Genomic DNA, 497,734 nt, shown 5'->3' on the forward strand with positions numbered 1-497,734 from the left:
CCAGCCCTGCCGCCTGGCGGGGGTCTGGCTCTGGGGACGGGAGCTAGCCAGGGCAAGTGGATACGTGAGTGGTCTCTGGGTGTCCCAATCAGTCTCAGGTTTAAGTCCCTGCTGGAATGACAATGCCTGGGGGTGGTGGGTGGGCAGTGATGAGATCCAGGTCTCAGTTGGCCAGACAGGCTAAGGAGCAAGCAAGCCTTTTCTGGGGTCTCAGGTGCTCCCCAGGGCCAGTGGGGCTTTTGGTAGGATTTAAGACCCACCAAGAGACTGGGCTAAGAAGTCTATGACACACTTGTGGCAATTTCATTCTCTGCTTTGGTCATTTTAGGTTAAGGGTCCAGTTCTCAAGGACTTTCATGATGTGGCTTTTTTCTGTCCATTAAAAAAAAAAAGTCTGGCCAGGTACAGTGGTTCAGGGAGGCCGAGGTGGGTCGATCACTAGGTCAGGAGTTCAAGACTGGCCTGGCCAAGATGGTGAAACCCCATCTTCACTAAAAATACAAAAATCAGTCAGGAATGATGGTGGGTACCTGCAGTCCCACGTATATGGGAGGCTGAGGCAGAGAACTGCTTGAACGCGGAAGGCGGAGGTTGTAGTGAGCCAAGATCACACCACTGCACTCCAGCCTGGGTGACAGACTCAGGCTGTCACCACCACAGTCAGGCCCTGTGAGGGTGGCTGCAGCGCGAGGCCTGAAGGAAACCCACCATTGCTCAGTGACACATCGGGACGTTTACTGTCAACAGCCCCTCTGCCTCCCAGGGCCCTGTGCTCAAGTTGGGGAGAGAGGGCATCTGCCAAACTCAATGCAGGAAATAAGCTGGGTTGCTACTAAGACTGGCCCAAGTAACGGGAAAAGCCCATTTTAGAGACTGGAATACTGAGTCACAAGGAAGCTGGGTGATCACCACCAGGGACCCAGAAGCCAGTGCCACCCAGTCAGAAATGCCTGATGGTGTGTGGGCAGGGACCCTGTGTCAGAGCTTCATGGGGCCTCCCGGCCATTGAAGCTGCCATTAGGGAGGCTCAGTCATTCATAAGGCTCTCCCTGCATGTTCCCCTCCACCTCCCAGAGACAGCACCCTGGCATGGGATGCCCACTTGTGGCAGACAAACCTGGAGGTTTCAGATGTTGTTGAACAGACATCTCTTTCTCTGCTCTTCTTAAAATCAAATAAAGACATACAAGAAATAGGCCAAGAAAAATGGGGAATGAAAAGAATAACGAAGCCAGTAAGAAACAGAGGCCATGGACGGATTACACTGCTGCTTTATCAGACAAGCCTCAGCGGGGCGACGAGTCATTTCTGGAAAGAGGTCAATGTCTTTTGTCATTGGCATGTAGTTGGGAAGAAGTCTGTGAAACTGTAGGAAGCAATCAGAGGAAAGGTAGGTCTTGGTCAAATAAGGGGCAAAAACCCACTTAGCTTCATCAGCGCTGGGTTAGAAAATCCAACTAGCTAAGACATGATCCTTAACTAGTCCCTGTTTAAGATATAGGTGTCACTGTGAACCTCAAGAAGCAGGGGATAGGATTCTAAGAGGCTAAGGTGCTCTTTCCCGACTAGGAGGAAAAATGTGGCTGTTTGGCCAGCCAGCAGTTTTCTCTGACTAGGCAGAGGGAGCCTGGCAGTATTTGAAGAGGGACCATGGGAACCTCCATCAGCATTGTAGAAGAGGAGTTTCAGGGATCTAGCTCACAGAGAAAGCCCAGTCCCAGCCAGGTGGAAGGCTGTGGGCAGCAGAGAAAGGATTTTCTCTATCAAAACTACAAATGACTGGTGGAAGCCGTGTCCAGGTGGGGGCCCTGTGGGTTTTGAAAGGAGCTGATTGTCTTGGGGCTCATGACAGCTAAGGTCTAGTTACAGTTACTAATAAAAATGAAGTTTAAATGGAACAAAAATACCAGCTGTACCCACGTATCTGGATTTCTTTATATGGTATCTGGAGTTAAAATGCTTATAATTAATAATCGGTTAAGTTAAACAGGACTTATACTGTTATTTTAATCACATTTATTTTCATTGAAAAGGCACCCTAGGTGGTGGCTGTTAAGGCTTTGCCTTGCCTCTCTTTTTTGAAGCTGAGTTTCGCTTTTGTTGTCCAGGCTGGAGTGCAGTGGCAAGATCTCGGCTCACCACAACCTCTGCCTCCTGGGTTCAAGCGATTCTCCTGCCTCAGCCTCCTGAGTAGCTGAGATTACAGGCATGTGCCACCACGCCCGGCTAATTTTTGTATTTTTAGTAGAGATAGGTCAGGCTGGTCTTGAACTCCCGACCTCAGGTGATCCACCCGCCTCAGCCTCCTGAAGTGCAGGGATTACAGGCGTGAGCTACCACGCCTGGCCTTGCCTCTCTTCTCTGTGCTGGGGGGTGAGGGCTTAAGCCTTGCCTAGCCAACTCCAAAGCATTCACTGCAGGTCACCAGGGACTGTGGTCCTGGCAGCTTTAAGGGGGGAAATGCCAAGTCTCACAAACCACGGAGGAAAATGCCACCTTTACATCAGCCATGCTCTCTAGGGTGGCTCTTGAGGCAACCGATTACTCAGAGGGACACATCCCGGCCACTTGAGTATGCTTGCCACTTCTGGCCTGGCTGGGGTGGGGGTCTCACATGACACCCACCCCATGAGGAAGACTAGGGGGAGCCAGGGTTTTCCTACCTGCCCATCCTCACCCTGTGTGTCCTGCTTAGCCCAAAAGCTGGATGGCAGGTCCTTGCATTCTGACCTCCTGGGTCAGCCCTGCTTGTGGGTCCAGAGAAGTGAAGTAACTTGCCCAGGGTCACTTAGCTAGCAGTGCTGGGGTCGGGCCTAGAGCCCATTCAGCCAAAAGAACAGAAACTGCTGTGTGCAGACATCAGCTCAGTGTTTTGCTTGAAAAGGTCTTTCAGTCTGACTGAGCCAGGACTCCATGGCTCTGGTTCAAAGATGCCCCAGCTCCGTGCTGTGCAAGTCAAGAGGAGGTGAGAAAGTCAAACAGACTGTCAATGCTGCCTCCCCTGAGCCCCAAAGTGGGGGCTCCCTCCAAGGAGACGCTATTTGTAGAGATTTGGGGTTTCGCACAAGACTGGAAGATGAGGCTCTGCAGATTCTTGATCTTCCGTTGGATGATCCATTAGCAACCACCCCACCCTGACGAGGAGGTACGTCCCAGGGACCCTTACCAGCCAAAAGCCCTGGGCCCCTGTCCAGCGTGGCCCCTCTCCTTCAGGAACACACACACCTACCACTAACCTGCTTCCCTTCCCTCTCCTTCCGGTGACAATCCGGGTCCTTGGCAGCAGGGCTCATCCTCAGTGCTTCCCCTGCTCTCCACCCTCTCAGCCCTTTGCACCTCCTGTCTGGACACCGCCCGTTTCATTCTGCTAACTGTTTCGACGGCCTCGACATCCCAAGGCTAGCCTGGGTCTGCCTGTGTTGGCAGCTCCTGGAAGCAGGAATCAGGCTCAAAAGAGACAGGAGAGCGTTTTCCAGGGCCCTGCTTCATGCTCACATCCTCACAACAGTCTGTCCTATTGCACTAGGTGGAAACAGGTGATAGGACCCTGAGCTGTGGACCTGGAGGTGTCTGGCCCACTGGGCTCAGACTTGGATTGGGGAAGAAACTTTTTAGTGGAGCCAAGCAGGGCGCTCTGTGTTTGTGTGTGCCAACTGACGCTGTCCTCACAGCAACTCTGCGAATAGGAAGGAAACCTCACCTCCATGTCCTAGACAAGGAAACAGAGGCAGAGGAAGGAGACCTGCCCATGCTCATGAGCTGGTAAGTGGTGTGGTTCTCATTAGGGCCATTCACTGCATATTTCAGGCTTTGGCCGTCTGGACACATCCTGGTCCTCTTGTGGTTGAGCAGGCCAGGTGATGAGTTCTGGCCAAGTGAGGTATGAGCAGAGGTGTGGACAGTGAGCCGTGAGCAGAAGGTGATGGGTTTGCTTCTGGGCTGCACATTTCACTGCTGGGGTGAGTGCTTCCAGAGTTCCCTTATCCTTTGCCAGAGAGACCACAGTGGCTTTCCCATCAGCCTGGGTCAGAGCTGGGCAGCAGTCTGGACTCCCAGACCCCAGGTCTTCCTCGCACCCCTGGAGCCCTCAGTCCCTAGGAAATGGGACACATGGCTCTTTCTCTGGTGTCTCTGTCCACAGGGGGTTTCAGGTAATGCCCTTTTTTTTTTTTTCTGAGATGGAGTCTTGCTGTGTAGCCCAGGATGGAGTGCAATGGTGTGATCTTGGCTCACTGCAACCTCCACCTCCCAGGTCTTGGTTCAAGCAATTCTCCTAGCTCAGCCTCCCAAGTAGCTGGAATTACAGGCACACGCCACCATGCCCAGCTTATTTTTGTATTTTTAGTAGAGATGGGGTTTTACCACGTTGGCCAGGCTGGTCTTGAACTCTTGAATTTGTGATCTGCCCACCTTGAACTCCCGAAGTGCTAAGATTACAGATGTGAGCCACCGTGTGGCTTAGGTCATGAGCTAATCTGCAAGAAACTCACCTGCCTGTGAATCCCCTACCTTCTTCTCAGTGAAATCTTGTGCTTTGGAAATCACCCATCATCAACCCTAATTCTTTCCACTTTTCTCAAGGAGGGGAGAACAAGGTCAGCTGGCCCAGCCTGCTTTTCATGTGGTTAAGAGAGAGCACATGGTGCCTGGCCCCCTGGCCCCTGCTAACATGAACTCAGCCATCCCTGGACCTGGCATCCTCCGCAGGCCTTCCCCATCTGTCTGCCCTTTCTGAGACACACAGACTGTGCACACTCTCACACAGGGCGGTCAGAGCCAGGTGAGGTGCCAAATAACAGCGTGTTCTCCTGACTTTGTAATCTCCCCCCTCTGAACCCTCTACAGTGCTCTCCAGCCAGACCACCTCCTGCCCCACTTGCTTATAAAGATATGTCAGCCTTGAAAGATGAGAGTCAACTGTCACCAAGGAAATGAAAAAGAATGTGCTTCTAGGGCTGATGGCAGTTCCCAAAGTAGAGTCCAGAAATACTTTTGTGAAGTGGCAGCTGGCTCCACGAGGAGGAGTGCTGAGCTTGGCGGGGTGGCAGTTACACACTCAGACACAGGTCTCGGTGGCTCCTCTGCACACCTGTCACCTACCTCCTTCCCCATTACCTGGACACACGGGGCCCTGAATATACACCCATTTCCTACACAGACACGTGGCTTCCACAAGCACGCCAGACATCAAGGCTTCAAACTGCCTCTTTATCTGGTGTCCCCAGGATGCCCAGAGTACTGCCAGATGGCCACAATCCACTGGCAGCCATGAAGCAGGGACCTTGAGGGACCCCTGGCTAGCACCGAAATGACCAAAGTCAAAACCCAAAGGGCCATATTGAGCCCGGTGCACTAGGCGGCTTTCCAGAGCTTTGAGTCTTTACAGAAGCAATGCACAAGAGTTCGGAGCTTTGGGGGAATTTATTGAGGGCAGGCTTTGCATACCAAAAGGGTGCTAGCTTTTCATCTGTCATTGGCAGGTGTCACGGCTGATGGTCTCTTTACCGCCATCAGTTGGTTGGCCAGACTGCGACGACCACAATAGCCACAAGCAGCAGTAAAATCACCATGATCATTCCTGAAAAAGAGGAGCAGAAAATACCTCTTTTAATGATTCCTACCAGAGGCGCTTCACACATTCTGAGTGTCTGCAGAGCATCAGAGGGATGTAGCTCCCTCTGAGCCTTGTACTCTGAGGCGGAGAGGGGTGGTCAGCAACCTGGGGCAAGGCTGCTGCCCAGCTCTGGCTTTGCAGGATGGTGAGTGCAGAAGGAGGGGCCTGGTGTGGTCAGGCCTCTCCAGGCTACACTCAGGCCAGGCGGAGGTGCCTGCTATGCCCCTGACTCTAGCATCTGTGCATACCCTGGACCACAGGGGAGGGTGGAAGCTGCTGACAGCAGCCACCCTCACTACCCAATCAGATTATGCATTGATGAAGCATTGATAAAGCAAAGGGCTTAGGAGCTGCATTCTAGAACCCAGTTCTCCATTCTCCAAAGGGCTTTACTTTGTCTTCTTGAGTCCAAGATCCTTATGTCACCCATGTGTAAAAACATTCATGAACAGAGGTGCTCGTTTTAATATATACTTTTTCTGCGAGTAGTTTCTGGTTTCATTTCCTGACATTTCTGGCTGGAGAGCACGGGCCTTCCCAGCCAGCACCACGCTGGGTCCAGCTCTGCCTGCCAACCCTGCCCTGCCTCCTCCGGGTCGTGCATCTGGACTGACCATAGCCTGTTTCTCCACCTGATGCTGACGAAGTGGGCCCCAAAGAACGCAGCCCTCCCTCAAGGCAATGAGCTGACTGTCACCCATGTTCATTTGCCCAGTAGTTACCAATGAGTGGTTGCCACACGCCAGGTACCAGTGGCAACAAGGTGTAGCATAGCATAGGTGTGGCGTGCCTAGTGCCAAGTAAGCACTCAAGAAAGGTTTGCTCACTCAAGAGTCCTTGAGCTGCCAAGGCTCCAGGAGGGAGGTGGGGAGCAGAAGAGGAGAGGTCCATGAAAATGCTTCAGAAAGTAACAGGGAGAGCCACACGTGCAGAGTCACATGGTCACATGGCCATCAGGACTGCTCAATCCTACTGTAGTCTGTGGCCTAAGTTCGTCAGCAAAGAAAATGCTAAATTTCATTCAGACATTTGTGAAAATACAAGTGCAATCTGCGGCCACGTGCAGTGGCTCACATCTGGGTGCAGTGGCTCACATCTGGGTGCAGTGGCTCAGCACTTTGGGAGGCTGAGGTGGGTGGATCACAAGGTCAGAAGATTGAGGCCATCCTGGCCAACATGGTGAAAACCTGTCTCTACTAAAATACAAACAAACAAACAAAACTAGCCAGGCGTGGTGGTGCACACTTGTAGTCCCAGCTACTTGGGAGACTGAGGCAGGGGAATCACTTGAACCCAAGAGGTGGAGGTTGCAGTGTGCCAAGATCGTTCCACTGCACTCAAGCCTGGTGACAGGCAGAGCAAGACTCCATCTCAAAAAAGAGGGAAATTTGCTTTTTCTTCCAAGTTCACAGACTTCCTGAATCCCCTCCACAGATCCTCAGGGTTCAATGTGGATCAGGTAGTGTAAATCTTAAGCTCAACCCATGTGGGCATGGCACCATGGTGTTGAATATTGAGAAGACTTAAAAATGTGTGGCAAGTGGGTGGGCGTGGTGGCTCACACCTGCAATCCCAGCACTTTGGGAGGCCAAAGTGGGTGGATCATCTGAGGTCAGGAGTTCGAGACCAGCTTGGCCAACATGGTGAAACCCCGTAAAAAATACCAAAAAAAAGTTAGCCTGGTGTGGTGGTGGGCACCTGTAATCTCAGCTACCAGGGAGGCTGAGGCAGGAGAATCACTTAACCTGGGAGTGTGCAGTAAGCCGAGATTGCACCACAGCACTTCTCCAGCCTGTACAACAACAGCAAAACTCCATCTCATACAAAAAGTATGGCAAGCTTCTCTGTCATCTACCTGTGATTGTGGGTGAATTTTTCTAATACTGGCTCTTTCTCTGATGATCCAATTTTGAGAGATGCTTCTCTTGGGGACCCAAGGTTTCTCTCCGTGTTCTTGTAGGTGAAAACCTCAAGCCTAGTCTATCCTTAAGGCTCTGCCAACTTTGGTTTATGGGCCAAATCTGGCTGTGCTCTGTTTTTGTACAACCCATGAGCTAACAATAGTTTTTTATATTTGTAGAGGGTCATCAAAAAAGTAAAAGGAGATGTGACACCGTCTATGGTCTGCACAGCCTAAACCATTTACGACCTGGCTTTTTCCAGGGACTTGCTAGCTCCTGCTCTCCATCACAGTGACTGATAATGACCCAGCTGCAGCAGTTCATCCACTTAGGTGCTGGCTTTCAATGCTCTCTTCATGTCTTTTCATCTAGGGATTTCCTTTCTTCCTTGTAAATTTAGCTATGCATTAACATTTGTGGATGGGTTTACACTATTTTACCTAACATTTCAAGATGCTTGCAGCAAGAAGGTAGGGGTAGGGATGTGTGTGTGTGTGTGTGTGTGTGTGTGTGTGTGTGTGTGTGTGACTATATTAGTCCATCTTCTTGCCAGAAGCAGAAGAACAAATCTTTTTTTCTTTTTTTTTTCCCTTGAGACAAAGTCTCACTCTAGCCCCCCAGGATGGAGTGTGATGTCGGCTCACTGCAACCTCCGTCTCCCGAATTCAAACAATTCTCTTGCCTCAGCTTCCTGAGCAGCTGGGATTACAGGCATCTGCCACATGCCTGGCTAATTTTTTGCACTTTTAGTAGAGATGGTGTTTCACCATGTTGGCCAGGCTGGTCTTGAACTCCTGACCTCAGGTGATCGGCCTCCCAAAGTTCCGGGATTACAGGCATGAGCCACCGCTCCCGGCAGAAGAACAAATCTTTTCACTGATTTCTGCCTCCAGAAACATCTCCAGGTTGGCCAAAAGCTCCCCTGGGCAGGAGCATCACAAGTTCTTGGTTATTCTCGTGCCTATATGGTGTTTGGTTGAAGATTTGTTCCTGGCTGGGTGAAGGCTTCTGCTAGGCAACATCAGGAGAAGATGATGGGAATGAGGAGGCAAGCACAGGCTGGGGTGGGGTGAGAGGGCAATCCCTGGCACTCCAGGGCCTGGGCTTACCTTAAGTTGAGAGGGAGGGGCTGACAGCTGAGGAGATACGGGAGAGGATGAGAGGTGTTTGAGGAAGAGGTAGTGCTCCTGAGGCTCCAGCAAGATCACAGCTGGGAGGACACGTGGGCCTAGAAGCTCTCTGTGCAGCAAGGCAGGCTCCACACTGAGGCTCTGATGGCCCAGAGCAGAGGCCGGTACAGTGACCATGAATTGTCAAACTGGGGTGATTATGAGAACAGCAGAACAAGTGACAAGAACAGAGAAATCAAGAACAACTGCCAACCCAAGTGCCCATCGATGACTGACTGGACAAGGAAAACAACAGCAACAACAGCAACTGATGGGGAAGAGGAAAGCACACATCTGGTTTTAGCTTCTACACCCCGAGCTTGAAGTCCCAGGGAAGAGGCCCTGAGGCACCCGCAGCCGCTACCATCCCTGATTCGGAGCCCAGTGGTGAGGGGTCTGTCCGTGCTCCGAGACGGAGCTACAGCAAGCTTTTTAGAATGTAAAGCAGGTCAGGTGACCTCCTTGCTTAAACCCTCCAATGGCTGAAATCAAGATCCAAACTTTGCGGACTTGGCCTTGCACAGCCTGGCCCTGCAACCCTGCAGGCACACTCTGCGTGCTGTGCTCCAGCTACCCTGAGTGTCTTCACTGCCTGCGACAGGCCGATGCAGAAGGCAAGGGCCCTGCCTCCCAGCTTCTACATGTGCTATCCTTTCCATCCAAGAGCTCCCCACCCTTGGTCTAGTAAATCCCCCAAACTCAGTGTCAGTGGCACTTTCCCAAGGAACTCTTTGTTGTCCTCCAGTTACCTGTGCCCTCTTTGCTCCCCTAAGTCTCCATGGTAACCCTTTTTAAATCTTTTTTTTTTTTTTTTGAGATGGAGTCTTGCTCTGTAGCCCAGGCTTGAGTGCAAAAGGTGTGATCTCGGCTCACCGCAGCCTCTGCCTCCTGAGTTCAAGTGATTCTCCTACCTCAGCATCCCGAGTAGCTGGGACTACAGGTGCCCACCATGACACCTGGCTAACTTTTGTATTTTTAGTAGAGATGGGGTTTCACTATGTTGCCCAGGCTGGTCTCGAACGCCTGACCTCAAGTGATTCACCCTCCTTGGCCTCCCAAAGTGCTGGGATTACAAGTGTGACCCACTGCACCTGCCTTAAATCATTATTTAGGTACTCAGTTACTGTCTCTCCTGGGCACATGAACGTCTACAACAGGGACTGTGGTTTCTCATTCAACCCCATATCCCCAGTACCTAGAAAAGAACCTGACACAGGAAAGAGGCACAGGAAAGAAAGAGGCACACACACACACGTGTGTGTGTGTGTGTGTGTGTGTGTGTGTGTAAAACAAATGAATACATGTACTGAATTTTTGGAAGGGATAAGAAGAGACACAAGAGGCACAGAAGGAATGATCAACGGAGACGGCGAAGCTGAGAAAATGTGGCACGAAGGCCAATGAGCAAGAAAATTCAAAAAGTGGTCAAGGCCAACCCATAGTCCTGGAGAGGGAAGAAGACAGAAGAAAGCTCCTGGGCTGCAGAGACCTTCCCTAGCAGTTTGAGCACATGGTGGGTGGGTCTATTGGAACTATTATTATTACAGTGGTGCCTTTAAAGCTGCTAATTTTTCTACCGCAGATACTGTGAATTAGACAAATTGTGTCCCAGTAAAGGCAGGATGGGGCACTCAGTATCAGCGACGGCCATCTTGGACAGTAAGTTGATAAGATGTGATAAACTGCGTTCTTGTCCAAAAATGAAAAGGGGGGTTTTAAGAGCAATGACAAATAAGGCTTTTATATTTTAAGCCCTTTCAGAGCAAACAGGAGGAGACTTTCAACAGGCTTAAGTAAACTGGTGTATATTGGGGTCAACTGAGGAGGTCGTTTTAAGATGGCAGGTGACAGCGATACGCAAAGGCCAACTGCTGCCTTTTGGATTCTTTGGGTCAAAGGGAAGGTGTTATCTACCTTATCACTGCAATCATTTTTCTTTGAGAAGTTTGGCTTTCTTGGAATGTGATCCCAGCTCTGGCACCTTTCTGAATGGAGTGTCTCTCCTCTGAAGGATGTTTCAGAATGAATAGGCAAGGATCTTTTAGAAGCCAGGGAAAGCTGAGCCACACCGTTCATGAAATAGTCATACGGGCCAAGTCTGGTGCTAAGTGCTATGGGGATATTGCTTGGCTTAATTCTCCACAATAAGTAACCTTCATCTCCATTGTATATATGAGGAAGCTGAGGTTCTGGAAGGTTAACCCTCCTACCTAAGGCCCTCTGGCTGGTAAGAGGAAGAACTCGAATTGGAATCCAGGTGGGTAGGACCCTCTGCCCACACTCTAACCCTTCTCTGCACCAATGGAGCCTGTGTGGAGGCATCTTGCCCTGAGACAAAGTGTAGGGTCCGTCAGGGAGAGAGGCCCAGACTCCCCAGAGTTGAAACACTGGGGTAAAGAGTTTCTTCTCTTTCCATCCTCTTTTCTTTCTTGCTCCCTCCCTCCTTCCATTCCTTAACTTTTTATGATGGAAAATTTTAAACATACACAAAAGCAGACCGAAGGGCATGCGGGACGGGGATGAGCCCATCCATCAGCTTTAACAAGGATCCATTCACGGCCAGTCTGGCTTCATGCAAACCCTCACCTGCTCCCTATCTCATGTATTATTTTGAAGCGAATTCCAGACATAGGTCATCTACAAATATTTCAGTAAGTATCACTAAAAGGCACCATTAAAAAAAGACACACACACTCCCTGCGACATAACCACAGAGGGTCTGATGGTTCCTAAACGTGGAGGCAGGGGAGAGCTGGGGACTCTTCTAATCTAGGAAGGTGGCTCCAGTCTCGAGGACGCAGCAGACCCTCCTGCCGGAGGGTCATGGGAACCCGCATCATACTCAGTCACGTGTGAAAGACAGAACTTAGTACTTCTGCCTCAGAATAGTTCTTAAACCTCATGGGGTCTACTCATCCATTCCCCCAGCGAAGGAAATGTTTGACATTTCAGAACAAGGAAAGATAGTCGAACTTCTGGGAGGCTGCCAACTTCTTAAACAATGAATGCTCTCTGCCCCCAACGCGAGCACAGAACACCTGGTGCAGCTCCTGACTTCAGGACTGTTTCCTCCGCGTTTCACTCAGCTCCTGCCCTGGGCCCGCTGGCACCTGGCGAGGCAGATTTTCCCTTTCAATCCTCAAGAGTCCCTTTCAGGGGCAGGCAGGGGATGCCAGGGTTACAGGAGTGGAAAAAAATGTCCATTTCCTTTGGTCAGTTTACCAGATGAGTATTACTCAACCACTTACAATATTTACAAGTCCAGCTCATGGCAATTAAAAAAAGATGTAAGAAAACAAACTCCTTTTCAAACTGGGAGAGGATATTAAACACAGTCTCTCAGGAACGGTGTTGTGTTTTCTGAAGATTGTTCATCTGGAGCCATGGACTTTTTTCCAGTGAAACACTGGAGACCAGCAAAATATGGAGCTTGTGCTGCCAGCACCCCTGCCACAGTTGGGTGTAGGTCACAGCTCTCAGTGCCCACTGACATGGAGGAGGAGAGGAGGAGAAGGAGGGGAAAGAAATCTGGAGGCTGACTTTACGAGAGGGGGAGGGAGGGGGAGAGAGAGAGAGAGAGAGAGAGAGAGAGCGCAGATCTCCATCATGGCCACTTCTGCCCTGTAGTTGCAGGGGAACGTGGCAGGTAGGCTGATGGGAAAGGAGGAGGGAGGGAGGGGTGAAGGACACTTTATCCAGGGGGAGTCTTTTTCTGGTTTTGCTGCAAGGAAAGCTGCCTTAGCTGCTCACTACTGTTGGTTGTCTTGAACCAATATGCTTATTCTGGCCAGGTGCAGTGGCTCACACCTGTGATCCCAGCACTTTGGGAGGCTGAGGCGGTTGGATCACCTGAGGTCAGGAGTTCGAGACCAGCCTGGCCAACATGGCAAAACCCCATCTCTACTGAAAAATGCAAAAAGTAGCCAGGGGTGGTGACAGGTACCTGTAATCCCAGCTACTCAGGAGGCTGAGGCAGGAGAATCGCTTGAACCCAGGAGGTGGAGGTTGCAGTGAGCTGAGATTGCGTCACTGCCCTGCAGCCTGGCCAACACGGCAAAACCTAGTCTCTACTAAACAATGCAAAAATTAGCTGGGTGTGGTGGCAGGCACTTGTAATACCAGCTTCTTGGGAGGCTGAGGCTGGAGAATCACTTGAACCCAGGAGGCGGAGGTTGCAGTGAGCTGAGATCGCGCCACTGAGATCGTGCCACTGTGCTCCAGCCTGGGTGATAGAGCAAGATTTCATCTCAAAACAAAAAAACAAAAACCAACAGCAATGAAATGCATATTCTTTTTGTTTGCCTCACCTTTCACACCAGAAGAGTTAGGCCAACTGGCAACCCCCCATGTCACTAATAACGTCTAAAGATGAATAGAAGATACTTAGGGACAACTCCTGTAGTTTGGTGGTGGTTTTTTTTTTTTTTTTTTTTTTGGCAGTTGTGCCTGTCAATAGAGGTGACATTTGCTTATGTATTAACCAGTTGATTCTCACTGATCAAACAGACTTTTCACAGCAGACTCGTGAGCTGAGGTGGGGAATAAGCAGGAGAAGAGACAAAACTGGAATATTTATCTTCAAAAGTTCATGTAAATGTTCCCTTTAATCCCATGACTGGGCAAATACACTAAGAAAAGAGTAGAAACCATGCAGAGAAGGTGAGCATATTTACATTCTGATTTCCAGAATGAGTGGCTGGAGAATGGCAGCTATGTTTGAAGTCTCTGCCCAGACCTGCCCACTCCAGGGCTGTGAGTGCTCTGCTGGGGGACCCAGGGTGTGGCACTAGCAGCCTTCCTGCAGTTGCTGCTTAGCTGTGCTTGGGGAAACCAGGCACTGAAGGTGTGGAGAGGAGGAACTACCTGCTTCTGTTCTCACCCCTCTTGAATCTATCTTACCCCACAGTTCTACATTTGAATTTCCCCCGAATAATGCTTTCATTAAAACACTGGGCAAAAGTCTTCTCTGGTTTTCTGAGTTTGTTTTGTTCTTAGCCTGGCATCCAAGTCATCCCTGCAAGTTTTCCTGTCTCTGTTGTGTGGGTTCACCTTACTCTGCAGCTCCAGGGGGTTGCCTCTGACTCATCACTGGAGTCTCTGCCCGCTCGCCTCTGAGTGCAGCCTCAAGCCATTTTCCGCCCACCCCAGGGCAGGGCTGAAGCCTTGACTGCTTGTCCTCCATATTTCCTATCTCCAAGAAGACTGCTCAGCCCATACACAGCCAGACTGCCCTGGAATCCGAGGCCATCTACAGCAAGGACATTGCTCTTAAATGACTGCCTTCTACCTTTTAGGATCTTTTAAATTTATTTTTATTATTTTATTTTATTTTTATTTTTTGAGACAGAGTCTCCCTCTGTTGTGCAAGCTTGAGTGCAGTGGCATGATCTCAGCTCATTGCAACATCTGCCTCCTCCTAGGTTCAAGGGATTCTCCTGCCTCAGCCTCCCAGCTAGCTGAGATTACAGGCACCCACCACCACGTCCAGCTAATTCTTGTATTTTTAGTAGAGTCCAGTTTTCACCATGTTGGCCAGGCTGGGCTCCAATTCCTGACCTCAGGTGATCTGCCGATCTCAGCCTCCCAAGGTGCCAGGACTACAGGCATGAGCCACCGCACCCGACCAGGTTCTTTTATTATTAATACTGCCTTCCTTAGGCCATAGAATCTCCAAAATCAGAGATCAATGCAGTCTGATGCGGTGGAAGGGGCACCGATCTTACAGTCAGGAAGACCTGACTTCTAATCTGCCACTGGTGACCTATGACACATTGGGAAAGGTAGAATTCTCTGGAGCTTGGTTCTACCATCTTTGAAACAAGACTGGAAAATCCTGACTTCACAGGCTTGTTGTGAGGATTTGGGAAGATATAGCACATGAAATTTCTAGAACATAGCTGGCCCTCAGTAAACAGCAACTCTCCCAACAATAATTATTGTTCCTTGTGGAGCCCCTGCCTGAAACGGGTGCCCAGTAGTGGCAGGTACTCCATCAATGTCCACAACAGAGCTGGTCTCTCAGAAATCAGTCACTCTCTCGAAAAGAAGGAAAAGTCACAAAAACAAGGGGAAGACCTGGGTGGCATTGAGTGTAAAAACAGAGGGAGCAAATCTTGCTGAGGTGATGCAGGCATCCGGGAAAGATTGGAAGTTCAGGGTGGAATGTCTGGCAGCCTCCGTGTCCGTTATTAGCTACAGGAAGGGCAGCTGTGCTGGGCAGGACACAGGCGGCGGTCAGCAGGCAGGCAGAGCACAGCCAAGTGGACACCAGGTGAGGGGAGCTGTGAAAGGCCCAGATGTGAAAGCCTGTGAGGAAGTGGAGGTCAGGGCAGGGGGGTCACAGGACGGGGTCACAGGCAGGAAGAGAAGGTTAAAGCAAACCACAAGATGCACCCGGCTTTATAACACGTTCAGCAATGCGGAGAAGTGGTACAGAGGAACCCAGGGGCAGGGGAGCTGGGCATCTGGGCATGCTGCATAAGTAACAATAATGACAATGAAAATAACAGCTGTAGTGGCCGGGCGCGGTGGCTCACATGTGTAATCCCAGCACTTTGGGAGGCCGAGGTGGGCAGATCACGAGGGCAAGAGATCGAGATCATCCTGGCCAACATGGTGAAACCCCGTCTCTACTAAAAATACAAAAACTAGCTGGGCATGGTGGTGCGTGCCTATAGTCCCAGCTACTCAGGAGGCTGAGGCAGGAGAATCACTTGAACCTGGAGGTGAAGGTTGCAGTGAGCTGAGATTGCACCATTGCACTCCAGCCTGGTGACAGAGTAAGATTCCATCCATCCATCAATCAATCAATATATAAGTAAATAAATAAATAAAAGTTGTAGTGGCCAGACACGGTGGTTGACGCCTGTAATCCCAGCACTTTGGGAGGCCAAGGCGGATGGATCACTTGAGCACAAGAGTTCAAGACTAGCCTGGGTGACATGGTGGAACCCTGTCTCTAATTTAAATTTAAAAAACGAAAGTAATATTAGTAGTAGTGTAACAAGAACAGAAGTCGAGAATAAAGCCTAGGCAACAATGCGAGATCCCACCTCTACAAAAAATATTTTAAAATTAGCTGGCTGTGGTGATGCATGGCTATAATCCCAGCTACTCGGAGGCTGAGGTGGGGAGGATTGCTGGAGCCCAGGAGTTCAAGGCTGCAGTGAGCTCTGATTGCACCACTGCACCTCAGCCTGAGTGACAGAGTGAGAACCTGTCTCTTAAAAGTCAAGAAGGCCGGGCATGGTGGCTCATGCCTGTAATCCTAGAACTTTGGTAGGTCAAGACAGGTGGATCATCTGAGGTCAGGAGTTTGAGATCATCCTGGCCAACATCGTGAAACCCTGTCACTACTAAAAATACAAAAATTAGCTGGGCGTGGTGGTGTGTGCCTGTAGTCCCAGCTACTCGGGAGGCTGAGGCAGGAGAATCGCTTGAACCCAGGAAGTGGAGGTTGCAGTGAGCTGAGCTCCCTCCACTGCACTCCAGCCTGGGTGAAAGAGCGAGACTCTGTCTTAAAAAAGAAACAAACAAAGAAGTCAAGATTAACGTGCTGTTATGCCATTAGGTACATGCGCTCAGAAAGTTTTCAGGACTCAAGTCCCATATTATTTTCACCATCAGACAATGAGGCTAGCAGGGCAACAATTTTCCCCAATCTGTAAGTAAGAAAATAGGGACTCTAAAGCTAAGCATGAAAAGAAGAGCTGAGACCCCTAAGGCTTGACCATCCCACACTCCCTCCAGAGAGCCCAGGAAGGCAGAGGCCGGCGACCCGACCCGACTGGCACTGGGTGAACAGCCATGTTCTCCGGGAGGGAGCATCAGGGAGCTTGGCCTGACTCGGAGAGCTGGGAGGTCAGGATGGGAGGCGGCGACCTGGGTGGGCCGTGGACGTCCTGTAAGATGAAGGTAGCGAGCCACAGACTGTGACATGTGCCTGTGACTCCTCAAAGAAACAGGCTACTGGGCAAAACAGCTCCCAGACAGAATCTTAGCTGGATCTTAGTTTTGTGTCATGCTGACTGAATGTAACAGTCTGAGCCTTTAGACAAGATTGCAGTCGAGGAACACAGGACAGTGGGCTGAGAAAGGGCCCGCAGGGTCCAGCCCGAGCTTTCTGGTTTCTGTGAGCAAGTTATCCAACACCTCTGCTTTCGGGCTTCCTCAAGTACCATGTGGGACAATGCACACATTTCCTAAAGCTGCGGGAGGATGGCATGATGTAATGGCCCAGGGCCTGGTACATGGCCAGTGATGGCTAAACGTAGGCTGGCTAAATTCTTCTGAAAAGTACCAGTTTCCTGAAGGTCAGAACTGTGGTCTTTTAGGCCGTGCGTGGTGGCTCACAACTGTAATCCCAGCACTTTGGGAGGCGGAGGTGGGTGGATCACCTGAGGTCAGGAGTTCAAGACCAGCCTGGCTAACATGGTGAAACCCCATCTCTACTAAAAATATAAAAATTAGCCAGGCATGGTTGTGTGAGTCTAATCCCAGCTACCTGGGAGGCTGAGGCAGGAGAATCACTTGAACCAGGGAGGCGGAGGGTGCAGTGAGCCGAGATCACATCACTGCACTCCAGCCTGGGCAACAGAGCAAGACTCCATCTTGAAAAAAAAAAAAAAGATCTGTGGTCTTTTGTGGGGTGGCTCTTTAGAGCAGCCAGGCCAGTGCCCTTCATGTGTCCCTCATGTGCTTGGGTGGGTTTGTGCTAAGGCGACACTGGGAAGAGAGGCACCCTCCTCACCCTGGCAACTCAGTCCTTTCCGCGGAAGGCCAAGCCCCGACCTAGAGAGAATTCACTCCCAGCCGGAGCTGGTGCCCAGCACCATGCTGATTAGGCACTGCTCTGCGGGAACACAAAAACGTGGAAAGAATCAGCTGGAAAGAAGGCAGCAACTGTCGGAAAAGAGAACGGTGTGAAGAGAGACATCTGGGGGCCAGAGGGAGCAAGAGAATCAGGGGAAGGTGACTTGGAAGGGGTGGGGGTTGAAATGAAGGGAAAAAGGACTGGCCTAGAAACAGGAAATTAAAAGAAATTAAGACTGCAGGTGATGGGGCAGACGAGCTGGATGGCAGCCGAGTCAAAGGCAGGTCCCTGGGATCTGGGGTCTGGGATCCAGGCATGAGCACCTGGCCGGGTGTCAGGTGGCCGTGCAGCAGCAGTCACAGCCACAGGGCTCTGGTGAGGCTGCCACTTGGTCAATGGAGACTTCGTGTGAGAACCCACGGCCCAGCCAGGGTGAGTCAGGTCAGACTGACTGGTGAAGCTGTCCCAGTGCTGAATAGCAGCACTGCCCCAGTAAGATTTACCCAAGAGACTTAGGCTTACCCATACTAGAACCAGACTGAACAGGTATCTGTTGAGCAACTGCTGTGTGTCAGGCCCAATTGACGCAAAGATACACACCTGGTTCTTCACAGGTCTGTGGGTCTGATGAGAGATGCAGAAAACCAACCCCATCTCTACCTACGCCCAACACAAACAGGGAACTCTGCAGATGACAGCTGCTCCTTAGAGGGAGTGTGTCAAAACTCCGCCATTATTGTCGCTTCCTGCACAGAAAGTGCTGAATAGTTTCTAGGTTCCATCTGTGTTTTTAAGGTGTTATTCGTTTCCCTTCCCTGAAATTTGCTTAGCTCTATAATCGCCAGAAGTCAAGGGCAGAATTCAATTGTAAACAGATAATCCTTCCTATCAGCCACCAAGAGCAGCAGATTAGGAGTTGTCAAGCCAATAATTTAATGCCAATTCTCTGGCACGTCAATATTTGCTAAGAAATATCCCTTCATTGTGCTGTGTGTTACCCCTGGGAATGTGAATCTGTCTGGAGTCTGGCAGAAATTCAAGTGTCTTTGAAAAGACAGTCAGAAACTCTGTTACGGATATCTTGTTTTGACAATTCCCTCTTGGCTGTCAGAAGATTCCTGCAAGGTTCCAGTCAGACTATGGATTCAGCATTACAAACCCCTCCATTTGTCTTATTTAGGTACTTTACCTGGTACCAATTAGGGAAAGCTGGCAGGGCAACACCAGGGCACTGCTACCAAAGTTCTACAAAGGCAGGGCAGAGAGACATCGCTGCTACAATTGGCTTTGTCAATACATCAAATGCTTATCTGATTTGTTAAAAGGAAATCATGCCGGGTGCAGTGGCTCACGCCTGTAATCCTAGCACTTTGGGAGGCTGAGCCAAGTGGATTGCCTGAATTCAGGAGTTCGAGACCAGCCTGGCCAACACAATGAAACCCCATCTTTACTAAAATACAAAAAATTAGTTGGGCGTGGCAGCATGTGCCTGTATTCCCAGCTACTCAGGAGTCTGAGGCAGGAGAATTGCTAGAACCTGGGAGGTAGAGGTTGCAGTGAGCCGAGATCTCGCCACTGCACTCCAGCCTGGGTAAAAGAGTGAGACTCTGTCTCTTAAAAAAAAAGGAAATCATTTGACTAAGATGCAAAGACTATGGGGTAGATCTGCATTGAGTTCCTGAGTTCCATGCCTCAAAACAACATATTCCTGGGGTGGCCCAGTAGCGTGTCTGTTCAACTTAATCCTGCCTCCATATACACAGCTGACGTGATGGACCTCAGGTGAGGCCAACAAGGTTCTCTTCTCCACCAATTTTGGGTTTTGAACTGAGCACAGTTGGGGCTCAGTCATAGGAATGGTAATGCTCGAGGGGTGGGCCACAAACTTAGCCCAGAAGGTCCCAAGCTCGGCCTTTGCTCAGACTTGTCCTTAGACTTGGTTGGCTCCATCATCCCTGGGTTCCCACAAATACCTCAACATCACTCAAATAAAGGACATGTTTTTTAACCTAAAGAGCCAAAGTCGTTTCTGCTTATTTGTAACCAAGATCTTTTAGCAGAGAAATCAGCAAAAATCACTATTTGTGTCTAGTTAATTGGAAAACTGTAAGCGTGACCTTAGCATGCTTTTGCTTTACTACTTTAGTCTTGAAAGGGCAGTCCCAAGAAGTTGCCCCTGAGGACACCCAGTCTGGGCTCCATCTCTTTACTCTGAAGAGGCTAAAGTCCTCTTAGAAATACCTGTTGACTGCACTCCAGCCTGGGCAACAGAGGGAGATCCTGTCTCTAAAAAATAAGCAAATAAGGAAAATATGGAATTCCAATATAAGAAGTGTCTCATGACTTGCTTTTTTCACTTAACTTGTCTTCAACATCTTTCATACAGACCTACCTTCAATCAGAAGATACCCTGATACTAGACTTTGAGGCTATTTCAAAATTTTTGCTATAAAAAGAAATGCTGCAGTAAACATCTTTGAGCATAAACCTTTGTGTATGTATAATGAATTTCTGTAGGACAGATTCCTATATATGGAATCCTGGGACAAAGAGTATGTGCATTTTTTATTTTGATAGTGTCGCTGATGTTATTTTCCAGCAATGATCTCTCCCAAGCCACATACTCTTCATACAATGTGACTTTGACATTCCTCTCATCAGAAGGTAGTATCTGAGTCCTCTTCCCGTGAACCTGATAAGCCCTCTGTGACTACCGCACCAATACGGTATGGCAGAAGTGACTCTGTGACTTTCAACGCGAGGTCATAAAGATGACACACCCTTCCACCTTGCTTGTTCAGCACAGTCACCATGTGAGTAGTTCAACTGCCATAAGGCTGCAACGTTGCAAGGAAGCCCAAATTAGTCCAAATGGAGAGACCACATGGAAGGACCCTGAGATCATAAGAAGATAGAGTCAAGAGATGCCCAGCCAGCCCCACTGGGTTCTAGCTTCACCATTATACTGACTATATTACAACTGCATGAAAATCCTGAGCCAGAGCCAGCCAGCAGAGCCCTTTTCAAATTCCTAACCCACAGAATTGTGAAGTGCTGCAAAACAATTGTTTTACCTTGCCAAATTTGGGGGTGATCTTTTATTTATTTATTTATTAGACAGAGTCTCACTCTGTTGCCCTGGCTGGAGTGCAATGGCACAATCTTGGCTCACTGCAACCTCTGCCTCCCAGGTTCAAGCAATTCTCCTGCCTCAGACTCCTGAGTAGCTGGAATTACAGGTGTGAGCCATCACGCTGGCTAATTTTTGGATTTTTACTAGAGATGAGGTTTCATTATGTTGGTCAGGCTGGTCTTGAACTCCTGACCTGATGATCCACATGCCTCAGGCTCCCAAAGTGCTGGGATTACAAGCCTGAGCCACTGCAACAGGCCAATCTTTTACTTTTTTTGAGACAGGGTCTTACTCTGTCGCCCAGGCTGGAGTGCAATGGCATGGTCACTGCTCACTGTAGCCTCCACCTCCAGAGCTCAAGTTATCTTCCCACCTCAGTCTCCTGAGTAGCTGAGACCACAGGTACATACCACCATACTTGGCAAAGTTTTAAATTTTTTGTAGAGGTGGGGTCTCCCTGTGTTCCACTGCACCCAGCCTGATTTTTTAAACACAGCAATAGATAACCAGAATGGACAGGTTCTGCCAAATTTCAAACAACAATTCTCAGCAGAAATATAAGAGCAAGAAGGCTAGTTCTTTTCTGAGCATGTCTAGTGAACTAGTATGCTTCACATGGTTTTAAATTTTAAATTAGAAATAGTATATAAAATGATATGCACACATGTAGTAATTTTGGAAAATAAAGAAGATTAAAAAAGAAAGGCCAGGTGCAGTGGCTTGTGCCTATAATCCCAGCACTTTGAGAGGCTAAGGTGGGAGGATCGCTTGGGCCCAGGAGTTTAAGACCAGCTTGGGCTACATAGGGAGATGTCGTCTCTACAAAAAATAAGAATAAAATTAGCTAGGTGGGGTGGCATACACCTGTGGTCCTGCGTACTCAGGAGGCTGAGGTGGGAGGATTGCTTGAGCTCAGGAGGTGGAGGCTACAGTGAGCCATGATTGTGCCACTGCATTCCAGCCTGGATGAGAGAGCAAGACCCTGTCTGAAAAGGGAAAAAAGAAAAAGTTGTCATCTCCCCAAATTCCTAACTCTTCTTTTTCATAGTCACATACCCTATTATTTTACAAGCAATCTTTGATTAATACTGTTAATACTATTGTCTTAAAGAGTCAAAGTGAATACGAGATGGGCTCCAGTTCTGGGTCGAGGTATCTGGGGTTCAGATCGGGGCAGGGGAGCTCACCCTCTTGAAACAAAGCCAATGAACTGGAGCCTGCTTGGTCGGTGAGGACACGGGGTCCTTTCTGAGGTGAGAAGCAGTGAGCCATTTCCTGGACAGCAGCTCTCCCTCAGATGGCCCTTCTGGACCATTCTATGCCCAGATGAACCGCGTGCTTCTGAAACTCTGGATGGGGCACGCTAGTTGCGTAGAGCCTTCCCACTGGGGATCCCTCCTTCCCTGAGCATACTGCGTATGGGCCCACTGGGGGCCTGGTTCAGGCAGGTCCTGGGGAAATACACTTATGTTGCCTCTGCTACCACGGTGCTTCTAACAAGAGCCATGCCCAGCACCATTACTGACATTAGGCATGTTCTATCCACTTTGTATACATTATATACATTACACACTGAGCAGCTCAATACATGTTTACTCAAATGAAACAGAAGGTCCTCACTCCTGATTTGCTGGGGAAAGAAGAATTCACACTGGTATCCTCTGTGTCTTGCATCTCTATGTGGCTTTTGATTGAACAAATGTTGACTGAGCACCTACTGGATACTGTTCTAGGCACCAGGGCCATAGCAATGAACCAAACAGACAAAAAGTTCTGCCCTCACTGAATTGAGGCTGGACACAATGGCTCATGCCTGTGATCCCAACGCTTTGGGAGGCTGAGGTAGGCAGATTATGAGGTCAAGAGTTCAAGACCAGCCTGACCAATATGGTGAAACCCTGTCTCTACTAAAATACAAAAATTAGCCAGGTATAGTGGTGAGTGCCTGTAATCTTGGCTACTCAGGAGGCTGAGGCACGAGAATCACTTGAACCCAGGAGGTAGATGTTGCAGTGAGCCGAGATCACGCCACTGCACTCCAGCCTGGGCAACTGAGCAAGACTCCATCCCCAAAAAAAAAAAAGATTTACTTGAATTGACATCCTAGTGTGTGTTTGTTGGGGGCGTTGGAGGGGGGCTCCAGTGTGTGAAGACAAACAAAAACCTAGATCAGTAACTAATATAGTAGACTAGAAGGTGGTAAGTGTTACAAAATCCAGCTCCCCTTCACTGCCCATCACGCAGGGTAGCTGAAAGGCGCACACCCCCTTTCCTTTGAGTCCTAGGGGTACAAGGGAGGGAGTGCTGATACAGTCCAGAAACCAGACATCCTAGAGTGGGATTTGGAAATACTGCGGGTAAGACTAGGGTGCCTTCCTACACAGCATCAGGAAACTGCCATACCTAAACATTAATAAGATGTAGGCTTAGAAATAACACATTACGAAAGTTTGCTGGAATGAAGGGTGATGTAATGACAACTGGAAACAGAGAGGGGTGTTATTATGGAGTGTAGAAAAAGGAGAGTTGGAGAGGAAGAAGTTGGCATTGGGTGCCAGCACTTTCCAGAAGAGGGGGTGCCCTGGCCAGCGAACTGGAGCCTGCTTGGTCTGTGAGGACACGGGGTCCTTTCTGAGGTGAGAAGCAGTGAGCCACTTCCTGGACAGCAGCTCTCCCTCAGATGGCCCTTCTGGACCATTCTATGCCCAGATGAACCGTGTGCTTCTGAAACTGACGGCGCTTGCCTTTATTAGCAGCCGTTGCACTTCGGCGCAGTGCTGGCTTATAGCTGCAAAGGGCTGGCCCCCAGCTGGTGGTTGAAATCGAGAGGAAGCCAGGTGATGGTGGTGAAATAGGGTGAAATGGTAGACACACGATGTCACCAAGAGTGTAGAAGAATTCGGGTAAATGCATTTCCAGTGAGGTAGGATCACTTGTGTCGCTTCTGGTGCTGTGCTCTGGGTAGAGAGCCACTCTGTCATCCTGGAGGCCACTTCGGCCCCCACCTCAACTCCACATTCCTTTGGCCTCCAAGGTGACATGGACTATATATAACCAAGGGCCATGATGGGGAGGGCAGAAGAAAGATGACTGTTGAGGGCTGTGGGAGAAAAGAAAAATAAGGGCTGGCGAGAGCGCGGCCAGACGTGGGCCTTTCACTTAGAGCTAAGTCTTTTCCCAAGTAACCAAAACATCTGTCATAATTATTCAGTGTGTCTCTGAAGCCTGACCCCTTTTTTGAGGCAGAAAAATGGGCTCTCCTCTGTTCACAAGGTCATCTCTGCTTTCAAGTGGCCAACATTCAGCTGTCTTAGGCTCCCTGACCCACTAACTTCCAGCCCTGTGTGTCACTTCCCATGAGTGTGGCAAAATGAGAAGGGGCACGAAAGGGTGAATGCACACATGAGTACAGGGTTTCCCTCTTCGGAAGCTGTATGGCGCAACAGTTGAACCACTGTGGGCTGAGTGGGCAGACTGCACGTGTTCAAATCACGGCACTGTCATTCGAGTAAGGGAGCCAATTCTCTAGGATGAAAATTGGGAGAATAAATAATAACCCTCCACTCTCAGAGCTGTCATGAACAAAAAGAGAGAAAATGCTGAGTGCTGAGAGTACTACCAGGCTCATGGTACCTTTTCAACTAAGATTAGCTACCAGTCTCACCTGCTGGAAATTGTTCTTGCTACCAACGTGGCATTCCCAATGTCTCATCTTTGGAGAGAAGAAGCTGTGACCCTTCCCCATTGTGTGATGGCCTTGAGTGTCCAATGCTACCCATGTCCTCCCTGTTGTGGGACATCACAGCACCAGTGGGACCTTGGAGCTGAATGCAGCAGGCGCCACCATCAGGTGTGACTACTCTCAGTGCAATCAAACATGGCTTCCAGGCTCCTCTTGAAAACCTTCTCTACCTTGATCATGAAAGTAGACTTTGAGATTTATGCACTCACAAAATTCTCCAACAGCCTGTAAACCTATATGCATAAAAATGCTTACATTGTCCAGGCACAGTGGCTCATGCCTGTATTCCCAGCACTTTGGGAGGCAGAGGCAGGTGGATCATCTGAGGTCAAGGAGTTCAAGACCAGCCTGGCCAACATGGCTAAACCCTGTTTCTACTAAAAATATTAAAAATTAGCTGGGTGTGGTGGTGGCCACCTGTAATCTCAGCTACTTGGGAGGCTGAGGCAGGAGAATCATTTGGACCCAGGAGGCAGGGGTTGCAGTGAGCTGAGATTGCACCATTGCACTCCAGTCTGGGCAACAAGAGTGAAACTCTGTCTCAAAAAAAAAAAAAAAAAAAAGCTTAAATTAAGAGCATTTCAATAAAAGGCCATTCAGATTTGTTCTCACAGAAAGGATGTGCATCTTCTACCCAGAGTCTCCTGTATGCTCTCCTCTCTAGGCCTTGGAACCTTAATGTAAGGATGCTGCTGTGAAATGCTTAATGGCAGAAGTAGGGTGCAAGTGACCCTGCACCCTGGCCAACTGCTAACCTTCCACCAGCAGCAGCATGAGAGCCTCAGTCGTGAGCCCTGTGGGCACCACGAAGATTGGTGGAGTAAGGACAACAACAATAAAAAGAGATTTTGAAGCTGCTCTACACTGGATCATGGAAAAGGGGCCTCTTATCAAAAGAGGCATCAGGGTTTAGAGTTCAATCTAGGAAATACACAGGAGCAACAGGGGCAGTCAGGCTGCAGAGCTCTGACACCGAGCACATGGTATGAATTCAGGCGTATTCACACTCTGCAGTGTAGGAGCCTGTCCTTCCTCATGGGGGATGAGGCTGCAGTGACGGCCCCCCATTCAGTACTATCCTCAAACAATTCTCTATCCTAAGGACGTCCTCCTGTGAACAACAGATTATCTGAGGATCCCTAAAACTGGTCCTTCCCATAGAGAGGCTGCCATTTTCAGAGTTGGCCATTACTGTGGCAGCAAACAGTTGGTGTTCCTAAGTGAAAACCAGAGCCAGAACTGATGTCCTCCAACCCCTACTCAGCTCTGAGACACAGACCTGCTGGCAATGTGGGCAGACTCAACAATGCCACCACTGAGCCTACTGAAAACAAGTGGACAAGATCCCAACCCATCAATGCTAGAACATGGCTGGTGGAGAAGCTGCTGTGCGATTCTGTCAGCAAGAAAGATCAATAGAAGTATTTGAGGCAGCCGGGCGTGGTGGCTCATGCCTGTAATTCCAACACTTTGGGAGGCTGAGGTGGGAGGATCACGAGGTCAGGAGTTCAAAATCAGACTGGCCAACATGGTGAAACCCTGTCTCTACTAAAAAACACAAAAATCAGCTGGGCATGGTTACTCGTGCCTGTAATCCCAGCAACTTGGATGGCTGAGGTGGGAGGATTGCTTGAACTGGGACCCAGGAAGCAGAGGTTGCAGCAAGCTGAGATCACCTCACTGCACTCCAGCCTGGGCTACAGAGCAAGACTACATTTCAAAAAAAAAAAAAAAAAAGAATTATTTGAGGCTAGGCTGGGTACGATGGCTCACACCTGTAATCCCAGCACTTTGGGAGGCGGGGGGTGGTCACGAGGTCAGGAGACTGAGACCATCCTGGCTAACATGGTGAAACCTCATCTCTACTAAACTTACAAAAAATTAGCCAGGCATGGTGGTGTGCAACTGTAGTCCCAGCAACTTGAAAGGCTGAGGCAGGAGAATTGCTTGAACCTGGGAGGTGGAGGTTGCAGTGAGCAGAGATCACACCACTGCACTCCAGCCTGGTGAAAGAGCAAGACTCCATCTCAAAAAAAAAAAAGAAAAGAGTAGTATTTGAGGCCCAAAGAGTTACTGTGGTGGAGCAGAAAGACTGAAAAATGGCTGCATCTGGAGCATCACTTCTGAGGATAAGGCAACTGAGGTACAAGTCCTTCTCCTCTCCTTTTCCTTTAAGGCGCTCTAGTGTAAGGGCTTAAACAGACCCTGAAGACACAGTCCTGGAAAGAGGCAGATTGATGGCCACAGCTGAGTGTCAGAGGTTACATATTAGCATATTCGAGCCCCTACCAGGGATGTGTCTCTCACATACATGCAAAGAACACAAAATACCTGCCCTTCCAATGTCTGCTGTTAGTGCAAATAATAAGAGGTGTTTGAGGATAATGTTGAAATGATGTCATCACCTTCTGCTTATCCACTCTTCTGGAAAAAAGTAGGATAGACAACCCAAAAGGTCAAATTTGGCTTTGCAATATTTGCTGGCTTATATTAAACACGGTCTGTTAGAGATTTCAAAAGTCATTTCAAAGCAACATTAAAAAGTTGAATTATGACACATTCCTAATGCAACGATCCAGTTTTCCCACCTTGGCCTCCCACTCCAAGCATGCCACACTCTCTCACACCTCTGTGCCTTGGCAGGGATCGCTCACACTGCCTCAGGGCCCTCTGCCAGCTTCTCTGCACCCAGTACACCGGCACTGGCTTTAGGCCTCAGCTTGAAAACACCCCCTCCTCAGGAACACTTCCTCCCTCATGCCCAGGGCATTCATAGGACTGCTTTTCTATGCTACTTCTGTATACTAAACACATGCACTACAGAAATTAACATGTTATTTGCTTAAACTAACAATTAATTGGGTTCATTATTTACCTTCCCCGATGGCCCATAAATTCTTTGGGATTAAATAACAGGGCATGTGTTTCCATGTCTGTGTCCCCTCTTGTGCCTAGCACAGAGGTCACATGATATATATGCAGCATGTATTTGTGTTTTTGTTGATTGGACAGCAGCATAGCTTAGACACAAATACTGTAACACCTGGAATATAAGCAGTCAGCAGTAGGAATTTTAAAGGACTTTCTTACTTTGATGGTAGTTAACATGGGAGCATTCCAGCAGCTAGAACAGTACTTGGTACATAGTAGCTGCTCAGTACCTAAGTGTCAAATAAGTGAATGAACGAGTAAATGAATGAATGAAAGTATATAAACTATCAATAGAATAGGTAATCAAGGAGTCGTGGTTTTAAAGAATGATAAAGAGTGCAAGTAAAGTAAGTACAGTTGGTATTGCTAAATTCACAATACATCCTCCATTAGTCATCTGAATGTACAATTCTAGGAGGATATGTTCTGTACTTACTTTGCAAATAAATGAACAGAGTTACATTGTAGTGAAATGTTGGGATTCTACCCAGATGCTCATGAGTTTCTATCAGAGGTGATTTAGACTCAGAGTTTCAGCCAAGTGGGTCCATTTTGTACCGAATCAAATAGCCTCAGTTCACATTTCATCCATTCCTTGTAACTTTTTGTCACCCTCTATTAGGAGACATTCTCAAGAAGTTACCAAAAATCACCTAACGACAGAAATGTTTATGTTTACAGCATTGCAACTCACAGCGTGACCTGCGACCAGGAGCACAGATCACTGAAGAGCTTCTTAGAAATGCAACTTCAGGTCAGGCGCAGTAGCTCATGCGTGTAATCCCAAAACTCTGGGAGGCTGAAGCAGGTGGATCACTTGAGGTCATGAGTTCGAGACTATGCTGGCCAACATGGTGAAACCTCATCTCTACTAAAAATACAAAAATTAGGCCAGGTGCAGTGGCTCACATCTGTAATCCCAGCACTTTGGGAGGCCAAGGTGGGCAGATCACCTGAGGTCAGGAGTTTGAGACCAACCTAGTCAACATGGTAAAACCCTATCTCTACTTTAAAAAAATAATAATAAATACAAAAAATAGCTGGGGGTGGTGGTACATGCCCATAATCCCAGCTACTTGGGAGGCCGAGGCAGGAGAATTATTTGAGCCTGGGAGGTGGAGGTTGCAGTGAGCCAAGATCATGCCATTGCACTCCAGTCTGGGCAACAAAAGTCAAACTCCGTCTCAAAAATAAATAAATAAAAATACAAAAATTAGCTGGGCGTGATGGCATATGCCTGTAATCCCAATTACTCAGGAGGTTGAGGGATGAGAATCACTTGAACCGGGAAAGCAGAGGTTGCAGTGAGCTGAGATGTGCCATTGCACTCCAGCCTGGGTGACACAGTGAGACCCTGTCTCAAAAAAGAAAGAAATTCAACTTCGAGGGTCCCACCCAGAAATCTGTTTTAACAAGCCCTCCATGTGACTCCTCTGGTACTGAAGAAATTCTTCACACCATACAATAAAGTATCATCTGCTACCATAATAGAAGGAACTGTGGCTTTCTCTGGCTACCATAAATAAGCATAATGGGCCAGGGCTCCCTGCCTGGTAGAAACGCCACTGTCCTGGGGGCAAAGCAGGTACCAGTGACTGTCCCTGCTGCTTACGCACCCTGAGAAGTAGAGCAGCCTGGGATGTGTTTGACACAAAACTCTATTGCTATCCTAATCCACCCCCACGCCTACATCCCTCAGCCTCATTTCCTCTTGACAAAGATAGTTCTGTTCTGAGTGGGTATGCAGGACCCGCAGCAGCAGCTGGAGTGGCCAAAAGACTGCTCTGGCTTAGAATAGAGAGGGATTCAAAGAAGGACCTCCACCAGATTGCCAGGCTTTGCTGTGTCGCGTCAGGCTGACACAGATGGCCTTGGCTGCTAAGGACACTGCCTTGTTCCTCATAGAACCCTGAGGAAAGGCCCTGAGAAGGAAAAGGACCAGAGAACCACCCAGCAGGGAGAAGGTGGTAGGATTTCAGCTTGAAACGTAATCTCTGGCTGCCCATGAGCCAGCGTGACATTTATTTCCCCACATCAGGGGTCCCAATGTTGGATAACATTTACATTTCTAGAGCACTTGAAGAATAAAGATTCCAGATTGTAAGGTGCTAAATAAGTCACGAGGAGGTGCCTTCTCACTCACACACAGCTAGCCACAGCTGTCTGCCATCCCAGAGGGTACTGTGGAGCTAGCATGCTGGCGAGCTAGTTTTAAAGCACAGGCAACCTCCCTTCTCCATTGCTGGCCTTCTTTGAGCACTGTGAGTGAGGAAATGAGAGAATGTCTAATGATTAGTTCCTTATGGTCCTTACATTCTTCAAGGATATTCTTTGCGCCCGCTGGAACACTTCTGCATTCTCGATAGCATGATTGCAATATAAGTTCTTTCCCTTCTGAGCACTGTCTTTTATTGACACACTAAAATATCCTAGGAGCAGGATTCGCCTTCCCACCTTCCTCGCGCCCCTCCTTCCCCGCTGCCACCCTCTCCGCGCCATTCCTTGTTCTCTTTCTAAGAACGCAATAAACATTTCAGCACAATCTTTTCAATCCACATTATTTATAATATTCCGAACATCCATCGGGCCTGGCTAGAATGCGAAGCAATAAATCAAACTTAACAACAACAAAGAAGGAAGGGGGAAAACCACCCTTTGGCGAGGTGAAAGCCTGAGACGTTTCATTCCCCGAAGGGTTTAGTTATGTTAGGAAAAGTGAGATGGGGATGAGACTCGAGGTTTAGAATGACATAGAGGCAGGAACTTGAATCTATAGGCATAATCATAACTTTGTATAAATCTCAAACAAACTTACCTCTCTGGGGTGTCATGAGGATAAATGAGATACGTGGGAAGCACTCTGAGTGCCTCGAATGAAGGCAACTGGAGCCCAATTTTCCTTTTTTGGGTTCAAAAGGTCATCTTTCTTGGAAGGGAGAGGGCTAAGAGCCCATCCCTGCCCCCCCACTCCCTGAGAGCTAGTCTTTGCTAATTAACATCCCCTCTGCAGGTTTAAATAAGGTGGGGGTGAGCCTGGAAGTAGGGCCTCCAGGCAGGGCTGCTAGGTCCTGGCTCCAGTCACCACCCCCAGCAGGGACCCCTCTCCCCACTGCCAGCGAGGACCACGCCAGGCCACACACAGCCAGGGGTCTCCCTGCAGAACGATTTTGTTCCTGCAGGGGGTGGGAAGCCGAGCTTGTCACATCCTTACCTCATGGCTCTATGTGGGTTTATACTGCCTGACTTTCTCCTCGCAAAGGAAGCATCTGGCTCCACGGTTTGCTGATGACTTCAAAATTTATCTAAATGAATGTGGAGGCCAGCACAGGCTATGGGCTAATTGCAGAATTGGCTTGAGGCCTTTCTGCCTTGGCGATTTCCCACCCATTCCCGTCTTGCACTGGAAATCCAGAATCCAGGCTGTTTGGTCATGCAGGGAGCAGGCGTGTGTTTATGTGGCCAACCCCAATGTGGCGTCTCTGTGGCTGTCTAGTCTAACATGCTCTGTGGTCTGCCCTCAGTGGTTCCTTCTGACAGTTTTCTGGATGTGAAGGGTTACTTCTTTTTCAGTCTCGTTGAATGGTATTGAATGTAAGATTAGAGAACTGAATCATAATTCATATTTTAATCACTATAGTCTCAAGTTGGCTCTGGGGAAATGACCATAACTGGTACTTACTCATGAAAATTTTCTACCAAAAAGTCAGACAAGAAAGTAATTTTTGGTCAGGCGTGGTGGCTCACACCTGTAATCTCAGCACTTTGGGAGGCTGAGGCGGGCAGATCACTTGAGGTCAGGAGTTCGAGACCAGCCTGACCAATATGGAGAAACCCCGTCTACTAAAAATACAAAATTAGTCGGGTGTGGTGACATGAGCCTGTAATCCCAGCTACTTGGGAGGCTGAGGCAGGAGAATCGCTTGAACCCAGGAGGCAGAGGTTGCAGTGAGCCGAGATTGTGTCATTGCACACCTGCCTGGGCAACAAGAGTGAAACTCCGTCTCGAAAAAAAAATAAAGAAAGAAAGAAATTTTCTTATGAAAAGTGTCAAATTTGCCACTACTCTAGCTTTGCCATCCCACCACTCTGCATGTTGACCTCACTGGTCTTCTTATTGTACAGCTAATACCCTCCTGCCCAGATCTGTTACCTGCTTGCTGGCTTGGGTGGAGGTTAGATCTCAATCACCGTTCTGGAAGGGATTTGGTAATCAGCTTGGCTTTGTCAATAACTTCCTCTAGTTAAAAAAAAAAGTCTTAAAAAATCCAAATTCATGAGTGATATTCTCATTTGTTTAAACAAAGACTTCAAAAATACAACAATTTCTTTATAATGTCCCTAAGTCACAGAAACCAACAAAATAATCATTACTTGACTGTAAGTTTGGTGAGAGTGTCAGGGCTATGTCCTGCAGGTCCCTGGAAGTGATGGTAAGGAGGTGGACTTTATCGTAAGTACAAGGGAAGCCGGTGAAGGGTTTAAGCAGGGAGTGGCAATATCTCCTTTAGACAGTCATTTATGTCACTGCGTGGAGACCGGACTGGAGGGTACAAGTGTCCAGGTACAAGTAAAGCCAACAAGGCCTCTTTAAGAGAACGATCCCAGCATCTGGGTAAGAGAGTGACATGAAATGGGGTGGTGGCAGTGGAGATGGAGGGATTGAAATATACTTTAGAACACCAGAGCTTCTTTTTGGATAAGCAAGTGGGGCTATGGTGAGAGGAGAGGAGGAAACACAATTTCTACCTTGAATAACTGGGTCAATAGCGTGCTATTTATTGAGACAGAAAACTAGGCACAGGGGGCGTTCTGGATATGCTGCAGGGGGATTTAAGCTGACATATCAAAAAGTTCTTGGATATGCAGCATAACGGAGCTCAGAAAAGAGACCTTGGGCAGTGGCAGTGATGGTGACAGGTTGAGAGGCCAAAGAAGAGCAGAGAGAGGAAAGCTCATGGGTGGCGCAGAGCAGGGGAGGGAGATGGGGCAGAAAACAGAATGGAGTTGATGGTTTACATCTGTAATCCCAGCTCTTTGGGAGGTAGAGGTGGTAGATCACTTGAGCCCAGGAGTTTGAGACCAGCCTGGGTAACACAGCGAAACCTCGTCTCTACAAAAAATACAAAAATTAGCCAGGTGTAGTGGCGCATGCCTCTAGTCCCAGCTACTGTAGAGGCAGGGGTAGGAGGGTTGCTTGAGCTTGGCCAGTCGAGGCTGCAGTGAGTTGAGATCATGCCATGCACTCCAGCCTAGGTGACACAGTGAGTGAGATCCTGTCTCAAAAAAAGAAAAGAAAGGAAAAGAAAATAAAAGAAAAGAATGAACAAACAATGAAAAAAGCCCATTAATAACTAATGAGCAGCTGGGCACAGTGGCTCACGCCTATAATCCCAGCACTTTGGGAGTCTGAGGCAGGTGCATCACTTAAGATCAGAAGTTCGAGACTAGCCTTATAAGGCTTATAAGTTCGAGACGAGCAACATGGTGAAACCCCATCTCTGCTGAAACTATAAAATTAGACGGGCGTGGTTGGTGGGCACCTATAATCTCAGCTACTCGGGAGGCTGAGACAGAAGAATCGCTTGAACCCGGGAGGCGGAGGTTGCAGTGAGCTGAGATTACACCATTGCACTCTAGCTGGGATAACAAGAGCAAACTCCATCTCAAAAAAGAAACAAAATTTTAAGAACTAATGAACAGAGAACAAAGGCATTAACAAAAATGGACAGAATTACTTTTTGAAAATTCCACAAGTTTCCTGAGGAACACAAAGGAAAATATGAACAAAGACAGATCCATCCATATTTCTAGATGGGAAGACTCGGTGCTGTGTGCCTGTTAATTCTCTCCACATTAATATAAACATTTAACTCAAATAGTAACAGAATCTTTCAGTAACCTGCCAAATTACTGTAAGGCAACTAGGACTATTCTCATTCTGCAGACAAGGAAACTAAGGCTTAGACAGGTTAAGAAAGCAGAATGGACTGGGCAAGGTGGCTCACGCCTGTAATCCCAGCATTTTGGGAGGCCGAGGTGGCTGAATCACAAGGTCAGGAGATCGAGACTGGCTAACATGGTGAAACCCCGTCTTTATTAAAAAGACAAAAAATTAGCCGGGCATGGTGGTACGTGCCTGTAGTTCCAGCTACTTGGAAGGCTGAGGCAGGAGAATCACTTGAACTCGGGAGGAAGAGGTTGCAGTGAGCCAAGATTGCGCCATTGTACTCCAGCCTGGCAACAGAGCGAGACGAGACTCCATCTCAAAAAAAAAAAAAAAAAGGAAGCAGGATCTGTTCTAAGAAAATTGGTGTGTAGGCACAGTAAGGCACAACTCAGTAACAATTACAAAAATGTTGGATACAGAGTTGTGTGTCTGTGTGTGGGGGACAGAGATGATGAGAGTGGGTCCTGCGGGGCCCTAGGTGTGTCACAAGGAATTTGGGCAACAGAGAGGCTGCGGGAAGACATGATGGTGGAGAGGGAGGGTTCACAGTGCAAATGTGCATTCTCCAAAGCTCCTCCCAGCTCATTGTGGATTATGGGCTGGAGGGAGCAGAACTGGAACAGGGAGGTGAGGCAGGAAATGACAGGAGTGTTCCTGAAGACGACAGAGGCTGAAGTCAGGGTGAGGCTGTGGGAAGGAAAAGCAGTGTGTGGATTCCATAGACACTCAGGAGGAGAAATTGCTGAAAACTGGCATCAGACGAGATGTGGGGGCTGAGCAGAAGCAAGGATGATTCCTGGGCATGTGGCTTGAGGAAAAGAGTAGTTGGTGGTCTTGCTCATCAAAATAGAAAACAGAAGAAAAGCAGGTCTGGGGAAGCTCACGAGTCTAGTTTTGGATATCTTCAAATTGCTGTGAGCAAGTTTTCACAGCACAATATTTGCTTTTCTTCCACTGGAATTTTCTTCCACTTGTCTTCTGGGTAGCAAGCCAGGGGAGAAAATTTCGCTATTTTGGTGGGGGACTGGGTGCAGACCCACTTCTACTGTGAGTATCCTAACTGTGAAGCAGATACAGTCCCTTGGAGTGACTATAAAAATATTTAAAGAGGGCCGGGCACAGTGGCTCACAACTGTCATCCCAGCACTTTGGGAGGCCAAGGTGGGTGGATCACCTGCCTGACCAACATGGAGAAACCCTGTCTCTACTAAAAATACAAAAAATTAGTCAGACATGGTGGTGCGTGCCTGTAATCCCAGCTACTCGGGAGGCTGAGGCAGGAGAATCGCATGAACCCAGGAGGTGGAGGTTGTGGTGAGCCAAGATCATCCCATTGTACTCTAGCCTGGGCAACAAGAGCGAAATTCCATCTAAAAAAAAAATATATATATATATATATATACACATATATGTATGTATATATTAAAAGAGGTCAAGTATGGGTCTAGCATCAATAGCTGGCGGAGCCCTCTCCAACAAGACCCTCCTCGGACCTTCTCCCCACTCTCCTGTTGGAGATGCCCCATCAGATGCCACTTCTCCATTTTCTCCCCTCTATCCGAGATTCCCAGATCAACATTCTATATTTTTGTACATTTGACAAAGTTTTGGTTGGTACTGATGAACTGATGACGTTTTCTTTTTATTTGAAATGGAGTCTTACTCTGTTGCCAGGTTGTAGTGCTGTGGTACGATCTCTGCTCACTGCAACTCTGACACCTGGTTCAAGCCATTTCCCTGCCTCAGCCTCCTGAGTAGCTGGGACTACAGGCATGTGCCACCATGCCTGTCCGCTAATTTTTTTTTTTTTTGTATTTTTAGTAGAGATGGGGTTTCACCATGTTGGCTAGGATGATCTCTATCTCCTGACCTTGTGATCCACCCGCCTCAGCCTCCCAAAGTGCCGGGATTACAGGCATGAGCCACTGTGCCCGTATTCTTACTATAATCCCTCCTCTTTTACTTGGTAAAGTACATTCCTTCATTCATCATCGATTCCTTCCAATAGTACATTGTTTGAAAGTATTTTAAGAAAGCATTCAAAAGAAAGGTATGCGATTGGTGCAATTGGAAGCTTTTTATTAATGAAATGTTAGTGTCTCCAGGTATCTCCCTCATTTACCACAGCTGGCATCATCTTATAACTCAGACTTAGCCATTCATCACAGTGGAAAGAAAAAGTCAGCCAATGGAAAATAAGCCTTCTTCCCTATGAGACACTCCTCTGGCCAACCTATATGGCCACAAAGGGCAGAATTGAGATTCTCCTGCTCAGCCGGTGGCCGCATACACAGCTTAAGAAAATTTCCAAGAGAAAATATCCAGGCAAGAGCTAACCTTGCAAATTTGAATACTTGAAATGAGACAGTCTTTATAGAAATGAATCTTTTTTTTTCTTTACCAGAACTGAAGAACCACACATATATGTCCTCTAGCAATTTTTGCATTTTTAGATACTTAAAGACACCAGCATCAGTTGGGTAGAAAGTCATAAAGCAAGCGTTTACATATTTGCTGTCGAACCTAGATAGGGATTTCAGGAAACAAGAGAGCCCGGGACACCTGACAGGTACTCTTGATAGGAAAAACAGAGCACTCACAGTTATAGACAGTGAGTGATCCCAGCCCAAATAATACCTTTACTCTGACAAAAAGCTGTGAACAATTAGAAATTACTTTTCTTAAATGAAAGGGTTTTTTCCTTTCTATAAATATTCAATCTTCTGTGTCTGAAATAGAATTTCAGGCCAGGAGCAGTGGCTCACACCTATAATCCCAGCACTTTGGGTGGCTGAGGTGGGCAGATCATGAGGTCAGGAGTTCCTGACTAGACTGGCCAACATGGTGAAATCCTGTCTCTACTAAAAAACAAAAATTAGCCAGGTGTGGTGGCACACATCTGTAATCCCAGTTACCCAGGAGGCTGAGGCAGGAGAATCGCTTGAACCCGTGAGGTGGAGGTTGCAGGAAGCCATGAGCTGGGCAATAGAGCGAGACTCCATCTCAAACAAATAAAAAAGTAGAATTCTCAGAGTTTTCATGTCACTGGGGTTAAAGTATAAACTCAAGAAAGGTACCATGAGAACTTGGAACATGGAGCTCTTGCAATAGATAGACATTCTTTGATTTAATAAGGCTAAACTGTATGCATCTTTCAAAATTAAAAGCAACGCTTTCAACAATGATGTGTTTCCAACAACCTCAGCCTCTATGGATTAAATTCTAGTTCTTTTCATTTCTGGAATTACTAATCAAACACAAAATTATTATAGTCTACTCAGAAAAGTCTGATGGAAACTGTAAGCCGAATAATATTTGAGGATTTTCTTTTGAAGCAGAAAGGCAGCAATTACAGTACTGGAAAAGGCTGTTTTACTGTGGTGCATTTCCTCAGGAGAGGAAATGATTTTTGAGAATACTGAAGCCTTTTTTATTCTAAAGTAGGCTAGAACACCTGTACACAATCTTTCTAGACAACAATAAGACTTTTCTGAGGTTTCATGTCATGACCATTTAATTTAATAGCTCTGAGAGTTTAAACAGGACACTAATACCTCAGTTAACTGGCACGGTCAGTGAACTGGGGATTCCAGTTAACTTAATTTTTCCATCAACTAATAGTAACCCATTTATGCAATGAAATTTCCTCAGCAGGATACAGGGGATCTGGACAGCTCTTTTCAGGTATGTACAACTGTATGGTTTGTCCTCTAAGTTTTACTTTTAAAAAAAAAAATCAGCATTTTGCCTTGTATAAATCTTCAAATTAATAAACCAATAATCAACCACAAGACGGCTCAACAAAACAAATAAACCAAAAAGGTTAGGTTTAACTCTGTTCGTCTTAGCTAAAGAAAATAAACCTGCAGAGAAAATAAAATATTTTCTTCTCAATTCATGCAGCATTCATTTAAGGCAATGGTCTGCACGCTGGAGATACAGTGATAAATAATACATGTGTTTTTGGACCTCAGAAGCTCACAGTTTACATATGGATAAAGTAGAAAAGCTCAGAAGACATAAGCAATGATAGTTGTTAAAATTTTTTTTTTTCTTGGCCAGGCATGATGGCTCACGCCTGTAATCCCAGCACTTTGGGAGGCCAGCGCGGGGGTATCACAAGATTAAGGGATCAAGACCATCCTGGCCAACATGGTGAAACCCCGTCTCTACTAAAAATATAAAAAATAGCCAGGCATGGTGGCGCATACCTGTCCCAGCTACTTGGGAGGCTGAGGCAGGAGAATCACCTGAACTCAAGTGGTGGAGGTTGCAGTGAGCCGAGATCATGCCATTGCACTCCAGCCTGGGTGACAGAGTGGGACTCTGTTTCAAGAAAAAAAAATTTTTTTTTTTAAAAGCATATAAAGCTACTCTTGCTTTTGAAAAGCCAAGGCAAATGAAACATATTTTCTGAAATAATTAGGGGAAAAAATAAGATTAAAGTTGCCTCTAGATCTTTTAATCAGCAGAATAATAAGGACTGACTTTATATTTAGACTTCAACTTAGCAGAATTAGAAAACTTCAAACGTCCTAGATCTATCACAGGTAAATGGGAAAAATTAACCTCGAAAAGTTTCTGAGTTGACTTTCCTGGGGTCCAAACACCCAAGGTCCTTCTCGGTCTCTCCCCTTATGTTTTAATTAACAGATGCCAAGTTTTTCAGAGTCACAGGTGGGGCTTGGTTTATTTCCTCTGTTGGTCTCCAGCAGGGAACCTTGGCCTTAGGATCTTTAGTTTTCTGGAATACTGGGTTCCATTCTCCCAGCTTCCCGGGCCCCACCCCCTGGAGATTCTGATTCAGTGGTTCCAGGATAGGGCCCAGGAATTTGCATTTTTTAAGTAAGAAAATATAAATCGCATCATATGTGATTCATATCATCGAGAAAATCTGGACGCTATGGATAATAATGATTTGCCCATGAATCACAGGTTGTGGGTGGGACTTAGAGAAAAAAACAGATTCCCAGGCCCCAAGTCTCAGGGAATCAGCTTCAAGAAGCCTGGGCTTGGACCCAGGAACCTGCATTTCTAACAAACACCTCAGGCAACATCTGGTGGACAGAAACACTGCCTTTGGTGTTGAGCCATCAAACACTTTTCTGCAGGTGTTGGATATAAAACAACCAGAATCAGCAGAAACCAGAGTAGAGGTCCAAAGTACTGACTGAAAAAAAAAAGGAAAGATATCTGGGACATCTCCATCTACCTGAGGCCCCGGGCTTCTGACTGTCTTCAATGCTGCATTTCCTGGTCTGACCTAGATGGACCTTTTCTCTAGGGCCTGCCTCCAGAAACCAGGGTTAAGTCCAGAACGTTACGGACAATGAGATGCCCATCTGTTCCTCCATGGTGCAGATCAGGGGTGCCTATGGATACAAGCCTGGTAGTCCGAACAGTGATCACCGTGGTTAAATAAATACAAAAAGGCCAAACGTCTTTTGGAACGGTTGTGTTCTGGTTATATCATGCCTGAAAATCGCAAATGAGACTAGTCCATGTACCAGCGCCTGGTCATAAATGAACACATTGTTTACTACAAATTCTGCTGAAATAAACCTGTCTTCACATACAGTTGCTAAGGCACTTGTGCTTAGGAAAACAAATACTTTAAAGACAAACAATACCTTCACATTTTCCCTTCAAAAGTGACTAACTGACTCAATACTTCTGAAAAATTGTAATGAACGTCTTCTGGAATCCCCATACTACGGCACCTCACACTTGCCAATAACTATACGGAACGCTTTGGAAATGCCAAGGGAAATATCAGACTTGGTAAGGCTTTAAAAAAAAAAATAAGGCAAGATCATAGATGGGATGCAAAACTCGACTTGAATGCTTCCCCATGAAGTCAGTCTACGTTTGATCCAAATGGTTGAACTCCAAAAGCACCTCAGCAGTCCAGTTTCAAAACCCTGCCCACATGGCTCAAATCTGCAACTTAAATATTCAGTATGAAAACAAAGTTATTTAACTGTTAGCACAGGCTTTTTCTCCACAAGAGAGTAGGAGAGGCACATGTCTTGGCCCACACACATACCCCAATCTTTGACTTCTAAATATCAGAGCACAAATGCATACAATTATTTTGGCTTTGAGAGACTACCCTGTCTCTTCTGTTGGGGTGGGCAGTTACAAAACGATATTGTTTTGAATACTGCGAGAGCTGATGACTTTATGCATGTATAGTACAAGCAGTTCTTTTTCATTTTGGAGAGAAAAATCACTTAAAAAAGGTTTGGTGGGGAGGCTTTGCAGTGGCATTTCACCTCAATACATCTTTCAAGTTTGATAGCTTGTAAGCTCATGGCTTTGGTTCTTGTCTTCAACCTTCAGACAACTCTAAGCTGTCCACAGCAGCTGCAGATGCTGAGTCTTTAAATGAAATAAAGAAATAATTGCTTCAGGGAACAAAGGAAAGCAAAAAAAAAAAAAAAAAAAAAGCCCTGTTAGCTGAACTACGTGGCCCCGTGGGACGGTGTGTGGTGTATATTCCTGATTAATATTGTTCAGTGTGGTAAAGGAATCCCTGCGAAAATCCCAGAGAATCAAAAAAAGGGTGATGTGATAGAAAGAGTGGGCTTCAGAGGGGTGAACGTGGGTTGGAGGTGAGGGTCTGCCATTGACCAGCTATGTGACCTTGAGCACTGGCCCTCACCTCTCAGGGTCCTCGCCTCTTGTCTGCAATATGGGAAATTATATTACCTATCTCATGGGGCTGTTATGAGGCCTGGAAGGATGATGCATGTCATGTGCTGATTTCATGTGGGCAAACTGAATGCCCTTGATTCTCTCTCCCTGCTCCTCAGACTCTACTAGTAGGGAATGGTATAAATATATAAACTGAAAGAACAGAAGAGAAATGACATCCAATCAGATACAGCAACAAAATGTTAGAAGATGGAAAGCAGATGCGTGAGTCATCAGTGTTTTACAGTAGATGATGATGTAACCTAAACAGCAGATTTGGGGTGGGGCTTGTTCCATCAGGTACTTTGGAAGTGAGGCTAAAAACGGGGACTAAAGCCTATATGAGGGCCAGATCCACCCCAGGTCCCTGCCACCACCACACATGACCAGGCAAACTACCTCTCCCCTACCTGTCAGGAGAGAGGTTCACAGGTGAAACTGGACTGGAGAGCTTGAAACATTGGGCAACAGGCACAGAAGAAGAAGGAAGGGATATGACGAGAGGTTGGAAATAGGGAGATGAAATCCCGGTTTTCATAGGGCATGATGAGCTGGCTGCCTCTCCTCCTATTGGGCTCCCAGACACTTAACAGTCAAGTTTCCACTCATTAGGGGAGAATACAGAGCTCCTCTCAGCAGCGATGGACTAAACAAAGAGAAAAAGCAGGCCTGGTGCAGTGGCTCATGCCTGTAATCCCAGCACTTTCAGGGGCTGAGGGGCGAAGATCACCTGAGGTCAGGAGTTTAAGACCAGCCTGGCCAGCATGGTGAAACCCCGTCTGTACTAAAAATACAAAAATCAGCTGGGTGTGGTGGGGTGCACCTGTAATCTCAGCTACTTGAGAGGCTGAGGCAGGAGAAGCACTTGAACCCAGGAGGCAGAGGTTGCAGTGAGCCAAGATCGCACCCCATTGCACACCAGCTTGGGAAACGAGTGAAAATCTGTCAAAAAAAAAAAAAAAAAAAGAAATGCAGATGATCCTATTTGGGATCCCCAATCAAATGACTAGATCCTCCCCTGTCTGATAATGCTTCTGTGAAATCTACAGCTCAATAGACCCCACCCATGCCTATAGAACTTTCCTGTCTTTTTATGTGCTTTAACATTAAAGGGTAGTCAAGCATCACTAGACATGTGACAAGAAGGGGGAAAAAAGGCCAAAAAAAAATCCCCCTACCTTCCCCCTAAAAAACAAAACAGAAAAAGGAATCCAATGACAAGATACAATGCAAAGAACAGAACAAAATGCGAAAGAAATAATAATATCTCATGTAAATAAAATATGGACTATCTATGAAATTAGAACAGAATAAATCTAAAAATCAGAAAGCCTTGGAGTGAAAAGAGAAGACAACAGCTATAAAGAAATGTGCTGGAAGAATTCTAAGACTCAGTTGAAGAGATGAACAAAACAACCAAAAAATGAAAGACAGAAGAGAAAATAATATGGAAATTCAAGGATTAAACCAGGAAACCCAATATCCAATTAAGGGGTGGAGCAGAAGGAAAGAAAAGAGAAAATAGAGGAGGTCATCATGAAAGCTCTAAGGAAATATTTTCATGAATATTCAAACTGAATTTTCAAAGTGAAGGGTTCACAAAATACCCAACACAATAACAGAAGTAAGCGGGGAAGTTACTCTAAGGCCTTCTGTGTGAAATTTAGAACACTGGGACTAAAGAATTGCTCTTAAAAGCAAAACAGGATGTACGACAAGGTTCCAGAATCAGACAGGCTCTGGACTTCTCTGTGACAATACCGGAAGCTAGCAGTCAAGACAAAATGCCTCCAAAATTTGGAGTGCAAACTGTTTCTGGCTTAAAATTTTACATGCAGTCAATCAATCAACGACAAAGGAGAGAATAAAGATAGTTTTGGACGTGTACTATCCCAAGAAAATGTATTTACCAGGTACTCTTTCTTGGAAAGCTAGGGGAAGCTTGAGGGGGTAAACCAAGGAAGGAAATGAGTTCCAGGAAAGAAGGGCTCCAAAAGAAGAAAGAGTTGATGGGAAGTCTCAAGAAGATGTTGAGAAGTCCTAGCAGAGGTGTGCTGTCCTAGAGAGCTACCAGTTTGTATTGCATTAGAAGGACGAGGACTCCAGGAGAGCTGACTCCGGAGGAAAATATAAAAAAGATAATCTGCCAGGTGAGGTGGTTCAAGCCTGTAATCCCAGCACTTTGGGAGGCTGAGGCGGGTGGATCACGAGGTCAAGAGATTGAGACCATCCTGGTCAACATGGTGAAACCCCATTTCTACTAAAAATACAAAAAATTAGCTGGGCATCGTGGCGTGTGCCTGTAATCCCAGCTACTCAGGAGGCTGAGACAGGAGAATTGCCTGAACCCAGGAGGCGGAGGTTGTGGTGAGCCAAGATCGCGCCATTGCACTTTAGCCTGGGTAACAAGAGCAAAACTCCAACTCAAAAAAAAAAAAAAAAGATAGATTATCTGATGTGCATTTGACGATACTCACTGAATTTTTTATTTTTTTATTTTTTGAGACAGAATCTTGCTCTTGTTGCCAAGGCTAGAGTGCAATGGTGTGATCTCGGCTCACCACAATCTCTGCCTCCCGGGTTCAAGCAATTCTCCTACCTCAGTCTCCCGAGTAGCTAGGATTACAGGCATGCGCCACCATACCCAGCTAATTTTTGTATTTTTATTAGAGACGGGGTCTCTCCATGTTGATCACGCTAGTCTCGAACTTCCAACCTCAGGTGATCTGCCCACCTCAGCCTCCCAAAGTGCTGGGATTACAGATGTGAGCCACTGTACGCAGTAAGAAATTTTTTTTAGTTTAGTAATTTAGGGCAGGAGTTATAATTTTAAAAAAGGGAAAAATGACAGTAAGTTCAAAAAAAAACCCAAAATATTGAATGAGAAAGGAAATCTAATTATAATAAACTACATAGCTCTGTTAATGATATTGATATGGTCAGAACGAAAACAATGAGTGATGACTTAACTAAAAATGATAGTTTAACTCTATTGGTACCACAGAGAAAGAAGTGTGAGTGCCTGATCGTGTGTGGGCGGGCAATGAGAGAACTAATCATTTCCTACAGTAGGAAGAGACAGCTTCTAGAATTGCAAGCAAATCAAGTCATGTCAGTACAAGTACCTTATTTAGAAATAAGGAAGCAAAACCCAGAAGAGAGTGTGAAATAGTTGAAAGTCCTTTCCTTTGGAGAGTGGGGTGTAGGGAAGGAAGGTGGAACAGGTAACTCTTGCTTTCTGTTTCCTCTTTTGAAATATACCCTGAAGTACTATTTATCTTTTTAGATTATGTCATTATTTTGACTCATCACCAGGCGGAAGTCTATGTCAAATGCATGCCACTGTGCCTTGGCATGTGGACTGAGGGCAGGTGGAGAGCAGAATGCGGATGAGTACCACCTGCATCTGAACACTATGGAACACACAGGTATCGGGTGCTAGAGAGAGAAGAGAACATGCATTCATTACACTCTCCTCCTGGCTGCCCAGCAAGCACATGTGTGCACATACGCACAAATACACTCACAAGTATATAAACTTTCTTTTTTTTTTTGAGACAGAGTCTCACTCTGTTGCCCTTTTTGAGACAAGATCTCACTCTGTCGCCCAGGCTGGAGTGCAGTGGTGCAATCTTGGCTCACTGCAACGTCCACCTCCCGGGTTTAAACAATTCTCCTGCCTCAGCCTCCCAAGTAGCTGGGACTACAGGCGCCTGCCACCATGCCCGGCTCATATTTTGTATGATGGTAGAGATGGGGTTTCACCATTTAGCCAAGATTGTCTCGATCTCCTGACCTCGTGATCCACCCGTCTCAGCCTCCCGAAGTGCTGGGATTACAGGCTTGAGCCACCACGCCCGGCTAGGTATACAAAATATCAAGCTAACAGTACAGTTATCAAAATACAATTCTCCCAAGCACAACAAAAACTGTATTCACTTTCTTCCCAAAGGGAAGAAATCACATCTTGCTACTGTTTGGAGATGGAAAGAGAAGTCTCTGTTGTACAAGTCTCAAATCTCTGGTTGATAGGCATCTTCTCAATCCAGTTCATATGTAGTTCTCCATATTATAACCAAATAAGTTCGTTATTTCCAATATAGCTGATATACACCTGTAGATGAAAGCCTGATGATGCTACCCAAAGCTCCTATTTGGAAAAGGGGAAGTGCAAATGTTGCCAACCAGTCCAGGATCACTAAGCCTGGGAATCTGAGGCTGCAGTGACCCATGATCACGCCACTGCACTCCAGCATGGGTGATGGGAGTGAGACCCTGCCTCCAAAAAAAAAAGTTTGTTTATTTTCTTTCCTATTAAATACTACCATTGCAGGACACATCATATTTCCTTTTCTGTGTTGGTTTTCCAAGATTCTATTCTCAGCACTAAATTTAATGCTCAAATATGGTATTAGTTTAGGAATCTGACATATTCTATTTACGTTCTCTTCTACATGTAAACATTTTCTATTCTTTAACAGCTTTGAGATTTTATATATACATACATCTTTTATTGTAAACCACCCCATGTCCTCTTTGGAATATATAGGTCACAAATTATAAATATAATCTATCTTGGGATAGGATTTAAGCCATCTTTGTTAAACTTTGTCCCAAAAGATTCCTAGAGACTGAAGTTGGGGAAGAAACTGGGCTTTGCACAGTCCACAGGCCCTGCTAGCCAGTCTTTAGTGCTTGCTGCTTTATCTTAAGTCTGGAGCCGTAGGCTAAACTGTGAACTTACTCATTTATTTAGACTTTTGTGTATATTTTGCTGTTGTTTCCAAGGAAAAGTTCTCTTTGAAATCCTCCGCCCTTGCCTTAATTGAACTAAGGAGAAGTGGGATTGTTTTTCTCCTCTGTTGATGTGTTCCGGAGCGTTGGATGTGGTGCTGCCCGATAACCAGACCAGGACTAGTGCTCGGTAAGAAGCCGCTGGAGCTGGGGCACAGGCACTGCGAATCCAGGAGGTACAGGACTGGCCCAGAGGTGGACGGACATTGTCCCTGCCCACTAGGCAATTCCTTTACACAGTCAAAGAAGAACCTCAGACAAATAAATGGGCACTAAACATATGAACCATGGAAGGGTAGAGCGAAGGCATCCTGGAAGGCAGTGACACAGTCTCCACCGTGGTGCCTGTCCGTGGGGCTTCAGCGTTGGCTGGTGTGGGAGACCTGCAACTTAGGTGTGTCACCACCGTGTGGTGGAAGGGAGAGTGACAGGCACATGGAAACAAGTGGGTTCCCGGTTCAGAGATTCAGGATGCGTTTCCAAGCCACAGCTTGAACAAAAATAGAATCTATTTACTAAACTTCTCTCTTTCATAACACAGCACAGACTTCAGAAAGATCACTTTACAGCAGACAAAATAAAGAGGAGGTGCTCATATTTCTCCATCTACCTGCTCATGGCTAACTTTGAGCATGCTTTATTCTGAGGCCTACAAGAAGAAGCTTCCGCCTTTCGCCTCCAACTAAAAAGAATTCCCTTTCTTTACTTTGGCATTGAATCCCTTCCCCAGTGCAGCTTGCAGTCCTGGCTCTGGCTTACCAGGGCTTGCAGAATCATCTCGCTTCACCAAGCTGGTTTGGAAGTGGCAGAATTTCCTCTTGAGCCAACAAGTCTTCCCCTTGCTGAATGCTGTCAGGCCATTTTTCAGAACGTGCTCCCCAGTTCTGGTGCCCCAAGTCCTCAGATGCCATTAGCTACTCAGACCTCATGTCCCCCGACCTTCTCTCCAAATGCACGGCCTTACATCCAACCAGCAGGCAACTCTGGAGATTATTTTCAAGACAGATTAAAGTAACCTGACAGTAAATGGAACAAAACATGACAAGGCTGGAGTGCAATGGCGCAATCTCAGCTCACTGCGACCTTTGCCTCCTGGGTTCAAGGGATTCTCCTCAAGTAGTTGGGATTACAGGTGCCCAACACCACACCCAGCTAATTTTTTTGATTTTTAGTTGAGATGAGGTTTCAGCATGTTGGCCAGGCTGGTCTTGAACTCCTGACCTCAGGTGATCCACCCACCTTGGCCTTCCAAAGTGCTGGATACAGGCATGAGCCACTGCGCCCGGCCTGACTTAGTTTTTTAAAAACAAGCATAACTGTTCCTATTACACTCTGAGCCCCTTGAAAGAAGAGACCACCTTAGTCAACTTTATAGTCCTGGTCCCTAGCACGCAGCAGACATTTAATAATTGTTTATGGACAAATTGAAGAAATAAACAAATCTAGAATATTATCTTAAAAATGTAGACTAGGTACGGTGGCTCATGCCCATAATCCCAGCACTTTGGGAGGCTGAGGTGGGTGGATCACCTGAGGTCAGGAGTTCGAGACCAGCCTGGCCAACATGGTAAAACCCCATTTCTACTAAAAATACAAAAAATTAGCTGGGCCTGGTGGTGGGCACCTGTAATCCCAGCTACTCAGGAGACTGAGGCAAGAGAATCACTTGAACCCAGGAGGTGGAGGTTGCAGTGAGTCAAGATCGCACCACTGCACTCCAGCCTGGGCAACAAGAGTGAAACTGTCTCAAAAAAAAAGTGTATTAGTGTAAATATAAGTATTATGAGATGATTTATTAATTCCTTTATTCAACAATAAACTAGAAAAAAAAAGAAGTAAATTGCTGAAAGGGCAAACTGAAAAAAAAAAAAAAAGAAAAACGACAAAAACCAAAGGCATTTCTAGATAGTGAAGACATGACAAAATGAAGGATTAGTTGCGTAAGTACCTATAAAGCATTATTTGTAATAACTGCTTACCATGCAGCATGACTTTAATTTATAATTAAATGTAAAGAACAGCTAGCTGTACAGAGTAGGGGCTGTGTGAGCTCCAAAGTGAGACAAAGATGGTGGCTGCCTCCTGCCTCTAATACCAGTTGGGTGATTTTAGACAAGTTACTAAACTTCTCTAAGCCTCATTTTTTTTTTTTTCAACATAAACCTTACTCGAGCATATTACATATACAGAAAATTACGTAAGCTGCCAAGAGATGAGCTCGATGAATTTACTAGTTGCCTTATCTTGTAAATGGGGAAAATAACAGCATCTGTCACATAGGGCAGGTGTGAGGGTTTCATGACATGATGCTTTTGAAGCATTTGGCACGGTGTTCAATGCACAGCGAACCTCCAAAAATGTCAGCTCTCATTCATGTTTACCTCATCAAACTGCAATCCTACCTTGACACATAGATGTCTAAACCTTGTATACATTTTGCATAGTCTGATAGTATACACCCAGAGTTTACAAAACAAAAAAAAAAGTGAATCCTGCTCCCAATGCAGTTTAGTGAGTATAGAAACTCATCTTTAGAACTGAGTACGAGAATCTCATCACTGTCACCCTTCCTGCCACGCCCACTTAATGGAATGATTCTTCATCTACTTAAAATGCCAATGAAGCTTAAAGTCATAGCAGAGCTAGAGATGGCAACAGAATGGATGTGGAAACGCTTCCATGCTTGGTACATGAAAGAGAGAAAGACATTTTGTATTTCAGCATCTGTGACTTCTCATGCAGTCTGAGTATAGGTCACCATTCCAGGGCTAGGCGACAGCAAGTACTCAATAAATGTTTGTTAGCCAGATACAGCAGCTCATGCCTACGGTTTCCACGACCTGGGAGGCTGAGGCAGGAGAACTACTTGAGGCCAAGAGTTCAAGACCAGCCTGGGCAACAGAGCAAGACCCTATCTCTAAAGAAATAAAAATAGGTTGGGCTTGGTGGCTCACACCTGGAATCCCAGCACTTTGGGAGGCCAGGCAGGTGGATCACCTGAGATTGGCAGTTTGAGACCAGCCTGACCAACATGGAGAAACCCTATCTCTACTAAAAATACAAAATTAGCTGGGTGTGGTGGCTCATGCCTATAATCCCAACTACTCAGGAGGCTGAGGAGGAGAATCACTTGAACCTAGGGGTGGTGGTTGCGGTAAGCTAAGATCGCACCATTGCACTCCAGCCTGGGCAACAAGAGTGAAACTCCATCTCAAAAAGAAAAAAAAGAGAAAACAGTAAAATTAGCCAGGCAAGGTGGCACACACCTGTAGTCGCAGCTAGCTGGGAGGCTAAGGCAGGAGGATCACTTGAGCCCAGGAGTTCAAGACCAGCCTGGGTGATATAGTGAGTGCCTATCTCTTAATAAATGAATGTTTGTTAGCTGGGAATGCAAAAGAAGCATTTTCTGAAGGAAGGACAATTTGGGACCCCACTATATCTTAAGCGGTGTTCCTATAAACAAAGCTACTCCATGTACCTAGCAAGGGTGGACCAAGTGGTTACCTAAAGAGAGATGGCCTGATGAGTAAAAAGAAGTCCTTTCTTTTCCCAAGTGTCTTCCCAAAACAGCCGCAGGATACCTGAAATTCCACTGCTGCTGGATTCCTATTTGTCCTGATCAGCCTCTTCCTCTGTTTCCATTTAAAATAGAAATGTCAGCTGGGCATGGTGGCTCACACCTGTAATTCCAGCAAATTGGGAAGCTGAGGCAGGCAAATCACAAGGTCAGGAGTTCAAGACTAGCCTGACCAATACAGTGAAACCTCATATCTACTAAAAATGCAAAAATAGCCAGGCATGGTGGCAAACACCTGCAGCCCCAGCTACTCAGGAGGCTGAGGTGTTGCTTGAACCCAGGAGGCAGAGGTTGCAGTGAGCTGAGATCGCACCACTGCACTCCAACCTGGGTGACACAGTGAGACACCATCTCAAATAAATAAATAAAATGGAAATGTCACTGTCTGGGAAAGCACATTCTGTTTCTGTCATGGGAGCATGGATGAACTGATGGGAGTCCTTTCCTCTTGAGAAGAAGATGGGGAATAGAAGTGCCAGTGACTGAGGGAAGCATGGAGGTGGGTGCATGTGGAGCGTGAGTTGGTGAAGGTGAAACTTTCTGACCTCTGTACTTTTGCCAGCCCAGCCCTGGCACCCACAGGCACAGCAGAGTTCCTGGCAATGGAAAGGCTGATGGGGAAATTGGTTCAGGTTTTCCTAAGTGCCCTTCCAGCATCTTCGTTCCACTGCTGCACTACTGCTTTGTCTTTTCCTCTTCCAAGTAACTCTCTGTGAGCAAATGTACTTCTGTTGATCCACTTCAGACCAAAAAGCCAACCAGGTGTTGTGGCTCAAGCCTGTAATCCCAGCACTTTGGGCGGCCAAGGCGGGTGGATCACCTTAAGTCAGGAGTTCGAGACCAGCCTGGCCAACATGGTGGAACCCCATCTCTCCTAAAACTACAAAAATTAGCTGGGTGTGGTGACACCACCTGTAGTCCCAGCTACTCAGGAGGCTGAGGCAGGAGACGCTTGAACCCAGGAGGCAGAGGCTGCAGTGAGCCAAGATCACACCACTGCACTCCAGCCTGGCAACAGAGCGAGACTCTGTCTTAAAAAACCCCCCAAAAACAAAAACCTGAGTAGCATTCGTCCTTGCAAGCATTCCTCTGCAACTCCTCAGAAGATCCAGGTTCTTCCAAGTAGCAGTGGCAGATGTGGCTTAAAACAAGATGCTTGGGGGGAATTTACAGTCTGTGACCAATTAGCCAGATGTGCTCACCTTCCCACCTGGTTTTTCTTTTGTCGGTGTTTCGAGAGTCCTCTCTCAGGTTCATTTACTTTCTGTTGGTTGCAGGTCATTTTCCTTTGGCCTAGGAGTTCTCAGTCTGAAGCCATTTTGGGTTCATATCCGCTCTTGGACTTCAGATGCCACTGGTGACCAACACAAGCCTTCTCCAACACACACTGGCACATTGACATTTTCTCTTGGATGCATATCTCATCATAGGTTTCCACACTTTTGTGAACTCCAACTTCCACTGGTGCAAATGTGGTCACATGATTAATTCTGAACATAGGCTATACAGAATGATGAAACTTATTTACTGTGTCTGCATGCCATTTCCCAAGCAAACCGAGAAAGTGAATTTCTGCTATAAAACCCGACAACTTGAAAGGGAAAGAGGGGATTGATTACCTGGGTCTGTCTTCATTCTTCCACTACTGAATACTGGTCATGCCATTTCCTGCTTCCACTCAGTGGAGCAGAGTTACTGCTGTGTCTATAAGCTCCCACTTCAGGCTCTTAGTTACTCTAAATGTAATGTAAACTCCTTTCCTTTCAGTTTGGGTTTGCTTCAATCAACTAACTTTGCCAACACTTGGAGATGTAGAGGACTTTAAGTGGTTATCTAGTCGAGATCTTGGAAACTAGCCATGGAATGAACATAAATTATGCAAGATAAACATTTATTTCACCAATTTTTATAAATTTCTGGGGTTGAAAATTCCCCAATTAGGCTGGGTGCGGTGGCTCACGCCTATAATCCCAGCGCTTTGGGAGGCTAAGGTGGGCAGATCACTTGAGGTCAGTAGTTCTAGACCAGCCTGACCAACAGAGTGAAACCCCATCTCTACTAAAAATACAAAAATATGCGCGTGGTGGCGCGTGCCTGTAGTCCCAGCTACTCAGGAGGCTGAGGCAGGAGAATCACTTGAACCCAGGAGGCGGAGGTTGTGGTGAGCCGAGATTGTGCCACTGCACTCCAACGTGGGCAACAAGAGTGAAACTCCATCTCAAATAAAAGAAAAAAAGAAAATTCACCAATTATTTAAAAAACCTGTGAGTCATGACCTCCTCCAATCTCAACTATGACAAACTCCCCTCCTCCTTTTATTTCGCTTTGACTAGTTTGAGTTGGGTTTTGAACCTTAGAAATGTTTTATAGTTTTTTTCCCAGATCTATTTCTCGGTGAGTTTTTGTAGCTATCGTGAATGCAATCTGTTCTCTGTGACATTTTCTAACTGGTTATGAGTGCTAATACAAGAAAACAATTTTTGTATATTCATTTTATATTTGGCAAAGGACTTGGCATTCTTAGTTTTCTGTTGATTCTCTTGAAATTTCCAGGTAGACAACTGTAAAGTAATATGTTAGTTTTGGCTTTTATTCTTTTATTTATTTATTTAGCATATTGCAGAGGCTATGCCTTCCAAATTAAAGATATATATTAGTCATGAGATGGGACATTCTTATTTTGTCCTTGATCTGATCCTCTATCGCAAACTAAATATTACTTATCATTTTGCCTACCACTTTTTCATCATTAGGCAAAATGATAAGCAACATTTAGTTTACAATAGTTATTATTTAGCGTGATAATATAGTATCCTTTAATTCCTAGTTTCTAAAGAATAGAATTTTAAAAAACACTAAGAACAGATACTGAGTTCTATTAAATGCCTTTTTAGTATATATTAAGGTGATTATAAAGCTTTTCTCCATTTATTGATGTGATGAATTGTGTTAATATAGTTCCTAATATTAACCTCTCTTTGTACTCTTGAGATTTATTTGGCTTGGGCCCAGTTCTAAATAGAAAACTAGATTTATTTTGCTATTGTTTTATTTAGGGCATTTTAGGATAACTATATTCTAAGTGAGACTGGCATACAGATTTGTATGTATGTGTTATCTTTGTTGGGTTTGTTATTAGAGTTATTCTAACTTCATACAGTGAAACAGGAAGCCGTTCTTCTTTTCTGTATTCTGAAATCGTTTATATAACATAGAAGTTATTTTTCCTGGCAAGTTTGAAATGATTTGCCCATAAAACTGCCTACTCTCAGAGTATTTTGGGGAGAATTACTCTTTGTATACTTCTCCTGCTTCGTCCTCAGTTACTGTTTCATTTAACTTCTTTAATTATTCTTTAAACTATTTTGGGAACTTGAAGTTTTCTAGAAGATCACTGAACTGTTAATTAGTATAAATTTATAAATAGTATTCTCTAATTTTTAACTCAGCATCTGTGTTTATATCCCCCTTCTCATCCTTAATATGGTGCCTTTGTTTTTTCTTTCTTTCTCTTTCTTTTATTTCCTTGAGATGGAGTTTCACTCTTTTTTGCTCAGGCTGGAGAGCGATGGTGTGATCTCGGCTCACTACACCCTCCGCCTCCTGGGTTCAAGTGATTCTCCTGCCTCAACCTGCCAAATAGCTGGGATTACAGGCATGCACCTGTAATCCCAAAATATTAAAAAAACACACCCAGCTAATTTTTATATTTTTAGTAGAGATGGTGTTTTATCATGTTGGCCAGGCTGGTCTCAAACTCCTGACCTCAGGTTCCACCTGCCCCAACCTCCCAAAGTGCTGGGATTACAGGCGTAAACCACCGCACCCGGCCTGTTTTTCCTTTTTTGCCCTAGTACTTGGCACACATTTGCCTATTTAAACTGCTTTTCAAGTAGCTTTTATATTTGTTAATAAACCGACTGTTTATATGCTTTCAAATGCACTGACCTCTTTTTTTGTCCTGTATTCCTTCAGTTGGCTTTATCTAAAGCCCTAAACTGTATCCTTAAGTTATCTACTCTTATTTTTTCCATTTATATTTTTCTATTCCCTGGATGGTTTGAATTCATAACTGTGCGTAAATGGCCATCCTGCTCTAAAAGCTCTAAAAGTGAGCAGAAGTGGTGTGGAGCACTTCCAGACATGGAAACATGAACAGTGCATACTTCATGCTCTTTTCCGCTTCTCAGGCATAGCCACGATGTGCCCATGACCTAGCTTTGACCAAGGAGATGAGGAGCCATAGAGCACTGGGTGGAGACAAGACAGAGAGAAAGTGTCCCGAGAATGACTCCATGAAATCAAGGCAAAACCATAGGGATAGAAGTCAGATCAGTGGTTTCCAGGGTCTGGGGGTCAGGGAGATGGGGAGAAGGTGCTGGCCACAAAGGAGCATGAGGGAACTCATATTTGGGGTGCTGGAAAGATTCAGTAGTTTGATTGTGATAGTGGTTGTAAAACTATGTTTCTCAAAACTCATGGAATTGGTCACCTAAAAATGGTGCATTTTATTATATGTGAATTAGACCTAATATACTTAAAAAAAAAAAAAAGAAAGAAAGAAAGAAGAAAGAGTCAGGCACGGTGGCTTACACCTGTAATCCCATCACTTTGGGAGGTCGGGGAAGGCGGATCATGAGGTCAGGAGTTTGAGACCAGCCTGGACAACATGGTGAAACACTGTTTCTACTAAAAATACAAAAATTAGCCAGGTGTAGTGGTGCATGCCTGTAGTCCCAGCTACTCAGGAGGCTGAAACAGAAGAATCGCTTGAACCCAGGAGGCGGAGGTTGAAGTGAGCCGAGATCGTGCCACTGTACTCCAGCCTGGGTGACACAGCAAGACTCTGTCTCAAAACAACAACAAAAGAAGAATAACCCCAGGAAAAAGAGACTTCTCCCTCCAACCTAGACTGCTCACTCCAGAGTGTTTACATGAAATAGTTCTACATTCTATAAGCCACTACATTGTTATGATACGGGTGGGTCTCTTTGTTGTAATACCTTTACCCTAGTGTGTGTGTTTGTGTATATCACACACAAAAGTATTAACACTCGTAAACAGTAGAACTGGAGTTATACATTTTCTAAGTTTGGTTCATTTACATTTTCTTCAGGAAATGTGATTTTGCCACATATAAAAGAAAACATATGAAATGTTGCATATTTTGGATATATTTCCAGCCAAAAAGTTAAATTACCAGGGCTTAAAATGAATCTTTAAAATGAGCACATGATTAAGGCGGCTTTCAAAATCAGTAGAAACAGGGATGAAGTTTTAAAATAAATGTTTTGGGACAACTGAGTAGCTATTTGGAAAAACATATACTTCACACCAGGATAAACCCCAAATGGATCAAAAACTTAAATGCAGCAAACAAAAAAACCATTAAAGGTCTAGAAAAAAATTCATGAAATAATTCCTTGATGTTATTGGAGTGGAGATATCCTGTCTAGCTATAACTTTAAATCTGGATGTCATAAAAGAACAGATTGATAATGACAACTATATAAAAATTAGAAACTTTTCATGACAAAAAAAATTCATACTAAGCAAAGTCAAAGAGCAAATAACAAATTAGGAAAAACATATTTGAAATTGGGCTGGGCGCAGTGGCTCACGCCTGTAATCCCAGCACTTTGGGAGGCCGAGGCAGGTGGATCACGAGGTCAAGAGATTCATCATCACACAGAATACATCTTCCAAATTTATAAAATGGTCCCTTAACTTGTTAAGAAAAAGATCAGCAATCCAGAGAAAACCAGCACTAAGAACATCAACAGAGTGTTGAGAGAAAAAAAAGGAAATAGTCATTATTTGATGACTATTATTTAATGACTATTTAATGACCATTCAGATGGTCATTAAGATAAATCCAAAGGTTTCATTCCTAAGAAAAATACAAAATAGCTGGGAGCATAGGCTCATGCCTGTAATCCTAGTTCTTTGGGAGGCTGAGGCAGGTAGTTCATGAGGTCAGGAGTTCAAGACCAGCCTGACCAACATGATGAAACCCTGTCTGTATTAAAAATACAGAAATTAGCTGGGCATGGTGGTACATTCCTGTAATCCCAGTTAGTCAGGAGGCTGAGGCAGGAGAACTGCTTGAACTGGGAGCCAGGAGCCGGAGGTTGCAGTGAGCCAAGATCACGCCACTGCACTCCAGCCTGGACTACAGAGCAAGACTCCATCTCAAAAAAAAAAAAAAGGAAAATACAAAATAAAGCTCTTAAGCTTAATCATATAAATTACCAATAATCTACGACTTCTGACCTACAGAAATGGTAATTTCATGTAGTTCAACTTAAATCAATGAAATAATATTTTTTCTTCTATCAGATTGGCAAAATTCCAAAAGCTGAGTGTCATAGTCTTTCAACAAGGCTGTGAGATGATAGTCTTATATGCAATGCTTTTGGTAGTATAAAGCCACTTTGGAGGGCAATCTGGTAAAACTGATCACCATTTCCACTCTGGGAACTCATCCTTTAGCTATATCTCTACACATATAAAATAATGTATGTGCTAGGTACAGACGAGTGTTCACAATATGCTGTCTTTCATATATGGGGGGCAATGCTGATATATATAGACAACTCCTGACTTATGGTGGTTTGACATAACAGTTTTTTGACTTTAGTATGGTGCTTTCAGCTGTATACAGTGAGTACTCATAGAACCATTCTGTTTTTCACTTTCAGGCTAGTATTCAATAAATTACCTGAGATATTAAATATTATAAAAAAGATCTGTGTTAGATGATTTTGCCCAATTGTAGGCTAATGTCAGTGTCCTGAGTATGTTTAAGGTAGGGTAGGCTAAGTTGGGGTGTTGGATAAGTGTATTCAATGCATTTTCATTTTATGGTATTTTCAACCCATGATGGATTTATTGGCATGTAATGCATTGTAAGTTGAGAAGCACCTCTATATGGATTCAGATTTGCTTGTAGGGTCACGTATGCATAGTAATGTTCTGGTCAACAATGGACTATATGATGGTGGTCTCTTAAGATTACCCTATACAGGTGCACAGGTGCACCTTTTTTTTTTTTTTTTTTTTTTTAGAGTGCAAAGGCATGATCTTGGCTCACTGCAATCTCTCCCTCCTGGATTAAAGCGATTCTCCTCCAGGAGAGTAGCTGGGATTACAGGCGCACACCATCACACCTGGCTAATTTTTGTATTTTTAGCAGAGATGGGTTTTCACCATGTTGGTCAGGTTGGTCTCAAACTCCTGACCTCGTGATCCACCCGCCTCGGCCTCCCAAAGTGCTGGGATTACAGGCATGAGCCACCACGCCCAGCCACAGGTACACCATTTTAAAATTCTTTATATGTTTAAGGTATGTTAAGTATACCTTAAACATACCTTTTTATATTGTACTTTTACCATACTATTTATATATTTAGATACACAAATATGTATCTTTGTGTTGCAACTGTCTACAATATTCAGTATAGTAATACACTGTTCAGGTTGGTAGCCAAGGAGCCACAGGCCATACCATACAGTCTAAGTGTGGATTAGGCTATGCCATCTAGCTTTGTGCCAGTACACTAGGTGATGCTCACACAACAGAAAGATCAGAATGCAATACCCCAGAGTATGGCACTTTGGCACTCTGAGTACTTTGAACTGAAGGAGACTAGCAGGCATCAGGAAAGCAAGGCCTTTCTGACCTTCTCCCCTGCTCCTGTTTCCTGCCTGTCTTTGTCCTCTGAAATAAGTCACAGAAGCCAGAATTCCTCTTCCCAGAAGCTGATCTTAGAAGCTAGAACTCTTCTCTCCCAAAGCAAGCTATAAAACCTAGAAAGGTCACCCTCTCCCTTCTCCCTTGAAGACCCTCATTCCAAAGAGGTTATGCCCCATACCTGGGAGGAAGGAAAGCTACACAGAGAGACCAAGAAGAGAGAGGTTAGTGAGAGAAAAGCATAACAGATGTATTTAATCAAAGTTGTATGTGACATGGGGCCTTCAGCAATGAAGACCCAAGGACCCAAAGAGAAAATGTCCATTTTTATGCTTAGATTCAGTGAAGAGTGGACAGCCATGTAAAAATATGATCAGACAAAAAGGGCGTGAGCTAATAGTAATGGACTGAGTGGGGAAACTCAGCAGGGCCTGTCTGCTCAGATTCTTCTTGGCCTCTCTGTGTGGCATTCCTTCTTCCCAGGCATAGGGCAGGACCCCTTTGGAATGAAGGTCCTATCATATGCTTTCAGACAAGGTACGTGAGAGAATTTCTTTATGGCCAGCTCCTACACAGAAAGGCAGGGTAAAGTTAGAGTAATATTTCTAGGTTTTATGGCTGGCTCTGGGGAAGAAAGGTTCTAGTTCCTATGACTCACCTTGGTGAAAAAGAACTCTAGTTTCTATGGCCTGCTTTGGGGAGAAAGAGAAGCACGAGAAGGTCAGAAACAGACTTTGCCTCTGAAGCCCTTCCAACGTCCTGCAGTTCAAAGTCCACAGGATGCCAAAGCACCTTATGTTGGGGTATAGTTTGCAAAGCCCCAACACAGTTGACAGGGGGTTAAAAACTCTAAGGATAAATATAAAAGGAACCTAAAAATATACAACCAGAAATTTTCAGGAAGCCTATTTTTTTTTTTCAAAAGTGATTTTTCTAGTTGTTTGCTTCCAATAAGCAGCTTATTCTTTAAATTCTGACTTGACTAATAAGGGAGTGAAGGGCGGCAAATTAGCGGGATCCTTTGAAAAAAAGAAAACAACCACCTTCCCAATTCTTCCAAGCCAATATCCAGAGCTATTTGCAAAACTGTTAGTCCTATCCCCAGAAGGACATTTTTCCCACCCATTTATATTGTAGGGGAAAATATCTTACATGAAGCAAACATTTTTGAGATTTCAGCTTTCAAACTCAGGGTACTTGTGATAAAGGGTGTTTTCAAGCCCTCTTCTTCACTTAACCTGCCAACTAACATGGGAAACCATTAGCTCAGGCTGCTACAATTAACTCAGGGCTTCTTCTTGAAAGGCTCACACAATTCCCAGCTACTTATCATGCAAACAACCTGGGAGACTCATTTTCCTTGCAATGCAGTGGGAGGGGTAAATTACTGAGATAAGTAGATTATTGGGGAAAAAGTCACACTCAGAGGCCTTATGAAATGATTAAACCCTGGGAAATTCATCCCCCTAAATCCCTGGCCCCTGATAGTACACATTCATTACTGGATCCTGGGTAATGTGCAATGAAGAACCTCCTTTAGAAGCAATAAATACTCCCACTCCGCTGAATTTTCACTTAACTTTAAACACTAAGTTCTTCAGTTTTGATGAGTGAGATTCATCACCTATGAAGCAAATTAAAGGAAAGGGAGGGGGTCATGAGACCTGTAAGATTTTTAAAAATTTGACTGTTTTGCTAAAATAGGAAAAGCACAAATGCTAAAACCAATAATGTAATTCTAGGAAAATGGGGTCTTACTGACCTCCTTGTTTTAACTTCATAAACTCCTTATCAACAGAAACCATTTCATATTTGGTTAACGGCCATGTTCAAATATATTATGACAAAATATATTTCTTTGTAAGAAGTATTTTTTCATAGCAAATATTGGTCAAAAGTCAAGGTCAAGTGACTCTTATAAGTCAAGTTGACAAACAGCCTGAAATGATGGTTCAGAAAGACAAAGTTTAGCAAAGTAACTTAAATGAATGTAACCATGAGCTGGAGACAGAAATGAGCTCTCATTTTTCTGGCAAGAGGTGGCGGAAAAGAAAATATACAAGCATGAAAAAAAAAAAAACAACAAACCAGGCACCCTGATAACCAAAATCCTCATAAGAAAACTTCGTGGGAGAGACTGTTAGTATCAACGTTGACTTTCTACCCGCGGCTACTGAATTGCAGACAGCTGGTATGAACAACAAGCATGACATTTCACTGTGAGAAGCACAGTCACAACCTCAGGCATTCCAAAATACAGCAGTACACTCACTCAAAATCGCTCTTGAAAATATGTGGGAATTGCTAACTCTCTAAGTAAAGATGAGCCTTTTTGATAGAATAAAACACATCTGCTTCTTCCTTATAAATAGACTATTCACTACCTGGAGGAATTCAGTCTCCCCCCACCACCTGTCTGATAAAGCAGAGGAACTGGAGAGAGAATAGTGTGAGTCGGGGTGGGCCAGGAGGGTAAGGACCAAAGAAAGCGGATGCTGGGGGAAGAGCAGTGGATGAAAGGCAGTGATTTCCTTCTTTCTTTTTTTTTTTTTTTAAGAGAAGATCTGCTTTGTGGGATACATTGTAACCTGCTCTTCTGTCTTAATATAAAACCTTCAGTAAAGGCTATAATTTATCAAAATTCTTAGAGTTGCTTGTGTGTGTGAGCAGAGTATGTGCCTGTTTTGGGAAGAAAGTGGGACAGGATGGGCTCAGATGAATCTTGTAGGGAGGAAGAGGAGTGGTCCATGGTAATCCATTTACATTTAATTTATAGTACAGCTATCCTCATTTTTATAAATGAAATACCTGAAGCTTAGAGAGGTTAAGTAACTTACCCAAGGTTTCAATGCCAGAGCTGGGATTCAAATCTACACTGGTTTTGGAACCCAAAGTCTAAACACTATACTAGATTTATCTTGGAAGACAGTAGAGGAAATAATCCTAGTTGATATCTCAAATTGCTATGCTTCACTTGTGGGAGTAGACATTCCTGGATGTGACAGAATTGAGATTTTTGAGAGAAGAGGAGTCAGTGGGGTAATACAGAAAACCCATCCTCCTAGCTATTCACAGCTGCCTGAAACATTTATCTGCAATGGAATGACACATATTTCACATCAGAATTGAGATTCAAATCAGAATGCACAATAAGAAAGTAATATGGGAAGAGAGAAAGAAACAATTTTCACTAAAAAAAACTTGGTGTATATATTAATGAAGAATTGCTTTTAGAAACTGCAATATATGCTGGGCACAGTGGCTCACGCCTGTAATCCCAACACTTTGGGAGGCTAAAGCGGGCAGATCGTGAAGTCAGGAGTTTGAGACCAGCCTGACCAACATGATGAAACCTCATCTCTATTAAAAAGTACAAAAATTAGCTGTGTGCCTGTAATCCTAGCTACTCAGGAGGCTGAGGCAGGAGAACCACTTGAACCCGGGAGGCAGATGTTACAGTGAGCTGAGATCAAGTCACTGCAGTCCGGCCTGGGTGACAGAGCGAGACTATATTTAAAAAAAAGAAAAGAAAAGATCTGCAATATATAATATTAACAGTGAGATAATAATCACATTTATCGTTAAATAGGAAGAAGTGTTTTTAATATCCATGAAATGAGGCACATATATCTTGGCATTCCTATTTGAATTGTGATTAAAGTGGACTGACAGAAGCTAGACATCGTGGCTTACACCTGCAATCCCGGCATTTTGGGAGGCTGAGGCAGGCGGATCACGAGGTCAGGAGTTTGAGACCAGCCTGACCAACACAGTGAAACCCTGTCTCTACTAAAAATACAAAAATTAGCCAGGCATGGTGGTGCATGCCTGTAATCCCAGCTACTCAGGAGGCTGAGACAGGAGAATCGCTTGAACCCGGAAGCAGAGCTTGCAATGGGCCAAGATCGCACCACTGCACTCCAGCCTAGGTGACAGAGCGAGATACCATCTCAAGAAAAAAAAAAACAGACGGACTATAAATAGTCTAGTTATTGAGAACACAGTTAGTTTGAAGCCCAGTTGATCCACTTACTAGCTATGTGGCCTTGGGCAAATCACTGAATCTTTCTGTGCTTCAGTTTCTTCATCTGCAAAAGTGGATATTACATGTCCCTATCTCATTGGATGGTTGTGAGGATTCAATGAGTTAATCCATTAAAGTACTTGGAACAGTGTCTGCTGCACTTTATAAGCTTTTTTTTTTTTTTGAGACGGAGTCTCACTCTGTCACCTAGGCACCTAGGCTGGAGTGCAATGGTGCAATCTCGGCTCACTGCAACCTCTGCCTCCTAGGTTCAAGGGATTCTTCTGCCTCGGCCTCCTGAGTAGCTGGGATTACAGGCACATACCACTACCCCCGGCTCATTTTTAGTAGAGATGGGGTTTCACCATGTTGGTCAGACTGGTCTCAAACTCCTGACCTCGTGATCTGCCCACTTCAGCCTCCCAAAGTGCTGGGATTACAAACATAAGCCACCGTGCCTGGCCCTAAATTCTTATTAAATACAGGAAAAGCTTATATAAGCATGAGACATTTTAAGGGATGTCATAAAAGATGGAATATGCACAGGTAGGTCAAGAGAGTGAGGATATTCACTCACTGGTGGGAATGTTGTTGAAATGAATACACAATGGGTTGAAGCTTATGCAGAAATCACATAAGCTGGACTGATTTGTTAGGAGAACAGGGAATGATTATGAGACAGAAGGTGACTCAGGTTAGAGAGCAGGTCTGAGTGGAGTTAGAAAGTGGAATGACAGGATGTCACATCACAGAGAGGAATTTTTTAGAGTTAGAAGTAGAACAGTTGCAGATATACTAACTCTATGCTACAGTCATGCAGATAGAGAAATTATGACCTAGAGTATTGGATAGATCGTCAAGGTAGAATCTTGGGTCCCCTAGCATGGCTCCGGAACGAGATTCCATCTCAAATGGGTTAAAGAGGTCACTGTGAACTGAGTGTCAAAATCCTCAAGGAACATGGGTGGGTGATTAGAATGTCAAAACATATTATATCAGCGAGGGGTTTTAGTTGAAGATGCCGACATCCACTATAGCTGGTTTAGCAAAAGAGGACTTTTTAAAAACGGAATTAGGAGCTTATAAAACCTTCAGGACAGGCTGGGTGTGGTGGCTCACGCCTGTAATCCCAGCACTTTGGGAGGCTGAGGTGGGTGGATCACCTTAAATCAGGAGTTCCAGATCAGCCTGGCCAACATGGTGGAACCGCATCTCTCCTAAAAAATACAAAAATTAGCTGGGCGTCATGGTGCATGCCTGTAATGCCAGCTACTTGGGAGGCTGCGGCAAGAGAATCACTTGGAACTGGAGGGCGGAGGTTGCAGTGAGCCAAGATCGCACCACTGCACTCCAGCCTGGGTAACAAGAGGGTAACCCCGTCTCTAAATAAATAAATAAATCCTTCAGGACAAGCAGAAAACCCAACCAAGTTTAGAAGATTCACAATCAGCACCAATATATCCAATAATCCAACAGGTCAGTTCCTACAGAAACTCCGCTGCTGTAGCTGCCTGCCAAGGATTACAGAGAACAGTAGGAACTAGGTGCTAGAATCTGCTGAACTCCCCATAAAGAACCAAACACCCCCAGCTGCCATGCCCAACACAAAATCTGATCCCCTGTACACAGCTAACACACCATAATGGTCACTTCTATCTCTAAGTCTTACAAGGTAGGAGCCAGGCTACCTGTGGGATCCTTGTGGGAAGGAGCTTGAGAAAAGTAACTTTTAACTTCCTAACCTTTGACATTCAGGAAGGAAAGCCAGGAGGGAGTTGGTGTGAGCAGGGAGGGAGCCAATCAGAGCTATCTGCCAGAGATGGCAATGAGGAGGATGGGAAGATGTTGACCCTGCATGGCATGGAATTCCTGCAGGGGACAGCAGAAGAATGGGGTGCTGGGAAAGCAGGCAGGGAGCTGGCATTTCTTTGCTTCTGAGATACTAAGGTCGTGAAAGAGAAAGTCTCAAATGAGCAGGGTGCTGTCAGAGGACGCTTCAATTAAGCCAGGGCTAGAAGTGGTGTTCTAGGAAAATGGCATTACTTCATCAGGACATATTATGAGCATCAGAAAAATTCTGGCTCCAGTCAAGTTGAATTTCTCTCTGTGGTCTGGACTCATCCGAGTAACTCTCTCCTCACCTTTGCCTCCACTTGTCCAAATCCTCTCCTTCAATGAACCATTTTTCAGTGAGCCTGTTTTAATTTCCTTTACTCTATATATACTTGCAAGAAATAATCTCTCCCTTTACTTTTTCTTTTTTTCTTTTTTGAGATGGAGTCTCACACTGTTGCCCAGGCTGGAGAACAATCAACTTCCGCCTCCCAGGTTCAAGTGATTCTCCTGCTTCAGGTTCCCGAGTAGCTGTAACTGCAAGCATGTGCCACCATGCCCAGCTTATTTTGTATTTTTAGTAGAGACAAGGTTTCTCCTTGTTGGTCAGGCAGTGATTGTCCTGTCTTAGCCTCCCAAGTAGCTGGGACTACAGGCATGTGCCACCACGCCTGGCTAATTTTGTATTTTTCTATTTTAGATGGGGTTTCTCCATGTTGGTCAGGCTGGTCACAACCTCCAGACCTCAGGTGATCCACCCTCCTTAGCCTCCGAAAGTGCTGGGATTACAGGTGTGATCCACCACGCCCAGCCCAAAACAACCCTTTTGAGAGACATGCTGCATTGATGATTTACACAACTGACAAGCATTTCTTCCTGATAAGAGACCAGGGACCATGGACTGGTTCTGGCAGGTTTACAGAGGCTGGACACAGGGGCCAGGCGTGGTGGCTCGCGCCTGTAATCCCAGCACTTTAGGAGGCCAAGGCGGGCAGATCATGAGGTCAGGAGATCGAGACCATCCTGGATAACAAGGTGAAACCCTGTCTCTACTAAAAATACAAAAGTTATCCAGGTGTGGTGACATGTAATCCCAACTACTCAGAGGCTGAGGCAGGAGAATTGCTTGAACCCAAGAGGCGGAGGTTGCAATGAGCCAAGATCGCGCCATTGCACTCAGAGCAAGACTCCATCTCAAAAAACAAAACAAAAAAAAACCAGGGCCGGGTGCAGTGGCTCACGCCTGTAATCCCAACACTTTGGGAGGTGGAGGTGGGCAGATAACGATGTCAGGAGATCCAGACAATGCTGGCAAGACAGTGAAACCCGTCTCTAAAGAAAAAAAAAAAACACGCATAGGATGTTTCTCAATTTTCCATCTCACTCTTTGATGTAAAGAGCCCAATTCTCACCCTTTGATGTAGAGAGCCCAATTCTAATGCATTTAAATGTTGTCTCTCCCACAGAGTGAACATGGGATGCATGTCACATGCATTTGTTTACTACACATGTACACCCCTTTTCATAAATGTTCATAACTCCTCCTATAACATGTGGAATATGTATATTTAGCCAACCCGTTTAGCATAAATTCCTGTCTCATGCTGCCCTCTCTCAAATATCTATTTTTGGTTTCTATGGAAGGCTATGCTTCCCAGCTTGCAGATGGCTAGCCTATAGGCTGCAACCCTTTAGAAGAAATAAACCTGCTGGGTGTTTTGGCTAATGCCTATAATCCTAGCACTTTGGGAGACTGAGGTGGACGGCTTGCTTGAGCTCAGGAGTTTGAGACCAGCCTGGGCAACATGGTGAAACCCTGTCTCTACTAAAATACAAAAAAAGTAGCCAGGTATGGCGGCATGCACCTGTATTCCCAGGTACTCGGGAGGCTGAGGAGAAGAATTGCTTGAACCTGGGAGGCAGAGAGGTTGCAGTGAGCCAAGATTGCACCACTTCACTCCATCCTGGGTGACAGAGTGAGACTCTGTCTCCAAAAAAATAAAACTAAAAATAAAAATAAAGCTCTTGTTGAATACAGTGAGTTCTCTTCAAAGAATCAGTATGGCAATATGTTCGGTTTCTGTGTTCTTTGTTCTCCATTTTAAAGTTTAACTTCCTTGTTCTCTTCCTCTCTTTGCCTCTAGTTTCAGTAAACAACCTTCCAGTCAGCCCTAATCAGTAGTTTTATCTGTTCTCCCGGTCACTTGCTCCAGCCTGAGTCACCTCTGGTCACCTGCTCTGACATGAGTCACCTTTAGTCACCTGTTCCATAACTGTCATTCCTGCTGAAACTGCTCACCCCACCACTCTGGCTCATACCCTGCTTTCTTTAAAATAGCCAATCAGAATTAGCTTAGACTGTGCGGTCCAACCCCAGCCAATAAGGGAACAATATAGCAGGCGGAGCTACCTGCAGCAGGGATAAAAATCCCTTCCCCTCCCTTGTTCAGGTGTGCTCTCTGCTCCATCTGTGAGATGTACCATTCTATACAAGTAAAAATTGTCTTGCTGAGAAAATTTATGTTTGAGTGCTATTTCTTTTGTGGCACTGAAAATTTGCTTCTAACATTCTCCTTTCTAAATATACATACCTTGTGATTCATCAGTTGACACCCCTATAATGTCTATGGTAGGAAAGGACACATGATGACTTGTCTAAGTTCAGATGTTATCTGAGATGTGTGACTTTGTCTAAGTATGATACTGTAATTTATAATAAGAAATACATATTTGGCCTTGTTTAACTTCCTGGCAGCAAATCCTAAAACCTTTGGAATCTCTAAAGTGATAAGTGTCTTTTTTGAATGCTAATGAGATGATTGCTTATTGGGGGCTCCTGGATAGCATCAGGATGAGGGAACAGAGGAAGCAACAACATGATTAGAAGGTTTGAACTTTCAGCCACATCCCATGACCCCCAGAAAGAGTAAAGCAGCTGAAGGTTGAGTTGATCACCAATGGTCAGTAATTTAATCTATCATGTTTATGTAATGAAGCCTCCACAAAAACCCAAAAGTCCAGGGTTTGGAGAGCCTCCAGGTTGCTGAACACATGGCGGTACCGTGAGGATGGCAGGCCCGGAGACTGCCTGGAGGCTCTGCACCCCTCCCTATACCTTACCTTATGCATCATTTCCATCTACCTGTTCATTACAGCCTTTTACAATAAATGAGTAAAGTAAGTAAAGTGTTTCTCTGAGTTCTGTGACCCATTTTAAGCAAATAATCAAACCCAAGGAAGGGGTCATGGGAACCCCCAATTTACAGTTGGTCAGTGAGAAATTCTGGACACTTGGACTTGTGACTGACATCTGAAGTAGGCGACAGTCTTAGGGGGCCTTGTGAGATTTAACTCTAATTACAGGTAGATAGTGTCAATTGAATTAAGCTACAGGACATCTAGTTGTTGTCCACCAGAGAACTGATGAGCAGGGAAAATCATTTACACCTGGTGTCAGAAGTGAAGCATTATGAGTGGGGAAGAGTAGAGTAGGAGACAGTCGGTTGTTTCTTTTCTCCTATCTCACACACTAAGGGTGTCTATAAAATTTCTGTATGATATATTTGAGCAGATGAAAGGAATAATGGACATTAGATGGGATTTAGTCTTGAAAAGATAGGATTTAAGAGAGGACAAGAGCCATAGCTCTGTAACAGTGAAGGGAACTGAAAAAGAACCAGTGGTGAAAAAAAAGAGCTCTACACCCTTCTGGAAGGCAGAAGGTAAATGGGATAGGGCTGACTACTCAAAGAAAGTAGCTGTGGCCTAGAAAACACCTGAGGAGGAGCCTGCACTCAAGAGGGCACCAAATCCCAAGCACGCCCTTGAGATGTAGAGATGGCAAGTAAGAGTGAGAAATGGGGCTGAAAACAAGATTTGATGAAGATCTTTATACAGACCCTCTCACTTACCAAGTGATAAAACTGCCAGGCAGCCAAGTGTCTTATCTGTCCGCAAAAAGCGGAGCTGTTTCTTCTATACAAATCAAGCAAACTATCTCTGGGAGTTTGGAACTACTAGTGTAGGTGGGTGTTGCTGTCCTAGAACACAGTTCTCTGCTTTCTGAATCATGTCAGGGTTGGGGCAGGGGGTTTCCCCAGAAACCTGTGTGTGAGGCCCATCAGTCAACCAGCTCCATCCACATTTATATAGAGCTTCCCATTAGCCTTTCCACTTCCAGATTCTTACATACGAACTTGCCCCAAAGATTCATCATGCGTTTGAGCAAAGTCTGTGGCATGGCATAGAAGGCACAGAGTAAACAAATAGAAAAACTGACTCTAGAGGACACAGAAATAATTCTGATAACAGAAGAGAACTTGAAAACAAAACACGACATGTGAAAGACTCTTGTTAGTATTCTCAAAGAAACTTGAAAAAAATATTGTACCCATAAAAACAATGACAGGATCCAGTAGAGAAGGAACAAGAAAGAGCTCTTGAAAAAGCAAATGACTCACACCTTAACCACGTTTTGACATTCTGGAACAGAAACAAAAGAAAGGCCCTAAAAGCTTCCAGAGTGAAAAACAAGTAACAAGACAGTAACGAGATAAATTATAACAGGTCACAAACTAATTGGACTGGTGTCAGAGTTGTCGTCAGTATTGGATGTGATCAGATATTAAAGCTCCAAAGAAAAACAGTTAATTTAGAATTCAATAACCAGGTAAACTCCCAATCAAGCATGAGGATGAAATAAAGCATTTTTTCACCTGTGAGAATTCATAAGGCATACCACTCTTGTCCCCTGTTTTAGAAGGTTGAGAATACAGTTCAACAAAATGTGAAAAATTGTGAAACAAGGGAAGAAATGAGATCAGAGAAACAGAATAATCACACAGGATAACAATAAATAGAAATACCAGAATGACAAGTAGTTCTCAAAATGGGGGTGGAGAGCCAGTTTGGATTGGGGCAGAAGATAGCATGTACAAGGGAGCTCACCAGGAAAATCAATAAACAGTAAATGAAAAACTAGCAAAAAACCAAAGAATGAATAAATAAATGAATTAATACATTCCCCTAGAGATTATCTAATGAATTTTCCCATGTGGAAATTAGTATTGTGACACATTTTGAGAGATACTGATATATTTAGAAAAAAATTACTCACAAGTGCATTAAAAACTAAAGAAAATAAAAAATTGCATTATCAATACCTGGAAAATTTAAGTTACACAACATAGAAAATGCAACAGCAGCACATCACTTGATTCAACAGCAAACAAGATTTACATTCATATCCCTTCCAGATTGGAACAAGAAGCCACAGGGTTTGAGGATCTTGGTCTCCAGGAGAAAAGGAATATTCGGTTCAGAAAAAATTTCAAAATAGGGCCGGGCATGGTGGCTCACACCTATAATCCCAGCACTTTGGGAGGCCAAGGTGGGTAGATCACCTGAGGCCAAGAGTTCGAGACCAGCCTAGCCAACATCGTGAACCCCCATCTCTACTACAAATACAAAACTTAGCCAGGCATGTTGGCACATGCCTGTAATTCCAGCTATGTGGGAGGCGGAGGCAGGAGAACTGCTTGAACCCGAGAGGCAGAGGTTGCAATGAGCCACTTTGCAGTCCAGCTTGGGCAACAGAGCAAGATTCCATCTCAAAAAAAAAAAAAAAAAAAAAGTTTTAAATAAAATAAAAGCAAATTGGAAAGTCCAGGAATAACTAAAGGCAGGGTTATAAAAAAAATTTAGCAAATTAAAACATGGCATGGTTTGCAACCAATGATGGGAAGAAAAGACAATAAATGTGAACATTCTCCTTTGATTACCACAAGGATTATGATTTGGAAATGACAGAGAGGGAATATCATCAACCATAGCTAATTTCTTCGTTTTACTGTGTACAATATTCATATAGACATTATAATATGAAAGGTATTTACTGGGCTTTTAACTTCTGGAGCCAAGTTAAAGTTACAGTATAGAAATCTTCATTGTAGCAGGGCATGTTGGCGCACACCTGTAATCCTGGCACTTTGGGAGGCCAAGGTGGGTGGATCACCTGAGGTCAGGAGTTCAAGACTAGCCTGACCAACATGGTGAAACCCCATCTCTAATTTAAAAGAAAAAAAATTAGCCCAGTATGATGGTGTGCACCTGTAGTCCCAGCTACTCAAGAGGCTGAGGCAGGTGAAACACTTGAACCCAGGAGGCAGAGGTTGCAGTGAGCTGAGATCCTGCCACTGTACTCCAGGTTGGGACAGACCAAGACTCTTTTCCAAAAAAAAATTAGAAGAAAGAAATCTTAATCATGATCCTAGTGAGGCCTCCAAAAATAACTTAACTGTGGTTAAATTGGAATGCAAATATTATCAACAGCTGATAGAAATGAAGGGCAGAAAGATGAGAAAACAGGTGAAGAAAGGTGAGATAGCATACTGTCTATAATCAATGCACAGGAAAAAGAGCTTTAAATGTATTACTTAAAGTTACAAGAGCAATACATAGAGGAAGAAAAATAGTGACATGGGAAAGGGGAGAGGTATGTATAGTGTATGAATGAAACCTATCTATATAAGGAAATCATTAGGTAACATCTAAAGTTGAAAAATAAAAAATAGACCAGATGCGGTAGCTCATGCCTGTAATCTCAGCACTTTGGGAGGCCAGAGTGGGCAGATCACCTGAGGTCAAGAGTTCAAGACCAGCCTGGCCAACATGGTGAAACCCCATCTCTACTAAAAATACAAAAATTAGTTGGGTGTGGTGGCAAGCACCTGCAATCCCAGCTACTCGGGAGGCTGAGGCAGGAGAATTGCTTCAACCCAGCAGGTGGAGGTTGCAGTGAGCCAAGATTGCACCACTGCACTCCAGCCTGAGTAACAAGGTGAGAGTCTGTCTCAAAAATAAAAAATAAAAAGAAAAATAAATATCAAAAATAGTATATATAAAGATACTATTTATTAATATGCAAATACTCACTAAAAATAGGAAAAGCAAAAATGGTTCAAAGTGATTCATCTGGAGATCAGGACAGAGGATAAGAAGAGATGGGGGAGGGTCCAGTTGATTTTTTTTTTTTAACTGTGTACATGTATTATTTAAGTCTGTTAAAAGATTTTTACAGGCAAATATGTACTCTGGAACCTGAACTTTTTGGCTCATGACTGCTAAGAAATTAACCTTTGACATGTACCATTGGATTCACTTATTTCTATGAGTATACATTCTGTCCCAGGGCCATCCAGACCCTGGCCAGCAATACACAAGTCCTCGACAGAACAGTACCCAGATGGCATCCCATAGGGCATGATGGAAAGGATAGAGGAAGTATAAACGGCAGGTCACCGGTCATCTCAGAGAATTTCTACTCTAAGTCATTACAAAGAGGAAGATCTCCCCTGGGCTTCATGCCGGAATAACCCTGGGTCTTACTAGACTTCCATGGTCCTGCTGGACAGAATAAGTAAAATGTCTGATATTTTCCTTTTGAAAGCACTAGGAACAGCTCAAGGATTTGCACAGCAGAATGAAAGAGGAGCTGTCACTGAGTTCCTTAGGACTCACAGCTTGAAAGGAAAGAGGAGGCCCACAGGGGGCCTGAGGACCAAGCCCAGCAGGGGAGGCTGAGCACTTCCACAGCCCAGGGGGTGGGACCAGAGCTCTTAAAGCCACAGATCTCCTCTGTAGGCACAGAGACCCTCACAGCAGGGATCCATTCACACCAGTCACCCTTGGAGACTGCTATTTATGCTAAAGAAATTTATCCCACTCCATTGTATGCTTCTTGTCCAGAGTTCTCTTGGATCCCTTGTTTACGGCCTTAGTCTTATATTGTGAGCAGTGGAATGGACAGGCCATTTAAGAGGGCAGGGATGGCTAATGATGGGTCTGTTAGCCCTGCAGTCAGTCTTTCCTTTGTGAACCAAACCCAATTTGGGTGCATTTGCTAAAGAAAAAAAAAAAGGCAAAAACCTCATTTAAGGTTGAAGAAATGTTAGTTGTATTCCATTTCTTTTATGAGGGGAAAAAAACACTAGAAGAAACCAAAAGCTTTATAATATTTATGATCCATTCTTTTGGTGGTCAAAATGTGTATCCGATTTTTCAGGTATAGGTACAAACACTGTAGCTCTTTAAGACTGGGAAGATCTTAAAAAAATAGAGGGCCTTTTCATCACTAGAGAGATGCTAATTTTTATCTTGCAAAAAGTAAAGGGAAGCCCCTTCAGAAATGTTTTCTTTTGAGGCAGAACTTAAACATATGCCAATGCTTTCATGAATTCTATGAGCTAAATCCTTATAAATCCTTTGAGTTGACAGATCAATTATTCTTTCTAACAGCTAATGAACTAATAACCCTTGGAAATTTCTCCTTCCTTGGGTTGAAAATAGAAAAAAGAAAACCTTAGGGGGGAAAAATCAATTAAAGACTACATAGCAACAAAAAACAATTAAATTCATTATAGCTTTTTAAAGAGAGCTATATTTTCTTCGAGAGCTATGATTTTTAAATTAAAAACACGTCAAATAACCCTGTATTTTATAAATACCACAAATGTTCTTAAAAATATGTCTTTAATTCATATTGTATCCTGGCAAAGGGAAGTGAGAAAGGGTAGAAAAACAGAAAAGGAGACAGAGACACACCCTGCAGAAGGCAATCAATAAGAGCGGTGAGATCGCTGAATGCCTCTCTGTATAAGGCACTGTGGTAGACTCTCAGGGTACCAGAAAGACAAAAGGACATATACACACCACTGGAGAAAAACGAAGAGAAGAGAGAAGGGAAGAGAGATTGTGAAGGCTCTAGACAAGACTATGAAGAGAGGAAGCCTGTACTGAGCGTTTTGCTGATAGAAGCGGGGATTAGCAGGAATTGGCAGAGTCCACATGCTGGGCATTCAAGGAGTTAGACCCAAGGGAACACTGAGGGCCAGAGCAGATGGCAGAAAGGGAAGCAGAAGAATGGGAATGCATGCAGTTGTGGAGGTGAGTTCTGATTTCAAGAATGAGGTGGTGCCTGCAAGAGGAACCAGGCGCAGTGGGGCAGAGAGGCATCAGTCCTATCTGTGGATCTGACATTATTATGGCCAAGGATTTTAACAGATGAGAAAACTGAAGCACTGGGAATTTCAGTAAATGACTTGCTCAAGGCGTACACACACACACACACACACACCCTCACACACATTGTACATGTATGTACAAGGAAGTCGGTGCTTTGTTTTTAATTAAGGAACTAGAGTGTGGTGTTCATCCAGGTACCAGCTCATGGGCACTGCTCTTCCTGCCTGCAGTGCAGCTCTTGGAATTGAAAAGCAAAGTCCCATTTGAAATTGAGTGAGTGGTCTTTTTTCCACATTTACAAATCTGGAGGGTGATGCTTAGAGAATGTGGTTCACATTCCAGGGAATGCTGACAGTTCTCCACTCTGTAAGCTCCTGGTGCACAGTGTGATATGGTATAAAGAAAGATAAGCACAAAAGTCAGAATAGGCCAGGTGCAATGGCTCATGCCTGTAATCTCTGCCCTTCGGGAGGTTGAGGTGGGCAGATCACCTGAGGTCAGAAGTTTGAGACCAACCTGGCCAACACGGTGAAACCCTATCTCTACTAAAACCACAAAAAATTAGTGGGGTGCAGTGGCGGCCATCTCTGGTCCCAGCTATTTGGGAGGCTGAGACAGGAGAATCACTTGAACCCGGGAGGCAGAGGTTGCAGTGAGCCGAGATTGCGCCATCGCGTTTCAGCCTGGGCAAGAAGAGCAAAATTCTGTCTCAAAAAAAAAAAGTCAGAAAAGTTGGGTTGGCATCACAGCTCCTCTTATTTAACTCCTCAGTTGCTCTAACTGTAGCATAGGGATACAAATGGTCCCTGATGATGGCTTGACTTACGAATTTTTGACTTTACGATGATGCAAAAGCAGTATGTATTCCGTAGAAAATGAATTTTGAATTTTGCCATTTTCTTGGGCTAGTGATATGTGGGACAGTACTCTCTTACGATGCCAGGCAGCAACAGCAAGTGCACTCACAGCCAGTTACGTGATCATGGGAGTAAACAACCAGTATTGAACTCTATGACGTATTGTGTTGTCAGATGATTCTGCCCTACTGTAGGCTAATGCAAGTATTCTGAGCACCTTGAAGATAGGCTTGCCTGAGCTACGATGTTCAGTAGATTAGGTATATTAAATGCATTTTCTTTTCTTTTTTTTGGAGACAGAATCTTGCTCTGTCGCCCAGGCTGGCAGTGCAGTAATCTTGGCTCACTGCAGCCTCTGCCTACCAGGTTCCAGTGATTCTCCTGTCTCAGCCTCCGGGTAGCCAGGATTACAGGCGCCTGCCACCACACCCAGCTAATGTTTGTATTTTTAATATAGATGGGGTTTCACCATGTTGGCCAGGCTAGTCTCGAACTCCTGACCTCAGGTGATCTGCCCACCTCGGACTCCCAAAGTGCTGGGATTATAGGCATGAGCCCCTGTGTCCGGCCAAATACATTTTCAACCTATGATATCTTCAACTTAAGATGGGTTTATTAGAATGTAACCCCCTCATAAGTCAAGAAGCATCTGTAATTATAGTTACATTTCAAGTTGTGAATAGGAATAAACCGACTCAGACCGGGCGCGGTGGCTCAAGCTTGTAATCCCAGCACTTTGGGAGGCCGAGGCGGGTGAATCACAAGGTCAAGGGATCGAGACCATCCTGGTCAACATGGTGAAACCCCGTCTCTACTAAAAGTACAAAAATTAGCTGGGCATGGTGGCGCATGCCTGTAGTCCCAGCTACTCAGGGGGCTGAGGCAGGAGAATTGCTTGAACCCAGGAGGCGGAGGTGGCAGTGAGCCGAGATCGCGCCATTGCGCTCCAGCCTGGGTAACAAGAGCGAAACTCCGTCTCAACAAAAAAGGAATAAACCGACTCTAGTTTATTATTCCTATAGTATTCCTATAGTGATACCAAACTATTCATAAAGGCTTATAAAGGCTCCAAGACCCATCTATGGACTTATGACCCTGTTAAGGTAAAGCTATGGCCAGTTTTATGGGTGGTGACCTTGGCAATGACACAGGGTTCTCTGTTAAAAGGGAGCCCATGCTTGATTCAATGCTCTCCTGTTGCCATCTTGACATTTTTTTTTTTTTTTTTTTTGAGACAAAGTTTTGCTCTTGTTACCCAGGCTGGAGTGCAATGGCACGATCTAGGCTCACCACAATCTCCACCTCCTGGGTTCAGGCAATTCTCCTGTCTCAGCCTCCCAAGTAGCTGGGATTACAGACACGCGCCACCATGCCCAGCTAATTTTTTGTATTTTTAGTAGAGATGGGGTTTCACTGTGTTGACCAGGATGGTCTCGATCTGTTGACCTTGTGATCCACCCGTCTCGGCCTCCCAAAGTGCTGGGATTACAGGCTTGAGCCACCGCGCCCGGCCCCATCTCTTACATTTGAGGAATGCTTCACTCTATGGGTCTTGGCAAGAAGCAGGGCCGCATGGGCCAGATGCTGGCATTCCCCAGCCTTCCTACTAGCTACAGCGTGACCAGCCAGGTGCAGTGACTCTGGAGTGTGCAATGCTTAAAGTAAGGAAAGAGAGTGCAGAATTCATTTTGATGATGGTGGCAGCAGCAGCAATTCTCCAGGGCCAACAGTGGCAGCCCTCAGCTATGGTCTCTGGTGTTCAGTGTTAGCCATGCTAGCTAGTGGGAAAAGGCTGGGGGTGGGGCGGCATCCAGCAGTGTGTCAATGACTTCCTCAACTAGATGGGTCACTGATGGGGTTGTAGTCACCTTTGGTTCCTCCCTATTTCCTTTTTCTTTTTTTGAGACGAAGTCTTGCTCTGTCACCAGGCTGGAGTACAGTGGCGTGATCTTGGCTCACTGCAACCTCCGACTTCCAGGTTCAAGCGATTCTCCTGCCTCAGCCTCTCAAATAGCTGGGACTACAGGCCCATGCCACCACACCCAGCTAATTTTTGTACTTTTAGTAGAGACAGGGTTTTACCATGTTGGCCAGGATGGTCTCTATCTCTTGACTTCGTGATCTGCCTGCCTCAGCCTCCCAAAGGGCTGGGATTACAGGTGTGAGCCACTGCGCCCAGCCTTTTTTTCTTTTCTTTTTCTTTCTTTCTTTTTTGACAGGGTCTCACTCTGATATCCAGGCTAGAGTGCAGAAACACAATCATGGCTCACTGCAGCCTTGACCTCCCAGGCTCAGGTGATCCTCCCACCTCAGCCTCTCGAGTAGCTAGGACTACAGGCGCCTGTCACCACGCCTAGATAATTTTTGTAGGGACAGGGTGTCGCCATGTTGCTCATGCTAGTCTCAAATTCCTGGGCTCAAGTGATCTGCTTACCTCGGCCTCCCGAAGTGCCAGGATTACAGGTATGAGCCCCGTGCCCAGCCTCCTTCCCTATTTTCTAGTCTAATCATCTAGTCTTCTTGGCAATTTGCTTTTCAAACTACTCAGAGTTCTTTCAATAAATTCTTTTTGCACGTATGTGGTCAGAGATGGTTTCTGTTGATTATAGCTAAGAGCTTTTCCTGATATAAAGTTGGACTCTGGAGGAGTTACTACCTTGATCACCCTTTGGCTGACAGGCAGCAAATGGGTCCTATGTCCTGAGGCAGAACTTGTCCTCCACACATCCCTGGTGATGAGACACTAGTGCTCACACATTCCAACATAGAAGGGGTGTGGGAGCCTTTCTTCTCTCTCTCTCTTTCTTTCTTTCTCATGGAGTCTTACCGTGTCGCCCAAGCTGCAGGGCAGTGGGGCAATCATGGCTCATTGCAGCCTCCACCACCTCCTGGGCTCAAGTAATCCTCCTGCCTCAGCCTCCTGAATACTCGAACTACCACACCCAGCGACTTTTCTCCCTCTCCCCTTCCTTCCTTTCCTTCCTTCCCTCTTTTCCTTCATTCCTCTTTTCTTTCTCTCTGTTTTTCTCTCTTTCCTTCTCTCTCTCTCTCATTCTTTCTCCCTTTCTCTCTCTCTGTCTCTCTCTCTCTTCCCCCTTGCCACCCCCTTTCTTTTTTGTAGAGACAGATCTCACTACGTTGCCCAGGCTGATCTTAAACTCCTGGCCTCAACTGATCCTCCACCTCCAGAGAATTCATTTATAACCAGCTCTTACAGAGAAAAGTGGGGATAGGTTAGAGTCATATATCTAGGTTTTGTGGCTGGTGTTGGGGAAGACAGGTTCTAGTTTCTATGGCCTGCCTTGAGGAAGAGTCTACTTTCTGTGGCTTGTCTTGGGGGAAAGAGGGAAGGAAGAAAAAGAAGAGCAGGAGAAGGTCAGACAAGCCTCTGAGGCCCTTCCAAAGTCCTTCAGTTCAAAGTATTCAGCATGCCAAAGTGCCAGACTTTGGGGCACCACTTTTTTTTTTTTTTGAGACAGAATCTCACTCTGTCACCCAGGCCAGAGTACAGTGGTGCGATCTCGGCTCACTGCAACCTCCCCCTCCCAGGTTCAAGTGATTCTCCTGCCTCAGCCTCCTGAGTAGCTGGGATTATGGGCACGAATCACAGTGCTTGGCCTGGGGCATCATTTTCTGAGCCCCAAGAAGGTCATCTGGTCAACAATCCTGAATGTGGCAATCCTTTAAGAATAATTCAGGATCTGGGCCCGGCTTGGTGGCTCATGCCTGTAATCTCAGCACTTTGGGAGGCCAAGGAAGGCAGATGATGAGGTCAGGAGTTGGAGATCAGCCTGGCCAATAAGATGAAACCTCGTCTCTACTAAAAATACAAAAAAAAAAGGCTGGTTGTGGTGGCTCACACCTGTAATCCCAGCACTTTGGGAGGCCAAGGCAGGCAGATCACCTGAGGTCAGGAGTTCAAGGCCAGCCTGACCAATATGGCAAAATCCCGTCTCTACTTAAAAATACAAAAAATTAGCTGGGTATGGTAGCACATGCCTGTAATCCCAGCTACTCAGGAGGCTAAGGCAGGAGAATTGCTTGAAACTGGGAGGCAGAGGTTGCAGTGAGCCAAGATCATGCCATTGCACTCCAGCCTGGGCGAAATGAACGAGACTCCACCTCAAAAAAAAAAAAAAAATTAGCCAGGCATGGTGGCGCACGCCTATAATCCCAGCTACTCATGATGCTGAGGCAGGAGAATTGCTTGAACCCTGGGGGGGCAGAGTTTGTAGTGAATTGATATAGTGCCACTGCACTCCAGTGTGGGCAACAGAGCAAGACTCTGTCTCAAAAAAAAAAAAAAAGAATAATTCAGGATCTGAATAACATTCAACAAATGATGCTACTGAAAACCAGAGTGTGTGCTAAGCAAAAAGACTTTATCACAGGTGACAAACCCTGAGGTTGGCCAGCTCCCAGTTATACTGTTCAGAGTCAATGGCCCTCTTAGGGCTGTGAAGATATCTCTAACTGTCATCAAATTGTCAAGGCTGAAGTTCAGGGAAATCCACCTCACTCGTGGCCAAATATAAAATGTCATTCCTTCAGGGCATGCCACTAAGATGGTGGCCGAGTCCCTAATGAATTTCCAGAGCATGATGGAATGAAGGCGCCCCAGGATTCTGACATCTAGAGACCACCTAGAAAAGATCCCATACAAATATGATGGCCAAGGGAAAACAAAACACGGAAAACAAAAACAACCAGAAGTGCCAAACATCTGGATCCAAGATGCTCCAGGAAATTACTTTCAGTTCCTTTTACAGGCATGTTCTATCAGTGGCAACAATATTCTACGTTTTGCTAAGGGGCTGAAGGAGGAGGAGAAAAGAGAGTTCGGAGCAGCTCATTTTCCAGCACTTGAACTCCTGGTTGAAACTAAATTGCTTGCTCTCTGGCATCACGGCTAGTTCTACAGTGCCACTTGGCTGCCTGGGTAATTTTCCAGTCCCTGGGTGAGGGACACTGGATCCAGGATAGGGCCATGAGCCGGTTAAGAGCAGACAGAACCAATGACAAAGAACCCCCTGGAAAGCCCATGATGTAGCCCACCCATCTGGGTCTGAATGGCAGGCATGTGAGCAGAGGCAGAAAAGCTTCAGTGCCAAATTGGGAGGATGTGGAGCCACTTCAAGTCCCATCAGACCACTCACATGCCCTTGCAGTTGGAGCTGCCTGCCTGTGGCAACGTAATGCCAGAGTGAGCAGTAGGGGCCCGTCACAGCCACGCAAATGGCGACTGGACAGAGTTGGCCAAGGGCTGCCAGACCTGACAGAGCAGGGGGAGAGGCAGAGATGAGGGAACAAGGCAGCTGTCATTTACTTGGGAGGGAAGAGGTTGGATCCTATAAGGGCAACAGAGGGGAAGGAGAGGGCTCAGTGGGCCCAGGGTCAGGGTGACTGGGAGCAGTGGACCCCAAAGAGTGCTGATCCTGAGGCAGAGGGTACGGTTGAGGAAGGTGAAGGTGTGTAGGCCTCTGCCCAGAGGGAAGCAGAAGGCAGAGGTGCGATACCCTGGGAGGTCCCGCGGCTTCAAAGGGAAAGGGAGAGGATGGGCTGGGAGAGAGAAACAGGAGGGAGAGCCCCTCTGTAGACTTTCCCGAGTGAGTAAAGTACTCATACCCAGGGCTTTATTTGAATTTATCACCTCTTATTAGTGTCTTTTGAAATGCGAATTAGCTGATTAACCACTGCTCACAGCCTTCCAACTGTTCTTTATTCTCCAGCATTCAGCAACTTTGTTCTAAATAGGGTAGGCCACAGTAGCCCACCAGGGGGAAATTATTCTCAAGGTTACAGGAACAGCGACCAAGGCAAAATTAGGCCCTGGCCTGGGTGGAATCAAGCCGGGAGTGAGCTTGTGCCTAGAGCCAGGCTCCAAGCAACCCCCCACCCCCTCCCCCAAAGCCTCCGAGGACGCGGGTTACCCTGGTGTGGGTCCATCCTTGAGAGGTAGGAACAGGGCTCTGGGGAACGAGAGACACTCTCTTCTGCCCCCTACCACGTTTCTGTTGACGATCGTCATGTTCTAAAAGGTTTATTCGTTCTACGTCCCTCGGGAATGGCCGCGCACTGGCTGCGGCTTTCTGTTTGGGACGTGGGTTCACGTTTACGGACAACAAGGGATGGCCCCTGGCAGAGCCGCGTTCGCACTCGCTCCTGCCTCCAGTTTGGCAACACGACACAAAGGCGGTATGGCTTGTATACACTTTCCAGGCTGAGACCCTATTCAGAGGGGGCTGCAGCTTGCGCGTAATGGGCCCCCTACAGACAAAGCCAGCAAGTTTCTTAATTAAGTCTAAGTGAAAGACAGATCCCGCTTACATCTTCAGAGAACCTTCCTTCAGAACTTCAAAAACACCCTAGACTGCCTATCAAATCCAGGCACGAAGAACTAGCTAACCATTTTTTCTCTTTTTAAATATAGAAAGCCAGGCCTCCGGCGCCAACTCTTCAACCCCCTCTCACTTTCCCTGCAATTTTAGACATGCCTCTGGTTTATAAAACAGGAAACAAAGGGACTTCTTGTGTGTCGGAGAAGCCCTCAGAGGGTCTGCATTTCATTCCGGCCTTCCCCAAAGCGCTGCGCTGTCTAAAGAGCTCTTTAACTGGTTTAGTCTCATTAACATTTCCATGAGGTATCAAAGGCGACGCTACGAAACCAGCCTATGTACATATATCACATAAGGATACATCCTGGTACGGAACGATATTAAAAAATTAATTATTAGCTAATTGCCTTTTCAGAAACGTCATTTTTCACATCCCCCCCCTCCCCTCCCCCTCCCCCCAGCCCCAGAAACCCTCTCTCAGACAGACCTTTCTGTTTTCTGGGCTTTGCTGTGATAATGTTCTTTGCAAACAGAAACCAATTATTCTGCAGCAGTAAGTCACCAGGAGTATGAATTGCTTTAATTTTTTCCCCCCTTTTAGCAGCTGCCCAGGGTGGGTTGCGAGGTGGCTGCGGTAATGAAGCTGGGATGAATACTAAAGCGGGATGGAGGCTGGGTGTCCTGCGGCGAAAATGATGTTCAAAAATAAAAGTGCGTTTTTGTTGGGAGAAGCTAATCGATGAATTGGACGTTTCCAAAAACTGTGCTTTCCGCTCTCAATTTGCATCGACAATGCTGCTTTCCCCAATGAGTCCTGTGCACCTGACTAGCTTGTAAAAATGTCACCTTACTGTTAAAGTGCTAAACACGCCCTGTTTTTCCTCCGCCTGTTCTCTCTCTCTCCCTCCCCCCTCTCTGCCTTTTTCCTTCTGCAATTCTTTGCTTTCTCATTAGAAATGCCCAGCAACCTCTGGCAGACAAAGACACTGCAAACAAAGTGTATGGAAAGGAGAAGAAAAAAAAATTAAAAAGGAAAAAAGTGCAGAGGAATTCTTCATTCACTGATCTCTAGAATACATTAATATCTGAAACTGTTGGCACAGCCTAAAATACTTGGGCGGCTAACAAACAATGCGAGCAATGATTCGAAGTCTGGGATCTTCAAATAAACCCCGGCGCTGTCATGGCCACCAGGAAGGAGAATAATGACGATATTAGCTGACCTTCATTTTGTTGTTTCTTCAGACCTGACTGCTGGACCTCTGTTTGCTTGTTACTAGGATTTCTTGGCTGAAAAATTTTAGCATTTCCCAGGCAATACAAGAGCCAGTTTATTAGGTAAATAAACCAGGCCTTAAGCAGTCTTTTCTGCTCCATAATGGGAAATGGGTGAATTGGAACAAGGGTTGAGTTGGAGTTAGGGAGAATGACTAAGAGGCAGAGATCTCATCATTTTTTCCCTCATCCAAAACACCAATGAACAAATCAGACAGAGGTAACAAATCATCAGATCGACATGCTCCCTTTGGTTAACTTAACCAACATCATCCACCAAGTAAGGAATAAAAGATTCACAGACGGAATGGACAAAATAGTGGCTTTCTTCCTCTAGAGATCTAGATCTGCAGTGACATTTCACTTCTCCCAAGTTTACAAGTAACTGGAGACTATTTTATAATGCATCCAAATGGAGCTATTGGTGCTGTGTTTCATTCATCTGTCATAAGTACTTAAACATTCTTACGTTATCCAAGCCATTCTCTAGTGACAATCTTAATGATGTTAATAAAATCAGTAATGCAGAACTGGATCCTTTTTCAGAGTCTTTACATCCAGAGGGCCTTCTGGCTGTCTAGACTGTATCACAATTGGTAATTATTACATTTATGTATGTCTGTTTCCTGTCTCAATTCCCTCCCACAACTGCAATATAAGCTCCCTGAGGGCAGGGACCACCACTGTATCCTGCCTTACCCAACACAGCACCTAGAACCCAAGATATATTTGCCTAGGGAGGTGATGACATTTTTGGCTACCTTTGGGGAAATGCATCACATCTTTCAAAGCTTTCAGCTGCCTGCTGGGCACGGTGGCTCACGCCTGTAATCCCAGCACTTTGGGAGGCCGAAGCGGGCGGATCACAAGGTCAGGAGTTCGAGACCAGCCTCACCAACATACTGAAACCCTGTCTCTACTAAAAATGCAAAAATTAGCTGGGCGTGGTAGTGTGCACTTGTAATCCCAACTACTCAGGAGGCTGAGAGAGGAGACTAACAACAACAAAAAAAGGCTTTCAGCTGCCATGCCCAAGGTCTTCAAGATGAGAATAAGCCCCAATACTTCTTAAAGCAGAGTATTTCCCTACTGACAATGAAGATAATGTGTCTGAGTTTCCTGTGGTTTCTACCTTTCAATTCTTTTTTAAACTGTGCTTTATTTTGGAATTAAAAAAATAGTTTCAATTTTTAGATTCAGGAGGTACATGTACACATTTGTTACATGGGTATACTGTGTGACATTGAGTTTTAAGGTACGAATGATGTCCTCAGCCAGGTAGAGAGCACAATACCCAACAGGTGGTTTTCCAGCCCTTGCTCCCCTCCCTCTCTCCCTTCTAATACTCCCTGATGTCTATTGTCCCTATCTGTATGTCCATGTGTACCCAACGTGTGTATCTCCTACTTATAAATGAGAACACATGGCATTTGGTTTTCTGTTCCTCCAGCTTTCAAATTAAAACAACTTATAATAAATGCTTAAAAACACTTGCTTCAAGCAAGAGTTCATGTAAATCGATATAACACACACACATGTAAAAAAAGTTATACAGTCATTTTGTTGGAAAACATGGAGACATAGAAATTTTTGAGACTGTGTAACTGCCCAATGGGTTTACCTTACTCAATTTGTTTTTTTGTTGTTGTTGGTGGTGTTTTTTTTGTTTGTTTGTTTTTGTTTTTAGACTGAGTATCACTCTGACACCCAGGCTGGAGTGCAGCGGTGCGATTTTGGCTCACTGCAGCCTCCCCTGTCAGGTTCAAGCGATTTTCCTGCCTCAGCCTCCTGAGTAGCTGGGATTTCAGGTGCATGCCACCACACCTGGCTAATTTTTGTATTTTTAGTAGAGACAGCGTTTCACCATGGCTCTCGAACTCCTGACCTCATGATTTGCCCTCCTTGGCCTCCCAAAGTGCTGGGATTACAGGCATGAGCCACTGAGCCCAGCCACCTTAACCAATTTGTAACCACCCAGTGGGATCACCGTACCCACTACCTAGACAGAGCCGATTTCTCTAGACAGGGGATTCACAATAGAGAAAGAGTAATTAACAAAGAACTGGCCGAGTGGGAAACCAGAGTTTTATTATTACTCAAACCAGTTTCCCTGAACATTTGGGGATCAAAAATTTTAAAGACAATTTGGTGGAGGGGAGAAGCAGTGAGTTGGGAGTGCTGACTGGTTGGGTCGAACACAGGGTGTCCCTGTCTTCTGGCACTGAGTCAGTTCCTGGGGCTGGGGGGTCACAAGATCAGGTGGTGCCGGTTAATCCATCAAGGGTAGATGGGATTCTGCAAACCATCTCAAGTACTGATCTTAGGTGCAGTTTGAATAGGATCAGAATCTTGTAGTCTCCAGCTATGTGACTCCTAAAGCATAATTTCTAATCTTGTGGCTAATGTTAGTAGTCTAGTTCCCAGGCAAGGAGGTTGTTTTTTTTTTTTTTTTTTTTTTTTCTGGGAAAGGGCTACCATCATCTTTGTTTTAAACTATGAACTAAGTTCCTCCCACAGTTAGTTCAGCCGACGCCCAGGAATGAACAAGGACAGTGTGGAAATTAGAGGCAAGATAGAGTCGTTTAAGTTGGACCTCTTTCACTGTCTTAGTCATAATTTTGCAAAGGTGGTTTCAACTCCAGGAAGTGAGAAAAGTAACTCTCAAAGTATGCAGGATATGATCGCAAAATGGTTGAAAGGAATAAAAAAGACAATATACGTTTGCTTAGGTTTGTTGCTGCTATAACGGAATATCACAGACTAGGCAATCTATCCAGGAAAGAATTGATTTGGCTCATGGTTCTGAAGCCTGGGAAGTCCAAGAACATGGCCCTCTGATGAGAGTGAAACCAGCACGGGTGGAAGGCATTAGTGGGCATACAAGACAGAGAGGAAAAGGGGGCTGAATTCCCTTGATAAGTAACCCACTCCTGTGATAATAACATTAAGCCATTGATGAGGGCAGGGCCCTCATGATCTAATCACCTCGTCTTACCTCTTAATACTGTCATAATGGCAATCAAATTTCAATGTGAGTTTTGGCGGAGACATTCAAACCATAGCACATGTAGATTACTATATGCATGCATAGAAAAGAGACTGGAAAGATACACCCAAACAGTTAATAGTCATTATTTGTAGGAAGTGAATTTTTATTTTATTTATTTATTTATTTATTTTTGAGATGGAGTCTCGCTTTGTTGCCAGGCTGGAGTGCAGTGGTGCGATCTCAGTTCACTGCAACCTCTGCCTTCCGGGTTCAAGTGATTCTCTTGCCTAATCCTCCCAAGTAGCTGGGACTACAGCCACCTGCCACCATACCCAGCTAACTTTTTTGTATTTCTAGTGTTTGGAAAGCTCTGCCCCTACCGCAAAAGCTCTCTCTCTTTCCCTCCCCCACAAAGAGGCTCCCTTATCTCTCACTTTACATACCGGCCCTAGCTTCCCGCCGCCCAGCTTCCCACCCAGCAGTTCAAACTGACCAACAGTTGCCCACCACCTCGGCTTTTGGCTTCCCCACCCCCCAGCCCTTCAGCCCCCTATAAAACAACCCTGCCCCTCTGAGCGGCGCAGCCATTTTTCCTTTTCGTCCCGGCTGGCCCGCCCGGAGGCTCTTTCCTCTCAATAAAGCCTGAACTTAAGGAATTTCCTCTAGCCTGTGGTCCGGTTTCTTTCCCAATGAGCCCAGTCTTCCCGCAGAGGGTAGGTCAGACAAATGGTGCCGGAAACCCGGGAGCTGGGGCCGTTGGCCCAGCCGTGGCCCCCCTCCCCGACCTACCCAACACTGGCCCTGCCACCTCCACGTTCTGATTAAGGTAAGCATAGTTTTTCTTGCTTTGCCTTCCCCCGCTTCCCGTCTCCTCTTCCTACGGCACGGTGCAGTTGCTCCCTCTCCGGCGTTCCACACAGACTCCTTGCCTAGTCTCGGCCGAGCCAAGGTAGTCTTCCATTCCGACTCCAGGAGCCTTCCGAGGGACAGCTGCCAGACGGGGGACGCCCCTCTGACCGCTTCCCTTTCCGTACTTAATTGTACTCCGGGGAATTTGCAATGAACGGGGACGCCTTTTCGTTGCATCTGCCCATCCGCGCCGGAGAGTCTGTAGCTGCACCTGCCATGGGAAATTCGGAGTCCAAAATACCTCTGAGCACCCCCCTCGGGTGCTTGCTGCGAAATTTTACCAAATTGGGATATTCCCAAACCCTCAGAAAGAAAAAGCTTATTTTCCTGTCCCAGGTGGCTTGGCCCCAATACAAACTCAGTAACCAGTCACATTGGCCCCCGACTGGCACTTTTGATTTCAACACCCTCCGAGATCTCGACGATTTTTGTCACCACGCGGGCAAGGACAATGAAATTCCTTACGTCCAGGCTTTTTGGGACCTCCGTACCCACCCCGACCTATGTTCTTCCTGCTCAACCTACTAAATCCTCTTATCTCGAACCCCTCATAAATCTTCCTCCACTACCTCTCCCCCTCCCTACTCCTCACTGGAGGATCTCCCTGAACATCTGTCCTCTCCTGCCAATCTCAGCAACCAGTCGCCATCAACGGCACGCCCTTCCCCCACTCCCTCTGCACCTCCTACCTCAGAGGCCATGCCTCGCTCTTCCTCTACTCCCTCCGAGCCCCCTACTCCCTCCGAGCCCCCTCCCTCAGAGGCTGCACTTCCTCTTGCCTCTCCGGTGGCGGCCCACACCCGCTCCCACCAGCCAGCTATCCTGGCCCCACTCCGAGAAGTAGCAGGCGCAGAAGGTTTAATCAGGGTCCGTGTTCCTTTCTCACTCCAAGACCTGTCCCAAATTGAGAAACGTTTAGGATCCTTCTCAGCCAACCCGTCCACCTATATTAAAGAATTCCAATACCTCACTCAAACATAAGAAGCCCTAGTCCGGTACACTCGACTGGATCCAGCCTCCCAAAATGGGGCCACTGTATTAGCCTCCCACTTTATCTCCCAATCAGCACCCGACATAAGAAAGAAACTAAAGAAAGCAGAAGAGGGGCCAGAGACTCCCATCCAAGACCTAGTAAAAATGGCCTTTAAAGTATTCAATGCCAGGGAAGATGCAGCTGAGGCTGCCCGCCAAACTCGCATGAAGCAGAAGGCTGCTCTCCAGACCCAAGCCCTAGTGGCGGCTCTAAGGCCGGCAGGGAACCAGAAGCCCAAGGCCGAAACCCATGCCCCTCCAGGGGCATGTTTCAAATGTGGAAAGGAAGGACACTGGTCCCGAGCCTGTCCACAACCGCGGCCACCAACTAAGCCTTGCCCTATCTGTCAGCTCCCGGGACACTGGAAGTCAGACTGCCCCAGCTTCCCCAGGGTGCCGGTTCCTCAAAACAGACACACTGGCGTTACGCAGCCGGCAGTCACCCTCAGTAGGGAGGAGCCTGCTTGCCAGGAGCCGACCTCCGAGGGAGCTCCGTTCCCCAGTCTACTAGGGCTGTTAGACGACTAGCGGGGCCCTGGCTTTCCGACTCCGGTTACCCTCGCCGAGCCTAGGGTCACAAGACATGGGGGCTACCTACTCCGCACTTCCTTCCTATTCTGGCCATCTCACTCCTTCCCAGGTCTCGGTCATGGGAATCGACAGGACCCCGAGTATCCCCTACCAAACCCCACCACTCATGTGCTCATATAACTCCACTCCATTTACCCACTCTTTTTAGTAATCCCCACCTGCCCAGTTCCCCTTCTGGGGCGAGACATCCTTTCAAAGCTGAAGGCCTTCATAACCTTCCCTACCGCCAGCCCACCCAGCCTTTTTCTCCTAGCCCTCAATACTCTGCCTCGGAACTCCAGGCCCTCCAGTCTACCCCCGGGGTATGGTTCAAGGATGACTGGGCCTTCAAGCATAACCTCCTCATCCTCCCTGAAAAGCAAAGGTACCAGATAATCCAAGACATCCATAATTCACTCCACATTGGGCCTAAAGCCTTATACCGATTCCTCAACCCACTTTTTCACCCTCACCATCTCCTCAGTACCATACAGGAAGTCCAGTCCTCATGTACTGTCTGCGCGAAAACTAATTCCCAGGGTTCCTGTCATCCTCGACGCCAGCTTCATCAGCTACGCGGGTTCCTACCTGGCCAAGACTGGCAAATTGATTTCACCCATATGCCAAAGCACAAACAGTACCGGTATCTGCTAACCATTGTTGACACTTTTTCAGGCTGGATTGAAGCTTACCCCACAGCCTCTGAGTCTGCCGGGACAGTAGCCACTTACCTCATTCAAGACATCATCCCACACTTTGGACTCCCGGCTACCATACAGTCAGACAACGGCCCAGCCTTTATCTCCAAAGTCACTAATGCCGTTTCTACCTCTCTAGGAATTCAGTAGAAGCTACATGCTGCCTACCATCCCCAGTCCTCTGGTAAGGTAGAACAGGCCAATGGCCTAATAAAGGAGCATCTGACCAAGCTCATGCTTGAGCTCCGCCAATCCTGGTTCCTACAGCGGCGCTTTCAAGAACTGACTCGAGTCACCATCCACCAGATGCTGCTCCAACCCTACCCTGAACGAGTGCAAGAAACAGACCTCTCCCCGAACATCCAGGCTCCTTAAGAAAAGAGACCTCTTCAGAACCCCCCGTCGACCCTTGTCAGCAGGAAGTAGCCAGAGAGACAACCGACGCCCCTGACCCCCTCTTTTTCTTTTCTTTAAGGAGTCGGGAATGTTTGGAAAACTCTGCCCCTACCGCAAAAGCTCTCTCTCTCTCTTTCCCTCCCCCACAAAGAGGCTCCCTTATCTCTCACTTTACATACCGGCCCTAGCTTCCTGCCGCCCAGCTTCCCGCCCAGCAGTTCAAACTGACCAACAGTTGCCCACCACCTCGGCTTTTGGCTTCCCCACCCCCCAGCCCTTCAGCCCCCTATAAAACAACCCTGCCCCTCTGAGCGGCGCAGCCATTTTTCCTTTTCGTCCCGGCTGGCCCGCCCGGAGGCTCTTTCCTCTCAATAAAGCCTGAACTTAAGGAATTTCCTCTAGCCTGTGGTCCGGTTTCTTTCCCAATGAGCCCAGTCTTCCCGCAGAGGGTAGGTCGGACATCTAGTAGAGACAGGGTTTCACCATTAGCCAGGATGGTCTCGATCTCCTGACCTCATGATCTGCCCACCTCCATCTGCAAAAGTGCTGGGATTACAGGCATGAGCCACCGTGCCCAGCCTTATTTTTAATTTTTTGAGACAGAGTCTCGCTCTGTTGCCCAGGCTAGAGCACAATGTCAAGGTCTTGGCTCATTGCAACCTCCACCTCCCAGGTTCAAGCAATTCTCCTGCCTCAGCCTTCCAAGTAGCTGGGATTACAGGTGCCCACCACCACAATCAGCTAATTTTTGTATTTTTTTAGTAGAGACAGGGTTTCACCATGTTGGCCAGGCTGGTCTCAAACTCCTGACCTCATGATCCGCCTGCCTCAGTCTCCCAAAATGCTGGAATTACAGTCATAAGCTACTGCACCCGGCCTCAATACGTTTTTTTTAAAAAGATAATAAATTAGTAGATGAGCTAGATCTTTACCTCAAGAATTTTGAAAAATAAGTTATAGTTATACTAATACAACCACAGGCACTCAAGGTGGTCTCTCTCTCTCTCTCTCTCACACACACACACACACACACACACACGTAAATATACTCGCATGAACATAAATACCTAAAGCTATACATAAAGCTCCATAGGAGCATTTCTGGAGGGTTATCTGGCTATTTGTTTATTTATTTATTTCTTGAGACAAAATTGCTCTGGGCATCTCAGGGAAGTTTTCTCTTTTTTAGCTTGCGGCAACCAGGTATCACATTTCTGGGTTTTAAAAGAGATTATATTCAAGGATGCTCCATTACTTTGAATAGGCGAAACATTCCAGACTGATGGGAATTCATACCTGTCAACAGCTATGAATTAGCATTTCAAACCCCTTCTAATGGGACTTACCAACTTCATCTGTATGAGGATTCAGCACCTTGTAGAAAAGCAAATGCTGAATGCAAACCAGGGTGAAAACCCTTTCTGCTAGGAAGTAGAGCCTAAAGGAATGATAGAGATCCAGCTGCCAAGAACAACTCACAGGTTGACAGGTGCAAAATTACCACGCCAGGAATTAGGAAAATAGAGACTACTTTAGATTGACTGATTGATAGACTGATTGATTTGGAGATGGATTCCCCCTCTGTCACCCAGGCTAGAGTGCAATGGCCCAATCTGGGCTCATTGCAACCTCCATCTCCTGGGTTCAAGCAATTCTCCTGCCTCAACCTCCCAAGTAGCTAGGATTACAGATGCACACCACCATGCCCAGCTAATTTTTGTGTTTTTAGAAGAGGTAGGGTTTCACCATGTTGGCCAGGCTGGTCTCGAACTCCTGACCTCACGTGATCTACCCACTTTGGCCTCCCAAAGTGCTGGAATTACAGGCATGAGCCACTGTGCTGGGCCTACTTTAGATTTATAATTTTGTATTTAGAGGGGTAGTAAATATACCTAGGGAAAAAAACCTTCAGGGTGAAATTGTATGTTTGATATCTACTCATCAAGGTTTTTTCTTTCTTTCTTTCTTTTTTTGGTCACCTGGACTGGAGTGTAGCAGCACGATCTCTGCAACCTCCGCCTCTCGGGTTTAAGCGATTCTCCTGCCTCAGCCTCATGGGCCCACCACTACACCCATCTAATTTTTTGTATTTTAGTAGAGACGGGGTTTCACCATGTTGGCCAGGCTGGTCTCGAACTCCTGACTTCGTGATTTGTCCACTTCAACCTCCCAAAGTGCTGGGATTACAGGCTTGAGCCACCACACCAAGCCTGGTTTATCCCTTTTATTAACACTTTTTGTTAGTTTACATGCTTGTTCCTACAAGGCCACAGCCAGAAATGGGTGTGGGAGAAATGAAGTTCTGAACATTTGAATGAATGCCTATTTCAATTAAAATCATTCCCTGGAAATTGTTAACTTTAATGTAAAATGGAATGAGGGAGTCCTAACCGCTCAGAAACAATTAAAGGGAACTGAGAGCTTTACATATCAGAAAACTCTTGGACAATGCCTAAGAGGATTGGAAAGAAATTTCTAAAACATGTCACCCCTACAAATACACATGAAAAAGTATCTTGAGAATTCCATAGGAAAATATACATCCACTTTAAAAAGAAACTTTGAAGCACAAAAATAAAAGGCTGTCTCTCAGAACACCAAACACTGCTTAAGTTGTGGAAGAAAAAAGAGCTCATTAGTATTTCAAAGGAGGTTGATAACTTATTTCAGTGTCCACACTACGACAGAGGATGAGCCAAGCTTACTCCTCAAAATCCTAGGGACCACTTACTCTCCTCTCCTCTTCTCTCTCTCTCTCTCTCTCTCTTTTCTTTTGAAACTGAGTCTAATTCTGTTGCCCAGGCTGAAGTGCAGTGGCATGATCGGCTCACTGCAACCTCCGTCTCTCAGGTTCAAGCAATTCTCCTGCCTCAGCATCCCAAGTAGCTGGGATTACAGGCATGTGCCACCACACGGGGCTCATTTTTGTATTTTTAGTAGAGACAGGGTTTCACCATGTTTGCCAGGCTGGTCTCAAATTCCTGACCTCAGGTGATCTGCCCACCTCAGCCTCCCAAAGTGCTGGGATTACAGACGTGAGCTATCGCGCCTGGCCAGAACCTGCATGTTAACAAGATCCCCAGATACTACGACTGAGCTGCTCTGGAGGATGTGCCACACCAAATCAACCCTGAAGGGCTGAAAAGTTAGGGAAGGGAAATCAGGGATAGAAAGGAGGGCAGCTATTCCAGGTAGAGGCAGGAATGTGTACAAAGCCACCAAAATAAAGGAAGGCCAGGGATGCCAACTGTTCAGGGTGGCTGGATCCTAGTCCATGGGAGAGAAAAAGAATGTGTGTATTGAGAAGCAAGGGTGCAGGGTAGCCAAGGGTGAGGGAGTGAAGGAAGGTTCGGCCTGAGACTAGATCCTACTAGGCTGTGGGAACTAGTGCTAAGGAGCTTGGACCTTATTCTGAGGGCCTGGGGCGCCTCTGAGGGGTTTCTAAGCGGGAGAGTGAGTTGATCAGATCCCCTGAAGGCACACTGCTCTCCCCTGCCTTGGTGCGCCAGTTCATTGCACTCCGAATAATTCTTTACTCATTTCAAACTACCAAATCCACTCATTTTGTCTGTGCTAACTCAAGTGACTTCCAGTCAGGGTGGCTGGAATGGAGCTGTTTCTCAACCCTCAACTCCTGCAGCACTGCAGATGGGCCACGCACACATCTCTGTCATGGCCACGCCATTTCTGCAGTAAGATGTTTGCCCACTCTCTTCTACTGCTAGAGCACAGCTTTTCAAAGAACAGTTTCCAAGGACCACCTATTTCAGAATCATCTAGGGGTACTTGATAAAATCAGATTCCAAGGCTCAAGGCCCCCTGAATTGGTATCTCTGTGTGAGGGGCCCAGATGTTTGAATTTTTAAAAGCATTGCAGGTGAGGCTCTTGAATATCAAAGCCAAGGAATCACAGTACAAGACTACAGACTCCTGAGACCCACAGCCATCCCATAAATCCTAGAATTGGACACTGCACCTCTATCTACGACCTTGGCATGAGGCTGCTCAGGTAGACGAGTAAATGAAGTGTTTTAAATTCCTCTCTCTACTCATCCTTGATTATGTAACTAATCAAGGTGCTTCCAAAAACCAACCCAACCAATCAAGAAAACTTCTAGGAACTTAATTCCAGTGTAAAAGGACTCCTCGTACCAGGTGAGGTGGCTCATGCCTGTAATCTCAGCACTTTGAGAGGCCGAGGTGGACAGATCACCTGAGGTCAGAGGTTTGAGACCAGCCTGACCAACATGGAGAAACTTCATCTCTACTAAAAACACAAAATTAGCCAGGTGTGATGTCGCTGACTAATCCCAGCTACTCAGGAGGCTGAGGCAGGAGAATCACCTGAACCGAGGAGGCAGAGGTTGCAGTAAGCCAAGATCCTGCCATTGCACTTCAGCCTGGGCAACAAGAGCGAAACTGTCTAAACAACAACAACGGACTCTTCATTCCTGCTGTGTGCTCAGTCTATTGGCCTATGCTCAGAAAGGGCTTTTTCTCTATGACCCAGGAAAGACGTTATGTGCCTTTGAAAGCACCATGGATACTGCTTACTCTTACTACTATTATGAATGCTTCAAATTGGTCATTTAGGAACTAAGAGACACTGATTAGATTCTGTCTCGTATGAGTGTGATTGTGATGTTTCTGTCTCTCTCCTGCTGGACTTTAAGCAACTTGAAGGCAGGAACTTTAAGGCTGATGCACCACAGGATTCCCCCATAGCATGGCCTCGGTGAAGGGACTCAATAAAAATGTGATGAATGGATGAAAGATGACTGTGTCACAGAAGCCCAAGTGTAATAAATAATAGTTCATTTGGAATCTGCACCTGTGTGGGAATTCTCCGAACACCTGCCGGGGCCAGTAACTCCTGTTTTCTCAGCCTATCAAAGAGGGCAGCTGCTTCTTTCCCTCCTGTGACCCACTCTCATTTATCGAAGCTGGAAAGGGCTGTGATTTTTCCCCAACCTGCAGACTCTCTGCGCGATTAGTAGCCCTCCCAAACAGGCTTGTCTGCTAATGTCAATGTGGGAAAATGCAATATAAAAATTTGTTTCATTGAACATTTTCATAAAATGAAAATAAAAAGATATTAAAGGCATCTGGCTATGTTAAGGAGGATTTATAGTACTGAAATTCATCTGCAAAAGGAAAAAATGATAAACACTAGCATAGGATTCTAAATCCTAAATTCACAGGATGGAACATTTAACTCCTGATTTTCCAGAAAATCTACTCAAAGTCATCTTGAAAGGCAGGCTTTTTACTGTTTTGTATTTGTTCAGTGAATATATTGCTGTTTCAGATCAATGCTGCACTTGAAATGGTTTTTAAATTGTAATTTTAAGGGACTCTTTTCTCTAGTAGATACGTAATCTTTAAGCATCATGTTAAAAATTGAAATTAAGCAATTTCACATGGAAATGGAGGTTCTGGCTTTCTTTGAAAAATCTGAAGAATTTTGGGCAATACTGGGCCCACTGCTACCTGGCAACAGTCACCTGGGGCTGACCTCTTAAGAGGGAAGCTTTCTGGTTTTGCTTCTCTACTGCAGTCTGACTCCTTTCTGTACCTGTCTGGCTTCCACAGTGAATAAAGAGAAGGAGGCATGGCTTCTCTTCCAAAGATACGTATATTCATGTATCTCTAATAAACGAAAGAGTAAAAATATAAGATGTGCATAGAGGAAAAATAGAGTAGTGGTCACAAGAAATGACTCTTTTTTTTTGAGACGGAGTTTCACTCTTGTCACCCAGGCTGGAGTGCAATGGTGTAATCTTGGCTCACTGCAACCTCTACCTCCCAGGTTCAAGCGATTCTCCTGCCTCAGCCTCCTGAGTAGCTGGGATTACAGGCATGAGACACCATGCTCAGCTAATTTTTTGTATTTTTAGTAGAGACGTGGTTTCTCCATGTTGGTCAGGCTGGTCTTAAACTCCCAACCTCAAGTGATCTGCCTGCCTTGTCCTCCCAAAGTGCTAGGATTACAGGCGTGAGCCACTGTGCCTGGCTGACATGACTCTTAAGTGCAGGTGAAGCAAGATTTAAAGTAGAACAGCAACTGAGGGAAGCCCACTATGTGAGCAAATGCTAAGAAGCAGAAACAGAAAAGCTAGGATTGAGGCAGGAGAAAGAACGAGTTTGGCTATAGTGGGAAGTTTCCATACGGATAGAGGAACAAAGTGGCAGACGAGACCATGTAGAGAGACCATGGCGAGCCTTAGATCCAGAGCCAAAGACTGTGGGCTGTGTACTCTAGGGCAGTGGTCCCCAGCCTTTTTGGCACGAGAGACCAGTTTCATGGAAGACAATTCTTCCACGGACTTGGGGGAGGGGGAGATGGTTTCGGGATGAAACAGTTCCATCTCAGATCATCAGGCATTAGAGTCTCATAAGGAGCACACAACCTAGATCCCTTGAATATGCAGTTCACAATAGAGTTCGAACTCCTATGAGAATCTAATGCCGCCACTGATCTGACGGGGGCGGAGCTCAGGTGGTCATGCCCTCTCAATCACCTGCTGTGCCGCCCAGTTTCTAACAGCGTTTGGGAACCCCCTGATCAGGGCAGGTTGGAGCTCTCCAAGGTTTACTACCAAAGGTCCCTTTATTACCTGGCAAGATAAGAGTAGTGTTTCAGGTTGATCAAGTGGGTAGCTGCATCGAGGATGCACTGGACTGAAGTGAGACCAGGGGAAAGGAAGCCCCCTTGGGAAGGTACAGTTGCAGCAATCCAGCTGTCCAGAGAATGCTGACAGAGAAAATGCAAAGGGAGAGTCCTAAGTGTGCAAGAAATGCTATGTCCTGAGGGGTAGAGGGCACTGGCGGAGAAGAAAGAGCTCACAAAGGAAAGGAATGGTTCAGCTAGAGCCATGGGAGAACAATGGTGCCCAAAACACAAATACTGGAGTGGGCTGGCTTCTTGTTTGGGCATGTGTGTTTATGATGGTGGGGTGAGGGGTTGCAAATGATGAATTTGGTTTAAGCCTTTTGAGTGCCAGAAAATGACAAGCGACAGATGTGCAGGTAAAAGGTGAAAATGGCTGGTCGAGGTGGCTCATGCCTGTAATCCAGCACTTTGGGAGGCCAAGGCAGGTGGATCATGAGGTCAGGAGTTCAAGACCAGCCTGAGCAATATGGTTTAACCCCATCTCTACTAAAAATACAAAAATTAGCTGAGTGTGATGGTACACGCCTGTAGTCCCAGCTACTCAGGAGAATTGCTTGAATCCAGGAGGCAGAGGTTGCAATGTCCCAAGATCGCGCCACTCTACTGCAGCCTGGGTGACAGAGCAAGACTCCATCTCAAAAAAAAAAAAAAAAGGTGCAACTGTGGGGATGCACTGAGTGGTAAGGAGAGCTGGAGCTGGGAGATGGAGAAGGTTTCTAAGAAAAGCAGAATGCCCCAAAATGATCCGGACCACAAAACCCAGGAATGCTTCTGCTCCAGTTCAAGAAACAGTGGAGACGTGATTCTTCCACAAGTAGCCTTAGAGACCAAACCACACTGTTGCCCTGGGTACTCCCAACAACTCCAAGTTTTTATGGAGCCTTTGGAATGATGGATGGGGCTCAGTTTACCCAGAGACAGTAAAATCAGATGAAAGGGGTTAATTTAGAGCTCTTCTCTCTACTGCTAGGTGCAAAACAGTCACATTGGAGCCATGATGAAGCTACATCTATTTAAACAGCCAAATTGATCATTGTAACTGTTTTCTCTCTTAAAATAAACCCCATGCTTTTAGCCATATTCCTGCTTCTTAAAGCCTCTCATGTGAAAGATGCCAAAATAATCCTGGACCTTAAAGAGGTCTTGATTTATCGTTTTACAACTGGTTCCCATGCACCTCCCTTTCCACTTTTTCAGAAGCTCACTATATAAATCCTGCCATCAGATCAGGGAGGCAGGCATGGTGGTGATGGATGTCAAACCTGTGATGGGGAAAGTGAAGAGCAGTTCCCTACTGGGAACAGATAAGCCAGCAGACTTCTCACAGACAGCTCCTGTTACCGACTCAGCCAGCCCGCCCCTTCCTCCTGCTCCCTTGGCCCTCCCCATCTGCTGAACAGGGCTTCCCTTCTGCTGCAAAGCTTCCATTCCCATAGCGTCTTGGTTTGCGTTTTTTGGTGAGAAGTGTTGATTCCAGGTTAATACTGACATTAAAAAATACAAGATTGGTCTAATTTTTAAAAAATCAAGTTGATTTTCAAACAGGTTCCCTTCACTTAAAAAAAATTTTCCTTTCGGTATAAAAAGAGTAAACAGGTTACATGGGGAGGCCCAAGTACCAGGATTGATTAGTGGCACAAAGCAACCACTTTTTTTTTTTTTTTTTTGGAGACAGAGTTTAACTGTGTTGCCCAGGCTGGAGTGCAGTGGTGTGGTCTCGGCTCACTGCAACCGCCACCTCCCAGGTTCAAGTGAATCTCCTGCCTCAGCCTCTCGAGCAGCTGGGACTACAGGTGCGAGCCACCACACCCAGCTAATTTTTGTATTTTTAGTAGAGACGGGGTTTCACCTTGTTGGCCAGGATGGTCTCAATCTCTTGACCTTGTGATCCACCCACCTCAGCCTCCCAAAGTGCTGGGATACAGGCGTGAGCCACTGTGCCCCGCCAAAAGCAACCATTTAAAGCAAAGTTAATCTAGTTTGCTCATCAGCCCAGGACTTTTACTGCTTAAGTACACGATGCTTCCTTGCATGTACCTGCAAATTTCACCTTTTAGGCTAAGGAGATGTTTTTCATTTGATTTGAGAAGGAAGAAGGGGTCAAGCCTACAGAGGCTCCAGGTAAAATGCTGCAGGTGGGCAGGCTGCCTTTGATACTAAACTTTTTTCTTTCTTTGCTCTCTTTCCACCAGCCAGCCCTCCTCTGCTCAGTGGCCAGGCACCCTGAGACCCACGCTGCTGTCTATGGCCTGCCAGGATGCACAGTGCCACCTCATGTAGGCCTGCTTGCCTGCCTCACCCACACCCCAACTCAGATCATAACATCACTTTCCCATCAAAGCTCCAGTTTCCTTACTATGGATGAATTCTTGGTGGTATTTTTTAAAATCAAGTTAAGTTACTCTGAAAGGTGAATAACCAACTCTTTGACTTCCTACTATCTCACACACAACACACCCAGCTTTGTATCTGGATTAGTGATTTTGTTGGCTTAAACCCTTGGTCATAACTTGGCGGCCAGGGAGCCAAGTTCGATTTGCAGTTATGTTTCGACCCGGTCAGTGTTTTTTGTTTGTTTGTTTTTTGAGATGGAGTCTTGCTGTGTCACCAGGCTGGAGTGCAGTGGCATGATCTCGGCTCACTGAAATCTCTGCCTCCTGGGTTCAAGTGATTACCCTTCCTCAGACTCCCCAATAGCTGGGACTACAGGTGGGCACCACTATGCCCAGCTAATTTGCTGTATTTTAGTAGAGACAGGGTTTCACCATGTTGGCCAGGATGGTCTCGCTCTCCTGACCTTGTGATCTGCCTGCCTCAGCTTCCCAAAGTGCCAGGATTATAGGAGTAAGCCACCTTGCCATGCCTGGTTAGTGTTTTAAAAATTGGCAAAGTTGGCACAGTGGCTCACACCTGTAGTCCCAGCACTTTGGGAGGCTGAGGCAGGCAGATCACCTGAGGTCGGGGGTTCAAGACCAGCCTGATCAACATTGAAAAACCCCATCTCTACTAAAAATACAAAATTAGCCGGGCATGGTGGCGCATGCCTGTAATCCCAGCTACTTGGGAGGCTGAGGCAGGATAATCACTTGAACCTGGGAGGTGGAGGTTGCAGTGAGCCGAGATTGCACCATTGCACTCTAGGCTGGGCAACAAGAGCAAAACTCCATCTCAAAAAAAAAAAAAAGAAAGAAAGAAATCTGCAAAGTTTGCATAAAATCATCTTTCTCTCTCTCGGCAGATAATCTGCCATCCTGGGGCCAAAGTTTCATGGGATAGCAGATGAGGGGCTGAAGAGCAAGCTCCCTGTGGGCGCTAGTTCACAGGGGCACCTGCCACTCCTGACTGTCATATACTTGGTCTGTATCTCTCTCTTTTTTTTTTTTTGACATTGAGTTTTGTTCTTGTCACCCAGGTTGGAGTGCAACAGCACAATCTCAGCTCACTGAAATATTTGTTCCTGGGTTCATGCCATTCTTCTGCCTCAGCCTCCCAAGTAGCTGGGATTACAAGTGTGTGCCACCATGCCCGGCTAATATTTGTACTTTTAGTAAGGATGGGGTTTTGCTATATTGGCTAGGCTGGTCTCAAACTCCTGACCTCAGGTGATCCGCCTGCCTGGCCTCCCAAAATAGTGGGATTATAGGCATGAGCCACTGCGCCAGGTCTGGGGTACAAGGTAATGTTTTGATATCTATACACATTGTGGAATGATTATACCAAGCTAATTAACATATCCCTTATCTCACATACTTATCATTTTTTTGGTCATGAGAATATTTAAAATCTTTTCTTTTAGCTATTTTGAAAATACAACTGAATATCCCTTATCTGAAATGCTTGGGACCAGAAATGTTTTGAAATTTGAATATTGGAATATTTGCATTATACCTCCTGATTATGCATTCTTTTTTTTTTCTTTTTCTTTTCTCTCTTTCTTTCTTTTTTTTTTTTTTTTTTTTTTGAGATGAAGTTTTGCTCTCGTTGCCCAGGCTGGAGTGCAGTGGCATGGTCTCAGCTCACTGCAACCTCTGCCTCCTGGGTTCAAGTGATTCTCCTGCCTCAGCCTCCAGAGTAGCTGGGGTCTACATGCCTGCCATCATGCCCAGCTAATTTTTGTATTTTTTTAAGAGACTGGGTTTCACCATGTTGGCCAGACTGGTTTTGAACTCTGGACCTCAGGTGATCCACCTGCCTGGGCCTCCCAAAGTGGTGGGATTATAGGCGTGAGCCACCGTGCCCAGCCGGTTCCTGACTATTAAGACCAGGAAGGCCGGGCGCCGTGGCTCACGCCTGTAATCCCAGCACTTTGGGAGGCCGAGGCGGATGGATCACGAGGTCAAGAGATCGAGACCATCCTGGTCAACATGGTGAAACCCTGTCTCTACTAAAAATACAAAAAATTAGCTGGGCATGGTGGCACGTGCCTGTAATCCCAGCTACTCAGGAGGCTAAGGCAGGAGAATTGCTTGAACCCAGGAGGCAGAGGTTGCAGTGAGCCGAGATTGCACCATTGCACTCCAGCCTGGGTAACAAGAGCGAAACTCCATCTCAAGATAATAATAATAATAATAATAATATCAGGAAGAGTAATCGTAGTACAGGAAAGCAGATCCCATACAGTAACACAGATGGCATTCTCGACAGGGGATATCTCTTCTTTGCCTTTCAGTATTACTCTTGGCTCCTTTTCTTCCTCTCTCATCTTTTAAATTTCCTCTCTTTCATGTCTCTGTCTATCCCTCCTCATTTCTCTCCCCTGCACTGAACCAAATATTACCACAGGAGCACACATCTTACAGCACTCTGCCTGTCCATCCCACTGAACCTCATCCTCAGCACTCTGGTGTGTCATGGAAAATTAAGAACGTTTGAGAAGTACTACGGAAAGCAAAAGTTTAGCAAGCGACGACCACAAACCACTAACCCTGGCCACATCTGGTCACTGTTCTTGACAAAACTCAAAAGCTTTATCCAACACTCAATGGGGGGCCCCCGCTAGCTTATGCAGGTCTGAGGGTTGATTTCACATGCATCCAAATAAACTATTTTAGGAAAAAGAAAACAAACTCAGAAGCCAGGAGGCCAGGAAGCAAAGAGACTCCCTAGAGCTTCTAACTTGCTGACTGGCCACAGTGACACCATAGGGATGGCCACATTGAATCAGGTCCAATGTTTTTGCCACTTTTATGGTCGTGCCAGTTTCATGACAGTGACATGAAGAGATGTACTCAAAGAAATGCCTCTCCTAGCCTGGCCTGGGGGCTCATGCCTATAATCCTAGCACTTTGGGAGGCCCAGGTGGGCAGATCACTTGAGGTTGAAAGTTCAAGACCAACCTGACCAACATGGAGAAACCCTGTCTCTACTAAAACTAAAAAAATTAGCCAGGCGTGGTGGTACGTGCCTGTAATCCCAACTACTTAAGAGGCTGAGGCATGAGAATTGCTTGAACCCAGGAGGCGGAGGTTGTGGTGAGCCAAGATCACACAATTACACTCCAGCCTGGGCAACAAGAGAGAAATTCCGTCTCAAAAAAACAAACAAAAAAGAAATGCCACTCCTTGTCAGCACCTTCAGAAGTCAAATGTACCCCCAACATCTCCTAGTTTACTTAATAACCCATTGCCATTCCACATAAAACTGTTTTGAGGCTGGGCGTGGTGGCTCACGCCTGTAATTCCCTGCACTTTGGGAGGCCGAGGTGGGTGGATCACGAGGTCAAGAGATCGAGAACATCCTGGTCAACATGGTGAAACCCCATCTCTACTAAAAATACAAAAAATTAGCTGGGCATGGTGGTGTGTGCCTGTAATCCCAGCTACTCAGGAGGCTGAGGCAGGAGAATTGCCTGAACCCAGGAGGCGGAGGTTGTGGTGAGCAGAGATCGCGCCATTGCGCTCCAGCCTGGGTAAAAAGAGCGAAACTCTGTCTCAATTAAAAAAAAAACAAAAAACAAAACTGTTTTGAATCTTTTACGCCCGGAAGCCCTTGGCCTTCCCAAATTGCCTGGGCTGCTCCATACCATAAAGCTCCTAGAGAAATGGCTCTTTATGAAAAGCAGTACTTGTTTATAACGTAGTAATTATATATGGAAACTTTTCTCCTTTGTAAAAATAAACTGCAAAATACATAACAAAAATTATCATCTTAACAATTTGAAAGTATAAATTCACTGGCAAAATACACTCACGATGTTGTGCAACTATCACTACATCGCTACTTCTTATCCCAGAACTTTTCATCACCCCAGAAGGAAACCTCATACCCGTTAAACGGTCTCTCTCCATTTCTTCCAACTCCCCAGCTCCAGGCAATCATGAATCAGCTTTCTGTCTCTACAGATTTGCCCACTCTGGACATTTCATATAAATTAAATAATGCGATATATAGCTTTTTGTATCTGGCTTCTTTCACTTGGCATAATGTTTCAAGGTTCATTTATACTTTACCTTTTTTTTTTTTTTTGTTACAGAGTCTCACTTTGTCACCCAGGCTGAAGTTCAGTGGTGTGATCTCAGCTCACTGCAACTACTGCCTCCTGGGTTCGATCGATTCTCTTGCCTCAGCCTCCTGAGTAGCTGACATTATAGGTGCGCCACGCTTGGCTAATGTTTTTTTGTATTTTTAGTAGAGATGGGGTTTCGCTGTGTTGGTCAGGCAGGTCTTGAACTCCTGACCATGTGATCTGCCTGCCTCAGCTTCCCAAAGATTGTACTTTAGCATGTATCACTACTTCATTCCTTTTTCCGGGTTGAGTAATACTCCATTGCATGGTGTGTGTGGAGGCTTTTGTGAAATAAATAATGGTGGCTGGATAGTATGTAACTGCAAAATTACTAGACTGAAGAAATGTATCCTGTGCGATAGGCAGCATTTCTTTCTTTTCTTTTCTTTTTTTTTTAGACAGAGATTTACTCTTGGTGCCCAAGCTGGAGTGTAATGGTGCCATCTCAGCTCACTGCAACCTCTGCTTCCCGGATTCAAGTGATTCTCCTCAGTCTCCAGAGTAGCTGGGATTACAGGCACACACCACCATGCCCATCTAATCTTTTGTATTTTTAGTAAAAATGTGGTTTCACCATGTTAGCCAGGCTGGTCTCGAACTCCTGATTTCAGGTCATCCACCTGCCTCAGCCTCCCAAAGTGCTGGGATTACAGGTGTGTGCCACTGCATCCGGCCGGGGTTTCTTTTTAATGGTCCTAGGCATATGAACCTTGCAGAATATGGGAACCAATCCAAGTATAGCCAATCCAAACCATTCATAATCTAACAAACTTTCTATCCCTATTGAAATTTCATCTTTGCAGACTAAGAAGCACTTTTAAAAAATCTGAAGGCTCAGAAAATCCTCACCCATATCATTTCAATTGCCTTTAAAATAAATCCAATTCACAGGCACTCATTTGCTAGTTGCTGGGAATCAGAATTACAAGATAGAGTCCCTGTACTCAAGAATCTCAAGGTCTAGCGAGAAGATAAACATCCAAACAATTTCACCACACTGTGACAACTCTCAGGATGTAAATCTAAACCATAAGCACTCAAGTTCACAAAGTTTTCCAGCTCAGGGAACTTACGCAAGCTTAATATATGGGTCAGAAATGCTTTGGTTTGGCTTCTTACCTTGAATGATGTGGCCAAGGTCTTTAGAGAAAAGCTTATATGTTAGTCCTCTCTTATCTGTGGAGGACGTGTTCCAACACCCCTAATGCATGCCTGAAATCAGGGATAGGAATGGCTCTGCAAATACTAAGTTTTCTCCTATACATACATACCTATGATAAAGTTAATTTTTTGAGACTAAGTTTTGTTCTTATTGCGATCTCAGCTCACTATAACCTCTGTACCTGGGTTCAAGTGATTCTCCTGCCTCAGCCTCCTGAGTGGCTGGGATTACAAGTGTCCACTACCATTCATAAGTTTTAAATTGCATGCTGTTCTGAGAACTGTGACGAAATCTCATGCTATCCCACTCCATCCCACCCTGGACATGAATCATCCCCTTGTCCAGCATATCCATGCTGTATACACAGCTAATTTTTGTATTTTTAGTAGGGATGGGTTTTCACCACGTTGTCCAGGCTGGTCTTGAACTCCTGACCTCGGGTGATCTGCCCGTCTTGGCCTCCCAAAGTGCTGAAATTACAGACGTAAGGTAAGACACCATGCCCAGCCAATAAATTTATTTCTTTTTTTTTTTTTGAGATGGTATTTTGTTTGCTCTTGTAGCCCAGGCTGGAGTACAGTGGGGTGATCTCAGCTCACTGCAACCTCTGCCTCCTAGGTTTAAGAGATTTTCCTGCCTCAGCCTCCTGAGTAGCTGAAATTACAAGTGACCACCACCAGGCCCAGCTAATTTTTTGTATTTTTAGTAGAGATGGGGTTTCATCATGTTGGCCAGGCTGGTCTCAAACTCCTGACCTCAGGCGATCCTCCCACCTTGGCCTCCCAAAGTGCTAGGATTACAGGTGTGAGCCACCACACCGGGCTGATAAAGTTAATTTCCAAGTTAGGCACAGAGAGATAGTAACAATCATAACATAATAAAATAGAACAGTTATCACAATATACTGTAATAAAAGTTATGTGAATGTGGTCTCTCTCTCAAAAGATCTGACTGGACTGTACTCACCCTTCTTCTTGTGATAATGTGAGAGGGTAAAATGCCTATGGGATGAGATGAAGTGAGGTGAATGATGTGGGCAGTGTGACATTGCATTAGGTGACTGTTGACCTTCTGGCGATATGTCAGAAGCAAGATCATCTGCTTGGAGTGATCCTGAATCCTGAGCCATGATGATGGCCATAGCTGGATGTGAGGGGCAGATCACGGTGATGACTAATGATCGGGCTGTGTATACCCCATGGATATGCTGGACAAGGGGATGATTCATGTCCAGGGTGGGATGGAGTGGGATAGCATGAGATTTCATCACACTTCTCAGAACAGCATGCAATTTAAAACTTATGAATTGTTTATTTCTGGAATTTTCCATTTAATATTTTTGGACTGACTGTGGTAGACCACAGGTAACTGAAACTATGGAAAGCAATACCATGGGTAAGGGGGAACTACTGTAATGAGACCAGTTGGTAATGCTTTCCTGAGTATCTGGGCTCTTATGATTGACCCTAGAAGTTAGCATATATCATATTTGCCTAAGGCAACATCTTGCTCACACTAAAGTGTTTTTTTAATTTTGTTTTGTTTTTTTGAGACAGAGTCTCACTCTGTTGCCCATACTGGAGTATGGTGGCATGATCTCGGCTCACTGCAACCTCCATCTCCCAAGTTTAAGCAATTCTCCTGGCTCAGCCTCCTGAGTAGCTGGGATTACAGATGCCTGCCACCATGTCTGGCTAATTTTGGTATTTATAGTAGAGATGGGGCTTCATCATGTTGGCCAGGCTGGTCTTGAATGCCTGACCTTGGCTGATCCACCCACCTCAGCCTCCCAAAGTGCTGGGATTACAGGCGTGAGCCACCATGCCCAGTCTAAAATGTTTTTATCTTTTAAAATCTTCCTATTGTTCTAGATGAGATATAGAAGAGTTGATTAGTGGCAGACCTAGAAAGAAATTTCATCAGTTATTCTTTCACTGCTTAGACATATTAAACACATTAAAATGTGAACTAAGGCACTAACCTATGGGCAACTTCACTGCCTATACTTTCCACCCTTTTTACTCTCCGGCTCTTTATCTTGAAAGATTTCCAACTGATAGAAAAGATAATATAATGAACACCTAAACAGACCAACGTCGAATGGTGAATGAATGTTTTTAATGCGGTTATATTTAATAATAACATAATGTATTTATTTTCTCTATATATTAATGTGTGTGTGTTTTGCTGAAACTATGAAAAGTATGCTGCAAACATATGATTAGTTGGTGCAAAGTAATTGCAGTTTTTGGCACTTAAAAGTAATGGCAAAAACCGCACCTTACTTTTGTACCAACCTAATACTTCATTTATAAAAACTTAAACATGCATTTCTTAAGAACAAGAATATTCTCCAACAAAATCATCTTTTTTTTAAGATGGAGTCTCGCTCTCTCACCCAGGCTGGAGTGCAGTGGCACAATCTTGGCTCACTGCAACCTCTGCCTCCCTGGTGCAAGCGATTCTCCTGCCTCAGCCTCCAGAGCATCTGGGACTACAGGCGTGCACCACCACACCCAGCTAATTTTTGTATTTTTAGTGGAGATGGGTTTTCACCATGTTGGCCAGGATGGTCTCAATCTTTTGACCTCATTATCCACCTGTCTTGGCCTCCCAAAGTGCTAGGATTACAGGTGTGAGCCACTGTGCCTGGCCACAAAATCATATTATTGTTAATCTGAAGAATTTTAACACTGATACAACATTATCTAACACACAGTCCATATTCAAATGTCCCTCATTTATTCAATATTGTCCTTCTAGTTGTGTGTTTTTAAGATCTGGAATCCAGTCAAAACAAAAAACTGTATTTACTTGTCATGTCTCTTTAGTTTCCTTTAGTCTACAATTTCTCCATTCTTTTTCTTTCCTTCACGACACTGACATTTTCCTTGTCTCACAGATCATCCATCAATCTGAACTACTCTTATTGTGTCTATTGATTTCATTCAAGGTAACATTTTTGGTATAAATACAGTAGGTTATGGTGTGTTAATTTCCCTGCATCAAACTTGGAGCAGTATACCTTGCCCTGTAATCTCAGCACTTTGGGAGGCCAACTTAGGAGGAATCACTTGAGACCAGGATTTCAAGACCAGCCTGGGCAACATGGTAAGACCCCATCTCTACAAAAAATATGAAGAAGCTCTCTCTTTGCCATCTTTTCTCCTCCCATGGAGCTGCTGCCATGAAGATTGAGCTGTGCAGTTTCAGCAAGTACAAGATCCACCCTGGACACGGGAGGCGCTACACCAGGACCGACATGAAGGTTTTCCAGTTTCTTAATGCAAAATGCGAGTCGGCATTCCTTTCCAAGAGGAATCCTTGGCAGATAAACTGGACTGTCTTCTACAGAAGGAAGCACAGAAACAGACAGCTGGAAGACATTCAAAAGAAAAGAACACGCCAAGCAGTCAAATTCCAGATGGCCATTACTGGTGCATCTCTTGCTGCTCTAATTGCCAAGAGGAATCAGAAACCTGAAGTTAGAAAGGCTCAGTGAGAACAAGCGATCAGGGCTGCTAAGGAAGCAAAAAAGGCTAAGAGAGCATCTACAAAGACTCCAGTGGCTGCTGCTAAGCCACCTACAGAGGCAGCACCTAAGCAAAAGATTGTGAAGCCCCTCAAAGTTTCAGTTCCCTGACTTGGTGGAAAACACTAAGCTGATAGATTAGATTTTTAAATAAAGATTGCATTATAAAATATATAATATATATAAAATTAGCTGGGCATGGTGGTGTGTGCCTGTAGTCCCAGCTACTTGGGTGGCTGAAGCAGGAGGATCTTTTGAGCCCGGGAGATGAAGGCTTCAGTGAGCCATGATTATGCCACTGCACTCCAGCCTGGGTGACAGAGTGACACCCTCTCTAAAAAATAACAAAATAATAAAATAATAAAAAAAATAAAAAAAACCTTGGAGCTTCATAATTCAGACTGTCATACTACTGGTCATGCTAAATTGAGCAGTTTTTTCAAGTATATTTCCTCCTTAATAATTAATAAATAATCTGTGTGGTGATACTTCCAGACTGTGATTATCTTGCCTCCTGTATCTTTTCACCTAGTAGTTTCGGCATTGATTGACAATCTTGCAATTGGGTTTCACCACATTGATCAGGCTGGTCTCAAACTCCGGACCTCAGGTGATTCGACCACCTTGGCCTCCCAAAGTGCTGGCATGAGCCACCCCGCCCGGTCTGTTCATTGCTTTTCTCACAGGCCAGCTCTCAGTTCTTTCTTTTACAGAGAGAAAGAAAGGAAGTAGCTGAGGGATGAAAGCCAACTTAACTAGAAGACATTAAGTTCAGTTGTTCTACATTTGTTCACATCTAAAATTACTTAATATGTAGGTGGTAGGTCCATTTGTCAAGTAGTAGAAATAGCATTGTTCCTTCCAGTAGCTCAGTGTGATAATACTGTTTCTTCTATTAAAACAATGTCTGCATTTTGGGGTTTGCAGAAATTCACACTGTTTGGCATGACTCAAAGAACGGCTCTAACAAAACAGTCCTTTAGAATACATAAAAACCTTTTTCAGTTCAACAGATCCATGAAGAACCTAATAATGCTGAAAGAGACATCAAAGGTTGGAAAAACATCTCAGATGGTTGTCAGTGAAATATCTGTAGCACATCTTGGTGGTGCCCATGTAAGCAGCCTAGATGCCAGGTGTTACCTGGTGTCTCCCAGCTCCACACCTGCCCGTCTCTGCTCAGTCATGCTGGGGCTTGGAGTCTATGAACTACTCTACCCAGGCTCCTCTGCCAACTGGCTTCCTGTTATGTTCTGCCAAAATCAGGCACAGACAGGAGTTCAGAAAGCAAAAAGAGGGGTGATAGCTGTTCTTCCTCCTCTCTCTTTCCCCATCTGCTTCTGGCAGTGTCTGTATTGTAACCTGAGTGTTCCCCATGGCAGTGGCAGCCCTTCTTTGGCAGTTCCAGAACCAGCAAGGCAGCACTGCTTCTGCTGCAGCCCAGGGGCCAGGTCCTAGGCATTTCCAGAAGCGGCCGAGCAGTCATCCCAGGAGTGCTGTGGCATGTAGCAGCACTTTTGCAGCTTTGTTCTCCTTGGCTTAAGGGTGGCAGCTGCTTCACTCAGTGGCTAATTTCTAGATTGCCACACCTTCCCCTTTTCAGTTTCTCCGTCCTTTTAACAGTATTTTTTTTTGGAGATAAAGTCCTGCTCTGTTGCCCAGACTGGCATGCAGTGGCACAGTATCGGCTCACTGCAACCTCCACCTCCTAGGTTCAAGTGATTCTCCTGCCTCAGCTTCCTGAGTAGCTGGGATTAAGGCATGTGCCACCACACCCAGCTAATTTTTGTATTTTTAGTAGAGACGAGGTTTTGCCATGTTGGCCAGGCTGGTCTCAAACTCCTGATCTCAGGCGATTCACCCACCTTGGCCTCCCCAAGTGATGGGATTACAGGCGTGAACCACTGCACCCGGCCCTTCTAACAGTATTCTTACAAGTTGTTAGCATTCATTCTCCTCTGAGTGAAATAGCTAGTATGGTTACTCTTTTTCCTGATTGGGTCCCAGCTAACAGAACCTCTCTGAGTGTTTAAAAAAGAAGAAAAAGACTGGCCAGGCATGGTGGCTCACGCCTGTAATCCCAGCACTGTGGGAAATCAAGGTGGGTGGATTGCCTGAGCTCACGAGTTACAGACCAGCCTGGCCTGCTGTTCTGTAGAAAACCCCATCTCGACAAAAAATACAAAAAGTAGCTGGGTGTGGTGGTGCACACCTGTAGTCCCAGCTACTTGGGTGGCGGGGGGCAGTTGAAGGTGGAGGATTTCCTGTGCTCGGGAGACTGAGGCTGCAGGGAGCTGTGATCATGTCATTGCACTCCAGCCTAGGCAAAAGAGTGACATTCTGTCTCAAAAAAAAAAAAAAATTTACTCCAGAAGTCTTCATCATTTTTAGAAAGAGGGAAGGGCGCAATGCCTCATGTATGGTTATGATTGCAAAAGTACAAACTGATTTCAATTGTTTTATCTATAAAGTCATACATCTCTAGAAGATGACAGTTCCTCTAATGTGAAGTTCTGAATTCAAGAGGATTTCCATCAGTTTCCAGAATAAGTAGCTAAGTGCATAACAGCCCTCTCTCTGTAAAGTTTGACTGATACAAAAATAAGAAAACTGTTTTGTAGGTTGGGTATTGTGGCTCACAGCTGTAATCCCAGCACTTTGGGAGCCCTAGGCAGGCAGATCGAGACCATCTTGGCCAACATGGTGAAACCCTGTCTCCACTAAAAACACAAAATTAGCTGGGCCTGGTGGTGAGTGCCTGTAATCTCAGCTACTCAGTAGGCTGGGGCAGGAGAATCGCTTGAACCTGGGAGGAAGAGGTTGCAGTGAGCTAAGATTGCGCCACTGCACTCCAGCCTGGTGACATAGTGAGACTGTCTCCAAAAAAAAAAAAATCGGTTTGCATGCTGCTAAGATGACCAAACATAAAAACATCTTTAGTATTTTTCATTTTTCTTTTCTTTTTTTTTTTTTGAGATGGAGTTTCGCTCTTGTTATCCAGGCTGGAGTGCAATGGCGTGATCTCAGCTCACCGCAACTCCACCTCCTGGGTTCAAGCAATTCTCCTGCCTTAGCCTCCCGAGTAGCTGGGACTACAGGCGTGCACCACCGTGCCCAGCTAATTTTTGTATTTTTAGTAGAGACAGGGTTTCACCATGTTGACCAGGGTGGTCTCTATCTCTTGACCTCATGATCCACCCGCCTCAGCCTCCCAAAGTGCTGGAATTATAGGCGTGAGCCACCACGCCCGGCCAAAAACATCTTTTAATAAGGAGGTGAAATGGACTTGGGAGAAGGTTGCTTTGGTCTTCAATTTTCAGGCGCAGTGGCTCACACCCGTAAATCCCAGCACTTTGGGAGGCTGAGGCAGGTAGATCTCTTGAAACTGGTTGTTCAAGTCAAGCCTAGGTAAGAAAGCAAGACTTCATCTCTATCCAAAATCTAAAAAATAAAAATTAGCTGGGCATCGTGGTGCGCGCCTATAGTCCCAGCTATGGGGGAGGATCTCCAAGACTCAAGCACTTCTCCTGATAGCTTAGCAGAGAAGTATCACTGTGCCACTGCACTCCAGCCGGGGCAATTGAGCGAGACCCTGTCTCTAAAAAGAAGAAAAAAAAGTCTTCAATTTTGCAAAAGGGCAGCCATGCTACACCACTCAGTTGTTAATTCACTGTCTTTTAAACACTTTAATAGGCATAATGGAAATGGCAAGAGAACAGATACAAAAGGTATTTTTTTCAAGAGACTGTGGCAGAGTAGATCATAAAGATATTATACAATAATAGTTTTAAGATGCACTTCTTGGGACTATTCCTACACTCTGTTATCTTCTATAACACACTTCCAGATGACCCCGTGTTTGGTGACACATGAGGAGAGAAAGTGGCTGGCTAGGCCACACCAAGAAAACCGCAGGATGGCAGGGTGCTATGAATGCTGGCTGAAGGGCTGGGTGCAGCTCGGGCATGAGGCCTTTAAAAGGCTTACTCTTGACCAAGATGACGAATAGAGATGATGGCAATTAAGGGAGGAAGACTAGAACTGAAAGGAAACAGGAAAGGAGACTGGGGAAAAGATAACAAAGAGAGAAGTGAGGAAGAGTACAGGGAACTCCAGAAAGCGCTCAACACCCCAGAGGGGGAGATGGGATTTAAGGATGGGAACATCATGGTTCTATTTGACTGGCTTACATGTAATAGTCCCAGCCCCCTGGGGGCCAACAACACTACATGGAAACCTGGGTGGGATTATTTCCAGCATCCTCTTGCTGGAACTAAGGCTTTTTTGTTTTGTTTTGTTTTGTTTTGAGATGGAGTCTTGTTCTGTTGCCCAGGCCAAACAGGTCATCGAGTATGCTCAGCAGCTGGAGATGATTGTCTGAGCCCACGGGGCACTGGGATGAGGCAGGGCATGCATTACTTAAAACAGTTACAGTGCAGTTTCCTCCAATAAAGGTGGACTGACATTCTCAATAAATAAATAAAACATAAACAAAAAATAAGAGAAGCAGACTCTCAATGGTAAGTAATTGTTTTTGAGAATTGAATGTGGCCTGGGAACAAAGAGTGGTTTGGAACAATCTTTGCCTGGGCTCTAGGTGTGGAGTTTAGTTTTTGGTCTCTTCCTCTGTGATAGGAGGTTTTTGTTGTTGTTGTTGTTGTTGCTGTTGTTTTGAGACAGTCTCACGCTGCCCAGGCTGGAACACAGTGGTGCAATCTCGGCTCACTGCAACCTCCGCCTCCCAGGTTCAAGCGATTCTCCTGCCTCAGTTTTCTGAGTAGCTGGGGTTACATGCATGCACCACCACACCTGGCTAATTTTTGTATTTTTAATAGAGACAGCGTTTCACCATGTTGGTCAGGCTGGTCAACTCCTGACCTTGTGATCTGCCTGCCTCTGTCTCCCAAAGCACTGGGATTACAGGTGTGAGACACCATGCCTGGCTGTGACTCTGGTTAATAAAATCTCAGGGAAAGGATCAAAAGCAATTTTATTTCTCTTTGGCAGGTACTGTTTCCAGGTTGATATGGGAGCTTCACAGAACAGGCTCATTCTGTGCTTTGGTAGGGACAGAGGATAGAGGGACAGCAGTGGGAGGAAGGTCAAAGAGCCCCTGAGGTGTCTTTTGTTCCGCATGTTAAAGGGCCATATTTTGAGGTATTGTTTCCCGAGCCTGACATATGGAACAGGATGGCATGATATTTTGAAGATACTAGGGAATTTTGGAAATTACATTATTTTAACCTTGCCATAATATAATGGAAAGGGGGAACACCAAGTACTTATTCATTTTTTTAAATTAAAAACTTTTTATTGTGGCAAAATACATACAATGTAAAATTAACCACTTTTTTTCAGACAGAGTCTAACTCTGCCACCCAGGCTGAAGTGCTGTGATGCAATCTCAGTTCAATGCAACCTCTACCTCCCAGTTCAAGTGATTCTCCTGTCTCACCCTTCCAAGTAGCTGAGATTACAGGTGCATGCCACCACGCCTGGCTAATTTTTATATTTTTAGTAGAGACAGGGTTTCACCATGTTGACCAGGATGGTCTTGAACTCCTGACCTCAGGTGATCCACCTTCCTTGGTCCCCCCAAGTGCTGGAATTACAGTGTTGAGCTAACATCTCTACTATATTTACTCACTTTTTAAAAAACCCTTTCTGGTTTTCCTTTCAGATAAGTAGTTTATACCCACCAAAATATCAACAAAACGGTAAAAAAATCAGATTCCATACCTTCAAGAAAAACGATATTTATTATTGTAAAAAAAATAAGACTGTAGAAATTTAAAAGTCATTTTGAAAGCAATGACTCTTTTAAGCGTCAAAACAAGAGGTACAGGCTGTTTTGAGCCTGAGTCAAAGTGTTGCAGAACATTTGGAGGCTGCTCGGTAATGTACCTCTCTCAAGGACAACTGAGATGCATGCCTGACTGAGTCATGTCTGCGCACCCAGCTCTCGGCCGTCAGTTCCAGAGCTGCAGAAAGTGAGATACAATGAGACCTGTAGTGCCTGCAATGGGTCCCCGACAGCTGATACCCAACTTCAATACAAAGATCAATTTGCTGCTAATCCAGAGAAACTGACCTTTGTGTTCAGACTCACAGGCAGAAAAAGCCAACAGTGATTTAAAAATGAACCCTAAATCAATTATTCTAAGAAATTTAACGCTGGTTCAATGACTGAAAATTGTCATTGCCTGGCTCTGAAATAGAAAAGAAAGGTGAGCCAAAAATAAATACTGAGTCATTGGCAAGGTTCTGTTGGAGTCAATTAATGGATCTCTAGAGATGATAAAAAAAAAAAAAAAATCTTTATTAATGCAACATCTGGAGTCAAGTTATTTAAAAGCTAATACCAGGGCTTATGCCACCAAATTTCCAAGGGACTTGGCAAAGGAGAATTTTCTATTTATTTTCTAAATACCACAGATTCCTTTAAATTATCCAGCCCCTCCTACTTCATTCACATACATGCAGCTTAAAGTGAGCGTCTACTTCATTAGATTAAATAAGTCATGAGGGCAGATTCTCTGGACCGAAGGCCTTGCTTTGCAATTGAGTTGCCTTTCACATGGGACCACCGTGAAGTATGCTCCATGGTGAAAGAGCCACAGAAGCAGGGATTTACTCATCGGCAGAACAATAAATGTGGGCAGTAGAGATGCTTGGTATAGAGTTACAAATTAATCCAGCCAGGTATTAATTATTATTATTATTTTTTTGAGATGGAGTCTCCCTCTGTCACCCAGGTTGGAGTGCAATGGCAAGATCTTGGCTCACTGCAACCTCCGCCTCTAGGGGTCAAGAGATTCTCCTGTCTCAGCCTCCCAAGTAGCTGGGACTACAGGCATGTACCACCACACCCAGCTAATATTTGTATTTTTAGTAGAGACAGGGTTTCACCATGTTGGCCAGGCTGGTCTTGAACTCCTGACCTTGTGATCCGAACGCCTCAGCCTCCCAAAGTGCTGGGATTACAGGTGTGAGCCACCGTGCCCGGCCAGTTATTATTATAATTTCTAAAATATTACAATTCCATCTTTAATTCTGTTTACTTCCATTCAACTTTTAGCAGTGATTGTTTCTTGTAAGCAATGTTAGATGTCTCAACTAACATTAAAGTAAAACTGTGTCTCATTCTCTGAGAACGCACCAGTAACTGGCAGGAGCTGGGTGCCTCTTAAACAGAGTGGCAAGCATTAGAAAGTCAGGAAGGTAATCTGACATTTGAATTTCTATTTAGACAATATGCAAAGAAGATAATCCACCTGTGATTAACTGTAACTTTAGTAAGCCCAGAAACTACTCATACCTCCATTTGATTCATTTTATAGTCACAATTTTAGGAAGGAAAAGCATAAAATTGGTACTCAAAACATAAATTTTAGGGAACTTATTCAAAAAATTGAAAGTATCTACTAGGCTGGGCGAGGTGGCTCACGCCTGTAATTCCCATCACTTTGGGAGGCCTAGTGGGTGGATCACTAGGTCAGGTGTTCCATACCAGCCTGGCCAACATAGTGAAAATCTGTCTCTAAATAAATAAATAAATAGTGTCTCTAAACACTTTCAAACATGAAACTAGGCTGGCCGCAGTGGCTCATGGTTGTAATCCCAGCACCTTAGGAGGCCGAAGCAGGCAGATCGCTTGAGGTCAGGAATTTGAGATCAGCCTGGCCAACATGGCAAAACCCAGCCTCTACTAAAAATACAAAAATTAGCTGGGTGTGGTGGCACACGCCTGTAATCCCATCTTCTTAGGAGGCTGAAGCATGAGTATTGCTTGAACCAGGGAAGTGGAGATTGTAGTGAGCTGAGATTGCATTACTGTAATCTGTGTGACAGCGTGAGACTCTGTCTCAAAAAACAAACAAACATGTAACTACAAACAGCCCTAGAGCTATAAGGCCACTTGGGAGAAAAACATAAGGAATCTCTATCTATCAATTACTTTTGAACACAGAACCCAGAAGTAGAGAGTCTCCGTAACTCTATTCCTTTATTTTCATGTCCTAATACATACTAAAACCCGTATCTTCTCCTTATTTTCCATTAAAAATTCTCTCTTTCAGCTGGGTGTGGTGGCTCACCCCTATAATCTCAGCACTTTGGGAGGCCAAGGCAGGTAGATCACGAGGTCAAGGGATCAAAACCATCCTGGCCAACATGGTGAAACCCTGTCTCTACTAAAAATACAAAAATTAGCTGGGTGTGGTGGCACCCACTTGTAATCCCAGCTACTCGGGAGGCTGAGGCTGGAGAAACACTTGAACCCTGGAGGTAGAGGCTGCAGTGAGCCAAGATTGTGCCACTGCACTCCAGGCTGGGCAACAGAGTGAGACTCCATCTCAAAAAAAAAAATTTTTTTTTCTAGTTTTGTTCCACTGAAAAAAACTATATGTTTCCAGAAAAAAAAAAAAATTCAAACACTACAATAATACAAAACACACTGAAGGTAAAGTTCCTATTCAGGTATGATTTAAATCTGCATGTATTTAACTTGGTGCCGGCTACCCTGTATGATAAGAGAGGGTAGCAAAGGTCTTGCCTATAACCCTAGTTCATAAATGATTTAGTGTGTGTGCACATGTGTGTACAGGGTGGTGTTTAATTCTCTTCAGGGAAGTATGGAAAGAGGATGGCAGAGTTGGATGGAGCCTCAAAGACCATTCAGTGATAAAATACATATAATATAAAATTAACCGTCTGAGGCCAGAGACCATTGATTTTACGCATAAAAAGGCAGAAAGTGATTCTGCCTCTTCTCTCCCCACCCAGGCTTAGCCAGCTTTGGTAAATTCAGCCCCAACTGGAATCCAATTCTTCATTTCGTTTCAATTTACAAACATAAAAATCTATATATAACTGGTGAGCACTTGACTGTAATGAAAACTGAAGAGTTAGGCTGGCTTCATAAAATGTATTGAGCAGGTACTGGGATTTTCTTTCTCCCATAAGTAGGTAGACAAATAGTGTCGGGAAAGCATAGTTTGAGTATGCAAAACTAAGTCTGTCCCAGGAGAACTGACTATACTCCTAAACCCAGCCCTCATATGCTGGTCCCAGCAGGTGGGTGAAAGCAGATGAATTAATTGGTAAGCAAACACCAACAGAAAACACACACAAATGCATACATCCGTAATATTATCAATTAAGGGCCACACAGTGTAATTATTATTCAATAAGAACACAAACCACTATTAGAAATCATACCTTATCTTTCCAAACCACACCAAGCAAAAACAATAATCAAAAAGAAAGATTCTACTCTGTGATCATTTCTGACCCCGTGATGATAGCAAAAATCACTGCCTCCTAACAGATTATAAAGAGCGTGGAGGTCTCCGAGGTGGTCACGGTGATAGCTCTGAGGCTGTCAGCCCCTATCCATCACCTTCTATTATAAATGAAGGTTATCCAATTTTGCACTTCTCTCAAAGGCTTCAGTTTGCCCGGATTAAGCTGAAGGATCGACATCTGAACTTACTGCTCCTATTCCCTCTCCCCAGATAAATGCTGTTAGCAGAAAAACAGGCTTTTCCACAGTAGGAACGCAAAATCAAAGCAGACAACAGTGATGTGCTCACATATAAAAGACATTCTAACTATGAGACCTTCTAAACTTCACGAGCCCATCGCAGGGCACAGGATGGAGTGAATATTTCAGGGAGCCAAGAGAAAGAATGGTCAGTGAGTCACACCTTTTACTCTTGAAATGAGTATCGAGCAATTCTAACATACTCATCAAAGTGCCATAGTATTCTCTTAGATTACAGAAGTAGGTCTACTAAGAGTTTTATATGATACCATTTCACTACTTAGTATATATTACCTTCATGATGGAGAAGTCATTTATCAAAAATACTCCAGATATGTCTGAGGAAGAGAAGAGTTTAAACTGATTGAAGAAGACATGTTTAAAAAATAAGAGCAACCTGGGAGCCAAAGTGGCTGAGGCCTGTTGTCCTGGCACATGAAGAGGTGAGGCCAGGCATTTGAAGCCAGCCTGGGCAACCGAGAAACCTCTTATCCATTAAAAAAAAAAAAAAAGGCCAGGTGTGGTGGCTCATGCCTGTAATCACAGCACTTTGGGAGGCCGAGGTGGGTGAATCATGAGGTCAGGAGTTCAAGACCAACCTGGCCAACATGGTGAAACCCTGTCTCTACTGAAAATACAAAAATTAGCTGGGCATAGTGGCACGGGTGTATAGTCCCACCTACTCAGGAGGCTGAGGCAGAAGAATTGCTTGAACCTGGGAGGCAGAGGTTACAGTGGGCCAAGATTGTGCCACTGCATTCCAGCCTGAGCGACAGAGCGAGACTCCATCTCAAAATAAATAAATAAGAGCAACTTAAGAGGAACCCACATTATTTATCTTTGTAATAATGATAGCTAGATAGGTATTTGCTATATTATTATTTATATATTTTTTTGAGATGGAGTTTCATACTTCTTGCCCAAGCTGTAGTGCAATGGCATGATCTCGGCTTACTGCAACCTCTGCCTCCCAGGTTCAAGCGATTTTCCTGCCTCAGACTCTGAGTAGCTGGGATTGCAAGTGCCTGCCACCGCACCCGGCTAAATTTTTTTGTATTTTTAGTAGAGATGGGGTTTCACCATGTTGGCCAGGCTGGTCTCAAACTCTTGACCTCAGGTGATTCACCCACCTTGGCTTCCTAAAGAGCTGGGATTACAGGCATGAGCTACCATGCCCAGCTGATATTTTATATATTATTATACTATAACCCTGTGGGGGCTTCAGTTTATATAAATATGGTCAAAGTTACAGTCTTACACATTTTTCTGTACTAATAAATAGACTTCATTATTATTTTAAATGACTACATAATTGTGACAAAGAACCAGAAATAGGGTGGGAAGAGAAAGTAAGGAAGAGAGAAGAGTTCAGAGTTACAACAAACAGGACTGGTGGCTGCCTAGATAGATATGAGATGCCCCAAACTAGTACACTGTGACATGTTTTATTTGGCCCACATGGTATTTTTTTTAATGTGAATTTATTGTCAACATTAAAATATTGGGACATTTCACTTAGAGATCCAGATTTCAGGCTTCTCTTAAAACAAATAAACAGATAATGTAGGAACTCTCAGCTTGCATTCCCACTTGGTAAAAATCTGCTGTTGATGGCTCCAGTTTGCCACTGGAGATGATCAATTGCCCACTGAATGCATGAAGGCTTCTCTGTCTGGCCCTGAAGGCATGTGAAGAGATGAAGGAAGTTTGGGAAAAACTAGGAAGCGTGGAAGAGGAATCTTATTTTGGGATTTAAAAAAATATGTAGAGATGGAAAGGTCATTGCAGGCAATCAAGAGAAACTATCTGGAAGCTAATGGAGACACAGACTGGAGATTCAAGTGAAGTCTGGGTCTGAGATGTAGAACTGTGAGTTACCCATGAAGCTAAACGAGAAAGCAGATGAAGTGGCTGACTGAAAAGTATTGACCAGGTGTGGTGGCTCACACCTGTAATCCCAGCACTTTGGGAGGTCAAGGCAGGAAGATCACCTGAGGTCGGGAGTTCAAGACCAGCCTGGCCAATATAGTGAAACTCTGTCTCTACTAAAAATACAAAAATTAGCCAGGTGTGGTGGCAGGCACCTTTAATCTCAGCTACTTGGGAGGCTGGGGCAGAAGAATCACTTGAACCAGGAGGTGGCAGCTGCAGTGAACTGAGACTGCGCCACTGCATTCCAGCCTGGCAACAGAGCGAGATTGTCTCAAAAAAAAAAGTATCAAGGAAAAGAGAGCAGAGGACTGAGCATTAAGTATTGTCCTCAAAAGAGAGAAGAAGAGGGGAAAAAAATGAGAGGCCATGGAAAACTAAACGAGCACCACAGGTTCCATGATCTGGTCCCAGCTGGTCTAGCTTCATCTTCCATGCCTCTCAGGCAAGCAGCCTTGATCCCAGACGCCCAGGCTACGTCTCATTAGAGAAACCCGGTGTTGTCAATGCCTTCTTCAAATCTATTTCCTGCTGCCTGAAATGCTATTTTCTCCTGCCTGTATTACTTTTTTTTTTTGTTTTTTGAGATGGAGTCTTGCTTTGTCCCCTAGACTGGAGTGCAATGGCGTTACCCCAGCTCACTGCAACCTCCACCTCCCAGGTTCATAGCGATTCTCCTGCCTCAGCCTCCTGAGTAGCTGGGATTACAGGCATGAGCCACCACGCCAGGCTAATTTGTGTATTATTAGTAGAGACGAGGTTTTACCATACTGGCCAGGCTGGCCTTGAACTCCTGACCTCAAGTGATCTGCCCACCTCGGCCTACTGAAGTGCTGGGATTACAGGTGTGAGCCACTGCTCCTGGCCTGCATTACATTTCTATTCACCTTTCTCAAATGACCTCAGGCCCAGGCTTCATCACTATGCTATATACACATGTAATAAGTGTATACTTGTACTCCGTAACTATATACAAATAAAAAATATTTTTAAAAGGCAAAAAATGAGCCCAAGAGTTGCCCCTCATAGCATCTCCTGTACCTCTAGTGAAGCCTTTATCACACTGCCCTGAGTTTGCTGCCTTCCCATTTGGTTGAGCTCTCCATGAGGTCAGGGACCAGGACTTCTTCATTTAATCCTCAGTGGTGTTCAATAAATGATAAAAGAAGGGAAGTTATGAGCAATCAAGGTGGCTGGATAAATCTTGACATAATGTTGGGTCACAGAAACCAAGGAAGAGGAGGAGCTATTTTTGCCAGAGAGAACCACCTCAAATAATAAAAGCTATTCCAGGAGAATGAAGGCTGACGAGGCACTGGATTTACTGCTAAGGTTGGGGTGAGGGATGGTTTCTGACACATCATTGCAAAATAATTTGGAAATATATATCAAAAGGCTTAACACTGTTCACACCCTGAGTCTGAATAAATCTACTCAGGATATACATCTGTAATTGACCATGTGGGGTTTTTTTGGTTGGTTTTGCCTTTTTTTCCCTGTCCAGATCCAAGCTGTGTTTCTGTTTTGAAGATGTTCCTGTCACATGACCTCTTGGTAGGGGCCAGGTCCTCACTTTCCATTGAGGATGCCAAAGCTACAAGATTCTTTTTATTTTTTTTGTGGGGGGTGGGGGTGGGGGACAGAATCTCATTCTATCACCCAGGCTGGAGTACAGTGACTGCAATCTCGGCTCTATAACCTCCACCTTCTGGGTTCAAGCAATTCTTCTGCCTCAGCCTCCCTAGTAGCTGGGATTACAGCCACCTGCCATCATGAGTGGCTAATTTTTGTATTTTTAGTAGACACGGGGTTTTGCCATGTTGGTCTCGAACTCCTGACCTCAGGTGATCCACCTGCCTTGGCCTCCCAAAGAGCTGGGATTACAGGCATGAGCCACCAGGCCCAGCCAAAAGAAGCATTTAAAACCACAGTATTATCATAAACTTGTAAAAAAAATTACTTGCATAAAAGATGACTAGGAGTAACAAAATATTAGGCAAAGAAGTATTTTTCCTTAAAAATTCTACTTAACTTTTAAATTACAAAAGTAATACAGGCTTACTGAAACACATTCTGAAGATACAGGACTTTGGATCAGATAAAACACTGATGATCCCAACACCCAGTTCCATGCCTTGCCCATGCTCACCATTCCCACATCACCAATTGTGACAGCATCCCCGCCCCTCCACACCTCTCTTCAGACTCTAACCCACACTGTTTATGCGGGTCTCTCTCTCCTTCTTTTCTTTCCTCCCTCCCTCTCTCCCTCCCTCTCTTTCCTTAAATAGGACCATAGTACATAGTATATTCATTCTGCTGGAATAGATTCTAGTATTTGAGGTGGTTCTCTCTGGCAGAAATAGCTCTTCTTCCTTAGTTTCTGTGACCCAGTATTATGTCAAGATGTATCCGGCCACATGGGTTGCTCATTCCTTCCCTTCCTTTTTTCTGTTATCATTTATTGAATACTCCCTGCTTATTTTGGTTTGGATTTTAATTTACCAAACTCAGAAGCAGCTTGTCTTACTAATTCTTCAGACCTCTGCTCCCGTGTCACAGCCTCTTGGAAACCTCTGAGCCCTTGGCTGCCTCAGACCCATCTGTACTACCTGCAATCATTAGTGATTTACAGCATGTGTCCCTCACTCTCCTACATGCTAAGTCCTATCTACTTTTTTTTTTTTTTTTTTTTTTGAGACAGAGTTTCACTCTTGTTTCCAGGCTGGAATACAATGGTGCAATCTCAGCTCATTGCAACCTCCACCTCCTGGGTTCGGGCGATTCTCCTGCCTCAGCCTCCCAAGTAGCTGGGATTACAGGTGGCCAACACACCTGGCTAATTTTAATTTTGTATTTTTAGTAGAAAGGAGGTTTCACCATGTTGGCCAGGCTAGTCTCAAACACCTGATCTCAGGTGATCCACCTGCCTTGGCCTCCCAAAGTGCTGGGATTACAGGCATGAGCCACCATGCCCAGCCTTTCGTTTGTTTGTTTTTAAAAGAAACAGGGTGTCATTGCTGCCAGGCTGAAGTGCAGTGGCACAATCATAGCTCAATGCAGCCTTCAACTCCCAGGTTCAAGGGATCCTCCCATCCCAGCCTCCCAAGTAGCAGGGACTACTGTGCCCAGTCCTACCTACATTTTAGCTCCAGTTCCTAGCCTGGTACCTGGCACACCAAAGATACTCATTAACTGTGCTGGCATGGATGAAGAAGAGAACAAATGAATGGGAAAACCTGAGGACAAGATGGCTTTGAAGTCAGATAGGCACTGGTGAGGGACAGGTATTTCTCCATTGATGCTGAATTAAGGATGGCAAAGCAGGTACAGAGACAGACACATAAGAATGTAAAGAAAAGGGGGCAGAGATATTTAACTAGCTGACCTCAATGAACCGTGATAAGGGAAAGAAGAAAAAGTAAAAACAACAGCCAAATAGAAATATTCTTTTTTTGTGTGGAGGGATGGACTTTCCCTTGTCTTGCCCAAGCTAGAGCGCAATGGTCCGATCTCGGGTCACTGCAACCTCTGCCTCCCGGGTTCAAGCGATTCTCCTGCCTCATCCTCTGGAGTGGCTGGGATTACAGACATGTGCCACCACACCCAACTAATTTTTGTATTTTTAGTAGAGACAGGGTTTCACCACGTTAACAAGACTGGTCTCAAACTACTGACCTCAGGTGATCTGCCCGCCTCGGCCTCCTAATGTGCTGGGATTACAGGCGTGAGCCACTGTGCCCAGTCAGAAATATTCCTGATAAACAGTATGACAAATAAAGGAACTGGCATAGTTATTTATTTGCTCCCAGATTAATTGCTTATGCTTGTTGTAAAATGTTAAAAAAAAATAATTCTGAGAGACAAAAGTAGCTCTAAGTTCTGTTAAATAAACTAGACTACTTAGAACTCAGTTTCTCACCTATGTTTTATAAGGTTCAAAAGTGCTAATATGAGAAAAAGCATGCTGGTCAGGCTCAGTGTCATATATCTGTAATCCCAGCACTTTGGGAGGCTGAGGCAGTCAGATCACTTGAGTCCAAGAGTTTGAGACAAGCCTGGGCAACATGGTGAAATCCTGTCTATAAAAAATAAAATAAAAAGTAGCCAGGCATGGTGGCGAGCGCCTGTAGTCCCAGGTACTCGGGAGGCTCAGGTGGGAGGCTCATTTAATCCTGAGAGGTGGAGTTTGCAGTGAGCTGAGATCATGCCACTGCACTCCAGCCTGGGTGACAGACCAGAGAGATCCAAAAAAAGAAGAAGAAAGGAAAAGGAAAGAAAAGGGGGTAAAAAAAGCAAGCAAGGTGCAGTGGCTTATACCTGTAATCCCAGCACTTTGGGAGGCTGAGGCAGGTGATCACTTGAGACTAGGGGTTTGAGACCAGCCTAAGCAACATGGTGAAATCCCATCTCTACAAAAATTAGCCAGGCGTGGTGATGCACACTTGTATTCCTGGCTACTTGGGAGGCTGAGGAAGGAGACTCAGCGGAGGTTGCAGTGAGCCGAGATCACGCCATTGCACTCCAGCCAGGGCAAAAGATCAAGACTCCCATCTCAAAAAACAAAAAAAGAATTAAACCCCATATCTTAACATAGCTGGCGTTCATAGAGGTAGTAGTAGTCACTGTGCCACCTACCTGTTCTCACTTAGTCTACAGAACAACCACATGTACTAGTAATTGCTATTCTCCTTTCATAGTGAAGGAAACTGAGACTTAGAGAGGGCAAGCCGGTCTCTAAGTCACCCAGGCCTTAAGTGGCAGATCCCAAACTGTGCCCCAGGACTGTCGGATGCCACACCCATGCTGCAAGGTACTACTCTTAACCAGGGTCCTGCCCTACCTCCCTAAGAAGATCACAGTCTGATGAGCTGAAGGTAGATCCAATGGTCATCGATTGAGATAATATTAATACAATGTTAGCTGGGTTGATTTCGAACCACATCACTGAAAACGCTACTAAAATCACAATACATGTGCTTAGACAACATTACGTAATAGTCAATATGCTGAGAAGCAAGACTGTCCATCCACCCGAGTCATTCAGAATTCTTAGTCTGGTCTTTCACAATTGGCACCCTCTGTCAGACTCAGACAAGGCTCTATTTTGAATTCTAATGAGGACCAGGCACACTGAATATTTAAACTGCAATTACAAAGATCCTACTTTTATGTAAATGTCCTTAATGGAAGTAACAGATCTGAAAATACATAGAGGTACCAGCAGAAAATATCAGTTTAATTTGCATTTAGAAGCTAGAAAAAAAAAAACAGTATTGTTTTCTGTTTGATGCTATCATTGGGGTGGGGCTGGGGAGAAGAAAAGGGAGGAAAATCCACATAAAGATCTCTGTAAAAATTTTAAAGCCTGTGCTCCTGAGTGAAAGGTTCACAAAGAGGTACTTGAATCCCTTGTTAAGAACTGAACAAACAAATTCATCATTGGGCTTTTCTCCCGTGTGGCCCCTTGCAGCTCAGCCTGTATTCATAACTAGAAATTCTCTCACTGCTCAAGCATCTATGACTGATATATCGAACCATCAAGGAAGATATGCCAAGGGTAGCAGAACAAAAGGCCATTTCATTATTTGCAACCTATTTTTGCACTCCTTTGTGTAAAACGATGATGTGCTGGCTGCTATCCTCACCGCACGCAAGTCCTCTGAAACAGTAATAGAATGCCCTGTGAACGGTGATTGAGTTACACTCGACTGGGCTGCTTAATTCCCACCCCCCATAGTTAAAGTACACCTTGCTTGCAGTTTCGTTATGCATGTGTATATGTTCATACATAAAATGACCAATGTGGGCTTGCCCTTGAGAAGAGCAGGTGGTTAACCCTTTGCTGTATCTCGAAGCTCTTGCACCAGCCTTCTGCCCCTCAAATGCCTTTCTTTTTAAGATCATCATTTAACTGCCCAGCATTTGGATATTCTCTTCAAGATGCTAACATTTGTTAAATGGAATATACTTTTTTTTTTTTTGTCTTCTGGTTGATTCTCTCTTCTGCTGGTACCAAATATGGTTCACTGGGTCGGGTTTTTTGTTTTCTTTCCAGTTACCTGTTATTTCTAGAAGTGCTATCTGGTCCCTTTTCAAAATTTCAGTGTTGCTTATTATAGTTTTCTTTTTCTTTTCTTTCTTTCTTTCTTTTTTTTGACACGGAGTCTCGCTCTGCCACCAGGCTGGAGTGCAGTGGTGTGATCTCGGCTCACTGCAACCTCCACCTCCTGGGTTCAAGGGATTCCCCTGCCTCAGCCTCCCGAGTAGCTGGAACTATAGGCGAACGCCATCATGCCTGGCTAATTTTTTGTATTTTAGTAGAGGCAGGGTTTCACCTTGTTGGCCAGGCTGGTCTTGATCTCCTGACCTCGTAATCTGCTCACCTTGGCCTCCCAAAGTGTTGGGATTACAGGTGTGAGCGTGAGCCACCTCGCCCAGCCTGTTTTCTTAAAATGCTTTCAAGCTTGCCATTTATTTTATTATATTTAAAAAAGCAGAATTGAGTTTATAATCAACATCTGATAATTCATTGCCTTTAGAAATTTACTTTTAGTTGACTCCTAGCATCCTAGAATAAATACGATTTCCTCTGGAGAGGCAGTTCATTTGTTTTTGCCAGGCACCTGAAGCTATAACAAGTGAGTCTGCCTCAAAACAAATTCATGGTATGATGTTTCTGGTTCACTCTGAGTTTGTATGTTGAGGGGGTAGATTCACATGAGGGCCTTTCTGTGACCACAAGTTGTCAATAACTGTATTTTTTCCCCTTTCTTTTTCTTCTCCTATTCTGCTCAGTGCCATGCTGTCTTTTCCACAACCTCCCAGAGCAAGTTTAGTTCTGGTTCACTTTTACTCTGAGGGTATAGCTCTTTGGGGTCCCAGTTTAGTGTGGGAAGGGTCTCCCATTACATTTTCTAACTGGAGTGGGTGCCCAGGGACTTAATTTCCAGCTGGGCGTGGTGGTGGCTCACACCTGTAATCCCAGCACTTTGGGAGGCCAAGGCAGGCGTATCACAAGGTCAGGAGTTTGAGACCAGCCTGACCAACATGGTGAAACCCTGTCTCTACTGAAAATACAAAAATTAGCCAGGTGTGGTGGCAGGCACCTGTGATTTTCCAACTACTCAGTAGGCTGAGGCAAGAGAATTGCTTGAACCCAGGAAGTGAAGGTTACAGCGGTAAGTGGAGGTGCCAGTGAGCCAAGATCAAGCCACTGCGCTCCTGCCTGAGGAGTGAGACTCCAGGGACAGAGTGAGATTCCATCTTTAAAAAAAAATTTTTTTAAGAAAATACTGGAAAGTACCTAAGAGTTTAGAGGCTGAAAGCAAAACAAAACCAGGCCAGTACGAAGGTTCCTAAAACATTTAAACACTGATTTACCATTTTACCCAGCAATTCCCCTTCTGGCTATATACACAGAAAAGGTAGGACTTGAATAGATATTTGTACAGCAACATTTATGGTGGCATTATTCACAATAGCCAAACGGTGAAATAACCTGTGTCTACTGACAAATGGGTTAACAAAATGTGATATCTACATAAATGGAATAGCCTTAAAAAGGAATGAAATTCTGATACATGCTACAACATGGATGAATCTTGAAGACATTACCCTAAATAAGTGAGATACCAAAGTACACACATGATCTCACTTATAGTAGGTACCTAGAATAATCATGTTCACAGAGACAGAAGGTAGAAAAGTAGTTACCATGGGCTGAAGGAGGGAGGAATAGAAAGTTATTGTCTAGGATAAATTTCAGTCTGGGATGTTAAAAAAAAGTTCTGAACAGCCTCAGTAATGAAGTAAGGCTCTACCTCTAGATTTTTTTTTTTTTTAATTAGCCAGGTGTGGTGGTATGCACCTATAGTTACAGCTTCTTGGGGGACTGAGGAAGGAATATCCCTTGAGTCCAGAAATTCAAGGTTGCAATGAGCTATGATTATGCCACGGCATGCCAACCTGGGAGACAAAGTAAAACCCTGTCTCAAAAACAAAAAGCTGGGCACATTGGCTCCCACCTGTAATCCCAGCACTTTGGGAGGCCGAGGCGGGTGGATTACGAGGACAGGAGTTCAAGACCAGCCTGTCCAAGTTAGTGAAACTCCGTCTCTACTAAAAATACAAAAATTAGCCGGCGTGGTGGTGGGCGCCTATAATCCCAGCTACTCAGGAGGCTGAGGCAGGAGAATTGCTTGAACCCAGGAGGCAGAGGTTGCAGTGACCTGAGATCCTGCCACTGCACTCTAGTCTGGGAGACACAGCAAGACTTTGTCTCAAAAAAAAAAAAAGAGTTCTGAAGATGGATGGTAGTGATATTTACACAACAATGGAAATGTACTTAATGCCACTGAACTGTACATTTAAATATAGTTAAAATGGTAAATTTTATGCTATATATATTTTACCACAATTAAAACATTTTTTTAAACAAGTCAGGTTAATTTTGCCAAGAGTTACTAGATCTACTCAGTAAATTCCACAACATGATTTGTCTTCATAGGCATAATATTGGTTAAAGGCTTAAAAGGAAATTGCTGAGAGGCTTAAATGTTAGTCTGACCCTTGCACTGCTTTAGAGACCACATGCTGAACCTTCATCAATATGCAAAACTAGCATTGCATGTCAACAAATGCGTATATAAACAAACATGCAAAAACTTGTCCTGGAAAGGTATCAAGCATCGAAATAAGTATGCTATTTGGTTGTTGATCCATAATACTGATAAAATTATTAAGTAAATATTACAAAAAGAATTAAAAAATAAGAGAAATAATGATCTCTAAATTATTTCCATTCAAAGAATAAAGAGGTTGGGTGCAGTGGCTCATGCCTATAATCCCAGAACTTTGGGAGGCTAAGGCAGGAGGAACACCTGACGTCAGGAGATCGAGACTAGCCTGACCAACATGGTGAAACTCCATCTCTACTAAAAATACAAAAATTAGCTGAGTGTGGTAGCATACGCCTTAATCCCAGCTACTCAGGAGGCTGAGGCAGGGGAATCACTTGAACCTGGAAGGCACTCCAGCCTAGGTGACAGAGTGAGATTCTGTCTCAAAAAAAAAAAAAAGAAGAATGAAGAATTTCTTTCTTCAGTATCTACTTAACACTGCTTGCTATACTGATGAAATTCTCCCTTCTGAATCATTACATATAATTCTGTGACAGATAATACGTACACATATAATTAAACAAAATGAGGCATGAGATAAATGTATAGTTAACTTATTTTAAAATATAGACACAAGTTTTCAAAACGTATTTTAGTACTTCTGGGAGTCCCTAAATTTTTTTCTTTTTTCTTTTTTTGAGACAGAGTCTTACTCTATTACCAGCATGGAGTGCAGTGGCACAATCTTGGCTCACTGCAACCTCTGCCTCCCCCAGTTCAAGCAATTATTGTGCCTCAGTCTTTCAAGTAGCTGGAATTACAGGCATGTGCCACCACGCCCATCTAACTTTTGTATTTTAGTACAGATGGGGTTTTGCCATGTTGGCCAGGACTGTCTCAATCTCCTGACCTTGTGATCCACCTGCCTTGGCCTCCCAAAGTGCTGGGATTTCAGGCATGAGCCACCACACCTGGCAATTGTTTTTTCTATTTTCAAAAAAACACTTAAGAGTCCAGCTCAGAAGGCATTATGATACTTCTGGGTAAAAATACTACATACCAGATAATAACATAAAATGAAAAATTGGCAACAGTATAAGAAACGTTTTGCATTCATTATGACGTCATGAGTGACACGTGTGGAGTTACCATGTTGCAAACACAAAACATACCAACATGTCTATGAATATATTCATTCCAAACTAGCAACATGATTGCTGAGGACAACAAAAACATATATAACATTATTTGTCTTCCTGCTTTAGACATATAATAACAAGAGCTAATACCATTAATTGCTCACCTTATGCAATGTACCCAACATGGTTCTAAGTGATATATGTATTAGGTTGGTACAAAAGTCATTGCAGTAATGACAAAAACCACAATAACTTTTGCACCAACCTAATATATACACATATAACCACATATACATACATATATATATTATATATGCACATACACACACATATATATATTATATACACACACTCATTTATTTCTCATAACAATCCTTTGAGGTCTATATCTTTATTATCCCCAATTCAAAGATGGGAAAATGAGGCAAAGGGGAGTCTGGACGTTTTCCCGAGGTCATGCAGCTAGTGAGAGGGGAAGCCTGGGTGTGAGGCCAGGCTCCAGAGCCCACTCTCATGACATATGCTCTGGCACCTCTCAAATACATATGGAAAGCTGGGGAAGATGACCAGCACTACACACTTTATATCGTCCATACAACTGAATTTTGACAACCAAGTTATCCACTTTCTTATCATGAGGAAACTGAGGTGGGAGCGAACTCATATCTCTCATCTTTAACATTTCAGGATCTAGCATAGATAACAAAGTCCCTGTGGCCAGCAGTTATTCGAGAAGACTGTTAAAGCAAAATCGAGGAGCAGAAGCACAGGGTGGGATGGTCTGGCACTCCGGCTGGACAGTGGTGATAAAGGGTCTCAAGTGGGTCCCCTAGGGTTCCACTTCCTTCGAGTTTCCAGAGTCTCTGTGTGCCTGACCCTTTATTATCCCATTGTTCCAGCCTTCTTTCTTTTTTTCTTTTCTTTTTTTTTTTTAGAGACAGGTCTCACTATGTTGCCCAGGCTAGAGTGTAGTGGATATTCACAGGCTCTGATCAGCACAGGAGTTTTGACCTGCTCCGTTTCTGACCTGGGCCGGTTCACCCCTCCTTAGGCAACCTGGCGGTCCCCTGCTCCTGGGAGGTCACCATTTGATGCCAAACCTAGTATGGACACCTGAGCACAGTAGCACAATCATGGCTCACTGCAACCTCAACCTCCTGGTCTCAAGTGATCCTCCTGTCTCAGCCTCCTGAGTAGCAAGGAGTACAGGCACATACCACCATGCCTGGCTAATTTTTTGAATTAATTAATTTTGAGACAGGGTCTCGCTTTGTCACCCAGACTGGAGTACAGTGGCATGATCTCAGCTCATTGCAACCTCCACCCCCAGGGCTCAAGAGATCTTCTTTCCTTAGTGTCCTAAGTAGCTGGGACTACAGGTGATGCCATAACATCTGGCTATTTCTTTGTATCTTTAGTAGAGACAGGGTCTTGCCATGTTGCCCAGGCTGCTGATTTTTAAATTTTTTATAGAGACAGAGGTCTTGCTACATTGCCCAGGCTGGTCTCAAACTTCTGAGCCCCTGCATGTGGCCTGGAATTCTATTTGTCATAGGTATGTCAGCTTTATAAACTTGGTGCACCTTTGTGAGACGAAGACCAAAACACCATCACTGTGATTACTACCGCTGTTACCATCACTTATCACCACTTACCTTTGGGCAAGGCACTGTGCACAGGCAATACACCATTTAAACCTCACAAAAGTCTGCATCAGAATTTCTGCAGAACAAGTACCTGTAGCAGAACTGCTTAGTATACTTGTTAAATAACGAACATTCTTGAACTCCACCCTAGACCTACTCAATCAGAATCCCTAGGGGAGGGCCTCAGAATCAGTATTTTAAGCAAGTTCTTCATGACATTCTCATCTTGGCATATGAATCCCCATTTTACATAGAAGGTATCATGAGGTAAAGTGAGCTGACAACGATGCCATCGCAAAACATAGGATTTGAACTCAGTGAAGCTTGTGGTTATTTTAAGATGGCACAAAAGCAAGTGAGATCCCCTTTGAAACCCACCAACCAGTATAATGTCATACAATTTCCCAAACCATTAATCTCTGTAAATACATAGAAAGTGCTCTTTCTTTTAAATAAAAAAAAAAAATTTACAATGAATGATACGCCCTCTGAGCTCCACACCATTCATTTCATTTTGACAAGATTGAACCATCTTTTAGCACTTTCAGTGCTTCATCAAATGGCACTGCCTATATCAGAAGAGCAACGAAATCCCTGCAGTAATTAGACAAACACGGGAAACTCAGAGCAGAGTAAATCCACAAGCTGTGGCAGAAACAGAGCCATAACATAGCTATCAAGAGGTTGTCTTTTGATAACCTGTTGACTAACGTACCACAAGAGGCTGACTTCCGGTCCACCATGTTTACACGCCTGGTTTCAGTGTGAAGTTTCTCATCTGTGTTCTCCACTAGGTTGGCAAGGTCGTCAATTATCTCTAGAAAGGAAAGATACATAATTAATATTCCTAAAATACCCTGGCTCACATCACAGTATCACAGCTGCGGTTGTTCTTCCTAGCAATAATTATCTCACGTCCAGTAATGGAAAAGGTACAGAACTCATGTCGATTCTTTGAAAACTGCAATTCCGATTCTAAAAGGAAAAAAAAAAGCAGTAAAGACGAAAACTGATTGAACACAATTCCAGGAGACAGGAGAAATGCCATGTTCAGAGGAAAGAAAGCATGACCCACCAAATGTATGCCTAGCCAAGCTGTCATTCAGGTATCAAGGAACAGACAGGCCAAGTGAGGTGGCTCATGCCTGTAATCCCAGCACTTTGGGAGGCCAAGGTGGGTGGATTGCCTGAGGTCAGGAGTTTAAGACCAGCCTGGCCAACATAGCAAAACCCTGTCTCTACTAAAAATACAAGCATTCACTGGGTGTCGGGGTGGGCACTTGTAATCCCAGCTACTCAGAAGGCTGAGGCAGGAGAATCGATTGACCCTGGGAGGCAGAGTTTACAGTGAGCCGAGATTGCGCCACTACATTCCAGTCTGGGTGACACAGTGAGACTCTGTCTCAAAAACAAAACAAAAACACCAGACAATACAGTAGACATTAGGGACTACGTGCGTCCTTTTTGAGAAAGCTACATGATGAATAAATCAGCCAATCAAGACATAAATGAAGAGATAATGGAGAGAACTGAATCCATTTAAATACTGAACTAAGACTAAAAAAAATACATGGATTAGATAACACAAAAGTATAGAAATGTCACGACAGTAATACTGTAATCCCAACTGAAAAATTAGTCAGTGGTTGGGAGTAGGGAAGGAAGGTGAAAAGAATTTGAAAGTACTAATTTCTTCATCTCTCATAGCAAAGCATATCGAGCAGTTGAAAAGTTAATCATCTAGACATCTGCAGCTTTTTAAAATCACCAAAACTTCAGTGTTTTTTGTTAAGCTTGAGGGATCTATTAGTAATTACTATCTTTTGTAAAGAATCCTTGATGTGAAATTCATCTCTCTCTCCCCCACTTTTTTTTTTTTTTTTGAGACGGAGTTTCACTCTTGTTGCCCAGGCTGTAGTGCAATGGTGCTATCTCAGCTCACAGCAACCTCTGCCTCCCAGGTTCAAGAGATTCTCCTGCCTCAGCCTCCTGAGTAACTGGGATTACAGGCAGGAGACACCATGCCTGACTAATTTTGTATTTTTAGTAGAGACAGGGTTTCTCCATGTTGGTCAGGCTGGTCTCAAACTCCTGACCTCAGGTGATCCACCCGTCTCATCCTCCCAAAGTGTTGGGATTACAGATGTAATCTGTAGGTGGCCACCTACAGTCCCAGCTATTCGGGAGGGTGAGGCAGGAGAATCACTTGAACCCTTGTCCAACATGGTGAAACTCCATCTCCACTGCTCCCAGTCCTCTTTTTTAACTCTAATTTTTTAAAAGTGAAATTGAGCCCTTTACAACACTTAAAATTGCATATATAGTATGACCTTAACTATGTGAAATTATTTGTATCCATCTTTTAATATCTACAAACCTATAGGGATATATGTGGATAATGTTAATCTAATGCTAATCATTATTGCTAGATGATGAGATCCTGTGTGACTGCTGCCTTCTTCCTTGCATTTTTCTATATTGTTTGAATTTCTTTCTTTCTGCTTTTTTTCAGAGACAGGGTCTTGCTCTGTCACCCAGGCTGGATACAGGGGACTGTGATAGCTCACTGCAGTTTTCAATCACTAGGCTATAGCAATCCTCCCATCTCAACCTCCTGAGTACCTGACACTACAGGCATGTGCCACCACTCCCAGGGAATTGTTTGATTTTTTTGTAGAGATAAGTCCCTGCTCTGTCACCCAGGCTGGTCTCAAATTTCTTACCTCAAGAGATCCTCCTGCCTCAGCCTCTCAAACTGTTAGGATTATAGCCATGAGCCACTGCGCCCGGCCCGAATTTCTTAGTGAGCATATATAATCATATGCCACAATATGACATTCTAGTCAATGACTGACTACATATGCAACAGTGGTACCATAAGTATACAGTATTATAAGTTACAATACTATATTTTTACTGTACCTTTTCTATGTTTGGATACAGAAATATTTACCATATATATTTTTTTGAGATGGAGTCTCACTCTTGTTGCCCAGGCTGGAGTGCAGTGGTGTGTGATAGCGGCTCACCACAACCTCCTCCTCTTGACTTTAAGGGATTCTCTTGCTTCAGCCTCCCAAGTAGCTGGGATTACAGGCACCTGCCACCCACCCGGCTAATTTTGACATGGGGTTTCTCCATGTTGGTCAGGCTGGTCTTGAACTCCTAACCTCAGGTGATCTGCCCGCCTTGGCCTTTCAAAGTGCTGGGATTACAGGCGTGAGCCACTGCACTTGGCCTTTTTTCTCTTTTCTTTTTTTTTTTAGCTGGAGTCTCCCTCTTGTTGCCCAGGCTGGAGTGCAGTGGTGTAATAGTGACTCACCACAATCTCCTCCTCTCGAGTTTAAGGGATTCTCCTGCCTCAGCCTCCCAAGTAGCTGGGATTACAGGTGCATGCTACTACCGCCTGGCTAATTTTTGTATTTTTAGTAGAGACGGGGTTTCACCACATTGACTGGACTGGTCTCGAACTCCTGACCTCAAATGATCCACCTGCTTTGGTCTTCCAAAGGGCTGGAATTACAGGCGTGCCACTATACCCAGCCATATTTATCATCTTGTTACAACTGCTTATATGCAATAACATGCTGTACAGGTTTTCAGCCTAGGAGGAATAGGCTATACCATATATGCAGCCTAGGTGCGTAGCAGGCTTTACCATCTAGGCTTGTGTAAGTATACTCCATGATGATCACACAATGATAAAATTACCTAATGACACATTTCTCAGAATGTATCCCTGTCAAGGGATGCATAATTATGATATTTTTCATTTTGGTTTTTTTCCCTCCCTTCTCTCTCCTTCCCTATTTTATAGTGACGGATTTGGAGATGTGTTGTTCAATACGAGTAACCATTTTTCTTAAAGCATTAAGTAAAGCAAACAAGGAAATCAAATAAAGTTTCCAGAATGATGTGTGAGCTGAGTTCCAAAGCCTGTGTGGGTTAAAAAGCAGGAAAAAGGCAACCCATGTAAAAAGAATCATATCTGAAAGGCACAGAAGAGTTGGGCATTCCTGCTTCTTGCCTTCTGCAGCACTTCCTACAAACCTCTTACTTATAGACCCTATAGTTATATTTTATTGATTTGTTTACATGCCTTTAACAGGAAGATTATGATATAAACTAATTTTTATTCTTCCTTCTTTCTCCCACTCCTAGGAGAATGCCTTGTATACAGCAAGATAAAATCAATATGAAAAGATAAAGACAATGCATGGGCTGGGCGCAGTGGCTCACACCTGCAATCCCAGCATTTTGGGAGGCTGAGGGGGGTGGATCAGCTGAGGTCAGGAGTTTGAGACTAGCCTGGCCAACATGGTGAAACTCCATCTCTACTAAAAATACAAAAATGAGCCAGTCATGGTGGTGGGCGCCTATAGTCCCAGCTATTCAGGATGGTAAGGCAGGAGAATAACTTGAACCCAGGAGGCAGAAATTACAGTGAGCTGGGATCGTGTTACTGCACTCCAGCCTAGGGGACAAAGCGAGACTCCATCCCAAAAAAAAGGGCAATGAATGAATGGAGCCTACAACATAAAAGCACTGTATAATTTTCACAGTATCATGCTGCTTCTTAGAAAAGTGGATCTAAGCCAAATTTGTCAAATATTATCTATGTAACACCTGCCTACAAAATTTTTTGCAATAAATTGTCATTTAATGATTCATTCAGTACTTTCTAGTCCCTTGTATTCAATAACATAGTGTCTCCCAATTTTCCTCTAATTTATCCAGAAGCTCCATCTAGAGTTTTCTCTTAAATGCAGGCGATACTCAAGTTTTGCATTGTTACTCGATAATATTACCATGGTGATTTTATGTACCTTCTACCTTTTGCTTCATCAATATTTAAATTAAAAATATGAAACATGTCTGCTCTAGATAGCTTTCCAAAATTCTTGACCCAGCTGCCTATTACCAATTGCTACCTTAAAATACCAACATATGACCTCAAGATTTCTAAAATTAAATTCTTTATTTTTCTCCTAATTTGACTTCCCACCTATATTCCCTGTCAATTAATGGTATCATCATTCATTTGCTTGCCCAAGCTAGAGATCTTAAGAGTCACTTGGACTTCTCCCTCACTGTTCTTTATCTGATGTTCCATTTGTTAGCCACCTCTTATTGATTCTGCCTCCGCAATATCTCTCAATTCTATAATTTCTCTTAAACTCTGTTACTAATTTGTCAGTGTTTTAAAAATCATGTCTGAGCCAGATGTGGTGGCTCACACCTGTAATCCCAGCACTTTGGGAGGCCAAGAGGGGCAGATCACGAGGTCAGAAGTTCAAGACCAGCCTGGGCAACCTGGTGAAACCCCATTCCTACTAAAAATACAAAAATTAGCTAGGCATGGTGGTGGGTACCTGTAATCCCAGCTACTCGGGAGGCTGAGGAAGGAGAATTGCTTACATCAGGTAGGTGGAGGTTGCAGTGAGCTAACATTGTGCCACTGTACTCCAGCCTGGGTGACAGACCAAGACTCCATCTTGGAAACAAACAAACAAAAAAACAACAACAATATCCTAACTTATCTTTGTTTCTAGTCCTGATTCATTTTAATTCATTTTCCACACAATAATCAAAACATATTTGAATTCTCTCATATTTCAATGAATTAAAATTTAAATAGCCACACGTATCTAACAACTCAGCTCTAAAGCAATATATTAAAAAAGAAACCAAGAAGAGAGAGACACACACACACACACACACACACACACACACCCTACCAAGAGGTATAGTTTTAAAATAAAAATTAACAGAAGAAATAAAATTAAATACTAAAAATGTAAGATTCAAGAAAAGAGGTAAAGAGGAACTAAAGACAGACAAAAAGAATAGAAATACAATAACTATCTGGCATGCTTAAATTCAACTATGTCAACAGTCACGTTAATGTAAACAGACTGAACTTTTCAATTAAAAGACAAAGGATATCAAGCAAGACTTTAAAAAAAGATGACACAACTATATATTTCGATATGAAACTCACTATAAAGTACTGTGTTTGCATAAGAAAGTTGACAAAGCCATATTAGTATCAGACCAGAAAGACTTCTAGCAAAGGAGGATTATTAGATATAAAAAGAAACTTTTCATCATGATGAAAGGACACATGTCAAAAAGGGGAAATTCTGTAATATTTGAAAATTAAGGAAAACACCTCCAATTTCCCCAAGGGGCAAAGATGAAATCACAAGAGAAAGCAGAAAATATACTGAGATGAGTTAAGAATGACAGCTGTGATAGACAGGATGTTTGTGTGCCTTCGATATTATGTTGAAGTCTAATCACCAGATGATATTTGGATGTGGAGCCTTGCAGTGGTGAATGGTGATGAGAGTAAAGCCCATAGGAATGAATGAATTCCGTTCCATGAATGAGGTTTATGACCTTATAAAAAATTTCCTAGAGTGCTGTCTCATTTCTTCTACCATGTGAAGTTACAGCGAAGACACCTGTCTATGAACTAGGAAACAGACCCTCACCAGACACCAGACCTGGAGTCCTTGATCTTGATGTCTCAGCCTCCGTAACTGTGAGAATTTCTGTTATTTATAAGCCACCCAGTTGATGGCATTTTATTATAGCAGCTTGAATAGAACAAGACAACAATGTAGCATAAAAGTTTTGGGGATGCTACTAAAGCAGTACTTAGGAAGAATTTGATTGTTCTAAATGCAGTTATTAGTAAAGAAGAAAAATGCAAAATCAAAGAGCAGACTCAAGGAGATAATAGTATGATCATCTCAAATGCAGAAAAAGGATATGACAAAATTCTGTGTCCATTCATAATACAAATTCTCAGCAAAATAGAAATGAAAGAGAATTTCTTCAGCCTGAGAAAGGACATCTATTTAAAAAACACTCAGAGCTCGGCCAGGTGTGATGGCTCATGCCTGTAATCACAGCACTCTGGGAGGCCGAGGTGGGTGGATCGTGAGGTCAAGAGATCAAGACCATCCTGGCCAACATGGTGAAATCCTGTCTCTACTAAAAATACAAAAATTAGCCGGGCGCTACTCAGGAGGCTGAGACAGAAGAATCACTTGAAACCGGGAGGCAGAGGTTGCAGTGAGCTGAGATCACACCACTGCATTCCACCCTCACAACAGAGAGAGACTCTGTCTCAAAAACAAACAAAAACACACACTCAGAGCTAACATCATACTTAAAGGTGAAACACGGAATGCTTTTTCTCTAAGATCAGGAACGAGGCAAGGATATCTGCTCTGACAACATCTGTTGAACATTTTATTAGAAGTCCCACATTTTTCAATAAGATGGGGAGGTGGGGGGAGTAAAAAGGTAAGAAAGGAAGCTGTAAAGCTCTACTTGCAGATGACATGATTGTACACACATAAAACTATAAAGTCTATTTAATAACTACAAGAACTAGGAAATAAATCTAATAAATTTACATATATAAAGTCAATAGTAAAATGTAATCTATTTCTATATAGCAGGGATAAACATGGAGAAAAATAAAAGTAAAAAAATCCATTATAATGGCATCAAAAGCCATATTACATACTTAGACATAAATCTAACTGGAGATATGTAAGAGCTCTACAGTAAAAACTATAAAACATTTTTGGGAGAAATGAAAGAAGGCCTAAATAGATGGAGAGCTATATTATATTCATGGATTGAAAAGTTCAATATTTTTACATTTTTAATTGACAAATAATAATTGTAGCTATTCAATAATTTTTCTTTTTCTTTTCTTTTCTTTCTTTCTTTTTTTTTTTACAAACCCAGTGTTTTAGGAATAGTGATGTTTCCAATCATATACTGTAGAGTGATAAGAGCAGAGTAATTAGCATATCCATCATCTCAAACATTTCTCATTTCTTTGTACTGGGAACATTCAATATCCTCCTTCTAGCTATTGAAACTATAGAACACATTATTGTTAACTATAGTCAACCTGTGGTGGTACAGAACTCCAGAACTTATTCCTCCTATCTAGCTGTGATTCTGTATCCTTTAACAAATCTGTCCCCATCCCTCCCTTCTCCCCTATCCAACCCAGTCTCTTGTATCCTCTGCTTTACTTTTTACTTCTATGACATCAACTTTTTTAGCTTCCAAACTGCAAAAGAACACATGGTGTTTAACTTTCTGTTCCTGGCTTATTTCACTTAATGCCCTCCAGTTCCATCCATGTTGCCATGAATGACAGGATTTCATTCTCTTTATGGCTGAGAGTATTTCATGGTGTATGTACACCATCTTTTTTTTATCCATTCAACTGTTCTTGAACACCTACGTTGATTCCATATTTTGACTACTGTAAATAGTGCTGCAATAAACATGGGGGTGCAGGTGTCTCTTTGTTATACTCATTTTCTTTCCTTTTGATCAATGCCCAGTGGGGCAGGATTCATTGGATCATATGGTAGTTCTTTTTTTTTTCTGAGACGGAGGCTTGCTCTGTCTTCCAGGCTGGAGTGCAGTGGCACGATGTCAGCTCACTGCAACATCCATCTTCCAGGTTCAAGAAATTCTCTTGCCTCAGCCTCCCAAGTAGCCGAGATTATAAGCACCCACCACCATGCCTGGCTAATTTTTGTATTTGTAGTAGAGACAGAGTTTCATCATGTTGACCAGGCTGGTCTCAAACTCCTGACCTCAGGTGATTCATCTGTCTTGGACTCCCAAAGTGATAGGATTACAGGCGTGAGCCACCACACCTGGCCTAATATGGTAGTTCTATCTGTAGTTTTCTGAGGAACTTCCACGTTGTTCTCCACAGTAGCTGTACGAGTTCACATTCCCACTAACAGTATGTAAGAGTTCCTTTTTTTCTCCACATATCCTCATCCTCATTTTTTTTTGTTTGTTTGTTTTCTGTTTGTTTGTTTTGGTATTAGCCATCCTAACTGGGGTGAAATAATATCTCATTATGGTTTTTATTTGATGATTACTGATGTTGAGCATTTTTTCATAAATTGGTTGGCCATTTATATGAGAGAACACAATATTTTAAATTGGTTCATTTATTTCAATTGACAGATATTGTATAGAATTTTATAGATTGACTGCAATCCTAATCAAAATTCTAGCAGTCTTTTAAAATGAAACCTGCAAGCCAATCCTAAAATTCACAGAGAAAATTATTTAGAATAGTCAGAATAATCCTGACAAAGAAAAACAAAGTTGGAGGTACTATGTTACAAAAATTCACAATTTACAATAAATATATAGTAATCAAGACAGTCTGATATTGAAATAAGGAAAAACAGATCGATGGAACAAAACAGTCCAGATAGAGGTGTGTGTGTGTGTGCGTGCGTGTGCACACACACACACGCATGTGCACGTGCTCAACTCTCACCAAAGGTATCAACAACACAGTCAACCAAATAGTGAAAGAAAAGTCTTTTCAACAAATGTCGCTGGAAAAACTGGATATATGAGGAAATAAACCCTCAAGCTTTTTTTCTCTCCATACCAAAAAAAATTGCTTTTGATTCATAGACCTAACTGTAAAACCTAGAACTCTTAAAGCTTCTAAAAGAAAAAAAAATTAGAGAAAAATGTCATAGCCTGGAGTAGTTAGGCAAAAATTTCTTGGACAGATGATCTACAAAAGAAAAGAAATTGGCCAATTTGATGTCATTAAAATAGAAATTTTCTGCACATCCAAAGACACTATTACGACAATTAATAAATAAGCCACAGACTGGTAAAATTACATATATATATATATATAACATATATCTGACATAGTATTTGTATCTAGAATAAATAAAGATCTCCTACATATTAACAATTCAAAAAACCTAATTTAAAAATAGGCAAAAGATCTGAACAGATGTTTTATAGAAGAAGATATACAAATGGCCAATAAACACTTGAAAAACAGTTCAAATATTGTTAGCCATTAGGGGAATGCAAATTTCAACCACAATAAGGTACTGCTTCAGATCCACTACAAGGTGAAAGCTAAAGACTGACAATACTAATTGTCAGGGGAAAATATGGCACAAAGGGCTCTGTACAAGTGTTCATCAATTATAATCAAGTTAACCATATTGCTACCATTTTACCCAGAAACTTCACTCATAGGTTTTTGGGTTTTCTTTTTGAGGTGGAGTCTTGCTCTATCACCCCAGAGCTGGAGTGCAGTGGCACGATCTTGGCTCACCACAACCTCCACCTGTGAGTTCAAGTGATTCTCTTGCCTCAGCCTCCTGAGTAGCTGGGATTACAGGTACATACCACTGTGCTTGGCTAATTTTTGTATTTTTAGTAGAGATAGAGTTTCACCACATTGGCCAGGCTGGTCCTGAACTCTTAACTTTAGGTGATCCCCTGCCTTGGCCTCCCAGAGTGGTGGGATTACAGGTGTGAGCCACCATGCCCAGCCCACTCCTGGGTATTTACCAAACAGAAATAAAAGCCTATTTCTCAAAAAAAAAAAAAACCTGTAAAAATATACATAACAACCTTATTCATGAGGGCCCCAAACTAGGAACAACCCAAGTATCTAACAGTAAGAGAATGGAAAAGCAAATTGGGGCATATCTGTTCAATGGACTACTATTCAGCAATAGAAAGAATGAGCTACTCATGCATGTCACAACTGTCTAAATCTCAAAAGAATTTTGGCTGGCTAAAATAAGAAAACAACAATCATTATACGCTTTATGATTCCATTTATAGGAAATATAAGGATAAACCTAGCCTACAGGATAGACCTCAGAGAGCAGTTGCCTCTGGGGTGCTTGACTAGAAAAGGACATGAGGAAACTTTCTGGGATGATGGAAATGTTCTAAAGGTCATACAAATTCACGCAAATGGGTACAGCTGTCAAAACACACAGAAGGGAGGAAGGGAAGTAAGGAGGGAGGGAAACGGAGGGAGGGAAGGAGGCAGGCAGACAGGCAAGACAAAACAAATGCCTTAGAATAACAAAATTTTAGACCTGCAAGAATCATGCAATCACCTTGTAGTTCCTTCTCCTCTTATAACATCCCTGGCAACAGGACTGTTAATCTTTCACTAAACACTCCCAGAGACTGGTAACATGGAAACTCGTGAGAAAATCAGTTCCATGGCTGAGTTAGAGGGTGACTCTAATAAAGTCCTTTAAACTGAGCTAAAATTCTGCCTGCTCTCTACTTCTTCTCAAATACCTACCTACCTTAGGTATTTCTTTTTCTTTTCTTTCTCTCTTTTTTTTTTCTTTCTTTTTTTCCAGACAGAGCTTCACTCCTGTCACCCAGGCTGGAGTGCAATGGCGTGATCTGGGCTCACTGCAACCTCCACTTCCTGGGTTCAAGTGATTCTCCTGCCTCAGCCTCCCGAGTAGCTGGGAGTAGCTCAGTTAAGTTTCTGTATTTTTAATAGAGACAGGGTTTTACCATGTTGGCCAGGCTGGTCATGAACTCATGACCTCAAGTGATCTACTCACCTTGGCCTCCCAAAGTGCTGGGATTACATGTGTGAGCCACCGTGCCTGGCCTAAATAACTCTATTTTTTAAGTTATACAAATTATTTAATAGTAATTTATAATGAGAAGGGAAAAAGTAAACATTATCCAAATACCCCAATATAACAACAGCTGTAATTCCTCCTATGTGTTCACTAAAATTTGACATAAATATATACATTTTCATATGATCATAATATATAAACTTCCCCCCACAAATTATATCATTTGTATTTTTTCATGTAGCTACACAATATGCAGTTATAATTTCTTATTTTTTTCTTTCTTTTCTTGAGTCGGAGTCTTACTCTATCACCCAGGCTGGAGTACAATGGCACGATCTCAGCTCACTGCAACCTCTACCTCCTGGGTTCAAGCGATTCTCCTGCCTCAACCTCCCAAGTAGCTGGGATTACAGGCACGTTCTACCATGCCCAGCAAATTTTTTATTTTTAGTAGAGATGGAGTTTCACCATGTTGGTCAGGCTGGTCTCGAACTGTTGACCTGGTGATCTGCCCACCTCTGTCTCCCAAAGTGCTGAGATCATAGGCATGAGCCACCGCACCTGGCCCAGTTATAATTTCTAATGGTTACAAAATAGTCATTCCATAAAATAGACATTTATTAAGTAATAGCCCATTGTTGGATACTTACAATGTTGCTATATTTCTACATAATGAGTCTATAAATTCTTTCCTCCATTATCATTGTATTCTTTTGTATCATTTCCTTAACAAAGTGTGATTATAACTGCCTCATAAACTTTGAAACAGATTGCCAAATTATTTTTTAATAGACTTATACTGCCACTGTTTGTCTGATGGAATTCATTCCAGTTGTCAGTTACTATGACCTCAGAAGATTTCCTAGGCCAGAGAGCCTCGGGGAATTCCTGCTCTGCACTACCAAGGTGGGAATTCCCCTAACCACAGTTTATTAAGAGCAAATTAAATACAGGTTTCAGAGTACAGGTTGTGAAACCACCAGCTGACTAGCTCAGATTCCTGACAATAGAGCATCCAAAGAGAAACTGATATCTTGCTTCCTGGTAAGTACTTGCATTTGGTTTCATGAAGGAGCTTATATTTCAATCACATGTTAATTTGAGATATCGAGTGCCATTCCAACACAGAATGGACAAAATGGAACAAGGTAAAGTATAACACAAAACTGACAGAACCACAAGGATTAAGAAAAATTATATGATGTCAAAATATCCGACTCCAATAATACTTCATAATTTTTCTACTCTCAATGACAGCCTCAATACATTCTATATAAAGGGAGAGAGTTTGCTATATATTTTCAGATGCATTTGGTGCCTTTTTATATTCATAATGGACTCATAATGGCAGTAGTAAAGTCATTATGTTATTATACCTTTTGCTTAGATTGTTAATATTTGAAGACAAATGTTTAAAAAAAGAAAAAACTATAGTGAAGACTTTTTCTTTTCTTTCCTTTTTTTTTTTTTGAGATGGAGTCTTGCTCTTTCACCCAGGCTGGAATGCAGTGGCATAATCTCAGCTCACTGCAACCCCCACCTCCCTGGTTCAAGCAATTCTTCTACCTCAGCCTTTCCAGTAGCTGGGATTGCAAGATGCATGCCACCACACCTGGCTATTTTTTGTTTGTTTTGTTTTGTATTTTTAGTAGAGACAGGGTTTCACCATGTTGGCCAGACTGGTCTCAAACTCCTGACATCAGGCAATCCACCCGCCTCGACCTCCCAAAGTGCTGGAATTACAGGTGTAAGTCACCATGCCCGGCCAAAAAGGTTTTTCTTGAGGGTATTAATTTAACTCCTTCTGTTTCCTATAATTGATATCATTCTCAAATTTATCAATGGAAACCAAAAATGTGGGGGAGACCTCTGATAATACTGTACACTAGGAAAAGATGTCAAATACATTCCAGAAAACAGGAACACAAGGGAAAAACCATTCTGTGACTTGGCAAAGGAAAAGTAATGCCTTGCCTATGGTGCCCTATGGCAGGGAGCTGCGAGGAACTCCAGCAGACCAAAGTGGAGCCTCTGGGAATCCCCCAGGCTTTGAGGTCACAGGGAAAGCTTTCTTGCCTGGGAGAAATTCCCCTTGGCCACTCTTGCTCACACCTGATACACAGCCAGGTGGGCCAGGTTATGCAAAAAACATGCTCCTTTCCTACCACCTCCTGACCATAAACCAAGGTCTTTCATCTAGGCTTAAAAACGTGTAACAGAGGCCTGGACAAAGACAGAATCCTTCCTGACTTCTAATAACAGACAGACACAGATCACTGTGTGTGAAAATGAACAAACAGGTCACAGGTATAAAGAAAGAGCTCGAAATGAAGGAACATTTGAGGAGTGTTGAAAAGAATGCTCTCTTTTCCTTTCACCTTCTGCCTTAGAAAATAAAATTCCTTCAAGAAAAGAAGAAACCAGCCAGCTGGGGTGGCTCACACCTGTAATTCTAGCACTTTGGGAGGCCAAGGCAGGTGGATCACCTGAGGTCAGGAATTCGAGACCAGCCTGGCCAACATGGCAAAACCCTATTTCTACTAAAAACATAAAAATTAACTTGGCATGCTGATGGGAGCCTGTAATCCCAGCTACTCAGGAGGCTGAGGCAGGAGAATCACTTGAACCTGGGAGGCAGAGGTTGCAGTGAACAGAGATAGAACCATTGCATTCTAGACTGGCCAAGAGACTCTGTCTCAAAAAAAAAAAAAAAAAAAAAAAAAAAAAGGAAAGAAAAGTGGGGGAGGTATTTTAAATTAAAAGACATAAAGAGGTATTACAATTAAATGCAATCTGTAATCTCTGATTGCTGGAGCACCCTCTCAAAAAAGAGTGACAAAGGAATTTATTGGGGCAATGGGAGCAATTTAAACAGAAACTCCATATTAGTCCATATCACCATATCGAAGTTAAGTTTCTTGGATATGCTAATGACATAGTAGTTGTATATAGGAAAACATCCAACACAGAAGAATATTAGGAGATAGATTAGGAGACAGATACCAAAGTATATAGAGGCATTTAGGAGACACCCTTACCTTACTTTAAACAATTCGCAGGCCAGTGTGGTAGCTCCCGCCTATAATCTCAGCACTTTTGGAGGCCAAGGTGGGTGGATCACTTGAGGACAGGAGTTGGAGACCAGCCTGACCAAAACAGTGAAACCTCATCTCTACTAAAAATACAAAAATTAGTTGGGTGTGGTGGCGCATGCCTGTAGTCCCAGTTACCTGGGAGGCTAAAGCTGGAGAATTGCTTGAACCCAGGAAGCAGAGTTTGCAGTGAGCTGAAATACTGCCACTGCACTTCAGCCTGGATGTTGCAGTGAGACTCCATCTCAAAAAAAATATGTGTGTGTGTGTGTATAAAATAATAATTTGTTCCTGGAGGAAAAGTTATATAAATACACAGAGAGAGAGAGAGAGAGAAACAAAAAAGCAAAACAAACATGGTATGTGGTTACATGTTAACAATTGGTAAATCTAGTAAATAAAGGGTGACCAACTTTTATATACTGGGGAATATACTGTCAACTTTTCTATAGCTTTAGAAAAACCTTTAAAATAAAAGGATGAGAAAAAATAAAGCCACAAACTTAGATTGGGTTACAGAAAAAAAAGAAAGAAAGAAAGAAAGAAAAGAAACCATATTGCTATATAGATGGGAAGTATATGGCAGAGTAGGGTAACTAATGTCCTAGATTCAGGCTGGAGAAATAAAAAGGGAGACTCACAGTCCATAATTCACCAGAAAGACCACAGACTGGGAGGAGCTTAGAAAAGCAACCCCTTAGGTGGGAGGATCACACGGTCAAGAGATTGAGACCATCCTGGCCAACATAGTGAAACCCCGTCTCTACTAAAAATACAAAAATTAGCTGAGTGTGGTGGTGCACTCCTGTAGTCCCAGCTACTCAGGAGGCTGAGCCAGGAGAATTGCTGGAACCCAGGAGGCAGAGAAGCAGTGAGCCAAGATTACACTACTACACTCTTGGCTGAGCTAGTAGTGTCTTGCTCTGTCTCAAAAAAAAAAAAAAAAAAGAAAGAAAGAAAAGAAAAGCAACCCCTTAAAGTTGTTCATGAAGTCCTGAATTCTCCTTTGAGAAGTGCATGTATGGATCTGACCCCAAATAGTATACACAGACATTGAGAACTGAACTACAGGACAGAAAACCACCCAACATCCCAGCCTGGCCACTGGCTACTGCACATGTGGGACAGACCCAGACAGTACTGCAAAGGCTCTGAAAACTTCTTCAAAAGCAGTTGGAACCTGTGCCCTGAACTCAACCAGGGAAACTGCCTACTAAATAAAAAAATCAACATCCCTGTAGGATTTTAACCAACAGCCAGAGTCTCATAACAAAATAATCAAAATGTCCAGGATCCAACCCAAAATTGTGCAGCATATGAACATCCAGAAAATTTCAAGTTGCATAAGAAACTTGGGAAAAGACAAGATGCCATTGCTAAGAAGCAGAGTTGTTGGAATTATCTGACAGACTTTAAAGCAGCTATAATAAAAATGCTGGGCCAGGCACTTTTGGAAGCTCAAGCGGGAAGACGGTTTGAGCCCAGGAGTTCAAGACCAGTCTGGGAGAAACTGCCTCTACAAAAAATAAAAAATTAGCTAGGCATGGAGGCAAGAATCTGTAGTTTCAGCTTCTCAGGAGGCTAAAGAAGGAGAATCACTTGAGCCCAGAAGGCTGAGGCTGCAGTGCACCATCGCACTTCAGCCTAAGTGATAGAGTGAGACCCTCTTTCAAAAATAAAAAATAAATAAAAATAAAAACACTCCAACAAGAAAAGGTGAGCACTCTTGAAATACAGTCTCAGCAAGAAACAGAAAATACAGAGAAGAACCAAATGCAAATTTTGAAACTGAAAAATACAATAACCAAATTTGACTGGATGAATGGATATGACATGGGAAAGAGGTAGTGAACTAGAAGATAGTTCAAATAAAAATGAATAGAGCCTCGGGGACCTATGGGACAATGGGAAAAGGTCAAACATTCATGCCACAGGAGTCTCAGAAGAAAGGAAGAAGAGTGTGGGCCCACTCTTCATGTATCCAAAAAATACATGAAAAAATAATGGCTGAAAATTTCTACATTTGGCAAAAACCAGACACCTACATATCTGAAGCTCAGCAAACCCCAAACAAGATAAACACAAAGAAGTCCAGACCGCAACACTGCACATCCAAACTGCTGAACACTAAAGACAAAGAAAAAAATACTGAACACAACCAAAGAAAAACAACACATTGCTTTATAGGGGAGCAAAGCTTTCAAAGACTGGATTCCTCATCAAAAATCACAGAGGCCAGAAGGAAGTATAACAACACTTTGAAGTGCTGAAAGAAAAGAGCTATCAACACAGAATTCTATAACCAGCAAAAATATCCTTCAGCACCGAGGTGAAATAAAGATACTCTCGAGAAAGAAGTACTAAGAATATCTGTTGTCGACAGATATACTCTAAAAGAACAGCTAAAGAAAGTTTTTCAGACAGAAGAAAAACGATACCAGTAGGAAACCTGAGATATCAGAAATGAAGGAAGAACAACAGAAATGGTAAATATTTTGATAAATATTCTCTACCTGACTTCTTTAATATGTTTGATGGATGAAGACAAAACTCATACAGTCTGATCTACAATGCACATAAGTATAATACATAAGAAAACTATATATCTTTAAGCAGGGCAGGCAAATGGCCTATACAGTGATAAGGTTGATACAGTCAATGTGAAGAGGTTAAATATTGATTTTAAATAGACTGCAAAATTTTATAATATGTATATTGTCATCCTAGTTAACACGAAAACAAACTATACAAAAAGCTACAGTAAGTAACAAAATAGAAAAATAGAAATGGAATACTAAAGAAGTTCATATGTATAATGCAATTTACATAACATTATCCCAAAGACAAAAGTTTAATGACAGAGAATAGGTCAGTCAGTGGTTGTCAGGAGTTAGGAATAGGTGCGAGTACAATTTACAAAAGATACACAAGAAAGATTCTGAAGCAATGGAATGGTTCTGTATCCCACTTGGGTAGCGGTTAAACAAACCTATACATGTGTCAAAATTCACAGAACAACAAATATACACAGTCGATTTTGTGGTGTGTTAATTTAAGAATTAAAATTTAAAATATGTATAACCAAGAGAGATATGGGTAAAGGCAGAATCTCAGAGAACATAGTATGTAAAGAACAAGGGGAGCAGAAACAATAGAAGCAAAGCAAGTAGCAACAACAACAAATCCACACTGTTGTTACCGAAGGCAGTACCACAAGGAAGAAAGTGTGGAATCTGCCATGTCTGCAGGATAGGCAACTGGGCGGTCAGTGTCAACCATGCTAAGTGCTGCTGTGGATGTGGGAGGGACGGGGAAAGAGAGAAAAGTGTGTGAAATGCAGGAATGTATGCATGCCAGTGTGGGAATGGGAAGACAACCAAGTCTGGACTAGTATATTACCAAAAGCACATTTTATTTATTTATTTATTTATTTATTTTATTTATTTTTTGAAACTGAGTCTCACTCTATTGCCCAAGCTGGAGTGCAGTGACACGATCTTGGCTCAGCACAACCTCTGCTTCCTGAGGCAAGTGATTCTCCTGGTTCAGCCTCCCAAATTAGCTGGATTACAGGTGCCCGGCACCATGCCCAGCTAATTTTTCATTTTTAGTAGAGATGGGGTTTCACCATGTTTGCCAGGCTGGTCTTGAACTCCTGTCCTCAAGTGATTATTAGCCCATCTTGGCCTCCCAAAGTATTAGGATTACAGGTGTAAGCCACCATGCCAGGCCCAAAAGCTCATATTATTTAAAACCATAACAACAACTGCCAATATTTAGTAAAAACTTGCCATGTGCTAAGCCATTGTTTCTCAATCTGGAGACACAAACAGTTATAGTTAAAGTTTAAAAAAAATTCTTCCACACCTCTCAGTATTGATGTTACTATATTTATTTGATTAAACATAAGTGTAAGTATATATTCATTATGTTTATGGCTCTTTATAGTGCTAAAACAAATATTCATATAAAAATGAAAACTACAAAACCCAAATTCTATTTAACCACAATAATTTAATGTTGACAGACAACATGTGTTTTGTGAATCTTAAATTGTACTTAAAACATGAATATGGCAGCTGGGCACAATGGCTCATGCCTGTAATCCCAGCACTTTGGGATACCGAGGAGGGCAGGTCACCCACTTGAAGTAAGGAGTTCGAGAGCAGCCTGGCCAACAGAGTAAAAATAACAAAATGAGCTGGGTACCTGTAATCCCAGTTACTCGGAAGCCTGCAGCATGAGAATTGCTTGAACCTGAGAGCCAGAGGTTGCAGTGAGCTGAGATCACACCACTGCACTCCAGCCTGGGCAACAGAACGAAACAAAAAACTCCATAAATACGGTACAAACTAAGGTCCTTTAGGTTTGTTCTGCTGTTTTTTTGCTTTTGTTTTTGTTTTTGTTTTAAGATGGAGTTTCACTTTCGTTTCCCAGGCTGGAGTGTAATGGCATTATCTCTGCTCACTGCAACCTCCGCCTCTGGGGTTCAAGGATTCTCCTGCCTCGGCCTCCAAAGCAGCTAGGATTACAGGCATGCACCATCATGCCTGGCTAATTACATATTTTTAGTAGAGACGGGGTTTCTCCATGTTGGTCAGGCTGGTCTCCAACTCCCAACCTCAGGTGATCCATCTTCCTCAGCCTCCCAAAGTGCTAGGATTATAGGCATGAGCCACCGTGCCTGGCCCTGTCCTGCTGTTCTTTATTTCAGCTGTGATGACATCCTTTATACAGTGCATAGTGACAGGCTTCGGCCTTCTCTTGGAAGCAAATACTTCATTACATGTTAAGTATATCTTCTTTTCTCACAGCCAAGAATGACTAGGATCCAAGACAATTATACACACAAGTTCAAATGCGGGCTGGAAAGGTAAAACTATAGCAACACACAATGCAGTAGTCCTCCAGATGACCCAGAATTTTCTTTTAATTTTAAAATGTTATAATCAGCATAAAAACAAAAAATTTAGAGCAGCTCTAATTTGAGGATGTGATTCAAAAAGCCTTGTATATATTATTTAGGAATTAACTCTACAATAGCTACAATAAATAAAGACCTCATCAGTTTTCCTAGCTCCTCAATGAAAAGTTTAATTAAAAAAAATATAAGCCACATCAAAACCTTTGCTAAGTAAGGTAACAACAATAAGAGCCGAGAGAAAAAAAATTAACACTTTCCATTGTTTTAGAAGACTGGAATCCTGATGATAATGTGCTCAGCTCTGAATGAAATAATTTACAGATTATCAACATGTGTTTCTTAGCAACCTGTGTGCATAAAAAGGTACAATATATTCATATGATTCCAATTATATGACACTCTGGAAAGGCAAAACTACAGAGAAAGTAAAATAATCAGTGGTTGCCAGGAATTTGGGAGGAAGCAGGGAGTGATGACTAGGAGGAAACATTAGGAATTGAGGGGAGGGGAGACAGTAAACATACTCTATATGATACTGTAAAGGTAGACAGGTGACATTATGCATGTATCAAAACCTGCAGAACTGCACAATACAGTGAACCTTAATGCATACACATTAAAAAAATCATTTAGGAGACCGGAGATTCCAGAAATAAGTGCAGACTATGATAAGGGCATCAGACTGCATTACAAATGTATGCAACAACATCACTGAAAGAGGCAGGACGACAAGGTACTGATCTAAGTAGCTTTGGAAACTAGTGTTATTTATAAGACTAAAAGCAAAAGCACTTGTACATAAGCACTGAATTCTAGTTGGTAAAGTTGATTCCCACAGGGGTACCGGTTAACAATTCTGACGCTGCTGTACATATACACTGGCACTAAACAATTAAGGACATGGGCTAGGTGTGGTGGCTCATGCCTGTAATTCCAGCGCTTTGGGAGGCTGGGGCGGGCAGATCACAAGGTCAGGAGTTCAAGACCAGCCTGGCCAACATGGTATAACCTCTTTTCTACTAAAAGTGCAAAAAAATTAGCTGGGCTTCGTGGCACACACCTGTAATCCCAGCTACTTGAGAGGCTAAGGCAAGAGAATCGCTTGGACCCAGGAGGCAGAGGTTGCAGTGAGCTGAGATCATGTCATTGCACTCCAGCCTAGGTGATAGAGCGAGACTCTGTCTCCAAAACAAAACAAACAAACAAACAAAACAAGACATGATTGAATAATACATGAGGGCGAGTGAAGAGACAATCTCCAGCTAATTTATGTAAATACTCCACTGTCAAGGAAGGAGGATAACTCTCTACTTCTTAGGTGTAGGCTGCATGTAGTGACTCCTTTCAAAGAAATGGGGAAGGAGTAACTTCACAGTGGAGAAGCCTAATGAACACTACGTTAGCCAGGTGATCGATGTCAACATTAGTTACAAATCACATTGACAGTATGTACTCTTGATACAATATGATGAAAATGGCACTTTATCTGTGGTCTTCCACCCGACAACTCATAACCCCAGTGTTATCGTAAGAAAAACATCAGGCAAATTCTAGCTGTGTAGTATCCTACAAAATGCCTGAGCAGTATCCCCCAAAACCGTCCACATCAAAAACAAGGGAAGTCTGAGACACCGCCACAGCTCAGAGGAACTTAAGGAGACACAGCCACTAAATATAATGCCATATCCTAGAAAAGGAAAAGAACATTGGGTCAAAATTAAGAAAATATTAATCAATTTACTTTAGCTAATTATATATCAATAATGGTTCATTAATTGCACAAATATATCATGCTAACGTAAGACATTAACTGCCGGGGAAAATGGGTGTGGGGTATACAGGAACCCTCCATACTATCTATTTAATTTCTCTGTAAATCTAAAACCATTCTAAAGAATAAAGTCAGACCCTCTGATTTCAGACTTTCTATAAAGCTACAGTAATCTGGCTGGGTGTAGTGGCTCACTTAAGGAACCCCGCAGTACTTTGGGAGGCTGAGGTGGGTGGATCACTTAAGATCAGGAGTTTGAGGCTGGGCGCAGTGGCTCAAGCCTGTAATCCCAGCACTTTGGGAGGCTGAGGCAGATGGATCACGAGGTCAAGACATCGAGACCATCCTGGTCAACATGGTGAAACACTGTCTCTACTAAAAGTACAAAAAATTAGCTGGGCATGGTGGCACGTGCCTGTATTCCCAGCTACTCAGGAGGCTGAGGCAGGAGAATTGCCTGAACCCAGGAGGCGGAGGTTGCGGTGAGCCAGGATCGAGCCATTGCACTCCAGCCTAGGTAACAAGAGTGAAACTCTGTCTCAAAAAAAAAAAAAGATCAGGGGTTCCAGACCAGCCTGGCCTACATGGTGAAACTCTTTCTCCACTAAAAGTACAAATATTAGGCATGGTGGCATGCACCTGTAATCCCAGCTACTTGGGAGACCGAAACACAAGAATCTCTTGAACCTAGGAGGTGGAGGTTGCAGTGAGCCAAGATGGCACCACTGTACTATAGCCTGGGTGACAGAGCAAGACTCCAGCTCAAAAAAAGCTATAGTAATCAAGACAGTATAGTATTAACATAAGGATAGAGAAGATAACGGAAACAGAAAAGAGTGCAGCAATATATATATGCGTATCACTGATTTTCCACTAAATATATCCAGAGGAACCTCGGGTTCCAGAAAAAAATCTCAGCAGGCCCATTTCTTCCATTCTCATAGCATGCCTATTTACATGCAAGAGTGAGAACATACTAAGGGATCATAAAAATTCCCGAGAGGCTCCTATGAGCAAGGTACTATTTCCATTCATTCTTAGGCTGGCACGTGAGGCAAGTGTTACTAAAGGTGAAGTGCAACAAGATTAAGTGGTTTGCCCAAAGGGACACAGCTGAGGAGTGGCAAAGCTGGGTCTGAAGTGCAACCTGTCAGATTCCAGCAGCTTTCTTGTAACGTTCAGAAAGAAATCTTGAAGAAAGAAAAAGAGGACATCAGCTCACACATCCCAAGCCTGCCTTGTTTGTTCTGTTTTGTTTTGCTTTGTTTGAAAGATGAGATCACTCAAGTTCCCCCCATTAAGTGTCTTCCAAAATATTAAGTAAATATTTAATTAATAGTTACTAAAATGAACATGTTAGCTTATTAGGCCAAATGTATGATCCAGCTGAGTGTGTCTGTATGCTGTGTATACATTTTATAACAATTTGGGGACTTGGCCGGGCACAGTGGCTCAAGCCCATATCTCAACACTTTGGGAGGCTGAGTGGGCCGATCATGAGGTCAAGAGATCGAGACCATCCTGGCCAACATGATAAAACCCTGTCTCTACTAAAAATACAAAAAATGAGCTGGGCGTGGTAGCATGCACCTGTAGTCCAAGCTACTCCGGAGGCTGAGGCAGGAGAATCACTTGAACCCAGGTGGAGGTTGCAGTGAGCCGAGATCATGCCACTGCACTCCAGCCTGGTAACAGAGCAAGGCTCCGCCTCAAACAAACCAACCAACCAACCTTGGGGACTTTTGCATAGTCAGTGGAATTATTTAAATGCTATTAAGGTAAAAATATCTTATTTCAATTGTTATAAAAATGTACAGTGGTTACTTTTGCTCTTTTGTATCTTATTGGTTATAATCATGATTATTTAACTTCATGTATTGGATCAGAATACTACCCTCCAACTGTGAGCCAAGGTCATTTGCTAACATTTCCCCCCTCACAATTATAGAAAACCCTGTACAATTTTTATGTCTGTATTTTATCATTCAATCTTCTAGAGTCTCTCATGAAATATCTAGACCCAAACTAACAGAACTCTGCTCTCTTTAAAAAATAGCCTACGTTTCAAGTCCAATAGGACCTGTCAGCCTGAGAAATGTCCTTTCCTTCCGGACTCAGAAATCCTAACAGGATCACAGCCTTACATTGCCCTATCTGCCCCTGATACTGAATATTTAGAGCAAATTGTAATTTCAAATTCTTATAGTTAGAACAAAATATTTAAAACTAAAAACAATTAGAGATTTCTGGGTTCTTCCTCTTATATCTCAACAAAACAGACTAGCTTTTTATGAAATTCATGAAACTGTTATTTCTAAGTTAGGTCTTATACTCTGTTTTCATTCAATTTCATATAAATGAACAGTTTTAAAAATACTTATGATGATGGTAAAACAATTTTAAAGCACTCTAACCATTTCACAAACCATTTATTGTCTCATCTGATCCTCCTGTCAATCCTGAAAAAATACACAGGGAGCCGTTAGAGTATTTTCTAGATGTCAAAACAGGCCCACACAGATTATGTAACTTGTCCAAGTTACCCCACTAATAAGTGCTAGGGCAGGAGAAGACGGGTCTCTGGATTTCAAGCCGAATGCTTTACTCAGAAGCTCATGCCTTTCATGTCTCAAATTTCAGGTCTAACTCCAGACTAAACATAGTCTGCATTTTTCCCATTCCATAGGAACATCACCTTGGTTTCTCCCTATTTCCCTTTCTTACAGAAGATCTCTGATGAAGCCAAGTTGAGTAAGACCGAGATGCTGAGAGATTCAGTACCATGACATCTGTCAGTTAGAAAGCTGAACTTAACCACGTAGTCCTGTTTTAAAAAAAACAACGTGAAGAAGAAACATTTCTCTACTTTAGAGGGGAACATTCCTCCTTTGTAGAAAGGTTATCTACCATTTTCCACCTAGTCGTCACACCTCCGATGTATTTTTAGGTGTGTTTCTCCCTTCTAAAAGGGGGATATGAAGGGAAGCGCTCTGAATCAGCTCTTTCCAGAGCAGGCAGATACAGGAAGGTTTCTTACAGCCACAGTTGGCCCCTGTATCTTTGATTTTCTGATTATACATATGTTTTCAAAGCCCTTGTGTTTTGTTTTTTATGTATTCTCAAATATTTTATTAATATATCTCATTTTATTCCAACAGTGCTTCTTGCATTTCTCTCCAAGCACAGAAAAGAAATCCAAATGCAAAGCTCTACATGAAATACAGTGCAACTAAAATGAGGTAGAGGCGTCCCACTAATTAAATAACTACTGGCTTGAAAAGTCGAAGTTTTATAAAATGTATCAAGAGACCGACACTTTGTATTGTATTGTGTTCCTCTATGTCAGTTAACAATTAATTGCCTCTCAGCTCCAAATTCACCCTTCAGTACCAGTCTGTACTAACTTGCTGAACGCTAAGCATTCCTTCTTTGCAGGGAGACTGATGCTAAATGTTAGCAGCAGAGGGCAATAGAGGGAAAATGCAAGAGCAAAGGGTTGCTCCAGAATCCGGGGTGCTTGTGTTTTTTTTTCTTCCTGCTAATGTGAGGCTATATCTGTGACTGTGGACATGGAGAATACCCAAGGGTGCTCCCTTCCAACTGTGAGCTCAGAGCAGACAATGAGCAGAGCCTCATGAACTCACAGCCCCAGTCTGGTGACCACCTCGCCACGGCCCTCCTGACATGAACATCACACACCCATCATCTAGGGAATAGACATCTAAAAGAGACAAAGGGCATTGCAGGGACAAGGGGATTTGGTGGTACAGGGACACTCCAGATGAGTCTCTCCAGACTGGACCAGGGAGATAAAGGACTTAAAGAAGGGAGGAGTCTCCAATCAAAAGACTACGTACAAACACTGTATCAATAAGGAATTTCAAAATTCTATCAGAGGGACGGGGGACTGGTGGTGAAAGAATCAATAAAGTCAACTAAGCAAATTTTTAAAAAGCAGCAATTACTGACTTTAGAGAAAAGGGCATAAAGAAATAAAATCTAATCACAGAACACACTGTGGCTCAGTTGCGAATGGTATTTACATAGTCACAGAACAATAAACACTAATTCAACACTGAAAACACTGACGTGTGTGTGATGGGGTAAGTGGGAAGTGTGTATGTGCAGGCCTATTTCAAGTTAGATTAACATCTTCCTTAGGAGGAAGTCAACAGATGTTGAAGACTGAAAACATTAAGACATAGCAGCATATTATTTAGAAATAGAGACATTCAACTAAGCTGACCCTTAAACAACTTGGAGGTTAGGAGTACCAACACCCTGAACAGTTGAAAATCCACATACAATACTTTTGACTTCCCCAAAATTTAAATAACAGTTTACTGTTAACTGAAAGCCTTACTGATAACATACAGTCAATTAATACATATTTTGTATGTCATATGTATTATACATTATATTCTTACAATAAAGTAAGCTAGAGAAAAGAAAATATTCAGAAAATCATAAGAGAAAATATATTTCCAATTTATTAAGCAGAAGTGGATTATAATAAGTCTTCATCCTTGTTATCTTCACATTGAGTAAGCTAAGAAGGAGGAAGAAAAGGGGTTGCTCTTGCTGTCTCAGGGTGGTAGAGATGGAAGATGTGAAGGAAGTAGAAGGGGAGGCAGGAGAGGCACACTTGGTGTGATTTTATGGAAATACATTGTAATTTGCCTGCCTTTTTTGCTTTTTCATTTCTCTAAAAATGTTTCTATATAATCCCAGTCCTCCTTCCACTGTTCGCTTTGGTTTCGGCAGTCTTGAATCCCCGGAAGCCTTCTGCCAGATTGTCTAGTCAGTTTGTTTTCTGGCACTGCTACTTGTATGTCTGCTTCTTCATCGTTTGGCACTGGTCTTGAAGCAGACATCTTCATCAAGTCAACTTATGTTAATTCCTCTGGACGGTGTCTATTAGCTCTTGATTTTCTCCAAGATCCTTCTTGAAACCCTTCAATCCCCATCCCTCCCAATCTTTTTTTTTTTTTCTTTGCCACTTCCACAATCTCTCTCATGAGTTCTTTGTTTGGCTCTGTTGTAAATCTTGTGAAGTCATGTACAACATCTGGACATAGTTTTCTCCAGCAGGAAATTATTGTTTCAAGCTTGATGGCTTCCATAGGTTTTTCTATAATAACAATAGTATCTTCAATGGTGTAATCCTTCTAGATGTTCTATCAGGGTTCTCTTCCATAGCATGAGTGGTTCTCTCTGTAGAGTACCATGTGTAATGAGACTTAAAGGTCCTTATGACCCTCAGATCTAGAGTCTGAAACAGAGACCTTGGGTTTGGAAGCAAGTAGACCACGTTGATGCCTTCAGTGTTGAACTTTCAGGTTTCTGAGTGGCCATGGGCATTGTCCAATATCAAAAGAACTTTAAAAGGCAGTCCCTTACTGGCAAGGTACTTCCTGACTTAAGTGACAAAGCATCAATGAAACTGATCTGGAAAAGGGGCTCTTGTTGTCTAGCCCTTCTTGTACAACCAAAAGATGAGCAACTTTTTTGCTTCGAGGCTTGGGGGTTAGCAGCTTTAGAGATAAGGGCAGTCCTGATCATAAATCCAAATACATTTGCATAAAACAGTAGCGTTAGCTTAACCTTTCCTCCCTTAAATTCTGCTGCTTGATTCTCTTCCTTACTAATAAATGTCATGTACGGCTTTTCCACCCCCTCCCCCACCTAGATAGGTCACTTTCACCGGCAATGAAAATCTGTTCAGGAGGATATCTTTTCTCCTCAATAATTTTCTTAATGACATCTGGGAACTTGTCTGCTGCCTCTTGGTTGACGCAAGTTGCTTCATCTACTATCTTGACATGTTTCAAAACAAACCTAACCTCTTTCTGAAATTATCAAACCATCCTTTGCTGACATTAAATTCCCCAGCTTTAAATCTTTCACTTTCCTTTTGCTTTGTCATATAATGACTTTTCTTCTTCTCAAATCATATTAAAGTATATATGCATGTCTTTCTTATAACAATCCTGCATCACAGAATAGCTGCATTTTCAATATGAGATAAAAAGTTAGAAGTGCAAGGTTTCTGCACCTGCTGGCATAGCTGCAGTGATGGCTTCATGTATTTCCTTTTTTTTTTTTTTCCTTAGGATGATCCTTATGCTGGATTTATTTATCTTGGAATTTCAAGCAATTGTAGCTGCAGACCTTAGTCTACAGTACCTATCAAGCAAGTCAACTTTTTTCTTGTAGTTTTATAACTTTACTTCTTGGGAGCATTTCCAGTGTGAATCACTAGCATCACATTGCATGCATCCCATGGTGTTGTTCAGTGTTTGTATTATTATGCTAAACACAAAAAATAACAGAGAACTTCAAGAGGTCACCTTTTACTGTGGCATGCAATTTACTGGAGAGAGAACTTCTCAGGCAGAGATGATTAACATCACACAGCAGCATTTTAAGTGGATGCTCACAACATCTGAGCTCGCCTTAATAGCAACAGAAGGTGACTATGGAATCATTACACTATCACAGTATGTACTACAGTTAATTTTGTGCAGCATGATTTAATACTGCATCTTTCCACTTGTTTATATTTGTCTCCACTGTGAGCAGTGCCATACATGATCCAAAAGTGTTTGTGTGCATCTGTTTTGATAAATTTTAACTTTGTAAGTAGATTTCTGTATATTTTATGGTAGTGAATGATAAAATAGACTAGCATCTGCATATATTTTAAGCATTTATTACCCATCTAACTTTGTCTTACTTTTTTTCAACATTTCTAGACTATACAATTCATCTGAGAGTTTTTTCAAATTATCAAAACTCTCCAGAAAATTTTCCAATATGTTTATTGAAAAAGATTCATGTATAAATGGAGCTACATAGTTCCCAGGTCGAGTGTCTATTGGACTCTAGACACTGAACTATAAAACACTAAAAGATTTGGGGGTAAGACTCTGTGGCAAGGAGGGATGATGAGGAGAACTGCTTCTCCTAACCTGCCTAATTCTGACTTTTTCATACTATATAGAAGTATTATTTTGATAAAGGTAAAAATTAAATTTTAAAATATTCAGTCCAAAGAAAAATGTTAAATGAGTGATAAACAGGTCAATATGACAAAAACCATGAAGGCCTTAAAAGCACTGCTTAGGCAATGAAGAAGCACTGAAAGATTTTAGCAAGCAAATCCCATGATCAGAACTACATTTTTTAATATATATAATTTTTAAAGTAGAGACAGGGTCGGCTGGGTGTAGTGGCTCACTCCTGTAATCCCAGCACTTCAGGAGGCCAAGGCAGGAGGATAACCTGAGGTCAGGAGTTCGAGACCAGCATGGCCAACATGGCCAACTCTGTTTCTACTGAAAACACAAAAAATTAGCCAGTGTGTGGCATATGCCTGTAATCCTAGCTACTTGGGAGGCTGAGGCAGAAGAATCACTTGAACCTGGGAGGTGGAGGTTGCAGTGAGCCAAGATCACGCCACTGCACTCCAGCTTCGGCAACAAGAGCGAAACTCTGTCTCAAAAAACAAAACAAAACAAAACAAAACATGGTCTTGCTATGTTGCCCAAGCTGGTGTTGAACTCCTAACCTCAAGTGATCCTCCCACCTTAGCTTCCCAAAGTGCTGGGATTAAAGGGATTAGCCAACCTACCTGGCCCCAGAACTTTATTTTTTATAAAGAATACGAAGGAGATAGAAAAAGCATAGACAGAAAGGAGAGCTTGAAGTAAAAGCAACAGAAACCACAACCAAACAACAGAAATGTGTCGACGAAAAGAATTGAACTCTGTAAAATATTTGAAGAAGTTATTATGAGGCAAATATGAGTGACCATGGCCAATGATACAGACCTGAGAAGGTCCTGAGAACACGTGTCCAAGATGGTCGGGGCATAGCTTGGTTTTACACATTTCAGAGAGGCATGAGACATCAATCAAATACATTTAAGAAATACATTGGTTTGGTCCAGAAAGGTGGGACAACTCAAAGCAGTGGATAGAGTGCCGGGGAAGCAGCTTTCAGTCTACAGGTAAATTTTCTAGTTGACAACTGGTTGAGTTGGTCTAAAGACCTGGGATTGATAGACAGGGAATGTTCAGGTTAAGATAAATTGTGGGCTGGGAGCAGTGGCTCATGCCTGTAATCCCAGCACTTCAGGAGGCCAAGGTGGGCAGATCACGAGGTCAGGAGATCCAGACAATCCTGGCCAACAAGATGAAATCCTGTCTCTACTAAAAATACAAAAATTAGTTGGGCGTGGTAGCTCATCGCATGCCTGTAATCCCAGTTACTCAGGAGGCTGAGGCAAGAGAGTCACTTGAACCAGGGAGTTGGAGGTTGCAGTGAGCCGAGATCACACCACTGTACTCCAGCCTGGTAACAGAGTGAGACTGTCTCAAAAAAAAAAAGATAAAGATTGTGGAGACCAAAGTTCTTTTGAAGTCTTACAGTAGCTGCCCTTAGAAACAAGAGATGATGACAGATATGTCCTATTCAGATCTTAGTTAATCCCTTTGGGATTGGGAGGGTGTGGAAGAAAAACATCTAGCTATGTTAATAGACATTCTTTACAGATGCAAATGTTCCCCCCACAAAGAACAGTTTTGCACAGCCGTTTCAAAATATGGCAAAGAAACATGTTTTGGAGTAAAATATTTTGATTTTCTTCCTTGTCGTGTAATGTTATGCCAGAGTCAGGTTGGAAAGAAAGTCACAATATATAAGGTTAAATAAAGTCCATCTGATGAGAATTTATGATTTATGGGGCATGACTCCCCAGATCCCTTATATAGGAATTTGGGCAAGATAAAAAAATCAGAGTTTAGTCCTCAAATGTCTGGCGAACACCATGCTGAACTAAGGAAACAGCACTCTGGACTTCATTTGTGGTGGGAAGATCAGAAAGGTGAAAGTGATGATCACTAGAAGGATGTCTCAATCTTTATTCATCTAGTAATTCTCTGACTATGAATTAGTTATCCCCAGGAAAGGGATAGCCAGTGAAGTAGTTATAAATATCATAGTCTTTCTTGTAGAACACTATCTCATATACAGATAAAAACCACCCTGGATTATTAATCAGTCTTTCAAGAGCTTTCGCCTAGTGTGGATTTTAGCCATGTCTCAATCCGACCACCCTTGAATACAATGACCATCAAAGTTCTGGACCTAAGAGTTGAGAAGCCAAACCTTGGAAGTAATGATGCTTGGACAAAAACCGCAAAGCCACACTTACTCACACATCCTTTCACTCACCAGGGCTCTGGCCTACGTGTTTAGAAATAGACTAAGGAATGTTAGGTTAACTTTTTTCTTTATAACACAGCTAGGAAATGATGGAACAGAGAAAATGAGGTAGACAATGTATCTGGATTTCAGGAAGACATGTGACAAAAGAATGGAAGCCATTACTCCTGTGATTAATGAATCAGAAACATCCTCTTCCAGAAAAGTCTACTTGAGGGTCCCATGCAGGTCCAGGAGAACTGGCGATTCTGAGAAATAAGGAAAGACATGCACTAGGAACAGAAGAAAGAATCGTAACTGCTGGAATGCACTTGGGCCAAGCCACAAACTGGAAATCAAAGTTAAACCCAGGCTCCTCTTATCCCCACTATTGCTCAGAACCTTGCTATTCCAAGTGTGGTACTCAGCCAGCAGCAGCTGCCACTGCCCACCATCCCCACCCCCAGAGCTGGGTAGACACACAGAATCTAAAGCTCCACACCTCAGGTCTAACAAATCAAAATCTTCATTTTAACAAGATATCACCTGTGGGTGATATCTATGCCCATTATGTTTGGGAAGCACCAATTTAGGAGAAAGGAGTCTTTCTGGTTTCTGCCTTCTCCCATGGTGCCTGGAGGCTTAGAAACTAGGCAAACACCTGGTGTTTAAAGCTGTCTAGATAGTAACAATCATTTGCATACTATGAAAGTGCTAAGGAGAATCTGGCAACTATGTATCTTCGAGAAAAGGTACTGATTCCAGGACACTGAAGTTATGTCTCAGGAGCTTGATTTTTGGAGTTAAATAAGAACATAGCATGAATTAAGGATTTCCCTTTACAGCTGCCTATTTTATTTAAACAAAAAATGCTAAACATTAATTTTAGTTGCACTTAATTGAATAATTTCTCCGGGGAATAGTTCAGGGAGAGTTTAAAACTGCCTGTTTCCAAAAGCCATTACAAATTGGCATATACTATTATGTCACTGTGCCAACCAAAACAGCACACTTTAATGTCCCTGGGGCCGCCTTCACTCCAGATGTGTTCAGAACTCCTAGTAATATAATGCAGGCAAAAACCATATTTACACGAAGTCGTATTTTGAATATCCTTTTCCAATTATCTGGAATGAGATAATAGATCCCTAATTGGAAGCACTGGGGGAAAAAAAGCCAGGTCAGTGGTTCCTCCCTCGTGAATGCTTTTATTAGTAAAAACTCAAACAGTCTGCACAAGAGTAAAAGAAATCTCCTTTGCCACAGTTAATCATCGCAACATCTATAAACTTAGAAACTGCCCCACGGTCACCTCTAATTAGCCAGCTGATTTTTAAAAGATTGATCTTGTCTTTTCCTATGAATCATAAGTATGAAAGGTTTCGGGGTAGGGGAGGGAGAACTGGAATGCACGTGAAAGAAATCCAAAAACCACTTTGGCAAGAGAACAGACAAAATCGATGGGTGTGCAGGTGTTGGCCCCTTCACCTTCATCCCACCCAAATATCTTCCATTCTGTCTCATGCTTGCATGAATGGCACAGATTCTGAATTTCTCTTGTATTTCTAATAATGGTCATAACATCACTGCCAGATAAGTCATCATTGCTTATGATGGATTTGTTAATTTGCATTTCAAATTAAATCTGTTGCTACAGAATCATGCTTATTCTCTAAGCATGTATAAGTAAAAGTTAAATGGCGAATTTTATACTTTTTGCTAAAATTTAAGTTTCCTTGCTTACCATTCACGATCAAATAGAGTTTAAATTTAAGTCAAATAAGTGTTTTTGGACAAATCAGCGGTTCTGTTCCATTACAGTGGAGACTGGCTGCCATACGTCATAAAATGCTGTAACGTGCCATGCAATCAGGCATGCTCAGTTGCTGGAGTTGTCTATTTTCACAGATGTCACGGAGAAGCCATCTGAAAAACTATGCATTATGCAGCTGTTCTTGGCTGTTAGCAAGATAAACTTGGAAACCTTGTTCTCTAAAATATTCAAAACTGGAATGGGTTTCCCAAATGTAAATTAATTACCAAATTCCATGTGTTGACAAGCAAACAGTCTGATGTTTATGCTTCAACTTGACAAAAGAAATTTAAGCATATTATCCATAAACCTCTAAAGGAAACAAACTCTATGTGTTAACTTTATTATATTTTTCCCTAAAATGTTTAAAAATATTATCATGAAATGTAACATGCAAAGAGAAGAGCAGAACTTACCTGTACAGCTTAACAAATGATTACAAAGCAAAACCAATCAGTCACTCAAAATCTAAACTCATTTACTCAATGGGCAATCAGAAAACATTTACAATATGCCATGCACTGTGTTAGGTGCTAATTTGAACACTTAGCAAGTATTACTTGTTAGCATTATTTGCTCAAATAACAACCGCCACAAAGTCCATAATTCTTACCTACCTGAGTTTCAAGGCAAACAAATATATACTTTATCATGTGGACAAGGAGCATTTTCCTCCAATAAATCTACCCTAGAGGTTTATACTCTTGGGATGCTTAACAATATATCACTTCTGAAAGGACCACAAGAAAGGGCTTGGTGGTCAGTAACACCCAGATGTGAACTTTTCTCTCTGACCTATACTAGCAGTGAATGATGTTCCCAATGTCTCTCTGATTAACCCTTGAAGTCAGGTCTCTTCCTCCAGAACAAAGGCTTCCCCACTTGGGAGCTACTTAGAACTTTCCCAAGCACCTTGCAAAGCGTCTTATTTTTCATACTGTGTGCCCAGATCTGAAAAAAGCCTTTGTTGTAGCATGAAGACACTAAATCCCTGGCTATAAAACGAATGTTCTCAACACTGGAAAAAACACAATCCATAGCTCTGCTTTAAGAGAAACTGTTTTACCTTATTAATCACAAAGTTTTCAAGTAAACTTGGTTTGTAAAATTCTCAAAAGCAGTTCAGCTGCTTCCAAATTGCACATCAGAAAATCCCTGTTATACAGGCCAGGATAATCAATGTTAAAACAATATACAAAATGGCATCATTTCCTCACTAGGTTCTATTTCTGTCAGAAAAGGAGAGAGAATTTTAAGCCAAGATAGTAATTCAAGCCAATGATCTGCAAACTTGGGTGTACAAGATGATTCATTGGAATGTGGAAAGAAAATACTAAAATTTCTATTAATATGCTGCATTTACTTCTTAAGCTCTCAGCTTTCTTAGAAGCAACATAATATATAGAACTGTAGTATATTTAATTTTCCAAATACAACTATAAAAATATTTGAGAGGGTTGCTTATAATTTCTACTAATGGGATGCATGATCTAAAAATGTTGGAAGTGATTGTTTTAAAAGTGGTATAGGCAATCTATAAAAGAATCCAAGTATATGGAACGCGCAAGTCTAAAAAGTTAAATATCTTTGTCATTATTCAAGAAAATGTTAAAGTCTTAATGGTAAAAAGTGAGCATTCAGGCAACTTGAATGAGGAAGGATTAAAAAACACACATAGTACAAGGCAGACAGCGATAAGATGCTAATATTAAGGAAACTGGGGTGAGGGTGATAAGAAAGCTCTTCTTTGCATTATTTTTGTGACTGTTCTATGAATCTAACATTGGTTCCAAATAAACACTTAACGTGACTTATAACTCATCACAGCAGCGAATTTTGTTTGTTTGTTGAGATGAAGTTTTACTATTGTTGCCCAAGCTGGAGTGCAATGGCACGATCTCGGCTCACTGCAACCTCCACCTCCCAGGTTCAAGCGATTCTCCTGCCTCAGTCTCTGGGAGTAGCTGGTATTACAGGCATGCACCACCACATGCGGCTAATTTTGCATTTTTTGTAGAGACAGGTTTCTCCATGTTGGTCAAGCTGGTCTCAAACACCGACCTCAGGTGATCTGCCCTCCTCGGCCTCCCAAAATGCTGGGATTACAGGCATGAGCCACCTCGCCTGGCCTCACAGCAGCAAATTTTGATAATTTTTTTTTGTAATCATTTAAAATCAAATGATTACAAAGAAAAACCAATTTTATTACTTTAAATAAAGCAGAGTGGAAGTTATCCGAAAAGGGAACAGTTACTCACATGCATTCCTCCACACCTAGGCTCTCTGTTCTATATCACAGATCACAACAACTGATATGTCCTCAACAGGGGCCATCCGACGTTATCTCAGAGCCCCCACTCCCTTCAGCATTTGAGAGCTCCTGTCAAAATACATATTTGTTCATAGAGTGTTCTTTGCATGTAAATATAATTTGTCTCTGGAGTTCTGACAGAAGATGATAAAAATAGTTTGAGAACTGCTGAATGTAGATTGAAGGGTGTAGAGGAAGTAGAGAAAGGGCATAATGAAAGAAAAAAAAAACCATGAGGATTTCAGAACATGATTAGAGGTTTGCTTTAGGAAAAAAAGTTGCAATAGGACAAAGGGTGCCTATTTAATAGTAACTGGACACGATGCGTCAGACATTGGGCTAAGTCCTAGATGTGTAAGAGTGACTGATGGAGATACAACCCCAACTTTCAAGAAGTTTACTAGAGAAAAATATATGAGAGGAGCCTGTGCAATAGTGAAGAGGAAAAATTAATAATGCAGGAAAGATAAGCAAAAATTAAAATTTTCTTTTATAAGCAAACTTCCCTGAGTCCTTCCCCCTCCTGTGGAATTGTATCCTGCTTTGCAAGTTTTATAAGTTTATAAATTCTTGTATTTTGTTCTCTATAGCTGATAACTGTAAGTTTCTGTAACACAGTGAAGGTCATAAGAAATGCCCAAGCAGGCAGGACTTCAGCCTTCTGGGCACTGTAGCAGAAGGCAATAGATAAGGCCCGTGCTAGAATCCTTGAGCTCTGCAGATAGCGAACATCTGGTTTGCATAGCGACAGTTATATGTAAGCCCAAGTCGGGTACTTGTCATTCCTAATGAGTTGCCTTTGTTCTACACCTGCAAACTTGTTTTAGTGCCACTATATACTTCATGTATAAAAAGTCAAGGCTGGGCGTGGTGGCTCACACCTGTAATCCCAGCACTTTGGGAGGCTGAGGGGGACAGATCATCTGAGGTTGGGAGTTAACATGGAGAAACCCCATCTCTACTAAAAATACAAAATTAGCCGGGCTTAGTGGTACATGCCTGTAATCCCAGCTACTCGAGAGGATGAGGCAGGAGAATCACTTGAACCCAGGAGGTTGGGGTGAGCCGAGATTGCGCCATTGCACTCCAGCCTGGGCAACAAGAGCAAAACCTCATGTCAAAAAAAAAAAAAAAAAAAAGAGTCAAGCCCTGTCTTTGTTAAAGGCTCAGCTACTTTGTTTCAGAGTTGGGCCAGCGTACTCCTAAAATAAACTCCTTTTGCAACCTCAATGGTCTCTCCAGTCTCTGAAATTCTGCAACAATAGCACTAAGATGTAACAGGGAGCTGAACCAGGCCAGTGGTGGAAGATCAGATAGGAGCAACACCAGGGAGCAGAGCTCACACAAGCTGTTATGAGTAGGAGATTCTTTGTTCACAGGCAGACTGACCAGGGCTAAGTGGGTCTTTTCACTGGAGACAGACAGAATGGCAGATCAACCCCCCTACTCTGTTACTGCACATCAACTAGCAAGCACTGCCCAAAGGTAAAATGAGGACAGAGAGGCTAACGCCCTAGGCTGATAGCTGGGGGACATGGAGTCGTGATTCTCGGGAATTCTTAGGAACACAGCTGTGAACATAAAGGAGACCTGTTTCTCAAGACTTGTAGGTTACTTATATCTGTGCACCCAGAAAAGGGCTTCCTGAATATCAGATTGTAATTCCATAGGCAGGAGCTAAGGAATTTTCAAAGGTAGCCTTTATTCTCCATTGTTTTATCCCCCCTCTACTCGTATCTACCTCAGATCTAAAGAAACAAGCCTCAGTCTTTGAAAAACTACTGCCAAGTTTCCAGTGTTTCAACTACCCCAACACCACGTATACCCACGATCTGTGGGGATCGCTCCCGTGTGAGGCCCCTAGGAAATGGGCCTCGCCATACGGTGAGCTTGAGCCTGGTCACAGATCCCCGGTTGGGGGAGTCGAGCTGAGGGAAAGCAGGATCCGAGAGGGACTATGTTATTCAAAATAATTAACAGACATTACTTTACAGATATGAGGACTTGGGAGGCATTGTGTCCACTTTCAGCTCCTTATGGTTTATTGCTTCATTGTGTTCATTTTGGATCCTTGATACATTCATTGTAAAATATTAACTTAAGTATTTACTGGGCGTAACTTACTTACTGGGCGTAACTTACTTACCTTGTGACTTAAGTATTTACACTTGTTAACCTACATACTGGGCGTAACTTAGTGGGCTTAACTTGCTTACCTTGTGACTTAAGTATTTTGATCTGACGTAAACAACATTAAGCAGAAAACTATATAATGGAACCTACTGCAAAAACAAAATTGCTGCATGGGCATAGCTCATGTAGCCCTCCAGACCTCGCTCTTTTCCTTTTTTCTGGCACACGCTCTCTTCCAGGTTTGGGACCCTCTCGCTGGACGAGATTCCCAGGCTCACGTTCAGTTCACAACACCCACAGAATAAATAGATGAGTACAAACATGCCAGAGAGCAAGGGTGTCTGAGTGAAGGTGGGGCCAAGTGTAACTGTGAGAAGCAGACTACCAACACACATGGAGGGCTACGATCAGAAAGAATGTGCAGGGACAGCCATAAATAGATGTATGTATGCATGTGTGTATGTATGTATGTATCCATCCATCCATCCATCCACACATTCATCTATCAATCCACTTATCTGCCCATCTACCCACCTGCCCACCCACCTATCCACTCAACCATCCACCCATGTATCCAGCCAATCATCCATCCACCTGCCTACCCATCTGTCCATCCATCCATCCATCCATCCATCCATCCATAGATGAAAGCAAATGCCAGCATCCAAGAAGTGGTGAGAATCCAGCACAGACTCCCAAGTGAAGATAAGTGGTAGCTACAGAATTTGCATAAGAAAGGCACACAGTATCAGTCAAACTGGAGGGAAGGGGCTGGAACACTGCTTCTCAAACTCTCTGTGGTGCAGAACATTTTCTTTTTATCATTTTCAATCTGTCACAGACCAAAGCTTTTGCAAAATACAACAAAAATGATTTACTAGGAAAATTAAATTTGTTTAGAAAATTAAATTTTTTAATGCAAGCCCACACACAGTATAATTAGATGTCATGACAATGCCAAGTGTTATAAAAGTCTGAATTCTTACTCTCAGTATTGTACTTACCTCATTGCAAACTGGTAACAAACAGCTCAAGGACAGGCACTTGTCTCATAATCACGTTTTGGGCTAGGGGACTTGTGTGAAGCCGAGGTGACAGAGTAAACTGTCTGAGGTCCTCAATTAGAACTAGAGCTGACACTAGAGGTGTCACAGGGTGAGACTGCTCTAATCAGAGTCAACCACGAGAACCAGTCAGGCACAAATCTGTTTGTGTCTGTATTTGGTCATCTTTCTTACCCAGTCACAAAACACAGCTTTTGATACTTGCTTTGTTTGGAAACTGATGCCTGAGTCTGCATTCTACCCCCACAGCCTGAAGAAGGACAACAGCCCTCAATACACAGTTGTGACAAGGTTGGATGATAGCCTCTTTTTCTAGCATCTTCAATCCTCTTTCCCTTTCTCCAAGCACCTTTCCTTCTGCCTTTAAAAACACCAGCCTGGTTTCCTCTCCTTGTGTCATAACCTAATTATAAAATGAGGTCGGGCACGGTGGTTCATGCCTATAATCCCAGCACTTTGGGAGGCCGAGGTGGGCAGATCATGAGGTCAGGAGATTAAGACCACCCTGGCTAAGGTGAAACCTCGTCTGTACTAAAACACAAAAAATTAGCCAGGTGTGGTGGTGCATGCCTGTAGTCCCAGCTACTCAGGAGGCTGAGGCAGGGGAGTCACTTGAACCCAGAAGGCGGAGTTTGCAGTGAGCCAAGATCGCGCCACTGCTCCCCAGCCTGGTGACAGAGAGAGACTCTGTCTGAAAAAAACAAAAACAAAAACAAAACAACAAAACCTCAAGATCCTTCACTTGAGGTTGACACACTCCCTCCTTTTCTCCTGTGTTAGTTTGCACCTTTCTTTTTCATTAACAAGTTCCTGGTATCCGTAGCCTCAAATAAGGTCCTAGAGCCTGGCTTCTACTACTCTCCATACTCCTGTGAAACCCATCCATGACCCTGGGACGTGATATTACAAAAGCAATGGCATTTCTTCTGGATCATCTTATCTAGCTTCTTCATGGCTTTTGAAATGGGCTGTTTGCCCAGCCTTTGAAACTCTCATTTACGAATCCCAAGATATCATATAACCCATTTCTAGCTTCTATGCTGGCACTCTTTCTTCTTTTGGAGTTTTCTCAAGTCTTTGTCCTGGCCCCTCTTGCTTGTAACAGTAATGAGTTCTCCTGGATTTATTTACAACTTTATAATGAACCCCACTTGGGCAACTCCAGGCAGTCGTTTCCCTTGAGCTCTCGTTCCCCATCTGTGTGTCTCCGGAGCTGTGCTGATAGGAACGTTTCATGATGTCTTACACCTGCTTCTCAGCCCTGTTTGCACATTAAAAGCATGTGGGCTCTTTTAAGTCAGACCTTACCTAGGCTTCATTTACAGAGATCCTGATTTAATTGGACTGGGGCGAAACTGCCTTGCAAAGATGATGACATTGAGAGAAGTCTGGCTGACTCCATCTTGCTTCTAGCCTCACAGGCTGCCTGTCCTTGCTCAGTCCTGGACATAGGCCAAACTAACTATGGGAGGAATTTAGTTTGTAGTTTAATTTTTAAGCCAGGATGATAATAATTGTTCCCTAAAACAAACTCCCTCCTTGCTCAGGGACTGAAACCACCTTTGAAAACACTAATGAAAGTCCATGAGATTAGGATTATGGGAGGTGCTTGAATTCTGCTAAAATGTAGGCAAAGTTAGAGGATAACCAGCCATTGGTTTGGAGGACACAAGATTTGACTACCCTAATTGCTCCTGTAGATACCATCACTATTGTGGAACTCAAGATTGATATTTTGAGATGTTTTTCAGACTTTCGCATTCTGGCAACCAACTGTCTCAACCCACACCTGTGACTCATGATTCAACTGGTCCTGTGGCCCCCTACCCAGAGGTTGACTCAGAGCACAAGAACTGTTTTCCACACCCCTACGTGTTCCTCTCCAGCCAATAAGTAGCACCCATTAACAAGCCCCCCCCCCAGCCCAGCAAACTATCCTCGAAAACTCAAGCTTTCTTTGGGAAGTTGATTTGAGTAATACACTTTGGTCCCTCTGCTTGGTTAGCTCTGCATTAATTAAACTCTTTCTCTACTGCAATAACACTGTCTCAGTGAATTGGTTTTGTCTGTGTAGTGGGCAAAAAGAGTGCATTGGGTGATTACAGAGGTAGGGCCAAAACTTTAGTATTTTTTTTTCCCTTTAATGCTATGCCTATAAAACCATAGCCAAGGACAATGCTTCTAAAATTAGATGCATACTGGAATCAGGTAAAGGAGCTTTAAAATTACAGATGCTTGTTTCCTATTCCCAGAAATTCTAATCTAGTTAGCTGGTGTATAATAAAAAATCTATTTGTCTATGTCCCCAGTTGCTGGCACAAAGATCCTAAAACTCTTGGAATTGTCTTACTGATAGGAGTGTCTTCTGTTATTCATAACAAACCCCTTGTTAAGCCCCTAACATAAACATACCTGAGTTTATGCTAATGAGGTGACCCTCAGTGGGGCCTTGGTAGCTTCTTCAGGATAGGGACTGCTCTCCAGAAGGAACCACCCATGTGATTAGAGGGTTGTAACTTTCAGCCCCAAAACCCAACCTCTAGGGAGGTGAGACAAACGGGAGACTGATATCAATCACAAATGGTCCACAATTTAATCAATCATGCCTATACAATGGAACCTCCATAAACAGCCCTAAATGTTGGGACTCAGAGAGCTTCTGGGTAGGCAAATGCATACCTGTGCCAGAAGGAGGTCGCATGCTGACTCCATGGGGACAGGAGCTTCTGTGCTCGGGACCCTTCTGGACCTTGCCCTAAGTGCCTCTTCATCAGGCTGTTCCTTGTATCCCCGATAACAAAATAGTATAGCATTTTCCTGAGTTCAGTGAGTTGCTCTAACAAATTATCAAACTTGGTAGAAAGTTGTGGGAACCTCCAATGTGTAGCCAATTTGGACAGAGGTATGGGTAAAGTGGAGACTCAATGCTTGCAACTGGTATCTTTTCTTTTTTTTTAAACATAAACTCAATATTGTATTGTCTTCATAACAAAAGAAAAGATGACACTTAGAACTGGACCCCTTCTTTCTCTTCTTATCTCCTCTCAGTTCAAAATGCTTGCATCTTTTAATAGCCGGTATTCTCTTAGATCTGCAGTTGGGCTCAACGCACTCAAGCCTTAGCACAGTCTTCTTTGTAGTTTTAGCCTTTTCCCAGAAAATCAGCTTAGTTTGCCCACCATAGCCACTCTGCCTCCTGTCTTAATGCCACTTTCCCTGGGCATACAGAGAATCCCTGCCCTTCTTGTACTGTGTCACTTTGTGGGGTTGGTGCTTGACACACTTCCTACAGAAAGTCCGGTGGGTTTTAGGAATGTTCACCATGTTTGTGTGAGTGCTTTTGGCATGAAAAGCTGCAACTGGTATCTGAAGTGAGGGCAGCCCTCTATGGTCATGGTCTGGCTCCAGGACCATAGAGCCAGAAGTGAACTGAATTGTAGCACACCCAAGTGATGGCAAGGAATCAGAGAACTGGTCTTGAAAAGGTCACCCTATATTTGGTTTCAGGAGGAAAAAACCTCTCGTTGGTATATGATGTAGCCCAGACATCAGAATTTTAAAAATTGTCAAGGTGAAATAAAAAGACAAAAAAAAACCCAAAAACCTCTCAAGGTGATTCTAACATGCAGTGAAAGCTGAGAACTAACAGTAAGTATGGGATACATCCCCATTAGGAGATGGTTCTAACAGTGTGCCAGCAGAGATCATCTAAGGATTTATTCAAGAAACTGATGGCAATGGACTACTTTCTCTTCAGAGAATGGGCTTTTACCATGTTCTTTCCATTTTTCTAAAAGAAAAAGTTGGTGTGTGGGGGGTACATTTTGAGAATGAATGCTTTCATCTTTTTAAAATTTTTTTATTTAAAGAGATGGGCTCTCTCCCTGTCACCCAGGCTGGGGTACAATGTCACCATCATAGTCCACTGCAGCCTCAACCTCCTGGGCTCAAACAATCCTCCCACTTCAGCCTCCTTAGTAGCTGGGCCTGCAGACCTGTGCCATCATACCTAATTTTTTTTTTTCCTTCTTTGTTTTTTTATTGCATTTTAGGTTTTGGGGTACATGTGCAGAGCATGCAATACAGTTGCATCGGTACACACAGGGCAGTGTGTTTTGTTTGCTTTCTCCCCTTCACCCACATTTGGTATTTCTCCCCTGGCAATCCCTCCCCACCTCCCCCCATACCTAATTTTTTTTTAAATTGTTTTGTAGAAATAGGGGTCTCACTATGTTGTTCGTGCTGGTCTGGAACTCTTGGCCCCAAGCGATCCTCCTGCCTCAGTCTTCCTCCTGGGAGTACAGGTGTGTACCACCATGCCCAGTTCATTATTTTATTATTATTATTATTTTTTAGAGACAGGGTCTCACCATAATGCCCAAGCTGATCTCAAACTCCAGGCCTCAGGTGATCCTCCCACCTCAGCCTCCTAAGTAAGCTGGGATTCTATAGGCATGTACCACCGTTAATTACTTTAATTTAGAATTAATGGTTCCTAATTTACCTAATAAGAACCTCATAAAAATCAATCACTTTTTTTTTTTCTGAGTTGGAGTCTTGTTCTTCCACTGAGGCTGGAGTGCAGTGGCACCATCTCAGCTCACTGCAACCTCCGCCTCCCAGGTTCAAGCAATTCCTCTGCCTCAGCCTCCCGAATAGCTGGGATTACAGGCACCCACCACCAATCACAGCTAATGTTTGTATTTTTAGTAGAGACGGGGTTTCACCATGTTGGCCAGGCTGGTCTTGAACTCTTGGCCTTGTGATCTGCCTGCCTCAGCCTCCCAAAGTGCTGGAATTACAGGCGGGAGCCACCGCGCCTGGCCCAATCACTTTTTTAACAAGGTGTATGTTGAGGAGTTAACTACACATCCCAGAAAATACATGGAACCAGCTAGAATCATTCACAGGAGAAGGGTGGAAGTTGAATTTCAACAGCAAAAAGGACAACAAATGGGAGACAGAGATTAAGTATCAAGAATGCTCTCTCTAAGAATTCCAACAGCTTTTTACATTGCACAGTGAAAACCTTTCTGTTAGTTTTTTACATGGTCACTGGGTCCATAAACAGTCACGACCTCAGGATGAGGCCTCAAACTTACACCTCCACTGAGAAGACTGTGTTTTCTGAGCTCATGGAGCTCTATTTTGCTCTTATGGACCTGATTTTTACTTAAACAAAACAGGTGGTGAGGAGGGTGAGCAGAAACACATACTACAAAATCCCATAAGATTCACTAAACTTCAAAGGAAATGGGAAATCATCTGTGCAGAAACCTTTTCGCTTGACATAGGCTCACTTTCCAGGAATCATATAAAGGCTACCCTCATTGTCCATTGGACTAAACTACTGTGGTATTGCGCAGTGGCATTAAACTATCAAGAATCAATCTGCTAAACCCACTTAAACCCATTCTGTAATAATAGTGTTGGGCTGTTGGGATGAATTACTCACACTTCTCACAGTCTCTCTTACAACATTCTTGGTGAAAAATTAGAAAGGCATGAGCTCAACATGTATTCTTAGATGGGTAAGCCCACGGCACAGTGACCACCATACTCAGGAAATATTCACTGACTGAAGGAGTCCTAGAAACTCATCAATTATATTCAACATCAGCCACCAGGGACTCAGAAATCCTTGCCCACAGCAGCTGCCCTGAACCTCTGCAGTTCTCTTAAGCCCGTGACCCCACAGCCACTTCCCTTCTTCTTAGCAGGTGTTCTCATCAATTATTTCCTAAAGGGCAAGACTCTGCCAAGTTAGTTCTCTTCTTTCCACCGGTAACCTTACCTATAGGTACCTATCAATTCCATTTTTAAAGTCTCCTCTTCTCCTCCAGGGAGGACCCTCCACCTATCTGCTGCCACTGTGGCCCACCTGCAGCCCTTTCCTGCATCTTCACTTTCTCAGTTCTGGCCCGTTTCTCAGACTACAGACATGCTCAAATCACTCCCTTCTATTAAAACCAGCCCTCAAGATCATGCTTACAAAACTTCCGTCTTCCTTTCAATGCCAACACTCTTGAGAGGTTAGTCTACAATTCTGTCCCCACAACTTGAACCCTCATACACTCACGAGTCACTACAACTGAGCTGAGGAGTGATTATTCTGGGGACAGTGTTCCTGCCGAGGTAATCAATGACCTAATTGAACATTCCAGTGGCTTATTTTCAGTCTTCATTCTATTGGTGAGAATGTGCACTCTCATTTCATCCAACCAGAATAGACTCTCTCAACTTATAATTGTGAACAGCCATTATTCATAAGCAACATTTACGTGCATGTGCACAAGTACATTGGGGGTGGAAATGGAGACAAGTCCCATTGTTCCGCAGTTTCTCAGAGGGCTCTATGACCTCCCCCAAAATGAAGAAACACAACTGGACTCCTATAATAGCCTCCTAATTCGTTTTTCTGACTCGAGTCTTACATCTCAATCCTATACCTATCCCTAATCCAACCTTCATATTACTATAAATTTTTATTTTGCAGATTATACGGGCCAGAGCTGGCATGCCTTCTCTTGCTGTAAATAAGGTTTATAATACAATGTACCAGAATACAGCCATGCTTATGCATTTACCATGGCTGCTTTATCCCTTCCCCTGCTCCTGGGTGTCAACTATGTGTTTTTTTATTGAGGTGAAACTCACATAACATGAAATCAGCCATTTTAAACTGAACAAGTCAGTGGCATTTGGTACATCCACAACATTGAACAATCACCTCCCGCCCCCCATCTAGTTTCAAACTCTTCTTTCCTCACTTCAAAATGAAACCCATACCCATGAAGCAGCTGCTCCCCATGGCCCCCTGATATGGTTTGGCCCTGTGTCCTCACCCAAATCTCATGTAGAATGGTAATCCTCACATATTGAAGGAGGGGCCTGTTGAGAGGTGACTGAGTCATGGGGGTGGACTTCCCCCATCTCTTCTGATAAGAGTTCTCACAAGATCTGGTTGTTTGAAAGTATAGCACCTCCCCCTTTGTTCTATCTTCCTCCTGCTACAGCCATGTAGGACGTGCCAGCTTCCTCTTTGCCTTCTGCCATGATTGTAAGTTTCCCTCAGCCATGGTTCCTGTACAGCCTGTGGAACCATGAGCCAATCAAACCCCTTTTCTTTATAATTTACCCAGTCTCAGGTAGTTCTTTACAGCAATGGGAGAATGGACTAATACACTGCCTTTCCCTAGCTCTTGGCATCACCAGTCTGAGTTATGTCTCCATGGATCCGCCTACTCTAGATATTTCATATAAATGGAATCGTATAATATGTGGCCTTTTGTGTTCAGCTTCTTTCACTTAGATAATGTTTTCAAGCTTCATCCATGTTGTTGCATGTGTCAGTATTCATTCCTATTTATGGCTGAATAATATTCCATTGCATGAATATGCCACATTCTGTTTCTGCAGCGATGGCCACTTTTGCACTATAACTGCAATGGTGAACAGCTGCAACAGAGATCCCATGGCCTTGCTCACAAAGCTTACTATCTGGCCCTTTGCTGACCCCTAGTTTACACCATCTACCTTCAGAAGTGGTGATTTTCCAAATCAGCTTGTAATACTGGTCACTGAAGTACTGTTTACAGAAGAAAAATACTGCAAATAAAATGTCTTATCATTAAAGGACTGGTGAAATGATGGCAAACGCATACTATATAATACCATGCAACTCATCAGAAGAATCAGGTAAATCTGTATGTGTTGATAAGGAAGCATGTCTGGACCCAACCTAGCAAAGAAGGACAATATTCAACCCCAGGTAATACAGAGAACACCACAAAGATATTCCTCAAGAAGAGCAACCCCAAGGCACATAATCGGTAGATTCACCAGGGTTGAAACAAAGGAGCAAATACTAACGGCAGCCAGAGAGAAAGGTCAGGTTACCCACAAAGGGAAGCCTGTCAGACTTACAGCAGATCTCTCAGCAGAAACCCTACAAGCCAGAAGAGAGTGGGGGCCAATATTCAACATCCTTAAAGAACAGAACTTTCAGCCCAGAATTTCATATCCAGCCAAACTAAGCTTCACAACTGAAGGAAAAATAAAATCTTTTATGAACAAGCAAGTACTTAGAGATTTTATTACCACCAGGCCTGCTTTACAAGAGCTTCTGAAAGAAGCATTACACATAGAAAGGAACAACCAGTATTAGGCTTTCTAAAAATATACCAAAAAGTAAAGAGCATCAACATAAAGAAGAAATTACATCAATGAATGGATACAACAGCCAGTTAACATCAAATGGCAGTAATCCTAAATTTAAATTGACTAAATCCCCCAATCAAAAGATACAGCCAAAACCCACTGGTATGCTACATCCAGACCCATTTCACATCCCATCCAAAGATACACAAAGACTCAAAACAAAGGGATGGAGAAAGATTAACCAACTAAATGGAGAGCATAAATCAATCAATCAATCAATCAATCAATCAAAAAGCAGGAGTTGCAATTCTCGTATCTGATAAAATAGATTTTAAAGCAACAAAGATATAGTGGTAAGAGGATCAATGCAACAACAAGAGCTAATGACCCTAACACCCGGATACATAGAGACTTAGACTCAATGAGACAGAAAATTAATAAGGATATCCAGGACTCAAACTCAGATCCAGAACAAGTAAACTTAATAAATATTTATAGAGCTCTCCACTTTAAATACACAAAATATACATTCTTGTCAATACCACATCACACCTACTCATAGGTTTAAATGAAATATTGATCGGCCATTATTAATACCCATTTTTAGAATAAAGCAACATTCCTGTTCTCTCTCCCTCTTTTTCTTCCTCTTTCTTCCTCTCCTTCACCCCTTTTTCTTTCCTTCTCTCTTTTCAAAAAAATAAAATAAAAAATAAAAGATAAATGCTGACAGATTATCTCAATAATAAGGAAAAAGTCTAGTCACAGCAAAAAAAAAAAAAAAAAAGAAGCATCTCTGGAATTAATTAGGCTAAAAAAGCAAAACCATACAATGCATATAGTATATATTCCTTCCTCCTTAAAAAATAACCCATAAATAAGTGCATATATAAATATCTAGGTAAAACTTTCCCCAGAATCACAAGAAACTTTCACTTTTCTTTTTGTACCTTTCTGCACGATCTGTAATTCCTAACCTTATATATGCACTTCCTTATCAGCACTGTCAATAGGTGTTAACTAAATGAGGAAACTATGGTCTGTTCAGTTTTCTTCTTTATAAGTCTGTTTTTAGAAGTAATAATAAAGAAGCAATCTAATAGATGTTATGTTTTTAAGGAAGGAAATTCAAAGCAAAATGCTGTGTTAAAACCTGACATGAGTTATGTATTTTTATGAGCTTTCACTTCTTTTTTTACCCTTGCAGGTCAGTGATCCTCCAAAGATAAAAGAAAAACACTGTGCCACAGGTTAGATTGTTTTTCTGCCAGGAAGCTAGACACTGCACCAGACCATCTTTTAAGATGCCATCCATGTCAGTCATGGGCTGAGTTGTGATCCTTGTTTTCCACTGATTATTACCGAGAAGCATACCACATCTGTCAGCCACAGGACACTGCAAATCTTCTGCCACAGAGCTTGCTATGGCAGTGACTTAGGCTTCAGCACACAAATCAGCCATGATAGGTTGGTTTGTAGGGTTTATCTACGCATCCTGATGGTCCCTAAATGTTTTCCAGATGTGTTGACCTCATAAAACTGCCACCTACCACAGGCCGTGAAAGAATTGCTCCAAGACCATATTTTCCCCATCCCTCAACTCTAGCAATACCTTGGACTCCCTGGCTGGGAGACCCCCTAAGTTATGAAGCTGGGTTGGCCATCGGTCCTGAGACTTGACAAGAGAATACTAGCAGGGCAGCCCCGCAGCAGGGAACTTTTGCATTTGCCCATTGCAAAACATACACATTCCTCTTTCCCTAGGGTCTAAGCTTTTGCTTTTTTTGGGTCCCTGCAAGATTTGGGCCTTGCCTACTTCTCAACCAGTTTATCCTTCAACCTTCTTCCTCAGTCCCCAGAACTTGCTGCGGAAGCTCCCGGTCAACAGGCAGAGGATCAACCCACTACAGACACCCACTCACACTTCCTCTAGGCCTGGGGCCTCGTGTCAGACCTGCCTGACATGCAGTGCCTGGCCTTCCTCCTTCTGCCTCCATTCTCCTTGACCCCTTCTTCTTCTACTGTGACACTCTGGTTTCCAGATCCTTATTCCTCTTCCCTCTAGGTCATGCCTGGTCCATTCTTGATCAAGCTCTAGTTACAGTATCAGCTTTCTCATAGAAGCATTCTGGACAGGTCACTGGGGCATTGTAGATACTTGTAGTGCCTTTTCTTGAAAAAGTTACAAACAGATTGGGCACAGTGGCTGATGCCTATAATCCCAGCACTTTGGGAGGCTAAGGAGGGCAAATCACCAGAGGTCAGGAGTTCAAGACCAGCCTGGCCAACGTGGTGAATCCCCATCTCTACTAAAAAAAACTACAAAAATTAGCCGGGTGTGGTGGTGGGTACTTGTAATCCCAGCTACTCAGGAGGCTGAGGCAGGAGAATCGTTTGGACCCAGGAGATGGAGGTTGCAGTGAGCTGAGCTCGCATCATTGCACTCCAGCCTGGGCAACAAGAGCGAAACTCTGTCTCCAAAAAACAGAGAAAGTTACAAACAAATTTAACTGAGGAATAAATCAATAATGGAGAATATCATCTTTCTTGGTGCTGCCTAGGTACAAAGCACTTTGTCTATCTTCCGAGGATGCAAAGATTCGACAGTCCCCTTCCCTTAAGGACTTTGGAATTTAGTAGAATTCAGAAAAAAAATACTATAAATCATCCAAAGCAAAGAATACCACATAACGCAAGAGAGGTTAAAAGTGCCAGAGTATACAGGATGAAGAGATCATCTCCAATTGGGGAAGCACAGGAAAAGATTCATGAATGAGGCAGCACCTGTGGCTGATACTGATGAATGACCAGGATTTTTATGGGGTGGGATGCAGGCCATAGTTTCTGACTATGAGAAAGCATCTTTTTCAAATCTTATGTATTATAAGCAAATCTGGCCTCTTGTCAATATGTTCTTTCTAATCAGCTGACTTTTTGTCTGAAACACTACTTATATTATCCAACACTGTACAGAGAAAGAATATGTCTTTTAGGTAGTCATAATTCAACAAAATCTCAGTAATGTCACAAAAATCTCAATACTTTAGATTTACAAAAATCTCAATAACTTCATTTATAACATATGCTCCTGTCCAGGTTCATTCATTTTAATCATCTAATACATGAAAATTTATTTATATTTATAAATTATGTAAACTGGCTAGGTGCAGTGGCTCACGCTTGTAATCCCAGCACTTTGGGAGGCCGAGGTGGGTAGATAACAAGATCAGGAGATCGAGACCATCCTGGCCAACATGGTAAAAACCCATCTCTACTAAAAATACAAAAAAATTAGGTGAGTGTGGTGGCATGTGCCTGTAATCCTAGCTACTCGGGAAGCTGAGGCAGAAGAATAGCTTGAACCAGGGAGTTGGAGGTTGCAGTGAGGCGAGATCAGGCCACTGCACTCCAGCCTGGCGACAGAGTGAGACTGTCTCAAAAAAAAAACCCAACATATATATATATATATATATATATATATATATATATATATATATTTAATATCTGAATGGTAAATAACATGATTCCTCTGTCATTAAAATAAAGATGTGCACTTGAAGCAAGGTGGGGGCACTCCACTTGATAATTGCACTTAATGGCCAGGCATGGTGGCTCATGCCTATAATCCTAGCACTTTGGAAAGCTGAGGCAGGTGGATCACCTGAGGTCAGTAGTTCGAGACCAGCCTGACCAACATGGAGGAACCCCATCTCTACTAAAAATATAAAATTAGCTGGGTGTGGTGGTGTGTGCCTGTAATCTCAGCTACTTCGGAGGCTGAGGCAAATCGCTTGAACCCAGGAGGCGGAGGTTGGTTGCAGTGAGCTGAGATGTGCAATTGCATTCCAGCCTGGGCAACAACAGAACTCCATCTCAATAATAATAATAAAAATAATAATAATAATTGTACTTAATGATAATGGCTACCAGCCATTGAGCTACTAAGCATGATATGGACTTTAAACATTATCACTCAAAAGGTTTTCACAGTGAAAAGCAAACCATGTAAAAAATATTCATTACACTCCATCAATGTGCTAAGATGTTACCTTCAGTAATAGTTGCAAAATAATTGTGGTACAGCATTTAGTTCTTTCTTCCAGTTAAGTGACAGTCAAACTGTACAGCTTCTACTAAGCATGGAAGACAATCTAAAATAGTCCACTAATGTCCCTCCAAGCTCAGATCCCTACCATATATTGGAGTTAGGACCTTCAGCGAAGGCCAGAAAAAAGCTCAGTACACACATCTAGAGGCTTGAACGTCTACAGATGAACCAGTCTCAATCTATTCTCTCTCTTGCACGCATGTATTTGAGCATGTGCATGCGTGCGCGTGCTCTCTCTCCTCTCTCTCTCTCTCTCTCTCTCTCTCTCAGCTGAAATATGGCTCCAAAGTCTCATCCTTTATCTTATAATAACTGTATCTCTCTTCTCAAGCAGGATCAGCCAACCACCAAAAAGCACCCTGTTAGAACCTAAATGATCTTTTATCTGATACAATGCCCAAGTAGCCCCAAAATGCTAAATTAACATTTTGAAGGATTCCTTCTATGCTATTAAAGAACTGGGGGCCAAGCATGGTGGCTCACACCTGTAATCTCAGCACTTTGGGAAACTGAAGCAGGAGGACTGCTTAAGTTCAAGAGCTCAAGACCTGACAGAGGCCAGGTGAGATGGTTCATGCCTATAATTCCAGCACTTTGACCAAGGTGGGTGGATCACCTGAGGTCAAGAGTTTGAGACCAGCCTAACCAATATGCCAAAACCCTGTCTCTACTAAAAATATAAAAATTAGCTGGGCTCGGTGGCAGGTGCCTGTAGTCCCAGCTACTTAGGAGGCTGTAACAGGAGAACTGCTTGAAGCCAAGAGGCAGAGGTTGCAGTGAGCCAAGATCATGCCACTGCACTCCAGCCTGGGTATCAGAGACTCCATCTCAAAATAAATTAAAATTAAAAATAAAGACCTGCCTGGGCAACATAGTGAGACCTTGTCTCTAGTAAAAATTTAAAACATTACCCAGGCATGGTGACACGTGTCTGTGGTCTTAGCTACTCAGGAGGCTGAGGCTGGAGGATCACTTGAGCCTGGGAGATAGAGGCTAAAATGAATTTATGATCGTGCCACTGCACTCCAGCCTGGGTTACTGTGCTAGGCTGTCTCAAAAAATAAAGTAAAATAAAGAATAGGGGTAGTAAAATTTATTCTTTGAAGATTTTCAGAGGTTTTTACACTGAGCAAACAAACTATTTCAATATAAGTTATATCTAGTAAGAGATACATCTAGTATTACCAGTATATCTCTTACTAGTTAGGAGACAGAAAGGTAGTCTGAAATTTTCATCTTACTACTAATTACCTTTGAATTTCTATGATTTTTAGAACTACTCTCAGCTTCCCAAAGTTCAGATTTCCTATTTGCTCAGGTGGAAGTAAGAGCATTGTCATCTAGAGGCTTCTGGGTATTCGCCAATTTGCAGAGAGAATAAATTCCAAAAGTATATTCCTGGCTTAGTTGTTTAGAACTCAAGAACGCCCAAATACATGTTCCCATAGAAATGATGTTGTATATATGGCAGGCCCATTCCCAGGCAGCCCGCAAATCTATCATACCATATCACAGGAGTAGCAGTCCTGATCCAACCACACCTGATCACCATGCACAACAGTCTGAACCCAAGTATACTGTGTGACACCAGGAACACACATCCCCAGTGTGGCGGGCAGTCACCTGGGCATCTTGAGACTTACCTGCTGAAGGAGCAGGACGAAATCCGTGTTGGTATTTCTGCCATAATGTGATATGTACATTCCTGAAAAATCTCACATCCTACAAAATTGCACTTGAAAAATAACGGGGTGGAAAACACTGTTAGGGGAGAACACTCAATCCCTAGGTAACTCTGTAACCAGAGCACTAACCAAAAGAATAATTAATACCTAGGGGGATGACTTGGACAGCCTAGGCAAGCAGCTTGGCTGTGGCTGCAGCTGCCTTAAGGGATATTAAACACACAAATAATGACAGAGTGGCAACTCCTGGCTCACAGGCACAGTGAAGTTCTGAGCCAGGAGCTATGTTAAAGTGGACACAGAGGGAAGACCCCTGCCGGGAGCCCAGAGTCCTAGGAGGCTGGAGGGTGCCTGCCCTGGAGAGAAAGCCCTGGGTGCAGGCGCTCATTTTTAATTTTCTTAAAACAGAGTTGAAAAGCGTTTCTGCTGCCTGTGAGGCTCTTTCCTTTCTCACTGAAGGCTGTATTCCTGCTATTCCCACTCCTCTGGCCAAAGACAAACTGCCTCTGGATCAATCTAACCTCCAGGATATACTGACATCATTCCTCTGCTTTTCAGTTGAGCTAACTCAGGCTACAGAATCAAGTGTTGTAGCACATAAAACTGTCCTCCTAGGACCAGTGACTGTTGACTCCTCAGAGTTCTTACCTGGTTAGAGAAGGCCCTTTCCCAAGTCTCCTCCCATTTCTAAAACCTCTGAATCAGTAAGTAGGGGGCAATTCTTTTGTACTCTACTTAGTCACCAGAAATGATTCTTAATACCTCTTGAGGTATGCTAACCCTGAGTGGATCAGTCTGATTTCTAGACAAGTCCTGTCTGATAAAAATGTAATGTGAACCATGTCTGTAACTTTGAAAAAGTAAAAAGGAACAATAGCATATTTTAACCCAATATATCCAAATATCACCTCAATATGCAATCAATATAGAAATTATTGGCAAGATATTTTGAATCAATCCAATATACCCACGTATTTTCATTTCGATACATAATCAACACATAAATTATTGGCAAGATATTTTGAATCAACCCAATATATCTATATATTATCATTAAATACGTAATCAAAATAGAAATTATTGGCAAGCTATTTTGAATCCTTTTTTCTGGTACCATATCTTCCAAGTTCAGTGTTACTTTGTATTTATAGTACATCTTAATTCAGACTTGTCACATTATAAGTGCCTAATAGCCACAAGCAGCCTGTGGCTACTATAGTAGCTGAATAGACAGCACGGGTCTATTCAGAGGCTCTGTTGATAGCAAAGTGTCATTATTTCTAAAGACACATAATTCAAAGGATATGCAACCAACGAGGCACAATACATGTTTTTGAAGTTCATAGCCTCATATTTGATGAAAGGGTACCATTTATCTGGTCAGTTTCAGTGCAAACATATTAATCCTTAATTACCCAGAACATTCAGTTAATCAGAACATCCCACTCCCTTACTATACTCAGTGGGGTTTTTAAAACAGCTTTATTGAGACATAATTCACAAACCACAAATTTACCCATTTAAATTGTATAATTACATGGCTTTTGGAATGTTATACTATTAATTTTAATTGTTTTAAGATTCTATATGTATAAAACAAAATTTGCCATTTTACCATTTTTAAGTGTATAATTCAGTGGCATTAATTACACTAACAGTGTGGTATAACCATCAACACTATTTATTTCCAAAACTCTAAAATCTCAAACAGCAACGTAATAATTCCCCATTTCCCCCTGCCCCTGGCCTCTGGTAACCTCTAATCTACTTTCTTTCTCTATGAATTTGCCTATTCTAGATATTCCATATAAGTGAAATCATATAATATTTTTCTTTTTTTGTCTGGCTTATTTCACTTAGCATTATGTCTTCAAGGTTCATATATGTGATAGTATGTATCAAAACTTCATTCTTTTTATTGCTGAATAATAAACCACTTTAAGTACATACTACATCTTGTTTACACATTCATCTGTTGATGGACACTTGGGCTCAGTGGTTTTTGCTGGTTTTTTAATAAATCATGAGTTGCTAAGCATTTCATTGGGTAGCAGGTTTTAAGAAAGAGAGAACACAGTCATGAGACCAATGCTGTGGCTGAGTTATAGAAGGTAGTCCTCTTCCCAATTTTACTAACTGAGAAAAGTAATAAGGTAAGGCTGGTTTGTTTAAGAATAGTAGGTTGGGCCGGGTGTCGTGGCTAAGGCCTATAAGCCCAGCACTTTGGGAGGCCGAGGTGGGGAGATCACCTGAGATCAGGAGTTCAAGACCAGCCTGACCAATATGGTGAAACCCCATCTCTTCTAAGAATACAAAAATTAGCCGGGCGTGGTGGCACGTGTCTGTAATCCCAGCTACTCAGGAGGCTGAGGCAGGAGAATAGCTTGAACAACCAGGAGGTGGAAGTTGCAGTGAGCTAAGATCACGCCACTGTACTCCAGCCTGGGCAACAGAACGAGATTCCATCTTGGGAAAAAAAAAAAAAAAAAAAAGAATAGTAGGTTAGCAACAACAATAGTGCCAAACTTTCTGGCATTAATGGCGTGGTGTTAAGGCCATGAGTGCTGTACTGTCCCCAAATACGGGTCAAGGCTATGTTTGCAGAACTTTCCCAGAAACCTCCCTTCCTTTTCCTTTCTGAAGTCAGTGTTCCTAGGACAACATTTTGGTTCACAAAACATTTTGTAATGCTGTGATATCACAGCATACAGGATACTCCTCTCAATTCAATCTCCTTATTTTCTAATAAAACCCAACATTTCAAAAATGGCATTAATGTAATAGAGGAAAGAAAACGTCACCAAAATTTTAAGTTAAAAAGAAATATTTGAAGAAATAAATTCTAAATCTAATGCTTGAACTTGAAAGTTTGCTTCAAGCAGGAAAACAACTGCTTTTCAGATTCTCTTTTTCATCTGGCTTTTTTTTTTTTAAGTTCTTAAGGAAAAATTTAAAAAGTTTCAATTGATTTAGTCAAGTTTTGTTATGGTAAAACAAGATGTGAAGCAAACATTTCAGAATACAAAACAGAGTTAATTAATTCCAGTATAACCTCCTCACAGAAGGCCAGGGCTTGCAAGCAGATGTGCTGGCTAAATATCACAGGTCAATCTTAGCACATTATTGAAAGTAACCTCCCATTCCTCAGAAAAGTCTGGCATACAGCTTACAAACTACAGCAAACAACTTAGACACATGGAAAAGAGGAATTTAACATCTCCCGATTTCCATTCTCCATTTATTTCCAAACCTTGCATCTAAATTGGAAGAAAAAAATGCCCTCATAGTCACACATATGCACACTAAATATGAGCCACTAAAATAAAAGACAAGGAAGCAATTTTAAATGCAGTTACCACAAATGTGTTTTGGGAACTTTCACCTTGTCTTTCATAAACTAGAAAGTGTACTTCATGTTCCTTTTGATTTCGAATGACCAATGCATTTCAACTATTAACGTTTCATTTCCAACACGTGTCTGTTTCAGAGCTAGCAGCTGGACTATTTATTTTGCTAGCTGGTGATAGAATTAAATACAGAGTCTTTGAAACATTTACAAGCTTTCCCTCTAACCTTCTGTGTACTTTCCAAATTAGGCTACTTTGATTTTTATTAGCTAACAGTTTACGTACTGGAATACTAACACTGTTACCTTCAGAATAAATTGTTTATAGCTCAGGTGCAGTTTAAAACGTTTTCCTCTATGCAATACTCTTGAGATTAAGGAGAAGAAAGTTTGAACTGGTTCACTCTGGATCAACAGGTTTCCTTTGTGAGTCAAACAATATTAAGGCCACACAGATATGGACACAGTCAGGGAAACCAGTTGTGAAAATAGTTCTCGTCCTCTACAAAACCACAGGCTTCCTTTGTGAGCTCCCCAGTGCTTTATAATCTCGAAATTACTATCCTCATAATACACGCCTAAGATTTATTCTTTGACACTAGTGTTTTGATGTGGAAGACGAGGCATAAGGCTGGACCCCAGGCCAGTGTGAGTTCAAATCACAACTCCTTTGCTTATTAGCTATACAGTCTTAACCGAATAACCCAAGTCTTTAGTTTCAAAATCAGCAAAACGGAAATAATAATTTCCACTTCATAGCTGTGTCGTGAGCACTTGCATTGCACAGATGCCCAATTAGTGGTTTGGGATGAAATCAAAGATCCTTCATCACTAAGCCTTTCTCAAGCTCTTCAGCCCACAGTGTCACTCATGAAGCATTCATTCATTATTTCACTCAGTCAAAAACTGCCTATCAGTTCCTTCTCCATATACTGTGCTGATGGTTTCAAGTGTGTATACCTATCTCCAAACTCATCACATTGTATGCATTAAATATGTACAGCTTTTTTGTATATGGGGGAAAAAAGAATGAAAAAAAATTACCCTCTTCTCTTAAGGAATACACCAAGTACTTTAGGGGGTCACAGATACTAAAACGGGGGAAGGGAGTGTGCGACTCCAAAATAGTGAAAACTTTAGCTGCTCCACAGAATATTGTGAGGACCCATGAACGGAGCCAACTCTTCCTAGGAAAGTAAGGAAGGGTTTAATGGGGAAGAGGACACTGGAACTATGGCTGTGTGTGTCTTTTAGGTAAGAAAGACGCTCTTGTTGAGCATCATAAGCAGGGGGAGCAACATGGAAGAAGGTAAGGAGTGGTGAGATGGATTTTTGTAGTCACTGTGGCTACAGAGCAGATGATGCTGCCTGTGGGGGAAATGGGCTTTCATATATCAGCATCTTAAAGTTGCTATTTTATCCTCAATGTGACAAAAAGCCACCAGAGGATTTTTGCATGAAAACAACATAATCAGATTTTTTTTTTTTTTTTTTTTTGACAGCGTTCTCACTCTGTCACCAGGCTGGAGTATGGTGGCACAACCTCGGCTCACTGCAACCTCTGCCTCCTGGGGTCAAGTTCAGCCTCCTGAGTAGCTGGGACTACAGGTGCATGCCACCATGCCTGGCTAACTTTTTGTATTTTTAGTAAAGACAGGGTTTCACTATGTTAGCCAGGATGGTCTCAATCTCCTGACCTTGGGATCCGCCCACCTCAGCCTCCCAAAGTGCTGGGATTACAGGCGTGAGCCACCGTGCCTGGCCCTAAAGTTATTATTTTATCCTCAATGTGATAAGCAGCCACTAGAGGATTTTAGCATGAAAACAACACAATCCAGTTTGTTTTTAAGACACTAATTGTGTTAGCAGAGGGGAAGACTCCTAGAGTGGAGCACTAAAGGACTTGTAGCAAGAAACCCAGCTAGGCACAGCCATAATTCCCAGAGGGAGAAGACAGGGTCTCGGATTAAAGTAGAAAGAAAAATGGGAAGAAAAATGTGAGAGACAGTTTCAGAGGTGAAATCAACTGAATTCAGTGACTGGCTACAGATTTCTAACTGATGCAGGGCAGGTGGGCTTAGCTTGGGAAGGTTCTTGGCTTCACCCAGGGAAGAATTCAAGGGTGAGCCAGTGGTGAGTGGTAGTGTGCAGTAGAAGTAGGTTCCTTGCAGAGCTGGGCTAACCCATAGGCAGTGTGTCCAGAGTAGCAGCGTATGGGCTGTTGGCTAGCTATATTGATATCTACTTTTAATTGCATGCAAATTAAGAGGGGGGTTATTTAGACCTTCTGGAAAAGGGATGGGGCATTTCCAGAAGCATATAAAGATAACTTTCAGGTCATTGCTATGGCATGTTGTCCCGGCATTTATAAACTGCCATGGCACTGGTGGGGGTGTCTTTATGTTAATGAACAGTGAGGGAAACTGGGGGTCACTTTCATCACCATTTGCTGGTTTCAGCCAGCTTCTTTACTGCACCCCTCCCCCATCCCAGCTTTGACTACATCTTTCTCAAATCAGTGGGTTGTGACTGGTGCTCAGAAAACAAGTCCTGCTGATCTCCTACCTCTGTGACCTTGAACATAAGTTGGGGGGTGACACTAATAATCAAGATGAAGAACATAAGGAATGGAACAAGTTTGTGGGGAGAGATATTGAGCTGTGTTTTAGATATATTGCATTTGAAGGACCGTTCCAAGTGAAGATGCTGAGTAAAGTTGGAAATATGAATCTAAGAATGTAGAAGAGCACAGAATGAAATGTTATCAACACCTAAACAAGGTTGGAGCATAGGAGTGCATTAGGATATGCATTAGCTAGTAGGAACAAGAGAGGACCCCAATAAGAGCATGCAGAATAAGAGAAACCCAATGACAGAGTCCCGAAGAGACCAGGATTTAAGTGATGTTCACCATCACTTTAAGTGATGCTTAAAGATATGCATACTGCCTTACATCATTACTTACCTGGATTGTGAAAACATGCCCTGTTTCCCCAAACAAATTAAAAACCTAAGGCTTTATATGCACTGCTTAAGGAGCACCTAGAATCATAATAGGTAAGTAGAAGACATATGTGGAATTGAAACAGAGGAAGCTTACATAGAGTAGAAGAAAACTAGGGGTGGATTTAAAGAGTGCTTTAAGTAATAGCCTAAGAAATTTTAACTTCAACCTTTAGATAATAAGAAAACAGCCAGGCACAGTGGCTCATGCCTGTAATCCCACACTTTGGGAGGCTGAGATGGGTTGATCACCTGAGGTCAGGAGTTCAAGACCAGCCTGACCAACATGGAGAAACCCCATCTCTACTAAAAATACAAAATTAGCTGGGTGTGGTGGTGCATGCCTGTAATCCCAGCTACTTGGGAATCACTTGAACCCGGGAGGCAGAAGTTATGGTGAGTCGAGATGGTGCCACTGCACTCTAGCCTGGGCAACAAGAGTGAAACTCCTCTCAAAAAAAAAAAAAAAAAAAGAAAGAAAGAAAGAAAACAACCAGTTTTTTGAGCATCAAATCATGCAACAAGAACAGTTTTTTATTTTTAATTTTTTGAGACAGAGTCTCACGGCAACCTGTTCCTCCCGGGTTCAAGCCGTTCTCCTGCCTCAGCCTCCTGAATAGCTGGGACTACAGGCACACACCACCACGCCTGGCTAATTTTTGTAGTTTTAGTAGAGACTGGGTTTCATCATGTTGGCCAGGATGGTCTCGATCTCCTGACCTCGTGATCCACCCGCCTCAGCCTCCCAAAGTGCTGGGATTACAAGTGCGAGCCACCGTGGGGGCCAAGAACAGTATTTTCAAAGGTTTAGGTAAATGAGGTAATATATATGTTAACTATCTCCATGTATTCATTCTATAATGTATACATATTTCAAAACAACATATTGTACCTAATAATATACAATTTTTATTGTCAACTTAAAAAAATTTTTAAAAACAATTTAAAAAGAGAGAGTGGTATGGGGGGATGGAGGAAAAATAGACTCTGCAGGGAAGGCACCCATTAGGAGCTGACTGTGGGAATCAAGCCACTGGTCCTCAGGCAAGCTAGAGATGAAAGGCATATAATCCATCCAGTTAAGTGAATGAAACAACATATGTGGGTCCTAAATTGTTTTTCTTAAAATGCAGCCCACCTTTGACTTGTCAAAAGAGAGCTAACCATAATAAAGCCTGCATGAAAGTCAAGTCAGAAGTGGGCACGGTGAATGTGGAAAGCACACAAGGGTCTCCAGGCATCTAAAATAATTTTGATTTTTGAAAAATATCAATACACGAAAATACTGTTGAGGGTAAGATTGCCACCATGCTTAGGATAGACATGGACTCTTTGACCTACTCAGGTTTTCAATGATGACTGTGATCAACATAACATGGCGGATGATGAAGAGGCGCCTGAAAACATCTGAAAGAGCTGAAAGATGTTTGGCCGATATCAATGTGGCCCAGCTCTGGGATGTGGGGATCTAGGTGGATTTACAAAAGAAAAAGCAGCATTGTTTGTATGCTGCCTCCCACCATCTGTTCTTGCCCCAGGTTAGTGGAATGAGACAAACTCTCTGGGCAAGATACTGACTCACATTTTTCAAACGCTGACTCCTGGTTTGGATATAGAGCTGAGGTCAGAATTCTTAGGTCCTTTTCCAGCCAAACTGCTTTTAGGACAGGCAAGCAATCACAGAATACTCTTCTGTGCAATAAATACGAAAATACTTAACCTCCTTGGGGTATTAGGAAGCATAAATCATGTCTTTAAAGGCCCGTGACAAGCTGAAATGAAAAGCGTTCAAAGTAGAGAAATACAAGGAAACCAAGACTAAAGGCACTCACTGAATTCCGAGCAGGCAGTTGTACTATTAATTTAATGAGTTTTATGGTCTTGGAAGTATTCATCGATAGCAAATATCAGGTTGCTTCAATATTCCATTACTCACTCATCTGTCTAAATGCGCTATGGCCTCCAACATTTATCGGCTTGCTCAAAAATGGCTGGTTAATTTCTCTCTTTTCTTTCCCCAGCAAAAGTACTTCTTAAAGGAGCCATTAATAAGGGGATTCACTCGTCAGGGCTAAAATGACTTGCAGCTGGAAGATCCAACGACAAATATACATCCATTCATAAGGTGGATACAACAGCTTTCAGGGAGGGGATGTACATGAAATGAACAGAGTGAAGAGCAACGAGGGAAGGGATTATCTTTTAACCGGCTCATAAGTGAAAAAATGACACTGTAGAAGTCGGACAACTGCAGCTTTTTCAGTAAGTACAAATTAAATTATAAACCCCAGCTAAAAGTTTATTCTTTATGAGTTTATTTAATGTTGGTCTCAATAGTTCCTTATTCCTCTTACAAAGGTAAACCAGCAGTTGTGCCATTTAAGAGAGATTAAACTCAATTAAATGCTGTCCCTGCTAGGCAAGGCCTTGTATCTATAAGCAATTCAGGGTCTGGCTTGCTAACTCATACTCTCACTTTGCCTTTTCATAGTCAGTCAAAGAAACTAAGCTGGAGATCTCACCAGGCCGGCCACTTTCCCAGTCTCGTAGACTCGCCTGTTTGCAGCCACTGCAAAGATTCTATGATGAATTTAAATCATTAGAAAGTTTTTCCTAAGGTAAAAATCAGAGCTGGCACCAACTGGTCCTTATTCTGGCCTTTGAAAGAAGGTATAAAAAGCCCACTTCTACTTAAAAAAAAAAAAATTTTTTTTTTGTAGAAAGGGAGGAAGGCAGGAAGGGAGGAAGGGAGGAAGGGAGGAAGGGAGGAAGGGAGGAAGGGAGGAAGGGAGGAAGGGAGGGAGGGAGGAAGGAAGGGAGGGAGGGAGAGAAGGCAAGGAAGGAAATCAGGCAGTGAGAGAGAGAGACATTGCCGACCTGGATCTAGAGGTTAACAAGTTGATTTCTTTTCTTTTCTTTTCTTTTTTTTTGAGAGAAGGAAAGAAAAAAAAAAGGAGTGAAGGAGAGGAAGCAAGAGGAAGAAAAAGAGGGAGAGAGAACAGAAATGTTGCTTTATTCTAAAAAAAATGGGTATTAATAATGGCCAATCAATATTTCATTTAAACCTATGAGTAGGTGTGATGTGGTATTGACAAGAATGTATATTTTGTGTATTTAAAGTGGAGAGCTCTATAAATATTTATTAAGTTTACTTGTTCCAGATCTGAGTTCAAGTCCTGGATATCCTTATTAATTTTCTGTCGCATGGAGTCTAAGTCACTATGTATCTGGGTGTTAGGATCGTTAGCTCTTATTGTTGCATTGATCCTTTTACCACTATATCTTTGTTGCTTTAAAATCTATTTTATCAGATACGAGAATTGCAACTCCTGCTTTTTATTTATTTATTTATTTATTTATTTTTGCTCTCCATTTGGTTGGTAAATCTTTCTCCATCCTTTTGTTTTGAGTCTTTGTCTATCCTTGCATGTGAAGCAGGTCTGGATGTAGCATATATCTTTTGATTGGGGGATTTAGTCAATTTAAATTTAGGATTACTGCCATTTGATGTTAACTGGCTGTTTTATCCATTCATTGATGTAATTTCTTCTTTATGTTGATCCTCTTTACTTTTTGGTATATTTTTAGAAAGGCTAATACTGGTTGTTTCCTTTTGTGTGTAATGCTTCTTTCAGAAGCTCTTGTAAAGCAGGCCTGGTGGTAATAAAATCTCTAAGTACTTGCTTGTTCATAAAAGATTTTATTTTTCCTTCAGTTGTGAAGCTTAGTTTGGCTGGTTATGAAATTCTGGGCTGAAAGTTCTGTTCTTTAAGGATGTTGAATATTGGCCCCCACTCTCTTCTGGCTTGTAGGGTTTCTGCTGAGAGATCTGCTGTAAGTCTGATAGGCTTGCCTTTGTGGGTAACCTGACCTTTCTCTCTGGTTGCCCTTAGTATTTTCTCCTTTGTTTCAACCCTGGTGAATCTAACAATTATGTGCCTTGGGGTTGCTCTTCTTGAGGAATATCTTTGTGGTGTTCTCTGTATTACCTGGGGTTGAATATTGTCCTGCTTTGCTAGTTTAGGAAAATTTTCCTGAATAATATCCTGAAGAATATTTTCCAGCTTGGATTCATTCTCTCTGTCGCATTCAGGTGCACCTATCAAATGTAAATTTGGTCTTTTCACATAATCCCACATTTCTTGGAGACTTTGCTCATTCCTTTTTATGCTTTTTTCTCTAATCTTGTCTTCTCATTTTATTTCATTAAGTTGGACTTCGACCTCTGATATCCTTTCTTCTGCTTGATCAATTCAAGTGTTTAAACCTGTGCATACTTCTCGGAGTTCCCGTATTGTATTCTTCAGTTCCATTAATTCACTTATATTCCTCTCTAAGTTGTCTATTCTCATTAGGATTTCGTCAAACCTTTTTTCAAAGTTCTTAGTTTCTTTACATTGGGCTGCAGCATGTTCTTTTAACTCACAGAAGTTTCTTATTATCCATCATTGGAAGCCTGATTCTGTTCATGGGATGTGCTCGTTCTCCATCAAGTCTTGTTCCCTTGTTGATGAGGAACTGTGATCCTCTTTAGAGGGAGAGGCATTCTGATTTTGAGTAGTCTCAGCCTTTTTACGCTGGTTTCTTCCCATCATTGTAAATGTATCCACCTGTCATCTTTGTAATTACTAACTTTCAAATTAGGTCTCTGAGTGGACATCCAAGTTGTTAATTCCCAGGGCCGAAATATGAGCAACCCACTGCGCCAGCCAAAACAGCGGCGTTAAGACTGATGGTGCTTTTCTGCCTGGGAATCTCAAGTCTGGCTTCCTTCTTGAGTCCGTAATAGGTGACTCTGCCTTTCCAGAGCTCCAAACGTTGGTCAGAAGGGGAACCGGTCTCGTTTACTCTGCACCAAAAGCTGCCGCACCTAGGTGCCAGCAAAACTGCTGTGCCGGCCACAAGAGTCACGCTGGCGACCCATGCGGCTCCTTCATTGGGAATCTTCTGCTCCGTGAGCGACAAAAATTCGTCTGAAAGTGTGGCGTCCTCTCGTTCTCTGTGCTTTCACTGGGAGCTGCAATCCCGAGATGTTAGCGATCAGCCATCTTGGATCGTTCGTCTACTTTTAAAATTTTTATCATCTCTCCTCTACAGCACACTAACTCCCTCCTACTCACCCATCTCTCAAATACCTTATAAACACAAGTGTGTGCCAAGGACCAGCAACTTGGACATCATCCGAGAGCTGGTCAGAAATGCTGACTCTCAGGTCCTACCTTGGCCCTCCTGAACCAGTATCTGTCTTTTAACAAGATCCCCAGGTAATTCATTGGCACATCAAGATTTGGAAAACACCGCTTTAGTCCAGTGGTTGGTAAACATTTTCTGCAACGGGCCAGGTGGTAAATATTTTAGGTTTTATAGGCCATAAGTCTCTGTTGCAGCTACTCAAAACTGCTGTTGTGATGAAAATACAGTCACACAAACATGACTGGGTTTTTTTTTTTTTTTACAAAAACTTTTATGAACACTAAGGTTTGGATTTCATATAATTTTCATGTGCCATGAAATAGCATTCTTTTGATTTTTTTTAACCATTTAAAAATATAAATGCCATTCTTAGCTCGTGAGCTGTACCAAAACAGGGGATAAGCCATAGTTTGCTAATCCTAGCTCTATACTCTGGTACTTCACATGGTATCATTTGCTGATTTCACCTGGGCCTGGTCCCAAGTCTAGATAAGGTATTCTAGTTCATTAATGTGGGACATGCATAACAATCAAATAAAACAGATGACTTTTCAACAGTACCAAGCAGAGCAAGACCATTATTTCTCATGATATGAACACAGCATTTGTTCTGGCGAAGACCAATGTGTAAAAAAACACTTAATTTAATGTAGCAGCATATAATGCAGCTGGACATTGCAAACAATTAAAAAATTGGTATCAGTTTGCAAAATGAACTTATACCTCTAATAGTCATTTCTTCTCTGCACTATAATAACTAATTGTTATGATCACTACTGTACTTTCTGCCATAGAAATTTTGAAATTTTTTTTTTTGACGAAGTCTCACCCTATCACCAGGCTGAAGTGCAGTGGTGCAATCTTGGCTCACTACAACTTCCACCTCCTGGGTACAAGTGATTCTCCTGCCTCAGCCTCCCAACTAGCTGGGACTAGGCACATTCCACCATATCCAGCTATTTTTTTATTTTTATTTTTTATTTTAGAGATAGGGTTTCACCATGTTGGCAAGGATGGTCCAGATCCTCTGACCTCGTGATCTGCCCATCTCAGCCTCCCAAAGTGCTGAGATTACAGGCATGAACTACCACGCCCGACCAAATTTTACAATGTTTCATCAGGAAAGCACCATCAATAAATATTGCTTCCTGGTGGTGTGAGGAAGAAGTGGGCTGAATCCACTCCCACACATTACCGTTTTTCTTTTTTCAATTCTCACCCAAAAGTACCCCCAGCACACAGGGAAAATAAAAAGACACATGGCAAAGGGTATTTTGTAATTAAGTTCCTCTCCACATGGGATTTTTCAAATCTTGGTCAGGATGGATAGAGGAAAGCTGCAGCCTAAATATAGTGGTGGCATAAAATAGGTCATTTCCAGAACCATGGAAAATATCACTGGGAAAAGGGCAGGAAGAAGAGAAATCAGAAGAGTTGAGAATCATTTCTACAATCTAATGGTTTCCAATCTGGGTACTCCCTTACAGCCTATTTGGGAAACATGGAATTGGATGATTTGAAAGATATTTCCTAACTCTACAATTTGGAGATTTGTCATTGGTACCATTACTTATCTAGTTATATTTGCTCAAAGGCTGGGAGTCATCTCTGATTCATTCCTTCCCCTTGCATTTCCCTTCAGATCCATCCCCCAAACCTGCTGATTCCTCCTTTATAATCCCTCTCAAATGTGTCCCCTGCTTATCATTCTCATTGTTACCATCTTAGTTAATGCTTCACCCCCAATTTACTGCAGTCATCTCCATTGGTCAGTGACATCTATGATATTTCACATCATTGCCCAATTCAATCATAATGAACCACTGATTTTTTTTTTTTTTTTTTTTTTTTTCCCCTGAGACAGAGTTTCACTCTTGTTGCCCAGGCTGGATTGCAATGGCGCAATCTCGGCTCACCATAACCTCCGCCTCCCGAGTTCAAGTGATTCTCCTGCTTCAGCCTTCTTAGTAGCTGGCATTACAGGACTGTGCCACCACACCCGGCTAACCGTATATTTTTAGTAGAGGTGGGGTTTCTCCATGTTGGTCAAGGTGGTCTCAAACTTCCAACCTCAGGTGATCTGCCCTCCTTGGCCTCCCAAAGAGCTGGGATTACAGGTGTGAACCACCGCACCAGGCCAATTTTTGTTTAACCACACTTATTGTTATTCTAAACAGTCCTCAGTAATCTCCAATCTTCAAATGGTGATTCCATATCCTATATGTGTTTAAGTTTTCCCAAAGCTATCACCCACTCCCCCTTCCCTTAACAATGGCTGGCCTCTTCTCTTTCTCTAGCTCCCAGGAGCTAATTCAACTCCTGTGCCTCAACCTTTCTCACACCCTTCCCTTATCACCACCAAATTGGACTTAACATTTCAAACTCAGGCCAAATAAGAGGCATGAAGATGTACTCAAATAATTACTAATCCTGGCTGGGCATGGTGGATCACGTCTGTAATCCCAGCACTTGGGAGGCCAAGGCTGGCAGATCATGAGGTCAGTAGTTCAAGACCAGCCTGGACAATATGGTGACATCCCATCTCTACTAAACATACAAAAATTGGCTGGGTGTGGTGGTACGCACTTATAGTCCCAGCTACTCAGGAGGCTGAGGCAGGAGAATCACTTGAACCCAGGAGGCGGAGGTTGCAGTGAGCCAAGATCACGCCACTGCATTCCAGCCTGGCAACAGAGCAAAACTCTGTCTAAAAAAAAAAAAAAAAAAGACTAATCCTGAATATGAGTGGTCTAATGCTAAGATGAACACAACAGAATAAAAAAAGATTAAAATGGGACAGGATCTTTAGAAATTTAGTCAAATATCATTTGACCTCGTTCATCACACTCTCCTGATTTTCCTCATTCCTTTCTGACTGCTACTTCACAACACCCTTCCTGTAAATAACAGTGCTCCCCAGAGCACTGCCCTAAGGCCCTTGGCTCTTCTCCATCTAAGTGCTGAACATAGATGGCTTTGATTATCATCCACATGCTGACTCTCAGATCTAAATTTCCAGTGTATAGCTCTCCCCTGAGCTCCAGATTCAAGAGCAGCATACTATTTCTGACACACCTAAACTGAGAGCATCCTAGGCATCTTTGAAGTCAGTGTCTTCTCACTTTCCTGCTATGTACAAGTTCTTCTTCCTGTGTGCCCTCTGTCAGTCAAGGGCATTGTCATCTATGCAGCGGCACCAGGCAGAACCCAATCAATCACTGGTCCTACGACTTGTACCCCACCTCAGTCCACCCACTTCTCTCCCTATCTTCTCACCCTAACCACTCCAGTCTAGGCCAACACCATGCTATGACTGAACTATCTCAAACCACCTCCTGCTTGGTTTCCCTGCCTGTCATCCCGACCTCTTCTATCCATCATCCATATTACTCCAAAGTCATATTTTCTTTTCTTTGCTTTTTTTTTTTTTTGATGAAGTCTCACTCTGTGGCCCAGGCTGGAGTGCAGTGGCATGATCTTGGCTCACTGCAACTTCCACCTCTTGAGTTCAAGTGATTCTCTAGCCTCAGCCTTTCAAGTAGCTGGGATTATGGGTATGAGCCACCACACCTGGCTAATTTTTTGTATTTTTTTTTTTTAACTAGAGACAGGGTTTCACCATGTTAGCCAGGATGGTCTCGATCTCCTGACCTCATGATCCGCCCACCTCAGCCTCCCAAAGTGCTGGGATTATAGGCCTGAGCTACTGTGTCCGGCCTCTTTTTTTTTAGACAGAGTCTTGTTCTGTCACCCAGGCTGTAGTGCAGTGGTGCACTCTTGGCTCACTGCAACCTCTGCCTTCCAGGTTCAAGTGATTCTCCTGCCTCAGCCTCTCAAGTAGCTGGGATTACAGGTGTGCGCCACCATGCCCAGCTAATTTTTTGTATTTTTAGTTAAGACAGGGTTTTACCATATTGGCCAGACTGGTCTCAAACTCCTGACCTTAGGTGATCTGCCCAGCTTGGCCTCCCAAAGTGCTGGGATTACAGGTGTGAGCCACTGCACCTGGCCCATATTTTCTTTATTGAAACCGAAGTGGTCATCTTGAAGCAAAAGAGGTGAATAGTGGAGGTGCCAAGTTACAGCAGATGGGGGCAAGCATTGTCTTCAGGTGGTATAGATGAGCAGCAATGGTGCAGCCAAACTCCTAAGAACATATGAGATATCCTCTTGGGATTCACTAAAACATTTAGAGAGGGGAGTCAGTGAGGTATGGATGATAATGATAATATAGCCTCAGTGGGCATTAATGTCAATGTAATGCATTTATAGTGAAAAGCTGATGAAATGAGACATTCTAGTTATAAATTGAACTAAGATAATGTCATAGATAAAAGGGCTATAGGGTGCTATGAAAAGTTGCTCAGATGTTTGGAAGATACCAGTAATCATGGCAGTTAACATCAGAGCAGACGATCATGGCTTTCTGGAATGTGTCAGCCTTGCAACTACCTTCAGAAACAGGCTTGGGAATGGGGAGGATCATATATCCAAAAGGGCAACCACCACTATTCATTTGTTTTTTTGAGATGGAGTCTTGCTTGGTCGCTGAAGCTGGAGTGCAGTGGCTCCATCTCAGCTCACTGCAACCTCTGACTCCCGGGTTCAAGTAGTTCTCCTGCCTCAGCCTCCCCAGTAGCTGGGACTACAGGTGCATGCTACCACACCTGGCTAATTTTTTTGTATTGTAGTAGAGACGGGGTTTTACCGTGTTGCCCAGGCTGGCTGTGAACTCCTGAGCTCAGGCAACCTGCCTGCCTTAACTTCCCAAAATGCTGGGAATACAGGCATGAGCCGTGTGTGCCAGATCACCACCACCATTCTTATGAGTTGGTAATATTCACGTTTGGAGCCAAATGATTAAATCAATTACTGAAAGCAGCTATAGGGCCTTCAACTCTTCTCTTTCCCAGAACAGAACTAGAGATAGAGTCACTCATTCATCAAGCATCTACCATGTACCTACTATATGCAATGGAGAGCAGAAGGATAGATCACACAGTCCCCATCCTAAAGGAAACTTAAATTCAGCAATCATGTGGTATGATATTGGAGGGTACCACCAAGCTCATCTAATAACTGCTTCTTAACAAAGAAATCCCTTATAGGACTCCCCGTTGAGCCACAGAGACAAACAGAGCCATTCCCTTCAGCCATAGAACCACAGTGTTGTCTGACTGTGCAATAATCTGAGGCTAAGGTAATTTCCAACCCTCTTTTTCCAGAGTTCTCTTCTTCCTAATTCATTTATATTATTTCTTGTTTTGTTTTGTTTTTGAGATGAAGTGTCACTCCCATTGTGCAAGCTAGAGTACAGTGGCGCGATCTCTGCTCACTGCAACCTCCACCTCCTGGGTTCAGGCGATTCTCCTTTCTCAGCCTCCCAAGTAGCTGGGATTACAGGCATGCACCACCACACCTGGCTAATTTTTGTATTTTTAGTAGAGATGGGGTTTTGCCATGTTAGTGAGATTGGTCTTGAACTCCTAACCTTAGTAATTTGCCTGCCTCAGCCTCCTGAAGTGCTAGGATTACAGGCATGAGCCACTGCACCCGGCCATTTGTATTATTTCTATTGACTCCTCTATGGGTCTGCAATCCCTACACTCTCAGGAGAAATGAGGAACCCCACCTATCATAGGTGCAAAAAATTCTAGTGTGCCTTTGTATTTCTCTACTAAATGACAACTAAACAGAATCTGTTTGTCTGGTGGGCTGACATGATCACAGGGCAGACCAACAGCTCTTATTACCAAATACCAAATATACACGCTGCCTTTTTGACTCTTCTTTAAAGTTTTCCACTTTGCCTTGCTATTCATGAATAACTTCCTGTGCCATCATGGAACATGATGAATCACTTCCGTCATCATGTGTTCATTCATACCTATACAGAACACACCATAGCACTCTATCCTACCTAGTTTGACACAAAGACTTCCCTTACACTTCTATTTCCTGTCCACCAGTCGTCATCCCATTCTTCATTCACACAACCTTTCGCACATTCTTCTGCCTCTTTTGTAGACAGAATCTTGCTATGTTGTCCAGGCTGGTCTCAAACTCCTGCCACAAGGTCTCCTCCCACTTTGGTCTCCCAAAGCATTGAGATTATGGGCATGAGGCACCCCTTCCTGCCTGTTCTCTTAATTACTTCCTCAGCTTTATCAATGGAAAGCCCAGCTTCTAGGCCATGGTTTCTGGATTATCCTGCCCCTCTCTGCCTTAGTGAATCTCAAGAAAGGTCTCCCTTAAAAGTTCACAATTAGTAAGACAAATCATGTGTGTTCTAACTATCACTGATTTGGTGGAATTATTTCCAGTTTAGATCTGGTCATTCCTTAATTAATAATGACCCTCAATTAAAGTTGTGTAGCATTTTCTACAGCAGTAACACAATGTTAACCTCACCTTGAGCTTGGAGAAGTCAGCTAAAATCCTAAACCTCAAGATCTCTTTACATATGTGAGAAGTCTCCAGAGATAGTGCAACCATGAGCAGCACACCACTTTTACTAAAGAAAAGCAAAATATATTTACCTTCTACCTATGCACACATATTTTTTTCTTCCTTTTTTTTGTGCAACTTCCTGACCTCTGAAAACAATTTCCTTAGGATACTGGCTGTAAATATTTGCATGGATTCTTCAATAGCTGTTGTGCAAAGGGAGACAGACGTTTTTGTCTTTACCCCTGAAAAGAATTGAAACAGACACTTTCTTTCAAAAGTTGGCAGAGATATGTTACAGAGGGGTCCAGCTCATTTGTAGAGGCAAACATGTTGCCGTCTAACACAGATTGATCACCAGCTGGGAAGCAAGTCATTCCACCGTAGGTTCACAATAACACTGGCTCTCTGCTGCACTGCTGACCACCGGTGACAGATTGATGTGTAGTTGTTTGAGTGAAGAAGCTGGCTAGGAAGAACTTAGGGAAGCTAAGCAGGTTGCAAGTGTATTATTCATGCACTCTCTGCCTAGAAAAATAAAGTTCCCCACCTTTCTGACCTGACTATGGAGAATCGTTAAAGACTGAGTTTGCTTTGTGTCTTAGAAGGCTGCTTACAGTTTTCCAGAGCAACATAAAAAATGAATATCTATTGGCACTTTCCAATGAAATGCCGAAATCCACAAAGAGAATGACCAAGGAGCATTTTTTTTTCCTTTTCCCACTGCGATTGAGAAAGAAGAGACATGATATTTCATGTCACTGCTAAAGAGTCTGTTTTGTAAAAACAAATGAAAAGGTACAGCTTGTTATGCCACTCAGAGGTAGACAGCCCAGGGCCTCAGAAAAAAAAATGGCATGCCACTGGGTTTCTTTTAGAATTTGAAGGGTGGAGGGTGAGGGCTCACAGAATGAAGAGCTTTAAAACTCCAACAAGCAGGGAAGGCATATTTACTTGTTTAAGAAAATTGGTACCTAAGTTGTAAATTTGAATAATAGATCAATCAGCTACCATGTTTTGTAAGTTTGAGTCATTACATTTTCCAAGATTTGCGTGCTTTTTAAACCATAAAAGAGTCACTTCAAAACTACGACCCACTTTTTAAACCACGAAGATACTTTAAGCACACTACTATTTCAGTGGTAGTTTTTTGTACATCTTTTCTATCACTTTTCATTAAAGAATATTTTAAACAAAGACAGTTAAAACAAGAAAACAGAATAATTACATGGGGGTCAGGGACTGTTTTATTCACCATGGTGTCACTAAAGCCCAGAAAAATGCCTGGCACATAGTAGATCCTCACTAAATATTTGCTGACTGACTATTCATTGGAAGCCAACTTAGCAACACGGTGCTTTATTATTCCAGTGCAGTAGAATTAATAATAAAATTTCATGAACATTTTCCCACCACTTTCAAAAATCATTTTAATGAAGAAACACAAACATAATTGCACCATTTCTGCTATTACCACCGGGTCCACAGTTGAAACTATTAGTGTTAAGTGAAAGCTGAATATAAAGAAGAAATTTAGCCCAGGGGATTAATTTCTTCGAGGCTGGTGAGGAGGAGGAAGCAAACTACTGTTTTCCTTTTTACGGGAGTGCTATACAGGTTACCATCCACAAAGAGAGAGAGGAATAATACATAGTAGTTAATGACGAGGAGAAGCAACAGTTTTTTTGGCAGTAGTACAAAGCCAGGAAATTTAGCAGTTTCCAGAGAGTTGCATGTGCTTTTCAGTGAAAAGGTTTGAGATAGCACTTCCTAATAAAATGCCAAAATCCACACCAAGAATGACTGAGTAGCAGTTTTTTTCCGTTTTCCCACTGAGAGTGAGAGAGAAGATACATGATGTTTCATGTCACCGCCCAAACAGTTTGTTTTGTAACAATATATGAAGAAAGACAGCTTGTTATACCACCTGTACTATACTATTTGTTAGTATTTTAATAGGTAATTAATCTTGATTTGATAGGATTTAAGATTTCTATTTTTTGGCACATATGCTCAAGCTATTATGTTATAAATCTCAAACATTTCAGCAAATGTCATCCTGATTGTTCCCTACTGCACAGAACACTACTAGTGAAATATGCAAGGTCAAGAACTTGGATTCTTTACCCACCGTATTCAGGAAAACCAATTTATTGTTCTGTCTCAGTAAAGGGGGTGATTTCTTTGGGGCCTATATTGTATTGGCAGTCAATCTAGAAAACTTATAATTGCTTTTAGGCAATGGAGGTTTGGTAAGTGTGTTAGTCTGTTTCTGAATTTAAATACCCTTTAGCTATTACTATGACAAAATTTCACCTTTTAAATTACCTTTATAAGAATGAAGCGTGTGCACGATATGTTTAAATGATGCATAAGAGCTTCTAACATAAAATCAAGAGCATGTCTTTGCACTTGCCTGGGGATAAAATCTTGGGAAGATTTTGAGGAGTTTTTTGTTTTTTTGAGATAGAATCTTGCTCTGTCGTCCAGGCTGGAGTGCCGTGATGTGATCTCGGCTCACTGCAACCTCCGCCTCTTGGGTTCAAGCACTCTTCCTGCCTCAGCCTCCTAAGTAGCTAGGATTACAGGTGTCCATGACCATGCCCAGCTAATTTCTGTATTTTTAGTAGAGACAAGGTTTCATCATGATGGCCAGGTTGGTCTGGAACTCCTGACCTCAAGTGACCCACCTACCTCAGCCTCCCAAAGTGTTGAGATTACAGGCATGAGCCACCACGCCTGGCCTTGAGAAGTTTCTAAAGCAATCTTTATACTAAATGGCCCTGGTTTGGGAAATTAATGTTCTTATCAATTTATTGGAATAAAAAAATTGAATGATGTTTGGCACTAAACCAAATCATTACAGATCATTTAAACGGAACTAAGTTTAAGCACTTTCTAAAATATAATACGGTTGATCCTCGTTATTCATGGATTACAAATTTATGAATTTGCCTACTTGCAAAAACTTATTTGTAACCCCCAAGACCATATTTGAGGAACATTCAGAGTCATTCAAGAAGATGCACAGAGCTGCAGAAAGTCTGAGTCACCCAAGCCGCACACCGCACACTCCTGACTGAGGCTGAGCAAGGCAACGCCCTGCCTTCTTGTCTCAGCTCACATACTGCAAACGAGTGTCCTTTCAGCAGTCTGTGTGGTTCTAAGTCTTTAACATTTCTCTTGTTGCCTGTTGGTGATTTTGCTGTTTAAAATGGCCCCTAAGCGTAGTGCTGAAGTGCTGTTTGGTGCTCCTGAGCACAAGAAGGCTGTAATGTGCCTTATGGAGAAAATACATGTTTTAAATAAGTTTTATTCAAGCTGTTGCCCAGGAGTTCAATGCTAATAAACCAATCATCTATCTATCTATCTATATCTATCTATCTATATAAAATAATATGTCCTTAGCAGAAACACTTAGAAGCAGGGTTACATTAATTGGCTGATGAAAATGTTGTGAGCTTGAGGGAACCTAACCATGTATTTCCCCTAGGAACAGAGGTTCAGTATGCACTAATTCAGTGTTCACAGTGACTTTACAGAACAGGGGCACCACAAATTAATGAGGACTGACTCTAATTATTTTCAGAAATGACCTTAATACAGAACTTTCACTTCTCAGATAAAGACAGATTTTGCTTTTGAAAAGTAAGGGTGAACTCTCTACATTATTTAAATATATCTATATAGTAATACAATCATTTTATTAAAAGATACTAAGAATGGATAAAAATTCTTTAAAAAACAACAATACCACCAGGCATGGTGGCTCACACTTGCAATCCCAGGACTTTGGGAGGCTGAGGGGGGTGGATCACAAGGTCAAGAGATTGAGACCATTCTGGCCAACATGGTGAAACCCCATCTCTACTAAAAATACAAAAAATTAGCTGGGTGTGGTTGTGCACACCTGTAGTCCCAGCTACTCGGGAGGCTGAGGCAGGAGAATTGTGTGAATCTGGGAGGCAGAGGTTGGAGTGAGCCAAGATGGCACCACTGCACTCCAGCCTGGTGACATAGTGAGACTCCATCTAAAAAGAGAATGACAATACCAAGTGCTGCCAAGAATAAGGTGCTACTGAAACTCACATACACCACTGATGGAAATGCAAATGGCCCAGCCACTTTGGAAACAGTTGATCAGTTTCTTAGAAAACTAAACATGTTTATATAGACCAGCAATCCTACTCCTAGGTAGGCTTACCCAAGAGAAATAAAAACAATTGTTCACACAAAAATCCAAACATAAACGTTTGTAATGGCTTTAGTTAAAACTGCCAGAAACTGGAAACAACTCAGTGTCCTTCAACTGGTAAACAAATAAACAAATTGTGGTACAGCTAGACAATAAACTATCCCACCACAAGAAAAAGGCATGAACTGGCCAGGCACAGTGGCTCCCAGCACTTTGAGAGGCTGAGGCAGGCAGATAACCTGAGGTCAGGAGTTTGAGACCAGCCTGACCAACATGGAGAAACCCTGTCTTTACTAAAAAATACAAAAATTAGCTGGGTGTGGTGGTACACGCCTGTAATCCCAGCTACTCAGGAGGCTGAGGCAGGAGAATCCTTTGAATCTGGAAGGCAGAGGTTTTGGTGAGCCGAGATCGCGCCATTGTACTCCAGCCTGGGCAACAAGAGCAAAACTTCGTCTCAAAAAAAAAAAGCACAAACTACGGACACATGCAGCATCGTGAATAAATCTCAAATGTATTATGCTTAGTGAAAGCAGCCAGATACAAAAAGCTACAAGCTTCAAGAGTCTATTTACATTCCATTTTGGAAAAGACAAAATTTGAGGGATAGAAAACAAATCAGTGATGCCCCAGGGCTGGGAGTGAGAAGAGGGTTTGACTGTAAAGGGGTTGAATGAGCCAAGCACAGGTGGCACAGGCCTGTAGTCCCAGTAACTTGGGAGGCTGAGGCTGGAGAATCTCTCAAACCCAGGAGTTTGAGGCCAGCCTGCAAAACATAGTAAGACTCCATCTCAAAAATTAATTTTTAAAAAAAGAGGGGGAATGAAAGAATCTTTTAAGGTGATGGACTTGTTCTATATCTTGATTATACATGTTTATTGAAACTCATGAAATCGTTCACAAAAAAAGATGAAATTTACGACATGTAAGTAATTTTTGTTTGTTTGTTCGTTTTGAGGTGGAGTCTTGCTCCGTTGTCCAGGCTGGAGTACAGTGGTGCAATCCTGGCTCACTACAACCTCTGCCTCCTGGGCTCAAGCAATTCACCTGCCTCAGGCTCCCTAGTAGCTGGGATTACAGGCATGTGCCACCATGCCCAGCTAATTTTTATATTTTTACTAGAGACAGGGTTTCACCATGTTGGTCAGGCTGGTCTCGAACTCCTGATGTCAAGTGATCCACCTGCCTTACATGTAAATTTAACTCAATAAACCTAACACCAAAAAAGGTAGTAAAAAATAATAATGCTTTAGTGATAGACATTCCTTCAAATTCTCCCCCACCTATATATATTAGGATGTGTGTGTGTTAGAGATGGGATCTCTCTATGTTACTCAGACTGGCCTCAACCAATCCTCCAGCCTCAGCCTCCCTAGTAGCTAGGAAGCATGCAACTGTGACTGACTTCCTCTAATTTTTACCGATGTTCATAGCCACATTTTTATCTAGCTATAACATAAATTGATGATTTGTTTTATTTTATAAAAATCTGATTCATTCTGTCATCCCAGCAAAGACCAGCATGATAATCTGGCAAGGTAGGACCCATGGATCAATTTCAAGTCAGCCCTTTTTTCCCATTCACACAGCAGTATTTCTTACAAAGGAATTTTATTTCTCGGTGGTATTCTCAATATTTTGTAGACATATCTGCTCTGCACCAGCAATGGAGGAAGTCCAACTGACATCTTGAAACAAAGCCTCTTTTGTGGCCCTCCTCAAGAGGTCCTATCTTCTCTCTTCTTCCAATAACACAACAAATGTTTGCCAAGCATGGTCTGTGTTCTGGGCCCTGTGCTCTATACCAGGAACACAAAAATGAATAAGACAGCCTTATTTACATCATCACTTCCTCACTTTTTTTTTAGACAGAGTTTTGCTCTTGTTACCCAGACTGGAGTGCAATGGCACGATTGGCTCACTACAGCCTCCACCTCCCAGGTTCAAGTGATTCTCCTGCCTCAGCCTCTCCAGTAGCTGGGAATTACAGGCACTTGCCACCATGCCCAGCTAATTTTTTGTATTTTTAGTAGAGACAGGGTTTTATCATGTTGGCCAGGCTGGTCTCAAACTCCTGACCTCAGATGATCCACCCGCCTTGGCCTCCCAAAGTGCTGGGATTACATCCTTACTCTATCTTAAAGCAATGGTGCCTATACAAACTGAAGCCCTCAAGCCTTCTGGCTTATATTTTAAAATTCTCTCCTGTGTTTATACTGTCCCTCCTTTCCAGTGTTTATCTTGGGAATTATTCACTCTTTCCAGATCTAATCCACATCATAATCCCATTAACTTCTTCAAGCTAGACTTGGAGTGGTCAGAACTTGATTCCACATATACGTAACTCTCTGTGGAGAAAAAACAGAGTCCCAAAAGTCAATGCTATTTTGTCTCATCTTTCCATCTCACACTTCATTACTAAGTGTGTGATCTATGGCGACAGACATCTCAGTTGGAGAACTTACACAAGGCATCATCTCAATGTTTAATGTAACGTTCCAGAGTAAGCACTAATTCCCTTTGGGTACCATAGTTTTAAAACTTTTTCTAAAAAAAATGATACCTCTGATGTAGGTATGACCCCCTGCTAGGGTTCAAGGTGTCTAATGACTTATAAAAGTAAAAATATCATATACTTTGCAATCAGCAAAAGTCCTTATTCCAAGAGATGTAACTTAATTCCTATGATCCAAATGTCCAAATTATTTTTATAATTTTATAAATGAACCCATCTCTAAGTTTTCCTTTCAATAAAAATAAATATTTAAAGAAGAATGGAAAAATACCCAAGTTGCTGGTTTTTTCCAAAAATGATTATTTAATACTTCATAAGAAACAAATGTGCAATTTAAATGTAAGTATACATGCAGATACATAAATATACATACGTACACATGCAGAGAGAGATGGACACCATGAATTCTTAGAAAGCTGAACACAAGTTTCATTGCTTAGAAATTCTGAGTTTGAGATTTTGCTTCCTCTTTCTTATTTGGTTTTATTCAAGCTGCATCTCATTTATGTTTTTCGCTTAATCCAATTAAATTACCTTGATGATTTGAGTTAAAACATAGAAGCATTTATTAAAATCTTTCTTAATATAAAGTGCATGAATTGTTCTATTGGAGTCAAATAATAATGTGTAACTATAAGATACATTCCAATAGCAATTCCTCCATTATGACCTGGCTGAGATATGACTCAAACTCTAATTACTTAGTAACCATAACTTAAACTAGTAACTTCTTTGACATTTTATTTCTGATCAAGTTTTCACCCTGGACACTCCAAGTACTTGAGAGCTTCTTGGTGGAGCCCATGTCTTATCTAAAAATACCTGAAATGATTAGCTTTATTTTCCCAGCTTTTCAAACACAAGAGTGCTTATGAGAAAGAAAACTGATGTTGAGAAAGGCAGGATGAGAGAAAAAAATGTCTTCTATCTTTAATGAAATTAGTTACCAAAAATAGAAAAAAAAAAATCTTTGCTCAACCCGAAGTTAAATACGTGTTTCTAAACGTTAAATACGATAGAGCCCGTGAGAAGGACTCAGTCCTCTAAAACACACTGCCACTCTGAAAGGTTCAGGTAGGTGGTAGGAAGTGCCCAGCTTTGGGGATGGGGCTAATCCTTATGCAGGAGAAGCCAAATGAACACATGGGGCAGATGCCTCCTAGCCTGCCAGTGACTTTGGTTCTCTGTGTGAAAAAGCAGAAAAAGTAGGGGTTCTCGGGTGTAGGCGAGCACCTGAAACCCTTGAAAGGTTGTCACATGATGGGTGTTCTCAATGTATAAACTTCCATACCGCTTCAGTTGTTGATGATTTTAAGACTAAAAATCCACTTGGGAAATCAGATAACAAAGTGTCCCAAGAGGATGGGCCTTCTTTTAGACACTTCTCATCTTTAATATTCAATACAGCTACAAAACGGTGTGGGGACCGGAAAGGTTAATTTCCTATGACTGGAAACTCACTGACCCTGGTTTACAGGGTGGGTTCATCCAATACACTGCAAAACTCCAGGAAAATCAAGAAAGACCATTACGAATCAGCTCAGTTGCTACTGCGACAGTAATCTCACCATCACTATGTTTACCCCATGGAGAAAATACTATTGTTATTAACACTGATTTATAATCTAATTGTGGGACAGATGATAAAGAATACCCACCATATTCAGATCTGAACTAGACAGGAAGGCAGAACCTTCGAGAGCACTTTATACCTCCTGTCACCACTCTTTTTTTTTTGAGACAGGGTCTCGCTCTGTCACCCAGGCAGGAGTGCAGTGGTGCAATCTTGGCCTCCGGGGTTCAAGTGATCCTCCTGCCTCAGCTTCCCAAGTAGCTGGGACTACAGACATGTACCATCACGCCTGGCTAATTTTTATATTTTTAGTAGAGGTGGGGTTTCACTATGCTGGCCAAGCTGGTCTCAAACTCCTGACCTCAGGTGATCTACCCACCTCGGCCTCCCAAAGTGCTGGGATTACATGTATGAGCCACTGGGCCCAGCTACTCAACTTTCTAATAGAGATAAATATTTGTTGAGTTAATAAATAAAATGTACCATGAGTCTCTTGCTTTCCTGAGGGGACTTATGGGTAAGACTCTGTAAAAGTCTCTGGTCTGGACAGGGAACCATGGATGGCAACTGAAGAAGAGGGAAGGCGAGGCTGTGGGATGCTGCTCTCATGTGGTTTCAAACACTGGTGCAAAGGAGGGGTTTATAAGAAACTATGTCAGGCCAGGCGTGGTGGCTCACACCTGTAATCCCAGCACTTTGGGAGGCCAAGGCAGGCAGATCACCCGAGGTTGGGAGTTCGAGACCAGCCTGACCAACATGGAGAAACCCCATCTCTACTAAAAATACAAAGTTAGTGTGCATGGTGGTGTGTACGTATAAACCCAGCTATTTGGGAGGCTGAGGCAGGAGAATTGCTTGAACCTGGGAGGCGGAAGTTGCGGTGAGCTGAGATGGCACCATTGCACTCCAGCCTGGGCAATAAGAGCGAAACTCCGTCTCAGAAAAAAAAAAAGAAACTATGTCACACAGTTAAAGTGGAATGACTATATTCTAAATATATTGTCTACATTATTATATATACATCATTAAATAAATTGAAATCATATTTGATTATTTCAACCACAGCCCTAAAAGTATATATAGTAGTCCCCCCTTCTCCTCAGGGATACATCCCAAGGTCCCCAGTGGATGCCTGAAACCTCAGATAGTACCAAACCCTTTCTCAATCTGATAACCAAGAGGGCTACCAAATGCCTCATAGGCCAGGAGCATGTACAGCATGAAGATGCTGGACAAAGGGATGATTCATGTCCCAGGTGGAACAGAGCAGGATAGCACGAGATTTCATCATGCTCCTCAGAACAGGGCGTAATTTAAAACTTACGAATTGTTTTTCCTATTTTCCATTTAATATTTTTGGACTTCAGAGGACCACGGGTAACTGAAACCGTAGAAAGTGATACTGCAGATAAGGGGGAGCTACTGTATTGGGAAAGAAACTTTTCTAGGGGCAGGAGATGGATCATCTCTTTGGAAACAAAAAAATTATCTTACGCTCAGGAATATATACAGCTACATGTTTTTTGTTTGTTTGTTTGAGATGGAGTTTCGCTCTTGCTTCCCAGGCTGGAGTGCAGTGGTGTGATCTTGGCTCATTGCAGCCTCTGTCTCCCTCATTCAAGCAATTCTCCTGTCTCAGCCTCCCAAGTAGCTGGGACTATAGGCAAGCGCCACCACACCCAGCTAATTTTTGTATTTTTAGTAGAAACGGGGTTTCACCATGTTGGCTAGGATGGTCTCAATCTGTTGATGTCATGATCCCCCTGCCTCAGTCTCCCACAGTGTTGGGATTGCAGGCTTGAGCCTCCATGCCCAGCCTCAGCTATTTTTTTTTTTTTTACAACAGTAGATTAAATAGTTTAAGGTGGGTACAGTGGCTCATGCCTGTAATCCCAGTAGTTTGGAAGGCCAAGGCAGGAGGATCATTTGAGGCCAGGAGTTTGAGACCAGCCTGGGCAACACAGCAAAACCCTGTCTCAATAAAACATTGAAAAATTAGCCAGGTGTGGTGGTGTGCACTTGTAGTCCCAGCTACTTGGAAGGCTCAGGTGGGAGAATCACTTGAAGTTGCAGAAAGCCACGATGGCACCACTGCACTCCAGCCTGGGCGACAGAGCAAGACCCTGCCTCTTAACAGAACAGAACAAAAAATAGTGAAGGCTTTGGAGGATATAAGAAAAGGCACATCAAGGAAAATATTTTGGTATCTTAGTGTAGAAAAAAAAAAGCACAAATGAAAATATTACAATGCAATTAAGTAATTTTTTGAAAACTGAATAAAAACAGTAAGTTTTTGACTATGGTATCAAGAAGGGAAGAAAAGAAAAACCTAAAATATAGACAGGAATACAGACACTTCAGCAATAGTCAATGTCCTCTGCAGAAAGTACATACAATAGTATTCATAAGGTGGGCTAACTCTGTAACGGTCTTCTAGCCAGGAGTCTCTCAAAATTATTTACAAAACTTTACAACTTGGCCAGACATGGTTGCTCAAGTCTGTAATTCCAGAATTTTGGGAGGCCGAGGTGGGCAGATCACCTGAGGTCGGGAGTTCGAGACCAGCCTGACTGATATGGAGAAACCCCGTCTCTACTAAAAATATAAAATTAGCCAGGCGTGGTGGTACATGCCTGTAATCCCAGATACTTGGGAGGCTGAGGCAGGAGAATCACTTGAACCTGGAAGGTGCAGGTTGAGGTGAACCGAGATTGCACCATTGCACTCCAGCCTGGGCAACAAGAGCAAAATTCCATCAAAAAAAAGAAAAACAAACAAACAAACTTTACAACTTACTATTGTTAAGGTGGAGATACGCAACCTGTAAGTCTAATTAGGATTCTGACCATTTCTCATATGCAAAAGTATATCAACTAACCCATCTGCTGGGTACAGTTCATCCTCATCTGGGATCTGGGGGTACAATTTACTCTCCCAGCACACCGTCCTCCCCTACCTCAATAATGAAACTGTGTTTCACACAGGATTCAGATCATGGGAGGGATCCTAACTACCAAAGCTGTTAAGTTTTTAAATATGCAACCATCAGAGAAGGCCCTCACCAGATGGGCAGGGGCTGGGCGTCATGATAACAGAATTCCTATTTTCCCATGGAAATGAATTACTTTAAAAAAAAAAAACCCATTTGCTGGTGAAAGGGAGGAGAGGGAGGAAGTGAGGCTAAGCAAGTGTATTGGGGTGGGGGGCAGTGGCAGATGAAGCAAGTCTTGTGAGTCTCAGGACGGTCTTTGGAACAGAAATTACAAAAACTAATTTTAAACCCAGAGGTAGTGAAGAAAAGGCATGGAAACCAAATGAAATACCATTTGATCTTTGGCCTCTCTGATCTGAAACTGGGCTGGGCCTCCAGCTGAGTTCACTGAGGCCACTGAACAGCTGTCCGGTGATAACCGCTTTCATAGCTGTCAGCAACATTTGCTTCAAGCCAGTACCAGGGTTGCTCCTACTCTGCAGACATGGAAAAAAGAGTCTATGTTTTCCTTCATTTCTTCCCCTGCCTGAGCTATCCTAAATTAGGAAATCATCTGGATTTGTAAAAATAATCACTTCTTGGCATGTTCACAGAGTCTGCTGAAATGTTATTTCAGAAAAGAGACTTTGAATGCCTGGAGGTCACCATAGGAAATGAATCTGGCAATTTGAAAGTGCACCTGCTGGAGTTGTAGGCCATCTCAGTATTCAAATAATTTATCCATCTTTCCAAACTTCTTTTGTGTCTTATTTTGTTTAAAAAATGTTCTAAGTTATTACACTTAGTATGAATCAGAAAACAACCCTGCTTTAGATATGGATTCTGGGTTTTTTTCCTCCTGCATTTTTTTCACTATTCAGCAAAGATTCATTTAGAGTCCACCTTAGTCATGGAACTCTGCTAAGCATGTATGCCTCTTGCTTAGGACAGCTTTGGCTGCAAGTAGCAGAAAATGAGACTTGAACTGAATTAATAACACAGAAATGTGTCTGGCAAGGTAAGAAATGCAGGAGTAGCTCTAGTGTTGGCTGATGCTGAGTTTCAGCAAAGTGATCAAGAACCTGTCATTCTTTCCATCTCATCACTAGTTTCCTGCCGCTGCTATAACAGATTCCCACACATCTTAAAATAATGCAAAGTTATTATCTTATAGGTCCAAAGGTCAGATGTCTGATGCGGATCTCCTTGGGTTAAAATCAATGTGTCAGAAAGGCTACCTTTCATTCTGGAGGCTCCAGGAGAATCTATTTCCTTGCCTTTTCAGCTTCTAGAGGGTGTCCACACTCCCTGGCTAGTGGCCCCTTCCATCTTCTAAGCCAGCAATGACTGCATGAGTCTCTCTCACATCACATCACTCTGACACTGACTCTCTTGCTCCCTCTACCATGTTTAAGAACTCCGGTGGACACACTGGGCCCATCAGATAATCCAAAACTCTCTCCCCATCTCAAGGACATACCCCTAGTCACATCTGCAAAGTCTCTTGCCACGTAAAGTTACACATCTTCAGGTTACAGGGACTAGGACAGGGATATCTCTAGGGGGGCTGTAATTCTGCCTATCATAATCTCTGTGCTCTTCCAGCCTCAGTGAGGGTTTTGCCCTCAGGCTGGCTCCTCTCATGATCATAAGGTACTACTTAGAGAAGTTTCCAGTGCCACATCCAGACAACTTTCTAGAGGAAGAAAAAGGTGAGCCATCTCTTTCTGGCCTCTTTCTTTCTAGGGAGAAAACTTTTGCCAGAGCCCTGGAGCAGATTTTCCTTCATGTTTAATTGGCTGAGATGGGTCACTGCCCGTTATCAATTCAACTTTTGACAAGGAGAATAGGTTCACTGTGACTGGCGTAGGCTAAGAATTCGGGATGGATGTTGGAGAGTCAGCAATCATATTCATTATAATGCAGCAAATACCAAGAAGGGCAGAAAGTTACTATTTACAGAATACTTATAACTAAAGGTCCAGTACTCTGTCAGATGTTTCACATGACATCTCCGTTAACCTCACATCAATCCTGAGAGGTAGGTATTAAATTCATCTTGCCAAGAAAACCAAAGCTCGAGAAAACATATTTGAATTTTACTATGTATTCTAGTTATGGTTACCTCTGCAGATACTACTATATATGGAGCAGTAAACATGCTGGCCCTTAAGCACAGGAGAGCTGAGTTGAAATCTGTTGTTTTCTACCACATTCTTCAAAAATACATGAAATAAGCTTTTAAAATAATTCAAAAGTAGTCATGACTTTGAGAAGACCACTGTATGGCTTGCTAGAAAATATACAAGAGGTTCTAACGAGTTTGCACTCATGCTCTTGCTCCTCAAAGAAATCCAGCATTCCCAATGCAATATAAGCATACCTCAGAGGCTGCTTGGAGGACTGACTTCCAGATGATTGGAGGATTGCCCTTCCAGATGACAATGTCCTACAATGAACAAAGTTGAAGCCAAGCACCAGAGGCCTGAATTATATAAGTGTATCAGCCAGGGTCTGACCAGCCGACAGGAATCACTCCAGTTATTGTAACAGCAAGAATTTAACACAGAGAGAGCCATTAACAAGACATAAGGTTGTTAACTAGGTGAGAGGGTAAAAGCAGAACTCTAAGGTACCATGGGAGCAGAAGAGATAAAAGAAAGAGGTGAGAATTATTCAAATAAGAGCCTGGGGGAGGGCCCCCATGGAGGTGAGCTCAAACTTCTGAGGCGGAGGGGCTGCTCAGGTGAAGCAAGTGTCTCCAGGGTTCCTGAAGAGGCTAATCATGTGAGTGTTGAAAAAACTGTGAACTGAATCCAGCCAGCTGCTGCCTCGGGGAAAGAACTGCTGCTGCCAGGGTGGAGTGGTGTATTTTGTGTGCACAGATAGGAAGCTCACAGGAAGCAAATGGGAAGTGCACATCACTTCCTCGTCCTCCAACTTTGGAGCATCCTTCTAGTACTCACTACTGGCAGAGAGAAATACAGGGCCAGTTGGCAAAGCAGAAATGTGGCTTGAAGAGAGGCCTGGCTCCAGCATCACACAGGAGAGCACAGAAGGCCGTGTTTGAGGTTGAGAGACATGGTTTAATAAAGGGCACATGTAACTATCCTGTGATGCCAGTGGCAAGGTCTCCTTATTTCACAGTTGAGTTTATATCTTTGGGAATGATAAAGGAGATTAATGGGCTTCAGAGTGTATGAAAGGGTTAAAAAGAACTTTCATAGTTCGGATACGCTTATTTAGCTTTCGGGACTGCAACTGCTCCCTCAGTCTACAATCATATCACAAAATTCACCAGTATTCACTCTATATTCACAATATTCACTCTACAGTCATATCACAATATTCACCAGTATTCACTCTACATTCACAATACTCTCTCTACAGTCGTATCACAATATTCACCAGTATTCACTCTACAGTCACAATACTCACTCTACAGTCATATCACAATATTCACCAGTATTCACTCTATGTTCACGATATTCACTCTACAGTCATTATCACAATATTCAGCAGCATTCACTCTATATTCACGATATTCACTCTACAGTCATATCACAATATTCACCAACATTCACTCTACATTCACGATATTCACTCTACAGTCATTATCATAACATTCACCAGTATTCACTATACGTTCATGATATTCACTCTACAATCACGATATTCACTCTATAGTCACATCACAATATTCACCAGCATTCATTCTACATTCACGATATTCACTCTACAGTCATATCACAATATTCACCAGCATTCACTGTACGTTCACGATATTCACTCTACAGTCATATCATAATATTCACTAGTAATTCTTGGATGTTACTATCACTCCCATTCCTTTCTGGGGGAAGGAAGTAGACAAGCATAGTCATATTTGTATTTGTATTTCAAATATCTTTTTAAAAATTACCAAATTCAGAACTACTTATCTTTATCATGTAGAAAGGCAGTAAATACGTATATGGTGGTTAAATACGTTCATCAGACCGATCTGGGTTCAAATGTTGGCTTTGACACTTGGTAGCTGTGTGCCTTTGACCAAGTTACTTAAATTGCCTCAGCCTCGCTTTCCCCAGCTGTTATATGGGAATGATAATAGTACTAACCTCATAAGGTGGCTGGGAAGATTAAATTAATTACCACCATAAAACTTAAGTCAGCCATCAACTGCTTTTTTTTTTTTCCTGTAAGTCTCAACAGCCTAGGAAAGAAAAAAATGTTTCCAATCCCTGCTTTTGGGAAAAATGTTTATAGCCTTTCCACAGTATTCTTACTTCTGTGACAGCACTGAGCTCAATGTATAAGTTTTTAAATAATAATCTTCCCAACTAAAGTGAGAGCTCCTTACAACTAGAACTGTGTATTTTTTTTACCACATACACAGCTCCTGAAAAAAAGGTTATCTTCTTTGACAGATCCAAACAATGAACCAAAACACAAGCAGATACACAGAATCCCACAGTGGGAGGGGATGGAGGCAATCCAGGAGGTCAACATGGAGAGGAGTGATTTTCAGTGGAAGGTAGAATGGTGAGAGTGTGGGCATCAGAGTTACCTTTTTCCAAGGGCACACTCCCTCCACCTTCCACTACTCTAGATTCTGGCTCAGCTTCCATAGAAAATTATGAACACATGGATCCTTTGGGTGCTAGAGATAGAGACAGAAGCCAACATAAAGTAAAGAAGAGATAGTCTTGACTTTCCAGGAAGTGTGGATTCGCAGTAAGCCCAAAGGGTGACTAAACTCTCCAGGCTTAGCTGCAAGAAGAAAGTGTGAATTTGCACAGAGAAAGCTCGTGCCTGTGAGGAGTCAGAGCAGCGATCCCCAGCCTTTTTGGCACCAGGGACCAGTTTCATGGAAGACAATTTTTACATGGACTAGTGGGTGGGGGATTATTTCGAGATGATTCAAGCACATTACATTTATCGTGTACTTTCTTTCTACTACTATTAAAACATATAATGAAATAATTCTTTTTTTGTTTGAGATGGAGTCTTGCTCTGTCACCCAGGCTGGAGTGCAGTGGTGCGATCTCCACTCACTGCAACCTCTGCCTCCCGGGTTCAAGCAATTCTCTGCCTCAGCCTCCCGAGTAGCTGGGATTATAGGTACATGCCACCACACCCAGCTAATTTTTGTATTTTTAGGAGAGACAGGGTTTCACCATCTTGGCCAGGCTGGTCTTGAACTCCTGACCTTGTGATCCACCCACCTTGGCCTCGCAAAGTGCTGGGATTACAGGCATGAGCCACCACGCCTGGCTAATGAAATAATTCTACAGCTCACCATGATGTAGAATCCGTAGTAGCCCTGAGCTTGTCCTGCATCTAAATGATCCCATCTGGGGGTGATGGGAGACAGTGATAGATCATGAGGCGTTAAGGAGTGTGCAACCTAGATCCCTTGTAGGTGCCATTCACAAGAGGGTTTGCAGAACCTATTGAGAATCTAATGCTGCAGCTGATCTGATAGGAGGAAGAGCTCAGGTGGTCATAAGAACACTGGGGAGCGGCTGTAGATACAGATGAAGCTGCAGTCAGTTGTCCCCGCTCACTACCTGCTCTGCAACCTGGTTCCTAGCAGGCCTTGTGCTGATACTGGGCCATGGCCTGGGAACTGGGGACCCCTGGTTAGAGAATCAGGGGAATAAACACGACGGTGGTTGGTTCTACCAGAGGAGATGTACAAGTACGTCTCTTGCTAAGTCACACACAGGGAAACTTCACCTAGGGAAACTTGAGGCTGACAGAGAAGGCAGAAAGGAGCCCCTAGAATCATCCAATGAAGACAAACTCACCTTGTGGCTTTATAAGTTTTAAGCAAAAGAAGGCAGAGATCATTTGTGACTAGCCTGATAAGAGAATCTCATTTCAACCCTGAGTTCTTTTCTCTTTCAAAAATTTCCATCAGGAGAATGGGCGCAGTGGCTCATGCCTATAATCCCAGCACTTTGGGAGGCCGAGGTGGGCGGATCACCTGAGGTCAGAAGTTCGAAACCAGCCTGGCCAACATGGTGAAATCTCATCTCTACTAAAAATACAAAATTTAGCTGGTATCATGGTCCGTGCCTATAGTTCCAGCTACTCAGGAGGCTGAGGCAAGAGAATTGCTTGAACCTGGGAGGCAGAGGTTGCAGTGAGCCAAGATTGCACTACTGCACTCCAGCCTAAGCAACAGATCAAGACTGTGTCTCAAAAAAAAAAAAAAAGTCAAATATTTATCATAAGATTGAAATACTCTGCTTTGAGACAATTACCATATATGCTCCCCACCTTTCTTAAATCTGATTCTTAAACATCAGCAGCTGAAAGAGGCAATTATCATAAAGCGTAGTTGCTTTAGAAAAAAAGGTGTTCTCAGGCACTTCTAGAAATAGAAAGGTGTGGTGAGTGATGTAAATTATGATCTGCAATTGTGATCTTTCAATTATGATGTGCAATTATCTTAGAAATGTAGCTACGATACCAGGCAAATGTTTACACCTATATCACAAATCTACTGCTCGGTATAATCCTTAAAGTCTCAAAATTAGCTCCACACCTTATACAGAGTAGGCTGAATAAATGATTGCTGAGCAATTTTAGCAAAATAGCACAAGAAGGGAAGAAAAGTACTGAAACAGGAGAGCCAACCATGACCACGGGTCTCTAGTGCTTATAAGGTACAACAATGAGATTTTTGCAGGGCCCTATGTGCTGAAAAATCGCAAGTATTTAAAGAGTGTGTCAAAAGTGAAGAGTGTCAGAAGTGAGAAGATCATAAATGTTCAAAACCAGTGAGGGAGGGACTTAGATGCAGGGACTAGCTCTGAACATACAGTGTGGCCTCTGATACCAATCTTATCCCCCCCCCCCTTTTTTTTTTTTGTTGTTGTTGAGACGGAGTCTCGCTCTATTGCCTCTACTGCCCAGGCTGGAGTGCAATGGCGTGATCTCAGCTCACTGTAACTCCCGCCCCCCAGGTTCAAGCTATTCTCCTACCTCAGCCTCCTGAGTAGCCGGGACCACAGGCGCACCATCATGCCCAGCTAATTTTTGTATTTTCAGTAGAGACAGGGATTCACCATGTTGGCTAGGCTGGTCTCGAACTCCTGACCTAAAGTGATCTGCCCATCTTGGCCTCCCAAAGTGCTGGGATTACAGGCGTGAGCCACTGTGCCTGGCCTCATCCTCTTACCCATGACACTTCAGGTCATGCCTTTGAGCTTTTTAGGTTTTAATGTATTCTCCACCATGAAGCTATTCAGAATTATCCTTCTCCCCTAAGTCATCTAATTTTCCCTTCTTTCTCACCAATAACACTTCCTCAGTAATAGGCAGAGGATTATTACTTGAAGTTGCTTTCTTTTTTAACTGAAGAAATGTCAGGCTGTTCTTTTCAGAGTGATTTAAACAGCTCTAGTGTTATAACTAAACAGAAAGAACAAAGATGCTAAAATATTAATCATCCTGCCCAGCTGCCCACTGGGAGTAGCTGAAAATGGCAACATGCTGCTGTCTCTGGCTTCGTGTCTACGTTACTGCCTGTGCAGCTCACAAACACTCCCTTTCCTGAACATATGGAGCAATCTCAGGAAAGAATTTGCCTCAGTGAACCCTGACTAGCCAATCAAAACCAGACGGTTCCAAGTTCAGTGACTAATATCAGGGATGAATTGTGCGTGGTGAAAAGGAAATTTTGTGTGCTGGAGAAATTTATACCCTGAGATCAGCCGTATCACAGGTGTGCACGATCACCTGGAGAGACTGAACTTTAGAAAAGGCGAGTTCAAACATTTCTTCAAGCAGCACGCCTGTCATCACAGAGTATGAAAAACTGAATAGCGCTATGCAGTATCTGATCACTCTAACAACAACAACAACAATAGCTGCCTTCAGGGAGGATTTTCGGGACTGAAGCTGGGGCAGCCACTGCACTGAGCCCTGCATATAGGTGATCGCATTTAGTTTAATCCTCACAAACCAGAAGGTAGGTACAATCACCTCTGGTCTACATACAAGGAATGAGGTTTGGGAAGGTTAAGTGAATTGCTCTGGCTTGCACACCAAGAAAATGAAGGAAGTGGGTATCTCTAATTGCAAAGCCCTTGCTTTTTTTTTTTTTTTTTTTTTTGAGACATTATCTTGCTCTGTCACCCAGGCTGGAGTACAATGGCGTGGTCTCAGCTCACTGCAACCTCCACCTCCCGGGTTCAAGTGATTTTCCTGCCTCAGCCTCCTGAGTAGCTGGAATTACAGGCACCCACCACCACGCCCAGCTAATTTTTTTTTTTTTTTTTTTGTATTTTTAGTAGAGGCAGGGTTCCACCATGTTGGCCAGGCTGGTCTTGATCTCCTGAATTTGTGATCCACCCGCCTCGGCTTCCCAAAGTGCTGGGATTACAGGTGTGAGCCACCATGCCTGGCCAAGTCCTTGCTTTTAACCACCATACTATTTTGTATTCTTTCCCTCTTTCTCATGCCCTGATATTCATAGGAAAGGTAAAAAGCTGGGAAATTAGATGGAAGAAACATTAAAACATAAATAGGTATTGGCTGTGTAAGATGCCTTGGAAAACATGGCAGACTGTTTCCAAAGAGTGGACTAAATTAATTAATCACATTGGGAGATAAGTACTACTTCCAAGACGAAACATATTTTTGGCTCTTGAGGAGGCCCAACATTTATACATTTTCACACAGTCATGGAAATAAGCATTGGAGAGGCATATGCTAGCTCTTAAGAATCTATACAAATAGCAAAAATTTAAGAAGAGTACTAGAGATTTCTAGCCAGTTTCATCTTAAAAGGTACAGTGATATTAAATCCCCAAATTCATTTCCAATATCAAAGGTGACACAGGCCTGTGTCCAATATGCCCTCTTCTCATCAAACTTGGCCTGGCAGTGTTACCAGGACAGTGGTGTGGCCAGGCAGCTCCATGAGGACCAGGGGAATCTCAATTCAACGAACCTTCACTAACCACCTCTGAAGCATGAGGCATTCTGATGACAATAATAATGAACACTTATTGAGCCCTTACTATATGCTAAGTGGTATGCTAAGTCCTTTACATGCTTTTTTTTTTTTTTTGAGACAGAGTCTTGCTCTGTCACCAGGCTGGAGTACAGTGGCGTGATCTGGGATCACTGCAAACTTCGCCTCCCTGGTTCAAGTGACTCCCCTGCCTCAGCCTGAGTAGCTGGGACTACAGGCACATGCCACCACACCTAGTTAATTTTTTATATTTTAGTAGGGACAGGGTTTCACCATGTTGGCCAGGATGGCCTTGATCTCCTGACCTCGTGATCCACCTGCCTTGGCCTCCCAAAGTGCTGGGATTATAGGCATGAGCCACCATGCCCAGCCCTTTACATACTTTTTAACTGATTTCATCCTCACAGCGAACGCTGTGAGGTGGGTACTATTATTTTCCCTACTTTATAAATGAGATAACTGAGTTGTAAAGAAGTTAAGCAATTTGCCAAACCCTAAAGGCTTCCAGAGCTCTCTGCCTTAATCAGTAAGGCTATGCTGTAGGGTCTGGAGGGTGAAAGCAGTGAGTAGCTTCAGGACTCCGCAACAGTGTGACAGAGGCTCCACTCTCCCTGGGATTAAGGAAGAGAATGAATATTCATACCCTCCCCCTCCTTGACAACACCATGACTGGAGGAAACCAGCTAGGAAGACCTCTCTCTTCTGGTTAAGGAGTGGGAAACATGCTTGGTTAATCGAGAGAAGAGCATCCTGGAGAAAGACTCATGTTCGAGAAGGAAGAGGAAAGGGGGAAGAAAAGAACAATACACACCCTTGCTTCACCAAAGTGCAGGAGCAACTCCAGCAGGCAGGGACCGGGTTTGCCTACTCTGACCCTCCCAGTTGTTCCGGTCATGTAAAGGGCCTTTTTTTTTTTGAGATGGAGTTTCGCTCTTGTTGCCCAGGCTGGAGTACAATGGCGACACAATCTCGGCTCACTGCACCCTCCACCTCCCCTGACCGAGCAGTTCTCCTGCTTTAGCCTCCCAAGTAGCTGAAATTACAGACAGGCACCACCACGCCCAGCTGATTTTTGTCATGCTGGCCAGGCCAGTCTCAAACTCCTAGCCTCAGGTGATCTGCCCGTCTCCGCCTCCCAAAGTGCTGGGATGACAAGAGTGAGCCACCACTCCCACCCATGTCAAGGGCCTTCCATCCAGCACAGCGGCTACCATCTCTCACTATTTTTACTTCCATCCAGCACAGCGGATACCATCTCTCACTATTTTTACAAATGTATAGGACAGATTTCAGTTGTTTTCAAACAAGCTGTAACTGAGTAACAGTTTTTAAATATAAAAAGTTGTAAAATATATAGCTCCCATAATACACATGTAACTCTAAAAGGCAAAGGGGAAAAGACACAATATTATCTATTTTAAATGTAACTAACATGGCTATGATTAGAAATAGGGTAGAAACAATATAGCAGGGTTTTGGGGGGTTTTGTGGTGGTGGTTGTTGTTTGAGACGGTATTGTTCTTGTTGCCAGGCTGGAGTGTAGTGGCGCAATCTCGGCTCACTGCAACCTCTGCCTCCCAGGTTCAAGCGATTCTCCTGCCTTAGGCTCCCAAGTAGCTGAGATTACATGTGTGTGTGTGTGTGCACGCCACCATGCCAGGCTAATTTTTATATTTTTAGTAGAGATGGGGTTTTACCATGTTGGCCAGGCTGGTCTCAAACTACTGACCTCAGGTGATCCACCCGCCTCGGCCTCCCAAAGTGCTGGGATTATAGGTGTGAGCCACTGTGCCTGGCAATATAGTGGTTTTATCTCAAGGATTTATAAACATCTTATGAAAATGTTAGGAATGAGGTGATAACCTCCAGAGACTTGTATTCTAGTTAACCCAGTCCCCATCCAACCCAGCTGATTTTATACTTTATACCTAACAATTTTCAAATGCTTAAAACTGGCAGATAAATGTCCCACGTGTGGTAGGCACGGAGATGTATTACACAGTTCTTCTTTCAAGGAAGGCCTTTTTGCCCCAGCTGCTGGGAGTGCTCTTGGCAGATGGCCTTCCACTGTCAGCCTCCCAAGGGCACAGAGCTGCCCTACCCAAGTACATGGCCTTCCCAGGGTGTTTCCCATCCAATGACTGATCAAGGCTGGGGCATGTAAGCCCAGCAATGTGAATTCAACCTGGGACAATTCTGAAGGCTATTTCGCTTCCTGAGCTTCCCAGGGGGCTGTCATCAAGGCCAAGCCACTCCCTCTGCCAATCCTGCTGCCCAGCTCCCTCCCACAGGAGGTACCCCTCATATGCATCCTGCATACAAAAGCCCCTCCACAAAAGCCCTTCCAAGGCTGCTCCCCAGAGAATCCAACCTGTGCCTCAATGCCCCTATGGCTAAGAAAAAGAAATTCAACTTTCAAGGGGTACAGGTTAAACCACATGGTTAGAAAAAAAGCTTTCATAAGTTACCTTGGGAATTTTCCTCCTCTACATGAGCTACACTCCAACAGATAGTTAAAACTGAAGCTGAGGTGGTCATTTGTGTGGTTCCAATCAGATGAAGGAACACAGTAGAACTCTCAGTAAGGCACACTGAGCTATGTCGTCAGCCTCCAATCTCCCTTGAGCAAGGTAAGTGCTGTCCTGACCCACTTTAAAGCTAAGTCATTCGATATATTCCCATTCAAATCTAAGTTCATGTCTGTCTCTCATCTGTCTGTTTCATATCTCTCTCATACACACACACACACACACACTCTCACACACACAGACACATGCTCACCTACCCCTAAAGATGTGACATGTCTTTTTCTCTTCCCGTCCATGGAAAACTAAGGCCTAATTACAGTGGTATTAGTCAGGTTACATGTTCATAGGTGGTAAAAGATGAAAAAGAAATAGGATCACCTTATTAATGTGCATCCCAAGCCACTGCTTCAAGGCCAAACTCTCCATAAGCTCATCCTAAATATATCTCCCAGAAACACAACCACTACTTCTTCCCAAGCCTCTCTGTCCATTTCTAGCAAGAAAAAAATACCGGAGAAAATACTGTTTATAAAACAAAACAAAACAAAAATGGCTACTCTTGGGCTCTTTGGCTGACAAAAGAAAATGGCAAAATGTATCATCACCCCTAGAGATACTCGAGTTTGGAATGAGTTTAGCAGTATGAATCCTACACAAGCTGAGGGTGAATCCAGAAGTCGAGGGGAGGGTCACTCTTGGACACAGGACCTCAAATTATCCTGTTCAAATGACCCAAGGGAGTACAGAAACACATTGGAGGGTCTCCTAAATTCACTTATTCATAGATACAGAACGCTTATCACCGAAACATCCTTTAAACAACTAGTTGTTAATTCTTCAGTACATAATAATTTTTTTGTGATTGTGCTTATGGATTTCAATCTAACCAAACTGGCTGACAGAACTGTTTTACCTTTGATGTCAATGCAGTTCCCCGACTACTACTTGAAATGGTTAAAACAGGCTGGGAGCAGTGGCTCACCATCTGTACTCCCAGCACTTTGGGAGGCTGAGGTGGGAGAATCATGAAGTCAGGAATTCGAGATCAGCCTGGCCAACATGGTGAAACACCATCTCTACTAAAAATATAAAGATTAGCTGGACGTAGTGGTGGGCACCTGTAGTCCTAGCTACTCAGGAGACTGAGGCAGGAGAATCGCTTGAACCCGGGAAGTGGAGGTTGCAGTGAGCGGAGATCGCGCCACTGCACTCCAGTCCTGGTGACAGTGAGACTCCATCTCAAAAATAACAAAGAGAAAGAAAGAAAGGGTTAAAATAAGAACAACAACAACAACAATAATAAAGAGTCCTCATTGCTGCATTCAAAATGTTTTCTCAAAGATTTCACCCTCCTGGCAGGACTGTCTATATGGAAAGAAAATGTCATGTCCCTTCCCAAAGTAAACTGTCGAGACCACATTACCTTCCGGCTCAAGCTCCTTCAAGGATTTGAAATCACTTGAAACGACTGCTCAGCAGCTTCAGTCCCTTTCTTATGCTGTCTTTCCCTGCTCAAGCACTTGGTTCTAATCAGACCACTTCCTTCCTGCTGCTTTGGTTTTTATTACCAAAGTTCTTCAGTCCTTTTCACCACCCCATATGCTAAACAACTTCCACTTTGAGACGCACATTCTCAGAGAACTCTGAGGAGGAGCCAAACTCAGCTAAAGGTCTTCAATAATGAATGAAACTGTGAAGAGCTACAATTTGTCTTAAGCAGCTTTCCCTTTCTTTCTGTATCCCTTTCTTTCTGAAGAGCATGCATCTACTTTTCTCAGGAATCACCATTCTTATTCTTTCATTGAATCTCCAAACACAGGAAAAGTTACATAATAAATAAGTCATATTTGGTGTAGGCCTCTGTGCAGAAAAAGCTAACATAGCAGGCCTAACTGCCTTTTTTTTTTTTTTTTTTGAGATGGAGTTTCGCTCTATCACCCAGGCTGGAGTGCAGTAGCGTGATTTCGGCTCACTGCAACCTCTGCTTCCCAGGTTCAAGTGATTCTCCTGCCTCAGCCTCTGGAATAGCTGGGAATACAAGCACGTGCCATCATGCCCGGCTAATTTTTTGTATTTTTAGTAGAGACGGGGTTTCACCGTGTTAGCCAGGATGGTCTCAATCTGCTGACCTTGTGATCTGCCCACCTCGGCCTCCCAGAGTGCTGGGATTACAGGTGTGAATCACTGTGCCTGGCCCCTAACTGCTTTTCCTAACAAGGCACTACTACCAAGGTTGGCCCTTCCCTAGCTGGCATCCAGGAGCTTGGATTTTGCGGGGGGGAGGGGGTCCCACTATTAACTGATAGGAGTGTCAAGCTGTGCCTACACTGTATCAATGCTATGTTTCATGCTGAATACCTGCTTTCCTTCTGGGAGTCTGGAATTTGGGTACATGCCAGACAGACAGTGCTGATGCTCAGCTAAAGGTCTTCAATAAGAAGACCCCACAGACCCAACACTGTCATAAACTCTGGGCATGAGTCACTAATGAGCCTTTCTGGTTGGTCATATGTCACACATGTTGTCACAACTCATTATTGGGGTAATTCTGTGAATGCTGCGGGATTCCACTGGGAGAGGATGCTTGGAAGCTTGCACCTGGTTTCCCCAGGACTTCACCCAAGAGCCTTTTCCCTTTGCTGATTTTGCTTTGTATCCTTTTGCTATGATAAATCATAATCACGAGGATAACTACAGTCAATTCCCACTATTCACAGTAGTTATGTTCCAGAAAGTCACCATGAAGACTGGATTAGCAAACACTCAACCGATGTTCCTGAGGGAAATCCGTACATCTATCTACATATAACCCACAGAGATTATAAAATTAAATCCTAAAAACAACTCATCCTGGTAGATTTGATTTTCCTTATTTTGCAAAAGAGAAGACAAGGTTCTGAAGTGTTAAGTAACTTGCCTGAGGCTGCCCCACTAAGAAGAGGCAGAGTTGGGATTGAAGCCTGTCTGTCTGGCCCCAGAGCCAGGGTCCATCCTCTGGTCATCCCTCTCTGAGGCTGAAACAAAAGACAGAGCATCACCTTGTTCAACCTCAGCTGCAAATGTGCTTGTGGGGTGAGTCAAACCTTTTGCCACTTTATCCACGTCCATGAATAAATGCGAGCGTACTGCTAGGATTGACTTGGGGGTTATAAGTGCATTTTAGTGGGTAAGTGAGTATAAGCTGAATCTTATGAGTCCTCCTAGTAAATCAGTAAACCTGGAGGTTGTCTTGTGGACCCCCATCATAGCTTCCAAGGAGAGACCAAGTTCCCTCTTCCTGCAAAGGCACTGAGGAGGAGAAACAATATGACTGGGGCCAAAGCGGCAGGAGGTGGAGCTTCCAGAGCTTCCAGAGTGACCTGCCCTTTGCATCTGTGATTACTTTGGCTGTCCCTTTGAGGTTCTCTTTGGCCTCTCTTTTTGGCTTGCTTTTTTGAAGTCCCTTCTCCAATTCAGCTGCTACAGTTGGATGGGCCTGTGGTAGCCTCCCTCTTGGAGGTCAAATAGGAACAGCAGTGAATGGAGTTCAGGGGAAGGGAAGACTGGTGAGTCACCCAGGCCAGCTGTCCCAGGGCCTGAGGAGTGATGGTCTTTTCCTTGACAAGTGTTTGCACAGCTTTTCCTTTGGAAAACCCTTGTCCCTTTCTAGTTAGATGGCTTCTCAGCCTGGCTATGTGGCCAGGGTCAAGATCAATATACGGGCCTAGGAGAAAGAAGTCAAGGAGAATTAGGGCAGAAGGGGCAAAAGAAGTCCTTATGACGCAAAGCTGGCCAAACCTGGCTCATCATCAGAGCTAAAGCTATTAGCAAAGTCATAGGACCAACCCCATGCATGTGTCTCAGGATCTTTTTTTTTTTTTTTTGTTGAGACGGAGTTTCACTTTTGTTGCCCAGACTGGAGTGCAGTGGTGCAATCTCAGCTCACTGCAACCTCCACCTCCCAGGTTCAAGTGATTCTCCTGCCTCAACCTTCCAAGTGGCTGAGATTACAGGCACGCACCAACATGTCGGGCTAATTTTTGTTTTTTGTTTTAGTAGAGATGGGGTTTCACCATGTTGGCCAGTCTGGTCTTGAACTCCTGAATTCCAGTGATCTGCCCATCTCAGCCCCCCAAAGTGCTGGAATTACAGGCATGAGCCACAGCGCCTGGCCATGTCTCAGGATCTTTTCTGTACAGTTAGCAGATTCACAGACTCTGGTTTCCTTGCTGTAATATAATACAAATATACTCATCTGGCCAGGTGTGGTGGCTCATGCCTGTAATCCCAGCACTTTGGGAGGCTGAGGTGGGCGTATCACCTGAGGTCGGGAGTTAGAGACCATCCGGACCAACATGGAGAAACCCTGTCTCTACTAAAAATAAAAAATTAGCCGGGCGTGGTGGCGTGTGCCTGTAATCCCAGCTATTCAGGAGGCTGAGGCAGGAGAATCACTTGAACCCAGGAGGTGGAGGTTTCAGTGAGCCGAGATCACTTCATTGCACTCCAGCCTGGGCAACAAGGGTGAAACTCCATCTCAAAAAAACAAACAAACAATAACTATATCTATCTATCTATCTATATATATATATTTATCCCTTGGTATCTTGGGGGATTGGTTCTAGGACTAACCTCTTTGCATATACAAAATCCATGGATGCTCAAGTCCCATATATAAAATGGTGTGGCATTTACAGACAACCTACACACATCCTCCCATGTAACTTTAAATCATTTCTAGAGTACTTATAATCCCTAATACAATGCAAATGCTATGTAATAGATGTTATGCTGTACTGTTTAGAGAATCATGATAAGAAAAGAGTCTGTACACGTTCAGTACAGATGCAACCATCCATTTAAAAAAATTTTTTGATTCTCAGTTGGTTGAATTCATAGATGTAGAAACACAGATATAGAGGGCCAAGTATATACATATGTTTGGTCTTCACCCCAGGTTCCTGGCACACAGCTTCAAAAACCTTTGGAATTTCCTGAGTGATAGAAGTGTCTTTTGTTATTCATATGAGTCTTTTTGGACTCCTGCTACTTTTTTTGGGGGAAATTCATCTATGAACACATCAGATAATAACTCATGGTTGGCTTTTAGACAATTTCAAAGAAAGGGCTAACCATACCACTGGCTAGAGGGCTGGAACTTTCAGGCCAACTCCCAATCCCCAGGGAGGGGAGGGAGGCTAGAGATGGAGGTCAGTCAAGTGGCCAATGATTTAATCAATCATGCAAGTAAAGGAGTCTCCATAAAAACCCTTCAACAAGGTTCAGGGAGCTTCTGGGTTGGTGAACACATCAGTGTGCTGGGACAGGAGAGGGCAGTACAGGGCACAGAAGCTCTTTACTATCAGGAAGGAGGGGTGGTAGTGCAGGGCACGGAAGCTCTGTACTACCACCCCTAACCTCTATACCTTCCCTATATACTGTGCCTTTTCCAGTTGACTGTCCCTGAGTTGGAACCTTTTAATAAAACTATAATAGTAAGTACAGTGCTTTCCTGAGTTCTGTGCGCCATTTCAGTAGGTTATCAAATCCTGAAGGGTGGGAGGGAGTCATGGGAACCCCATGGACAAAAGTGCCTCAGGAGATCCAGGACTAATGGCTGGTATCTGAAGTTGGAACAGTCTTGTGGGATCAAGCCCTTAGACTTGTAGAGTCTGATGCTGACTCTGTGTAATGTCAGAACTGAATTGTTAGATACCCAGTTGATGTTGAACAATTGGTGGAACAACACACTCACTCTCTTTCTCTCTCTCCCACCAGCCCCTGTTACTATAATGTAGCCCCTTCCTACAGATGAATAATGAATGTCCCCAAAAAACACCCCAAGTATTTAATGCCATAAGTGAATGAAAAATAATCAACTTTTGTATCTCTAATTATACTGTCTTATCACTAGAGAAATTAATCTGTGAACACATCAGATAATAATGTGGAGATAGCACTCAAATCACAGAAGCCCTAGAAAACAACTCTCATAGACTATAAAAAAATTGTGGCTGAGCACAGTGGCTCATGCCTATAATCCCTTGGGGAGGCTGAGGCGGGCAGATCATGAGGTCAGGAGTTTGAGACCAGCCTGCCAACATGGTGAAACCTCATCTCTACTAAAAGTACAAAAATCAGCTGGGTGTAGTGGCATGTGCCTATAATCCCAGCTACTCAGGAAGCTGAGGCAGGAGAATTGCTTGAACGTGGGAGGAGGAGGTTGCAGTGAGCTGAGACTGTGCCACTGCACTCCAGCCTGGGTGACAGAGTAAGACTTTGTATCAAAAAAAAATGAAGCCCCTAGAACACCAGCTGTTTCAGCAAAACCATTTCTGTAGATACTGTGACCTGGTAATAAAACGCAAAAGAGAGAGACTTTGAGCTCAAAACAGTAGAGAAAGCATACATGGTTGCCTCCTTCATCCCAAAGAGCACAGTGAAATGGCAGTCAAGATATCTTTGAAAGAATAAATCCATGGTGGCATTGAAAACATGAAGAAGCATTACCAATGAAGACATCATTTTGGAGACTCTCCGAAAGAAAAGAGTTGGGACTGTATTGACCAATAAACCAAAACTGGGGGTGGGGAATGGGTGAAATACAACTGGAAATACATCAGGCTGCAGATAAGAAGCTCTTTCTTTTTGACAGAACCCTGGAGAAGCTCCAAGCTTACAGTCAATGGCTATTGGCAGCCACAGAATGGCCTACAAAGAAGTGGTTATAAGGCAGGAATCAGGGCATCTGAGTGGAGAGCTGTCTACAAAACAGCTGAGCCAGTCTGCCCACAGCCCTGCCCTGTGTAGACTGCGGTCTGCGGAACTTGCTCCCAGCTGGAGCCCCCAGAACAGCCTTCTCTGGAGAGGAAGGTTTGCCTGGGGAGTGCCCATGATGTCGGTGTCTGAACTAGAGAATGAGTCAAAGAAGAGCCTCTAGGATAGAAACAGGGGTAAAAAGAAATAAAACAAATATAATGTCACCCCAAGGTTGGAGTTCTCCTTATCTTATTAGTTTTGTTATGGTAAATGGTCCTGAATCTTTGTGGTGCCCTCTTTGACCTAACCGTATATTCTAAAAAAAAAACCAGCCTACTGGCATACCTTGCCCATTTATACAGAGTGCAGAGCCTGTCTTTCCATTCAAGAAAGAAGCCTTTTGGGTAAATAAACCTGCCCAAATACAAAGAAAGCCTATTACAGCTACCTATATGAAAAGAAAGCCTATTACAGCTATCTATACAAATCGACATGGTCCTATATTCATAAATATAAATATGAAGAATCAATGAAGAATTAGCAGATGTGAGAAAAAGCCCATAGCATGTGTGTTAGTTTATAAAGGTTGCCATAACAAAGTACTAGAGATAAGGAGCTTCAACATTAACTTTCACAATTCTCAAAGCTAGAAGTCCAAGGTATAGAGGTCAGCAGAGGTCATTTCTTCTTTTCTTTTTTTGAGAGAGAGTCTCACTCAGTCACCCAGGCTAGAGTGCAGTGGCTTGATCTCAGCTCACTGCAACCTCTGCCTCCCAGGTTCAAGTGATTCTCCTGCCTTACCCTCCCGACGTACCTGCCACCAAGCCCGGCTAATTTTTGTATTTTTTAGTAGAGATGGGGTTTTGCCATGCTGGCCAGGCTGGTCTTGAACTCCTGACCTCAGGTGATCCACCTGCCTTGGCCTCCCAAAGTGCTGGGATTATAGGTGTGAGCCACCATGCCCGGCCAGACATCATTTCTTTTGAGGCCTCTTTCCTTGCTTGTCTTCTCCATGTTCTCAGATGTGTCCCATGTACCTCTTTTTTATCCTTTCTTTTTTTTTTTTTTTTTTTTTTTTTTGTGAGACAGGGTCTCACTCTGTTGCCCAGGCTGGAGTGCAGTGGTCCAATCATGGTTCACTGCAATGTTGACCTCCTGGGCTCAAAGGATCTTCCCATCTCAGCCTCCTGAGTAGCTGATACTATAGGCGCACACCATCACACCCAGCTGTTTTTTTTTTTTTGTTTTTAAATTTCTTGTAGAGATGGAGTCTCCCTATATTTTCCAGGCTGGTCTCAAATTCCTGGGCTTAAGCAATCCACCTTCCTTGGTCTCCCAAAGAGCTGGGATTACAGGTGTAAGGCACCATGCCTGGCTTTAGGTTTCTCTTCTTTTTTCTTTTCTTTTTAGATGAAGCTTTACTCTTGTTGCCCAGGCTGGAGTGTAATGGCACCATCTCGGCTCACTGCAGCCTCCACCTCCCAGGTTCAAGTGATTCTCCTGCCTTAGCCTCCCAAGTAGCTGGGATTACAGGCATGCACTACCACACCCAGCTAATTATATATTTTTAGTAGAGATGGGTTTTCTCCATGTTGGTTAGTCTGGTCTCGAATTCCTGACCTCAGGTGATCTGCCCGCCTCAGCCTCCCAAAGTGCTGAGATTACAGAAGTGAGCCACCGCACCGGTTGGGTTCCTTTTCTTAAAAGGACACTAGGCATACTGGATTAAGGCAAACCACAGTGACCCCAATTTAACCTAATTATCTCTAAAGACCCTATCTCTAAATAAAGTCACATTCTGAAGTAGTAGAGGGTTAGGACTTCAACATTTGAATTTTGGGGGTGACGTACAATGCAGCCCATAGCAGCAGAAAAGAGAAAGCCTAAGATAAACAAACCAAAAGGTCCCTAGAGAGGAAATAGAAATAACAAAAGGAGAAAAAAAAACCATCATTTTAAAAAGTTCTAACCAGTACCATTCAAAGGATTAAAAAATTTACAACCTTATTAACACATTTGTATAAAAATAAAAACAATCATGAACGTTCAAACTTGTTGGTACTTAAAACTATCATTCTCAAAACTTTAAAAATCAGTGGGAAGAGCCGAGTAATAAAATGGATACAGTAATTACAACAGAAGTCAGTAAAACATATTGGTAAATGTAAATAAAATACTGACTACAGAAAAAAAGGGGCTTCAGCTGAAAACAAAACAGCAGATGAAGAGTTGAAAGGGAAGTATAAGAATTCTAAATTTGATTTATTCATAGAAATTTATTTGCTTCAGACTTTGTTAGAAAAATGTAAACTTAGGTATGCATGTTAAATATGTTGGAGTGGCTGTGGCCCAAGGTGGGTGGCCTGAGTCTTCCATTCCTGGGTGGGGAAGGGGGAAACTAGTTTTCCCATAAAGCTGTCATTTCCCAGCTTCTGGCTTTATTTGGAAAGCCCACGTTCAGCTGCTTGCAATGCAGAGGCCCCATAACCTCAACTCCCATCTCCTCGTGGGTGTAGAAATGCAGACCCCTGAGCTATTTATCGGGTTCAGTTATCCCTGAGGGCCAAGAGGCCTCACTCACTCACCGGTGTGGGTGTCTTCCTTTCTGGCATCTAGAGAACTCTGCTTTGTTGTTTTCAAGTTCAGCTAAGAATTTTAAAACAGTTTTTTAAAAAGCTTTATCTAACATTTCCATGGAAAGGGAAAAAGGAGTTGGGAGGCTCATCGATCAGCTCAGTCTATCATTTTAGCCAAAAAAGTCTCTATTGTGAACAGAGTTAATGATGAAAAACACCTTTACAGTGCTTAGAATGTGTGAGGCACTATTCTAAGAGATTCACACATATTAATTTCTTCTATCTTCATAACACTGCAACATGGGTACAGGTTGAGTGTCCCTTATCTGAAATGCTTGAGATCATGGATTTTGGAACATTTGCTATACATAACAAACTATCTTGGGGCTGGGACTCAAGTCTAAACATGAAATTCATTTATGTTTCATACATACCTTATATACCCAGGCTGAAGGTACAAATTTGTAATAATTTTGTGCATGAATGAAACAAAGTCTGTGTTAAGTACTTATGTATGACATTTTTCACTTCTGGTGTCTCACATCAATGCTCAAAAGTTTCCTGATTTTGAAGCATTTGGGATTTCACATTTTCAGATTAGGATACTCAATCTGTACTATGAATCCCTGTCTTAGAGACAAGAAAGGATAGAGAAAAATAAAGTAACCTGCTGAAGGTTAAACAGCTAGAAAGTATCAGAGGTGGTCCGGCTCTTGATTACTAAATACTATCACTGTGATGTTCATTGGTGCCATTCAGCCAACATTTCCAGTCCCCCTCCTCCCTCAACCAAACATATTGATAGGATTGCACCCCTTAGTGGTTGGATGAAGGCACATGATTAGTTCTGGTCAATGAGTTGATAGTGAAATTAACATGTCACTTCTGGGCCAGGGCATTTAATTGCAGGGACAGGACCCCCAGAGTTCGTTGACTCTCTGGCATAGTAGCCAGCAATGTTTGAAATGGTGGCTGCTCTATCACCAGGAATCTTAAGTAATCATGGCCACCACTGAACCACAATGGATCTATATTTAAAGATTTTTTTTTTAATATCAGTTGCTTTAAGCCATTTATAATTGCAGGCTATTTGTTGCCACAGAATAACCTAACATCCTGATGAATATAGTCTTTCAAGTACTTTATTAAATGGAAAAGGGGGAAGAGTTCACTAAAAGAAGAAAAACAGAATATATAACTTCCAAACCAGTAGTGCTATCCAGAGGAAACCATATGTCATAGCCAGTGCTCTCTGAAGCTAATGAACCAAATTTTCATCAAAGAAACGAAACTAATATTACAACTGTTCTGTAACCAATGGTCCCCCTAAGATGCTAGCAGTAGAAACCACAAAACCGTGCCACATGAGTGATTCTATGATCCGGCATCCACTGTAGGACCCTCTACAGAAAATAATGCAGGAGATAAAATGCCTATAATAATACAGAAAGATAGCTCACAGACGGAAAAATTACCAAGTAGATGATAATCACCATGAGAGAGAGACGTAAGCAAAAACAATGAAGGAAAAGTCCATCTCAAATAACTTTCTAATAATAGCACAATCAGAAAAGAGTTTTTAAATGCTAAAAATTCTCAATAAGATCAAGAAAGGAATGGAATCAGTAAGACGAGAAAAGGGCATTATTGAATAAGAATAAATGATTTTGACAGTACACTTCAAATACACTTCTGGTTAAAGATCCAACTCTGAATACGCTCATTCACTGGCCTCTGTTCTTTCCCGAAAAGTCCCTGAAAATGATAGCATAGAGGTTTTGTTTTAAAGACATAAAAGTCAAAAAAGATGGAAGAGATGAGTAATAAAATTGGAAGCTAAAAAGCTTAGATATTTGGCTGACATTTTCTTGTAAATGAATGAAAGCCTGTCCCTTTGAAGAAAACAATCAACAGTGTCAGTTGCTGCTAATAAAATTTGAGTTTTCAAATAGAAATTAGAATCACGAGAACCTTGTATCTGCCACCAAAAGCTTGAAGCTTCTTAATACTGAAAGACTTTCCTGATGAGATTAGTGTAATTTTTTTCTATTATCATGTAATGAAATGTGTCAACATTTGGAAGATCTGCTTAACTCAGTAAACCAATATTTTCCAAATGATCAATGCATGATGTTACAAAATCACACATGGGTAAAAGATTCATTTGAAGTGCAACACAGACCAATAGCCTGTAACTGAAGAGCACAAAACACAAACTGGTGTGGTTTCAGATTCCACATTGCAACTAACCTTTAAGAAATTACTACTTGTCAAATTCTGGTGTATATCAAAGAAGAATATCTACAATATCCAGAAAGGTTATTAAAATACTCCCACTATTTTCAACTACATTTGTGTGTAACATGTATTTCTTATACATCAACCAAAACAACAATATTGTAACAGATAGAATACAGAAGCAGATACGAGAATCTAGTTATTTCATAAAACCAGACATTAAAGATGCTTGTAAAAATATAACATGATATGACTCTTCTGATTTTTTTATTTTGGAAAATATTGCTATTTTTCATAAAAATTAGATTAACATGGTAATGGATTATTTACTGCTATTTGACAGTAAATACTTTTGAATGTCTCTTTTAATTTCTAGAGCCATTATATCAATAGATATAACCCACATAAACAAAAGCTCTTAGGAATTCCATAATTTTTAAGAATATAAAGGGCCTGCCAGGCACAGTGGGTCATGCTTATAATCCCAGCACTTTGGGAGGCCAAGGTGGGCAGACCACTTGAGGCCAGGAGTTCAAGACCAGCCTGGCCAACATGGCCAAACCCCATCTCCACTAAAAATGCAAAAATTAGCCAGACATGGAGGTGCACAACTGTAATACCAGCTACTTGGGAGGCCAAGGCATGAGAATCGCTTGAACCCAGGGGGTGGAGGTTGCAATGAGCTGAGATCGTGCCACTGCACTCCAGCTTGGGTGACAGAGTGAGACTCTATCAAAATTAAAAAGAAAAAAAAAAGAATATAAAAGGCCTAGACCACAAAGTTTGAGAATTGTTAGGCAAAGAGTAACCAAGTGAGGCTGGGTGTGGTGGCTCACACCTGTAATCCCAGCACTTTGGGAGGCCAAGGTGGATGGATCATGAGGTCAGGAGTTTGAGACCAGCCTGGCTAACATGGTAAAACCCCATCTCTATCTACTAAAGACACAAAAAATTAGCTGGGCGTGATGGCATGCCCCTGTAATTCTAGCTACTCAGGAGGGAGAGGCAGGAAAATCCCTTGAAACCAGGAAGTGGAGGTTGCAGTGAGCTGAGATCACGCCATTGCACCATTGCACTCCAGCCTGGGTGACAGGGCAAGACTCCATCTCAAAAAAAAAAAAAAAAAAAAAAAGAATAACCAAATGAAAGCTTATGTTGTAAAATTAATATCAGATCAATAGGCCTAAAGGTGAAATGAATCAGAGGTAGATATTTCCAGGGTGTTAAAAATATATATAACCACCAAAAATAAAATAATTGTGGACATATATGTACCTAGTAACTTTTCCTTGTATGTTATAAAAAATAAATTGACCCAATTACATGGAAAAATTGCTAAATTCACAAACTGAAGGAGATTTTTATCATATCTCTTTCAGAAACTGATAGAGAAAGCACAGAGGTAGTAAAGATATGCAAGATGTAAGGGCTGGGTGTGATGGTTCACACCTGCCAGATCTTTGGGAGGCCAAGGCAGGCAGATCACAAGGTCAGGAGTTTGAGACCAGCCTGACCAACCTAGTGAAACCCCATCTCTACTAAAAATTCAAAAATTAGCTGGGTGTGGTAGCACACACCTGTAATCCCAGCTTCTCAGGAGGTTGAAGTAGGAGAATCACTTAAACCCAGGAGGCAGAGGTTGCACTGAGCTGAGATCACACCACTGCACTCCAGCCTGGGCAACAGAGAGAGACTCCATCTCAAAACAAAAAAAAGACATGCAAGATGTAAACAAGATAACAAGGCTAACCTAATAAATGTATATAAAACCTGTCTCCTCCAGACTAGAGACACACATTCTCTTCAGCCTACAGTGAGTAGCTACAAACTTGGAGCTGTTTCTCAGCCTCAGAGAAGACCTTAACAAGTTCAAAAGAACTGGTTATCATGCAGAACATAATTCTCCCATCCCCATGCAATTATAAGAAAAATCCACAAGAAGATGGTTTAAAATGCATGTATGTGGAAATTTAGAATGAATTAAAAAGAAAAATCAATGCAATTATAAAATATGAGGAAGTTAATGATAATAAAAGCACCAAATATTGATATTTGTGGAATGTAGAAGTGGTTTTTGTTTTGTTTTTGAGATGGAGTCTCACTCTGTCTCCCAGGCTGGAGTGCAGTGGCATAATCTCGGCTCACTGCAACCTCTGACTCCCAGGTTCAAGCAATTCTCCTACCTCAGCCTCTCAAGTAGCTGGGATTACAGGTGCACGCCATCACACCCAGCTAATTTTTGTATTTTTAGTAGAGACAGCATTTCGCCATGCTGGCCAGTCTGGTCTCAAACTCCTGACCTCAGATGATCGCCCTCCTTGGCCTCCCAAAGCCCTGGGATTACAGGCTCTGGCCACTGTACCTGGCCCAGATGTGCTAACTGAAGGCTGATTTACAGTCTTTTGTATACATTCAAAGGAGAAACCATATAAATTAGCATGGTACCCTCGTGCTGTGTTAAATTACTATTAGCATAAATGTGTCCTGACTGAGACTTGATTGTGACTAAAAACACAGAGTCATTCTTAGAAAAATATAAATCCCTGATAGTTTTCAGGGCCTGTAAGGTTTTCACACTGTGAAGCCCTCCACGCCCTGGCTCATGACCCATCTACAGCTTCATCTGGGTCCATGATCCTTACCCCTTGCTGTATTCCAGTCACATTACAAATCTATGTATAGATAGATAAAGCCTTTTAATTTCTCCAGCTTGCACAGTTCTCTGTCGCCTCTGAGATCTCACTGAAGATATCCCTTGCTCCCTGCGACACTTCACTGGCCCCTTGTTCATCAGCTCCCTTTGGCCCATTCCTGAAGCCGCAGCTGTTTCCTCCTCACTATCTCTTCCATGGCCTCCTGTCCTTTTCCTTGACGGTACTTATCAAAATCTGATAAAATGCCTTATTTTGAGATGTCTGTGTTCAATGTCTCTCTCCCCACAGTAGAGTGCAGGGACGATAAAGGAAGGGAGTTTCAGCTGTTATTGCCGTTTTTCACCATATAAAGGGCCATCCGCACATGCAGCTGCTACTTGGTAAACACCTGTTGAATGGATAAACGCCCCCTTGCCAATGTGGCTATTTCTTCTCCCCAAAAGTGGCTAAACTCTCTCAAGTTTAGATATGCTAACTGCTGTGGGACAATAAAAAATATATATACTTAATATATAATATACTACATATAGGCCAGGTGCGGTGGCTCACACCTGTAATCCTAGTCCTTTGGGAGACCGAGGTGAGTGGATCACCTGAGGTCAGGAGTTCAACACCAGCCTGGCCAATATGGCAAAACCTCGTCTCTACCAAAAATAAAAAAATTAGTTGGGTGTGGTGGCACATGTCTGTGATCCCAGCTACTTGGGTGGCTGAGGCAGGAGAATCACTTGAACCCAGGAGGCAGAGGTTGCAGTGAGCCGAGATCATGCTACTGCATTCCAGCCTGGGAATATACGTTATAGACAAAGTCTATATAATACACATGTATTTTATATATATAAATATATATTAAGTTTATAGACATTTTAAATTTATGTAGAGATATATTTTATAAATTATATATAACATATATAAATTATATGCATGGGCGAATTTTATGTCTCCCTGATTTTAAGTAAATTACATAGACAAAATTACAGAATCCATAAATAGCAAATTAAGTAATTTTACGTTGAAACCACTGACTCTACTTTATAGCATAGGATGAGGGTCATGAGGACCACAAGCCCTAACCCCCACTTCCTGCCAGTTCTCCTGGCCCCTCTCCTGCCCACGCTCTCTGGGCTCTGAGTACACTGACAGACTGGCCTTCTCTCTAGTTTCTCTACCATGTTATGCTCCTCTGCATAAAGGGCCTTCGCATATGCCCCTCCCTCTGTTTGAAATGCTGAAGTTTGAGAAACATTGCTATAAGAAGATTTTTAAAAATAGGGACAGGGTCTTGCTGCATTGCCCAGGCTGGAGTGCAGTGTCTATTCTCAGGAATGATCATGGTGCACTGTGGCATGGAGCTCCTGGGAAGAAGGGATCCTCCCGCTAGAGCCTCCCAAGTAGCTGGGACTACAGGCATGCGCCACCATGCCTGGCTTACAAGATTCTTTTTGTTAAAGTCTAGGTTGCTGTAGAATAGCAGTCCCCAATCTTTTTGGCACCAGGGACCAGTTTCGTGGAAGACAATTTTCTGTTCGCTTTTACAGGTAACTCCTATCCTTTTCAATTGGTTCAAATATCATTTTCCCAAGAAAGGCTTTCCTAACCCTCAAACCATGCCAGTTCTCCTGTTCCACATTCAGATAGGCCCCTGTGTTACCACCGTCTGTGTGGATCTGTGTCATATCTGTCTAGCAGCTGCCTCCTTAATGAGAACAAAAGTTCCAGGAGGACTGGGCCCGGTGGCTCACGCCTGTAATTCCAGCACTTTGGGAGGCAGAGGTGGGAGGATTACAAGGTCAAGAGTTCGAGACCAGCCTGGCCAATATGGTGAAACCCCATCTCTACTAAAAAAATACAAAAATTAGTCAGGCATGGTGACAGGTGCCTGTAGTCCCAGCTACTGAGGAGGCTGAGGCAGGAGAATCACTTGAACCCAGGAAGCAGAGGTTACAGTGAGCTGAGATCACACCAACACACTCCAAGCTGGGTGACAGAACAAGACTGTCTCAAAAAACAAAACAAACAAACACACTTCTGGGAGTGGAAGTAGCCATATCTGTTGTTATGGCTGTATACATGGATTCTGGCACAGTGCTTAGTACTCAGTAGGCATTCAATATTTGTTTAATGACTAAACAATTTGGAGAATGTGCTGAGGAAGGAAACATTATTTTTGATTTAGGAAAAATACCTTACTGTGTTTAATAAAGCTTTTTCTTATTAGGGAAATAAAAGATTATTTAATCTAGATGAAGGATAGTTTCAGAGCTACTCAGTGAAATGTTCAAACATTTGTGTATAAGTGTGGACAGGAGAAAGGGGAGTTGCTGCCACTGCTGCTGATTTTGCACATCAACTTCCGGGAAGATCTCAGAAGAAAGCGCAGGTGACTCCAGGTCCAAGATCAGTAAATGGAAGTTCTTTCAAAACGTGGAAAGACGGCATGGGGTAGGGGAGAAGGATGACCTCATAAACTCATTCCAGTCCAAAATTCTCTGAGATGAAGCAACTTGCAAGTTTACTTATGAATGAAATGCAGATTTAAGAAGCCACTCTGTGAATTCTAGCAGCCATCCAAAGCCCACTGAATGAAATCTCAATAAAGAAAACCTAAATTCAGGCCAGGCGCAGTGGCTCACACCTGTAATCCCAGCACTTTGGGAGGCCGAGGTGGGCAGACCATGAGATCAGGAGTTTGAGACCATCCTGACCAACACGGTGAAACACCATCTCTATTAAAATACAAAAAATTAGCCGGTGGCCTGAGCCTGTAGTTCCACTTACTCAGGAGGCTGAGGCAGGGAAATTGCTTGAAACCAGGAGGTGGAAGTTGCAGTGAGCCAAGATCACACCACTGCACTTCCAGCCTGGCGACAGAGCAAGACTCTGTCTCGAAAAAAAAAAAAAAAAAAAGAAAACCTGAATTCAGACCAACACAGCCGGGTAGAGAAAACCACTTCCTCACCTGACATTGATGTCTGTCTATAATCCACATTTGGAGGAGCAGGTGTTAGGTGGCTATGCCAATTTCTAAAAGCCTCCTTGACCCATAAAGTGCTTCATGCTACCATGAAATGCACTTAAAGTCCTCAGGATAGCTCTTCTGAGATACAGCTCTGGGCTGTGGACGAGGGTGTCTCCCTGCTCACGTTCCACCTGCCAAGCAGTAACGGCAACTCCCTCTACTTCAAATCATTCCATATTTCCTTTGAAGGAAAGCAGTTTCTAACTGTCTTGCTTCCTTCAAAAGGCAAACATACTTAAGTTCCAGGGGTACAGCATTAGACAACATCACTCCTGCCACAGCCACTACCTTACACAGTTAGGAGCTCACAGGCTAGAAGGCATTGTTTCAGTAGATCTTCCAACCCCTCCCCTGGTCTAATATGTGCTCTCACCACCACCAGGAGGGTCAAGTGGGAATGGGTCACATATTAAACCACATGGCATCACACTAGGAAGGAACCAAAAATGAAGTATGCTGGAGCAGAGGTCCCCAACCCCAAGCCACAGACCAGTACCAGTCCGCCTGTTAGGAACGGGGCCACACAGCAGGTGAGCAGCAGGCACCAGAGCATTACTGCCTGAGCTCCACCTCCTATTGGATAAACAGCAGCATTAGAATCTCATAGGAGCATGAACCCTATCATGAACTGTGCATGTGAGGGATCTGCACACTCCTTACAACAATCTAATGCCTGATGATCTGAGGTAGGACAATTTCATCCTGAAACCACCCCCACCCTGGTCCATGGAAAAATTGTCTTCCATGAAACTGGTTTCTGGTGCCAAAAAGGTTGTGGACCGTTGTTCTACAGCAACCCAGACTTTAACAAAAAGAATTTTCTAAGCCAGGCATGGTGGTGCATATCTGTAGTCCCAGCTACTTGGGAGGCTCAGGCAGGAGGATTGCTTCTTCCCAGGAGCTCCAGGCCACAGTGTACCATGATCATGCTTGTGAAAACACGTGGCACTCTAGCCTGAGCAACATAGCAAGTCCCTGTCCCTATTTTTTTTTTTTTTTTTGAGACAGAGTTTCACTCTTGTTGCCCAGACCAGAGTGCAATGGTGCGATCTTGGCACACCACAACCTCTGCCTCCTGAGTTCAAGCGATTCTTCTGCCTCAGCCCACCACACTTGGCTAATTTTGTATTTTTAGCAGAGACGGGGTTTCTCCATGTTGGTCAGGCTGGTCTCAAACTCCCGACCTCGGGTGATCTGTCCGCCTCAGCCTCCCAAAGTGCTGGGATTACAGGTGTGAGTGACTGTGTCTGGCCTCCATTTTTTTTTTTTTAATCTGCTTAGAGCAATGTTTCTCAAACTTCAGCATTTCAAATACCACCTTCAGAATTTTTTTGCCTTGTTCATATTTCACCTGTACTATTATTTTTCTTGCTTAAAGAAGTTAAATGAATAAAGAAATTTTATATTGCCAAGAAATCCGTTTTCAGATGCTAGCCATTTTTATTTTCATCACATAATGAAATAAAGAACCATTAAATTATAAGATGTTTCTCTGTATATTACCTAAAATAAATTTGCCTAGCATACTTTGGGACATTCTGATATCAGATAATACATGAAGAAATTCCTTCACCAAACTTTCCTCACATTTCACCAGTACATGATTAACTCCATTACCAAAGTGCTAAACAGTTTGAGAGGCTCCAGAGAGTGACTTGTGCACCAGCGATGAAAACGTCTTTCTGTAAAGTCTGCTTTAAAGAAATCGCTTTGGCCGGCTACATTATTCATTATTGGGGAAGTGGCTCTCCCAATGCCTGATAAAGTCCAAACTGGTTCTCAACGATCTAGTCATTGCATTCCCTGTCACTGGAACTATACACCCTGACCATATTGACCCCCTTCAAGTTCATCAGTTGCATCAAAATGCTGGGCCTGGCCTCTGACACTTTCATTAAGCTTTTCCCATTGCCTAGAACACCTTCCCCCTCCTGCCAATTACTATTCCTCCCTCTCTGCCCACTCCTTCAACCCCCACCTCAGTATACATCTTGCTTTAGCCACTGCTGACTCATCTTTTTTCTTTTTTTTTAATCTCAGGTTGGGCATCATTTTCTCTAAAAAGTCTTCCCTTCTTGGCCACACGCGGTGGCTCACACCTATAATCCCAGCACTTTGGGAGGCAGAGGAGGGTGGATCACGAGGTCAGGAGTTTGAGACCAACCTGGCCAACATAGTGAAATCCTGTCTATACTAAAAATACAAAAAAATTAGCTGGGTGTGGTGGTAGGCGCCTGTAATCCTAGCTAGTTGGGAGGCTGAGGCAGGAGAATCGCTTGAACCCGGGAGGCAGAGGTTGCAGTGAGCCAAGATGGTGCCATTGCACTCTAGCCTGGGCAACAGTACAAGACTTTGTTTCAAAAAAAAAAAGAAAAGTCTTCCCTTATTACGTGTTCCCTTAGAGCCCTGTATTTCCCTGGGCACAGCATTCCTCGCTGACTAACATTTACTTGTCTGTATTCTCCACTGTGCTGGAAGCGCCTTGAAGGGAGGTACTCTATTCTATTCCTTGTATCACTAATGGTAACTCACATGGCAAAGAGTGATTGATGATATTTGTTATATCCATGAATATGAATAAGGCTTCAGAAACTGTTGTTTTACATGTTTTTTCCAGAAATCAGGATCACTATAGCTACCTGAAGTGAACATGTAGAAAGTGTTTACTATGTGGTTGCTAAATTGAAAGAGAACACTTTGTTTGTTTGGCATTTACGAAGATAAGTCTATTGTTCATGAAATAGCAATTCAGCCCCACTGTAAAAGCTGGCAGATATATGGAGACATCTCACCAAAGGGGGCCAGTCTCTTTTGCCTAAAAGTACTCACCATTCCCACTCTGCTTGTGCCCAAGATGCTGAATTATTGAAATCTTACAGTGTGGGCACAACAGGCTAGGCAGGCAGCTCCTCTCTACTTCGTGCACCACACTGGGAACCAGAGTGACAGGAAAACCACCTGTGTCTTGACAGCATCAGTCCTGGAATTGAGGAGACCAGTGTATCCTTTGAACATGCTAGAAAATATGAATGTGCTCCTCCAAAAAAGAATCAGATCAAGATTTCACATACGCATCAGTGAACTACCATGGTAAGGGGCTGTTAGAACTGCTCAAATGAATTTTCATGTTAAAAGTTTGGAAAAACAGTGTGGTAGGCTGAATAATGACCCCCTAAGATATTCTAGTCCTGATCCCTGGGGAGGACAGAGCCATGAGCTAAGGGTACAAAAAATGAAGCTCTAGAACTGGAAAAAGCCAGGAAATGGATTATTCCTGAGAGCTTCTGGGGGGCCACCTCAATTTCATTCTAGTGAAACTCATGTCAGATTCTGATCTCTAGAACTGAAGGGCGTAAATGCCTATTGTTCCGATCTACTCAGTGTGTGATAACTTGTTAGAGTAGTAACAGGAAGCTAACAGAAGTAATCACTGTGTCTTTTTGTGGATTGTTATTGAATTCGGGTTAACCAGCCTGTTGCTAAGAAATGTTTATAAGTCATTCGTATGTCTATACCTCCCCTGAACTCTTGAAGAGATGTCTTTTTTTTTTTCTTTTTTTTCTGAGGTGGAATGTGGGAGGCTGAGGTGGGAGGATTGCTTGAGCTCAGGAGTTCAAGAGCACCCCTGGCAACACAGGAGGACCCCCATCTCCACAAAAAAAATAAATTAATTAAAATTAGCCAGGTACTGTGGTGCAGGCCTGTAGTTCTAGATACTCAGGAAGCTGAGGGGTGAGGTTGACTTGAGCCTGGGAGATGAAGGATGCAGTGAGTTGTGACTGTGCCATTGCACTCCAGCATGGGCAACAGAGTGAGATCAGAACCACAACTCTGGGTTCCTGAGCAGTGCTGGGTGGTCTGCCATGAGCCCTTCATGCCCATCCACCCATAGAGGCCACCTGGAACTGAAGGGCACTAAAATTTGTGGCTGCATGAGGGGACGTCACCCACTCAGTGCTCCACTCGCTACCCCTCCCTTCAGTCAGTGGACATTTAGGTCTGTCATCACTGGGATTTTCACTTAACTGCTGATCCCTTTCCTCGCCTGACTTGGTCACTGGCATAGAAACAGGGTAATTACTGGGGTGGGTCAGGCCCTTTTTAATTATCTACCAGAAGATTAGAAACTGAGTTCCAAAACTGAAGATAATTCAACCTTGCAGCTTTGTGGTTATGTTCTAAGTACAATGTATTTTGTTAGTAAGATTTTGATACTTGATTCCAAAACAACCGAGCCTATTGTTTTCCTCATTTAATGAAAACCAAAAGAATAATTCAGCAGGCATTTGCAGCAAATGTGCTACCCTTTTCCAGACCCCTTACTCCCTATCACTCAGATGACAGTAAAAATCCAGATGGGGCTGCAACCCCATCCTTAATATCTACAGCTATAATGGCCTTATTTCTCTTTAACAAAAGGAATAAAAGCTGATCATGGTCTTGGCAGGGATATAATTTTTTATCCTCAGAGAGTCTCTGTTCCTGTGATAGAAAATGGCTGACTCTGCCCTATCTCCAAGGAGCAAATGTGCACATTAGAAAACCACCAGCATAGCTGCCTTCTCTCCGGGAGGCCACCACAGAGAAAACCAAGTTTGGATTGGCAATGAATGGAAAAATACCTCCTATTTGTGGATGTACACATGTAGCCATCCGGGTATGAAATGGAGATGAGGACAGGGGAGGCGTGGAGGAAGCAGCAAAAGGGATGGGGCAAAATGTGTGAGAAGAAGGATCTCTGTCTGTGACTGTGATGCTTTGTGTATACACATGTCACCATGTAGATGTGCCTCCGTGCACGTGGGGGGTTTAGATCTGTAATGAGAGTGTAGGAGAACCAATACAAAGTACAAAGTACAACACTAAATACGTTCTCCGCATAGTCAACAAGAGCACTGCTTCTCAAATTTGGCAGCACCCTGAAATCATCTGGGGAGCTTCAAACACTACTGATGCTTGGACCCCACCCCTGGAGGTTGTGATTTTACTTGGTACAAACTACTGCAGTAGGCCGGGCGCAGTGGCTCATGCCTGTAATCCCAGCACTTTGAGATTCGGAGGCAGGTGGATCACCTGAGGTCAGGAGTTTGAAACCAGCCTGACCAACAGGGTGAAACCCCATCTCTACTAAAAATACAGAGTTAGCTAGGCATGGTGGTGCACACCTGTATCCCAGCTACTTGGGAGGCTGAGGCAAAACTGCTTCAACTTGGGAGGTGGAGGTTGTAGTGAGCCAAGATGGCGCCACTGCACTCCAGCCTGGGCAACAAGAGCAAAACTCCAAAAAAAAAAATTACTGTGGTAGATGGAACAATGACCAGATTGCAGTCCCTGGAGTCTGTGAATATGTTAGGTTAAATGGCAAAGGAGCCATTAAGCTTGTAGGTGGAATTGGGGTTGCTTATCAGCTGACCTTAAAATGGGGAAGTGATTCTGGATTATCTGGGTGGACCCAATGTCATCACAAGGGTCCCTCAAAGTAGAAGAAGGAGGAGCCATAAGAGATAGAGGTGATGCCATATGAGAAGGACTCAACCTATGGCTGCTGTCTTTGAAGACGGAGGAAGAGGTCATGTGCCAAGGAATGTGGCTAGGCCTCTCAAAGCAGGAAAACCAAAGATATGAATTCTCCTCTAGAGCTTCCAGAAGGAACACCCACCCTCCCACCCTGCCTTAGTCTTAACCCAGTGTGACTCACATCAAACTTCTGGCCCACAGAACTGTAAGACATTGAGAGAGAGAGAGAGAGAGAGAGAGAGAGAGAGAGAGAGAGAGAGAGATAGAGAGAGATAGAGAGAGAACGTGTGTTCTGAGACAGAGTCTAGCTCTGTCGCTCAGGCTGGAGTACAGTGGGACAATCTTAGCTCACTGCAACATCTACCTCCTGGGTTCAAGTGATTCTTCCGCCTCAGCCTCCCAAGTAGCTGGAACTACAGGCACCTGCCACCATGCCCAGCTAGAGGTGGAGTTTCACCATATTGGCCAGGCTGGTCTCGAACCCCTGATCTCAAATGATCCACCCACCTCGGCCTCCTGAAGTGCTGGAATTACAGGCGTGAGCCACTGCACCCAGCCTTGTGCTGTTTTAAGCCACTAAGTTGGTGGCAATTTGTTACAACAGCAATAGAAAAGAAACACACTTCAGCCTGAGGAAGGTAATCTTAAAAATCAAATTCAAGAAATGAAAACAACAACAAAAAAGAAAACTAATGCAGGTATGGCATGGGCTCTGGGAGTTTCAAAGCACCATGTGATTCTAATATGCAGCAAAGTATGATAACCACTAAACCAGAGGAAAGACAAGATAAAGACATGCAGTTGTGACTGCCTTATGCTGAACAAAGAAACGGTGATTTTAGAAATGGTGATTTCATCTGGGAAGTTAATAAGTCATCCCACCAAATTATGCACCATCCCCTGTTCTTTTCTTTTCTTTTGAGACGGAGTTTTGCTCTTGTTACCCAGGCTGGAGTGCAATGGCACGATCTCGGCTCACTGCAACCTCCGCCTCCTGGGTTCAAGCAATTCTCCTGTTTCAGCCTCCTGAGTAGCTGGGATTACAGGCACGTGCCACCAAGCCCAGCTAATTTTTTGTATTTTTTTAGTAGAGACGAGGTTTCACCATGCTGGCCAGGCAGGTCTCAATCTCCTGACCTCGTGATCCCCCCGCCTTGGCCTCCCAAAGTGCTGGGATTACAGAAGTAAGCTACTGTGCCCAGCCTGTACCATCACTTCTTAGCCATCCACCCACAGACACTGCGGCTTACCTCCATATATAACACAGTACATGATAATGAATTTTGTGGCTAGAGTCCTTTCTAGTATGACCCATTGAATAGGGTAAATTTCCTTGGATGAAGAACAATTATATACCAGACAGGCGGATTTTCTATAAAGCTTACTTTCTTACCAATATTATCGCTTAAGGAAGGAACTGACCAATAACTGAATCATATGCAAATATATAAATTGGCCTGTGCATGTTGGTACCATCAGGAAAAGAACTAACTTGTCCTCTCTGTGCTGAAACTATTAGAATTGTAAAGAGAGAAGGCCTCTCCCTTGGGTTTAGTAATTTATTTATTTATGATAGATGATAAACAGATGGAATTGATCTATGACAGATAAATGGAACAGCACTGTGGGAACAAATTAACTCATTCTTCCCAGGGATGGAAAACAGAAGTGCCAGCTGCAGGATTCTGACAAGTACAGCCCTCTCTTCAGAGTGGGTGTTCATCCATCGCCAGGGCTTTGATGCTTGCTCATACATGATGATTACTTTTCTTTCAAGATGGAGTGTTGCTCTGTCACCCAGGCTGGAGTGCAACGGTACCATTTCTGCTCCCCGAAACATCCACCACCTGGGTTCTAGCAATTCTCCTGCCTCAGCCTCTCGAGTAGCTGGGATTACAGACATGTGCCACCACGCCTGGCTAATTTTTTGTATTTTTAGTAGAGATGGGGTTTCATCATGTTGACCAGGCTGGTCTCAAACTCCCGACCTTGTGATCCGCCCATCTCAGCCTCCTAAAGTGCTGGCATGAGTCACCACGCCCGGCCAATAACTTTTCTTGAAAGCCATTCCATCATGGTACTGTCTTAGAATCTTTTACATTTTCTTTTTCTCTTCCTACTTTGTCTTCTTTAGAGAGGAAGCTTGTTTAGCAGCAAAAACAGTCACATTAGAATCAGAAGACCTGAGCTTGGATTTAGCTCTGTCACTCATAAATGATGTGGCCTCAGGGGGCCTCAGAGCCACTACTCTAAGTTTTGCCTCTCACATACGAGGAGGGGGCCACCTTAGTGATGTTGTGTGGAGATTAAATGAAATCACATAGATGAAATGGCTTAGCACATAGAGGAGGCTTTCCATAAATGCCAGCTTCACTGCCACTGAATGACTCCACACTGTCAGGCATCACCTATACTCTGCAGCTGCTCCCGTCTCTTCTCTTTGGCTCTGCCCTCTCCCTGAGCTCCGGTACCATGTCTCCTACTGTCAACTGGACACTTCCACTCAGTTCAGTGGCATCTCTAACTAGACAAATGCAAACTGAACTTACCATCTCACTCCCAAACCAGTGTCTCCTCTCAATTTCCCTGACTTTGCCCTTAGCAGTAAAATCACTGGCAATCCTGTGCACCCATATTTCTTCCCCATTCCTTCTCCTATAACCCATCCAGGCCCTCCTCAGGCACAAAAACCTTGCAGATGCCTCCACATTTTAAACTCTCTCCCATCCATCCTGCTTGTAGTTGGCAAATTCATCTTTTTCCAACCAGACTTGTCACGTTAAACCCTGAACAAAGATCTTCAAACACTTTTTTGCCCTGAAGCCTGGTACATAGGATCGAAGAACAGCAAACTCCACCGGGTGTGGAGATGACACAAGACTTACACAGCCTCAGTGTAGAAAGTGTTGAGCAATTTCATATCACTGCCACAGAGAACAAGAGCTCTTGGGATTAATAGATCATACAACGCAGTATTGTTCAAAGTAGCTACTGAGAACTGAAAAATTTCTAACCAATTTTCTTTGCATGGTATTCAATAACTACAATCTAAATCTCCCACAACCCTCCTCCAATGCATTAAACTGTATCAATCATTGACATTAAACCACTTTACCTGTTGTATAACATTGAAGTCATTCGACAAATACTCAAACCTTTAGTATTTATGACAATGGCAAATCTAGTCAATCCCAGAGTTATTCTTACCATTTTGTTCATCCAATTCATTCCCAATTTCCTGCCCCATTTGCTTTTGGCGACTTATAATAGAGGAAAGGGCATCAAGGCCTGCGTCCTGTTCTGAAAGAAAAAAGAAAAACAATTAACTAGAAACTAGAAGAAAACAACTTAAAGTCCACAAGCATACCCAGGCATGTAACACAACTTAATAAAAGACAAAAGCAACATTTTAAATCAGTCAGGAAAAAAGAAAGTAGTTAACATTATTGGAACAAAATTTAAAAATTAAACACCTACCTCACACCTTAAACTAAAATGATTTCCAAAAGAATTAAGATTTTAAGTATGAAAAATAAAATAAGATTTGGAAACATAAACATTTAAACTTTCTGATACTTAATATATAAAGAGCATGTACAAATCAATATGAAAAAGACTGAATATCCCATTTTTTTAAATCAGCAGAGGATACAGGCAAGAACTTCACAATAAAAAAGAAAAAAAAGTTTTGACATCACTACTAATTTTTTAAAAATACAAATAAAAAACTACTTTTTTTGGTTTATCAGATTTATAAGGATTAAAAAGAATGACAGTATCTAAGGTTAGTTAAATTGTGAAGATCTAGAAGCTCCCAAGTACTATGTAATAGAAGAATAAGCTTTACTGATGGCAATATTTCTCAAGTGCCCAACTTTTTACCTGCCAATCCTAAGTCTAGGAATGTATGTAAGAAAACACTCAGACAGCATGCAATGATGGATATATAAGGATATTCCCTGAAACATTTTTTTTGTGTGTGTGCCAGGTATCAATTTAGTGCCTCTCAGTTCTAAATTCACTGTTTTTGGCTGTTCTATGAAAATGAACCAGCTGGGTACAGTGGTTCATGCCTGTAATCCCAGCCACTTTGGGAAGCAAGGTGGAAGTTCACCTGAAGCCAGGCGTTCAAAACCATCCTGAGTAAAAAAGCAAGATCTCTCCTCTAGAAAATTTTCTTAAAACAATTAGCCAGGCATGGTGGCATGCACCTATAGTGCCAGCTACTTGGGAGGTTAAGGTGAGAGGATCAGTTGATCATCCAGGAGGTCGAGGCTGCAGTGAGCCATGATCATGCCACTGCACCCTAGCCTGGGTAATACAGAGAGACTCCGTCTCTAAATAAAAAATAAAAATAATTTTAAAAAAATTGTTAAAAAAATAAACCAGCTAGGTACAGTGGCTCATGCCTGTAATCTCAGCACTTTGGGAGGCTGAGGCGGGTAGATCACGAGGTCAAGAGATAGAGACCAGCCTGGCTAACACGGTGAAACCCCATATTTACTAAAAATATAAAAAATTAGCCAGGCATGGCAGCATGTACCTGTATTCCCAGCTACTCAGGAGGCTGAGGCAGAAGAATCGCATGAACCCAGGAGGTGGAGGTTGCAGTGAGCCAAGATCGCGCCACTGCACTCCAGCCTGGGCGAGAGAGCGAGACTCCATCTCAAAAAAAAAAAGAAAAGAAAGAAAGAAAATGAACCAAGGTCCCTTGAATATTTTTTCCTTTGCCAGGGTTTTTGCTTACTGGCTCCAGCCTGCTCTCTTGGCAGGATCCTTTAGCACATGCAGTTCCTTCAGTGCCTGGCCCCTTCAGGGCACAGTGGCCAGCAGCACCCAGAACCGGCAGCCTCTCCCAACACCCGCTCCTTGGAGAGGTTAATAACAAGAGTGCTGCCCAGGAGGTTCTTCCCCATGAACAGTTTCCCCCAGCATTCCAGAGGGCAGATCTCCAGCAGGTTTTGACCAAGGGCACCACAGGGGCTTCTCGGAAATTTGGGGAATCTCAGCTGAGCCCTCTCTCAGCCCTGGGGACAGGGGACTCCTCCCTAGACACTCTATCTCAGCCTGAGACTTAGAGATTGCACCTTAGTGGCATGATCTTGGCTCATTGCAGCCTCTGTCTCCTGAGTTCAAGTGATTCCCCTGCTTCAGTCTCTAGAGTACCTGGGACTACAGGTATGCACCACCACGCTTGGCAAATTTTTTGTATTTTAGTAGAGACGGGATTTCACCAAGTTGGCAAGGATGGTCTCGATCTCATGACCTCATGATCCGCCCACTTTGACCTCCCAAAGTGCTGGGATTACAGTTATGAGCAAGCCACTGCGCCTAGCCTTATTTCTGTTGAGAGTTCTTTTTACATCTTGTCAGCTAATCCCTCATTACTCTAATCCCTTTTATAGTTAATAATTTATATTCAACTTTCCCTGTCAAATTTCTGTCTCCTGATCAGACCCAGAGTGATATATTTGTAATAGTGAAAAATTAGAACGTACCTAAATGCCCAAACATAGAGATTTGTTTAAAAATTTATAGTATATCCATAGAGTAAAACACTATATAGCCACTCAATCACATTGTTTGTGTATATTTATTGTTGAAAGAAGTTCATGATATGTTCTTAAGTTAAAAAGTCAGAGGCTGGGTGCAGTGGCTCATGCCTGTAATCCCTGCACTTTGGGACGATGAAGCGGGCAGATCACTTGAGCCCAGGAGTTCGAGACCAGACTGGGCAACATGGCAAAACCCTGTCTCTACTAAAAAAACAAAAATTATCTGGGTGTGGGGGTGCATGCCTGTAGTCCCAGCTACTCAGAGGTGGATGGATCATTTGAGCCTGGGAGGCAGAGGTTACAGTGAGCCAAGATGCCGCCACTGCACTCCATCCTGAGTAACAGCACAGAGTGAGATCCTGTCTCAAAAAAAAGGCAGGATACAAAACAAAGTATAGTAAAACAGCTTTTGTTTAAAAATGAAAATGTATTACTTTGAAACTTTTTTGCAAATGTCAAAAGCAAAGTAAGTTTTTGGAAATTTAGAGAAAAAAGTAAGTTAAACTCAAGTTACTCAAGATTCTTTCTTTAAAATTTAATATGTATTTTTTAAACGAGACAGTCTCAGTCATCTGTTTGTCAAAACTTCTTCCTCTACTTTTGTTCTCTGCTTTGAGAACACTGTGAAGTTGAGTGAAATGACTCTTGTTCACCACACGACACACCACATGAAGGTAACATTATACCCCTCACAGCTTCATTTGTCTACAGGGTTTTTGAAATGACTGTTTCACATAAAGGCATATCTACAAAAGCAGAGATCACAAAGGTCTTACTTGAGGTCGCATTAACATTTACTTATATTTTTTCCAGGTCTTTTAATGGAATTAAACCATTAAACTTAGCTCTTTAATTCATCTGGAATTTATTTAAACTAACAGTGTGAGGTAAGAACCCCTTTGTGATATTGTTTGACACTCTGTACTTTTTTTTTAAACTATAAAAATGACCTGCAGTCTTTAGGGATCATTCGAAAGGACCATTTTATAGTAAAATCACTTTATAATGAGGTCCTCTTGGTCTTCAATAACAACCTCTTGGATGGCCTCCAAGATAAATCCATATTCAACCAAGTGCTCCTATAGGATGACTGATGTTATAGTAAAATTCTAAATGCATCTGATGAATAATCTATACATACAGGACTGAGAGTCAAGTGTCAATGTGGATTAAAAGATAAAACCATTTAAAAAGAGGAAAGGAGATTCCTCCACAGTTTCCATTAGGAAAAGAGTCAGTAAACTCGTAAAATTACTTTATCTAATAGAGACAGAGAGTATGAATGAAAATACACTAATTATACTCTTTATTCCCAAACTTGACTAATTCTCTGATTTAGCAACCTGAAGATCATCCAATGCACAAGAGAAAGACAGCTAAGAGTTCTGCTCCACTTTAATAATGTTTTTAATCTTAGCAATTTTTTCCACATCTTTAAGTGCTGCAATAAATTTTCATTTCACAATCCAAAGACAAGGAAGATTCAGATAATCAAGATGCTATGGAGGTAATAATAATCACATTCACATAACCTGGGCTTCCCCAAGTCCTGAAGTCCTGAGGCATTTCTTTTATTTATTTATTTATTTTTGTTTTTGAGACAGTTTCACTCTTGTCACTGAGGCTAGAGTGTAATGGTATGATCTCAGCTCATTGCAGCCTCCACCTCCTGGGTTCAAGCAATTCTCCTGCTTCAGCCTCCCGAGTAGCTGGGACTACAGGCATGTGCTAATTTTTGTATTTTTAGTAGAGACACTCAGACACTCAGCTAATTTTTGTATTTTTAGTAGAGACAAGGTTTTACCATGTTGATCAGGATGGTCTCAATTTCTTGACCTCATGATCTGCCCACCTCTGCCTCCCAAAGTGCTGGGATTACAGGTGTGAGTCACCATGCCCAGCTAATTTTTGTATTTTTAGGAGAGACGAGGTTTTGCCATGTTGGCCAGGCTGGTCTCAAACTCCTGACCTCAGGTGATCCACCCGCCTGGGCCTCCAAAAGTGTTTGGATTACAGATGTGAGCCACCACGCCCAGACACCATGTAGTTTCTTACCAAGGAAACTACCATCATATCATAAGTGGTAAAATCTCTCCTACTCTTTCCCATAACCCAAGTCATTTCATTATGATATCACAAGAGGGCAATTGTAACATACTATTAGTGGTAACACACTATTAGTCATTCTTCTATTTTACAATGATTTGAATTTTGAAAAATGGATGGACCATTACCGTAGATAGAATAATATCCCCCATGTCTAAGATATCTACATCCTAATCCCAGAAACCTATGAATATGATTCCCTTACATGGCAAAAGGGACTTTGCAGATGGATTAAGGTCAAAGAGTCAGAGATGGGAGATTAGCCTGGATTCTGGATTATCCAGGTGGACCCAGTATAATCATGTGAGTCCTGAAAAGCAGAGAACTTTCCGAGCTGCCATTCAGAGAGAGTATGAAGAAGGGTCAGAGAGATATTAACTTGCTGGCTTTAAGATGGAAGAAGGAAAGGGATTTGGGTGGCCTTCAGAAGCTGGAAAAAGTAAGGGAGCAAATTCTCCAGAATGAGCCTCCAGAAAGGAATGCAGCCCTACTAACGGCTTGATCTAAGCCCTGCGGGACTTGCACTGGACTTCTCACCTGCAGAACTGTAAGATCATAAATGTATTTTAAGTCGCTAAGTTTGTGCTAATTTATTAAAGCAGCAATAGAAAACTAATACAATCATTTTTTTAAAATCCCGTTGAAACCATCAGGTGTTTGGATACTTCCTATCTTTAGACATTCAGAAATGCAAGATCTGGATGGTGGGAAACTAAAGGGCAAATGCAGTTTTTTCATTGAAAAAAGAAGAGTTGGAAAAAGAACGTGTATATTAAAGAAACCTAGGAGACATAACTAGTTGCAATTTATGGGCCATATTTAGATACTGAATTGAACTATCTAAAAAAAACATTGGCTTGTGCAGTGGCTCATGCCTGTACTCCCAGCATTTTGGGAGGCTAAGGCAGGAGAATCACTTGAACCCAGGAGGTGGAGGTTGCAGTGAGCCCGTTTTATGCCACTGCATTCCAGCCTGGGCAACAGAATGAGACAGAAAGAAAAGAAAAGAGAAAAGGAAAGAAGGAAGGAAGGAAAAAGAGAAAGAGAAAGAAAAGAAAGAAAGAGAGAGCAAGAGAGAAGGAGGGAGGGAGGGACAGAAAAGAAAAGAAAGAGAAAACATCACAACAAACAGGGAAACCTGAACACTGAATACCTGATTAGATTCAGGAATTACCGTTAACTTCTTAAGGGTGATAATGGCCTGTGACTGCAGTTTTCCAAAGCAGTATTTATGTTTTACACACATATTTTAGATATATATTCTTGAATATCCACTGAGGAAATGATATGATGTCTGGGATTTGCTCCCAAAATAACCTAGGGGCTAGGTAGGATGAATAGGTTACTAGATGGCATAAATGTGTAAGCAGATTGGCTGTGAGTTGACCGTCACTGAGGCTTGAGGATGAGTAAAACAAAGTTACCATCTGATATTCTCTATTACATGTTTGAAATTTTCCATAGCAAAATTAATATTTCTCTTTTTTTGATAATGAGTCTCACTCTGTCACCCAGAGTGGAGTGCAGTGGCAGGATCTTGGTTCCCTGCAACCTCTACCTCCCCAGGTTCAAGCAATTCTCCTGCCTCAGCCTCCTGAGTAGCCGGAATTATAGGCATGTGCCACCACATCCGGCTAAGTTTTATATTTTTAGTAGAGATGAGTTTCACCATGTTGGTCAGGCTGGTCTCAAACTCCTGACCTTGTGATCCGCCCACTTCAGCCTTCCAAAGTGTTGGGATTACAGGCGTGAGCCACTGCGCTCGGCCAGTTACAATATTTTAACAATGCAGCAGAGGGACATTCCTAAGGGCTGCAACCACAGTCCCTGGATAGAGTACAAGATCCAGACCCCAAGGGCTGTCTTCTTTTCTGGGCCTGTCTTCATTGCCTATATATTTGACATACACGAGACTTCTGATTTTCCTATGTCTTTGCCCCAGATCTGAGCCCAGCTAGTGGCATGGAGCACCAACATATTTAAATCAAGTACTACATTGTGCAACACTTGCTGTTTAAATCAGTGAATGACCACAGAGGGCCTTCTCGGTTTACAAAAGAAAGGAATACAGTCTCTGCTAGACAGAAAGGCTTCTGGTCAACAGTAGTGAGTCCTCTGAGTTTACATCGTCCAAAAAGTAGTTGATGTTGTGTTGTCCAGTGCCCACAGAGAAGCAATGAACCTTGCACATTTCGCATAGAGAAGGACCTCTCCCTCAATAAAGGGAGGTAGGAATGAAGGAGAAAAAAGTGAGGTCACGCTAGATCAAAAAGTTAATCACTATGTTAGAAGACTCAGAGCAAGTTCTAAGAACAGATGTTTTTATTTTTGTTTTAAGATTTTAGGAAAGGAATCCTTCTAGTCTAGGTGACAGCTACAAGAAAAGGCACCTTCAAAGAAAGTTGTCTGTGAAGCTGTGATGGCAAAGGTTCAAAGGTTAGCTACTGAGTGAGTTCACTCTCCCAGAGTGAAATGGAGTCTGGCTAGCCACCTTCCGCACCCCCATTTCCCATGCAAACACGGAGAGACCTAAGAAGGCAGAAATCTAGAACAAATACAACAATTCCTGGAAGAGTCTGGAAAGAACATCTATAGGAAGAATCATGAGACTAGACGGAGCTAATGAAGAAACCCCATAAACAGAGACCTCCTGAGTAAAGGTGGAATAACACTTCATATTTCTCCAAGGCCTGGTATCCGACTCAGGGGCAAGGGTCTATAAGAACCCAAAAGGTATCTTCATTTCTTTTATCTCAGGGACCCTCGAGGCAAGTAAGTGATTGTCATCACCCCACCCATCTTCTGCCTAATGCCCATTTCATGCTTCTAATTACAGCTTAGGAGGCACAGAAGCCAAACTGGCTAATTCGTTACAATGAGGCCTCGCTTCTAGGTTCTGCAAGGAAGCAGTAAACTGTTATATTGGGATGATTTTCAAAGTTTCTAAGGGTCAGCTGGAATGCAGAATGGCTAAGGGATTCCATGGGCTAGAGGAAGTTAGAAACGACCTTTTGTGGCTCTTTATTTTCATTTGCTTCATTGCAGGACCTGGCAATGAAGCAAACAAAGTCATAGCCACCTCAGCAACATCATCACGATCCTGGAGGCAGAGAAAAGGCTAATAAGAGTTCTGTGTGAAGATGACTACTGTTTCTGTATTTGTCCTTGAAAAACAGCTCACTAGCAGAGAGGAATATGCTATTTCTAAACACAAAGGTAAGAGCAGTGGAGCCAAACACGTGTGCTGCTACTCCTGCCAAAGCCCCCCACGCCCCACAGGCCAGCAGGCTTTCCAAGGGTGAAGCTCTGTTCTGAAGATTATAACAAATGCTTTGAGGAGCATCCTCTCATATTGACCCACAGCAACCCCTGAAAGGAGCACCTTCTCCAGGTAAGGGGACTCTTCCCAACTGAAAACAGCTTTTCTTGTCAAAATGCAACAATGCCAGAAAATGCATTAGCTGTAAGTGTTAGCTATAATGCACTCCATTTAGAAGCTGTGAATCCTGAAGAGTGAATGGCTGTGCTGCACTCCATGTAAAGCTGTGTTGCTTTTCATTTTCTCACTTTCCTTCAAATATGGTAATGGGTGAAGGACATAAAACTGAAGATGTAAGAAGGCCACAGTGTTTCACTGACTAGATAATTTCATTGTGAAAGGGAATTCAAAATAGAATGAGATTTCTGCTTCTGCCCAAGATGGACTGACAGGCACCAGACTTCCTACTGGCCAGAAACAACTGGAAAAACAAAAGAAAACTGGGTAAATATACAAAACAATGGTCATGGATACCAGGAAATGAAGGGCAGTGATCCCTGAGAGATGGGTAACTCATAGAGGTGAGCTCTAAGACTGCCCTGGATTACTGTCTCACAAGAGTTCCCGAGCCATGGTGTGGGGATGGGGAAACCCAGGTGGAGCCCGGCACTTCCCTCAAGTTGAGAAAAGTCCAAAGAAGCCATAGCGGATAGAGTATGTAGGGTACAGTACCAGAGAGGTGAGGACTGAAGATCTATAGATGTCCAGATCTGCACAGGACCACTTTGAGTATCAAGCTGAGTGTCATTCAGAAACTAGTTAGTTTGGCAAGGTTGCATGATCCAAGATCAATACACAAAGACCAACTGTATTTTGATATACAAGCAAAAATTAGAAATTGACATTTTTAAAATGCTACTTAGAATAAAAGATATGAATTACTTAGGGATAAATATGATAAAAGATATGCAAGACATGTATAGCGAAAACCAAAAAGCGTCGCTGAGATAATGTGAGAATCAATAGCATTAAAATACCTATTCTCCCCTAATTGACCTAAAAATTCGGTGTGATCCCAATCAAATGTCCAGGAAGTTTTCTTTTGTAAAAGTAAAAACAGGCCGGGCGCGGTGGCTCAAGCCTGTAATCCCAGCACTTTGGGAGGCCGAGGCGGGTGGATCGCGAGGTCAGGAGATCGAGACCATCCTGGTCAACATGGTGAAACCCCGTCTCTACTAAAGATACAAAAAATTAGCTGGGCACGGTGGCGCGTGCCTGTAATCCCAGCTACTCGGGAGGCTGAGGCAGGAGAATTGCCTGAACCCAGGAGGCAGAGGTTGCGGTGAGCCGAGATCGCGCCATTGCATTCCAGCCTGGGAAACAAGAGCGAAACTCTGTCTCAAAAAAAAAAAAAAAAAAAAAAGTAAAAACAGATTCTAAAATTCACATGGAAATGCAAAAGACCTAGAATAGCCAATAAAATTGTGAAAATAAAGTTAAGTGACCTGTATAATCTTACTTAATGACTCATCATAAAGGTAAAATAATCAACACAGTGTGGCATTGGCATAGAGATGAACAAATAGACCAACAGAAAAGAACAGAGGTTACAACAGAAACAGGCCCATAAGTGCGGCGGCTCATGCCTGCAATCCCAGTACTTTGGGAGACTGAGGCAAGCGGATCGCCTGAGGTCAGGAGTTAGAGACCAGCCTGCCCAACATGGCAAAACCCCATCTCTACTAAAATACAAAAAATTAGCCAGGCATGGTAGCAGGCACCTGTAATCTCAGCTACCAGGAGTCTGAGGCAGGAGAATCACTTGAACCTGGGAGGCGGAGGTTGCAGTAAGCCAAGATCTCAAGGCATTCCAGCCTGGGTGACGAGCAAAACTCTGTCTCAAAAAAAGAAATAGGCTCATACATATAGTCAGTTGATTTTACCCAAATGTAGAGAAATTCAGTAGAGAAAGAATAGTATTTTTTAAATGGTGTTAGACCAAATAGATATCTCTTTTAAAAAACTGAATTTCTATCCATACTTCACTATATAAAAGATTAACTCAAGGTAGTTCATAAACCTCATGTAAAACCTAAAACCATAAAATTTCTAGGAAAAAACAAAGCAGTGAATCTTGTGGTTTCAAGTTAGTCATAATTTCTCTCTCTCTCTTTCGTGTTTTGTTTTTTTGTTTGTTTTGTTTTGTTTGGATAGAGTCTCGCTCTTGCTGCCCAGGCTGGAGTGCAGTGGTGTGATCTTGGCTCACTGTAACCTCTGCATCCCAGGTTCAAGCAATTCTCTTGCCTCAGCCCCCTAAGTAGCTGGGATTACAGGTGCCAGCCACCACGACTGGCTAATTTTTCTTTTGTATTTTTTGTAGAGATGGGGTTGGCCACCATGTTGGCCAGGCTGGTCTTGAACTCCTGACCTCAGGTGATCCGCCCACCTTGGCCTCCCAAAGTGTTGGGATTACAGGCATGAACCTCCACACCCAGCCAGATTAGTCATAATTTCTTAGATATAACCAAACCACAAACCATATAAGAAAAAAATTGATTAACTGCACTTCATCAAATTAAGAACTTCTGCTCTTTGAAAGATACTGTTAACAGAATGAAAAACATAAACCGCTGGGAGAAAATATTTGTAAAACATGTCTGACAGATGATATAAAAAATATTTAAAAGTTCTTACGATTTAATAATAATGAACAAACTGCCCAACTGGAGATGGGTAAACAATCTGAACAGACATTTCACCAAAGAAAATATGCAGGTGGAAAATAAATATATGCAGGTTATGAGGGAAATGCATACCATTAAACCACAGTGTAACTGCACATTCATTTAAATGACTACAATAACAAAATTTGACCATACTATGTTGTGTAAAGATATGAAACAACTAGAAAACATACATGCTTCTAGTAGGAATGTAAAATGGTACAACCACTTTTGAAACTAGTTTTTTGGTTTCTTTAAAAGTTACACGTACACATCAAACAACAGCAAAAAATAAATAATCTGATTAAAAGCTGGTCAAAGGACCTGAACAGATATTTCTCAAAAAAAGAGACAAATGGCCAATAAGTATATTAAAAAATGTTCACAATCCCAGCACTTTGGGAGGCCAAGGTGGGCAGATCACGAGGTTAGGAGTTTGAGACCAGCCTGGCCAACAAATTGAAACCCTGTCTCTACTAAAACTACAAAAATTAGCCAGGTGTGATGGCACATGCCTGTAATTCCAGCTAGTAGGGAAGATGAGGCAGGAGAATTGCTTGAACCTGGGAGGTGGAGGTTGCAGTGAGCTGAGATCACACCATTGCCCTTTAGCCTAGCAGCAGAGTGAGACTCCATCTTAAAAAAAAAAAAAAAAAAAAAATGCTCAAGATCACTATTGGGGAAATGCAAATTATCATTATTTTTTCATTTTTAGTTTTTAGACACAGGGTCTCATTCTATCTCCCAGGGCAGAGTGCAGTGGTACAATCATAGCTCACTGAAGCCTCAACCTCCTGGGCTCAAGGGATCCTCCCACTGCAGCCTCCCAAGTAGCGAGGATCAAAGGTGCATGTCACTGTGCTCTGCTAATTAAAACACATTTTTTGGAGGCCTGTCTCACTATGTTCCCTAGACTGGTCTTGAATCCTGGCCTCAAGCAATCCTCCTCCCTCAGCCTCCTGAGTGCTGAGAGTCCTGGGCTCAGGAAACGCCAATTAAAACCACAATGAGAGGTCAGGCATGTTGGCTCACACCTGTAATCCTAGCACTTTGGGAGGCTGAGGTGAGGAGTTTGAAACCAGCCTGGCCAACATGGAGAAACCTTGTCTCTACTAAAACTACAAAAATTAGGCAGGTGTGGTGGTACTCGCCTGAAATCCCAGCTACTCAGGAGGCTGAGGCATGAGAATCACTTGAACCTGGGAGACGTAGGTTGCAGTGAGCTGGGATCATGCTACTGCACTCCAGCCTGGGCAACAGAGTCTCAAACAACAGCAACAACACAATGAGCTATCACATCACACCTGTCAGAATGGCTATACTAAAAAAATAAGTAAATAATAACAAGTGTTGGCTAGAATGTGGAGAAAAGGGAATCCCTGAACACTGTTGGTGGGGATGTCATTTAGTGCAGCCCATTATGGAAAACAGTATGGAGGTTTTTCAAAAAATTAAAAATGGGCTGGACACAATTATAGGCATATAATCCTAATATATATTATTATATAATGTGGGAGGCTGAGGTGGGTGGATCACAAGGTCAGGAATTCAAGACTAGCCTGACCATGATAGTAAAGCCCCATCTCTATTAAAAATAGAAAAATTAGCTGGGCAGGGTGGCGGGTGCCTGTGATCCCAGCTATTCGGAAGGCTGAGGCTAGAAAATTGCTTGAACCCGGGTGGCAGAGGTTGCGGTGAGTACAGATCGTGCCACTGTACTCCAGCCTGGGCGACAGAGTGAGGCTCTGTTTCAAAAATAAATTAATTAATTAAAATAAAAAGATCTCAGCAATCCCACTGCTGGCATTTGCAGGCAAAGAAAGCCAGGCAAATACCACATGATCTCACTTATATGTGGAATCTGAAAAAGATGAACCCAGAGAAGCAGAGAGTAGAGGACACTACAAAGACACATGAAGAAAACTTTTGGGAGTAACAATGAAGTTCATTATTTTTATTGTAGTGATGGTTTCACAGGCATATACACATGTCAAAGCTTATCAAATCATATACTTCAAACATGTGCCATTTACGATAATGTCAACTATATCTCAATAAAGCTGATTTTAGATTTTTCTTCTCCTTCTTTTGCTTCTTTTCATTTTTTTTTTAAAGACGGGATTTTACTATGCTGCCTAGGCTCATCTCAGACTCCTACACTCAAGCCATCTTCCTTGCCTTGGCCTCCCAAAGTGCCAGGATTATAGGCATGCACCACCAGGCCTGGCAATAAAGCTGATTTTAAAAAGCAGAATTAGAAAGAATAATGTATCTGTACATACTAACATTAAGAAAAAGTCCATGACACATACTAAGTTTTAAAAAGGTGTAGAATTACATATAGATGGAGAGAGTTAAGTATCTCATGATCCTAGTTATGTAAAATGAGTATATGTATATTGAATATATATATGTGAATGTATACAAAAGGTCTAAGGAAATACATATTAATCCATTTCCAGTTTGAGATTGGAGAAACAATATGGAAGGCTTTCATTTTATACATCCCTATACTGTTTAAACTTTGTATAACAATCATGCACTACTTCTGAAATTTTTAAAATAAAAGAAAGTTTAAAAAAAAAAAGTTAAAAAGGCACAGGGCAGAAGATGAAAGTTTGGGAGGCCAAACTGACATATTTTATAACAACAAATAAAAGATGGAGTCTTATATTTGGAGACTAATTCCCAGTTGTAAAGCTAAAGCAAAAGGCATAGGCATCAAATTCACTTGGACTTAGATTCCGATCTGCTGTCTCTGCTCCTGCCCAACGGAAAATCACCATTTCCATGGGCCACCGAGATGACTGACAGCAACTGCCTATCCCTCCAGTATCCTGAGGCACACGTCAAAAACTTTAAAGGACCAACAGTTTTCACTCCGATTTTCAATGGGGATGAGGAACAATCAAGGTGCCAGTAAAGAATCTGTCAAGGTTTCTAAGCCCACACTCCTCAGAATATTTGGTACCTTGGATAATTTTCTGCTGCTGTTGTCGGATTTCATCAAAACCCAAGCCTCTGGTCTCCTCGGGCTCCTCAAAGAGCCAAGGGTTGGGTACTTCTCGCTTAGCCTCTTCCCTCATCAGGCTGGACCTAAAGAACAATATTAAATGCATGATATATCTCAAAACATGCAGCTCAAATGCCAATTACTCCCACAAGTGCAGAGGTGGCCAGCCTTGAATGCTTTGAAAATTCAACTGAAACACAATTTATTGCATTCTCAGTTTATGCCAGGAACTGCATTCAGTGCTGAAAGAGATACAAGGATGAATAAGTCACAACCTTGGTCCTCAGAATTACAGCCTCTTTTTTTTTTGAGATCGAGTTTCGCTCTTGTTACCCAGGCTGGAGTGCAATGGCGCAATCTCGGCTCACCGCAAGCTCCGCCTCCTGGGTTCAGGCAATTCTCCTGCCTCAGCCTCCTGAGTAGCTGGGACTACAGGCACGCACCACCATTCCCAGTTAATTTTTTGTATTTTTAGTAGAGACGGGGTTTCACCATGTTGACCGGGAGGGTCTCGATCTCTTGACCTCGTGATCCACCCGCCTCGGCCTCCCAAAGTGCTGGGATTACAGGTACAGCCTCTTATAGAGATGATGGTAGAACATAATACTTGTACTAATGCTCCAAGAGATATTTAAGTTAATTATCCTAAAATATGTTGGTAATAAACAAGGTTCTTAAATTTCCAAAACACAAGCCCGAACAGTGGCCTTTTTATTAGGACAAAGTTTGTCTCAAAGGCTCGATGACTCCAAAGGTACAAATATTATTTCTGAAGCAGATACAATGCTGCGACTACAGATTACAACATTGTGACTACAGAGTACAATGTTGAAAAAATATAAAGGCCATATAATTTCCCATTAAAGAGTATTTGGAGCCAGGCATGGTGAGTCATGCCTGTAATCCCAGCACTTTGGAAGGCTGAGGCAGGAGGATCACCTCAAGTCAGGAGTTCCAGACCAGCCTGGCCAATGTGATGATTAAACCATGTTTCTAAAAACAATACAAAAATTAACTGGACTTGGTGGCGGGCGTCTGTAATCCCAGCTACTAAGGAGGCTGAGGTAGGAGATTTGCTTGAACCTGGGAGGTGGAGGTTGCAGTGAGCCGAGATTGCACCACTGCACTACAGCCTGGGTACCAGAGCGAGACTCTGTCTCAAATAAAGAAAAGAAAAAGGACCTTTGGTTGCTCACAGACAGAAACACATTCAGGGTTTCAAAACCAATTTTGTGACTATAATGTAGCATTCATAACAGAATAAACACATTCTGATTTGTCAATCTTAATCTTTACTCCCTCTAATAATCCATGTGCCCCTTCTGCACCAGATCAGTTGGTCTCGCTGTCTAAGGAACAGGAAGCACATGATTTCCGCCTCAGTCACCATGTTTTTAGGATTCTCCTTCCCTCAAGTAGCTCCTCTCCTCTCCCTGCCTGTCCACATTCTGTCCAAGCTGAGATCATCTTGTTCCGGATACCACCTTCTGACTACTTCAATGAAGAGATGAACTTTCACTTAGAGCAGTCATCAGTCATGAAAAATCATAGAGTAAATAGTGGGTGGGACATCAGCAAGCTGGCTTAGAGGCACCTGGTGTTCACCCGCCCCCTCACCCCGCCTTTCTTATGAAAAGACTCCAGGCAATGAATGAACAGCTAAGTTTGACTCCAGTGTGGGAAAGCGCTGGACTGCAGTGGGGAAGTGGAGAGGCCCCTGTGGTGATTGAAAATCTAGGAGGGAAGCATGAAGGCCCCCAGCCTCTGCGGCCCCATCTCTTCCACCAGGATTGGGTAGGCCTGGACACAGGACTCCCTATGAAGAAAAGGTAAGCAGAAGATTCCCACCGGCCCTCACTGCCACTGCAAATACCTATAGTCCTTATTACAGGAGAATCCCCCAGTCCCTGCAAGTTCTGAGCCCAGTTTGAAGAGCTGCTGGGAATTGGTACAGTTGTACTGCCACAGATTAGGAGCACACCCTACTCCCCACCCACCCCATGAGCCAAGTTACTACAGCATGGTGCTATCTCCGGACCCCAGCTCCCTCTGGAGTGTGCCTTCCTCCTGGGGCCAGCAGCCACTACATCTTTCCAGCACTGGGACTCCATCTGCATGCCACCGAACCTACACAGATGGCTAACTCTACACCCCAGGGCTCAGGAATGGCTGTGACTCCTGCGCTGAAGGGAAACCACCCTCTGCACTTCAGCCACAGAAACAGTCCCACTCAGGGCAAACCCACTCTTGAGCCAACCAAACTGCTGCATACCTTCCTGCAAGTAGAAGGCCCTGAGCAACTGACAGGCTAGCAGAGTGACTACAGTCCTGTATCCAGGATCTGTGAACTAGTCAGTCAGGGTAGCCCCCTGCAGACATGACCCTGGCCCACCCGAAGGCCTCACACCTCAATTGGGGCCTGAGAAACAACCCTTCACTGCCCCAGGCCAGTGAAGTAGCCATGTGTCCACGTCTCAGGCCTGAAAAACAGCCCATGGGTCACCCCCAGCAGCAACTCCCCTAGGCCCGCCAAGCAGCCTTGTGTTCACATCCCAGGTCTGAGAAGCAACTCATAAGGCCACTCCTGGCAGACACGCCCCCAGGTCTTTAAGCAGCCTATGCCCACCTCTCATGTCTGAGAAACAGCCCTGTGGGCTGCCCCCAGCAGACATGCCCCCGCCCCCAGGAGAGCTGAGCAGCAGTGTGCCCATGTCCTGAACCTGAGAAACAGCCCAACAGGCCCCTCTGGCAGGTGGCAAGCAAGACTGGCCAAGCAACCAAGCACCTGTGCCCTCAGCCAGAGTAAGGGCATCAACCCCAACCCCATCAAGGGAGACCCCAAGTTGGACAACCCACCATGTGAATGCATGCATTGCCAACCTGATTAATAGCCCAGTGAGCAAACCCCTGGCAAAGTCATGCCACCACCACCACAAAGCCTCTCAGCTGAGGCCATTGAGACACTCACAAATGTCATTAGCATGGATTATTGTTGAAGAAACTACACAAAAACTACACTACTATGCCCACCAAAGTCAATGCACCCCACTGAACCAACACCCCAAGATCCATTCATATGACTATTTCTGATGAGAGGTCTAAAGTGAATATTCATCAAATCAAAAAATTCATTCGATTTGATACATGGAAATCAACACAGGGATACATCAAACATGAAAAAGCAAGGAAACATGACATCTCCAAAGACATACAATAATTCCTGTGTAATAGATCTCAATCATAGAGAAATATACAAAGTGACAGAAAAAGAATTCAAAATCGTACTCAAGAAAAAACAGTGAGTTACAAGATAATGCTAGACAATTGGATGACATCAGGAAAATAATTCATGACTCGAACAAGAAATTCAACAAGAAGATACATACCATTAAAAAAAAACACCAGATATCCTAGAGCTGAAGAATTCAATGAGTAAATAAATAATACAAGCTAGAGCTTTACCAAAAGACTAGACCAAGCAGTAGAATTTTATTTTATTTTTCTGGAGACAGGGTCTTACTCTGTCACTCAGGCTGGAGCGCAGTGGCATTTTCTCAGCTCACTGCAACCTCCACCTCCTGGGTTCAAGTGATTCTCCCACCTCAGCCCTCCTGAGTAGCTGGGACTACAGGGGCATGCCACCATACCCAGCTAATTTTTACATCTTTCAGTAGAGATGAGGTTTCACCATGTTAGTCAGGTTGGTATCAAACTCCTAACATCCAGTGATCCACCCTCCTTGGCCTCCCAAAGTGCTGGGATTACAGGCATGAGTCACCATGCCTGACCAAATTTTTGAACTTGATGACAGATCTTTTGAAGTACCACAGAAAGATATAAAATAAAATGGAATGAAGAAAGCCTACAGGATTCATGGGACACCATTAAGTGAACAAATATTCACATGGTAGGTGTTCCAGAAAGAGAAGAGAAGGGGAGAGGTACAGAAAACATCAAATGAAGTAGTAGCTGAAAACTTCCCAAGTCTTTTTGGTAGCAAAATGGATATCCAGATCCAGGAAGTTAAAAAAAAAAAAAGCCCAAATAGATTCCATTCAAACAGGACCTCTCTCAGGCACATAAGAGTCAAATTGTCAAAAGTCAAAGACAAAGAAAGAATTCTAAAAACAGCGAGAGAAGGGCCGGGCACAGTGACTCATGCCTGTAATCTCAGCACTTTGGGAGGCTGAGGTGGGTAGATCACAAGGTCAGAAGATCAAGATCATCCTGGCCAACATGGAAAACCTGTCTCTACTAAAATATAAAAAATTAGCCAGGTGTGGTGGCGGGTGCCTGTAGTCCCAGCTACTCAGGAGGCTGAGGCAGGGGAATCACTTGAAGCTGAGAGGCAGAGGTTGCAGTGAGCCGAGATCGTGCCACTATACTCCAGCCTGGCGACAAAGCAAGACTCCGAAAGAAAGAAAGAAAAGAAAGAAAGCAAGGAAGGAAGGGGAGGGGAGGGGAGGGGAGGGGAGGGGAGGGGAGGGGAGGGGAGGGGAGGGGAGGGGAGGGGAGGGCACATTATGCCTGGCATAATGGACACTGAAAGAGAAACATGGAATGAATAATTTTTTCAGCAAAAACCATAAATAGATGAATGAAATCAATAAGGAGTGTTGTCAGGAAGTTACAGTATCACACATTGGTGCTATAATATAATTTGTGATTTCAAAGGCATTTCACAAACATCATGTCATGTGAATCATGCACAGCCCTGTGTGTAAGTCAGCACAGGTATCACCAACAAGAAAACAAAGGCAAAGAGACATCTGGTGATTTCCTCAGGGTCATCCACCTAGTGGCAGAGCTAAGGGTTCAGCCCACATCTTCTGATTCTTAATCCAAGGCATTTCCCTTGTACCACTTCAGAGGTTTCATAAAGGTAAGGAGGTCGGGCACAGTGGCTCATGCCTATAATCCCAGCACTTTGGAAGGCTCAAGGCAGGAGGACTGCTTGAGCCCAAGAGTTCAAGACCAGCCTGAGCAACAGAGTGAGACCTCTCTCTATTAAAAAGAAAAAAAGGCAAGGAGACTAAGGCAGCCTTGAAGAATGCATGAGATTTAGAAAAGAAAGGAAGCAATGGTAAGGCATTCCAAGAAAAGGCAAAAACATGAATGAGTCTCCAGGGCCGGGAATGTGTGCCATGTAAACATGCGTGATATAAGAGTGGAGAGTGGGAGAACGATCCAAGATGGCCAATCACTAACATCTCGGGATTGCAGCTCTCAGTGAAAGCGCAGATAACTAGAGGACACCACACTTTCAGACAAATTCTGGTCACTCACGGAGCAGAAGATCCCCAGTGGAGGAATCACATGGGTCGCAAGCGTGACTCTGGTGGCCGGTGCAGCGGTTTCGCCAGCACCTCGGCGGGCAGCTCTCGGCGCAGAGTGAACAAGACTAATTCCCCTTCTGACCGAGGTTTGGAGCCCGGGGAAGGCAGAGTCACCTAGTACAGACACAAGAAGGAAACCAGACAGGAGAATCCTGGGCAGAAAAGCACCATCAGTCTTAATGCCGCTGTTCTGGCCCTGGGAACTAACAACTTGGACGTCCACTCAAGAGACCTAATCTGAAAGTTGGTAATTTCAAAGACGACAGGAGGATAAATTTACAATGATGGGAAGAAACCGTGTAAAAAGGCTGAGACTACTCAAAATCAGAATGTCTCTCCCTCTAAAGATGATCACAGTTCCACATCAACAATGGAACAAGGCTTGATGGAGAACGAGCTCATCCCAATAACAGAATCACGCTTCAGGGAACGGATAATAAGAAACTTCTGTGAGTTAAAAGAACATGTAGTAGCCCAACATAAAGAAACTGAGAACTTTGAAAAAAGGTTTGATGAAATCCTATTGAGAATAGACAACTTAGAGAGGAACATAAGTGAATTAATGGAACTGAAGGATACAATACAGGAACTCCGAGAAGTATGCACAGATTTAAACACTCGAATTGTTCAAGCAGAAGAAAGGATATCAGAGGTCAAAGTCCAACTTAATGAAATAAAACAAGAAGACAAGATTAGAGAAAAAAGGATAAAAAGGAATGAGCAAAGTCTCCAAGAAATGTGGGACTATGTGAAAAGACCAAATTTACATTTGATAGGTGTACCTGAATGTGACAGAGAGAATGAATCCAAGCTGAAAAATACCCTTCAGGATATTATTCAGGAAAATTTTCCTAAACTAGCAAAGCAGGTCAATATTCAACCCCAGGTAATACAGAGACCACCACAAAGATATTCCTCAAGAAGAGCAACCCCAAGGCACATAATCGTTAGATTCACCAGGGTTGAAATGAAGGAGAAAATACTAAGGGCAGCCAGAGAGAAAGGCCAGGTTACCCACAAAGGCAAGCCTATCAGACTTACAGCAGATCTCTCAGCAGAAACTCTACAAGCCAGAAGAGAGTGGGGGCCAATATTCAACATCCTCAAAGAACAGAACTTTCAGCGCAGAATTTCATATCCAGCCAAACTAAGCTTCATAACTGAAGGAAAAATAAAATCTTTTATGAACAAGCAAGAACTCAGAGATTTTATTACCACCAGGCCTGCTTTACAAGAGCTTCTGAAAGAAGCATTACACACAGAAAGAAACAACCAGTATTAGCCTTTCTAAAAATATACCAAAAAGTAAAGAGCACCAACATAAAGAAGAATTTACACCAACGAATGGATAAAACAGCCAGTTAACATCAAATGGCAGTAACCATAAATTTAAATCGACTAAATCCCCCAATCAAAAGACACAGCCAAAACCCAATGGCATGTTACATCCAGACCTGTTTCACATGCAAGGATACACAAAGACTCAAAACAAAGGGATAGAGAAAGATTTACCAACCAAATGGAGAGCAAAAATAAATAAATAAATAAATAAAAAGCAGGAGTTGCAATTCTCATATCGGATAAAATAGATTTTAAAGCAACAAAGATATAGTGGTAAAAGGATCAATACAACAACAAGAGCTAACCATCCTAACACCCAGATACATAGAGACTTAGATTCAATGAGACAGAAAATTAATAAGGATATTAAGGACTCGAACTCAGATCTGGAACAAGTAAACTTAATAAATATTTATAGAGCTCTCCACTTCAAATACACAAAATATACATTCTTGTCAGTACCACATCACACCTACTCACAGGTTTAAATGAAACATTGATTGGCCATTATTAATACCCATTTTTTTTCAGAATAAAGCAATATTTCCGTTCACCCTCCCTCTTTCTCTTCCTTTTTCTTCCTCTCCTTTAGTCATTTTTTTTCTTTCCTTCTGTCAAAAAAAAGAAAAAAAAAAAAAAAGAAATCAACTTGTAAACCTCTAGATCCAGGTCGGCAATGTCTCTCTTATTGCTTGATTTCCTTCCTTCCCTTCCCTCCCTCCCTCCCTCCCTCTCTCCCTCCTTCCTCTCTTCCTTCCTTCCTTCATCCCTTCCTTGCTCCCTCCCTTCCTCCTTCCCTCCCTTCCTGCCTTCCTCCCTTCCTCCTTCCCTCCCTTCCTGCCTTCCTCCCTTCCTCCTTCCCTCCCTTCCTGCCTTCCTCCCTTCTTCTCCCACCAAAAAAATAATAAAATAAATAAAAATAAATTAAAAAAAAGAGTGGAGAGTGAGCAAAGTTTGGGGGGGCTGGACTTAGAATTAATTCCGAGGTAGGTAGCTACAGTGAGCCTCCACTTGTTCTAATATTTTTCATCCTCCTACTCTCCCAGGATCTCATAATTTTAGCTTTCTACTGGTTCTTCTCCATCCTATAAATCCTCAAGCAATGACTTCCTCTCCTATTCACAGCCAAACTTCCATGAAGAATAAACTATGCTCACTAACTCCACTTCCTGACCCCCGTTCACTCCTCAACCCACTGCAAGCCAACTTCCACCCCTTCACTACTAAAATCTTCTCACTCACAACCTCCTCACCACCAAATACTCTTCCCGGGTCTTACCAGACTCCTCTTCCAGGCCTCACTTGTCAGAGCTAAGCTTATGATTTCCTTTTCCACGAAACCTCTCCTCTCTTGGCTTCCTCCACACCACTCTCTCCCACTGACAGTTCCTTCTCTATAATTTGCAGGTACCTCTCCCCCCAACTGCTCCTGAAATGTTTGTTCCTTGGGAATTCGATTTAGATCTGCCCCTCTCACTGTATTGTCTTTCTCTGGGTGAGTCTATCTGTGCTAGGGGCTTCAGACTGCAAGAACAGACACTAGCAATGCTTAAAGACATTCTATGCCCAGTGTAAATGAAATTAGACACATTCCCTTGAGTCATTATGGTAGTGGATTCTGAACTAGGGGTGGGGAGGAACACGCTCTCCTCCCTAGCAGGACAATCACAGAATCTGGAGGGTTTGGGGCAGTAGCACACAAACAGTTAAAAAAAAAAAAACTCACATATAAAAACATTCAGGCAAGGCATGTCCTCCCACCCCTTACCCTGATTGAAAATCATGATGCTGAAGAGACTCACAAATTTGTCTCTACTCATAATATTTCCTTACAGGTCCCTTATCTGCATTTGTGACTTTTCATTTAAAAATCTCCAGCAGGGTATTCCTCACCAAACTCAACATATCCAACATCAAATTCATTATTCTCACCCCATAAGCTGTTTCTTCTCATATACTCTATTTTGGTGAGCAGTATCACTGTATCCCCTAGTCAACCAAGACATTTTTTTTTTTTTTGGTCTCCCTCTAACCACATCTCATCAACGAACAAGGCCTCCCCCAGAGATGGTTCTCACATCCAAGCCCTGACTGCCCTCCCCATTGGTACTGCCTTAGCTCAGACGTTCATCACCTCTCAGGTAGAAAACAGCTACAGCCTTCTGACTGGTCTCCTCGTCCCCAGTCACCCTCATTCTCTGCTGCAAGAATTATGTTCTTAAAACAAGATCTTGCCCTATCGCTTCCCTGTTCAAAAACTGTCCTGACTCCCCAGAAGCTGCAATATGGCCCCAGTGATCTCTGCAACATCATCTTCTCAACATCCCCCTTCCATACCCTACTTCTTCAGCCCTACAGACGGCTCCCCACTGCTCAGACAAAGGCACAAACTTCCACACTCTCATGTTTTTGCATGAGTCTGGAGTGTCCCCACCCCCACCCGCTTTGTCCATCTGGCAAAATTCTATTCATTCCCCTAAGGTTCAACTCAAATGTCAATTCTGCTGCTTCGGCTTTCCTGATCCCTAGCCCCATCCCCTTTCCCCTGAATCAATCACTCGCTGGTACTCCCATGGTGCTTCGTTCACAACCTCTAACGTGGCATTTATCAAGCAGGATTGTAGTTAGTTATTTACTCATCTGTCTCCCTTTCTAAATTATGAGCTCTGTGAGGGAAGAGGCCACATGACAGTTATGTTTATATCCCCAGGACCAAAACACAGAGCCTTGGAATATGCCAGAGTGTAAGCATTCAGTAAATGTTTATGAACCAGAACTAGGAAAACCATTGAGGTTCCTAAACTCTCTTGCTGAAAAGCAAAATGAGAGAAGCATTTAACATTTTTATCTTGAATTTTTTTTTAAATCATCAAGCAAAGTAAAACTTAATCAAGTGCTACCAGCCTTCAAGACTTCAGCAGCAAAGACTGATACTGTTCGCGCAGATGGAGAGAATTACTTGAAAGGAAATTCTGTCAGTAAAACACCTTGTAGCTCAGCCTCACTGTTGGAATGACAAGTAAGAGGCATTTTTCCTCTGCAAAGGAAATTAAAGAAAGGAAATGCTAAATACTATGCTTCTGAGTTTAGAGTAGACTCGAATTTTTTTTAAATAAGTTATTTCTATCCATATTATATCAAGATGGAACTTTCAAACAAATGGCACTTATCAAATTACCACCACATTAGTAAATACGTTCGATATCTTGTCTTACCAAGATTTAACCAAAAAGTTTCATGATCACTTCTAAAGACATAAAATGATTTCATTTTTATCCCCAAAAGAAAATGATGTACATTATTTAAATTATGATAATATCGGTGGGGGGTACACAGACAATCCATGTCTTTCTACAGACAAATGCAGTTGAAGCTTGTTAGAGTTCACAGGAAGGGCGTTCTTATCAACTGAATACAGAATTGAAAAAGCAGTGAATTCCAAGAAGTAGCTTTCTTTAGCCTTTCTTAGCGTTTCAAAAGATGTCAAAGTGACTTTATAAAATGTTTGTTTTGTCTGGAAAAAATATCAGTGTTTGAGCATTCACAGACCACAGGGAGGTTTGCAGTTAGGACTACAGAAGAGATTTCTAGGGTGTCAGTGAACTGAGTCTACAGAGCTTCATAACTAGACTTGCCTATAGATTTGAAAATGCCCCTATGATATAAAAGGGTAACTCCTTTTTCAGAACTTTTTTTTGGTAGTTTCTTTCTGTGAATATAAAGATGCACAGAGGCTCAAATTTCAATTAGAAATAGATTCTTTGATAGAAATTCTTCGGAGGCAAAGTCTGGCAACAATATGCAGATGGGATTACACGGAAGAGAGGCTGCAGTCAGAGAGGAGGGCCAAAAGGCCGGTGCGGTAATTTAGGTGGGAGGTAGCAGGGGTCTGGACAAGGGAAGTAACAAGAGGGAACAGAGAGAAAGGGACAATTAACATAGTGGCTCAAGGAAAACTCCACAAGTATTGGCGAATAGTCTGGATGTAGGGAATAAAGATTGCCAAACCTGGGTGACTTGGAGAAACTGATGTAACTTCTGGGAAGGGAAATTTTTCATTACCTTTCAATCTTCAACACGGCACCTAACAACAACCCCAAAGTAAAACTGGTCTTTCAAGACCATGATTATGTAGGAATAATTGTAGCCACATTTACTAAATGGTTAATGGCTTTCAGTCCAATACTTGTCCTACTCTTTTCTGTATCCCATCCATCCATCCATCTGACAAATACTGACGATCTTCTATGTATCAGGCACTAATATAGTGACTTGTAAGTGAACAAGACAGATGTAAATACCTGACCTCAGGGCACTAATACTCAATGACAATAAATACCTAGCATTGTGACTACTGCGAAGCCGATACGCAAAATATTTTTTGTTCAAATTGAATAAATAATCTCCATTGAGTACGAGTCCAGAACAAATAACAACTAGAACAAGGAAAATATCTTCCTTACGTATTACCCAAAGAAATTTCACTATAGCGCCTTTTAAATCTACTACAGTCAAATATCGTTCTAATTTAAAGGCAAATCTATTTTTTTTTCCTATTCATTGCTTGCCAAATTTATCAATAAAATGTTTTAACATTAAATGAAAACCTTAATGAAACAGTTTACAGAAGAACAGACATGTGCAATGTGGCCAATGGAAGTCATTTTTTGGGGGCCTCCAACTCAAATTTCAGAAACCCCAGAGCATTGCTCCAGAGAGTCATATAGCCCATCTTAAATCAAGCAAAAAACAAAATCAAAAGGAACACTTCTGTTCCTTAAATGTTTGCAGGTCATGGTACCTTAAAAGTAGAAGAGGGGCAGAAAGGGGTGATATACAAAAAATAAGAATTCCAAGTAAAAGATGAATGAGCTGCTTTAGCAAACTTATGGTGACTGAGAGCCATCTGCTGGTTACAGTTCAGCTGCAGCAATCCAGGAGGGCCTACTGCAAGCAGCTTCCCTATTATGCAATGCATGCTCGAAAACACGTTTACAAACACAACGCATATGTTCTTACTGCTATCAGGAAGCTAAAACAAGTTGATCTCATATAAGCAGTGAGTAGGATAGTGGTTATCAGAGGCAGGGAAGGGCAGGGGGTCGGGGAAGGAAAGGTTGGTTAAGGGATACAGGAGTACAGCTAGATGGGAGAAGTGAATTCTAGTGTTCTGTGGCATGCTAAGGTGAATATAGCAAATGACAATTTATGGTGTTTTTGAATGGCTAGAAGAGAGGATTACGAATGTTGTCAACACAAAGAAATGAAAAAGGTTTGAGGTCATGGGTATGCTAATTACCCTGATTTGATCATTACCTGTTATATATATGTATCAAAATATCACACTGTACCCCATAAATATATACAATTATGTATCAATTAAATATATATATATATTTAAAGAGAAACAGTTGCCCAAAAGTTAACAAAGCTTATGTAGTATGATGGAATCGCTGTTCCTAGAGCCAGGCCTTTTTGACACCATCAGCAATAAAAACTCTGCATTTTCTTCCAGTTGGTTCTTCAAAACCAAACAGTTATGATAAATTCGATGAGTGTCCAGTCAAGATGAATTCTCTGCATTTTGCTTTAGGCATTTGGCATGCCTAATGATTCTCATCTTCCTTTCAACATTACTGCTTTCACTTTAGTGTACCTGTTTCCATTCTCACTCATTTTATAAAGGTAAAAGCAATAAGATATTCAATTAATCGTGCAACTTAACACTGTTCTATGAACAAAGATGCGAGTCTAGTGAAACAAAGTTATCAGCTGACAGGCAGCGCCACCATCAATCATATTAATAGAAATGTGTGTTTGTCAGCTGATGTACAAAAATCCAAATTAGGTATTAAAAGGCCATTGAAGCATGTCAACGAATAATGCTTATGTAGCATTCAAGATGAACAAAGGCCAAGTACCACCTACGTCGTCATCATTTTTCACCTTGGTGACCTTGCTTTTTATTATACTAATTCATCTAACTCATGTCTAAAAACACAAAACTTTGAGTAGTGTGTCCACCCACACTTTCAGTCTTGGCATCTTTTTCCTCTTCAGGGCACGGCCCAGGAACGTGTAAGCTCCTTTGGGCAACTTTTATGCAACCAGCTGGGTGCCAATGCACAGACTGATATGGAAATTATGTTTTAAAAAGACAGGATTCAAGAAGGTACACAATGGGAAAAAAAAACACATGATGTATAAATTTGTTCCCACTTGTGGTACATATTTCCGTCTCAGTCCTTTTAGGCTGCTATAACCAAATATCTCAGACTGGGCAATTTATAAACAACAGAAATTTACTGCTCACAGTTCTAGAGGCTGGGAAGTTCAAGACCAAGGCATAAGCAGATACAGTATCTGGTGAGGACTTTTTCTCTGCTCCATGGGTGGTGCCTTCTACATGGTCTCACATGTCCAAAGGAGCAAGGAAGCTCCCTTCAATATTTTTTTTAATAAGAGCACTAATCCCATTCTTGAGGGCAGAGCCCTCATGACTTACTTCCCCAAAGCCCCCACCTCTTAATATTATCACTTTGAGTATTAAGTTCTAACATAGGAATCTTGGGGGGACACTAATATTCAGACCACCGCAAAGGGTGTCAATGAATAATGCATACCATTCAAGACACACAAAAGTCTAGGACTACCTACAGAGCCATAATTTTCACCTCAATAACCTTGCTATTTATTATACCAATTAAACTACTTCACATCTAAAATGGCAAATTATTGATGGATACCCAGGCTTTTTTTTTTTCAGATGGGGTCTCACTCTCTCACCCAGGCTGGAGTGCAGTGGCATAATCTTGGCTCACTGCAACCTCAGCCTCCTGGGCTTAAGCCATTCTCACACCTCAGCCTCCCTAGTAGCCAGGACTACAGGCATGTGCCACCGTATTTGGCTAATTTTTGTATTTTGGGTACACACCGGTTTCACTATGTTGCCTGAGCTGGTTTCGAACTCCTGACCCCAAGTGATCCACCTGCCTCGGTCTCCTAAAGTACTGGGATTACAAGTGTGAGCCACTGTGCCTGGCTAACACCCATGCTTTTAACCATGCCATCCTTTCCTTCTGTGAGCAAGGCCCCAGAACGTATAAGCTCCCTCAGGTGACTTTTGTGCAGTCAGCTGGGCACCGATGTGTAGACTGGTCTAGAAACTACCACCACCCTTGGAAGAGCAGGATTCAAGAAAGTACACAAGACAGAAAATATGTGGTATAAATACATGGTCTTCTCAGCCTCCCCTCCCCACACTGATTTCTCCATTTTCTAATCTCCCAGATCATTTATGGCTCATACCACACAATGGAGCATTTTACTATACACTATCATGTATTGTTGTTTTGTTAAAAATAGAAAGACATTCCCAAATGGCATGCTATCTCTGTACTCCCTTCTGCTAAGATGGTGACTGCAATCGTTCATTAATGTCTATAGAACACTTTCCAGTTTACAAAGGGCCTCCACATAGATTTATCTCATTTGAACTTCACAACAGTTTGAGGAGTCATGGCTACCTTCATTTTACTGCAAATGATCTGCAATTACAACTCAAACCCTGGTTGTCTAATACCAAATCCTTTGCTTCTTCCACAGAATCACACAAGGCAAACTTAGCAATATGCCACTTGAACACCTGGTGGAATACTGTCCCTACGAACAAGATGATACTGTCCCCGCAAGTGTGAAAGACAAAGTACTCAAAGCCAGTGGGAAAGAAATACATGAGGGCCCCTAAAAGGCAATCAGGGTAAGATTTCAAAAGCACGAGAGACAAAGCCCAGGAGATAAAACCACGGGTAAAGGACAGGAAGATTTGAGTTCTAGTTCTCTCTCTTCCATTGATTCCCCTTGGGCACAATGACTTCTCCAAGATTCAGTCTCATCATTTGTAAACCAAAAAAGTAATCCCTTGAGTTATAACACCATATCAGAAAGAAAGAAGTAATACACATGTGGGGATGTTGGGGTCTAAGAATGCCCCACTCCACATGCATCCGACATGCATGTCCTGGAACCCACACTCACGTATGCTTAGTGATGACTGTCATATATTAAAAATTGCTTGGTAAGTAGAGAAGAGAAAGAGGAATAAATAACTCTTTCATTTTCAACACACAAGAACAAGTTTTTTAATTTCTTAAAAACTTTTGCTTAGAGAAAACACAAGTTGGAAATATTTTTTTAAATTAACATAATGAGGCAGAACATAGTTCACATCTGTAATCCCAGCACTTCAGGAGGCTGAGGCAGGAGGATCATTTGACCACAGGAGTTAGAAACCAATCTGGGCAACAGAGAGAGACCCTGTCTCTACAAAATAAAAATAAATCAGCCAGGTATGGTGGCATGTGCCTGTGATCCCAGCTACTTGAGAGGCTGAGGTGGGAGGATCACTTGAGCCCAGGAGTTCCAGGCTGCAGTAAGCCATGATCTCACCACTGTACTCTGGTCTGGGTGACAGAGCAAGACCCTGTCTCAAAAAAATAAAAACTAAAATTAACATAATGAACTAAAATATAATGTGATTAGGTAATTCTTTCTTCTTCCTGCTTATTCAGCAACTGGAATTTTCCTTCTTTTTCAATTCTCAAAGGATTTTTTTTATGATTCAGAATTAATACATACAGGGGCAAGGAATCTTTTTATTTTCCATACCCAAAGTCACAACTATACCAGTAGTTAACGGCTATAGTTAAAAGAAGATACCACTTTTTACTCATCAGAGCAACAAAATCCATCAAATCCTAACGCCCACTGACAGCTAAGGTTTAAGGAAAGGGGCCCTCACACAGATAGCTGAATGGAATGTAAGCACCACAACTTTTCAGAAAAAGACATGGTGGCTGGGCACGGTGGCTCATACTTGTAACCCCAGCGCTTTGGGAGGCCGAGGCAGGCGGATCATGAGGTCAAGAGATCAAGACCTGCTTGGCCAACATGGTGAAATCCCATCTTTACTAAAAATACAAAAATTAGCTGGGCATGGTGGCATGCACCTGTAGTCCCAGTGACTCAGGAGGCTGAGGCAGGAGAATTGCTCGAACCCAGTAGGTAGAAGTTGCAGTGAGCTGAGATCGCACCATTGCACTCCAGCCTGGCGACAGAGCAAGACTCTGTCTCAAAAAAGAAAAGAAAAAAAAAAATGAAAAAGACATAGTGGTACCTATTAACATCTTTAACACTCATACCTTTTGTCACAGTAACCCCACTTTGAAGACTCTGTTTCTAAAGAAATAGAAGCCACAGTTCTTATGAATATTTACTGCAGCACTCTTTGTAATGGCAAAAAAACTAAACAACCCAGCATCCATCAAATGGGGAGTGGCTGGAAAAATGCCTGCATATTTATATTGTGGAATATAACTGATGAATTTGTTAGATGAATTTTTAGGTGAAAAAATTCCTTAAGTGAAAAAGTAAAATTACAGAGGAATATGTATAGTACAGCTGTTTTCTTTAAAAATAGAAAAGTAAAACTCATTTTTATGTATATATGTTTGTAAATTTATATTTGTAAAAGCACAGATAAAAGTGAGGAAGGGAAATTCCAAACAGCCAATCCTGGTTACTTTAAGAGAAAGGCACTGGAGGGGAGAAAGGGAGAGAGAGTATGAACTTTTGAGTTACACATTGGTATGTTTTGACCTGTTATAATGAGCATATATCATGTGGATTACCTATTTTAAACCCAATGAAAGGGTCATTTCCCCATGATGGAAGCAGGGAGGGAATACAGAAAGGGAAGATAATACGAAAACAAAGATCTACAAAAGTAAATGACAACTTAAGTAGCAACTATTAGAGAGAGGTATTAAAAGCATCCCTCTTCTTTAAAAAAAAAAAATTAAGAATAGGAAATAAAAACTAAAATCAAGAAAAGTCAAAATCAAGCATATTTTTCCAGAGGGAAAGTGCAATACAAGGGAAAATATGAAAGAAAAAGGTAAGAAAAGAAGGTGAAAGACAGAGAAAGAAACAAGAACAAACAAAGTGGGGATCGAGCTGAGTCTACAGAGTCATTAAGGGTGAAGTACAAAAATGACAAACAGGCTTACAGTTACAAGAGGGAAGTGGGAAAAGCTTACAGAAAGAACTGGAAGGTGATACAATTCATTTCCTGAAGTTGAAAAGGATTAATATAAGCACTCTTAACATTCTGTCTTAACTTTAAAGGGAGAAAAACCCTAACTTTTCAAAATCTAACAGCTGGGATGGGCTGTTTGTCTTTCTGTTGACTTACATCTCCATCTTGTGGTCCATTCATGACATAGCTCTGTCTGTGTGTGTGTGTGTGTGTGTGTGTGTGTGTGTGTGTATCAGTATGCATGCACATAAATGTATATATGTATGCAGACAAATATAACCATATACACTCACAAGTGTAATACATGTATATAAATGTATGTATTTGTACTTACATATTCTTTAATTCAAGTAGAACATACAAAAGAAAAATCCCAAGTGTACCGCTCAAAGATGATTCACAAAGTGAATACCCGCAGTTAACCACTACCCACAGCAAGAAACAGAGTATGACCAGAACCCCAGGAGCCCTGTCATACACCCTTCTAGTCACTGCTTCCCCCAAAGGGAACCACTTTCATGATTTCTGACACTGTAAGTCTCACCTTTATAGGAATGGCACCGCGCAGTATGAATTGTATGAACTCTTCTGTCTGGCTTAGTCCACATGATGTTTGAGATCTATCCACAGTGCGGTGCATAGTTGTAGACTGTTAATTCTCATTTGCTATGTGACATCATTGTATGAACATGTCATAATGTATTTATTCATTATACTGTAGATGTTCACTGGGTTATTTCCAAGTGGGACTGCTAAGAAAAGCACTGTAAACAGAGACACCTATAGTCCTGACTACTCTGGAGGCTAAAGTAAGAGAATCGCATGAGCCCAGGAGCTTAAGTCTACAGTGCACTATGATTGCATCTGTGAATAGCCACTGTACTCCAGCCTGGGCAACATAGCAAGACCCTGTCTCTAAAAAAAGAAAAAAAAACAGAAAAAAATAATAGCACTGCTATAAACATTCTTGTACATGTCTTTTGTATAGTTCTATTTCAGAAAATATGGTTTTCCAAAGAGGTTGTACAATTCACAGTCCCAGCGGTAGTATATGACAACTCCAGCTGCTCCGCATCCTAGTAACACTCGATATGCCCATCATTTTAATTTTAGCCATTCTTGTAGTATAATGGTATGACATCATGACTTTAGTCTGCAATTACCTGATGACTAGTGAAGCTGAACACCTTTTCATATGTTCATCAGCCACTGAATATTCTCTTTTGTGAAATTCAAGTTTTTTGCTTATGTTTTTCTAACAGATTGATTGCCTTTTTCTTGATTTATAGGGGTTTTTCATATATCCAAGATACATTTCCTATGTCAAATATTAATATATGCCCTGCAAACACAGGTTTTCATTCTGTGGGTTATCTTTCAATCTCTGTGATATCTTTTGATAAAAGTAATTTTCCATTTTAATGAAATCCAACTTATCACTTGTTTCCTTTATGGTTAGTGCTTTTTGTGGCCTGTTTAAGAAATCTTTGCTTATCCCAAGATCATAAAAATGTTCTCCTGTTTTCTTGCAGAAGCTTTCTGGTTCAACCCTTCACATTTAGATCTACAATCCTTTTAGAATCGATTTCTTATGTAGCGTGATAGCAGAAGCCAAGGTTCATTTGTTCCATGTGGATATCCAGTTGTTGACACAATGCCATTTATGAAAAGACTACGTCAGGCACACAATCAGATGACAATATGTGTGTGAGACTGCTTCTGAACTCTCTATTTTGTTCCAAATATCTGGTTTATTTGCCTATCCTTGAGACGACACCACACTACAACTTTATGGTGAGTCTGAATAATTGGTCATGTGAGTTCTCCCGCCTTTGTATTCTTCAAAATTGTCTCAGCTCTTCTTGCCTCTTTGCATTGCCACATAAACAGTGGCTGCAATCAGCTTCTCAAGTGACAAAACAGAAACAAAAAACTGGCTGGGAGCTGTAAGTGGGTTTGCTCTAAATCTATAAATCAATCTTGAGGGAACTGGCAACTTTACAATACTGAGTCTCCAATCTCTGAACTAGGCACAGAGACTGAAGAGATCTGACCATCTTAAGACTCCACTCCGACTTATTCAAAGGTTCACTTTCCAGTTTGTTACCTATACTCCAAAAATATTACAGAAAATACGGTATTTTGAGAGAATGAGAGACCACATTCTCATAACTTCCATTATAGTATACTGTTATAACTGCTCTATTTTACTATTAGTTATTGATGGTAATCTCTTACTGTTTCTAATTTATAAATTAAACTTTACCATGGGTATGTATTTACAGGTAAAAACACAGCATATATAGGGTTCAGTACTACCCAAGCTTTCAGGAATCCACTGAGGATCTTGGAATATGCCCCCTGCACTTAAGCAGGGGAGTACTCTATATTTAGCTTTACTTAATTTCCCTAAATAATGTTATAGTTTTCAGTGTAAAGTCTCATACAGCTTTCATTTCACTTATTTCTACAGATCTCACATACATCTTTCATTTTATTTATTTCTACAGAGTTCACATTTTTTTAAAAACTACTATGATAGTATCCCGAAATTTTTTTTCATTTGATTTTTCTTCGTTGCCTAGCTTTGAAAACCTACTGAGGAGAGAAACCATCAGGTTGCTGCTGCTAACCGTGTGTGGTCATGCTATGCTTCTTTCTATTTTACACAGTAAGAGCTGGATACCTTTCTTGACTTGATCAATGATGTGGAGTTGCAATGACCATTTGTTCAGATCTCAAGGTCTCTGGTTTTATTTGCTAGATCAGTCATCCACACAGACAATCTTTCTTTAAATTTAATCTCTATTTGGAACTCAGGCTGCTAATAGAGCTTCCTTTCTATCCCATGGTGGGGGGAAAAGAAATCCGAACTAAGTGGCTACAGAGATCTCTTCTGGTGATAATCTGCCTTATCAGTACATACATAACCTAGAAACTTCAAATAACTACACAGTCAAGTTCTAAGGTAGTTTCAAGATACTTAAGAGTATGACTTTAAGGCTTCTACTCCGTCATCTCTAAGATACACTGTTAAGCAGAAGAGAAGATGTGTAGTAAAGAATGTATATTACATTATAATTCCTGTTTAAAACACACACACACACACACACAAACACACACAGTTGGACTAGAGAATGGAGATATGTGCCCGTGCATGTCCTCTACACATATCCTTGGATATGTGTAGAATCCCTCTGGAAGGACACACACACAGAAACCTATTAAAAGTGGCTGCTTCTGGGGAAGGAAATTGCATGTGAGAAGTAGAGGGAGCCCGAATATTCATTGATTATGCTTTTGTGCAGTTAAACAATATAACACTTTACTTTAAAAATAAACTCATATTTTTAAGAATTCTTCAAAAACAAATATTCATTCCCATAAACCACTGGAATGGTCAACATTTTGGCCTGACACTATCAACCAAACTGCCTCTTCCACCAAGAAGGGTCACAAAAAAACACTTCATCATATGACATATCTAGTTTTTCTCTCCAAGAAAACATGGTCACTGTATACATTATATGGCTGGTATCAGACCACTAGTTAAAAGTATCAACCTAAGCATTCTGCTTCATCATCTTCAAGATATACTGTGAAGCAAAGAAGATGATGTGCCATTAAGAGTGCAAGAAATGTGCCAAGGCAGCAACATACATTCCAAATTTCTCTCATCAGTTCCTATTTCAAATACTCCCTATGTTATATTATCAGTCCTTGTACCAAATTATCTATTAACATTCCTCCAGAATGTGTACACAAAGTCAAAAACTATTACTTCTCAAAATAGAATTAAACAAGAATTAACAAAAAAAAATACAAGATTATCTGTCTGTAGAAGAAACCAGCTCTATGAAACTGTATAAATATGTCATGTTAAAACTGCTTGCAGGCCAGGTGCAGTGGCTTCCACCTTGTAATCCCAGCACTTTGGAAGGCTAAGGTGGGCAGATCATCTGAGGTCAGGAGTTCCAGACCAGCCTGACCAACATGGTGAAACTCCGTCTCTACTAAAAATACAAAATTACCCGGGCATGGTAGTATGTGCCTGTAATCCCAGCTACTCGGGAAATTGAAGCAGGAGAATTGTTGGAACCTCGGAGGCAGAGGCTGCAGTAAGCCAAGATAGCACCGCTGCACTCCAGCCTGGGTGACAGAGCAAGACTCCATCTCAAAACAAAAACAAAAACTCCTTGCACTTCAAAAGTACTTCTCTTAAACCTCTTCAGGAAGACTAGTGGTAGGTGTAAATATCCCAGCTTCTTAAAAAAGTGAATTGGAGATTTCAAGTAATGACTTAGGTTCACTTGAACCTAAATAAAATGACCCCTCAAAAAAAGGCCAGTTAGTTACTACCTCTCTGGGATTTCAATAAAAGAAGAAGTAATAAGAAATGAAGGTTCTTAATGAGGTCAAAGAATTGAACCTTGAGTCTCTGGTTCTTCAAGAAACTTTAAGAAGAGAGTGATTGTAACTTAGGGAGGTGCAGAGAAGAGTTGAAACACACACTACAACTTGCCTACCCCACATCATTATGCCTCATCTTCCTTGTTATCAGAACCTCAACTTTCTTCAGGGCTCCACTGCTCAGAGATGATGACTTTATTCTCACCCTCAGCTCAAGAAACTCTCCCTCCTGAACAAACCAAGCCAATCACAGCAACCCCAGTCTCCCATAGTTTCTGGTATAACATGGTCATGTGGTACAGTAATCTATTTCTATTTTGAATCAAAGTCAATTAGGAAGCTTCCAGGAAGCTTTAAAAACAAGTAACTGAAAAATACAAAACAAATCAAGAGAAAAAAAATCCTGAAAGCTATTAGAGAATTAAGAAAGTGGCTTTAATATTAATAGCAGACATCCATTATCAACAGTTTTCTATAAACAACAATAGAAAAGTACACTTAAAAAAACCCAAATTTAAAACAGCAACCAAAAAGATTTTTAAAAACAAATAAATTTAACCAAACATGTTACACTTTTTTGGAGAAAACATTACTCAAAGACCTGAAAACTGCTTTAGAGAAACAAAAAAAAAGTCCCATGATTTTGGATGAGAAAATTCAACATTGTAAAGGATTTCAAGATTTAACAGAATCCCATTTAAAAAACACACACACACAAAAAAAGTTGCTATCTCTTTTGGAATTACATTAGCTGATTCCAGGATTCATGTTTAAAAAATAAGCAAAACTTGGCTGGGTGTGGTAGCTCACTCCTGTAATCCCAGCACTTTGGGAGGCCGAGGCAGGTGGATCACGAGGTCAAGAGATCGAGACCAGCCTGGCCAACACAGTGAAACCCTGTCTCTACTAAAAATACAAAAAGTAGCTGGGTGTAGTGGTGCACACCTGTAGTTCCAAGCTACCTGGGAGGCTGAGGCAGGAGAATCGCTTGACCCTAGGAGGCAGGGGTTGCAGTGAGATGAGATCACACGACTGTACAGCCTGGCCACAAAGCGAGACTCCATTCCCCCATCAAAAGAAAAAAAAAAAAGCAAAACTCTTAAAAAGAAGTGTAGCCGGGCGCAGTGTCTCACACCTGTAATCCCAGCACTTTGGGAGGCTGAGGCGGATGGATCACGAGGTCAAGAGATCGAGACCATCCCGGTCAACATGGTGAAACCCCGTCTCTACTAAAAATACAAAAAACTTAGCTGGGCATGGTGGCGCATGCCTGTAATCCCAGCTATTCAGGAGGCTGAGGCAGGAGAATTGCCTGAACCCAGGAGGCGGAGGTTGTGGTGAGCCAAGATTGCGCCATTGCACTCCAGCCTGGGCAACAAGAGCGAAACTGCGTCTCAAAAAAAAAAAAAAAAGAAGTGTAATGGCAGGTTCGTCCTATCATGTATTAAAACTTAAAGCCTCCATATTTTAGAAAATGTGGTACCAGCACATAAGTAGACAGAAGGACCAATGGAACATATTACAAAGTCCAGAAATAGATCAAAATACATATGGGAATCTATTCTATGATAATGCAGCATCTTACATCTGAAGATGAGAAGATGAACTACTGAGTAAAAAATAGTCACAAAAATAGGATAGAGCCAAGTGGGAAAAAAGTAGGATTCATACTCTTCACCAATTAAATTCCAAATGGATCAAAGATTTAACAGTTGTAAAACCACAAAAGTACCAGAAAAAAACCACAGGCGAATTTCTTTATAACCTTGATTCACTACAGTTATATATAATAATTACATAATACTCTACTAAGATATTACTACATACAACTCTCTTTATATGTTAGTTTGGAGTACAATACAAAAGTTTAACAGTGTTCTTTGGGAAAGACTGTTGGGAAACAGGTACTCTCATAAATTGCTGGCACAAGCATAGACTGGCTCTACCCCACTAGAAAATAACTTGTGAAATGCTATCAAAATTACAAATGCACATACCTTTTCACCCAGCCATCCTACTCCTAAGAACTTACCCAGAAATACACTTTCACATATGTGAAATCACTCACTACTATATTTTTGTAATAGAAAAAGACCGAAAACAATATTCATATATATGAGACTAGTTAAATAAATGACAGTTAATGCATACAATGAAATATTATAAGGCTACAAAAACTAATGACAAAACCTTATGTCACAACTGGGAAAATCTCCAAGATATTTGATCAGGTGACACAAGAACATTGTAGAATGCTATGTATATGTTACCATTTGCGTAAAAGATGGAGGGAAATAATATATTCATATTTGCTGGTATGCACTTAAGAGAACCCTGGAAGGATATGCCAAAAATTATCGAGAGCGATTACTTATGCAGAGGAGGAGGAGATGTAGTGGAAAGATTTTCACTGAATCCTGTTAAATGCTTTGTAGATTTCTTAGCCATATGAATTACATGACTTATGCAAAACACATTCTCCTTTCTCTTCTATTGTTATGCCTGGAGTGTGGCTAGGAACTGCTGTAGCTTTTCTGAGACCATGAGAGGAGTCACTCTGAAGGGAAAGCCAACACTAGGAAGTGAAGGGAAAATGAAGAGACAGCAAGAACCAGAAGCCTTGATTGCAACATTGGGCTGTCAATCAACCCTCTCACTTCTCTAACTTGCAACTTATTTCATGGAACGTTTTTCCCTATTGATGCCATTTTGAGTAGGGTCATCTGTTACATGTGGTTGGTTGAGGGCATCCAGCTGCTACACTAGTCTAGACAGCTAAACCCAGGCACCCCCTTAACAGACGTTCGTCACAGTGGGTCAGGACAATAAGCACGACCTTCTTTTCCAGACTCCTTTGTCCTCCTCCCCTAACTGCTGAAGAAACAATCTTCCCTTCCCGTCTTCATCACACTTCTACACACCCATTTGCACTAATTTCACTGTGCTGTGATCCCCTTTTGTGTACATTTCGTTTGTCGTTTATAATGCCCATTCTTGCAGAGTTCAGTTCCCTGACATTTATATTGCCCAGGGAACTGAACTCTAAAAGAATGGGCATTATAAATGATGAACGAATCCCCCCATGGGCACCTCTCAGTCCACCTTGTGTGGCTTCAGTAACTTCTGATTCTAATCTTTGCCAAAGAAGAAAGCAGCAAGACTATGTACCAAAGCTATTTGTCCTTCCATCAGACTACCCAAAATAATCAGGGAGGCAGAGACAAAGCTCTATGCTTTACCAGGCCTTCTTCTTGAGTATACAGAAAGATGACATTCCCCAGTCGCCCTCACAGCTAGATTGGAGCCACATAACTAGTTATGGCCAAGGGGCTGAGTGTGTGAAACTTGCAGACCAAAGCATAGAAGATGGATGTGAGTTCTCCACACCCTCATTCTTCTCCAGTCATGGGGAACACAGAGGCCTTGTGTCAGGAGAGTACAACCCTAAGAAGGAAGCAACCTGAATCTTGGAGTCACCTTTACATGACAGACTTTACATGAGGAAGGCAAAAAAAGCTTCCACGTATTAAAAGTGTGACATTCTCGGCGGGGCACAGGGGGTCACGCCTGTAATTCTAGCACTTTGAGAGGCCGAGGTGAGTAGATCATGAGGTCAAGAGATTGAGACCATCTTGGCCAGCATGGTGAAACCCCATCTCTACTAAAAATACAAAAAGTAGCTGGGCGTGGTGGCATGCACCTGTAGTCCCAGCTACTCGGGAGGCTAAGGCAGGAGAATCGCTTGAACCCAGGAGGCAGAGGTTGCAGTGAGCCGAGATCGTGCCACTACACTCCATCCTGGTGACAGAGCAAGACTCTGTCTTGAAAAAAATAGAAAAAAGAAAAAAAGTGTGACACGCTCAGGTTTGTTAACAGAACACAGTCTATCACATCCTGGCTCAGTCAACCTTTCTGTCAACAGAAATGTGCTGAATTAGAAACACACCTGCTGTCTACCCAACTCTGGGCTGAATGGTAAGGAAGACACAGAAGAATGTGTGAAGATGCTCATTCACTGAGCATTATTTATTAAAAATTGTGCTAGGCTTTGGTCTTGTCCTTGAGGTATTTAATATCTAAATCATGAGACAAAATATATACTTGCAAAAAAGAATAAAAGAAAAATAGTTAAGTATTAACCATATGGTCTCCCTAGCTAAATCAGCTTCCCACTAATATGTTCTCAAAACACAATATATTTTTTTGAATTTATTTTTCTGATTGTATGATTCTTTATTTCATGTGTGTCTCTCTCCCTGGACTGTACATGGCTCAACTGCAAAAAGTAGGTGTTTTCGTTTTTTTTTTTTAACCATTACATTTCCAGTACATGTGTATAGCATATAGTAGGCAGTCAATAAAGACCTACTTAATGAAGGAAGGTTTGCTTCACCACATTTTTGCTTCCTTACCTACTTTTCATTAAACTAGCAGGAAACTGTCATATTATTAACTCTACTTAATAACTCCTTGGGGTTTGACTATCACTACACTCGCTTAGGACAAAGCAAATCTGTACTGACTTCAGCACACCCTTGCATGTCAGAAAAGCTAGGAAGTCACTGTATTTCAGGGGCATAAAGAAAAGAGAGAGGCCAGGTGCGGTGGCTCACGTCTGTAATCCCAGCACTTTGGAAGGCCGAGGTGGGTGGATCACCAGGGGCTAGGAGTCCGAGACCAGCCTGGCCACCATGGTGAAACCCTGCTCTACTAAAAATACAAAACATTAGCCAGGCATGGTGGTGTATGCCTGTAATCCCAACTACTCAGGAGACTGAGGCAGGAGAATCGCTTGAACCCAGGAGGCAGAGGTTGCAATGAGCCAAGATCATGCCATTGCACTCCAGCCTGGGTGACAGAGCAAGACCTCACCTCAAAAAGTTTTTAAAATTTCAAAAACTTTAAAATAAAAGAGATAAACATGTATGGCTTCTCTATTGCCTCATATGAGGGGGCTTACGATATGGATGTATATTCCTTAGCAGCTTCCTTCTTCTAGAAGAGTAGGTTGGTCACATGCTAATAACATCAAGCAATGTGAAGTATAAATCGATTCTTCAGGAAATCTGAGTATTATGAGACATAAATCATCCTTCTTACAAGCCAAGATTTAAATTGAAATAAAACATTCAATGGTTTAAAATGAGGAGGAGCATTTTTCATGCTAACATTTAATGTAAATTTTTCTTTTGCCCATCCTGGCTGCCAATCCAGTGATACGAAATAGACATTGAAAATATCATGCTTTGTCAGTAGTGCAAGAGAAAAGCATATCTCTAAAATTAAATTTAAAAATCTGCGTGCTAAGGGAATGTGGACATTTCATTATTATCTTCTTTTGATTTTAGCAATTGGTCTGCTTGTCATTATATCCTTCTTGACACAGAACTACCACCTCAAACTCTAAACAACTTCCTTTTCTCTACAATCCTCTACATAGTTGGTGGTGTGAAGATTAAAGCTTAGCCAATTAGCCACCCACTGCAGCTGAGTTAATCACATAATCTTTGAGAAGGTCACAGAGCAGTGGAGTATGCAATGTTTTCTTCTTTTTCTTTTTACAGACAAAGATTTAACTAATTGTGAGATTTAGCAATGCTCTGGAATATAAAGGGCGGGGAGGTTTTATCTGAGGCTGTTTTATGAGACAGGGCTCATTGCTTTATGAGACACGGCTTATCTTCTTCCAAGAGACACTGTAGCACAGAGACTTCTTTAACAAGTTTCCAAATACCCTAAATTAGTCAACCATTGCTTATTTAGACCAAGGTTTACTGCTTTAGAATAATGACCAGTAATCCGTAAGGCAAAACTAAGATTCTGTCACATGACAGCTACACATTCCATTAGGTGATTGCCACGTTAATGTCTGTTTAAAGGAAATGCTAATCCAAACTGAAGTTTGACAGTACTTGACTCTCCTTAATAAGGCCACATATGAGGAGGAAGAGAAAAGAGGAGGGGAAAGAGGGATGGAAAGAGTGAAGGGAATGAGGGATGGGGAAGAAAGAGAGGAAAAGAGGGTTGCACAAAGTAAACAAAGAGGGAAACAGAGGTAGGGGCTCTAGGAAGCAAGGCTCACCAGATTCCAAGCAAGTCCTGGTAAGGTAAACTGATCTTGTGGCATTGCTGTCAGTTGCTAGGGAAATGTTGGTTAGCAGATTAACCCCAGTTCTCTCACAGTAAATGTGTTGTGGTCATGGTCTAGCATTAATGACAAAATGTGCCATAGTGAGCATGTCTATAACATTTCGAAGTTCTGACATGACTTTCTGGCCACTGTGCTTCTGGAAGTCATGAATTAAGGGAAAGACACCAATCCTCCACCCACAAAGTGACAAAGTAACCCAATGACCCTCCCAAAACCAAGAACTACAGAAGCAAAGAAAAATGTTGGAGGAATCCAGAGATTAGAGAAGCAAATGAAAATATTGGAGGAGCCCAGAACTAGGAATTAACTGTGCAGAGGACTGAGGAAATCTGTTAGTCATGGGAGATACTACAGAAACCAACTGGCAGAGAAAGGAATGAGTTCCTCCAAAGATAGAGCTGAGCGTTCCGTAACAGTTGGTATTAGAAATGACTGACCAACTGATAATCAGGAGGGAAGGGGACACAATCTATGAATGGACACATGTCATGTTTACAACGGAACCAAGGTCCTCGGAGGACTAGGTCCAAGCAAGAGAACTATTAGGTATGAGAGGTTGGGGACAGAAGGGGAGGTCTCAGGGGTGGGGATCAGGAGTAAAGAAGGCAAAAATAATACTCTTACATAGGCAGGGGAAGGAAATCAAAGACCAGCAACTCTGACCTTAAATCTAAGAAAATCTACCTCGGAGTCTACTCTGGCTTTAGCATTCACACATCCATACACTTATTGCTGGTCCTCAGCAAGTCCACATAGTGCCATCCTCCCTGACTATTTGGAGCAACGCTAGTGGGTTATTTGTTCTTACGGCCCTTGAACAGATTTCCCAGGGACTTTTCTACACAGCTTTTGAGAGTGGTTTTGTCTAGTATGAATTTTCTTATTGATCAGACACCTCTGGAATGTCTATAGGACTCGCACTTTTTGGACAAGTGTATGTGGACACCTTCCTGTTAGGGTGTTGGGACTAAAGCAATCCTAGCCCAACAAGGATTCACCAATGGAAGTGAATGGGAAATTGACTTTCCAGTCCATGTTCATTGTTCTCCTTCCTCTTTGAACTGCAATGATTTTCTTTCTTCACAGCACTCAATATCCAGTCACCATGTTCGTTTCTCACTCTTGGCCAGACTCCATGTCATCTGGATCAGACCATCGCTGTCCACCTCTACCTTCTCCACTCCTCAGGAGCCATTTCTCCTTTACAGTGCTTACATTCTTTTTAAACAGAATTCTCTAGAAGCGTATCCTACACTTCTGGTCCTGAACAGAAAAGATACACCAATATCTTTTTTTTTTTTTTTTTGAGACGGAGTCTCACTCTTGTTGCCCAGGCTGGAGTACAATGGTGCAACCCTGACTCACTGCAACCTCCACCTTCGGGGTTCAAGCCATTCTCCTGTCTCAGCCTCCCAAGTAGCTGGGATTACAGCTAATTTTTTTGTATTTTTAGTAGAGACGGGGTTCACTATGTTGGTCAGGCTGGTCTTGAACTCCTGACCTCAGGTGATCCACCCACCTTGGCCTCCCAAAGAGCTGGGATTACAGGCATGAGCCACCATGCCCAGTTGATATCAATATCTATGTTGCCCTTGGTTTCATCTAGAGAGCATGGAAATAAATCTGGCCAGTTACTTTATTTCAACCCTCAGGGCTTCAGTTACCTTTGCTTTACAGTGTCTCTCCAGTATGGTCTCTGTCCTCATGTCACCCCAGCCATTCCCCAAGAAACCAACAAGCAACAGCTTTAGTCAACCACATGGATCAGCCTTACATGCCTGAAGAGCATAAGGCAGTTCCAGCAGCAGGACCTGAGAGGTCCTCAGAAGGCCTCCATCCAAAAAAATCACTGGACACTAACCTGCTAAACTCCCTAAACATTCCCATCAACGAATTTACTTTGGTTTAAATCCTAGGGTTTAAGGAGGTTTCGTTTAAAATACCTCCAGAAGACAAGTCACCGCAAGCCATCAATTCCACTGCTAGAATTAACATGACATTGTTCACTAAAAGACAACAGGTAGCAAGATTGGCATGGAGGGAAGCAGACACAGAACAAATGAGATTTGGAAGGGGAGAATGGAGGGTAAAGGACCAGGTGCAGCAGAGGAGGGGGTCAAACAGACCAGGTCCCTCTAGAGCACTCAGGGGCATGACAGGAGGGACAGAAGGTCTTCGAAGCAAGGAAGCAGCATGAGCTTCCTCCTAACCTGATGGAGACATAATGGTCTAGTAATAACATCTTGTATTTATAAAGATCTTAGAGTTTACAAAGCCCATCTCATAGGAATCACTTCATCTGGTTCCTAATGAAAAATAGGCAGCACATGTATCCCCAGTTGAAGGTCAATGATTTTGAAGCCCAGATGACTGAGGGACTAGCAAGCTACAGAACTGGGTCCTTCCAGCAACTCGCTCAGCTGGTGCAGTGGTTAAGAATTCAGGGCTAAAATCCAAGCTCTATGACTGATTAGTTTTAGAGTCTTGAACCCTTTGAGCCTCAGATATTATAAAGAGCTCCTGAGCAAATGCACAGAAAGACCTTAGCACAGTGCCTACCCTATCAAAAACAAGTAGAAGACATAAGCTACTGGTCTCATGACTAGTATATTGTGACATAGAGCAGTCATTCTAACCCTGCCACCTACTAAAACCACCTGGCAGTCTCTCCAGCCTTACTGCTGCCCAGGCCTCACCCAAGACTACAAATCAGCCTTACTGCTGCCCAAGCCTCACCCAAGACTACAAATCTGCAAGTATATGGCCCAGACATTTGTATTTCTTTTTTTTTTTTTTTCCATTCTCTTTTGGGTGATTCTGATGCAAAGTGCCACGATTAAGAATAAATGATACAGGCTGGGCACAGTGGCTCATGCCTGTAATCCCACCAATTTGGGAGGCCAAGGTGGGCAGATCACCTGAGGTCAGGAGTTCAAGACCAGCCTGGCCAACATGGTGAAATCTCATCTCTACTAAAAATACAAAATTAGCTGGGCGTGGTGGCGCATGCCTGTAATCCCAGCTACTTAGGAGGTTGAGGCAGAAGGATCACTTGAACCCAGGAGGCAGAGGTTGCAGTGAGCAGAGATTGTGCCACTGCACTCCAGCCTGGGCAACAGAGCAACACCCCATCTCAAAAAAAAAAAAAAATAAATCATACAAAGCCGTATTTCTCAAATTGTAATATGCATTCAAATCACTTGATGATCTTGTTAAAATGCAAGGTTTGATTCCACAGTTTGGAGCTGGGAAAGCTGAATTTGTAATATACTAGCAGGCGATTGATGCTGACGCTGCTTATCAGCAGGTAGCACATTAAAGAACACAGAGATGATCAGAGAACAGGGGTGATAATGACAGGCAAGCGGGGACCAAAAACTAACAAAACAAAAACCACAAGGAAATAGTGGGAGGACTTAAGAGGTCCTTGGCCTAAATTCATAGGTTGGCCTCTTCAGCATCATTAAGTGACACAATTAGTGACAAGCAAAGAGCAGAGTCTGGTGCAAACCAGACTCTTCTCAAATGTGAACTATGACTATATATCACGACTGCCTCATCACTATCAAGCAGAACAGTCTGAATGCTTTGTCCCCCTTCTGACCATCATGTCTCTACATGACCCCTATTCCTCCACGAAACCAGCTCCCTGTCCTAACTATGCCCTTATTCTTTTCTCCACTAAAGAGACTCCGCCTTCAGTGTAAAGCCCCTTCTGAAAGACAGTACTTTCCATTCACCTTGGATTCCTTCACTCACTTGTTCTCTTTAACCAACCTGGACCACCACCTTCATCCACTTACTTCACCCCAGCACCCTGGGACTGCATTTGCCAGGGAAATAATTGGGATCCACAGTAGACTGGCCCACCACAGGCTTCTGTCTTCATTTAAACCCTGCCCAGGAGACTGCCAACAGAGTATCGCTCCTCCCTCGCTGCCTTGTTAGGTTCATTTCTTCACAGAAGCAACTTAGCATTTAATCTACCTTCCTCTATTTCATAGTTTATGAAACCTTGGATCACTGCTCCTGAGAAGACTGGGACCCAAGGAAAATCAGTTTCATTTTCTTCAGCTTGTCCTAGGTAGTGGTTTGCAATCCCTGTTGTATATTAGAAACACCTGGGACCTCCCTGACCCTATGTGTCTCCACCCCAATCCCACTCTGGTTTACTTGTCTGAGGCGGAGTCTGGTAATGAATGACTAGGGTCCAAAACTACTGCCCTTGGGAAGCCATACTATTCCTATCTGGGAACTAAGTAGAAACAAGCTCCTCTCCACAGTAAATGCATCATCCCTGCATGGACTATGAGAAGAGGTGGGTTTCCACCCAGGCTCATTGCCTTCTGTGATGGTTCCCAGAATGAAGCTAAGGGAGCTCTGGAAGCAGTGGGAGGCCAATTCTAAAGATGTAACAATTTACGGTTCATCAACCTCAGCCTTGGAAAGCCAGACCCGTTCTCCGGGTCTTCCAGCAGAGCTGGGTTCAGGGCAGCTGTCAGCTCTTTGAAGTGTGACTCACTCACTGGCGAAGAATGGGGAGAAGGATTCAACTGCGCAACTCCTTTGCCTCTGTGAGCCCCGGACCAAGTCTTATTAGGACTCATCTTTTTCAAGAGGCCAATTAAAAAAAACAAAACTCCTTTGCCCACACAGATAAGTAGTGACTTCAGGAGTTTATAAGGCAGTTAACAAAGCAGAAAACTCAACCAAAGAATGCCAAAGAAATTTTCTGACTTCACCTGCAGTCTACCTTAATATGCTCCACCCAAAATGGGATTCAGCTGAACATACCTGGTTTACTAAATCTAGAAAATTAACAAAAACTGAGTAGAAAATTATAGTCAAATGCCATCAATTAACAGAATATATCTTAATTGATCTGATTCCTAAATTAAGCCATTCAGGAAACAGCTGTAATATCTGCAAAGACGTCTTCACCCACCAAGTAATCCCTGTAAATGAAAACATCCTACCTGATTAGATCTGGTTCAGCACCCTCATTCTTAAAGGATGCCAGAAGTAGTCTCTCTCGAGTTACAAGACCATCCAAGAGGTTCTGTCTTCGATCCCCTTCAAGCTGTGTTCTGCAGACATCTTGTTAAGGTCCAATGGTGAATAAATTACCTCGTTTTAACTATCACATTATTAAGTTAGCTCTTCAAGTCAGCTGTGGCTCTTACAGACTCAATCACTACCACCCAGAAGAGACGCGAGCCACTCTTGTGTTCTTCCTGCTCTGACCTTCACCTTCACCAGGCCATCAGATAAAGGACCTTGACAGTACCATTGGAGAGGGACTTACACGGACACAGATCACGACACAAGTTCTTTCATTGAGAAACATACTAGGTAAAGAATACTTTCCTCCCAGTGACAATATTTATTTATTTATTTATTTATTTATTTATTTATTTATTTATTTATTTATTTATTTTTGAGACAGAGTCTCGCTCTGTTGCCCTGGCTGGAGTGCAATGGCATGATATTGACTCACGGCAACCTCTGCCTCCCTGGTTCAAGGAATTCTCCCACCACAGGCTCCCAAGTAGCTGGGGTTACAGGCGCACACCACCACACCTGCCTAACTTTTGTATTTTTAGTAGAGATGGGGTTTTGCCATGTTGGCTAGGCTGGTCTCAAACTCATGACCTCAGGTGATCTACCCACCTTGGCCTCCCACAGTGCTGGGATTACAGGCATGAGCCACCACGCCCAGCCCTAGTGACCAAATTTAAAAGACTTTTCCTGCCAATGGTGCAATCTAGCTCAGTGATTCCTTAGGTTTTGAGTTGTATGTGTCAGTGTTCCATGGTGGAATTATGTTCCACCATGGAACACTGACACATACAACTCAGTATCAATACCCTAAGATGCTCTGTTTAAAAAAGTGAGGGTGTTGGGGGAGAGAAGTTCTCTATATTGCTTTCTTCCATGTTAATATCTATTAACACACCTAGAATATATTTTATAAAGTGCTACTTTATGAAACAGATTTGCTCTATAAATTGTTACCATCAGTTCACTATTTAAATACATTGCATGATCTATAAAGAAAATCACAAAGAGAATCATTTTAACGTGTGACTCTGGCAAACAGGCTAGACTAGGAGCCCCAAAGGCAGAGTTGTAGCCCTGTTTTCACCACCATGATCCTGAACCACTTAATTCACCTTTTTGGATCTCTGTTTCTTTATATGTAACACCAGGTAACCTCTAACCCCTTTTCCATAACAATTTGTAAGTGAGGGTTTAAAAAAATAACCATCCTTCTAGGAAATGTAGTCTTTGGAAAGAAACTCACAATTCATCAATAGGTGGATGGGAGTGTGGCGCATACGCATAGGCACACATGACGCAAAAAAGGGAAGTGGCGTCTATCAACAAACCTCGCCGCTTCCCTTGGACTAAATACAAAGTTTTACAGACTGGCTTTCTTGATGCAAACTACACGAGTTGTTTTTTTTCAGGCTGAACTGGTTGTATCTGTGTGTGTGTGTGTGTGTGTGTGTGTGTGTGTTAAGAAACACTGTAAAGGAAATGTTGGAGACAACTTCTGCCATAAAAAGAATGAGTGGAGAAAGCTAACAAACACTTTTTAAATCTATCTGGCTAGGCGTGGTGGCTGATGCCTGTAATCCCAGCACTCTGGGAGGCCAAGGCAGATGGATCACGTGAAGTCAGGAGTTCAAGACAAGCCTGGTTAACATGGTGAAACCCCGTCTCTACTAAAAGTACAAAAATTAGCAGGGCTTGGTGGTGTGCCCCAGTAATCCCAGCTATTCGGGAGGCTGAGGCAGGAGAACTGCTTGAACCCAGAAGGCAAAGGCTGCAGTGAGCAGAGATTGAGCCACTGCACTCTAGCATGGGTGACAGAGCAAGACCCCATGTCAAATACATACATATATATATATATATAAAGATATATCTGACACAGACATGAAAACTGAGCACAAAAATAAGCCACCTCAACTCAATTTTTTTTTTGAGATGGAGTCTCACTCTGTTACCCAGGCTGGAGGAGTGCAGCGGTATGATCTCAGCTCACTGCAACCTCCGCTTCCTGGGTCCATGTGATTCTCCTGCCTCAGCCTCCCAAGTAGCTGGGACTACAGGCACATGACATCGTCCCTGGCTAATTTTTGTATTTTTAGTAGAGATGGGGTTTCACCATGTTAGTCAGACTGGTCTCGAACTCCTGACCTTGTGATCTGCCCACCTCAACCTCCCAACGTGCTGGAATTACAGGCATGAACCAACGCGCCCAGCCGCCTCATATATTCTTGAGAGGAATGCAAACAGGTTCAGCCAACTGCCAGACTGCCTTCTAAATAAATATCTAACAAAATATAAAAGGTACAGTCTTTCAACAGACATTTCTCTGCAGATACAGTGATACAAATACTTAGAAGCAAGGATGTACATTGAACCATTATTTATAATAGCCACATTGGAAATATCAATAAGGAAGTAGTGTACCTGCACAATGGAATGTTTTGTAGCCTTAAACAAATGATAGGAAAGCTGTTTAGAGGCCTGATGGTAATTAACATTTTTGAGCACTTACTGTTTACATGAATTATTTGACATGGAATCATCTCCAAAATACAACATTAAGCCAAAAGAGGAAAACAAAAACAAAAAGCAGCAGCAGCAGCAAAAAGCTAAACAGTGAATAGTATGCTCTCACTCTGTTAAAAAAAAATCACATCTCTCTAAGTGTGTACATAGACACAGAAAATTTCTGATACATAAACATTGCCTCTAAGGAAGGAGAACTGGGAATTAAGAGTATGAGGGAGACTTAGGTTTCACTGAATATTGTTTCCTTATGTTCATCTCTATCATTCACTAATAAAAACGCAAGCTTCAGAACCATATGTATATAATCCCTTTATAGTCAAAAGAATATTATGTTTACATATACGTATATTTCAAGCCTAGGGAAGTCTGAGATACTAGCTATCCATCAACTAGCTAATGCCATCAACACTTCAACTATGAAGAATGAGATGAGAGAGGATAGAATAAGGAAGAGAAAGAGGAGTCATTGGTAACAACTAATGAGAAACGTATAGGTAGAAAGTATAATACTTTTTTTAATAAAAACAATAAAGGGGCCGGGCGCGATGGCTCACGCCTATAATCCCAGCACTTTGGGAGGCCGAGGCGGGTGGATCACGAGGTCAAGAGATCAAGACCATCCTGGTCGAAATGGTGAAACCCCGTCTCTACTAAAGATACAAAAAATTAGCTGGGCATGGTGGTGCGTGCCTGTAATCCCAGCTACTCGGGAGGCTGAGGCAGGAGAATTGCCTGAACCCAGGAGGCGGAGGTTGCGGTGAACCGAGATCGCGCCATTGCACTCCAGCCTGGGTAACAAGAGTGAAACTCAGTCTCAAAAAAAAAAACAACAAAAAAACAATAAAGGTACATTTTTAAATCAGCAGATACTAGTTACAGATTTAAACTTATGTTAAGAATGAGCTAACAAAGAACATCAGTTTAAAAACAGTAAAACTTGATGTTTTGTAGATGAGTAACTAAAGAACAGAATCCCACACAGTTGATGCTAGAAGAGGCCTTAAAGATCCCAATTCTCTTGTTTTGCTGACCAGAAAATTAAGGGCCAGCATGGCTAAGTCACTTGGCTGGGTTAAGAGAAATGCTAAGCTAGAGCTCAGCTCTTTCTATCCTAGGTCAGGGCTTTTCCACCAAACATTCTGGGGACTCCTCCACTCAGAGGTGCTGACTTAACTTTGCCACTTCTTAGGATCCTGATAAAAACAATACTGTGAGTATGAATTCGGAATATTCCCAGAGACTCTGTAAATCTGGAAAACAATCCAATGAGGAATACTCCGTCTCTTTGTTTTATGTTTTATTTTAATCTATGGAGAGAAGACAGCATAAGGAGATGGGGAGAAGGAAGATGGAATGAGAATAAATTAATGAATGGACCATCTGCATAGCATCCTTGCTACTTAAGGGTTGTTGTTAAGAGATCAAAGGAAACAATCTATACAGCATGTATGTGAACAGATATGTAGCAGTTGTGTGAAGCAGGGTAGTGGGGAAAGGGTGTGCCTGAGTGATGCTAAGAACAAGTAGAAGGTAGGGCACACAATCAGTGGCCAGTGCTGGGGACTCCCTCTTCCACCAACCTGATGAATAGCCAAGGTAGAAGGTCAGAGAACAGATAAAGGAAAAGAGCTAACTATCATAGTACCTTGTCATTGGCTATGCTGATTGTACATGTAATTATGGCCAATTCATGGATGTGTAAGGTTGTAAATAAAACTGGATCCCGATTTCATATTATTGATACCTACTACCAGCATGCATAAGCTCAGCTTCTCTGCTGTAACCTGGTAAGCATTTGAACCACAGATGGAGGAGGGTAAATATGCAACTGGATCCATAGGACACCCAATCCCACTTCACTTCTTGGATTTTCTCTTATATTTGATAGAAGGCTTAAGAATTTAGGCCAGGTATGGTGGCTCACGCCTGTAATGCCAGCACTTTGGGAGGCCATTATGGGTGGATCACCTGAGGTCAGGAGTTTGAGACTAGCCTGGCCAACAGAGTGAAACCCCATCTCTACTAAAAATACAAAAAATTAGCTGGGTGTGGTGGTGGGCACCTGTAATCCCAGCTACTTGGGAGGCTGAGGCAGGAGAATTGCTTGAACTCAGGAGGCGGAGGTTGCAGTGAGCTGAGATTGCGCCATTGCACTCCAGCCTAGGCAACAAGAGTGAAACTCCATCTCGGAAAAAAAAAATAGAATTTAGGTAAGTCTTATTTTGCAAAGGAGCTGCTCTGGAGAAGGAAGAAGTTTGCAGATAATTACTTCTCCATGCCAAAAAAAGCTGAACTGCAAGGGAACAGTTTAAGGTTTTAGAGGTCAAAAGACTTTTCTGGCTTTCTTTTTTTAAGTCAACAAACTCTAATAAATATTTATGATGTACCAGGCCAAGTCCTTACCTTCCTCAAAGCACTGATAACATTTTGCAAGGACTATTTTAATACCATCATTGTTTGTATGTTTTGATACAATCACCATGCCTGATTAAAAACTCCCCAAAGAGGGCTGAGTGAGGTGGCTCATGCCTGTAATCCCAGCACATTGAGAGGCCAAGGTGGGTGGATCACGAGGTCAGGAGATCGAGACCATCCTGGCCAATATGGTGAAACCCTGTCTCTACTAAAAATACAAAAAAATTAGCCTGGTGTGATGGTGCACACCTGTAGTCCCAGCTACTCAGGAGGCTGAGACAGGAGAATTACTTGAACCCAGGAGGCGGAGGTTGCAGTGAGCCGAGATTGCACCACCACACTCCAGCCTGAGCAACAGAGCAAGGCTCCGTCTCAAAAAAAAAAAAAACAAAAACCCCTCCAAAAAGAAAGGACTACCTGTAAATTCTCAATGGTAGCTGAAATCTTTATAATATTGATAAAATAATCAATAGCAGCTAATCCTCAAGGAGGACTTAGTATATGTGAAGTACTTTGTATGCATATAATCTCATCCTTACAACAATCCTTTCTGCCAGATGGACTTCTAGCATCCCATTCCACAAATGAGGCACAAAGAGGCTAAGTTAACTTGCCCAAGGGTAAGTAAGTGTTGGTAACCTCCTTTCATTCAACACCCACCATTATGCGGGGGTGGGGGGGGTGGGGGAGGGGGGGGTGTCCTGTGAAGGGCTTTAAAAAGATTTTCTTCAACTTGCACAATAACCTGGCAAAGTATGATTATTCCTACATTATAGATCATGAAACTAAGATCCAGAAAAGCTAAACTGCTGTTTGGCCTTGGTAAGTGGCAGAATTGGTCTTCAATCTCAGTTCTGTCTGCTTTCAAAGCCAATGTTGTTCCCACTATACCAATGGCACCTTCAGGCTTCAGGGACCAGTAAGATATCAAAAAAAAACTAGTGAGATGTGGCTGGATCCGGTGGCTCACGTCTGTAATTCCAGCACTCTGGGAGTCTGATGTGGGCGGATCACAAGGTCAAGAGAGCAAGACCATCCTGACCAACATGGTGAAACACAGTCTCTACCAAAAATACAAAAAAGAAAAATTAGCTGGGAGTGGTGGCGCCCCTGTAGTCCCAGCTACTTGAGAGGCTGAGGCAGGAGAATCCTTCAAACCCAGGAGATGGAGGTTGCAGTGGAGCTGAGATCGCTCCACCACACTCCAGCCTGGCAACAGAGTGAGACCCCATCTCAAAAAATAACAAAACAAAAAAACAAAACTAGTGGGGTTTAACTTATATAGAATTACCAATTACACATTTTGCTAGGTATGGATGTTGAAGAAAACAAGAAACAAAACTACCTACTTTTACTATCATGGTGAAAGACCAAGGAGATTTTGACACCGAAAACCAGAAAGAACCATGTATAAGTCAGAAAACAGACTTGCCATGTTGGCTCACGCCAGTAATCTCAACACTTTGGCAGGCCAAGGCAGAGGGACTAGAAGTTTGAGACCAGCCTGGGAAACACAGCAAGACCTCATCTCTACAAAAAATTAGCTGAGCATGGTGGCATACACGTGGAATCCTAGCTACTTGGAAGGCTGAGGCAGGAGGATCACTTGAGCCCAGGAGTTTGAGGCTGCAGTGAGCTATGATTTCCACTGCCTTCCAGCCTAGGCAACACAGTGAGATCCTGTCTTTAAAAAGTCAGGAAAAAATTCTTATAAATAAAAAAAAATTCAACTACATAAACACCATCTTCTCCTTATTTTTCTCACGTTATCAGTATCAGTGAAAATGGACGGACAGGCAGTGTGTGAAACCACTTCACCTGCACTGGAGCTACCAGGGCATTCCTGTAAAATCTGTTCGGTCAGCCTCTCCACAACTGCATTCACTGAGGTTTGTTATATAGTAACTACCACGTACCATGCACCGATCTATCTACTTACCCATCTTTTTTTTTCCACAAAAAAATACAGAGTTGAGAAACTTATAGATTTAAAAAAATTATTTCCAAAGGCTTTCTCCCAAGACACCAAAGTACTTTTTGATATCAAACCCTTTTGTAAAGAGATTTTTTCTTTTCTTTTCTTTTCTTTTTTTTTTTTTGAGATGTAGTCTTGCCGTGTTAACTGGGCTAGAGTGCAATGGCACAATCTTAGCTCACTGCAACCCCTGCCTCCTGGGTTCAAGCGATTCTCCTGCCTCAGCCTCCCGAGTAGCTGGGATTACAGGTGCCCACCGCCATGCCTGGCTAATTTTGTGTATTTTTAGTAAAGACAAGGTTTCACTATGTTGGCCAGGCTAGTCTCGAACTCCTGACCTTGTGATCTGCCTGCCTTGCCCTCCCAAAGTGCTGGGATTACAGGCATGAGCCATTGTGCCCGGCCTGAGATTTTCTTTCTTCTCTTTAAAACAAATAAAGGTGCTGCCTCCTTTGAAATGCCAACAAAAGGATATATTTCATGTGAAACCAACTCTAAGAAGATGGTACTAAGTATCTTTAGTACTATCTGAAATTTCACATGCAGCCTCCCATAGCATACATCTTTTCTCGGCTGGTGAGGCAATTACAGTTCCTATTTCAAAGAAGCACTGTGAACAGATGTTAATGTCTTTCAGCAATTTAAACTCTCTGACTGCAAGACTTAAGTTTATTAATTGCATACTAAAGGATTCAAAAGCGCAGAACTTTCATTTTAACTTGACTTTTATTCTTGCCAGGAGAAAAAATACTTTTTCAGGAGAGAGCATAACATGTCATGCCTTAATTCCATGAATTTAATTGTTTAGAAAGCATTTTCATAGGACTTATCTTTCTGGCAACTCCTCGTGTTCTTTGGACAAGTTCACAAATGTAGAAAGGCATAAATTTATTAAGTATCATAAACTCTCAACTAGCCAGTGCAGTAAAGAAATATGGTATTCAAATATTCACATTAAAAAAGTCACCAAACATTAATTATGCCTCAAAAAAAGGATTAAAAAGTCACTTCATTGGTGATTTATGAACAAACATTTTTCTCGACATCATAAAGTATACCTAATAAACCACAATGAACACTGTTTAATCTTCTGACGGTTAAGAAGGTTCTTGAAGATTTGTATTACAAACAAGATTTGTCTTGGCAGTCCAGCAACACAACAATTAACAGAGAATTCTACTTGAAGACATGCCAGGTGACAGCTGACTGTATTATTTCTACCAAAGTATAATTCAGCTTTTAAACAACTCACATTGGGGGCCACACAGCCCTGTGTTTGAACCTGGTTCTTCCATTTCCTAGTTGTGGGGTCCTGGGTAATGACTAAAGCTCTCCAAGAATCCTCTCCTCAGTTTAAAAAACTCCTCTGCCAGGGCCAGGATTATAGGTGGCTCACCCCTGTAATCCCAGCACTTTGGGAGGCCAAGGTGGGCAGATCATGAGGTCCGGAGTTCAAGACCAGTCTGGACAACATGGTGAAACCCTGCCTCTGCCAAGAATACAAAAATTAGTCGGGTGGCACATGCCTGTAATCCCAGTTACTGGGGAGGCTGAGGCAGCAGAATCGTTTGAACTTGAGAAGCAGAGGTTGCAGTGAGCTGAGATAGCGCCAGTGCACTCCAGCCTGGGTGACAGAGTGAGACTCTGTCTCAAAAAAAAAAAAAACAAAACTCCTCTGCTGGAATGCTTGGTTACCTCTTGGAACCAAATTCATCAGTGACTTGCAGTGCAAAGTTTGACTTGGCCTCGGTATCTTTTTTGTAAAAAGAGAAGGAAACACCGAAAAACAAAAAAATCTAATAATATGAGATTATTAGGACTCACAGATTGCTATCTATCTTAAATCTGGAGGATATGTTAAATGTTTGGGAAGGGGAAGTATATTAGGGGAACGGAAGATGGGAGGAACAGAAGTAGAATTAAAAAGAGGCCTTCATAATATATAAGCTAACTCCTTTCCCTTATATTAAAAGTGGCCTCCGTGTGCGGGCGCAGTGGCTCACGCCTATAATCCCAGCGCCTTGGGAGGCCAAAGTGGACTGATCATCTAAGGGACAGGAGTTTGAGACCAGGCTGGCCAACATGGTGAAACCCCGTCTCTACTAAAAATACAAAAATTAGCAGGGCCCAGTGGCACATGCCTGTAATCCCAGCTACTCAGGTGGTTGAGGCAGGAAAATTGCTTGAACCTGGGAGGCAAAGGTTGCAGTGAGCCAAAATCACACCACTGCACTCCAGCATGGGCGACAGAGCAAGACTGTATAAAAAAAAAAAAAAAGTGGCCTCCCTGAAAATACATAGGTTTATGAGTGCCCCCATGAGGTAGATTAGCTAAATGCCATCCCTATTACTAGTTGCAGTTGTTACAGTAGAAATAGATCAATTATTTGAAAAAATAAATAGAATTTTAAAGAAAGTTGTTGTGTTCCAGTTGAATTTTTGATATCTCCTAGTAAATTCTACATTACCCACATAAGGCCCTAAATATTTTTGTAATGTTGTAAATAACACTTGTTCAGTGTTTCTGATGCTTACTACTTAATTCAATAATTTGGGAAATAATTCTGAGATCACCATAAGACCAAAAATCTGTGAGATTTCAACAGATGGTCAGACTGTAAGCATTTAGGAGAAAACAGTCAATTATAACTGTGGTATGCTTACTCTGTACTCTGTAATAACTAGCAGAAATTATTATTAATAGAAAAAAAGCAAAAGCTCTTAATTTGTAGCTTTTTCTTGCCCTATAGGTTTAGCACATAATTAAGGTGACTAATAATGCTACCCTAATGGAAACAAATGTATAGTTACATTAAATCAGGAAACAATATGTAGTTATCTTTCTAATATATGTGCTTTAGGTAACACTAACATGAATTTACACACCTTGACCCCGTGTGTAGACTTCCCAGTGCTTACTACTGAAAGCAGAGGAAATATTCCTGCCCATCAACTACTAAAACTACAAAAATTAGCCAGGCACAGAGGCCCGGTGAGGTCTGTATATTAGAACTTGTTGATTTGGGTAAAAGAAAAACCCTTTATATGATAGATCAACTGTGCTGTAACAAATCATACCAGATGGAAGGTAAAGTGTCTCAGAATATTCCAACTGTGCTAAAAAGAAGGCCCCAAATTTGAAATTAAATTTTTATTTGAAAGCTTAGTGGATTAATAATTGAATATCTAGAAAATCGTGCAACTAAACCAACTTTCCTGGTGACATAAAGGGGTTAAATGGGGGAAAATATTTTTTAGAACACTTTCCATTGTTTTATCTAAGAAGCTGTATTCCTATATTTCCCCATATTTAAAATCTGGCAGTATCCATTCCCTGAAATACCAAAAACTGGGTCTTTGGCATGAACTATTGACAATCTAGAGAAAGGATGGGAGAAGACCAATTTGAAGTAGGTTTTCAAACCAATATGAACTCAGGTGTAAAGGGTTAGTGTAGGGAATAAGTCACATATGTTTTCCTAAATTGATCAGATTATTAATTTCTTTTCTTTCTTTTTTTTTTTCTTTAACACAGGGTCTTACTCTGTTACACAGGCTGGAGTGCAGTGGTGTGATCTCAGCTCACTGCAACCTTCGCCTCCCAGGTTCAAGTGATTCTCCTGCCTCAACTTCCCAAGTAGCTGGGACCACAGGTGTGTACCACCATGCCTGGCTTATTTTTATATTTTCAGTAGAGACGGGGTTTCACCATGTTGGCCAGGCTGGTCGTGAACTCCTGGCCTCAAGTGATCCACCCGCCTTGGCCTCCTAAAGTGCTGGAATTACAGGCATGAGCAACCACACCTAGCCCAGATTACAAATACCTAAAAAATACATACATATATAGTTTAACACTTGGTAGGAGGTTAAGATGATGGCATCACTTGCGTCAAGGAAGTCCCACCCCACCCCTTCCCCTCAAACTCCCATACTAGAGGCAGTGTCTGTGCCTCTGGAGGGAAAACAAGGCAAACAAGTCACATCTCAATCATCTATGTAAACATGGGGGTGGGTGGGGAGGGGAGAGATGTATGATTTTTGCTGGTATTGGCCACTCCGAAAAGAAATGGATCATTAAAAACTCTGGAAACTCCCAGAAGTGGAATCACAGCTTAGGATGATCATGGAAGTTTTCCTGTCGGAGCAGTAGCTAGCCATGGTCAAAGCAGTCTAGACAGGGAGCAGTGCGGGGCTCTGTAAATACAGCACTGACGGAAAGCATTAGCCTCCTGAACTGCACAGGTTACACCCAAATAAGTCAGTTCCTTCGGTGGGTCTTGCTTTGCCAGCATATTCACTGTAAAACATGTAACAGACACTTAAAATAGAAATCAAGTTTACAGGCAATATTTTGGAAACCAGGTCTTCCTCAAGCTGTGGAAAAATCTGGGTGGCCCAGATTCCTTCCTTTCTTAAAATAAGATTGCTTTTCCTCCCACTCTAGAAAAGAGGTGGAAATGTTTACATGGATACATCTGATGTGTTGACACAGCTCTTAGCAATAAGTCCTTCAAAAGGGCGATCTTTTCCTTCAGGTTCTGCAACAAAGCTCTGATTGTCACGGTAAGCTGAAAAGAAAAGAATACATCCTAAGTATTCCAGTCCAGAGGTATAGAATCCACGAAATTACATCACGTCAACACCACTTCACAGGCTCTGATTCAACCAAGCAAGTGCTGGAAGAGATACTCAGCCCCTCACGACAAACTCAGGGCTGGAAGGAGACTGAGTGGTGTCCTGGCCCAGTTGCCCACCTACAGCGTGTTTACCAGCTCCACAACCTGGCCAAGTGGTGTGCCAAGCCAGACTGGAACTGATGCTGACTGGAAATTGTCAGTGCGCCCTCACAATCAGCTGAATCCTGTTGCCTGAGAGTCTGCCCATTGATCCTATTTATCTGCCTTGGAGCCATGCAGGAAATCGTGTTCCCCAAGTCTTCATTCAACAGCAAAAACCCTCAGTTCTCCCAACCGGGCTTCACTGACAAAGCGTGGAGTCCCATTACCATCCCCACCGGTCTCTCTAAACAACTGGTAAAATTTACAACCCAATGAAACGTTTTATAGCAATGTGTTCTTTTTATACAAGAGGAATGTTAACCACACATGACTCTTTTTCTAGGAATATGTGAATTTTCTCCAGTCATCCTAGAATCCTAGAGGACATTTTTGTCTGTGACTCTAACCTGTTATGTTAAAGGATGGAGATGATTGGAAAGGTGAAAAAACCACCTGCGTAGGTTAAGACATATTCAACCATAGAAGAAATCAGAGATAAGTCAAAAAGACAGAATGCTGCAGGTTTTCCTTGCTACTTTGTCAAAAGCAGCAATTAAACAACTCAAGTGGGCTCCCTCCTTGGATCTGCAAAATCACACCAAGGAAAAGCAGCCAGGGCACCAGAGGCTGGCCCAGGGCTGCACACATCCAGCAACCCTCCGAGGCACCTGCAGCCAAGAAAAGTCTAACCTGAACTACTCCCATACCCCTGGGAACCAAAGAAGGACCACTTACAATGCTTGTGGGGAAACACCAAGGCAGGCAGATCTCTCTACGTTCAAAGACAAAAGAGCAAAACAAGCAAACAAAAAAGTGCCCCACGCACCAGGCCCACGAAGAGGAGTCCGCAAATCAACGCATTCAGGAGATGAAAGACTGCGTACGCAGCCATTACAAATTATGGCTCACATCTCAATTTGTTCACACAGGAAGATATCCATCACAACTTATTAAAAGGAAAAATCAAGCCATAAAATATCACCCAAACAGAGAAAAAACAACCCAGGAACCAAATACAGACACATCAAAACACCACAGTTCTATCTAAGTAGTGGGACATTCTAACATTTTATAAGAAAATGATTACTTTTATAATCAGGAAAAAAGTGCCATTATCTTAATTAAACAGGCACTTTCTAGAGCACAAAAAAAAGACAGGAAGCCTAATTCATGTTTTAAGCTAACATAACCTTGGTAACAAGCACTGACAGATATAACCACGTGTCAATCTCACTTAAGAATTATAAATGTAAAAATCTTTTCAAAAACATTAGCAAAGCAAATTCAGAATTACATTAGGACCATATACCATCAACAAGTAGCAACTATTCCAGTAATTTAAGAACACTTTAATGTTAGAAAAATCTAATAATAAAGCTCACGGTGTTAATGATTAAAAACAGAATAGACATATGATTAGTCCAGTATAAGGGAAATTTTAAAAAAGAAACACAAAAAAAGAAAAACTAAAAATAGAACACTACTGCCTTAATTGCAATATTATTTAACTTTCCTCAAGAAGTTCCAACTGACAGAATAAGAAAAAATTAAAGAAATATACAAGCAAAAGATGAGATTATTTGCAGACTAATAGTCTACTTAGAAAAGTTGAGAATCAACTGAAAGATTATTATTTATTATTTTATATTTATTATTATTATTATTATTTTGAGACAGACTCTTGCTCTGTTCCCCAGGCTGGAGTGCAATGGCATGATCTCAGCTCACTGCAACCTCTCAGGTTGAACCTCTCAGGTTCAAGTGATTCTCCTGCCTCAGCCTCCCAAATAGCTGGGACTACAGGCACCCACCACCACGCCCAGCTAATTTTTGTATTTTTAGTAGAGATGGAGTTTCACCATATGGATCAGGCTGGTCTCAAACTCCTGACCTCAGGTGATCCACCCATCTTGGCCTCCCAAAGTGCTGGGATTACAGGCATGAGCCACCGTGCCCAGACTGAAAGATTATTAAAAACAGTAGAAGAAAAATAGTAAAAAGAAAAAAATTAAAAACAAAACAAAAACAGCAGAAGAATTCAGTATGGTGATTAGTCATAAAGTGAAAAAGAATCAAGGATATTCCTAAATTTAAGTAATGCCTAGGGAGAGTTTTTACATTATTATTTTGAAACTTCACTAACAATATCAACAAAATCTAAAAAATACAGCACAGTGCCTGGCACATAGAAAATGTGCAGTAAATACGACTGAAGAAACAAAAGGAAACACTCAATATAGTAAAAATGTAAGTTTTCGCCAGGCGCAGTGGCTCACGCCTGTAATCCCAGCACTTTGGGAGGCCAAGGCAGGAAGATCACGAGGTCAAGAGAGCAAGGACATCCTGGCCAACATGGTGAAACCCCGTCTCTACTAAAAATACAAAAAAATTAGCCAGGCGTGGTGGCACGCACCTGTGGTCCCAGCTATTCAGGAAGCTGAGGTGGAAGAATCGCTTGAAACTAGGAGGCAGAGGTTGCAGGGAGCCGAGATTGTGCCACTGCACTCCAGCCTGGTGACAGAGCAAGACTTCATCTAAAAAAAAAAAAAATACACACACACACACACACACACACACGTTTTCGCTGGGTAAGATGGCTTAGGCCTGTAATCCCAGCACTTTGGGAGGCTGAGGTAGGTGGATCACGAGGTCAGGAGTTTGAGACCAGCCTAGCCAACATAGTGAAACCCCATCTCTACTAAAAATAGAAAAATTAGCCAGGTGTGGTGTGACCTGCCTGTAGTCCCAGCTACTCAGAAGGCTGAGGCAGGAGAATCGCTCCAACCTGAGAGGCAGAGGTTGCAATGAGCTGAGACCACGCCATTGCACTCCAGCCTGGGTGACACAGTGAAACTCCTTCTCACACACACACACAAAATAAATTATATATATATAAATTTTTCTTTTGAGAAGGAGTTTCACTTCTCAAAAATATATAAAGTTTTCCCCAATTTAATCTATAAACATACATGTCTATTTGAAATCCCATTTGGAATTCTTTTATTGCAGAAGAGGTGGAAATTAAGGCACAGCAGTTTGGTTTTTTTCTTTTTTTAAATGAAGTTTTACAAAATTACTCTGACAGAAGGATAAATGAAGGCAAATAAAGGCTATGAATATGTATAATATTCACATGGGCCTTAATCAGATATAAAGTGATTATAAAAACTACAAGAGTTGAAGCTGGCAATTACCAACAGCTTCAATAGTGCAAGAGAACAGACAGCCCAGAAACAATGTGGCTGTATTAAAAATCCAGTGAATGAAATATGAACTATTTCATATGAGAGAAGGAAATTAATAATTTAGCAAATGGGGAAAAAATAAAATTAGATACCTACAGCACACCAAAGTAAACACCAGATATGTCAAAGATTTACATGCACAAACAAAAGAAAGTAACAGGAAAAAAGGTTAAGGAAAATTTAGATAATTAAGTATTTATATAACCTCTGCATGTAAAAGGCCTTTCTGAGCATGGTATCTTCTCCTCCCGTTAGAAAAGATCACCAATAAAAATGCTGATAATTTCAAATCAAATTTAAAAACGAATACAAGTTTTAAAATGTCACAAAATCAAGTTAATAGAGAAAATATGTACACTAAACATGCCAGATCAAAGCTTAATATAGTTAACATATATATAAAGAAAACTTTTAAATTAAGAAACAAGGCCGGGCACAGTGGGTCATGCTTGTAATCCCAGCACTTTGGGAGGCTGAGGCAGGAGGATCTCTTGAGGCCAGGAGTTTGACACCAGCCTGGCTGACATGGCAAAATCCCGTCACTACTAAAAATACAAACATTAGCCAGGCATGGAGGCATATGGCCATAATCGTAGCTACTTAGGAGGCTGAGGCACCAGAATCACTCGAACCTGGAAGGTGGAGGTCGCAGTGAGCCAAGATCAAGCCACTGCTCTCTAGCCTGGGTGACAGATAAGACTCTGTCTCAAAAAAAAAAAAAAAAAGAAAAGAAAGAAAGAAAAAGGAATTAAGAAACAAAAAGATTAGGTTAAGGACATTATACAGGCAATTCATAAAGAAAGAAACACAAATACTCAATAAATATATGAAAAGATGTTCAAGATAGCTAGGCACGTTGGCTCATGCCTGTAATCCCAGCACTTTGGAAGGCTGAGGCAGGTGGATCACCTAATGTCAGGAATTCCAGACCAGCCTGGCCAACATGGTGAACCCTGTCTCTAATAAAAATACGAAAATTAACCAGGCATGGTGGCGGGTGCCAGTAATCCCAGCTACTTGGGAGGCTGAGGCAGGGGAAACACTTGAACCTGGGAGGCTCAGAGGTTGCATGAGCCTAGATTGTGCCACTGCACTCCAGCCTGGGCAACAAGAGTGAAATTCCATCTCTACAGAAAAAAAAAAAAAGAAGAAAGAAAAGATGTTCCAGACATAATAAAAAATGCATATTAAACTACTGTAATATAGTATTTTTACCTAATAGAGATTTTTAAAAAGATAATCAAAATTGGTGTAGAAATTGTAAAAATGTAATTCTGTAATATACGTGTTCAAAAGGCTTAAAATGTTATACAACCCAAATCCAGAAAGTCTACATTGAAGAATTTATTTTAACATGGGCAAGAATTTGGCTAGACTTGAAAATCATTTATAATTAGAAAGAATCTAACTATCAAAGAAAATGACACCAGTTAAATAGATAAAAGCCCTTCATGTGAAAGATGAAACCATATATTTACTAGAAGAAAGCAGGAATAAATTTTTTATAACCTGGAAATAGCAAAAACTTAGATATGACTAAATATACAGAAGCAATTAAAGATTGACAGCCAATTGCGTTAAAAAAAAAACACACTCACAAAACTTTCACATGAGAAAACTACCACCAGCAAAGTCAAATGTCAAATGATAAAGGAAAAGAAATAACCGTAATTTATCACGAGGAGCTCATCTCCGTAATATGTGAGGAGCTCTTAAAAGATCAAGACTAAAAGGCTAATAATCCAGTAGAAAATGGGCAAAAGATGGTTCACAGAAAATATATATATAAATGGTCTTTAAGCATATGAAAGCATACTCCACTTGACTCATTATATGAGAAATACACATTTAAAATGACACTGAAATACCATTTCTCACTTAGGAGATTAACAAAAATTCAGAAGATTCACAGCACCCTCTGTTGGCCAGGCTGGGAAGCGCTCACACATTGCTGGTGGGGTGCCAAAGGTGACAACCCCTTTGAAGGGGGATTTCACAACAGGTTTAAAAAAATTGGCCAGACGCGGTTGCTCAAGCCTGTAATCCCAGCACTTTGGGAGGCCGAGGTGGGTGGATCACGAGGTCAACAGATCGAGACCATCCTGGTCAACATGGTGAAACCCGGTCTCTTCTAAAAATACAAAAAAAAAATTAGCTGGGCATGGTGGCGTGCGCCTGTAATCCCAGCTACTCTGGAGGCTGAGGCAGGAGAATTGCCTGAACCCAGGAGGCGGAGGTCGCAGTCAGCCGAGATGCCACTGCACTCCAGCCTGGGTAACAAGAGCGAAACTCCATCTCAAAAAAATAAAATAAAATAAAAAATAAAAAACATAATTACAGATGCCCTGGTTTGGGAACTCACCTTTAAAAGACATCTACACACATAATTTTTTTAAAGGGCAAGTTTATTTACTGCAGCATTAATCACAACAGCACAAGACTGGAAGCAATCTAATTGCACTTCCTTGGGAGACAGGTTAAATGAAGAATGTTATGTCTACCCTAAAGAAGAACAAGGGGCCGGGCACGGTGGCTCACGCCTATAATCCCAGCACTTTGGGAGGCCGAGGTGGGTGGATCACGAGGTCAGGAGATCGAGACCATCCTGGTCAACGGGGTGAAACCCCGTCTCTACTAAAAATACAAAAATTAGCTGGGCGTGGTGGCGCGCGCCTGTAGTCCCAGCTACTCGGGAGGCTGAGGTGGGAGAATTGCCTGATCCCAGAGGGCAGAGGTTGCGATGAGCCGAGATGGTGCCATTGCACTCCAGTCTGGGTAACAACAATGAAACTCCGTCTCAAAAAAAAAAAAGAAGAAGAAGAACAAGGAATATGAAATAAAATGGAAAGATTTCTGTAATATATTAAGTGGAAAAGATCAAGATACAAAAGAGTGTGTCTCAAATATATGTATATAAATACATATATATCATATATATCGATGTGTGTGTGTGTGTCTGTGTGTGTGCACGCACGCACGTGTGGAGAGAGAGAGAGAGAGAGAGACACTGACCAAGCTGGAGTGCAATGGCACAACTTCAGCTCACTGCAAAACTCTGCCTCCTGGGTTCAAATGATTCTGCTGCCTCAGCCCCCTGAGTAGCTGGGATTACAGGTGTCCACCACCACGCCCAGCTAGTTGTTTGTGTTTTTATTACAGACGGGGTTTCACTATGTTGGCCAGGCTGGTCTCGAACTCCTGACCTCAGGTGATCCTCCTGCCTCAGCCTCCCAAAGTGCTGGGATTACAGGCATGAGCCACCACACCCAGCCCAAAAGAGTATCCTTTATATAAAAAGAACATACACACAGACACACACATACTGACATACATATACACGCAGAGAGGCTTATTTCTGCAAAAAGTGAACACAGGAAGAACAAACCAGAAATTAATGAAAATGGTTACTCAGAAGAAGTAGGTTTAGAAGAGGTAGAAAAGAGAGGAATGAGAACAAGACTTGGAGTGTCACTTTTATATAATTTTGACTTCTGAACAATGTAAATGTTTTACTTATTTAAAATTAAATCAAAAAAGCTGGAAAAAGCAACTCCTGTAAGTGAATAAAAAGAGAAACAAAGGATAACATAAGACAGAAAACAAAAATCAATTATTGCAAAAATCCTCAACAAAATACTGGCAAACCGAATCCAGCAGCAGATCAAAAAGCTTATCTGCCACAATCAAGTAGGCCTTATCCCTGGGATGCAAGGTTGGTTCAACATATGCAAATCAAAACATGTGATTCACGACATAAACAGAAACAAGACAAAAGCTACATGATTATCTCGATAGATGCAGAAAAGGCTTTCGATAAAATTCATCACCGCTTCATGTTAAAAACCCTCAATTAACTATATATGACAAACCCACATATATACTCCTGAACTTGAAAGTTAAACTCTTAAAAAAATAATTCTAATAAATTTGGAACATAATAACCTCAGTAATCTTAGACTTGTCTAAACGTTAACAAATTCAAATTTTGAACTTGGTGTTTGTCGTGGTACTTTATACTAATTCTGAAACTATTTTCTGTAAACTGTAAAATAGACCAAACAAGTAAAAACATACTGATGCTTTTGGAAACTAAGATTCTCACTGTGAGAGAAAGAAAATATAAACTGGGAATGGGGAAAATAAGGAAGAAAGGTGTGGTGTTAGATTTGAATCAGAGGCTTATATTTTTAATCATAATCACAAGTATAAACTTGTGATTTCACAAAAATCTATTTCCTAGCCAAATCCCACCACTGTTTTTATATAGCCCATAACTAAAGATGGTTTTTACATTTTTTTTTTTTTTTTGAGACAGGGTGTTGCTCTGTTGCCCAGGCTGGAGTGTTGTGGTGTGACCTCAGCTCACTGCAGCCTCCATCTTCTGGGTTCAAGTGATTCTCATGCCTCAGCCTCCTGAGTAGCTGGGATTATAGGTGTGTGCCACCACGCCCTGTAAAAAAAGGGCACCCTGTAAAAAAAGCTAAGTTTTGTATTTTTAGTAGAGACAGGGTTTCACCATGTTGTCCAGGCTCGTCTCGAATTCCTGACCTCAAGTGATCTACCCACCTCAGTTTCCCAAAGTGTTGGGATTACAGGAGTGAGCCACCACACCCCATCTGTTTTTACATTTTTAATGTAAAATGTAAACTTATAACTTTCCTTGTGGTGATAATAGAAACTCAAAGACTTGAAGACATTGTCTCTTGGCCTGCAAAGACTAAAAGATTGATTATGTAGAGGAAGTTTACTAACCCTTGAACTAGACTATAAAATAGAAATGTTTGGCCGGACGCAGTGGCCCACACCTGTAATCCCAGCACTTCAGGAGGCCAAGGCAGGCAGATCACCTGAAGTCAGGAATTCAAGACCAGGCTGACCAAAATAGTGAAACCTCATCTCTACTAAAAATACAAAAAATTAGCCAGGTGTGGTGGCAGGCACCTGTAATCCCAGCTATTTGAGAGGCTGAGGCAGGAGAATCGCTTGAACCTAGGAGGCAGAGGTTGCAGTGAGCTGAGATTGCACCATTGCACTCCAGCCTGGGCAACAGTGCAAGTCTCAAAAAAAAAAAAAGAAATGTTTACGGTAAAACAGGAGAACTTAAATATGTTATGTTTCATTTAGTCTCAATGATTACATAACTATTAACTGGTTGGCTGTTATGTCCATTCAACACATGTAAGCAGATAGATCATTATACACACATGTGCACGGAGAGCCTCAAAGAAAGATAGGAGGGTTGTTTGAGTTTTCAGATCTCAAAACTCAAACAAATCATTGTTTACTAATTCCCTCCTGGCATTACCTTTGGTGTCTTTTCACCTTTTCTTTCATACTGATTCCGTTGTTGAATTTTCTCAGCAATTTCTTGGGCAATTTGACAAGTAGAATCATATGTGGAGAACCTGCACCAAAGTCACAAAAAGAGAAAATGTTTAAGGTTATTTTTTTGTTTTTCTTTTTGTTTTCATAAGGAGTGTGGCTCTGTGGCCCAGGCTGGAGTGCAGTGGCGCAATCTTGGCTCACTGCAACCTCCATCTCCTGGGTTCAAGTGATTCTCCTGCCTCAACTTCTTGAGTAGCTGGGACTGCAGGCATGAGCCACCATGCCTGGCTAATTTTTGTATTTTTAGTAGAGACGTGGTTTCACCATATTGGTCAGGCTGGTCTATTTAAGATTCTTTAAAAGAAATTTTTGCATTGTCTACAAACAAAAGGGGAGAACAATAGCATTACCAGTAAAAGCAACATGGACTGAGTGGTATTTACTATGTGCCAGGCACTATTCTGAAGGCTTCATTAGTAATAACTCACTTAACCTAAACAGGAACACTACGAAGTGGGTGCCATTACTATCTCCATCTCATACAGGAGAAAATGAGGCACAGAGGCAGAGTGACTTGCCCAAGTGGTACTACCCGCTGCAAACCAAGGCTGTCTGACCCCAGAGCTGGGGCTCTTAACAACTGTCATTCTGCCAATGATAAAGCATTTGGGGGCCTCTGCTGTACTGGGCAGTGGAGAAGAGAGCAGTGAACAGAATGAACACAGTCCCTGCTTTCACCGAGCTCATATTTTGGGGAAAGAAACTCATAAAACAAATACTATGACAGGTGTTGACAGGTGCTAAGAAGAAAAATGCAGCAGGACAAAGGGACAGAGAGTGATGAGGAGCTATTTAGAATCAGGTAACACTGAGGCAAGGTGAAGAAACTGGCCTCAGAGACGCCTGGGGGACAGCTCTAGGTCAATACAGACCTTAAGTCTGATAAGAAACATTTACAATCTATTCTCCCTAAAGCCTGCTACCCAGAGGCTTCATTTGCATAATAAAACCTTGGTCTCCACAACCCCTTCTGATAACCCAGACATTCCTTTCTATTAGTAATAACTCAACCAATTGCCAATCAGAACATTTTTAAATCTACTTACGACCTGGAAGCCCCCTAACCCCCTTTGAGGTATCCTGCCCTTCTGGATCGAGCCATCATAAATCTTACATGTATTAATTCATGTATTATTCTCCCTAAATTGTATAAAAGCAAGCCCCAACCACCTTGGGCACATGTCTTCAGGACCTCCTGAGGTTGTGTCTCCAGTGCATCCTTAACCTTGACAAAATAAACTTTCTAAATTGATTGAGACCTGTCTCAGATACTTTGCAAGGGTCTTAAAAATGTTCATAACCCCCAGGTGCAGTGGTTCACACCTGTAATCCCAGCACTTTAGGAGGCCAAGGTGGGTGCATCACCTGAGGTCAGGAGTTTGAGATCAGCCTGGCCAACATGGTGAAACCCCGTCTCTACTAAAAATATAAATATTAGCTGGGTTTGGTGGTGAGCACCTGTAATCGCAGCTACTTGGGAAGCTGAAGCAAGAATCGCCTCAACCTGGGAGGTGGAGGTTGCAGGGAGCAGAGATCACGCCATTGCACTTCAGCCTGGGCAACAAGAGCAAAACTCTTGGCAACAGAATTTTTTTCTCTCAAAAAAAGTTCATACCCTTGAACCCAATAGTTCTATTTCACTTTCAACGGTGTAATGAGAAATCCAGTTAGTCAAACTAATTGAGAATAACAAAAAAAGGATAAATGCTTTCACTTTCAACAGTTCTAATTCCTTCTTCGAGGCAAGGAGCCCAAGGAAATAAGAGATGGAACAAAGGGACTGCCTTTGAGATGAAAAAAAAAAAACAAAACATCAAAAAAACAAAACTAATACTAGGAGAAAAATAAATAATGGTCATTCATGTGATGCACTATTATACAACATAAAAAAATTATGTTTTCGCCGGGCGCGGTAGCTTACACCTGTAATCCCAGCACTTTGGGAGGCCGAGGCGGGTGGATCACGAGGTCAAGAGATCAAGACCATCCTGGTCAACATGGTGAAACCCCATCTCTACTAAAAGTACAAAAAATTAGCCGGGCATGGTGGTGCGTGCCTGTAATCCCAGCTACTCAGGAGGCTGAGGCAGGAGAATTGCCTGAACCCAGGAGGCAGAGGTTGCGGTGAGCCGAGATCGCGCCATTGCACTCCAGCCTGGGTAACATGAGCAAAACTCTGTCTCAAAAAAAAAAAATTATGTTTTCAAAGAATGTTCAATTACATAGAGAAATGCTGTTGTATTTTATATATATATATATATACAAATATACACACACACACATATAATACAAATTAAAGTAACAAGTTCATTGTTTAAAAAAAATCAGTAATGGGCCAGGTGTTGTGGCTCACGCCTGTAATCCCAGCACTAAGAGAGGCTGAGTTGGGTGGATCACGAGGTCAGGAGTTTGAGAACAGCCAGGCCAACATTTTGAAACCTGTCTCTACTAAAAATGCAAAAATTAGACAACATGGTAGTTCACACCTGTAGTCCCAGCTACTCGGGAAGTTGGGATAGGAGAAACGCTTGAACCTGAGAGGCAGAGGTTGCAGTGAGGCAAGACTGTGCCACTGCACTCCAGTCTGGGTGACAGCAAGACTTCGTCTCAAAAAATAATAAAATAAAATAAAAAAGGATATGGCTGGGCACGGTGGCTCATGCCTGTAATCCCAGCACTTTGGGAGGCCAAGACGGTTGGATCAGAAGGTCAGGAGATCAAGACCATCCTGGCTAACATGGTGAAACCCCTTCTCTACTTTAAAAAAAAAAAAAAAATCAATAATGGCTATTTCCAAATTATAGAGTTAAAGATGCTATTTATTTTCCTCTTTGCAAATTTTCAATATTCTGTAAATTGAATACTCTCTATCAAGTGGTGTATATAACTGTTAAAATTAGGTTCAAAAAATCAATGTTAAATAAATGGCCCAAATAACCTAGATTCCAGGTAACTCAGCTTTGTTCTTGGAATCCATTCTTCTAATACCGAGGCTGTCGGCAACTTAAATTATCAACTATATTAGAAATAACAATATAAGACATATATTCCAACAAGAGCGTTATGGAGCTGTAATATGTTTTTAATTATTAAGCAGAAAGGTCAAGTCTATTATGCTATAACGGGATGTTCCTTGGGATCAAAACTTGCATCTTTCATCATGCAGTCCTTGCGATTAATTGCTAAATAAATGACCCTATCACCTACTATTTTACTGCAGACGCTACTGCTAAAAGAAAATTCTTCAGGGTATTAACTCAAGAAAGTGTAAAATGCCTTATAAACAAGTGCACGATTTCCCTCCCAGATTCCTGTAAGTATCTGGAAGGGCCCCCAAGATCTAGGTCTTAGTCCCAACTGGTTACTAATTGGCTGGTGACCATGGACTCCGAACCTCGGTTTCTCCACCTGCGAAATAAGGGGGTTCACCGGATGGACGGGCACGCTACAAAAAGGTTATTTTGACTTCACTTTTATAGGAGTCCAGGGAAGCCTGAACCGGCCAGCTCCACAACCAAGATGGGCGGGAAATCCCCGCGGCGAGATGCAGCCCAGAAAAGCTAGAGGAATATTTAGAGATTTGGCTCAAGTCCTCAGCTCTCCAGCGGACCACCCGTTCTCCTTCCCGGGCCACCCTGGCAAGGACCAAGGGTGGCGGGAAGTGGCTGAGCCCCCTCAGTAGAGGAAGGGTCTCGTTGCCTCTCCCTTCACCCGAAATCCCTCCAACGGGCGCGCGAAGTGATCGCCTGCTCCCCGGAAGCCCGGCCTCCCCGAAGGTCCCTCAGCGCACCGCCGCCTTCACCCGGGGCTCACCAGGGGTCCGGTGCCATAATGCAGACTCCGCCCGCCGCTCGGATTCTTCCTGCTCTTAGCAGCTGACTACGGCGGCCCGCGCGGCTCACTCCCCGCAGTTCGTCCCGTACGCGACCGGAGCCCGGAGTTTGCCAAGTGAATAACTAGGGCCTTAGAACCACGATCAGAGAAAGGGAAGTGCTTCCCTGGGGACAGCAGGTTGGAGCAATCTAATCACACCAAGAGATGCGAACTGCTGAGCTCAGTTAAAATTGTGAACAGAAACTAAGCATTTTCCCAGGAAGGTGGGAGCGCTGTAAGACCTCTCTCTCTTAACAGTTACTTAAAAATTCATCCTGCTTCCAAAACAAAACAACAAACAAAAAACTAGATTGCGGTGAGACTTGCACCCTATATAAACTTATTACAACCTACCTTAACTTTCTGATCTGTACATTATACCTCAATAACGCTTTTTTAAAAATCTTTAACATTTTTTTCACGCAGCTTCAAACAGGGGCCCAAAGAAGTATCAATTACATATTATTTTATAGCAGCCATCCCATCAGTCCTTTACGCTTGATTACTTATTTTTTAAATGCCATTCATTTGGTGCTTGATTTTAGAGTTACCAGGAAGTCACAGACTCTTTGCACGAGGGGATGGAGGAATTAGTTCTGTGCAGTCAGTGCCATCCCCTAAATTTCCAGAGAAATAGCACACACAGAAAAGAAGAAGAATCATCTCAACCCCATCCCTCCTCCCAGCCCCAATACCCCTTATTTCCAAGAATGCTAATGAACTCAAACTCGGCAGGGTGGGTTACTGCGCGGGCGTGGAACTGGCGCGCATGCGCTCGCCCGTTACCATAACGACCAGGAGACGCTACACTTATCCGGTCGGAGAGCAAAATAAGCAGAACCTCCCAGAGATGGATAACAAAATTTCGCCGGAGGCTCAAGTGGCGGAGCTGGAACTTGACGCCGTGATCGGCTTCAATGGTGAGGCTTCCAGCATCTCTAGGCTGGCTGGTTTAGGAACTCGGAGGACGCATAGTGCAAGCAGGAACAGTGAGACAACGAGGACATCTGAAAAGCAGTGTGGGACAACGGCAGGAGCCCTGGACAGGGACAAGCACAGGAGGACCCACACAGCCCGCCCCGCCCCAAGGCCTTGGAGAGTCACTTCCTCGCTCCGAGCCTCAGGGAGTGTGGGGTGGTTTTTACCAGCTCGGACAAGCGCAGGCACCTAAAAGGGACCTCATGCCTCCTCCCCAGGAGGGACGGATGAGTAAGGGTGGTTGGAACCCTTCTCCCGCTAGGTCTGCCATTCCTGGCTCTGAGCCCCACGCTGCTCTCAAAGCCCTAGGCCCCCCTACAGAAAGATGCTGTCTGTGTCGGCCCCTGGGACTAGCTAGGAAATCTGCTAAAATCCCGGAGGGCGTACCAGCAAGAAAGCGCTGGGTGTTTGAGCAACCCCCTAAGGGGATGATCTAGGTTCTCTAAAATCTTAAGGAAGGTTTCTAAATGGTGAGGATTTCAGACCAGGACAGCAAGGGAAGGGGACGCCAGGGGGAGCTGAAGGGGAAGAGACGAAGGGTCTAGGTCGCTCTGCTGAAATCTTATTTGTGACTGCCTGTTGTTTTGAACATTCAGGGAAGAAAAAGCTGCTGTGGGGTTTTGTTGCTAGTTTTGAGAGGTTTTGGTTTTCTGAGGGATGAGAAAACAATGAATGAGATTTTAGGAGAAGCAAAACTTTTTTTAAAATGTGCGTTGTGATGCCTGAAAGCGTTAAGAATGTGGATGCAGAACAATCACTGTCTAAAGTTTTAAGCATACTCTAGGACTTAGCTCTTGAATCGGTTTTACTTTAACCGTCTCCGATAGAAAGTGAGCGCTTTACCGGGCACGGTGACTTAACGCCTGTAATCCCAGCACTTTGGGAGCGGGCAGATCACGAGGTCAGGAGTTTGAGACCAGCCTGACCAACATGGTGAAATCCCATCTCTACTGGAAATACAAAAATTAGCTCGGCCTTGTGGCACGTGCCTGTAATTCCAGCTAGTTGGAAGGCTGAGACAGGAGAATCACTTGAATCTGGTAGGCAGAGGTTGCAGTGAGCCGAGATTGGGCCACTGCACTCCAGCCTAGGCCAGCGAGGCTCAGCTGAAAGAAAGAAAGAGAGAAAGAGAGAGAGAGAAAAAGAGAAAGAAAGAAAGAAAGAAAGAAAGAAAGAAAGAAAGAAAGAAAGAAAGAAAGAAAGAAAGAAAGAAAGAGCGCTTTATACATTTCGGATATCAGATATCCTGAGAGCCGATTACAAGATCATTGAGAAAGAATTGAGCATCACTTATTGAGTCAATGTAGGACCACACACACAGAGAACTCTGCAACTGAATTCATGCTGTGGTTGCAGAGTTCTAAGTGCAAATACAGGGTAAATTATATGCCAATGTCTTCCATGGCAATTACTAATTATCTTTGCCTTTTAGAATGACCCCATATGATCAAATTGTTGTTACCTTGGTGGCTTTATATTAATGTATATTCTTTCACACAGTCAAATCTATACATGTGTGTATAACCTCTATGCAAAGTAATACCTTATGGACTAAGAATACAGGGATAATTCCATAGCCATGCTTATGAGGAAGAGTTTAGAAAACTGGAAACATACAGTAAAACTGAAAGAAAAATCAGCCATCATTACATTTTTCAAACATATCACTGTAAATTTTTGGTGTGACCCGCTTGAATATACATTTACATACAAATAGTTTTTTTTTTAAATAAAAGTGCCCTCAAGCTGTATATGTTCTCTCTCTCTCTCTCTCTCTCTCTCTCTCTCTTTCTTTTTCTTTTTTTTTTTTCTTTTTTTTTTTTTTTTTGAGACAGAGTCTTGCCCTGGCACCTAGGCTGGAGTGCAGTGGTGTGATCTCGGCTCATTGCAACCTCCACCTCCTGGGTACAAGCAATTCTCCTGCCTCAGCCTCCTGAGTAGCTGGTATTACAGGCATGTGCCACCACATCCAGCTAACTTTTTGTGTGTTTAGTAGAGACAAGATTTCACCGTGTTGACCAGGCTGGTCTCAATCTTCTGACCTTGTGATCCACCCACCTGAGCCTCCCAAAGTGTTGGGATTATAGGCATGAGCCACTACGCCTGGCCAACTGTATATATTCTCTTATACCCAGACTTTTTTCTCATCTACTAGTATGCCATGTAAATCTTTCCTTAGCAATAAATACAATAAAATAAATAATATACTCCATGCCATAATTTAAACATAATATTAACATAATATTTTATGTCATAATTTATTTAAGTAACTGCCTGTTATTGAGACTTTAGTATAATTTGCATTTTTGCATTTATTTTAAAATGCAACTAAGAACATCTGCAGAGCTAAGTGTTTTCGCTTTTTAACTTTTTTCTTAAAATAAATTAGGGATACATTTAGAATGTCTAAAATCTAAATACCTAAAAAAGTCTAAAGACTTTTTAAATTTTTGTTTTCTTAAATTTTAGAGATGGGATCTCACTATATTGGGCAGGCTGACCTCAAACTCCTGGGCTCAAGCAATCCTCCCACCTCAGACTCTCAAGTAGCTGGGACTACAGGCTTGCTAGTACACTGACCTGGTTATATCCTAAAGACTTTTGATGTATCCTCCAATGCTATATCCTATACACAACAGAAACATATATAGGAATATTTCTAATAGCACTTTTTTTTTTTTTTGAGATAGGGTCTCACCCTGTCACCCAGGTTGGAATGCAGTGGCTTGATTCCAGCTCACTGCAACTTCCACTTCCTGGGTTCAAGCAATTCTCCTGCCTCAACCTCCCAAGTAGCTGGGATTACAGGTACCCACCAACACACACCTGGCTAATTTTTGTACTTTTAGTAGAGATGGGATTTCACCATGTTGGCCAGGCTGGTCTCAAACTCCTGGCCTCAGGCAATCTGCCTGCTTGGCCTCCCAAAGTGCTGGGATTACAGGTGTGAGCCACCATGCCTGGCTGCATATTTCTCATAGTTAAACATTAGAAACAATCAAAATCTTCGTCAAAAGTTGAAAGGACAAATCAATTGTAGTGCACCATATTCATACAATTTAATTCCTCTGCAGGAATTAAAAAGAATGAACTACTGCTATATACAACACTATGGATGGATCTCACAAACAGATAATGTTAACCAAAAAGCCAGACACAAAAGAGTACAAATTGTATTGTTCCATCCTATAAAGTTCTAAAAGGAGGGTATTGAATCTAAGGGAATAAAAGTCAGAACGGTGACAACCTTTCAGGAGACGTAGACTGGGTGAAGGAACGTGGGAGGCCTCTGGGTGTGCTCATGTTCTAATTCTTGACCTGGGCTGTACTTTAAAACAAAAAAATCACAAGATCTACAAATTTAGAAAAGGAGAAGAGACTTCTTTATTCCTTTCTTCCCTCCCTCCCTCCTTCCCTCCCTCTTTCCTGCTCTCTCTCTCTCTTTCTTTCGAGATGGAGTCTTACTCTGTCCCCTAGGCTGGAGTACAGTGGTGCTATCTCAGCTCACTGCAATCTCTGCCTCCCAGGTTCAAGCAATTCTCCCCTGCCTCAGCCTCCTGAGTAGCTGGGATTACAGGCATGTGCACCATGCCCAGCTAATTTTTTTGTATTTAGTAGAGACCCTGCCTCACCTGAGCTCGGAAGTTTGTCACCAACCTGGCCAACATGAACTTCTGAGCTCAGGTGATCGCCTACCTCGGCCTCCCAAAATGCTGGGACTGCAGGTGTGAGCCACCGTGCCTGGCCGACTTATTTCTTTTAAAGGGTTACATCCTGCAAGGTGGCCATCCTGCAGGCTGAGAAGTGTGCCTCAGGCCAACTTCTACACTAGCTCTTAAAAAAAGAGAGAGAAGGCAGAACTTTCATAAGGCTTGGGAGAAAAGATTTTGACTAGGAGTAAGGGGGTAAAGATTGAAGGCAGAACATTTCAGGTAACAGGAATATGGGGGCAAAGGAGAAAAAGTGGAGAGCGTGGGGCCCGGTTGCAGAAGGGCAAATCACATGGTGTGGCTTCAGTATCAGGGACTGGCAGGATAACACAGGAAAGAGAACTTGGAGTCAGATTTCAGAGGCCTTAAATGCCAAGTGATTGAGTTTAGATTTCAGATGGAAACAAATTAGAAACAAAAGCAAGGCCCCTTTTATCATTGCAACACTGAAACTCACTGTAGTGTTACATATTACACTTGAATTATTTTTTGAGACAGAGTCTCCCTCTGTTGCCTGGCTGGAATGCAGTGGTACAATCTCAGCTCACAGTACCCTCTACCTCCCAGGTTCAAGAGATTCTCCTGCCTCAGCCTCCTGATTAACTGGGATTATAGGCATCCGTCACCATGCCTGGCTAATTTTTGTATTCTTAGAAGAGAGGGGTTTCAGCATGTTGGCCAGGCTGGTCTTGAACTCCTGATCTCCTGACCTCCTGACCTCAGGTGATCTGCCTGCCTCAGTCTCCCAAAGTGCTAGATTACAGGCATGAGCCACCATGCCCAGCCTTAAACTTGAATTTTAACTTTATGGTGTCAGTATGTAATTGTAGTTGACAGTTAGAGGTATTGTGTTTTGACAGGAATTTATTATTTAAGCAAACCAAATATAGCTGTGTTTAAAACACTTAATGAAGTTGCAGTTAAGAGTTTGGCCACATTCATCCATTGACTGGAGTAGATAGCCCATGATTTTCCTGTTACAGTATACAAAGAGTTCTTATAAAACAGCAACAACAACAAAATAGATCAGGAGTTGGCCCACTGTCTGTTTTTGTAAATAAAGTTTTATTGGAATGTAGCTATGCCCATTTGTTTATGTATCATCTATGGCTGCTGGCTTCTTTTTTTTGAGACAGAGTGTTGCTCTGTCACCCAGGTTGGAGTGCAGTGGCACAATCTTGGCTCACTGCAACCTCTACCTCCTGGGTTCTGGTGATTCTCCTGCCTCAGCCTCCTGAGTAGCTGGGATTGTAGGCATATGCCACCACACCCAGCTAATTTTTGTATTTTTAGTAGAGACTGGTTTTCACCATGTTGGTCAGCCTGGTCTTGAACTCCTGACCTCATAATCTGCTCCTCTCAGCCTCCCAGAATGCTGAGATTACAGGCGTGAGCTGCCTTGTCTGGCTTTATTGCTACTTTTATACCACACTAGCAGATATGAGTAGTTTCAAGAGAACATATTGCCCACAAAGCCTAAAATATTTACTACCTGGACCTTTGTTTGTTTGTTTCCTGGAAAAAAAAAAAAAAAAAAAAAAAAGGCCAGACCTTGTAAATAGATAATGGGCAAAGAAATATAAATGGCTATTCACACAAAAAGCTAAAAAATGCTATTCAAGGTCATGTGTGGTGGCTCACACCTGTAATCCCAGCACTTTGGAAGGCTGAGGCAGGAAGGTTCCTTGAGGCCAGGAGTTCAAGACCAGCCTGGGAAACATGGTGAAACCCCATCTCTATAAAAAAAAAATACAAAAAATTATCCAGGCATGGCAATGCATGCCTGTGGTCCTGCTATTTGGGAGGCTGAGGTGGGAGGCTCACCTGAGCCCAGGAGGTAGAGGCTGCAGTGAGCCATCACTGTACCACTGCACTCTAGCCTGGGCAACAGAGTGAGACCTTGTCTCAAAAAAAAAAATAATGCTATTAAAGTAATGATGTTTTTTGCTTCTCAAACTGGGGAAGGCAAGTGTATATATATATATATGTATGTATATATATGGATAATATAGTAATATAGTAAGGTAAGAAAAAGAAATGGTTCTCAATTACTATTGCCAGTATTAATTTTACAACCTTTTGAAGGCCAGTTTTATAGTATCTTTTACAATTTTTAACAAGAATAATCTTTGAGCTTTTTTTATTTTGAGACAAAGTCTTGCACTGTTACCCGAGCTGGGGTGAGGTGGCATGATCTCGGCTCACTGCAACCTCCGCCTCCCAGGTTCAAGCAATTCTTCTGCCTCAGCCTCCCAAGTAGCTGGGATTATAGGCACCCATCACCATGCCCAGCTAGTTTTTTTTATTTTCAGTAGAGACAGTGTTTCACTGTGTTAGCCAGGCTGGTCTGGAACACCTGACCTGGTGATCTACCCATCTCGGCCTCCCAAAGTGCTGGGATTACAGGCAGGCCGCTGTGCCCAGCCATATCTTTGAGCTTTTAAGAACACGAATCACTTATTCAAGTTTTCAAAAAATGTATGTACAATGAAGTTCACTGTGATATTGTCTATAATAGCTGAAATATTGGAAGAAATGACCCAAATGTCCATTGGTAAGAAGTTTGAAAAAATTATGCTCCAGAAATGTTTTTGAACAAGACAGAGGTGGTGGTCGCTCAGCATTGTGAATGTGCTAAATGCCACTGAATTGTTCACGTTAAAATGGTTAATTTTATGTTATGTGAATCTCACTCCAATAATTTTTTAAAAATTATATTCCTTTTGTGCAATTAAATACCATATAATCCTTAAGAAAAAGGGGATAGATGTAAATAACCAGGAAAGATGTCAAAGATGTGTTAAGTATAAAATGTAATTTGCCATACAGTGTGTATTATATGAGCCTATTATAGTTTAAAGTGTATGTATGTTTGAGAGAGAGAAAGAAGGGATAGAGAGGAGAGAGGGGGAGGGACAGAGGGAGAAAAAGAGGGAAGGAGAGGAGGAGACAGAGACAGAAAATGGAGTGTGTGTATGTCAGGAGAAGAGAGCAAGGAGCATTCATTGCAGTGGACATGCGTAGTTTTGATTACTCCATATATGAATACTATTCTATTTGAGAAGAATTCCAAGATAGGTAGGAGCTGGTTCTATTGCTTTAGTGAGAGCCTAAAGGGGCACATAGTTTCTCTCCTAACTCCTTGGCAGGTTGTAACATAATTGGCTCAACCAATCAGACTTTCCTACTCAGCAGTTCCATTCTTATAAGAGTGATGCAAAGGAGCAGAGCATGCTGGGAGTCAAACACTTCACTGAGCGTTGAGCAGTGTGGCAATGAGAACTCTTTAGTTCATGTCACTTGGTCTCGACTTGCTATCAGTCCTGCCCATTTTTCAAGTGTGATCCAAATTTCCTGCCAGTTGTGTCAGCAATATGTATTCCTTCCATAAAATTCTTTTTCTGCTATATTTAGCCAGAGTTGACTCTTCTAGTTTGCAACCAAGAACCATAATTATTAAATGCAAAAGCATAAATAAATCTGAAGAAATACACACCTGCATGTTACAAGGTTATCTCTGGGCAGATTTTATACCTTAGAGTAGAGTAGCTGGGTCCTGGGGCATGTGTGCATTCAAGCATCATCAATAAATATACATTGTTTCCCAAAGGAATTAGACCAATTTACTTTCCCACTAAGCATTTTGTGAGTATTCCCTTTGCTCTACATCAACACCAATGCCTGGTACTCTCAGCCATCTTAATTTTAGCCATTTTGGTGGCTATGACACGGTATCTCATTTTGGATATAATTTACATTTTTCTGGTTACTTATGAGGTTGCATCTCCTTCTGTATGTTTATTGGGTTTTGAATTTCCTTCATGATAAACTAGCAATCCATATCCTTTGCTCATTTTTCTGTTGAGAAGCGTATGTTTTCCTTATTGCTTTGTAGGAGTTTCTTGGATATTATGCAGATGATCCTTTGTCCACTGTATACATTGCAAAGATCTCCTTGTTTGTATTTTTCTCTTCATCCTTAATGTCTTTTGTCATTACATTTTTTTTTTTTAGAGACAGTCTCACTCTGTCGCCCAGGCTGGAGTGCAGTGGCACAATCTCGGTTCACTGCAACCTCTACCTCCCAGATCCAAGCGATTCTCCTTCCTCAGCCTCTCGAGTAGCTGAGCTTACAGGTACCCACCACCACACCTGGCTACTTTTTGTATTTTTAGTAGACACAGGGTTTCATCATGTTGATCAGGCTGGTCTCAAACTCCTGGCCTGAAGTAATCTGCCTGCCTTGGCCTCCAAAAGTGCTGGGATTACAGGCATCTGTTGCCCTGCCCAGTCTGGATATTTTTCATTTTTAACATAAATGGGTAAATATATCAGCCTTTTCTTTTATGATTTGCTCTTTTTGTGTCATAGTTAGAAAGTCATTTCTTATACCTTTTGTATATATTATCTTGTTTTTCTCATTTAGGTCTTTGATCTACCTAGAAGATATTGTTTGTGTAAGGTGTGAATTATGAATCTAATTTTAATTTTTCATGTGGATAGCCATATGATTGTTTATAAAGAACCTGCAATTAGAAAAAAATAAAAATATTTTTAGTAGGAATAGATCACCCCAAAGACACAAACCTTGGTATTATAAGATCATACTGCATAAAAAAGAAACACTTTGTTAAAATGAAAAGAATCATTTATTCAATAATTACATTTGGCCATTTGAGCAAAAATAACCATTTAGCAAAAAGAATCACATAAAGCACCAAAACAAATTTCAGAGGGAGTTAAATGTAAAAAAGAAGCATTCATTTAAGAACCAGAAGGTTATATTAATAAATATTTATGACTCTTGATGGAGAAGGAGATAGCAACAAAAATATTTTTTAAAACCCAAGAATAAATGTAATAAGAAATGTGTGAGGTCTTTATGAAAAAAATTCTCCTGCCTCAGCCTCCCAAGTAACTGGGACTACAGGGACTCACCAACACGCCCATCTAATTTTTGTATTTTTAGTAGAGATGGGGTTTCACCATGTTGGCCAGGATGGTCTTGATCTCTTGACCTTGTGATCCACCGGCCTTGGCCTCCCAAAGTGCTGGGATTACAGGTGTGAGCCACAGCATCCGGCCACAATGCAATATTATTAACTACAGTCACCATGCTGTACATTAGGTCTCCAGAACTTCTTTATCCTGCATAACTGAACCTTTGTACCCTTTGACCAACATCTCTTCATTCCCTTCACCCCTAGCAACCACCATTCTACTCTCTGCTTTTTATACATTTGGCTTTTTCAGGTTCCACATATAAGTGAGATCACTATGCAGTATTTGTCTTTCTGCATCCAGCTTATTTCACTTAGCATAATGTCCTCCAAGTTCCTTTAAAAAAAATAGATTAAGGACCTGAATAGGTATTCCTCAAAAGAAGACACACAAATGGGCAACAGGTATATAAAAAGGTACTCAACATCACTAGTCATCAGGGAAATGCAAATCAAAGCCCAAACGAGATACCACCTCACATCTGTTAGAATGGCTATTGACACACAGACAAAAGATAACAAGCTGGCGAGAATGTGCAGAAAGGGAACCCCTGTCCACTGTTGGTGGGAATGTAAATTGGAACAGCCATTATGGAAAACAGTACAGAGTTTCCTCAAAAACTCAACAAGAAAACTACCATATGATCCAGCAATCCTACTTCTGGGTATATTTCCAAAGGAAATGAAATCAGTATATGGAAGAAATATTTGCACCTCTATGTTCTATTCAGCGCTATATTCAGCACTGTTTGCAACAACCTAAGTGTCCGTCAACAGATGAATGGATAAAGACAATGTTGATCGGGCATGTTGCTCATGCCTGTAATCCCAACACTTTGGGAGGCAAATGCGGGTGGATCACAAGGTAGGAGTTCAAGACCAGCCTGGCCAAGATGGTGAAACCCCATCTCTACTAAAACTACAAAAATCACCCAAGCACACTGGCAGGTGCCTGTAATCCCAGCTACTTGGGAGGCTAAGGCAGGAACGTGGGCAGGAGGCTACTTGAACGTGGGCAGCAGATGTTGCGGTGAGCTGAGATGTCACCACTGCACTCCAGCCTGAGTGACAGAGTGAGACTGTGTCTCAAAAAAAAAAAAAAAAGAAAGAAAATGTCATACATATACACATGTGCACACATGATCATGATGTCATATTACTCAGCCTTTAAAAAGAAGGAAATTGGAGGCCTGGCACTGTGGTTCATGCCTGTAATCCAAGCCCTTTGGGAGGCTGAGGTGGGTGGCTCACCAGGTCAGGAGTTCAAGACCAGCCTGGCCAACATGGTGAAACTCCGTCTCTACTAAAAATAAAAAAATTAACTGGGCATGGTGGTGTGTGCCTGTAATCCCAGCTACTTGGGAGGCTGAGGCAGAAGAATCGCTTGAACCTGGGCAGCAGAGATTGCAGTGAGCCAAGATTGCACCACTGCACTCCAGCCTGGGCAACAGAGTGAGACTCTGTCAAAAAAAAAAACAAAAGAAGGAAGTCATGCCATTGGTAAAGACATGGATGAACCTGGAGAATATTATGGTTTGTTAAGTAAAATAGGCCAAGTTTTTATCTTTCCCAAACCTTTGCCTAAGGTGGTTGATTTGCATTCTCCCTATGCCTGTGCGCTCACCCAAGCAGGCTGCTCATGCTCCATGCACTCACACTCTTTAGGATTACAAGAATTGGACATAGGCCTTGCTGGACCAGTATCAGCATCACTTAGGAGCTTATGAGAAATGCAGAATCTCAACCCCACATCAGGCCTGAAACAGAAATCTGCATTTTAACAGGATCCCTTAGGAATTATGTAAACATCAAAGTTTAGGAAGTGATTATTAGACCAAGTGATTGCTAGAAGTGATTACTAGACTTTTTGTCAGTAAAATAAAATTACCTATTTCCCCCAACTTATTTTAGCTAAACTAAGGGTTATTTTTAAAGTGTTGGCCAGGGGCGATGGCTCATGCCTGTAATCCCAGCACTTTGGAAGGCAGAGGCGGGTGAATCACAAGGTCAGGAGTTCGCAACCAGCCTGGCCAACATGGTGAAATCCCATCTCTACTAAAAGTACACACACACAAAAGAAAATCACCTGGCATGGTGGCGGGCACCTATAATCCCGCTACTCAGGAGGCTAAGCCAGGAGAATTGCTTGAACCCAGGAGGCAGAAGTTGCAGTGAGCCAAGACCGCAGCACTGCACTCCAGCCTGAGCAACAGAGCAAGACTATGTCTCAAAGAAAAAAAAGTGTTGTCTTTTGTACTCAAGTAGAAAATGCCCAGCCACTTCTGCACCTGATTATTATTACTGTTCATCTTTCTCTTTTAGGACATGTGCCTGCTGGTCTGAAATGCCATCCTGACCAGGAGCATCTGATTTATCCTCTGGGTTGCACAGTCCTCATTCAGGCAATAAATACTCAAGGGCAGAATTTCCTACAGGGTCATAACAACAATGTCTCCTGTTTGGCCATCTCCAAGTCAGGAGAGTACATCGCCTCTGGACAAGTCACATTCATGGGGTTCAAGGTGAATACCGTGAAAACCACTCATTGTGAATTTATCCAGAGGTGCCTCAGAAGAACTGCTCCACTTGAAGTTGTTAGTTCTGTGCAGCAATGTGCTTTGTTCTTCCTTCTTCTTCCTCTTGACTTCTCTTTTAACTCATTTTCATTCCATCAGACTGGGAGTGAAGTACTCTCATGATTTTATACCCGAAGTTGCAGCTTGTGACTGATACTGCTCACAAACAAAAATTCCTGCTGAAAGCTCTTTCCTTTGTGTTGCTGTCACGTTTGTAGAACCTGATCTGATGTCTAGAAAAGTGATAGTATGGGCCAGGCGTGGTGGCTCATGCCTGTAATCCCAGGACATTGGGAGGTCGAGGCAGGAGAATTGCTTGAACCCGGGAGGTGGAGTTTGCAGTGAGCCAAGATCACGGCATCACACTACAGCCTGGGCAAAAAAGAGCGAAATTCCGTCTTAAGAAAAAAAAAAGAAAGAAAGAGAAAAGAAAAGTGACAGTACTAATAGTTTTTCATCAAGAAGGGTGGCTGTCTGCTCAGATGCTTTGAATGTCTCCCTATGATCTGATGGTGTGTTCTTGCCCCCAGGCAGACATCATTTTGTGGGATTATAAGATAAGAAAGCTGCTTGCTCGGCTGTCCCTACACAAGGGCAAAATTGAAGCTCTGGCCTTTTCTCCAAATGATTTGTACTTGGTATCACTAGGAGGCCCAGATGATGGAAGGTAATGTACTAAACATATTTACTTCTATTCTTTTTTTTTTTTTTTTGGTAACTTTTATTTTAGGTTCAGAGGTAAATGTCCATGTTTGCTATGTAGGTAAACTTATGTTTCCACTGTTTGTTATATAAGTAAACTTATGTCTCCACAGGGGTTTGATGTACAGATGATTTAATCAACCAGGTGCTCAGCCTAGCAGTTATTTTTTTCTGATCCTTTCCCTCCTCCCACCCCTCACCCTCAAGCAGTCCCCAGTATCTGTGTTCCCTTCTATGTGTCCATGTGTTCTCATCATTTAGCTCCCATTTGTAAGTAAGAACATGTAGTATTTAGTTTTCTATTTCTGTGTTAGGTTGCTAAGGATAATGGCCTCCAGCTCCATCCACGTTCTTATAAAAAACATGATCTCATTCTTTTTTATGGCTGTGTAGTATTCCATGATGTGTATGTATCACATTTTCTTTATCCAGTCTACCATTGATGGGCATTTAGGTTGATTCCATGTCTTTGCTATTGTGAATAGTGCTGTGATGCACATACGATCGCATGTGTCTTTATGGTAGAACAATATATATTCTTTTGAGTATATAGCCAGTAATAGGACTGCTGGGTTGAATGGTTGTTTTCTTTTTAGCTCTTTGGGGAATCGCCATACTGCTTTCCATATGGTTCAACTAATCTACATTCCCACCAACAGTACATCAGCATTCCCTTTTCTTTGCAACCTCACTAGCATCTGTTATTTTTTGACTTTTTAATAATAGTCATTCTGACTGATATGAGATGGTATCTCATTGTGGTTTTGCTTTGCATTTCTCTAATGACAGGAGATATTGAGCCTTCTTTCACGTTTATTGGCTGCATGTATATCTTCTTTTGGAAAGTGTTCATGTCCTTTGCTCACTTTTTGGTGTTTTTTTCCTTGTACATTTATTTAAGTTCCTTATAGATGCTAGATACTTTGTCAGATGCAGAGTTTGTAATATTTGCTTATTTTCTGCTAGATATATTTCCAGAAGTGACAAGGGCCCTGCCCCCTCTCATATTCTCTCTTGGCCCGTCTTATGTTTGAGTGTTCATTGTGTGAAAAGCCTCTGAGAAAAATACCATAAAAGAGTGGGTTTCAAACTTGGCTGCATGTTGACATCACCCGGGCAGCTTTAGGGAATCACTGGTGCCTGGGTGTATCTTCAGAGAGTTTGATTTGATTGGCCTGAGCTCTAGGAGTTATACAAGCTTCCCAGTACTGCATTGAGTAAAAGTGGTGAGAGTGAACATCTGTAAGGAACATGGCTATGCTTTGGTCAAGGATAGGCTGAGGCAGAATGTTTACATCCTGTGTGACTCAATGGGTTTAGAGTGCAGGCATATAATTCCACCGCTAACACAGCCATGTAGCCATAACATGGGAAGGCCATCACTTGGCTCTACACCACTATTGTCTGTAAAAAGTATAATTGCCCTTTTGACATTGTGCAGGTGCCCTGGTGCCCGGAGAAAGAGAGAGAGAGGGTGGGGTGAGGTAGCTCATGCCTGTAATCCCAACACTTTGGGAGGCTAAGGCAGGCAGATCACCTGAGGTTGGAAGTTTGAGGCCAGCCTGACGAACATGCAGAAACCCCATCTCTACTAAAAATACAAAATTAGCCAGGTGTGGTGGTACATGACTGTAATCTCAGCTACTTGGGAGGCTGAGACAGGAGAATTGCTTGAACCTAAGAGGCATAGGTTGTGGTGAGTCGAGATTGTGCCATTGCACCCCAGCCTGGGCAAGAAAAGCAAAACTCCGTCTCAAATAAATAAATAAATAAATAGCAAGCCAGAGCTGTCCATCTTTGCAGATGGACAAAAAGGAGCCAGGGCACAGCTCAGCCTGCTCATTCCCAGAGAGAGAGAGTTAAGCTGCTGATCCTGAAGGCAGGGTAGAGCCAGCCACGCAGCTGTATGTGGGAGCTGCTGGCTCAAGCAGCCGAGACAGGATGGACAGTGTGAGAAAGTTGTTGATGAGAGCTGCTGCTGAATAAAATCATCTTCCACCTGCCTACAGCCCCCGAGTGTTCCTTCTGCTCATCCACTCACCCCCCTCGGACTTCAGCATGGGCTGGACCTGGACCCCGGGATGTGACAGCATCCTCATCTTGTTTCAGATCTTAGTGGAAAGACTTTCAATTTCACCCCATTCAGTGTGATGTTAGCTGTGGGTTTGTCATATATGGTCTTTAACATGTTGAGGTATGCTCCTTCCATGCCCGATAGAATATTATTTAGCCATAGAAAATAATTTTTTTTTTAAAAAAGAATGAGCTGTTGTCATTGCAGCAACTTTAATGTAACTGGAAGTCATTATGTTAAATGGAATAAGCCAGGCACAGAAACAAATATCTCATCTTCTCACTCAAAAAAAGTAGCTCTCATGGAGGGAGAGAGTGGTTTGCAGAGGCTGGGAAAAGAAGGAGGTAGGGGGATAAGAGTAGTTGGTTAATGGGTACAAAAATACACTTACATAGAATATGTTCTAGTATTCAATCACATAGCCGGAAAGTTATGGTTAATGATTTAGTGAATATTTCAAAATAACTAGAAGCATTGTAATATTCTCAACACAAAGATAAATGTTTGAGGTGATGGAAATCCCAGTTACTTTGATATGATCATTACACATTGTATACAGGTATCAAAACATCACTGTACCCCACAAATACATACAGCTAGATATTTCTATAAAAATGTGTCCCAGGTGACTCTGATGTGCAGTTAAATATGAGATCCATTGCTGAAAAGAAGGACACCACCATCATCATCATCATTGTCATGAAAGACAACAGCTACATTTTTTTTTTTTGAGATGGAGCCTTACTCTGTCACCAGGCTGGAGTGCAGTGGTGCGATCTCCACCTCCTGGGTTTAAGTGATTCTCCTGCCTCAGCCTCCCAAGTAGCTGGGATTACATGCACGCACCACCACACCCAGCTAATTTTTACATTTTTAGTAGAGACGGGGTTTCACTATGTTGGCCAGGATGGTCTCAATCTCTTGACCTCCTGATCTACCCGCATTGGCCTCCCAAAGTGCTGGGATTACAGGCGTGAGCCACCATGCCTGGCTGACAACAGCTACAATTTTAAAGCACTTAATATGTGGCAGGAATGAGCTGAACATTTTTATTGCATTGTCTAAATTAAGTCCCACATTAATTTCAAGAAGTGGAAGCTATTGGTGGCAGGTGACAAGTAAGGAGCCCACTGGTAAGTGACAGACCTGGAAGACAAACCCACCCTAGCAGCATGACTCCAGAGGCTGCACCTTTAACTTGCATTGCCAAGACAAGTTATGATCCTTGCCCTTGAGTTAACTCACAGTCAAGTTGGTAGGCAGAGAACACAAAGGAAATTGAAGAAAAAAAAGCATATTTAAAATACATTAGCAAGAACTGGTTGGGCGTGGTGGCTCACTTCTGTAATCCCAGCACTTTGGGAAGCTGAAGTGGGTGGATCACCTGAGGTCAGGAGTTCAAGACCAGCCTGGCCAACCTGGTGAATCATTGTCTCTACAAAAAATACAAAAATTAGCCGGGCGTAGTGCTGAGGCCTGTAATCCCAGCTACTCAGGAGGCTGAGGCAGTAGAAGGGCTTGAAGGTGGGAGGTGGATCTTGCAGTGAGCCAAGATTGCGCCACTGCATTCCAGTCTGGGCGACAGAGCAAGACTCTAACTAAAAATAAATAAATACGTAAACAAAATGTATCAGGAAGAACCATAAGTGTAGAGCATATTCCTATGTAAATGTCAAAGGAACACTGTCTGTGGAAGAAAAATAATAACACCTGAGGTTTCTGTGGGATTGAATACTTTCAGTACACTTTTACATATATTTTCTTATTTGAGCTTCATAGGTTTATTACAAAGGAAATGTATATTTGTGTATAGTTATATAATGACAGCTCTTCTCTTACTATATAGCAAGTCAACAAAATATTCATGAGATCTCCTTTTCTTGTCATTCATAAGCGGTCACACCTTCCCTGGGCCGTTACCACTTGAGTGTTTCTGATAAGTAATGTATCCAGAAATTCCCTGTTAACCTTCTTAGTTCAACTTTTTTTTTTTTTTTTTGAGGAGGGCAAGCAGAAAAAGGCTTGTTTTTTATTTTTATTTATTTATTTATTTTTGTGTGTTTTGTATGTTGAGTTTTATTTTCTACCTTGAGTGTTTCTGATAAGTAATGTATCCAGAAATTCCCTGTTAACCTTCTTAGCTCAACTTTTTTTTTCTTTTTTGAGGAGGGCAAGCAGAAAAAGGCTTGTTTTTTATTTTTATTTAATTAATTTATTTATTTATTTGTGTTTTATATATGGAGTTTTATTTTCTACCTATCGAAATTATTTTTTAAATTTTACTTTAGGTGTATACTATATCCAGCATTTCTCCCCATATTATCCCTCCCCACCCTCCCTTGTTTTATTTTAATGACCAATCTATGTCATCACCGAGACTGCTATCTACAGACAAGAAAGGGGAACTCCTATTTCTTGTCTCTTTCTCCTTAGACACAGTCTTGATCTTCTCCTTCTTGGCCTGGAGACGCTCTTCACGGTGCTTGTCTGCTTAGCCGGGCGTGGTGGTGTGTGCCTGTAGTCCCAGCTACTCAGAGGCTGAGGCAGGAGAATCACTTGAACCAGGGAGGTGGAGGTTTCAGTGAGCCGAGATCACGCCCGCTGTACTCCAGCCTGGTAACAGAGCAAAACTCTGTTTCAAAAAATAATAGTAATAATAATTCTGATGTTGATTCAGATGCATGTCCAAGGTTGAAAACACTGCCTTTTGTCATCTTCTTCATTGCATTCCTTTTTATTTTCAACTGGAATACTTCCCCAAGGAAATTTTTTATATCAGATAAATGGGTGGTGGACTTTAAAGCCTTGCATGTCTGAAAAGGTCTTTAATTTAGCATCGGACTTGATGGATGGGCTCACTGGCTTCTAGCTTTATCATTTCCTTTAAAGCTTTTTAAGTGTCACCCACATGTCTTCTAATACCCAGTGTGGTTGAGGAGATGTCAGGGGTGGTGTGATTTCGTTGTTTCTGTTTTTTGTTTTTTTTTTTTTGAGATGGAGTCTTGCTCTATCGCCACGCTGGAGTGTGGTGGCACAATCTCAGCTCACTGCAACCTTCACCTCCGAGGCTCAAGCGATTCTCCTGCCTCAGCCTCCTAAGTAGCTGGGACTACATGCATAAGTAAATTGTTTTGTTTTGTTTTCCTTTCTAGAAGCACTAAGATGGTTGTGTCTTATTTTAGAAAGCCTGTTTTCTCTTTGACTTTGTTTTTTTTTTTTTTTGTCCCTCTTATTTTGGCAGTGTGGTGGTGTGGAGCATAGCCAAGAGAGATGCCATCTGCGGTAGCCCTGCGGCCGGCCTCAATGTTGGGAATGCCACCCACGTGATCTTCTCCAGGTGCCAGGATGAGATGTTTGTGACTGCTGGAAAGTAGGTGTTGGCACTCGGAGTTTTCAGGACTTATAAATTGCTATATTTTCTTGCACAGAAAACATGGTCATTGTGATCTGGGGAACATGTCTTTAGTCCTGGAAAATACCTTACATCATAGTTTTTGTGATTTTGTAGTCATTACAAGTTATTTTTGCTGGAAATATTTTAACTATACAGAGTTCAAGTATGTGTTCAGTAGAACTATTTTTTTTCAACCCATCTGTGGCCTCCCCATCTGGGAAAGGCACACATTGTTAGTTACTTTTCCAGCCAGAGAAGAGAATTTGTGCAGCTCTGTATCTATATTGTTTTCCATCCCCGCTTTATGATGCATAACTGACATTTGTTCCATGGCTAATTATGAGGAATGATCCATTCGAAAGCCATGAAGCTAATTGGCTGACATGAAAGCCAGCCCCTATCAAGCAATCCAAAGCAACTGACCACAGGCTGTGGTGACGCTCTTCAACTTTTTCAGGTTTGCAGAGTGATTTGACTAAGCCAGGGTTTAATGGGGTTCTGTCTGCTCCCTGGCAGCCCCTGAAGCAGCAGGCATTGGTCCATTCTGATGTCCGTGAACGATGTTTCTTCAGCACTCAAAACCTGAATTTTACATGAAAAAGTGTTTTTTTAGGACAATCTGCATTCTCTATCTGGTTTGATTTCATGTGACACTGAGAACTGAGAAAGTTATCATTCTTAAGTAAAATTTCTGACATGGCACCTATATGTGCTGGGTTCTCTACCTTGGTCCCAATGTCATGTATTCCACTATATTGTCCCCGTGAGATGTCCTGCAAATTTCAGTATTTCAGATTCCAAATAACATTTACCAGGATGACCATGAAAAGCTCTTTGTTTAAAAAAAAAAGTTGGCCGGACGCGGTGGCTCACACCTGTAATCCCAGCACTTTGGGAGGCCAAAGCCGGTGGATCACCAGGTCAGGAGATCAAGGCCATCCTGGCTAACTTGGTGAAACCTCATCTCTACTAAGAATACAAAAATTAGCCAGACTTGGTGGGGTGTGCCTGTAGTCCCAGCTACTCCGGAAGCTGAGGCAAGAGAATTGCTTGATCCTGGGAGGCAGAGGTTGCAGTGAGCCGAGATTGCACCATTGCACTCCGACCTGGGCAACAGAACGAGACTCCGTCTCAAAAAAAAAAAAAGTTAAGTATGTTTAAAATATATCTGAGTACTTACTATATGTATGACTCTGGGAGCTAGAAAGAAAAAAGAAAAACCTGATACAGTTTTAGATTACTCTTTTCTGATGAAAGATATTAGCTGATGTCTTTGACTATGATATTGAACTTGGTATTTTTATACAATTATTAATTCAGTTTAATTCAACATATAATGAGTAAATACTGACCATATATCAAGTACTGTGTTAGGTGTTAATTTTGTTTAGCTTTTAGTTGCTTGGTCTAATTTCTCTTTCCTTGAAGACAAGACTCTACACCACAGGTCTTCCCTTTAAAAATTTTCCTTGGGGGGTGGGGAAAAAAAACACATTTAAACTTACTCTTCCTCCTGTTGAACTGAAATTTGGTGTCCTCTGACCAACATCTCCCTACTCTCCCACCCCCAGCCTCTGATAGCTACCATTCTACTCTCTGTCAAATAAGTTTGGCTTTTTTACACTCCACAGCTGAATGAAGGCATTCAGTGTTTGTTTTTCTGTGCTTGGCTTATTTCACTTAACTTGGCTTATAATGTCCATCAGGTTTGCCCATGTTGTCATAAATGTCAAAATTTCTTTCTGTTGTGTACATATGCCACATTTTAAAAGTCCATTTTTTTTTTTTTATGGAATCTCACTCTGTTACCCAGGCTGGGGTGCAATGGCGCTATCTAGACTCACATCAACCTCCACCTTCTGGGTTCAAGCGATTCTCCTGCCTCAGTCAGTAGCTGGGATAATCCCAGTAGCTGGGGTTATGAGCATGTATCACCACTCCTGGCTAATTTTTGTACTTTTTTAGTAAAGACTGGGTTTCACCATGTTAGCAAGGCTAGTCTCAAGCTCCTAACCTCAGGTGATCCACCCACCTTGGCCTCCCAAAGTCAGTTCATCTTCTGATGGACACTTAGGTTGTGAAGATCATGGTCAGTATAGTTCATAATATATTGTATACTTGAAAATTGCTCAAAGACTTTCAAGTTTCTCACCACCAAAAAAAAATGGTAAGTATATGAGGTAATGCACAATTCAATAGCTTGATTTTGCTCTTCTATAATGTGTATATGTATATAAGCATCGTGATGTACACTATGAATATATATCATTTTTGCTTGTCAGAAAGAAAGAAAAGAAAAAAGAGGAAGAAATTGAATAAGCTCTGATTTACTCTGCACTTGTTCCCATGCTTATGTGTCTGTCTGTTTTCAGCAGAGTGGGTAGCATGCACTTCAGAGTAGGAGGGAGCTGGGTGTGAATCCTTGCTCTGTTGTCTTCAAGCTCTGCACTTTCTCATTTGGGAGGGGATCTTGGAAATAGATGATCAGTGCTGCAAAGAAATATCAGAACTGAGACAAAAAATCTTTCAGCAATGCAAGTTTTACTCCTGGACTGCAGGAAGGGTGCTCCACTAGCCATCTTGCCATGAGAGTACCCTCCCTGCAGTCCAGGAAGTAAAAATTGCGTTGCTGAAAGATCCTTTGTCTCAGTGCTGATTTTTAATTTGTGGCACCGAGCATCTATTTTCAACAGAGGAATCATAAAACTTGCCTCATGGTGTTGTTATGAGGATCAAATAAAAGATTTTTCATAGTGTACTAGGCCGTAACAAGGCCTCAAAAATGTTTGGATTTCTTCCCCTCAGTTTCAGGGATGAGGTGATTATTAAATCAGTGTCATTTGATTGTAATTATTTTTATATATAGTGGGACAATTCGAGTATGGGAACTGGATCTTCCAAACAGAAAAATCTGGCCAACTGAGTGCCAAACAGGACAGATGAAAAGGATTGTCATGAGTACTGGAGTAAGTATTCGTTGAAGTATTAAGTAACAATTAGCACACATTCCTGTTAGTAGTACTGACCAAGGTGTTTGTGTGTGTATGTACATGGGGCTGGGGATAGGAAGGTGAGGCATAGACATAGGGGATGTTGATTGAAGAAGCCCACCTTGGCCAGGCGCTGTGCCTCACACCTGTAATCCCAGTACTTTGGGAGGCCAGGGTAGGTGGATCACTTGAGGTCAGGAGTTCGAGACCAGCCTGGGCAACATGGCGAAACCCCATCTCTACTAAAAGTACAAGAACTTAGCCAGACATGGTGGCAGGCACCAGTAATCTCAGCTTTTCAGGAGGTTAAGGCAGGAGAATTGCTTGAACCCGGGAGGCAGAAGTTGCGGTGAGCTGAGATCATGCCACTGCACTCCAGCTTGGGCAACAGTGAGACTCTGTTTCACACACAAAAAAGAAGCTCCCTTCAGAAGTCACGGAAGAGTCACTTAGACACAGTGCAAGTAAACCTTGTTTTACTGGAATCTAGGCTGTCATCAAACACCCAGAGCCTGCCTCACCTGGAGGAAAGCAATGTAGCCTGTGGCTCTCAGGGCCCACACCACATTCCTATTCCACTGATGTTACTTCTGCTACTGCAAATAAAGTTTCTGACCATGAAACCCATTGTTGAAATGGAATCTCTTCCATAAAGGGAAATTATTAATAGATTTTAACTGCAGATTTATATATTCAAGTTGTGTATTCCTTATCTGACATTTTTATAACCAGAAGTGTTTTGGATTTTGAATTTTTTTTCAGATTTGGGAGTATTTGCATTATATTTCCCAGTTCAACTCCTCTAATCTGAAAATTCAGAATTTGAGATGTGCCAATGAGCGTTTCCTTTGAGTGTCACATCAGCACTCAAAAATTTCCAATTTTGGAGCATTTCAGATTTTAGATTTTTGGATTAAGGATACTCAACCTGTATAACTTCATTCTCCGTGGACTTATTCCTCTTGTTTAATGCATGGTTATTTTATGGATATAGACTTTGGAAAATATGAGATAAAGCAAATATATATCCTCTTTGGAGAAGCATACCTTCATCCTAGGAGCCCTTAAAAGATAACTCAAAAGTCTGAACTGGCAGAGTATGCCTATTAACATCAGACCCAAAGAGACTTCAAGTGAAATGCACAGGCTAATTGGAGTCTAAGATTTCCCTCCAGTCTATGTGAAGCCCTAACCCTGCTCCCCTCAGAACTGTTCTGACCCATCTTTGAGCCTGGAGAAATAGAAGCAGCCCTGAGCATCTCTGCAAATCTTCATAGGGTGCCAGAGGAACTTCATCCCATTCCTGACCAGTGGTTCATGGCCATCTCTGACATCCAGGTCTTCAGGTTTCTTTTTCTCTCTTCCCCAGATGGCTGACGATGATAGCTTTTTCTACCTTGGTACCACAACTGGAGATATTCTAAAAATGAACCCCAGGACTAGACTGCTGACAGATGCTGGGCCTGCAAAGGACAAATTCAGTTTGGTGAGTAGAGATCATCAGGGTCTGCACTGCCATTTTTCTCCCTCCACTGGCAGCATGTACTTTCTTTTTTCTTTTTGAGATGGATTCCTGCTCCGTGGCTCAGGCTGGAGTGCAGTGGTGTGATCTCTGCTCGCTGCAACCTCCACCTCCCCAGTTCAAGCAATTGTCCCGCCTCAGCCTCTCAAGTAGCTGGGACTACAGGGGTGTGCTACCATGCCTAATTTTTGTTATTTTTTAGTAGAGACAGGGTTTCACCATGTTGCCCAGGCTGGTCTTGAACTCCTGACCTCAGGTGATCTGCCTGCCTCGGCCTCCAAAACTGCTTGGATTACAGGCATGAGCCACCACGCCTGGCCTGCTTTGTGATTTTAAACCACATTGGTTCCAGCCCGGTTGCCATACATAAGAGAAGTGTACTTTTTGATCTATAAAACTATATCTATAGAATTTTTGTCTATTCTACTAACTAGATCTTAGATTTTAGCTTCAACTAAAAGTCATGAACAAGACCTAGAAATAGTCAACTGTTTATATTTACAGAATTCCTAACAATTCTAGTTAAAAGGAGTTGGAGACTTTGATATTTACACCAAAATAAAAAGCTACCATCAAAGGATAATTTTATATAATAGCTGCTGCTATTTCCAACACCCCAGAAACTTACTAGGGCTGTTTCTACTAAAGTTTGAATTTGAAAGCTTGTGCTAGGTTCTCCACCTGCCTATCTCATTTCTGATAACACAACAGATGGTTCTAACTAAGCTTAGATACTTCAGATACTTAGATATTCTCAAAAACTTTGAAATATTGCACCGTGTTCCTGGGAAAAATGTCAGAGTTTTCTTAGTCATACAATCATTTAATATTCCAGTGTTCAAGGAGCTGCATAAAAAGAGGGGAAAAACTATAGTATAAGTAGAGAAGAGTTTAGAAAAAATTATACGGCTAGGCGCGATAGCTCATGCCTGTAATCCCAGCACTTTGGGAGGCCAAGGCAGGCGGATCATGAGGTCAAGAGATCAAGACCATCCTAGCCAACATGGTGAAACCCCGCCTCTATTAAAAAAAAAAACAAAAATTAGCTGGAATGGTGGCATGCACCTGTAGTCCCAGCTACTTGGGAGGTTGAGGCAGGAAAATTGTTTGAACCTGGGAGGTGGAGGTTGCAGTGAGCCGAGATCGCACCATTGCATTCGAGCCTAGGCAACAGTGCAAGACTCTGTCTCAAAAAAAAAAAAAAAAAAAAAGTAAGAAATAATTCTACAAGAGATTTAAGTGTAGCTTTTCATGTGTGGTTTTTCTAATTCTTTTTAGGATCGGAATTCTCTTTTTGTTGTTGCTATACTTTAAATTCTGGGTCACATGGGCAGAACATGCAGGTTTGTTACACAGATATACATGTGCCATGGTGGTTTGCTGCACCCATCAACTCATCATCTACATTAGATATTTCTCCTAATGCTTACCCCTTATCCCCTTACCTCCTGCCCCTTGACAGGCCCTGGTGATGTTCCCCTCCCTGTGTCCATGTGTTCTTATTGTTCAACTCCCATTTATGAGTGAGAACATGTGATATTTGGTTTTCTGTTCTTGTGTTAGTTTGCTGAGAATGATGGTTTCCAGCTTCATCCATGTTCCTGCAAAAGTCATGAACGCATCCGTTTATGGCCGCATAGTATTCCATGGTGTATATGTGCCACATTTTCTTTATCTAATCTGCCATTGATGGGCATTTGGGTTGGTTCTAAGTCTTTGCTAACGGGAATAGAGCTGCAATAAACATACGTCTGCATGTATCTTTATAGTAGAATGGTTTATAATCCTTTGGGTATATACTCAGTAATGGGATTGCTGGGTCAACTGGTATTTCTGGCTATAGATCTTTGAGGAATTGCCACACTGTCTTCCACAATGGTTGAACTAATTTACACTCCCACCAACAGTGTAAAAGCATTCCTATTTCTCCCCAGCCTCCTCAGCATCTGTTGTTTCCTGCATTTTTAATGATCACCTTTCTAAGTGGTGTAAGATGGTATCTCAGTGTGGTTTTGATGTGTATTTCTCTAATGACCAATGATGATGAGCTTTTTTTCATGTTTGTTGGCCACATAAATGTCTTCTTTTGAGACGTGTCTGTTCATACAGGACAGGAGTTCTAATATATTAAACTAATAAAGACAAAGCACATCAAGTTAAGGAGAGCAACTCTTAGAGCCCTGCCAGTGCCAACTCCTGAGATGCCTCCGAAGGGCTCCCTATAACACTACCTGAAAACTACTGGATTTTTTGGTTTGTTTTCCTAGCACTTGGGAACTAAATATCTCTCCAGCAAAGATGCTGGCTCTCTTAAGTTTCCTCAAACCTTTGGCACTTAAGTCACCTGCAGATACTTAAATTCTTAACCATTCAGGTCTAATGGTCCATTTAACAAGGCAATGATTCCAAAACACCTTTTACATGCATGAAAAGAAAATAATTACTGCAGGATGAAGGGATAGGAGGTGTCATTGAAGATGTTTGGTTTACGATACCAAGTGATCTTACCCACTCTGAAACTCTACTTAAGTATTTCTTCAGGCCAGGTGCGGTGGCTCACACCTGTAATCCCAGCACTCTGGGAGGTTGAAGTGGGCAGATTGCTTGAGCCCAGGAGTTCAAGTCCAGCCTGGGTGACCTGATGAAACCCCATCTCTACAAAAAATATGAAAATTAGCTGGGCGTGGCGAAGCATGCCTGTAGTCCCAGCTACTCTGGAAGCTGGGGCAGAGGATGCAGTGAGCTGAGACTAACCCACTGCACCCTAGCCTATGGGACAGAGTGAAACCCTGTCTCAAAAAAAAAAAAAAAAATTTTTTTTACACTATGGTTAGAAAGTTAAAGAATTGGAATGGTTTAAAATTGACCTATTGCCCAGGTGTGATAGCTCACGCCTGTAATCTCAGCATTTTGTGAGGTGTTAGTAGGTGCTAAGAAAAAAAATGCAGCAGGACAAAGGGACAGAGAGTGATGAGGAGCTGCTATTTAGAATCAGGTGACACTGAGGCAAGGTGAAGAAACTGGCCTCAGAGACGCCTGGGGGACAGCTCTAGGTCAATACAGACCTTAAGTCTGATAAGAAACATTTACAATCTATTCTCCCTAAAGCCTGCTACCCAGAGGCTTCATTTGCCTGATAAAACCTTGGTCACCACAACCCCTTTTGATAACCCAGACATTCCTTTCTATTAGTAATAACCAATTGCCAATCAGAACATTTTTAAATCTACTTACGACCTGGAAGCCCCCCAACCCCCTTTGAGGTATCCTGCCCTTCTGGATCGAGCCATCATAAATCTTACATGTATTAATTCATGTATTGTTCTCCCTAAATCGTATAAAGGCAAGCTGTTCCCCAACCACCTTGGGCACATGTCTTCAGGACCTCCTGAGGTTGTGTCTTGGATGCATCCTTAACCTTAGCAAAATAAGCTTTCTACATCCATTGAGACCTGTCTCACATACTTTGGGTTCACAGTATCAAGGGCCTTAAAAATATTCGTACGCGGACAGACACGGCAGCTCACACCTGAATCCTAGCACTTTAGGAGGCTGAGGTGGGTGGATCACCTGAGGTCAGGAGTTCCAGACCAGCCTGGCCAACATGGTGAAACCCCATCTCTACCAAAAAAAAAAAAAAAAAAAAAATTGGCCGGGCATGGTGGTGGGTGCCTGTAATCCCAGGTAATCAGAAGGCTGACGCACAAGAATTGCTTCAACCTGGGTGGTGGAGGCTGCTGTAGCTGAGATCACGCCACTGCACTCCAACCTGGGCAACAGAGGGAGACCCTGTCTAAAGATTAAAAAATATATATATATACAGATGGCAGGTAAGCACATGAAAAAATACTCTGCATCTTATATGTCTTATACTTCTCATTGCGAGAAATGCAATTAAAACAGCAATGAGACACCACTACCTTCCTTTTCGAATGGCCAAAATCTAGAACACTAACAACACCTAATATTGACAGGGATGAAGAGCAATAAGTGCTATTATTCATTGCTGATGGGATGCAAAATAGTATGGCCACTTTGGAAGATGGTTGGGTGGTTTCTTACAAAATTAAACATACTCTTAACCAGGTAATCCAGCAATTGTACTCCTTGGTATTTAACCAAAGGAGCTGAAAGCTTACGTTCACACAAAGAACCTGCACACAGATGTTTCTAGAAGCTTTATTCATCATTGCGAAAACTTGGAAGCAACCAAGATGTCCTTCAGTTAAGTAAAGGGATACATAAACTGTGATACATCCAAACAATGGAATGTTAATCAGTACTAAAAAGAAATTAGCTGTAAAGTCAGGAAGAGGTTTTACAGGAAAAGAAGGAAACTTAAACACGTATCACTGAGTGCAAGATGCCAGTCTGAAAAGACTACGTGTCATTTGATTCTAACTATATGACATTCTGGAAAAGGCAAAATTATGGAGACAATAAAAAGATTGCCGCTTGGGCAGGTGCGGTGGCTCACACCTGTAATCCCAGCACTTTGGGAGGCCGAGGCGGATGGATCACCTGAGGTCAGCAGTTTGAGTTCACATTCTTAAGCCCTGGCTTCTCTTCTCAATCACGAAATGTCTTTTGAGCTAGAACAGGCTAAATTCAATGTAAAGTAATTTGAAAGGACATGGTATTTGTTTTATAATATTCAAAATGCATTAAGGCACAAACCTTTGCAATCACTAGCTATATTGAATGTTTTAAAATCGAATGTTGTGGCCGGGCATGGTGGCTCACGCCTGTAATCCCAGCACTTTGGGAGGCTGAGGCAGGAGGATCACTTCAGGTGAGGAGTTCGAGACCAGTCTGGCCAACCTGGTGAAACCTTATCTCTACTGAACACACAAAAATTAGCTGGGCATGATGGGGCATGCCTGTAATCCCAGCTACTTGGATGACTGAGGCATAAGAATTGCTTGAACCTGGGAAGTGAAGGTTACAGTGAACCAAGATCATGCCACTACGTTCCAGCCTGAGTGACACAGAGAGAGAGAGAGACTCTGTGTCAAAAAAAAATAATAAATAAAATAAAATAAAAAGTTGCTATGCACATTTTAAAATTAGAACTTCATAGTGGATACTACAAAACAACCATCATACATCATCAAATATTTTTTTCCTTTGGGGTGAGTGGTGGGGGGCACCCCAACCCTTGAAGAGTACTTTAAATTTTAAATATAATTCCACTATTGGTAAGATTATGTACTACATGTTATAGTTCAGATGATACAGTCACCAAATCATAAGCAGTCTTTTGTGCTTTCTTGGGGTGTTAAATATGTTCTCTCTGCATTTATAAGAATTAAGTTCTGGTGAAAACAGCAGCAGCTGAGGAACTAACATTGCTAAGGCTGTGCTTATACCTTCTACTCTTGACTGCATTTGAGCAGATGTAAAAGTGTTTTTTTGTTTTTTTTTTTGAGATAGAGTCTAGCTCTGTTGCCCAGGCTGGTGTGCAGTGGCACAATCTCGGCTCAATGCAACCTCTACCTCCCAGGTTCCAGCGATTCTCCTGCTTCAGCCTCCTGAGTAGCTGGGACTACAGGCACCTGTTACCATGCCTGGGTAATTTTTATATTTTTAGTAGAGACGAGTTTCACCAGGCTGGTCTCGAACTCCTGACTCTGTGATCCACCCGCCTCGGCCTCCCAAAGTGCTGAGATTATAAGCGTGAGCCACCGCGCCCAGTCAAAAGTGTTAATTTTTAAAGTATTTAAAATGCACCAGTGGTTTTAGGGAGGGAAGATGGTAAAGCCTGTTTGCATCTTGCAGGCCCAGGAGAGTTACTTCCTGGCAAATGAGCTTGTTGTTGATATTGAGTCCCCTTGGTCAGCCTCAGGTGCATCTTGAGCAGAACCTTCATGAACGTCCTCCAAGCAACGTGTGCAGCTATGGCATGACTTTGGCTATCTTTAATTCACCTTTCATTCAGCCTTTTTCTTTTTTTTTTTTTTTTTTTTAAATTTTTTATTGGATTATAGGTTTTGGGGTACATGAGCAGAGCATGCAAGACAGTTGCGTAGGTACACACATGGCAGTGTGCTTTGCTTTTCTTCTCCCCTTCACCCACATTTGGCATTTCTCCCCAGGCTATCCCTCCCCACCTCCCCCTCCCACTGGCCCTCCCCTTTTCCCCCCAATAGACCCCAGTGTTTAGTACTCCCCTTTCTGTGTCCATGTGTTCTCATTTTTCATCACCCACCTATGAATGAGAATATGCGGTGTTTCATTTTCTGTTCTTGTGTCAGTTTGCTGAGGATGATGTTTTCCAGATTCATCCATGTCCCTACAAACGACACGAACTCCTCATTTCTGATTGCTGCATAATATTCCATGGTGTATATGTGCCACATTTTTCCAATCCAGTCTATTATCAATGGGCATTTGGGTTGATTCCAGGTCTTTGCTATTGTAAACAGTGCTGCAATGAACATTCGTGTACATGTGTCCTTATAGTAGAACGATTTATAGTCTTTTGGATATATACCCAGTAATGGGATTGCTGGGTCAAATGGAATTTCTATTTCTAAGGCCTTGAGGAATCGCCACACTGTCTTCCACAATGGTTGAACTAATTTACACTCCCACCAACAGTGTAAAAGTGTTCCTTTTTCTCCACATCCTCTCCAGCATCTGTTGTCTCCAGATTTTTTAATGATCGCCATTCTAACTGGCGTGAGATGGTATCTCAATGTGGTTTTGATTTGCATCTCTCTGATGACCAGTGACGATGAGCATTTTTTCATATGATTGTTGGCCTCATATATGTCTTCTTTCGTAAAGTATCTGTTCATATCCTTTGCCCACTTTTGAATGGGCTTGTTTGTTTTTTTCCTGTAAATCTGCTTGAGTTGTTTGTAAATTCTGGATATCAGCCCTTTGTCAGATGGGTAGACTGCGAAAATTTTTTCCCATTCTGTTGGTTGCCGATCCACTCTAGTGACTGTTTCTTTTGCCGTGCAGAAGCTGTGGAGTTTCATTAGGTCCCATTTGTCTATTTTGGCTTTTGTTGCCAATGCTCTTGGTGTTTTGTTCATGAAGTCCTTGCCTACTCCTATGTCCTGGATAGTTTTGCCTAGATTTCCTTCTAGGGTTTTTATGGTGCCAGGTCTTATGTTTAAGTCTTGAATCCATCTGGAGTTAATTTTAGTGTAAGGTGTCAGGAAGGGGTCCAGTTTCTGCTTTCTGCACATGGCTAGCCAGTTTTCCCAACACCATTTGTTAAACATGGAGTCCTTGCCCCATTGCTTGTTTTTGTCAGGTTTGTCAAAGATTGTATAGTTGTATGTATGTTGTGTTGCCTCCGGTGCCTCTGTTTTGTTCCATTGGTCTATATCTCTGTTTTGGTACCAGTACCATGCTGTTTTGATTACTGTAGCCTTGTAGTATAGTTTGAAATCCGGTAGTGTGATGCCCCCCGCTGTGTTCTTTTTGCTTAGAATTGACTTGGCTATGCGGGCTCTCTTTTGGTTCCATATGAAGTTCATGGTGGTTTTTTCCAGTTCTGTGAAGAAAGTCAATGGTAGCTTGATGGGGATAGCGTTGATTCTGTAAATTACTTTGGGCAGTATAGCCATTTTCACGATATTAATTCTTCCTAACCATGAACACAGAATGTTTCTCCATCTGTTTGTGTCCTCTCTGATTTCGTTGAGCAGTGGTTTGTAGTTCTCCTTGAAGAGGTCCCTTACGTTCCTTGTGAGTTGTATTCCAAGGTATTTTATTCTTTTTGTAGCGATTGCGAATGGCAGTTCGCTCTTGATTTGGCTTTCTTTAAGTCTGTTATTGGTGTAGACGAATGCTTGTGATTTTTGCACATTGATTTTATATCCTGAGACTTTGCTGAAGTTGTTTATCAGTTTCAGGAGTTTTTGGGCTGAGGCGATGGGGTCTTCTAGGTATACTATCATGTCGTCTGCAAATAGAGACAATTTGGCTTCCACCTTTCCTATTTGAATACCCTTTATTTTTTTTTCTTGCCTGATTGCTCTGGCTAGAACTTCCAGTACTATATTGAATAGGAGTGGTGAGAGAGGGCATCCTTGTCTAGTACCAGATTTCAAAGGGAATGCTTCCAGTTTTTGCCCATTCAGTATGATATTGGCTGTTGGTTTGTCATAAATAGCTTTTATTACTTTGAGATACGTTCCATCGATACCGAGTTTATTGAGGGTTTTTAGCATAAAGGGCTGTTGAATTTTGTCAAATGCCTTCTCTGCGTCAATTGAGATAATCATGTGGTTTTTGTTTTTGGTTCTGTTTATGTGGTGAATTACGTTGATAGACTTGCGTATGTTGAACCAGCCTTGCATCCCTGGGATGAATCCTACTTGATCATGATGAATAAGTTTTTTGATTTGCTGTTGCAATCGGCTTGCCAATATTTTATTGAAGATTTTTGCATCTATGTTCATCATGGATATTGGCCTGAAGTTTTCTTTTCTCGTTGGGTCTCTGCCGGGTTTTGGTATCAGGATGATGTTGGTCTCATAAAATGATTTGGGAAGGATTCCCTCTTTTTGGATTGTTTGAAATAGTTTTAGAAGGAATGGTACCAGCTCCTCCTTGTGTGTCTGGTAGAATTCGGCTGTGAACCCATCTGGACCTGGGCTTTTTTTGTGAGGTAGGCTCTTAATTGCTGCCTCAACTTCAGACCTTGTTATTGGTCTATTCATAGTTTCAGCTTCCTCCTGGTTTAGGCTTGGGAGGACACAGGAGTCCAGGAATTTATCCATTTCTTCCAGGTTTACTAGTTTATGTGCATAGAGTTGTTTGTAATATTCTCTGATGATGGTTTGAATTTCTGTGGAATCTGTGGTGATTACCCCTTTATCATTTTTTATTGCATCTATTTGGTTGTTCTCTCTTTTATTTTTAATCAATCTGGCTAGTGGTCTGTCTATTTTGTTGATCTTTTCAAAAAACCAGCTCTTGGATTTATTGATTTTTTGAAGGGTTTTTCGTGTCTCAATCTCCTTCAGCTCAGCTCTGATCTTAGTAATTTCTTGTCTTCTGCTGGGTTTTGAGTTTTGTTGATCTTGCTCCTCTAGCTCTTTCAATTTTGACGATAGGGTGTCAATTTTGGATCTCTCCATTCTCCTCATATGGGCACTTATTGCTATATACTTTCCTCTAGAGACTGCTTTAAATGTGTCCCAGAGGTTCTGGCATGTTGTGTCTTCATTCTCATTGGTTTCGAAGAACTTCTTTATTTCTGCCTTCATTTCGTTGTTTACCCAGTCAACATTCAAGAGCCAGTTGTTCAGTTTCCATGAAGCTGTGCGGTTCTGGGTCGGTTTCTGAATTCTGAGTTCTAACTTGATTGCACTATGGTCTGAGAGGCTGTTTGTTATGATTTCAGTTGTTTTGCATTTGTTGAGCAGTGCTTTACTTCCAATTATGTGGTCAATTTTAGAGTAGGTGTGATGTGGTGCTGAGAAGAATGTGTATTCTGTGGATTTGGGGTGGAGAGTTCTGTAAATGTCCACCAGGTTTGCTTGCTCCAGGTCTGAGTTCAAGCCCTGGGTATCCTTGTTGATTTTCTGTCTGGTTGATCTGTCTAGTATTGACAGTGGAGTGTTAAAGTCTCCCACTATTATTGTGTGGGAGTCTAAGTCCTTCTGTAAGTCATTAAGAACTTGCCTTATGTATCTGGGTGCTCCTGTGTTGGGTCCATATATGTTTAGGATCGTTAGCTCTTCTTGTTGTATCGATCCTTTTACCATTATGTAATGGCCTTCTTTGTCTCTTTTGATCTTTGTTGCTTTAAAGTCTATTTTATCAGAGATGAGAATTGCAACTCCTGCTTTTTTTTGCTTTCCATTAGCTTGGTAAATCTTCCTCCATCCCTTTATTTTGAGCCTTTGTGTATCCTTGCATGTGAGATGGGTTTCCTGGATACAGCACACTGATGGGTTTTGGATTTTTATCCAATTTGCCAGTCTGTGTCTTTTGATTGGTGCATTTAGTCCATTTACATTTAGGGTTAATATTGTTATGTGTGAATTTGATACTGCCATTTTGATTCTAAGTGGCTGTTTTGCCTGTTAGTTGTTGTAGATTCTTCATTATGTTGAAGCTCTTTAGCATTCGGTGTGATTTTGGAATGGCTGGTACTGATTGATCCTTTCTATGTGTAGTGCCTCTTTTAGGAGCTCTTGTAAAGCAGGCCTGGTGGTGACAAAATCTCTGAGTACTTGCTTGTTCGCAAAGGATTTTATTCTTCCTTCACTTCTGAAGCTCAGTTTGGCTGGATATGAAATTCTGGGTTGAAAGTTCTTTTCTTTAAGAATGTTGAATATTGGCCCCCACTCTCTTCTGGCTTGTAGTGTTTCTGCCGAGAGATCTGCTGTGAGTCTGATGGGCTTCCCTTTGTGGGTGACCCGACCTTTCTCTCTGGCTGCCCTTAGTATTCTCTCCTTTATTTCAACCCTGTTGAATCTGACGATTATGTGCCTTGGGGTTGCTCTTCTTGCGGAATATCTTTGTGGTGTTCTCTGTATTTCCTGCAATTGAGTGTTGGCTTGTCTTGCTAGGTGGGGGAAATTTTCCTGGATGATGTCCTGAAGAGTATTTTCCAGCTTGGATTCATTCTCTTCATCCCCTTCTGGTACACCTATCAAACGTAGGTTAGGTCTTTTCACATAGTCCCACATTTCTTGGAGACTTTGTTCATTCCTTTTTGCGCTTTTTTCTCTGATCTTGGTTTCTCGTTTTATTTCATTGAGTTGGTCTTCGACTTCAGATATTCTTTCTTCTGCTTGGTCAATTCGGCTATTGAAACTTGCATTTGCTTCGCGAAGTTCTCGTATTGTGTTTTTCAGCTCCTTTAATTCATTCATATTCCTCTCTAAGGTATCCATTCTTGTTATCATTTCCTCGAATCTTTTTTCAAATCTTTTTTCAAGGTTCTTAGTTTCTTTGCATTGATTTAATACATGATCTTTTAGCTCACAAAAGTTTCTCATTATCCATCTTCTGAAGTCTAATTCCGTCATTTCATCACAGTCATTCTCCGTCCAGCTTTGTTCCCTTGCTGGTGAGGAGTTTTGGTCCTTTCTAGGAGGCGATGTGTTCTGGTTTCGGGTGTTTTCCTCCTTTTTGCGCTGGTTTCTTCCCATCTTTGTGGATTTGTCCGCTGGTCGTCTGCGTAGTTGCTGACTTTTCGTTTGGGTCTCTGAGTGGACACCCAGAATGTTGATGATGAAGTATTTCTGTTGCTTGGTTTTCCTTCTACCAGTCTAGCCCCTTCGCTGTACGACTGTTGAGGTCCGCTCCAGACCCTGCTTGTCTGGGGTGCACCTCTAGTAGCCGTGGCACAGCGAGGGATGCTACCAGTTTCTTTTTCTGCTCTCTTTGTCCCAGGATGATGCCTGCCTAATGACAGTCTTTTGGATATATAGGGGTCAGGGAGCTGCTTGAGGAGACATTTGTACTTTATAGGAGTTTAATTGCTGAGCTGTGCACTCTGTTGTTCATTCAGGGCTGTTAGGCTGCTATGTTTGATTCTGCTGCAACACAGCTCATTAAACAACCCTTTTTTTTTTCTCAAATGCTCTGTGTTGAGGGGTTTGGGCTTTATTTTTGGATGTCCGATCAGGTGTCCTGCCCAGCTCAAAGGCAGACTGGCCCCTGTTTGGCTGCCGAGGCTCCGCCCTGCTGTTGTGTGATTCGCGCTGTTCCTGCCGGCTCTGCTGTGGTCTCCGCCACGCCCTGCGGCGGAGTCTCTTCGTTGTAGCGTGTTGCCTCAGCAACGGCAGGCTGCGTCAGCAGTGGGCGTGTATCTCAGTAGGGACGGGTTGCCTCGGCAACGGCTGGCTGCGTCAGCAGTGGGCGTGTATCTCAGTTGGGGCGGGTTGCCTCGGCAACGGCTGGCTGCCTCAGCAGTGGGCGTTTATATCAGTTGTGGTAGGTTGCCTCCGTAGTGGTGGACGCCCCTCCCCCACAGAGCGTCTCGGACCGTCTGCCCGGGATAGTTTGAAATCGCGGTTTTGTTCGTCCCACTGGGTATCCCAACCGATCTGTCCCTGCAATCCCCTGGGCTGGGCTACTGTGCAAGTCTCGTTCAGTCTCAAGTCCAGCCCTCTCAAGTCTCAGGTTGCCGGTTCAACAAGGCACCCGGACAAGCGCGCCCTGTGGGGATTGCTGGGTAGGGCCGGCCGCCGCCGCCCCGGCTGCCGGCTTCGCCAGGCAGACCTACTGCCTGGCGTCCCGTGTCTTTTTATACTTGGGAGTTTCCCCGTTCTGTGGGCAACAAAGATCAGTCTGGAAATGCAGCACTGACTCACCGTTTGTGAATTCAACGCGGGCTCCAATCCTGGGTTGTTCTCACAGCGCCATCTTGAGTCCCCCCCTTTTTCTTTTTTTAAATTAACATTTAAAATTTGTTTATTTCCATAGGTTTTTGAGGAACAGGTGTATTTGGTTACATGAGTAAGTTCTTTAGGGGTGATTTGTGAGATTTTGGTGCCTTTTCCTTAACACTGTTTCTCCCCCTAGGGAGTGTCAACTATCAGGTGCCTGAAGATGGGGGGTTTGTTGGTGGGCTCTGGAGCTGGACTGCTGGTCTTCTGTAAAAGCCCTAGCTACAAACCCATCAAGTAAGTTATGGGCCTCATGGAGTGGGGATGGGTAGTAGAGATCCACTAAGGGGGGGTTTGGTTAAAGCCAGCAACTCGATGATATTGGCAAAGTGATATTTGGTTAAAAAATTTTATCTTGCTGTTAGAATGAGTAGTTGGAATCACAATCAATAGTGGCTACTTTGCCAATGAAAAAACAGAAGCTTATATTGAATCAAACCAAAGTAGTCCAGGGATCAGGGAAGACAGTTCATAGAGGGGTGGGCTTCAACAAAAGCCAGGTACCCCACATGTGCTTTGTATGGTCTCTGCTACCTCCCAGGAAGCTGGGGGTAGTTGCACACACATTATAGAAATGAGCATCAGCTGTCTTCATTTAAAGAAATCTGTGTTGAACATTCACAATGTACCAGGCACCATTCTAGGTGCTTAGGATATCTCAGTGAATAAAACAAAAAGATGAAAAAAAAAATCCCTGCCCTCATGGAGCTTACATTCTAGCAGAAAGGAAAAGACAATAAATAATAAACAAAATAAACAAGGAAAGTACCTAGTATTAGATGGTGAAAAGTACAATGCAGAAAAATGAAGTTGGATGGAGAGTAAGGGGATTACTGTCTGAATAGAAGCAGGGAGACCAGGGCATGGTGGCTCATGCCTGTAATCCTAGCACTTTAGGAGGCGGAGGTCAGCTGATCGCCTGAGGTCAGGAGTTCAAGACCAGCCTGGCCAACGTGGTGAAACCCTGTCTCTACTAAAAATACAAAAATTAGCTGGGCGTGTTGGTGTATGCCTGTGATCCCAGCCACTCAGGAGGCTAAGGCAGGAGAATTGCTTGAACTCGGGAGGCAGAGGTTGCAGTGAGCTGTGATCCCGCTGCTGCACTCCAGCCTGGGAGACAGAGTGAGACTTCATTTCAAAAAAATCAATCAATAAAAATAAAAATTAAATATTAAAAAATATAAACAGGGAGTCCAGGTGCAGTGGCTCACGCCTGTAATCTCAGCACTTTAGGAGGCTGAGGCAAGTGGATTGCTTGATCCCAGAAGTTCCAGACCAGCCTGGGCAACACAGTGAAACCTCATCTCTATGAAAAATACAAAAATTAGTCAGATATGGTGGCACACACCTCTAGTCCCAGCTACTCAGGAGGCTGAAGCCGGAGGATTGATTGAAGTTGATCAATCAATCTCAAGGTTGAGGCTGCAGTGAGCCATGATCGCATCACTGCACTCAGCCTGGGCGACAGAGCAAGACCTTGTCTCAATTAACAACAACAGCAACAAAAGCAGTGTATGCGTTGCCATTTTAAGTTCACTGGTCAAGATGGGGCTTATTGAGAATGTTTTGAACCAGTTTCATGCCTGTATGAAGGAGAATGAGGGAGGGAGGAGACTTTAGAATGACATTGGAAGCCTTCTAGGTTATTATACATGCTCAAGTTTGGAAGCCACAACCCCAGAGAATGCTGGGAGCAGCGTTTCATCAGGAGCCGGGTGCCTGGACAACCTCATGGAATAGACACTTATAAAACCTGGAATCTGATTTCTGAAGAGAGAGAGAGAGAGAGAGAGAGAGAGAGAGAGAGAGAGAGAGAGAGAGAGAGAGAGAGAAACTCCTCTCTTAATTTACAACCAAACCTGAGTCCTACCTAATACAGATGAGGTGGGGAAGAGAAATGATGAGAAACTTAACCTTAAGATAGCAAAAATTAGGAGAGGAAAGAAATAACATCCAAGTATTATCAATAACACAAGCTGTAAGAAATAAAATCAAGTAAAAACAAAGGCTATGTTGGATTGTGTTTGGATGTATGAAGTGAATATAGTCAATTAAACCACTAATTTTGTAACCCTTCATTTTTTCTACACTTGATCTTAGCCAAAAGGCCGAGAAGTGATCCCCTTTGTTTTTTTTTTTTTTAATGTGCATATGTTCCCATTATGATGAAAATAAACTCAAAGCAATTATTGCAAGGTTTGTGCTATCCTCATTTCCCAAATTACACTTGTGACAGTGCAGACTTCGAAGTGGTGATTTCCACCTCCTGGGCTTTTTGTAGATTCCACTTCACGTGGTCCTCCTTGCCTAGGCCTCCCAAAGTGCTGGGATTACAGGCATGAGCCACTACACAAGCTTCGAAATGACTTTACTTATAAATAAAACTTTGTATTCTAATACAAAGGCAATAAATAATAAACAAAATGAACAAAAAGCTTTGTATTCTCATACAAAGGCAACAAATAATATGCAAAATAAACAAAAAACTTTGTATTCTCATACAAAGTTTTATTCATAAATAACATGCAGCTCCCGTGAGAAGTCATGGGGACTAGCAAGGGAAGACATATGATCAAAAGGGCTCCAGTGCCAAGCTCCTTCCTTCCCCTTTTATCCCTAGACTTCGCTTTGTGTTCTGAAGGTTCCAGATGCCAATAGCCAGTATTTCTTGGTTGTCATCTGTGGGTTAGTGTATCTTACCTTCAGTGCAACCCTGTAAAGGAGGAATTATTCTGTGGTTGAGTAAACTGAGGCCAGAGGTTTCTGGCAACTTGTCCAGAGTCACAGACCTCTAGTTAGTGCAGGGACTGGGATTTGACTTGTCTTCCTTTCTTCATTAACTGTTCTGTGTCCCACCAACAAACCAACCTTGAAAATGCTGCATTTCCCATGCTGGCTCCCTGCACAAGAACCGGCATTGAATTCTTTATTGTCCAAACTAAATTAGTTACAGAGAGAGGTTGTATTCCTAGGGCCTCATTCATTTATATGCCTTTTTTTTTTTTTTTTTTTTTTTTTTTGAGACAGAGTTTTTTCTTGTTGCCCAGCCTGGAGTACAATGGCGCAACCTTGGCTCACTGCAGTCTCCACCTCCTGGGTTTAAGCACTTCTGCCTCAGCCTCCCGAGTAGCTGAGATTACAGGTGTGGGCCACCATGCCCATCTAATTTTGTATTTTTAGTAGAGACGAGGTTTCTGCATGTTGGTCAGGCTGGTCTTGAACTCCCGACTTCAGGTGATCCACCCTCCTCAGCCTCCCAAAGTGTTGGGATTACAGGCATGAGCCACTGAACCTGGTTGCTTTCTTTTTAGATTTATACAGGGAAGAGGAAGAAATCTGAAATGTAGAAGAGGAGAAACCAACTCCTAAAAATTCTGGCAAAGACAACCCCTGTCTTTGCTTCCTTCCTTCCTTCCTTCCTTCCTTCCTTCCTTCCTTCCTTCCTTCCTTCCTTCCTTCCTTCCTTCCTTTTTCTTTCTTTCTTTCCTTTCTTTCTTTCCCCTCCCTTCCTTCCTTCTCTCTCTCCCTCCTTCCCTTTCTCTCTCTTTCTTTCCTTTTTTCTTTCTTTCATTCCCCTCTCTCCCTTCCTTCCCTCCCTTCCTTCATTTTTTTCCCCTTTTTTTGAGACAGAGTCTCACTCTGCTGCCCAGGACGGAGGGCAGTGATGGGATTGTAGCTCACTGTAGCCTCCAATTCCTAGGCTTAAGTGACCCTTCTTCCTCAGACTCCCAAGTAGCTGGGACTACAGGTGCGCACCACCAAACCTGGCTAATTTATTTTTTTTTTTATTTTTAGAGACAGGGTTTTGCCATGTTACCCAGGCTAGTCTCAAACTCCTGGCTTCACATGGTCCTCCTTGCCTAGGCCTCCCAAAGTGCTGGGATTATAAGCATGAGCCACTGCACAAGTTTGAAATGATTTTACTTATAAATAAAACTTTTTATTCTAATTTTTTACTTCAGGTAAGCATCATAAACATTTTCCATATTATAGTATAATCTTTTTATTATGTCAAATTGCCCAAGAAAGTGCTAAGAAAATGCAACAACAGAATCAGTATGAAAGAAAAGGTGAAAAAGACACCGAAAGTAATCCCAGGAGGGAATTAGTACACAATGATTTGTTTGAGTTTTGGGTCTGAAATCCCTCCTTTGAGGCTCTCTGTGTTCAAGTGTGTATAATGATCTATCTGCTTATGTATATTGAATTGACATAACAGCCAACCAGTCAATAGTTATTTAGTCATAGAGACTAAATGAAGCAGAACATAATCTTTTAAACTTTTTTTAGGCAAATATTCTATGAAGCTGATGTTCCATAGATCATTTATTCCATTCCAATAGTGTATTTAGGTTGTTTCCAACATTTTTCTCATTTAGATAAGGTTTTCATAGCATCCTTTGACATAAAGCATTTCCCCCCTGACTTTTGGATTATCTTTCAGAAGTGGAATGAATAACGGAGTTAGTTGTTATGTTCCTTTGTACCCATATGCACTCCTGGACTGTTCCCTCCACCCAAATCCTGCCTGTGTTGCACAGCCCATGTCAGAATGTTATCTCACTGAAGAATCTTCCCTGATTGCTTTAACCTATGCTGACCTGTCTCTCAGCTGATCATGGGTACACAAACTTGTGAGTAACTCCTGCCTTTTCAACTGTGTCACTTCTGTGAGGGTAGGTCCAAAATTACATGCCCAGTTTATATCCTCTGCCGTGCTTCAGGTGATTCGTAAATACTTCCTGGTTGAGTGAATCTACTTTACCTTTTTGCTTCTCACTAAAGGAAGATTCAGTTGCAAGGTGGCATCACTTCTATCACGCTTCGAGGAGAAGGACACCAGTTTTTTGTAGGAACAGAAGAATCACACATTTATCGTGTCAACTTCACTGATTTCAAAGAGACTCTCATAGCGACTTGTCACTTCGATGCTGTTGAGGATATTGTCTTTCCATTGTGAGTAGAAGAGGAAAATAAGAACGTGGAGGTTTGACGCAGTTTGCAGGGGCATTTGATTTTATTAATGCATTTCAGTATCTATTAACATAGTTATGAATTTTCTCCTTAAATTTTTCTACTGTAATGAATTATTTTCATAGATCTCCCATTGTCTTCACCATGCAATTACATTAGTTTTCCAATTCAAATTTGAGTTCTTTAGAATATTGACTTTTCCCTCATGGAAACAATAAGTACCTGACAAAACTTTTCTGTTTTCCTAGTGCCAACTGGAAAAAGCTTAGTACAGACAGTCCCTGACTTATAATTTTTAATTTTATGATGGTATAAAAGAAAAATGCATTCTTTTATAATAGAAACTATACTTCAAGTACCCATATGACTATTTTGTTTTTCCCTTTCAGTATGGTATTCAATAAATTATATAAGATATTCAACACTATTATAAAATAGGCTTTGTGTTAGATGATTTTGCCCAGCTATAGGCAAATGTAAGTGTTCTGGGTATATTTCAGGTAGGCTGGGCTAAGTTAGGATGTTCAGTAGGTTAGGTGTCTTAAATGCATTTTTGACTTAAGATATTTTCTGGGTCTTTTTTTTTTTTTTTGATATGGAGTCTCACTCTGTCACCCAGGCTGGCTGGAGTGCAGTGGTGCAGTCTCAGCTCACTGCAACCTTCGCCTCCCAGGCTCAAGTGATTTTCCTTCCTCAGCCACCTGAGTAACTGGAACTACAGGCATGTGCCACCACACCCAGCTAATTTTTGAATTTTTAGTAGAGATGGGGTTTCACCATACTGGCCAGGCTGGTCTTGAGCTCCTGAACTTATGATCTACCCACTTCAGCCTCCCAAAGTGCTGGGATTACAGGCGTGACCCACCACACCCAGCCTCTCAAAATATTTCTCTTGGCACTAATTTTACTTAGTCTGATATTAAGATCACCACGTCTTCATTCCTTTAAAATAACATTCACTAATTAGATATGTTTGCTATAATGTAATAAATTTTCATTGGAAAACCTAAAGTTCATATACAAAAAAAAAAAAAAAAAAAAAAAGGCTCCTGGGAAAAATTGAATTAGGCCAGGATTTCTCAACCTCAGCACTGTTGACATTTTGAATTAGATAACTTGATATTGTGGATGATATTCTGTACGTTAAAGGATGTTTGTCAGCATCCCTGGCCTCTACCCATCAGATGCCATTAGCGGCTCCGTCCCTGCAATTATTACAGCCAAAAAAACATCCCTAGATATTGCCAAACTTCCCCTGGTGGCAAAATTACCCCTAGCTGAGAATCACTGGGGTTAGGCCAAACCGCTTAAAACTAATGCAATTTCGTAAACCAGTCACAATTTTAATAAAATATTAGCACAGTTAGAAAGGGTTTATTAAATTCCTAATAAGTAAAGAAATCCTGCAGTCAACATAGGACTTCACCTTTTAATAAGTAAGGGTCATTTTCTAAAAGGAGGTTTAAGAAGACTTGAGGCTGCTGAGTTGTGGAGATGCTCCGAGCTAAGAGGAAGAATATAGAATAAATACATGGTCCTGCATTCTTCCTTTCCTTGCTAATTTAGTTGTGTTAATGTTCTTTGTTTTTGGCTGCTGTTACTTTATATACCAAAGCATTATTTTGTAATTATCTTAAATTATTATTTAAGATGTTTACTTTTTTCTTTTCTTGTCTTTTGTTGTAGTCGTCATGTTTTATTTGGTTCCATTTTAACCTTTGCTGCATACCACTTGGAAACTATCTACTTTATCTGTATTCATTTAGTGGTTACCCTTGAATTTTTTTCTGGAGATAAGGTCTTGCTCTGTCCCCTGGGCTAAAGTACAGTGGTGCAATCATAGCTCACAGCAAACTTAAACTCCTGGGGTTAAGCAATCATCCTGCCTTAAACCTCTGGAGTAGGTGGGACTGCCAGCATGTACCACCATGCCCAGCTAATTTAATTTTTTTTTTTTTTGTAGAAACTGTTTCACTATGTTGCCCAAGCCAGTTTCCAACTGCCATCCTCAAGCAATCCTCCTATCTCAGCCTCCCAGAGCACAGGCTTCTCAGATCATAGGCATGAGCCACTACAGTCAACCTCTAAATTGTTAATATACATATTTATATATTTTTTCATCAAAGGCTACAATTAACCAACATTTATATCCTATCTGTCAAAAAGGCAAGAGTTTCAGCATATTTTTATTTTCACCTTTCTTCCACCATGTCCCATGTTGAAATTATTTGGAATTATAGATCTTTGCTTTTTACATTCTTTTTTTAAAAACATATCAATCCTTTTGGATTTTTGTTTGTTTGTTTGTTTGTTTTTTGAAATTCTTTCAGAAACAATCTATGTATAGAAAAGTTGGTCATCCAGGTGCAGTGGCTCATGCCTGTAATCACAGTACTTTTGGAGACTGATGTGGGAGGATAGCTTAAGCCCAGAAGTTTGAGACTAGCCTTGGCAAGATGATGAGACACTCCCTCCCCATCTCTACAAAAATAAATAAATAAACTGGACATGTTGGTGGCACTGCCTCTAGTTCCAGCAACTTGGGAGGCTAAACTGGGAGGAGATTTGAGGCTACAACCACGCCAGTGCACACCAGCCTGGGTGACAAAGTGAGACCCTGTTTCTATTTAAAAAAAAAAAGAAGGAGAAGAAGAAATTAAAAAAAGAAAATCTTGTCCCTGCTTATCTGAAAATACATTTGTTTTACCCTCAGACTTGAATAATAGTTTGGTGCATTAAAAAAACTTTTTAAATAATTTTAATGGAGTTTTTATTGAAGTATAACATATATGGAAAATACATAAATCATAATTAAGCACCTCAATGACTTATCACACCTATATGACTACCACCCTGGATAGAACATTTTTATCGTCCCCCAAACACCCCTTCCAATCACTACCCTCATCTTCCTACTTAAAGATAATCACTACCTGAACTTCTAGCCTCATAGATTAGTTTTACCTGCTTTTGAACTTCATGTAAATAGAATATTTCAATACGTACTTTGGAGATCTTTTTTCTTCTCTGTGGAAGCTTTTTTTATTTTCCAATGTTAAAAATATTTTTTATTGCATTTTAGGTTCTGGGGTACATGTGAAGAACATGCAAGATTGTTGCATAGGTACACACATGGCAGTGTGATGTACTGCCTTCCTCCCCATCACCTATATCTGGCATTTCTCCCCATGCGATCTCTCCCCAACTCCCCACCCCCTGCTGTCCCTCCCCTATTCCCCCCTACAGACCCCAGTGTGTGATGCTCCCCTCCCTGTGTCTCTGTGTTCTCATTGTTCAACACCTACCCATGAGTGAGAACATGTGGTGTTTGATTTTCTGTTCTTGTGTCAGTTTGCTGAGAATGATGGTTTCCAGGTTCATCCATGTCCCTACAAAGGACACAAACTCATCGTTTTTGATGGCTGCATAATATTCCATGGTGTATATGTGCCACATTTTCCCTGTCCAGTCTATCATTGATGGGCATTTGGATTGGTTCCAGATCTTTGTTCTTTTTAGACCATATATTTGCTATTGTAAACAGTGCTGCAATGAACATTCATGTGCATGTGTTCTTATAGTAGAACGATGTATAATCATTTGGATATATACCCAGTAATGGGATTGCTGGGTCAAATGGAATTTCTATGTCTAGGTCCTTGAGGACACTGTCTTCCACAATGGTTGAACTAATTTACACTCCCACCAACAGTGTAAAAGTGTTCCTATTTCTCCACATCCTCTCCAGCATCTGTTGTCTCCAGATTTTTTAATGATCGCCATTCCAACTGGCATGAGGTGGTATCTCAATGTAGTTTTGATTTGCATTTCTCTAATGACCAGTGATGATGAGCATTTTTTCATATGTTTGTTGGCCTCATGTATGTCTTCTTTTGTAATGTGTCTGTTCATGTCCTTTGCCCACTTTTGAATGAGCTTGTTTGTTTTTTTCTTGTAAATCTGTTTTAGTTGTTTGTAGATTCTGGATACCAGCCCTTTGTCAGATTGGTAGATTGCAAAATTTTTTTCCCATGCTGTTGGTTGCTGATTCACTCTAACGACTTTTTCTTTTGCTGTGCAGAAGCTGTGGAATTTGATTAGGTCCCATTTGTCTATTTTGGCTTTTCTTGCTAATGCTTTTGGTGTTTTTGTCATGAAGTCCTTGCCTACGCCTATGTCCTGAATGGTTTTGCCTAGATTCTCATCTAGCGTTTTTATGGTGTTAGGTCTTATGTTTAAGTCTTTAATCCATCTGGAGTTAATTTTGGTGTAAGGTGTCAGGAAGGGGTCTGGTTTCTGCTTTCTGCACATGGCTGGCCAGTTTTCTCAACACCATTTATTAAACAGAGACTCCTTTCCCCATTGCTTGTTTTTGTCAGGTTTGTCAAAGATCATATGTTTGTAGATGTGTGGTGTTGCCTCCAAGACCTCTGTTCTGTTCCATTGGTCTATATCTCTTTTTTGGTACCAGTACCATGCTGTTTTGATTACCGTAGCCTTGTAGTATAGTTTGAAGTCCAGTAGTGTGATGCCTCCCGCTTTGTTTTTTTTTGCTTAGAATTGACTTGGCTATGTGGGCCTTTTTGGTTCCATATGCAGTTCAAGGTGGTTTTTTCCTGTGAAGAAGGTCATTGGTAGTTTTATGGGAATAGTGTTGAATCTGTAAATTACTTTGGGCAGTATGGCCAATCTCATGATATTGAGTCTTCCTAACCATGAACATGGAATGTTTCTCCATCTGTTTGTGTCCTCTCTTATTCGTTGAGCAGTGGTTTGTAGTTCTCCTTGAAGAGGTCCTTTACATACTTTGTTAGTTTTATTCCCAGGTATTTTGTTCTCTTTGTAGCAATTGTGAATGGCAGTTCATTCTTGATTTGGCTCTCTTTAAGTCTGTTATTGGTGTATAGGAATGCTTGTGATTTTTGCACATTGATTTTGTATCCTGAGACTTTGCTGAAGTTGCTTAACAGTTTCAGGAGATTTTGGGCTGAGATGATGGGGTCTTCTAGATATAAAATCATGTCGTCTGCAAATAGAGACTATTTGACTTCCTCCTTTCTTAGTTGAATGCCCTTTATTTCTTTTTCTTGCCTGATTTCTCTGGCTTGTAGAAGCTTTTAGTGTAGTTGGTGTCATACAGATCTCCTTATTGATTTTTAGCCCACTTGTATTATCAGTTACTCAGAGAAATATTAAAGTCTCAGGCAATGAATGTAGAGTTCCACCTTTATTTCTCACAGTTTTTGTTTTGTATATCTTAAAGCTCTATTATTAGGTATTGTTAATTATTTGTTATATTATTCTGCTCTATTGACATTTTTATTAAAGTGTTCCTCTTTGTCTCTAGTAATTCTCTTTGATTTGAATTGTTTTTGTATAATTTTAATGTACTCATTACAGCTTTCTTAGGCTTACCCTTAGCATGATGTATTTTTTTAAACCCTTTTATTTTTCCACGTGTCTTTATATTTAAAGAACATCTCGCTGGGCACGCTCATGCCTATAATCCCAGCACTTTGGGATGCCAAGGTGGGTGGATCACCTGAGGTCAGGAGTTCAAGACCAGCCTAGCCAAGTGGTGAAACCCTGTCTCTACTATAAATATAAAATTAGCCAGGCATGGTGGTGAGTGCCTGTAGTCCCAGCTACTCAGGAGGCTGAGGCAGGAGAATCACTTGAACCTGGGAGGTGGAGGTTACAGTGGGCCAGATTGCGCCATTGCACTCCAGCTTGGGCAACAAGAGTGAAACTCCATCTCAAAACAAACAAACAAACAAACAAATAAATAAAATAAGAACTACATCTCTTGAAATATCATATACTTGGTTTTTACTTTTCTATTCATTCTGAAAATCTCTACTTTTATTTGGAATATTTAATTTATTTACATTTAATGTAATATTTCATATCTTTGTATTAAATCTTTATATAAACTCCATCAATGCAATATTATAATTTTTGCTTTAAAGAATCATAAACATTTTCAAGAAATTAAGAGAAGAAACATTTTTAAATGTCTCTGTGCTTACTTACATATTTGATTATTTCTGATGGTCTTCATTCTTTCTTATATAGCTAAGTTGCCATCTGTTATCTTTTTCCTCCAACCTAAAGAACTTTGTTCAGCCTTTTTTTTTTTTTTTTTTTTTTTTGAGACAGGGTTTCACTCTGTTACCCAGGATGGAGTGGAGTGGCTATTCACAGGCATGATCATGGCACACTGCAGCCTACACTCCTGGTCTCAAGTGATCCTCCTTCCTCCTGAAGAGCTGGGACTACAGGTGCATGCCATTTTGCCTGGCTCATTTAACATCTTTTTAAGAGTATAAGCCTCTGGTGAAGAATTATCTCAGTTTTTTTTTATCTGGAAACTTTCTTTAGCCTTTATTTGTGAAGAAAGTTTCACTGGTTATAGAATTCTTGCCTGATTGTTTTCTATTTGTTCATTAGTTTGAATACATCATTCAAGACTTTCTAATGAGAAGTCATTCTGTATTCTTATTTTCCTCTTTGTAATATGTCATTTTTATGTTTACTTTTCAAGATTTTTTTCTTTGCTTTTGTCTTTCATCGGTTTGACTGTGATCTGTTTTTCTCTTTTTGTTTATCCTTCTTAAGGTTTGTTAAACTTTTTGAATCTATAAGCTGATATTTTCCACCAAATTGAGAGGTTTTTCAGCCATTGTTCCTTAAGAATTTTCACCTTTTCTCATTTCTGTTCTCCTGAGATTCAAATTATCTGTGTTTAGTAATTTGAGATTTTCCCACAGACCTTTAGGCTGTTCATTTTTCTTCAATCTTTTTTTCTTTCTCTTTTTTAAAATTATATAATCTCTATTAAATCTACCTTCCAATTTACAGATTTTTTACCATTGCCAATTTGTCATTGAGCCTACCTAGTAAATTTATTTTTGTTACTGTACTTCTTACCTGTAGAAAAATATATAATTTCTAAGGTATGTAATTATAATATCACATATATAGTTTTTAGTTCTCTGTTCAGATTACCTATCTGTTCACTTATTGATATGATAGTTTCCTTTAATATTTTGAATGCATTTTTAAATAGCTGCTTTAAAGTTTTTGTCTGCTAATCTAATACCTGGGTCTACTTGGAGTCTGTTGCTTCTAACTGTCTTTTTTCTGAGTTGCATTTTCCTACTTCTTTTCATGTTTGATAATTTTTCATTGAAAACTCAGTATTATATAGAATACACTATAGCAACTCTGTTCTCTGAGGATTGTTGGCATGGACTCAAACTGCAAATTTTGCCTTCCCATAGTATGCATTAGCTGATATTCTCATGACTTCCCACTGCTGCTTTTTTAGCCTGGCCTTAGGTTATTCTGTGGGTTTGTGGGCTTGTATTATTTGGTAGTCACCCAAGGATTTATGCAGAGATAAAGCTTATCTTTCCATGATTTTCTTTATTTTAGTGACTTCTCCCTATTTTCCAAATATTGTGCTAACCCAAAGCTCTGACACTTGAAGCCTGCAAGGTTCAGCTTCCTGCCATCCAAGCTGAGCTCAGTTGGGGAATATATTCAGTTAAAAAAGCAGACTAGCAAAAAACAATCAAAAAACCTCTCAGATTGACCCTGTGTAGCTGTCTTTAAAAGTAGAATCCTTAAAAAAAAAATCAATTAAAAAAAAAAACAACAGTAGAATCCTCCCTGGCCTCTGCCTACTTGTTCTTCCTCTTGGTATTCCCCTATACATGTATAATTTAGCTTTTCAGCAGAGATTCGGGCAGTGTTTATAATCAGAATTTACATCTTATTCTTGTGGTTCCCTTGCCACTAGGATATTCCCCCTTTAAATTCCAACTGATTATCTAGCCCTTAACTCATTTTCTCTAGCATTGTTAGCTGGTAAGGCTGTGATTCTTCTGCCACCTTTTTCTACAGCCACCATAGCTGTGGGAGTTGGAGGCTCCCACATGTGAGAAAGCCACATGCTAACAATTCTTAACCCTTTGCAGAGGCATTCTAGAAAAGCAAACTCTTTTTGATTTCTATCTACTTTGAGAGGTTTTTAGTGTCATTAGGATTTTTGTGATTATTGTTAATTCATCCAGTTTTTCTAATTGTTATTTGTGAGAAAATTTGTGTAACCAGTTCAGTGTTCCAGCCTTGTAAGTTGTACTCTGCTTATGCTTTTTAGCTCAGTTTATCTCTACAGGTCTTATCTGGCTGATTTCTATGTATCCTCAATGTTTCTGGCTTATGTGATGATACTCCTTGCTGCTTTCTTGTACTGTTAAGGGGGAAATTATGTACATCTATAGTTATATCTCTATCTATAAATATCTTCATTTCATGAGATTTTAGGTGGGAGAGAGCACATGGGCCTGGTACCTCATCATGATCCAATCAATTGGGTTCTTTCTAGAACTTAACTGCTTAGACCCCAAACTAAGAACAGTCTACCACTTGAATGGTTCATTTTTAACTAGGCTTAATGTCAAGGAAGTGGATAGGCCATCAAGGGTAGAGAGTTTCGAAGAAAGTTGGTTCGATCTTTCTCTTTCTTTTCTTTCTTTCTTTCCTTCCTTCCTTCCTCCCTCCCTCCCTCCCTCCCTCCCTCCCTCCCTCCCTCTCTCCCTCCCTTCTTCTTCTTCTCTCTCTCTCTCTCTCTTTCTTTCTTTTTTGAGATGGAGTTTTGTTCCTGGAGTGAAATGGCATGATCTTGGCTCAATGCAACCTCTGCCTCCTGGGTTCAAGTGATCCTCCTGCCTCAGCCTCCCAAGTAGCTGGGACTACAGGCACACACTACCATGCCTAGCTAATTTTTATATTTTTAGTAGAGACAGGGTTTTGCCATGTTGGCCAGACTGGTCTCAAACTTCTGACCTCAGGTGATCCGCTTACCTTGGCCCTCCCAAAATGCTGGGATTACAGGTGTGAACCACCTTGGCTGGCCTAGAAAGTTCTTTAGGTGGCATTCATTTCATGATATTTGATTTTCAAGAATGGTTCATGAGTACACCTGTTTAAATGCTTACTTCCCTCAGAGGAGGAGCTCATTCACTGAAGGCATTATCTAATGTAAAAATCTCTAATTTTAAATAAATATTCACATTCTAATGTTGACTTGGTTTGATTTATGTTAATCAAGACTGTCTGGCAAGAAGCCCCATGACATCTGCTGTCTCATTCCAGCACTTACTCCTTCTAACTAACTAGTCCATCCTCATGATCTTAACACTGAGCCCCAACATTAAATGTGTGGAAGGGATCCACTTATTTTTCTCTTTTAATTTTGGGAGTAGGTCTTAAATAAGAGAAAAGGACTTTTTTTTTTTTTTGAAATGTGTTTATGAAAAAATGTAGACATCGCTTGAGATGTACCGAAATCTAAAAATTAGCTTCAGTCTCCACAGAAACAAGCTGGAAATTTATACTTATAAACCAATGGTTCTTATTGGACCCAAGGATTACTCCTTCTTATTGAAATTGGAATAATCTGTAATCTTTTGACATATTGGTAATTTACATTGTATTTACAGGTTGCCTTTTTTTTTAGCCTGACAGACCAAAAAAGGGTTTTGGGTTATCTGCAAACATGAATTCTGATACCACTGTCTTTTTCTTTTTAAAAATTTTAATAAGATTGTCTACTTGGCTGGGCATGGTAGCTCATGCCTGTAATCTCAGCACTTTGGGAGGCTAAGGTGGGATCACCTGAGGTCAGGAGTTTGAGACTAGTCCGGCCAACATGGTGAAACCCTGTCTCTACTAAAAATACAAAAAATAAGCTGGGTGCGGTGGTGCATGCCTGTAGTCCCAGCTACTTGGAAGGCTGAAGCAGGAGAATCACTTGAACACTGGAGATAGAGGTTGCAGTGAGCCGAGTTCAGACCATTGCGCTCCAGTCTGGGCCACAGAGCGAGACTCCACCTCAAAAATAAAAAAAGAAATAAAAATTTAGAAAAAAATTGTCTACTTTACAAGAAAGAGTTTGTTTATTCTCTTTTAATACAAGTACTCCAAGGGTGTATTTATCTCAAGAAATGTTACAGGTGTCGACTGATCTCCAAAGTCAAGTAACACACATTAAATATGTACAGCTTTGTGTTTGTCAGTCATACCTCAATAAAGTGTTTTTATCTTACTTCGTTTTGTTTTTAAAGACAAGTTCTCTTGTCTTAGTCTGTCATCGAGGCTGGAGTGCAGTGGCACAATCATAGCTCAGTGTAGTCTCCAAACCCTGGGCTTAAGAGATCTTCCTTCTTCAGCCTCCCAAGTAAGTAGGACCACAGGCATGCATCACCATGCCCAGCTAATTTTTATATATTTTTATTTTTTGTGGAGGCAGGGTCTCATTATGCTGCCCAGGCTGGTCTTGAACTCCTAGTCTCAAGTGATCCTCCCTCTGTGGCCTCCCAAAGTGCTGGGATTATAGGTGTGAGCCACCACATTCGGTCTCAATAAAGTGGTTTTATAGAAAAGAGAAATGTTACTTACTATCCTCTAGTCTACGAAGACTTTGAAAGAATTTTTAAATTGACTTACTCTTTTTGAGCAACTTTGTCCCAACCCTTCCTAAAGAGAAATGACTACAAAAGATGGTCCACAGATGATCTGAGGCATTAAATGCTATTTTACACAGGATGTAGCAAATGGTCTGTCAGATAATCATCAAGCCTTCAGATGATAAGAGGCGTCCTTCCTTATATTCTTTTGCTGTTGTTGTTTGTTTTGTTTTTGTTGTTTAGAGACAAGAGTCTTGCTCTGTCCCCAGGCTGGAGTGCAGTGGTGCCATCTTGGCTCACTGCAATCTCCGCCTCCCAGGTTCAAGCGATTCTCCTGCCTCAGCCTCCTGAGTAGCTAGGACTACAGGCGCACACCATCACTCCCAGCTAATTTTTGTATTTTTAGTAGAGACGGGGTTTCACTATGTTGGTCAGTCTGGTATCGAACTCCTGACCTCAGGTGATCTGCCTGCCTCGGCCTCCCAAGGTGCTGGGATTACAGGTGTGAGCCACCGTGCCCGGCCCTTTCCTATATTCTTGTGAAACACATTTTGGTGTCAAATACCTGTCTGGGAAACTGCATCTTTGATGGTTGCATCTCCTTCTCTTGATGGCTTCCTTGCAGTGGCACCGCTGAGCTATTTGCAACCTGTGCCAAGAAAGACATCAGGGTGTGGCACACGTCGTCCAACAGGGAGCTGCTGCGGATCACCGTGCCCAACATGACGTGCCACGGCATCGACTTCATGAAGGACGGCAAGAGCATCATTTCAGGTAACATCCACATGTCAAGGTCTGGCTTGGGGCTCTAGCTGTGGTTTTGATTCTTGTCACTCTCCTTTTATACTAGTCTCTACGCGTGGATAACCTAGAACAGCCTCCCACTGTCCACCCCCTCCTTGCTTCTAATCTAGCCTCTCTTTGGAGTTTCCTTCCAGCTGGGAGACTTTCTGTGCTAGGAAGGACCAAATAGCAATTTCTGCTCTCCCACATTGCTGCATATAGCATGTATCTTTCTCTCTAGTAGGAAAATTTAGAAATTCAATTTTGAAAAGGATTTTGTGGTCTCAGTGAGGACAGGACCCTCATGTGAGAACCCTTTTCGTTGTGTAAGAGATAAAAACCTGACTCAAATGAAGTGATGCCTCAAAGGGAATGTATTTTTAACTCCATTTATTATTTTATGCCAAAGTAATTTAGCATAAATTATAGGCAGCATGATATTCCACCTCTAAAGTCTTCAGTATGTATCTCTAAAAATATTTTCCTTTAAAACAGTAATTTCTTAGTGCTGTCTTATGCCTAATATATTTGCTAATCTCCCCAGTGCTCAGGAAGTACCTATACTGGTTCACATCAATGAAAAGTTCAGTGGCTCTTTAGGGACAGCTATTAAAATGGTGACACCAGGAACCCATCTCACCCCCCTTTTTTTCTTTCTTTCTGAGATGGAGTTTTGCTCTTGTTGCCCAAGCTGGAGTGCAGTGGCATGATCTCAGCTCACTGCAACCTCCGCCTCTTGGGTTCAAGCGATTCTTTTGCTTCAGCCTCCCGAGTAGCTGGGATTACAGGCACCTGCCACCAGGCCTGGCTAATTTTTTTTGTATTTTTAGTAGAAATGGGGTTTCACCATGTTGGCCAGGCTGGTCTCGAATTCCTGACCTCAGGTGATCCTCCTGCCTCAGCCTCCCAAAGGGCTGGGATTACAGGTGTGAGCCATCATGCCTGGCCTTCACCTTTCTTTTCTTGGCCCCGACTCTTCCTTGTTAGCGTCCCCACCTGACCCTGTGCATGTCATCTCCACATGGTACTGCCAGGAGCTCTGGGCCTACCTTACACCCAGAGCGAACACAGCTCAGGTCAGAAATTTTGGAGTCATCACTGCCTCGCCTTTTTCTCTTATGCTCATATCCACATCCCCTGATGTGGATGTACATTTCAAAGTACATCCAAGGTCCATCTCTTCTCATTATCTCTACCCTTATCCTAGCCACCATCATCTCTCCCCAGATCGCTCTAGAAACTTCCTACCAGGTCTCCGTCTTCTCTTCTGACCCAGCATACTTTCCCACAGTCTGTTCTCAACACAGAAGTCTGTTTTAAAATTAAGTCAGGGCCTGGTGTGGTGGCTTATGCCTGTAATCCCAGTACTTTGAGAGGCCGAGGCATGAGCCACCATACCTGGCCCTGACTTACCTAGCTGGGGTTACAGGCATGTGCCACATGCCCAGCTAATTTTTGTAATTTTTTTCTTGAGTAAAGATGAAGTTTTGCCCGAGGTCAGGAGTTTGAGAACAGCCTGACCAATATGGTGAAACCCCATCTCTACTAAAAATACAAAAATTCACCAGATGTGGTGGTGGGTATCTGTAATCCCAGCTACCCAGGAGGCTGAGACAGGAGAATTGCTTGAACCCAAGAGGTGGAGGTTGCAGTAAGCTGAGATCACACCACTGCACTCTAGCCTGGGCAACAGAGCCAGAATCCATCTCAAATTAAGAGAAAAATGTAAGTCAGAATATGCTATATTTAGGGCTCAAAGGTCTTTTACCCTCTAAGAGTAAATGACAAAATTCACTCCATCACCTACAAGGCTCCATGTGACTTTCTCTCCTCCTTCACCTTCCCCTTCCCCTTCTTACCTGGAGCTCTTCCTCTTTCCACTCACCCCTTCTAGCCACACTTCCTTTTTGCTGTTCCTCAAACACACTGGGAATAGACAGAGCCTTTGCCCTGACTCTTATATCTGCCTGAAATATTCTTTCCCCAGATACCCCTAAGGCTCACCCCCTCATCCCCTCACTTCCTCAAATCTTTGCTGAAATGGGATCTACCATTAGCATTCTATTTTAAATTGCTAAGGTCAAGAGGTGACATTAAAGCTTATGAGAGGGTGCCAGCCACCTGAAGACCTGGGAGGAAAACATTCCAGGCAGAGGGAACAGAAAGCGCAAAGGCCCTGAGGTGGGAGATCTCTTGGTGTATTTGAGAAAGAGCAAGAGGACCAGTGTGCCTGGAGCTTAGTGGGTACAGTTGGGTTAGGGGTTCAGGGAGTGCTAGTGGAAGAAGTTGAAAGAGGTGGGTGGTGGGGGTACAAATACTAGTTATGGTGGAGGATAAAGGAGTTTGGACTGGATTTTAATTCTAAGTGCAGTGGGAAAAGGTTTTTTTTTTTTTTGAGATGTAGTCTTGCTCTGTTGCTCAGGCTGGGAGTGCAGGTGGTGTGATCTCCATTCACTGCAACCTCCAGCCTTCTGGGTTCAAGTGATTCTCCTGCGTCAGCCTCCTGAGGAGCTGGGATTATAGGCATGCCACAACCATAACCAGCTAATTTTTGTAATTTTTTTTTTTTTTTTAGTAGAGAGGGAGTCTTGCCATGTTGGCCAGGCTGGTCTCCAACTCCTGTCCTCAAGTGATCTGCCTACCTTGGCCTTCCAAAGTGCTGGGATTACAGGCATGAGCCGCTGCACCCAGCCCCCACTTTTTATTCTTTTTTTTTTTTTGAGACAGGGTCTCGCTCTATTGCCCAGGCTGGATTGTGGTGGAACACTCTTGGCTCACTGCAACCTCTACCTCCCAGATTTAAGAATCCTCCCACTTCAGCCTTCTGAGTAGCTGGGACTATAGGTGCATGCCAACATGTGTGGCAATTTTTTAATTTTTTAATTTTTTTGTAGAGATGGGGTCTTGCCGTGTTCTCCAGGCTGGTCTTGAGTGCCTACACTGAAGTGATCCACCCACCTTTGGCCTCCCAAAGTGTTGGGATTATAAATGTGAGCCCCCCGCCTTTTTTTTTTTTTAAATAAAAAAGGAGTCCTTGATCAAGAAGGTGACATAGTTTTTAAAAGGCCACCCTGACCCCTGTATGAATAACTGGTTGTAAGCAAGAGTGAAAGCAAGCGCAAGCTGTTATAATAATCCAGGAGAGAGATGGTGGGGCCTTGGACAAGGGAGGTCCCAGTGGAACTGTTGAGAGATGGTCAGATTTGGATGTTTTTTAAACAGTAGAGCTGGTGGAACTTGCTGATGGATTGGATGTTGGATTGAGTTGGGTGGATGGAATTGAGAGTAATCAAGGAAGACTCAGGCTCTTGATTTGGGCAACTGGATGGGTGGTGGTAACTTCTACTGAGATGGGAAAGATAGTGGAAGGTGGAGGAGGAGCATTCCATTGAAAAATTGGGGTAGGTGGGGGTAGATGGGATGAGAGCAATGATTTGAATATGTTAGCTTATATATCCCAGGCACAATATCATCTAGCTAGTTGAGTGTACAAGTCTTGCAGCTCATGGGAGAGGTGGGAGTGGGCCTCCCTCCTTTCTCCTCTCCCCATCCTCCTGCACCTGGCATGGGATGCACCTGTAGGCAGATTCAGCCAAGACAAACCACTCCTTTCCCCCAGCCAGGTGTGGCCAGTGTGGGGCGTGAGGGGAAAGGGGCCCCACAGGCATTCAGCTGAGCTGGCCTCTTCCCTCTGGCATCAGCGCTGCTCACCAGCCCTGCGCCTCCTCTGCGGGGTCAGCAGCCTGTGGAGAGAGGGTACATGTACTGATCCTGCTGCCTTTTGTTTCCTTTTCATGCCAGCATGGAACGATGGTAAAATCCGAGCCTTCGCCCCAGAGACAGGCCGACTGATGTATGTCATTAACAACGCTCACAGGATCGGTGTCACCGCCATTGCCACCACCAGTGACTGTAAAAGGGTCATCAGTGGCGGTGGGGAAGGGGAGGTATTGCTTTGAAAGCAGAAATCTGAAAAAATAATGTTCTATTTAGAACAACCACCTTATAGGAAGCCATCTATTTGCTTTTAAAAATACATACTTGTGCTGGGATTCAAGCAGGACCAAATTAATATTTTGATGAGATCTGAAAATACGTCATAAATAAAAGTTCTAATATTATGTATTATAATTATCTAATATTATATATATATGTTTATATATATGTTAAATTATATATCCCAGGCACAATATTATCTAGCTAGTTGAGTGTATAAGTCTTGCAGCTCATGGGAGAGGCAGGAGTGGGCCTCCCTCCTTTCTCTTCTCCCCATCCTCCCGTACCTGCATTGCTTAAACTCTCCTAAAAGCTACCTGAAGATGTGTATCTTTCTTTTCCCTAATAAAGATCTCTAATAAAAAGGATGGATAAAAGGAAAGTTGTTTAGTTAGTATAGTATTCCTTTAATGGACAAAGAATCTGTCGCAACTACACCAGAAAACATAGTAGTTAGTCCTGTAATCCCCACACTTTGGAGGCCAATGTGGGCAGATTACTTGAGGACAGGAGTTGGAGACCAGCCTGGCCAACATGGCAAGACCCCATCTCTACTTTTAAAAAATTACAAAAATTAGCTGGGCATAGTGGTGGCATGCCTGTGATCCCAGCTACTCAGGAGGCTGACACAGGAGAATCACATAGTAGTCATTTATATTTTATAAAGTATATAATAAACATGTATTATATTTAAATATATTTAATTTTATTATATATTTAAATAAATTAAAATTTATTATATATTTAAATATATTCAAATTCACATGCATATTTAAATATATTTATATTATTTAAATATAAATGAATATTTAAAATAATATATATTTATGATATTAGAACTTTTATTTATGATGTATTTTCGGATCTCATCAAAATGTTAATTTGGTTTTGCTTAAATACATATATATGGAGAGAGAGAGAGAGAGAGAGAGAGAGAGAGAGAGAGATGGAGTCTCCCTCTGTCACCCAGGCTGGAGTGCAGTGGCACAGTCTTGGCTCACTGCAACCTCCACCTCCCGGGTTCAAGCGATTCTCCTGCTTCAGCCTCCTGAATAGCTGGGATTACAGGTGCACGCCACCATGCTCAGCTAATTTTTGTTTTTTAGTAGAAATGGGATTTTACAATGTTGGCCAGGCTGGTCTCAAACTCCTGACCTCAGGTGTTCCCAAAGTGCTGGGATTACAGGTGTGAGCCACCATGCCCAGCCTATAAATATATGTATATAAGTATATTTGTGCACAGAAGGGACATTTACAATACAGACATGAAAGTGTTCTATGTGGACTAGAGTTAATGAATTCAGGCGAGTGTTTTGCCAGTGCTTTGGCTTGCTTGGCCTTTTCCTCCAAGGAGCATAGTTGTATAAATGGTCTTCATCTTATCTTTTAAAGCAGATAATGTTTTTAGCATCAATTCTTTAATAAACCCAGCCATTTGGACCATTATTTTTAAATGAGCTCAACCTTTTCTTTCCACTAATGTGAGGAGCCTGTAACACCTTTCACTTGCACATTTATCTCTGGATCTCTCCTCCTCTGTGCCCCAGATTCTTTCCTATCCCAAAGGCTTTCCTTTGTCTTTGAGACATTTTCCTTTCTTTTCCTTAATCCCCTGTCATAGGAAGAACAGAATAGTTTGTGCTCACCTTATTTTTCATAAACCCAACACAGTCATTATAAGAAGGTATAGGCATCTGACTACTGTGTTTTCCGGTGTGGTTGTGACAGATCCTTTGTCCATTAAAGGAATACTATACTCACTAAACAACTTTCCTTTTATCCATCCTTTTTATTAGTTAGAGCATCTTTATTAGGGAGAAGAAAGATACACATCTTCAGGTAGTCTTTAGGAGTGTTTAGGCAATGCAGATGAGTGCTGGGTCAAATCCCTTTTCTACCACTTTTCAGCTATATGAGTTGGGACATGTTCTTTAATTTCTTCATGCTTCTGTTTCCTGTGCAAAGTGAAGATAACACTCCCATTAACCATTAATCAGATGTTTCACATTCTTTTTTTTTTTTTTTTGAGACAGAGTTTTGTTCTTTTTGCCTAGGCTAGAGTGCAATGGCATGATCTCAGCTCACTGCAACCTCCACCTTTCAGGTTCAAGCAAATCTCCTGCCTCAGCCTCCCAAGTAACTGGGATTACAGGTGTGCACCACCATGCCCAGCTAATTTTTTAATATTTTTAATAGAGATGGGATTTCACCATGTTGACCAGGCTGGTCTCGAATTCCTGACCTCAGGTGATCCACCCACATTAGCCTCCCAAAGTGCTGGGATTACAGGTGCGAGCCACCATGCCCGGCCGAGTACTTTCATTCTCAATGGCAAATGGTCATTGCCCAAATGCCCCACCTGCGAAGATCCCAACCCCACTACCCTGCCCCCTTCTCTCAAGTATACCCCACAGTTCCACAACTGCAGGGTTCATATCCATCCAGAGTCCTTCCAAGACATTCGATCCAGGCCTGGGGCTGTTCGGCTGGTACCCACACCATACTAGTTAGATATTTTCAACATCATCCTACCTAAAGATGAAATGTGCGCATCCATCTGTAGTCAAATTTCAAGGTAGATTCTTTTTCTTTGACACTGGTCATTAACCTACCCCATGTCACAACAGGGGGAATTATTTTGACACCATAGAAATGAACACAGTCCCGCTCATTTGGGATAAACTTGTGCTTTCTCATTTTCTTTACTTCACTTCTCCTTCCACAATGTAGACAATGTCTTAGAATGTTATTTTTCTCATATCAGGTACCAATAAGTCCGGTCTGTTATTACATGTCCTGACACTGGTTTTTTCTTTTTTTTTTTTTTTTATCGTACTTTGCGCTCTGGGGTACATGTGCACATCCTGCATCCTGCAGGATTGTTGCATAAGTACGTACATGCCATGGTGGTTTGCTGTCGCTATCATCCCCCCACCCCCGTTACCTACATCAGGCATTTCTCCCGGTGTTATCCCTCCCCATCCTCCCCCACGCTGCTGTCCCTCCCCACCCCTCCAACACCCCCACCTAGCCCAGTGAGTGTTGTTCTCTTCCCTGTGCCCAAGTATTCTCTTTGTTCATCACCAGCCTATGAGTGAAAACATGTGGCATTTGGTTTTCTGTTCTTGTGTCAGTTTGCTGAGAATGATGGTTTCTAGATTCATACATGTCTCTGCAAAGGACACAAACTCGTCATTTTTATGGCTGCATAGTATTTCATGGTGTATATGTACCACATTTTCTCTGTCCAGTCTATCATTGATGGACATTTGGGTTGGTTCCAGGTCTTTGCTATCGTAAACAGCACCACAGTGAACATATGTGTGCATGATAACACTAGTTTTGAACATAATGTTCGCTCCAATCATTGTTATCCCGTTGTCTTGTACAACTTGCACAGAATAGTTTCTGCTCGTCTTATTTTTCATAAATCCACACAGTCGTTATCAGAAGACATAAACATCTGCCTACTATGTTTTCTGGGGCAGCTGTGACAGATCCTTTGTCCATTAAAAGAATACTGGCCAGGCATGGTGGCTCATGCCTGTAACCTCAGCACTTTGGGAGGTTGAGGAGGGTGGATCACCTGAGGTCAGGAGTTTTGAGACCAGCCTGGCCAACATGGCAAAACCCTGTCTTTACTAAAAATACAAAAGTCAAGCTGGGCACAGTGAGGCTGAGGTTTCAGTGAGCTGAGATCATGCCATTGCACTCCAGCCTGGATGACAGAGCAAGACTCTGTCTCAAAAACAGAAACAAAAATTAGCCAGGTTTGGTGGTGCACTCCTGTAGCCCCAGCTACTTGGGAGGTTCAGACAGAAGAATTGCTTGAACCTAGGAGGCGAAGGTTGCAGTGAATTGAGATCACGCCATTGCACTCCAGCCTGGGTGACAGAGCAAGACTCTGTCTCAAAAAATAAAAAAAATAAAGAAATACTATACTAACTAAACAACTTTCCTTTAATCTATTCTTTTTATTAAAGCATGATATTGATGCTTTTAAATTTTGTGTGTAGGTAGTTGTATTACCTATGAATTTCACTCCAGGATAATAAACAGGCATTTAAAAATATTTGTGAAATAAAATAGGTATTGGATTCAGTAAAGTTGGGAACCATTTGTTCTTAAATGATTAAAATCAAACAGCTGATTCTAAAAGTTTCAATACGGCTCTGGGTGCCCACAAAATTTCCTGATGGTACCAGAAATTTGATAGCAATGATCAGTAAAAGTGAATAGACATTATTTCATTTGGTTTAGCATTGGGCCTGGCATTATTGATTTTCATAGCAGGTGTCTCATTAAATTTCTCAGCCTGTATGTACAAGCAGATACAGGATTGTTAGTAGCATTTTTCAAGCTCTGTTGAAGATGATCACATCTTATACATGAATATTCCTGCTCTTCAGTTGAGCATCCCACCCCACCCAAGTGCGATGAAGACAGAGAATTAAAAAACACAAACCAAGCATAGCGAAGGTGAAACAGCTCTTGGAATCTTTTCCTTTCCCTTCAGAAGTCCTGAGTGTGTATCAAGATCCTGTGCTCTGTGGCTTTCAGGTGAGGGTATGGCAGATAGGCTGTCAGACCCAGAAGCTGGAGGAGGCCCTGAAGGAGCACAAATCCTTGGTGTCCTGCATTAGGGTGAAGAGGAACAATGAGGAGTGTGTCACCGCCAGCTCCGATGGCACTTGTATCATTTGGGACCTTGTGTAGGTACCTGTGATGGGGAGGATACCATGATACTTGCAAAATCCAATCGTGCCAACAGTTTATTGAACATGAGAGAGGATTCAAATAGAAGGTAGAAATCTTACTTAACATAACATGGTAAAGAGATGTTCATCAGAAGCTGTTCATGAATGTCCATGGTTTATCGATGCTGGTGGGAAGGGTACAGTTTCCAGGGAGAACTGGATGTTAGAAGTTTCTGGGCAGATAGGGAAATAGCTTTCTGGGTCCACACAGCAAAGCATGATTTAACTGACATTAATTCAACCCTAAGTGTCCGAAATGAAAGGGGGCAAGAAAAATAACTAATGCGAGGTCAGGCACAGTGACTCACGCCTGTAATCCCAGCACTTTGGGAGGCCGAGGTGGATGGATCACCTGAGGTCAGGAGTTCGAGACCAGCCTGGCCAATGTGGTGAAACCCCTTCTCTACTAAAAATACAAACATTAGCTGGGTGTGGTGGTGGGCTCCTGGAATCCCCGCTACTCGGGAGGTTGAGGCAGAAAAATCGCTTGAACCCAGGAGGCAGAGGTTGCAGTGAACTGAGATTGTGACATTGCACTCTGGCCTGGACTGAAACTTCGTCTCAAAAAAAACAAAGAGAGAGAGAGAGAGAGAGAGATATCGAGACAGAGAGAGAAAGAAAGAAAAGGAAAAAGAACTAACGCAGGCAGTGCTTTTTATCATTCTGCTTAGTCAGGTAAAGCCCAGAATGATCTCTCCAAGGAGGGGAGGGATGCTGGTGGGACCTAAGTTTACCTTTCCCCTCGATTGGACACATTCCCAGGGACCTCTTATGCTCTGAGCATATCACACCCCCATAGAATGACTAACGTCAAACCAGCTAGACCAAAGCATGTGAACTTTATTGTAGGAGTAACTCAAAGGATTTTTGAAAAGTGGCTTTTTTGGATTTTTGACTATAAGCACTTTTGCTGTGTTTTAATTTTAGAATCAGACCCTATTTCTCCAATCCCTCTTGCCACCTACCTATCACCCCTCAACCACTCCTACGAGGCACTGCCTTAATATCACTGCATAAGAGAGACGAGGATAAGTGCAAAGATGGGAGGAAGGAGACATGCATGACAAAAGAATATGAGAAACCCTTAATGGGAATGAGCACTCACTGTGTACTTAATACATTAAAGAACACAAAGCAGGTTGGGGCGCTGTAGTTCATGCCTGTAATCCTGGCACTTTAGGAAGCCGAGGTGGGAGGATTACAAGGTCAGGAGTTTGAGACCAGCCTGACCAACATGGTGAAACCCTATCTCTACTAAAAATACAAAAATTAGCTGGGCGTGATGGTGGGTGCCTGTAATCCCAGCTACTTGGGAGACTGAGGCAGGAGAACTGCTTGAACCTGGGAGGTGGAGGTTGCAGTGAGCCGAGATCACACCACCGTACTCTAGCCTGGTGACAGAGTGAAACTCTGTCTCAAAAACAAAACCAAATAAACAAAACAAAAAAGCAATGAAACCCAAAGCAAGCTTTTGTCTTCTAGCCCTGTGTATCTCTTGGGGATCTTGTTAAAAACATAGAGTTTGATTCAATAAATGTAGCATGGTACCTGAGATTCTGCATTTCTAAGAAGCTCCCAGCTGGGAGTGCTGGTTCAAGGACCACACTTGTAGAAAGTGTTAGCCTATACTGACCTTCCTACTGGGAAAATACAGAACCAGAAGGACATGTCTGAACTTATTTCTATGGATGGTTTGTGACTGCCTCAAATCCTTAAAGCTGTTCTGTTGTGTAGCAGGAATTCTGGTGCCAAAATCTTTTTAAAATGCTCAGCTCAGATACCACATTTGAAAACTTCCATAATGAGAAGAAACTGTGCAGAAGGTGCATTTTTTAGCCAGGAAAGCCTGGCCTGTGAGATGGCCACCCACTACATTGTCTATGGAAGGAGAAGCGCTATTTACATATTTCTTGGTACAGTATCTAAGGCAGGGGTTCTATTATGCACATAAAATTCAACTGAAATGCTGGCTAAAAATGCAATGTTGGTCGGCATGGTGTGGTGGCATGATCTTGGCTCACTGCAGGCTCTGCCTCCCAGGTTCAAGCGATTCTCCTGTGTCAGCCTCCTGAGTAGCTGGGATTACAAGGGTCTGCCACCATGCCTGGCTAAATTTTTGTACTTTTTGTGGAGAAAGGGTTTCACCATGTTAGTCAGGCCGGTCTCAAACTCCTGACCTCAAGTCATCTGTCCGCTTTGGCCTCTTAAAGTGCTGGCGTGAGCCACTGCACCAGGCCCATAATGCCCTTTTTTTCCCCCTTTGAGACAGTCTTGCTCTGTCGCCCAGACTGGAATGCAATGGCACGATCTCAGCTGACTGCAACCTCTGCATCCCGGGTTCAAGCGATTCTCCTGCCTCAACCTCCTGAGTAGCTGGGATTACAGGCATGCACCACCATGCCTGGCTAATTTTTTTGTATTTTTTTTTTAGTAGAGACAGGGTTTCACCATGTTGATCAGGCTGGTCTCAAACTCCTGACCTCGAGATCCACCTGACTCGGCCTCCCAAAGTGCTGGGATTATAGGCATAAACCATCACACCTGGCCAGTACCAATTTTTAAAATACCCTTCCAAGGGCAGGCTCTTTTCAGCTGTGGGAGGCCAGCTCCCTCTTGGGGGCACCCTGGACAGGGTAGGGGGCCCTTACCATATGCAGACTGGGTTGAGCCTGCCAGCTTTTGCAAAATCCCCACATGACAGGCTCATGTTTTCTGAGGGTTGTGCATGATATGGTATATCTGAACCTGTGTACAAACATGTAGATGACATTTTGCTACAGCTTTTATTTGTGAATTAAAGATACATTGATGGTTAAAACATAAATAAAATAAAATGCCCTTCCCCACATTCTGCTGTTCAGACTGTAGGGAGCTCCACTTCCAAATGGCGGCCTCAAGAATCAATTACATTGTGCGGGAGGCAGCAGGTTGGCTCTGAGTTCAGCCTCTTCTGTTTCTTTTTCGCTGCAACTTAAGGGGTCTCATTGAGTTCTGTGCTCTGTCTTTAGCAAAGGGCACTTCCCGTTGTCCTCTGGTGGTCGCTGATAGGCCAACGGCAGTACACAGAAGTAGAGAGGACAGGGCGACCCAAAGTCTGTTTTGAAGAAATACAAACATCACTGTGCTGAGCAGTATGAAATGTTTGGCATAGAGATAAACCAACCCAAATCCCAGCTTGTACCAAATCCAACTTGAATAGTAAATAAATGTTTTAGGGAAGAGAAAGTTGACTTTCACAGCTTTTGCATCTACTTCCCAGGCGGCTTAGGAGGAATCAGATGATCCTAGCCAACACCTTATTCCAGTGTGTGTGCTATCACCCTGAGGAGTTCCAGATCATCACCAGTGGGACAGACAGAAAGGTGAGTCCTCCCAGCGAGAGCTGAGATCTTTCCAGTGCAAGAGAAGTGCAGTGAGGCATTGTGGCGAAGCGGGCAGGTTCTGGAGTCAATCACCTTGGTTCAAATGGCGGTCTGTCATCAATCAGCCATGTCAACTTGGAAAGACCATATCACCTTCCAGTGTCTTCAATTCCCTGTCTGTTAAGTGGAAATGGTACCACCGACCTCATAGAGTGAGAATTAAAGTCATGCTCACCTATGGTGCTTATAGCAGGAGGCCTGGCACACAGTAGGTACTCAGTAGATTGGTTTTTATTATTAGGGAATTTCTGAGGCTAGAGTAGCATTGCTGTGGCCAAACCTGTTATCACTTTGACTAAATTCAAACAGAAAGGCAATAGAGCTCCTCATTGCTCATCACTGTCCTTCATCAATACATTAAAAATCTGCACATGTAGGGCCGGGCACGGTGGCTCAAGCCTGTAATCCCAGCACTTTGGGAGGCTGAGGGGGGTGGATCACAAGGTCAAGAGATCGGGACCATCCTGGTCACCATGCTGAAACCCCGTCTCTACTAAAAATACAAAAAATTAGCTGGGCATGGTGGCGCACGCCTATAATCCCAGCTACGTGGGAGGCTGAGGCAGGAGAATTGCCTGAACCCAGGAGGCAGAGGTTGCGGTGAGCTGAGATCGCACCATTGCACTCCAGCCTGGGTAATAAGAGTGAAACTCCATCTCAAAAAGAAAAAAATCTACACATGGAGCTGAACGCAGTGGCTCACGCCTGTAATTCCAGCACTTTGTGAGGCTGAGGCCAGGAGTTCAAGACCAGCTTAGCCAACATGGTGAAACCCCCGTCTCTACTAAAAATACAAAAATTAGTCGGGCAGTGGTGGGCACCTTTAATCACAGCTACTTGGGAGGCTGAGGCATGAGAATCATTTGAACCTGGGAAGCGAAGGTTGCAGTGAGCCGAGATTGCGCCACTGCACTCCAGCCTGGGTGACAGAGTGAGACCCTGTCTAAAAAACAAACAAACAAACAAACAAACAACAACAACAACAACAAAAACTACACATGGTATAGATTTCCCAGCTTAAAGGGTCCCTACTCTCACAAACCTTATTTTCCTAATTTATTTTGGGTAGGAGGGGATGGAATTGGCTAATACATACATGAGCCAATCTGTGAATGGATAACAAGTAATAAGTGAACAAGACATGAGATGGTGAGAGACTGAGAAAGGAGATAGAACAGGTGATATGATGCTGGCAGGCGGAGAGAAGCTCCTTCAACTAGTGTAGTGGGTGAAGGTCTCCATAAGGAGTGGCATCTGAGCTGAGGCCTGAAGGACAGAAGGACCCAGCCAAGGCCTAGACCTCAAGGAAGGGCATCCTTGGCAGAGGACACTTGGGTAAGATGGAGCCCTACTAGGGCTGCTCAGGAGAGTGTCAGTTTGGCTTCTTTGCCTGGGAAGGCAGGCAGTGAAGTTCTAACTACTTCTGTGGGTGTCATTCCTGAGAAACATGGGTTCTGGCATGGTTTTATATCTCTTTAGGTGTTCACTAGGAAATCAGAATTTTTTTGTTAACATGATCAAGCATCCACTGACATTACAAAGCCAAAGAAAAAAACTAAATAGTATGCACAATGTCTGGCTAGATTCAGAGGAATACAGATTCTTGGGATAGTGATTAGAAGACAGCAAGTTTCCGACAAGAAACAAAGAGAAATGAATGAAATGCACACCAAGTTTGCACTCCTGATTCCTGGTCTGGTCAAGCAGTATTTTTGTTTGTTTGTTTCTTTCTTCCTCTTTTTTATTTTGAGACAGAGCCTCGCTCTGCGGCCCAGGTTGGAGTGCAGTGGTGTGATGTTGGCTGGCTGCAACCTCCGCTTCCTGGGTTCAAGCAATTCTCTGCCTCAGACTCCTGAGTAGCTGGGATTACAGGTGCCTGCCACCACGCCCAACTAATTTTTGTATTTTTAGTAGAGATGGGGTTTCACCATCTTGGCCAGGCTGATCTTGAACTCCTGACCTTGTGATCCACCCGCTTCAGCCTCCCAAAGGGCTGGGACTATAGCTGTGAGCCACCATGCCCTGGATTTTATTTATTTACTTATTTAGAGGCAGAGTCTCACTCTTTCACCAGGTACCAGGGTGGAGTGCAGTGGCGTGATCTCGGCTCACTTAAACCTCTGCCTCCCAGCTTCAAGCATTTCTCCTGCCTCAGCCTCCTGAGTAGCTAGGACTACAGGTGTGCACCACCACACCCAGCTCATTTTTGTATTTTAGTAGAGATGGGGTTTCACTATGTTGGCCAGGATGGTCTTGATCTCTTGACCTCGTGATCCGCCTACCTCAGCCTCCCGAAGTGCTAGGATTACAAGCGTGAGCCACCGTACCTGGCTTTTTATCTTTAAGTTCAGGGGATGTGCAAGGTTTGTTACATAGGTAAACTTGTGCCATGGTGGTTTGCTGCACAGGTCATCCCATCACCTAGATATTGAGCCCAGCGTTCACTAGCTATTCTTCCGGATGCTTTTCCTTCTCCAACCCATCAACCTCCTACAGGTGCCCAGAGTGTATTGTTTCCCCATGTGTCCATGTGTTTTCATTGTTCAGCTTCTACTTGTAAGTGAGAACATGTGTTTGGTTTTCTGTTGCTGTGTTAGTTTGCTGAGGATAATGGCTTCCAGCTCCACCCCTGTCTGCCGAGGTCATGATCTTGTTCCTTTTTATGGCTGCATAGTATTCCATGGTATATATCTACCATTTTCTTGAGCTTATTCTTTTTTTTGGAGACAGAGTCTCACTTTGTTGCCCAGACTGGAGTACAGTGGCACAATCTTGGCTCACTGCAACCTCCTATAACCTCCACCTCCTGGGTGCAAGTGATTCTCATGCCTCAGGCCCCCAAGTAGCTGGGACTACAGGTGTGTGCCACCACATCCAGCTATTGTTTGCATTTTTAGTACTGATGGGGTTTCACCATAGTGCCCAGGCTGGTCTCAAATTCCTGACCTCAAGCAATCAGCCCAACTCAGCTTCCCAAAGTGCTGGGATTATGTCTAGCATTGATGGGCATTTGGGTTGATTCCATGCCTTCTCTATTGTAAATAGAAGCACTCTTTCCTTAGAAGGAAATTTAAATTTTGAATAGATTGTGCAGTCACAAAGTTCAAGGTACAAAGGCAGTATATTCAGGAAAAAATCTCCTCCCTTAGTCACCTGTCTCTCCACCCTAAGGTAGTTCTGCTCCCCAGGTCCAAGGTTGCCAGTTCCTCTTTAAACTACTCCCTGTGGAGTATTCCAGTGCTTTGGGGCAGAAGGGAAAGTTGGGAATAAGGGTGGGGTGAGGAAGAGGGAGGATGCAGTCACAGCAGGAGGGTGTCTGTAAGGCCCAGTCTCTAGAACTCTGGGGAGCGGGGAGTGCTCATTTCCTAGTGAAAAGGAAGAAAATGCTTTTCCTTACTCCAGGCCTGAAGCTTAGCCCTGGATGCAGAGGCTGTTCTTTCTTTTACAGCTTGCTTCGGGCTCAATCTGCTTAGTCTTATCAAAAGCCCTTTCTGTCATAATCCAGGTTTATCAGCACATCAACATCTCTTTAAATAGAATGCAAATTTAAAACCAATACTAAAAATATTAAAATGGTTTTGCCACCCTCTGCTGTAGCCTATTTATAATTTCAGCCAGTATCATCCCGTGGTGTATTTTTGCTACCTTCTATATAAAGTAGAACCAGCTTTTGTTAGCATGTGCATGGATGATTCTCCTGAGCTGAATCCTGGCTAATGCTTCTTTCCTGAATTCCAGATTGCTTACTGGGAAGTATTTGATGGGTCAGTAATCAGAGAATTGGAAGGTTCCCTGTCCGGGTCCATAAATGGCATGGATATCACACAGGAAGGAACGCATTTTGTCACAGGTTAGTCCTGAGATCGGAAAAAGCCAAGCCTGGTTTATTTAGATAAGGACATGGAAGGAACTCCCAGGCTGGAGGCAGTTGGAAAAGACCACATAAGGGTCTCAAGGCAACTTGGTTAGATTCAGACTCCAAGCAACACTGCAGCCAGTGTGGCTGACAAAGAAAAATCCAGAAGTCACATTTCAATGAGAGGAAACATTTGCACAAGAGCCTTAGGGGCACAAATAAAAGTTGCTAGGCTTGCTTTTCATGGTTGGGCATTGATAATAGAAATGGAGCCTTTATGTTTGTTTATTTGTTTCTTTATTTTTGAGACAGAGTCTTGCTGTTTTTGAGACAAGACTGGAGTGCAGTGGCCAGATCTCAGCTAACTAAATCCTATGCCTCTGGGTTCCTGTGATTCTCTTGCCTCAGCCTCCCAGGTAGCTGGGATTACAGGCACCCACCACCTCACCAGGCTAATTTTTGTATTTTTAGTGGAGAAGTGGTTTCTCCATGTTGGCAAGGTTGGTCTCAAACTCTTGACCTCAGGTGATCCGCCCATCTTGGCCTCCCAAAGTGCTGGGATTACAAGCATGAACCACCGCACCCCGCCGAAATGGGGACTTTAAATGTCCTGGGCTGTCCAGCATCCTTCTGAAGTCTTAAATGCCAGTCTTTTAATTCTACTTTATTATTGCATGATGTCATGTGCTTCCCACCAAAAAAAAAAAAAAAGGAATTCGATTTCAAAGGGGGCATTTACTACACAACATGCCGATTGGAATATCATTTATCATTTTCTGCCAACCTCTTTGATTCATCTGGATATTAACAAATAAATGCAGCCAGGCGCAGTGGTTTATGCCTGTAATCCCAGCACTTTGGGAGGCTAACGCAGGTGGATCACGTGTGGTCAGGAGTTTGAGACCAGCCTGGCCAACAAGGTGAAACCCTATCTCTACTAAAAATACAAAAATTAGCCGGGTGTGGTGGTACATGCCTATAATCTCAGCTACTTGGGAGGCTGAGATGGGAGAATCACCTGAGCCCAAGAGGCGGAGGCTGCAGTGAGCTGAGATGGTGACACTGCACTCCAGCCTGGGCAACAGAGACTGTGTCTCAAAATAAATAAATAAATAAATGCACTAAATGAATCAAGTTTCACCAAAACATTGACTATAAAACAAGATATCAAACTAGACACAGTGTGATCCCAATTATATATACAACATATATGTATACCAGTATACTTACAGAGAAAAGACTGGAAGGAACTAAGCCAAGATATTACTAGTGGTTATTTCTGGATAGTGGGATGAAAGGTGATTTTACCTCTTTGTATTTCCCCCTCACCTTCAAATTTACTGCAACAGACAGATTTTTATAATCAAGTAAAAGTGTTATTATAGGCTGGGTGCAGTGGCTCATGCCTGTAATCCCAGCTCTTTGGGAGGCCAAGATGGACAGATCACCTGAGGTTGGGAGTTTGAGACCAACCTGACCAACATGGAGAAACCCCATCTCTACTAAAAATACAAAAATTAGCCTGGTGTGGTGGTGCTTGCCCATAATCCCAGCTACTTGGGAGGCTGAGGCGAGAGAATCACTTGAGCCCAGGAGGCAGAGGCTGCAGTGAGCCAAGATGGTGACACTGCACTCCAGCCCAGGCAATAAGAGTGAAACTCTGTCTCAAAAAAAAAAAAAAAAAAAAAAAAAAGGTGATAGATACATAGGGACCATGTTGAAAATGATCCATTTATTTGAAATGAGGGCCGTTTCTCTCTCTTCTATTGCAGCAATGCCATATAAGTGTTTATCTTTTTCAGGTGGAAATGACCATCTGGTCAAAGTTTGGGATTATAATGAGGGTGAAGTGACTCACGTCGGGGTGGGACACAGCGGCAACATCACACGCATCCGAATAAGTCCAGGAAATCAATATATTGTTAGTGTAAGTGCCGACGGAGCCATTTTGCGATGGAAGTACCCATACACCTCCTGAAGCTGGTGAGGTGACTCTGAGCCTTGGCATTGCACACAATCCTGTTGAAGACCAAGTTTAGATAACTCCAACACTGTCTTGATTTCTCGCTTCTCTGTTTCTGTTCTTGAGTCATATTTTTTTCTTTTTCCTTATAGAATGCATCTTATATTCTTGAATTGTACATTAAAATTGAAATATGTTCAGGAATAACTTGTGCAGACTCTAATTAGAACTTTTTACATTTTGAATAAATTCTCAGTTGTTGGTTTTCTGTTATCATCTGTTTTCTGTAACTCTGCAAAACCCACAGACCTTCCTTATGATCTGTGCACAGACAGCATTGCTATTATCCTCTAAAATTAAGGCGAAGTGAATTTCCTTCTTAATTGTCATTTCATTGGTTAAGCTAGATTCAGACTTAAATTCAGATCTTGGGTAGGCTTTTAAAAAATTATCTGAGCTGGCTGGGCACGGTGGCTCATACTTGTAATTCCGGCACTTTGGGAGGCCCAGGCAGGTGAATCATGAGGTCAGAAGATCGAGACTATCCTGGCCAACACGGTGAAACCCCGTCTCTCCTAAAATACAGAAAAATTAGCCAGGTGCGGTGTTGGCTGCCTGTAATCCCAGCTACTTGGGAGACTGACAGGGGAGAATTGCTTGAACCCGGGAGGCAGAGGTTGCAGTGAGCTGAGATCGAACCACTGCACTCCAGCCTGGCAACAGAGCAAGACTCCATCTTAAAAAATAAAAAATTCTCTGAGCCATGATTTTCTCTTTTGTCAAGCAAGAATAAACTCCTGCTTTAAAGCTTATTGTGAGAATTAAGTGTCTAATGTCCTACAGCATCGACAGAATTCCTGACAGAGAGTGAAATATGCATGCTTTCTCAGAGAAAATGTGTGGTGTTGGGGATCTCAGGGCAATTACTAAAGAAAGATGAAATTTTACGAGATGCTCTCTTGGAGTTGGCCATTACATCTTTCTTCTATGCTTTCCACCAGAAGGGTGATGAAATGGACCTGTGTGTTAATCACCCAACCGGGTATCTTCTTCCAGAGAGGGGTAAATAATGGCATTTTCCAGAACACAGGTCTCCAATTCACAGTACAGTCTGAGGTTTTATTTATCCTTTAAGTAATGCTGCTCTTTTGCATGAGGTAACTGCTGCATGTTATTTGTCCTTTAAGAATTGGGGCTTTTTTTGCAAGAGGTAACTGCTGCAACCCAGTGTAAAAGATCAAGATTTTTTTTTTTTTTTCAGACGGATTTTAGCTCTTGTCACCCAGACTGGAGTGCAATGGCGCAGTCTCGGCTCACTGAATCAAGTGATCAAGTGATTCTCCTGCCTCAGCCTCCTGAGTAGCTGGCTTTACAGGCATGCACCACCATCCCTGGCTAATTTTGTATCTTTAGCTGAGATGGGGTTTCACCATGTTGTCCAGGCTGGTCTCGAACTCCTAACCTCAGGTGATCCAGCCTCCTAAGGCTCCCAAAGTGCTGGGACTACAGCTGTGAGCCACCTCACCCAGCCAGGATCAAGAATATTTAATAAATGATGATCACTTATTAACAAGTAACATTTCAGGGCGTTGTTAGAACGCTGCATCTCACATGGTGCTGATCTCTTTTTGAGCTAGAAATGGACGAGAAACTCATTTTGCAAGACCTTGCCTGATTAATTATAAACCTGACAGTTGCATGGGATAATGTGAGGGGGGGGCCCCCAGGGTTACCCAGAGAATCAAGGGCGGGGCAAGGTCACACTAATTCTGATTGGGCAATCATTCAGCGAGGATTTTGCGTTAAGGAGTGAACTAGAAACCGCGTAGGGGGCGCACCTGAGAGCGTGAAAACTTCCTGGTAAGCAAATACTGAGGCTGGAAATGGCCTGAAGTTGGCAGTCCAGTGATTCAGGTCGAGTTCCGGTTTCTCTGCTTACGGGTCGGGCGCCCTTCCTATGTTGCGATAACCTCTTTGAGCCCACTTCTTTGCCAATTAAAGCAAGGATGATCAAGCCTTGCAAGCTTTTGGAAAACCATTCTAACCCAATCTGTAGTGTACAAAAGCAAACCACAACCATTAGGGTGTTTTCCCCCCCACAGGGCAACACGTGGCTCCCAGTTCAGGTCCCGGGTGGGCGGGTGCAGACAGAGGCTCTGCCTCCCGCAAAGGGCAGACCGTCTGGAAGGAGGTGGCGACACCTGTCCGCACACACCTGAGCCTGCATAAAAGCGCTCCCCGCCCCCACGCAGCACCCAGCGCGCGCCTCTCACCACGCCCGAGTTGGTGCTCTGGAGATGCCTGCCTTGCCCTGTCCTTTCAGCAGTAGCCAGGCCTTTGCGATTTACCAGGCGCCTTCAGAATGCTCATTCCTCCATCGTTTCCACTGCTTGAAGGCTGCTCAAGGAACAGGAACAGAGGCGAAACCCCGGCCTGTAGGTTTACGAGGTAAGGAAGGGTGGGGAACCCGACCGCGACGACTCCCAGTCAGCGCCGCGGGGGGCGGCACCAGGCAGGGGTAGGGGTGGCCCGGCGCGGCCCTGCAGGGGGCCGGTCGTGCGGTCGGATTCCCGCGCGGGGCGGGGCTGCCCCGCCCTTGGCTCCGCCTCCGCCCCGTCCCCGCACACCTGGTCCGCAGGTAGCCGGCGCCGGGCGCCTAGCAAAGCTGCAGGGCCTGCTGGCCGCTCGTCCGCCTCGGGCCCGGGGGCTCCGCGTCTGGAGCTGCGCCGGCGGCAGCCATGGACCCGGGCCCCGAGGACGCGGCAGGAGGGGGACCGCCCGCTCCCCGGCCCCGCCGCCGCCGCTCCCTGCGCCGCCTGTTCAGCCGCTTCCTGCTGGCGCTGGGAAGCCGCTCCCGCCCCGGGGACTTGCCGCCCCGGCCCCAGCCTGGACCCTGCGACGGCGACGGTGAGGGGGGCTTCGCCTGCGCCGCGGGCCCGGCTCCAGAGGCCCCCGGGAGCCCCGGGGAGGAGCGCCCGCCCGGACCGCACCCCCAGCTCCAGCTCCCCGCCGGCGATGGGGCGCGGCCGCCGGGCGCCCAGGGCTTGAAGAACCACGGCAACACCTGTTTCATGAACGCAGTGGTGCAGTGTCTCAGCAACACCGACCTGCTGGCCGAGTTCCTGGCGCTGGGGCACTACCGGGCGGCGCCGGGCCGCGCCGAGGTCACCGAGCAGCTGGCGGCGCTGGTGCGCGCGCTCTGGACTCGCGAATACACACCCCAACTTTCTGCGGAGTTCAAGGTAGGCAGCGCTGCGCCGCCGGCCGTCTGGCCCCCTGGTTTCGCCCCTTGAAAAGTGTGTAGTATCCAGAAAGGGTTTTCTTGGGGCCTTCTTTAGATGCCATTGACCAGTTCAGCCCCGGATTACCGGCTTTGTTTTGCGTGGGTGCGTTACGCTGTAGCTTGCTTCTGTTCTCTTTAGAAATGAATTCCCCTAGGTGTTTTGAGAGGCAGTGGGGTGAGCTGGCAGACTGAAGTGGGATAAGCGTTTTTGCATTCAACAAGCAATTGTCGAAGTGTTGAAGGCTCGCGGGCCAGACAGTGTTGTAAAGCCAGCTCTAGAGCTCCCAGTCTGGAATGACGTGGGGTGAGGAATGGGACTTTGAAGGCCAAGGCCTCAGAGGCAGGAGGAGATGCTTGCGTTGTGAGCTGAGTGTTGAGAAGGATGCATTCAGTGAAAGATCTAGGACTGATCCAGGCAGGAGGCACAGCAAGTACAATTGCCACAGACCCAAAGGAACTGAGTACGGGAGACGCGGAAAGAAAACCAGTGTCGTTGGAGCTTAGGAGGCGGTTGAGGTTCGCCAGATCATGTAAGACCTAGCGGGCAACGGTAAAGAGTTTGGATTTTATTCTAAACCCAATGGAATCTGAGAACCTGCAGGCCAGGTACCGTGCCGAGTGCCCAGCAAAGGCAGTGAGTGTGCTATTTTGGAGCTAGCATCCTTTTGTGTAAGGCACACGCACTCCCCTACAATGCATTAGCACGGGCTTGCATTTTATTGTCCGCAAGATCACGGTCTACTTACTTGGGATGCTGCAGGGTCATGAGGCTTCGTAAATTGTTTGTATCACTTCAACCCGGTTAAAGCAGGGTGTTTATTTGGGCTCCCAGTTGGATTAAAGGGTTCCTGATAACTGATGCACATGACTTGCTTCCTGCTTAAAAAAAAAAAAAAAAAAAAAAAAAAAGGAAAGAAAAAGGAAAAAAGAAACCCACAGCTCTGGGCAGAGAGCTGAAGCTCCCTACAGACCAGTGATTGTTGTTCTTGGGGGAGGGGGAAACCTGTCAGTGTTCATTCCACAAGCATCACCGCTCTTGAGTTTCAGCCTGAGAAAGCAGTATTTGCCATGTGACCCGTGAGATGCCAACCCCCACCACCTTCTCTCTTGCCTCCATTAGTAAAGCACTGTTCTGCAGCAGTCAGTGGGTCAAATGGTTGTCACTAAATGTCTCTTTTTGGTGACATTTACTTGTTAAAAAAGACAGTATATTACAATGGTTAAGAGCAGGGTCTCTGGAGTTTTGTGATCTTGAGCAAGTCACTAAATCTCTCTGTGCTGTAACTTTATCTTTAACATAGAACCATAATGGTATCTCTTTTGTTACAGGGTTGTTGTATTAAATGAGTTCTATGTAGAACACAGTGCCAGCCCCACTGTGAAATGGGGATGAATAAGGAAATGTTCGTTATTCTATCATTACATCTTCTCACCTGCAGAAACCTAGAGGAGGGAGGTAATCTTTACATACATTTTCTCTTGCTAGATGAATTCCCATCCAGTTACCACAGCAATGGGAAAGGCTGCAGTAGTTTGAAAAAACTCCCAAATTAGTAATTAGCCTCAGTGACTCATCAGGATTTCCATCTCTCTCCTGCTGTCAAATCCCCAGGGCCTGGGAGCTCCCAGTAAGCCGCAGGGAATTGAAAGATAATCAGGTTTGTAATATGTTAATGAGGGAGATACAATCTGGAATTTCCTGGGATTTTTTTGGGTAACGAGCTTTGGAGGGAGGAAGGGAGGGTTCTAGAATCCAGGCTTTAAATATTATGGCTTGAAATCTAGGTGAACTCTTCTTATTTCACAGATGGGGAAACATTCGTTCAATGAATATTTATTGAATGTCCAGAGACCAGACTAGGAATGCATGGAATGCCTGTTGAGTGATGAGTACAAACCCAGATTCTGGGGCTGCTCTCCAGGAGCTTATGGTCTAGAGGTAGAAATGGATGTTAATGAAATAATCACACAGGCATATGATTGGAACAGAAATATGTTAGAAAGGACACTTACAAGGAGCTATGACAGTTACAGCAGGAAAATGTGATGGCTGCCCTGGAGGGGTAACCAACCACCTAGTTGAATTTTGAAGGATTCATTGTCAATGAAGGGCTTGGGAAGATGGGAAAGTGCATTCCAGGACCTGGGAACTGAAATGCCAACCAGGGAAGGAGGTGGGGCCGAGAGGCCTCTGTTCAATGAATTAATAAAAGCCTCCTTGGCTGGGGAGGAAAGACTGGAGAATTGGTTGCAGACATACCACATAAGGTTTTGTTAAGAAGTCTAGTCTTGTCTCTTCTCTTTTTCTCTCTCCTTTCTTTCTTTCTTTCTCCCTTCCCCTTCCCACTCCCTCCTTTCCTTCCTTCCTCCCACTTTCTTTTTTTTTCTTTCCCTCCCTCCCTTCCTTCTTTCTGCTCTCCCTCTTTCTTTTTTCTCTCTTTTTTCTTTTCCTCCCTCCCTCCCTTCCTTCTGTTTCTCTTTCTCCTCTCTCTCTCTTTCTCTCTTAAGAGAGAGGGTCACACTCTGTGATACAGACTGGAGTATAGTGATGCCATCATAGCTCTCTGCAGTCTTCAACTCCTGAGCTCAAGCCATCCTCCTACCTCAGCCTCCTGAGTAGCTAGGAGTGCAGGCACGTGCTACCATGCCTGGCTAATTTTTTAAAATTAATTTTTATAGAGACAGCATCTCACTTTGTTGTCCAGGCTGTTCTTGAACTCCTGGTTTCAAGCAATCCTCTCACCTTTGCCTCCCAAAGTATGGGATTACAGGCGTGGGCCACCATGCCAGTCTGGGGAGTTTGGTTCAGACCAAGGAAGGGAGGAAACTGAGGAGACCAGCATGCTGGAGTGTTACCCCAATATCAGACCCACAAATGGCATGAGTTTGCCAAGTTCCTCCTTCCTGAGCTCAGACTTCCCAACCTCCTACAGACAGCAGGATCACTATTTAACAGCAAATGAATATGTACGGTTTAAAAATCCTGTCCATGGGCTGGGTGTGGTGACTCATGCCTGTAATCCCAGCACTTTGGGAGTCTGGGGCAGGTGGATCACCTGAGGTCAGGAGTTTAACACCAACCTGATGAATATGGTGAAATCCCTGTCTCTACTGAAAATACAAAATTAGGCCAGGCATGGTGGCAGGTGCCTGTAATCCCAGCTACTCAGGAGGTTGAGGCAGGAGAATTGTTTGGACCTGGGAGATGGAGGTTGCAGTGAGCCAAGATCATCCCACTGCTCTCCAGCCTGGGCAACAGAGCAAGACTCCCTCTGGAAAAAAAAAAAAAGATAAAAGTCCTGTGTATGGTTTTGTCTAGGATTCTTTTCTTTCTTTCTTTCTATCATTTATGTTTCACTTTTAGATTCAGTGGGTGCATGTGCAGGTTTGTTATAAGCATATATTGTGTGATGCTGAAATTTGGGCTTCTCTTGACACTGTCACCCACATAGTGAACAGTGTCCAATAGGAAGTTTTTGGACCCTTGTCCCCCTGCCTCCCTCCCTCCCTCCTTCCTTTTGGAGTTCCCAGTGTTTATGGTTCCCTTCCTTATGTCCATGTGAAACCAAGATTTAGCTCCCGCTTATAAGTGAGAACATGCAATATTTGATTTTCTGTGCTTTTTTAATGATGTATTAAATATTGCACATTATAAAAAAATATATAAAAATTCTGTAATTTTAACCTCTAGAGATAACCATTGTAAGTACACTGATAGGTTCTGAAGTATATACAAACAACTGAAAATTCTAGTTTTATATCCTGCTTTTCTCATTTAAGCACTGTTACAAGACATTTTCTTAGTCTTAATAATACACATCAATCATTAATAATTGCTTAATGATTATTATATTATTAAATGAAACAATTCTTTTTTTTTTTTTTTTTTTTTTTTTTTTGAGATGGAGTTTCACTCTCGTTGCCAAGGCTGGAGTGCAGTGGAGTGATCTCGGCTCACTGCAATCTCCAATCTTCAAGGGATTCTTTTGCTTCAGCCTCCCGAGTAGCTGGGATTACAGGCAAGCACCACCACGCCTGGCTAATTTTTGTATTTTTAGTAGAGACATGGTTTTGCCCTGTTGACCAGGCTGCTCTTGATCTCCTGACCTCAGGTGATCTGCCCACCTCGACCTCCCAAAGTGCTGGGATTATAGGCATGAGCCAATGCACTGGCCTAAGTGAACCAATTCTTTATGGAGACAATGATATATATATTTTCCAGTATTATACTGTATTGAAGTTTCTTGTATTTAAGTCATTATTGCCAGGTGTGATTATTTCCATAAGCTTAATTCTTACAAGTGGAATTACACAGTCAAAGCAGAGGTGTGACTTCTATTTTTACTTTTTAAATCAACCTTATTGAGGTATAAATTATATACAGTGAAATGCACCCATTATAAGTATACAATTTAGGAAGTTTTAACACGTGTGTACCTGTGTAGTCAGCATCTCGATTTTAAATATTGAGATTTTTTTTTTTTGCTTGAGACAAAATCTCACTCTGTCGCCCAGGCTGGAGTGCAGTGGCACTATTTCTGCTCACTGCAACCTCTGCCTCAGCCTCCCAAGTAGCTGGGATTATAGATGTGCACCCCCATGCCCAGTTATTTTTTTGTATTTTTAGTAGAGATGGTGTTTTGCCATGTTGGCCAGGCTGGTCTCGAACTCCTGACCTCAAGTGATCCCCCTGCCTTGGCCTCCCAAAATACTGTGATTACAGGCAAGAGCCACTGCGCCCGGCATGAATTTAGTAAGTTTTAACAAATGTATGTACCTGTGTACCTGTGTAATCACCATTCCAATTTTAAATATTGAGTTTTAAAAAAATGTTTAAATCGCCCTTATTAGATTTGGAATATCTAACATTTAATTTTAGCATCCACCTTGACAAATTTGTTTCCAAAAAATAGTTAAAAGTTGCAGATGCACTAGTGATGCATAGTTTTCTGGACATTGGATAGACTTCTGTCTTATTAAAATTCCCCTCAGGTTTACTAAGGTATAATTGACAAAAATTGTATGTATTTATAGTGTATCCATGTAACCAAATGCTGTATATGTGTTTTGCTACACATATACATCGTGAAATGATTAAATCAAGCTAACATATCCACCGCTTCACATACTTACCTTTTGTGGTGAGAATATTTGCAATTTATTCCCTTAGCAATTTTCTTTCTTCTTCTTCTTCTTTTTTAATTGTACTTTCGGTTCTGGGGTACATGTGCAGATCATGCAGGATTGTTTAAGAGGTAGGGGTTTCACTATGTTGGCCAGGCTGGTCTTCAACTCCTGACCTCAGGTGATCCGCCTGCCTCAGCCTCCCAAAGTGCTGGGATTATAGGCATGAGCCACCATGCCCTGACTTCTTGGAAATTTTCAAGTATATAATATATTATTATTAACTATAATCACCATGCTGTATAATAAATCTTCACCCCTTATTAATGTATTGAACAAAAAGAAATGGCATCTTTTAAAAATTTTTAATAGGCTTTTGGGGAACAGGCAGCATTTGGTTACATGGATAAGTTCTTTAGTGGTGATTTCTGAGATTTTGGTGCACCCAGCACCCGAGAAGTGTACCCTGGAACCAACGTACAGTCTTTTATCCTTCACCCGCCTCCTACCCTTCCCCTTGAATCACCGAAGTTCATCATCTTGTTCTTGTGCCTTTGTATCCGAAGAAATAGCATCTTGTTTTTTATTTTTATTTCTTCGATGAGAAGTGAGGTGGAAGATTTTTTCATGTTTCTTTACTAGTTGTAAGTCTGCTCTTGCAATCATCTGTTCAATGTTCTTTTTTTTTTTTTTTAATTTTTTATTGGATTTTAGGTTTTGGGGTACATGAGCAGAGCATGCAAGACAGTTGCGTAGGTACACACATGGCAGTGTGCTTTGCTTTTCTTCTCCCCTTCACCCACATTTGGCATTTCTCCCCAGGCTATCCCTCCCCCCCTCCCCCTCCCACTGGCCCTCCCCTTTTCCCCCCAATAGACCCCAGTGTTTAGTACTCCCCTTTCTGTGTCCATGTGTTCTCATTTTTCATCACCCACCTATGAGTGAGAATATGCGGTGTTTCATTTTCTGTTCTTGTGTCAGTTTGCTGAGGATGATGTTCTCCAGATTCATCCATGTCCCTACAAACGACACAAACTCATCATTTCTGATTGCTGCATAATATTCCATGGTGTATATGTGCCACATTTTTCCAATCCAGTCTATTATCAATGGGCATTTGGGTTGATTCCAGGTCTTTGCTATTGTAAACAGTGCTGCAATGAACATTCGTGTACATGTGTCCTTATAGTAGAACGATTTATAGTCTTTTGGATATATACCCAGTAATGGGATTGCTGGGTCAAATGGAATTTCTATTTCTAAGGCCTTGAGGAATCGCCACACTGTCTTCCACAATGGTTGAACTAATTTACACTCCCACCAACAGTGTAGAAGTGTTCCTTTTTCTCCACATCCTCTCCAGCATCTGTTGTCTCCAGATTTTTTAATGATCGCCATTCTAACTGGCGTGAGATGGTATCTCAATGTGGTTTTGATTTGCATCTCTCTGATGACCAGTGACGATGAGCATTTTTTCATATGATTTTTGGCCTCATATATGTCTTCTTTTGTAATGTTCAATGTTCTTATGCATCTATTCCGCTTTGGTCTCAATGTTTTTGTTTCCGTAGGTTCTTTAATACTTGTCATATTTGCTACAAATATTTTCTCAAAACCATCTCCTTCTTCCCCCATGCCAATATTGGAAGATTTAGATTTATTTATTTGTTTTTATTATACTTTAAGTTCTGGGGTACATGTGCAGAACGTGCAGGTTTGTTACACAGGTATACACGTGCCATGGTGGTTTGCTGCGCCCATCAATCCATCGTCTACATTAAGTATTTGTCCTAATGCTATCCCTCCCCCAGCCCCCCACCCCCTGACAGGCCCCCATGTGTGATGCTCCCCTCCCTGTGTCCATGTGTTCTCATTGTTCAACTCCCATTATGAGTGAGAACATGCGGTGTTTGGTTTTCTGTTCCTGTGTAAGTTTGCTGAGAATGATGGTTTCCAGCTTCAGCCATGTCCCTGCAAAGGACATGAACTCATCCTTTTTTATGACTGCATAGTATTCCATGGTGTATATGTGTCATATTTCTTTACATATATATATATGTATATATGATTGCACTTTAGGTTCTGGGGTACATGTGAAGAACATGCAGGATTGTTGCATAGGTACATGGCAATGTGGTTTGCTGCCTCCATCCCCATCACCTATATCTGGTATTACTCCCCATGTTATCCCTCCCCAGCTCCCTACCCCCCACTGTCCCTCCCCTAGTCCCCCCTCCGATAGACCTCAGTGTATGATGCTCTTCTCCCTGTGTCCATGTGTTCTCATTGTTCAACACCCACCTAGGAGTGAGAACATGCGGTGTTTGATTTTCTGTTCTTGTGTCAGTTTACTGAGAATGATGATTTCCAGGTTAATCCAGGTCCCTACAAAGGACACGAACTCATCCTTTTTTATGGCTGCATAGTATTCCATGGTGTATATGTGCCACATTTTCCCTGTCCAGTCTATTGTTGATGGGCATTTGGGTTGGTTCCAAGTCTTTGCTATTGTAAGCAGTGCTGCAATGAACATTTGTGTGCATATGTCTTTATCATAGAACCATTTATAGTCCTTTGGATATATACCCAGTAATGGGATTGCTGGGTCAAATGGAATTTTTATTTCTAGTTCCTTGAGGAATCGCCACCCTGTCTTCCACAATAGTTGAACTAATTTACACTCCCAGCAACAGTGTAAAAGTGTTCCTATTCCTCCACATCCTCTCCAGCATCTTTTGTCTCCAGATTTTTGCCATTCTACATGGCATGAGATGGTATCTCAATGTAGTTTTGATCTGCATTTCTCTAATGACCAGTGATGATGAGCATTTTTTCATATGTTGGTTGTATGTGCCATATTTTCTTTATCCAGTCTTTCATTGATCGGCATTTGAGTTGGTTCCAAGTCTTTTCTATTGTGAATAGTGCTGCAATAAATATATGTGTGCATGTGTCTTTATAGTAGAATGATTTAGAATCCTTTGGGTATATACCCAGTAATAGCATTGCTGGGTTAAATGGTATATCATACCTTTTGATAAATATTTGATTTTATGTACTACCTTTTCTATGGTTGTATTAAAAATTTTAGCCATTTGGAATTTATATTAGCTTATGTGCTTAAGTATCAATTTTAGATCTACAGTGATATACTGGAGACACTGCTTTTTAAAAATAAGGATACCTTTTTCATCATTCTTATGTTTTGAAAGTTCTGGACAAAGCAGTAAGATGGAAGATGGAAATGGAGTAAAAAATATTACACAAAGAAAATCTCTAAAACATTTTATAAATCCTTATTTTAGCTTTATCACTGTCATTAATGACATCAGATGGAAGGTAGAAAGTCAAAGGAATAACCATTTAGAACATATAAAATTAGATTTTTATTAATAAAACAACCAGAAATATAAAATAACTAGAAATAATTTTAATAAGAAATGTTAAAAATTGTCGATGTTTGGTAAAGAAAACATACACACAGATAGAGTTACGCCATGTTGAAAGAGAGAAATAACCAAATATAGGGCTAGGCATGGTGGCTCATGCCTATAATCCTAGCACTTTGGGAGGCTGAGATGGGAGGACCACTTGAGGCCAGGAGTTCAAGACCAGCCTGGTCAACATAACAAGACCTCAGCTCAAAAAAAAAGAGGTGGGTGGGGGGCTAGGGAATGAATACCAGGGGATGTGGGATTGGGAGTGATAGCAGTAGGAGAAGTACCTAGTGTAGATGACGGGGTGATGGATGCAGCAAACCACCATGGCATGTGTAACAAACTTGCACAATCTGCCCATGTACCCCAGAACTTAAGGTATAATACATAAATTAAAAAAAAAAAAAGATGTGAGATAAGTAACCAAATACTGCAGTTCATTCTTCCCAAGCTAGTTTACTGCCTGGGAACTGCTTTATGTGGTTCTGGTTATGTTTCCATAGACTTTCTATGGGAATGACTTCTGTAGTCATGAATAAGTTATTAAAAAAAATCTGAGAAATACCTGCCAAATACTTTATAATTGGAAAAAGACAAAAAACTTTTAAACACTTTTAAAAAAAACTTTGTCATTTTCAAATGAAAATGAAAAAAATTGCTCATGATTCCATTATTCTATGATAACTATTTGCTACTATTTTGCCATGTATTTTCTGGTCTTTTATTTTTCTATCTATAAATATACACATAGAACAATCTCAAATATGTATTTTTGCACTTTTTTCTCTTCTTATGACCAGATTATCATTTTCTTTATCATTTGTATTTCCTCAGTCATAAATTTGAAGGCCATCTAATATGATTGTGTCATGTTTTCACCCAGATAACTTTGATACATAAAAACATCTCTGCTTGTATCTCTCATTTCCTTAGGTGAAATCTCCAAAAGTGGAATTGCTGTTTATGGAGAGGGACATGTTTAAGGCCCTATCTTGTCTTGCTTCTTGAAGTTGTCACTTCCTTTCTGGAAAGATGGTCAGGTACTATAGCCAGGCTAAGATGAGGAGTGTCCGTCTTTCTTTTTTGAGATGGAGTTTCGCTCTTGTTACCCAGGCTGGAGTGCAATGGCGCGATCTCGGCTCACCGCAACCTCCGTCTCCTGGGATCAGGCAATTCTGCCTCAGCCTCCTGAGTAGCTGGGATTACAGGCAAGCGCCACCATGCCCAGCTAATTTTTTTGTATTTTTAGTAGAGACAGGGTTTCACCATGTTGACCAGGATGGTCTTGATCTCTTGACCTCGTGATCCACCCGCCTTGGCCTCCCAAAGTGCTGGGATTACAGGCGTGAGCCACCGCGCCCGGCCAAGAATGTCTGTCTTAAAGGATCATTGTGATTAACTGAAGAGGAATAGATTTCACATGGAAGGAAGAACAAAAGCAAAGATCTAGGCCAGGCACAGTGGTTCATACCTGTAATCCCAGCACTTTGGGAGGCTGAGGTGAGCAGGTCACTTGAGGTCAGGAGTTTGAGACCAGCTTGGGCAATGTGATGAAACCCCGTCTTTACTAAAAATACAAAAGTTGGCCAGGGACGGTGGCAGGCGCCTGTAATCTCAGCTACTCGGGAGGCTGAGGCAAGAGAATTGCTCAAACCCAGGAGGTGGAGGTTGCAGTGAGCTGAGATCATGCCATTGTACTCCAGCCTGGACTACAAGAGCAAAACTCCGATCCCCACCCCCGCCCCCCCAAAAAAATAAATAAAGGTCTAGATTGCAGAGGTAGGAAAGCATGTTTGGGGCAGCTAGGTGGATTACTTACCCGGAGCTTTGAAACATGGAATGATATGGCTTGGGGCTGAACAAGAGTGGGTGCTTGGACTATTTGATAGTAAGCGGGAGAGTAAAGAAGGATTTAGAGTCAGGGCATGACAGTAGCCAGCCGAGCTGTAGGAAAATTGGTCTGGTCTGCTATGAAGTTAGTGGGTTGGTAAGGGGCGAACCTAGGTAGATATTGTTGTCTGGGTCAGCTGTAAGTGGAACTCAGCAGTTGGCATGAGACTTTTCTATAGGGGAAGGGTGAAGACATTTGGGAACAGCATCCAGACTCCTTGACAGCTGACTGATATGAAAGAGAACCTGAAAGATGACACTACATTAAAGGGATGAGCTGGTTTTAAAGATTTCATTTGGAAGGGGCGGCTGCTCACCCAGAAGAGAATGTTGGTCCAAGAAGATGGGTTCGAGGGTTGTTTGAGGGTAGGATTGCCAGATGAAAATACACCATGCCCAGCTGACTTTTAATTGCAGTTAAAAAATGAATAACTTTTTAGTGTAAATACATCCCAAATATTGCATGGTACAGACATTTCTACTAAAAATATATTCATTGTTTATGTGAAATTCAAATCTAACTGGGCATCTTGTATTTTTATTTGCTAAATATGGTAACCCTACTTGGAAATCAACATGCAGAGAAGCCTGGGGGGAGAATCCAAACTAATGTGATTGGCATAAAGACTCAGAGACATACTTTAGGATGCCAAGGTGGGCGGATCACCTGAGGTCAGGAGTTCAAGACCAGCCTGACCAACATGGTGAAACCCCATCTCTACTAAAAATAAAAAAATTAACTGGATGTGGTGGTGGGTGCCTGTAATCCCAGCTACTTGGGAGGCTGAGGCAGGAGAGTCACTTGAACCCGGATGGAGGAAGTTGTAGTGTGCTGAGATTGCAACACTGTACCCCAGCCCGGGCAACAGGAGTGAAACTCTGTCTAAAAAAAAAAAAAAATCAGTGAGGGAAAGTAGGGAGAGAAGGCTGTTCACCACATAGGTGAACAGAGAGAGACAGAGTGACGGCATTTCAATTAATTAAATGTTGCATTTTTGCTTTGTCTCATCCTAAAGTCTCCTTTATTTTTATTTTTTTTGAGACAGTGTCTCAATATATCACCCAGGCTGGAATACAGTGGTGCGATTTCTGCTCACTGCAACCTCTACTTCCTGGGTTCAAGTGATTCTCTTGCCTCAGTCTCCCAAGTAGCTGGGATTTCAGACATGTACCACCATGCACAACTAATTTTTGTATTTATTTTATTTTATTTTTTAGAGATGAGGTCTTGCTATGTTGCCCAGGCTGGAGTGCAGTGGCTATTCACAGGCGCAATCCCACTACTGATTAGCACGGGAGTTTTGACCTGCTCCGTTTCCAACGTGGGCTGGGTCACCTCTCCTTAGGCAACTTGGTGGTCCCCTGCTCCTGGGAGGTCACCATATTGATACCGAACTTAGTGCGGACACTGATTGGCATAGCACATTACAGCCTATAACTCCTGGGCTCAAGTGATCCTCCCACCTCAGCCTCCTGAATAGCTGGGACTACAGGCACTTGCCACCATGCCCGACTAATTTTTGTATTTTTAGTATAGACGAGGTTTCACCATATTGGCCAGGCAGGTCTCGAACTCCTGACCTCAAGTGATCCACCCGCCTTTGCCTCTCAAACTGTTGGGATTACAGGCATGAGCCACTGTGCCCGGCCTCTAAAGTCTCTTTTAAATCTCAAGGGAAAATTAAAAGAAAGAAAGAAAGAAAGGAAAAAAAAAAAAAAAAAAAGCCCAGACCATTTGATTTGAATGACTAAGGATTGTCCTGGTCCTCAGCCTTGCTAAGACCAGTCCCTTTGGCAGGCATGAACAGAGAACACAGTTGTGTGGGATGAGGCTGGAGGCTTGGCTCTACAGTCTAAGAGTGGGGCCCACATCCGTAATGTGCTGTGTGCATATGCATGTGTGCACACACAGACAAGTGATTTGCTTCCACCCAGATGCCGGTATGCTTACACATGTATAATAAAAGTCCCTGGAAAGATGTTTAAGGAACTAGTAAAAGTGACTGCCCCCTGAGAAGCGGTACCATGGAATGGAGGCCAGGTAGAAAGAAGAGTTTATTATCATCCTTTTTTTTAACTGAATTATCGTTTTTTAGGATGTGCATATATTAGTCTTTGAAATAAACTTTTTTTTTTTTTTTGAGACGGAGTCTCGCTGTTGTTACCCAGACTGTAGTGCAATGGCACGATCTCGGCTCACCGCAACCTCCGCCTCCTAGGTTCAAGCAATTCTCCTGCCTCAGCCTCCCGAGTAGCTGGGATTACAGGTGGGCACCACCATGCCCAGCTAATTTTTGTATTTTTAGTAGAGACGGGGTTTCACCTTGTTGACCAGGATGGTCTCGATCTCTTGACCTCGTGATCCATCCGCCTCGGCCTCCCAAAGCACTGGGATTATAGGCGTGAGCCACCACGCCCGGCCTTGAAATAAACTTTTAAAAAACTGGAATGGGCATGTATGCAGAAAATGACAAAATTGCTACACAGTTTAACAGAAGGACAGTGCAAGGGGTACCAGGAATGGAAACACCACGAGGGCAGTGAGTCTTTATCTGTTTTGTTCACTGTTGTATTCCCAGTCCCTAGAATAGTGCCTGGCATTCGGTTGGCACTCAATACATATTTGTCAAAGGTGTGAAGGGCTGGCTCAACCATCTGATGATCTAACCCACAGAAACAAGTTTGTATCCTTAAATTTCATACATATTAGAAAGAGGCAGTAGAGGAGCTACATACATGGTATTTAAGGAAATCAACTTCACTGCAAATGTGGATAGTCTGAAAGAAGAAAGAGTGGAAGCTATCAGAATGAATAAAATCAGTGAGGAAGAGAAAGCAGGGAGAGAAGGCTGTTCACCATATAGGTGAACAGAAAGAGATAGAGTGAGAATACACCAGTGGGGGCAAGATTAATGGAGCATTGGATTGCAGCAGTCACAGGAAGAAAGCTTCAGTGGGTCAGATGGTCAACAGTATCAAAATATTCAACAGAGACAACCCTGTGGGTTTTCAAAGGATAGGACATACATCAGCAGTCCTCTGGAAAGAAAACTTCTTCCCTCATATACAGAGACTCTCATACTGTTTGGGGACATTGCTCCAGAAGGGTGGACTTTGGCAAGAAAGAACATTTCTATCCTGGCTGTTTGCATGCTGTCATCAGCCAGGATGAATAATGACCACATAGATAGACCTGGTGCTCACAGAGTCTTCATTTGGTTGTATAGGGGCCAAATTCACCTCTGAATTTCCTTTTTTCCTTTCAGAATGCAGTTTCCAAGTATGGCTCTCAGTTCCAAGGCAATTCCCAGCACGATGCTCTGGAATTCCTGCTCTGGTTGCTGGATCGTGTACATGAGGACCTGGAGGGTTCATCCCGAGGGTCGGTGTCGGAGAAGGTCGGTAACTCTCAAAACAACACAATGGACTGGATTTTCTTCTTTTCTTTTAAATGTCGACTCAGCTCCTCAAAACTGAATCTTGCAATTGAGATTCTTAGATTCCTATATATTCTGGCTACTATATGCACAGTCTGTTCCCTGCTCCTTTCTCTTAGCTGTGTTGTTTCAGACAAGGCATTTCCTCCCATTCTAGTATTTCTCATTCTCTTTGTTCCAGTGATATGAATGAATAGAGTTTCATTTTGGCTCAAAATATGAAAAGTCTTTTCTTTGGTCTGTATTCCGTACATTAATGTGGCCATCCAAGGCCATGAGTACCATTCCTTATTTGCAGACAGTACCATTTTAATTCTACCATTGCTTTCTCAGGAATGTATTCTACAAAGCACCAACTGTTAACTTTTTCTCTCAAGACACAGGGTGGATGATTTTTACACATGTGCATTTAGCATCCCCAGGTTTTGATGAAACCCCAGACCTTTCAGAGGAGGAAAGCACTACAATAATTTGTCAAGAGCACAGCTAATGAGTTATGGTCTTTATGGACTTTGCTCATTGATGGCTTATGCTGTAATGCTAGTCCTTTATCTTCCACTTAAGAAAGTAAAAGCGAATGAAGTTATTATATTATGAAAGCATTTGTCCATTCTCATGCTGCTATAAAGAAATACCTGAGGTCAGGTGTGGTGGCTCACACCTGTAATCTCAACACTTTGGGAGATTGAGGCAGGGGGATCACTTTAGGTCAAGAGTTCAAGACCAGCCTGGCCAACATAGTGAAACCCCATCTCTACTAAAAATACAAATATTAGCCAGGCACGGTGGCACGCTCCTGTAATCTCAGCTACTCAGGAGGCTGAGGCAGGAGAATCATTTGAATGTGGGAGGCCGAGTGAGCTGAGATTGGCCAATATACTCCAGCCTGAGTGATATAGCAAACATCTGTCTCAAAAATAAAAAGAAAAGAAAAAAATGAGACATACCTGAGACTGGATAATTTATAAAGAGGTTTAATTGACTCACAGTTCCACATGGCTGGTGAGACCTCAGGAAACTTACAATCATGGTGGAAGGGGAAGTAAGTACCTCCTTTCCAAGGTGTCAGGAAAGAGAGAGTGAAGGGGGAAGAGCCCTTATAAAACCATCAGATCTTGTGAGAACTCACTCATAATCAAAAGAACAGCATGGGGGAAACCCTTTCCATAATCCAATCACCTCCCATCAGGCCCTCCCTCGACATGTGGGGATTACAATTTGAGTTGAGATTTGGATGGGGACGCAGAGCCAAACCATATCAATGAGTGAGCAAAGTTATTTTAACAACATCTGTGAATAATCTGCTGTAATAGAGGAAAAGTTTCATGAGCTTTGATAATTAATCAATAACATAACTTTTGATGTATCACATGGCTGATCCAGATGTAGCCATGAGAACTGTTTGACCAGTTTTTTGGGTTTTGTTTTAAATCTGGACACATGTTCTCATGCTTTTCATTAATCAAATAAAAAACCCTTGGAAAGTGCTTAGATCTTTCAACCATCACCTTCCCATTCCTTCAGTATTTGCTTGGAGCCCATCATTCTAGTGTAATAACGAATGAACAGTGCAGGAAGCTTAGTCTTTTTTTCTTGTTTGTCTGTTTCTTTTATGTATTCCAGCTGTTACCTGTCTGTCTGTCTTTCTCTTTTAAAATGTCATCTTACAACTTCAAGAAAAGGAGAACATAACCATATGTTATATGTTCCGTATATCGGAGAGGTTAGGTCACCTTCTGATATATTGTTACTTACATCACAACACAGCTAAGTAAAGGACAACACAACTAAGTAAATGACAGAGTCGGGATTCAAGCCCACGGGTTTGAAAGCCTATTTTCTAATTTTAAATAATCACCCTAGCCATTCCCAAAACATACAAATGAATCAAAGCAAATAATCACCACAGTAAAACCTGGGAGGACCACACATTCAACGGTCATGGTAGTTTCTCTGGTTTGTGAGATTATGGGTGATTTCTTTTACTTACCATGATTTTCTGTTTATCTTATTCTGACCCTTTTAGTTCTAAGTGACAGAAATTTACCTTGGTCCTACTTAAGGAAAGGGCATTTATTGACTTTTATAACTTGCAAGTCCAAGGGTCAAACCAGCTTCAGGTAGGGCTGGATCTAGGGACTCAGACAACATCAACAAGTCTTTGACTGTGTCTCTATCCCTTGTCTCTGGCTTCATTTTCAGACTGTGTCTCTATCCCTTGTCTCTGGCTTCATTTTCAGACTGGCTATGCCCAGATGGTAACAAGATGGCCTTCTGCAATGCTCACGTAGTCTTTAGAGCTTGGGATTCCAGAAAAAGCCCAGGGAAGAGTCTGATTGTCTCAGCTTGGTTCACATGTCCATTCCTGGGCATGTGGCCAGAAGGATGGAATATTCTAATTGGGTGCAGCTGGGTTGTATGCCTGTGGGGGTGAACGTGGGCCAAGGAGAGCTTTTATAGAAATGGAACAGTTTGCTTCCCCAAAGAAAGGAATGCTGAGCAGATAAACATATGTCTACTATACTGTATATTCCTCAGGTTTATAGTGAACACATTTTGAAATCAGAAGGATATATATATTTTTATATATACCGTTTATTGAATGTTTGTTAGTGCCAGGCATCTAACTTGATGCTTTTATGATTTGTTTCTCTACCTGACACAGAGTAGACAATAAACTCTTGAAGTGATTGACTAAATTAATTATCATGCTTTATGATTATAAAGATAACTCACATTTTGCAGTCAATGGAAATTTAGGTTAAGTTGCTCAAGGTCACTCAAATTCTACTTGTAGAGATAGAAATAAACCTGGATTTGTCTATTCTAAAGCCAGTATGCCGGATTCCTTTCCCTAAAGCACTCCTCATGCTTTCTCAATTTCCCATGGTGGGAGAGAGGGACTTAGAGATAGGTGGTACCTCTTCCTGCTGGCTGCATAGGAAAAGCCTCTTAGCCTGTTTTTTTTCCTTCCTCTCTCCCTGGCTATACCAGGCAGGCATTCCTCCTCATAAGGTAGGTGGGATAGACAAGCTTTTCAATTTTCCTTTTCTATCCTTTGGGAGCAGGAGAAGGCATTGGGCTTAAGGGTGGAGAAGATCACAGAGAGGTTAAGTAACTTGTTCCCAGTCACACAGTTAGTAAGTGAGAGAGCTAGGACCCAAATCTAGAAAGCTCAACTCTGTAACAGGGCTCCCTAATTTCAACACTGTTGGATGTTTATGGCCAGCTCATTCTTTTCTGAGGAGGGCTGTCCTGTTCATAGTAGCATGACTAGCACCCACTACCTACTAGATGCCAGTCTAGTAGGCATCTAGACTAGGCATTTGACTTTTGTGATAGCCAAAAATGTCTTCAGAGATTGCCAAATATCCCCTGGTTTGGGAATGCGGATGGTGACAGAATCACCATCCCCCTAACCAAGTTGAGAGCCACTGCTCTAGAACCTTTGTTTTTTTCTTTTCTTTTCTTTTCTTTTCTTTCCTATTTTTTTTTTGAGATGGATCCTCACTTTGTCGCCCAGGCTGGAGTGCAGTGGCATGATCTTGGCTCACTGCAACCTCCACCTCCTGGGTTCAAGCAATTCTCCTGCCTTAGCCTCCTGAGTTGCTGGGATTAAAGGTGCATGCCACCACGCCTGGCTAATTTTTTTATTTTTAGTACAGACGGGGTTTCATCGTGTTGGTCAGGCTGGTCTCAAACTCCTGACCTCATGATCTGCCTGCCTCGGCCTCCCAAAGCGCAGGGATTACAGGCATGAACCACCAAACCCAGCGTAGAACCTTTGTTTCTAATTGTGGTGCACCACCCCCAGACCTTTCTTGGAGATAACATTGAGTTTATTTAAGCCAAGAAAGCCTGGCAAGAATTCTTTTTGTATATATTTTTTGAGATGGAGTCTCACTCTGTTGCCCAGGCTGGAGTGCTGTGGCTCAATCTTAGCTCACCACAACCTCTGCTGTGGCTCAATCTTGGCTCACCACAACCTCTGCCTCTTGAGTTCAAGTGATTCTTGTGCCTTAACCTCTTGAATAACTGGGACTACAGGCACATGGTACCATGGCTGGCTAATTATTTTTAGTAGTGACAGGGTTTCTCTATGTTGGCCAGGCTGGTCTCAAACTCCTGACCTTGTGATCTGCCCACCTCGGCTTTCAGAGTCCTGGGATTATAGGTGTGAGCCACTGCGCTCAACCAATTATTCTTTTTAGCAACTTCAAGACACAAGTAAAAGCAGCCATAATTGGTTTTCCAATTTTGAGTAGGTCCCACTGTAATATACTCCACACTATAGCCAGATAAAAAGGAAATAAGAGCTCATCCCTCTTCTGCTTAAATTTCCTTACTGGCTTCCAATAGCATACAGAACAAAATCCAGACTCCTACATAGCTGACAGGGCCCAACCTGAATAGGCCTGCCTAGCCCGCAGCCTGATTCCAGACCCCTTCGCCCCTCACTCCCTGGCCTCTACCTCTCCAGTTGCTTCCTGTTCCTTAAGGGGCCAGGTATGTGAGGAGCAGACCAGCCAGGCAAGACCAGGGTATGGCTGTTGGCCAGAGAGAGGAGGTCAACCCCGCCCTGAGTTTGACCTGATTGAAACCAGAAAAGATCTCTTTCTCTCTCTGGGGTCAAAGCCTCCCCTGAAATTTGCTCTCAGAAAATTGTTCCGCCCGCGGAGGCCTGGCTGTGTACGCTTGAAGGTAGAGACAGAGCTGTTGGGATTATCTGGCGTGAAACTCCATTTTTCCTTTCCTAGAAGGAAAGCTACTGTCCTCTGTGCAACTCTGATTTTTTCTCTTTGAGGTTATTTCTGTTTTCAAGATGTAGGAAAGCCATGTAGCGAGATTTGTTTGAAGCTGGAATAAAAACCATAAGGGCTGCTTTCTTTTTTGTTAATGTACTGATTCTCAAATGTTTTCATCCTGCTAAGAGGACACGTTTTTATTACCCTGTTAGAAACACTAACACAATCTTTTTGCCAGTTTGCTTTCCAGAAAATGCCACTTTTGCAGAATTAAGTAGGGGATGAGGCTGGGGAGAGGAGCAGGAAGCCGGCATGTATTAAGTGCTGACTGTGTGCAGGGAAGATACACAATACATGTCATCTCTTGCGATTTTGTTTATTTTTACTTATTCATTTTTTGAGATAGGGTCTCACTCTGTTGCCCAGGCTGAATGCAGTGGAGTGATCATAGCTCATTGCAGCCTTGACCTCCTGGGCTCTAGTGATCCTCTTGCCTCAGCCCCGCTGAGTAGCTGTGACTACAGGCATACAACACCACACCTGCTTAATTTTTTTTTTTTTTTTTTTTGTAGAGATAAGTTCTCACTATATTGTCCGGGCTGGTTTCAAACTCCTGGATTCAAGCAATTCTCCCACCCTGGCCTCCCAAAGTGGTGGGATTACAGGTATGAGCCACCATCCGGGTCACCCCTTGTGACTTTAATGGCAGCTCCATGAAGTTGATGTGTTAGATGGACGATGAGGCTCAGAGAAAGAGGCTGCGTGTCATTCGCCTAACAGAGCAGAGCCAGCATGTTTGATTTATCATCCAGGCTTTGCAAATGACCCCCTGCTGCCCTTACTCCAGCCTCTTTCAGGATTTTCTTTCTCCATGCCCTTCCCCGGGTGATCCTGCCTACAGCCCCTCCTAATGCCGTTCAGAAGGATCCTGTGTCACTATGAATTCTTGGGTTGCAAACAACAGCAACCAACTTGAGCTGACTCAAACAAGAAGGAACTTAGGAGAAGGCCAAGGAGACTCACGCTGGATGACAGGGAAGGCTGAAGGACCAGCTTGGAAGTGTCAAGAATCAGATAGCTCTGAGGGTATCTCAGCAGCAGCAACTGCTCCATTCTCTTCCCTGGACAGCACAGCCTGCATAAATGTTTGCAGCCTTTGGCCACTGGGTTCATGATTCGCATTCAGAGTAGGAACATCTCAGTGTGGCTTGCTTGGGTCATAGGCCTATCCACTGCCAGGTGAGGGCAGGACCCCTGATTATAGAGCCCTCCCCATGTATGGACTGGATTCAGGGTTCCAAAATGGGGGTTACTATCACCAAAGGAGGAGTAGTGGATATGGGGCAGTCAAAATATCCCGGGTCCATTATGCATCTAAGTTAGTTCCTTGAATGCCCTTCACCTATTTGTCATGAATGTCTCCGCCTGGATGTTGAGTCACCTCAAACCCAGAATGCCCCTCCCAAACCCACATCTCCTTTTGACTTTGCCTTTCTGTGAATGGAACGGGTGTTCTCCAGTCACTAGACTGGATCCTTGGGGTTGGTCACGTTCTTCTGCTCCCCTAGTCAGGGGCTGAGTGGTGAGCTACGGCCACAGGTGTCCTAAATCCATCCCTCCTTTTCATTTTCATGCTTCCTGCTCTACTGTATCCTGTTGTTTCCTGAAACCTTGAGCATCCTAATCTGGGTCCTAACCTCCAAACTTACACTTCTTCATCTGGAAGTCAGTAGCAGTCAAGTTAAAGCATCTCTCCCAGCACCTTGCTACCACCTGAGTTCAAAACTCGTCAGGTACTTCCCTTTGTGTGACAACAACAGCCACCTACACTGTGCTTTGTGTCAGGCATGGTTCTAAGTGTTTTATATATATGATCTATTATTATTATTATTATTATTTGAGACAGTCTCGCTCTGTCACCCAGGCTGGAGTGCAGAGCTGTGTCTTGGTTCATTGCAACCTCTACCTCCTGGGCTCAAACAATTCTCCTGCTTCAGCTTCCTGAGTAGCTGGGACTACAGGCATGTGCCACCACACCAGGCTAATTTTTGTATTTTTAGTAGACGGGTTTTACCATGTTGGCCAGGCTGATCTCAAACTCCTGACCTCAGGTGATCCGCCCACCTCAACCTGGGATTACAGACATAAGCTACCATCCCCGGCCTTGTGTTTTATATATATATACTCTTTAAATACTCAATGCATCCCCATCAGACAGTTTCCGTTATCCCTTCATTACAGTTGGGAAATCATGGAGCAAAGAAATTAAGTAATTTTTTTAGCTGGATCAGAGCAGTTGAGTAACTTATAATCAAGTGACGGTGTGGGGATTTGGACATTCTTTTGTTTGTTTTTGTTTGTTTGTATTTTTGAGAGGGAGTTTCACTCTTGCGGCCCAGGCTGGAGTGTAATGTCACTATCTTGGCTCACTGCAACCTCCTCCTCCAGGGTTCAAGTGATTCTCCTACCTCAGCCTCCCAAGTAGCTGGGATTACAGGTGCCTGCCACCATGCCTGGCTAATTTGTGTGTGTGTGTGTGTGTGTGTGTGTGTGTGTGTGTGTGTGTGTAGTAGAGATGGGGTTTTGCCATGTTGCCCAGGCTAGTCTCGAACTCCTGACCTTAGGTGATCCACCCTCCTCAGCCTCCCAAAATGCTGGGATTACAGACATGAGCCACTGTGCCCAGCCTGATTTGGACATTCTTGACCCTGGTACCATGCTGTTCACTAAGTCAGGTAGTCTCCCTTAGGACATAGAGGTCCCCCCATTGTGTCACCAGACTTACTCTCCAGCCCTGTTTTCAATTTCCCTTTGCACATCCTGTATTCTAGGCAAATTGAGTGTCATAAAATATTGAGACATATAAGAATGACCATTTTGAGCACTCATAACTTATTCATCTCAATATTTTATGAGAAATTTCAAACATATGGAAAAGTTGAATTAATTATGCAGTGAGCACTCATCGTCATCACCTAGATTCTACAACTTATGTTGTACTAAATTTGCTTTATCACACATTTACCCATCTGTCTCTCTATCCACTCATTACTCATACGTTTTTTTCCCCTCATCTTATTTTTTGTATGCACTTTGAAGTAAATTGCACACCTTAGCCCAGATGCTTCACATATGTTCCTTTTGCCTGGTTCTGTCATCTCCTTCCTAAAATCTTTCAACATTTACCTCTAATTTCACCCAGGTCTTTACATACAACTCCCTGCCTGCCTGTTCTTCTAAAGGTATACATAGATACATGCACAGCGTATCTATGGTATTCAAGTTTCATGGCGACAATGTTAGGAAAAATTGTCTAAAAAGACTCCAGGAGGGGCGTGATGATGAAAAAGTTGAGAGGTGCTGTTCTAGGGTATATTTTATGTGGGGCCTTACATAGACATTTATATAGGTAAGTTTATATTTTATCAAATGGCTTTATATTATGAATGGCTTTCATTCTGGATTGCCTGTAGGGACAGATCTCTTCCAGGACAGAAATTTTGGCATAACAGGGCCTTAATAAAGAAAATGTGTCCTGTGTGTGGTAGAGAATGGGTAGGGGGTAAAGAATAAATTTAGGGAAACTAGAAAGGTTGAAGCACTCGTTTTGGAAGTGGTAGGGGTCCAGAGGAGTTTGGTGGTATTAGGGTACACAGAAGCCCTGGGGTGAGATAGGCTAAAAAATGACTCCCGAAGATATGAGATTCTATCTCATATGAGATCTTGTAGCTGTGACTTGTATTAGTCTGTTTTCACACTGCTATAAAGGAATACCTGAGGCTGCGTAACTTACAAAGGAAAGAGGTTTAATCGACTTACACTTCCACATGGCTAGGGAGGCCTCAGGAAACTTACAATTATGGTGGAAGGGGAAGCAGACACCATCTTCACAAGGCAGCAGGAGGGAGAAGAGTGAGCAGCAAAGGGGAAAGCACCCCTCATAAAACCATCAGATCTCACGAGAACTCACTGACGCGAGAACAGCTTGGGGGTACCACCCCCATGATCCAATCACCTCCTACCTGGTCTTTCTCTAGACATGGGGGGATTATGGGGATTACAATTCAGGATGATATTTGGGTGGGGAAACAGCCAAATCATATCATTACCTTCTATGGTAAAGACTTTGGAGATGTGATTAAGAATCTTGAGATGGGGTCCATTAACCTGGATTATCCAGGTGGGCTCTAAATGCACTACCAATGTTCTATCCAGGTAGTTCTAAATGCACTACCAAAAGAGAGGCTGGGGGAGATTTGGGACACACACAGGAGAAAGATGCATGAAGACAGCAGAGAGAGAGTTGAAGATGCTATATTTGAAAACTGGAGTGATGTGGTCACAAGCCAAGGAATTCTGGTAGCCACCAGAGTTGGAAGAGTCAAGGAACAGACTCTCCCCTAGAGTCTCTGGGAGGAGTGCAGCCCTGCTAACACCTTGATTTCAATGCAGTGAGAGAATAAGCTACATTGTTTACAGCCCCCTGTTTGTCATAATTTGCTATGGCAGCTACAGGAAACAAGGAAACACAGGGGAATGCAAAGGACGCAGGGACCGATAAATGGAGTGAAGGAAGCTTGTTCACCAAATTGAAAAACTAAAAGCTTCTTGGTCAGGCTTGGTGGCTCATGCCTGTAATCCAGCACTTTGGGAGGCTGAGGTGGGTGGGTCACTTGAGGTCAAGAGTTTGAGACCAGCCTGGCCAACATGGAGAGACCCCATCTCTACTAAAAATACAAAAAATTAGCTAGATGTGGTGGAGGGTGCCTGTAATCCCAGCTAGTTGGGGGGCTGAGACAGTAGAATCATTTGAACCTGGAAGGCGGAGGTTGCAGTGAGCCGAGATCATGCCACTGCACTCCAGCAGCCTGGGTGACAGAGCAAGACTTTGAGACTTTGTCTCAAAAACAAAACAAAACAAAAACAGAAAAACTAAAAGCCCCATTTGCCTGCAAAAGATAGTACTTATGTGAAAACTGACTCCCTGGAAAATGTGGGCAGGAATGATTTAGCAGGCAGGTGGCAGTTGGAGAGATTTGGTGTGGATGTGTTTGAGGTGATGGCAAGCCCAACCAAAGAAATGTATGAGAGGCAGCTAGACATTGAAACCGAGTGGGACAAAGACAACACGCAGGGCTGTCCATCCAGAGGGAATAGGTGAGCATGGTGAGAATGAGCAAGCATCCGCCAAGGTTCAGGGTCAGGTTTGCTCTAATGCACACACACTTCTTGTCCGAGAGAATTTGGGAGGTCAGGGGATTGAAAGAGCATTGAGTTATGGTAAAGGCAGCGCTGAATGTTGAGACTTCTACAGAGGCCCAGAAAGGGATGATATGGGCCCAGGAGGAAGCATGGACTTGGTCTGGAAGCATTTGAGTGACGGGAGGTGTATCTAATCTGGCTTCTTTTCCTTGTTTCTTTGCAGCTTCCACCTGAAGCCAATAAAACCTCTGAGAACTGCCTGTCACCATCAGCTCAGCTTTCTCTAGGTCAAAGCTTCGTGCAAAGCCACTTTCAAGCACAATATAGGTAAGATGGGGATATGTTTAAGTGTATCACCCAGGGGTTCAGCAAATTCATCCTGGTAACCAGTCTCCCATCGTCAGATTTACTGTGACTTCAGAACAACAAAACCACACACCCTTCTCTCTCCCATGATAAATCCTGATTAAGCACTCACTCCCATTGTCTGTGAGCTTTACTGTTTCTTCTTTTCCTTCCTCTTGGCTGCTGGGCCCTCCACCTTACTTGAAGGAGGGGTGATAAGAGTGTGATTCTACAGAAGGTAAATGTGAGCTGGGATTTCACTGGCAATCAGTCACTCTAAAGTTGGAGAGACCCTTTCTGTTTATTCTTTCTCCAGAGAGCCCAACTCTACAAGTGATTCTGAGCTCAAGAGTTCCCAGCATTATGGAGGATATAAGAATATATATACAGCCTGGGCAATATAGGGAGCCCCCATTTAAAAACCTAGCTGGGTGTGGTAGCACGTCCGTGGTCCCAGCTACTTGGGAGGCTGAGATAGGAGGATTGCTTGGGCCCAGGAGGTCGAGGTTGCAGTGAGCTGTGATTGTGACATTGTACTCCAGCCTGGGCAATAGAGTGAGATTCTATCTCAAAAAAAAAAAAAAAAGGTAAATAAATAAACAATAAAAAAATATACAGCCTTTAACTTCAGAAAGTATGTGTTCTCCTTAAGCTCTCATATATAAAAGTGCAGAGATTCATACAAGGAAGACTATTTTCAATATTATAATGTTCAGTGAAAGCACTGACAGCATTGAAAGGCCAGAGGAGAGAAACCCCCATGGGCTTCTCAGAGGAAGTGTGTCTTTTGTTGGGCTCTGCAGGATGAATAGAAGTACGAATGGGTGGGAACATATTCAACAAGAACAAATGCGAGCTTAAAGGTGGGAAAGAGCACAGTGGTTAGGATTTAGACGAGGCAGCCATTGGTTACAGAGAGCCTCCTCTAAGTAAGATGCTTTGCCTGTGTTTGTGTGTGTGTGTGTGTGTATACTCGTGTGTGCATTTGTGTGCCCGTGTGTTGCCAATATATGTATTCATGTATTTGTTTATATGTGTGTATATGTCTGTATTATATTTAAGCCTTACAAAAAGTCTTAGGATGAGTATTAAAATCTGGGAGGTTGGGCTTTTTCTATGGATACATGGTAAGTGGCAGAACCAGGATTTGTCCTCTGAAATATCTTTCTTTCTTTTTTTTTTTTTTTTTTTTTTTTAAGATGGGGTTTCACCATGATGGCCAGGCTGGTCTTGAACTCCTGGCCTCAGGTGATCCACCCACCTCAGCCTCCCCAAGTGCTAGGATTACAGGCATGAGCCACCGTGCCCGGCCGTCCTCTGAAATATCTTTAAAGGACAAGTCCTGCCTTTGCTTTCTTTACGATTCTTCTGTTGTTTTTCCAGCTAACCTTGTATACTCATTGTGATTCTCTGTTGCTCCTTCAGTTGCACAGAAACTCGGTTCTCTATTATGGATATCAAAAAACGTTTTTGTGTTTTTCTTCTGGATGTTGCAGTAAATCATTTCAAAGCCATACTTTCCTCTCAGTCATCTGGGTAATATTCCCTTTGCATTGCTCTGCAGTGGTTTTTTGGAGGTCTCCAGGTGGTTTTCTTTTCTTATTTACTTTTCTTCAAACAAGGAAATAATTATTCGGTCTGCAAGAATTTCCTTACTTAACAGCCATTCACTCCCATACATTTTTGGGGATTTGTATTCTTTGTATTTTCACAGCAGGAGGTCACTTAAAATTGCCCAGAAACGATCCTGATTTTAGGATTCATATTATATTCAATAACCACTGAAAAGATAAACGGGATATAATGACTGTCTTTAAAGGTTGATTGTTTATTTAGGAAGACCAAATAGTCTTTGAAACTCAGCTGCTTTCCACTGGTGCAGAAAAATCTGTAGCACTTGAGATGTTCTTTCACTCTCTGCCTCCCCAGGGAGGGGGACCCTGAAGAAACAGCCGGAAAGACTGTTGGGGCTATGGTTCCTGCTTGCAGTTGTTTAGCACACAGGGTAAAGAGGATCTCACCTCTGCGAGCCCAGATTTCACTGTCCGTGCCTGAAGAAAGCCCTGTTCACTTCCTGGATGTGGTAACCCTCCAGGAGGTATGCAGAGAGGAAACCTAGATTTTGTGGTCACCAGCCTTGAACGCTACTGGCCATGAAAGTCACTGGTAGGGCATCTGTCTTGTCTTCAGCGTGCTAGAACTGAAAATAAGGAGACAGAGGAAAAGCATAGGGGAAGAGAAAGAAGAACATCTAGGACAAGGGACAGGAGAGTATAAGGTGAGGGCATGTTAGAGAGAGTGGGGAGGGGTCACTGATCATCACCGGCGGGTCACATTCATTTGTGTCCTTGTACAATTAATTCACCTATTTTTCTGTTCATTTCCCCTCTTGTCCACATACCCTTTTTTCCTTCTTTCAAATATTCAAATGCCCACTATTGTGCTCGGTCCAGTAGTTACCATGAGGAGTAGAACTCCTGGCCAAATCCTTGTCGATTCTGTAGATATTTCATTCATGCCCTACTGCATGCTGGGTTCTCTGCTGTGAACAAGACTCAGCCCCTGTTCTCATGGAGCTCACATTCTATCTGGGGGAATGTTGGATAATGCACAAGAAAACAACAACCGGTGATAGCCATCAGCAGAAAGATAGAGTCACTTGGGAGGCGGGGAGGTGGCCAACATTCCATAAGGCAGGCAGGGAAGGCTTCTTTTCAGAGGGACAGTGGAGCTAAAAATGGAATGACAAGGAGTCTACCATTTTAATAGCTAGGGTCAGAGTATTCCAGGCAGAGGACACAGCACAGGCAAAGGGCCAGAAGTGAGAGTAATCCTGGCAAGTTCAAGGAATGGAAAGGCCAAGGTAGCTGCCAAGGGGTGAGTAGGTAGGAGATGGGCTGGAAAGGTGGGTGGGGACCTGGTAGGGCAGGTTTTCAGTCCAAGCATGCGGGTTTTAGTCTCAAGGGCACAGGAAGCCACTGCAGAGTTAAAGGAGGGAGTGGTCATCAGTTTCAGAGGTGACTGCTTTTTTTTTTTTGGAAATGGAATCTCATTCTGTCGCCCTGCCTGGCGTGCAATGGCATGATCTTGGCTCACCTCAACCTCCAGGTTCAAACCATTCTCCTGCCTCAGCCTCCCAGGTAGCTGGGACTACAGGCATCCACCACCATGCCTGGCTAATTTTTATATTTTTAGTAGAGACAGGGTTTCACCATGTTGTCCAGGCTGGTCTCGAACTCTTGACCTCAAGTGATCCACCTGCCTTGGCCTCCCAATGTACTGGGATTACAGGTGTAAGCCACCACGCCTGGCCCAGAGGTGACTGCTTTTTATGAGCAATGCAGGGAGGCAAGAGGAGGCAGGAGCAACAGTGAGCGTTGCCACTGTGGTCCCAGGGGGAGAGTGATGGTGGCTGGAATTGCAGAGATGGCGGTAGAGATGGAGAGAAGTGGAGGCGTTTGGAGTATGTTTTTGGTTGGAGAGTCAGCATCTTTCCATTGGTCCCTCCACCCCTCACCACTCACCCCAGGCTTTCTAATGGGTTGAGGGGTAGACGGACTAAGGGAGAGATGAGAATCCAGGGTGACTCCTGGGTTTTTCTATGATTATAACTGGCAAATGCTTTGAAGGAAAAAATCGAGGGTGCTTTGAAATACATGCCTGACTTGGTGTGGGATGAGTCGGGGGTGGGGAGAACTTCTGAGGAAGTGACATTTGAGCTGATTGGATATTAAGGACCATCAGTGCCCTTTGGGTATTTTTCCTATAGCATGGTGAGTAAGAGGCGAGGTGTTCATGCTAAAGATGAACTGGTGATGGCTAAAAATACCTGCTTTGTGCCTGCTGATAAAGAAAAAGTGTCATCAGGGATACCTTGAGGTCTGAGAGGTGGTTTTCTGCAATGGTCAGAAGGGGCAGTGCCTGGCTGGTGGCTCCTGCTGTCCATGACTCTCTCCTGGCTTCCTCTCCCTGTGGAGGGCTTGCCTGGGGTAGCATCAGCCTTCTTGATAAAATCGAGAGATGGATGTGTTATCATGGGTTAATTCAGAGGCATATCCCCTTAATCCCCTTTTAAGGGGCTGAGTTTTTGACTTTGGCTGGGGGAGAAGAAGAACCTCCAGTACTAGAGCATGGAAGATCCTGGACTGTAGCAAAGATGATTAGTTATTCTATGTGATTATCATCATAGTATAAAAATATCTGCAAGTCTAACAACCAACGGTTGTGGCTATGTTGGAGTTTTGGCTGGAGGAGGGAGTGTGTGTGTGTGTGTGCGTGCATGTGTGTGCGTGCATGTGTGTGCGTGCATGCATGTGCAAGCGCACAGATTCTCCATGTTCATCATAGGCTTTATTCACAGCAAGTCTAAGGATGTTTTTGAAGGCTTCCTCAAAACAGATCTCAGAAAGGTGAGATCTTGCTTATGTATTGGCTTAATTATTGTTGGGTGCAGAGACATCAGATCCACTGTCCAATGAGCAGGAAAAGTAGACTGGGTTTGAGGTGAAAGATGTGTGTGCATTTGGCAGCAGTTAAAGGGCAGAGTGACAGGAAATGCAGGGGCAGAGCCTGGGGCTCATTTGTGGGTGTCTGTAGCAGGTGGAAAAGCAAACCACAGCTCTGAGTTTTAGTAGCACTGATGGGCTTAGTTTTGTAACAGAAGCAATTTGACAAGGAGAATGAATACCTTAGGGAAAAGGGCCAGTGAACACTGAAAGGGAGTGGGGTGATTTTCTGTTCCTTTTCCCTGTGAGTGCGCTTTTGGGACAACAGGGCAGGACTGTTAATGTCCTGGAGGAATGGTGAGGATGAAGGCATTGTCAGGCCACATTGGGGTATTGCTCTAACCTGGTGACATAGCCAGAGCTTTTTGTAAAAGTGATGCTGCCTCTCCATCTTCTTCCAGATCTATTGGTCACATCAGTCTGGCCTCATTTCTCAACCTTTGATACATAGATGTATTTCATATCTTTTCTATGGTTTATTATGAAAACATTATATTTTTTCGTTCTTTATTTTTTTGAGACAGAGTTTTGTTCTCATTGCCCAGGCCGGAGTACAGTGGCATGATCTCAGCTCGCTGCAGCTTCCGCCTCCTGGGTTCAAGTGATTCTCCTGCCTCAGCTTCCCACATAGCTGAGATTATAGGCACCTGCCACCATGCCTGGCCAATTTTTGTTTTAGTAGAGATGGGGTTTCACCGTGTTGGCCAGGTTGGTCTCAAGCTCCTGACCTCAGGTGATCCACCTGCCTTGGCCTCCCAAAGTGCTGGAATTACAGGCATGAGCCACCATGGCTGGCCAACTTTTTCATTCTTTAAATATAAAATTGTCTCATTCTACTTTTTTTCTACAAACCACACATCACTTAATACCTTATAGGAGTTGGCAGCTCAATGTAAAAGTCATGTTCCTGAACCAGTTTATTTATTTATTTTTTTTGAGATGGAGTTTCACTCTTGTTGCCCAGGCTGGAGTGCAGTGGCATGATCTTGGCTCACTGCATCCTCCACATCCCAGGTTCAAGCAATTCTCTGGCCTCAGCCTCCCGAGTAGCTGAGATTACAGGACTGCGCTATCATGCCCGGCTAATTTTTTATTTTTAGTAGAGACGGGGTTTCTCCATGTTGGTCAGGCTAGTCTAACTCCCAACCTCAGGTGATCTGCCCGCCTTGGCCTCCCAAAGTGCTGGAATTACAGGCATGAGCCACTGTGCCTGGCCCCTGAACCAGTTTAATATGTTGCAATTCTTCAAGAAAAATGCAACCCATCATAGTTTTAGTAGCCTGAAAAACATGAAGACATCAGTGGAAAACATTCTCTCTCGTTGGTTCATATACTTGTGAAATAGGAATTTGGGAATTTCCCAATCACCAAAGTATATCCTTTAGGCCAATTTTTTGCCTAGGTACGTGATGGGCAGAAGGGTAGAAGGATTGGAGGAGAGGTGGCGTGGCAGAGGAGACCCCAGAAATGTTGGGTTTCTGGCTGGCTGGTGCTCACTGTCTAATAGAGTGTTTTCTTCTCTCATTTTTTTTTTTTTTGAGACGGAGTTTTGCTCTTGTTGCCTAGGCTGGGGTGCAATGGCACAATCTCGGCATGAATTCTGCCTCTGGGTTCAAGCAATTCTCCTGCCTCAGCCTCCCAAGTAGCTGGGACTACAGGTGCGTGCCACCACGCCTGGCTAATTTTTGTATTTTTAGTGGAGATGGGGTTTCACTATATTGGCCAGGCTGGTCTCAATCTCCTGACCTTGTGATCTGCCCACCTCGACCTTCCAAAGTGCTGGGATTACAGGTGTGAGCCACCGTGCCTGGCTAACAATGCTTTCAACAAAAACACTACCATGGGTCTCCCAAAGGGAAATGACCTGAGGCAGCAGAAGCGATTTGTCCAGTACTGGGGCCTGTTTTCTACCATCAGGTTGATAGTCTGATAAGTTGTATCCAAGAACACTGACTTACAATCGGCAGACCACCCAGGATTGCCTTGGGTGCAATGTTTATGTTCCTGTTTGTCCCTGGATTTTTCTATTCGTCTGCTCAGCGGAAAACCAATCAAATGAGATGGGCACTTTCCACAAGGACTTGGGAAACCCGTTCCGATACCAGCTTTGGCTTACTTGCTGACTTATCCCGGTAATGTCATCCAGTGCTGAGAGAATGGACTTCAGAGCAGGACTGTCAGGAAGGTCTTGTTCTGTGGTCTCAGTGATATCGATTTTGGGATTAGTAATTAGCATGCAGAAATCCCTTTTATCCTGGAGAAAGAAAATTGGCACATACATGTGGAATATAAAAGTTGCATTTCACTTTCAGAGATCCATTTTAAAGTAAGGGAGTATTAAGTCTAAAAGAGTTGAAAGAATATAAATGAACATCACATATATCTACCCTGAACCAATTGACATCTCACCAACTTCTACTAAAGAACATGGGAATGATATGAGTGTGGAATCTGGAAACCGAGTCTAGCTTTCTTAAGAGCAGGGTGCTCTTCAGCAAATTTCTTAACCTCTCTGTGCTTCAGATTTCCCTTCTGTAAAATGAGTATACCATTGGTTGCTATGGGTGATAAATGGGTTCATCTACTCTCAGTGCTCAGAATGATGCTTGGTTCTTAGTAAATGCTATTTCAATGTTAGCTACTACTTTAAGGAGCTATTTCTTATTGTTTCTTCTGTACAATAAGGAGGGTAGGCAATGTCAGTGGTTCTCTACTGTGGGTGAACACTAGAGTCATTTGTGGAGCTTAAAAGCTCTCAGCATTTTGGAAAAATTTTGATGCCTGGACCCCTCTCTACCCACCTTGAAACAGAGTCTCTGGGAGTGGGGCCTGGATACAGGAATTTTAAAAAAAGTTTCCTGTGGTTTGGGGCACAGTGAGGGTAAGAAGCAGAGGCAGAGATGGCCCTGAGATCCCTTCAGCTTAGAAGTTGGCTTGCTGGGTTTCTATGGCAGGGGCAGGTTACAGCTTCTCTTTCGGTACTCAATGCACTCATATGTGCCACCAAACTTTCTTTTCCCTTTTAAAAAAGTGGAGATGAAAGTCCTGTAACATAAAGCATTCTAAAGCGTGCAATTCAGTGACATGTACATTCACAATGCTGTGCAGCCACCACCACCTAGTTCCTAAACATCTTCATCACCCCAAAATAAAACCTAGTACCCAGTAAGCAGTCAGCCTCAGCCTCCCTTCCCTCAGCTTCTGGCTACCACCAAGTTGCTTTCTGTGTCTATGGCATTTCCTGTTTTGGATACTTCATATAAACAGGATCATACAATATGTGGGCTTTCGTGTCTGGCTTCTTTCATTTAGTGTACTGTTTTCAAGGTTCATCTACATTGCAGTATGAATCAGGGGTTCATGCCTTTCTAGGACTGAGCTGTATTCTACTATGTGGATATACCACATTCTTTTTACCCATTTATCTGTTGATGGACAGTTGGGTTGTTCCCACCTGAACTATTGTGAATAGAGCTGCTATGAACACTTGTGTCCAAGTATTTGAACACCTATTCTCAGTACTTCTGGGTATATACCTAGGAGTGGAATCGCTGGGAGTGGAAATGCAATGGTAATTCTGTATTTAATTTTACTGCCAAATTGTTTACATGTGATTAAACATTTGCCTCTGTTCTTCACCCTCACAGGTCTTCCTTGACTTGTCCCCACTGCCTAAAACAGAGCAACACCTTTGATCCTTTCCTGTGTGTGTCCCTACCTATCCCCTTGCGCCAGACGAGGTATGTGAGTGTTGCAGCTTGCCCAGTGAACTTGACTTCCATCCTTACTCATTATGGGGAACCTTCTGCCCTCACACCTGCCATTTTCTCTCCTTTGCTTCTCAGCCAGCATTTCTTTGGAAACCAGCCTTATAGCTGGATGACATTCAACTATTAAAACTGACAGAGTAAAAGGTTACTGTGTCCCTTCTCTAGCTAAGGAGGAAATTATGAATGTTTGGCACTATTGACAGTCTTAGGTCTGTAGCCCATTCAGAAGCTGGCATTGGCCTCACTTGGTCAGTCAGGGGCTAACTAGGGAAAACCTGTGGCCACCTGCTTTTCCCAGCTTTATTTCAATTTCAATTTCAAAAATTTATTTTCTTCTTTGGGAAGGTGCAGGAAAAAGATTTCTTTAAGGAACAAAGAAAGAGGGAAAGCGTTGTTTGGGGGAAGATGAGAAAAAAAGAAAAGCGGAGGTAGTGCTGGGTGACAGGTGCCATGACTGAATTCTATAAAAGTAAGCCCAAATCTTAGCGGTGACCATTGAGGCAAATGGCCAATGTCAGGGTCCTGGCATGCAGGTGAGCATCCATTGGGATGTCTTTTCTGGCATTGGAACAGAGGCATTCCTCTTTATGTTCCCCACCTCCTTAAGTGCCATTTCTCTTACCCTCTGCCTGTTGACATCCCTGCCTTTAGGATGCAGCTGAAGACATGACATCTTCAGAAGCCCTTCCTTGGCAACTCAGTCTCCCTTTGTGCTCTAAAATCCTGTGCTGCTGGTCTTCTGCATTACAAATATAACTGTTGGCTTATACTACAATGTGGCTTATGCTGTGTATCATCAGTGATACCATCAGATAATGTTAACTTATAGATGTGATCTAAGGCTTCCAGCCTGACACAGTGCAGCACAGTGGTTAAGATGATTGACTCTGGAGCCAGACAGTCCAGGTTCAAATCCCAGCTCTATTAATTACATGTGTGACTTGAACAATTAGTGGAGTACAGATCAAGGGAAATAGTGCTAGAGTGGACCTTCATATGCTGGTGGGATGGGGAAGCAGAGATTTCCAAAGGAGACTCATTAAGGAGAATGTCATCAGTAGTGTTGATTTGTACTGAAAAAAACCCAAAAACTTGACTGCTTTAATTTTCGAACTTTAGAGTTTGTTTGTGTTTATGCTTACCTATTTAACAAATAGAGCCTTGAGATTGAACATCTCTATGGTGATTCGTAATCAAATATTTTTTCCCCAACTGTCTGGTAAAGCAGTTTAGAAGATTTGGCTCTACCCTGCCACCTGGTGACAATGTACCAAGTACAGGGACACAACCAGGAAGCGGAGATTAACTATGTGCTGAACTTGATCCATTGTGTTTTTTGTTTGTTTTTTGAGATGGAGTCTCGCTCTTTTGCTCAGGCTGTAGTGCAGTGGTGCAATCTTGGCTCACTGCAACTCCCACCTCCCAGGTTCAAGCGATTCTCCTGCCTCAGCCTCCCAAGTATCTGGGATTACAGACGTGTGCCACCACGCCTGGCTAATTTTTTTGTATTTTTAGTAGAGACAGGGTTTCACCATGTTGGCCAGGCTGGTCTTGAACTCTTGACCTCAGGTGATCTACCTGCCTTGGCCTCCCAAAGTGCTAGGATTACAGGTGTGAGCCACTGCGCCCAGCCTTGATCCATTATCAACAATGTCATTCACGGTTCATGGCAGTCTTTTAAGGGTGTCGCCCCTTCCTATTTTCCAGGTTCTTGAGTGTCACCTTGGTCTTCCCCTCTAAGAGCCAGCGGTTCCTGCGGGTTGGCCTGGCCGTGCCGATCCTCAGCACAGTGGCAGCCCTGAGGAAGATGGTTGCAGAGGAAGGCGGCATCCCTGTAGATGAGGTGTGATAGAACTGCACTGGGGCCTGGTCATTGGATGATAGAATGCTAACTGAGCCAGCTGTCTGGGCTGTTTAGGCCAATTTGTGGTTCCCAGGTGACTCCAGCATGACTCATGGGTTTCTGTTTGATTAGTAATGCCTGGTGTCTGGGATGACTGGGCCTTGACTTCTCCCTGCATTGAGACAGAATGACCAGAAAAGAACACCTTTGCCTTCAAGGAAGGTGATGATGATTATGATCGTAATAATCCCAACAATAGCTGACTCTAGGTAGTGCTTACTGAGTGTGGGGCACTATTCTGTGAACTTATATTCTGTGATTCAATCACAGGCATCCTGTGAAGCAGACTTTTCAATTGTCCTCATTTTACTAATGGAATAAAGAAGTTCTGAGAGGTTAGGTGACTTGCCTAACATCACTAGCTAGTAAGTGGCAGAGCCGGGATTTGGATTTTGATGGTTTGACTCTGTAGCTCAAGTCGCCCTTGCATATTTTCACTCTTGGGGATATAAACCAGGATACTAAAGGAACAGTAAATGAAACAGGGGGACTTGCCGAGAGAACCGAGGATGTGGAACAGGAGAGGGAACATCCGGGGGAAGCTGGGTTGGCTGTGTTCTATTTGTTTTCTTTTCAAATGAGTCTTGGTGAAGGCATTGGATTCGTGGTGCCTGGAGGGGCCCTCATGAGAAACAGGGAGGAGGCCATGGTGGCACCAAGCTACGTGGCAGGATGGGAGAGGCTCTAAGGGTGATTCAGTGGCTCCCTAGGTTTCTGACCCTGGACACACCATGTGATTTTCTCTGTGTCCTTAACAGTGAAATAGAAAATCGACACTTCCCTGACTACCTCATGGGATTTTTTTCAAATCAAAAAATATTTTTAACCTTGTTGGTAAGGCATGCCACATATACAATAATGTATACATATCTTAAGGTTGTGGTGGGCTAGGCGTGGTGGTTCACACCTGTAATCCCAGCACTTTGGGAGGCTGAAGTGGGCAGATCACCTGAGATTAGGAGTTTCAGACCAGCCTGACCAACATGGTGAAACCCCATGTCTAACTAAAAATACAAACAAATTAGCCGGGCATGGTGGTGCATGCCTGTAATCTCAGCTACTCGGGAGGCTTAGGCAGGAGAATAGCTTGAACCCGGAAGGTGGAGGTTTCAGTGAGCCGAGTCGTGCCATTGCACTCCCGCATGGGTGACAAAGTGAGACTCTTGTCTCAAAAAAAAAAAAAATGTGGTTTGCCAGGTTTCTCTACATTCATAGCTGCATTCCTATAACCTCCAGCCTTACTGAGCCTCCCCATCAACCCACTGGGCTCCTTTCTGCCCCTGCCCAATCAATCTCTCTGACCTCTATCTCCACCTCATAGAATATTCATGAGTCTCTCAAACAGTGGGGAAAATGTGTGTCTCTTGCTTTGTTAACTCTGAAGTGCACTATGGGGACTTACAGAGACGGAGAGAGAGGAGGACAGTGGGTGAGAGTCCTGGGGAGAAAATGGCGGTAATAAAAGATCAAAAGGGAGAAGTCTGTGAATAATTAAGAGTGTGAAAAATTCTGGCAGGAATTTGAGAGGTGTGATGTGTTGGTTCAGGGAGGTGGGAATCACTTGGAATGCTGGTGGGGGATGGGGATTTATATTGAAACTTAAAGTCATCTGTTTTGATGTTTTGTTTTCTTTAACTGGCAAATGTATTGCATTTATATTATCTAGAATCATGGATATATGTATTTGGATTTATTTATGTATGATGCTATTTACCCTGTTTTCCTATTTTGTGCCCCAGCCCCCGCCCCCCAATTTTTAGATTGAGCAGTCTTTTACTTTTAGAAGATGATTCTTTTAGATAGAGCAGTTTTTTTTTTATTTCATCTATTCTGGGATGAAGTACATATACATTATATTTCTATTCTTTTAGTGGTTATTAAAATGTCAACATGCATAATTACTAGTGTAATGTTAATCTTCCTATGTAACACAAGGATCCTGGTATGCATTAAATTCCCTTATACCTTTTTGATTTAGATATTGTTGTCCAGTATTTTAATCCCTTCTCTACCTCCAATTGTAACAGTAGTAATAGTTATTATTTTAGCTTGATATAGTCAACAATATTTACTTTTGCCAATGTTTGCCAGTTTCTTTGGCTCATCATTTCTTCCTACAACTCAAGTTTTCTCTTTGATTCAGGCTTTTAAATCCTGAAATCTATTTATAATTATTTATAAATGAATAAATGAATGAATGAATGACAGGGTTTTCCTCTGTTGCTCAGGCTGAAGTGCAGAGGTGTGATTATAGCACACTGCAACCTTGAACTCCTGGGCTCAAGGGATCCTCCGACCTCAGCCTCCTGAGTAGCTGGGACGACAGGCTCATGCCACTGTGCCTGGCTAATTTTTTAAAAAAATTTTGTAGAGATGGGGGTCTCACTATGTTGCCCAGGCTGGTCTCGAACCTCTGGGCTCAAGTGACCCTCCCTCCTCAGCCTTCCAAAGTGTTGGGATTATAGGCATGAGCCATTGTGCCCAGCCCTGAAATGCATATTCTTAAAGAGAACTTCCTAGCCAGTGTACGTTGAATGGGTTATGTGTGCTGAGATATTGATTTCTTCAGCCCTTGGGGTAGCAAAGTTGGGTCTAAGGCAGTCAGAACCCCCATAGCAGTCACTCCTCTACTGTACTACAAAACCATCTTCTATTTACTTCTGTTTGGTAAAAATATTTTTTTATATATGACATCATATGAAAAAGGTTAATAACCCTATTCAGAAGTTCTTTCTGTAGTAAATGCTTTTTGTTCACACGAAGAGGGTTTTATTTTGTTTTCATTTTTTCTGTGCTTGTTTAGCTAGGTATGAAACTTTTAGATTTTTTTCAGTTTCTTTTTTGTTGCACTTGAGATGTCTATGGGCCATCTAATTGTTATTTTTTTTATTTTTTTATTTTTATATTTTGAGATGGAGTTTCGCTCTTGTTACCCAGGCTGGAGTGCAATGGCGTGATCTCGGCTCACTGCAACCTCCACCTCATGGGTTCAAGCAATTCTCCTGCCTCAGCCTCCCAAGTAGCTGGGACTATAGGCGTGTGCCATCATGCCCAGCTAATTTTTGTATTTTTAGTAGAGACAGGGTTTCACCATGTTAACCAGGATGGTCTCGATCTCTTGACCTTGTGATCCACCTGCCTCGGTCTCCCAAAGTGCTGGGATTATAGGTGTGAGCCACCGCACCTGGCCGTGGACTATCTAATTGTTATATTTACTGTGCCTTACCACTAAAAATAAGTAGCCAACTAGAAGGAAGGAAAGGGTGAAAAATGGGTGTTGACTATCAGTCACTTTCAGATTTATCTGTTAATTTCTCTTTCAGAAATCAAGAGGGAAAATGATCTTTCTCATTCCAGGTGATCTTGGTTGAACTATATCCCAGTGGATTCCAGCGGTCTTTCTTTGATGAAGAGGACCTGAATACCATTGCAGAGGGAGATAATGTGTATGCCTTTCAAGTTCCTCCCTCACCCAGCCAGGGGACTCTCTCAGGTATAATAGATGCTTTGCAAATTTTACTTGGCTATGATGAGTTGTAGGTTTCAGAGGATACTCTTTGGGTGCTAAGGCATAAAACATCCACTTTTAGCACTTGAAACAATCACACTTATTATCCCTGGTATTTATTGTGTGCAGATGGTCGATATTAAAAATTATTCAGTGAATACAGGGATTCTCAAAACCTTAGTGAATATCAGAATCACCTGGAGGGCTTGTGAAAGCAGATTTCTGGACCCTACTCACAGAGTTTATTATTCAGGTGGCCTGGAGTGAGGCCTAAGAGTTTGCATATCTAACGAGTTCCCAGGTGATGCTGATGCTGCTGGTCCAGGGACGACACTTTTGAACCACTTTTTGGTATAGATGCTGGGGTCATCTTTGTTGTCAGGGTTCGTATGGGTCAAGGTTTTGTTTGAAGTAAAATGTATACAAATTTGAGCAGTACATTGTTAAAGAGGTTATTAAATGACTTTGCAACAAAATAGTTCCACTTCTTATGCTTGTGTTTCCTATTCCATAGACTGGCTAAAATGGTCGATTTCTAACAGTCCTTTTTATTTGTTGGTCAGTATACATTTTGGTCCAGATGCTAGTGAAGAAGGCCCATATATATATGTTTTGAGATGCATTCTTGCTCTGTCACCCAGGCTGGAGTGCAGTGGTGCGATCTCAGCTCATTGCAACCTCTGCCTCCTGGGTTCAAGTGATTCTCTTGCCTCAGCCTGCCAAGTAGCTGGGATTACAGGCACACACCACCACGCTCAGCTAATTTTTGTATTTTTAGTAGAGATGGGGTTTCACCATGTTGGCCAGGCTGGTCTCAAACTCCTGACTTCAGGTGATCCACCCACCTCGGCCTCCAAAAGTGCTGGGATTACAGGTGTGAGCCACTGTGCCTGGCTAGAAGACCCATATTTAAAGGACCCTATGCCAGTGTTACATTATACCCCAGATGATTTCTATGTCCTGGCCCCATGTCCTTAGCCAGCCTGGGTAGCTGGCCATGGGAACTGGATGTTTGCGGTTCTCTGAGTTGACGGGGAGATGCTGGGCACTGGAATCTAGAACAGGACATTAATGGACACTCGCTATGTCACAACCCAGTGAAACAAGTTCTCCTTTCAAATTCAATAATGGTTGACTCATCTTTTCCTTGAAAGTCAAAATTTCAGAACTGATTGGAAATGGAGGATAGTCCAAATTCCTCTACATCCTCATTGGTAAATATTCTCCCCTTTCTCTGTATACTTCTTATATTGGCTTTCTAAGAGAATAGATACCCTGGGGGCTCTGTGATGAAGTCATAAAAGCAGCCAGAATTATTTTGGAGTATTTTTCAGGTACTTTGAAAAATATTAGATAAATTTTTGTTCCTGTTTTAAAACTATAGGGTGATGGCCAGGTGCGGTGGCTCATGCCTGTAATCCCAACAGTTTGGGAGGCCAAGGCGGAAGGATCACTTGAGGTCAGGAGTTCAAGATCAGCCTGGCCAACATGATGAAACCCCATCTCTACTAAAAATGCAAAAAGATTAGCTGGGTATGGTGGTGCACATCCACAATCCTGGCTACTTGAGAGGCTGTGACAGGAGAATCACTTGAACCTGAAAGGCAGAGTTTTCAGTGAGCTGAGATGGTGCCACTGCCCTCCAGCCTGAGGGACAGAGCAAGACTCTGTCTCAAACAAACAAACAAAAAACTATTGGATGAACACAATTGCAAATTCTCTGCCATATTTTTGATGTATGTATGCCAGGTGTCAGATGGCACAAGTGCCGTGAGCCTTAGCATCTCCTCCCCTAAAGCCTTCTAGTGGCCTCCTATTCATGGTGCTTGAAGAGAAAGAGGGACTAGAGAAGCTAAGGTTCTGACCCAGCAACGCAGTTCCTTTAAGAATATGAACAAATGTCATTCTCTCTCCTCCAGCTCATCCACTGGGTCTGTCACTCTCCCCACGCTTGGCAGCCCGTGAAAGTCAGCGATTCTCCCTCTCCCTCCACAGTGAAAGCAAGGTGCTAATCCTCTTCTGTAACTTGGTGGGGTCAGGGCAGCAGGCTAGCAGGTATGTTTCACTTTAGTTTTTTTCATGTGGTGTCTGGGATTTGTAGACTTGTACTTGGGAGCCTGTCTAGAGTAAAATTAAATATTTATTCCCAAGGTTAATAAACGAGCCAGGAGTAGGGTACTTTCTGATTAAGAGGATTAGAAATATCTGCCTTAAGCATTTGGCTAACATCATCATTCCTAACCATCAAATATCAGAGGCCTTTCTATTAATTGGCCCTCACCACTGTTATTTTATATTATAAAACCTGGGCAGTACAGTGCTGAAAGAAACTGGCTATAAGAAAAGAGGTGATAATTTGTTAGTCTGTCCAGGAAACCAAGAACTGGAAAGTGATTGGGAGTAAGGAAAGGGTTCAGGTAATTGGTGGGTTATATATCAAGTATACAAAAACAGATAGCTTTCTTACGTAGCCCAAACAAAGTGTTTAAAAGCCAGAATTACATTAAGATATATTTAGATAAATAAAATGTTTCTAAATTGTATCTTAAATAATAAACTGGTAAAAACAAAAAGAGAGATTATTCTAATAATAATTAAAATAATATTAATTAGCTTAGCTTTTAAAAATCAATTAGCCTAGTCTTATTGAATAATTCATTAACTCTCCAGTAATATGAAATACATCATTTTTATCATATAACAAATACTTATAGATAGTTGGCCTATTCAACTGATTTAATTGTATATTATTCTGCCTGTATTATAATATTTTAATAATTTCAGAATTATGGTGTATTTCACATTACTACAGAGTGAATGAATTATTCAAAACTAAGGCTGGGTTAATTGATTTCCTTGTTTCTTTTTATTTTAAATAGTCAACTTTTTACTCCTGCTGTGAATTCACAAGTATAAATTTCAGGTTGACTAGAGATGTAACTATAGAAAAGGAAGCCATAAAGTAACTTAAAGATGGCTGAGGCAGGCAGATCACAAGATCGGGAGTTCCAGACCATCCTGGCTAACATGGTGAAACCCTGTCTCTATTAAAAATATAAAAAATTAGCTGGGAGTGGTGGTGCATGCCTATAGTCCCAGCTACTTGGGAGGCTGAGGCAGGAGAATCGCTTGAACCTGTGAGGTGGAGGTTGCAGTGAGCTGAGATTGCACCACTGTCCTTGAGCCTGGGAGACAAAGCAAGACTCTGTCCCAAAAAACAAAAACGAGAAAAAAAGCTTAAAAGATGACATGGAAGAATATTTATGTCCTTGGGTAGGGGCCAGTTTGACACCAAAGGGAGGAGTCTGTAAAGGCAAAGGCTGATGTTTTAAATATATTTAAAAATTTAAACTAAAAGCAAATTTGAAAGGCAAAGGGCAAATTAGAAAAGATATTTATGTCATGTGAGAGGCAAAGGATTTATGTCCATCCTATAAATCCCAGCTCACTCAAATTAAGGTGATAAATACCCCTGGTGAAATGAACCAGAGATTAACATTAGTTCACAGAAGAAATACAGGTATAGGTTAAAATATTCAGCATCGGCCGGGTGCAGTGGCTCATACCTGTAATCCCAGCACTTTGGGAGGCTGAGGCAGGTGGATCACCTGAGATTGCGGGTTCGAGACCAGCCTGACCAACATGAAGAAACCTGTCTTTATTAAATATATAAAATTAGCCAGGCGTGGTGGCACATGCCTATAATCCCAGCTACTCAGGAGGCTGAGGCAGGAGAATCACTTGAACCGGTAGGTGGAGGTTGCAGTGAGCCCAGATTGCACCAATGCACTCCAGCCTGGTCAACAAAAGTGAAAGTCCATCTCAAAAAAAAAAAAAAAAATCAGCATCATTTGTAGTAGAATAAATACTGGTTATGACAGCAAGATACTATTCTTAACCTTTTAGATTATTAAATAATTTTTAGAAATTGATAATACTCATTCTGGGCCAGAATCCAGGGAATCAGGTAAATTGGTATGACTTTTGTGGACAGTTTGGGAAGAAAGAGCTTTAGTCTTGCCTTTCTATTTCTGGAACTTCACCCTAAGGGAATAATTGTGCACCCACAGGTATGTCCAAGGTTACATGTAGTTCCTGCGATAAGCAAGCATTGTTTAAATGAAAACTTGGAATGGCTCATGGTACAGGATAAGTTAAGTAAACTGATCTGTCCATACAACAATGGACGCACAGTGCCCTTGCCTGTCCAGACAGATCACCTCATACTCGTGCTCTGCTTTGGCCAATTTTATTCAACAGTTTCACATTCTTACCTCATTGGGTCTTCACACAGGCTGCAGTGAGGTCAGGAAGCAGCACGTGGCTAGTGATTTGTCCAGGAGTACCCACGGCAGAGTTAGGGCCCACAGGCACAGGCTCACCCAGCATTCTGTACTCCCTTAGCTCACTGCTGTGTGCTTACTAGGTTGGGATATGGAAACCATCCCCAGTGATGAGAATATTTCTGTTACTCCAAACCAACAATTGTGTCATCTGGATTTATGTCTCTGCCTTGCCTTCCCCTGGCTCCAAGTTTCTCTTACTCTACTCCCTGCTGTAGGGAAGAGACTTTGCCAGCTGGCTGGTCATTTAGAGTAATCTGTTTACATGGCAGTATCTATCTGGCTTTGTATCACTGGGACTCTGTTTACATTGCAATGTTTCTATTCATTATGAGGCTCTCTGATTGGCAATTTTGTATTGTTTGGCTTTAAAAATATTTACATTACTTTTAATTGACATATAATTGTACATATTTATGGAGTACAGAGTGATATTTTGATACATGTATATAGTGTGTAATGATCAAATCAGGGTAATTGGCATAACTATCACCTCAGACATTTATCATTTCTTTGTGTTGGGAAGATTCAAAATCCTATCTTCTAGCTATTGAAAACATACAATAAATGATTGTTAACAATAGTCAACCTTTACTGCTATGGAACATTAAAGCTCATTCCTCCTATCTAGCTATAATCTTTAATTCATTACCTAACCTTAGACCCCTCCTCAGTCCCTCCCAGCCTCTAGTAGAATGACTATTCTATTCTACTTCTTTGACATTAACTATTTTACATTCCACATGAGAGAGAACATGCAGTATTTATCTTCCTGTGCCTGACTTATTTCACTTAACATAATGTCCTCTAGCCTCATCCATCTTGCTGCAAACAACAGGATTTTATTCTTTTTATGGGTGCATACTATTCCACTGTGTATATAGACTACATTTTCTTTTTCATTTCTTTCCCATTCATCCACTGATGTACACTTAGGTCGATTTGGAATCTTGGCTATTGTGAATACCCCTGCAATTTACACAGGTGTGCAGAGATTTCTTTCACATAATGATCTTTCCTTTGGATAAATACCTAATAATGGGATGACTGGGTCATATGGTAGTTCTAGCTTTAGTTTTTTAAAGAATCTCCATACTGTTCTCCATGGTGTCTCCATTTCCACCAACAGTGTGTAAGAGTTCTCTTTTCTCTACATGCTCACCAGCATTTGTTTTTTCTTATCTTTTTGATAATAGATAAGAAAACTGGGGTATGATGATATCTTATTGGGGTTTTGACTTGCATTTCCCTGATAATTAGTAATGTTGAGTATTTTTTCATATGCCTGTTGACTATGTATGTCTTTCTGAGAAATGTCTGTTCAGATCCTTTGCCCATTTTTAAGTTAGATTCTTTGTGTTTTTTTTGCTGTTGGGTGTTTGGCTTTGGTTCTTACCTGGTCACCTATCCTATTGTGAGAAAGCCAGAGATAGAACAACCACTCATGACTGGTGGATGTTGGTGGTTTTTCCTTTGCTGGGATAACCTGATTTCCTTGGATTTTCAGGTTTGGGCCACCCTTCCTGATAAGGGAAGACAGAGCTATTTCCTGGGCCCAGCTCCAGCAGTCTATCCTCAGCAAAGTCTGCCATCTTATGAAGAGTGAGGCCCCTGTACAGGTCAGTGTGGCATGCGTGTGTGTGTGTGAGTGTGCACACGTGTGTGTGTGTGTGTTGGGAGGGGTAGAATCTAGGGTAGTTCAGGCGAGGAGAATTTGCTGTTAATAAGTACTCATACTGTTTTACAAAATGACTTAGATTTATGTGCAAGGAAGTGACCATTTTCTAGTCTGTAGAGTTTTACTTTTGTGCCATTCCAAAATAACTTTCATGGACAGAGCTTTTTCTTGTTAAATCTTTCAAAATACCATTGGGATAAAAAATAGCATGTACATTTAAAAAAAATTTTTTTTCACATTTTCCACCACTCCCTAAGCATTTATGTTATTATTCCCAATTTTGTATATTTGTGGTGTAGTATAGTTTTTCCTAGAAGATAGCATATTGTAATAAATTATAACTATATGTTTAAATTAATAATTTCAAGGGACTTGAGATAGAATTTCTGTGGAAAATTAAAATGGACGATTATGCCCAAATATGAAAATCTAGATGTTAAACTAATTTTGTCCAGTTTTTTAAAAACTAAGATAACTCAAAGGAAAACATTTGCCTTATTTATTTATTTATTCTCACATTGATAGTTTCCAAACAAAAACAACATTTTTAAAAACTATTGATTTTATTTTTAGATCATATAATATTAGAAACTATTCTGATGGTTGCTTGACACAGAAGATGTTGAAATGTTTAGGGACAGGTCAGTAGCATCAGATATCCTGTTTTCCCCTAACTATTCTCATAGTAAAAGCTTTTTATTCGGGGCACACACAGATCTTACCTCAGAGATAATTCCTCATAATTTGTGTTCCTTCCTGCTCACTGAAAACCATATGTTTGATTTATACCAAATAACATTTTGTTAAAAACCTTCAATACATTTGTACCAACTTTTATCTCTAAAGGATTTTGTTCAACGTACTGTAGAGCAGATCTGCCAAAGTGCCCAAATTAGAAACTCCTCTACAAGTAGGTCAGCACATCCAGTGATAGCTTTTGCCTTCTCCCAAACCTTGAGTTACTAACTATTGCAATGGATGAAACCATCTTCCTGTGAGCATTTAACTCAGCTGTCCTTACTCTTACCTGCTCACACACCTGTACTTTTGCCTCCACACCTTTGCAGTCATTTCAACTTTATTTTATTTTTGAGACAGGGTTTCACTCCAACACCCAAGCTGGAGTGCAATGGTATGGTCATGGCTCACTGCATCTTCAACCTTCCAGACTCAAGCCATCCTCCCGTCTCTGCCTCCTGAGTAGCTGGGACTACAGGTGTGTACCACTGCACCCAGCTAATATTTTTAGTTTTTATTTTTTTTGAGACAGAGTCTCAGTCTGTCACCCAGACTGGAGTGTAATAGTGTGATCTTGGCTCACTACAACCTCTGCCTCCTGGGTTCAAGCAATTCTCTGCCTCAGCCTCCTGAGTAGCTGGGATTATAGGCACCCACCACCTTGCCCAGATAATTTTTGAATTTTTAGTAGAGATAGGATTTCACAATCTTGGCCAGGCTGATCTTGAATTTCTGACATTGTGATCTGCCCACCTCAGCCTCTCAAAGTGCTGAGATTATAGGCATGAGCCACCACGCCCAGCCAATTTTTAAATATTTTTGTTAGAGATGGAGTTTCACCATTTTGCCAGGGTGGTCTTAAACTCCTGGGCTCAGGTGATCCATCTGCTTCAGCCTCCCAAAGTGTTGGGATTACAGGTGTGAACCACTGTGTCCGGCCCAATTTCAATTTTAGAAATGGATCAAGCAATCAATGGAGCCAGCAAAAATCCTAATACAGGCACCTTTGACTCAGCCACAGATGCTTTCCCACAGATTCATGGGTAAATATATGGTCAGACTTGATTTTCTGTAGGAGTAATGTGTTCTAGATGGTTGTGAGGCTTCCAGGCTTGCCCGTCCATTTATCCCATAATTTCTTCAATACTATATTAAATACTGATTCAAATATAGTAATTTGAAGAGAATATATTTAGGATTCTCAATAGTGAACTGAAGAGATTAAACATATGTGTATTGAAGGTTTGAACATGAACCTCCCTAGCCAAGTATAGAGAACAGGAAAGTTTCTTACAAAAATGACCAATGTACTGGATAGGATTAATTTGCATGTATTATGAAAAAAATAAGAGCTATCATTGCGGTTTTTTTTTTTTTAAGAGATAGAGTCTTACTCTGTTGGCCAGACTGGAATGTGGTGGTGAGATTATAGTTCACTGCAGCCTTGAACTCCTAGGCTCAAGTGATCCTCCCACCTTATCCTTCCAATTAGCTGGGACTACTACAGGCACCTGCCATCATGCCTGGTTAATTATTTTAATTTTTTTGCAGAGATGGGGTCTCACTGTTTGCCCAGGTTGATCTCAAACTCCTGGCCTCAAGCAGTCCTCCCACATTGGCCTCCTGAAGTGCTGGGATTACAGGCATAAGCCACCATGCCTGCCTACCCAAACACTTTAATGGTATTTTGTAAACGGAAATGTGTGAGGCCGGCACTATTTCTTTGCATGCAGGCAGTAGGCTGCCTCTGTGCAGATGTTGGTGCCGTGATGATGCTGTCCAAACAGCAAGGCTCCATTGGGGGTGGAAGAAAAAGAGTTTCTTCCCCCAGATTTAAGTTAACATTCTCCTTAGGGAGAACACCCTTCCATGGCCAACCCTCAGTCAAATCCCTGAAGTCAGCTTGCTTCTAGCCATTGATTTCCTCTTTGTTGAAGCCATAGATGAGCTAGAATATGGTGAGAGTCTGGCTAGACATACAAGGTCCCTGCCCTTCACACTCAAGACCCCCTGCCGCCCAGTTCCAGTTTACCCATGAGCCTTGTGGCCTAGGCTCCCCGCACACATCAGCTCCCACGGCCGAAGGAGTCAGCTCACAGCTCTCTGCGTCTGTTTTGGATCATTCCATCCTTCCATGTGTTGTTCCTCTTTTCTGGAATTATGATGCTTTTCTCTTGTTTTCCTTTCATAATCTAACCTATATTTCCTCTCTGGTTTTTAAGAAAATATGTCTGCCTTTTACCTTGTCAGAGTTTGGAAGAAAATTTTATTTATTTCTGGTTGTCAAGATCATCAGTGACCAATTTAAGAACCATATTTCTTTTGAATGAAGACCCCATTGATTTTTTTAAAAAAATTATTGGTAAAATATATATACATTTATTTTAACCACTCGTAAGTGTATATTAATCACATTTACAGTGTTGTGTCATCATCACTATTATGTATACTCCCAATGTTTTCATCATCAACAAAAACTTTATACCTATTAAAAAACAAAAACTTTGGCTGGGTGCCGTGGCTCACGCCTCTACTCCCAGCATTTTGGGAGGCCAAGGTGGGCGGATCACCTGAGGTCAGGTATTCAAGACCAGCCTGGCCAACATGGTAAAACCTCATCTCTACTAAAAATACAAAAATTAGCCAAGTGTGGTGGTGTGTGCCTGTAAGCCCAGCTACTCTGGAGGCTGAGGTAGGAGAATTGCTTGAACCTGGGAGGTAGAGGTTATAGTGAGCCGAGATCACACCACTGCACTCCAGCCTGGGTGACAGAGCAAGACTCTGTCTCAAAACAAACAAACAAACAAACAAACAAACAAACAAACAAACAAACCTTTATACCTATTAGAAAACAATTCCTCAATAAAAACTTAATACTTACTAAACATCAATCCCCCATATTCTCCTCTCCCTAGCTCCTTATAACCACCATTCTACTTTCTATCTGTATGAAATTTCCTGTTTTAGATACTCATATAACTAGAATTAAATGATATCTTTTTACATCTTACTTACTTCACTAAATGTTAATGTTATGCTATCCATGTTGTAGCATATCTCAGAATTTTCTTTTCTTTTTTTGAGACTGTGTTTCAGTCTTGTTACCCAGGCTGGAGTGCAATGGCTTGATCTTGGCTCACTGCAACTTCCATCTCCGCAGTTCCAGTGATTCCCCTGCCTCAGCCTCCTGAGTAGCTGGGATTACAGGCGTGCACCACCACACCTGGCTAATTTTTTTGTATTTTTAGTAGAGACGGGGTTTCTCCATGTTGGTCACACTGTTCTCAAACTCCTGAATCCACCTGCCTCAGCCTCCCAAAGTGCTGGGATTACAGGTGTGGGCCACCACACCAGGCTGCCTTCATTTTTAAGGCTAAATAATATTCTATTGTGTATATATCCCACATTTTGTTTATTTATCCGTTGTTGGTGGACACTTAGGTTGTTTCTTTCTTTTGACTTGTTTTGAATCATGCCACCATGAACACTGGTGTATAAATATCTGTTCAAGCCCTTCCTTTTGACTCTTAGATATACACCTAAGAGTAGAATTAAAGGTTATGTGGTAGTTCTACATTTAACCTTTTGAGAAACTGCTGAACTGTTTTCTACAGCAGCTGTACCATTTTACATTCTCACCAGCAATGCATAAGGGTTCCGGTTTCTCCATATGCTTGCCAATGCTTGTTATTTTCTGTTTTTAAAAAAAAAAATTGAAAATTTTAATTATAGGCTGGGCACAGTGGCTCATGCCTCTAATCCCAGGACTTTTGGAGGCCAAGGTGGGAGTGTCACCTGAAGTCAGGTGTTGGAGACCAGCCTGACCAACATGGTGAAACTTCATCTCTAGTAAAAATACAAAAATTAGCTTGGCATGGTGGCAGGTGCCTGTAATCCCAGCTACTTGGGAGGCTGAGGCAGGAGAATCACTTGAACTCGGGAGGTAGAAGTTGCAGTGAGCCGAAATTGTGCCATTGCACTCCAGCCTGGGTGACAGAGTGAGACTTCATCTAAAAAAAAAAAATAGGTTTAATTATAGCCATCCCAATGGATGTAAAGTGGTACCTCATGGTCTTGATTTGCATTTCCCTAATGACTAATGATGTTGCTGATCTTTTCATGGGCTTCTTGGCCATCGGTACATCTTTTGAGAAGTATCTACTCAAATGTTTGCTCATTTTTTAAATTAAGTTGTTCATTCCATTGAATGTTTAAGAAGCATCTTCCATTAAACATATTATTGTAAGCCTCATTTTAATTTCAGAAAAGTTACAATATAAAAACACATATCTTAGAATAGTAACTAAGGTGCTATGTCTTTAAATAGCTGATTTTAAAATGTATAAGTATTTACTTTGTAAAATATATGTGAATTGGCTTTTAGAAAATTGCCTCATTGTGGGGATGATAATCATCTTAATAAAGTAGGTTAAGTTGCATATTAAAAATTAATTAATATGATTGACTTATGTTCCATTAAATGTACCAGTATCTCCTCCAGTTAAACATTTGTTATTTAAATATACTGTGTTTGTTTTTGGGGGCAAGGTTTAATTAGACACTACATTAAAGGTATAGTGTGCATCTTTAAACATAATGAAGTTTTCAGCTCTTAAATTTGAATTCCAATTATTAAGGGAATAATCAAAATACATTCTGGAAAATAATGGTTACATTTTTAAATGTATGTGACACTTTCGAGTCTAATTTAAATCAATAGAGGGGCTACATAATGCTACATAATGAACCATGTCTGTTTTTGTCTTGGCAGAACCTAGGGTCTCTGTTCTCCATCCGTGTTGTGGGGCTTTCTGTGGCCTGCAGCTATTTGTCCCCAAAGGACAGTCGGCCTCTCTGTCACTGGGCAGTTGACAGGTAAGGGGAAGGTTCAGGTTCAGTAAGATAATGAACCCTTTCTCATGTCACTAGAGTTTTTTGAGGGTTATACCAATGAGATTGCTCACAGCATTTGTTATTCTTGATCACTTACCTCTCCAGTACCAGCTGCTGCATTAGATCATTGGGCATGTGCTGTGCTTTGAACCCTTATGTCTAGAGAGGCACCATTATGTTCACTTCAAAGACAGGGGGACACCAGTGTTCCCAGAGATTAGTTAACTTGATCACACATAAAGAACTAGTTAATAGGCAAGCCCAAATTTGAACCCAGATTGATCTAACTAAAACCCAAATTCGTTCAATTAGGTCATGCTCCTGAATTCAACAAGAATATCTCCTTAGGGTACGTGAAGATTCTATAGCTGATTCATTGGTCCTAAACTGTAAGAGACTGTGGACTGTGGCTAAAGGTTAAAGCCAATGTGGCCGTGTCTCTGGTGGCTACCTTGAAAGCCTTCTGGTCCATGTGGCCTTGCAAAACAACATCTGTGGGGCAGTTCTGCTCTATAATTGAATTGTCTGGCACTTCTCTTCATTTTCCCATAGACCCAAGGTTCTTAGTAAGGTCCGCTCATTTCCTGACTTGGTCAGCCAAATTCAACCTGACTGAGATGGGCCTCTATACTTTTAAAGAGACCAGGAACCAGGGTAGCGGATATGCCAGAAGAGTCTATGACCTACACTCCATCTGCATTCTCTTTGGCTGGTAGATGCTTTTGCTTTACAGAGTTAGGGAGGCAGGAGAAGGGTCATGAAGGGCTTGCTTGGGTCTCTTAGGGAGAGGGAGCTCCAGGAAGAGGAACCCCCTTCCCATACTCAGTCTTGGAGATAAGAACTGTGCCACCCAAAGTCATTCTGTAGACTGCCAGCCTATGAGCTGATTGTCACTGGCCCATGAAAAGAACTTGAGAGGAAGCGTTTATGAATGATAAAGCAATATGACAGGGCAATGTATCATATGACAGATATGATAATTTCTTTTAAAAATGAAACTTACATCTTGTATGTCTTTCCTCACCCCACATTACTTTATTATTTATTTATTTATTGTTGAGGCGGAGTCTCACTTTGTCTCCTAGGCTGGAGTGCAGTGGCTCAATCTTGGCTCATTTCAGCTTCCTCCTCCTAGGTTCAAACGATTCTCCTGCCTTAGTCTCCCAAGTGGCTGGGATTATAGGTGTGCGCCACCACTCCCAGCTAATTTTTGTATTTTTAATAGAGACAGGGTTTCACCATGTTGCCCAGGCTGGTCTCAAACTCTGGACCTCAAGTGATCCACCTGCCTCTGCCTCCCAAAGTGATGGGATTACAGGTGTGAGCCACTGCACCTGGCCTATTATTTCTTTTTATATAAGTATTGTTCTAGTTCAAGACCAACCTGGCCGAGATGGTGAAACCCTATCTGTACTAAGAATACAAAAATTAGCCAGGTGTGGTGGCATGCACTTGTAATCCCAGCTACTTGGGAGGCTGATGCAGATAATTGATTGAATGGGGGTGCGGCGGGGGGGGAGGGGAGGGGGGGCGGCAGAGTGCGGGGGCGGAGTTTGCAAGAGCCAAGATTGCCCCACTGTACTACTCCTGCCTGGGAAATCAGAGCAAAACTCTCTCAAAAACACTGTCTCCAAAAAAAAAAAAAAAAAAAAAAGCCAAACAAACAAAAAAGAAATGATTGATCTGCAGTGGTTTGGAAACAAATCAACAAACTGGTCTTTTACCATAGGTAATTTGAGAAGCACTAGAATTGAGTAGAGTTGTACAGCAAGCTGACCTCCTAAAGGATGTCCTGTCAAGGTCACATGCCTCCTGGCCCACACCTTCCATTCACTGGACATCTCACTGCAGTTTGGCCCCTGTTCACCCCACTCCCATCCCCACCCACAATCCCAGTCACTTTACTTCTTTCACAGAACTCTCCATTTAGCCCTTGGCCTGTCTATTTCATGCCTATCTCAACATCTCCTTGTTCTCCTAGGGATTCTTTTCCTTTTCTTTCTTTCTTTTCTTTTTTTTTTTGATAAAATCCACAGATCATAAAAATTACATTTTTGTTTTTCAGACGGAGTCTTGCTCTGTTGCGAGGCTGGCATGCAGTGGTGTGATCTCAGCTCACTGCAATCTCCACTTCCCAGGTTCAAGTGATATTCCTGCCTCAGACTCCCGAGTAGCTGGGACTAGAGGCATGTGCCACCATGCCCAGCTAATTTTTTTTTTTTAGTAGAGTTGGGGTTTTGCCATGTTAGCCAGGATGGTCTCGATCTCCTAACCTCAGGTGATCCGCACACCTCGGCCTCCCGAAGTGCTGGGATTACAGGTGTGAGCCACTACACCCGGCAGAAAGTTATATTTTAACCACTTTAAAGTGTACAGTTCAATGGAATTGTTACATTCACCTCCTTATACATCCATTGCCACTATCCATCTCCAAAACTCTTTCATCTTGCAAAATGGAAACTGTTTCCATCACACAACATCCCTCCCATTCCTCTTCTTCCGTCTCTGGAAACCACCACTCTATTACCTGTCACTATAAATTTACTAATCTAGATACCTCAGGTAACAGGAATCGTAGTGTTTATCCTTTTGTGTTTGGCTTATTTTACTAAGCACCATGTTTTTAAGGTTCACCCGTGTTTTAGCATGAATTAGAATTTCCTTCCTTTTAAAGGCTGAGTAATATTCTATTGTATGTATACACCACCTAGAAATATATCCTCTAGAATTCTTCTTGTCTGCTTGAAATCTTCCTCTACCTCTCTGGGATGCTTAAATATTACTGGGCGTTAATATTCCACTCCTGGTCCTCTGGCTTCCATCCCTGAGTGATCTTACTCTTGGTTCTGTCTACCACCTTTAGGCCAAAAGATCTGTATCTCCTGCCCAGATTTTTCTCTGGATTGCAGACCTTCCTGTCCTACTGAAATGCCTCATAGATGCTGGTAACTAAACACTTGCCAGTCTGAACTCTTGCTTAAAGCATCCATTTCCCATCTTTGTGTCTAAATGGTGACACCACCATCTACTCAGGAACTCAAGCTAGGAACCTGCCATCACCCCTAATCCCTTCTTTCTGCTTTCTTCTTCCATTTAATCCATTATCAGGTCTTGTCATTTCCCTATCCTGGCACTTCCTCAGCTCTCTCCACTCCTCTCCACTCCTTTCCACATTGACACCATTGTTTAGGCCCTGATCACATCTTTTTTTTTCTTTCTTTCTTTTTCTGAGACCGAGTCTCATTCTGTCACTCAGGCTGGAGTGCAATGGCTCAGTCTCGGCTCACTGCAGACTCCACCTCCTGGGTTCAAGCGATTCTCCTGCCTCACCCTCCTAAGTAGCTGGGATTACAGGTGTGTGCCACCATGCCCAGCTAATATTTTTGTATTTTTAGTAGAGACAGGGTTTCACCATGTTAGACAGGTTGGTCTCGATTTCCTGACCTCGTGACCTGCCTGCCTTGGCCTCCCAAGGCAGAGCACTTTGTAATACCCAAAGTACTGGTATTACAGGTGTGAGCTACCATGCCCGGCCAATCACATCTTATCTGGATTGCTCTGGCAGCCTCCTGTTTGACTTACCTAAATCCATCCAGTCTCCTACGTGTTATAAACCACCGGATGGCCTCCCAGTGCCTACGGGATAAAGTCCACCATTGTGAGGGTGGCCTGCAAAGTCCTCTCTCTCCCATGTGGCCTGTTCCTCACTGTGCTGGGATTTTTCCAACACACACCCTGCCCTCTACTGCTGAGCCCTCACCTGTGTGTCCCTTTCCCCTCCACTGTCTGACTTTTTAAAAAAGTTCATTAAATTTTTGGGCCTGACGTGGTGGCTCATGCCTGTGATCTCAGCACTTTGAGAGGCCGAAACAGTGCATCACTTGAGGCCAAAAGTTTGGGACCAGCCTGGCCAACATGGTGAAATTCTGTCTCTACTAAAAATACAAAAATTGGCCAGACGTGGTGGCACACGCCTGTAATTCCAGCTACTTGGGAGGCTGAGGCAGGAGAATCACTTGAACTCGGGAGGCAGAGCTTGCAGTGAGCCAAGATTGTTCCATTGCACTCCAGCCTGGGCTACAAAGCCAGACTTAGTCTCAAAAAAATAAAATGAAGATAAAAATTTCTTAAGTTTTCGTTTATTATTTATTTATTTTTTATTGCTCTGTCTTTCTTGGGTGAACGTTGTCTTCTCACTTATATACTTTATTTTTTTAAGGTTCATGGGTACAAGTGCAGGTTTTTATATGGGTATGTTATATAATGCTGGGTTTCTATTGAATCCATCACTGAAATAGCATAGTACTCAGTAAGTAGTTTTTCAGCCTTCTCCCTCTTCTTCCCTCCCCTGTTTTGCACTGCTTAATGTCTGATTGTTCCTGTCTTTATGTCCTTGTGTACCATGGTTTAGCTCCATGGTTTAGCTTTTAAGTGAGAGCATGTGGTACTTGATTTTCTGTTTCTGCATTCATTCACTGAGGATAATAGCCTCCATCTTCATTCACGTTTCTGCAAAAAACATGATTTTGGCTGGGCACGGTGGCTCACGCCTGTAATCCCAGCACTTTGGGAGGCTGAGGCAGGTGGATCATGAGGTCAGGAGTTCAAGACCAGCCTGGCCAATATGGTGAAACCCCATCTCTATAAAAAAGCAAACAAACAAACAAAAACAATGATTTCTTTTTCTTTTCTTTTTTTTTTTTCTGTGTGGTATTCTGTGTCTTACATGTACCACATTTTCTTTATCCAATCCACCATTGATGGATACTCAGGTTGATGCCATGGCCTTACTATTATGACTAGTGCTGTGATAAATATATGAATGCAGGTGTCTTTTTGACACATGATTTATTTTCCTTTGGGTAGATACCCAGGAGTGGAATCATTGAGTTGAATAGTGGTTCTGTTATTAGTTCTTTGAGAAATCACCATACTTTTTTCCAAAGGAGTTGAACGAATTTACATTCTCACCAATAGTGTCTAAGCATTCTCTTTTCTCTGCATCCTAGCCAATATCTGTTTTTTTTGACTTTTTAATAATAGCCACGTGACTGATGTGAGATGGTATTTCATTGTGGCTTTCATTTGCATTTCCTTGATCATGAGTGATGTTGAGCAGTTTTTAATATGTTTCTTGGCCACTTTTAATATGTTCTTTGCCCACTTGTTAATAGGGTTATTTGTTTTTGTTGACTTGTTTAAGTTCCCTATATATTCTGGATATTAGTCTTCCGTCAGATGCATAGTTTGCAAAAATTTTCTCCCATTCTGTAGGCTGCCTGTTTATTCTGTTGATAGTTTCTTTTGCTGTGCAGACCTCTTTAGTTTAATTAAGTTCCATTTTTCAATGTTTGTTTATGTTGCATTTGCTTTTGAGGTCTTAGTCATTCCTCTGGCCAAGTCCTGCCCATCTATCCTCCAGAGAAGTCTGGGGTGTGTGTCCTCTGAGTCCCCAGATGCCTGGGTGCATTAGAATGATCTCTCTGTGTGCCCCTCCCATTAGCCTATCAGTCTCTCAGGGTGGAGATTGTTAGTTATGTACATTTCTTGGGATAGCTTCACTCCATAAACATTGAATAAAGCCCTCTTTCCTGTTTGTATCAGAACTGTGGTCAGGGGAGACAATCTCACCCTCTAGTGAAAATCTGATTTCCATGTAAAGATGGAAGGTGGGCTATAGCCCACCTCTTTTTTTCTGTGACCTGAGGAGTTTCATACAATAAACTTGGAGCATGAAGATACTGGTTTTCCTTTTCCACTTCCATGTTTAAATTCCAGTTGAAAACTAGACTGTGGATTGAGGCAGAAATAGATGGAAATTTTAGGTTTATTGGTAACACTGATTTAAGGATGCAGCTTAGATGTGAGTCCAATTTGGACTTTCAAATGTGTTCCCCAGGAATTAAATGATGCACCTGCTGACCCCTGCCAAGGCAGATCCCCTGCAGTGAAAGTTCTCCCTTATTGTGGAAATGGAGAACTTGGCAGACCGAAAGAAAGAAGTTTAGGTCTAAGGGTCCCCAGTTTGTCTCCTCAGAATGGAATATTTGTCACATACTTTCAGTCTTCCACCTGCAAGGCAGCACTGCTTCTAGGAAATGCAAGGTGTGGATGGGGGAGAATGGCAGGTGGCTAGCTTGAAGGACATAAGTAGGGCTGATGACAGCAGGTAGATCCCATCTTCTTCTATAATCCCACCAACCAGATAAGGTGCTTCTCCTCCTTTGGGGAGGAGTGAGGATGAGGAGGCAGCAACATCCTCACAGCATGGTTCTCTCCATCTACAGGAAAACGAGGGGGCAATCAGTGTTTGTCCCAATCCATCAAGGCTCACCAGGCTGGAATAACTTCTGCCAGACATGTAGGAAGGTGCCACAACTCCAGCTCAGACCTGTCCGTGCTCAGTCATAGGACTTTGTGCCTTCTATGGGCTCAAAACCTTGTATCAAATCATCTTAGTGATAGTTTGGGACTCATCTGACACTGCTCCTTTTCTTGCAACACATTTGAAACACCCCTTTGGGTGTGGCTGTTGCCATCACTTGTGTCTGTTCCTATTGATTTCAGGATAAAACCTCATGTCCTCCACTTTGCTCTCTTCCCATCTCTTCTGTTTTGAGGCTGACTCACCTTGTTTGAAATGGGCTGGGCCCAAGTAGTTGGAAAGAGCTATAGGTTGACAGGCACTGGGATTTTCTATGCACTGGAGGGTTTGGAAGGAGAAGACTTCTTAGGTTGTGGAGGTGGGCTTAAGGGTGCTCCTCCTGCATTGCTTTGGGGGAAAAGTTAGTTCTCTTTGGGCTTCATCAGTATTGGATATTAGTGTAGGATGGTCAAGTGGAAGTGCCCCGTAGACATGGAGAAGGTAGCCAGGGCTGCAGTGGCCCAGCTGATCTATTTCCTCAAAGTAGCCCAAAATCTATAGAGCTCACAAGCTCTCATGGGAGTAAGGGGAGGGCACTATGAGGTAGGTCTGAGATGGAGCCTCCCGTAGACTTAGCAGCCCCCAAGGAGAGCTGACTTTGGCTTACAGGCAGTTTTGGGAACTTCTGTTTGGAATATCAGCCCCTGGGTTGCAGGGAGACTGCAGAGCCCTGAAGAGCTGTAGGAAGGAGGCCCCGTGTTTTCTGATGGGCTTCCTTGTTCTCTTCTCAGGGCCTTGCATCTCAGGAGGCCAGGAGGCCCTCCGCACGTCAAGCTGGCAGTGGAGTGGGATGGCTCTGTCAAGGAGCGGTGAGTTCAGGGGACTTTGCCTCCTGCAGAGCTGAGACAGGGCCTGTCTGTGCCCACATGTCCCTGGGCGCAGGGTCCGCCGGCATGGCTGCAGGCAGGGTGCACATATCCTTAAGCCAGTGGACTCTGTTCCTCTGAGATGCCTGAGTGAGAATTTTCTGTATGTAAATAACAGTGACAGGGATGGAGTGGTGGTGGCAGTGGTGGGTGTTGTCAGGATTCATAACCGCAGTCACAGCAGACAGTTAGTTACCTGCCCGCTCACCCCGTGCCAGTCACTGCTCTAAACACTTTATGTGTGTATATGGGATTTATTTAATCTTCATCACACCCTATGTGTGGGTGGTCTGGGGTGGGTACTCCTGTAATACATATTTCTCAGAGGTGGAAACTGAGGCACAAAGAGGTTAAGCCATTGCTTGAGAGCACACAGCTTGTATGTTGGCAGAGCTGGGATTTGAGTCCATGCTCCTCATCACCTTGGAGATCTATGTAATGCAGAGGGCATTAGCCTTACTTTAGGAAAGGACACTGTTCACTCTGGCAAGTATTTATTGATCAACTACTAGGTACCGGCCCCTGTGCTAGGATGAGGAAAACAAAGATGAATAAGCCAAGGACCTGGTCCTGTAGGAGCTGGCGGGGGAGAGAGAATTCCAGTAAAATATAGCGCTGAGTCAGAAGGATGCCTGCAGCCCCAGAAACCCATAGGCAGGGCACGGTAGCGTCGCCTGGCCAATACCTTCTGGCGGGTTTGTTGTGAGTAGAGACGTAGACAGAACCCGCCTTGGAGCGGGAAAGTCCTGAACGCCGTGGGTGTCCTCTCCGTGCAGCCTGTTCGGGAACCTCCAGGAGGAGCGGGCGCAGGATGCTGACAGCGTGTGGCAGCAGCAGCAGGCACACCGGCAGCACAGCTGTACCTTGGATGAATGTTTTCAGTTCTACACCAAGGAGGAGCAGGTCCCGCCCTGGGGGTCCACGCCCCGGCCGGGAAGGGGGCTGGCTGCCTTTGGTGGGTTGGCCATGTGCCACGGGGGTCTCACAGTCTGGGTGGCTTCCTTTCCAGCTGGCCCAGGACGATGCCTGGAAGTGTCCACACTGCCAAGTCCTGCAGCAGGGGATGGTGAAGCTGAGTTTGTGGACGCTGCCTGACATCCTCATCATCCACCTGAAAAGGTTCTGCCAGGTCGGCGAGAGAAGAAACAAGCTCTCCACGCTGGTGAAGTTTCCGCTCTCTGGACTCAACATGGCTCCCCACGTGGCCCAGAGAAGCACCAGCCCTGATGCAGGGCTGGACCCCTGGCCTTCCTGGAAGCGGCCAGGCTGCCTGCCCACCAGTTACCCGCTGGACTTCCTATACGACCTATATGCTGTCTGCAACCACCATGGCAACCTGCAAGGTGGGCATTACACAGGTGAGCCTTGCCTTGCCTCTCTGCACATGCAGCCATGGCCACAGCCTCGAGATGTCCCCAGAATAGGTGCTGCTGGGATGCTGAGTTCCCTGGGGCACTTAGTGAGACCTGACCCCTCACCCATCACACACCAGGGAATGTGCAGGAGGAGAGAGGATCTTGCCCCAGCGATAGAGTTGACGTTGAGGGCACAGAGCTCGTGCGTTGGCAGAACTGGGATTAGAACTCAGATCCTCTGGCTGGAGTCCATGCTCCTCATCACCATACTTGGCTACCTCTGCAATACTGAGGGCATCAGCCTTACTTGAAGAAAGGACATTGTTTGGTCCAGCTGGTATTTATTGATCGGCTACGAGGTGCCAGCCCTGTGCTAGGTTGGAGATTGGAATATACAAAATTAGGCCTGATGCAGTAGCTCATGCCTATAATCTCAGCACTTTGGGAGGCTGAGGTAGAAGAATAACTTGCAGTCAGGAGTTCGAGAACAGCCTAGGCAAAAAAACGAGACCCCATCTTTACAAAAAATGAAAGAATGAGCTAGACATTGTGGCTTACACCTGTGGTTTTAGCTACTTAGGAAGCTGAGATGGGAGGATCTCTTGAGCCCAGGAGGCTGAGGCTGTGGTGAACCATGATTGTACCACTGTACTCCAGCCTGGGCAACAGAGTGAGACCCTGTCCCCAAAACAAGTAAACCAACAAACAGAGGTTAGTTACTGCCCGAATTTTCAACCATATTAAATATGGGTGGGTCATTACTGAAACCGAGAGAGTGACGTTCATTCTCATCTGCGATTCAACTCAAGGGATCTTACTTCTCAGACCTGGCATCCTTTTATTCTATGGGGTACTTTTCATGTTTATTCCTCTGGGGAACTTCAGAGCAGCAGATGAAGGGAAGAGCAGAAACAAACGGCCAGACGATTCTCTCAATTGCTCATAATCATCCCTTTGGGTGCACTCAGAGAGTGTTGTGACTGATCATTTTTCTCGATGATGTCATTGTTTGCTTCTCTCTCACCAGGACATCTTAGTGACAGCCGGAATCCCATTGGTAGCTGCAGCAATTGAGTGTCTCCACTGTGCAGTTAGTGTGGGGGCCCTCCTGGGTGAGCCTTAGGAGTCTAAGGGGTTTAGGGCATCATGTCCGCCATCAGAGGTTGGAGGGAACAGACCTCCCTGAAGTAAGATAAATGAGGATGCAGTAACAGGCTAGGGACCACCTGAGTGGACAGAGATGCTTTGGACAGTGGGGTTATGCTGGGCCAGCCTGGGCTGGTCACAGTGAGGGTTATGGGGGCCACCAAAGCCACTCACAGTGGTGGCCTCATGCTGCTGTGCGGTGCCAACCTGTTTTTCCACAGCTGCCCTGCTCCAGATGAGGGCTTGCCACCTTTGTAATTATTGGGGCCATTTTGTCTAGCCACTTCCCCTGTCTCACTTCTCTGGGCCAAAAATAGCTCAGCAGGAATCCCTTGACACCCGTATATATCTTGGGAGGCATCTCTGTTACTCAGATTTTTTTTTTTTTAAATGGCTGAATGAGTCCCTGTACACACATGAGTGGTGAAAATAAGGACAGCTGGAACCTGGGTCTGGTCATTTCCCGGGCTGAACGTGCTGCCTCCCCATCTATAAACTCACAGAGTGGCCCCAACATAAATTAAGGGCAGTCATGTAAAATCCCAGCGGGGAGTCAGAAGTAGTACAGGAGTGAGAAGTGTTGGCATGTGCATGCAGTGTGAACCCTGCCTTAACAAAAGGAAGATCCAGACCCCTCCTGGGGTGAGCATTAAGGAGTAGAATGCCCAATTTGGGAGTGGTGATTTGGCAGCAGAAGGGACACAGCTCCTGGGAGGTTCCCCTTCCAGAGATCTCCTGGGTCTGTGTTTGCACACACACTGTGCCACCACCTGCCAGGAAAGAGCCTGCTTAATACTAAAATCAAAGGCAGAGGAGTCCAAGGGGAAGAGAGGACTGGCGAGGGGGAGGCAGGGCACTGTCTGCAACCAGCACATCCCTGGGTAAGACCTGGGCCGTTTGCTCTCATTTGTACCAACATACACCATCTTTTCCCTCAAGACAATCTGCACTGCCTATTCAATGGCACAGCCAGGACTTCAGACCTGGGCACTCTGGTTACTGGGCCAGTAGCTTCTGCCCTGTCAAGATGAGTGTGACTCGTGATATGAAAAGTCCCCAAGCCATGTAGGGTGTTGTAGATGAGGGTCAACTCCCTCATTAGGTGAAGCACAACTCCCTCATTAGGTGAAGACCTTGAGCTGTGGATGCTTACATGTCCGAAAGTGTCTTTATTCCCACGCCTGATTGATAGCCTGGTGGGACATAAAGCTCTTGATTGAAAATTGACAATGTTGGCTGGGCGCAGTGGCTCACGCCTGTAATCCCAGCACTTTGGGAGACTGAGGCAGGCAGATCACAAAGTAAGGAGATCGAGACCATCATGACCAACATGGTGAAACCCCATCTCTACTAAAAATACAAATACAAAAATTAGCCAGGTGTGATGGTGTGCGCCTGTAGTCCCAGCTACTGAGGAGGCTCAGGCAGGAGAATCTCTTGAACCTGGGAGGTGGAGGTTGTCTGGGCATCAGAGCAAAACCCTGTCTCAAAAAATTAGAAAAATAAAATCAACAACGTTGTTCCACGTGGAATGGGTCTGGAGTGGGGTTTTGCTGTTGAGAATGGGTCAGGCCAGTTTATTTCTATTCCTTTGTCTAGATATATTTTTCTCTCGAAGCTTTCAGGTTCTTTATCACAGGTGCTCTGGGATTTCATGGAGTGTGCTTACCTGTGGGTCTTTTTCATTGCTTATGTTGGGCATTCAGCGGACCTGTGTGTCTGCAGACATGTGATCTTCAGGTCTGGGAATATCTTTATGCTTTTTTTTTTTTTGAGATGGAGTCACCCAGGCTAGAGTTCGGTAGTGTGATCTCGGCTCACTGTAATCTCTGCCTCCTGGGTTCAAGTGCTTCTCCTGCCTCAGCCTCCCAAGTAGCTGGGATTACAGGCGCCTGCCACCACACCAGGTAATTTTTATATTTTTAACAGAGACACGGTTTCACCATGTTGGCCAGGCTGGTCTCAAATTCCTGACCTCAAGTGATCCTCCCACCTTAGCCTCCCAAAGTGCCAGGATTACAGGCGTGAACCACCGTGCCCAGCCTCTTTGTGATCATTTCTCAATTTAGGTTTTTGGGTGGAAGTGGGGGTCAAACCATTTTATTAAGGGAAATGGGGTGGCAAAGCAGTGGTGATAGCGATGGGACCTGACATCCCCAGTGGGTGAGGAACCCCCAGGGTCTGCAGATGCAGAAGGCTAAATTTAATTTTTGGATAGATCATACATTCCTGTGATGTTTAAAAAAGTACACACTGAACAGCCTTGCCCCTACCCACTTTTCCTGTCCATTCACTCCAATCCCCTTATTAGCTTTCTGTGGAGCCCTCCAGAGCCTCTGTGTGCAGACACAAGCAGACACACATAGAGGTATTCCCAAACTTCACCCCCTCTGCTCCCTTTCAAACACAAAGGTAAATACTATGTTCGTAGTCCTACACCTGGCTTTTGGCACTTGCTAATCTGAGAGTCTTTCTGTATTGGAACATAGAGATCCACAGCATTCTTTCTTTTTTTCTCACGTTTGCTTGGTGTTTCATGGTATGTGTGATCTACCGTTTATTTCACCCATCCCCTATTCATGGACATTTAGGTTATTTCCCAATTTTTATTATAATTCTTCTGTGAACAAGTTTGTGCATCGTGTTATTTTGTGTGTGTGAACTTTTGCCCTCCATGGTAGGCAGAATAATGCTCTCCCACGTATGTCACGATCCTAATCCTAAGAACTCGTGATGATGTGATGTCACATGGCTAGGGAGAGTCAAGGTGGCTAATCTGCTGACCTTAAGATACAGAGATAGATGGCCCTGGATGGCCCAGGAGGTCCAAATAGAATCACAGAGCCCTTTAAGTGTGGAAGAGGGAGGTAGAAGAGTCAGAGAGTGATGCCAAGTGAGAAGGACTCAACCTCGACTCATCACTGTTGGCTTTGAAGATGGAAGGAGCCAGGACAGTGGGTGGCTTCAAGAGGCAGGAGAAGGCAAGAAAACAAATTTTCCCTGAAAGCTTCCAGAAGGAATGGAGTCCTCCTGACACTTACGTCCATGACTGTGTTGGTAACAGGCAGTCATCATGCAATGCGGGAATGAAGACACCTGACTTCCAGGAATTTTTATGACTAGAACTAGCATATGTAAGATGCTTCTCATACTGTATGCCCCAGCAATTGGGAGCTTTCAAGCTACCGTCTACTTTGACCTAATTGTTATCGTACCATAGATGTATTTTTTGTTTTTAGTAGATTTTTTTTTTGCCATTTTGCATATCAAAATAAACTTAAAAGCTGTTAAATGAAATAAAATCTTAGGATGAGGCACTTGACTAAATGGCTAAAGGAGATACTGGGTTCCATCATGACCTGTGTGCATATCCATTTACATATGTGCATATGTGTGTTTATGTGTAAATACATGGATTCAGGCTAAACAGAATTTCATGAGATGATAATTACATTTACTATCTGTGATATACCTCGGTCCATTGTTCCAGAATAAGATATTATTTAATTTTTAAAATATTTTATTATTTATTTATTTTTTAAGTGCAATGATTACCAGTGCCCTGATGGGCTGATGGCTGGCAATTGGGAAGACATCAAACTATATAGAAATCCAGGATCTCTAGTCATTAATTTATTGCACAAATATCTGTGAAGTACCCATTGTATGCCAGACCCTGCACTAGGTACTGGAGCTTCAGTGATGAACAAGACAATACGAGGCCTGCCCTCATGGGACTTCAGTCTCACTTTGGAGACAGACAATGAAAAGGTGCTTACCATTTTAGCACTTTAACTATGTGACATTCTGAAGGTAGTGAATGATTGACTGATTGCTTGATTGTGTCTGTGATAGACATAAGGCCTTTCTGAGAATGTCACATGTAGGCTCAGTGTTGAGGATGAGATAGAACTAGCTATGTGACTAATGGGAGGAATTGCATTATGAGCAGAGCTCCTAGCATGTGCAAAGGCCCTGGGGCAGAAAGCATTTGATGTGTTTAAGACATGATGAGAGCCTGTGTGAAGTGCAGCAGGTCAGGGGTGAGTGAGGAAGGGCTGGAAAAGTGGGCAGAACACTCGAGGCCACGGATGGGAGTTTTCATTTTTCCCAAAGGGGTGATAAATCATTTAAAGGTTTTTTTGTTTGTTTTTTTGAGATGAGGGCTTGCTCTGTCGACAGGCTGGAATGCAGTGGCGTCATCTTGGCTCACTGCAACCCCTACCTCTGGGTTCAAGTGATTCCCTTGCCTCAGCCTCCTGAGTAGCTGGGACTGCAGGTGCACACCACCATGCCTGGCTAATTTTTTGTATTTTAGTAGAGACGGGGTTTCACCATGTTGGCCAGGATGGTCTCAATTTCCTGACCTCATGATCTGCCCACCTCGGCCTCCCAAAGTGCTAGGATTACAGGTGTGAGGCACCGCGCCTGGCCCATTTAAAGGTTTTATTTAAGCAAAGGAGTAAAGACATAATCTAGTGTACAAATCAACCTACTTGCTCTGTTCTACAGAGAAGGGAAGAAGATTGGAAGTTGGCATTCCAGTTAGGAGGAGGTTTCAGGGGCTCTAGCGAGACACACCATTGGCTGAGATGTTGGTATTGACAATCAAGATATTCGAGACATTTGGGAAGCAGCATCAGTAGGTCTGGCCTTTGGACTAGGTGTGGGGTGGAAGGGAAAAGCAAGAGCAAAGATGAGCTTCTACGTGGCTGGCTTGGATTAGTGCTGAGGTCAGCAAACTGTGGCCCAGAGCCGGATCCAGTCTAGGGCCAGCTTTTTTTGTTCGTGTTGTTATTGTTTTTATTAATAGTCTCTGGGTTAAAAATGGTTTTTACAGTTTTACAGGTGGGAGAAAGACAAGCAGAATATGCAACAGAGAACATATGTTCTGCAAAACCTAAATAATTGTCATGTGGTCCCTTAGGGGAAAAGTTTGCAAACCTCCAGATTACTGGGTTATGCTGTCATTGACTGAGATGCGGAGGGCAAGGAAAAGGATATTTTGTAGTTGTTTGAGAAGTGGGGAGAATATTTATGAACTTTCCTTAGACATTTGACTAGTTCTTAGGTAGGAAGAGAGGTATGCCATAATCTCAATTGTGATTCTCATTTTTACTTTTATTGCATACTTCACCAGGGATGTGCATTTTGAAGCTTCTGAGAAGAAATGGGGTGAACAGACATTATTGTGTGGCTACCTAACTTGGGAGCTCCCTTTTATTAGAGATTTTGCCTGAGGAAGGGCTAGAATATTCAACTTAAAATAACAGTGCTCTTGGCTGGGCACAGTGGCTCACGCCTGTAATCCTAGTTCTTTGGGAGGCCAAGGCGGGTGGTTCACCTGAGGTCAGGAGTTTGAGACCAGCGTGGCCAACATGGTAAAACCCCATCTCTACTAAAAATACAAGATTAGCCAGGTGTGGTGGCGGGTGCCTATAATCCCAGCACTTTGTGGCGGGCCGAGGCGGGTGGATCACGAGGTCAGGAGGCTGAGGCAGGAGAATTGCTTGAACCCAGAGGGCGGTGGTAGCAATGAGCCGAGATCATGCCACTTCACTCTAGCCTGGGCAAAAGAGCGAAACTCCGTCTCAAAAATAAATAAATAAATAAAATGAAAACAATAACAGCGCTCTTTATCAGTAAGAGGGTATAACTTATCGATCTTTTCTGATTCCAAAAAAATTCATTTCTGGCCAAAAATGGACTGTTGTTTTCTCATTCTGGTTTAAACATGTCACTTCTTCAGCGATGCCAGTGGGAAGAGTCTTCCTGCCTTTTGGGGTTCCAATAACTGAGACTTGGGGTGGGGACCTTTGCAGCCTACTGCCGGAACTCTCTGGATGGCCAGTGGTACAGTTACGATGACAGCACAGTGGAACCACTTCAAGAAGATGAGATCAACACCAGAGGGGCTTACATTCTCTTCTATCAGAAGCGGAACAGCATCCCTCCCTGGTCAGCCAGCAGCTCCATGAGAGGTAGGTGCTGCTGCTCATTATAGGAGGAGGGTTTGGGGAGTCACTCTTAAGAACTGAGAAGATGTGGCTGGGCGCACGGGCTCACGCCTGTAATCCCAGCACTTTGGGAGGCCGAGGTGGGTGGATCACAAGGTCAGGAAATCGAGACCATTCTGGCCAACATGGTGAAACCCCGTCTCTACTAAAATACAGAAAATTAGCCCAGCGTGTTGGCGGGTATTTCTAGTCCCAACTACTCAGGAGGATGAGGCAGGAGAATCGCTTGAACCTGAGAGGGGGAGGTTGCAGTGAGCTGAGATTGCACCACTTCACTCCAGCCTGGTGACAGAGTGGGACTCCGTCTCAAAGAGAGAAAAAAAGGAAAGGGAAGATGCTCAGTTAAACATCAAGGAAGAGGAAGCCCTGCTGCTGCTATGGAAACCTGAGCAGCACAGCCTCGTTGCTCATATGTCAGGATGTAGGATGGGTATATTATAATTCAGGAAAGGGGAAAAGAATCATTATTTGTATTCAAGGCAGTTGACGCTTGGCAGGGTGGAATTTCATATTCCTAGTGTGACTCATGTCGCACTAGGTTTTATTAGATGTGTGCGGTATGAACTGATGTCAGTCCTATTAGAAAGGGAGGACAGTTATACAGGATGCAGGTCCTTTCCAGGAAACGTATCTGTTTACACACTGCTACACTCCAGCAATTCATTTATTAGACAGCCTCAAGCTTGCTTGGAAGTCTGCAGAAAGAAAGTGCCAAAGCTGACCCCTTTGTGTGATTTCTTTGATGCTGCAAACCAGCCATCCTTATCTTTGGGACAAGAGATTGTTAAAAAAAAAAAAAAAAAACAACAAAGAAAAAACAGATTTTCTCCTAGCAGTTATCAGAAAATGGCTGAATAAATCCAAGAGTCCTCAGCAGGTCTAAATCAATCCTAATGCAAGTCTGGCTTCCATTTATAGAAGGAGATATTGAAAGAACAATTAAAAACCTGTCATATTAGAGAAAGGAAGGTTTTCTTACTGTCCAGTATAATAAAAATAATGTCTCCCTATGGAGCAAAGGGTAGGCATCCTTAATGCCCATTGTGAAAAATTTGGCTTCCCTAAACTTGGGATACACTTCTATAACGTGGCTTATGACCTGTTCAGCTGTGTGTCCTGGGGGCCTAGTGCTGGTGATAAAACACTGTTAGTCTGGCTCTGGCTACAGCTGTAAGTAGCCTTTCCTGACCTTTGGCTCTGGAAAAAGAAACAAACAAAAAAACATATTTAGGATGCCAAAGCTGGTAACAAAGAATTTCACGGAAAGCATTTCAATGTTTGTCAACATACTTTTCTTTGTTTTTTATTTTTTGAGACAGAGTTTTGCTCTTGTTGCCTAGGCTGCAGGGCAATGCTATGATCTCAGCTCACTACAACCTCTACCTCTGAAGTTCAAGTGATTATCCTGCCTCAGCCTCCCAATTACGGGTGCCTGCCACCACGCCTGGCTAATTTTTCATATTTTTAGTATAGACGGGGTTTCACCATGTTGGCCAGGCTGGTTTCAAACTCCTGACCTCAGGTTATCTGCTCATCTCAGCCTCCCCAAGGGCTGGGATTACAGGCAGGAGCCACTGCACCTGGTCCATACTTGCCTTTTTGTGCTCAAATGCCTCTCCCTAAACTTTTAAGCTTAGTCACATGGGTACCCAACCCCCACAGGTTTCCCCTCTGGTCATTGACTGGTTTCTGCAGTTCTGCTCTGGTTTTGCATTCCAGGGCTGAAGGATGGGGCCAAAATGGGCATCTGGCTGTGAGATGCTCCCCAAGGAGTCTGAAGGGCTGGGGTTGGGTGCAGCCTCCCTCTCTGTGCTTACTCTGCAGGCTCCACCAGCTCCTCCCTGTCTGATCATTGGCTCCTGCGGCTTGGGAGCAACACTGGCAGCACGAGGGGAAGCCTGCTGTCCTGGAGCTCTGCTCCCTGCCCCTCCCTGCCCCAGGTTCCTGACCCTCCCATCTTCACCAACAGCCTCTGCAACCAGGAAAAGGGTATGTTGGTTAATTGCTTGCTTTATTTTAATTTTCTGTAATGTCTGTAGTGACTGCTCTGCATTGAAAGAGCTATCACATCATACATAGCCTTGAATGGAAGGAGTCCATGATTTCGAGAGGTTTGTTAATCTCTTAAATGGGGTCTTCTATGACCTGCCCTTGCCCGCTTCTCCCCGTCCTCTACTCTCCAGCCACAGGTGTCTTTTCTCTGCCCCCATGTAGCTTGCTGTCATAAACAGGTAAACATGGGAACCTGGTACTTAAAGAAGGGAGAGTGACAAAGAGAATCAGGGAAGAGGGCATCGAGGCTGAGGGTGGGGGAGGAAAAGTGCACAGGGCCCGGTAGATAGGGCTAGTGGGGAACAGCTTTCTAGGGGTGAGCAGAGCCCTGAGTGAGAGAGTGACTTGTGTGGAGCTAGGGGTGTGTTCCAGGAGAGGAGCCATCCAGGGTGAAGGTGGGCAGTGGGCATGGGATATGTGAAAGGCGGAAGAAACCAGAGCTGTGGCTGGAGCAGAGACACCCAGGAGCAGAGAGAGCAGAAGTGGACAGGGACCATATTGGAACCTACCTTCCTGAGCTTGAGGTGTAAAGTTTGGGCTCTATTCTAAGTGTAGTGGATAGCAAGTGGAGAGGTGTTTTTAAAATTTTTACTTATTTTTAATGCTTCTGATTTAAATCATTGTTTTTTAAAAATTGACATATAATTGTACATATATATATGGGTACGTGTGATATTTTGATACATGCATACAATGTGTAATCATCAAACTATAGTATTTAGAATATTCATCACCTCAAACATTTGTCATTTCTTTGTGCCAGGAACATTTCAAATCTCTTCTAGCTGTTTTGAAATATATACTATATTGTCATTACCTGTAGCCATCTTTCTGTGCTATTAAACATGAGAACTTATTTTATCTAATGGTACATTTGTACCAATTAACCTAGCTCTCTCCATCCACTCCCCATCCCAGCCTCTGGCAACCATCATTCTACTCCCTACCTCCATAAGATCAACTTTTTTAGCTTACTGGAGAGTTTTGAGCAGGGATGTGATTGATCTGATATATAGTTTTTAGAGTGTCCACTCTGGCTAGTGTTTAGAGAATACATCACAGGGGGAAGAGTGGGGATGTAGGAAGGCCAGTTAGGAGACTCACATGGTTACATCCAGGTGGGAGACAGGGGTGGCTTGAACTAGCATGTTAGGTAAGAGATGGTCCAACTGGATGTATTTTGAAGCTAGAGCTGCTAGGATTTGCTGATGTGGGGTGTGCGGTGTGAAGGAAAGAGAATAGTCAAGGTTAACTGCTTGCTTAGGGTCTAAATAACGAGGGGAAGGAGCTGCACAGTCCATGAGATGGGAGAAAGTTGGGTAGGAACAGCCAGTTTTGGAGGAAAGTCAATTTTTTCTACTGGGGTCCGTCCCACAGACCCCAGCTGCATGATGGATGAATAAATGCACTCAGACACAAATTTCCAGTCATTAACTGTGCCGAGGGGCTGTGAGCTACTCAGAAAAAGAGATAGCAGCTATGTGACCCTGACTAGTTTGCCCTCTTCTCATTTATTCATCATAGATTTAATAACAGAGGCTTTAAGTCAACATATTTGTAGAGAAAGATTAAAGACATGCCAGGTTCAGATGCTCAAAGCAAATACCATTAGAGGGTAATCTCCCTGGTCAACCTGCCTCTGAGAGGACCATTCTGGCTCAAAGGTTAGCTTTAAGACCACATAAGTAAACAAGTTAGCTAGGTAAACTACTAACATTGCTTTGTATTTGCACCCTAATTTCTCTGGCTCCTAGACTCTGTCTGCCTTCAGCCAAGAACTATAGAAAAAACCCTTAGGCTTTCCAAAAGGGTTTGAGACTATATTCTATAACTTCCTCTAATAGTTTTTCCCTTAATATTGTTCACACCACCCTGAATGAATTCCCACGTCTTTTTATATAGTAATTTTAAGAATCCTGTAAGACAGCAGTCCCCAACCTTTTTGGCACCAGGGACTAGTTTCATGGAGGACAATTTTTGTACAGACTCGGGATGAGGATGGGATGAAACTGTTCCACCTCAGATCATCAGGCATTAGATTTTCATAAGGAGCACATAACCTATATCCCTGGCATGCACAGTTCACAATAGTCTTTGTGTTCTTATGAGATTCTAATGCCCCTGCTGATCTGATTGGAGGTGGAGCTCAGGCGGTTTTTAGCAGCTTTCAATGCAGATGGAGCTTTGCTCACTTGCCCACCACTCACTTCTTGTTTTGCAGCCTGGTCCCAGACAGGCCACAGATCAGTACTGGTCCACAGCCCAGGGGTTGGCATCACATCAACATGATAACTGGGGAGTGGAGAGAAATATTTGAGAGTCGTCAGCATATAGATGAAATGGAAAGTCAAGGTGCCGGCTGAGCTCTCCTGGGGAAATAGTATAGATGGAAAAGAATGAAGACCTGAGACCAAACCTGGGGCCCTCCAACATCTAAGGGTTGAGCAAAGGTGGAGAGGCCAACAGAGGAACTGAAAAGGAGCAGCCAGTGAGGGGAAGAAAACCAAGTGAGTGTGGTTGACAGATGCAAAAAAGAGAATCTTAAGGAAGCAGCCAACTGTGCTGAATGCTGCTGAGAGGCTGAGTAAGGTGAGGATGGGTAGGTTTCATCAGGCTGGAAGGCCACCAGGGACTTGCCAGGAGCATCTGCCATGGCTGGAGAGAAGGGAGGCCCGCCTGCAGCAGGTGGACCAGAGGCTGGGGTTGAGGAAGCAGCAGTTGTACACACTCCACCAGGCAAGGTGACTGAAGGAAGGCGGGCTGACAAGTTGGAGATAGTAGAGATGCATTCAGATGATCAGGTCTACAGGGAGAAATTGATGACAGTGCTGGGAACAAGGGGATCACCACAGAAACAAAGTCCTCAAGCCCGAGCATGTCAGATCACACCTGGAATCCTAACATTTGGGAGGCCAAGATGGGAGGATCTCTTGAGTCCAAGAGTTCAAGACTAGCCTGGGCAACATAGTGAGACCTGATCTCTATAAAAAGTTAGCCGGGCAGGGTGGCCTGTGCCTGTTGTCCCAGCTACTCAAGAGGGTGAGGTGGAAGGATCTCTTGAGCTTGGGAAGTTACGGCTGCAGTGAGCTGGGGGCATACCATTGCACTCCAGACTGGGTGACAGAGCGAGACCTTGAATCAAAAAAACAAACAGAAAAACTAGTGTAAGAACTGTATGTTTGTGTGTGTGTGCGTGTGTGTGTGTATCTTTGTGTGTGTGTATCTCTGTGTCTCTGTGTGTTTATGTCTGTGTGTGTCTCTGTGTATATGTGTGTGTTTGTGTCTGTGTGTGTCTCTGTGTGTATGTGTGTGTGTCTGTGTCTGTGTGTGTCTCTGTGTATGTGTGTCTGTGTCTGTGTGTGTGCTTGTATGTCTCTGTGTGTGTTTCTGTGTGTCTGTGTGTCTGTGTCTCTGTGTGTGTGCCTGTGTCTCTGTGTGTGTGTGTGTGTGTGTGTGTGTGTGTGTGTGAGATCTTTATTTAGCCTTTGTGCTCCTTCAGCCAGAAAGTGGTAACATGTTCAAATTATTTTTTGAGTTCCTTATTTCTTGTTAGTCTTAGGTTAGTTTTTAAAATACCATCTTAACAGAAATGTTAAATATATAGAATTATTATATATAGAAATATTATATATACTTGTGATTAGTATACTTTACATATTACATACAATTATATATATGAAATATATATGTTAGTAAAGTATATTAATCCTTCAATACTTAAAGTATATTAAGTATACATCTGATAAATTTTCATAAATGAATATCTTCAGGTATCAGATTAAAAAATAAAATGTTCTACTACCCTGCCCCTTTGTATCGCTCTCAATCATTACTGTTTTAAATAAAAAACAGCTTGGAGATAACATAGTTCTCTGAACAGAAATTTACTTATGAGAGAGAGAGAGAGAGAGAGCACACAAACTGTTGTCTGTTGACAATTGTCAAAAAGACAAACTGGTTTAGAGAAGAGGGTGTGCAGAGTGAGGTGGGAGAACCACCTCCTTTCTTCTGCAGGTTCATCCATGGGCTGGAATCTGTTGCAGAGGCTAACCTCGTGGTCTGACCTGGAGAAGTCTGGCTTGGTCATCAAGAGAAGCTTCCTGAGTTGTTACAGATTTATCATTGTTATAGATTTGAGTTATTTATGGATTCTCCAAAAATCCATGCAAGTTTTGCTGTGAAGCTATCTGCAATGTCTGCTACTTGGTGAATCTTACCATTTCTCTTATTAAAATTTCTTACATTGGGTCAGGCGTGGTGGCTCATGCCTGTAATCCCAGCACTTTGGGAGGCTGAGGCAGGTGGATCATTTGAGGTCAGGAGTTTGAGACCAGCCTGACCAACATGATGAAACCCCATCTCTACTAAAATAGAAAAATTAGCGAGGCATGGTGGCGGGCACCTGTAATCCCAGCTACTCTGGAGGCTGAGGCAGGAGAATCACTTTAATCCAGGAGGTGAAGCTTGCAGTGAGCCAAGATCGTGCCACTGCACTCCAGCCTGGGCAACAAAGCAACACTCCCTCTCGAGAAAAGAATAATTTAAAAAAAATGGTTCTTACATTGTAACAATAGTTTACATTTTATATTATGGTTAGGTTTTGGAGTTGTTTCTGGTTTGCAGCCGTTACCAGTAGTCCTACTGTGAACATTTTTGTTCGTGCCCTTGGTGTCCACATGTCTGCATTTCTGTTGGGTGTATGCCCAGGAGTGGAATTGCCTGGGCATTGTGTGTGTGTGTGTGTGTGTGTGTGTGTGTGTGTGTGTGTTCATCACCTGCTTATTTCTTTATACTTTATGTTACCCTGGTGTCCAAGTACCCAACACAGTACAGCAGGGCCTTAAATAATGTCATTTCATTCAACGGTCATTTCACTATAACGTTGATGAGAAAAAGTAATTGATTCTCAGAGGGAACTGCTGGAGAATGCAGTTTGCTCATTCTCCCCATGTCTGTGTAGGTTTTCTCTGGGTACTCCAGTACCATTAGGTACCATTAGGTAATCTGATTGTCTGCACAGTCTCAGTGTGAGTGAATGTGAGTCACCCTCAAATGGGAGGGGCCTGTCCAGGGCTGGTTCCGGCCATTCATGACCCTGAGCTGGAATAAGTGGGCAAATAATTATCTTACTTGCTACTCTTTCTTAAATGTATATACAGCTCTCATTTCTTTCAGTGTTTAATAATAGAAGTGATTTGGTCTTTATGTAGAAGTTTGGCAATGCTTTTGAGACCAGAACTATGCTGTAGGAGCTTAACTATTGTTTATATCAATTGGTCTATGGGAAAATTGGTTGCGTTAGATGTTGTTTTGTTTCCAGTCCCAGTTATTAAGAGCCTAACAATGATGCTCCAAATACTTACTGTACTAGGTGTGTACCAGGCTCTGGTTATATATTTATGAGTGAATAGAGATGATGATAGAATCTTAAAGCTACAAGTGGTTTTAGATTCTCATTGAGTCCACACCTCTGGTTTACGGTGATTTATGTGTCAGAGTTCAGTTCATTCACTCCTCAGCTTGTGGCATTTGGGCTGCTAGAATTTCACGAGTAGACGTGACACTCCCAGCGTGTCTGTGCATCTTGGAGTTGTCTGATTTCCTTAGAACACGTTTTTGTGCAGGCACACTGTTTCATGCAGTGTGTTTTGACTTGTCCTGTCTGGACATTTGTTTTCCCCTTGCATTTTCACAATTGCACATCTAAAATTGTGTCTACAGCTGGGTGACGTGGCTGATGCCTATAATCCCAGCTACTTAGGAGGCTGTGGCAGGAGAATCGCTTGAACCCAGCAGGTGGAGGTTGCAGTGAGCTGAGATCACACCATTGCACTCCAGCCTAGGCAACAAAAGCAAAATTCTGTGTCAAAAAAAAAAAAATAGTGTCTACAACAAAAAAGATGTTCTTTCTCAAGCTGGTTCATCCCTGTCAGCACTACCTATGGTAGGCTCAAGAATTTGTCCCAGCTCTGTTTAATGGCGAAGGACCTCAGGCCATTTCTCAGTTCTCCCAAGGAGAAATGTGCTTGGTACCCTCCCAGGAGGAGGCGATTTCAAAGGATGGTCCAAGTTTTTTACATGGTATTCAGACAGATGTCAGGCAAAGCTCTAGAAAAACCTCTGAGAGCCCCCTGAGAGGGCTGGGGGAGGGGCGATCACTGGCCTGCAGACCCTTGCAGGCATTTTACTCACATTATCTAATTCAGTCCCCAAAACCCTTGGGAGAAGTGACCTTATAGCCCTACCCAGGGGAAATCTGAGCCTCGGTGTGAAGCAACCAGTCACATACATCTGGTCATGAAGCTCACCCTTGAAAGTGGTGGGGCTGAAAATAGACCCGTTCTCTCTGGGTGCTAGATCCTGGCTTTCAGGCTCCTTAGACATACATTCCAGATTAGAGTCTCTTTCGCATGAAGAGAGACCGTGCCTTGGTTCCTCAGGGAGCTTTCCCTCTTGGGGTTGGACTAAAATGGTGAAGATTTTAAAATCTGTTTTGGAATTTCTGAGATGTTTGAAAAATCCAGTGATTTCTGGGGGTGGTGGCTCACATTTGTAATCCTAGCACTTTGGGAGGCCGAGGCAGGTGGATCACTTGAGGCCAGAAGTTTGGGACCAGCCTGGCCAACATTGCAAAACCCCGTCTCTACTAAAAATACAAAACTTAGCTGGGCATGATGGCACATGCCTGTGATCCCAGCTACTCAGAGGGCAGAGGCTGGAGAATCTCTTGAGCCCAGGAAGTAGATGTTGCAATGAGCCAAGATCACCCCACTGTGCTCCAGCCTGGGTGACACAGTGAGACCCTGTCTCAAAAAAAAGAAAAGATTGGGAGACCAAGGCAGGCGGATCAGTTGAGGTCAGGAGTTTCTCACCAGCCTGGCCAATGTAGTGAAACCCCGCTCTATTAAAAACTAAAAATTAGCTGGGCGTGGTGGTGCATGCCTGTAATCTCAGCTACTTGGGAGGCTGAGGCAGGAGAATCACTTAAACCTGTGAGGGGGAGATCGCAGTGAGCCAAGATTGCACCACTGCACTCCAGCCTGGGCGGCAGAATGAGACTCTAAAAAAAGAAAAAGAAAAATCAAGCGTTTTGTTTGTTTGTTTGTTTTGTTATTACTAAACCTGGACGAGATGAAAATATAGCATATCAGTTTTCAAATACTGCTTAGTACGACTTCTTCCCACCCTCCTGAGTGTGCAAATACGTGGGAGAAAGTTGTATTGACTGTCAGAATTTGCAGAGGTGACTACTGGCATTTAGTCCCCCCTGGGGCAGGAGGGCAGGTGTCAGCAAGGATACTAAGTATCCTGCAATGCCCAGAAGCAGTTTCACTCAGTAAAAAAAATCACCCCTGCAAAACGCCAGCAGCTCTTTGTAGAGAAATACTGACGGCCTGAGAATGCCACTTTTCTGGTAGCCCTGGTGGTGAACATCGTTAACACTGAAGCCATCTTAAACCAAAATGAACAGATCCAAGGTTTTTGAAGACTGCAACTTATATAATTGAGGTGGGTGTGGGGGAAGGTTCTATAAGAAAAAAATGTAAAAACATCTTTGGCAATTTTTATACAATCATGACCATGTTAAAAAAAAAAAAATTGTTAGGAGTCCGTCTCAGAGGCCGCCTGGTAACAAAAGGTCCCAAAAGTTAAGCTTCCATAGCTTCTCCATCGGGAGCTTCTGATGATAAATTTCCTCTCTGGCTTTTGTTGGGCATCACAGGTTTTGTTTCTCTCTTTTTTAGCACTCTCCAGAGGGTATTTCATTTCAGTTTTGATTTCTTCTTTGATCTAGAGGTTATCTGGAAGTTTTAACTATTTCAGATTGTTTTGGTCAGCTTTATTTGATTTTTGGGGGTAATGATCCAAGAATGTGGTTTTCAAAAATTATTCCCTTTTTGGAGTCAGGCGCGCTACCATTGCACCATGAGGTCACACATTATTCTCTCTTTGTGGTCAAGTTCATGATTACTGTTTTTTAAATGCTCTGTGCATATATAAACTAATGTATATTGTTTATTTGAGGGATGTGAGCTTTATATCATAACTATTAAATTAGGTGAGTTGATTGTTTATTCAAGTCTCCTATGTCTTTAAATGTACTTCTCTGGGACTCCTGGAAGGAAGGAGATATTGAAACCTTCCTGTATAGCTGTATTTTTTTTTTTTTTTTTTTTTTGAAACAGAGTTGTGCTCTTGTTGCCCAGTCTGGAGTGCAATGGCATGATCTTGGCTCACTGCAACCTCTGCCTCCCGGGTTCAAGTGATTCTTCTGCCTCAGCCTCCTGAGTAGTTGGGATTACAGGTGGCTGCCACCACACCTGGCTAATTTTTTTTTTTTCCTGTATTTTCAGTAGAGATGGGATTTCACCTTGTTGGCTAGGCTGGTTTCAAACTCTTGACCTGAGGTAATCCACCCGCCTCCACCTCCCAAAGTGCTCGAATTACAGGCATGAGCTACTGTGCCCAGTCTAGCTGTATCTTTCATCAAGTAATCCTTGTATTTTAATAATTTTTGCTTTATCTTGATAGCTCCTTTGTTTCTAGGTGTCTATGGGTTTATGACTATTAGATCTCTTTTCTAAATTGTGCTTTTTATCATGATAATGTGGCTGTTTATCCTGCTTAATGTTTTCAACCTGAAATTCTACTTTGTCCAAGATTAATAATCCCACCCTTTTCTTCTTTTTGCCTTCTCCCCTTCTCATTTGCCTGCTATCATTCTGCACCTCTCTTGCGCTTTAGAAACCTTTCTTTTTGAATTAGTTTTAAGTGGTTTTTGGTAAACAGCCTGATGCTGGGTTTTGTGTTTTTTTTTAAATGCCAAAAGTTCAGAGCCCATCTTAGCATTGGAGCCTTCAGTTCATGCTGACTTAGTGTAACAGCTGCAAAACTTGATTTTGTTCATTTCGTTTTTTTCTTTTTCTTTGAGACGGAGTTTCGCTCTTGTTACCCAGGCTGGAGTACAATGGCGTGATCCCGGCTCACCGCAACCTCCGCCTCCTGGGTTCAGGCAATTCTCCTGCCTCAGCCTCCCGAGTAGCTGGGATTACAGGCACGTGCCACCCTGCCCAGCTAATTTTTTGTATTTTTAGTAGAGACAGGGTTTCACCATGTTGACCAGGATGGTCTCGATCTCTCGACCTTGTGATCCGCCCGCCTCGGCCTCCCAAAGTGCTGGGATTACAGGCTTGAGCCACCGCGCCCAGCCTCATTTCGTTTTTAAAGATTTTTCATGGCTGTTTCTCCCTTTCCTTTCCTTACTGATGCTGATGCAAGCATGTTGCTCTTTGTTTCCTGGTTCATTGGGAAGTTCTGCCACTCTGATCCAATTTGTTTTGCTTTTGTGTTTTGAGATGGCGTCTTGCTCTGTCGCCAGGCTGGAGTGCAGTGGCGCAATCTCGGCTCACTGCAACCTCCACCTCTTGGGTTCAAGTGATTCTCCTGCCTCAGCCTCCCAAGTAGCCGGGAGTACAGGTGTGTGCCACCACATCCAGCTAATTTTTTGTATTTTTAATAGAGACAGGGTTTCACTGTGTTGACCAGGCTGGTCTCGAACTCGACCTCAAGTGATCCACCTGCCTTGGCCCCACAAAGTGCTGGGATTATAGGAGTGAGCCACCGTGCCTGGCCTGTTCCAATTTGTTATTGCTACTTTCTCTGTCCTGGTATTTAGAAGCCCGTTATTTCCTGTAAGGTGTTTTATTTCATCATTCCTTTCCCCCATCAGATGAGAAATACATAATCTATCTGTTGTCACTCTTTTCCCTGTCATTCCCCCCACAATGAAAGCTTTTAAAAGCTTTCATGTGCCCTGTCTGGTCTCTTCTGGGAACTCTCAGATGTTGCTGACAGGAGCTAGTACTTTCTATTCCAGACTGTCACCAGAATTCCTCTTGCAGCACTCACTTAGCTTTATGTGACATTTTTTCTCTGAGCCACCTGTCCGGCATGGAGGGTGGTGGACAGTACGTGGATTGCAGGGCCCACTGTGCATCACTTCTCCTCCCTGTCACCCCCCATCTTGAGAGTGTGGGTCTGATTCATTCAAGTGTGTGTGGCATGGTCTCAAAATCTTTGCGCAGCCGCTACTGTTTTCTTTCCCTTTGGAGTGGACGGCAGCTTGGCTGCTGGCAAGCCTCTTGGGTTGCAGTCCATTTCTCTCGGGCATCTGCAGCCATCTTCCCACGGCCTCCCAGGCCCCAGGTTGCAGGTGAGAAGCCCAGGCTTTTCTTGTTGATGGGAGAAGTCCCTTGTTCTTTCTGGTTGGAAGCTTTTAAGATCCCCCTGACCTTGGAGATGAGAGGTTCTCCCAGAATATGCCTAGGTATGAGTTTTTGTTCCTCAACCCTACCTAGAACTTGGGGGTGCCTTTCTTTCTGCAGACTCAGGCCTGTCTTCAGAGAAATGTCTTTATGTTTTTGTTTAATGGTTGTCTCTCCTGCTTCTGGCATTTTTGTGATTTGCTGTTGAGTCTCCTGCATCTATCTTCTGAGTCTCCTGCCTTTTCCCTTGTGGTTTCTATCTCTTGATCAGTCACATTTTTCAGTCTCTGTTTTTTCAGTTTCTTCCCTGAGATCATGTATATTGATCATCCTAAGTTGTCACATTTCCTCTGGTGGCTCTATTTCATCAGGGGCCTGCTCTGACGGTTCTGTTTATTCTTCTCTGACGCCAGATCCCCTCATATGTGTTGCTGTTTTCTTTTCCTTTCTGCTTCACCCTCTTTTACATGGCTGCGGTTATTGGAGTGACGAAAGGGGTCGTAGCTTTGGCTCCCAAGGGCTGGTGGTGTGACAGCCAGCCTTTTTCTTCCCCATGTCATCCTGCTGGTTCAGTCTCGGAGGTGGTGAAGCTTCAGCTCATCGGTGTAACTTTTTCTTACCTTAACGGGGAGAAGAGGAAAGTTGGGGGGTAGGCTTGACCCAGGTTGCACTCTGACCTCCATGCAGAAATGGTCATCAGGCTGTGAGGTAATTGTCCACGGCTCAAGAAACATTTGGGGCTGGGCGCAATGGCTCACATCTGTAATCCCAGCACTCTGGGAGGCCAAGGTGGGTAGATCACCTGAGGTCAGGAGTTCGAGACCAGCCTGGTCAACATGGTGAAACTCCGTCTCTCCTAAAAATGCAAAAATTAGCTGGGTGTGGTGGCAGGTGCCTGTAATCCCCGCTACTCAGGAGGCTGAGTCAGGAGAATTGCTTGAACCTGGGAGGCAGAGGTTGCAGTGAGCTGAGATCACACTATTGGACTCCAGCCTGGGCGACAAGATGAGACTCTGTTTTAAAACAACAACAACAACAACAAAGAAAAGAAACATGACATGGTATCATGTATTCTTACTTTTGCCAAACCTCATAAAGACAGGTGCAGCGTGTTATTCCCCCAGCCAACTGTATTGAAGACAGTACTGAGCACAGTAGGTGCTTATTAAATATGTTTTGAAGGAGCAAGCAGGTGGGTGTATGAAGCACAGTGGAAACCCTCAAAGAGACGGGAGGTACTCAACTGGGAAAAGTCTTGTTCTGTGGCAGGGGGGGCAAGCATGGCACAAAGACGTCCCCCGCCCTGTTCACAAAACATGAGTTTGCATTGATGCATATTTCATTAGCCAAGAATGAAAAAGTCTTGCAGAAATCAAGGTGGCCACACAGGGACAGGGACAGATGTGGCAGTTCTCTAAGCACATCTGCTGGCTCCAGAGCTGCAGTGTGGAGGGGGTGTCAGGGGACTGTGCCCATCGGCTGCACTGGTGCCATCTGTGTGGAGGGGGCTCTTGTGGGGCTGAAGAAGCACGTTTATGATGCTGTGGGGTTTAGATAACCTTCAGGAAGAACCCGCCTGCCTGTGCCTTTCATGTGGTGTGAGGCTGTAGGCTCTTCCTGGTTTTCATTCAAGCCAGCCTGGCTGGAAACAGAATCTTCTTGGGGTGGGGGTTGGACCAGAGTTAGTGCCTAGGGGTCTCTGCTCACCACCCCTACCTCTGTCTCTCAGCATCCCAGAAAGTTCATCCATCTCCCCAGGAGAGGGGTACCAGGACTGGCACCCACCCTGGATGAGAAGTGACTTAGTAGAGAGGAAGCGTGGTGTGAGCGTGGGGGCCCCTCCTTCCCTTCTGTTCTTATGCTGCTTCTCTCTCATTTTATTAAAGCCATCACGGTCTCAGATCCGGTCATCATAGCCCAATAAATGGAAGGAGAATAAAAATAACAGGGGTACTTTTTCACTACCGCCCTGAGAAAGAGGAGACACAAGTTCTGTGGGCATCTGTGGTTCCCATGAGATGTAGCTCAGGCGTTGATGTCAGCCCTGGCCTCAGACCCTTTCCTACCAGGAAGAAAGGAAGAACTGCTATTTCGGGCAGTTGCCAACTCCTCTCGCCACCTGCCGGGGCTCCAGGCAATGTGCTCTCATTTTGAAAGGCTAAAAGTCACAGCTTCGTCCTATTCATACAAAGCATCCCTTTCTGCCCTTCCCAGGGCTGGGGGAGAGAAAAAAAAAAGAAACTTCACACACATCTCAGACCTCAGAACGCTTCTTCCCCCACAGAGGCTGGGAATTTAACAAGGTCAATCCAAACCAAAATTAGAGTGTTTTGGGTAAAACTGTATCTGTGACTGGCTGATGTAAAGAAATGCTTTGAGGAAGAAAACAGTCAAACATTCTCCATGAAAAAACCAGAAAGTCAACTCCTTGGAATGCGTTCTGCTTCTTCCTGCTCCAGCCATTTCCCCAGGGGTGCTTGCTTGATGCAGACCCTGCCCGCCCTGCATTCCTACAGCTTCACTCCCCTGCAACTTGTTCCTCTGCCCTCCCTGAGCTCTCACCCATGCACCTGACCATCTCTGGCCTCTCTCTGTGTCACCCATTGTGTTGGCTGCAGCACTGACTGGGGGCCTTTTTTTTTTAGATGGAGTCTTGCTCTGTTGCCAGGCTGGAGTGCAGTGGTGTGATCTCAGCTCACTGCAACCTCTGCCTACCAGGTTCAAGTGATTCTCCTGCCTCAGTCTCCCAAGTAGTTGGGATTACAGGCACATGCCACCACCCAGCTAATTTTCATATTTTTAGTAGAGACAGGGTTTCTCCACATTGGTCAGGCTGGTCTCAAACTCCCAACCTCAGGTGATCTGCCTGCCTCGGTCTCCCAAAGTGCTGGGATGCCACTGCACCCAGCTGCCATTTGTTTTTAAATGGCGAAAACCGCAATTCCTTTTGCAACCTAATATGCTAATTTTTAGACTCTGTTCTCACTTAACAGTGTATTTCGAAAACTTCTTCCCAGCTATGTACAGATGTTGTAAGATGCACAGAATACAGACATATGTGGCAGCTCTGATAAACACACAGCACTTTTTTTCTTTTTTAGCCCAGGGTAGGATATCTGAGATTCTTGCATTTGAAAGGTACAAGGACGTAATATGACCTAGAAAGGTAGGAACTTTTGCTGAGCAGTCCGTTTCATGGGAATATTTAAAGATGGAGGAAACTTGTTCAGTCTTAGGGTCAGATGTCCATGAGACTGAGCTTTGCCAGAAGTCTGTGCTGCCCAGGGTGTAGATACTTTCTTTGGCACTGGCTCGCCCTGTGGCTTCAAATGTGTAAGTGGAGATTGAGGAAGAGTGGGTGAAGCCATTGCTACCCCCCAAAGGCAGGAATCTCCCACCTGTCTTGTTTACTGCTGTGTCTCTAGTACCTAGCCCAGTGCCTCCTACACCCGAGGTGTTCAGTAATCATCAGATGACTGGTGTGGTGGCTCTAGGGTGACTTGCACACTGACAGTCTTCGTGTCTCTTTCAGGAGGGTTGGAGTCCAGGCAGTTGGTGCGGGGCCTGAAAGGCAGAAGCATTAGCATGAAGGCACCCACCACTTCCCGAGCCAAGCAGGGGCCCTTCAAGACCATGCCGCTGCGGTGGTCCTTTGGATCCAAGGAGAAGCCATCGGGTGCCTCTGTTGAGTTAGTGGAGTACTTGGAATCCAGACGAAGGCCTCGGTCCACCAGCCAGTCCATTGTGTCGCTATTGACTGGCACCACGGGTGAGGATGAGAGGTTAGCATCGCCGAGGTCAAACATTGTCCTTCCTGCTAAAAGTGAAGATGGTGGGCGAACTGTCGAAAGAGGTCCAGGCGGTGTGGCCTGTCCCTTGGCTCAACCCAACCACTGTCTGGCCCCTGGAAACTCAGATGGTCCAAACATAGCAAGGAAACCTAAGGAAAATGCAGTGCAGGATATCAGGCTTCCTAGGAAGTTTGACCTTCCCCTCACTGTGATGCCTTCAGTGGAACATGAGAAAACAGCCCGACCAGAGGGTCAGAAGGCCATGAGCTGGAAGGAGAGCTTCCAGATGGGAAGCAAGAGCAGCCCACCCTCCCCCTATGTGGGGTTCTCTGGAAACAGCAAAGACAGTCGTAGAGGCACCCCTGAGATAGACAGACCCCTGCAGGGGACACTCACCCTTCTGAGGTCCGTGTTTCGGAAGAAGGAGAACAGGAGGAATGACAGGGCGGAGGTCTCCCCACAGGTGCCCCCTGTCTCCCTGGCGAGTGGCAGGCTGAGTCCTGCCATGGGTGGGCGGGTTCCAGGCTCACCTCCTACCTTCAGGATCCCAGAGGGCCTGGCCAGGGGCCTGGGCGGCCGGCTGGAGAGGGATGTCTGGTCAGCCCCCAGCTCTCTCCGCCTCCCTCGCAAAGTCAGCAGGGCTTCGAGAGGCAGTGCGCTGGGCACGTCACAAAGGACTGTTCCAGGGGAGCAGGCTTCTTATGGCACCTTCCAGAGGGTCAAATACCACACTCTTTCCTTAGGTCGAAAGAAAACCTTACCGGAGTCCAGCTTTTGATGGAGCGTGTCAGTATTGTGTGACGCTGGCGTTCATGCGACTTTACCGAGCAGTTGTAGGCAGCTTGTGTTGAGAGTGGGTTTCCAGGAAGCCAGTTGTCTTGTAATCCCTGAAAAAAAGTTTTTTTTTTTTTTTTTTTTTTTTTTTTTGGTCTCCATTTCTAGACTTTCAGCACCTAATGTCCACATAACCCAAGGTCCAAAACCTTCCTCTATGGTTATATGTTTTGCTACACTGTGGCCACTAGAGGATGCTATTGGGTCAGTATTTCCAGTTTCAGGGCAAGAACTGATATTTACTAGAGATTTGGATGTGGGCAAACTACGGTGAGCCTGGTTAATAAGAATCTTCAATGTCATGTCAAATGTTGTCACTGGCTTCTCCTTTTTCTTTCTTTTTTTTTTAATTGTGGATTTAGAAAAAAGTATTTTGTTTTTAATGCTTTTCTGGGATAAGCATTAAAGATGCCAAAAAAGAGAAAATTAAAAATGTGAACAGAATGATAGTGATGGTAAGGCAAGATTCTAGCAAAGAGAGATGAGAGAGAAATGACTGAGATTTCAGGTGGATATTTAATATATTACAAGTTGTATTAAAGTTTTTCAAGGTATTTTAAAAATGACTATTTTGATACTAGAAAAAAATGATCATTTTTTAATTTAAGTATGAAATCTATGTATCATTTTAATAAAATCGCGTCCCTGGAACCTGCATTTCTGTCTAAATTCTTCACGTCTTACAAATGACCTTGCTTCATCCCTGCTGAGTAAGCTTGCCTTGTTGCTGCTGCTATCAGAAAGTAGTTTCTTGAGTTCTTTCTTTTCTTTTCTTTTTTTGAGACAGAGAGGCAGAGTAATTTTAGGTACTACAAGTATTATGAAATGTAACAGGATCACATGCAACTTGGTCAGGGAAGGCCAGTGTGGGCATTCGGCTACTTGCTGAGGCCCGTCAACTAAGCACCCAGAATATTGAAATATCCTAAGAAAGAGGCCAGTTTCCACTGGGCCTGCCAAGTGGAATCCGTTTATCACCTGGCCACCATAAGCTCCTGTTCAGACTGAAAAAGCCCAGTGGTGCTCTGGCTTCCTGGGGCTTAGTGTCAACCCAGGCGAATGGCTGGGAAAAACTTTATGGGGCAGATGTGGGGTCATAGAAGGATTCTTCCTCAATAGTACCCCGCCATCCTGTCATTTAAGAGAGTCTGGATTCTACATGGATGAGTTCTTAAAAAAAAGAGTCTGGATTCATGAACTGAATCATATCAGGGAATTAGATGAAAAGTTAAGACTCTTCAACGCAGGCGACATATCTAGTTTTCTATAGTGCGCATGTTTGGTTGGAAATAATGAAGAATGGAGTAGCCTGCCTGTTGATTTAGCGCCTGGAGCACCAAGTCACAGCCAGCACACTCTGCATGTTGTACCATCCCTGGAGATCTGATTGCATGACTGTCCACTTTACCACTAATGGCTAATTGCCATGATCTAGGCTTGACCACTTTGGGCTTCTCCTATTGCCCCCAAGATCAAGGCCCTCATTTGAACAGCACCCCTATCCAGCAGGATTCCTGTTTAACTTGAGTACAGACATGAAGTGCTGTTTTTTTTTTTTTTGAGACAAGGTCTTGCTCCGTTGTCACCCAGGCTGGAGTGTGCTGTGGTGCGACCATAGCTCACTGCAACATAACCTCCTGGGCTCAAGCCATCTGCCCACTTCAACCTCCCAAGTAGCTGGGACTACAGGCACATACCACCATGCCCAGCTATTTTTTCTTTTTTGTATTTTTGTAGAGATGGGGTCTCCCCATGTTGCCTAGGCTGGTCTTGAACTCCTGGGCTCAAGCAATCCACCCACCTTGGCCTTCCAAAGTGCTGGGATTACAGATGTGAGCCACCATGCCCAGTCCATGAAGTGCTTTTAAAGGACCTCTTTGCTTACTTAATTTTATCTGTCACTCCTGGCAAGGCTGAAACACTGGGGGATGTGAGAAGTGGTGTGGGGTGGAACACATGGGAAAACCACAAGCTTAATATAAAGAAATATACCTTATTAGTTACAACATGTTACAGCATAACAATACTATAACAGAGTATTGAGGAATTGGTTCATAATGAAAGAATTCTAAAGAATGTGGGAGGGCCAGGCACAGTGGCAAATGCCTGTAGTCCCAGTACTTTGGGAGGCTGAGGTGGGTGAATCATTTGAGGTCAGGAGTTAAACAGGGAATCCTTTCCCCATTGCTTGTTTTTGTCAGGTTTGTCAAAGATCAGATGGTTGTAAATGTGTGGCATTGCTTCCAGGGCCTCTGTTCTGTTCCATTGGTCTACATCTCTGTTTTGGTACCAGTACCATGCTGTTTTGATTACTGTAGCCTTGTAGTATAGTTTGAAATCAGGTAGCTTGATGCCTCCAGCTTTGTTCTTTTTGCTTAGGATTGTCTTGTCTATGCAGGCTCTCTTTTGGTTCCATATGAAGTTTAAGGTGGTTTTTTCCAGTTATATGAAGAAGGTCATTAGTAGCTTGATGGGGATAGCATTGAATCTATAAATTACTTTGGGCAGTATGGCCATTTTCACAATATTGATTCTTCCTAACCATGAGCATGGAATGTTTCTCCATCTATTTGTGTCTTTTATTATTTCCTTGAGCAGCGGTTTGTAGTTCTCCTTGAAGAGGTCCTTTACATCTTTTGTTAGTTGTATTCCTAGGTATTTTATTCTCTTTGTAGCATTGTGAATGGGAGTTTGCTCATGATTTGGCTCTCTATTAGTCTGTTATTGGTGTATAGAAATGCTTGTGATTTCTGCACATTAATTTTGTATCCTGAGATTTTGCTGAAGTTGCTTATCAGTTTAAGGAGATTTTGGGCTGAGATGATAGGGTCTTCTAAATACAATCATGTTGTCTGCAAATAGAGACAATTTTGACTTCCTCTTTTCCTAATTGAATACCCTTCATTTTTTTTCTTGCCTGATTGTTCTGGCTAGAACTTCCAATACTATATTAAATAGGAGTGGTGAGAGAGGGCATCCTTGTCTAGTGCCAGATTTCAAAGGCAATGCTTCCAGTTTTTGCCCATTCAGTATGATATTGGCTGTAGGTTTGCCATAAATAGCTTTTATTGTTTTGAGATACGTTCCTTTGATACCGAGTTTATTGAGGGTTTTTAGCATAAAGGGCTGTTGAATTTTGTCGAAGGCTTTCTCTGCATCTATTGAGATAATCATGTAGTTTTTGTCTTTGGTTCTGTTTATGTGGTGGATTACGTTTATAGCCTTGTGTATGTTTAACCAGTCTTGCATCCCTGGAATGAAGCCTACTTGATCATGATGGATAAGCTTTTTGATGTGCTATTACAATCGGTTTACCAGTATTTTATTGAAGATTTTTTCATCTATGTTCATCATGGATATTAGCCTGAAGTTTTCTTTTTTTGTTGCGTCTCTGCCGAGTTTTGGTATCAGGATGATGTTGGCTTCATAAAATGATTTAGGAAGGATTACCTCTCTTTGTATTGTTTGGAATAGTTTCAAAAGGAATGGTAACAGCTCCTCTTTGTAAGTCTGGTAGAATTTGGCTGTGAACCTGTCTGGACCTGGGCTTTTTTTGGTTGGTAGGCTATTAATTGCTGCCTCAACTTCAGCTCTTGTTACTGTTCTGTTCAAGGTTTCAACTTCTTCCTGGTTTAGGCTTGGGATAGTGCAAGTGTCCAGGAATTTATCCATTTCTTCCAGGTTTACTGGTTTGTATGCAGAGAGTTGTTTGTAGTAATCTCTGATTGTAGTTTGTATTTCCGTGGAATCAGTGGTGATATCCCTGTTTCATTTTTTATTGCATCTATTTGATTCTTCTCCCTTTTCTTTTTTTTTTTTTTAATTGCATTTTAGGTTTGGGGGTACATGTGCAGAACATGCAAGATAGTTGCATATGTACACACGTGGCAGTGTGTTTTGCTGCCTTTCTCCCCTTCACCCACATTTGGCATTTCTCCCCATGCTATCCCTTCCCAGCTCCCCCCGCCCCGCTGTCCCTCCCCTTTTCCCCCCAATAGATCCCAGTGTGTAGTGCTCCCTTCCCTGTGTCCATGTGTTCTCATTGTTCATCACCCGCCTATGAGTGAGAATATGCAGTATTTCATTTTCTGTTCTTGTGTCAGTTTGCTGAGAATGATGTTCTCCAGATTCATCCATGTCCCCACAAAGGACATGAACTCATCATTTTTGATTGCTGCATAATATTCCATGGTGTATATGTGCCACATTTTCCCAGACCGGTCTATCATTGATGGGCATTTGGGTTGGTTCCAGGTCTTTGCTATTGTAAACAGTGCTGCAATGAACATTCGTGTACATGTATCCTTATAGTAGACCGATTTATAGTCCTTTGGATATATACCCAGCAATGGGATTGCTGGGTCAAATGGAATTTCTATTTCTAGGTCCTTGAGGAATCGCCACACTGTCTTCCACAATGGTTGAACTAATTTGCACTCCCACCATCAGTGTAGAAGTGTTTCTATTTCTCCACATCCTCTCCAGCATCTGTTGTCTCCAGATTTTTTAATGATCACCATTCTAACTGGCATGAGGTGGTATCTCAATGTGGTTTTGATTTGCATCTCTCTGATGACCAGTGATGATGAGCATTTTTTCATATGTTTGAAAAAATGTATGTATGTCTCATGTATGTCTTCTTTCCTTTGCCCATTTTTGAATGGGCTTATTTGTTTTTTTCTTGTAAATCTGTTTGAGTTCTTTATAAATTCTGGATATCAGCCCTTTGTCAGATGGGTAAACTGCAAAGATTTTTTCCCATTCTGTTGGTTGCTGATCCACTCTAGTGACTGTTTCTTTTGCCGTGCAGAAGCTGTGGAGTTTGATTAGGTCCCATTTGTCTATTTTGGCTTTTGTTGCCAATGCTTTTGGTGTTTTGGTCATGAAGTCCTTGCCTACTCCTATGTCCTGAATGGTTTTGCCTAGATTTTCTTCTAGGGTTTTTATGGTGCCAGGTCTTATGTTTAAGTCTTTAATCCATCTGGAGTTAATTTTAGTGTAAGGTGTCAGGAAAGGGTCCAGTTTCTGCTTTCTGCACATGGCTAGCCAGTTTTCCCAACACCATTTATTAAATAGGGAGTCCTTTCCCCATTGCTTGTTTTTGTCAGGTTTATCAAAGATTGTATGGTTGTAGATATGTTGTGTTGACTCCAATGCCTCTGTTCTGTTCCATTGATCTATATCTGTTTTGGTACCAGTACCATGCTGTTTTGATTACTGTAGCCTTGTAGTATAGTTTGAAGTCCGGTAGTGTGATGCCTCCTACTGTGTTCTTTTTACTTAGAATTGACTTGGCTATGCAGGCTCTCTTTTGGTTCCATATGAAGTTCAAGGTGGTTTTTTCCAGTTCTGTGAAGAAAGTCAATGGTAGCGTAATGGGGAAAGTGTTGAGTCTGTAAATTACTTTGGGCAGTATGGCCATTTTCACAATATTGATTCTTCCTAACCATAAACATGGAGTGTTTCTCCATCTGTTAGTGTCCTCTCTTATTTTGTTGAGCAGTGGTTTGTAGTTATCCTTGAAGAGGTCCCTTACGTTCCTTGTAAGTTGTATTCCTAGGTATTTTATTCTTTTTGTAGCAATTGTGAATTGCAGTTCATTCTTGATTTGGCTCTCTTTCAGTCTGTTATTGGTGTATACGAATGCTTGTGATTTTTGCACATTGATATTATATCCTGAGACTTTGCTGAAGTTGCTTATCAGTTTCAGGAGTTTTTGGGCTGAGACAATGTGGTCTTCTAGATATACTATCATGTCGTCTGCAAATAGAGACAATTTGGCTTCCTCCTTTCCTATTTGAATACCCTTTCTTTCTTTTTCTTGCCTGATTGCTCTGGCTAGAACTTCCAGTACTATATTGAATAGGAGTGGTGAGAGAGGACATCCTTGTCTAGTGCCGGATTTCAAAGGGAATGCTTCCAGTTTTTGCCCATTCAGTATGATATTAGCTGTTGGTTTGTTGTAAATAGCTTTTATTATTTTGAGATACGTTCCCTCAATACTGAGTTTATTGAAGGTTTTTAGCATAAAGGGTTGTTGAATTTTGTCAAAGACCTTCTCTGCGTCAATTGAGATAATCATGTGGTTTTTGTTTTTGATTCTGTTTATGTGGTGAATTACGTTTACAGACTTGCGTATGTTGAACCAGCTTTGCATCCCAGGGATGAATCCTACTTGATCACGATGGATAAGTTTTTGATATGCTGTTGCAATCGGCTTGTCAGTATTTTATTGAAGATTTTTGCATCTATGTTCATCATAGATATTGGCCTGAAGTTTTCTTTGCTTGTTGGATCTCTGCCGGGTTTTGGTATCAGGATGATGTTGGTCTCATAAAATGATTTGGGAAGGATTACCTCTTTTTGGATTATTTGGAATAGTTTCAGAAGGAATGGTACCAGCTCCTCTTTGTGTGTCTGGTAGAATTCGGCTGCGAACCCATCTGGACCTGGGCTTTTTTTGTGTGGTAGGCTCTTAATTGATGCCTCAACTTGAGACCTTGTTATTGGTCTGTTCATAGTTTCGGCTTCCTCCTGGTTTAGGCTTGAGAGGACACAAGTGTCTAGGAATTTATCCATTTTTTCCAGGTTTACTAGTTTATGTCCATAGAGTTGTTTGTAATATTCTCTGATGATGGTTTGAATTTCTGTGGAATCTGTGGTGATTTCCCCTTGATCGTTTTTTATTGCATCTATTTGGTTGTTCTCTCTTTTCTTTTTTATCAGTCTGACTAGTGGTCTGTCTATTTTGTTGATCTTTTCAAAAAACCAGCTCTTGGATTTATTGATTTTTTGAAGGGTTTTTTGTGTCTCTGTCTCCTTCAGTTCTGCTCTGATGTTAGTTATTTCTTGTCTTCTGCTAGGTTTTGAGTTTTGTTTGATCTTGCTCCTCTAGCTCTTTCAATTTTGATGATAGGGTGTCAATTTTGGATCTCTCCACTCTTTTCATGTGGGCACTTATTGCTATATACTTTCCTCTAGAGACTGCTTTAAATGAGTCCCAGAGATTCTGGTATGTTGCGTCTTCATTCTCGTTGGTTTCAAAGAACTTCTTTATTTCTACCTTCATTTCATTGTTTATCCAATCAACATTCAAGAGCCAGTTGTTCAGTTTCCATGAAGCTCTGCGGTTCTGAGTTAGTTTCTGAATTCTGAGTTCTAACTTGATTGCACTATGGTCTGAGAGGCTGTTTGTTATGATTTCAGTTGTTTTGCATTTGCTGAGGAGTGCTTTACTTCCAATTATGTGGTCAATTTCAGAGTAGGTGTGATGTGGTGCTGCGAAGAATGTATATTCTGTGGATTTGGGGTGGAGAGTTCTGTAAATGTCTATCAGGTTTGCTTGTTCCAGGACTGAGTTCAAGCCCTGGATGTCCTTGTTGATTTTCTGTCTGGTTGATCTGTCTAATATTGACAGTGGAATGTTAAAGTCTCCCACTATTATTGTGTGGGAGTCTAACTCTCTTTGTAAGTCATTAAGAACTTGCCTTATATATCTGGGTGCTCCTGTATTGGGTCCATATATATTTAGGATCGTTAGCTCTTGTTGTATCGATCCTTTTACCATTATGTAATGTCCTTCTTTGTCTCTTTTGATCATTGTTGCTTTAAAGTCTATTTTATCAGAGATGAGAATTGCAACTCCTGCTTTTTTTTTTTTGCTCTCCATTTGCTTGGTAAATCTGCCTCCATCCCTTTATTCTGAGCCTTTGTGTATCCTTGCCTGTGAGATGGGTTCCCTGGATACAGCACACCGATGGGTTTTGGCTTTTTATCCAATTTGCCAGTCTGTGTCTTTTGATTGGTGCATTTAGCCCATTTACATTTAGGGTTAATATTGTTATGTGGGAATTTGATACTGCCATTTTGATGCTAAGTGGCTGTTTTGCCTGTTAGTTGATGCAGATTCTTCATTTTGTTGATGCTCTTTAGCATTTGGTGTGTTTTTGGAATGGCTGGTACTGGTTGTTCCTTTCTATGTGTAGTGCCTCTTTCAGGAGCTCTTGTAAAGCAGGCCTGGTGTTGACAAAATCTCTGAGTACTTGCTTGTTTACAAAAGATTTTATTTTTCCTTCACTTATGAAGCTCAGTTTGGCTGGATATGACATTCTGGGTTGAAAGTTCTTTTCTTTAAGGATGTGGAATATTGGCCCCCACTCTCTTCTGGCTTGTAGGGTTTCTGCCGAGAGATCTGCTGTGAGTCTGATGGGCTTCCCTTTGTGGGTCACCCAGCCTTTCTCTCTGGCTGCCCTTAGCATTTTCTCCTTCATTTCAACCCTGGTGAATCTGACGATTATGTGCCTTGGGGTTGCTCTTCTTGCAGAATATCTTTGTGGTGTTCTCTGTATTTCCTGTACTTGAATATTGGCCTGCCTTGCTAGGTTGGGGAAGTTTTCCTGGATAATATCCTGAAGAGTATTTTCCAGCTTGGATTCATTCTCTCTGTCACATTCAGGTACACCTATTAAACGTAGATTAGGTCTCTTCACATAGTCCCACATTTCTTGGAGACTTTGTTCATTCCTTTTTGTGCTTTTTTTCTCTAATCTTGGCTTCTCATTTTGTTTCATTGAGTTGATCTTCGACTTCTGATATCCTTTCTTCTGCTTGGTCAATTCGGCTGTTGAAACTTGTGCATGCTTCGGGAAGTTCTCATGTTGTGTTTTTCAGCTCCTTCAATTCACTCATATTCCTCTCTAAGTTGTCCATTCTTGTTATCATTTCCTCAAATCTTTTTTCAAGGTTCTTAGTTTCTTTGCATTGATTTAGAACATGTTCTTTTAGCTCACGGAAGTTTCTCATTACCCACCTTCTGAAGTCTGATTCCGTCATTTCGTCACACTCATTCTCCATCCAGCTTTGTTCCCTTGCTGGTGAGGAGTTTTGGTCCTTTGTAGGAAGTGAGGTGTTCTTGTTTCAGGTGTTTTCCTCCTTTTTTCACTGGTTTCTGCCCATCTTTGTGGATTTATCCACCTGTCATCTGAGTGGTTCTGATTTTCCGACTGGGTCTCTGAGTTGGCATCCAGATTGTTGATGATGAAGTATTTCTGTTTCTTAGTTTTCCTTCTAACAGTCTGGCCCCACTGCTGTAGGACTGCTGAGGTCCACTCCAGGCCCTGCTTGCCTGGGGAACTCCTGTAGCAGCTGCAGAACCGTGAGGGTTGCTACCAGATTCTTCTTCTGCTATCTTTGTCCCTGAATGATGCCTGCCAAATGTCAGTCTGATCAGTCATTTGTGAGGTGACTCTTTGGATATACACGGGTCAGGGGGCTGCTTGAGGAGACTGTCTGTACTTTATAGGAGCTCAAGTGCTGAGCTGCGAGCTCCATTGTTCATTCAGGGCTGCTAGGCAGGTATGTTTAAGCCTGCTGCAGCAGAACTCATACAGCCCCTTTTTTTTCCTCAGGTGCTCTGTCCCGGGGAGTTAGGGCTCCATTTATGACTATCCGTTGCACTGTCCTGCCCAGCAAGGGGGCAGTCTAATCACTGCTTGCCTGCAGTGGCTATGCTGAGCTGTCATGGGCTCTGCCCTGTTGCTGTGGGCTCCGCCTTGTTGCTGTGGGCTCTGCCCTGCTGCCGTGTGTAATTCCCTGCAGTCCTGTTTATATGGGTGTGCTTGCCTCTGTAGTGGCGGACTCTCTCTGTTATTGCAGGTTGCCTCGGCAACGGCAGGCTGCGTCAGCAATGGCACTGTAGCTCCGTAGGGGTCGAGTGCCTCGGTAATGGTGGATGCCCCTCCCCCTCCGAGCTGCACCGTCTTGGGTTCTCCTGTGTTTGCTTTGAAACTCTCAACCCCGAGTGTTTCCAATTGCTGTTTTGTTTGTTTTTGTGAGGGTGGGACCCGCTGAGCCTGATCACCTGGCTCCCTGCCTCAGAGCCCTTTTTTTTTTTTTTTTTTTAAGTTGAGTGGTTGACTCTCTCCCAGGTGTTCCAGTCGCCTGCTGCAAGGGCGCCAGGATCTGTGTGATTTCCTGTGTAGCAACCCACTGTGCCGGCTCAAACCACGTTGCTGCCCAGGAATCCCCTGGGCTGGGTTTCTGTTTAAGTCCCGTTTAATCAGATGAATGTGCTAATCTGCCTTCCAAAATCTCCAATTGCCGGTTTAACAGGGCAACCAAACCAGCATATTTTGTACGGAGTGCCACTGCGCTGCGGCCTTGGCCCAAACAGCTGCGCCAGCCCAAACTGCCACGTGGCCCATGGGGCTCTTACACCTGGGAATCTCCTAGTCTGTGGACAATAAAGATCCATATGGAAATGCAGAGTCCACTCACCCTCTGTGGATTGACTGGGAGCTGCAATCCTGAGTTGATCCTACAGCGCCATCTTCCTCAGAAATTCCCTCCCTTTTCTTTTTTATTAATCTGGCTAGTGGTCTATTTCATTGATCTTTTCAAAAAACCAGCTCCTGGATTTATTGACTTTTTGAAGGGTTTTTTGTGTCTCTATCTCCTTCAGTTCTGCTCTGATCTTAGTTATTTCTTGTCTTCTGCTAGCTTTTGAGTTTTTTTGATCTTGCTCCTCTAGCTCTTTCAATTTTGATGATAGAGTGTCGATTTTTGATCTTTCCTTGCTTCTCATGTGGTCATTTATTGCTGTAAATTTCCCTCTAGACTCTGGTTTAAATGTGTCCCAGAGATTCTGGTACCTTGTGTCTTCATTCTCATTGCTTTCAAAGAACATCTTTATTTCTGCCTTCATTTCATTGTTTATCCAGTCGACATTCAGGAGCCAGTTGTTCAGTTTCCAAGAAACTGTATGGTTCTGAGTTAGTTTCTTAATTCTGAGTTCCAATTTGATTGCCCTATGGTCTGAGAGACTGTTATGATTTCCATTCTTTTTTATTTGCTGAGGAGTGATTTACTTCCACTTATGTGGTCAATTTTAGAGTAGGTGCAATGCAGTGCTGAGAAGAATACATATTCTGTGGATTTGGGGTGGAAATTTCTGTAGATGTCTACTAGGTCAGCTTGATCCAGATCTGAGTTCAAGTCCTGGATATTCTTGTTAATTTTCTGTCTCATTGATCTGTCTAATATTAACAGTGGAGTGTTAAAGTCTCCCACTATTATTATGTGGGAGTCTAAGTCTCTTTGTAGGTCATTAAGAACTTGCTTTATGTACTTGGATGCTCCTGTATTGGGTGCATATATATTTAGGATCGTTAGCTCTTCTTGACTGATCCTTTTACCATTATGTAATGTCATTCTTTGTCTCTTTTGATCTTTGTTGGTTTAAAGTCCATTTTATCAGAGACTAGGATTGCAACTCCTGCTTTTTTGTGCTCTCCATTTGTTTGATAAATCTTCCTCCATCCCTTTATTTTTAGCCTAAATATGTCCTTGCATGTGAGGTGAGTTTCCTGTATACAGTACACTGATGGGTCTTGACTTTTTATCCAATTTGCCAGTCTGTGTCTTTTGATTGGGGCATTTAGGGTTAATATTGTTATGTGTGAATTTGATCCTGCTATTTTGATGCTAGCTGGATGTTTTGCCCATTAGTTGATGCATTTTTTTCATTGTGTCAATGCTCTTTACCATTTGGTACGTTTTTGGAGTGGCTGGTACTGGTTGTTCTTTTCTGTGTTTAGTGCTTCTTTCAGGAGCTCTTGTAAGGCAGGCCTGTTGGTGACAAAATCTCTTTGTAATTGCTTGTCCATAAAGGATTTTCTTTCTCCTTTGCTTACGAAGCTTAGGTTGGCTGGATATGAAATTCTAGGTTGAAAGTTCTTTTCCTTAAGGATGTTGAATATCGGCCCCCACTCTCTTCTGACTTGTAGGATTTCTGCTGAGAGATCTGCTGTGAGTCTGATGGGCTTCCCTTTGTGGGTAACCCGACCTTTCTCTGTGGCTGCCCTCAGCATTTTTTCCTTAATTTCAATCCTTGTGAATCTGATGATTATGTGCCTTGGGGTTGCTCTTTTTCAGGAATATCTTTGTGGTGTTCTCTGTATTTCCTGAACTTGAATGGTGGCCTGGCTTGCTAGGTTGGGGAAGTTCTCCTGGATAATATCCTGAAGAGTGTTTTACAGCTTGGATTCATTCTCTCTGTCACATTCAGGTACACCTATTAAATGTAGATTAGGTCTTTTCACATAATCCCATATTTCTTGGAGGCTTTGTTCATTTCTTTTCACTCTTTTTTTTTTCTATTCTTGCATTCTCATTTTATTTCATTGAGTTGATCTTCAATCTCTGATATCCTTTCTTCTGCTTGGTCGATTCAGCTATTGAAACTTGTGTATGCTCCGTGAAGTTCTCATGCTGTGCTTTTCAGCTCCATCAAGTCATTTATATTCTTCTCTAAGCTGTTTATTCTAGTTAGCATCTCATCTAACCTTTTTTCTAGGTCCTTAGTTTCTTTGCATTGGGTTAGCACATGTTCTTTTAGCTCTGAGAAGTTTGTTATTACCCACCTTCTGAAGCCTGTTTCTGTCAATTCATCAGATTCATTCTCCATCCATCTTTGATCCCTAGCTGGTGAGGAGTGTGATCCTTTGGAGAAGGAGAGGTGTTCTGGTTTTTGATGTTTTCATCCTTTTTGCACTGGTTTCTTCCCATCTTAGTGGCTTTATCTACCTGTGGTCTTTGTAGTTGGTGACTTGCAGATAGGGTCTCTGAGTGGATGTCCTTTTTGTTGATGATAAAATTATTTCTTTCTGTTTCTCAGTTTTCCTTCTAACAGTCAGTCCCCTCTGCTGCAGAACTGCTGGAGGTCCTGCTTGCCTGGGGATCACCCACAGGGGGCTGCAGAACAGTAAGGGTTACTGCCAGTTTCTTCTTCTGTTATCTTAGTCCCAGAAGGGTACCTGCCAGATGTCGACCTGAGCTCTCCTTTATGAGGTGTCTCTGGGTATATGGGGGTTGGGGAGCTGCTTGAGGAGACAGTCTGTCCCTTATAGGAGCTCAAGTACTGTGCTGGGAGCTCCATTCTTCCATGCAGAGCTTCTGAGCAGGTACTTTTAAGTCTACTGCAGCAGAACTCATAACCACTTCTTTTCCCAGGTGCTCTGTCCTAGGAAGGTTGGCTTTATTTATAAGTTCCTGTTGTGCTGCTGCCTTTTTTCATACATACCCTGTCCTGCACGAAGTAGTCAAGTCACAGTCTGCCAGCAGAGGTGTTGCTGGGCTGCTGCAGGCTCCGCCCAGCTGCTGTGTGAACTGCCTTGGTAGTGGTGGTCACCCTTCCCTGCACTGAGCTGGACCATCCTGGGTCCAGCTGCGAAACTGTCAATCCAGAGCATTTCAAATTGCTTGTTTTGTGAGGGTAGTACCCACCGAGCCAGATCATCTGACTCCCTGTTTCAGCCCCCTCCCTTTCAGCTGAATGGGCGGCTCTGTCTCCCAGGCATTCCAGGTACCAGTCAAAGCAGCCACCTAGATATATGTGCGTTTCTTCTGTGCACCAAGCCAGCACTGGCTGAAACTGCCATGCTGAAAACTCATGGCGCTTTTTGGCCCGGGAATCTCAGCAGTGAAAATTTGTTTGGAAATGCGGTGGGAACTCACTCTCCACATTGTTCTTGCTGGGAACTGCACTCCAGAGCTGTTCCTATTCAGCCATCTTGGATCCTCTGTCTTTTACTTTTTAAAACATGCTAAGCACAGTTGTTTTCTAATTTGTGGTTTTATTGTCTATTATTTCTCACTTACCATGACCTGTTATATTTTTGATTGTGGGCTTTAGTTATTTTTGATTGTGAAGTTGTCATTTATTTCTTGTTCATAAATCTACAGGTCCACTAGAGCAGGGCATCACTGGGCATTGATCCAAGCAAATCATTTGGACAAACCTCAAATCAGAAAGACAGAATTGTTTACCCCATTTCGTTTACTGGATGGCATTCCAAAGTTCCATGGCAAAGGCATGGATTTCCAATCCTACTACAGGGAGAAAGTTAATATTTGTGAACAATAATTTGGTCTATCACAATATGACTGCGTAGTCTAGTCTACCACAATGGGTCTGCCTATTTGGGGGTTTCTGGGGCTTGTTTTCTGCTTCTCATACTCCAGTATCCCTCAAAACTGAAGACCTGGGATCAGCAGATACCCTTAGGTCAAAAACAACTCCAGTGCCCTAGTTACACATTTAAATTTCTCCTTTTGCTTTGACCTACTTCTGCCAAATCAGCCACCCAAAAGGAAAAACAGTTGTGGTTATTTTTCTTAAAGTTTTAGTCGAAGTCCTGAGGTTGTCATTGATGAGCCTGACACAATTCCTATGACCTCCATGCCCCCCTCCTTTTTTTTCAACACTGTGGCCAAGAGTAATATGCTGAAATGCTAGGTCTGAGTGATAGATTCACTGCTGGATTTAGGAGTAGGATCAGTGACATGCAGATAATATGACTAAGAGGATGAAAGACGTGTTTCCTGTAGAAAAACCAGAGGAAAATGAATGCTAGGCAGGCAAACACGATAGATATCTACTATTTATGCTTATCTCTAAAATCATGGATTCCAGCAAATGGGGATATAGCAGAGGACATCCTGGGTGGGGTAAAGCCATGAAGTTATGAAAAAGTGGGATTGTTTAGGGGAAATCATGTCTGTTGATAAGGGTATAGAACACATACTAGGCAGTGGAGTGGAACGAAGCTGGTGAATTTTGGCCAGTCAATGGCCAAGTCCTTGGCTAAGGCATTTGGATGTTATTTGGCAACCAATGAAGAGCCTCTAATTCAAATACTTTGTATAAATTTCTACTCCTCCAGAATTATCAGGCAGGAAGGAAAGACGAGCAATAAAGATAGGATATGCAAGGGAAAGATCCAAGGCCACAGGCTCATTAATGTGGGTCAGGATAAAAACAACTCAATCAAAGGAGTGAACAGGAAGCAGAAACCAGGACTGTCAGAGAGCAGAGGAGAAGACTCTGGTTCCAGAGGTGACATCCAGAAACAGATGTCCACTGAATGCTCCTGACCCCTGCTGAAGGACACAGTTGCTGGCAGACATCAACAGATACAGCAACCCATTACCCTCAGTGAGTCTGCCATTTTCCCACCCATCCCCCCTTATCTGATTCACTTCTGGACTAATTTTTTTCTCTAGGCTTCCTTGTTTCCCATGCAGGTTTAGAGGAACCATTCATCTGATAGCTTGCATCCTGCTTTTTTCCAGCCCAACCACCTCTCTTTCATCTACTTGACAGATTTAGCTCAGCGTGTCATTTTTTCCTCTTTAGCCCTTGAGTTATTCACCTATAAAACAGAACTGCCCTCTTACTACATTCCCTTCCAGTTCTACTGTTCTCCGAATCCTCCAATGGCCCATCCATCTCTCCCATCCCTTCTGATCTTCTTCCATGACCTAAACAAGCCCCCTTATGATCACTTCCTTTTATCCAGTGAAAGCCTACATACTGTTATACATTTAGGTTTCTATGTATATCTGGTACATCCAGCATGCAGCCTTGTACAGTTAAAATATATTGAGATGTTTACCTAACTTGTTTTAACCTTGAACTGTAAGCTCCTTTTCAACATGGGCTAAATTATCACAGTGCCATGAAAAGCATGTTTATTGGATTTTCTATGTAGACAATGTAGTAATTGGGGAGAAGAGAGCCTAGATTAGAAATAGAGCTCTTGAGTCAGCTATTTTCTAGTCATGTGACTTTTAACCTCTTTAGGTGGGATTGATATTTGACTTCTCTGCCTTTCCCTGATGCCATCAGAAGTGAATGTGAAAATAGACCAACCTACCTTTTCAAATGAGAAGTCCTGTGTCAGTGTGACACATAGCAACAAGCTAATTAGATTCATAATGAGCACCGTGTTCAAGTGCCAAGTGTAATCGGAAGTAAAGTGTAGCCAGAGCTCATGTGTCTGTTCTAAGAGACACAGAACATCCAGAATCTGACTGCTTCTCTCCATCTGCATGACCATTGCTCTAGTCTACATGCTCCTGACTCTGTCCTGGACAACAGTCATAGCCTCCTGTCTCACCTCTCTCTCTCTGCACTCTTGCTCTTTTAGAACCCCTTCTTCACAAAGCATCCAGGGTAAGCTCTTAGATGTGCAAAGTGTCTCATGACTCCCCCTGCCTTGTACCTTCCACTAAGAAGGACACATAGGCAGCTCCCTTCTTGTACCACATCTCCCCTACCTTGGCTCTGGCCACATGGACCATTTTTCTTCTGCCTGAATCTCTCCTACTCTTCACAGTACTGTCTTTTTCTCATCATTGAGGAAGGTTTCACAGCATCCCTTCCAGGAAGTCCTCCCTGAGCACCTTCTCTAAAGTAGCATTCCCTTTGTTTACATCTTTGCTAATAGTACTCATTACCTTCTGAATTTATCTTAATCACTTGTTTACTCACTTACTGTGAGTAAGCTCTGAGACAGCCAGATCTCTGAGTTTCCAGGCCATAGTACCTGCTCTGAAAATAAGCGTTTTCGAATGAATGAGCTGACAGAGGCATTCACAGCTTTCTCATTTGGCTATGGTAGCTCCAGCTTTTACAATATCTCATTCTCAAACTATTCAAGAGAGTACCAGACTAGTCTTAAATTCCTAGATTTTGGGCTGGGTGTGGTGGCTTGTGCCTGTAATCCCAGCATTTATGAAGGCCAAAGTGGGTAGATCACTTGAGGTCAGGAGTTTGAGATCAACCTGGCCAGCATGGTAAAACCCAGTCTCTACTAAAAATACAAAAATTAGCTGGGTGTGGTGGCACATGTCTGTAATCCCAACTACTTGGGAGGCTTAGGCAGGAGAATCGCTTGAACCCAGGAGGTGGAGGTTGCAGTGAACTGAGATTGCACCACTGCACTCCAGCCTGGGCAATGAGTAAGACTCCATCCGAACTACAACAACAGAAACTTCCTAGATTCCAGCCCACACTAAAACAACAAGAAGACTCTTTCCTAAATATTGTCTTAAATGTCAAATTTCTATCTTTTGGCTGAAATAAGTTTGAAATAAGGTATAGTAATGAGTGAAAAGGAGTATCCAGTAAATATTTAATGTGCAGCTACTATGAGAAATTCAGAGCTCTGGGGGCATCTTCATGATTTATATTCATATAAGCCAAATGCAAATATATTATCAAAAATTAAGGATTTTCAGTGGAGGGTGGACTTACCTGTTCATTTTTCTCCAAAATAGCTACTGATGAGTCGGGGGAATGAACTTCATGAATCCTGGTTCAAAAAATGCCCTGGCTGGGCATGGTGGCTTGCTCCTGTAACCTCAGCACTTTGGGAGGCCAAGGTGGGTGGATCACGAGATCAGGAGTTCAAGACCAGCCTGGCTAACATGGTGGAACCCCATCTCTACTGAAAATACAAAAATTAGCTGGGCGTGGTGGTGGGCGCCTGTAATCCTAGCTACCTGGGAGGCTGAGGGAGGAGAATTGTTTGAACCTGGGAGGCGGAGGTTGCAGTGAGCTGAGATTGTGCCATTGCACTCCAGCCTGGGGGAAAGGGCAAGACTCTGTCTCAAAAAAAAAAAAAAAGTTTCCTAATAGGTTTACATGTACTCTTTTTTCTTCATTAAGAAACCATGTTGCTTCTCACATATAAATTGAATTAAGAATTAAGGTTTACAATGGAATATTCCAAATATTCCCTAAATTCAAAAGGAATTTGTAGCATTTCAGAACAATTTCATCTCTTCAGTAGTTGTACGTAGCATTGCATCTTATGTGGGGATTCTGTTTGCAAGCCAGTCAAAATTGCCCTGGAAATGACTTTAGATCATACATGAAGGGTAGGATACCCTATTTTGTGATGGAATGCTAAACGTGTTCCATCCAGGACTAAGATACTTATATTCATTCTTCTAAGTCTTCTTTTGTCAGTGTTTCTCAACAGCCCTTATTTAATTCCAATTCATCTGTAAGGATATCTTTTTAGCTAGTATTACCTATGAGTTCAGCCACATGAAAAATGTATTTTGATCTTTCTCCATGTTGGAAAACTTAAAATATTCCACAAAATATTCCTACAGGCTTTATCAACACCCACCTGTTGTTTTATCCTTTTATTATATATTTTTGCCAATCTCCTATAATTGATTTATCATAAATTTTATGCATATATGTATTATGTATTGTGTATACGTATGTATATATATTATGCACACATATACATATATGTATTACATATATGTATTATGTATATATGTATTTATATATATATTATGTATTATGTAGACATACACATGTATATGAATAATGTATAATGTATGCATAATACATAATACACACATATACATCAAATTTATGAGAAATCAATTATAGTGAATTGGCAAAAATATATAATTATATATATAATTGGCAAAAATATGTAATACATATACATATATGTTTGTATATGTATGTATACATAAAACATATACACATATATTATGCATACATAATTATGTTACATAATACATATTATGTAACATAATCCCCACATAAGCTGCAATGTCACTGTGCAACTACTAAAGAGGTGAAATTTTTCTGGAACGCTACGAGTTTCTTTTGAATTTCGGGAACATTTGGAATAGCTTATTGTAAACCTTAATTCTTAATTCGATTTAAATGTGAGAAGCAACATGGTTTCTTAATGAAGAATACACACTAAAGGCATGGATGCTATAGCGCCACAGTAATAGAAGTAAAAATGAATTGATAGAGTAATTCAAGTTTCTCAAGTCCTCACTGACCTGTAGGCGCAAATGCAGCATCAATGAAAACCACCCAAATTCCAGTGGCTCTCACAATGCTGAAAATGTCTGCCATGTGCTTCTCAAATATTTCTGGTGGTCTCTAGGGAGAGACCTCATAGGTGCCTATGAGCAAGACTGCCCTGTTGATGGCTGCCCCCACGCACTTCTTCCTGCATGAAAGGGCCTCATCTCTGCAAATTCCTGCAGGTACGTCACTCCCATTAGTTCTCCTGAAGAGGCGTATAGCTGACATCACTGCTATGGTAGTAAGAGTGATTATTGGAATTATGAATCTTGCTCATATATTGTTGTATTCCTTACCAAACCTCTTCACTTTCTTTTTTTTTTTTTTTGAGATGGAGTCTCTTGCCGTCACCCAGGCTGCAGTGCAGTGGTGGCACCATCTCAGCTCATTGCAACCTCCACCTCCCAAGTTCAAGCAATTCTCCTGCCTCAGCCTTCTGAGTAACTGGGACTACAGATGCACATTGCCATGCCCAGCTAATTTTTTTTTTTTTTTTGTATTTTTAGTAAAAATGGGTTTCACCATGTTAGCCAGGCTGGTCTCAAACTCCTGACCTCAGGTGCTCCGCCCACCTCGGCCTCCCAAAGTGTTGAGATTACAGGCTTGATGCACCATACCTGGCCTCATAACAACCTCTTAAATGTACTCCTGCAGCTGGTACTCATATGGTCTTGAGGCACTCTCTGTGCCATTAGTTACCTTTGAGCAAACCTTGGCCTGCCGAGTCCAGGGTATGTGCTCACTGATTAACTTAATTATTTTCTTTTAAGTGGATGACTAAGCCTTTCTCAGTATTGTAAATTAGTTACTTAAGCAAGTTTCATATGATTTGAGAATTATTTATATGCCATCCATACCTCTTTATAACGATCTCCAAATATGAGTTTTAAAACCCATAAAACTCAAAAGTCAAAAGTCAAACACGTCATCTCTCTACAATATAACAAGTTATTTTCTTTCACTATTCGTGTTCTCATTTCCTGTGAAAATAGGCTCTCCTTTGAGACACCCTCTAAACTGGACTAATCTGTCCAAATGTGGAGAATATAATCATGCAGCCACTTTTTTATTCTACATGGAACCAAACACTCTGTTATTTTGATATCTGGTACTCTTTGAAGTGTATTTGCTCATCCTTCAAGGATTCATTCAGTGCTTGCCTTCCTAGACCTTGACATAGAGTCAGCCGTGCCCCTGTGTTAGGGGATCCATACCCACTACAGCAATTGTCATATTGTGTGGTTTGGGTTTTCATCTACGTGCTCTCCGCAGATTCAATCCTCTTCAAACCAAGTGGCAATAATGATGGACATGGGAGAAGTGAAGGGAGAATAAAAGGGGCTATCACACAGATAGATGGGTAGACTGCAGCCCAGAGCACAGAATGATTTATGTCAGGGAGCCTGTTATGGCATAAGACAGACTAGGAAATAGGAATTAAATGATCTCCTAGAGTCTCCTCTGGTCTTCTCGCAGTCTGTGTAAAACCTTTCCAAATGAATAAGTTTCTCAGGGCCAGGTGCGGTGGCTCACGCCTGTAATCCTAGCACTTTGGGAGGCCAAAATCACGAGGTCAAGAGATCGAGACCTTCCTTGTCAACATAGTGAAATCTCATCTCTACTAAAAATAAAAAATTAGCTGGGCGTGGTGGCGCATGCCGGTAGTCCCAGCTACTCGGGAGGCTGAGGCAGGAGAATCGTTTGAACCCAGGGTAAGGTTGAGATCATGCCACTGCACTACTGCCTGGGGACAGAGCGAGTCTCCACCACAAAAAAAAAAAAAGTAAAAGAATAAGGTTCTTTATCAACATAAGAGATGATGACTACTTTGCACAGAAATAATCTCTGAATTATGTTTGTAATACAAAGCAAGTGACGTGACATACAATTCTAGCCATAGGATGTTGGCTAAAACTCAGATGAAAGGCTTGGGACTCATGTCAGGGCTGAGCCTCAGTCCCCACCTCTTTTTTTTTTTTTTTTTTTTTTTTGAGACCGAGTGTGAGACATGGCAAGGTTTCTCTTCAAACCTCCTGCTCAACCTTCTATTCTTTAATTCCACATACCTGCCCCCCTTCTCTTTCTTCTCCTTTTCTTCTACTACACGCCCAGGCACACCACAGCACCAGTTCACATTCCTTTCCTTATTTAGAAAAGGACTGGCTCTCTGGTTCGCCACAGATGACCCCTTTCTCATCTCTCCTATCTAAAAAAGTTTAAGTGTTTAACCAATCAAGTCTATTTAGATTGTGCAGTCTGACCCCAGCCAATGGGGAAGGAACACAGGAGCAAAAGTCACATTAGAAAGAAAAGCTTCTACTCTCCTTTGTTTGGGGTGCTCCCGTGGCTACCAGCCCTAAGAGTGGCACCCTTCTACACAGAATTAAATCTGCTTTGCTAAAAAAATCTTTGTCTCAATGATCGTTTTTTCTTACCACTCCAGGCTTTCCCTTCCTTCCTCCCTTCCCTTCCCTTCCCTTCCCTTCCCTTCCCTTCCCTTCCCTTCCCTTCCCTTCCCTTCCCTTCCCTTCCCTTCCCTTCCCTTCCCTCCCCTCCCCTCCCCTCCCCTCCCCTCCCCTCCCCTCCCCTCCCCTCCCTCCCTCCCTCCCTCCCTCCCTTTCTTCCTTTCTTTCTTTCTTTCTTTCTTTCTTTCTTTCTTTCTTTCTTTCTTTCTTTCTTTCTTTCTTTCTTTCTTTCTTTCTTTCTTTCTTTCTTTCTTTCTTTCTTTCTTTCTTTCTTTCTTTCTTTCTTTCTTTCTTTCTTTCTTTCTTTCTTTCTTTCTTTCTTTCTTTCTTTCTTCCTTTCGAGATGGAGTTTTGCTCTTGTTACCCAGGCTGGAGTGCAATGGCACGATCTAGGCTCACCGCAACCTCTGCCTCCTGGGTTCGGGCAATTCTCCTGCCTCAGCCTCCTGAGTAGCTGGGATTATAGGCACGCGCCACCATGCTCAGCTAATTTTTTGTATTTTTAGTAGAGACAGGGTTTCACCATGTTGACAAGGATAGTCTCAATCTCTTGACCTCGTGATCCACCCGCCTTGGCCTCCCAAAGTGCTGGGATTACAGGTGTGAGCCACCACACCCAGCTTTATTTCTAACACCGAGTCTCACTCTGTCACCCAGGCTGGGGTGCAGTGATGTGATCTCAGCTCCCTGCAACCTATGCCTCCCAGGTTAAGCCATTCTCCTGCTTCAGCCTCCCTAGTAGCTGGAATTACTCCCTGAGGTCGGGAGTTCGAGACCAGCCTGACCAACATGAAGAAACCCCGTCTCTACTAAAAATACAAAAATTAGCTGGGCATGGTGGTGCATGCCTGTATTCCCAGATACTCGGGAGGCTGAGGCAGGAGAATTGCTTGAATCCAGGAGGCGGATTCCATCATTGTACTCCAGCCTGGGCAACAAGACGTTCTCCTAGGAGGAAAGACAAGTTATAGAAGAGTACAGTAGAAGAATATGATATCATATGCTGCCTACAAAAAAAAAAATAACTGGAAAGCTATATACCAATGAACTTGGCAGCATTTTCTTTTTTTTTTTTTTTTTATAGCTTTTCTAGAGAACAGAATTGTAGTAGAGGGTTCTTGAGATTTCGTTTTCAGTATTATATTTTTCTTTCCTTCTATTTTTTGAGACAGAGTCTCTTTCTGTTGCCCAGGCTGGAGTGCAATGGCATGATCTTGGCTCACTGCAACCTCTGCCTCCTGGGTTCAAGCGATTCTCCTGTCTCAGCCTCCTGAGTAGCTGGGATTCCAGGCATGTGCACCACCATGTCAGGCTAATTTTTTGTATTTTTAGTAGAGATGGAGTTTCACCATGTTGGCCAGGCTGGTCTCGAACTCCTGATCTCAAGTGATCCATCTGCTTTAGCCTTCCAAAGCGCTGGGATTACAGGTATGAGCCACCACATTCAGCCCAGTATTATACTTTTCTATACAGGACTTTGGGCATTGTCTACCAACTTCTGTCCGTTGTTGGTTGAAGATTGCTCCTGGGGATGTTAACTATTCTGCGACGTTGGATTGCACCTGCAAAGGCTGCTGGTATTCTCCGGCTTTAGAGAAAGCCCCAAGACAGAAAAGTGGGAGATGAGGTAGCATGCTGTCAGCATGCAGGGGAGCCTCCCTTCCACCATCACTGCAGCTGACGTTGCGGATAGAGAGGGGATTGCAGCACCAGGTACCAAAACCTAAGTCTTGCAGATTCCTCTGTTTATATACCTGGGCGTTCCCCTTGATGCCAACAGAACACTATCTAGTCCAGACCAAACTTGCCCACCACAGCTTAGCCTTCCTGATGGAAGTTCCTTGACTTGTTTTTGCAACTAATGTAACTTTGATCAACCTAAAATTTCCCCAGTGATCACTGTCGACCAGGGTACACCAGGAAGGGGATGCGTGATCTGACCCTGCACTCGGAAACCCCACCCAGTTCTCACATGGAAAAGACTGGCAGGTTGTAGATCTTCTCTGTCTGCAGGTGGCCCAGTCATTTCCACTCACAAGCCTCAGCTCTGACTGACTAGCTATGCACTTTGGCCAAATGGCCTACTCAGCTTTCTTAGCCTGTGTGTTTCTGATGGGTGGAAATGGAACTCATATTTATCTTGGAGGCTTGCTGGGAACACTGCATAAAGCAATGAGTGCAAGATCCTAGTAAGGTAGCAGACATAATCCATGTATGTTAGTAACATATCCATGTATGTTAGTTCTTGCCTTCTTCAGGGACATGCATTTTGAAAGAAAGGTTGCTTTCCCTGCCAAATATATGCTCTCCTTTTCTTCTTGGAAGAGCATCTTCGTTTTCTCTTGGGAAACCACCACTTCTCCACTCTGTGCTTGTTCAAACATGGCTGCCCTACCCCTCCTTCTCTAGAAGCGGAGCAGCTGGCCAAGGCCTGGGCAATTAGACATGTGGTGGTGGTTTCAAAAGGGCCACATACCCAAAGGTATCAGGACATTAGTATAAACTATTGGGGAAGAGAAATCTCTTTCTACATAGCTTCTAAGTAGCTGGAACATGCACCTGGTGCCATGGAGTCCATCTTGCCATGATGATGGGGATATCTGCTGAGCATGAAGCCCATGTGTTGGAATATATTGCCGAGAGACGGCAGAAAATGACTGAATCCTCATGGCACCATTTGGAGCCTGACTCTGCCCGAAATAAGAATTTCCAGTTACTTGGGTGAGTAAATACTTGAGTTGGGTTTCTGTTGCCTGTAACATCCAAAGTCATAGCCAATATAGCATTTGGCTTCCTGGTTAGTGGGCCCTTCCTTTATTTTTTTTTTGAGACAGAGTCTCACTCTGTCACCCAGGGTGAAGTGCAGTGGGACGATCTTGGCTCACTGTAACCTCCGCCTCCCAGGTTCAAGCGATTGTCCTGACTCAGCCTCCCAGGTAGCTAGGATTACAGGCATGCGTTGATGGGATGTTTCTTAGCTGGGCAGTTGGTGCTGGGCCACTGGGTTCAGGGTCCATCTTTCTGCATGGGTCTGGTCCACCACATTGATTAGACTATTCTCCCTCAGGGTACAAGGCTCTCAGAGGGCCATGCTCCCTCTGGAACCTGCAGGAAGATCACTTCCTGGCCCCTTCCTAGTGCCTGGTGTCTTTCCGGCAGGCTTTGGTGTTCCTGCTTGCAGCTGCATCAATCACTCCTATCACTCCTATCTCTTCGTCACTCCTATTATCTCTGCATCACTCCCATCTCTGCCTCCATCATCATGGGCACACTCCCTGGGTGTCTTTGTCTCTACATGGCCACCTTCTTATAGGAATGCACCTTACTCCAGTTAATCCCCCACATTAACTAGTTACATCTGCAAAGTCCCTATTTCCAGATAAGGTCACATTCTAAGGTACTGGGGGTTCGAAAATCTTCTTCTTATTATTTTTTATATAGAAGAGACAGAATTCAACCTATAATATGAAGTGATTAGGGAGCATTTAATGAAGGGGCATCACAGAGGTGTGATCAGGATTAAAGGATTCCAACAAAGGACAAAGAAGTACCTGGGACCAGCAGCGGCCAGGAGCCATGAATGCCCCTAGACCCCAAGGGGCAAAGGGCAGGAGTGGCTCCTGAGGGTAACCAGTGGGGACACCTGCTGGGTGGAGCTGTGGCCTGCAGTGGCAGGTTGCAATCAAGCCACTGCAGCCTGGCAGGAGACAGCTGGGATACTAAACACCGCAGCTTCAGTCTCCCTGCCAGCCAGTCCCCAATGGCTGAGCCTAGTCAGTAGTCAACAGTCAAGGGCACCTATTGTAGCAGGCCACAAGTGCCAGCACTGAGATGGAGTGCTCACAGCATCTGAAGGGGCAGGGACTGCCCCAGACACTGGGACTGGGCATAGCTGTGGCTATGCCCAGCCCTGTGTCTTTATTTGTGTGGTCTTCTTGCAGGCACACCTAGGGTGGCCCCTGAGGCTCCAAAAAGTGTGCTCTCTGTAAAGATTCTGGTCTCAGGCACCTGTAATCCCAGCTACTTGGGAGGCTGAGGAAGACAATTGTTTGAACCCAGGAGGTGGAGGTTTCAGTGAGCCAAGATCATGCCACTGCACTATAGCCTGGGCAATAAGAGTGAAGCGCTGTCTCAAAAAAATAAAATCAAATAAAACCAAAAGATTCTGGCGGTCTCCCCAGAGAATAGCTCGGATGTTAACAGTGGTTGCCAGGGCATCTGATTGCCTTGTCTCTCTGCTTCTTTAGGCTTTTCTTCATTTTCCAATTTAAAAAATTTTGTAGACATGGGTGGTTGGGGGTGGGAGTAGAAAGCCACCTCTATCTCTCTCTACGTGGAGTGTGAGGACTGTTTCAAGTCTTGCAGTGCCTTGGGGCAGTCCCTTTAAGGTCTGGGGCAATTACTGGGGCCTAGAATCCACTCCTTCTGGGTCCCAGGAGCTAACTGCTCTTGCTCTGCCCAGAGCAGCTGTATCTCACAGAACATAATCACCTTCAGCTTTCTCATCTGTGAAATAGATTTGTCAGCCCTTCCAATAAATTAAGGCTGATGTGAAGACCTAATGAAATCTTGGAAGGGGATGCCCTTTGGAGATTGTGAATGTAATTATGGGGGTTACTACTGCTGTGCTGCAGGGTTTTATGGAGAGATGAGCTATAAAATTGGTTTGGAGACACAGTGCCCCCTGCTGGCTATTTTTCATACTGCATGGCTTTTTTCCCCCCAACTATGTTTCAAGGTAAGGATTGCGGGTTTTCATTCAGAAGCTAGTGAGACACCCCATCCTGAACGAGCGTCAGGGCCTGAGTGGGCACAGGGAAATCTGAACGCACTAGGGAGCATTTAGTCAGAAGGAGGCCAAAGCCCATGGACAGGAAATTTAACTGCAGGGCGCTTAGGGTGCCCACCAGGTAGGCTGTCTAGGTCCACCTGCAAGTCTCTGACCCTTGCTCCAGGGCATGCTCCGCCAGTTGGCAGGGGATCAGTGGAGCAGAGCCACTTAAACCAGAGAGTCCTTCGTGGTCTCTTCCTCCACGTGGCTTCTTTAGGGGAATCCCAGGTGTCTGCTGTTACCCCGTCTCAGAATCCTCACTCTCCCAGAATGTGCCAGTGTGGATGAGTCCCTTCCTGTCCCCCATCCCCTTGGGGAGCTCTTGTCCTGGAATTCATCTGCAACCAGGCAGAGCCCTAAAGGGAACATGTTAGGATTCTACAGCCTGGATCTGGGTCGTGGCCACGTGTCTCTGCTGACAGCCCACCCTTGGTGCGTACCAGGATTGGCCGCTGTGACTCTGGCTCCAGCTGCTCCTGTCCCAAAGCTGCCAGCCCTACTCTCTGCTCACCAATCGAGTTTCAGCCCTCTCCTCTCAGGTTTGTGGTCCCTACCCACCCTCTGTTGGCTCCGGCCTGAGCACCCCAATATGTTCCACCCTCCACCCACAAAGGTAACCTCGAAAAAGACAGTTCCCTTGCAGGCTCCTGGCCTGCCTTGCCCGCCTGCTTCAGTGGGTCCCTAAGTTCTGAACCAACATTCTGCCTCCGTGGTGGCTGGAGGGGATCAGCAGCCTGGTCCTGGGGTAGGCTGGGCTCCAAGTGATCAGTGATCCTGGGCATTTTGCTTTTTAAATTAAGATTTATATACATGCATATGTGTACCCTCTGTGTGTTCGTTTTCTAAATGATTTAGGTTCAGGGAAGAGAATTTTGCCCTTTCATTTATAAATACTAGAAAAGCTTGAGTTGTTACAATATAAGTGCAAAAAGGTACCCTACACTTTCCAACTGCTCAAGATTCATTTACTGTGTTTGTTTTTGTTTGTTGTTGTTTTTGAGATGGAGTCTTACTTGGTTCCCTGGGCTGCAGTGCAGTGGTGGTGGCATGATCTCGGCTCACTGCAACCTCCATCTCCCAGGTTCAAGAGATACACCTGCCTCAGCCTCCTGAGTAACTGGGATTACAGGCATGCATCCCCACACCCAGCTAATTTTTGTATTTTTAGTAGAGACAGGGATTTGCCATGTTGGCCATGCTGGTCTTGAACTCCTGAACTCAGATGATCCACCCACCTCAGCCTCCCAAAGTGCTGGGATTACAGGTCATCCCACCCTGCCTCATTTACTGTTTTGTATAAGAAAAAGGAGACTACACCAAGTGCCCACGTGAAAGGACAGAATAGCGTTTTAAATGCTTTTTGCTTTGAGAATGGAAGGAGAGGCTGGAATGGGGTGGATACCTGGGCAAAAGTTCTCAGCATTTGTTAGAAGCAATGTGGAAGCTAAAAATCCAGCTTGGCTGTGTGGATGAGGATGGTGGGGTT

General features: G+C 43.0%; 3 protein-coding genes, 2 long non-coding RNA genes and 1 pseudogene across 12 annotated transcripts; 3 read left to right on the forward strand and 3 right to left on the reverse strand.

The window, feature by feature from the left end:
• Positions 1 to 5,402: 5,402 nt before the first annotated feature.
• On the reverse strand, positions 5,403 to 315,139 carry STX8 (syntaxin 8). Of its 3 annotated transcripts, XM_035300029.3 has the most exons (9): positions 315,111 to 315,139; positions 311,218 to 311,317; positions 302,363 to 302,457; positions 290,892 to 291,002; positions 258,540 to 258,664; positions 245,133 to 245,225; positions 127,415 to 127,516; positions 92,566 to 92,702; positions 5,403 to 5,578 (listed from the first exon to the last, which is right to left on the reverse strand). In XM_035300029.3, the coding sequence occupies exons 1-9, from the start codon at positions 315,125 to 315,127 to the stop codon at positions 5,573 to 5,575; spliced, it is 786 nt and encodes a 261-aa protein (XP_035155920.2). In that variant the 5' UTR covers positions 315,128 to 315,139; the 3' UTR covers positions 5,403 to 5,572. The 3 variants fall into 3 exon arrangements, with proteins under 3 accessions (XP_035155920.2, XP_035155921.1, XP_035155922.1); XM_035300030.3 differs by lacking the exon at positions 92,566 to 92,702; XM_035300031.3 differs by lacking the exons at positions 5,403 to 5,578; positions 92,566 to 92,702 and adding an exon at positions 26,758 to 26,795.
• LOC108591733 (large ribosomal subunit protein eL24 pseudogene) lies at positions 103,476 to 103,949 on the forward strand (annotated as a pseudogene).
• An 837-nt stretch (positions 315,140 to 315,976) lies between the features above and the next one.
• CFAP52 (cilia and flagella associated protein 52) lies at positions 315,977 to 384,983 on the forward strand. Of its 4 annotated transcripts, none has more exons than XM_002747916.6 (14): positions 315,977 to 316,090; positions 327,181 to 327,380; positions 327,965 to 328,101; positions 333,452 to 333,580; positions 336,471 to 336,570; positions 337,964 to 338,080; positions 350,621 to 350,721; positions 355,270 to 355,440; positions 366,559 to 366,707; positions 370,518 to 370,663; positions 375,273 to 375,424; positions 378,729 to 378,831; positions 382,630 to 382,741; positions 384,550 to 384,983. In XM_002747916.6, the coding sequence occupies exons 1-14, from the start codon at positions 316,021 to 316,023 to the stop codon at positions 384,723 to 384,725; spliced, it is 1,863 nt and encodes a 620-aa protein (XP_002747962.2). In that variant the 5' UTR covers positions 315,977 to 316,020; the 3' UTR covers positions 384,726 to 384,983. The 4 variants fall into 4 exon arrangements, with proteins under 4 accessions (XP_002747962.2, XP_054111820.2, XP_008994774.2 ...); XM_054255845.2 differs by having other exon boundaries at positions 370,518 to 370,636; XM_008996526.5 differs by lacking the exon at positions 355,270 to 355,440.
• On the reverse strand, positions 372,482 to 375,304 carry LOC144582579 (uncharacterized). Its single transcript, XR_013535582.1, has 2 exons — positions 375,178 to 375,304; positions 372,482 to 372,667 (listed from the first exon to the last, which is right to left on the reverse strand). It is a non-coding gene; the product is annotated as an uncharacterized LOC144582579 (long non-coding RNA).
• On the reverse strand, positions 378,230 to 387,291 carry LOC128932099 (uncharacterized). 2 transcript variants are annotated; one of them, XR_008481496.2, is made up of 4 exons: positions 386,984 to 387,291; positions 386,549 to 386,760; positions 384,606 to 385,285; positions 378,230 to 378,563 (listed from the first exon to the last, which is right to left on the reverse strand). It is a non-coding gene; the product is annotated as an uncharacterized LOC128932099 (long non-coding RNA). The 2 variants fall into 2 exon arrangements; XR_008481497.2 differs by lacking the exons at positions 384,606 to 385,285; positions 386,549 to 386,760.
• Positions 387,292 to 387,333: 42 nt separating this feature from the next.
• On the forward strand, positions 387,334 to 470,918 carry USP43 (ubiquitin specific peptidase 43). Of its 2 annotated transcripts, none has more exons than XM_035300023.3 (15): positions 387,334 to 387,952; positions 401,711 to 401,842; positions 412,052 to 412,155; positions 420,326 to 420,418; positions 422,156 to 422,291; positions 425,709 to 425,844; positions 427,779 to 427,914; positions 431,710 to 431,821; positions 437,390 to 437,493; positions 444,667 to 444,744; positions 445,578 to 445,704; positions 445,811 to 446,159; positions 453,125 to 453,283; positions 455,144 to 455,308; positions 469,169 to 470,918. In XM_035300023.3, the coding sequence occupies exons 1-15, from the start codon at positions 387,449 to 387,451 to the stop codon at positions 470,203 to 470,205; spliced, it is 3,372 nt and encodes a 1,123-aa protein (XP_035155914.3). In that variant the 5' UTR covers positions 387,334 to 387,448; the 3' UTR covers positions 470,206 to 470,918. The 2 variants fall into 2 exon arrangements, with proteins under 2 accessions (XP_035155914.3, XP_035155915.3); XM_035300024.3 differs by having other exon boundaries at positions 445,811 to 446,144.
• The last annotated feature ends 26,816 nt before the right edge of the window (positions 470,919 to 497,734 follow it).

The sequence above is a fragment of the Callithrix jacchus genome, chromosome 5 (genome assembly GCF_049354715.1).
Source record: "Callithrix jacchus isolate 240 chromosome 5, calJac240_pri, whole genome shotgun sequence".
NCBI lineage: Eukaryota > Metazoa > Chordata > Mammalia > Primates > Cebidae > Callithrix > Callithrix jacchus.

Excerpts from the sequence above, each read along its gene's own strand:
- USP43 (XM_035300023.3), top strand. The coding sequence starts at position 387,449 with ATGGACCCGGGCCCCGAGGACGCGGCAGGAGGGGGACCGCCCGCTCCC. Across the intron at positions 422,292-425,708 it reads GCGGCATCCCTGTAGATGAG|GTGATCTTGGTTGAACTATA; the intron begins GTGTGATAGAAC and ends TTCTCATTCCAG. Across the intron at positions 427,915-431,709 it reads TCAGGGCAGCAGGCTAGCAG|GTTTGGGCCACCCTTCCTGA; the intron begins GTATGTTTCACT and ends TTGGATTTTCAG.
- STX8 (XM_035300029.3), bottom strand. Across the intron at positions 245,226-258,539 it reads GCAGCAGAAAATTATCCAAG|AACAGGACGCAGGCCTTGAT; the intron begins GTACCAAATATT and ends TTTTTCTTTCAG. Across the intron at positions 92,703-127,414 it reads CCGGAAGTCAGCCTCTTGTG|CATTCTCTGGACAGCTGGAT; the intron begins GTACGTTAGTCA and ends TTTCTCTGTCAG.
- CFAP52 (XM_002747916.6), top strand. The coding sequence starts at position 316,021 with ATGGATAACAAAATTTCGCCGGAGGCTCAAGTGGCGGAGCTGGAACTT. Across the intron at positions 316,091-327,180 it reads CGCCGTGATCGGCTTCAATG|GACATGTGCCTGCTGGTCTG; the intron begins GTGAGGCTTCCA and ends TTTCTCTTTTAG. Across the intron at positions 382,742-384,549 it reads AGGAACGCATTTTGTCACAG|GTGGAAATGACCATCTGGTC; the intron begins GTTAGTCCTGAG and ends TATCTTTTTCAG.